This window comes from Geotrypetes seraphini, chromosome 8 (assembly GCF_902459505.1).
Source record: "Geotrypetes seraphini chromosome 8, aGeoSer1.1, whole genome shotgun sequence".
Lineage (NCBI taxonomy): Eukaryota > Metazoa > Chordata > Amphibia > Gymnophiona > Dermophiidae > Geotrypetes > Geotrypetes seraphini.
In genome coordinates this window covers 79,207,645-79,738,670 of record NC_047091.1, presented here as the reverse complement: position 1 = coordinate 79,738,670, position 531,026 = coordinate 79,207,645, and the positions used below count along the sequence as shown (strand labels likewise).

At 43.3% G+C, this 531,026-nt stretch overlaps 3 protein-coding genes and 2 long non-coding RNA genes across 12 annotated transcripts; 2 read left to right on the top strand and 3 right to left on the bottom strand.

The window, feature by feature from the left end:
- Positions 1-70,566: 70,566 nt before the first annotated feature.
- Positions 70,567-101,932, bottom strand: FKBP2 (FKBP prolyl isomerase 2). Of its 2 annotated transcripts, XM_033956120.1 has the most exons (7): positions 101,796-101,910; positions 97,917-98,018; positions 87,349-87,532; positions 86,285-86,397; positions 84,426-84,472; positions 81,989-82,024; positions 70,567-70,722 (listed from the first exon to the last, which is right to left on the bottom strand). In XM_033956120.1, the coding sequence occupies exons 2-7, from the start codon at positions 97,946-97,948 to the stop codon at positions 70,661-70,663; spliced, it is 474 nt and encodes a 157-aa protein (XP_033812011.1). In that variant the 5' UTR covers positions 97,949-98,018; positions 101,796-101,910; the 3' UTR covers positions 70,567-70,660. The 2 variants fall into 2 exon arrangements, with proteins under 2 accessions (XP_033812011.1, XP_033812012.1); XM_033956121.1 differs by lacking the exon at positions 97,917-98,018 and having other exon boundaries at positions 101,796-101,932.
- A 192-nt stretch (positions 101,933-102,124) lies between these two features.
- Positions 102,125-163,061, top strand: LOC117365695. 5 transcript variants are annotated; one of them, XR_004540440.1, is made up of 4 exons: positions 102,125-102,322; positions 104,809-105,304; positions 152,574-152,664; positions 162,458-163,061. It is a non-coding gene; the product is annotated as an uncharacterized LOC117365695 (long non-coding RNA). The 5 variants fall into 5 exon arrangements; XR_004540441.1 differs by having other exon boundaries at positions 102,125-102,332; XR_004540444.1 differs by lacking the exon at positions 104,809-105,304.
- Positions 116,912-139,241, bottom strand: NUDT22 (nudix hydrolase 22). 3 transcript variants are annotated; one of them, XM_033956375.1, is made up of 6 exons: positions 139,067-139,241; positions 120,642-121,174; positions 119,625-119,732; positions 119,183-119,280; positions 118,244-118,337; positions 116,912-118,100 (listed from the first exon to the last, which is right to left on the bottom strand). In XM_033956375.1, exons 2-6 carry the CDS (start codon positions 121,107-121,109, stop codon positions 117,996-117,998), a joined length of 873 nt encoding a protein of 290 aa, XP_033812266.1. In that variant the 5' UTR covers positions 121,110-121,174; positions 139,067-139,241; the 3' UTR covers positions 116,912-117,995. The 3 variants fall into 3 exon arrangements, with proteins under 3 accessions (XP_033812266.1, XP_033812267.1, XP_033812265.1); XM_033956376.1 differs by lacking the exon at positions 139,067-139,241 and adding an exon at positions 138,883-139,008; XM_033956374.1 differs by lacking the exon at positions 139,067-139,241 and adding an exon at positions 123,861-123,933.
- An 11,254-nt stretch (positions 163,062-174,315) lies between the features above and the next one.
- DNAJC4 (DnaJ heat shock protein family (Hsp40) member C4) lies at positions 174,316-512,371 on the top strand. The gene is made up of 7 exons (XM_033955045.1): positions 174,316-174,400; positions 221,359-221,455; positions 223,446-223,539; positions 333,193-333,371; positions 443,758-443,925; positions 499,238-499,324; positions 512,097-512,371. Exons 2-7 carry the CDS (start codon positions 221,361-221,363, stop codon positions 512,197-512,199), a joined length of 726 nt encoding a protein of 241 aa, XP_033810936.1. The 5' UTR covers positions 174,316-174,400; positions 221,359-221,360; the 3' UTR covers positions 512,200-512,371.
- Positions 417,821-448,113, bottom strand: LOC117365096. The gene is made up of 3 exons (XR_004540351.1): positions 447,835-448,113; positions 443,739-443,825; positions 417,821-418,423 (listed from the first exon to the last, which is right to left on the bottom strand). It is a non-coding gene; the product is annotated as an uncharacterized LOC117365096 (long non-coding RNA).
- Positions 512,372-531,026: the final 18,655 nt, after the last annotated feature.

Genomic DNA, 531,026 nt, shown 5'->3' with positions numbered 1-531,026 from the left:
TACTGCTAAGGGGGAATAGTCTTTTCATGTTTAGCAGGAGATAGTTGGCATATGCCTTGTCTCTATGCTGACCCTGGCCTTTGCCTCTCTTCACATTCCTCCCTCCCTTCCAGACGTTCTTCCCATAGCAGTCTGTACACCATTTCAAATCTGACAAAAAACTGAAGTAGAGAAAGACGTCCCCATCTCCGCAGGAACTCAATTTCGCCGTCCTGTCCCTGTGTGTTTTGTCGCTGTCCCTGTTCCATTCCTGTAAGCTCTGCCTTAACTGCACAAGCCTCAAACACATATGATTTTAAAGTTTTTGAGGCTTGTGCAGATGAGGATGGAGCTTCTATAATTGGGGCAGGGACAGGAAAAGTACTCAGAGGGACGGGGAAAAATTTGTTCCAGTGTCATTCTCTACCCTGAAGGACATTAGATTTTGTAAGACCAACCTTTGACTGTGTTATAAGCAATCTTGCATTGTTTTCTGGGTCTACAGCAGGGGTGTCAAAGTCCCTCCTCGAGGGCCGCAATCCAGTCGGGTTTTCAGTATTTCCCCAATGAATATGCATGAGATCTACTTGCATGCACTGCTTTCATTGTATGCTAATAGATCTCATGCATATTCATTGGGGAAATCCTGAAAACTTAACTGGATTGCGGCCCTCGAGGAGGGACTTTGACACCCCTGGTCTACAGTATCCTCTATAGTGGCTTGGGTTGGTCACATGGCAAAATGATGCTGAGCTTAATACACTTTGACCTGTGGTAGGATGGTCCATCTTAAAGATGACTGCAACAAGATTCCAGAAATGTATTGGGGCGACCTACATGGATCAAAGATTGTAACCCTAGGAGCCTCAGCTCTAGGAATAACCATGGCTAAAATCCAAATTCAATGAGCACAGAAGGCCAGAGAATTTGGATATTGGCATCTGACCAGTATATGTATGGATTATTAGAAAACTTGGTGATAAAGTATAAACAGAGTCCTGGGAGTTGGATTTATAAGACCCAAAGAGGAGGATGACAAGGTCTGACATGATCTGCTGGGGGAGGTGGGATAAGACCAGTATATTAACAGATTTAGGGCATGTCTGGAACTGATATGAGGGATAAAAAAAACAAAAAAAAAAAAACAATTTAGGGAGCTGTTGGGCAGTTCTTGAATATCTATACAGTTGATATTCAAAGTGATTTAACCAGGTAGAAGAGCTCCTGACCAATTAAATTGCCTGCACCTAGCTATCCACTGATACTCAGTGCCACAAACCCATTAGTGCCATTAGATATCAGCACTGACCACTTGCACTTTCTGGGAAGTGCTGAGATGTCTGGGTGGAGCTGGCACTTATAGTATTCATTTGTGTTACCTGGATACCTATCTAGGCTGATAGAACCACATAAAAAGCGGTGGTATGCTGAAATCCTGTAATCCCTCCCTCCCTCCTGAACCTCCCCAGAAAGCTTTGCCCCCCCCCCCCAATACCCCCTCCCAAGAGCATAGCACCTTCTTGCTATGATCCTCATTCCAGGCTTCCACAGACCTATCTTTAAAATCCCTGGTGGTCTAGAGCAGGGGTAGGCAATTCTGGTCCGCAAAAGCCGGAGTCAGGTCAAGTTTTCAGGATATCCACAATAAGAGATGAGATAGATTTGCATCTCAAGGAGGCAGTGCATGCAAATCCATCTCGTACATATTCATTGTGGATATCCTGAAAACCTGACCTGGCTCCAGCTCTCGAGGACCGGAATTGCCCACCCCTGGTCTAGACTCTAGAGGATAAAGGGCAAGTGCAATCTCCAATCTCTCCTGCCCATCAAGACTCTTGCATCAAAATGGCTGCCATGACCTCTAATGGCAGTGTTGCAGTACTAGCGATAGAGGTCACAGTAGCCATTTTGATGCAGGAGCTATGATAGGCAGGAGTAAGCGGGGATCGCTCTTGCCTTTTTTCCATTAGACCAGCAGGGATTTTAAGGGGAGGGCCTACAAGGGTAGGGATCCTAATTGGGGGGGGAGCTATGCTTTTGGAGGAATTGGAATGGTAAGTACCCAATCCTTTTCTGAGATGGAGAACCTAATCAGATACCCTGCTGTGGGTCCTGGCCAATATTCATTTAGGACCCACATATTTGTAGGTGCCTGGCTGAATTTTAACTGGGACCTGCATAAGTTGCAGCTTTTGCCTCCTATCTGGTCAGGCCCAAATATTCAATGCCAGTGCCTGCACATTCGCATGGCCTGGCATTGAATATCCAATTCTAGCTTAGCTGACGACAGCATAATACTGATCAGTACATGTTTGTCTATTCAATGTGGAAAAATCACCACTGAGCAGAGTGAATAGGTTAATTTGGTCTTTTCCTGACATGAGTTGCTAGGTTATTATATGTCCACAATAAAATGGGATGCCCCTTTTATTTCCAACCCCCCCCCCCCAAAAAAAAAGTAAAGACAGGGGAGGTGGTGGAGACAAGGATTGTATCTGAATTCAAGAAAACATGGGATAGCCCTGTGGGATCACTTAGGAAGAGGAGGATAGTGGATGCTATGGATAGGTCATTTGGCCTTTATCATGTTTCTGTATTTCTAAAAGGCCCAAGGCTATGCCAAAGAAAAACATTCCCCAGTTAAAGGAGCAGTTTTCCTTAATCCTGGTGCTTAATGTACAAAATCTTCTCATTCCATTACACCAGGCGAGCAGCACAAGATTGCCACAAAAGCTTTTTAGTGCTGGTAAAAGGGTTAGTTTTCCTTAGGAGATGTTTCTATTAAAAGGAACGCAGCAGCCTGGCCTAATGCTGCTCTCACTGGACTGGCACAAGCTGTGATGCAAACAATATCTGAGCTACACTGATCAAGCTCAGCTCTTTCACTCTGTTGAACCTAAGCAAATGTATCTTCCCCTTTGGACCATTCATAGAACAGATTTTCAATGGATCACTTCTAACTGGTTAAAAATTAATCCGAGTAAATCCTCAGTGATGTGGATCACTGGGTAACATCCTCCACTTGCTGTAGCTCCAACTTAAGTTGTATAGGACAGCAGCTTTTCCTTTCCCCCATGAAAGTTTTAGGTTCTCTTCTCAATTTTAAACTCGGCTTCTATCAAGTTCTGTCTGTTGTGAAATCATATTTTTACAGTTTATGCCAGATTTGCATAGCGAGGAAAGGTCGCTTTAAGAATGACCTCATTATAGTAAGCTAACAACAAGCCACAAAGGAGGTTCCTGTAAGACAGGGGTATCAAAGTCCCTCCTCTAGGGCCGCAATCCAGTCGGGTTTTCAGGATTTCCCCAATGAATATGCATGAGATCTATTAGCATACAATGAAAGCAGTGCATGCAAATAGATCTCATGCATATTCATTGAAATATAATTTATAAACACAAAGAGCTTTGTTTGTTACAAATTTATAAAGTAAAATTCCCACATATTCATCAATCACTTCTTTTAAAAAAATTTACCTACACATCACACGTGTTAATTCTTCATATCATATAAATAACTTACTGAAACCTTAACAACCTACCCAACCAACCCACTAAAAGTTCATTTCAAAACTCCTCTCTTGCAGTACTGTCCATATACTAGCCAAAAAAGTTCTTCATATTGTGCAAACGTATCACTTCATGAGTATGTTATTCCAATAGGTTTTCTCTTCATACTCCTTGTGTTGCTGTTCACCATAAACTGAGCACAAACGCCCAACACAAATCTGTGTTTTGACCATCGACGGCGTCAGGGGCTACAGGCTGTTCTCAGCTTCAGTAATGTGCTTTAGTTCTATAATACATAACACACACTCCTTATAGTCCTACTTACAGCATCCCAAGTTGTAATATTCATAATTATACATCAGAATCATTCATCCAAACCATATAATATTCCTACTTTGTTATTCATTATACAATGTATATGTGTGCCACACACCAGTGGGAAAAATTGTTTAGTGTATACATATTCATTGCGGAAATCCTGAAAACCCGACTGGATTGCGGCCCTCGAGGAGGGACTTTGACACCCCCGCTGTAAGATCTTATAAAACTTGCTAGAAAAGCTGTCTATACCCAGAGCTGTAGAGTTCCTCAATCGTTTTATTGCTACACATATCTCTTTCACCTGCAATGACCTGTTGAGAAAGTCATTTGCTCCATCAGACATACTGAGAATATCCGATTGTCAATGGCATGGTAATGGGGAGGGGGGGGAGCAGCCCACCCCAGGCACTGTCTTGGTGGGGGGTACTGGCACTTCCTCTCCGCCCCTGCACACCTTCCCTCTCCCACTGTATCTCTAACTTTGCCGGCGTAGGCAGCATCTGAAGGAGACATCAGAAGGAGACCTGAAGCCGGCGTGAGCAGCAGGGAGGAGACGCTGCTCGCTGCCGGTGAAGAATTTTGAAGAGGTGGGTGGGCGGTGAGGAGGAACCAAGATGGCGTCCGGGGAGGTCTGCTCTCTCACTATGCCACTGGTAGGATAGCATAGTAATACTTGATTACGCAAACAGCCTAATAATAAGTTGACCAATTCAACCATATAAGGTAGAACCTCTATATAAAATTTTAAAAACCATAATCCTTAATTTAAATTGAACCCTGGCATCGACTGGGAGCCAATATAGTTCCAACATGAAAGGTATTAGAGTTAAATCTACCTAATGACGAGATCAATCGGATTGTAGTGTTTTGAATTAAGAACATAAGAATTGCCGCTGCTGATCAGACCAGTGGTCCATCATGCCCTGCAGTCTGCTCACGCGGCGGCCCTCTGGTCAAAGACCAGCACCCTAACTGAGACTAACCCTACCAGCGCACGTTCTGGTTCAGCAGGAACTTGTCTAACTTTGTCTTGAATCCCTGGAGGGTGTTTTCCCCTATAACAGCTTCCGGAAGAGCGTTCCAGATGTTTACCACTGTCTGGGTGAAGAAGAACTTCCTTACGTTTGTACGGAATCTATTCCCTTTCAACTTTAGAGAGTGCCCTCTCGTTCTCCCTACCTTGGAGAGGGTGAACAACCTGTCCTTATCTATTAAATCTATCCCCTAAGCTTTTGTTTACCCGGAGAAGACAGCATGATCACTTAGTTTATATGAGTTTTCCTAGTAAGAGCCCTATTGACCTCTACCCCAAGAATTTTAGAGAAAGATTGTGTTTGGAGTATGGGATTTTGAAAACAGGCTAACTTTTACCTCTTTAGTTCTGTTATACCAGTGGTTCTCAAAGCAGTCCTCGGGGGCACACCCAGTCAATTGGGTTTTCAGGATATCCATAATGAAAATGCATGAGATAGATTTGCATGGGCTGCCTCCTGGTATTATACCATACTAGTGTTTAAGCCCGTTACATTAACGGGTGCTAGAATATATGGCTGGCTGTCTTTCTTTATTTATATCTCTCTCCCTGCTCCTGTCTCTTTCTTCCTTTCTTTCTGTCTCTCTCCCTCCTGCAATTTTTCTCTCTCTCTCCCTGGCACCCTTTGTCTGTCTGTCTTTCTTTCTGTCTCTCTCTGGTCCCCTGTCTGTCTTTATTTCTGTCTGTCTCTCTCCCTAGCCTCCTTTGTCTGTCTGTATTTCTTTCTGTCTCTCTGCCCCCCCTTTCCTTTGCAGAAGCAGCAGTGATATTTCCCTTCCCCTCCAGATCCCTGTGAAGTAGTAGCAGCATTTTCCCCCACCCACCCACCCCCCATTCCCTTCTCATCCCCCCTACCACTTTCCTTTGCAGAAGCAGCAGTGATATTTCCCTTCCCCTCCAGATCCCTGTGAAGTAGTAGCAGCATTTTCTCCCACCCCCCATTCCCTTCTCTCCCCCCCACTTTCCTTTACAGAAGCAGCAGTGATATTTCCCTTCCCCTCCAGATTCCTGTGAAGTAGTAGCAGCATTTTTCCCCACTCACCCCCCATTCCCTTCTCTCCCCCCCCACCACCACTTTCCTTTACAGAAGCAGCAGTGATATTTCCCTTCCCCTCCAGATCCCTGCTGAAGCAGTAGAATCATTTCCCCCACCTCCCATTCCCTTCTCTTACCGTGAGCTGCCCTGCTCCGTTCGGCCCCTCCCCCTTCCCTTCCCGCGTGCTGGCCTGCTGCAGGCTGAAGGGTTTTTTTTCGGCGGCTCTTCTCACGATCCCCGTGGTGGCTGATCCTCCTGTTCAAAGCGGCCTGCTGAGGTTCGCGGCCTGCTGTAACGAACCTCGCAGGCCGCTCTCCAACTCAGTAGCATGTTCCCTCTGACGCGATCGCGTCAGAGGGAACGTGCTACCATGTGGAGAGCGACCTGTGAGGTTCGTTACAGCCGGCCGCGAACCTCAGCAGGCCGCTTTGAACAAGAGCGGTAGCGATTGTTGCGGGAAGGGGGGGAGTCGGCGACGTGCTGTGAACAGGAGCGCCAGCGGCGGCAGGACCATGAGCCCTCCTCCCGCCATCCGCTGCCAGCGCCGCTCCTGTCGCCCGATGCACCTAACTGGCGCATACGCCTCAAGCCGCGGCCACGGACGGACACAGGACACATCAGGTCCCCACAGGAGATGAGCCGCCGCTGTTGACGGCCAAGGTAGGCTGGGAAGAAGGCTGGGGACTCACGCATGCGCACTCATGCGGCCACGGAACTACAGATCATGGAAGCACACAAATAGGAGTGCGCATGCGCGAGTTAGCCTTTTATTATATAGGATGAGCCCAGTTCTTTGAGGTATCAGATCAACAGGCTATTGCTATCAGCTCCATCTCATATATACCTGAAAGGTACATGAAGTAGTATTTTTACTTCTTTGCACCTCTGTTGTGGAATTCTATTTCTAGGAATAATTATAGTAACTTAAGCAAGAGTGGTTAGCACTGCTGTCTCAGCACCCTGAGGTTGCAGGTTCAATCCCAGCACTGCTCCTTGTGACACTGGGCAAGTCATTGAACCCGCCATTGTCCCAAGTACCATAGTCTCCTGGGACAGATACTTAAGAGTACCTGATTACTATTCAGTGTAAATTAGGATGAGTGTAACTAGAATGATCTAGGATGAGGGTAAATAGGATGAATATAGTACACTTTGCTAGAGCTATTTAGGATGCATGTAAATATAGATTACTTAGTTGTAATGGTTAACCTGTGTAAATATAGCATATTTACTTAGAACAGTTAACTGTAATCTTGTGTAAACATACAGTCTGTTTTACAAAGCCACGTTAGCGGCTGTTGTGCGGCAACAGTCCCAAAGCCCTTTAAATTTCTATGGGCTTCGGGGCTGTTTCTGCGCAGCAGCCGCTAGTGCGGCTTTGTAAAACAGGCCCATAGTATACAAACATATTTTTAATAATAATGGAATAAAATATTTAGGCATTTGGATTAAAAATATGTTGGAGGAAACAATAAAAATAAATGAAAAATTGTTAATACAGAAGGTTACAGAATTGTGTGAGCAATGGAATCCTTTACATCTTTCATGGTGGGGGAGAATCCAAACTATAAAGATGATAATCTTGCCTGTGGTTTGTTATCAGTTGGGTATGTTGCCGGTTTATTTTCAGGGGTCCTTTTATAAAAAGTTAAATAGTATTCTTATAAAATTTATTTGGCTGGGTAAAACTCCTAGAGTGGCCCGGTATCTTTACAAAGACCAATTTCAGAGGGAGGGATAAATTTTCCCAATTTTTATAGGTATCATCAAGCCTATATTTTACGCCAAGGTATGTATTGGGTCCTCCCAGAGCTCATGGAAAAACTTCCAGATTGGTTATGGCTAGAATGGCAACTCATGTCTCCATTACGCCTTTGTCATGTGCTCAGTATCAAAATACCTAGTTATAGTAAAGATAATAGCATATTAGCTGATACATGGAAAACATTACGGTAAGTAATTTAACCAATATTCCAATTCACAAATCTACAAATCAATCTATTTGGGTGAACTCCATGATTCAAATTGGCGGAGAAAGACTTGTCTGGAAGCATTGGATGATAGCAGGAATACGTATATTAGAGGATGTTATTTCTAATGGTAAAATGCTTGAATTTTCACAGTTGCAGCACAAATATGGCCTTACTAAATCAGAAAGTTTTAGATGGTTGCAACTGAAGCATGCCATTCAGGCGGGGTTCCCTGACTGGAAAAACCTTAATAATCAATATAGTCTGGAGTTCCTATGTTTTCAGACAGACTTCTTGGGTCACCAGGCCGCTCAGTGGTATAAATTATTAACTGGACTTATTAAGAAAAAACCAAATACAGGTCTGAGAGACATTTGGAGCACTGAGATTAAGCATCAAATTAATGCATCTCAATGGCCACGAATTTGGTCTTGGAGGATGAGATGTACAGTGTCGGCATCCATGAGACAAACTTGTTTTTTTCTGTTACATAGAGCTTTATGGACCCCTGTTCATTTACAAAAATTGGATAGCTCTAAGTCTAATGAATGTTGGCACTGTCATCTAGAAGCAGGGACTTTAGATCATTTATTATTCTATTGTCCATTCATTATGAATTTTCAGAAATCAATTTGGGACCAAATTAACTGTTTATTAGATAACCCTGTGGCATTATCATATGATACTGTGCTGTTTGGTATGGCAATGAGAGCAAAAAGTCAGATATCTACAAATAATAACAAATTATTACTTATAATGACTGGGGTTGCCATTCAACAAATTACATATAATTGGAAAAATTGGAATAGATTAAATTATAATTTTTGGTGGAACTCCTTATGTCATATTTATAAAATGGAGAGACTTATTGCAATACAACAGGGTTGTTTCAGGAAATTTCAAGATATTTGGGAGCCATTAACAAAGTATTGTAATGATTAGAAAAATCTTGTTTTCCTTAAATTTACAAGTTCAATTATGGGGTGGGAGGGAGGGTATTTTTATTGTTACATGTTGTATAAGTATTGATTATATGATAGATAAGGGTGGGGAGGGGGGGAGATAAGAGAATTATATGTATCACTGATGATTATTAAGTGATATATTTATGGTTATTTGTATGGATATGTTATCACACTTATAAGTTTAAAAATGAATAAAGATTTAAAAAAAAAAATAATAATAATAATAGTGTAATAATGCAAATGCAACACAAAAAAAAAGACCCAATATTCCACAGTGAGAACAATCCAACGATAAAAACAAAAGACTGTGGATGTATATGTTCTTAATGATGATTTATTATTCACTCTTCCCAATAAAAACATTAAAATACAAGTATAAGTCTATAGTACATATGTGATAGTCCACTGTCCGTGTTTCGGCGAACACGCCTTCCTCAGGGGTCCAGATGATGTAGGGTACACAGATAGAAGAATAGACTAAAAACAGCGAACTTGTCTTTGAGTGGAAAACTCACAGCCAGGAGGATCAGCTGTGAGTTTTCTGCTCAAAGACAAGTACACTGGGGAGGTTTGAAAAGTAGGATTTTGAAGGTTTCTGGATGCTCCCCTCTGTTCCCTCTCCTGAAAAATCATAAAATTGCCATTTTTATAGTTTGGGAAGTGTGAAAAATATTGTGATTTTGGTGTGAATTTCTCGATGGCAGCCATCTTGGATTTTTAGCGATTTAGCTCCCTGCTTCTTTAAAACTGCAAATTCTGCCTAGAAACTTGCTGGGATGGAGTCCTTGGGCTCTCCTCATGTGGATTTTTGCCTGGATTATGCAAATTTACCATGTTTAAAGCATTATTGTGCTGCGTGGTTTAGCTAGGAGGGTTACAGCGTCCAACTTAGCCTCTCCCCTGCTGAAGCAGATGACCAAATGCTCAGCGAGCCCGGCAGGGTGGACTTTGTGATTGTCGGGGTTCGGCATGGCTGGTAACTCCATCCACAAGGCTGCAGATCCTTCGCAGCCTAAGAAATGCAAATTTTAGTCACCTAAGGATGACTCTATGCTCCACGAACCAGACACTTTCTTCTGACTTTTGAAATTTTTGTGGTCTGAATCTCAGAACCAGTGTTCTTCTCTTGTACAGTTCCAATCCACCTCCATGGCATCTCTCCATTGTGTTGGTTCTTTGGACACATCCTTGCTTCACCCGGTCACTGTGCTTGTGCTGCTTGACCTTGGTCTGGGGTATCCTGATTCAGATGACTTGCTTGCTGACCCCTTATTTGCAGGTGCAGCCCTTCCTGGGGTGGGAGATCAGGGACTATGTGCTGGATCTGTGGATCCCTCTGGGGGTTTTGGATCCTGGAAATGCTCTCATGATTCTGTGCTTGAGTCTGTGGCTTTGCCAGACCTTATTTCTGCATCTTTGCAGGTGTTCATTTTGGTCAAACAGCCGGCTCCATCCATTTCTTCCTCCTGGCTTTGTGGTGTGTGTTTGCAGTCTGCTACCTTCCCCTGGCAGCCTGATATGTGCCTTCTGGTCTCAGAGCAGTTTGACTCTCCGGAGGGTGCTCTGAAAATTTTTAGAGCTATGTCATGCTGGTATCCTCTGGCACAGGAGTGTCATTGGCTTTTGGATCAATCCAGTGTGGTTTCTTTGGTGGTGCAGGTGGCTAAACACACCTTTCTCCCCAGTGTTAGAAGATATGCAGGATCGCCGAGTGGATGTGGTCCTCAAGAAATTCTTTAGGCATTAAAGTTGCTTAGTTGATGTCTTTTGTCATATATGCCGCTTTCTCTAAAATGTGCACACTGGACAGTGAGGCGGTGACCCCCCCCCCCCCCCCCTCAACTTTTTGGTTAAATGGTGGAGGCATTGCATGACCTTATGCAGTTTTGGCAAAGGTGTCAGCGTATTCCATCTATGAACATAAGAACATAAGCAATGCCTCTGCTGGGTCAGACCTGAGGTCCATCATGCCCAGCAGTCCGCTCACACGGCGGCCCAACAGGTCCAGGACCTGTGCGGTAATCCTCTATTTATACCCTTCTATCCCCTTTTCCAGCAGGAAATTGTCCAATCCTTTCTTAAACCCCAGTACCGTACTCTGCCCTATTACGTCCTCTGGAAGCGCATTCCATGTGCCACCACACTTTGGGTAAAGAAGAACTTCCTAGCATTCGTTTTGAATCTGTCCCCTTTCAACTTTTCCGAGTGCCCTCTTGTTCTTTTATTTTTAAAAAGTTTGAAGAATCTGTCCCTCTCCACTCTCTCTATGCCCTTCATGATCTTGTAAGTCTCTATCATATCCCTTCTAAGTCTCCTCTTCTCCAGGGAAAAGAGACCCAGCTTCTCCAATCTCTCAGCGTATGAAAGGTTTTCCACACCTTTTATCAGACGTGTCACTCTCCTCTGAACCCTCTTGAGTAACGCCATATCCTTCTTAAGGTATGGCGACCAATATTGGACGCAGTACTCCAGATGCGGGCGCACCATCGCCCGATACAACGGCAGGATAACTTCTTTCGTTCTGGTCGTAATACCCTTTTTGATTATACCTAGCATTCTATTCGCTTTCTTAGCGGCCGTTGCACACTGTGCCGTCGGCTTCATTGTCATGTCCACCATTACCCCCAAGTCCCTTTCTTGGGTACTCTCGTTCAATAATATCCCTCCCATCGTATAGTTGTACCTCAAGTTTCTGATTCCCACATGTAATACTTTACATTTCTCAATGTTGAACTTCATCTGCCATCACATCGCCCATTCCCCTAGTTTGTTCAAGTCCCTTTGCAATTCTTCGCAGTCCTCTTTAGTCTGAGCTCCATTAAATAGTTTGGTGTCGTCCGCAAATTTTATTATCTCACATTTTGTCCCTGTTTCTAGATCATTTATGAAGATATTAAATAGCAGCGGCCCCAGCACTGAGCCCTGCGGGACAGACTACTTCCAAGACTACTTTGGCTGGACTGTTTTTGCAGGAGCAGTTATTCCTTGGCTATAGTCTGGATGATCTCATTGATTCTAGCATGGACCGTCACCCTAAGGCTCTGCCTGACAGTAGACCTAAGCCCTCCTGGGGTTCTGGTTGTTCTAATTTCATGGCTCACAGCTTTCCTGACCGTATGCAAGTGACACGTCACAGATTTCTTCTCAGGGCTACCAATGGTATAATGTCTACAGGAATTCTCTGCCTTCCTCCTCCAGTTCTGCACCCCTTGTTGAAGAGGCAAAATGTCACCAGGCTGAGGGATACTCTTCTTCAGATAGGACACCAGCTCTAAGTCTATTTTTTCTGCTTAGATACGCATTATGTCCAACAAGTGAGTCTTGGATTTTCTTTGGTCGGGCTACAAGCTGGAATTTGCCCAGTCTATGCCAGATTGGTTCATGGACTGTCTTACAGGTCGCCCAGTAACTGCACTCAAGATTCCAGCCACCGTTGAGCACTGGCAGGGTATTCAAGCTTTAGAGCCAGGGGTCTCCTGAACTCTTGGGCTCAGGCAGATACTCTACATACATTCTCATGCCCAGAAAGGCTCAGAAGATCTTCAACTTGTGAATACAGCTCTCAAGGTTCCACACTTTCAAATGGAGGCTGTGGTTTCAGTCATTGCAATAGTAGCCGCAGGGGAGTTTCCTGTCTCTCTAGTTCTCACGGAAGTATATTTGCACATTTAGTTTATTCTGGCCCACCACTATTTTTTGCAGTTTCATGTTCTGGAACAGTATTACCAACTCTCGGCTCTGTCTTTTGAGCTGGCGAAAGTGCCCTGGACATGCACCAACGAGATGGTTGTTGTGGTGAATTACATGCAATATATATATATATATATATTGCCATCTTACAATTACTCGGTCACTGGAATGCCTAGGAATGCTCTTTGACTCGGCTGCGGGCCGTGTCCATCTACTAGTAGCCTGCTGGCAGAACCTGTGTGCCCAGGTTTTTCCCCTTGTAGAACGGCTGACTCCATCGGCATGGGTTTATCTTCAATTTCTGGGATCCGTGGTTGCCCCACTAGATGTGGTTCCTTGGGCGAAGGCGCATAAATGTCCACTTTTGCATGCTTTGCTCTCGCCCTGGAGGTTGATCAAGCATGGACTGGTTGCTTCTCCTGCCATCACTCCGCAGGGATGTACTGCTACATATTGCCTTCTGGATTGTGGTGCTGTCCGAAGTCAGCCTTTGGGGCTGGGGAGCCCATTGAAATTGCTCTCCTGTTCAGGGAAGTTGAATGCCCTCTCAGCAAAAGTTGTCCCTCAACCAGTTAGAGCTCAGAGCCTTTCGGCTAACTCTGATGAGATTGCAGAAGACTCTGGAGTGCCAAGCGGTCAGGGTCTTCTCCAGCAATGCGACAGCATTAGCTTATGTCAATCGCCAGGGATGGTCCAAGAGTACTCTTATGGCTTAGGAAGCCCGCCTTCTTTTTCTTTGGGCGGAGTATCACTTCCCAGCGCTGCCAACAGCTCATGTGGTGGGAGTAGACAACATTTAGGCTGACTTCCTCAGCAGACTCTGGATTTGGGGGAGTGGGTCCTGGCCCCAGAGGAGTTCCAAGCGATAGTGGAGCACTGGGGATGGCCTCACATTAATCTCATAGAAACGGCAAGAAACAAGAAAACGGATTGCTTCTTCAGTCGAAGATCCAAGCCCTGCAGCGTGGGACTCGATGCTATGGTGCAGCCCTGGCCTCAGGAGTTTCTCCTGTATGTTTTTCCTCCTTGGCCAATGATCGGCTGGGGCATTTGGAGGTTCATGGCTCAACTGGGCCACGTCATTCTGGTGGCTGCAGATTGGCCTCGCAGACTCTGGTATGCAGATTTGATGTGTCTTCGCAGAGGACGCAGCCTTCAGCTGAGCACCTCTCTGGACCTTCTTTCACATGGTCCGGTCTCCATTAGATCCGGGTCACTTTGCTCTTACTGCATGGCTATTGAGCGCGCAGTCTTGGAGCATAAAGGATATTCTGCCCTGGTTGTTGATACTCTTCTTAAGTTTAAGAAGTCATCAACGGTGTCGGATTATGCTAAGGCATGGAAGGCCTCCAGCACTGGTGTGCCCAGGACCATGTGGACCCATATTCAGCTCCAATCTCACTAATTCTCACCTTTCTTCAGGCTGAGTCGGATAAAGGTCTCAGTGCAACTTCTCTTAAGATCCAAGTGGCCAGGCTCTCCTGTTTTAGATTCCGGGAGCGTTGTTCTTCCTTGGCATCTCATCCTGATATTGCTGGATTCTTGAAGGGGGCTATTCATGTCCGACCACCGGTTAAGCATCCTGGGACCTTAACTTGGTGTGGTCTAACCTTCTCAAGGCTCCTTTTGAGCCTCTTTGAGATGTTTTCCTCTTGGACTTGATGCTCAAGAACGTTTTTATGGTCACTATTACTTTGGCGCATCTTGTGTCGACATTGCAGGCTTTGTCGGAAGTGAGCGTTTTCCCTTCGGATGGTTCCTTCCTTCCTGCTGAAGATAGTTTCAGTTTTCCATGTCAATCAGGAAGTGTGTTTGCCTGCCTTTTAACAGACAGGTTCCAAGACACAGGACTGCCTGTTCAATAAACTGGATATGTGCAAAGTTTTTCTGTGTTCTCTGGAGGTCACCCACGAGTTTCGTCTCATTGACCATTTGTTTGTGCTGACTCATTCAGTTAAGCGCTTCCAAGGCCATGATTTCCAGATAGATCCATAGGGCCATTTCGTCAGCCTGCATTCTTTCATGGAAGCAGTCTCCTATTTCCGTCAAGACGCATTCCACTAGGAGTGTGGCTTCTTCGTGGGCCAAAGCTAGATGTCACTCCTGATCAGATTTGCAGAGCAGCGATATGGTCTTCTCTTCACATGTTTGCAAAGTTCTACAGAGTGTACATAGTGGCAAGACAGGACTCTGCCTTTGGGTCCTCGGTCTTAAGGGTTGGCACAGCAAGCCCAACCTAGTTTTTTGGGGGACTGTATTTTGTACATCCCTACTGTCTAGAACAGTGTTTCTCAACCCTTGGGGATATGCGGGCCACCTGTTGGGGATACGCAGCCTGGCTACCGCCAGGGATCTCTCCCTGCCTCCTCCAGGGGAATCCTGTCTGCCCCTTGCTGAAGCTGCTGCCACTGGGGATCCCTCCCTGCCTCCCTGTATGCGTGCCCATTCCACCATCCCTGAAGCCGACTCTGCCACCTCGCCAAGCCAACATGCTTCATCCCCCCTCCAACAGCAACTCCGCACAGGAACAGGCCATGGCGCATGCAGCAACTCACATGCTGTACGCGGCCAGCCTACAAGCCTTCCCCCCGATGTCAGAATTGACGTCAGAGGGGGAGGCTTGTGAGCCGGCAGCGTGTGAGTTGCTGAACGCTGGCCCATTCCTGCATGGAATTACTGCTGGGAGGGGATAAAGCATGTTGGCTCTGTGGCAGGGTCGGCTTCAGAAGTGGGGGGTGGTGCAGCGGGCGAGGAGTCAGGGAGGTATCCCCAGCAGTGATGGCTTTAGCGAGTGGAGGGTGGTGCAGTGGGTGTGCAGACAGGGAAGCAGGAATGGATCCCCAACAGCCAGGGCAGGATTAACCAATAGGCCAAGTAGGCACGTGCCTAGGGCCCAAAATAGTCAGGGGGGCTCGATAAAGGAGGGCATCAACATTGTTTTTTCCAAACGGCGATGGGCCCCTCCAGCATCAATCGGCAACGTGGGCCCCACCCCGATCAACAATGCGCCCCCCCCACCCCCCCATCAATGTAAAGTAAGACAAGCAAGCAATGCGGGTAAGAAAGGCAACAGGACCTGTAATTGTGCAAGCGGTGTGGCTTGCCCAAAGCTTCCCTCTGACGCAGCTTCCTGTTTCCACCTGGGCACATGGTGGGGTGGGGCGGGGTAGGGGGCCTAGTGTACATGTGTGCCTAGGGACCCTCGACGAATTAATCCTGCTCTGCCAATAGCAGCAGCTTCAGTGAGAGGGGGACAGGCAGGGATCCCCGGCGGCACCTGCGGCTTCGTGGACGAGTAGGCTTTGGGGGGGTACGAACTGGACACAGAAGGAAGGGAAGGGGCATGATCATGGGGGCACAAACGGGACATAGGAGGGAGGGAATAGAAAGGGATAATTGATGGACATGAGTGTATGAGTGAGAGATGGTACGCATGGGAAAGGAAGAAAGAAAATTGGCAGAGAGAGGAGTGAGGTAGAAATGCATGGGGAATAGAAGGATGAGAGGGAGAAATGTTGGAAATGGTGGTGGAGAGGGACAAGGGGGAGGAATGTTGGACATAGTGATGGAGGGAGAGATGTGGCATGGTGATGGAGAGGAGTGATAGAAGGAGAAATGGGGCTGGTGGGCAGTGGTGAAAAATGCTACACATGATCCGGGAGAAGAGAGAGGGAGAAATGTCATATGTGGCAGTAGAGGGGTGGAGGAGAGAGGAAGAAAAGTTGGACTCATGGAGAGACAGAGAGAGACACATGTTGGTTGGGGAAGAAAATGGGGTCCGGAGGACAGGAAGCATGCAGGAGGCAGAAATAAATAAATATTGGAAATGCAACCAGAGACTCATGAAATCACCAAAGGTAGGAAAAATAATTTTATTTTCAGTTTAATGATCAAAATGTGTCAGTTTTGTGAATTTATATCTGCTGTTTATATTTTGCACTATATTTGTCTATTTTTCTATGTTTGGTACTGATTGCATATTTTAAAGTCATCAGCCTTGACCTCTTTGAAAAAAACCCTGAATATATATGATAATTAACATTTTCTGTGCGTACAGTGTGCTTTGTGTTTTTTTAATTTTATGGTTACTATTATGTATTAATAAGATTATATCGTGTATAAATGAAAAATAGATGGAAGAAAATGGGTTACAATTAGTATTATTATTATGGGGGTGGGGTCAGGGGCGAAGTTTGGGCAGGTCTGGGGTGGAGCTTGGGTGGGGGTACTCGATTGGTATTTGTTAGGCTTAGGAGGTACTTGGCTTGAAGAAGTTGAGAAACACTGGTCTAGAATGTCTCACCTATTGCACTTGAAAAAGAGATTATGTACTTACCCTGGCAAGCTCTTTTCCAGTAGATAGGTGAGACATTCTAGACTCCCTCCCAGTCCTTCCTGCACCTGTCTACTGTTTCAATCTGTTTTATGCTTCTCCAAGTTAACTCTTGGATGCCTGTCAGCTATTGTGAGATCCTTTGAAGCCAGTGTTGGCGGTTAACAGTACTGTCTAGTTACTTTTGAGCAGAACAAGTTGTTTAAGACTGTTGCTACAGGTGCCTCTGCTTCACATGTATTGGGTGGCTCTAAGTGCTTGGGTATTAACTGTAGGTGGAGCTAGAGAGTCCAATGAAGTACAACAGCGGCAGAGTGAATTCCTTCTGCTACAGCATGCGACTATAGGGAAATAACCCTACTGTCTAGAACAGTGGTTCCCAAACCTGTCCTGGGGGACCCCCAGCCAGTCAGGTTTTCAATATATCCCTAATGAATATGCATGAGAGAGATTTGCATATAATGGAAGTGACAGGTATACAAATCTCTCTCATGCATATTCATTAGGGATATCTTGAAAACCTGACCGGCTGGGGGGTCCCCCAGGACAGGTTTGGGAACCACTGGTCTAGAACAATGTTTCTCAAGTCGGTTTTGGAGTACCCACTTGCTAGTCAGGTTTTCAGGGTATCCACAATGAATCTACATAAACTTTATTTGCATACACTGCCTCCAACCCTGTCCTGGAGGACTATCTGCCTTTCTCCATTGAGAATATTGACCATTTAACCCTGCTGTTTTCGAATCTTTGACCAGTTTTTAATCCAGAATAGGACACTGCCTCCTATCGCTTGACTTTCTAATTTCCTCAGGAGTTGTTTGTGAGGTACTTTGTCAAATGCCTTTTGAAAATCCAGATACACGATATCAGCTTTATTCACTGATTGTTCCAACTTTATTCGCTGATTGTCCAGCTCTTCTTATTGTAAACCGCCTCGAACTATTACAGCTTTGGCGATATATAAGAATAAAATTATTATTATTATTATTATTATCAGGCAGTCAGGTTTTCAGGATAGCCTTAATGAATATGCATGGGACAGATTTTCATGTCTGTCACCTTCATTATATGCAAATTTCTCTCATACGTATTCATTAGGGTTATCTCAAAAAACAGACTGGCTGGTGGTCCTCTAGGACAGGGTTGGGAACCACTGGTCTAGAATGTCTCACCTATTTACTGGAAAAGAGCTTACCAAGGTAAGTATATAATCTCTTTACATAGCGCAGAAAACTCAGCACTGATCAAATTTTGCACTATAAACAGTGCTCAAAGTTGGACACCATTTATAACAGCGTCTCACAAACTTTGCTAAGCCGCAGCACACTACATGTGACCGCAGCTCAAGGCATCCGGCTGTGCGTGGATGTCAACACGACATCATGTGCATGCGTGACATCATCACGTTGACATCTGCGCAAGCGTGAAGGCCCTCCAGACAGGGCCATAAGTGGCCAGTGAGGGCGATGGGGTGCTGGAAGGGAAGTCACGTGGAGAGGAGAGGCGCTGGCTGACTGCCTACAGGATGTGCCTCTCGCAGGCAGACAGCGCATCTCCTCCTCCCTGGCGTCTCGCGGCACACCTGGAATCTTGGGCGGCACACAGTTTGCGATACACCGAATTATAGAATAACATTTGGTGCCAATATCTGCTCCCAATTTTGGGCACAGGGATTTACACCAACGTAAACCTAGTGTGAATTCATGCACTTAAATTACACGCTGATCTCCCTTATTCTATAAAAGTGAGCATAAATTCTAGGAATGCCCAATCCACCCATGCCCTTTGCATGGCTGTGCTCCCTTTTTGGATCAACGCATACAATTTACATGTAAAATGTCACATAAATTTTAGTTAATCTAATCTTCAATTTCTTTGTCACACTATACCAATAAAGGTTCAAGGCGATTTATAATAAAGCCCAATTTGAACCAATAATGGTTATTAGAGCCTAATGATCAGGGTTAATTGGCTTGCTATTCAGTTAAATTGCGTGTGGAAATTGGGTGCACTCCCAAATCCTCACATGCAAATTTGAGCGCCATATATAGAATTTATTTATTTGGTTTTATATCCCATCCTCCTACAAGAGCTCAGAATGGGTTACAAGTTTACATACATAATAAAACGTATTTATACAAAGTGTTGGCAAACATGGCATGGCAGAATATTGTCTGACAAAGATGGCAAAAATCATAATTAACAAAGCATGGTAAAACATAATTTGACAAAACATGATATGGCAAACAGTATTTCAGTTGATAGTAGAAAATGGGGTATCTAGATGATAATAATTCCTCCAAAAATATCTTGTGCACCGCACTCAATTACCACAATATATATAGGCTGCTGCTCGAGCCACAGTTCTTTACATCTCATTCAAAAAGTTTCTGATAGCTTTTATAATAAAATAATTTTGTTTTTTTGTTATGGAACTCAAGCGCTCACAGTTGTACTGCCATTAGAACACATCTCGGCGTATAACTTTAGTGTGAGCTATCATCGGTCCTTTTTATTCTTTTATTAATCTCTTTAAATTTTACTTTAACTATTTGCTATAACTGTTTACTACAAGAATCTTCTTATATCATTATTGTAATAGTACTTAGCTTGTGAGTAGATTTACTACTGAGGAAGTGTGAGGAGATGTTAGAAGATTGGTTGCCTGTTATGGCATTTCACCTCTGCTTGTGAAGACTTTGAAAATGCTCTCTATACTCTTGGTTTGAGATTTTTTTGATTATCTAACTTATTATACTGTTTACTGACAGCACCTTTGCACTTGCACCTGCACTTTGTGATATGGAGGTTGGATTTGAACTCTAATCTGTTTGGGATGTTGGTTTTTTGATTTTTTTCCTTTCTGGGTGGCCCACAATCATCTTGCTTGCTTCATTCCTTCTGGACATTGTTCCAGGAAGACTTCGAACTCTCAAGCTAAGTGATTTATGAACTTTTGAACACAGCTATATTTATATATCATTGTATGATTTTTTGTGTGGCCTCTTCCAGCCTGGTTTGATAGTGCTTGTTATATGTTGTTATATCTTGTCTGGTTTGTTTATAGTGTTTGTATGGTGTTCTGTATATGCTATTCTATGAAAATTTTGTGATATTTTTGCAAATTTTAAATTAATAAATATGTACAATATTTCTAATTTTGCAATTTGAGTACATTGCTCTGATATTATAGTATTTTTCTGTGGTATATACTCTTTAGGGATTTCTTTTTCTTATCTTTTAGATTTACTACACAGCTATCTAGAAACGAAACTTTATTATATAGCCGGTTCGAAGACTCCAAACTCTTTACCCTCGCTTAAAATTTCAAAGTGTCTTATGTCACATCCGGGAAATTTTAAGCGAGGGTAAAGAGTTTGGAATCTTCGGACCGGCTATATAATAATGTTTCGCTTCTAGATGGCTGTGTAGTAAATCTACTCACAAGCTAAGTACTATTACAATAATGACATAAGAAGATTCTTGTAGTAAACAGTTGTAGCAAATAGTTACAGTAAAAGTAAAATATAAAGAGATTAATAAAAGAATAAAAAGGACCGATGGTATCTAGATGATAAGCATAAAATTTTTATAATCGATTTCTAATTCATTTTCAACCATTATAATAACGAATAAGCTTCCATTACCAATTCCTAATGTCCATTTTCACCATACATTTTATTTCATGTCATTCTTATTTCCTCTTTGAGCAATAAAGCTTGTGGTGGGCATATCATAAATTTACAGACGTCAGTCTTTAGAACCTCTTATGATATATATATCATTTCAAGTTCCGGTCATGTATGCCTTTATAATCATTTATGCCCACCACCACCTACCAATTAATGTTTTTAATTTATATTTTTATTTGTGCGATTTATTAGTTAATAGTACTGACCATAAATATGTTTCCTTAAAAAACCTTTTTAAAATTATGTAGTAACCAACTTTCTAATTATAAATGAAAGGCAACACCTGGTGGATCATGCCACCATCAACGCTGGTGTTTCCTGACTCCCGACGCCCTTGGTTTTTACGGGCGTTTCAACCCCAAACAGGTCTTCCTCAGGGGATTTTTTGTTGTTGTTTTTTTTGTTTTTTTAATCTTCTTTATTCATTTTCAACATTACATTAAGTGTTAAAATATATTCATTCACAATAACAATAAATACATCACTTAAAAACAATCATTGATACATTTCATAAATTCTTATCCCCATCCCACCCCTTTGCCATCCCCCCTCCCATATATTCCATTATCATTTAAAACATGTAATAATCACTACCCCTTCCCTACACCTAAATTGATAAATATAAGGGAAACAATTTCAAATTAATCTTTACAATACTTTGTTAATGGTTTCCATACATCCTGAAACTTCTTAAAATATCCCCGTTGCAATGCAATGGATGTTGAAAGTAAGCTGCCTCAGCCTCTATATCATGTGTTCCTCAGTAAAGTCAGGCAATTCAGACTCCTGTACACAGTCCATGGGACAATCTTCCCCCAACTTCTCTGCATTTTTTACTATCAACTGTTTCACATGGGGTGGATGCCTTAAGGCTTCATTCTGTAATATCTTTATGGTAAACATAGTATTTCAAGCATGGCTAATCTAATAGGACACAACAGTATGACATGTAGCATTATAGAACCTAGTACGGTAGACATGAAACCGTAAACACTGTGTAGCAGGCATAGCATGAGAAACTGTAGCATGGTAGACATAGTATGGAAAATATAGTGTGGAAGATACAACTTATAATAAAGTGTGAGAGAAATGGTGATAGTATGTCAAAATGTGGTAAAACATAGCGTTATTATTCAGGTCTGATACAGACCATTTCACTTTTTTCAGGAAAGCTATCTTCATGGCTCAGTCAGCACTATGGCTTTTCTAACTGATTCTCTGAAGAAGTACTAACGAAACGGATCCGGCAGAGTCAGTTTTTGTGCCATCAAGGTAAGTGATTTCTATGTTTCATGAATTTTTTGACAGTATAAACAGAGTCAGTTTCACTGATAAACTTTGAAATCTTTATCTATTTATGATAAAACTGCTATTTTTGCACAGAATAGAGTTAGTTTTTGTGCCACCATGATAAGTGGTTTCTATGTTTCATGAATTTTTTGATAGTACAGTCAGTTCCAATGATAAATTTTGAAATCTTTATCTATTTATGATTAAACTACTCTTTTTGCACAGAATTGCCATTTTGCACAGAACTTTTTATATGACCTCATACAACTTTATTATTAACTTTGACAATCACAATAACTTTATTTATACAAAATTATAAAATTTACTGAAATAATTTTTTAAATATCAATTATAGCACTTAATGAATTATTGCATTCATATAAAAAGGATGGAGGTGGACCAATGATTGAAACCATAACATTGCATTTGTCAATAGCCTTTGGCTATTATGAGATGCAGCAATATGGTCTGAGGTTTTGCCTTCTTCCATTTATGATCAATCAGTGCAATTGAATTGACAAAGTTAATTTTTGTTTCATTCCATTTTTTTGTGTGTAAAACATAGGGTTATCAGATTTTGCATCTGGAAAAAGAGGACACATGGCCCCACCCTGGGCCCACCCCAACCTCAGCCTCTTGCAAAGCTCATCTCTTCGGGGCGAGTCTGGAGAGCATCTGTGCACATGCATGCGACATCACCGTGTCGCATCCACACATGCGCAGATACTTTCCAGACTTGGCCCCGATCTCAATACCTTTTTAAAACCCAGACAAAGTGCTGGGTTTTGAAAAGCCGTCTGGATGCCTGGACAGTCCTCTAAAAAGAGAATATGTCTGGGTAAATCCGGCCATCTAGTACCCCATGTAAAACATTGTATGACAAAACATAGCATGGTTAGAAATTTGGGTTGGTGCACTCTCGTAGAGGGTCAAAGGGAAGAGGTTAATTTTTAGTGCCTTCCTGAAGTTCAGTACACCCATGTGGGTAGGTAGTTTGTTCCAGAGGCACAGAAGGTAGTGTGAGTAAGATCTTTTCCAGGTGGTTTCAAGAATTAGGCTGTAAATACACATAACGATCTCTCTCTATTTCCCCAGCTCTCACATCACTGCCAGCAGCTAGAAACGCGTGTTACCTGATCTTGCCCAGGCACAGTCATTTCCTCCATGATCTTTCTAGTGATGACACAGTTCAGCGTTATGTATATACTGTAACAGGAACACCCTCCTGTGTGCTCAGTGCTTTCGCTCCCACCTCCTGGCCTCAGTCTCATTGCCCTACTAATGTTGCAATGCAGTCTTTTCTACGTTAACTGATAACTTAGCTTAGAATCTAGGACTCGCACCTCACCTACAGCTTTCTTTAAGAGCAGGAGTTAACACATTTTTGTGTGACTGCATTTATAATTTTGCCTCACATTAGTAAACTGTAGCAGAGGCATTTAGCTATGGGTGACCACATCTGGGAACTGGTGATTTAGAGTGCAAGCGCTCTTTAGTGTGGTGTCTCTCTCTTTTTTCTTTTTCTTTTTTTTAAGAGAGCAGGCAGTCTCTGGAGTCCGTTGTGATGGGAGGGACATAGCCACCCCAGAAGAGCAGGGTTTGTTATAAATAAAGTAGTACCAAGAGGGAAGATGGAGGAGGGCTTTATTGCCTCTTATCCAAACACAGGGCCTATGTTTTACTGTCAGCTGCCTATGTGAACTTTCGATATTAGGCTTCCTGAGGGCACTAAGAGGAAGTCACATCGGGTGTTAAAACTCAGTCACAGGCAGGAAATGTGACTTTCCTCCAGCTGGGAGGCAGGTGTAAAGCCTGGAATTAGAACCGAGACACAGCAAGTTAAAGTGAATCACACTGATGTTAGAAGTGTGGGGGGTGTCAGTGACAGAGCCAGGCTAAGAACTCAGCTATGGGCAAAGTGATTCTTCCCATGATCACATACCAGAGGGTGCTGAAAAGTTCTCAGCTCAACCAAGAAGGGAATGACATGGAAGCCGTGAAACTTTTAAGTTATTCCACATATTCACCCCTACGTTCTACACCCTTGGCACATCGTGACTGAAGTTTCTGTAACCCCCTTCCAAAAAAAATACACCGATGGCTGGTCACTGAAATGCTGCTCCACTGCTGCAATCACCTCTGAATCACTCAAAAATTGTCATCCTTTCAAACTCTTTTTAAGGTCTGGAAACAGAAAATAGTTAGATGGAGCAAGATCTGGTGATTAGGGTGGATGGTCTATGAAACCCCAACTGCTTCAAAACATCCATCGTTTTGCCAGCCTTGTGAGCAGATGCATTGTCTTGCAAAAAGAGAATTCCTTTCTTCCCTCTCCCTCTCCCTCTCCTTTTTTTCTTTCAATGTCTCCTTTAATCAGCAGAGCAAGGTACAATAGTAGTCTGCATTAATTGTTTGGCCCCTTGGAAGACAGTCATTACAACACCTTCCTGATCCCAAAACACTGTGGCTATGACCTTTCCTGCTGACTTTTTGGTCTTTAATTTCCATGGCCTTGGAAAATCTGAGTGCCACCCTTGCATGGACTGTTGTTTTGTTTCAGGAACATAATAGTGTAGCCATGTTTCATCAACAGTAACTAGTCATTCCAAAAAGTGGGCACCAGCTCGCTGAAGTTCTGCTAAATCAACTTGGAAGTGTCTATTCAATGTCATTTCTCATCAGCATTCAAATATTTGGGCACCTGCTTGGCTGATAGCTTCTGCATACCCAGCTGCTCATGGATTATACATCCAACACATTCCCTGGATATCTGTAGTGTCTCAGCAATTGTTTTAGCCACTATTCACGGCTTTTCCAAAATCAGGTCAGGGACATGGTTAACAATTTTCAGGAGTTAACACTGTTTGAGGTCTCCCAGCCCTCGCTGCATCTTTGGTTTCAATCTCCACGCTGAAAATTTGCACACTACTTCTTCACTGTGGAGTATGATGGGCATTTTCCACTCAATGTTTGCATCATACATTCATGGATTTCCTTTGGAGTTTTCTTCTGCAGGAACAGGAACTTTTTGAAGGCTCAGATGTCAAGTGGGATGATCAGAGATACTCAGAAAAACACACAGACAATATAAAGCATAAACAATAACACTTTAATATATATATAAGAATAAATTATCATCACCGTATCTCACGTAAACCCTCCCTTCACCATTCGGAATCCCTCAATGGATAGGCGAGTAGGACACAGGAGTCTGCCCCGTTAGACCTGACGTCTTGGATAGCCGGCTAGGATTCTGGATTCTAGGAGCAGAATTCCGTCCTTATAAGCTGCTGAGTTAAACAGCTGGTCCTGCAGTAACAGCGTCCTTTGATTCAGGCACACCCCAGGTCGGTCCCTTTGAAGTTGTTTGGGCAACATTCAGGTCAAAGAGGTCAAAATGTCAGATAAACAGACTTGTGGATTCATGTCGGTAGCATGCTGAATTTCAGTTACCCCTCTGGCCATTTTCTTTGTTTGGATAACATTCAGGTCCCATCTGGCGTTAATGAGGTGTTGCAGCTCTTTTGTTCTCTTGTTTTGGTAACACCCAGGTCTGTCTTTACTGATGTTATTTGAGTGTTACGCAGGCAACTGAATTTAGGGAAAAGCTGTTGGGTTCTTAGTAAAGCATTTGATGTTGTCAAGGTAACACTAAGGTTCAGGAGTTCAGGTAAGCAGACTTGAGGAGACATATAATATTCTGAACAAAATTATCAGTAATATGCTGGGGTATAACATTCCACTCCTGGATACTCAAGTTTGCGTCTCCAAATTTAGAAGTCCTCCGAATTAAGGGAGAGAGTGTCCGACAATTAAGAAAGGTTAAAAGATAGTTAAACAAATTTATAGAGTACAAAATGAAGAAACTCCTTTTATGCCATATCACTGCAGTGGTACACATTGTTTCATTTACACCATTTTCTATCTAAGGGTACAGAATGTGATGTGGTTTTTAAATCAATAACGACATGTAACATTAACTGATCATATCGTAGCGTTAGTTCATAATTATGTACAGTATTTGTCACCCATTCACCTTCCCTTCTAAATACATCTATTTCAGAAACAATAGTATCTATTCTACTTTTAAGCAAAGGTAAAATGGGAAAATTAATTTTCCCTTCATAATTTATTTCCTTATGTGCTAAACCTGGTGTTCTTGCATTCCCTAATATTTCTTGCTAATTAGGCCTTTCACTTGAAAGTATCACGTATTGGGAATCATGAAAATTAATAATCTTATTAATATTATATTTGTGCTCTTACTCATGGCATACATTTAGGGTAGCTTCATATTCACCATCGATCACCGCAGTTATCTGGTATCCCGTTTTTCTTAGCATCTTTGGTTAGGGTCTGGCTATGCTCCGGTTTCAATAGGCTTGCTATGCCACTCACATGCCTTCAGGCACCACCTCCACAGACCAGCCCTAATGTGAAGTGGCAGGATATAGGCTCACTTCTATTCCCAAGTCGGTGCCACATAACAGCCTCATGGCACGGCACTGTATGTCTGGTTGCGTCTTCATCTTCTCGGTCTGGTGAAATTTTCTCTTAACCCAGCATATTAGCCAAATCATCAGAATGAGAGAGCAGAGCTGACCAATTTTATCACAAAAGGATGAAAGTCTATATGGAATAACATTTCCCAGTACGTGATTTTTCAAGGAAAATATTTCCTCATAACTGTTTAACTTCAGTGCTTTAGTTACATTAAACCCCCCTAGTGGTAAAAGAGAGTATAAGAGAAAAAGGAGAAAAAGGAGAAAAAAAACCACTTTATGTACAGAAGGTGATAACATGTAACACAATACTTGTGTGTAAAGTAGTATTTGGGTGAGATGAGAGAAGCAACACTAATGCACTTAAAGGTAGTCTGTAGGACATTTAGAAAATACACCTTTTTATGTTCTGGACATAATTATTATGTCATTTTTAAGAGAGACCATACACACGTACAGAATGTGATAACATTTGACACAATACTTGCGTGTAAGGTAGTGTTTGTGTGAGATAAGAGAAACAACACTAATGCACTTAAAGGTATTCTGTAGGACATTCAGAAAATATACCTTTTTATGTTCTGGACATGATTATTATGTCATTTAAGAGAGACCATACACACGTACAGAATGTGATACCCAAATAACTTATGTCAGAGATGTGCACTGCACTGTTTATACCTGGTAAGTTAAATAAAGAGAGACCATTTTTTATTTTATTTAGCAAATATCAAATACCAATGAATACCATTTTATCAGGTATAAAGCTTTCTAATTATTTCTCTTCAGATATCCTTTTATAATATAACCCCTAACTAAATTATCATTGGGCTGTATAGAAACATAGGAACATAGTAAGATGACGGCAGAAAAGGGCCAAGGCCCATCAAGTCTGCCCACTCTATAGACCCTTTGCCCTGACCCCCGTAGGGATCCCACATGGGCGTCCCCTTTATTCCCAAAATCTGGCACGCTGATGGCCTCTATTACCTGTGAGCCATAGCATAAAATTATTGTGAGCATGGTTTTCATAAGATATTTTCTGGTATGTGGGGGAATCTTTTTTTTTTTGGAAAGGGATATGGTACCATTTGGACTAATAGAAGGGGTGGAATAAACTCTGGAAATGGCCAATGTGCAATGTTGGGGTACCCCATAAGCTAAAACAGACAACACATAACAGAAACAGACAAACACAGAGCTCCGGCATGCTTTCTTCCAGCGGTAATGATTCAGGGTTGATTTTAATCTGTAAATAAGCACACTATTAATCAAAAGAGTCACAAACAAATGTGGTATCCATTGGATTCCCACTATCAGGTCACATTGCTGGAAGTATTTTAAATGTGGCACAGTGAAATTGGTTCTCCGGACCATGTCTTAGATAATAAGCTTCTAAAAGAAAGAGAGAGATAGAAATTTAAGTTAATTGCTCTATATAGTTTTACTGGTCTTCTTTTCTATTTTCTTCCATTTCAAAGTTCTGTCACACAATCATAAAAATTCAAGCAGGGACGCTTTAATCTATAAAACATATAAGAGAGGTTTACGTACATACTATCTAACAAAACTTTATTCATTCTACTTTTTTTATTGTCCAAAAAGGCCCAAGTCTGTTTTTTATTTTGGGGAGAAGAGAAGTTTAGCTTTCTCTATCACCTCTCTGCATCCTTTTGCCTACTTTCTGCTTTAATCTTGTGATAGAAAGTGGGACTATAAGTATTTTAATTTTTTATTTCTGCTTGTATAATTTTCCCCCCAATCCTGATATTTATATTCCTACACCCCAGCGTCCACTACAGCTTGTACCTGTTGCTCCCCAGGTTTCTACTAAATATTTATCTCTACCTGCGGACACTGTTCTAATTTGGTCCAAGCTAACACTGAGGCTTGGTATTCACATCATTGATCCTCCCACCACTTCCACCCTTTTAAATCAGGATAAAGAGTGGAAGCAGTTTCCTCAGGAGGAGCAATTGGCACTGGCACATCCTCACTCTTGCTTACTTGGGCTTGAGACATAGATTTCTTTCCCAGTCCTCTACTTTTGTACATTCCCCATAATGTCCTTGTATCTTTTCCATCTATTTCTTCCCTCTTTACACCATCTTTTATTAATGCCAAAAACATATTCCTCCGAGACACCCGCTTAGCCCTGTTTGAATTGGATTGTCCTGTTCTCTTTTTATCAAAAGTATTTTGAGGTCCCCAGTCCCCCCGATCTCCTAACTGTCGGACCACTTCTAAGGCTTCCAAAATAGTCCTGTCTATTTGATTGATCAACAAAGTTATCATTACCTGTTTGTATGCCGTTGCAGCATGCTTAATAATTTTATTTCTCATGGACTCAGTAAAAGGTAATGACATATATGTGTCAGCGTGACCTATTACTAAGGCTGCTTTCATAGACTCCTCCTTAATTCTCATTTGAGCATCTTTTAATGTATACCAAATCTTATCATTTGAGGGCCAGTCAGATTCAAGTGGATATCGCCTCGTGACACCCCTACTAATTATCTCTAATAAAGACCATTGGGCATTTTTTGCAGGATAAGGATCCTTCCGCTTCCTCACAGGCTCTGCTTCTAAACTTTCTGCCTGTTCTCCTTTAACACATATATCCTCCTCACTGTTATTAGAATTTGAATCCCAAATATTCCCATCCCGTTTGTTTGGATACCAATCATTCGGCAGATGATAAATTAAGATTTTAACTTTTCTGTAACTCACTTTCCGCCTCCGTTTTTTGTATTTATATCGTGCATAACGCACGGCCTTATCTATTAACAACTTATTCTGACATTGCAGCATTCCAAAGGCATGCAGTTGATTACACCTATTCTTTTCCAGCTCTCCTGATTTCAATTGTAATTCCTGTTTAGCTTCATGCAAATTCCTCCAGTCTGACAAAATCATCCTTCCTTGTCTAGGAATTACTTCTTGCTCTTCTCCTTTTGAGATTTTCACCTTTTGTAAGGAGGCACATAATTCATGTGGATCCCTGCTTCCAAAAGTACAGGATTCACACAATCCTGCTTCTACAGACCACTCAGTGGCCATTAATGTTCCCATAATTTCATTCCCATTTGGAATGGAGGGATTGGGAGCCTGCTCCTCAACCCCTTGTTGCCTAGTTAATTTTTCTGACATCATTAGATCAACCCCACTCCTGGTACCAATTTGTTCCGCCACTAATTTCTGTCAAGTGGGATGATCAGAGATACTCAGAAAAACACACAGACAATATAAAGCATAAACAATAACACTTTAATATATATATAAGAATAAATTATCATCACCGTATCTCACGTAAACCCTCCCTTCACCATTCGGAATCCCTCAATGGATAGGCGAGTAGGACACAGGAGTCTGCCCCGTTAGACCTGACGTCTTGGATAGCCGGCTAGGATTCTGGATTCTAGGAGCAGAATTCCGTCCTTATAAGCTGCTGAGTTAAACAGCTGGTCCTGCAGTAACAGCGTCCTTTGATTCAGGCACACCCCAGGTCGGTCCCTTTGAAGTTGTTTGGGCAACATTCAGGTCAAAGAGGTCAAAATGTCAGATAAACAGACTTGTGGATTCATGTCGGTAGCATGCTGAATTTCAGTTACCCCTCTGGCCATTTTCTTTGTTTGGATAACATTCAGGTCCCATCTGGCATTAATGAGGTGTTGCAGCTCTTTTGTTCTCTTGTTTTGGTAACACCCAGGTCTGTCTTTACTGATGTTATTTGAGTGTTACGCAGGCAACTGAATTTAGGGAAAAGCTGTTGGGTTCTTAGTAAAGCATTTGATGTTGTCAAGGTAACACTAAGGTTCAGGAGTTCAGGTAAGCAGACTTGAGGAGACATATAATATTCTGAACAAAATTATCAGTAATATGCTGGGGTATAACAATGATCTGAGACAATATCAAAACATAGCATTACGATTCTGCAAATTGGCACTTTGCAAAATAAAATAATGCTCTTTTCAGCTACAGTGGCAAAATAATACTCAGAATTTAGGAAATTGGGCTGAGAACTTCTCAGCACCCTCTCATAAAGTCTTTAGCAGAGTCTGGGATTAGAACTGAAGCACAAGGAGATAAAACAATCAGGGCCAGCCCAAAGGTATCTGACACCCTAGGCCAGGGGTAGGGAACTCCGGTCCTCGAGAGCCGTATTCCAGTCGGGTTTTCCCCAATGAATGTGCACTGAAAGCAGTGCATGCAAATAGATCTCATGCATATTCATTGGGGAAATCCTGAAAACCCAACTGGAATATGGCTCTCGAGGACCGGAGTTCCCTATCCCTGCCCTAGGCCAATGGTTCCCAAGCCTGTCCTGGGGGCTTCCCAGCCAATCACGTTTTCAGGATATCTACAATGAATATTCATGAGAGATATATGCATGTAGTGGAGGCATCTTTCTTACAGAATTAGGTATTTCAGGAATAGTGTGCCAATGGGTTTGAGTGTTAGGTTATTTCAGGCGACTACGAGGCTCAGCCACCCTCCAAATGGCCAGCATCTCTCTTTCCCTTGCCCTGCTCACTCCAGTGAACCGAATCTCCCTTTCTCTTTTCTACCCACTCCTCCCAACATGCTCAGCATCTCTTCTTCCTCTCCCTACCAGCCCTCCTCAAGATGATCAGCATCTCTTTCTCTTGCCCCCATCCCATAGTGGACAGCATCTCCCCTTCTCCTCCCTACCCAACCACCCCAATATGCTAAGCATCTCTCCTTACCAACCCCCTCCCTACAAGGTGGCCAGCCTCTATTTCTCTTGCCCCCACCCACACAGTAGATAACTTTCTCCCTACCAGCCCTCCCAAGTGGCCAATGTCTTTCTCTTGTTCACTGTGGGTGAGGAAGGAGTGAGCAGTATCTCCCCTTCTACTCCGTACCCCTCTACTCCAGCATCTCTTCTTCCTATCCCTACCAGTACCCCCCTCCCAAGGTAGCAAGCATTTCCTTCTCTTGCCCCACACCTATATGACCAGCATTTATCTTCTTCCTGAGAACCAGAACTGGGATTAATGTTTTTATGAAAATAATTTTGTCAACAAATGTATCACTTAGAATTAATAAAGAAATTTGTCAATATGAATCAGGTAGGTTTGGATCCCCTTTCTCATATGAATAACTGTTACTAAAACGTCATTGAATATTATGTCCCAAGATTGCTTGAGTATATTCATTATGTGTCAGTTTCAATAGTGGGGTGAGATTTTAGAAATGGTGCTCTTTCAACAGTTAAGAACATAAGCATTGCTCCTGCCGGATTAGACCAGGAGTCCATCGTGCCCGGCAGTCCGCTCCCGCGGCGGCCCTCCAGGTCCATAACCTGTAAGTGCTCCTTACCTAAAACATTCATACCTATTCATTTAATATCCTGTCAAGTAACCCTCTATCTGTACCCTGCAATCCTCTTCTCTTCCAGGAAGTCATCCAGTCCCTTTTTGAACCCCAGTATTGTACTCTGTCCTATCGCCTCCCTGGAAGCGCGTTCCAGGTGTCCACCACCCTCTGAGTGAAGAAGAACTTCCCTTGCATTCGTTTTGAATCTGTCTCCTCTCAGTTTTTCTGAATGGCCTCTTGTTTTTGTTGTCCCCGCTGGACTGAAGAATCTGTCCCTCTCCACCATCTCTATGCCTTTCATGATTTTATAAGTCTCTATCATGTCCCCTCTAAGTCTCCGTTTTTCCAGGGTGAAGAGCCCCAACTTGTCCAACCTTTCAGCATATGAAAAGTTCTCCATGCCCTTTATCATCCTTTTTGCTCTCCTCTGGACCCTTTCAAGTATCGCCATATCCTTCTTAAGGTACGGCGACCAGTATTGGACGCAGTATTCCAGATGTGGGCGCACCATTGTTCGATACAGTGGCAAGATAACTTCCTTTGTTCTGGTAGTGATACCTTTTTTGATAATGCCCAACCTTCTGTTCGCTTTCTTTGAGGCCACTGCACATTGTGCCGCCGGCTTCATTGTTTTATCCACCAATACCCCCAGGTCTTTTTCTAGGTTGCCTTCCCCCAGTACCCTCCCTCCCATCATATAGCTGTACATGGAGTTCCCTTTTCCTATGTGCAAGACCTTACATTTCTCCACATTGAAGCTCATTTGCCATCTTTTTGCCCACTCATTCAGTTTGTTCTGCAGTTCTTCGCATTCCTCAACAGTTCTGACCCTGCTGGAGAGTTTTGTATAGTCCGCGAACTTGATAACTTCGCACTTCGTCCCCGTTTCCAGATCATTAATGAATGTATTGAACAGCAGCGGTCCCAGCACTGACCCCGGTGGGACACCACTCGTGACCCCTTTTTGTCCACCAGCCAATTTTTGATCCATCTGTGCACATCCCTTTCCACCCCATGGCTCCACAGTTTCTTCAGTAGGCGCTCATGGGGTACCTTGTCGAAGGCTTTTTGGTTTCACTAGCTTAAATTATCTCTCATATTGATCATGAAAACATTATTATGATTCCACCAGATCCCCCCACAAATTAAAACTATCCTTCCCCTCGCTAAAAGGCATTTCCCATACAGGGAAGCTAGGGACCTCCCTCCACTTCAAAATCACTGAGCTCTGGAACAACCTTACCTCCCCTCTTCGGAACTTGAGCTCTCTCCAAGTTTTCCACAAACATCTGAAAACCTGGTTTTTCTCAAAAAATGTAAGTCTCCCTCCAACTTAGGAATCAAGGAAACTCTTATATCTTGGCATCCCAAGTCCTCTAAATTTTCTTCACACTTCTACCTCTAACCCTCTGTTGTAGTTCCTTCCTATTTCTCCTACTGCAAACCATGTCGAGCTCTACGAACAAACCTAAGGATTAGATTAGATTAGATTAGATTATTCTGCTTATTCAAACTGCTTTAAAAGAAAATAGTTGCTGGCATTGGTCCCCAATCTCCCACCCCTCACATTAAAAATAAGAATTTCCCTCTGTGGTTATGCCCACAGGTCCACCAGTTTTAGGTTGGGGTTTTGCAGTACTTGAACAATCCCTCTCCCCCCCCCTCCCTTTATCTTATTTGGGATAACATATATTTATGTGATCTTTGATTTTGGGAGACATTTACTATTTAAATAAGGCATGTGTGGAGGGACATAAATGTTTAATGCAATATTTGTTGCAAGTTAAGCCACCAAGTTATAGGCATTGAAGAAATATATTTCATTTGCTGATGATATTTTAAGCCAATTGGAACAACCTTGAATTGGAAGAGGAGATTCCTTGCCATTTGGGACTCATATCTTCAGAATTTTTCACATTGAGCTTGAGGCGAGGTGCTGAATGATTTAAATAATTAGCCCCATCTACAATTTATTTTTGAGCATCACTCAAGGGAAGGGGGATGGGGGGGGGGGATGGCTAAGAAACTACTCATTAAGGGTGTGCTGCAGCCCACAGTAGATTTGTGTATCAGCTAATCTGTTCTTTCTTCTCTTTCAATGCCTAAGCTCATACGGTTTCTTCCCTATCCAATATAAATATGTACAATTCTGGAAACCACACTTTCAAAAAGATATACACAGGATAAATATCAGTCCAGAGCAGTGCATCGCAAACTGTGTGCCGCGACACATTAGGGTACCACGAGACGCTGGGAAGGGGAAGGGGGAGGGGGAGAAGAGAGGTGCTGGGAGACTGTCTACAGGACATGCCTCTCACAGCAAGAGACACATCTTGTAGGCAGGCAGCTAGTGCAGGCACCTTTCCATGCCTCTTCCCTTCCAGCATCCCCCACTGGCAGCTCAGGACCCCATCTGGAGAGCCTTGACGCATGCACAAACATCAATATGATGACATGACATTATCACATCAACATCTGCACACTTCCAGATGCCTTCGAGCCATGGCCACCACATTTAGTGTGCTGCAGCTTCTCAAAGTTTGCGAGTCCAGAGCATACTAGTCAGTGGTCTTTGAGGTAAAGCATATGAGAACAGACTTAAGGATCTCAAATATATACTTTGGAAGAAAGATGGGAGATATGCATCACTTTTCCATATGAGATATTTAATTACCTCCATGACATAAATACAATTGAGGAATGTCTTTTTCAACAAAAAAGAAGCTGTGGAATGAGGCAGTATAGGATGAACGTAAAAAGGGACAGACTCAGGAATAACCTAAGGGAAATACTTCTCTACAAAGAGGGTGATGAATTTGTGGAATAGCTAGGGTTACCATATGGCTCCAGCAAAAGGAAAACGGATTGAGACATCTGGGTTATACTTTCATTGCTTATAATGGAAGTAAATCCCAGATGTATCTGCCTGTTTATCTTCTTTACTTCCACTGCTGTCTGTGGAAGTAAAACCTGGAAATCTGAATCCATCCTCTTTTTCTGGAGCCATATGGTAACCCTAGGAATGGACACTTGGTGGAAACAAAGATAGTATTTGAATGAAAGACAGCTTGGGATAAGTACAAAGGCTAAGGGCGAGGTAGGGATAGTAGGTAATGGCATGGCTAGGCAGACTAGATAGAAACATGAAGGCAGATAGGCTTTATTGTCTATGCAATGTGGTGTAATTCAATTTCCTCCCTTATATCATTTTTTGGGGATTAACTGCCTTGATGCCATATGTAAAGAGTAAAATGCTGACTTTGAGGGGAATGGAAAGCAGTCCATTAATGGATTTGAATCCACCACAATGCTTTTATTGTGAACTTATTTATTTATTTTATTTTTAAATCAGTCATGCTGCCCCATTTCCTCAAGCACACATACTCTTTCAGCCACTCATCAGGGAATCTTAAAGAGTACCAATTCTGCTTGCAGGCCAACACTATAACAGATTTCTGCATGAAACATCCGACACCCCTCCTCCTCCATGGGAAGCATACTTGAAGCCAAGGCAGTACTGCAATATGAGAAAAAGTGGGAAGGACTGTGAGAAGTGTTGTCTTTGACGTGTCAGTCTTAGAAGGACTGGACAGAGCACAGCCACTTATTTCAGCACGGAAAGAATGCCAGCTCTGGTGGCACTAATCTCCCTCAGCTGCTCTACATAGTGTCAGGATCCCAAAAAGCTCTGCCCATATCACACAGACATTATGGTACTAGTGCCAGAGTACCAACCCACCAAATCCTACTTTCAGAGATATCAAGGTAAACCATACCACAGAGTGAGTATGAAGGCTAAAGTGTAAGATTTTGCAAATGCAAAATCGAGAATGGCCTAAAATATTTGCTTTTCTTTGGTTCCTCTGAAAGGATATAAATCACGAGGGGGCAAGTGAAACAACATTTTCAAATGAATTTGTCCAGATAACTAAGCAGTTACCTGAATAAATTCAGCAAGCTGAACAGTGTTCTCCAGTCAGGGGAAGATTTTCAAAACTTCACAGTAAAAACCGATGGGCCACTGTCACAGCTGTTATTGTAGCGATTTCAAAAAGGTGAGTCATTCTCCAAAAAATATACAAGCAAATGAGGTTGGCAGAGAGTAGCGAAGGTTTGCTAAATTTACTTGAGATGAGTTGCTGGTGATAGTGATTGGCACATGGATGGAACACACCACACACCTAAATCTTGTATTTTGTTTTTAATGTCAAATTTTATCATGAGGCACAGCCAGAAACACATAAGACACGCCTATAATACACATGGCATATACAACCAATATAATTCATGTGAATCTTGTAATTTTAATTTTTTTATTTCATTAGCCACTGTCAAAACGCACACCAGAGATGCACTTTTCACAGTATTGGCACAGTACCGGCACACCCAGACCGGTCGCTGATTTTTGCTCGCCAAAAGCAGAAGCCGCACTTGGAGAATCACTCGATGATGATGAAGAATCAACTGGAGTCCATTTGAATAGCAGAATCAGCGACTGCTGGGAAGCTCGGAAAAGACCACAGTAAACCATTTTGATAATCCGCCGCTAAAATACACGCACACTAAACCGGCTGGAACCGCGTTAAAGGCAACGTTAAGTTTTGAGACTCAGTGGCTAAGAATATACACATAGGTTTCACAGCACATATTCCTGAAGGTACGGGGGGAGACAAAGTACACAGGAAGGTGAACTTTGGGCCACTTGGGTTTTCTTTTCTCATGAAAGTGATCAGGATCAGTGTGCTGGCGCTGAGTGAGAAAAGTGCCTGATACAGTGTGGCTTTTTAAAGCTCAGATTACTCGGTATGATATTTCTTTTCTGTTTCAGCCCTTTGGACATTAACCCATTCTTTTGTTATCTACCAGCTTGATTGTCATAATGCACTTTACTCAGGATTACAGGCCATAGATATTAACTTGCATGAGACACTTCAAAATATGACTGTAAAGTTGATTACAAACCTAAGAAAATATGATCCTGTGATGCCACTTCTCAAAGCTGAACATTGGCTTCCTATCAATTGCCATGTAAACATTTAAGATTTTGATGCTGGCCTATAAGATTTATCATACAGGTCTATTCCATCTTATTTGTCCAGATTATTAATTCTTTTATACTTACTCACCAGAAAGATCTTTGTAATCTGCATCACTCTGACAAACAGCTCAACCCAAGTTTATGCAAAGGATTTTTAGCATTATAGGGCCCTCGTTTTGGAACGCTATACCATTGTCACTTCACCAAGCTGACTTGGTAGAATCTAAGAGACAGCTAAAACTATTTTATTCTGCAGGACTATGGCTAATTCCTATAATACACAGTAACACAGTAGATGACTGCATAAAAAGATCCTTATAGTCCATTCAGTCTGCTTAACAAATACATAAAACCTATTTAACACAACCAGTTCCTTCCCAAACTCCACTTACCACAATCTCTACCCCTTTCAAATCTAAAATGTTTCTAATTACCCAACATGTATCACCTCAAATCCCGACAATTCTTATGTAATTCCTATGATAATTCTTATGTAAAGTTACAATTCTTGTAACCTCCTGGTAAATCTTATGTAATCCGCCTTGAACCGTAAGGTAATGGCGGAATAGAAATCACGTAATGTAATGTAAAATGGCACCATTGCTGGGGAATTGCAATCTTAAGAGGGGAACCCCCGTGCCAGTATGGCCACGATCCCCGAGGGTTCCATGCGGCCCTTGTTAATCACATAAACTTCAAATATCATATTTTCAGAAGGCATTCGACAAGGTTCCGCATGAATGACTACTTCAAAAAATTGCAAGCCATGGAATCGAGGGTGAAATACTCACGTGGATTAAAAACTGGCTGGCGGACAGGAAACAGAGTGGGAATAAATGGACAATATTCGGACTGGAAAAGCGTCACCAGTGGAGTGCCGCAGGATTCGGTGCTTGGGCCCATGCCCTTCAACATATTTATAAACAATCTGGAAATTGGCACAAGTGAGGTGATTAAATTTGCAGACGACACTAAGCTATTCAGAGTACTGAAGATGCAGGAGGATTGCAAAGATCTGCAATGTGACAAACACGCTTGAGAAATGGGCCACAACATGGCAAATGAGGTTCAACGTGGATAAGTGTAAAGTGATGCATGTTGGTAACAAAAATCTTATACACGAACACAGGATGTCCGGGGCAGTACTTGGAGAGACCCCCCAGGAAAGAGACTTGTGAGTACTGATCGACAAGTCAATGAAGCCATCCGCATAATGTGCGGCGGCGGCAAAAAGGCAAACAGAATGCTAGGAATGATTAAGAAGGGGATCACGAACAGATTGGAGAAGGTTATCAAGCCGCTATAGCGGGCCATGGTACGCCCTTACCTGGAATACTGCGTCCAGCACTGGTCGCCGTACATGAAGGAAGACACGGTACTACTCAAAAGGGTTCAGAGAAGAGCGACTAAAATGGTTAAGGGGCTTGAGGAGTTGCCGTACAGCGAGAGATTAGAGAAACTGGGCCTCTTCTCCCTTGAAAAGAGGAGTCTGAGAGGAAACATGATCAAAACATTCAGGATACTGAAGGGAATAAACTTAGTAGATAAAAACAGGTTGTTCGCCCTCTCCAAGGTAGGGAGAATGAGAGTGCACTCTCTAAAATTTAAAGGGGTTAGATTCCGTACAAACTTAAGGAAGTTCTTCTTCACCCAGAGAGTGGTGGAAAACTGGAACGCTTTTCTGGAGGCTGTTATAGTAGAAAACACCCTCCAGGGATTTAAGACAAAGTTAGACAAGTTCCTGCTGAACCAGAACGTACGCAGGTAGGGCTGGTCTCAGTTAAGGCTTTGACCTAGGAGCCGCTGAGGGAGTTGACTGCTGGGCAGGATGGACCACTGCTCTGACCCAGAAGCGGCAATTCTTATGTTCTTAACCCATCCAGAACATCCAGATGGCTCTTGTGGAGGCTCCTGAGCTCCATTCTGGGTGTTTGCAGCAGCAGCATGGGCTGTGCTTCATCGGGGATGCATTTGCACTGCTCTCCAGCTCAAATCTGGACTTTTTGTCTGACCCTCACACCATCTGGGCACTAACCCCTCCCCCCACCCCCGCAAGGGACTAGAGGAAGCAAAGCCAGCAGCTCCCGCCCCTCCCCCTCATGAGCTGTGTGCTCCATGGAACATGGATGATCCGCAGCCGACCGTCCAGCACAAATCTGGCATGAATCCAAGATATCTTGGCTTGAGGAGACTATCACACCTATTTTGATCAAAATTGAGGTGTTTTGAGGCAGATAGAGGCTTTTATTTTCAACTTGGGAAATTCAAGATGGCCACCATGACCAGGGCAGGATTAATTCGTCGAGGGCCCCTAGGCACACAAGTACACTGGGCCCCCTACCCCGCCCCTCCATGCGCCCAGGCGGAAACAGGAAGCTGCGTCAGAGGGAAGCTTTGGGCAAGCAGCACCGCTTGCACAATTACAGTTCCCGTTGCCTTTCTTACCCCCGTTGCTTGCTTGTCTTACTTTCCGTCGATGGGGAGGGCTGCATTGCCGATCGGGGTGGGGCCCGTGTTGCCAATCAAAGCTGGAGGGGCCCATCGCCGTTTGGAAAAAACAATGTTGATGCCTTCCTTCATCAGGCCCCCCTGACCATTTAGGGCCCTAGACACGTGCCTACTTGGCCTATTGGTTAATCCTGCCCTGACCATGACAGTGATTTTAGCACGTGGGAGCTATAGTGGAGTCAAAAAATCTAGCGATTTGGGGATTATAGAGGTGGAAGACCTGGCTCTAATCCCAGAACACAAAAAATTCCACTTTTAAAGAATCCCCCAGATTTTGATTTAAGGCTGTCAGCCTGTTACTTACTGTGCCATGCTGCGTGCTGGGGGGTTGCTTGTGATGAAGCTGTAGAAAGCTTACAGGGAGAACTGACTCAAACAAGCCTGGATTCCACACTGCTCATCTCTTCAGACTGCCTCTCAGGCCCAATGACCGGCTGGAGAACTCAACCCCCACCGGAACCTCGCCTACAGTTGGGGGAAGGAAAGTAGTCGGCCCCGATCCTGAAAAAACTGAAATGGAGCCACTCAGCCTGTGTTCAAGCCCACTGTGGCCATAACCTGGGGCAAGCCTTTGCTTCCAAGGGACTGGTCCCTGAGCTCCCGGACTGTTAGTACAGGCTGTCCAAGTGGCTGCACTGGAAGGCAGTCTGCCCTTTGGAAACAGACCTCCGACCTTAGAGTCTGTGCTCTCCTGCAGCCAGAGATGTCCCAAGAATGGGATCCTCTGCAGCACTGAAAAGCCTTGCAGATGGTAAGCAAAAAACGAATTTAATGGAAAAATTAACACGAGCAGAAAAAACATGTTCCTACCATCTCATTTGTAGAGAGGCAACTGAGGAATTGGAGGACAGCGCAGATAGGTGGGGGTGGAGTAAAATAATGCTATTGAGGCTCTTTACAAGAATTCTTGTGAGAATAGATTGACTACCATGTTAATATTTTCTTACGTTTTACTGGTGAATGTATTCCATCCACATTAAAGGTAGCTACTGTTAAATTAACCATAACTACTAAGAAAAACCATGAATATTGAAATGTCACCTTAAGAACAGACCCTCCAGCCAGCTCTATTCCCAGAGGTCAGAGGCCTATGCATATACTTGGCCCCATAAGCCCCTCTAGTTTCCCTTCTGCCAATAGTCCCCCCCCTGCCCAACAGTCACACATACACTCACACACAGCAATCCATCCACCAAATCACCCTGAGGAACAGATACCAGCTGCTACAGGAAGGTCCTGATAACGAGGAACAAGAAGTTGTTCAGCAGACAGTTCCAGTTCCGGAGTCAACAGATCGGCCCACCCCTAAGAAGCGCAGAGTGGTGGTCATCGGGGATTCGCTGCTGAGGGGCACCGAGGGTCCAATTCGTAGACCAGACCTGCAATCAAGAGAGGTCTGCTGTTTGCCAGGGGCCATGATCCGGGATGTAACTGCTTGCCTAGACAGATTCATCAAGCCCCGTGACCAGTTCCCCATGATTCTCATTCACGTCGGAACCAACGACACCGCCAGGAGGACCCCGAAGAGCATTCCTGAAGACTTTAGAGCCCTGGGTGAGAAACTGAGGAGGATGGATGCGCAGGTGGTCTTCTCCTCGATCCTCCCAGTAAGGGGCAAGGGCAGTGCCAGGGAGGATTGCATCCAGAGGGCAAATGACTGGCTTCAGGGATGGTGCAAGGAGATGAACTTTGGGTTCTTGCACCATGGAGAGGCATTGCAAGGACTACAAGGACCAGACGGGCTACACCTGACTAGAAGAGGGAAGAACGTCCTTGGACACCGTCTAGCCCGCCTACTACACAGGGCTTTAAACTAAGTTGGGGGAGGGTACGGGCACAAACAACCCACCGGGCGAGCTAAGCTGCCAGTACTTTTTTGAAACTAAGGAAAGTAAACACTGCATTTATGGGTCAGGGGCGAGTATACATACTTTCAAGTCTGGGGTTGGCTCACATTATATTTCTGGGTCACATTGTAACTCTGGGTCTAGAGGGAGTACACATGGTAATTCTGGGCCCAGCAAGAGAACATACATTGCAAGTTGCACTAAAGGAGTTCAAGTAGCCCAAGTGGGAATACCCCCACAGGGTACACAAATTTCCAAGTCAGGGATAGAAACACACTGTAGTTCTGTGTCTGAGGAGTCCGGGATAGGTGCACGTTGTAGCTCTGGGACTAGGGAAAGTTCAAAACATGTGAATAATGCTAAAGGTGTCCAAGTAGCTCAAGCGGGAACATCCCCACTGAGATGTAACAAACATACAACATGGAGGGCTATGTATGTAAACGCCCACAGTCTGGGAAACAAGATCCTGGAATTAGAAACAGAAATGAGGAATGCCGACCTGGATGTGGTGGCGATATCTGAGACCTGGCTCACGGACTCCAACGGGTGGGATATGGTCATACCGGGTTACAACTTGCTCAGCTGGGACAGGGAGGGTAAAATGGGGGGAGGTGTAGCATTATATACTAAAGATGACATTAAAGTCACCAGAATCACAGATGTCCAATACACTGGGGAATCCTTTTGGGTTAACTTAGCCAGAGGGAAGGACAAATGCCTGTATCTCGGCGTAATATACAGACCCCCTAGACAACAGGATGACCTAGATATGGAATTAATCGGAGACATAGAGAATATCACCTTACGTGGGGACAAAGTATTGTTAGGTGACTTCAACATGCCCGATGTGGATTGGGACACACTTTCCTCTGCTTCCGGCAGAAGCAGGAGGCTATTAAACTCTATGAAGGGAACAAGACTCAGGCAATTGGTGTTGGAACCAACAAGGGATCAGGCAATTCTGGACCTGATACTTACCAATGGAGAAAGTGTCTCAGAGGTCTCGATGGGCGACACATTGGCCTCCAGTGACCATAACATGGTGTGGTTCAATCTCAGGAAAGGTCTCACTAAATCTACTACACTGACCAAGGTCCTCAAATTCAAGGACACAAACTTCAAAAAAATGGGAGACTTCGTTCACCAGGTGCTGCAAAGCCAAGCAGGGATTGATAACGTAGAAGAAATGTGGTCGACTTTGAAAGCCACCATACAAGAAGCAACAATCCGCTATGTTAAATCAGTAAGTAAACGGCGAAGAAACAATAAGCCTCAATGGTTCTCTGCGGAGATTTCGGCCCTCATCAAGGAGAAGAAAAAAGCATTCATCTCGTACAATCAGGGAAACAGGACTCTAGGGAAGTCTATCTGGCCAAGTCAAAAGCCGTCAAAACAGCAGTTAGGGAGGCCAAATTCCGCATGGAGGAGTCTCTAGCGAAGAACATCCAAAAAGGAGATAAATTATTCTTCAGGTATATCAGTGAAAGAAATAGGAACTCAGGCGGGATAGTACGTCTTAAGAAACCAGATGGAGACTTTGTAGAAACGGACTCGGAAAAAGCCCAACTGCTAAATGAATACTTCTGCTCAGTCTTCACCTGCGAGGCGCCGGGGCTCGGCCCTCAGCTACAGACAAGGGTTGACGCAGTTGACCCGTTTAGTAATTTCAAGTTTACACCCAGCGGTGTCTACTGCGAGCCGCCCAAACTTAAAGTTAACAAGGCAATGGGACCTGACAACCTACACCCCAGGGTGCTCAGGGAGTTGTGTGATGTCTTGGCGGAACCGCTATCTGCGCTCTTCAATCTCTCCCTTAGTACGGGTAACGTCCCGTTGGACTGAAGACGGCCGTCATTCCACTCCACAAGAAAGGTTCTAAGATGGAGACGGCAAACTACAGACCGGTGAGTCTCACATCAATAGTGAGCAAACTAATGGAAACTCTAATCAAACACCAATTGGATACGATTCTGAACGAGGAGAATCTACGGGATTCCCGTCAACACGGATTTACTAAGGGGAGATCCTGCCAATCCAACCTGATCAGCTTCTTTGACTGGGTGACCAGGAAGCTGGATGTTGGAGAGTCCCTGGACTTCAGCAAAGCATTCGATAGCGTACCACACCGCAGGTTGCTGAGCAAGATGAGTTCTATGGGATTGGGCGATACATTGATGAAATGGGTTGGGAACTGGCTTGGAGGTAGACTTCAGAGGGTGGTGGTGAACGGCACCCCCTCCGAAATGACGGAGGTAATCAGTGGGGTGCCGCAGGGCTCGGTCCTGGGCCCGATCCTCTTTAACATCTTTATAAAAGACTTAGCGGAAGGGCTGCGAGGTAAAATGACATTATTCGCTGATGACGCCAAACTGGGCAATGTAGTGGGCAAAAGCACAACGGAAATAGATTCAATGCCCGACAACATGATGCACGACCTACTACTACTGGAGCGCTGGTCTAGGTCCTGGCAACTCAGCTTCAATGCCAAAAAATGCAAAGCCATGCACCTGGGCAGCCAAAATCCATGCAAGACTTATACCCTTAATGGTGAGATCCTAACAAGAACTGAAGCAGAACGAGACTTGGGGTGATCATCAGTGAGAACATGAAGACTGCCAATCAAGTGGAGCAAGCTTCATCAAAGGCAAAGCAAATCATAGGTTGCATACGCAGGAGTTTCGTCAGCCGTAAGCCTGAAGTCATTATGCCATTGTATAGATCCATGGTGAGGCCCCACCTGGAATACTGTGTACAGTTCTGGAGGCCGCATTACCGTAAGGATGTGCGGAGACTTGAGTCGGTCCAGAGAATGGCCACCAGGATGGTCTCAGGACTCAAGGATCTCCCGTATGAGGAATGGCTGGATAAATTAAAGCTATACTCTCTCGAGGAACGCAGAGAGAGGGGTGACATGATCGAGACATTCAAGTATCTCACGGGCCGCATCGAGGTGGAAGAAGTTATCTTCTTTTTCAAGGGTCCTGCAGCAACAAGAGGGCATCCGTGGAAAATCAGGGGCGGGAAACTTAACGGGGACACCAGGAAATTTTTTTGTACTGAAAGGGTAGTTGATCGCTGGAATAGTCTTCCACTCCAGGTCATTGAGGCCAGCAGCGTGCTTGATTTTAAGGCCAAATGGGACAGACACGTGGGATCTATTCACAGAGAAAGGTAGGGGAGGGTCCTTGGGGTGGGCAGACTAGATGGGCCGTGGCTCTTATCTGCCATCTATTTCTATGTTTCTATGTTTCACCTCAGTGTACCCCCGTCTCTCCCTCCCTCCAAATCCCTGCAGCATCCCCACTACACCCACCCCTTCTATGTCCGGTGCTCCCTGCACACAAGCCCATCCCCCCATCCCCCCTCCCCAACCAATACATCATCTCCCCAAGGAGCCTAAAAGGAAATATTAATGGGTCAATAAATAAGAACAGAATCCCCCAAAAGGTGAATCTTGTACAAACTCACACCTCAGTATGCCGAACAGTATAGCCAACATAATTGCAAACACACTGCAACCCGCAGATAAACAGAACATAAAAGTAAAAAAAAGGCAATGTTCAGAATACCCAACATCAGCCAAAAGCACCCAGAGGGCACAGGATAAGGCACCCTATGGAGCACACAAACTACTCCATACATACTAGGAACCCCCTCCAGGCCAAGAGAGAATAGCAAACTGCTCATTTATCGCCAGTCATTAGGAAAATGGTACTGGCGTCCACCGAGTAGAGCCGAGCTGCAGTAACAGACTGGATGAACCATCAAAAATCCAAACTACTCCAGGCCACGCAGCCACCCTAAAGTAGACACATAAAGTTTTTCAGCTCCTCTGGTGAAGTGAGATAGAAGGTATGATTGTCATGAGAAACTCTAACCTTTGCCGGGTATTGCAGTGCGAATTTAATCTTGCGCTGAAACAATTACATGCAATAGGGAGGCAAAGCCCAGCGTTGCTCAGATGTTTTAGCTGAATAGTCTTGAAACAGAAGGATCCTGCAGCCGTTGTGGAATAATTCCTGCTTGGTCTTGTAAAGAGAAAGCATTTTATACTTTTCCGCGTAATTCAGAATGCAGGCAATCACTAGCCGCGGACAGCGATCTTCTGCGGGACAAGGATCTACACAATGCACCCGCTCAATCTGCACTGGCACGGTCGAGTCAGCCATCCCCAACTCCTTGGGTAACCATGTGGCAACCACCTCCCAGAGGTCTTTCTCCTGCAATGTCTCCAGTAGGTTAATCAGGCGAATGCTGTTTCACCTACTTTGATTCTCGGCATCCTCCGCCCGGTATTCCAGCTTCCGACATCGCTCCTCAACCACCTGAAGTGTGGCATCCAGGCTGCCTGTACGGTCTTCTTGCGTTGATACCCGATCTTCCACCTGCTGAATATGGGAGGCCTGGCGCTCTAGCGAGTCCCTAATAATATCCACCGAACATTGAAGTTTGGCAAGACGGTCATCCAAAATGGCTGTGAGATGTTGTTTCAGTTCCCAAATGGCTTCCTCCTGCAGGGTAACAACTGAGCCTCCATCAGACGCTTTGGGTGGTGTTCTGGTTGCCATTTTGGGAGACACAACGTGGCTTGCTGGTGCTCTACTATTTTTTGGTGCTCATAGCAGCATGCCTCAGTGGCCAAACTCCTTTCAGGGCTCTTTTGATTCCACGACCGTTCCCCAACTCGTGAGGTAACATTGGGCTCCTGTGTGAGAAATTTAAGGTTTGAAAACAGCGTTGAAAGCGGCTGGATCGGGAGGGATGCAAAAGCACATCCTTCTAGCTCTGGTGCATCACGTGATCCCAGATTGACTACCTACAGGTTCAAAAATAATGTGTCTGTCACACTCTAAACTATTTTGTCAATAATTAATTAAATTGGACCACATGCCATGGTGATATTTTAGCTATACTTGATATTGAATCATTGTACACCAGTGTCCCACAGCAAGTGGTATGAATAAACATGTGGTTAAAAGAGAGCCGGTATGGAGAGGCAAATGTTTGTGAGTGTTACCATCTTGGTGGACTTTGAATCTGACCTGGACTGCAGCGCTTCATTGTCAGCAGAAGCCGGAGAGTTGGGACCTGTTTCCCTGCGGGCACCTGCGGAGTCAGACGTCCTGACGTCACGTGGATCATTCGCCTGAGGGTTAAAGGGATGCCGCGACTGCGGCGCGCGGCCGCAGGGTGTGGCAAAAGGGGCGTGCCCTAAGGGGCACGTTTTGCCCCTTGGGAGCCCCTTGGAGACACTGGGAGAACAGGAGAAATTGTATGTATTAACTTTTAATTAATATGGGGAAAAGAAAAGGAAAAACTAAGGTTTCTACGCCAATATTATTAGGCCCCATAGATCGGCATTTCACGTCATCCAGTGCCTTAGGCCACAGCCAAGGAGCGGATTCGCTGTCAGGGGCATCTCTTAGTCCTCCAGGTAGAACTCCACCACCTCCACCAAGTATTCCTGAAGTTTTGAAGCCCAAGTTTGGTTCCAATTCTCAGTCGGAGGGACTCTCTGAGCAAATGGGGTCACCCTCATTAATTTATGGGGTGATACCCAAAGCTTTATCTTTTCAAGATGAGGCTTTGTTTGCCAGAGAGTCCCAGACTGAACCTCAGGAAGTTACCCTAAAGGATCTTTGGCAAATTAATAATCGAATGGAGGGGTTATTAAAGACTGTAGTGACACAAAATGAAAAATTTTCTCAAGAAGTTATTGAAAAGTTTGTAAATGTTGATTCCAACTTAAAAATTATTGAAAAATCGATTAGAACAACAGAATCTCAGGTGGTTACACTACAAGCAGTTTCTTCAACAGCAGTAAAGGATTTTCATATCACTCATATGAAATTTGAAAAAATGGAGAACTTGCAAAGAGCAAAAAATCTACATCTAGTTAATTTCCCCAAAACTCATTTGTTCTCTCCAGAAATATTGGTTAAAAAATATTTTAAAGAAGTTTTGGGGATGGCGGACGTAGATAATTTGCCTTTAACAAATTTATACTATATTCCTCAGAGAAAAAAAGTTCCCATAGAACCGGGTTTAGACTAGTTGTAACAAATTGAATTTGATTTAACTGGTTTCCTGGAAGATTCACAGGATATAATTCCAACTAGGTCTACACTCCTTATAACTTGTACAAGAGAGATAGATAAATCCTTAATTATGAAAGCTTATTTTCAAAATAAGCAAACTAAATTTTGGTGGGGATAATGTTTTGATTTTTCCAGATGTAGCCCAAGCAACACAATTAAGAAGAAAATCCTTTTTGGCACTGAAATCTAGGGTGTTGGCTTTGGGGGCTACATTTTACTTAAAATTTCCTTGTAAATGCTTGATTAAATTTAAGGATAATGATTATGTTTATTGGGATTCTATTCAGTTAGAGCAATTTTTGCAACATCATGAAACTAGTTCATCTGTCACCACATAATTAATATTTGGAGTTTTGAAATAATTAACACTAATATGGTTGATCTTTAGATCATATTTATTTTTGAATGTCTTTGGTTATGTAATAATTTGTTTGCTATCTCTCAGTTATGTGGACTTGAGGAATCTTGTGATAACCTTTGGTTTTATAATAGTTTTCCTTATTTTCTTTATGTAATTTCCTTTCCTTATTATTATGTACAAATAATAATGCTTAAAATTTGAATTAAAAAAAAAAAAAAGAGAGCCGGTTGATATAGTGCATCTAGATTTTCAGAAAGCTTTTGATAAAGTTCCTCACGAGAGGCTCCTGAAAAAAATTAAAGTGTCATGGGATAGGTGGCAAAGTTCAGTTGTGGATTAGGAACTGGTTATCAGAAAGAAAGTAATAATAATAATAATAACAACAGTTTATATACCGCAGGACCGTGAAGTTCTATGCGGTCTACAAAGATTAAAAGATGGTACAAATTGATTGAACTTAACAGAGGTGAAAGATAGTGGTTAACAGCTCAAGGGAACAGTTATTGAAGAGAAAGAGTTGTACGGGTCAGCTGTCTAGATACTTCAGGAACAGATATGTTTTTAGGCGTTTTCTGAATTCCTCATAAGTAGTAGGCGTAAGCAATTGTTCTAGATTTTTACCCCATAATGCTGCCTAATGTGAAAAAAGGTGTTGATGGTGTCTTTTGAGTTTACATCCTCTAACTGGGGGGGAAACGAAGTTCAAATGTGAGCTTCTCTTATGTCTGTTGGCTGAGAAGGAGAAAAGGTCAGTTATGTATTTAGGGGCTAGACCGTATAGTACTTTAAAGCAGAAACAAGTGAACTTAAACTTTACACGTGCCTCCATCGGTAGCCAATGCAGCTGTTGGTAGTAAGGTGTCACATGATCAAACTTCTTTAGTCCGAAAATCAGTTTGACCACTGCATTTTGCATTAATTGTAATCGTTGCATATTCTTTTGGGAAATTGCTATATAGGCGATGTTACAGTAATCAAGTTGACTCAGTACGAGAGATTGTACTAGGATTCTAAATGCTGACATATCAAAATATGCTCTAATGGATTGAAGTTTCCAGAGAGTGAAAAAACCCTTTTTGATTAAGGAGTCTACTTGGTCTTTCATGGTTAGGCACTGATCTAGTGTTACACCCAATACCTTCATAGTAGTCTGAATAGAATAACTAAGTTTATTGATGCATAGTGGTGTTTTGGTGTCAAGCGGGTGTGGCGAGGCTACAAAAAATTTTGTTTTTTCTGAATTAAGTTTCAGTTTGAATTCAGTCATCCATTGCTCCATCAAATTTAGTGCTTCTGATGCCTTGGGAATAACTTCCGAGAGAGAGTTAGCAAATGGGATGATGATCGTACAGTCATCTGCGTAATTGAATAATTTTATCCCCAGCTGGGTTAATTGCGCACCTAGTAAGGACATGTAGACATTGAAAAGCAATGGGGATAGTGGTGACCCTTGCGGTACGCCAGATGGATTGCTCCAGGTATCGGAGAGATCATAATTGAAACATACTTGATAAGGAAGCCTCAAAACCAGTCCAACACCTCTTCCCTAATACCAATTACATCTAGGCATTGTAGCATTTTCCCATGGTCCACTAGGTCAAAGGCAGAGCTCATATCAAATTGCATGATCAGGGCATTAAGGCCCTTGCTGAACAAGAGATGCAGATTATTTAAGATAGCCGCAATTACTGTCTTAGTACTGAACAAAGGTCTAAAACCGGATTGAGTTTCATGCAAGGGAGAGAACCGATCAAGATATTCCATCAATTGGGTATGTACCAATCCTTCCATGATTTTTACAATAAATGGAATGAATGCTACTGGTCTATAGTTGGTTACCAGTGCTGATGATTCTTTACTATTTTTTGGAATTGGGGTTATTATTATGTGACCGTTATTAGTGAGAAACTTTCCATTTTTTAGGTTATGGGCTAAGTAATGCAGCAGAGATAGTTTAAATTCTAATGGAGCTGCTTTCATAATTTCCGGGGGACATGAGTCCAGAATGCAGTATGATTTACAGTATTTGTTATATAGTTTGATATAATTATTCCATTCTAAATCTTGAAAGGAACTCCAGATCATGTCTGCTGGTATTTCATTTCCTTGTATGTTAGCTATTTGATGATCATTAGTGTCATTTGTTGAACAGTTGTTTCTTAGGTTTTTAATTTTTGAATCGAAATGCTGTGCTAAATCATTTGTTTAATATTGTGCACGAGTTGAGCGTAGCATGTGGTGTCAAATAAATTTGAAACCAAGTTGAACAGCTCTTTTGTATTGATTCTTTTTGAACTAGTGCTAGATAAGTTGATTTTAGAAGAGTAGAATGCTTTACATTTGTCTTTTATCAGTTGTTTGTAGATTTTTATGTTAGATCTCCAGTTGTTACGGTCTGACAATTCTGTTTTTTTCCAAATTCTTTCCAGTCGTCTTACTAGTTGTTTCATTTTTAGAAGTTCGGTGTCAAACCATTTGTTATATTTATTTGCACAGCTTTTGCTATTTTGTTTAGGAGCAATTTTATCTAAAATGGATGTGCTAGTTTTCATTCAGTGATCCCAGAAATCGACTCCTTCACCTATCTCCGCTTGTAGTTCATATTGTGACCAATATTCTTCTGGATTAATATAACCTCTTGTGTGATGTTCTTTTTTAACCTTGGATGTGTTTTAGATTTTAAATGAGTCCAGATTAACTTGAAATAATAAGTAAAATGGTCAGACCAGATATCGTGACACCAGGTGCCATCAGGTAGAGAGATGGCAGGGTCTAAAATTTCCTTTGTGGACATAGCTACCACATCTAAATGATGACCTTTTTCATGTGTTTGTGTGGGTAAAGGGAGATTGTAATTGAGTAGGGATAGAAAATTTTTAAAGTCTTTCGTATCTGGATTGTCCTCTTCATCTAGGTGTATGTTTACATCACCTGCGATGATATTGTAAGAAGGAATAATTGAATTATGTAGAACAAATTCACAAAAGTCCTATTTGGCTTTTGGCCAGCTTTTCGGTGGGACATAGAATAATATGCAGAGGGTAGGGTTAAATGGTCAGTTTTCTCAATGGAGGAGAGTAACAGTGGAGTGTCACAGGTATCTGTACTGGGACTGGTGCTATTTAACTTATTTATAAATGATCTGGAAATTGGAACGACGAGTGAGGTGATTAAATTTGCAGATAACACTAAACTGTTCAAAGTTGTTAAAACGCATGCAGATTGTGAAAAATTGCAGGCGGACCTTAGGAAATTGAAGACTGGACATCCAAATGGCAGGTAAAATTTAATGTGGACAAATGCAAAGTGATGCACATTGGGAAGAATAACCTAAATCACAGTTTCCAGATGCTAGGGTCCATCTTGGGGATTAGCACCCAAGAAAAGGATCTGGGTGTCATTGTAGACAATACGATGAAATCTTCCTCCCAATGTGTGGCGGCGGACAAAAAAGCAAATAGGATGCTAGGAATTATTTAAAAAAAGGGATGGTTGACAAGATTAAGAATGTTATAATGCCCCTGTATCACTCCATGGTGCGACCTCATTTGGAGTATTGTGTTCAATTCTGGTCTCCTTATCTCAAGAAAGATATAGTGGCGCTAGAACAGGTTCAAAGAAGAGTGACCAAGATGGTAAAGGGGATGGAATTCCTCTTGTATGGTTAGGGCTCTTCAGCTTGGAAAAGAGACGGCTGAGGGGAGATATGATTGAAGTCTACAAAATCCTGAGTGGAGTAGAATGGGTAAAAGTGGATCGATTTTTCACTCCATCAAAAATGACAAAGACTAGGGGACATTCGATGAAGTTACAAGGAAATACTTTTAAAACCAATTGGAGGAAATTTGTTTTCACTCAGAGAATAGTTAAGCTCTGGAACGCGTTGCCAGAGAATGTGGTAAGAGCGGACAGCATAATTGGTTTTAAGAAAGGTTTGGATAAGTTCCTGGAGGAAAAATCCAGTCTGTTATTGAGGAAGACATGGGGGAAGCCACTGCTTGCCCTGTATCGATAGCATGGAATATTGCTACACCTTGGGTTTTGGCCACCGCGAGAATGAGCTACTGGGCTTGATGGACCATTGGTCTGACACAGTAAGGCTATTCCTGTTCTTAAGTCGCTAGGTATTATAGTAGAAATGTTGGCCCAGAGAGATTTCAAATTAAGAATTCCTCCCCAGTTTGTTTTAGAATTAATTATACTTGCATTCATGGACACGCCTTTTAATGTATTTATTTTATAAAATCTGCTCCTACATCTTCATCACCTGCTATATCGATTGAATGCTGGCCAAGGGCTAAGGCGGACTTTAAAGAAAGGGTCCTATCAAGTCTGAGGCAGCTCCTGACTCCCTTCATGTACCCTAACAAGAACACACACCACCTCCGACTTCATATGTGAGATAAGGAATCACCGCCCCTCCCCCCGCACATATCACAGTCATTTCATAGTAACATAGTAACATAGTAGATGACGGCAGATAAAGACCCGAATGGTCCATCCAGTCTGCCCAACCTGATTCAATTTAAATTTTTTTTTTTTTTTTTTTCTTCTTAGCTATTTCTGGGCGAGAATCCAAAGCTTTACCCGGTACTGTGCTTGGGTTCCAACTGCCGAAATCTCTGTTAAGACTTACTCCAGCCCATCTACACCCTCCCAGCCATTGAAGCCCTCCCCTACCCATCCTCCTCCAAACGGCCATACACAGACACAGACCGTACAAGTCTGCCCAGTAACTGGCTTAGTTCAATCTTTAATATTATTTTCTGATTCTAAATCTTCTGTGTTCATCCCACGCTTCTTTGAACTCAGTCACAGTTTTACTCTCCACCACCTCTCTTGGGAGCGCATTCCAGGCATCCACCACCCTCTCCGTAAAGTAGAATTTCCTAACATTGCCCCTGAATCTACCACCCCTCAACCTCAAATTATGTCCTCTGGTTTTACCATTTTCCTTTCTCTGGAAAGGATTTTGTTCTACGTTAATACCCTTTAAGTATTTGAACGTCTGAATCATATCTCCCCTGTCTCTCCTTTCCTCTAGGGTATACATATTCAGGGCTTCCAGTCTCTCCTCATACGTCTTCTGGCGCAAGCCTCCTATCATTTTCGTCGCCCTCCTCTGGACCGCCTCAAGTCTTCTTACATCTTTCGCCAGATACGGTCTCCAAAACTGAACACAATACTCCAAGTGGGGCCTCACCAATGACCTGTACAGGGGCATCAACACCTTCTTCCTTCTACTGACTACGCCTCTCTTTATACAGCCCAGAATCCTTCTGGCAGCAGCCACTGCCTTGTCACACTGTTTTTTCACCTTTAGATCTTCGGACACTATCACCCCAAGGTCCCTCTCCCCGTCCGTGCATATCAGCTTCTCTCCTCCCAGCATATACGGTTCCTTCCTATTATTATTTTTTTTTTTTTTGTTATTTAATATTTATTGAATTTTTCAATATAATCAAGCATAAAACTTGTACAGAAAGGAAATTCAGCATGAAATTAATACAATTGAAAAAATATATAAAAGAATAACAAATATAAGCATAAATTTCTACTCAAGTCCTCAATCAGATCCAAGAGGGATAATAGGCGAATCAAAGTAATTATATTTAAACCAAGCAATAACTAGTTGAATGAGATTAAAGCACCCTTTCTTAAACTAAGCACTTTCTTTCTCCAGAGATGCAGTTGAGAGAAAGGTTGTCAGTTGAGATGGCTCAAAGAAAACATATTTATGAGAATGATAATTAACAACACATTTACATGGATGTCGCAAGTAAAAAGTCGCCCCCAGAGATATAACACCAGGTTTCCTTAACAAAAATTCTCGTCTCCTTCTCTGTGTATCCCTAGCCAAATCTGGGAACATCTGAATTTTACAACCTAAAAATTCTTTGTGTTTATTTTTAAAGAAGAGTCTCAGCAACCAGTTTTTATCTGGTGCGAGAGCTACTGTCAAAAGTAAAGTGGCTGGGGTCACCAATTCTCTATCAGACATTTCCAAAATATTAGATATGTTCATTAAGTCAGGTCCCATTAAGTCAGGTTCCTTCCTATTATTAATCCCCAAATGCATTACTCTGCATTTCTTTGCATTGAATTTTAGTTGCCAGGCATTAGACCATTCCTCTAACTTTTGCAGATCCTTTTTCATATTTTCCACTCCCTCTTCGGTGTCTACTCTGTTACAAATCTTGGTATCATCTGCAAAAAGGCACACTTTTCCTTCTAACCCTTCAGCAATGTCACTTACATACATATTGAACAGGATTGGCCCCAGCACCGAACCCTGAGGGACTCCACTAGTCACCTTTCCTTCCTTCGAGTGACTTCCATTAACCACCACCCTCTGGCGTCTGTCCGACAGCCAGTTTCTGACCCAGTTCACCACTTTGGGTCCTAACTTCAGCCCTTCAAGTTTGTTCAACAGCCTCCTATGAGGAACTGTATCAAAGGCTTGCTGAAATCCAAGTAAATTACATCTAGCATATGTCCTCGATCCAGCTCTCTGGTCACCCAATCAAAAAATTCAATCAGGTTCGTTTGGCACGATTTACCTTTTGTAAAGCCATGTTGCCTCGGATCCTGTAACCCATTACATTTCAGTTCAGGTTATGCTATACTACAGTGTAAGAAAACAAGAACAACCAGACCAGCTATCTGCTTCTTCTTAATGAAATAGTATCACTGTAATGGGCAAGGATGAAGTCATGAGTATGTACCAGCAAATCTCTACATAGTTTCAGCCAGGTTTCCAGAACAGCATGCAGTTCATGTGCAAGAGGTGACACCATGTGGTGGAAAAAGGGATTGTATTTCTTTTTCTATACTAGTCAAGAATACAAGGACTGCTTCTAGTGCCTGTATTTGCCCAGCACTGTGTTAAACTTTCTGCAGCTGTGGTTGCAAAAGCACAGACATGGCACAAGGAGGAAAGATGTCATAACAGCGTTCTGCCACATGCTTACTTTACATGCTTCTCTCAAACTGTGTGCCCCAGCAGTGGTGTGCCCCAAAGAAATTCCAGAATTTTACTTTATTTTTTAAAATTCCCTTCATAAGTATACACTAGAATAGATGTCATGTACAGCATGTATGTAAGAGTCTGTCAATGTTATGAGTGTCTGTGCATAAGGATACAGATGCCTAGACAAACAAAATTCTTTGACGTGATAGTTTACGGCAAGTAATTTTAGTTTTATTTTTTATGTAATAGTTATCCTAACTTGAGCAACAAAGCAAACAAGGCTTTGTTACCGTTTGTATCTTCTTATCTTTGCAAACTTGGATTTTCAGCTCTGACAGATATTAAATCGAAAGAAAAAGAGAACAGATGGTGAATGATGAAATGCTTGTTTGCTTGTCGACTGTCAAGCTGCGTTTTGAGTTAATTTGCACTCAAAATCAAGCATATCCAACGCATTGATTAGCAATTCTATTCTATCTACTTTAGTTTTACCATTGTTACAATTACCCAAACATAGCTTAAAGAACTTTAAATAAATAACTCTCAAAATTTGATTTTTTGTTGGTTTTGCAATTGTATAATTTCAGTTATAATGTGCTACAAAAAACATTTTGCTCTGTTTAATCTGCTGGAGCTAAAAATGTTCGAGACACTGCCTTAGAATAACAAGAAAATGGAACACTCTGAAGTTTCCCCAGAGCACATCCAGAGATGCATACATATGCACATCCTGATGTAAGCACACAGACTCCTATTCTTTTGCCCTCCACTTACACAAGCATATCCATACACCAAGCTAGATCTGCATATATATCTCTTTAAGATCCTTCTGCTCTTAGGCTTCTGTGGCTGGTGTGTACTGTAAAGTCTGCAGTTTGTCTTTATATAAATATATATATCTCAATATATCTATCTATCTCAATATCTATCTATCTACAATATATCTCAATATCTATCTATATCTATCTATCTCAATATATATTTATATCATGAATCACTAATAATAAAACTCTAAGCGCACATGCACACTGCTACCTCCGTGATCCGTAGCCCCGCATGTGTAATAGAAGGAGCCTGGGCATTTTGTGTGCGGCGGTTTTCTGTCTCTTTCTACTGCGCATGCGGAGGCACGGAGTTTGAAGTGGCAAACACCATGGCGCTGACTCCACACAGGAAGCCGCCACGCAGAGGAAGCCGCAGCCGCCAAGCAGAGGAAGCCGCCAAGCAGGGAGGAACTGCCGACTAGGGAAGTGTCAGCACAGTGGCAGCAGTCCTGACCGGCCAACCCCCCCCCCCCCCCATTCCTTACCCAAAGCAGCAGTGGCAGCACTATAAACAGGCTGTTCGCGGCAAGCACTTCAGGGCCTTTCCTCTGCCACATCACTTCGGATGAGGTAGAAGAAAGGCCCTGTCGGGGCTGGCCGTGAACAGCCTGTTTACAGCGCTGACACTGCTGCTTTGGGTAAGGAATGGGGGGTTGGCGAGGAGAGAGACATGGGATAGCCACTGGAAAGTGCAACCATAGCTGGATTGAGGAAAGGGCAAGGGATCCTTTAGCTGGCAGAGCTGGAAGGCAGCTTAAGTGAGGATCTAGGCAGGGAGAGAGAGAAAGACAGACAGACATCTATTCTAGCACCCATTAATGTAACGGGTTTAAACATCAGGCGGTGATCCAGCACCAAGGGTGAGCGAACGGGGTTCGGAGGGGAGACGGGATGCATTTGCCCATTGTGTAGCTGGGCAGGTGTGTGCTGGCAGCTGGCCACAGCTGGATTGAGGAAAGGGCAAGGGATCCCTTAGCTGGCACAGCTAGAAAGCTGCTTCAGTGGGGGCTGGGCAGAGACAGACAGAAAGACATCAAGAGAAAGAGAAAAAGAAAGAAAGATAGACAGGGCAGGGATAGAGACAGAAAAATGCAATGGGTCCTTAAATCTGATTGGCTGGGGCTTCAGGTGATTGAGGCAGGAAAGTCTGTTGGTCACAACTTTAAATTGTAGTGGGAAAGACTGGAAATTAATTATGACAGTTCTGATTCTGGGGGAGAATTTTCTGAGGTCATATTCTAAACCTTGAAGAGGGAGGAAGGCGTTTGTCCTCGGCACCAGTTCTTTTTGCACTAAATTTATTTTAGATGAGTGGTTGCCATACCTTTAGATGAGTGGTTGCCATACCTTGTTTAGGGAGAACTTTTTATCTCCACTGAAGTTAGAAGGGTGTCTTGCTATCTCTATTGTCTCCAATTTTTCTCGTCCAACAATTGTCGTTTTTCTCTAAGATTTTTGAGTTCTCAAATCTAATTGTCTGACTGGTTGCCTTGGTATGAAGGGCGACACCTGAATTTTCCATGTTGCATTGTTTGTGGTGTTTCTTGTGCTCTTGCAGCCTTTCCTCTATAGCAGGGGTGCCAAATCTGGCCTGTAGTGTAATACCAAATGTCTACTAGAGCTGGCCCACCGGTAGACAGTTTTTTGACCCAATTGGCTCACTTCCCCATTAGGCATGTCCTCACGTTTGATGTTTTTACAAGTTCCCACGGCATTCTCCAGCTCTTCACAGTCTCACACTGCGTTGTAGTAGCACTGGACTCTTCTGCAATTGCTTTTTTGGTAAGTATTGATTTTTTTTCTTCATTTTTTCTACTTTTTAATCCCTTGTTGTATATAGTCGATCACGTTCTAATTTTGGCGTTTTGTTTTCTGGTACTCATTCTTTTCCAGTGCTAGTGTTTTTCCATATGCCTATTCGTTTTCTCTGCTTCACGTAAGGTAAGCCCTTTGAAATAATCAAAGGGCTCTTAATATTGGACGAGCCCTGCAAGAGAAAAAGAGGAAGTTCGGGGGTGGGGTGGGGGGGAGGTGAGGAAGTTTAAATAATTAAGGGGATTGAATGGGACTTTATAAAGAGTGGAAGTAATGGGAAGAGGAAGATTTATTGATGATTGGAAACAGAGGTGTGAAAGGTAATGATTGGTGGGAAAGGGAAAGATGTGATTGGTTTATTTGTGCGGGAGAATTTTGAGAAGTTTGTCTGTGGGAGGTTGGGGTCTGAGGAGGGTAGGCAGTAAGAGGAGATAGAAAATTTGGATTTGTGAGGGTAGTTTGAAGTTTTAATTCCCGTCCTTTCCCTCCCTCATGTTCTGTTGTCACTGTCTCTCTTTTTGGTGAGTGAGTGTTGTTTTAGAGGGGGGGTGGGCGAGTTATGTTTGGGTTTGTTACAGTTGTTGGGGTGTTTGTTGGGTTCTGAGATCTGTGTTTGGGTGGGTGGGCATGGGGGGTACAATGGGGGGGTTGGCGGTTGCAGCTTGGGCGGTAAATGAGAATGGATGCCTACAGGTGGCCAGGGATTATGGGAAAATACTTATGAAATATAATGATGAATACTGTGTGCGGCACCGCCACAGACTGAGGTGAGGCCGGGCGACACCGCAGGTCTTGCAAATGAGATATTTGGAATAAATATAATGTATTGGGATGTTGGGATAAGCAGCTAGGTCAGGACCGACTAGCTGTTGGGATGGGAATCAGGAAGGCCACCTAGGATGAGAGATATGAATTTGAGTTGCATTGTTACTGAAGTATGATAATTAATAAAGCTGCGGCCAAATTTCTGCCAAAGTTTAAATTGTAAGTGTTTTTTATTTATTTAAAGTTGAGGAGTTATGAGATGTCTGAATGCAGGGTGCGAGTTCCAAATATTATGGTTTTTATTATGATTATATATTTATGCTTTTTCAAACATATATTGCTAATTCACAAGGTATTTTATTTTGTCCCTTTTTGGTTTTAATCCCTTTGTACAGTTTTTCCATTTTGTAGTTTGGCCCAGCTATTTTACATCAATCATGGGCGAGTTGTACCTTGCATCATTAAAATGTTTTTTAAATGTATCATTTAAAAAAAATATATTTCCCCTCCTTTACTTATGCATAACAGAGTTTAGCGCCAGCAGCAGTGGTAATTATTCCAACACTCAGGAATTCTATGAGCGTTAGTAAAGGAGGTGATTGTTTTATTACAGTTTCCTTTTGGAGTTGTACAATTATTTGGTTTATCTTATTAGTTTTTATTAAAAAGTTTGCTTTTATTATCTTTCAAGATCTGTTGCACATTGTCGATGCCCAAGTTCTCAATGTGTGTGTTTCACTCACACATTGGTATGTACAATTTCCTTTTTTGTCCCCTACCTCTTTCCCTCTCACCATATTGAGCGTGGCCTGAATTCATCACCTGTGCCCTATTCATTGTTATATCTGATGAAAAGGAAAAATTTCAATTGTAGACATTTTTTCAATATATATCAAGGTTGGCCTGCAACTTTGTCCAAGTTTTTAATTTTGGCCCACTGTGTATTTGAGTTTGATATCCCTGCTCTATAGTATATCCAGTTTTGCCAATGTACGATTGGCTACAACTGTATGGGATTTAATACACTCTAGGGCAGGGATCCCCAAAGTCCCTCTTTGAGGGCCGAATCCAGTTGGGTTTTCAGGATTTCCCCAATGAATATGCATGAGATCTATGTGCATGCACTGCTTTCAATGCATATTCATTGGGAAAATCCTGAAAACCCAACTGGATTTGGCCCTCAAGGAGGGACTTTGGGGACCCCTGCTCTAGGGGTTTGGAGCAGAGGCAACTGCTCTTTCACATGTATGAGTGTGGTTGCAAGTACTATGCCCAAACAAAAGGCATAGCGGTGGGCTCCCCCCCCTCTCCCCGATGGCAATCAACATTATTATTTCATGGAGTCTCTCAAAATCTACCATTCTAGAGAATGCCAAGCTCAAACCCAAACTGTGGATCCACTATGTAGATGACACTTTCATCATCTGACCCCACAGATGGTAAAACGTCTGAATTTCAAATCTAAATAGCAGCCAGCCCAACATAAAATTTGCCATAGAGACTGAGATCAACAGATGCCCTCCCTTTCTGGATGCAATGATCTGAAAGAGGACAGATGGAAGGCTAGGGCACATAGTATACAGAAACCCCTAAATAGATTACACCTGAAATTCGTCTCCCCACCAGCCAGAGGATGCAAATATAAGAGATACCATCAACAACTTCTATCCTATCAAGCAGCCTTATGGGGCAAAGACTTAGATAAACTAATTACACACACACAAACAACTATGGAGAATTCCGGAAACACCTGAAAACATACCTGTTCACAAAATACCTAGGCAACGAACAAGGACAATAACCCCCTTCGTAATCACTCCCCAAATCTGTTCTTGTAAACTGTTAACCCCAATCACTAACTTCCAACCCTGTGCAAACCGAAAGGTACTTCACGACCATACAGTACATAACTGTTGTTATTATCATTAATGCTGTTACTATCAGATGTACATTGCAATATTCTTTGCTGTAAACCGCCTAGAAGTCGCAAGATTGTTGGCGGTATATAAGAATAAAGTTGTTATTATTATTATTATTAATAAATATAAGGGCTGTCGTGCGAGAGGACTGCTGGGCACGATGGACCACTGGTCTGACCCAGCAGCGGCAAATCTTATGTTCTTATAGGCTAGACTCAAATAGGGCACTGGTCTTTGACCTAAAGGCCACCGTGTGAGCGGACTGCTGGGCACGATGGACCAATGATCCGACCCAGCAGCAGCAAATCTTATGTTCTTATCTGTGTCCACCAATAATTTGTTCTCATGCAAAGTTCCCACAGAATTTCCGTTGGCTTTGACACTGGAAAATAATCACTGTGTGTTTGAAGAGCCTTTTTATGGTCAGATAGCAGGTGTAGCTATGGGGGCATCTTCTGCCCCTTCTATAGCTAACCTTTTTCTTCATGGTAGATTTTAAAAAAAGATGGGCTTACCCGTTGACGTTGATATTTGTGGATGAGCTGAACAAATGTACCCTACTATTAGATTTGAAATGACTTATCACATCAAAGAAATTGCATTTCTGGATGTATGGGTTTATAAAGACCAAAATAAATTAGGTACAGTGGTATATTCTAAACCTACAGATCATTTGAATCCAGTACATTTGAAGAACAGCTTTCCTTTTATCTCAATTTTTTAGATTTCATCAGATTTGTGACTCTAAAGAACAATGTATACAAAAAGCTATGAGGGACATAATTGAAGCAAAAATATATCTAAAAACCCGCCTAAATCAGTACTTGGACGATCAAAAAGACAGGTCATCTAAATGCCGATAATCGAAACGGGTTTTAGACGTATTTAAAAACAGCTTAGGCCTTTCAGTGCTGCTGTACGCCAGAGTGAAAAGGGGCGTTTTTGAAGGAGTGGTAAGGGCAGGAGGTAGGCGGGATGTGGGCCGACTTAGACTTAGTCGTCCTGCAGCAACAATCAAAAGTTCAACAAGACTTCCTAGACGGAACTTATATGTTTTGAGTTAAGCGATTTAAAAACAGGTCTAAGTGCCCAGAAGGTATCCAAAGTGATCAGATAACAACTGCAGGGACAAAGTACAGACTCCCACACATTCCCCCAGTGATCACAGACACCCCCCCCCCCCAACACACACACAAAAATCGGAATACAAATGTATATACCTGCCTCTAGAACATCAGCACCTGACTAGGAAACCCTAGTAGAGCTACACAGAGGTGTCTTATGTAGTCTTGGGGATGGGCTAGTGAACTATAGAAAGGATGACCCAGGCCCATAAGCCACTCTAACCACTGCATTCATGATGAAACATGTGCACCTACCAAAACCCTACTGTACTGCTGTATAGGTGCCACCTGCAGCCATAAGGGCTATTGGTGTGGTAGACAGGTAGGTATAGTAGGTTTTGGGGAGGCTCACCATGACCTATAAGGGAGTTGTGATGAGATGTTTATGTGGCACCCTTTTTGTGAAGTACATAGCAGTGCAGTGGCACCCGGGGCCCATCATTTTTTGACACCCCCCCATCTGTATGAAAACATGATTTTTAGTAACAATCCACACGTCACACATGAGTACCTAGGAAAAGACAGCATCTTACATACTGCAATGAGCAGTACAACATCAATACACCCATTGTAAAACTAAACAAGCCAGACTAGTACAGATCAATCCTAACAAAAAACCATGTCTTTCGAACACACAGAACACACCTTCGCCTAGTATGGAATATGTAATCACAAACTAACCCCTCCCTCTTTTACAAAACTGTAGTGTGGATTTTAGCTACGGAGGTAACAGCTCTGATGCTCATAGAATTCTGATCATCAGAGCTGCTACCACCACAGCTGGTGCTAAAAAACGCTTCATAGTTTTGTAAAAGGGGGGGGATAAAATAGAAATACATAGACAAAGGTTAAATTGAACCAGCAAGAAGCTGGACTCTGCATACAATGCTTCACAGAAACAGTGACACATGTCTCCTAAAGCAATAAATAAATATACATTTTTTTCTACCTTTGTCTTCTGTGGTTTCTGCTTTCCTCATCTTCTTGTAACTCTCTTCCTTCCATCCACTGTCTGCCGTCTCTCTTCCCCTATATGGCATCTTCTCTCCTTCCAGAAACTGTATGCCTCCCCCTTCCATCTCTCCTTTCACCCCCATTGGTCTGGCATCTCTCTCCTCTCCTTCCCTCTCCCACACCTCTCCTCTGCAATCCCTTTCCCTTTTTTCCCTCATTTCCCTTTTCAATTTATTTTCTGCATCTGTCTAGATTATGTTCTTACTACCCTCTCATCAATGTCCTTTTTTACTGTCTACCTAAAGCTTGCCACCTCTTTCCCTCACCCCTCCAGTGTTTCCCTAACTCAATCCTTTTCTCCCCATCATGTGTCCTCCTTTTATTTATCCCCTCCTTCCATCATGTACCCTCTTTCTCCAACCCTTCCATCTAGTACCTTCTCCTCTCTCTGTCCACTTCCATCCAGCATCTGCTCCCCTCTTTCTCTCCTCCCATTTCCTTCTGGAATTTGCTCCCTTATCTCTCCCATCTGCACTCCATCCAGCATAGGCTCCCCACTACCATCCAATGTCTGCCCTTTCTCCCTCCATCCACCCCTCTTCAATCAGATCTTCCCCCTTTCTTTCCCTCCAATATCCTTCCCTCTTATGTCTCTCCCCTTTCTCTGTACATCAATTCCATCAGCACCACCCTTTCATAAATGCAGTGCTTATTCAATTTGTGACAAAACAATAGAAGGAACTGTAATGTACTGAAATAAAGGCACCACAACATGCACATCTAAGTATGTTATATATCTGATTAAGTGCCCTTGTGATCTCATTTATATTGGCCAAACTTTGTGTGCTTTTCAGACCAGAATGATAGAACATAGATTCTGTATATGTATGGTTAAAGAAGAAGCTCCTTTGGTTCAACATTACTTGCAATTAAAGCATAATTTTGATCTTCACTGTACTACTGTTAAACATTTGAACCTGTCAATTAGAGGAGGTGATACAAAGAAATGGTTGCGCTGGCAGGAGCACAGATTGATTTTTGAATTAGAAACGGTAGAGCCGGATGGCTTAAACTGATCAGTTGAAAGGAAGGCTTTTATTAAATAATGAGTTTGCTAAAATTATTTTAGTAGAATTGTAACTGAACTGAAATTAGAAAGAATATGAGTGATGGAATATCTCTTTAAAAGTTGATCTGTGAGTTGGGATGGACTTGAATGTTGGGTATAACATCATTGTTGGCATCTTTTTAGACTCGGAGCCATGTTGGTGCTTTAGAGTAGTAGGGTGTAACTGTTTTCTCCCGACACAGCAATTGGCGAAACAAGGCCATTTGTCGAGGTCTCTTGTTGAGAATATGAAGAATTGAATACAAGGAACCCTTCGCAGATGGTTTTGTGTTTCATTGTATGCCTTTGGTTATTTCATAATTTGTGCTCAGTGGCATTTGAGAACTTTATGATTAATTAACACCATTTATTTGGGATTGATAATGTTTTATCCCGTTTGTGGAGTTTTTTTTCTTCTCAGACTAATGACTCAGACAAATTAATGACTCCGGAAGGAAGGATTTTCCTCCTTTGGGGTCTAGATCCTGTTGGATTTTGAGGTTCATTTGATTAAATTGTATATATTTTCACAGTGCCACCAAGAACAAATTATTAGTGGATATAGATTATATTTTTAGATTTACTGTATAGTGTCCCCTTCCTCTTATAATATTTGATACAGAAAACCCACCTTTACCACCCAACCGCAAAAAGAGGGATCCTATGTACACTAATGAACAGAGCACTAAGTTTGTGACCTGGACTATCTTCAGAAAGATAAGGACACCTTCCAGGACACATTTCTTGATAATAGCTAGAGCAGAAGGGTTACTACTCAAGCCTTAAAACACGAGATCAACAACCATTAAAGGACAATGTTGCAACAGAATAAATGGTAGTGCTCCCCTATGTCCAGGGAGTGACAGATCATATAGGAAAACTGCTGCAGAAGAACTTCTAAACAGCTTACAGTGCATTCACACTCACATATGTGAAAGACCAGTTACCTCTGCTCCAAACTCCTGGGGTCTTAAACCAGTAAGTTTTCAGTGCTTTATGATAAATGTTATAACTCTGAATTCTATACTTTCTCTAAATACTGTAATTCTTTATTTTTGGGGTGTTCCATCCTGTTGAAACTTCTTCAGATGGCTCAAGACAGCAGCCCATATTGTACTTTTGAATTCCAAGGACCCAAAGTCTGGAACAAACTCCCAAGCAACTTACGACAACTTACCACATACTTCAAATTCAGGAAGGCACTGAAAACGCCTCTATTCACTTCACTGCACTGAGATGTATATGAAATCTATACTTCTGTATCATTTCTAATATTAAGTAAGCTGCAATGATTCCTAGTCGACACTTATGGGATACAAGAATTGGTATGGTATGGTATGGTATGGAGTGTACAAAATCCCATGCAGTTGTGACCAATCATACTTGGTGAAACTGGATACACTATAGAGGAAAGGCTCCAAGAAAACGAGACACTACAAGCTATGAAACATGCAAAAATCAGCTGTAGCCCCTTCATGCCAAGGCAACTGGTGATATGATTAGATCTGAGGACACTAAAAGTTTGGTGAAAGAAGACTGTTGGTGCCCAAGAAGAATCGATGGAAGATTAGGCTCTTACCTTGACAATCTTCTTTCCAGTAGAAAAGCACGAGTTCTGAACCTATGGGTAGTGCATTACCAGGCACTTCCCTCTCTCCTCAGTTAGTACCAATAGAGATAACCCCTGAAAGAGGAGAAATAGCAAGGAGGAGCACAGGAAACCTCCCAGATAAACTTTTGATCTGCTCTACAAGAAAACACAACTCATTACAAATGCAACATAGCATCAATAAAGCGGAACAAAAACAACCACCTACCTGAGTGCAACCAGCACCATCACTTGTTCGACTGATTTTGTCAAAAGCAATCTTGTATAGACACTCCTGTTTCCTTGAAGCAGTAGCTTTGTATTGCTTCATCTTGCTTGAGTTTGATTAGACAAGCCTCTGCAGCCACATACTTGTTTGAGGCTAAAAAGCAGGCTACAATAAAAACTGATAGGGCGGGGCTTCAGGGCTCATTTTCTACTGGAAAGATTATCAAGGTAAGAACCTAATCTTCCATTCCAGTGCAAAAAACACAAGTCCTGAACCTGTGGGATGTATTAAAGCAGTCCATCGAGCCTAGGGTGGGATAGAAGAGCCTGCAGCTAGCACAGCAGACCCAAAAGTGAAGTCCTTTTGTGCCGCCACATCCACTCTGTAAAACTTAATAAATGTGTATAGAGTGACCACATAGCTGCCCTACAAATATCTCCTTGGGTGAAACCATTCTGGATTCTGCCCATGAAGTTTGATTCAAGGAAACTGGTAGACATTTACCACATCCTATGAAGGCAGAGGAAATCGTCGTCCGTATTCATCTGGAAATCGAAGCCACCAAGAATGTGGCTCAGTGGTTAAAGCTACATCCTCAGCACCCTGAGGTTGTGGGTTCAAACCCACACTGCTTGTGACCCTGGAGAAATCACCTAATTCGCACATTGCCCCAGGTACATTAGATAGATTGTGAGCCTGCTGGGACAGATAGGGAAAAAATTCTTGAGTACTTGAATAAATTAATGTAAACCGTTCTGAGCTCTCCTGGAAGAACATTATAGAAAAATGAATGAATGAATAAATAAATATATAAATAAAAGCAAGCCTTTTTTGGCCAGCCTTCCTCTGTGCCCAGAGCCCATTAGGATGAAGAGATGATCTGACAACCGGAATCATTAGCCACCTACAGATAATGGAGGAGAACCCTTCCAAAATCCAGACATGCTAGTATTTTGTCCTGCTTCTTTATGCTTGTGGGCTGGAATGCCAGTAGTCAGACTTCCTAATTCATATGGAATGCAGACACCACCTTTGATAGAAAGGAGGGAACCATATGCAGGGACACTCATAGAAACATAGAAGATGACGGCAGAAAAGGGCTACAGCCCATTAAGTCTGCCCACTCTGCTTACCCACCCCATGTCTATGCCCTAATGACCCAATTTCCTTATCTTGACCCTCGTAGGGATCCCACATGGGTATCCCATTTATTCTTAAAGTCTGGCACGCTGTCTGCCTTGATCACCTGCACTGGAAGCTTGTTCCAATGATCAACCACTCTCTCTGTGAAGAAATACTTTCTGGTGTCGCCATGAAATTTTCCGCCCCTGAGTTTGAGCGGGTGCCCTCTTGTGGCCGAGGGTCCCTTGAGAAAGAAAATATCATCTTCCACTTCGACACGTCCTGTGAGGTACTTAAATGTTTCGATCATGTCTCCCCTCTCCCTACGTTCAAGAGTGTAGAGCTGCAATTTGTTCAGTCTCTCTTCGTACGAGAGACCCTTGAACCCCGAGATCATCCTGGTTGCCATCCGCTGAACCGATTCAATTCTGCGCAAATCTTTACTGTAATGTGGCCTCCAGAATTGCACACAGTATTCCAGATGAGGTCTCACCATGGCCCTGTACAAAGGCATTATAACTTCAGGCTTTCGGCTGCTTCTGTGATTCTGAGGAATGGGCCCCTGTATGACAAGGCCTAAAGCTCTGAAGTTATTCGAGCTGAAATGATGGCTCCTCTAAGGACTCATACGGGGCCTTACTTAGGGCCCTCAACATGAGGTTAAGGGTCCATGAAAGACAAGTTTGACACACTGGCAGATGCAACTGCATTGCTCCTTCAGAACCTGGAAATATATGGGTGAAAGGCTAAGGAACCTTTCTCCAATCGAGCTCAAAAACAAGACAGACTGGCCACATGGACATTTAAGGAACTCACTGCCAAACCCTTCTCTAGATCATCCTGAAGGAATGAAAGAATCGCTGGAATTGGAGCCCTAACTGGCTCTATCTTCTGCTCCAAAACAAGTGGTAAAATAGTTTCCAGGCTTTCACATAGGTGGCTATTGTGGCTGGTTTCTTGGAGCAAAGTAGTGTTGTTATGACTACCACTGAATACCCTTTTTGTACTAAGGCTGCGCACTCAAGAGCCATGCTGTAAGTCCAAAGCATTCCGGATTCTCTAAGGGGATTGGGCCCTGCGAAAGCAATGTCAAACTATGATCTGTCTGCAGCCAGACTAGATCCGGGTACCATGGGCGATGCAACCAAGAGGATTACCAGCCCTTGATGTGTCGCTATTCTTCAGATGAATTGGCCTATCATTGTCCAATGCGGGAACACATACAAGAGATCCCTGGCAGGCCAAGATTGTACTAGAGCGTCTACACCGATACTTCCCCGCTCACACCTTTGACTGAAGTATCACATGGTCTTGTAATTGTGGGCTGATGCCATCAGAACGAACCGCCCCGCGCTGAACAAACCTGCTGAATGCTTCCTAGTGCAAGGACAACTCCCTGGATCTGTCGACCAAAAAAGTTGGCCTGAACATTGTTCACTCCTGTTACATGTGCTGCCGAGATGGCTAGAAGATGGTTTTCTACCCAGCAAAATAACAGCTGGGTCTCCAATTGTAACAGCGCACTTGGTTCCTCCTCGCCTGTTGATATAAGCCACTGCTTTGTCATTGTTCGAGAAGACTTTGATTGCATTCCCTTACAGGGTCTCCTGGAAGGGCATAACGCCATTCGAATGGCTCTCAGTTCCAATCTGTTGATGGACCATCTTTTTTGTGAAGGCTCCCAGTGGTTCTGGGCTTAATGACTGGCATCTTAGTCAGGATCTCCCTTCCTGCTATGTGTAGAGGCAATCCTTTGGACAGTGTCTCCGGCCTTGGCCACCATCGCAAACTGTAACAGGCTTTCATTGTCCACTCCAAGGGCTCTGAAGGGAGTCCATTTGTGAAGGCTAGTGGAATAATAATGTGCTCTGTAGAGGTTGTAGATGAGCTTTTGCCCATAGTACCACCTCTATTGTCACCACCACAGACTCCAATACCTGTAGATAATGCCATGCTGTGGGGGCTTGATTTGCAAGAATTTCTAAAATCTGTCACCTTAACTTTGCTGGTGAGCTTCTGGAAGGAAGATATGGCCCTCTGCTTTGTTGAATACAATTCCCAGATACTCCAGAATTTGTGAGGGATCCAGATAACATTCTCGGAAATTGATGATCCAATCCAGTTCCAAGTACAGATGAACTTGAATCCCGGCTCTGCACAAATAAACACATTAAAAAAACATAATACTTTATTTATATCTTTCAAACACCTTAGTCTATGTGGTTCACATAGAAAATCTGTTACATATACAGCAAATTACAAATTTTAATAATATAAAAAATAAACCAGTATTACACTCCCACAAACTGTCTAAACAAATACTTGTCTAACAATTTTCTATAATGTTGGTAAGACAAAGAAGCTCGTATCAAAGGACCGCCATTACCTTGGTAAATGTGTGTGGCACTACTGCTAGTTCAAATGGGAGCACGGAGAACTGAAAATGTCTCTCAAGCATAAGGAATCTGAGAAACCGATGAGTTGGAAAAATGGGGATATGCAAGTAAGCCTCCGTCAGATCCAGAGGTTAGATATTCTCTTGGAGCAACTGATGCAATAACTGATCTTTCTGTCTTCATTCAGAACTTGGGCACTTTTAAGGCTGCACTGATCGACTTGAGATCCAGAATTGGTCTCCAGTTATCCAAATCTTTCTTTGGCACAATGAAGTACAGTAAAACCTTGGATTGCAAGTAACTTGGTTTGCAAGTGTTTTGCAAAACAAGCAAAACGTTTTATTAAATTTTAACTTGATGTACAAGCAACGTCTTGCAATATAAGTACATACAGTATACACATATCACAACTGAGCCGATGGTTCTTATCTCTGACACTGCAAGAGTGTAGTGACTGTTCTAAACAAGCAAAGTCTTACAATATAAGTACATACAGTATACACGCGTCACATCATTGCAATTGAGCCAATGGTTCTTCTCTCTTACGCTGCGGGAGTGTAGTACTATTTTAAACGAGTGAAGCCTTGCAATACAAGTTATGTATATATTTTGTATTAAAGTTTTTGGGTTGTGGAATGAATCGTCTGAGTTTCCATTATTTCCTATGGGTAAATTTGCTTTGATATACGAGTGCTCTGGATTACAAGCATGCTTCTGGAACAAATTATGCTTGCAAATCAAGGTTTTACTGTAATCAGAGTATCTGCCTGAGCCTGATTTGGCTTCTGGGACTTCTTCCACTGGCTGCTTTCTCTGGTCTTCCCACCAGGGAGTCTATGAAAAAATTTTAAGGTGTGAAAAAAATTTTAAGTTTGTATACCTCTCGAATGATGTCCAGCACCCACTGGTCCATGCAGATCTGTTCCCAGGCCTCCTAATGCTTGGCCAGTTCACCCCCCTCCAATACAGGGAAGATCAGAGGGGGATTTGGCATCACTGGAACTTTTTGGAGTTGGATGTCAAAAGGGTACCTGATGCAGGGTTTTGGCCAGAGGCAATAAATCTCTGCTTAGACTCTTGAAATGACTCTATGATGAGAAGTTCATTGAAGACCGTCGAGGCCACCTGTAGCCTTGAAAGGAAGCATGACTTGCCCCTTGAGGTGCACATGGCTTGCTATCTGGAGGAGAAATAGGGCGCCTGTCCATCATACTAATCATGAGGTCATCTAGCCCTTTGCCAAAAGGGTAGTTTGCTCAATGTGGCTTTAGAAGCCAAATCTCCTGTCCATTGTCTGATCCAGAGCATCCTTTGGGCAGAAATAAATACGCCGACACTTTGCTCACGACTCTAAACACCCTGAAGAAAGCCACAGCATGATGGCTGAAGTGTCTGTGGGTGTGTGTGAGTGGATGCCATGCTTTGTTTAGGAAGAGCCCTTTATCTCCATTGACATTATTGGGGGAGGGAGGAAGGGGAGGGATGTCTTGCTATATTTACTATCTCTTTCCTGTGCAAAAGCACATGAGCCTGAACTTATGGGTAATGCCTCTATACCTGCGAGGAATGCAGAACGCATCATCTACATTTCAACTCTGCTTCCCTGCGTCACAGGACATGACCCTCTCTCCTTGTTGTTTTTTTTTCCTTCTCCAAGTGAGAAGGTGTCTTCATCTGCTCTGCTTAAATTTCTTGTTTTTGGGTATAATCCAACATTTTTATTAGAGGCTTTGAGTGCTATAAAGATTCCCAGTACTCCTGGGATAGCTCTGCCTTGGAGAAGCTGCAGACTCAGCGTTCTGAGATCTCTAGCTGGGTATGCCACCCTTGCTGCAGGGCACATGTCTGGCCAGCCTGCCCTAACACTTGGATCGGCTCAGGATTCAGCCCCTGGGAGTTTGCTCACCACGTTTTGCCAAAAGCATATAAGTGCAGGCTGATTTGGGCTCCACACTGGTCAGGAGACCTTGTGGGTACTAGTGTCCCCTCAAACCTGATTTGCTGGGACTTGAGGTGACTGAAGTAGGGAACACCCTGAAGAAAGCCACAGCATGACAGCTGAAATGTCTATTCTACCTACCCAGAGGTGACAAGAACCAGACAGCTGCAACAATCAATCCTATCCTTGGCTGAACCACAAAGCAAAAGCACACACATTTTGTCTCTGTGCCTTTATTTTTTAAAATCATTTAAAAATAATTAAGCACAGGTCTTCATTTTAATGTAATTTTCAGTTCTCTATAATTTTCCCTCCCCCACCTCCCGTGACAAATACAGGGTACTTCCATCCCCCTTCCCTTTTTAAAGGAAAAGCATGACCCTCCATTCACAGCCTACAGGTCAGATCGATTTTCAATCTTCATCAGTTCCACTTCAAAAATCAAAGTCGCTCCACCTGATATGATTCAATCAGAAATAAAGAAGAGTTAGTTCACTGTTCTTAGGTAATCAAGAAAGAATTTCTTCCCTAACACCTGACTCACCAAGGGAAAATTAAGTTCTACCTGTTAATTTTCTTTCCTTTAGTCATAGCAGATGAATCCAGAGACTAGTGGGATAACAGCCATCAATCAGCAGGTGGAGATAGAGCGCATTGAGTTGCTCTCAGGGTATAACTTGAATGCACAGCCTCCTGGCCAACCAGTATAAGTTTTCTCAAAGCAGCTGAAATAACACACAGAAAAGGAATGAAACCTACGAGACACAAGGAACATGCGTAACTTCTGTCCGCACATGCGCTACCCAAATAATTGATGCTCTCAAACTGAGAATGCAATTCCAGCCCACAAGGCATGTCCAAACCGCGCCAGCAAGTGCGAAACCCCGCAACAGGGTGGGGTTCTGGATTCATCTGCTGTGTTTAAAGGACAGAAAATTAACAGGTAGGACATAATTTTCCCTTCCTTGTCATCATCAGCAGATGAATCCAGAGACTAGTGGAATGTACCAAAGCAATCCAAACATAGGGAGAGAAATAACCCAGGGAACGCGCAATTCCATGTCCCCCCCCAATCCTGCCCTGCAGCACACATCCAAGGAGATACGAAAGTCCAGAGAATATGTATCCCATGTTTATTCAGAGGCTAACCCCCCATATCCCCTGTGAGCAGGAGCAATCATCACTGGAGAGCACCATGCTGCGGAAAGCACCGCTCCCGTGCCCCTCCACGGAACATAAGAGGGCAAGGCAGCCTCCTACCGTGACCACAATGCCCCAGATAACCTCCTGTGGAATGAAACCATTGTGTCTGGTAATGGTCTTTAGCTGACAGCCAAACCCATGTGCATCATCGCAGACAAGCCCTACTTACCCCTGCGAGGTGTTAGGGCAGCAAGCCAGGAACGCGATAAGTGAAGACTCTCCATCCAATTAAAGCCTTCCCAAACCCAAAGTCTACAGGGCTTCCATAGGAGGCGAACTGCTGACCAAAGTCTGGAAGAATGCCAGGAAGAGATGAGGAGATGAGAAGACAAGGGTCTTTCTCCCCTCCCCGAATCCCAAGGAGATGCAATGACAACCTCAGAAACTGAGGTAGTTGACCCAAAGTCCCATCCACTCCTCCACAGAAAGGAATCCAAGAAGGAGTGGCAGGAATGAACTCACAACTGAGGCCCAAGCCCCAGAAACACTCCTCGTCTGAGGCCCAAGCCCCAGGAACACTCCTCGTCTGAGGCCCAAGCCTCCTCTCTGATTTGGAAAACTGACACTGGTAGCTACTGCCAAGCCTACCCCGCGGGCAGTCCCGTACCAACAAACAACTGCCTACCTCTCCCTGTTGGAAGGCATCGCCGGAAGAAAGAAAATACAACTCACGGTCCCGTTAGCGGCCATCAACAGCACCTGGCCGAAGCCATCCCCAGTGGATCAGCTACCCTCTCTCGGACAAGCAAAGGGAACTACTGCTCACTAGCAGAAGGAGTGCAGGCCACCGGAGACCACGCTCCTACTGAGCGCAACCAGAAGCAAGTAAAAAACGCTAACTCGCACCACGCTGAAATGCGCCTGGGACCCTATGATATATTGGCCTTAAGACATCCCATACCCTTGTGAACCCAAGCCTGTCTCACCAGACTGCACCAAAGTACTGGCCCGTTCGCCCAAATGCAAACTCACCACCACTCATCTGCTACTGCCGCAAGCAGCGTACCCCTGGCTACTACTGGAAAAGGAAAAACAAAAGTGCCGCGAGGCAGTGAAGGAAAAAATGGCCTCGGCTCATATGCGGAAGGCGTCGGAAATCCATGCTGCTGGTGCCCCCCACCTCCCAAGAGGGAAGGACACTGCCGGGTCACCTCAAACTAGGCTCTCATGTCCCCAGGAAAGGTCATGCATCGAGTCTGTGGAACCCCAAACTGCGAAACACCCAGAACCCCCGACAAAAAAACCCAGCCGGTTACCGCTTAACCGGCCAGTGACTAGTACTCTTACCTCTTCCTCTTCTGGCATCCTTCTTCAGGGTAACACCTGGGTCCACCCAGCATCCCTCTGTTGGTTCGGGTAAGGGATGCTGGGTGGACCCAGGTGTTACCCTGAAGAGGGTGAGGAAGGGATGCTGGGGAGACCCAGGTGTACCTTCAAAGCTGGCACAATGTGCTAGAACACCCCTCCATTCCAAAAGCCTGACCTGGCTCGAACGCTCTGTAGCCCCAGGACTCATAGAATCCAGGAGCTGTGAGAAACACATCTGCCAGTCTGCTGGAGATAAGAGTATACTAGTTGGCCAGGAGGCTGTGCATCCAAGATATACACCGAGAACAACTCAGTGCGCTCTATCTCCACCTGCTGGTTGATGGCTGTTATCCCACTAGTCTCTGGATTCATCTGTTGCTGATGACAAGGAATGTACATTTCCTTATCTCCCTACTGGAGACAAAGGCTTCTTCCCTTTATCAAGTGTAGAAGGTGTGAAGGAAGTATGTGTATGTTTCATTGTATGCAAAAAAAAAAAAAAAAAAAAATGCACAGAAAAAGAAGTATACATAAAGCAATCTTATGAACAAAAGCAAACAAATGGGAATTATACAAACAGAAGGGAAGGGATTCTGTGGAAAAAGAAGTTAGGTTTGGGGGGAGAAAAGAGTCAGGAGAAATAGGAAAGAATGACTGTGAATGTCACAGGGACCCTGGTAGATGGATCCCACGTTAGGAGAATTAGTATTAGCCACATACTAGATATCAAAGAACTTTGGGGGCTGATTCAACACATTACTCAAACAGGAGCATGCAGAAAGCAAAGATGCTTATCTATTGCAGGTGTTCTCCAAGTATAGCAGGCATATATTCTCACATGTGGGGTGATATTCACAGAACCCAGTACAGACACTACCAAGTACACTGTCACTTTCAATTTTTAAGGCAGTGCCCGTACTGCATGCGTGCCAGTGCCTTCCTACCCTATGTCGGCTTATGGGACCTACAGTTTAATAATAAAGCTAGGAAGCCAACTAGGGGAGATGGGCAGGTTGAAAAAGCATTTATGTGGCAAAATGGGTTCTGTCGGGGCAGGCTAATGATTCTGCATATTAAATGATAAGTGAAAATACCTTCTGTTGTGATGTTTTTGAATTCAGTTTGATTATGAAACAACAGTATGTATTGAGAAAGATATCAAGGAGGAGGTGAAAATAAGGGTCAAGGATGAGTATCATTACCCACTGGAATAATTGTAATATACAATTTGTATGTAATTAAGTGGATGTTGGAGACCCTTTGGATCTCTCTCCATACTGGACACTTGGAAGTGGGGTGTTTTGCTACTGAGGGAGGATATGTTCCCCTCTAAGTGGAGCACATGAGCAATCGCTCAAACATTCTAGAAGCGTCATTCACAGATTTTACATGGTCGCTCGCAAAAAATACTTGCAAATCTAGAAAATTGTTTTTTTAAGAACTTGTTGCTCACACAAAATAAAAATTTGTAGAACTTGCTGATTACACACACAAAAAAATTGCACACACGGCCATTCCTTGAAGCATCGGTTAGAACAGGGGTGTACAACCTTTTGGCTTCCCTGGGCCGCATTGGCCGAAAAATTTTTTTCTAGGGCCACACAAACACTAACAATAGCCAATGAGCCAAAAAAAGGTTGAGCAGGTCTCAAATTTGCAATCACTAATATAGAAGATATATGTATCTATTAATAAACCTTCATTAAAGGGACACTGTGGAGAGGAATCCTAAAAAGCAGTAATACTCCCTGACTGAGTGATCCCTCCACGTTTACCGCTGACAGTGGGAGCAGCCATAGGCTTCCACATCCCCACTCTGATGAGCAGGGATGCGTGCTTCTGGTTCTCCCATTCACTTCTATTACAGCTACGGTGAGCCTCTTCAGAGGTGAGCCTCATCAGAGTGGGAATGCTGAATCAGCTGTCAGGAGCGCATATGGAGGATCGTTTAATCAGGGTAAATATTACTGCTTTTTTGGGCTTCCCACTTGGAGCTTAGGCTCCTTCAAAATGAACATCTCCCCTGTTGTAGCTAGTAGGGATCCCCAAGCCTCACCAACTGACAGCCACCTACTCCTCCTCCAACTTCCCAAGTTCTGCAGCTGGCAGCAATATTGCAGAGCTGCTGCCTTCCCTCCTTCCTGCCCCCCTTTTGTCTTTCATTCATGCATGAAAGCAGGGGGCAGCTTGAGGATTTTGCCATTGGCTACAAAGCTTGGAGATTTTGAGTTGCCCGACTGGGCCAGTTGCCCAGCTGGCAGGGCTTGGAAATCCCCACTAGCTCAAGTATTTATAAATTGCAATAAGGCAGGGAGAAACTTTGGTGCCCATCCACTAATTTTAAGCTTATCCCTCCCCCAAATCAACTGAATACAAAAATAATTGTGATGCACATATCCCAAAGCTAACATATTCCAGTTAATAAATTCAAAATAAAACCATTTTTCTACCTTGTTGACTGGATGTTTTGTTTTTCCATCATCTTGGTCCCAGTTTCTCTTTCTATTTTTTCTCTATCTTCAACTAATTCTCTTTCCAGTGTCTGCTGTCCATTTTTTCTCCTCTTCTCTCGTTCCATTTCCTTCTTATGCCTGTCTCCAACGTATTGATTTTTCCCTTTCAGCTTTCTTAACTTTTTCTTTTCTGCCTGTCTATTCAAATCTTGCCTTCTTACTCACCCTTCTTTTTAAATGTTCAGCTTCTCTGTCTCTAGCTCTCCCATTTTCCATCTCACTCCTTTCCCAGCCTCCTATTTCCCTTCTATCTACTCTCCATTACCACATTTCTACCACTGTACTCACTGCTCTCACTCATCTTGTCATCTCCATTTTGACCTCATCCACATGGCTCACCATTTTCAGAATCCCCCTCCCTCTCTCCTCTGGTCAGGCTATAATGCTGTCCCTTTCTTTCCATCCCTAGCATCATCTTATCCCATCTCTCTTCCCTCCTGCCCTCTCATGGTTCCATCTCTCCTCCTCTACCTCCATGGTCCAACAATTTGCTCCCTCTCTTTTCTGTTTTTCTTCTTCCTCCCCCTTGATGCTGAACAATGAAATGGAGGAAAAAAAGAGATGCTGCATCTCTCTGCCTTCCATCCACAGGCCTAACATTTCTCCCTCCCTCCCATCCCCAGATCCAATTTCTCTCCCTTTCTCTTCCCAATTGTCCCCCATCCCATCTCTCCCCCTGCCTGCCTGCCTCCCTTCTCCAGGTCCACCATTTCTTTCTTTCTCTTCCCAACAGTTCTCCCTTCAAGTATCTCTTTCCCTCTTCCTCCGCACTACCCCAGATCTCTCCCTTCAGACCATTGCCTACCATCTCTCTCTGTCCTCTGTTTCTGGTCCCATAAGCCCAATCTGGCACTTCTTTTAATACCCTCCCACCCAAAAAAACCCCATCTTTGAACAAATCCCACTTGCTTTAATCATGTTATCTTCACTCTCTTCTTTCTAGACAGAATCTGTCCTCTCTGTCTTCCTTGCAGCATCAGCCCTTTCCATCCACTGTCTGCCCTCTCTCTCTCTGCCCCTTCCATTTCTGTCTGCTCTCTCCACGTTCCATATAATATCTTCCCTCTTTCTATGCTCCTTCCATAAACTGTCTATCCTGTGCGCCTTCTCTCCTTTGTATATGATTCAGTTCAGCTTCACCCCCTCTCCATTTTTCTGTCTCCACCTCTCCCCTATGCTCTGATATCTCTTTCTTCTCCTTTCCTTCCCTCCCCCATATGCCCTGGTACCTCCTCTGTGGCACCTCTTCTCCCTCTGGTCTGGCATTTGTCTCCTTAGTTTCCCTTCCCTCCATGCCCTGGCATCTCTCCTCTCCTTCCAACTCCCCCTTCCCCTCTATTATCTGGCATCCCCTCTCATTCCTTTCTCTCCTTCCTTTCCCCTGGCCTGGCATCTGTCTCCTTCCCTTCCCTCCCCTCCCATGCTCTAGCATCTCTCCCTCCCATGGACTTGACATCTCTCATTCCTCTCCCTTTTCCTTCTCCATCCTTCCCTCTCCCCAATTGAGTGCAGCAGCAGCATTTCTCTTCCCCCCCTTCCCTTCCCTGTGCAGAAGCAGCATTTCTCCCCCCTCACACACCCATCAGCAGCGCAGCATTCACCCCCCAAATTACTCCTCATGGCCAAATGAAGCATTTGCTTAATACTTACCCGTTCTCCAGCAGGGTCATGCAGAGCACTGGGTTGTTGGCCTTGTCCATGGAGCAGCTTGTATGTTCCACCTGGCCACGCACAGCAAGGGTCAGCATTTGTGCACGCTGGGGAAGGGCTCGGTGGGTGCATGTGCCACCTGCAGCTGCCCCAGCCCGGCTCACCCCCGGCAGGGTCATCAGCTCCTCCTCAGTGGCCACGTTGATGTTCGGTCACTATGGGCTCCCCAGGATCAGGCTGAAGTTACAGGCGGCAATGTACTTGCGGCTCTTGGAGCAAAAGCTCTGCCTGCAGTGAGATAGTGTGCCCCCTTGTTTGTTCAGATAGAACATGGGAACCTGATGAGGACTACTTACTGTAGGAGTCGGTCCTGGAATGTTTTGAGAGCATTGTGTACTGCTTGGAGCTCGAGGAGATTTATATGGAGAGTTTTCTTGTGAGGAGACCAGACTCCTTAAGTGTGGAGGTCATTGAGATAAGCACCCCAGCCTAACACTGAAGCATCTGTAGTGAGGAATTTTTGATGTCAAGTGAGCTGAAAGGGAAGACCAAGTGAGGGAGGGAGCGACAGAGGTCCAAGATGACTTAGATTGGAGCAGAAAGAGATCCTGTGGCCTGAGACCATTGGGTTGACAGAGTCCATCGTGTGATTCTGAGATGGAGACATGCAAACAGTGATATGTATTGTTGAAACCATGTGGCCACATAGCATTTGAAGCGCTGTTATGCATGGTACGGTGGAGACTGTCGACTCCCTGCTGTGAAAGAAAAGCTTGACCTTGATTAGAGTCCAAGAGAGCTCCTATGAATGTTCGAGTTGGCAGCTGATGTGATTTTTGGTAGTTTACAGCAAACCCTAATAGCTCTAGGAGACAAATGCTGAGCTAATAGTGATGATGAAACTCCCAAGAGCAAAGGGTTGCTGCCACCACCACCAACTCATGAAGTTAAAGCTAGGCCAAAAGGTAGAAACTTTGTAGTGGAAGTGTTGAGATCCTATCCGAAAGCTAAAAACTTTCTGTGAGCAAGTAGGATGGATATATAAGTGTAGGCTTCCTTGATATCTAGACAGCAATAGAAGCAGAAGAGTTTCCAGAGAAACCATGCAAAATTTCTCCTTCAACACATATTTGTTGAGGCCCTGGAAGTCTAATATTGGTCAAAGACCTTTGATCTTTTTTTGATATCAGAAAATACTTGGAGTAGAACCCCTGGCCTCTCTCCTACAGAGAAACAGGTTTATTGTGTTTAGTTGAAGTGTTCTGGAGGGAGCTGAAAAGAGACTATGGGTGGGTGGTTTGGAAGTCTTCATAATAAGTGTAGGGCATAACCCTGAGCTACGCCCTACACATACTCACCGGTCTAATGTAATTAGAGTACAATACTAGTGTTATGCCTCCGCATATTACTGACATGTTCAGAATATTACTGATATGTATCCTCAAGTCTGCTTACCTGAACTCCTGACCTCCAAAGAACAGTAAGACCAGATGGTCTCTACAATAACCTTGCTTATTTGAGATCCTGACCTCTTTGATCTCCACAGGACAGTAAACACCTCCTGGGTTACATCAAAAGGAAGGGGACAGTGACAAGTATCTGCTATCTTGACCTTTTTGACCTGGGTGTTGCCCAAACAACTTCAAAGGGACCGACCAGGGTGTGCCTGAATCAAAGGACGCTGTTTACTGCAGGACCAGCTGTTTATGCTTTTGCTATGAACTCCGCAGTGTGCATCCTATATAAGACCGGGATTCTGACCCTGACATCAGAATCCAAGACATCTCCATGGACAGAATAAAAGATGCCTAAAGGGACAGTTTCCCGTGTCCTACTCGCCTATCCATTGAGGGATTCCGAATGGTGAAGGGAGGGTTTGATGCTATTTTATTCATATATATATAAGTATAATAAAGTGTTATTGTTTATGTTTGATATTGTCTGTGTGCTTTTCTGAGTGTCACTGATCATCCCACTTGTCAGAAATTAGTGGCGGAACAAATAGTGAAAGTAGAGTAGTCTGCCTCCTGTGGGAAGATTTGGAGGAAGAGCAAGGAAAATGTTGGCTATGCTTTCTAGAAGTTAATGAAAAGGACGACTGCTGGTTGGATTGAGACTGATGTTTTCTGTGATCTCTGTTGTCTTGAATGGGACCATTGAGCAAGAGGCCTAGAAGAGGAGGAAGGTGGTTGGTTGTAGTGATGTTTGGAGTAATAACAGTATGAACGTCTGGAAGAAGTGGAATATTTCCTAAACGATTAGTTTGAGAGGTTTGAGTCTTAGACAAAGTTGTCATAGTATCTTTTTTTTTTTTTTAATTTTATCTACAGCCTCTTCAGTTTTTTTTCTGAACAGATCATCCCCCTTGAAGTAACATTGGAAATGTGTTCTTGAAGTTTCCAGGTCTGAGACTTGAAGCCAAGCTAGTCTATGCATTGCAATGGCTACTGCAGATATTCTAGAAGAAAGATCTTAATTGCTTCAACTGATCTGGAGGAAAATATTGATCAAAGTCTGGCAATTGTTTGTGTAAAGATTTAAAATAAATGGACATATAAATTTAATAGTTCATAATCCTGTTGAGAAGCACTGAGGACTGGAATATGCATTTGCCAAAAGAATCTAGTGTTCTGGCCTCTCTGCCTGAAGGAGTAGAAACATATGAATGTGAGCTGTGTGAACGCTTCAGGGCAGATTCCATGAATAGGGAATAGTGTTGTAGGTGAGCTTTGTCAAATCCGGGACATGTTTGTATTTTATACATTGTGTCTATTTTTCCTAGGAGCTACTTGTACTGATAAGGGAGTCTTCCAGTTTGTAAATAAAGGGTCTTTCATGACTGTGTATTTATTTTAATGTATTCATCTGATGGTATTTCAAAGTCAAGGAGTTCAGAACAAGGTTTCTCCTGTCTCTATTTTGCTGGGTAATGCCTGCCCCCATCTGTCTTACAAAGCTAGTAAAAGAGATACTCTCAGGTAGAGATATGCGTCATGGAGGAGGGGAAGGATCAGAAGGTATACTGTAGGACTCTTCCACTGAATATTCTGACAACTCCTCACTTGAGTGAATGGAAATGTCTGAGTCCTATTCCTCAAAAGTATTTTTTTTCCTAGGTATATCAGGAAGTGTGTGTCAAGCAGTGTTTGACATGAAATGGGATAATTCTTCCATCAATGACAATACATGCATCGAGTGGGTCCACATTGGTTCTAATGCTCGATGTTGAGCCGAGGTACATGACAGTGTCCTCAACTGACACTCTGATGCATTCTCGGGCTGGGCCGAGGCAAGCATAGAAGCCTTTAAAGCCTGTGAAGACTGCATTTGCAGTAGCCCGGAAAACTCTTGTCTGAGCATAGCTTGGATCTCCTCTTGGAGAGTTAGTGCCACTACCGGAAGAGACAGTGACAGTCTGCTGTACCGGTTGGTGTAGCACGAGAGACCAATGTCAAGGTATGCCTCTGCATGGATAAAGAATGATCTTCTGGGCATTGATGCTTACTAAGAGTCAATGCTATTGATGCTTGGGAAGATGCCGTGGAATGCCTAGAAAGGGAAGAATGTTTGTGCTTCTTAGCTTTCTTACATGCAACATCTTTCGATGCCCAAGGAATCAATGATGAGGAAGCAGAGTCCCCCCGCTGTAAGGATCCCGATGCAGTGTCAATGAAGTTAGTGCTGATGTTGATGCTGGAGTCACTTGAGGCTAAGGGCTCCTTTTACTAAGCTGCGTTAGCGGTTTTAGTGTGCGCTTAGCGTGCGTTACAATGCCATACGCACTAGACGCTAATGCCTCCATTGAGCTGGCGTAAGTGTTTCCGCGTAGCGTGGGGCTTAGCGTGCGCTAGTCTGCAGCGTGTGCTAAAAACACTACCGCAGCTTAGTAAAAGGAGCCCTAAGTGTCAGTTTCAGAGTCACCAGCCATATTCAATATGCTCAATTTTCCCTTTTTTTCTTTTCTCCTTCTCTTTTTTCCTTTCCCTTCTCTTTTTATTTTCTATTACTACAAATAGAAATGTGTGTGTATATATACACACACATATACACACACACTTTTTAGATTCAGTCTACATCAGTTTATAACTGGGACCAAATCAGTTTGGAATGCCTTTGAACATCTGCATACTTTTGGTAAGGTTGCTCTTCTTTTACATTCATTACTTTGATATATATTTTTCCCTCATTTGATGTGTTCATTTTATTCTTTTTTTTACGAATTTGAAGTTTGTTATGATACATATTATTATATTTATTAGTCAGCACGATATATTGTGTTTTTATATGGTTCTAGTTTTACTGCAATCGTCTGTCATTAGGCCATATTATTGTTTTTATATTTTTTATTTTCAGATTTTTGTATTTCTGATTTTAGACTCCTGATGCAGGCCGAAACATGACTCGTGTTGAGCCAGTTTGAGACACTGAATAAAATCATTTCCATTTTACTCCATTGGATTTGTCTCCTTCGCTGCATTATTGTTTGTTGGTATTCTGCGGAGGATTTTTTTCTTCTTCTGTTTTCGTCTGCCTATTGCATCAATAGCATTTTTAAAAGCCACTTGGTACCAATTTTGACACAGAAGGGAAAATGGCTGACACAAAGTCAAAGGGTTCAAAGGCTTGGGGAATGAAAACGAAACGATGAAACAATCGATGCTCTCAGGAAGAAAAAAAGAGCTCGAAGAGGGCTGAAGGCCAAACACAAAATGAACCAAAGTTTTAAGGATTAAAGAAGCTTGATAAAAATGAAGAAATATGAGAAGACGTAACCAAAATAACATGAAGGCAGTAAAAAAAAAAAAAAGCCTGAAAAAAAAAAGTTTTGCATGCTAAAAACACTGTAGGTCCCGTGAAGACATGTGTGCGGTTCAGGCTTTGGCTTAAAAATTGAAAGCAACAGTGCACTCGGTAATGTCTGTACTGGGTTCCATGGATGACGTCATGCCACATGAGAGAATATAATTCCTGCTTGTCCTCAGAGAAAGTCATGTCACACTGGAGGGCTGTCACACATTTGCACAGGTCTAGAGGAAACACATATGTACCTGGAATTTTTGGCGGAGCTCCCCGGTCCCCGTAACCTGCATCAGAAGGGAAAAAAATCTTAAAAATCAATGGGGGAGAACCAAATATCCTGCAATGGCATATGCACGATCCATGCAGTGTTGGGATAATTATTGCTAGTGACAACTACAAATGTGTGAGTAGGATAGTTAAAGGCACAGAATGAGGCTCAGAAGTTCAGCTAGTCAACTCATAAATCAGAAATACCATATTTTTATTATTTATTTTATTTGGATTATATGCATTTTTACAAACTGTGTGCACAACTGGTGTATTTTTACTAAGGGCTCCTTTTACGAAGCCGCATTAGCGGCTTCAGCGCGCGTGACTTTTCATCACACGCTAACCCCCGTGCTAGCCAAAAAACTACTGCCTGCTCAAGAGGAGGCGGTAGCGGATAGCGCAGCTGGCGGTCTAGCGCGTTATTACGCACGTTAAACCGCTACCGCACCTTCGTAAAAGGAGCCCTAAGACACACTAATTGCAAAATTAGCACATTTTTAAGGCTATTTTCAGTTTTGCAAGTTTTGTGTACCTACAAGAACCTAAAAGGAAACAATTGTGTTAGATTTTTTGCAATTAGCACATCTTAGAAAAAAAATGGTACAACATACTTGGGTGTTATCCAAGTTTATTTTTACACAGACTTACAATTTGAACGTGTGTTAAAATATAGTACATATATTTTAGTACATTTTTTCATGTGGCATTAACACGGGAACATTAGGTACTTATCTTGATAATCTTCTTTCTAGTAGACAGGAACATCTAGTAGATAGGAACATCATTCTTGAACCTGTGGGTTGTGAACCTCTGGCGAATGCGGGCCTTAGGAGGAGCCCGAGGCACCTGAGCCAATCAGGGCCTTAGGCGCCGCCCCGTTGCATCATGTGATGCACAGGGCGGGGCCTAAGGCCCTGATTGGCTCAGACGCCTCGGACTCCTCCTAAGGCCCGCATTTGCCGTTGGAGGAGGCCTGGAGCACGAGAGACTGAGCACTCCTCCTGCTCCCAACTTTTTAAAGGTACAGGGGTGGGGGGTGTACCGACGACAGGAGGGAGTTTGCATCCCTCCTGCCATAATTTTCAAGCGGCAATGGGCAATGGCAGGGAGTACATTATTGGGGGGGAGCTTTTTAAATTTTTTATCGGGCTGATATTTTGCATGTGTAATATACGCAAAACATCAGTACCATTGAAAATTTTTTTAAAAACAGGCAGGTTACTGACAGGTCTGCAGCAGTCGGGATTGATAATAGTAAAAACTGATGCAAAATAGTGAATCAATCACTTGGCTATTTTGCATGGAATTTTGCTCATTTGCATGGGAGGATCGGATCAGATGGGAGATTGATAGTATAGCAGTTTAGTGAATTGGGTCAGGGAAAGATCGCAAAATCAGTAAAACTGGTTTTGCGATCATCAGTACAGGATCGGAAGGTTTAGTGAATCTAGCCCTAAGTTTCCTAAGCAAAGGAATGACCAAGAGAACAATAGCAATCATAAAGGATGGCAGAATAAACAAAGAGAATATGTAATGCACCAAACTAGAACACAGCATCTTATGGGTAATGAACAGAAGCTTAAATTGAATTCTACAATGAAGAGGAGGAGTTAGGAGATCATATTTGCAGCATTCTAGATAAGTTTAACTGAAGCGTTCTGCATGACTTGTTACGTATTTCAGAGAAAGTACAGAGGAATATTTACTAGTAAGGTATTATAGTCTCAAGTCTATTATGTATCAGGGCATTACGTTTTCAATGCACAAGTGTCCAGGAATGGTTTTAAAGATCTGATTTGTAGCATGAGGAATGATTTCTAAGCTAGATGAGAATGTAATATTTAAGGGGTCCTTTTATTAAGGTGCACTAACTGATATAGCGTGCGCTAAATGCTAAGGCATCCATTATATCCTATGGACATCTTAGTTAATAAAAGGAGATCTACCTATTAAAACACCTAATGAAATAAATTGATCCTTTACTGCAAATTTAATTTATACTCAGTTGAAATGATATAGTGGCTTGTCTTTGATGTTTTTAAGAAAACTTGTGCTCAGCCAGTCAGGTAGCGATTTTTGGTAGTTTGTTTTCAACGTCTAAGCAAAAAGCTACTATCCCACAAATCATGGGTAGCTATAATCTGTAGGGTTTGAATAGAAGTGGTTGAGGGAAATAAAAATATTAAAACAGTTTGGAAGCATGAATAGATCCCCAATTAAGAACTACTTTTTTTATTCTGGATTGTCTTAAATAGATTAGTAGGTGGTCATGATTGATAGAATCTAAATGTATTAGCATCACATGGGGAGTACAAGTTATCAAGCAAGTTTGGCAAAAGCTGCCTCTCCCCTATGGAAGGGCATCAAGTAAAGAGTCCAGTACTCCCCCACATCAATCTAAGCCCATGAACTTACCAAGCTCTGGCGGAATGACCAGTTTTCTCTTTTCACCCTCACACATTCTGTAAAGGAAGGAAAACAAGCTCAGTGCACCATTAAAACAAGACTGCTGAAGATACAACAGAAGATGGCCAACTCTATATAAACTTTGTTTTTTATATATCAGCCTCCGGAAGAGCGTTCCAGTTTTCTACCACTCTCTGGGTGAAGAAGAACTTCCTTACATTCGTATGGAATCTATCCCCTTTCAACATTAGAGAGTGCCCTCTCGTTCTCCCTACCCTGGAGAGGGTGAACAACCTGTCCTTGTCTACTAAGTCTATCCCCTTCAGTACCTTGAATGTTTTGATCATGTCCCCTCGCAATCTCCTCTGTTCGAGGGAGAAGAGGCCCAGTTTCTCTAATCTTTCACTGTTCGGCAGGTCCTCCAACTCCTTAATCATCTTGGTCACTTCTCTGGCCCCTTTCGAGTAGTACCATGTCCTTCTTCATGTACGGCGACCAGTGCTGTACGCAATACTCCAGGTGAGGGCGCACCATGGCCCAGTACAGCGGAGGTAGCCTAATGGAGCTGACCAATCAGAATCTTAGGCCACTCCCAGCGCAGAGAGGCCTAAGATTCTGGTTGGCCCAGGTGCCTAAGGCCCCTCCTATGGGAGAGGCCTTAAGTGCTTGGGCCAATCAGGGCTTAGGCCCCTCCCCGGTGCATCCCATGATGCACCGGAAAGGGGCAGGCCCACCATTCATTGGAGGCTGGACTGCCGGCCAACTTAAAAAAAAATAAATAAATAAATAAAAAGGTACTGTGAGGTCCAGGGGGCATGCCCTTTGGAGGCAGAGTTCTGGCAGGAGGGACTGGGCATACCTTCTGCCGGGAGCTGTCTTGGGGTGGCAGCAGGAGGAACTGGGCATTCCTGCCGCGGACATCTGGGTGTGGGGGGAGGGGCAGACATTCAGGGGTCCAACAGGAGGGACTGGGCATCCCTACTGCCGGTAATCTTCATGGGGAGACGGGTTCCCTGCCGTGGCCGCTAAAATGATCACAGCAAGGAGATTCCCTTGCCGCGATCAGTTCAGCTGTCGCGTCTATTTGAACATTTCAGGTGCCTATCATGGCCCTAGGGAGACGCCTAGGGCTGCCAAAACTACTTCCTGGCAAAACCACACCCACACCTAGCCTTGGGCGTGCTTAGGCGGCCCTACACGCCTCCCTAGACTTGCGAAAATGCCTACAATGTAGGCAGCCTGCCTTGGGATTTTTTTTTTTTTTTAAACATGCATCCCGATTGGCTGGTTAGACAGCGGTAGGATGCCTACTGCCGCCTACAATTGGTACGCCATTTATAGAATTTGCCTCCCCAATGTTCAATCTCAGCATACCCGGTAGAGAGCAGCTGGACACTGAAGCATTTAAACTGCTTCAGTGTCTGCTTTTTCTTTTGCCCGACACTGCTGCGTTCTGCTGTCCCATCACTTGCTGTGTATCACCCTACCCCTGCTGGCTGCCTGCCACTGCTATTGTGCTGCCATGCTGCCTGCCAGGTAAGGGTCCCGATCTTTTGGTTGCTGCCAGGAGGGGGGTGGAAACTGTTTTAGGGTGGTGGTAGAGAAATAAGAATCTTGAATCATGAATCTTGCTGATTGGCCACAAGGTAGGGGGCGGGGCAGGGCATAGGTAAATGTTGGTCCAGGGCGCCACAACCTCTTGAGCCAGACCTGCCATCAGAGAGACACAAGGCCTACTGAGAATTCTTTGCAGAGAAATTTCCCATGCCATTCCTGACTAAGATTTCATCAGTAATCACATAAGACTGAGTGCATACTCTCCTGACTGCTATCTATCCCTCCCAAGAACATTGAAGGAGATGAATTACCCCAGGAGACCTTGGTCCCAGCCCTTGATCACCTGCCCAGTTCCCAGAGTGAAAGTGAACAGCTGGTCACGAGAGATGCTGCTGTCAAATTCCGAACCATCTTCCAGCTTCCCCTTTGGACAGAAATGAGAAAGTGTGTGTGGGGAGGGGGGGTGGAGGAAAGGCAAAAAGAGGGACATGGGTGGGGAAAGAGAAGACCATCAAGTTCCATTTAGGTCAGAGTTCACTTAAATAGCACAAATGTTCCTCAAACATTTACAAGTCCTCATGATACAGCAGAGATACTCTTGACAGTTTATCTCCTCCTCTGCAACACCAAAATCTCCCTCACTGCAGTTCATCCCCTTAAACAACATATGAATGAAAAACATGTCATACTCAGCCAATCCAAATGAAGTGCAGCATTCTGTTTCTAACAGTAGATAAATATGTCACTACAAAGTACTTTGGCTGATCTCAAAGAATTGTGCCATACTTGTTTGTCCCAGGGAAGTATGTTGGGAGTTCAGCCTAATGTTTAGAACACTGGGCTGAAAACAAAGCAGTCAAGATTCAAATTCCACTGCAGCTCCTTGTGATCTTGGGTAAGTCACTAAACTTCCCACTGTTCATGTACAAATAGATTGTAAACCCTCCAAACCAGGAAAAAAGTTTACTTACTATATTGGAATGTAACTCATCTTGACAAATGTGAGCAAAATCTCTCCCCTCTCCCATGCCCTTCTCAAGTCTACCTGGCTAATAATATTGTTTATGGATTTTTTTCCTCCAGATCTTGTCAAACTCTCTAGAAATCTGGCTATGTAGATTCCTAGATTACATCTTTCAGAAACAAATTCCACAATTTGATTATGAGCTTATTGGGGTGGGGTGGAACCAACCTTTAAATCTGCTGCCCCTATTTCAGATACCATTTGACAGAATAATTAAATGATTTCTTATTTACTTGTTCTACCCCACTCATTTTATACTTCTATCACATCCCTTTTCAACTGTCTTTTCCAAGCAGAAGAGCCCTGTCTCACACAGCCCATCCCCCTCTATAACACCAAGATGTCCCTCACGGTATAGTGCATATGCAGTATGTCTCCTTTTTTGGATTTGATGGGGCAGTTATCCACACGTTTCTTCACCCCGATCTGCAGTCTCTTCTTGCCCTCATTTCCATGGCCAATAGAGCAAAGGGCCCAGAGGATGAAGGAAAAAGTGGCCAGTGCTGGTCTCGGTTTCATTGTGAGAATCTTCCCCCTGTAGACAAGAAGAGAAAACCCAGAAAAATTAAAAAAGTTTCCTTTTAAGTACAAAAGTAACAACATTTCTAACAAGGCCAAACTGTTGATGCATTTAAATCATGAGTCAAAAGCCATACATATAGTGTAAATTTACTTAACACTGAAAGACTGAAAGCAACCATAAAAATGCCCAAACTTGTAACAAACCATCTTGATCATACACATGGAGCCCTGAAAATCTCAAAGTGGAAATTTTTAAAAGGTGAAAAGTAGTCATACCAAATCTAATCTACGGTAATCTAAGGCTTGGCTTTATATACCGAGTCATCATTCTAAGAAAGCTCAACTCGGTTTACAATAATTAACTTAACAAATAAAAAACATAAAAATAAGACTAAATTTTGGGAAATTAATTTTCAATGTGTTTAGAAAATAAAGTAGTTTTTAAAGATTTGCGAAAAAATTGAAGTGAGCCGGACGGAACTCCTTCAAAGAAATGGAAGATCATTCCAAAGTTGAGAAAACTTAAAGATCAGAGATTGACTAAAACTCTTGACTCCTTTAATCCCTTTTTTGGAAGGAAGAGATAATTTAAATTGTTGGTTACCTCTTGCAAAATAAAGTCTGCAAGCATTCCAAGATAAAAGGAGAGGATTAAAGATACCATATAGGATTTTAAAAACAACACAAGCACATTTAAATTGAACTCTAAAATAAACCGGGAGCCAATGGAGACTTTGGAGCAACGGAGTTAACATGATCAAATTTACGTTTCCCAAAGATCAATTTCGCAGCAGTATTTTGAATCAGTTGCAATCTATAAAGACAAGTTTTTGTGGTACTGAGGTAGATAGCATTGCAGTAATCGAGGTGAGATAATATAATTGACTGAACTAATATGGAAAAATGACGATGACGAAAGAGGTGTCTGATCTTCCTCAACAAATGCAGTCTAACCATCTGACCATTGAAGCATAGAAAAATTGTCAACATAGTAACTATATACACCAAAAGAAAGAAAAGAGCAGAAAACTCAATGGGGGCCTGATTCTCAAAACGGTTGCTAAATCAGCTCCAGCCAGTTTAGCGTGGCAGTATTTTACCACGCGATTATCAGAATGGCTTACCATGCATGGTCTTTTCCTAGCAGCCTCTGACTCTGCCATGCAAATGTATTACAAGGTCAAATATTAAAATGGTAGTAAAATGGATCCATTAATATTTAAACAAGCAGTCCAGGCGATTCTCTATCATCACCGGGTGATTCTCCAAGCGCGGTGCCAGCTTTTGATGACTAAAAATTACTGGCTGGTTCAGAGATGCTGGTACTGTGAAAAGCACTTCTCAGGTGTGTGTTTCTGGCTGTGGCTCATGATTAAAAAAAAAAAAAAAAAAAAAAAAAAAGCAAAAAAACAAACAAACCACACACCATCATTCACAAATTATAGTTGTATAATATTGATTCTAATCCAGAGTTTCATGGTGAAGGTCTTTCCCCAACCCATAGCACAGCCACAAGACCGCCACAGTTGGATGCATCCTATCTTTTTCTTTTCAACCTCTATGCAGAAGTGATCATGAGGAAGATGGACTTAGATAATTTGAGTGCTGGGGTGAAAACAGGCAAAAAATCCATCAGCAATCTAAGATAAGCAGATACTACCCTGCTGGCAGACAGTGAGAAGGACCTCAAGAAGTTGATCTTGAAGCTGAAAAAAGAAAGCGAGAAGATGGGACTTTACCTGAACATCAAGACCAAAATCATGAATTCCACCAAACAAGAAATTCCACATATAGATCAACAATGAAGAAATAGAAGTGGTCGACGGCTTTGTTTTCCTTGGATCCCTCATTGATCACAGTGGCAGTTTGACAGCAGAGAACAGGCATCAATTAGCACTGAGGCGTGCAGCCATGGTGAACATGGAAAAATTATGTTCTTACCTGTTAATTTTCTTTCCCTTAGACGCAGCAGATGAATCCAGAGACCAATGGAATAGCATACATCTACCAGCAGGCGGAGATAGAGAAATTGATTAACAGGTGGTCCCATTGGCTGGCACTCCTCCTGTATCTCCAGTATAGCTCCTTGCCCAAGCATCCGTAATCATCAATAGGCTTAGCATGGGGGGGAAAAAAAAACTTTTTTCCCATAACAAATCTCAAAAGGCAATAATACAGAATACAACCCTCAATAATAACAAACTTCGAAAGTTGCAAAAGAAAAAACTGACAGACAATATCCAGAAAGGGTGGGGCTCTGGATTCATCTGCTGCGTCTAAGGGAAAGAAAATTAACAGGTAAGAACATAATTTTTCCTTCCCTAGCAACAGCAGCAGATGAATCCAGAGACCAATGGGATGTAGCAAAGCAATCCTCAATCTGGGTGGGAAGCAAACGCCGCCTCCGCAACAACCGACGCACTAAACACATCTACCGCATGCGCCCCCACATCCAACCAGTAATGCTGAGAGAAAGCACTCTCGGAAGACCAAGTAGCCGCGAGACAAAACTCCTCCAAGGAAAAAAACCTCTGGACCGAATCCAAGAAGTAGCCATCACTCTGATGGAATGGTCATGAAGTTCTTTCACCAACCGCTTCACTGCCATCAAGCAAGCGTAAAGAATGTCCTCCTGGACCCATCGAGCAATGGAGGCTTTGGACGCCGCCATATGTTTGAGGTGTCCCTTGAAGAATACAAAGAGGTGATCTAAACAACTAAAAGTCATTAGAAACCTTGCTCGTGGAGAATGCTACGCACTTTTAAAAAATGCAGTGAATAAAAGCACGTCTCCCCATTTCTTCTCCCAGGAAGATGGAAGGAAAAGTGAGCGTGTCATAAAAGAAAGGATTTATAAATATAGCCAAAATATAAACTTATTTAAGGCTATGAAGCCACCTTGTGTATGATTTTCAAAAGCAAAAATATTTTTTAGAATTTTTTGCCCGACCCTCAGTGGCACCACTCAGGACTCAAACTTCTCATTGTCCTGAGCTTTATGTGTCTGCTCGTCATCGGGACATTTATTATTTCATAGAGCTTTCCGCTATTTATATTTCTATTTATACTTTTCTTATAAAGATACTTTCTTATAAAGGTAAATACTTAGCTTAAAATATGGCTAAGTCTTCTTGGTTAGAGATGTCAGCACTAATAAGGGATGTCAAAGCCGACATGTTTCGCCTCACTTGCTTTTTCAAGGCTCATTCCCCTTAGCCATCTACCTCCACTGTAACAATCAATCCTTTACCTTTACAGCGGAGGTAGATGGCTAAGGGGAATGAGCCTTGAAAAAGCAAGTGAGGCGAAACATGTCGGCTTTGACATCCCTTATTAGTGCTGACATCTCTAACCAAGAAGACTTAGCCATATTTTAAGCTAAGTATTTACCTTTATAAGAAAGTATCTTTATAAGAAAAGTATAAATAGAAATATAAATAGCGGAAAGCTCTATGAAATAATAAATGTCCCGATGACGAGCAGACACATAAAGCTCAGGTCAATGAGAAGTTTGAGTCCTGAGTGGTGCCACTGAGGGTCGGGCAAAAAGTTCTAAAAAATATTTTTGCTTTTGAAAATCATACACAAGGTGGCTTCATAGCCTTAAATAAGTTTATATTTTGGCTATATTTATAAATTGAATGTTCTGGCACCTTGATAATAATTTCAATATTTGCGCGTGGATTTGATTCATAAAAGAAAGGATGACACCTCCTTAGAAAGAATTGTGGTACCGTCCGAATTGATACCCAAGATTTTGGAAATCAGAAATAGGAATCCCCGCTGAACAAGGCCTGCAATTCGGAAAACTGCAGAGCCGAAACCATGGCCACAAGAAACCTCGTGTTCAACGGCACAAGGAGGAAATGAAGCCTTCGGTAAACTGCGAAGAAGATTGTATTCCGGACAGGGCTTTCTAAGAGGTGTACAAATATACCGTACTCCGTTTAGGAACTGAACTACATGAAGCTGAGAAGTAATCGAAGAGCAATATACCTAGCCCTTGTAACAAGCTAAGAATGGCACTTGAAGCTGAAGGGAATTGAACGCTAAGCCCTCGGCAATACACCTGTGCCAAAAAGGAACTTTGGAAGGGTGCAAATATTGAGAAGTATCCAAGAAAGAAAAACCTCCAAAAGGAAGCAGAAGCCACAGGTGAAGACGTCTGTAGCTCCTGGATAAGAGAAGAAACAACCTGCTTCGCATAACCCTTACACGTCAGTCATGACTTCTCAAAAGCTAGGTCATAATACCAAAGTAATACAAATATCCCTAGGTGAGCAAATCCGGAGATACAAGGAAACTTCTTAGTCCGGCTGTCGAAAGACTCATCAGATCCGCATAGCAAGGATGGCGCAGCCAAGCCAGAGATTCTACAAATACTGTGCCCGGAAAGCGAGCTTGAGATGACAAATCCAAGCCATCATCAGCCAGGGGAAAACACTGAAAAAGAGAAACCAGAGGTGAGAAAGAAGCCACGCTGTTACTCCCTCTAACTCCCACTCCCTGTGCCCGCCGAAGAAGCCAGGAAGCATTGAATTGTGAGACGAGGCCATGAAGTTTAGTTCCAGGAGATCTCAAGTCCATAAAAAGAGCTGGAACGCCTGAGCCAAAATTCCCAATATCCAGGATGTAGAAGATTTCACTATTACTAACGTTTACACTTTCTAGAGCGTACACAGTGCTGTACTCTGTAACATACAATAAATGGGCCATGCTCAGATTTCACGGAGAGAAAGTCTATCCAAACTCTTTTCCTGACCCTTAAAATGATCTGCCAACTGAAGAGGAAGATGAGGGGTCCACCCATTGAAGTAGAACAACAACTGTACCTGGCAACTGAGTACATCACCTACTGCCCAAGCTGTAGAGAAATACCCCCATCATAATACTGACTGAAAGAACCCTCAGCAGCATTCCGGAAGAATGGTCTGAAGCTCCAGAAAAGTAGCCTGACCATGCTCAAGAGTAGAAGAATGAACAAGTACTGAATCGCCTCTTAAGACCAGACTCCTGGAGCTAAGGATGGAAGGTGATCATAATATGATCAAGTTCAAAGTTGAAGTAGGAATACCGAAAGGAAAGAGAACCATAGCAACAACTTTCAACTTCAGGAAAGGAAACTATGAAGCAATGAGGGAAATGGTAAGGAAGAAACTTAAGAACACTTCCAAGAACTGGCAAACGGTAGAACATGCCTGGTTTTTTTTCAAGGACACGGTGAGCGAGGCGCAAAATCTGTACATACTTGGATTCAGAAAGGGGAGCAAAAAGAGTCAAACAAAAGACCCGGTATGGCTGACTAAAATAGTGAAGGAAGGAATGGAGACAGGAAGGGAGTAGTGAAGGAGAAGAAAGAAATCGCGGAAAGACTTAACATGTTCTTTTCGTCTATATTTACGAACGAAGACACAACCAACATACCGGAACCTGAGCAATTCTTCAATGGAAATCAAGCAGAAAAATTAACATCCATGGAAGTGAGCCTTGAAGATGTGCGCAGGCAGATAGAAAAACTAAAAACTGACAAATTACCGGGTCCAGACGGAATCCATCCAAGGGTTCAGAAGGAATTAAAGGAGGAGATAGCGGAACTACTGCAGCAAGTTTGCAACCTATCCCTGAAAACAGGCGTGATACCACAGGATTGGAAGATAGCCAACGTCACGCCCATCTTTAAAAAGGGATCAAGAGGTGACTCCTTCACTACTACAGACCGGTGAGTCTGACCTCGGTTCCGGGGAAAATGGCGGAAGCGCTGATAAAAGAAAACATCGATGAACATTTGGAAAGAAACGAACTTCTGATACCAAGCCAACATGGTTTCTGCAGGGGGAGATCGTGCTTAACTAACTTATTGCACTTCTTCGAAGGAATCAACAAACGGATGGACAAAGGAGACCCCATAGACATTGTATATCTACATTTCCAAAAAGCCTTTGACAAGGTGCCTCATGAGCATCTACTCCGGAAACTGAAGAACCATGGGGTGGACGGAAAAGTACATAGATGGATCAGAAACTGGTTGGCGGGTAGGAAACAGAGGGTAGGAGTGAAGGGCCACTACTCGGACTGGAAGAGGGTCACGAGTGGTGTTCCGCAGGGCTTGGTGCTCGGGCCACTACTATTTAATATATTCATAAATGATCTAGAAATAGGGACGACGTGTGAGATAATAAAATTTGCAGACGACACCAAACTATTTAGTGGAGCTCAGACTAAAGAGGACTGCGAAGAATTGCAAAGGGACCTGAACAAACTAGGGGAATGGGCGACGAGATGGCAGATGAAGTTCAACGTTGAGAAATGTAAAGTACTACATGTGGGAAGCAGAAACCCGAGGTACAACTATACGATGGGAGGGATGTTATTGAATGAGAGTACCCAGGAAAGGGACTTGGGGGTAATGGTGGACATGACAATGAAGCCGACGGCACAATGCGCTGCGGCCGCTAAGAAAGCAAATAGAATGCTAGGTATAATTAGAATGCTAGGTATAATCAAGAAGGGTATCACAACCAAGACGAAAGAAGTTATCCTGCCGTTGTATCGGGCGATGGTGCGCCCGCATCTGGAATACTGCGTCCAATATTGGTCGCCATACCTTAAGAAGGATATGGCGATACTCGAGAGGGTTCGGAGGAGAGCGACACGTCTGATAAAAGGGATGGAAAACCTTCCATACGCTGAGAGATTGGAGAAACTGGATCTCTTTTCCCTGGAGAAGAGGAGACTTAGAGGGGATATGATAGAGACTTATAAGATCATGAAGGGCATAGAGAGAGTAGAGAAGGAAAGGTTCTTCAAACTGTCAAATAATAAAAGAACAAGAGGGCATCCGGAAAAGTTGAAAGGGGACAGATTCAAAACAAATGCTAGGAAGTTCTTCTTTACCCAACGTGTGGTGGTCACCTGGAATGCGCTGGAATGTAATAGGGCAAAGTACGGTACTGGGATTTAAGAAAGGATTGGACAGTTTCCTGCTGGAAAAGAGGATAGAAGGGTATAAATAGAGGATTACTGCACAGGTCCTGGACCTGTTGGGCTGCCGCGTGAGCGGACTGCTGGGCATGATGGACTTCAGGTCTGACCCAGCAGAGGCATTGCTTATGTTCTTAAGGCATCGAGCTCCCCAACCCGACAGCCCGGGATGTTTGGTGGCCATGAGCTAGTCCAGCAAAGATTATTTTTACATCAAACACGCTATGACTGGATGGTAAACTCTTGCCCCTCTTCATAGTTTCAGTTCTCTGAGTGATTTTTTGGACTTAGGTCACTTCTCTTGAGTCATTTGCTTTTGCTTCATAAAGTCAGTTTCCTTTCCATTTACTTTGGAGGAAAGGCAGAAGAGAGATAGGTATTTAAACATCTCTATCATACTTGACATAAATTCACATGAGGAAAGTCTCTTTCAGTTGAAAGGAAACTTCAGAGTGTGAGGTCATGGAATGAAGTTAAGAGGTGATAGGCTCAAGCTCAGGTGTAATCTAAGGAGATTTTTTTTTTACAGAAAGTGGTAAATGCGTGGAATAGTCTACCGGTAGAGGTGGTGGAGACAGAGACTCTATGAATTCAAGAAAGCATGGGACAGGCACATGGGATCTCTTAGGGAGAGAGGGAGATAGTGGAAGCTGCAGATGGACAGACTGGATGGGCTATTTGTCCTTTATCTGCCATCATGTTTCTACAACTTCATCTTTGATTATTGTGTTCAGTTCTGGTCTCCGTATCTCAAAAAAGATATAGTTGAATTGGAAAAGGAATAATCCGTGAGTTGTTCCTGCAGTGGCCTCTCTCATGGGATGGCAAGGTGGAATCTTCCTCAGGAACCCAGTTCATGTTATCCTGTTACTTGTGGGTATCTCCTTCCTAATAATGTGTGGATGCTGGGGACCATGGTCCTTCCTCTCCTGTTTAAGTGAGGGAAGACTCTGAAGAATACATAGAGACAGTTGTAGCGGCCAGCTAAAATGACCAATGGATATGATGCTACCCAGGTGACTGCCGACTGATGTAGGAAGCTGGAAATATTGGTTACAAATTTTGGAAGTAACTAAGAATACTGCAGTATTTTAGAAGGCATCAGGTGCTAGGAAAGTGGGATGGTTGAGGTGGGACTATCTGTCACTCCCCTGTGTTTGGTGATGAGGGCAATTGGCGAGGGGAAGTGGGAAAGACCCCCATTTTCCAATCCAAATGAAAATTAGAGGGGGAACAGTAGTAATCTTCTCTGTGGCTTTGTATTTTGCTTGCATTATGGCTCTTAGCACCCAACTTTGAGGGCCTGCACATTGCCAGAGATTGGGCTGCCATATGGGTGGAGGAAAGTCTGCTAAATTTATTTTTGACAACTTTCTTAGGACAGCACAATCAAATTTGGACCATGCCTCTCTGGCACTTGCTGAAGGTCTCACTAGCACAGGTAGGGGTGAAGTGAAATATTGGTCAGCTCTGTGTTTACAGGAGGCTTTCAAACGGCTTGATAAGTCCAAGGTCATGGAAGATCTGGCTAGCAGAGATGCCAGTGTGTGTGTCTCTCTCTAGTTAGTATTGGGCTCTGGGGAGGGTGGCAAAGATGGTGCTCAAGGCCCAAAGACTGAGAGTGAGTACTGCAACCCTCTGATTTGCCGGTGCTGCCCAATGACACAAAAGGTTTACTAGAGAGTCTTGGATTGGTTAGTTTTTGTGGTTAATTTTGAGGTTAATTCATTTGTGCTTCAGTGTGCAATCCCGTTGATAGGAGAAGAGAGACCTGTGGTTGTCTCAGTGAGCAGACAAGGTAAAAACTGACCTCATGAACTCCTCCAGTCTGGGAACCTCTGCACCTGCCCAGGACATGCTCAACTGGCACAAACAGCTCTATCAATGACATCATCAACTAGCATGCCTATATTGCACCAGCTTGTCTGTGGAGAATATTTATATTTAGAGTACTTAAACATCAGCAAAAATTTTTTGAAATGATGACAATGTTCATCTTGATTTGTTTTCTCTTTTGGCTATTTTTTTGTTTCCTTCTATTGTTTACTTTGCAATGCTCTGCTCTCCCTATCCTCTTATTTCATTAAAGGATAGCATTACTTGCAACAATTCAATGCAATAGTCCTAATAAAAGAACTTTAATATAGGAATAGATTAAATTATAATTTTTGGTGGAACTCCTTATGTCATATTTATAAAATGGAGAGACTTACTGCAATACAACAGGATTGTTTCAGGAAATTTCAAGATATTTGGGAGCCAATAACAAAGTATTGTAATGATTAGAAAAATCTTGGTTCCCTTAAATTTACAAGTTCAATTATGGGGTAGGAGGGAGGGTTTTTTTATTGTTACATGTTGTATAAGTATTGATTATATGATAGATAAGGGTGGGGAGGGGGGAGATAAGAGAATATTATATGTATCATTGTTGATTAAGTGATATATTTATGGTTATTTGTATGGATATGTTATCACACTTATAAGTTTAAAAATGAATAAAGATTAAAAAAAAAAAAAAGAAAGAAAGAAATTTAATATAAATAATAAGAATAGTACAAAATTACATCAATTAAAGAGAGACACACACAATCAGTTACAAATCTCAACAAATACCTCCAGCTTTTCCTGAAACAAGAAAGGTGATCTAAAAATCAGTTATGCACTCTCATGCAATCATCCATATATTCATCTCTGTTTGCAAACCAATCCTCTCTACATTCTTTCTCCTCCCCTTTTGAGTTCTTCTCACCGATTCCCTCTCCTTAGGCCCTGCCAATGACCACCAAACTCCCATCAGTGGCAACTGCTGCCTTGATCCCCTCTCCCAGAGGCCACAAATTGCGGCCACGGTCCCCTCTCCCAGGACCCCATTAACAGCTATAGCTGCCACTGCAATTCCCTCTCCCCAGGTTTCACCAACTGCAACTTGCACAACTTCTCCCTCCTCCTCCACAGGCCTTGCTCACATTTCTTCTATCCAGTATCAAGCCCTGGAATTTTTCCATCCCTGATTTAACTGTTTCAGCAATAAACCCTCATAGTTAGTACAAGACAATAATTTTTGTGGCTCCACTTACTTCGGGTTATCTGTCTCGATTATTTCAAATTCAAGGTGTGGTGTCAGGAAGGCACCAAGAATCTTAATTGCCTCTTTTTCAAAACCAGAAGCTTAGCTCTTTATATGCTTAACATTACAGCCAATATTTTCTAGAAAAAGTAATAAAAGTTTTGGGCAGAGAGACAGGTAGATTGTGACTAGAAAGTGAGCATGTGGAATTCTGGAAGAAAACACTTGCACCATTCCTTGAAGATATCATGATTTAAGTTTAAATTATTTCACCTTGATGGGCATGCACCAGTGAACAACCATCCTTGTGCGCCCCTCACACAGCTGTGGTGGAATTTCCACTTACCTATCACTTCGAAGTACCAGCTCCTCCTCCATCCCTTCCCTAGCAGCTGTTGCGCCAATCTCACTGCACCATACTGACAGCCCGGACAGACTGACGGCAAGCCTGGAAACCAACCACTACAGAGTCAGTGGTTTCAGTCTCAAGGAATTATGTTCTCCATCGGGAGACTGGAAAGAGAGATCACTAGCTGTGTGCAAATACAGGATGCTCCTCTCTTCCAAATAGTTTTGGGTACCAGCAGATACTGCCATGATCCCTCTCTTTCTTGTGGAAATATTTGCAGATTGACTCCTTCACATCTGACCTGCTATTTCTCTTCTTCCAAAGCTCCTTACGTATTGATCTTCAAACCCTCCAATGTGACCTACGTGGTATGACACCCCACTTGTAATATCCCCCTCATCAATCTCTCTTCCCCTAGACTAGATGACACGGGAGGATTTTAGCACCAATGAAAGTGAAAGACTGATAGCTCTGGTCAGAGCAGAAACAGTGTGGGCAGGTGCAAGGTAAGCTTCCACCCACACACAAGCACCTTGGCTCAGCCCTGCAATATCCTGGCCCTCTCAAGATGGACAAATCTAACATAACAGGGTCAAATTAGGTGATGGCTTTAATATTTTGCACAAACTCCCCTAAAAAGGAATAGCAGAGTTTTCTTCTTATACAGACAGATAACATAAGATCCACAAATAAACAAAAATTAATTGTTCTTCTGTACCCAATGCATCCACTTAACTCTCTCTCCTGCAGGGGTACATCTCTTAACAGTCTCTGGAAATCCCTGCTACTCATTTTTTTTGCAGGGCTGTAACACTTCCTAACCTTCTCCCTGCAGGCCACTATCCTTTTCATGGTTCTCCAATCTCTCCCCTCTCCCATCCCCCTCCTCCAAAGGGATGCTCAATTAACCTACCTTCTTGAAATCCCTGCCCAGTCTTAAGGACTCGTCCTTTAATGGCTCCCCTGGTATCCTTTTTTTCAAACCTTATTGTCCCATCTTTCTCCAGGAAACCCCTTTCATGATAGATCCGTCCACTTCCCAAACTACCATGGTTCTTCTCCTTGTGTACATACAACTCTCTAGCCCTACGGGGATCTTTCTCCCTGCGAACCCAAACCTCCCGGGATCCCTGACAAACCTCCTCCCATTGTCTTTGAGCCCATCCATGCCCTGTCTTACTAGGGTCCTTCTGCCTGCAGACCCATATCTCTTCTGTATCACCGCCTCCCTTATCGCTCATTCTACGATCCCTGGAATCAACAGTCCCCTGTAACCGTTTTGCCCATTTCCTGTGCACCCAAATCTCACCAGATTCCAAAGGATCTTTCACCTCTTGCTTGATCTTCCTAGCTCTATGATCCCTTTCTCTTCGCACCCAGACCACTTCTGCCATCAATGGTCCCTGACTCTCCTCTTTGCAAGTCCCATGGACCCCCAAGTCCTGTTTTCCCTTTCCATCAAGATCCTTCTTTTCACTTTCAAATGACAAATTCCTCTTTGGTCCCATGTGAATCTCATCCCAGCTCCATTTGCTTCTAGACCTTTGAACACCACCTTTCCTTTGTTTTAGTGGGTTGATGGCCACTAAACCTCCTGCAGACCCACCTCCTTCTGAATCTGTGATATTCCTACTAGCTCGTTTCACAGAATCACCCTTCTCAGATCTCCCAAAATCCTTACTTCCCACATCAGATCCTTTCTTCTCTGAGCTTTCCAAGTCACTTCTATTCATAGCACATTCAGGTATACCCTCTGCTTTCCTTTCAAAGTTCAAAGCTTTTACAGTTACTTCATTCCCCAGTTTCTTAATATCCATCTCCTCCAACCTCTTAAAATCACTTGCATCCATTGATCTTTGGACCTCCTTCCTCTTATCTCCAGCTTCAGTTTTCTTCATGTATGCTATATCCTTGTACACTGGATCTGCTAATGCTCCCCCATCTAAAACTGTGCATCTCAAATCCCCACACTTATCTGTGTTAGGATTCATGCACCCTGAATTTTCACAATGCACAATACTCTTAGTCATTATGCACTCCAAAACACTATCAGGGACTTTACACTCCAAATCTCCACAACAAACTATACTCTCTAGGTTCATGTATCCTAAGTCATCATATGCATCACCGTCAGGCCTGACACTTCCAACCTCACCAAAACATACTCTATTCTCAGGTAGCATACACCCCAGGTTTTCACAACACATCCCACCATCGAGGGTCAGACACCCACCATTTCTGCTCACACCCCCATCAAAAGCCATGCATCCTAAATCTCCATATTGCACACCATTCCTTGATACCATATTCCCTGAATTTGTATAAGACATAGTTCCTTCAGGGCTCATATACACCAAGTCTCCACAGACTCTCACCACAAGGGTCATACAGACCTCTTTCTTTGGAGTTTTGCAACCCGTATACTGAAACTCACTGTTCTCCACATTATTCGTACTCCTGCACTCAGATTCTTCATATACTCTTTTCTCAAGGCTTCTACAACCTAGATCATCACACATCTCTTTCCCAGGAACTTTACATCTCATGCCTCTGATCTCACCTACTCCCATATTATGGTTTCTGAATTCCCCTTCTCTTATCCTTACATCTTCCTTTACTGAAGACACAACATTGCAGTCATTTGCCTCTTCACTCCTTACATTCCACAAATCTGTGCACTCAACATCTCTGGGCTCTAAATTGCCAGAATACCCAATGCTTCCAGCATTAACCTCTTCTAGGATCTCACATACACCCTCTCCAACTTTGTTAGGGCCAAAACACCTTGTCTCTTCCATTACTACACTAACAAGGTGCATATAACATGTATTTTCCAAAGCAAAACTCCTAAGATTTTTGTCTCCCATAGCAACTGCCCCTGCATTCTCAGAATCTCCACTCTGCCTACCTCTCTCGTTTCCCTCAGGACTCCCTGTGTTCTCAGTCTCTGCTAACTCTAGGCTCTCTTCCACGGTACTACATTTTACCTTATTAGTTCCCCTTCCTGCAATCTCCATTGTTCCCAAGGATCCACTCTTGGCTTCTTTCAAAACCCTATGAGTCATGTCATTTGTTACCCCTACAACAGCTTTTGAATCTTTGGTATGTCCCATATTTCCATTTCCTTTCTCCCTTGTATCTACAATAGCAGATGCATCCATAGTTTCTTTCCTGAGGGACATACACCCTGTTCCTCTACTTCCTAAACATTCACAGTCATCTGTCTCTCTGGCTTTGGAACTCTCTATGCCAGTCAACATCGGTTCTTCAGGGTTCCTACAGTCCATTTCTCTGGCTCCTGTACAATCGGGAAGCAAGCATGCCATGCCTTCTTTCCCTACTCCCCATGAACCTCCAGTCCCGAACATTTCGATGCTATCCACACTCTCCACACCAAAGCCCTTATTCATGCCAGACACTATGCACCCCATGTCCACAGTGCTTATATTATTGAACTCTCTATATTGTACTCCTCCCGTATTTCTTTTGAAGAATTCTCTCTCCCCTCGGGAGCCCCCCGACTCCAAGTTCCCTTCACCTTTGCGTTCTACTGATCCCACTTCTCTCCTGGGACCCCCTGGCTCTGGGGATCTCTTGACCCCGGGACTCCCTGGCTTTGGGCTCCGCTCCCTCTTGGGGCCCCCTAGTTCCAGGTTCCTCTCGACCCCCTTACCCCCGAGACCTTCTACCTCCACTTCTTTTAATGTCTCTTTCTTTTCTATCCAGGGGTCCCTCCACTTCAGTCCTTCTTCACCTCCAACCTCTCCCGGCTCCGGTCCCCCCTCACCTCTGGGCCCCGACTCACGCTCCCTCCTCGCCTCTCCCTCGGGCCCCCACGGGTCCGGCATCCCCCGCCCCGGAGCCGGCGCCGCTCACCTCTCAGCGCACTGCGCCCCGGCGCCCCCCGTGCAAATATACAGTCTGCACCACCACTGTAGTCACCTCCTCCTTCTCGGCCAACTTCCGCTTCCGAAGATTTTTTTGCGCCTGCGCATTGTTAAACCCCGCCCACATCGATACTTTTCCAGCCTGTCCACCACACCCACAACGAGCTCTGATAGGATTCATGAGTGGACTCACTCATCACGTGACAACGTCCCTTGCTATTAGTCCGTCCCCTACTTTTTGATTGGTCGCCTTTGGCACATTCCAAACAGCTTAAGGGTGGAGATATAGGTCAGGAGAGATTATCTCTGCGATATCATACCGTGAAAGTCGACTCCTGCCTATCAGTACTTGAAAAATCTGTCTTTAGTTATTCTGATGGTTGCAGCTGACATGCGTTTCTGTATCCTTCGCCTACTGAGCCCAAAGGCGGCATATTGCTTCTGCCCCCTACTTCATGTAGTCTAATGGAAACATCCTGTCTAGACGCCAGCTGACAAGACTCGGGTTTACTTGAGGTAAAAGAAGGTAGGGATAAAGAAAGGGCTGCAAAAATGTGACCCTATCTGAGGTTCACAGCTGCCATCTTGGGCTGTGGTACACAGAATACAGTACTTATGTTTGTGGCACGTGAATTTCTTAATAATAATAATAATAAAGCGAAATAGTTCTTGCAATGCTGATTCATATATCTTAAAAATCTTTATGAAAAACCATTGAGAGTAGGTCTGGAACCAGTGTCTCATACAATATATATTTACAGATTTTTTCATTAAAAAATTAACACTCTTTTGGCACTCAGCCTAAGGGCCTCTAATATCAAACTGCGCTAGCAGTTTGTAGCGTGGTGGGCCGCGGTGCGGGGCCAGGCTGGATGCCGACAAGATCGCTTCTGCCCTGCACCGCTGGTCGCGACATTGGCAGCTGTCCAGCGAGGGAGCTATTTTTAAAAGGTACAGGGGAGGGGGAGATGATTTACAGGGGGATGTCGTTAGTTGGGCTGCCCCATATAAGGAAGCCGCACCCAGTACTCATGTTAGTAAAATCTATTCAAGGGTCTCAAAGTCCCTCCTTGAGGGCCGCAATCCAGTCGGGTTTTCAGGATTTCCCCAAAGAATATGCATGAGATCTATGTGCATGCACTGCTTTCAATGCATATTCATTGGGGAAATCCTGAAAACCCGACTGGATTGCGGCCCTCAAGGAGGGACTTTGAGATATAGTAGATGTGCCTCATAAAAAGCTGTGAAGCACTATCTTGACTCTGCTGGGATCCAGATGCTGCAATTAGCTTTATACTAGTATTAAATAGCAGGTTTCTTTCAATTCAAGGTTATGGTTATGTCTTTAAAAAAAAGTAATGCCCTAGAGTTGTTTGCAATTTTCTGAGCAATTGCTTTGAATTTCAACAAAAATTTTACATAATTTAGTCATCATACTTACATTATTATTAAACAACATTTAGGGCTCCTTTTATGAAGCCGTGGTAGCAGTTTACGCGCATAATAGCGCGTGCTAAACCGCCGGACACACTAGCTGCTACCGCCTCCTCTTGAGCAGGCGGTAGTTTTGCGGCTAGCGCGGGGGTTAGCGTGTGATTAAACTTCACGCGTGTTAAAGCCGCCCTTAATTATCTTAAGCTATGTCGATGTTACTGACGTTTTAGTGTTACTACCTAGCAATTTCTCTATGTTAACAATGTTGGCGCTAAACATAGTAAAATAATGTTACGATACAATTAACAATTTGTCTGAATTTCATTGCTACTGTGAATTCTCAAAGTGTCCACCCCCCAGCTTTAACACAAGCCTTCAATTGCTTTGGGAAGTTCTTAACTACCTTGTCAAGCGGTCGGTCTCCTGTGGCAGGCTATCCCAGACAATCTGCCGACACCTTGTCCATGACTGTAATTCTGATTCAAAATACTTTTAAAGGCATTATCTGTGAATTATCATATTATCAAATATAAATTATTCAAATTGTTTAATAAAAGTCTGTCACTGCGACATTATTATCAGTAAGCTGAGGCTGAGAGATGGGAGACTCAAGAGCAATGTAAGGAAATTCTTTACGGAGAGGGTGGTGGATGCCTGGAATGTGCTCCCGAGAGAGGTGGTGAAAAGGAAAACAGTGACTGAGTACAAAAAAGCATGGGATGAACACACAGGATCTAGAATCGAAAATAATAGTAAATATTGAAGGCCAGTACTGGGCAGACTTGCACGATCTGTGTCTGTATATGGCCGTTTGGTTGAGGATGGCCTGGCGAGGGCTTCAATGGCTGGGAGGGTGTAAATGGGATGGAGTGAGCTTTGACAGAGACTTCAGTAGTTGGAACCTAAGCACAGTACCGGGCAGAGCTTTGGATCCTTGCCCAGAAATAGCTAAGAAGAAAAAAATTAAATTGAATCAGGTTGGGCAGACTGGATGGACCATTCAGGTCTTTATCTGCCGTCATCTACTATGTTAGTTTTACAGTGCAAATGTTTTTGAACATAAGAAATCACTGGGTAGGCATGCTAAAAAATTTGTAACTTCACTGTATAATCTCATTCTACTTAGCTATAACAATTTACTTTGAAATTACAAGCAGTTGCTGAATAAAAACAGAAAAAAAGAGACCTAGAGGGTTACTTTTTTTTTTTTTTTAAAGTCAAGGTTTATTTACTGAAATTTTTTGTAAAACAAAAGAAACATAGGTAATGTGCTTTCTGCTAGAATCCCAGTGTGCAAACAAGAGGAGGAAAGAAGAATTTTGCTTCACAATATTGCAGAAAACCTGTGTGATCATGGAGAAGGCAGATTTAAGAATCAGGATTGCTCTCAGAAGCAAATTTTTATTTTTTTTAAAACATATTTGGATTAAGGCTTCGTACCAGATCCCCTCAACTTAATGCACCCTAGGCACATAACTAGTTTGCTTATGCTTTAATCTGGCCCCTGCATATAATTATGTTAACCCAACTCCATGGTTGCCTGTTGAACACTGCATTTCCTTTTAAAGTTTTTAGGTTGATATTCAGCTCATGGCAGTGAACAGCTAACAAGCCTCTTCCAGCGAAGGACTGATTTAATCCTGGATATTCAATGCCAAGGCATGTGCAGCTCCCAGCATTGAATATTGAAGTATGACTGAGACTTGGCAAGTTAACTGGGCACAGACCAATATTAAGACTGATGTCCAATTAACTCATTGTTTAAAGTTGGGACAGCTGTTTTGTTGTCTTAGCTTTATATGGTTACTTAGCCAGTTAGCTGCTGAGCAGCAGTTTTTACTGTTAAGTTTCACCTTCACCCTAACTCCATCCCTGGACTGCCCACAAACTGCCAGTTGCATCACAGGCAGTTAAAGGGAATATTCCATTGCACTTAACTGGATAATGCCATTGAATATTGCTAGATAGCCTTGCTCAAGCAATTTAAGCATCCAGGAGCCTCCCTTGCTTTGAATATCAACCCAGGAAGGTCTTTTGCAAGTGCTAGGGGACATCAAACTCCAGGTAACGGATTCAAGAATTTTTAGAACAATGGGCCCAAAATTGTAGAATGCTATCCCATTGGAACTGAGACCATAGGATGTTATTCACTGTTTAAAATTTTTAACTGATCCTAGTAAGGATAAGGGAAAGTGAGCCTAATGGTTTTATATTTTGTATTGAAAAATGTGGCAATTAATATGATGTTGATGTTTGTTATTCTATTAATTATTGTGAAGCAAGAAATTAAATTCTGTAAAAGTAAATAAAGCAAAATGGATCAGAGAGGATACCATTAAAAAGAAGTCTAGCCCTCAGGGAAGAAGAATATGTCATACACCCAGCTCCAGAATTCTTCAGGAACGCCCACCTTCCTAAATGCTGAAAAAAGAAAGGGCCATTTCAATCTGTTGAATGCTTTATTGGCAGCCAGTTATGACTGTCCTTGCAGTATGACCCTGCTCTACAGTTTGGAGAATATTAAATAATCTTCATGATTTATCATCAGTGCTCTGCCCTTGATAAAACTCATCTGATTTAGGTGTAATCTAGTCTCAACTGTAGGAATCACCTTCATATCTACTTTGAGAAGGGAGATGGGTGGTTTTTCTGGAGCAAAACCACAGTGGCCTCCAGAAGTTTCCCCACTAGTCCTGAAATATCCTCTAAATATCTAAACACTTAATCAAAAACAGAAATCTTGTCCTTACATCTCTATTTTAAAACCCTAAGCGGCGCATTGCCAACTTCTACTTGTGTGTTCCGTATGTCTGTGGCGGGAAGGAGTGCGCATGCGCACCTACAACTGCCCCACACTCGCGGCCCTGTTTGCTGTTCCGAGCTGCTGAGGACTCTCCTGAAGGCCCTGGCGGAGGGTCGGGCGCTGCTCCTGCGCAGGGCTGGCGAGATGAAGGTGTTCGCCGCGGCTGTTGGCAGCTGCAGGTCCCCTGCCCATCCACCCCACTGCAAGGCCAACGCACCTATCTGGAGTCCCCTGCTGCCGACCCCCCCCTCACAAAATCCGGTGCTTGCTCACCGTTCTCGCAGTGCTGCTGCTTCAACTCTTCGGCCATAGGCAGCATGAGTGAAGTAACCAAACTGCCTTTCATGACCCAGAAGCTTTTCCTCTGCTACTGCTTCCTGCCCCCACATAGGCGGAAAACAGTAGCAGAGAGAAAGCTTCCAGGTCACCAGAGGCAGCGTGTTTACTTCACTCATGCTGCCTATGACCAAAGAGTTAGAGCAGCACCGCAAGGAGATCGGTGAGCAAGCTGTGAGGGATGGGGAGGAATAGCATGGTGAGGGTAAGAGATGCTGGACCTCAGGGATGGGGAGAAAAGTAAAGTAAAGGACCAGACCTGCTAGGGAAGAAAGGGAAGGGGCAGATAGAGATGCCAGACCATGGGAGGAAGAGGAAGGAAAGGGGATGTTAAAGACTACTGGATGGGAAAGGGGGTGGGGGAGAGAGAGAGAGAATAGAGAGATGTCAGACCAGGGAAAGGAAGGAGGGGGAAGAGGTTCAAGACTAAGGCAGAGGGAGGGGAAGGGAAAGACAGAGATGCCAGAACAAAAGGGGAGAAGAGAAAGAGGGGAGAAAGATGCCAGACTGGGAAAGAGGATAAAGATACCATACCATAGGAGGGGTAAAGAGAGGGAGAAGACGGTACACAGGGATGGAGGGAAAGAGGAGAGATAGGGAGGACATGGTGTACAGGGATGGGATGAGGCAGGAGGTGACTAGAGAACAAAAGGAAGTAAGCCAGAGAAGCATAAGAGCTACCATACTGAGACAGACCACAGGTCCCAAAGAACAAATTTATGCTGCTTAAAATAAAGCAGTGGATTTCCCCCAGATTCGGGGGAGGGAGTGGGAGAAGGGAGAGATGTTGGACTCAAGTGAGGAAAGGAGAGAGAGACAGATGGATGAGAAGGACAGAGGGGCTACTAGGGGGACCAGGAGAGATGGTAGGGGATAGGGAGAGATAGACTTCAGGGAGTGTGGAGGGGGCAGGAGAAAGAGAGATGGTTTTGGGGAAGGACAGAGGGGGGACAGGAAAGGGAAAGATGGCAAAAGGGGTGAAACAAGGTCAGAGAGAGATGGTAGAGGGTGTGAAAGGGGGAAAGGGAGAGATGGAAATGGTAGGACCACTGCTGCTTTGGGGCACTGAGGGAGGAAAGATTGGTACGTCAGGACTGCTGCTGCCGCCTCGGGTAAGTAAAGACCCTGCAATAAATGCAATGGAGGATCTATGAGGGCCAAAAGGGTACAAAGGAAATGGTGAAGGTGAGATGGTGGGACTGGGATCAGTGGGAGGCAGGGTCTGGGCATGATATGGTTGGGGTCAGAGTCAGGGTATAGGTGGGGCTATTCTAGCACCCGTTACTGTAACGAATGTAATGTGCTAAAACACTAGTTTCTTATAAAATTCAACTAGGTTCTCATCAGGCCTGCACACTTTCCATTCTGGAGTCCACCAACAGCACTTCCAGCAAAGTTGTTGTACAATGTAATGCCCCCCACTCTGAGGTTGACACACTAGGTCATGGGTCGGCAATCTTTTTACTGCAAAGAGCCAATTTATTCAAAATGTTTGACCCAAAATTTACAAGGAGCCACAAGGTTAGCTTCTCTCCCCTCCAAGCCCCCCACAGGTCTCTATACCTCTCATCCCTCCCTTCTCTGCCCCTCCCCCGACCCATAGCCAACGTTCTCTACCTTCTCCAGGCCCTGACCTTTTAATCTCCCTCCCAAACCCACAATCCTCCTTTCCTAGGCCTACTGAGGTACCTGTTGGTCCAGCAAGGGTCTTTGGGGCAGGAGTGTGGCCCTCTCACTCCTGCTTTCTAAAATGAATGCCGTGACCTCTCGCAGTAGCTAGCGGTACTACAGGAAATGCCGCGAACAGCTGCAAGAGGTCATGGCAGCTATTTTAGAAGACAGCCACAAGGAGACAGGAGCAAGAGGGCTGCGCTCCTGCCACAAAGACTCCCCACTGAACCACTAGGTACCTCGGCAGACCTGTGAGGGGGAGGGGAATTGTGGGGTTGGGAGGGAAATTAAAGGGTTGGGACCTGGAGAGTTGTAGCCACATGCAAGAAGAGCCACATGTAATTCGTGAGCCACAGGTTGCCAACTCCTACATTAGGTAATATAACCTTATTCAAAAATTCCTGGCTCATCAATATGGATAACCCATCCCCATCAGTGTAGAACACCTGAAAGTGCTGTATCAATACTCTCTCCGAGTCTTTCCAGGGATATACCCAGCCTGCCAGACTCATTTCACTACCTCTATGGCTGATGACTCTAGCTGGCAAATACTAGTGCTGCCCGATTCAGGAAAAAAAATTTAGATTCAGCCTATTGAATTGATTTTTCGATTTGATTTTCCTGCCCGATTGGGTGTTTTGTTTCAAACATCCTGGTGGGTTTATTTTATACTAAATCAGAAGCCAAGGACTGGCCTCGACAATAAGACGAGAACACACAACAAGGAGTCGTGAGGATAAGAAGTCAGGAATTCAGCCAAGGGTATATAGTTCAAAAAGTCACTTTATTGGTGAATTTGTCACAATAACTCAAAGACTCGACACTGGTAGTGTTTCAGTGCACGTGCCTTTATCAAGAGTCTAAAGGACCATGTTTAAACAAAATAAAACATAATTAAATACATAATTTAAAAAACATCATAAAAACATGTATATAAATGTAAAAGATATGGTTAAGAACAACATCATTAGCTGAAAATAAACAGCATAATTCAAAACATAATTAAAAAATAATTAAAAACATGTGTATAGGAATCGCATTATAAACTCAACATGAGCAAGCAGCAAGAGTACATAATGTAATTGAAGCCATGCAATGAAAGAAAAATGTAATTTAGCTCTTAATCCAAAAACATGAATAAACACATGTAAATCAATAAAATCTACCCAGGTGGTTAAAGTATGGATAAAAAAGTATATGTATATTCAATATGAAGCAAACCGAGGCAATTAAGAACAAATAAACATAGTGTACCAAAAAGTCATACAAAGCACTTAAAGAGCAATAGAAAAGCAATTACAATATGACAGTGCAATAAGCAAATAATGTGGAGCAATTGAAAAGTATATAAGCAATTGAAGCATAGAGCAATAAAAAACAAGTTTGCACAACACAGCTTAGAAAAATAAATAAAGCAAGTGTGGAGAAAAGGCCATACAAAGCAATTACAAAGCCATCATGAAACAAGCAAAACCTATTGGGCTCCTTTTATCAAGGTGCGGTAGGCGGTTAACGCGTGGAATATTGCAAGTTTAACCGCCTACCGCGCTAGTCGCAAACACCTCCATTGACGAGGCGTTAGTTTTTTGGCTTGCCACGGGGGTTAGCGCGTGTTGAAATGTCCGACGCGCTAACCCCCGTAGCGCACCTTGATAAAAGGAGCCCGTTGAGGGGTAATAGAAATCACGTTAGTAAAACAAAGTGAAATGCTCAACGAGACATAAAACTAAGAGGAAAATGAGATAACATCTAAAAGGAATTAAACCATCGTGAAAAATAATCTAACGCATTGCTAAAACGAGGCATCAAAGCAGTAACAGAATAAAATAAAAGATAGTAACCTGCTATGTATACAGTAGGGTGAATGGCAACCTACTATAATCACAATAGAATGCATGGCAAGGACAAACAATACGTATACAGTGGTGCCTCGCATAACGGATGCCTCGCACAGCGAACGCTGCGCACAACGAACTTCAGGTCTTGCTTCCCACAACGAACTTCGTTTCACACAACGAAGTCGCCCGAGCTGCATCGCTTAACTGCCCTCTCTCCGCCTGGCTCCCTGTGCAGTGGCGCTACATATTTTAAACCCCCCTGCCGCCGCTGCTGCATATTTTAAACCCCCCTGCCGCCGCTGCTGCATATTTTTAAACCTCCCCCCGCCGCCACATATTTTTTTTAAAAAGCCACCACTGCTGCAACTTTAATCTCACCCGCTCACTCGAACTGGTGGTCTAGCAAATTTCCCAGCCAGAAGCGCAGACAGAGATCAAGAGCAAGCCTTCTGTGCTACTGCCTGGGCCTGCGCTGATCTCTGAATGGCTGCAGTCAGCTCTCGCGGGACTCACAAGAACTAACTGCAGCCAGCTCTCGCGGGACTCACAAGAACTAACTGCAGCCATTCGGAGATCGGCATGGGCCCACACAGGCGTGCAGAGGAATTGCTCCTGATCTCTGCGCTTCTGGCCTGTACGCCACTGGCTGGGAAAGATGGGAGGAATTAAAAAAGGTACTGGGGAGTATGTGGGGGGTGATTATAATACACAGCAAGGATCAACAAAACCCCTGTCTCCCCTCCCCTTCACATATATCCCCTCTATATCATGCTAACAGCTCTAACAAGATAAATTTATCTTTTTTTATGTCATCTTAGCATATTTTATGCTACAGAACGAATTATTTTTTTTAACATGTATTGTTATGGGAAAACGCGTTTCACATAACGAACTTTTCGCATAACAAACTTGCTCCTGGAACGAATTAAGTTCGTTGTGTGAGGCACCACTGTAATTAACACAATTCAAGAGAGATATTGTAGTAGTAATGCTTATCTGTAAAAAATGCTAACAGCCATAATACATATAAGGCATACCGAAGCAGAAAAGTCTGAAAATGAACAGTGTGGAAGGGCAAACGAGACGTGTAAAATACACCAGATGAAAAATAAAATATGGTCAGTGAAAGGAAATGTGGTCAAAACATAAGATTACAGCCAAAGTTAAGCTAATGAGTGGACAATTTAAAAATAATGGGCATGTAACACGTGCCTGAGGGTCATAACTGAAGACATAAAGCAGAACTCATATGTGAGCAAAGTATAATTTGAAAATCAAAATTGAAAGCAAGGAACAGCAAAGCAAAAAGCCGAGTACAGCTGGGAATCTATATGAAACAGCAGAAAACAAAACAACAACAAAAAAATGTTGGCAGGGGGAAGGAAAATGTGTTGAATAAAATAAAACATGGAATCTAAGTACCTGTCTTGAATGTAGGCACCGGACAATAACTAGACTCAAACTCCATACCCCCTTTTTCAGTACGTATCCCTTTTTACCAGTCCTTGCTTTTGCTCCCTATGTCTTTCAAATAAAGTTTGTTGCTTCTTTCCTCACTTGACGTCATCTCTTTACCTTTTTAAATGCCTCCTTTTTTGCTACCTATTTCACCAGGGTTCTTCAGTTTTTCTGCAGTTCTTGCCTTACTTTTACCAACACGTAAGTCCTTATATATTTAATTTTTATCCCAATATTCAAACTTTTTTAACTGGCTTTTGTCCGTCTCTCTGTTTTTAACTTTGGCTTTTTAGATTAGTTTCGCTTTCACCCTGAAAGGAGGAGGGCTGTTCACCGAATCAGCCAGGCCAATTTTTTTTTTAAAACCAACCGATTCAAATCCATTCACCTGAAGTGAATCGATTTGAATCTTGAATCGGGCAGCACTGGCAAATACACCACCTTGTTTCCATGTTCATAGTATTTTAGTTTGGCAAATTGCAAGAATGTTTCAGTTTTACCCACAGCCAGCTCTTTAACAAAGCTCCTTCCTAGACTTTCCATCCTTTTATACTGCTATTCCAACTGGGCAGCTTGGTCTTCCACCTTTGAAGCTACCTCTCTTATGTTTTAAGTAGGGAGCTAGCGTAATTAATAATTCATCCCCTCAAAATCATTTTAAGTATTTTCCAGTGCAGTACTGAATCATAGTCTTGTAGGCTATGAAATTTGTATAGTTATAAACCACTCCCTACATCAAATTAATGAAATCCTACCTCCCAATAAGGTGTTCAAACTCCACATGCTAAAGTCAACTGGGTGATGTCTAATAGTTATCAAAACTATCACAGTCAACCAGTGAGATCCCCAGAATGCAAGCAGCACAAAAAGAAATCCAAATAGCTGAAGGAAGCAAACAATGGCGAAAAGTATGTACAGTACTCCCCCGATATTCGCGGGGGTTCCATTCCAGGAACCCCCGTGAATGTTGAAAAACCGCAAATACGGTATTTAGCAGGGGAGACAGGAGAGGGCAGACGGAGCGCCGGCGAGTGAAGGAAATCACTCGCGGTATGCTTCGACTGCCTCTTCCTGTACTAAAGTCGGGCCTCACCAATCAGGAGCTGCTTTGACATGCAGCTCCTGATTGGTGAGGCCCAATTTTAGTACAGGAAGAGGCAGTCTGAGCATACCGTGAGTGATTTCCTTCACTCTCTGGCTGCCCTCTCCTGCCTGGTTATTCGTGGTCAGAAAATACCGCGAATTACCAGGACCGCAAATTCACGGGGGAGCACTGTATAGTCCCTACAGCCAGGATGTGTACCTCACCCCATTCATCCACACCAAGATGTTCAGCCATACCAGATTACTGCAATAATATCCATTTAAAAAGGATGGCAATTCTCCATATATTGAGAGAAAAAATATGCACATTGTGAAGCATAATACAAATCATAGTTACCAAATGCTAGGGTCCACCTTAGGGGTCTGCACTCTGCACCCAAAAAAAAGATCTAAGTGTCACCATAGAAAATACACAAACCTTCTGTTCAATGTGCAGGGGCAGCAAAAAAGCAAACGATGCTAGGAATTATTAGGAAAGGGATGGTAAATAAGACCAAGAATATTATAATACCTCTGTATTGCTCTATGGTGTGACATCACCTTAAGTATCACATGCAATTCTGGTCATCATATCTCATAAAAAGATATAGTGGAATTAGAAAAGGTTCAAAGAAGAATGACCAAGATGATAAAGGGGATGGAACTCCTTGTATGAAGAAAACACTTGTAAGCTCTTCCGAGCAGGGACTGTCTATTGAATGCCAAAATGTACAGCTCTGCATACGCCTTTTAGCGCTATAGAAGTGATAAATAGTAGTAGTAGAAATTAGAGCTCTTCAGCTTGGAAAAGAGATGGCTGAGGGAAGATATGATTGAGGTTAACAAAATCCTAAATGGTGTAGAACAGGTAATGGTGAATCATTATTTTTACTCTATTGAAAATAACAAAGACTAGGGCATGCTCATAAAAATTACATGGAAATACCTTAAAAACCAATAGGAGGAAAACAGTTAAGTTCTGGAACTCATTGCCAGAGGATGTGGTAAAAGCAGTTAATGTAGCTTGCATTTAAAAAAGGTTTACACAAGTTCCTGGAGGAAAAGTCCATAATCTGTTATTGAGACAGGCATGCAGGAAGCCACTGTTTGCCCTGGGATCAGAAGCATGGAATGTTGCTACTATTTGGGTTTCTGCCAGATACTTGTGACCTGCATTGCCCATTGTAGAAATGGGATACTGGGCTAGATGGTCCATTGGTCTGACCCAGTATGGCTATTCTTATGTTCTTAGGAGTCTGGATCCATAGCTGCTCTTGTCCACAGCCCCCATATTTCTGTGCTCCCTGAATCATACATTGTTCAGCTTCTCACAGAAGTGACGTGAATCCACTAACCATTTTGCAACAATGGCTTAAGACAGGGGTGCCCAATACGTCGATCGCGATCAACCGGTAGATCGGGAAGGCAACACGAGTCGATCGCCGAGCCCATCCCGGGCTCCATGATAGACTCGTGTTGCCATCCCAAACTACCGGGCCGATCAGCCTTCCTCTCCCTGATGTTCCCCACCACTGCCCCAAGCTCTCCCTGCAGAAGCATCGGACCGACCAGCATTCCTCTCCCTGACGTCAATTCTGACTGCGGAGAGGAAACTCTGTGCCAGCCAATCGCTACCTGGCTGGCATGAAACTTCCTCTCCGACATTAGAATTGATGTCGGGGAGTGGAATGCTGGTCAGTGCGACGCTTCTGCAGGGAGAGCTTGGGGCAGTGGTGGCTTGGGGGCCTTTTCCCTGATGGCGGCAGCAAACCTAGTGGCTTGGGGGCCTGTTCCCAATGGTGGCGGCGGCAAACCTAGTGGTTTGGGAAGGGCAGGGAGAAAGAAAGAAAGGGGGCATGGAGAGAGAGAGAAAGAAAAAAAGAAAGGGAGGCAGGGAGACAGAAAGAAAAAGTTGGGGGAAGGAATGAGGTTTGGAGGAGAGGAAACATACAGGAGGCTGAAAGGAAGAAATATTGGATGCACAGTCAGAAGAAGAAAGTGCAACCAGAAACTCATGAAATCACCAGACAACAAATGTAGGAAAAATGATTTTATTTTCAATTTAGTGACCAAAATGTGTCCGTTTTGAGAATTTATATCTGCTGTCTATATTTTGCACTATTGCGCCCTTTTACTAAACTGCAATAGCGTTTTTTAGCGCAGGGAGCCTATGAGCGTCGAGAACAGCACGGAGCATTCAGCGCAGCTCTCTGCGCTAAAAACTGCTATCACGGTTTAGTAAAAAGGGAGGGGGTATATTTGTCTATTTTTGTATGGTTGTTACTGAGGTGACATTGCATAGTCATCTGCTTTGACCTCTTTGAAAAAAACCCCGGAATATGAATGATTAACATTTTCTCTGCCTTTCAGTGTGCTTTGTGTTTTTGGTTTTTTTTTTTAATTTTATTGTTGGTAGATCATTTTGACTTGGTCATTTTAAAAGTAGCTCACAAGCCCAAAAAGTGTGTGCAACCCTGGCTTAAGAGGTTGGGATTCCTAACTCTACTACTATTATTTATCACTTCTATAGCACTGAACGGCGTATGTAGCACTGTGAAATATAACATTAAATAGACGGTCCCTGATCAGAAGAGATTATAATCTAACTTGGATAGACATGACATATAGGGTTGGGGAAACAGAACCCAAGGTGAGAAGAGTTAGGAGTTGAAAGCAGTCTCGAAGAGGTGGGCTTTTAACTTGGATTTGAACACGGCCAGAGATGGAGCCCGCCGTAGGGATTTGAACAGTTTGTTCCAGGCATATGGCGCATCGAGACAGAAGGGACGGAGTCTGGAGTTGCCAGAGGAGGAGAAGGGTACATATAGGAGGGACTTACCAACTGAGCAGAGCTCGTGTGGGGGAACAGAGGGGGAGATAAGTGGAGAGAGATAATGAGGGGCACTCGAATGAATGCATTTGTAGGTCAGTAAGAGGAGTCTGAATTGTATTCGGAAATGTATGGGAAACCAATGAAGTGACTTTAGAAGAGTCTCAAGGCATCCTATCAGATAACTTCGTCCATTCACTGGCATCTCCATCTATTGTTAGAAAACAATAATCGAGGCTAAAGAGGATTCTAACTCACTTTGTCTCAAGATGGACCTGAAGTATTCCCTATGGCTTCTCAGTGAATATGTACAAGGCACCATTACATTACATTACATTAGGGATTTCTATTCTGCCATTACCTTGCAGTTCAAGACGGATTACAAAAGAATTATCCTAGATGTATTATAACAAGAACTTACAAAAAAAAAAAAAAATTGGTCATTTTCAAAAAGAGTGAGAAATGGGTAAGGTTATTTGTTTGGGGTAGTTGGCTTTAGTGAGAGGTGGAGTTTGAGACTTGCGGTAATATTTCTTTTTTCAGAGTTTTCTTGAAGAGTATGGTCTTTATTTCTTTTCTAAAAGTCTTGTAGTCGAGGGATGCCGTCAGTAGATTGGCGATTTGGTTGTCTAGTTTGGCTGCTTGAGTGGCCAGAAGGCCATCATATAGTTTCTTCCATTTGACCTCCTTAATTGGGAGGTATGAGAATGGGGGGTGAGTTTTCCTATGTCTGGTTGCGGTGTTGTGGATGAGGCGGTTATTCAGGTAGTTTGGACTGTCTCCGTATAAAGTCTTAAATAGTAGGCAGTAGAATTTAAATGGTATTCTTGCTGGGATCTGAAGCCAGTGCGATTGGAGATATGCTTCTGTAATGTGATCATGTTTCTCTTTAATGAGTAGATGAGTCTTAGTGCTGTGTTTTGTATAGTTTGTAGTTGTTTTGTTATGGTTGTAGGGCATGGGAGGTAGAGGATATTACAGTAGTCAAGTAGGCCTAGTATTAAGGACTGAACTATGAGCTGGAATTGAGTTTTCTTGAAGAATTTCCGAACTTGTCTTAAGTTTCTCATGACTAAGAATGATTTTTGTATTGTTTTATTGATTTGCGGTTGCATGGTGCAGCATCTGTCAATAGTTATTCCTAGCAGTTTTAGGGTGGTTTGTATGGGGTAGTTGATTGCATTGATTTCAATGTTGGTTATGGTTGGTATTTTGTTGTTTTCTAGGAGGATGAATTTCGTTTTATCTGGGTTCAATTTCAGTTTGTGATCTTTCATCCAGGTTGCTATTGATTTTAGTGTATGGTATATTGTGTTCGTCATGGAGAGTTCAGGTTGATCGAAGGGTATGAGAATGGTAATGTCATCGGCATAGCTGTAGGAGGTTATGCCTTGTTTGTCCAGGTGAGAGCTGAGGGAGGCTGTATAGAGATTGAAGAGAGTCGGGGATAGAGGGGATCCTTGGGGAACTCCGCAGGGGTTTGACCAAGGTTCAGATTTTTGTTTGTCTGATTTTACTCTATAGGTTCTTGATTTAAGGAATCCTTCAAACCATGTGTATACTTTATCTGTGATACCTATTGTATCCAGGATTTGTAGTAGAATGTTATGGTCCACCAAGTCGAATGCAGTGGTAAGGTGTATGAGCATCATTTTTTTTCCTGTGCTGAGATGTTGTCTGGCTGTGTCCAAGAGAGATCTCTCTAGCAGTATTCAAATCCAAGCTAAAAGCCCACTTCTTGATGCTGCTTTCAATTCCTAACTCTCACTAACCATAAAACTACCTATGTCTACCCTATCATTCTCTGAAAGAAACTCCCCAATCCCCCTATAAGTCCTGTCTGTCCAAATTAGATTGTAAGCTCTTTTGAGCAGGGACTGTCTGTTGCATGTTGAACGTACAGCGCTGCAGATGATTTTTTAGTGCAGTAGTGTTAGAGCTGTGTGCAATGGGAGCAATGCATGCACTAAATTAAACCTTAGGCTTATATACTGCATCTTCTCTTTAACAGTAGAGCTCGGCACGGTTTACAAAAATTAGAAAAGAGAATACAATATGGATTTGGAATAGTATGGAGAGGAACGGAATTTACAAATTTGAAAATAGCCAAGTTTTCAGATGTATGCAAATCTATCACACACATAGTCATTTTAAATACTTTGGAAACCAGAGTTTCTAGGGAGTATTTCAGGACTGGTCTGATTGTTGAGGGGCCTTAGTTCTTTGAACACCCAGTAGGAACCAGTGGGAGGCCCGGAGAGCAAACAACTTTAGTTTTCAAAGCATTAAAAATATACAGGAGTTTATTAGAAATATTTACAAAGGCATGGAATCGATTACAAATAAGATCAGAGAGAAGCAAAAACAGCAATTAGTTCAGAGAACCAGCTCTTTCTGAAAGCCTCATCTGTGTGTATTCAGAGCCATATTGCCTGTGCATAGGTACACATCTATTGCAGAAACACCAGAGGCCAACTTTCACCACTTATCTGCTGAATTCACCTCTGTATGTGTTGCCATTACTCCTTCCCCACCTGCAGGGCACCCCATTGCCTTAGTAAAAGAAGTTCATTTTCCCCTGTTCAGAATTACTCCCCACCCTGAGTCAAGCCTGGAAAATGGTTGGCATCTTTTAATCCATTGGTCCTTCACACCAGTAAAAAGCTATCTTCAAAGGCTCTGTGGGCTACCTCCTTCCTCACTAAATCCACAGTCGCATTTTGTGAAGTAGGGAAATCAGCTGCAACCTTCCCGCACCGAAAGGAAGAGCCTGACGCCGCCTTTTGCCGAAGGGCATAGCTCTTTCCAGATGTCCCTGTTCTTTTCCAAGTTCAGAAGCTCCTATGAAAAGAACCCATTGGGGGAGGGGAGGATGGAATAGAGAGACACAAAGGAATACCATACATTTAGTGACTATGGTAATGCTGCACATAGAGAAATAGAGGGGTGAGGGGCTACTCAAGAATGACCAAGGTGTTCCTCACCTGCCATTTCATGAAGACTATGCTTGTAGATTCTTCAGCCTCAGGGCCCCCAGTGAGGTAGAACTGTTTCACCTGCTCTGCAGTAAGGCTGCATCTAGTGAGGTAGGGGGAATAAAGGACAGCATCAGACAGCTGCCGTAGGTTAACAGAGTCTTGAATCAGAATAATGTAACTGATCACGTCACTCCTCTTCTTAAGAAAGCACACTGGCTTCCAGTAGCGCATCGAATTCAATATAAACTAAATCTACTTACTTTCAAATCCCTGTTATATAAAACCCCAGCTTTCATCTACAAGTTATTGATCCCTTATACCCCAATCAGATCACTGAGATCTATTGACCAACATCTATTAGTTACACCCTCACTTAAAGTTATTAATACACGGCGACACTTTATCTTCTCTGTTACAGCTCCTCAAACTTGGAACTCCCTCCTTATTTATCTCAGAGAAGAAAAGAACTTAGATAAATTTAAAAGTAAACTTAAGAGCTTTCTTTTCAAATACGCTTATGATATTTAGGAGTCCCAGCCTATTTTTGCTTATTTTCACAAGGCTACTTCTTTTATTTCCCTCCTATTGTTTTTTTACCATAATCGTCCTTCTTTCTATCATTATTATTGTATTTCATTACCCTGCTTTTCCCTTTGTTTTCCTTTTATGTTTATTCTGTTAGTCGTTAATTTAATATGTTTTGTTCAGTGTCCATCTGTCTTTTATAACCCCTGTATTATCTGTAAATTGAAAAATTTGTTCATCGCTTAGATATTTGAGTAAGCGATTAATCAAATACTTATTAAACTTGATATATAGTTAGATTGGGGAGGGGGAATACACAAAGGCAGACTGGAAGTAATGTGGAGGGACAGAGACCCACCCCTGTGAGCTCACCCAATGTCAAGAGAGAACAGCAAATTAATAGATAGTAAACAGCCTTACCTAACATAAAACTCTGCACTAGCTCTGCCAGCACTGGTGGTGTTGCGAGCGAGACCAAGCAGTAATGGCTGACTCAAAGCTGAGAGGGGAAGATTCACCTATAGTGGGGAATGGAGAGAGGTTAGAATGACTTGTATCATCATTGGGACCAGATGAAATATACTCAAATGCTGACTCTGAGTTTTCATCTGAGTTTTCAATGCAGGAGCCTCTCTGTGATGTCATCCTCAGCATGGCACTGAAAAATCAGGAGATGCGTGTTCCTCTAATCATGAGGAGGAGAGAGGGAGGAGGGTTACACCCTTTGAAATAGTTGGTAGCATGACAGAACCAACAGCAGACAAAGAATTTCCTCTTAACTGTTTACCAAGCAACAAAACATTGGAACATTCTGCCACCCCACCAGCATGTCACGCCATGTGTAGTCTCCCCTCCACCTCACCTCATCTCGGATCTCCATAAGAATAGAGGAGAAAAGCTCCTGTACCACGAGATCTTCCGGGAGGTCATCGAGGCTGATCAATTCTTCTGGGATACCTCGAGCCACTGCCTGGAACACACAAGGGAAAAAAAGTCTGCTTTACACAGGACTTTGACACAGGAACATGTGTCAAAGTCAGGCATTAAAACGAGGGGCTTGAGATTCCATCCCCTCGCCACCCTATACCACAAGTGGCTGCATATATGTCTGAAATTCATATGGATTTGTACAGTGGAATAAATCCAACAGTACGCACGTCCACACACATACCAACTATGCTATTCATCTAGCCAGGCTGAAGAACAGTCAGGACAGGGGTGGGGAGTGACAGATGCAATCCAGTTGTGTTTTCAGGATTTCCCCAATGAAGATGCATGAGATCCATTTGCAAGTACTGCCTCCACTCTATATAAATAGATCTCATGCATCTTTATTGGGGAAATCCTGACAATCCCGACTGGACTGCAGCCCTCATTCCCCACCCCTGAGCAGGGTTTGCTCTTAGAAGTTACTTCTATGATACACAGTCTGGCCATGAGGAGGGTGCTATTCTTTTCTTTTTAATACTTTTGGAGATTGATCAGTTTAAAAGTGATAATGATATTGTGGTGTGTGCCATGCTGGGTGAGGGGGAGGGAGTACTAGATCTCTTCCTCATTCAGGAACATGGCACCAACACCTGACTATTAACCAAGTCTGGGAAGTCAGAGACAGAATTGGAGTCAGTAAAAATGTACTGACTGACTCCCGCTTCAAAATTAAAAAAAAACTACAACATATGGTAAACTTTATCATTTTATCTCTCTCCTGGTTCTAAAAGTACTGGTAAATACTATATAAGTTATAAGCACTAGTACTTTAGACTCAGCATGAAAAAGTTAAAGCCTAATATACCATTAGGATATAGAGTTGGAGAGTACTAAAATAGAGGAATCAGTCGAAGATTTGGTGCACTGACTTTACAGCCCTGCTACTAACCTTGGGCTCAGGGTGTCCACCTGGAAGGTCAATGAGACCCGGGGCCTCCCCAACATGCGAACTCCGACGCAGAAATACAAAGTAATCATCAGCAGTTTGAAGCATGGCTCCCACTCCTAAGGGCTCAGCCAGATACGCTTGGCTGTCTTCAAAGTCCACCTGCCCTCGCTGCTGCAGGTAGGCTGCCTGACTGGACCAATTAGTGCCAATGAAGTCCCGGTAGCAGGTCAGTCCAAAGCGGAAGATCAGCACACCCCTCTCCATTGCCACAGAATGTACTCGGAATTTGGAACCATTAAAGAGCCAGGGTTTGTTGCAGCAGCAGTTCTCCCAGATAGCTGCAATCTGGGGCTCATATTCCGGCAGGATGCGGCGGTTATAGCGAGGAGAGATTTCCACTCGTACCATGTCTTCTGTAAGACCTCCCTGGAATGGACACTGGAACATGATGGAGATCTCAGGGTCCATCACAGCACCTGGGATGGAAGACAGTGAACAGGCTGCACCTTCTGGTCCTGTAGTCACAAACCCATCTGAAAGCAAACCATAAAGAGACGGAAGTAAGTCAAAATGCCTGCTAATCCAGGCAAACTCAGCCCGGATCAGTGGCTAATGCTAAACTGAACATTCCATTTGATCAAGGTGCATAAATTTCTGTTTTCCATCTGGGCTAGGCTGAGTAAAACCTGGTTCCAATACAATTATAAGCTGGGTGTTGCAGTACTAATTCTTCTACAAACAGTAGGACTAACAAACCTTGATGGAATGAGAAAGAATAAAGCAGGGCCTGGGCTGGCCCAGACAGGAAAGAACCATGTGGTTTTAGAGGTATAATGGCAAAGGCAAGATAGGTCAGCTACTGTTGTACACAAAGACGATGGAGAGTAGCCAAAAAGAGCAGCGGGCAGAGAACTAGGGAAGACTGATTCAAATCCCACTGCGGCTCCTTATTTTGGCCAAGTCACTTAATCCTCCATTGCTTCAGGTACAGATTGTAAGCCTTCTAGGGACAGGAAAAATACCTACTATACCTGAATGTCACTGTAAGCTACAACTTAAAGAAAGGGGGACTCTTCACTACATTCCACTAAAAAAAAAAAAAAGGAACATTAATGACCAGCTGATCACAAAATGCAACAAGCATCCCAAGTCTCAAACACAAACATATGTGATCATACCCAATGCTCCCTTAGCATGGCAGGGTGAAAGGAATCCTCTTCTTTGGCTGGTCATGGAATTCTCCAGAGCTCTGAGCAACTGACTTGGGGCTAGATTCACTAAGCAAACCGATCGTGTACCGATCAGTTTGCGAACCCTTTGCGACCAAATTTCCCCTCCAACCCCATTCACTAAAGCCTGTAGCGATCTGATCCCGACCCTCCCATGCAAATTAGCAAAACCCCATGCAAAATAGCCAAGCAATTGATTCACTAACAATTGCTTGGCTATTTTGGCAGACCTGTCAGTAACTGAGTTACCAAGGATCCCAGTGCGGGAAGGGCATTAGAGATTCAGGGCGAGAGTGGGGTGGCAGGAGAGATTTGGGGCAAGAGCGGGAGAGTTAGGGCAGGTAGATTCGGGGCAGCAGAGAGCAGGCAGCGGGGCAAATTTTTTGTGGGGTTTGGGGAGGGAGGGGATTAATTTTTTTTTTTTTTGGGACAGATATTTTGCGTGTGTAAAACAAGCAAAATATCTGCCTGGGATTAAAAAAAAAAAATAATAAAATTTTAAAAGCCGGCAGAAGCCCTGACAGCAGTGACAGGAGGCTGTTTCTCCAGTCAGGGCTTTAGCGATCTGTGCATTTGGCTGGGGGCATGCCAACAATTGTCTTCATTTGCATGCAGGCCTTTAGTGAATTTGTTGGTCTGCATGCAAACGGAAACGGATTGCACATGGATTGGAGGATTAATGAATCTAGCTCTTGGTGACAACTCAACCTACTCGACAAAGAGAAAGCAGCAAAAGCAGCCCAACATCTGTACTCTCCTGCACGCAGGTGGAAGGGCAGGCTTTGGAGCACAAAAAGAATGCGAGATAAGAAGGGCACAGCAGAGGCGATCCCATTATTAACTCAATAGCTTTAGTGCCCTTAAAGTGTTCCTTCCTCGGCCGTGCCATTCTAAAACCTTCCAGCCCCGAGGCTGAGAAATCAGCTTTACTAAGCTTTAGCTCCAGGATGTCTCAGGGTGTGGATTTCTGCAGGCAAACAGAACTGGTTGTTCTCTCTCACTCCGAGTAACTCATTAGTAGCTGGGAGGGAGGAGAGGATAACCAAGAGGCTAGACCAGGGGTGCCAACATTTTTGGGTTTGCGAGCTACTTTTAAAATGACCAAGTCAAAATGATCTACCAACAATAAAATTTAAAAAAAACCCACAAAGCACACTGTACGCAGAGAAAATGTTAATTATCGTTTATATTCCGGGGTTTTTTCAAAGAGGTCGAGGTAGTTTTTAGAGCAGGGAGCTGTGCTGAATGCCCCACACTGCTCTTGATGCTCATAGGCTCCCTGCGCTAAAAAACACTATTGCAGTTTAGTAAAAGGGGGCCATAGTGCAAAATATAGACAGCAGATATAAATTCTCAAAATGGACACATTTTGATCACTAAATTGAAAATAAAATCATTTTTCCTACCTTTGTTGTCTGATGATTTCATGAGTCTCTGAGGGTTGCACTTTTTTCTTCTGACTGTGCATCCAATATTGCTTCCTCTCCTCCAGACCTCATTCCCTCTCCCAACTTTTTCTTTCTTTCTCCCTGCTCCCATTCTGTCTCCCTGCCTTCCCCCTTTCTTTCTTTCTCTCTCCCTGCCTTCCCCCAAGCCACTGCCACTGCCCTCAGTGAACAGGCTCCCAACCCACCGCCACCCCAAGCTCTTCCTGCTTCCCGACGCAGAAGCATCGGGCCAACCAGCATTCCTCTCCCCGATGTCATTCTGACGTCAGAGAGGAAGTTCCGGGCCAGCCAGGCAGCGATTGGCTGGCCCAGAACTTCCTCTCCAATGTCAGAATTGACATCAGGGAGAGGAAGGCTGATCGGCCCGGTAGATCGCAAAGGCAACGTGAGTCTTATCATTTAGCCGGGATGGGCTCCACGATCAACTCGCATTGTCTTCGCGATTGACCTTTTGGGCACCTATGGGCTAGACCAATGGGTTGTGTTTATTTCCTGGTTTAACACTCTGAAACAGATGCATTAAGGGAAGATTAGGTACATACCTTGATAATCTTCTTTCTGGTATGCAGGCATATCACTCCTGAACTTTCAGGTAGCCAATCTATTCCTGTGAGAATTTGCATAGAGTGCCTCATTAGAATTTTTTCCTCTCCTTCCCATCTCTCTGAGCTATGCTTCAATTCCTCAGTTTGTATCAAAGCAGATGGTCAGCCCTAGAGAGGAAACATAAAAGGGAGGGATACAGGGATACTACCCAAGAGACATGTCTGTTCCATTCATATCTCAAAAATATAAAACAGTTTAAGCTTAAAAAGAAAAAGAACCTGTTATAACACATAACCTGGTGAAAAATGAGTCACCTACCTAAATGCAAACTGCACTACCATTTTGGGGTAAAAGGAGTACTCCCTGGATTCACTGCAATAGCAGTGGTGTTCCCCATTGTTATGCCTATGGCCAGGGGGTAACTGAAACTCAGCATAATATGTGACATGTCTCCTTAAGTCTGCTTATCTGCTATCCTGACCTCCTGACTGAATGTGACCTGGGTGTTGCCAAAACAAAGAACAAAAGAACAGTAAAACCAGGTTAATCGGGTGTCGTAGTGAAGAAAGCTGGTTACTGCAATAAGTCTGCTTGCTTGCTATCCTAACTGAATGTAACCTGGGTGTTGCCAAAACAAAGAACAAAAGAACAGTAACAGGTGTGCCTGAGTCGTAGTGAAGGGAGCTGGTTACTGCAGGAACTCAGCTTGTATAATTATGAACTCAAAAGTTTTCACCCTATATAAGAACCGGGACTTTTCCCCCAGAATCAGAATCCATATATTGTTGCAACTACAGGGGGGGGGGAGTCCTGTGGCCCACTCATCCATCAATCGAAAGGGATTCCAGATTGTGAGGACTGGTGTCGGAGGCTGTGGTGATGTTTTTCTATGTTTATTTATATCTATCTATCTATCTATCTATCTATCTATCTATCTATCTATCTATCTATCTATCTATCAGTGGTGTACCTAGCATATGTGACACCCAGGGCACATCATTTTTTGACCTCCCCCATCTATATGAAAAATATGATTTTTAGTAACAATCCACATATCGCACAAGAGTGTACCTAGGAAAAGGCAACATCTTAAATACTGCAGTGAGCACTAGAACACCAACACATACATTGTAAAACTAAACAAGCCAGATCCCGCACAGTCAATTGATCCTGCAGTCAATGCCAACTGAAAACTATGTTCTTTTCATACACACAGAACAGAGATACACCCTCGCCCAATATGGAATAATCACAAACTAAAATTAGAAATGTGTAGACAAAAGTTAAACTGAACCGCCAAGAAACCAGACTCTGAATACAATGCAACACCACAAAAACAGTAACACATGTCCTCTAATACAGTGCAAAATATAAAGACAGTAGATGTAAATTTGAAAAAACTGATATATAACAATCACCACTTTACAAATTAACAAATAAAAATAAAACAAATAATGAGAAATAAGAAAAAACATTTTATTGGACTAATCCCCGTAAGCTCGGTCCCCATCCCCGCAAACCACCTGATTCCATCCACACAAGCCTTGAATTGTTTTATATTGAACTTATTATATTAAAGTATAAAAAGAAACAATATTCTGTACAATTTGTCAATTTATAAATCGGCGTCTTTTCCCCACTCTCTTTTCACCATTTCCCTTCAGCGTCCTCAGCCCCACTCTCTCTCCACTTTCTATCAGCGCACGCATATAAAAACAAGCAAGTAATTTTGTATCATTTTCATTCTATTCATTCATAGAAATTAAAGTCTAAATAATGCCAGCCACATAACAAAACATGATTTTACAAAAATAATTCCCTGCACAGTCAAGCCTGCAAGGATTACTAGATGTCTTTCAGCAGCTCCCCTCCCTCCCTCCCCCTTACCTTTGTGGCCAAGTCAAAATGATCTACCAACAATAAAATTTTAAAAACACAAAGGACACTGTATGCAGAGAAAATGTTAATTATCATTTATATTCTGCGGGTTTTCAAAGAGGTCAAGGCAGATGACTTTATGCAAAGTCACCTCAGTAACAATTATACAAAAATAGACAAATATACCCCCTCCCTTTTTACTAAACCGCAATAGTGGTTTTTAGCGCAGAGAGCTGTGCTGAATGCCCCACGCTACTCTCGACACTCATAGGCTCCCTGCGCTAAAAACCGCTATTGCGGTTTAGTTAAAGGGGGCCACAGTGCAAAATATAGACAGCATATATAAATTCTCAAAATGGACACATTTTGATCACTAAATTTAAAATAAAATCATTTTTCCTACCTTTGTTTGGTAATTTCATCAGTCTCTGGTTGCACTTTATTCTTCTGACTGTGCATCCAATATTTCTTCCCTTTTTTCAGCCACCTGTATGGTTCCTCTCCTCCAGACCTCATTCCCTCCCCCAACTTTTTCTTTGTTTCATCCTGCCCCTTCTTTTTTTCCCTCTCCATGCCCCCTTTCTTTCTGTATGTCTGTCTTTCTCTCTCTCTCTCCATGCCCCATTTCTTTCTTTCACCCTGCCCCCTTTCTTTCTCTATGTCTGTCTTTCTCTCTCTCCGTGCCCCATTTTTTTTCTTTCTTTCTTTGTTTTACCCTACCCCCTTTCTCTCTTCCTGCCCTCCCCGCTGCCACCGCCACCAGGGAAAGGCTGCCACTGCCGCCATCGGGAACAGGCTGGCGCCGAGTTCTCCCTCCCTGCTTTTCTTCCCCGTGGGGCTGACCAACTCTCGTCTCCCGACGTCAATTCTAATGTTAGATAGGACGTTACGGGCCAACCAGGCAGCGATTGGCTGGCCCAGAACGTCCTCTCCGACGTCAGAATTGACGTCAGGTGGCGAGAGTTGGTCGGACCCGTGGAGAAGAAAAGCAGGGAGGGAGAACTCGGCTTGTTCCCGATGGCGGCAGTGGCAGCCTATTCCCCGGTGGGTGGCCAGTTGTGCACCTCCTTGGTTTACGAGCATAATTTGTTCCAGAAGCATGCTCGTAAACCAAAATACTCGTATATCAAAGCGAGTTTCCCCATAGGAAATAATGGAAACTCGCTTTGATACATTCCCCCCCCCCCCCGAGGCCCAGTGGCGCTGCTCCTCCCCCCCACCATGCAAACCAGCACCCCCGCCCGAACAACTTAAACTTACACCCCCCCCCCCGTCTTACACCGGCACGCAGCCCACAGGATGTGCCAGTGCCGCTAGAAGATCTTCCTGCTTCTGCCGGCCTTGAACATGCATCTGCGCATGCTCAAAGACTTCTAATTCTCCCTCTTGTCGCGAGTGCCCTGGGGTGGGTTTACACCCATCGAAACAACATTTGAGTTTCCAGGCAAAGAGAAGCACTCTTGGTGCCCCCTTGCCAATTGACAGACCACTGCTGTTGCATTGTCTGAGAGAACTTGCACCGCTTCACCCTGTAGTGTGTTTCTGAATGTCTGCAGTGCCAGGTGGATGGCTGACCGCTTCCTCTTGGAGGGGAACCAGCATCCCTAAACCAGACACCCTTCGCAATGCACTCCCCATCCATAGCCAAAATCACCCATGTGGAGAAGGAATGGTACTCCGCATCTACAACGCGTCCCTTTGTGGGCACCATCGGATAGGTAAGCTTCCTTGAGAGGACACAGATGTGCTCCTGCCCAGGAAACCACACCTATAGATGCTATCATCGACCTTCAGCATCGGCAAAGTTGACCACCCAGCTCAGGTTCTGCAGGAGCTGAGTCACCCATTGCACTATAGTCCTGCCCTCTGACTCGGACGAGGCTCTTAGCCAATCGTCCAGATACAGAGGCATCTGAATCCCTGCCTTGCAGAGGTGTGCTGTGGCCAGATTCTTCATCCGATATGGTTTCTATGGCTGCTAGATCTAGCAGCCTCTACACAGTCGCTCCAACTCCAAATGCTTTCTCTGATTTTCATGCTGGAGAATCCATATAAAGGTCCAGAAGGGGACAAGAGAGCTTGTACTCCTCCTCAATCTCCAGTACCCAGGGTCGGAAGTAATCCCCACCCACACCTCCCAATAAGCTGTTAACCTCCCTCCAATTCTTGGATGTCCAGTTCCTGTGTTAGCTTCTTAACTGCTTCTTGGGAGCAGTTGTGGGACGGGAACCTGAAGACTAGGGGCGCCTGGTCCCCCTCAAATCTCTAGAGCTTTAAAATGATCTCTGGGCCAATGGTCCCCAAGAACTGACGAAAAAGCACAGTTACTTACCGTAACAGGTGTTATCCAGGGACAGCAGGCAGATAATCTCACGGGTGACGTCACCGACGGAGCCTCGGTATGGACCACTTTAAGAAATTGTAAAGTTCTTGACGCCCGCATGCGCGAGTGCCTTCCCACCCGTCGTAGGCACGCAGTCCCTCAGTTAAGATAAGCCACCTAAGAAGCCAACCCGGGGAGGTGGGTGGGCTGTGAGAATATCTGCCTGCTGTCCCTGGATAACACCTGTTACGGTAAGTAACTGTGCTTTATCCCAGAACAAGCAGGTAGCATATTCTCACTGGTGGGTGGCCTCCAAGCTAACAGAGATGGGATGGTGGGAGAGTTGGCCAAAGAAAATACAATTGTAAAACCTAATGGCTGAAGTACCCATCCTGTCTGGTGAAAAAAACAGACAATAGTGAGAAGTGAAGGAATGAACTGAGGACTAGGTGGCAGCTGTACATAGTTCCTCAGTAATGTAACTATAAATGTAAATGTAATGTATAAAACAACAAAAGCTGCCAGAACTCAAATTTAAGGACTGGGACACAATATCTCCGTGCCAGGCCAGTCAGAGTAAAGGAGAACGAGAGGGAGGCAATCAGCCAAGAGAAAATCGTTCTCAGGAATATAAGATATCCAAACTGAGTTGAATCAAAAGAAAAAGTTGGGATAAATTCACTGCGGCTCCGACCTAAGTAGCAAGAAGGACAAAAAACCGCTTATAGGACAAAACACATAAAGCCAGGCTCTTCATAGGAAAACCGAGGTGCAGGAAACAACACAGACAAAAGAACTGACTGAGTGAAATGAAAAAAGTAGAAGAACACAGAATCACCTTGGCTAGATGAAAGACTGATAAGGATGAAGCTGCTAGCCCAGCATGAAACTCACCGATCCCCCCTGGAAGAGGTGAGAGGCAGAAGGAAAAACCATTATTCAGGAAATAAACCCAAGAGGAGCTGACGCCATTGTTACAAATGGTAGCGTCAACAAGCAGGAAAAAAACCCCAGGAAAATTCTAGAGGACAGAAGAAGGAATGAGGTGTGGTTACACACCTGAAAAAACCTCTGGCATGATCCTGGGAACCAGAGGAGAAAACAGAAAGATGTTGCTCCTCAACATATCAAGGAAAAAAATGCAATAGCATTAAAAAGAAGTCTGAGAGCTATAGACTCGAGACTAGAAGCAAACAAAGAAAAAATACCACTGGGAGGAAGGTGGAAACATGCAGAGAAAAAGACACCAGGAAAGAAAACAAAACCACTCTTGATATCAACAAGGGCGAGTGGCTGGTGTCCTGGGAGAAGCCAACAAACGGGCTGAGAAAGATGTAAATGAAACAGACACAACCCAAATAAAAAAACAATGAAGATTGGAAGAAATCAAAAATGAGAAGAAGGATTCCCTAAAAATTGAGTGAACGAAGAAGGGAGAATCCATGTTGACGGGGTCACCATGCAGCAAGGTGATAACAGGTCTCGTGAGCTTGATGAAAAAGCTCAACAGGAGAAGAAGCGAAGGGAATGCATATAAAAAAGATGCTCGCCCAATCCAGGAGAAAAATAATCGTCACTGACGAGGAAAAATCCTGGAGTAAAAGAAGTAAAGAATCCTGCTGAAATTGGCTGTTAGGAAATCCAGCTCCCCAAGAATATCAGCAAGAGCAGATGGCCAATTGTCTCCAAGGTCACAAAAACAGAGCCTCCTGAGATAACAGGAGAGAGCCCTAGACTCCTTGCTCAATGACATGTAGTGTAAAACTCCTGAATGGACTGTGCAAGGAAGGAGGACTTGAGGACAGAGTAGATGAAGAAAATCATGAAGTCCTAAAATATCTCTAGAAGAATGAGGAAAAATTTGATGCCTAGCAGTCAAAAGACCCTGAGGTTGAAGAATGCCTAGAGGAACCCCCGAGGCAGAAAAAAGATGCAGGAAGAATGAAGACCAAGCAAGGAGGTAACAAATAAAAAAAGGGAACCTCTGTAGAGACTAGAGGAGATCAAAGATATACATGCTTTGAGAGACAACCCTCGCCTGGTACCACTGTAAAAGAGAGGACCACTGAGGAGTACAAGAATGTAGTCCGACTCGTGGCATAACAGAATCAGGAGAATGCCTGTTGTTCAGAAGAAACAACATGTGTAAGATTGAAAACAATCTGAAAAAAGAAACCCTCTCAGCAGAGTGGAGGCAAGAAGTCCCCAAAAGAAACATATATATGACTACGGGTACGGAAAATGAAAAGGTAAAGAAAATAAGATGGGCAAGAAAAAAACATCTGAACCATCTCTCAGGGAAAAAACAACCGGGTAAAAAATCCAATGTTCAAAAAATGGAAAAATAAGGCGGCCCTGTAATCAAATAGATGTGGCCAGCACAATCAGATACCCCCTGAATAATCTGGGGTGACAAAAACCAATACTGGTAAGTAGAACGGATGAAAAAACACAGCTCGAAAGCCGTATAAATTGGAGCCTATAGAGGCTGTCCGTAAAATCAGGAAGGAGAGCCATGAGGTCTGAGAACCAGAAAACAAAACAGTCATCCAGCATCCTTGACAATGAAGGGAAGAGTTTTCCTAACTCGAGTAATCGAAGAGAACTCTTCAAGGAGAATAAGCAGTAGAAAAAAAAAAGGAAGTACTGCCTAAGATGCCCCGGAAACTCTCAACAGAAAACAGAGTCTGAGAGTAGGGTGAAAAGAGTAAATGAAGAAAACCTCCACAGGAATAGAACTTGGAGCCCATGCTCGTAGGAGTATATGAAGACTGATAAGACAACCGCCGTGAAAGTAAAAACTGCTACACAGATGCGGCCAGAGAAACTCACCAGGGCCATAATGGAGAGGAAACTTGTTCCAGCACAGCCCCAGAAACACCTCCCCAAACAGACATATTCAAAAACCTGAATGGAGAAGTAATGATAAAAACAGACAGAGCAGATCTGGAAAACATATATCTGAAACTGACAAGCGGCTACATGGAATGTGAACAAAAAAGTATGCCAAGGAAAACAAGGCAGGCAGGAGAAGAATCTAGGAAGCTCAGTTGGCCAACCAGTCCCCAGCCCTGTCCACTCTGCCTAGAAAAACAGAGGCCGACATACAAGTCGTGAGGAGGAACTCCACCAGGAGGGAAAAAAGGAGACATGTGAACTGCTCCATAGGGCTTGTCACAAAAGTCCCCAGAAAGATCAAGGAAGGGAAGCAAACCACCCTTCAAGTTTCAAGTTTATTAGGTTTTTATATACTGCCTATCAAGGTTATCTAAGCGGTTTTTACAATCAGGTACTCAAGCATTTTCCTTATCTGTCCCGGTGGGCTCACAATCTATCTAACGTACCTGGGACTATGGAGGATTGAGTGACTTGCCCAGGGTCACAAGGAGCAGCACAGGGTTTGAACCCACAACCCCAGGGTGCTGAGGCTGTAGCTTCAACCACTGCGAAAGAAATGACTGTACAAAGTCAACTCCCAAAGGAATGCCTTTACAGAAAGTATGTTAATGGATCTGTAAAAAACGATATGTCATGCAAGTATGAAGGCTTTCTGAACCCCACTCAAGGGAAAAAAGCACATGTGATGTAGAAACACCCACCACTTCAGAGAGAGATGGGGTGTAGTTCCAAAAGATACCCCAAGCCTCTCAACCAGTCAAAATCAAGACCATAAAGGAGTCGATGTCGAGGGCCAAACACAGTTTGAAGACTGCAAAGCTGTCCCATACCAGAAGAACACCGACACCGGTAACTGCAATGACAACTGGTGACACGGGAAGGAGTCAACAAAATCAGAGAAGACTCAAGTGAAAATGTCCCCGGAATTAAAAAACTGAACCGGGCAGCACTAGAAGAGACAGTGTCGACAGAACCCAAGCAACTGGATTACAGTTGAACATGGTGATGTCAAGAAGAAAATCCGACATCGACCTGGAGGCGACATCGATCAGAACTGACAATAACATGGTGTCAAGAGAGAAATTGACATCGAGTAGGGAGGTCGACACCAATGAGAAAACGTCTACATCACGCTCAGGAACAGTGAAAACATGCCGATGTCGACCGAAATCGTGGATATGAAAGAAACACTTAAAAAGGGAGAATCGGTACCAATGGATATAACGCCGTTACCAAGATGAACAAAGCCGATATCAAGGCACACAGCACCACCAGAGCAGACAGGAAAGGACACAGGTACCAATGGTCCATGACCAGTACCAATGGTGTTATTCCCAAGCAGAGAGAAAAGGGCACCGGTACCATTTGTCCATGACTGGTACCCATGATGTGAGTGCCAAGGGAAGCAAAAAAGACACCGGTACTGTTGGTCCATGACCAGCACCGACGGTGTCAGTGACAAGCAGAGAGAAAAGGACACCGGTACCATTGGTCCATGTCAGGAACCGAAGGTGTCATTGCCAAGCAGAGAGAAAAGGAAACCGGTACAGTTGGTCCATGACCGGTACCCATGGTGTAGGTCCAGAGTAGAAAGAAAAAAGCACCTGCACCCAGGGCCAATGACCAGTACCATCGGCGCCGCCCGTTTCTGAAGGAGAAAGAAAAGACACCGGTACCCATGGTTCCCGACCGGTACTATTGGTGTTGTTCCAGAGCAGAAAGAAAAGAACACCAGTACCTTTGTCTCATGACCGGTACCATCGATGTCGCTCCACGCTTTCAAGATGAACAGGCCCATATCAAGCCAGTCATCCACATCAAAGCAAAGTCAGATATAGGGCTGAAAAAAGGTCGGCAGGACTTGACTCACTGCTACAATGACCAAAGTCGGCAGGGTTAGACTCACTGCTAGAAAGAAGTCTAAAGGAGAAAACCAACTTACTAAAGAAGAAACATCACGGGCAGAGCGGACCAGAGAAGCGGTGCCGGAAATATGCCGGGTACTGGAGTAATGGTGTCGTCTGGGGCCCGATTGCTGGTACCAGATCACTGGCGTTAACTGGTGCCAGATTTCTGGCGACGTCGACAGGAGCCTGCTTCTGGAGAAGACACATGAAAATGCGCTGAAGAGGAAAAAAGCAAGGGAAGAAAAAACCAGCAAGGCCGAGGTCCCGAAATTGCTAGGATAACAGAAGGATGACGGTGAAGACAAGTTCCACCACAAAACAACCGCATGGAGGAAGAGTGGGCAGGAAAAACCAGCCCGGGACAAGAGCCATGCAGAGGAGAGAAAAGAAAATGGCGATCCATAAGGCCCCACAAGGCCAAACCAACAACGGCAAAGAAAAAAACAAAGTTCAATTTTTTTTTTTTTTTTGTGGTATGATACTTAGGAAAGAAATAAAAGAAGATACTGACAAAGAGTCAGTAAACTGTGAAAGCGGGAAGGCAGCGAATGAAAAAATTTTTCAACAACCATTGAAACGCAACTTCTTAGCTCCGCGGAAACTAAGAAACTGAGGGACCGCGCACCTACGTCGGGTGGGAAGGCACTCGCGCATGCGCGGTGCAGGTATCAAGAACTTTACAAGTTCTTAAAGTAGTCTATACTGGGGCTCCGTTGGTGACATCACCTGTCAGTGAGAATATGCTGCCTGCTTGTCCTGGGATAATGTCTGGCCTCTTGGGGGTTTCGGCTTGCTGTCAGGCAAACACTTTGGTTTATGATCCTGCACGCTGGCCATGAGATTATCCAGAGCTTTCCGAAAAAGCAATTACCCTTTAAAGGGTAGCTTGCTCAATGTTGCCTTGAGGGCTGAATCTCCCACTTTCTGTCTGATCCACAGCATCCTGTGGATGGAAATAGTACATGCAGAAATCTTGCTCAGTACTCTGAATAGATCATAATAAGTAAGCATCTGCTACATCAAACCAGACATTAGAAATTGGTGATCCTGTATAGCAGCTGCCTCTGGATCATGGCGCAACTTGGAATGGCAAGCATGTGCAATGTATGATGTCACTGTTGCTGCATTTAACCCTGAGGCCACAGCTTTGAATTGTCTCTTAAGGATAAAATCTAGCCTGTGGTCCTGGGTATCTTTCAATACTCCACCTCATTGCAGAGAGAGGAACGCTTGGTAACCTGCACCACCAGGGAATCCACCTTTGGTGGAGTAAATAGCTGGTTAAAGGCTGAAACCATTGGATAAAGTTTTGCCATGGCCTTGGCCACCCAAAGGGGCTTTTCCGGGACTTCCCAGTGGTCTGTTAACATTTTAGTAATGTTCAAAGCATGTGGTCTAAGACACAGTTCTTCAACCGCCGGTCCGCAAAGGATTTGGGTCCCCGCCGCAGCAAAAGGTGCCGGCGTCAGCTGACGTGCAACTTCCTGTTGCCGTCGCTATGCCGGCACTCCTGCCTTCCACCACCGACTCCTGCCGCGTATGTCTCCGCACCCCAAGACAAGCAACGGCAGCTCTGTGTGCTTTTAACTTCAGCACACAGCTGCCCTAAGCAGTATTTTAGCGCGATTTCATGAGGCAGCCTCGGGGTCTTTGGTAGGCCGGCCCACATTGCATCATCGAAGCGGGTCGGCCTACCAAAGGCCCCGAGGCTGCCTCATGAAACCGCAGCTAAAATACTGCTTAGGGGCAGCTGTGTGCCAAAGTTAAAAGCACACAGGGCTGCCGCTAGCCTACATAGAGGAAACATTTGCTGGAGAGGGAAGGAGGGAAGGGAGAAGGGGTACTCCTGGACAAGGGAGGGGAAGGGGCTACTGCTGACAGGGGAGAAGGGAAAGGGAAGGGATGAGAGTTACTGTTGGATAAGGGGAGGAGGAAAGGAAGAAGGGTACTCCTGGACAAGGGAGACGAAGGAGGTACTGCTGACAGGGGAGAAGGGAAAGGGAAGGGACGAGAGTTACTGTTGAATAAGAGGAGGAGGAAAATGAGAAGGGGTACTCCTGGACAAGGGAGGGGAAGGGGATACTGCTGACAGGGGGGGAAGGGGATACTGCTGACAGGGGGGAAGGGAAGAGAGTTCTGTTGGATAAGGGGAGGAAGAAAGGGAGAAGGTACTGCTGGACAGGGGAGGAGGAACATTGGAAGGAAACAGCTGGCAGGGAGATTAGAGGAGAGGAAGGAGTCAGGATGGAATGGAGAGATCAGATGAGGGAAAGGGGAGAGACAGAGGAATGACAAAGTAGAGAGAGATTGATGCTGGGAAGGGGGGTCAGATGAAAAATAAGGAAAGAGGGACAAAGATGCTAGATCTGGTGTAGAAGAGAGGGGCATAGAAAGAACGCAGATACCATATGGGAGGGGGAGGGGTAGAGGGCAGACAGTGGATGGAAGAGGCAGATGCTGGATTGAAGAGACAGAGGGCAGACGCTGGATGGAAGAGGCAGATGCTGGATTGAAGAGACAGAGGGCAGACGCTGGATGGAAGAGGCAGATGCTGGATTGAAGAGACAGAGGGCAGACGCTGGATGGAAGAGAGTGAAAAGATGATGAAAGCAGAAACCAGAGATGACAAAAGGTAGAAAAAAATAATTTTATTTCTATCTTGTGATTAGAATATATAAGATTTAAAATATGTATCCTGCTAGAGCTGATGTTAGACATAACTGGGGAGTGCAAAGTCCAGGCAGTGCATCTTTAGCTTCCAGCTGGCTTAGGGCTCTCTCTGACCAGGAGGCAGTTGCCCTAGTTGCACTCCCGCTAACACCATTCCTGCCATGTGTGACTGCGGTATTCTGTTAGCATGATATTTGTGTAGCATTCTGTAATAATTTGGCTTATTCAGTTTTCTTGATAGTAGAGGAGATATATGTGAAGGGGAGGGGAGATGGGGGTTTTGTTGATCCTTGCCCTGTATTATGTATATTTATAAAATGACAATTGTACAGAATATTGTTTCTTTTTATACTTTAATAAAATATGTTCAATATAAAATCATAACTATTTGAGGCTTGTGCGGATGGGATCAGATGGTTAATGGGACCGAGCTCGCGGGGACGGGGCGGCAATGGGGTTTTTTAAAATTTCAGTCTTATTAGTTTGCCGGTCCACGAAATAATTATTTTATTTCCGCCGGTCCATAGGTGTAAAAAGTTTGAAGAGCACTGGTCTAAGACATAATACTGCTCATGAGGCTTTCTGAGTCTCTTTCTTTAATTTCTGGAGAGACTCTATAATTATCTCCAAAAGCACTGAAAGCTTAAACAGCCTGAACACTGTCAGATCCTCTGAGATCTGGGGCCTCCTCCAGATCAGGATTTGGTTCCCCAGCCATGATGCAAATTACCTGCTATAGAGGATGAATATTTACTGAATCTTCCTCATCCGACTGGACCCCCATCTCTTGCGCATTGCTTTGTTCATGGACTAGCACTCTTAGGGAAAGACACCCCAAGTGCCAGAATTACTGCGACTCCTGAGGGTTCCATATGGTTGCAGTTAATCAAATATGCTTCATATATCACATTAATGAATTCTGGAGGAAAACCCTGTCCCAGAGGGCTCCTGCGGTTGCTCCCATGTCCCTTTGTGAAGTTTTGCAGCAGGTGCGCAGCTGCGCTTCGCCAGGGATAAATTATTGCTTTTCCCCTACTCTAACCAGGCTTTTTGACCTGGAACTGGAGTCATCTGTGAACCAATACCCCCAGGGGAAATGGGGTTAAACATGCAGCTCCTGCTCCCCCCTTCACATGCCGCATGGCATATGGAACACGGACAATCTTTGGGCTACCATCTATCGCAAAACTAGTGTGAATCTGAAGCATCCTGGCCTGAGGAGTCCATCCCACCTGATGTTGAACTAAATCAAGGTGTTCTGAGGCAGAAGCTTTTATTTCCAAATTGGGAAATCCAAGATGGCCGCCGCAGCAGCAATTTTAGCGCCAAAAAATGGCCCTTGGAAGCTACTCAAAGGGTCAAATTTTAATGATTTTAGGGGTAGGTGACCCTGGCTCTTGCTCCAGAACAACCAAAAACCAGATCCCCCCTGATTTTAGTTCTAAGGCTGTCAGCCTTGTACTAACTGTGCCATACAGGTACTGGAGCTGTCTGAGTTGAAGCTGCCGTTAGCTTACTGGGAGAACTTCTACCTGGAAATAAGACTGCCTCTCAGACCCCATGACCGGTCTGAAACCTCAACCCCCACCGGACCTCTTGTGCAGAATCGGGGAAAGAAACGCAATCGGCCCCGATCCTGGAGTAAACTGCCATGGGGCCACTCAGCCTGCGCTCAAGTCCTCTTTGGATAGAACCTGAGGCATGCGTTGTTCCCAAGGAAATGGTCCCTGAGCTCCTAAACTATTAGTGCAGGCTGTCCCTTGGCTATATACTTCTAACCTTAGAGTCTGAGGTCTCCCGCAGCCAGAGAAGTCCCAGACCTGGGAGCCTCTGCAGCACTGAAAAGCCTCATGATCTGATAGAAAAAACTTGAAAATAAAGGAAAAATATACACGAGCAGAAGAGACAGGCTCCTAGCATCTCACAAGTAGAGAAACAAACTGAGGAATTGGAGCACAGCCCAGAGTGATGGGAGGCAGAGCAAAAAATTTTAATGAGGCTTTCTACACAAATTTTCACAGGAATAGATTGACTACCCAAAATTTCAGGAATGATGTGCCTGTTGCACTAGAAGGGGATTATTTCATTTTGTGTCTCTGAGGAAACCAGTCGCTTTATCCCTAGTTACCTCACATGCCTATCTAGATTGCAAGCTCTGAGGCAAGGACTTGCAGAACCTGAATTTAACTTAGGACATTATATAGATGCCAAAAGTATAAGCAGACAAAAGAAACCAATGACTAGCTCTTGTATAAAAGTAAAAAGACTTGGAGTAGCCTGAAACACATTTCTGTCAGCTCTTATTTACTTCTACAGCAGAGATTCTCAAATCCTTATTTAAAGCCCCAGAAATGTTTTAGGTGGGGTCCATACCCATGTAAATAAAGTGCTGAATGAATAAGACTATAATAAACATTTGGGAAAGATTTTAAACTTGTACCCAGACCTGCCAAGTGACCACAATCCACAAGGGCAATTTGAATCACTCCTAAATTTCTACTATATTGACCAATATCATCAAAAGATTTTAGAGAACAATAACTATAAAAATAAAAAGCATAAAATCTGTTTTACTCCTTGGGATCTTGCCAGTTATTTTGTGAGTTGGGTTGGCCACTGTTGGAAACATGATATTGGGCTTGATTGTCCTTTGGTCTGTCCCAGTATAACAATTTTTATATTTTTATAGAATCAGGGACTGCAGTTTTGCATACCCTCCTGTTGATAGCTTGGTGTTTGAAGGAACCCCTGGCTTAACCTGCAAGTGAAGTCCCTTGATTTAGTGTTAGGTTTACAGTATGGCCTCTTGAATAAGGCACTGGGGAGACAGATACAAAAAGACTTTAACATGCAGGCAAACACACATTTAGCCCTGATGCTAATACTCCAAATAGCCAAAGATTTACCTTCACAAACCAAATAACCTTTAGGTGGGCTTCTCATGTATGATGGTGGGTGACGGGAGAGCCAGTACACACCTACCTGGATAAGGAGTAAATGTACAGGCTCAAAGCTACACTTCCTTTTTGGACCACTTGACCTTTTCCGGAATCTTTCAGTACCTAAAACCTTCTGGCCCATAAAAGTACAGCTTAAACCTCTGTCCAAGTCATTAAAGGGGATAAAACCATTCGGTCTCTCTTCCTTTAACTGCCTACCTTTCTGTGGATTTTATTTCTGCACATACAAAAAAGATTTGTTTGTACTGCAAGCCCAGTCCTTTATTGTCAGCCTAATAATGCTTCTCTTTCTAAACACCAACGTTTCCCTGCGATGAAAGAAAAGAAAGATAGAGAGCTACCTCTATTTCCGAAATCTAGTATAGGAGTCTCCGAGTCCTACCTTCCAATTTAACGTTTGGCCTGGTTCTTTGCTTTTGCCCTTGCCTGATCCTCCCTCAACTTTGCTCTCTGCAGTTGCTCTATCCAAGCTCTCTTTCTCTTTCTCCTTCCCATCCTCAGGAATCGCTCCTGCTTTTGGGTGGGATGAATCTAGGCGCACAGAGAGATCAAATGACATGACTCACCTCCAATACAGCGCCTGATATTAGAACAGCTGAGGATTACATTTTAGCAGTCTGTAGCTCGGTTCTTTCCTGCATCTTGCACTTCTCTCGCCTCCCATCTCTTCCCATTGCTGAAACTGACACAGCTCCCTGCCGCTCCACTGTTACCGGTCCGGAAGCAGCAGTATCAGCCGAAGCCGGAAGTTCACGAGTCTGCGATTGGCTAGGACTTCACCTTTGATCTATGATGTCACAATGTAGCGGTTGAACTTGCCTTGCGGAGATCCATTCCTCATCTCTTCCCGAAGATGTTCTCAGTCAGTGGCAGATGAAATGAGACTCGCTGGTTCCAAAACTGGATTTTTTGTTTGTTTGTTTGTTTGTTTTGGGAGGATGGGGCCTATGTTGCCAATAGGTTTTAGATTTGCCCGACATACTAAGCCAGTCCTTACTGCACCTCTATTGTGGGGATTTGTAGTTCATGCATTCTCTATGAAAAACAAGACTACAAGTTCCTACATGCAGTGGGGTAAATCAAGTCATGGATCAACGTGACATGCAGATTTTATTGGAAATCTGGGGAGGGGAAGAGCCCTTATTGTTTCTCTAAAATCAAAGTAGAGGAGTAACCTAGTGGTTTTAGGGCACTGGGCTAACTTGGACAGGTGCTAGACCTGTTGGGGCTTAGAGCAGATTGATTGAATTCGATTTATATCCCATTCCCATCCTCCCCAAGGAGCCCAGATGATAGGAACAGAGCCCCAAGGCTTGCTTGCAGGCTGCCCCTTTTTAATTTCAGGCATATTTAGGGTCCCCTGTGACAGGGGGACCCCTAACTCTGGACCTGGCCTGGCTGACAATGAGAAGTCCAGCTCAAATTCCATTGTAATTCCCTGAGATTTTGAACAGGCAAGCCATCTAACCCAGTCATGGTACATGAGCTTGTCGTGCCACTGGGACTTGTACGTATCTGAGAAGCTGAAATCTGCCGTCAGTAGTTTCACTACCAGCAGGTCCTCCCAAAGCAGACAGGTTTCAGTGGAGATGTCAGACTAATGATGAACCACCCATCTGGGTAGCAGCAGATGGGCAATGTTGGAGATGAAGGACCGCAGGGGATGCAACAACATCAAATTTATACTTCGCAGAAGAAAGGCCCAGCATTCTACTTCTGTATTCTGCCATGAAAATTTGATGATCATCATCAAGTCACTATCACTCGAACATGAGTCGATGGCACCTAACAAGTCATCTAAGCCTTCACTGCCTCAGATAAGCTCTCTATGGAGAGGGAAATACCTGCTATGTATGAATGTAACTCACCTTGAGCTACTAGAAATGGAGAAAAATGAAGGTAAAGATCATATGGCCTAGTGGTGATGTGATGCAATTATATTATGATTTAATTACTGTATTTCCCTGAAAATAAGACCTACCCTGAAAATAAGCCCTAGCATGATTTTTGGGATGGGTCTTAATATAAGCTCTACCCCAAAAATAAGCCCTAACCTAAACCAAATGTCCCTGGATTCACCGGCAACAGCGCTTCCCCTCATCCCTGCTTCACAGCTTGTTATGCCTCAGCATATTACTGACATGTTCAGAACATATTACTGATATGAATCCTCAAGTCTGCATTACTGACATGTTCAGAACATATTACTGATATGAATCCTCAAGTCTGCTTACCTGACATCCTGACCTCCAAAGAACAGTAAGACCAAATGGTCTCTGCAATAACCTTGCTTATTTGAGATCCTGACTTCCTTTGTCTAAGTGTCAACTGGATAGCATCAAAGAGACAATAAAACTGCAACACCTCCTTGCGTATTTGAGATCCTGACCTCTTTAATCTCCACAGGACAGTAAGACCAGATGGTCTCTGCAATAACCTTGCTTATTTAAGATCCTGACTTCCTTTATTTGAGTGACAACTGGATAGCATCAAAGAGACAATAAACTACAACACCACCTTGCGTCCTGACCTCTTTGATCTCCACAGGACAGTAAGACCAGATGGTCTCTGCAATAACCTTGCTTATTTAAGATCCTGACCTCTTTGATCTCCACAGGAGCTAACATCCTGACCTCATTGATCTTCAAAGGACAGTAAAACCAGATGATCATCAGTAAAGACAGATGGGAAACTACATCAAAAAGACAGTGACAAGTATCTGCTATCTTGACCTCTTTTGACCTGGGTGTTGTCAAAACAGATAACAAAAGAACAGAACCGGCTGTCTTACTAAGAGGGCAGCAGTTTTTCTCTATAAAAGAGAAAAACTCAGCCCATAGAATTTGAATCCAGTTTCGTTGCAACAAGGGACAGCCCGTTCGATTCTCCTCTCCTATCAATCGCTTTGGGTTCCAGATTGTGAGGGATAGTGATGTCCGGAAATACGGTGATGTTAATCTATTTTAATATTTATCTATGCATGTAATAAAGTGTTATTGTTTAAGCTTTATATTGTCTAGGTGCCTTTCTGAGGGTTACTGATCATCCCATTGGGCAGAAATAAGTGGTAAAACACAGCTGAATCCCTACTGACCCTCCCATCTTTCCATCTCTCCCATCTGAACCCCTCCGACCGTGAGACCTACAAAGAGCAGCATCGGTATTCCCTCTGCTGCCTCACTGATGATGTCATCAGTAACGCGGCACAAGGAAGGACCCGGCGGGAGAAGGTCATGAAGCAGCCTGTTTAGAGTACTGCCGACGCAGCTCTTTGGAGGGAGGTATGTAAGTCTTGCAGTCGACGGGGTTCGGATGGGAGGTAGAGATGGAAGGATAGGAGGGTCAGCGGGGATTTGGCTGTGCGGCAGGGGGCTGTTCAAGGGTTCTGCTGCACGGAAGTGATCAAACAGAAACTTGATACAATCCTGGATGAGGAAGATCTACGTGATCCCCATCAACACGGATTTACCAAGGGCAGGTCCTGCCAATCAAATCTGATTAGCTTCTTCGACTGGGTGACAAGACAACTAGATGCCGGTGAGTCCCTGGACGTAGTGTATTTGGACTTCAGCAAAGCTTTTGATAGCGTCCCACACCGCAGGTTATTGAACAAGCTGAAATCGCTGGGATTAGGGGAAACACTAGCTGCATGGGTTAAGGATTGGCTGAGCGGTAGACTTCAGAGGGTGATGGTAAATGGTACCCCATCCAAAACATCGGATGTGACCAGTGGAGTGCCGCAGGGCTCGGTCTTGGGTCCAATCCTATTCAACATATTCATAAGTGATATGACCCAAGGGCTCAGAAGAAAAATATCATTGTTCGCAGACGACGCCAAACTGTGCAACATAGTAGGTAAAAGCACTATGCCTGACAGTATGACGCAGGACCTACTACTATTGGAACAATGGTCATCGACTTGGCAGCTCAACTTCAATGCTAAAAAATGTAAAGTGATGCACCTGGGTAAAAGAAATCTGTGCAGGACTTACACGTTAAATGGTGAGGCCTTAGCTAGGACCACGGAAGAACGGGATTTAGGAGTAATCATTAGTGATGACATGAAAACTGCCAATCAAGTGGAAAAGGCTTCCTCCAAGGCAAGGCAAATGATGGGTTGTATCCGTAGAGGTTTTATCAGCATGATGCCGAGGTCATAATGCCACTGTACAGGTCCATGGTGAGACCTCATTTGGAATATTGTGTTCAATTCTGGAGACCATATTACCGGAAAGATGTGCTGAGAATTGAGTCAGTTCAGCGGATGGCCACCAGGATGGTCTCGGGGCTCAAGGTTCTTCCGTATGAAGTAAGGCTGAATAAATTGCAGCTGTACTCACTTGAAGAACGAAGAGAGAGAGGAGACATGATTGAGACATTTAAATATATCACGGGTCGTATCGAGGTGGAAGAGGATATTTTCCGTCTTATGGGACCTTCGTCCACCAGAGGGCATCTGCTGAAAATCAGGGGAGGGAAATTTCATGGTGACTCCAGAAAGTATTTCTTCACCGAGAGGGTGGTCGATCATTGGAATGAACTCCCACGGCAGGTGATTGAGGCCAACAGCGTGGCAGATTTCAAAAATAAATGGGATATTCATGTGGGATCTCTAATGATGTAAAGGCAGGGGGTGGTGAGCAAAATCAAGGAGAAGGGTCACTAGAGTGGGCAGACTTGATGGGCTTTGGCCCTTTTCTGCCGTCATTTTTCTATGTTTCTATGATAGAAGCTGTGCAAGAGTTCTGCTGCAGGAGGGTTGGGATGGGAGGGATAGAACGATGCTGTGCACAGTGCAAAGGTCCTGCTGCACAGGGGATGGGAGGGAGTTGATAGAAAGATGCTGCAGAGGGAAGGCCTTCCCTCTACAGCATCTTTCTATCCCTCCCTCCCATCCCCCTGTGAGAGGGGAGGAAAGATATGCTGGACATGTGGGAGAGAGAAAGAAAAGAGGAAGAATTGGGGTGAAGGAGAGGAAGGGAGAGAAAATCATGTACATGAAAAAATAAGACCTACCCCAAAAATAAGCCCTAGTGCATTTTTTGGGCCCAAAATTAATATGACACTATCATATTTTCGGGGGAAAACAGTATTACAATTAAATGTGAGATGTTATAATCACAGTCAGATGTTTCAATAGGTTAAACAGTCAGATGTTAAACATTTAAATATTTATATTTATTTGATGCAACTTAAACAAGTAACAATTGAGGGTGAAAGGAAACTAAATAGGGATGTCCAACAATTGTTATCAGATCTTGTTTAAACAAAGTAAATTAAATTTAAATATAAATTAATAGCAAAGCTAATTTTCCATTCTGGTGTAATCAAATTTACATCTGATTACACCATTTTATTCAAGCCTCAAACAAACTTGTCATTCCTTTCAGCTTAAAACCAATTTTGTTCCAGAATATCCAGAACAGGTAAGTAAGTATTTGATTGGTGACTCTTAAAAACAGATGCCTGGATTCTCTAACCAGCATTGAAGTTGGTGGCCGCCTTAAAAGTGGATGCTGATCATGTGTCAGTCATGCAACAGTGCCTGTTAGAGAATTATGCCTCAAAAAATCTAAACAGTCCAGGGCTTGCCATCAGCTGATTGTGGCAGGGGAATCCCCAATCAGCTGAGTTTCAAGTTTCAAGTTTTATTGATTTTGATATACCAACCATCAAATTAATATCTAGCTGGTTAACAATCAAATTAAAAAGATAGGGAAAACTGAGAAAAATAAAAATGTGTGAACATATAATAAAACAAACAAACAAACGAACAAACAATTACCAGACGTACTGGAATGTGAGGGTGGAATAATGGGATGGGTAAAGTTACATATTAAAGAAGAAGAAAGGAGATAGTAGGGGTTGGGTAGTACATAAAGGGAGGGGTTGCTTTGTCAAAGAGATTGTTGTGAAAAGGAAGAAGAAGAAGAAGAATAGTTCTAATGATTATTAAATGCATCACCGAACAGGAGAGTTTTAAGACCAGTCTTAAATTTGTCAAGTCGAAGTTCATCACGGAGATGCTGTGGTAGGGAGTTCCAGAGAGTAGGTGCAGTTACTGCGAAGTTTACTTTCCGTGTATAGTAGAAATCTTTTAAGGAGGGGATGAAAAGAAGTTTTTGGTCGGTTGATCTTAGTGTGCGTGGAGAACTTTGAGGAATAAGAAGTTTATCTAGGAACGAGGGCAGATGATAGAGTTTTATTTTAAAGGAAAGGACTCCCTGCAGCTTTGGGAAATCCTGCAGGCTTAGCTGATCGGGGCCATTCCCCTGCTACAATCAGCTGAACCAAAACTATTTGTTTTGCACTTACAGTGTCATGAACTCTAGAAACTATACAGTCAAATATGTCTAATCTATATATATAAAATCGGAGGTATGTATGTGTGTATGTATGTGTGTATGTGCCGCGATCACGCAAAAACGTCTTGACCGATTTGAACGAAACTTGGTATGCAGATCCCTCACTACCTGGGATGATATGTTCTGGGGGTCTCGCGGCCCACCTGCACACGTGGGCGGAGCTACAAACATAAAATCAGATTTCACCCATTCATGTCAATGGAAAAAATGTAAAAAGCTGCCATTCTCACAGTAATTCAAAAACGGCTTGACCGATTTGAACGAAACTTGGTATGCAGATCCCTCACTACCTGGGATGATATGTTCTGGGGGTCTCGCGGCCCACCTGCACATGTGGGCGGAGCTACAAACAGAAAATCAGATTTCACCCATTCATGTCAATGGAAAAAATGTAAAAAGCTGCCATTCTCACAGTAATTCAAAAACGGCTTGACCGATTTGAACGAAACTTGGTATGCAGATCCCTCACTACCTGGGATGATATGTTCTGGGGGTCTCGCGGCCCACCTGCACACGTGGGCGGAGCTACAAACAGAAAATCAGATTTCACCCATTCATGTCAATGGAAAAATGTAAAAAGCTGCCATTCTCACAGTAATTCAAAAACGACTTGACCGATTTGAACGAAACTTGGTATGCAGATCCCTCACTACCTGGGGTGATATGTTCTGGGGGTCTCGCGGCCCACCTGCACACGTGGGCGGAGCTACAAACAGATAATCAGATTTCACCCATTCATGTCAATGGAAAAAATGTAAAAAGCTGCCATTCTCACTGTAATTCAAAAACGGCTTGACCGATTTGAACGAAACTTTGTATGCAGGTCCCTCACTACCTGGGCTGATATGTTCTGGGGGTCTCGCGGCCCACCTGCACACATGGGCGGAGCTACAAACAGAAAATCAGATATCACCCATTCATGTCAATGGAAAAATGTAAAAAGCTGCCATTCTCACAGTAATTCAAAAACGGCTTGATCGATTTGAACGAAACTTGGTATGCAGATCCCTCACTACCTGGGGTGATATGTTCTGGGGGTCTCTCGGCCCACAACTCTATGTTGCTTGCTCAAGGGTGGGTTCACCCAACAATTTATATGTTCTTGCTCCTGGAGGTGAAACTAAAAATGTTGTTTATAATCACGTTTTGCGTTAGTTGTATTGTATTCATTTTGTCAAATATTTCACATTATAATTTGAATATTGTACTTTTTATTAAGCTGTAAAACAATAATTTCATTCACCACTATAAAGTTTGAATCCATTTACAGTGTTATTGCTATAATTAAATACCCGTGCAACGCCGGGGCATCAGCTAGTAAATGATATTAGCTGAGTTGATCACACAGCACTCAACCTTCCCATGCTAACTTTCCCAAGTAATAAATAATGTGAATATATTTAAAAGGCATGGCACCGATGCCAAGGCTTTTGTATCCATAGATTGATCACAGCAGTAGCGCGTTGTAATACGGAACATGTTATGTGTTATGAGTAAAGCATGGTCTGTTTAGTATTTAGTATTAGACTGTCGGTGTATTTTGTAGCCTGACACATGGTAGTATATCCATCAAGCTGTGTTCGCATTCTGTCTGAGAGCTAGTTGATGGCCTATGACTGTTTTGTAGTTACCCAGTTTGTTTTTTAATTAGAATGGGATACCTCCATGCCCTCTATATAGACCGCAATAAAGGTTTTGAGTATGGCGCAATCTATTAATGGCTTTTAACTAGGGTGGTTTTGGTTTGTGAGGCTGAGTATATGATAGTGTTGAGTGTATGGAATTGTTATTTTTGCTCTTGCTTCTTTGTTATATTTTTGCAGTTCAGCAACATGGTATATATTAGAGAATGACACGGGGAAAAAAATCTGTCCCTGGCCCACCATCCCCTTCACTGCCCCGTCACCGCCATTCCCTTCACTGCCCCGTCACCGTCACTGCCGGTGACAGGTCAAAAGCGCACGCTAACAAAGGCGCACCAAGACAACTGAGCGCAAGGCGGAAGCCCGCACCAAAGAAAAACAGTGTTTTAAGGGGCTCCAACGGGGGGTGTTGGTGGGGAACCCCCACCACTTTACTGAATACAGATCGCGTCGGCGTTATGGGGGGTTTGGGGGGTTGTAACCCCCCACATTATACTGAAAACTTCACTTTTTCCCTTTTTCTTCGGCGCGGGCTTCTGCCTTGCGCTCAGTTGTCTCGGCGCCCCCTTGTCGCCACGCGCTTTTGACTATGAACCGTCACTGCCATTCCATTCACCGCCCCGTCACCATTCCCGCAGCATCCATACAATCCTCAGTACTGCAATATTTAGCTTATTCCTTCCTTATAAATCAAAGTTCTGGCTGCTGAACTGGAGAAAGAGATGTTCAGCTGGCAGGGCTTTGTTTATAAATTTTTATCAACACAGCTAATATACTACTTTATCCTGAAGCAAAAAAAAAATATATAATTTTTTTTCTACCTTTGTTGCCTGGTTTCTGCTTTCCTCAGCTTCTCATTCAATTCCTTCCATCCACTGTCTGTCTTCTCTCTGTGTCTTCCATTTGCTCTGTTACTGTGCCTCTCCCTTTCTACCCCCCTCCAAATTGGTCTGGCACCCATCTTCTTCCCTACGCTCCCCCCATAGTCTGGCATCTCTGTCTTCTTCCCTGCCAGCATCTTCTCCCCACTCTCTCTTCCCCATTTCCCTTCAGCGTCTTCTCCCAATCTCTCTTCCCCATTTCCCTTCAGCGTCTTCTCCCAATCTCTCTTCCCCATTTCCCTTCAGCGTCTTCTCCCAATCTCTCTTCCCCATGTCCTTTCAGCGTCCTTCTCCCCATTCTGTCTTCCCCATGTCCTTTCAGCATCTTCTCCCCACTCTGTTTTACCCATTTTCCTTCTGCGTCTGTTCCTCTTCCCACCTTTCCTCCCTTTCTCCCTCCCTGCCCGTTACTTTCGTGGCGTTTTCACACACCCCCACCCTGCAGCGAGAACACCTCCACCATGCACCCACGCCTCCCCCCTGGACAACAGGCCCGGTCCTACAAATGTGCCAACAAACCTCCCTGCCCTTTACCTTCATGGCCAGCGATGTCTAAACTGCCTTCTTACAGCAGCTGGAGCGTTGAAGTTGCATATGGCTGCCGGAAAGGTTGTCTCTGATGCAACTTCTGGTTGCATCAGAGATGACCTTTACGGCAGCCACACACAGCTTCGATGCTCCGGCTGCTGTAAGAAGGCAGTTTAGACATCGCCGGCCACGAAGGTAAAGGACAGGGAGGGAGTAGGGAGATGTTTAAACTCTGCGGTGGCGGCAGTAAGGAGGGAGGGATCGCGATAGGTGACCGCGCGCATTCCCTCCCTTAACTGCAGGGACAAGGCCATTCACCGCTCCACTGTGAAACACAGGTTTTTCGTCACTGTTTTGGCGGGTTACCCGTGGCTAGCCGCAGGTAACAGCCACCGTGTCATTCTCTAGTACAAAGCCCCCCTGAAGAAGGCTTTGATATAATTGAAACGCTCTGGACAAAATAGAGCGTTGGGTATTCATGGAAATACCTACCAACGTTGGCTCTGGCAAATGGCCATCTAGATAAGTGTTTCTGCTTCTATTCTGCTATATATTTTTCACAGACATTTTTTCACATTTGTTTGAGTATTTGGAGGACCAAACATAGAATAAACTACTGAACTATTAAATAAATTATTAAATTGATACCTTTTTAACCTTAGTTACAATAAAATGGTTAGGGAGATTTGAGGGTGGGATGGAGGATCGACATAAATGATTTATATGGCTTTACATCAATCCAGGATAAGGACCTGAAATAACAATTATGTTATAAGAGGTTCTATGTACTGAGTTTAGAGCCCATTTATGATACTTCATCCTCCTAGATTATTTATTACTTGGGAAAGTTAGCATGGGAAGGTTGAGTGCTGTGTGATCAACTCAGCTAATATAATTTATTAGACATATTTGACTGTATAGTTTCTAGAGTTCATGACACTGTAAGTGCAAAACAAATAGTTTTGATTCAATTACACTTCCCCTCCGTATTCGCGGTTTCAGCACTCGCGGTTTCACTTATTCACAATTTTTCATCTTGTACGTGCACATTTAATTTTTCTTCCACCTCCCCTTTTGTTTGACAAGACAGATTAGCGCAAGGAAATTAACGAAACTGGAAGTTACAAAAGAAGCATGCCAAAGCCACTCTTCTGGTTTCACCTGCTCCGCAGCTCTAGCAGCGACGTAGGATTAATGTGCAGGGCGGGATTTGTAGCTCATGGATCTTGGGGACATGGCCTGGCAGCTCAGGGCTGTGCCTGTGGGCGGGACTGGAAATGCAGGGCGGAGACTATGGGCAGGCTAGGAGAGCTCTCGGAACAGAAAAGGTGCTCGTCAGTGTTTGTGGGCAGGGCTTAGAAGCATGAGGCAGTCTCTGGGGTGGACTCCCCTGGCCCTGGCTATAGGCCGATGAGTGCCAGTGCAGAAGCCGGGGCCAGGATGAGCCGCACTGAGCTCCTGATCCTGCCCTGCCTCCTTTTCTATGGGGACCAGAGGTTCAGGGAGCTCGGAGTTTTGGTGCTTGCTTTCCTGGACAAGCTGGGGCAGTTTGCACAGTGAATGATTCCTGATAGGGATGGTTTGGCTTTTTTGCTGGCCCTTCAGATGTAATTATTCGCAGTTTGAATAGTAAAATGCTGGCTGTTACAAAAAAAACGCAAATAACATATAAAAAGTTATTCATGGTTTTTTCATATTCACAGCTATGCTCTGCCCGCATCCACTGCGAATACAGAGGGAAAAGTGTATTATTTATTCCAAAGAAACCCCCTTTTGTCTGATGATGTTATCTTTGTGGGTTGGATATTTGATAGAGTGATCCATGCTATTCTTTTGACAATCAGCTGAACCGGCAGGGAGAACCCCATTTTTTCTCTCCTTTCCACCAACCAATCCCACTAGCTTGCCTCCAAAGAGAGCCTGGCACCCACAAACACCCTGACACCCTTCCACACCCCTCTAACATTCCTCCCAGCCCCCTCCTGACACTCCACACACCCTCAACACCCCTCTGACATCCCCACATACCCCTCCACACATCAGCAGGAGGGTTGCCCATTCCCTCCTGCCGATAGGGCCGCCTCTTCAAAATAGTGGCCCTTCGTCCTTCCAGTGCATCTTGAGATGCACTGGGAGGGGACTAAGGCCCTGATTGACTTAGGTCTTTAGGCCCCTCTAAGTAAATCCCAAAACACACTGGGAGGGGAAAGGGCCATCATTTTGAAGAGGAGGCCCTATCAGCAGGAGGGAGTGGAAGTGAAAATATTCAAACTTTGTGGTGTGTGTGGCTTCCTAATAGTTAAACTGGCTCTAGAGCAATCTTTCTTCTGTTGTGACACACCTGACAGACAATATGCATATGCGTGACACTAAACCCATGGTGTAGCCATGGGTGGGCAGGGGACCACCCATTTTCAGCTCAGGCCCACCCACTAGCAGTGTGCATTGTTAGTGCAGCTGGTGGGGATCCCCAAGCCCTGCGAACTAGAGTTCTCTCCGGAGCCTCCCCGAGCTGCCTAAACCTCAGGACAGTTGGTGGCATGCTTCCGCTGCCGATGCTGAGCACTCTGTCCATGCTCAGCATCAGCAGAGGAAGCATACAGCAGACTGCATTGTTTGGACAACTCAGGGAGGCTCTGAAGAGGACTCTTTAGGTGGCAGGGCTTGGGGATCCCTGTCATTCAAGGCATTAAGTTATACCATTTGATGGAGGGAGGGAGGAATGGGTGGGGGCAGTGAGTGGAGAGGAACTATGTGGGTCATGCCCACTCAAAAATAAAGGTCTGGCTATGCTTCCTTCACTAAACACAACAATCTGCTGCTGTACAAAGAAAAATCCCTATATATCATGTAATTGTTGCTAACAGTGATATAAAGGAAATAGAGAAAGGTAATGTCTGTCAGGGGGTGGTAGCGAGAAGTGGGCTGCAACATTTTTATTCTTGAAACCAGTTATGGAGATTTCCTTCCTGGTTTTCAACTCTTCCCAACCTGCAACACATATACTGTAATTATTAAGAAAAGCAAAAGCATGCTGTCAATGTCAAATTTTTGGTGACATACCTCCCAGCTTTTGGTGACATGCCAGTATGTCCCAACATACTGGTTGAGAACTACTGCAGAAATGCTTCTGTTGAATTAGGGCTGCACATACAGGTGCACACAAGAGTGACATTCATTCCTGTCATGGTATGTGTGTGGAACCCCCCTATTTTACTTAACAGACATCGCGCTGGCGTTATGGGGGGGGTTGGGGGGTTGTAACCCCCCTCATTATACTTGAAACCGAACTTTTTGCCTGTTTTGTAAGGAAAAAGTTCAGTTTTAAGTATAATTTGGGGGTTTACAACCCTCCAAACCCCCCACAATGCCAGCGCAATGTCTGTTAAGTAAAGTGGGGGGTTCCCCCCCCACACCCCACGTCGGAGCCCTTTAAAATAGTGTTTTTCTTCGGCACGCCATCAACCTTGCGCTCAGTTGTCTGCGCTCAGTTGTCGGCGCGCCGTTGTCTCGCGCGATTTAGTCCCGTCACCAGTTTAGCGTGCATGTATTTTATTGGCGGATTATCAAAATGTCTTACCATGCATAGCCTTTTCCGAGTTTCCTAACAGTCTTTGATACTGCCATGTAAATGTAGTACAGTGAGGTAATTAATATTAAAATGAGCACTCCGAGTGATTCTTTATTATTGCCGAGTGATTCCCTAACCTCGTTGTGCCATATTTGTGGCTAAAATTTGCCGACAGGTCTGAGCTGTCGTAGCCTTACTTTCTGATCAGTACCTGAGCACTGATTGGCTCAGGCACTGACAGGAAAGTAAAGTTTGACAGCTCAGACCCCCCCATGCAAATTTAAAACCCCCCAACCAAACCCCAAATCGAAGATTGGCAGGAGAGATGCTCACTCTCTCCTGCCATGTCACACAATTCCCCCTACTACTACCCCCCCCCCCCCCACCCTGCAGCGAGAAAGATGCCCATTCCCTCTTGCTGTTGCCCAACCTCTCCCCCGTGCCCCTGACCACCCCCCACTCTTCCCTACCTTATTCACAAAGTCTGGCCGGAAGGACTCCTACCCACTCCGGCTGGCTGGCCCACCTCTTACAAAATGGTGGTTCCCCTTCCTGGTGCATCCTGAGATGCGCCCGGGAGGGGCCTAAGGCTCTGATTGGTCCAGGTACTTAACGTCCGAAGGGAGAAATAGTTTGTCTTTTTCTGGTTAATATTTTTGTGGGAACTGGTAGAAAATTTCTCAAAGCAGCTGTTTACCTCTATACATATATCTCTGGGATCAGTATCCCAGAACCCTGAATATACATGGTAAAGGGAGAATTTCTATTTGTCCTGTTTACCCTCTTTCTACCTGATAGTGTTCTTTTGGCCTGCCTCCTGTCCACATAACCACCATAGGATGCCATAGGAAGCTACCAGTACACATGTACCACCAGTAAGTCACTACATCAGCAATGTGTTGGGTAATAGCACTGTTCCACTAGGAAGGCAGCATGTTCATCTCAGATTGTATGGGTACTGTCCTGCGAGATAGAGGTAGAGGCATGAGTAGGGATGTCATGTCATACTGCTTATAAAATATGTCATGCACCTGGCATTCAACCTGACCATCCCTCTCTCCTTCCCCTTTTCGCTCTCCCTACAGGTGAAAAACCTGAGGAAACAGGGCTGGCTCCTGCGGCTACAGGAGCCAGAATTCCTCCAGGGGGTGCGGGAGGAACTGCGTGCTGAGGCAGGTGAGTAATAAGTCCATCTCGTAGACCCTCTCCACCTCATATGCACCTTTATGCCAGCTACTAGGTGCTAATGTCAAAGCCAAAAGCAATGGTTGGTCCCTAAACCCCATAGTCAACTCCCAGTTGACTATGTGCATCTCAGAATATGTCATGGTCAAATGTCCAGGTGACAGAGTACCTGAGTGTAACCTATGACTGTTTCCCTAAATTGAATTCTCCTGGCACTTCACCTGCCCCTGGAATGGAAAGTTTAGGTTCTTACCTCAATAATCTTCTTTCCAGTATAAAGAAGCATGAGTTTTGACCATTGGATTACTTTCGTTCACCCATGAGGATTGCAGAAGGTATCACCTACATTTTTCAACTCCACCTCCTTGTGTCACTGGGCAGTGAATCAGCTTCTCAGTTTGTACCAAAGCAATTGATAAGGAGGGCACGAGGAATTCCCCAAGTCAAACCTTTTCTGCTCTGCACAATAGACAAATAGCCTAAACAAGATGGAACCAAACAAGCCACCAACCTGAGTGCAACCAGCACTAACATTTATGCAACTACTATAGTCTCCTCTAAAAGCAAAGCTCGGAAGACCCGTTCAGGAATTTCGAGTTTACACCCTGCAGCGTCTACTGCGAACTATCAAGACTCAAAGTGCACAGAACCATGGGACCAGACAATCTACACCCCAGGGTGCTTAGAGAGTTGTGTGATGTCCTGGCAGAGCCATTATCCGTGCTCTTCAATCTTTCCATGAATACGGGAAGAGTCCCTCTGGACTGGAAAACAGCTAATGTCATCCCTCTCCACAAAAAGGGATGCAGGGCAGAGGCTGCGAACTACAGACCGGTGAGTCTCACATCCATAGTGAGTAAACTCATGGAAACACTAATTAAGCACAAACTAGATACGATCCTGGATCCCCGCCAACATGGATTTACCAATGGAAGGTCCTGCCAATCCAACCTAATTAGCTTCTTCGACTGGGTAACGAGAAAGCTGGATGTGGGGGAGTCCCTAGATATCGTGTACTTGGACTTCAGTAAAGCTTTTGATAGTGTCCCACACCGCCGGTTATTGAGCAAGATGAAATCGATGGGTTTGGGAGAAACATTAACTGCAAGGGTCAATGATTGGCTAAACGGTAGACTTCAGAGAGTGATGGTAAATGGCACCCTTTCAAAAACATCAGAGGTGACCAGTGGAGTGCCGCAGGGCTCGGTCTTGGGCCCGATCCTTTTCAACATATTCGTAGGAGACCTAACTCAGGGGCTTCAAGGTAAAACCACATTATTTGCTGATGACGCCAAACTATGCAACATAGTAAGTAAAGGCACCGTGCCCGACAGTATGACGCAGGACCTACTTCGATTGGAACATTGGTCCTCGACTTGGCAGCTAAGCTTCAAAGCTAAAAAATGTAAGGTCATGTACCTTGGCAGCAAAAATCCATGCAGAATTTACACACTAAATGGTGAAACTTTAGCTAGAACTAGGGCAGAACGTGACTTGGGAGTGATCATTAGTGAAGACATGAAAACAGCCAATCAAATGGAGAAGGCTTCATCAAAGGCAAGACAAATGATGGGTTGTATCCGTAGGAGTTTCGTCAGCCAGAAGCCCGAAGTCATAATGCCGTTGTACAGATCCATGGTGAGACCTCATCTGGAATATTGTGTACAATTCTGGAGACCACATTACCAAAAAGATGTACTGAGAGTTGAGTCAGTTCAACAGATGGCCACCAGGATGGTCTTGGGACTCAAAGATCTCCCGTATGAGGAACGGCTGAAAAGATTACAGGAACGTAGAGAGAGGAGACATGATTGAAACGTTTAAATATATCACGGGCCGTATCGAGGTAGAAGAGGATATCTTCTTTCTTAAAGGTCCCTCGGCCACAAGAGGGCATCCGCTGAAAATCAGGGGTGGGAAATTTAATGGCGACACCAGGAAGTATTTCTTCACTGAAAGGGTGGTTGATTATTGGAATGAACTTCCACTTCAGGTGATTGAGGCCAGCAGCGTGCCAGACTTTAAAAGGAAATGGGATATACATGTGGGAACTCTAGGGGGGTAATGTCATGGGGGGTGGGTCATTAGAGTGGGCAGACTTGATGGGCCATGGCCCCTTTCTGCCGTCATCTTCTATGTTTCTATGTTTTTTTAAAAGTTTGTCTATAGCTAACTGCTAGTTCTTTGTACTTTTTGAACTGAAGAACAGTAAACATCTTCATATTCTCTTGGTAGCTCACAGGCCAGCATCTGGAGACACACATGTATATCTGAGACCAAAAGCAGGCTTGGTGCACAGCACAAGAAGCAGAATGACACGGGGGAAAAATTTGTCTCCGTCCCCGCCCCGTCCCCACGAGCTCTGTTCCTGTCCCCGCAAACCATCTGATCCCAACCACACAAACCTCAAATAGTTTTATACTGAACTTATTATATTAAAGTATAAAAAGAAACAATATTCTGTACAATTGTCAATTTATAAATCAGCGTCTTCGCCCCACTCTCTCTTCCCCATTTCCCTTCAGCGTTCTCAGCCCACTCTCTCTCCACTTCCCTTCAGCGCACGCACATAAAAACAAGCAAACAATTTTATATCATTTTCATTCTATTCATTCATAGAAATTAAAGTCTAAATAATGCCAGTCACATAACAAAACATGATTTTACAAAAATAATTCCCTGCACAGTCAAGCCTGCAAGGATTACTAGATGTCTTTCAGCAGCTTCCCTCCTTCCCTCCCCCCCTTTACCTTCATGGCCAAGTCAAAATGATCTACCAACAATAAAATTTTAAAAAACACAAAGCACACTATAAGCAGAGAAAATGTTAATTATAATTTATATTCCACGGGTTTTCAAAGAGGTCAAGGCAGATAACTTTATGCAATGTCACCTCAGGAACAACTATACAAAGATAGACAAATATACCCCCTCCCTTTTTACTAAACTGCGATAGCGGTTTTTAGCGCAGGGAGCTGCACTGAAGGCCCTGCGCTGCTCTCGATGCTCATAGGCTCCCTGCGCTAAAAACCACTATTGCGGTTTAGTAAAAGGGGGCCATAGTGCAAAATATAGACAGCAGATATAAATTCTCAAAACGGACACATTTTGATCACTAAATTGAAAATAAAATAATTTTTCCTACCTTTGTTTTATGATAATTTCAATAGTCTATGGTTGCACTTTCTTCTGACTGTGCATCTAATATTTCTTCCTTTCTTTCAGCCTCCTGTATGCTTCCTCTCATCCAGACCTCATTCCCTCCAACTTTTCTTTCATCCTGCCCCTTCTTTCTTTCTCTCTCCATGCCCCCTTTCTTTCTGTATGTCTGTCTTTCTCTCTCTCTCCGTGCCCCCTTTCTTTCTTTCTCCATGCCATCTTTCTTTCTGTCTTTCTCTCTCCATGCCCCCTTTCTGTCTGTCTCCCTATCTTTCTCTCTCCATGCCCCCTGTCTGTCTTTCTGTCTCCCTGCCCCCCCCTTTCTTTCTCCCTGCCCTCCCCCAAGCCACCGCCATTGAGGAATAGGCTGCCACTACCTTTGGGGAACAGGCCGTCGCCAAGTTCTGAGCTCTCCCTGCTTCCCTTCCCCATAAAGAGGATGCTGAAGCGCTGGGCCAACCAACCTTCCCCACCCGACGTCAATAACGTCGGAGAGGAAATTCCGGGCCAGCCAGGTAGCGATTGATGTTGGGTGGTGAAGTTTGGTTGGCCCGGCACTTCAGCATCCTCTTTACGGGAAAGGGAAGCAGGTTGGGCACTCCTGCTCTAACTAGCTGAGCCGCACTCATGTGGCTAAAGAACCGCGGTTTATCGACCACTGCCCTAGTGGAGATAACCAACCCCCCCTCCCTACCTTTTCAGCTATTCTGCATGCCCTCTGCCAGGTATTGTGAACACCCCTTGCCCCTCCAGATAAATCCCAGATACCAGGGGATAACATTACATCTACTACTCCAGAAAAAAAAAAAGAAACAGGTTGTTTCTGGGCTGCTGATGAGGGTCAGCCCTGGTCACTGCCACCATTCCTCATGGCTTGAGCAGAGTCCAAAACATTTCTGTGAACAGATAGGAAAAGGAATGCTACCCTCACCCTGAAAAATGTGGGCTTTCCAACAGTTTGCCATAATGAAGGGTTCATTTCACACTCCCTCGCTCCATCCTTTGCGTCACTAACTTTTCCCATCTTCCCACAATTGCCCCAAACTGCTCTTAGCTGATGCATAGTGACCTGCATAGAACTATAGTAGTCCCTTCCACAGCCATGCCCCTACCTCCCCTTGCCCTTTCTAATGTGCTTAGTGAGCTGAGAGATGAAGCTTTTCACCCCACACTGGCTCACACTCAACCTTCATCTTTTGTTGCCAAAGAGCTGATTTGTACTGAAAGGAGCTTTATTTTACCAATTAATCCTCAAACCTACCACTTACATCACAAACTTTAATGGGGGGGGGGGAGAGGGAGGTAGAGGCTCCCTGTTAAACTGCCTAGTTTCTCTCAAGTCTCTTCTTTCCCAGTTTTTGTCAAGAAGCCATTCTTTTTCAAAACTCATGTCCATTCAACCACCATCTAATTTCAAGACCATATCTTACAGAGAATACAATAAATTGGAAGACATAGATATAACTGCACATCTTGACCCAGAAATTCTAACGTCACACACTAATTCAATTACTAATCTAGTCTCTGCTTGGAATCTTTCACTAACCTCACTCTTAGATACAATAGTCCCATTAACCTCAAAAACTATCTCTCTTAAAAAAGCCATCAATCCCTGGTATAATTCAGAGCTTCATCAAATCAAACGACAATTACGTTCTCTTGAAAGAAAATGGCGCCAAAACAAATCAACCGATAATTTACTAAAATACAGAGATAAAGCAACTCACTATAAAACAAAAATTAATATAACAAAGAAAATTTACTATTCCAAAAAAATTGAGAAAGCGAAAAACTCCTCCATTCTTTATAACATTTTAAAATCAATGGACCCTTTACATAAATCAAAAACCTCAACGCAGAAATCAACCTTAAAAGCTCAAGAACTATCGGACGCCTTCATTCTTAAAATTAATAATATCCGGAAATCCTTTTCCCAAAATCCTTCTGTTTGCATCAATGACTCTGATCAATCTGACCTTATTCCTACAGCAAAATGTTCAAAGTTCAAAACTCCCTCCTTACAAGACATTGAATCATTAATTTCTCAGGTTAATCTAAAAGGCTCCCGATCTGAATTAATTCCTCCATTCTATTTAAAAAAAAACCTTTCCCATTTTGGTCCTTTTATATTGGCTCTTATTCATTGTAGCTTGACTACCTCTACAGTTCCATCAGAATGGAAATCTGCTTACATTACCCCTATTGGGAAAAATTACAAAACCAGTATTAATGAATTAACTAATTATCGTCCGATAGCAAACATACCATTCCTCGCAAAATTGACAGAAAAAATCATATTCAACCAACTTTCTGATTTTTTCGAAAAAACAAACGCATTACACCCGAACCAAACAGGTTTCAGAAAATTCCATAATACTGAATATTCCCTAACAGGCTTAACCTCTAACATCCATTACTACCTCGATCAACACAAATCAGTAATACTTTTTTCCTTAGACATTTCCGCCGCCTTTGACACCATCGACCATGATCTCCTCCTAAGAAGACTAAAAGAAAAAGGAATTACCGAGCAAGTCTTAGACTGGTTTAAATCTTATTTTACTAACAGAACCTCCATCGTTAGATTTAACAATGAGGAATCCACCCCTTACACGGCAACCTTTGGAATACCACAAGGATCCATTTTGTCTCCTCTATTGTTTAACATCTTTCTCGCTCCTTTACTAGAACTTTGTCAGGCCATAGGCTTCATCCCTTATTCTTACGCAGACGATATCCAACTCTTACACCCTTTAGATCCTGAAAACACTACAGATATTTCCTCAATAAATCAAAAGCTAGAGCTCGTCCAAAACTGGTTAAACACAAACAAATTGGCATTAAACATTAATAAGACTCAATCCATTTTATTTAACTGGAAAAAACGAGATTTCTCTTTCTAAATCTTTTGTTCTCAACAACATCCCCATTAACATGGTATCCTCAACAAAAATTCTTGGCATTTACATAGATGAAAAATTATCCTATCATGAACACATATCCTATATGGTTAAAAACTGTTTTTATAAATTACGGCAGATAAGATCTATTGCTAAATTTCTTACTCCTTCTTCTTTAAAGATCCTAATTCATTCATTTATAATAGCGAAAATAGATTATTGTAATGCTCTATTCCTAAATATCACACATAAAGAAATAAGAAGAATACAAATAATTCAAAATACAGCAATAAAATTAATTTATAATGCAAAAAAATTCGACCACGTATCTCCATTACTAATAGATGCTCACTGGTTACCAGTAAATCACAGGATCTGTTTCAAATTAATGCTTCTAATTTTCAAAACGTTAACATCCAACGAACCTCAATTTATCTCCAAAACTTTAATTCCATATAAACCACACCGATCTCTTCGCTCTTCCGACCAATGCTTATTAACAGTTCCATCTCTAAAATTCATAGGCACCAGAAGAGCTGATACTTTTACCGTCGCCGGCCCACAAAGGTGGAATAAACTTCCTCAATTCATTAGATCAGAAAAAAATATCTCAACATTTAAAAAACTATTAAAAACATATCTATTTAATGATGCCTTTGACCTTTAGTAGTTTTTATTTTTTTTTTTTTTTTTTCTCTTTTTTTCTTTTTTTTTAAAATTATTTATGATCTGGTTTTATTGTTAAAGAAGTTAACGAAGTTTGCTTGAGCCATTTTGTTCTACTTTTTACCCTACCTTTTGTACTTTCCCTTTTTTCTTATATAACCCGAAATTGTAACTTTTTAATTTTTCCTTGCCCCTCAAGTACGTTTTAAATGTTTTTAGTTTATGTCACGTAATTAATTATTATGTTAAGTTTCTTATCTCTTTTATTATTATATGTACATCGCTTAGTAATTGTTATAGGCGATCCATCAAAAGATTGAATAAACTTGAAACTTGAAACTTGAAACTTGGACTCTTTCCTTTACTTTTCACTTATCTCTTCTCAGGAAGTCATCTAACAGTCTTTCTATCTTTGGCTTCCTCCCCAGCTCTCATCAGGAAACTGTCATGTATGGCCTCAATCTTTACTATTGGTCTACTTCCAGGGATACATCAAGTATTCAGGGCCGGGTTAAAAGGTAGGCTTAGTAGGCAAGTGCCTTGGGCCCAAAGACTTCATGGGGGCCCACCGTAGATGTGCTGCTCTGATAACTGTCCAGCGCTCTGCCATACACCCGACTCCCCCACCTACCTCCTCCCTGACACTACAATTGAATTTTTGGGCAGCCAGCAGCAGAAACGAGGTGAGCCTGCTGCCATCAGTGTGCCCCAGAAGCCGCCTCTCTGCAGAAACTTCCTGTTCCCACATAAGTGGACTTCTGGGGTAGACTGATGGAAGCAAGCTCACCTCATTGCTGCTGCCAGCTGTCCAAAGATTCAGTTGCAGTGCCAGAGGAGATAGATGCCCCCTGACCCTCTCATCTCCATGCCTCCTTGACCTTCTTCTTAACTCTTCCTGGTGGCTTCCTGCATTACATCCGGAAAGTCAGCAGCAGTGTCTTTATATGATATGGCACGGAGTATCTGGGTTCAGTGCTTTCTGTGTTGCTTTTTAAATTGTTTAGTACCACAATGTTAGGTTTTCAGGGATTTGTATATTGGCAAACGAACCAGTCTATGTGACATAAGGATAACTACAACTAATATGTGCCAACTAGGATGAAAACTTGCATTGTAATCTTGTACTGATATTACGTATGTTTAACCTGTTCTGCTCTTTGGGGGACAACGGGATAGAAAATTAAATAAATAAATAAATAAATTTAGGTGGGGTTTTTTTTTTTTTAAGAATTCATGTTAACAATGTTCAAATTATTATTATTTTTTAGCTTTGATCTAGTTTGGATGCTGTGTTCAGGCTACCGTTTTGCTTGTCAACTGTCTACAAGTGATTGAATAAAAATTGTGAAGCTTTGAATGTAAATAAATCAAAAATTATTTTTGAATCATCCTTTTTAAAAAAAAAAAAATCTTTATTCATTTTCAATCTTACATCAAGTATACAAACATCATAACAGTAAAATTAAACATATCACTTGACAATCTTTCTACTTTATCTTATAATACCTAAAATTACCACCCCCCTCCCATCATTCCCTCTGTTATTTTCCCAATATGAAAACTAATATAAAACCTCCCACTTCCTATCATTAGACGGTGTATATTTCATTAGAAAATGGTATCTACTCATTACAATAAGAAGTTTAATGGCTCCCAAATTTTATTAAAATTATTATAATTCCCTTGTTGTATAGCTATTGTTCTTTCCATTTTATATATATGACATAATGAATTCCATCAGAAATTATAATTGAGTCTACTGTAATTTTTCCAATTACTTGTGATATGCTGAATGGCGACTCCTGTCATTATCAATAAAAGTTTATTGTTATTTGAAAAAAAAAAAAAGTAAATTTATTTTTGAATCATCCTAAGACAATAGAATTTCCTTCTGAAATTTCTTTTTGTGTGTCAGACTCTGCGATTAAACATTTCATCTCAGATTTTGAATTTGGGTTACCTTGGATTCATATTTAATGCTAAAACTTCACATAAAGAATATTTTCATGCAGCATTTTTTTTGACCATGACTTTTTTTTGCTAAATTGATGAGTATGCCAATTTTGAGGTTTGTAGAACTGTTCTTCAAAGCTTGGTATTGTGATTTTTTGTTGGCATGTATGCTAACAAGTTTATCTCTGTATAGTATGGTATATTTAAGTTGCCTCTGTGTAGGGATCAAATGGAAATCTCACCTGAATGATGAATCAAGGTTGCAGTACACTTTTGTATGCATATGGAAAGGATTCAGAGTACTGGGGAAGTAGGTGGGAAGGGAAAGAAGAGGGTGATTTGTTCAGAGATGTTTGGGGGTTGCTTTAAGAAAAATTGTGCACTGGTATGGTAATCTTCATTGCTTTCAATTTTAAAATAAAAGAAATCAAGTGGAAGTAAAGAAGCAAGCAAACAGGCAAATAAATAAATAGAGAGAGGGGCAGGATTGGGTCACGGGCCCAGTGTACTTGTGTGCCTATGGCCCATCGAAGGATTAATCCTGCCCTGCACACATGGTCTCTCTCCCCATTCCCTTCTCGTGTGTGTCATCATGCAATATCTCTCCTTGCTTGTTTCCATTCCTCTTTCATCCAGGAGCCATCATGTAATCCCACTCTTTATTCATTACTACCGCTTTCATCAAGAAGTCCTCATGCAGGAGAAACACAGAGCTGAGAATAGCAGAGTATTAATAATCACAGGCCTGGGAAGTTGCTCAAGGAAGGCAGTGAAAAATAGAAAATATGAATCACTAACATGCCAGGCTGACCCTTGGATCCCCAAAAAGAGATTGAGGATCTACAGGTTCAGTTCTGTCTTCTGAACCTAAAAAAAAAGGTAGTACAGAGAACTCAGGCCCCTGGGTTCTATGTTTTAATCCCCCTTCCAGCTGCATCCAAGGAGAAAGCAGGCAACTCAGAGAATACTAATAGAATGTAAAACTGGGTTTTGGATAACAAAAACCATTCTGAGACATGAGTTCTTTAATAACTATTGCAATTAGCATATCTTTTCTTTAGCTTTGAGGGTCGTCTCTCACTCACCAGGTTCTTTTTTTCTTTCAGAAAACCCTGGAGGGTGAAGAAATGAGACAGGATTGGTTGCAGAAGCTTCCGGAGTAGAAGAAGTTAGGGGTGTATAACAACAAGTTTCAGACACTGACATCAGAGGCCTGGAATAAATACATCAGGAAGAAAGAGACCACTGTTCTCTGCTAGATGTGCTGGTGCCCACCCCACATCCCCCATACAAAGTTAGCATTGCAAAACTAATTCAGATTTTTTCCACCCTCCCTTTCTTGAACAAAACCAGGGTGCAGGACCACTGATCTCTTATTTGTACCCTAGAATTATTCTATGTTAATGATGCAAAGAAATACACTCCTAAGCCGATCATTAAATCAGTCACAATATCATACTTCCCAGATTGCTGACATTATGTTGCCAAGGTGCTTGCATTTTTATTCTCTGCACTTTGTTGTGACCACTGGTATCAGTAACTGAGACTCTGTAATATTTGATTTCCATAGCAGGAGGCCCACAGATCTCTTGTTCGTGCAAACTTCTCTACCATGACATATGGCCATACCCAAGAACCAGGTCTCAGGTGTCCCTTATCCCTGGTAGATGTAAAAAAAATGTCTGTCTGTTACTAAAATGTTTTTCTTGAAATTTTTGTTAATTATTGCAACTTGACAACTCAGGGCCAGATCTCCAAGAATCTTGGAGAGAGCGAGACCAGAAGGCCTTGAGCATGCGCAGATATTCAAGGCCCAGCCCAGCCAAGAGGGAGGACCTTCGTGCACCGGCATGCCCTGTGTATTGGTGCTGGTGCCAGTGCCAAAGCAGGGTAAGGGATGGTGTTTGGGCGCTCGGTGGGGGATGCCGGATCGCCGAAGGGGGTGGGGCACTCACAAATTGAGTCAACGCTCAGTTATCGAGGCACAATTTGCGGGAATGTTTTGCTCATCTTGCAAAACACTCGCAAACTGCGGCACTTGTAAACCGAGGTTTGACTGTATATATATATTGCATACTAAATCCTCTATTTTATAGTAAGAGTCTGTTATAGGGGAAAACACCCTCCAGGGATTCAAGACAAAGTTGGACAAGTTCCTGCTAAACTGGAATGTATGCAGATGAGGCTGGACTCATTTAGAGCACTGGTCTTTGACCTGGGGCCGCAGCGTGAGTGGACTGCTGTGCATGATGGACCACTGGTCTGACCCAGCAGTGGCAATTCTAATGTTCTAGGTCTACTTTTGAGGCTTCAGTAAGGTGGATGTAACTTAGGCGTCTCCTAAGCGTGCTGGAGGCATCCACATATAGGTGAATGGGGCTTCTATTTTTTGATGTTTAATAATGCATTACTTAAGCAAAGCACATGAAAAAATATATATACATGTATATTGCATACTAAACCTCATTTCCAAAAGGTTAAGAAAAGAAAAAGAGATACATTACTCACAATGGCTGTGCTTCAGAGCAAGTGGATGTGTCTGATGCCCAATCTTGACATCATCAGTATGCACCTAAATGGCACACTTTGTGTGTCTATATACTTTGAATGTGAGCCCCTTAGAGCTCTTTTTATGAAGGCGCGCTAAACCGCCGGCCATGCTAGCCGCTACCGCCTTCTCTTGAGCAGGCGGTAGTTTTTTGGCTAGCGCAGGGGTTAGTGCATGATTAAAAGTTGCTCGTGCTAAAGTCGCTAACGCGGCTTTGTAAAAGGAGCCCAGTGTTATGTACTGAGTATGTTCCTAAACTCAGTGCTATGTACCAAGTCTATTCAGAGGCTTAAACCTGGAGCTGCTTGTTACCAAGAATTGACTCCAATCCTTAATCCCATTCTTTATTTAATACAGTTGATGACAAGATAAAACAAATTAATTACTTACTGATTAACGGTAGGATTTTATACATACAGAGTGAGTCTGTGTGATTAGCCTCTATCCCAGAAAGAAGAAAATGTCAGTGCCTGGTACTGTGACATACTGAAACACATAACTGTCAGTACCACAGCAACTGCAAACATAACCACACAGCAGCCACACAGGTAAAAAAATCACTATAAATTATTATGCAGTGATGTACCAAGGGGGCGATGGGGGGGGGGGGGGGGGTGAGTCCAGGTGCAAACCATAAGGGGGGTGCTCCCAGAATCAATGTCAGAGTCATGGTCCAGGAACTTCACTGCTCTGCTCGCGTCAGGCCTTCCTTTGCGGTAGCAAAGTGAAATCCTGTCTGGTCCGAAAATAATTTTCTTGTAATTTTGCTTTATATTTTTGGTCCCCCATGATTTTCTGTAATCTTGCCTCTCCTTTTTCCTCATTTCTTTAAATTGGAGTTTAAATAGAGACATGTTATTTTTCAATATTTTCCTTGGATAACTTTCAAATGTAACTATTAACAATTCTAAGCGTGTAATATTTGAAAAATTGCAAAAATAAAATATAGTGTATATATTTTGATATGAGGGGAGGGGGGTGTTAAAAAATTATTGGCCCCGGGTATGCCACTGTTACTATGGGGTCCTTTTATCAAGGCACGGTAGGGGGGTTTAACGCGCGGAATACCGTGCGTTAAAACGCCTGCCGTGCTAGTCGCTAATGCCTCCATTGACCAGACGTTAGGTTTTTTTGCTTGCCGTGGGGATTAGCGCGTGATGAAATATCCGATGTGCTAACCCCGCTAGCACAGCTTGATAAAAGAACCTCTATGTTTATAAAAAAAAGCTTGATACTCTGAGAAGACAAAACAAGGAGCAATTTACTGGTGCTCTGAACTCACTTCTTTTCACCTGTTTCCTATTTCTGTGGGTTTCACTTTCTTACATGCTGCACCTTGGGAAAGCATCTCTGTGGTAATGATTGCTCAGATTGTTTTTTTGATTATATCTTATTTGGTAGACCTTTCTTATAATCCTACAAATATACAGGACATTCCAACTAGGAACTCTTGAGCAATGGTGTACAATACACCTATGCCTATTCTGGCTATGTTCTCAAAATGGCTGCTGTGACTGTGGCATGACTGCTGCTCTGACTACATCACTAGTCCACCAAGGATTGAAAATGAGTCTTCGGGTATACTCTTTGTATTATTTTTTTGTTTTGGGCAATTTGATTGCACGAAATATAGCTATGATTTTGCACAATAGTTTAAATAGAGTGATCCAAATAAATTATTTTGATACAAAATTTTAGCAGGAATTTAAATCTGTAAAGTTGGGATGATAAACTCCTTAGAAATTAGCTTCTCTGTGGACTTATCAGCTGACACTCAGAGTGTGGCACAAACATTGACATAGGGCTAGATTCACTAAGCAAACTGATCGTGTACTGATTGGTTAGTGACCCAATTTCCCTCCGGCCCGATTCACTTACCTCTCTGCCAACCATCCCCCGTGCATGCAAATGAGGGGAACGGCATGCAAAGTAGGCAGGGACGCGATTCACTAACCAAAATCCTGCAACACCGACTGGGCTGGCCAATCACAAACAAGCGACTGCTGAGGACCAGTCGCTCAAGCCCTTTCCAACTGCCCTGCCTTCTGCTGCCCTGGTCAATGCCCTGTCAGCCCCGATCTTCTGCCTGACCCGAACTGCATCCCCTGGCTATAATGAAAGGAGCTGTCTTTTAACCTTTTAATTAAAATAGTAATAATATACAAAACCGTCAGTCAAACGAAGTAGGGCGATTATATCCTACATTTTCCCAGGAATACACTTTTTGAGTCTTTACTACAAAGAGCTATTTTAATGAACCTTTTTTTAACTGTTTGAACTGCAACTCTGGTCTAAACAAAAGTAAACTAGGTGGACTAGTAAACTTGGTGGACTAGTGATGTAGTCAGAGCAGGAATCATGCCAGTCATAGCAGCCATTTTGAGAACACAGCCAGAATAGACATAGGTGTATTGTACACCCACTGCTCAGGAGTTCCTAGTTGGGATGTCCTTTATATTTGCAGGATTATAAGAAGGTCTACCAAATAAGATATACTCAAAGAAACAACTAGCAGGATGAGAAAGGGAGAGGGGGGGCTCTGCAGAATCCAGTACCCACTAGTAAGGAGTAGCTGGGGGGGATCACCTTTCATCGGAATAGCATGTACAAATCGAAATAACTGTTCTGCCTATTGCTTCCTGCTCCTTGTTGCCTCCCACAATCTCTTCTAAATCAGCACTTGCGATTTTAAATTCATTGTAAAACTTTGCCCCGGTCAGCCTCCATCTTCTTCCCGTCAACACATGCATACGATCTGGAAGCATGTTTTGTAAAAGTAATGCCCTCCTAAGAGCCGTAGAACTCCTGCCTGCCCCAATCCCCGCAGTGCAAGCCCGTGGTCAAGGGCAGGGGTTTAGTTGAACAGGTATGATTTTATTGCTTTTCTAAAGCTGAGGAGTCCATCAAGGGATCTGATCTGCTGGGGCAGTCGATTCCAGTGGCTCGTATGAAGGAGTAGGGCCATTGGTTGGCGGTTTGCAGTCGAAGGGCATGACCAGAGGGAGTTTTGAGGTGTATTTCGTCCAGGAGTGGAGGGACCGGTTCAGCACATATGGAGGAAGCTTAGCTGTCACATAGCCCAGCGCCCGATTTGAATGCTAGCATCAGGCCCTTGAAGACACAACGTTTGGCTACAGGCAGCCAGTGAGCCGACGCTAGAGACTGGAAGACAGGGTCGTGTGCACTGAGGTTTTCTAGAAGTCTGATCGCTTCATTTTGAACACACTGGAAACATCGTATATTCTTTGCTCTGAGACTGTTGAATAGCGCATTGCAGTAATCCAGGCAGGAGAGTACTAAGACATAGAGTAGTTGGGCAAAGTCAGACTCTGAAAAGTAGTTCCTTATTTTTTGTCGCAGGTAGTAAAATGAGGACGATACCACCTGAGATATGGTCGGAAAGCGACAGGTTGCAGTCAAGGAGTATTTCTAGGCTGCACATTTGGTCCTTCGCAGTTAGAGTAGTTGAGTCCCAGCGCAGCGAGGGATAGACGAATACACAGCATTCTTTGCGGATACAAAGCAGTTCTGACTTGGAAGCGTTTAGTTGTAATTTGTTGACAGACATTCAGTTTTTGATTTCTTGAGAAGCAGGTTAGGAGTTTCGCAATCTGAGCATCCCAGGCTTCTCTAAGTAGTAGATACGATTAGATGTCATCTGCGAAGGAATGAATCTGTATTTGAGGTTTGCGGGCTATATCTAAGACAGGTCTAACGTAGAGATTAAATAATAGGGAGGATAGCAGAGCCCCCTATGGTACACTGTATGTGATCGGTTTCGATAGCACTTTATTGAGAAAAATGCTTTGGGATCTTTTATTCAGGAAAGAGGAGAACCATCATGCTCAATGAGGAGAGGATGATCAATAGTGTTGAAGGTGAGATCCAGAAGGACATCGTTACCCTTATCCATGAGTTTCCAGCAGTCGTCGACAATGTTGAGAAGGACAGTTTTGGTACTGTGGAATTTCCTGAATCCTGATTGGAAGTTGGATAGGGTGCCTTGTTCGTTAATGAAGGAGTGTAATTGGGTTAACACTATTTTTTTCAGAATCTTGGAGACAGGTCTAAAGTTGCCGGGCACATTAGGGTCAAGCATGGTTTTTCTCAAAATTGGTCTGATGACTGCCGACTTCCAGTTTGCGTGCACTATACCCGTTTGTAGAGAGGTGTTAATGAGAGAAAGGATGGAGTCTACAAAGGCATCTTTTGGACAAGGGTCCAAGTTGGAGCTGGAAGGGCAAATTGTTTCTAGTATCTTAGCGATGTCGTGGGAGGCAGTTTTGAAGTTAGTTAGGTTTCCAGTTGTGGTTTTAGTTTTATCTAAGTCACGGGGGGACAACGTCTGTAGCATGGTGGATCAAGGTGAGACCGTATTTTGTCTACTTTGTCAGCGAAGTAATCTGAGAACGTTTCGCTGTTGAGTTCAGTGTTAAAATACTGAATATCTCGTTGTGAGTATATTTTTTTAAGTTTGAAAAGGTTTTTTGATCTATTGGAGGTCTTTAATAGCTGTTTAGAGTAGTACACGGAGGACATGGACCTACGGCTGGAGAGATGGACATACACTGGGGACACAGACCTGCGGCTAGAGAAGCAAGAGAAGATAGAGGGGACAGCAATCGTCATGGGGGACTCCATTATCAGACAAGTTGACAGCCACATAGCAGGAGGAAGACTCTGAAAAGTAGTTATTGTGTGTGGGTGAGGGGGATGGGGTAGGCTTTGGGGAAGGTGACAGAGTTCACCAAATCTACCCTCGCCTGTGATGACTGGGATGGGGGAATACATGTTGGCATGGAGAGTAATTGGCATTAAATGCGAAAACACAGCTTGTGGTATTGGTATTATGAAGGTAAATTAATTTTGAGTGGCTGTGGTGGTTGGGATAGGGATATAGAGCTCTAGTAGGATTTGGTGGGGTAGCAGGTGGGGTATGTTGGGGTTGATTGGAGGGTGAGTCTATATATATATATAACGTGAGCCTAGGGGTGGGAGGGCCTAGGCTGGGTTCACAATGTGGGTGAGGAGACTATCTTGAAAGGTCTCCTGGAGTTAGCATATGCTATGTCAAGGGTGCAACATTTTGGAAGTAAAGAGTCTCTGTTAGAGGCAGAGATAGGAGAGAAGTATAATGCAACCGAGTGCATGTTTAAGGCAGAGTTAGCAGAGCTTTGTAGTACAACTTCTAGTGTGAATTGTAGAGCCACAGGTGGACTAAATGACTGCCTTCAAAGTTAAAGCAGTATGTTTTAGGAACGGGATAGACAGGGAGATAGCCATCTTGGGCTTGGTTTGATTTGAGCAGAAGTATCTGTTAGTCTCTGTAGTGCAGTTTGCAGTCTCAGTTGCACTACCAGGACACTACCAGGTACTTGTGACCTGGATTGGCTGCTGATGGAAACAGCATTCTGGCTTGAAGGACCCCTTGTCTGACCCTATATGACAATTCTTTCATTTAGCTCAGTGGTTCCCAACTCTGTCCTGGAGGACCACCAGCCAGTCAGGTTTTTGGGATAACCCTAATGAATATGCATGAGAGAGATTTGCATGTAATTGAAGTGAGAGGCATGCACATCTGCTCCATGCATATTCATTAGGGCTATCCTGAAAACCTGACTGGCTGGAGGTCCTCCAGGACAGGGTTGGAAACCACTGATTTAGAAACATAACGGCAGATAAAGGCCAAATGGCCCATCTAGTCTGCCCATCCACAGCAACCATTATCTCTTTTTCTGAGAGATCCCATGTGCTTACCCCAGGCTCTCTTGAATTCATACAGTCTCTGTTTCTACCACCTCTTCTGGGAAACTGTTCCACGCATCTACCACCCTTTCCGTAAAGAAGTATTTCCTCAGATGACTCCGGAGCCTATCACCTCTTACCTTCATCCTATGCCCTCTCATTGCAGTTTCAAATGAAAGAGACTCGACTCATGCAAATTTACATTACGTAGGTATTTAAAAGACTCTATCATATCTCCCATCTCCCGTCTTTCCTCCAAAGTATACAGATTGAGATCTTTAAGTCTGTCCCCATTCGCCTTATCACAAAGATCACACACCATTTTAGTAGCCTTCCTCTGGACCTACTCCATCCTTTATATATCTTTTTGACGGTGTGGCCTCCAAATTGTACACAATATTCTAAATGAGGTCTCACCAGAGTCTTATACAGAGGCACCAATACCTCCTTTTTCCTACTGGCCATACCTCTCCCTATGCAGCCTAGAACATAAGAAAAACCTTACTGGGTCAGACCAATGGTTCATCAAGCATAGTAGCCCGTTCTCACAGTGGCCAATCCAGGTCACTAGTACATGGTTAAAACCTAAGGAGTAGCAATATTCCATGCTACTGATTCAGGGCAAGCAGTGGCTTCCCCCATGTCTTTCTCAATAACAGACTATGGATTTTTCCTCCAGGAACTTGTCCAAATGTTTCACAAAATCAGCTACGCTAACCACTCTAACCACATCCTCTGGCAACGTGTTCCAGAGCTTAACTATTCTCTGAGTGAAAAAAATTTTCCTCCTTTTGGTTTTAAAAGTATTTCCTCGAGTGTCCCCTAATCTTTGTAATTTTTGACGGAGTGAAAAATCGATCCACTAGCATCCTTCTAGCTTTCGCCGTCTCCTTTTTAACCCGATTGGCCACCTTAAGATCATCACATACAATCACACTCAAATCCCGCTCTTCCGTTGTGTACATAAGTTCTTCATCCCTTAAACTGTACTGTTCCCTCAGGTTTTTGCAGCTCAAATGCATGACCTTGCATTTCTTAGCATTAAATTTTGGCTGCCAAATTTCAGACCATTCTTCAAGCTTCACCATGTCTTTTTTCATGTTATTCACACCATCCGGCGTGTCTACTCCATGGAAGATTTTGGTATCATCCGCAAAGAGGCAAATCTTACCTGACAACCCTTCAACAATATCATTTATAAAAATGTTAAAAAGAACAGGCCCAAGAACAGAACCTTGAGGCACACCACTGGTAGCATCCCTTTCCTCAGAGTGATCTCCATTGATCACTACCCTCTGTCGCCTTCCACTCAACAGTTCCTGACCCAGTCCGTCACTTTGGGACCCATCCCAAGGGCACTCAGCTTATTTATTAGACGTCTGTGTGGAACACTGTCAAAGGCTTTGTTAAAATCTAAATACACCATATCTAGCACAAATCCTCTATCCAATTCTCTGGTCACTCAGTCAAAGAAATTGATCAGATTTGCCGGCAGGACCTACCTCTAGTGAATCCATGTTGCCTCCGATCCTATAATCCATAGGATTCCAGAAACTTGACCGTTCTCTGTTTTAAAAGCATTTCCATTAATTTGCTTACCACAGAAGTCAGACTTAACGGCCTGTAATTCCCTATTTCTTCCTTACTTCCACTTTTGTGGAGAAGGACCACATCCGCCCTTCTCCAGTCCTCCGATACCACTCCTGACTTGAGACTTGTTGAAAAGGTCAGCAGAGCTACCAGAAGTTCCCTAAGTTCCTTCAGCACCCTCGCATGTACACCATCTGGCCCCATCGCTTTGTCTACCTTTATTTTAGCTAGCTCCTCATAAACACAACCCTCTGAAAATCGATCGAGGTCTATTATTCCTCTATCCCTATTCACGTTTGTCTTCTGCGGTCTTGCTCCCAGCACTTCAGCCATGAACACAGAACAGAAATATTTGTTAAACAATTTGGCCTTTTCTTTATCAGCTTCTACATATTCCTCCCCTTCACCTTTGAGTCTTACAATGCCACTTTTGCACTTCTTCCTATCACTAATATATCTAAAAAATGTCTTCTCTCCCCATTTTACCATTTCAGCCATTTTTTCTTCCATTTGCATCCTTGCTTTCCTGACTACACGACCAGCCTCTTAACTTTTCCAGATATTTTTGCTGTCTTCTTTTTTCTGTAATCTCTTGTAGTTTATGAAAGCTAACCTTTTATTCCTTACCTTCTCAGCTACTACTTTTGAGAACCAAAGCTCATCCTTTTTAATTTAGGTAAGGTAGGTATTTTCCTGGGGGACAGATGCAGAAAGATACTGTTGGCAGCAGCGCACAATTAATAAGAAATGCATGCATGTTAGCAAGTCAGTGATATAGAAAAGGGTTCAGAGCAGAAGTTAGCTCACACATAACACATTAAAATTAATTATATCAAGGCTATTAGTTATTTCACTGTAATGCAGAAAAGTACATAGCAGATTTTAAGGCGAGCATAAATGTGAGAAATTTTAATGCCAGGTCTGAGGAGGCATAGTATTAGTTCACCCTTTTCATTGGCGTGGAAAAATTAATAGCCTCCTCTGGGTCCCCAGACCCCTAACCCCCTCCCAAATAGCCCTGGTGTCTTGTGATACCCCCACTCCCCAAACTAGTAGCCCTGGTAGACTATCAGTCTCCCTCCCAACCCCGCCTCCACTTTTAAAAAATAATTCCCTAAAGGCACCCCTCGCCCTTTAAAAAAAAACTCCCTAGTGTCTAATGACCCCCCCTACCTTCAAGATGGAGGAGCAATGCCCTCTTGCTCCTCCCTCCATTTTGGAAAATGGTGGTGCCTAAATTTGTGCAGTGTATTCTGGAATGCACCAAATGAGGATTAGTCTCCCATATAAAGGAATTTACCTTACACAGACAGACCCTGCCTGGTGCATCCTGGTTAGTGTTACCATATTTTGAGATGCAAAACCCCAGGCACATGGCCCCACCCCATTCTGCCCCCAGCCCGCCTCGTCTCTTCTTCCCCAACCTCTGGGCTAAATCTGGAGTCCCTCGAGCATGCATAGATGTGTGATGTCATCCCTCTGCTTCGCTCCTAAGTGGGGACATTTGTGATTGGCCCATTGTGCTGCAGAACCAATGAAAAAAAATCAGGAAGTTTGCCAGCAAATCCATTACCACCACTACTACTACTATTAATTATTTCTATAGCGCTACCAGACGCACACAGCGCTGTACATAATCACAAAGAATAAGAAAACAGTCCCTGCTCGAAAGAGCTTACAATCTAAACAGGCAAGACAGACAAGATGTCATGGATACAGTCAAGGGGAACGGTTAATCAGCTAGCTGGGTTGGAAGGCAGTGGAGTAGGGTTAAGGATTGAAAGCTATATCAAAAAGGTGGGTTTTCAATCTGCTTTTAAACAAGGGAAGGGAAGGGGCTTGATGGACAAAATAACCCAAAAACCCGTACAAGCCCTTTATTTCCTGCTGTTGGATTTAAAAACTAGCCCAATTAGGTGGGAAAACCGCCCAAAAGGCAACACTTCAGGGATCCTGCTCACTCCCTGAAATAAACAGATTTTTAATGGGGTGAGGTTAAGGTCCGCATTTTACCCAGTCCCCCTAGACTGCTCATGGACTGTGTGCTGCTGCAGCTTCCTCCATGGACCTCTCAGCCATTGGTGTGTAGTTTCTGCACCCGAGGCAATGAAAAAGGTTAAAGGAGCCTGCTCAACAGGCAGCCACACCCTCCCGGTTTTCAGCCGGATACTCTAGCACAGTATCCCGCAAACTTTCTCGAGCCGCGGCACACTAAAAGTAGTGGTTGTGGCTTGAGGCACCTGAAAGTGTGTAGATATCTAATCTAATCTTTAGTCTTATATACCGGGTCATTCCCAGAGGGACTCGAACCGGTTAACAACATAATCTTAAGACTATAGATGAAGAATAATAATGAAGGGAGAATCATTAAATATCAGCAAAAAATTGTCAGCAAGGGATTTTAAACAATTATCCATGAGAAATTTTGTGAATAGATATGTTTTCAATGTTTTTCTAAAGCAGGTCAATGAAGAGAGAATTCTAATAACTGAAGGAAGATCATTCCAAATTTTAACCATGTTGATATCCACGTGTGTGAAGGCCCTCCTGAGATGCCTCTGTGTGTGTGGAGAGGGGAAGGAGGGGGTTGCCAGAAGGGAAGAGGGCTAGAGAGAAGGCCAGGTGCTGGCAGCCACTACTTGCCTATAGCACGTGCCTCTCGCCATGAGGCACCTCCTGTAGGCAGTCAGCTGGCACTTACGCCTCTCCAGTGTACTGTGGCACACCTGAAACCTCAGGAGGCACACTAGTGTGACTTGGAACACAGTTTGAGATACACTGCTCTAGCATTCATTAGGTCATGCTTCCCCTCCATAACCTGAGAGCCTTATGAGCAGAAAGGTCACCAGAACAGATTCATGAAGTCTTGTTTTTCGATTAGTTTCCTAAATACTTTCCCTTCATTTTGTTTGCATTTGGCACTTTGAAATTCCCGCACATCTCCTTTCTTTGCCCCTCTGGTTCTGGCCAAACGAGGAAAAAATCAAGGAGGCAAAGACCATGCGCGCATTCAGAAAAAGAAAAAAGCGGCGATGGCGAGGAGGAGAGAAGGGCAGGGCAAACAAAAGTACCCGGATGTGACGGCGGCTAGGGATGACGCGGAAGAACGGATGATATGATGGTGGTGGCGGCAGCTGTATTAGAGTCGGAGAGCATCGGTCAATCAGTGAGTCAGTTAACGACCGCGCCTCCTCCTCTCCCCCTCATTTGTTATGTGCAAACGATGCCGCTGCCCCTCCCCTCCCCTCCCCCATACAGGTGAAAAATAAAGCCAAACGTTAGGAAATTGTAAACGCAGGGACTCGCTCGAAAACAGTTTATAATGCTGTTCATGGTAGTGTTAAAAGAGTCGCCGACGTTTTGCTCTCTTTTAAGGGGAGAAAAGAAATTGCTTTATTTCTTGGTGCTAAATCTCTGTGGATAAGCCTGAGGCATAAGAGTCAGCTTTGTAGGCACTGGAAGCCCACCCCCATCCCCATATCGAGCAAACATATTGTTTGGGGGGAGAGATAACTAGTACTGTATTATGTTTGGCACACATCAGTTATTTTGAAATGTGCCTGAGGGTCTGCTTGTGTTTCTGTCCTAATCCCCAGCTCTGTCACTGACTATCATATCATCTAAGGAACTCATAATCATAACTTAAACGTCTAAAAACTCACCCTTTTAGGTGGGCACTTGGATGACCTAAAAGAAAGGTCATCCAAGTGCCAATAATCAAACTGACTTTCTGGACGTATCCAGGGACTTTTTAGGCCTCTGAATGCTGCTGTGTGCCCAGAGTTAAAAGGGGTATATCTGGAGGAGTGGTTAGGGTGGTATGTGGGCAGGATGTGGGCCAACCTAGGCTTAGTTGTCCTGCAGGGATAATCAAATGTTTCACGAGACTTCCTGGACGAAACGTATACGTTGTGAGTTATAAAAGCAGGTATAAGTGCCAGAAAGGTATCCAAAGTGACCAGATAACCACTGCAGAGACAATTTAAAGACCCCCACACACTCCCCCAGTGATCACTGACCTCCTCACTCTGCCACAAATTTCAGAATAAAAACGTACATACCTGTCTCCAGAACATCAGCACCTACTAAAGGGAAGTTTTGTAAAGCTGCATACAATACAATTCAATTTTTATTTGAATGCCGCCAATATTTCGTGAAGTTCATAGTGGTTTACATAAGTAATTATGGTGATAAAAATTAAAAACTAGTATCTTAAGTAGCCTGAGGGGTGGGCTAGTGAACCATAGAGAGGAGGACATAAGCCACTCTAACTAGTGCTGCCCGATTCAGAGAAAAATATTTCGATTCGATTCGATTCACTGTTAATGACAGCTTTTTAAGTTTAAACATTTTATTTAACCAAGGCAATATCATATGAAAAATAGGAACATCCAAACTATAACATAGCTTTATAATTAGTTAGAAACATTAATTAAATAAATTACAGAATTAAATAACAGAATTAAATAAATTACATTTGCCAGTTCTTTAGAAATATCAGTTTGTCAGCTTTGGCTGGCTTCAGACAACTTCGCTGAGCAGCAATTATTTGACCTGCTGCAGAGAATATTCTTTCTGAAGGAACAGAAGTTGCTGGCGAACATAGAAACTTCTGAGCAAGCTGGTTTAGTAAAGGTAGCTTCTCTTGTCTGTCATGCCAGTATGCAAATACATCACCATCAGTTTCCATCTGAGGCTGATTTCACTATTGTCTGACATCGATGGAAGTCTAGATTTAATGGCAGCCACATTAGTATTTTTAACTATTTCCCAAAAGCTACGCTTCTGTCGCCGACGAGGTAAATCTGTATCTTGCGAGTGAAGTTGTTCAGGTACCACAGGAGTACTTTCTGATTCAGTTAGTATTGCTGGTGGGATGCTCGGTATTTGCATCTTCAGGATCTCTTGTATAAAAAATGTAGTTAAATCTGTTACCTCACCATATGTAGCCTTGAATCTTGGGTCCAGAAAGCTGCTTAATCTGTAAGAGTTATTATTGCATAAAATGTCTCGAAATCTTTGCAATAAACTCTTTTTCAGTTCGTGTGTAAAAGAACTGATGATCTTGACATTTCTTGACTTGCTATCATCACTACATCCCTCTCCCTCGTCCCCATCATCATCAGCTCTTACATCTGATTCGCTTGCCGGAAATTGAAGAACCATGGGGTGGATGGAGACGTACATAGATGGATCAGAAACTGGTTGGCGGGTAGGAAACAGAGGGTAGGGGTGAAGGGCCACTATTCGGACTGGAGGAGGGTCACAAGTGGTGTTCCGCAGGGCTCGGTGCTCTGGCCACTGCTATTTAATTTATTCATAAACGATCTAGAAACAGGGACGAAGTGTGAGATAATAAAATTTGCAGACGACACCAAACTATTTAGTGGAGCTCGGACCAAAGAGGACTGCGAAGAATTGCAAAGGGACTTGAACAAACTAGGGGAATGGGCAACGAGATGGCAGATGAAGTTCAACGTTGAAAGAAATTTAAAGTATTGCATGTGGGAAGCAGAAACCCGAGGTACAACTATACAATGGGAGGGATGTTATTAAATAAGAGTACCCAAGAAAGGGGCTTGGGGGTAATGGTGGACATGACAATGAAGCCGACGGCACAGTGCGCAGTGGCTGCTAAGAGAGCGAATAGAATGCTAGGTATAATCAATAAGGGTATTACAACCAGGACGAAAGAAGTTATCCTGACGCTATATCGGGCGATGGTGTGCCCACATCTGGAATACTGAGTCCAATATTGGTCGCCGTACCTTAAGAAGGACATGGCGTTACTCGAGAGGGTTCAGAGGAGAGCGACACGTCTGATAAAAGGGATGGAAAACCTTTCATACGCTGAGAGATTGTAGAAACTGGGTCTCTTTTCCCCGGAGAAGAGGAGACTTAGAAGGGATATGATAGAGACTTACAAGATCATGAAGGGCATAGAAAGAGTAGAGAGGGACAGATTCTTCAAACTTTTGAAAAATAAAGAACAAGAGGGCATTCGGAAAAGTTGAAAGGGGACAGATTCAAAACAAATGCTAGGAAGTTCTTCTTTACCCAACGTGTGGTAGACACCTGGAATGCGCTTCCAGAGGACGTAATAGGGAAGAGTACGGTACTGGGGTTTAAGAAAGGATTGGACAATTTCCTGCTGGAAAAGGGGATAGAAGGATATTAATAGAGGATTACTGCACAGGTCCTGAACCTGTTGGGCCGCCGCGTGAGCGGACTGCTGGGCACGATGGACTCAGGTCTGACACAGCAGAGGCATTGCTTATGTTCTTATGACTCGCCAATGGAATTTATCAGGTGTTCAACCATTGGATGAACAACAAACACAGTAACATATTGCTCACCAGATGCAATTGTAGCTGCTTCTTCAAAAGCTTCCAATATATCTACAAGCTTGCGTGCTAAATCATAGTCACATTCCAAAGGTGCTGATTTCTGTGTGGCTTTACATAAACATAAGCTGATGGGTTGCTGTAACTCAATCACACTACGTAACATGAGGCAAGTACTGTTCCATCTAGTTTTTACATCACCAACGAGTTTCTTTACAGGCATTCCCAGAGTCTCTTGAGCCGTCTTCAAACTTTCTGTGAGTATTGTACTATGATGAAAAGTGCTAACAATATCACAGAATTTGTGAATGGTATCTGTGATAGCTTGCTGAGATCGTAGTCCATCTTCGACACACAACTGAAGTGTATGTCCAAAGCAGTTGTAGTGGACCATGCAGACACTGTTTCGGATAAGTTTGCCCACTGCTTTTTTCATTGAAGAAGCATTATCGGTGACAGCGAAAATCTTGCCTTCTAGCTTCCATGTTTTCATAGCATTTTCAACTGTATCAGCAATATTGTCACCCGTATGTCGCTCTGGAATGTGATGCGTTTCCAGCACAACATTGACTGGTTGAAATCCTTTAGATATGCCATGTGCTGTGATGGTAATATAAGCCTCCATGGTTCTGCTTGTCCAGAGGTCTGTTGTGATGCTTACATACTTAAGATGGTGAAGCTGATCCAAAACATGGGCGGAAACTTCTTCATATTTAGCATCAATCATTTGATCTAAAGTTTGCCTTGATGGTACTGTATAGCTTCCATTCAAAGATTGTGAATAATGAAGAAAGCCTTCATCCTTTACAGCGCTAAATGGCTGCATGTCTTTGTCCACGTCTTCAAAGCCCACCTGCTGTTAACCACGTTCGGAATTCTATATTCTTTGTGGTGCAGGCTTCTGAGGTCTTTTCCTCTTGTTTATCTAAACACAGTTGTGCTTGAAACCTGTATGTTTGATTTGTTATTCACATTTTTGTGAGATTTCTGTCCATTTTTGATTATTGATAGTTGTACATCTATCAAAATGCCATGATGTCCCCTAAAGTCCTCAATTATAATTTCCATTTTGTCACCTATTTTGAGTTCCTTATTGCTCTTTTGCCTAAATCTCTTACCTATTTAGACACTCAAAAACACTTCGAATTTCAGGAAGTCATCGCTTCTCTATCACAACTCAGACTACATCTACTTCAGTCGTCTTATGATGCCTTTGAGTTGTCTGCCCGGGTGGCTGCTTGCTCTGTAGCAATGCGTCGCCTTGCCTGGCTTCGTACCATTGACATGGACCCTAATCTTCAGGACCGCTTGACTAATATTTCTTGTGCAGGCAATGACCTCTTCGATGAATCTATCGAGGCATCCACCAAGAACTTGTCTGAACATAAAAAATCTTTCGCTTCTATTGTCAGACCTAAGCCAAAGCCAATTCCTGCCAAGTCTACACGTCCTCCTCCCATTTACCAGAGAGTTTTCCTCCAAGGGCGGCTCCTTACACTCGTCCTCCTCCTAAGAAACAGCGGCCTCAGAAGCAACAAAAATCTCAACCTTCTGCTGCACCTAAGGTTTCACAGCCTTTTTGACTGTTTACAACAGAGCATAACCTCCATTGTTCTGTCTCTGACTTCTCTTCCCCTTTATTGGAGGTCATCTCCATCATTTTTACCACCGATAAATGACAATTACATCTGACCTCTGGGTTCTATCCAGCATCAGGGAAGGATACTCTCTTCATTTCACTCAGGTTCCACCAGAGCTTCCTCCAAGAGAGTATCCTTCCAGTCCATCCCAGACTACCCTTCTTCTTCAAGAAGCTCAAACTCTGCTTCGTCTCCATGCCATCGAACCAGTTCCATTGGAACAGTAGAACAGGGGGTTTTACTCCCGTTACTTCCTTGTTCCGAAGCAGACGGGCGAACTGCGGCCCATTCTGGATCTCAGGGCTCTCAACAAATTTTTGGTCAAAGAAAAATTTCAAATGTTGTCCCTGGCATCCCTTTATCCCCTTCTCGAGCAGAACGACTGGTTATGCTCTCTGGATCTCAAGGAGGCCTATACTCATATTCCCATTCATCCGGCCTCCCATCAATATCTCAGATTTTGGGTGGGGAATCTACATTATCAATACAGAGTGCTACCCTTTGGCCTCACTTCCTTCCCCAGAGTGTTCACCAAGTGCCTCATAGTGGCTCTAAGGAACCATGGTCTTCAGGTATTTCCCTACCTAGATGACTGGCTCATCAAAGATTCCACATATCAGGGGGTTATTGTAGCGACCCAACGGACTACGTGGTTCCTACAAAGTCTAGGATTCAAAATCAACTTTCCCAAATCCCAACTTCAACCCTCACAGAATCTACAATTCATCGGAGCTGTTCTGGATACTATCCAACTCAGAGCATTCCTTCCACAACAACGTCTGGAAGCTCTCCTTCAACTCTGCCATACAGTGTCTTCCCGCTCTTCCATCTCAGCGAGACACATGATAGTACTACTAGGTCACATGGCCTCCACAGTACACGTGACTCCCTTTTGCCAGACTTCACCTCAGAATTCCTCAGTGGACTCTTGCTTCTCAATGGACGCAGGTTTGTGACCCACTTTCTCGACACATAACAGTCACTGCTTCTTTGAAGCAGTCTCTCCGTTGGTAGATGCTCTCTTCCAATCTCTCCAGAGGCTTGCTTTTTCAAATGCCCCCTCATTAGAAGGTCCTCACAACAGATTCTTCAACCTACGCATGGGGCGCTCATCTCGATGGTCTCCGTACACAAGGCCACTGGACCAGTATGGATCGTCAATCTCACATCAATCTGTTGGAACTCAGAGTGATCTTCAAGGCTCTCAACGCTTTTCAACATTTTCTTCACGACCAGGTAGTCCTCATTCGGACGGACAACCAAGTCGCCATGTATTATGTCAAAAAACAGGGAGGGACGGGATCTGCCTTCCTTTGTCAAGAAGCTCTGAAGGTTTGGGACTGGGCAATCCGCCACAACACCTTCCTCAAAGCTGTCTACATCCAAGGGGCGAAGAATTGCTTGGCGGACAACTTGAGTCGTCTTCTGCAACCTCACGAATGGACACTCCATTCCTCACCTCTTCATCACATTTTTTCACAGTGGGGAACACCTCAGATAGACCTCTTTGCAGCTCCCCACAGCTACAAACTGCCTCAGTTCTGCTCCAGGATATACTCTCCTCATTGCCTCGAGGCAGATGTTTTTCTTCTGGATTGGATGAATCTCTTCTTCTCTGCATTCTCTCCATTCCCTCTCATTCTCAAGACTCTGGTCAAGTTGAAGAGCACTCATGCCACCATGATTCTGATTGCTCCTCGGTGGCCGAGACAACCTTGGTACTCCCTTCAACTCAGCAGCAGGGAGCCATACATTCTACCAGTTTTTCCTTCTCTGCTTACACAGAGTCAGGGATCTCTGCTTCATCCCAACCTGCAGTCTCTACACCTGACAGCTTGGTAACTCTCAACATAACTCCTCTTCAGTTTTCTCAACCTGTCATAGACGTTTTAGAGGCTTCTAGGAAACCTACCACTAGACAATGCTATCACCAAAAATGGACTAGATTTTCTATGTGGTGCTTTTCTCATGATAAGGAACATCAACATTCCTCCTTATCTTCTGTTTTGGATTACCTTTTGCACTTATCTACTTCTAGCCTCATGTCTACATCGATCCGAGTCCATCTCAGTGCAATTACGGCTTTCCATCAGCCTATTGAAGGGAAACCCCTCTCTGCTCATCCAGTGGTTTCCAGATTAATGACAGGACTTTTCAATGTCAAACCTCCTCTCAAACCGCCTCCAGTGGTTTGGGACCTCAATGTTGTCCTTGCTCAATTGATGAAGCCTGCATTTGAACCAATTGACAAGGCTCATCTGAAGTATCTCACTTGGAAAGTGGTGTTTCTCATTGCTCTCACTTCTGCTTGACGAGTCAGTGAGCTGCAAGCTTTAGTTGCTGATCCACCTTTCACGGTGTTCCATCATGACAAGGTGGTTCTTCGTACTCATCCTAAATTCCTCCCTAAAGTGGTATCAGAATTTCATCTCAATGTTCTTCCAGTGTTCTTTCCGAAGCCTCATTCTCATCCTGGAGAAGTAGCTTTTCATACTCTGGACTGTAAATGTGCTTTGGCCTTCTATTTGGAATGCACCAAACCACACAGAACTGCTCCTCAACTTTTTGTCTCCTTCGATCCAAACAAGTTGGGACATCCGATCTCTAAGTGTACCATCTCCAACTGGATGGCTGCTTGTATTCTGCTATGCCCAAGCTGGATTACCCTTACACAGTAGAGTCACAGCCCATAAAGTCAGAGCAATGGCAGCTTTAGTAGCTTTCTTCAGATCTACACCTATTGAGGAAATTTGCAAGGCTGCTACTTGGTCCTTGGTTCATACTTTCACTTCTCACTATTGTCTGGATGTTTTCTCCAAACGGGATGGCCAGTTGGCCAGACAATAGTACAAAATTTATTCTCCTAAATTGCCAACACTCCCACCATCCCATTCTGGTTAGCTTGGAGGTCACCCATATGTGAGAATAGGCTGCCTGCTTGTCCTGGGATAAAGCACAATTACTTACCATAACAGGTGTTATCCAGGGACAGTAGGCAGCTATTCTCACAACCCACCCACCTCCCCTAGTTGGTTTCTCTGCTAGCTATCTGAACTGAGGAGACGCGCCCTACACTGGGCGGGAAGGCATTCACACATGCGCAGTGCGGTCGACTCAAAACTTCTTGTTTCTTCAAGCAAGTCTGCTTGCGAGGCTTCCGCATCCGTGCTCCGTCAGTGACGTCACCCATATGTGAGAGTAGCTGCCTGTTGTCCTTGGATAACACCTGTTACGGTAAGTAACTGTGCTTTCTGTACAAGTGTATACTTGGTATGTAATTTGAAAAATTATAAATAAAGAAAGAAAAAAATTAAAGAAAACGATCTTCCCTGGCTATTTGACTATTAATAGCATTATATTTATACTTAAGGCCTCTTTTACAAAGGCGCGGTAGCAGCTGCGCTGCACTGCGCTAACTGCCCTGAAGCCCATAGAGATTTAAAGGGCTTTGGGGCTGTTGCCGCATGGCAGCCGCTAACGCAGCTTTGTAAAACAGGCCGTTAATGTTGCTTGATTCTATTGCGAGACCAATTGTTTTTCTAGAGTCAAAATGGTAGTGTCTAATTTAGAAAATTCAAGCCTTAATGATTTTTGAAAATGAACTGAGTATGATATAATCTGACCATGCAAAGTTGCCTTAAAGGCATCCCATAAGATCTCTAATGGTACTTGGTCAGAAGTATTAATTTGGAAAAACTCACCAATATTTGATTGTATTTCTTCAAGAAAATTTGAGTCAGCTAGCAATGCATTATTGAATCTCCAAATAGGGACCTGTGATTGTTCTTTAGAAAACTAATATTTGATCCAAACACCTGCATGATCTGTAACACAAATAAGATCTATGTTTGTTTCTAGCGCCTGATGAATTATATGATAAGATACTAGAAAGAAATCTATTCTCAAGAAAGATTGATGTACTTGGGAGCAAAAAGTGAACTCACGAGCACTGGGATTAAAAATCCTCCAAATACCTCTTAAGCCATATATTACATGTTACAATGTTTCATAATTACATTATGCAAATGTAGTGTGCCTGGAAATGGTTTCAGTTTTGACCAACAAATTAATTCCTTAATTAATTTTGTCTGAGATATTCAACTACTGGAAGGAGTTTTTCCAAGTATAGTTGAAATTATTGTTCCTCCCACTAAACACAATTCAACTATTGCAGGATTCAAGGAAAACTTACATTCAAATGATGCGGTCCTTCCCTGCTTTCTGACTGCCACACATAGTTGTGCCATTTCCCTTAATCCTAGCTTATCATTCGTCTAGACCCATAAGATACATGCTGTCCCACTGATTCTCCATAAGTACCCTGTGCAGCCTTCTGCTATCAAGTATTTCTCAACCTTAGCAGGTGTGTTAGCCTATGCAACTTGGGCTGGTATGTGTTAGGGACCGGAGAGTTTAGAAAAACATGAAAGAGAAACAAGGATTTTTGGCCTGAGATAAGGCTTGACTTAGCCCACAGTGTAAGTCAAGGGCTTGGACCAGTTTGCTACTACTTGGAGCCTAGGGGTGTTATGCCCACAGGTGGCCCAGGTCCTTCCCCCGCTCCATTCCTTTCAGTTGTGATGGGATGTGGGGGTCTTGGCTCCCCTCCCATACTTTTGAGTGTCCAAATTCAAGTCCAGTTGTTCCCTCCACACCGCCCCATCCAGCCACCCAGCAGCTTCGGAGGAAACCCCGCCCCCAGCACCAACGACTTTGCCTGCCCAGACGGCCTTTTAAAAGGCCAGGATCACCGGCCCAAGATGCCCTGCAGCACAGCATGGAGGCAGAGAAGCCTTTCTCCTGCTTCCCTCCACACCGCCCCATCCAGCCATCCAGCAGCTTTTGCGTAAACCCTGCCCCGGGCACCGACTTCCTTGCCTGCCCAACAGCCTCTTATAGGGTCACAAAGCAGGCAGGCCCCACCAAAGGGTCTGGATGGGTTCTTTGACTGGGTTACAAGGAAACTGGATATGGGGAAGTCTCTAGACGTCGTGTACTTGGACTTCAGCAAAGCTTTTGATAGCGTCCCGCACCGCAGATTGTTGAGCAAGATGACTTCGATGGGATTGGGAGTGATATTGACGACATGGGTCAATGACTGGTTAAGCGGTAGAATCCAGAGGGTTGTGGTTAACGGTACCCCCTCCAATACATCGGAGGTGACCAGTGGAGTGCCACAGGGATCGGTCTTGGGACCGATCCTTTTCAAAATATACATAAGAGACCTGACTCAAGGGCTTCAAGGTAAAATAACACTATTCGCCGACGACGCCAAACTATGCAACATAGTAGATAACAGCACCTTACCCGACAGTATGGAGCAGGACCTGCTCTTATTGGAACATTGGTCCTCGACTTGGCAGCTGGGCTTTAATGCCAAAAAATGTAAGGTCATGCACCTTGGCAGCAAAAACCCATGCAGAATTTACACTCTGAATGGTGAGACCTTAGCTAGGACTAGGGCAGAACGTGATTTGGGAGTAATCATTAGTGCAGACATGAAAACTGCCAAGCAGGTGGAGAAAGCTGCATCCAAGGCTAGACAAATGGTGGGATGCATCTGTAGAGGTTTCGTCAGCCGGAGGCCCGAAGTCATAATGCCCCTGTACAGATCCATGGTGAGACCTCATCTTGAATATTGTGTTCAATTCTGGAGACCACATTATCAAAAAGATGTGCGGAGAATCGAGTCGGTTCAGCGAATTACCACCAGGATGGTCTCGGGACTCAAGAACCTCCCATATGAGGAAAGACTGAATAAACTGCAACTATACTCGCTCGAGGAACGTAGAGAGAGGGGGGACATGATTGAGACTTTTAAATATATCACGGGCCGCATCGAGGTGGAAGATGATATCTTCTTTCTTAAAGGACCTTCAACCACAAGAGGTCATCCGCTGAAAATCAAAGGTGGGCAATTTCATGGCGACACCAGGAAGTATTTCTTCACCGAAAGGGTAGTCGATCATTGGAATGAACTTCCATTGCAGGTGATTAACGCCAGCAGTGTGCTCGATTTCAAAAAGAAATGGGATATGTATATGGGATCTCTAACCGGGTGAAGTCTGGGGGGGGGTCATTAGCGTGGGCAGACTTGATGGGCTACAGCCCTTTTCTGCCGTCATATTCTATGTTTCTATGTTTCTATGGATGGTCCTTGATGTAAGCTGAAGAGACTGAGGAACCAAACCAAATACTTACATCAAAGCCAAGTAGAACCCTCGAACCAATTAACAAATTAAAAGTTGATGAAAACTAAGGACAAAACACCAGAAGAGAACTGTTCCGTCCACAGTACTGCTTCGAGCCTTTAAGACTTATTTTAATAAAGGAAATTGCTAAACTGAGAATTCCCTTGGGCATGGGAGAGCATTCCACCCCTCACCAATGCTCCAGATGCTGAACCAGTTGGAGGGCTCAGTGGGAATCCTTGCTTGTTTTAAAAGTTCCCCCTTTCCTCTGGCTCTGCCATTTTGTTCTTCCCAGAGCAACTGAGGATCCCCTCGAGCGTGGGAGAACACTCTGCCCCTCACCGATGCTCCAGCCGCTGAACCAGTTGGAGGGCTCAGTGGGAATCCTTGCTTGTTTAAAAGTTCCCCCTTTCCTCTGGCTCTGCCATTTTTGTTCTTCCCGGAGCAACTGAGGATCCCTTCAGGTGTGGGAGAGCATTCTGCCCCTCAATGACATTCCAGCCGCTGAGCCAGTTGGAGGGCTCAGCGGGAAATCTCGCATGTTAAAAAGTTCTCTTTCCTTTGGCTCTACCATTTCATTCTTCCCGGAGCAACTGAGGATCCCCTCGGGTGTGGGAGAGCACTCCACCCCTCACCGACGCTCCAGCCACTGAGCCAGTTGGAGGACTCAGTGGGAAACCTTGCTTGTTTAAAAGTTCTCCTTTCCTTTGGCTCTGCCAATTTGTTCTTCCCGGAACAAATGAGGATCCCCTCAGGCGTGGGAGAGTACTCCATTCCTCACCGACACTCCAGCTACTGAGACAGTTAAAAAGCTCAACACCTAACAATGCGCAGCTGTTTGGCACACCATCTAAGACGCACCGTCTAAGACGCACATCCAAATCACTGTCTAATGTGCAAGTCCCAATCACTTACCACCAACAAACACCTAGAGAAAGATCAACTTTCTAACCCTCAAGAAATCACCTACAACCTCACTCCCACCAATCCCCTACCTCCTATCTTTCACAATGAAAGCTATACCACAAACTATCCTACTGATCATCTTGCTCATAACCAGCTGGAAGGCTGCAGCAAACATCTCCCCAATACCAATTATTTCAACTACAAATAGAATTCACCACCCAGCCGGGAGAACCATTACAGACAGAAGCATAAACTCCTATACCTGCATACACCACATCATCACACCAACATGGAGGAGAAGATCAACAAACCCTTTCAGGACTAAACCACTCCCCCAACCAAGAGCACTTGTCTACCCAAAAGCAACAAATAGTACGCAAACAGAATACACCACACTAACATGTGCCTACATAAACATCAGAGCTCTAGGCCCAAAAACAGAACACATAAAAGACTGGATAAAAACCGAAAATCTAGACTGCCTCTTCCTCACTGAAACCTGGCTAACCTCAGACTCAGACCCCAGGATAACGGAAGTTTGCCCGAAGGGATACAAGATAACAGTGGTCTGCAGGGAAAAAAAAAGAGGAGGAGGTCTAGCAATCTTAGTCAGAAACTCCCTAAACTTAAACATACTAGACAAAACGTCCACCCCATACATGGATCTATTAGCCTGCCAACTTTCATGCACCACACTAACAGGATCCATAACCTAAATGCTCTGCTACATAACACCAGGGAATTGGAACACAGCAAGACCAGAATTCGAAGATTTTATATACCAAGACTCACTAACAGCGATTTACAACCTAATCCTAGGATATCTAAATCTCCATCTCGAAGACCATACCTCTAAGCAAGTAGAAAACCTACTATCTTACCTCGAAGCCTTAACCTACAAGATCTTAGACCCACAAACCACACACGAGAAAGGTCACCAACTAGACATTGCAGCCTTCATGACCCAACAGCCCATTCTACCAGAGATTCAAACCTCAAATGGAAAATGGTCCAGATCCATCTGTTCATACCATTACACATACACCTTCAATATCAACTGGGCCAAAGGCAAAACCAAACCAAAATCCCAAAGCTTAACCTACAAATCACATACATATATCAATCTCTCCAAATTCTGGACTAAAACAGATGCTACAATCCAAGAATGTGACTCCAAAGACTTCATTTCACGATGGTGCAATATAAGTACAACTACCCTAGACGAGCTAGCCCCAATACAAACAAAATCCAGAATCAGTAGACGATCAGAGAAATGGTTCAACAATGAATTACTCCTAATCAAAAGACAATGCAGACGACTAGAAAGAAAATGGAGAAAAAGTAACTAAGAACACACAAGAGCAGCATGGAAAAAACTAAACCAACAATACAAACTAAAACTAAAAGAAAAAAGAAAGACATACTACACAAACCAAATAGGCATAGAAGCCCAAGACACAAAAAACTATTCCAATTACTAAAAGAACTCACAGACACCAAACCCTACCTATCCAAAAACGACAACCCTCCCCCTTCAGCCACCCTTTTAGCTGAATATTTTAAAAACAAAATTACAGCTCAGCTTGCGACCTCAACCAATGCCCTCCATAACTATTAAAAACATCCAGCCTAAAATTCTGCACTCTCCTCATGCAACGGATACAAACCATGCTCACAGATGGCCTTTTCCCACAAGACCTCTCCGAAATCATCATCACCTCGATCTTAAAAGATCCAAAAGGAGCAACAGATCAACCATCCAACTACAGACCCATAGTCTCAAGTCCACTATATGTCAAGCTAATAGAAGGCCTCATAGTTAAACTCCTCACCAACTACCCAGAAAACCACAATTTGCTCCACCCTACACAGTCTGGATTTAGAACCAACTTCAGCACTGAGACACTACTAGGATCCCTTCTGGGCACAGCTAGACAACACCTCAGCACAGGCAAAAAAATGCTAATTATTCAACTAGATCTCACCGCAGCATTTGACCTGGTAGACCACGACATCCTGCTACAAATACGAGATACAATAGGAATCACAGGCAAAGTACACACATGGTTTCAAGGATTCCTACAATCCAGGACCTACAAAGTAAAGACAAACAAAGAAAAATCAGAACCATGGTCCAACCCCTGTGGCGTACCCCAAGGATCGCCATTATCCCCAACACTCTTCAATCTCTACATTGCATCCCTCGGCATCTGCCTAAACAAAATAGGCTTAACCTCCTATAGCTATGCAGATGACATCACCAATCTCCTTCCTTTTGATCAGCCAATGCCTACCATGACAGACACACTACACAGAACTCTAGAAACAGTGGCAACATGGATGAAAGCCCACAAACTAAAACTGAACCCAGACAAAACAAAATTCATAGTTCTCAAAAAAAAAAATAAAACCCCAACCATAATAAACCTAGTAATAAACTCACTCACATACCCCATTTAGCCCACTTTAAAACTTCTGGGAATGACGATAGACAGATGCTGCACTATGCAACCACAAATCAACAAAACAATACAGAAATCATTTGCGGTCATGAGAAACCTAAGGCAAGTTCGAAAATTCTTCGACAGAAAACAATTCCAGCTCATGGTCCAGTCCCTAGTCCTAGGTCTCCTTGACTACTGCAACATCCTCTATCTCCCCTGCCCCGCACCATTGATAAAACAACTACAAACAGTACAAAACACAGCCCTGAGACTAATCTATTCACTAAGAAAACACAACCACTTCACCGAGGCATACTTTGACTCACACTGGCTCCCAATTCAAGGAGGAATACTGTTTAAATTCTACTGTCTATTATTTAAATCCATAAATGGTGACAGTCCAGCCTACTTAAACAACCGCCTAATCCAAACTACCACAACCAGACACAGTAGAACCCAGACACCATTCACATACCCTCCAATTAGAGACATCAAACGGAAAAAACTGTACGATGGCCTAGCCACACAGGCAGCAAAACTAGACCACCAACTCTCCAATCTACTAATCGCGACACCAGACTACAAAACTTTCAGAAAAGAAATAAAAACCCTGCTATTCAAAAAATCCATGAAGACTAACTAACACCGTATGAAACATTTCAATCCTCTGAAGCAACCTGCTCTACTCTATAACACCTCTGGACATGTCCAGAAATCCTCTGCTGTAATTCTGAAATCCTCTTCTGTAATCCGCCTTGAACTGCAAGGTAATGGCGGAATAAAAATCACTAATGTAATGTAACGTAATATTAAAAAATAAGAGGAAACTGTGTTGCTAGTTAAGGGCCTGTTTTATCAGATGGTTGGACGCTTGGAATGCTCTCCCGGAGGAGGTTGTGACGGAGACCACCATTCTGGGATTCAAGGGCAAGTTGGATGCACACTTTCTTGCAAATCACATTGAGGGATATGGGTTAACAATGCCTTCATCAGTGAATACCTAGCTTGGCCTCCGCGTGTGCGGGTCACCGGATTAGATGGACCTAAGGTCTGATCCGGTGAAGGCATTTCTTATGTTCTTATGAAAAACTTTGGTCGAAGGGAGGAGCGGGGGTGTTTGTGCTAGATTGTTGCAGGCAGAGGCCATGTGTGCTTTGCACTAGCTGCTGCAGATCAGCAGCAGGCCATGCAGGATTGGTGTGGTTAGGGAGATGAACTGGCACCAATTGATTTGCAGCAACTTCTTGGGTATACAATCAGAAGATGACTGGTGTCACAGTTATATACTGGGGTGGTTCTGGCAGCAGGCATAGAGGAATGTCATGGTATAGATGCAGCCCTTGTGGCTAGTGAGAAATAATTGGCTGAAGCTGGTGGGGACTGATTTTGGTGAGACCTGCTAGCTATCATCTTGCCGTCTTGATGTGAATTGAAGGAAAATGTGTGAAAAGATCAGGTTGTGGCCTAGATAAAGTTAGCATTATATTACAAAGTTACTGTCTTTTTGAGTTACATATTTCTCCTCTGACCTGGAAGGCAATCAGTCTAACACAGGAAAAAACCTTTCTCATACCTTTCTCATCTGTTAATACATCTAGGCACCACTACACATGGGACTGGAAAGAACTCATCCATCTTTCTTCAACTAGTGCAGCTGCTAGCAATATAGTAGCAAACATGTTTTTATATAGTTATATTCTTTTTATTGACTCTGGCTACCATCACCCCATAAAAACAATATTTACTGTACTTTTGCTGTTTGGTGAGACACCTGCTCACAAGAAAAGAGGAAACATGATCTCAGCACAATTGTCCTCTTTCTCTGCAGCCTTCTTTAACCAGCATCTGGAGTTATGCTGACAAGGATTAGAGCTAGTTGTGCCTGTGCCTTATCTGATCACTGACAGCTGTACCTGATTGCTGTGATGGATCCCTGATAATTGTTTTTCATGGAGTTGCAGGAGTTTTCTACAGGCAGGAATACAGGTGAGCTGGGATCCAATTCATTATGGGATTTTTCCAGGAATTTTTTGCTAATGCACCAAGCTTTCTGCATGAAGCAGGGTCTCAGAATGAGCGGAGAGGCAACTTTGATCTTGGAGCCTCTTTTGAAAGATACTTATTTGATGGCTAAGTGTCCTTGAATTGCTTGGGCAGAAGAGTCGGATAAGGGGGATTCAGTGGGATCAGCAGGTTCTCTGGACCCAGTAAGGAATGCTGTGGGGAACCAGGATGACCTTAGTGCTGAGTTCCTACTGGAGAATGAGGTATCCTCAGATGAAGATGTATGATGGTTCATATTTTTTACTAAGATGAATTGCCTGGGATATCACAGCTCATTTCAGTACTCAAGATTTCAGAGGATTGCCTGGTGGGTAGTCAGAAGCCTGAGGACCAACTGCTGGAGTGTATTGAGAAGCACTCCAAGACATTCCCTGTGCCTAGAACTGTCAAGGAGATGAAAGCAGCAGAGTATGATGCTCCAGATGCAGGGTTTAAGGTTGGGAAAATAACCAGGCTTTATCCAATCTAAGTGGAAGGATTGTACTTGCTGAAGGGATGCATTGGTAGCAGCAATGACCAATAAGGCAATGATTCTAGAGAAAGAGGGCGAAGCCCTGATGTATCTGGAGGATCACTGGATGAAGGTGTTATTCAAGCAAGCTTTTGAAATGGCAGCCTTTGGGTCTGCACTGCAGGCAGTGATCTGTGGAGGTTTATGTCTCTAGGGTAGAGCAGATCCCAATGCTGCAGTGGGATCAGTTAGAAATAAGTATAGCCTTTCTGGCAGATGCCTTGCATGACCTCATGTGGGATTTGTCCAAAAAAGATGGTGCTTTTGATGTCAGTGCAGCAGTTTCTATGACTGAGAAGGTAGTCTGCAGACATGATGTTGAAGGCTTAACATAGCAAATTTTCCTTTAAGGAGAGATTGCTTTTTAGTGAGGATTTTGAGAAATTGGTTAAGAATCATCTTAGAACAGCTAGTAGAGGTCAGCTCTGGGCTTCCAGAAGATATAGGCTGGGGAGAATGCCAGCGGTACTCAGCATAACTGTTTTCTGCCCAGTGGTCAGTCCTTTCAGAGTGGTCACAGGGGCAGTTGAGAATTGGGGTCTGGAAGTTCAGCAGGTCCCTGAAGATCACAGTAAGATTTTTGGGATTCACATGCCAGTGATTTCAGTTGGAAGAAGGTTAAGGATCCAAATGAACTCAGGCCTGTGGGTCTCAAGGTTATTTGAGAAAGTTACATGGTACAGTTTGCACAATACCTACTTGTTGTCCCCTGTTGGTCCCCTCTAAAAGCTTTGGTTTTCATGTTAACTCTGGATAGGTTGTTACAGTTCCAGACAGTGGTTCCAGTTCCTTTTTCAAAAATGCTACAGGCCTGTATTCCCTCTGCCCATAAAAGAAGGATCATTCTGCCCTATTTTATATCTCAAGAATATGAGCAGAGCTTTGCAAGTCCCAAGATTCAGGATGGAGCATATAGGTGCAGAGACATAAGAAAATTACCTTGAAGTGGCAGTGTCGAGGTAATTTTCTTATGTCTCTGCATCTGAAAAAAGCTTATTTGCATGTTCCAATTCGAGCAGAGCACCAGTTTCTTCCTCAGTTTGCTGCCTTAGGACATCATTTTCAATTTTATGTTCTTCAATTTGGGCTGTCAGTGGCACAAAGGACTTTTTTTCAAGGTCATGGTCTTTGTAGCTGCTCATCTATGCAGAGAGGTGATGTTGATTCCTTCCTTCCTGGATGAGTTGATCCAGGTAAATCATACAGGGAGAGTGAGAAAGCCACATGAAGGATAGTTTAGCTCCTAGAAGAGTTGAAATGGGTGGTCAAGAGAAAGCAGTCCCCAATGCAGATCCTAGATTACTTGGGACATTTGATTTCGGGGAAAGTGTTCCTGACTGAAAAAATAGCACAAAAGTTAAGGCTTCAAGTTAAGGGCCTACTTTGCGCTGAGAGTCTGGAATTATCTGCAAGCCTTGCAGTCTATAGCAGCAGCTCTGTAGCTGGTGCATGGGGCCCATCTTAGGAATTCGGGCAGTTTATTCCAGGCATACGGTGCAGCAAGATAGAAGGGACAGGGTCTGGAGTTGGCAGAGACCAATGACCATTTTGACCAATGACCTCACCAAGGCACTACCACCTCATTTTTCTTCTTGACTGTTTCTCTCCCTATTCACACAAACAGCTTTCTCGCTTTGACTGTTGCTTTTTCTACCTATTTGGCCACTTTAAGATCCTCAGGTATGATTTCCCCAAGTCCTGCTGTTCTTTTATACATGGAAGTACTTTATCCCCTGTATTGTAAGCTCTGGAACACATTGCCAGAGGTTGTGGTAAGAGCGGATAGTGTAGCTGGTTTTAAGAAAGGTTCGGACAATTTCCTGGAGGAAATGTCCATAGTCTGTTATTGAGAAAGACATGGGGGAAGCCACTGCTTGCCCTGGATCGGTAGCATGGAATGCTGCTACTCCTTGGATTTTGGCAAGGTACTAGTGACCGGGATTGGCCACCGTGAGAACAGGCTACTAGGCTTGATGGACCATTGGTCTGACCCAGTAAGGCTATTCTTATGTTCTTATGTCCCTCAGGTTTGTGTAGCCCAAATTCATGACTGCAAATTTTGGCATTAAATCTTAGTTGCCAACTTCTGGACCAAGTTTTGATAGATCTTTCGTTATGATATCCACACTATCAAGGCTGTCTACTATATTAGACAAACCTTACCAGACAGCTTTTCTGTAATATCACTTGCAAACTTGTTAAAAGAGCCAAACCAAGGACTGAACCCTTTGGCACAGCACTGGTAACATCTTTTTCCTCGGAGTGAACTCCATTTATCGCTACCATCTGTATCCTTCCACTTAACTAGTTTTTAACCCAATAAGTTATTTTAGGATCCCATAACAAGAGCACTCAGGTTATTTATCAGTTGCTTGTGTGCAGTGGTGTGCTGGAGCCAGCTTGCACTGACTCTCATGAGCTGTTTGTAAAGTTTTTGGGAGCTGGTTGTTAAGTAGCCCTCCATGGCTACTTTAACAACTAGTTCCAAAATTTGGGCTTCGATCCGCTTCCTGAAGTCCCTTTTACCTTTGCTTCAGAGGATGCCGAGTCCTGCCAGCCAAACAAATAGACTGCCGCTGCTCCCTTCTGCTAGTTTCCATCTCTGAGCAGCATGCTGGGACTTCTATTGCTTGCTCAGAGCATGTGCGAGAAGTCCCTGCATGCTGCTCAGAGTCAGAAACAAGCAGCATGGAGTGCCAGCAGTCCATTTATTTCACTGGCATAGGTCAGTATGCCTAGTGTGCCCACACCGGGGTGGGAGTGGGGTGGAGAGAGGAATGTGATGTCTCCCCAGCCTACCCCTGGTTCCCCCAAATTGCAGGGCTGATTACACCTGCACACCACTGTCTATGGGAAACTGTGTCAAAGCTTTGTTAACATCTAAGTACTCCACATTCAGGGTTCCTTCTAAATTCAACTGTTTACTCATCCAGTCAAATAAATTAATCAGATTTGTCTGACAAGACCTACCTCTAATAAAACCATGCTGTCTCAGGTCCTGCAATCCATTGGATTCCAGATCCAGAAACCTCAATATTCTGTGTTTTAGAAGAGTTTCTCTTAATTTACTCATCACTGAAGTCAGACCAGCCGATCTGTAGCTCTCAACTTCATTCTCACTTCTGCTTTTGCAGAGAAGAAACACATTTATCCTTCTGCAGTCCTCCGGGAACACTCCAGACTCTTAAGTATTGAAAAACAGACAAGAAGGCCACCAGAACTTCCCTATGCTCCTTTGGTATCCTTGAATGTATCTTATCGGGTCCCATTGCTTTGCCCACCTAGCCCCTCACAAACACAGTCTTCTGAAAATCGGTTAGGGTCTACAGTACATCCATTCTTATTCACCTTTGTCTTCTGTGTTCCTACTCCCGGCCCTTCATCTGAACACACAACAAAAATATTTAAGAAAATTTGCACGGTGCTACTGTATTTTAAAATGTGTATTTTTGTTTTTAGAATTATACAGGGCCAAGCACCAAGATATCTGATTTCTATTGAGCTGTCTTTGGCAAGCCATTCTTTGTATTCAAAGGATCTTTTAGTTCTTCCATATCCTTTGATTAGCTTTTTAAAGTCTAGGAAATATCATGCTGCTGCATTTACATTTCAAGCTGCTAGATGTTGGACTGCTCTAGCTTTATTCATGAGATTAGAGGTATTCTGTTTAAAGTTTACTGAAGGCATTTTTATTTTGGCTATGGCTAGCATTCTTTTATTGTTATCCACTCAGAGCTTTTTGGCTTGCAGCAGAATATAAGTGTTGTATTGTATCCTTATCAGTTTCTGCTTACTGCTGCCCTTCACTTTTGTTATGTTATGATATGATATGTACAATCTTATATCCTGCCGAATCCTCATTAATTAGAGTTCAAAGAATTATACATGCTATAAAGAATTATATATGCTTCATAAAGTTATCAAATTGTTATTAAATTATGCATACAGTCTGAGGTAATATATCAAAGATTTAAGCTGACTATTAACATTGTCTTTGTTTCAGGTAACTTGTATTATTAGTCTGAGTCTCTTTGGACCCCTGGTAGGGATTTCTTAAAAAAACAACCATGCTTTTAGATTTTTGCGAAACAGTGTAATTACTGTGGTTGTGCAAATTACAGTGGGATGTGAGTTCCACACTTTTGCTATTTGGTAGTTGAATGATTTGCTGTTTGATGTCTTGTATTTTATATCTTTCACAGTTGGGAATGATAAGATCAGGATGTTAAGTTACATTGATCATCAGATCTACCCAATAGTTCAGTAAATTTGGGGAAGCTATTAGGGACATCTCTGTATATCATTTTAAATGCTAAACAGCATAGTTTGAATTCTATTCATTTTTCTTTCGGTAACCAGTGAAGTTCTATAAGCAGTGGTGTGACATGGTCAAATCTTGATTTGTAGTATATGAGTTCTGCTGCAGTGTTTTCTATCAGTTGGAGTTTTTTCATTAGTTTCATGGAGATAATTTGAAAGTAGAGCATTGCAGTAGTCTAGTTGTGACAATATCATTGATTGCACTAGTATCCTGTAGTGCTGTTGGAAGACATATGGTCTTATGATTCATAGTTTTTACAGTATGAGAGAGAATTATCGGACTAGGTCATTAACATGATCTTCAAAATTTACCCTCTCTTCTACAAAGCCGCGCGGCAACAGCCCCGAAGCCCTTTAAATCTCTATGGGCTTCGGGGCTCTTGCTGCACGGCAGCCGCTAGTGCGGCTTTGTAAAAAAGGCCCTTAATGAGCTATCTAAAGTGACTCCCAGTACTTTGGAGGTTTTCTCAGTGTTGAAGCTGGTTCTAGTCATCAGAGTAATGGTAGATGGGATTAGCTGTGTGTGTCATCCAAACCATAATAATTTGTTTTTCTCAGTGTTTAGTTTGAGATGGTATCTCCCCGTCCATTCTTGCACCATCCCTGCCCATTCTTGCACTTTAGTTGTTGTTCTGGATAATATGATAGTCATGCTTGCTTGGTTCATACTTGCAGGGATTAGTAGAAAGACATCATCTGCATATGAGAAGAGCCATTTCCCTGGTCTGAGGATTAATGAAATCAGTGTGGTCATGAAGATGTTATATAATAGTGGTGAGATGGGAGATCCTTGTGGTATACCGCATGGTGGAGACCTGTAGTCAGAGAAGGCTCTGTCTTTTAACACTCTGTAGCATCTTTTCATCAGGAAGTCTTGGAACCATTGCAATACCATTCCTGAAATTCCTATTTCAGATAATCTATTTAGCAGTAGAGTGAACTCTGAGGACTTTCTTAAGAGATCAGATTCCACAGGTGACCCTTGAGGGGAGGAATGCTGGCCTAGTGCCTAACCTTCAGTAAGCCTGGTTCTAAGAGAGAGGTTGTAGAGGATCTGCATTAAAGATAGTTTTCACAGCAACCTGTGAACTACTTTGTGCCTCTAGGGAATTACTTTGGTAGGATTTTTCTGCCCTTTATTTTTTTTTTCTTTCAAGGGTAAGTACTTCTGCACCACAGTATGGCTGGGAAACATCGTATCACCAAAGCTGCTGCTCAGGTTACAACTTCTATCTCTGTGCAGACAGAAAATGTTACCCAGGCAGAAGGAGTGGTTCCATGTACACAAGCTGCCTTCAGCTTGAATCCCTCATGAAGGAAGTAAAAGAACTGAGAGAGGAGGTGACAAGACTAGGAAGCATCCGCGAGAATGAGAGGTACATCGATGAAATGATTCATGAGACATCAAAGATTTCCAGCAGTGGGGAAATCCGCAGCCCCAGACTGCCAGTTCTCCCAGGGGCGAGGGAAGGCAGCTGGACTCAGATTACGTAACACTGCAAGATTGGTACTGTGGGGCTGCTGACTAGACGTGTTTGGCAACACGCATCTAGATCGAGCTGTGCCCCGCCAACAATTTACCTTTCTAGGTGGCTCCTGCTGCCTGCAGAAATTTTTCCTTTGCTGCGATGCCAAAAAGGAGAGGCAGGAGCACTGCTGGTGCCTCGCGGCTCTGGAATTCCGCTTTTCGGCAACATTGAGGAGCTGGTTCGCCGGATGCAGGGAGCGGCAGTGATACTCCCGGTGACAAGCCCGCTGAGGATGCCGGGTGCTGGTGAAACCGGAATGATTCCTTTATTTATTTATTTTTAAAATAATTTTTATTGGTAAAGCAGCCAATACAAGATGAATAACAAGAATTGCAGTACAAGGAAATCCTGCAACAAATCATACAACCCAGGAAGGGGAACAGGAAATTCAACATGGAACAACAATCTGGAAGGAACAACGTGTACAAGGCCCCCCTGAAGAAGGAGTAGTTCAGCAGTCTGTTGATAAATCGAATGTAATGAGGAAAACCAATCAGGGCTGCAATAACCTGAGTTTTAAATGAGAAACCCCTCAAACCCCTGCACGCATTCCCAACCATTCCGTCAGACAATAGCCAGCAACCCATACCATCCACATCAAATACACCCCAGACACAACACATGCACACACCATCCATATCTGATTGAGAGTAAGCAAACAGTGAGGAGCCTCTAGAGTAGGGATCTCAAAGTCCTTCCTTGAGGGCCGCAATCCAGTCGAATTTTCAGGATTTCCCCAATGAATATGCATTGAAAGCAGTGCATGCACATAGATCTCATGCATATTCATTGGGGAAATCCTGAAAATCTAACTGGATTGCAGCCCTTAAGGAGGGACTTTGAGACCCCTGCTCTAGAGACTCGCAGGGCAGAGGCACAGTCAAACAGCAGAGGCAGCCCCCTCAGCCTCCGACAGAGATGCCTGCCACAGGGATACATAAAGTCGTTTATCGCTAGATAAAGCGAAATGATAAGTTCGAATCTCGAATGCAGCAACCTCCTTCATTTTCTGTAACCACTGGTGAAATGAAGCAGGCGTCGACTCTACCCAGTGTTGTAATAAGATCTTTCTCATCAACAGGAGTGCAATGTAAAGGAACTTCCTATGGGGGAGGGCAAATTACTGTTGAAGAAGCTCCCGTTGATCCCCCAAAAGCAGCAATCCATATTCCTGGGATACCTGCTGCCCAACAACTTTATCAAGGAAGGGGAGGACCTGAAGCCAAACAGCGGTGTGAGGGCATTCCAGAAACATATGTACTAAGGTGCCTGGGGTCTTCTGGCAGTGGGACCATGTCACATCATTCCAGAGTCCCATAACCTTACCCCGGGCTTTAGAGATATAGGCGAGGTGTAAGATTTTAAATTGCATCTCTCTGAGGTCATTGGAGCCAACCAACAGAGAGATGTTAGCAAAAAGGTCCAAAAATTGAGTTCTATTATAATCAACGGCCAAATCCCTGGACCACAGACTCGCCACCCACTCTAAATAGGGAATGGAAGGGCCGAGCTTAAGGACTCTGTACCACGTGGCTAAAGTGTTCATCTGAGAAGGAATTAGTAACAGTTGAGCGTCTGATCTGCCAAGGGACCACTGTTCCCCCCACTGGCATACAATGGAGGAATAATAATGGCGGAGCTGTAGGTAGGCCCAAAATTGTGTAGCAGGGAGGTCCCATCAGAATTGTAGCTGAGAAAATGTGGGGAAAACCCCTGTATCCCCTTCAGAAAGATGCCGCAGACTGATACAGCCCAGAGATGCCCACAATTGGAACCCAGAAATACCCATCCCCAGGGAAAAGTCCACATTCCCCACTAGAGGCAGAAAGGGAGATACCTGAGGAGAGCGTTGTTGTCTTCTCTGCCACGCCTGGCGTAAAAGAGTCAAAAAGTAGAACCGAGGACCAGCCCGTGGCTGTACATGTAGTAAAGATAAGAAAGAGTGGGGAGCACACCACACTGTAATCCACCCCTCAGGGGAGAATTTGTAGTGCCCTGTGATACCCTCATTCACAAAATGCAATAGTGATGCCACATTATACAAATGAATATCTGGAAGATTCAGTCCACCTAGCCTCTTGTCCAAAGACAAAGTGGTGAAACTGATCCAGGGTGCTTTATTACGCCAGATAAAGGATAAAAGAATGGATCTAAAAGCCCGTTCGTCCTTTGTAGTAATCCACAGGGGAACTGGAACGATTCCTCTTGGGCCTGACATCACCTTGAGTCCCAAGGTTAGACCTCCACCTCCGCAGCCCAGACTGCCAGTTCTCCCAGGGGCGAGGAAACCCTAGAGGATGGGGCGGCCCTCTCTCCAGAGGCAAGCAGTCTAACATCGGGGAGTCTGATAGGTGAGTTCTCTGTTCAGGGAAACTCTGAAGAGAAGTCTGGGATAGTTCCAGCTTTAGGAGGTGGTTCAATCCAAAGGGAACAAGGCCAGGAAACTTCAACATATGGTGAGCACTTTTGTCCTCAAATACAAGCTTCCTTTTAGAAAAGGCCTCCTGAAGTGACATTAGAGTCCTTATGGGACTTGGCAAGGCAATTAATCCCAATTTCCAGAGATTAGAAAAAAAATTGTCCCAGCATTCAGAAGAGCTGGAAATAATTAAATCTGATTTGACTGTCTCTAAAATCTCACTTCAAAAAGTTAAACAAGATATGAAGTCCGCTAAACAATTACAGGAGGCTTTAATTAAGGACAATATGAATCTTAGAAGGAAAGTAGAGACACTTGAAAATTATTCTCAAAATAACAATTTGAGACTAATACATTTTCCAAGAGTACAAAAGGTGACCCCTAGAGAGATGATTCAGAGCTATTTGATGGAAATTTTGGAAGTCTTGGAAGAAAATTTGCCTCCATTTTCTCAGGTGTACTATTTACCTACTAAATCTTTACCTCAATAACAAGCAAAACCTATTGAACATTCAAAATATATCTAAAAAAGGGGAAGTCTTGCTAATAGGTGATTTTAACATGACGGATGTTGATTGGGGTATCCCTATTGTAGGGTCTTCTAGAAGTAGGGAGATCCTGGATTCTTTACAAGGAGAACTGTTCCAGCAGTTGGTAATGGAACCCATGTGGAATGGGGTCATACTGGACTTAGTGCTTACAAATGGGGAGAGTTTTTCTGATGTTACAGTGGATGATCATCTGGCATCCAGTGATCACTGCATGGTATGGTTTAATATTAAGATGGGTACAGAGAGGGCTCATTCAAAAGCAAAGGTTCTAGGCTTTAAAAAAAACTAACATTATTCAGATGGGGGTTTACATCAAAGAATTGTCTGAGTGGGAAATCTGGAAGGAGTGGAAATGCGGTGGGCAAAACTGAAAGGAGAGATTATAAGGGCGACAACCTTTTTTGTGAGGCAAGTAAGTAAAAGTAAGAGGAAAAGAAGGTTGCTTTGGTTCTCAAAAGTAGCAGCTGAGAAGGTAAGGAATAAGAGGTTAGCTTTCATAAACTACAAAAGATCGCAGAAAGAGGAAGACAGGCAAAAATATCTGGAAAAGTTAAGAGAGGCTGGCCATGTAGTCAGGAAAGCAAAGATGCAAATGGAAGAAAAAAAATAGCTGACACAGTAAAACGAGGAGAGAAGACATTTTTAAGATATATTAGTGATAGGAAAAAGTGTAAAAGTGGCATTGTGAGACTCAAAGGTGAAGGGGAGGAATATGTAGAAGCTGATAAAGAAAAGGCCGAATTGCTTAACAAATATTTCTGTTCTGTGTTCACGACTGAAGCGCCGGGAGCGGGACTGCAGAAGACAAATGTGAATAAGGATGGAGGAGTAATAGACCTTGATCAATTTTCAGAGGGTTGTTTTCGTTAGGAGCTAGCTAAAATAAAGGTAGACAAAGTGATGGGGCCAGATGGTGCTGAAGGAACTTAGGGAAGTTCTGGTAGCTCCGCTGACTGACCTTTTCAATGAGCCTCTAGAGTTGGGAGTGGTACCGGAGGACTGGAGAAGGGCGGATGTGGTCCTTCTCCACAAAAGTGGAAGTAAGGAAGAAGTAGGAAATTACAGGCCGGTAAGCCTGACTTCTGTGGTAAGCAAATTAATGGAAACACTTTTAAAACAGAGAATGGTCAAGTTTATGGAATCCTGTGGATTACAGGACTGGAGGCAACATGGATTCACTAGAGGTAGGTCTTGTCAGACAAATCTGATTAATTTCTCTGACTGGGTGACCAGAGAATTGGATAGAGGATGTGTGCTAGATGTGGTTTTAGCAAAAGCTAGGCTTTAGCAAAGCCTTTGACAGTGTTCCACACAGATGTCTAATAAATAAACTGAGTGTCCTTAGGATGAGCCCCAAAGTGACGGGCTGGGTCAGGAATTGGTTGAGTGGAAGGCGACAGAGGGTAGTGATCAATGGAGATCACTCTGAGGAAAGGGATGTTACCAATGGTGTGCCTCAAGGTTCTGTTCTTGGGCCTGTTTTTTTAACATTTTTATAAATGATATTGCTGAAGGGTTGTCGGGTAATATTTGCCTCTTTGCGAATGATACCAAAATCTGCAATAGAGTAGACAAGCTGGATGGTGTGAATAACATGAAGAAAGACCTGGCGAAGCTTGAAGAATGGTCTGAAATTTGGCAGCTAAAATTTAATGCTAAGAAATGCAAGATCATGCCTTTGGGCTGCAAAAACCAGAGGGAATGGTACAGTTTAGGAGTGAAGAACTTATGTGCACGACGGAAGAGCGGGACTTGGGTGTGATTGTATGTAATGATCTTAAGGTGGCCAAACAGGTTGAAAAGGTGACGGCGAAACTAGAAGGATGCTAGGTTGCATAGGGAGAGGCATGACCAGTAGGAAAAAGGAGGTATTGTTGTCTCTGTATAAGACTGGTGAGACCTCATTTAGAATATTGTGTACAATTCTGGAGGCCGCACCTTCAGAAAGATATAAAAAGGATGGAGTCGGTCCAGAGGAAGGCTATTAAAATGGTGTGTGATCTTCGTGATAAGGCAAATGGGGACAGACTTAAAGATCTCAATCTGTATACTTTGGAGGAAAGATGGGAGAGGGGATATGTGATAGTCTTTTAAATACCTACATAATATAAATGTGCATGAGTCAAGTCTCTTTCATTTGAAAGGAAACTCTGCAATGAGAGGGCATAGGATGAAGTTAAGAGGTGATAGGTAATCTGAAGAAATACTTCTTTATGGAAAAGGTGGTAGATGCGTGGAACAGTCTCCCAGAAGAGGTGGTGGAAACCGAGAATGTGTCTGAATTCAAGAGGGCCTGGGATAGGCATTGGGATCTCTCGGAGAGAGAAAGAGATAATGGTTACTGTGGATGGGCAGACTAGATGGGCCATTTGGCCTTTATCTGCCATCATGTTTCTATTAATGTAGTAGTAACATTTGTTTATCTGTGCTTAATACTGATCTAATTCTCGATGTCAGATCATTCGAGCATGTTTTTGTACTGTGCTAATTTCTGAACTGATGCTGGGAAGGCAATAGTAGATTCCATTTTGAAATATAATCTTTTAGCTAGGTTGCGAATAGAAGCTCAACTTCATTATGATGGTATGTTAGTTACTGGTCTGTAGCTTGCAGCTTGGGATAGGTATAGGTCTGCTCTTTTAGGGGTAGGTGTAAGTAGAATTTCCCCAAATTCCTCTGAGACCATCCTTGCCCTACTGTAGAGTTAATCAACTTAACTAACCAATTTAGAACTTCTTCTGGCATATTTCAGTGGGAGGGGCATAAATCCAGTAGGTATTTTGTTTCAGATCGTCTATTCACCAGAGGTCTTAGTTCTGTTATTGTGACCATATTGAATGTTATCCATGTTTTGTCCACTGGTATATTGAATAAATGACTTTCAGGAATAGTATCATGTAGTTCAGGGGTGGGCAACTCCGGTCCTTGAGGGCCAGAATCCAGTCGGGTTTTCAGGATTTCCCCAATGAATATGCATGAGATCTATTTGCATGCACTGTTTTCAATGCATATTCATTGGGGAAATCCTGAAAACCCAACTGGATTCTGGCCCTCAAGGACCAGAGTTGCCCATCCCTGATCTAGTTGATTGTCTGCTGTATTATCAAATAGTTGAAATATATTCTCTATTTTATATGCAAAATATGATGCTAGTAAGTTGTGGTGGGTGGGGGGAGCTACATTTGAAGCAGTCATTGCTGTGCAGTCTGTCAGTTTTGTTAGAATTTTGAACTTCTTTAAGTCTGGTTTGTCTATCACAGGGGTAGGGAACTCCGGTCCTCGAGAGCCGTATTCCAGTCGGGTTTTCAGGATTTCCCCAATGAATATGCATGAGATCTATTTGCATGCACTGCTTTCAATGCATATTCATCGGGGAAATCCTGAAAACCCGATTGGAATACGGCTCTCGAGCACCGGAGTTCTCTACCCCTGGTCTATCAGATCATATCTGAGTAGTATTTTCATTTATTCTATTTTATTTGTCTGTTACAATATGCATGTTGTTTCCTCCATCTGTCTCTAAACTTTCAGCATTCTTCTCGCTTCTAGGTACTTTCCTTGTTACTAGTAGAACTTTTAATTCTAATGTGATCTTTATGGATCTGTACATTTTTATGATTTTGGTCCAGGTTTGTTTTTGTCATTTGTAAAGAGGGTCCCAGCTTTCCCCAGGACATTTGAGCATCAATTTTTCTCTAGATTTGATTTTCTTTTTGGCTTGGTGTGTGATGTTTCACAATTTAAGGTGAAGTAGTGGCCGGGCGCAGCGTTCCCGCTAAGCTGCGCTGGGGTGCGCTGGCGCTCAAAATATTACCTCGCAGCGCACAAGTTTCTCGTCACAGCGCACACAGTGTAGAGCACAGTTCTTCAACCGCCGGTCCGCAAACAAAATCTTGCCGGTCCGCGAAGGATTCGGTCCCCGCCGCAACGAAAGGCCGGCGTCAGCTGACTTGCAACTTCCTGTTGTAGTCGCTGTGCCGGGACTCCTGCCTTCCACCGCGTTTGCCTCCTGCCTTGTCTCCGCACCTCCAGACCAGCAGCGGCAGCTGTGTATGCTTTTAACTTCGGCACAGAGCTGCCCCTAATCAATAGTTTAGCGCGGTTTCATAAGGCAGCCTCGGGGCCTTTGCTAGGCCGGCCCACATCGCATCATCGAAGCGGGCCGGCTATCAAAGGCCCCGAGGCTGCCTCATGAAACCGCGCTAAACTATTGATTAGGGGCAGCTCTGTGCCGAAGTTAAAAGCATACAGAGCTGCCGCTGCTGGTCTGAACTCTTGGGCCGCTGAAGGAGGGCAAAAAGCAGCTGTCCTGGAGGTTTCCCTTCCTCTCGCCTTTACAGGTTCCTTTTTTCCACCTTTTTTTTTTTCCTTCAAACGGCAACGGGCCCCAGCATCGACATCAATCAAGTAAGTTCCACTGTCAATCAAGCGGTTCTGCTCGGCCAAAGCTTCCCCTGTGACATGAGCCACCCTCAGGGGAAAGAAAGTGACCCACAAAGGTGAGGGGAAGGGGGGCAGATGATGGAAGTTGGGGGGGGGGGAGAGAGAGAGAGAGAGAGAAGGGGCAGATGATGGAATGGAGGAGATGAGAGAGAGAGAGAAGGGGACAGATGATGGAAGTGAGAAGAAGGGAGAGAGAGCAGAAGGCAGATGGATGTCAGTTGAGAAGGGAGAGCAGATGCTGAATGGAAGTGGGGAAAGAACACATACTGGATGGAAGGAGGAGATAAATAAAGGGGGAAGAAAATAGTAAGATAATGGAGGGGTAAGGGAAAGGGGTGACAAGCTGTGTGTAGACACAGTGAAAAGAGGGAAATGGGACTAAATAGTAAGAAAGAATTTAATTTAGATGGAGGCAGAAAATAGAGAAGGAAGACCAGAGAAGAAAAGGGAAGAGAGAGCAGAGAATGATCAGATCTGAGTGGAGGAAATGAGAAGAGAGATATGCTAAAAACTACAGGGGGGAGGGAAGGATAGAGATGCCAGACCATGAGGGGAACAGAAGGAAGATGATGGATGCTAGACCAAATTGGGGGGTGGGGGGGGGGGGAGGAGGAGAGATGGCAGGGAAAGACAGACAGTGAATGGAAGGGGCAGATGCTGGACTGAAGAGACAGAGAAGGTTATCATGCTGCTGTACCGGGCCATGGTACGCCCTCACCTGGAGTACTGCGTCCAGCACTGGTACTTTAAGAAGGACACGGTACTACTCGAAAGGATCCAGAGAAGAGCAACTAAAATGGTTAAGGGGCTGGAGGAGTTGCCGTACAGCGAAAGATTAGAGAAACTGGGCCTCTTCTCCCTTGAGCAGAGGAGATTGAGAGGGGACATGATAGAAACATTCAAGGTACTGAAGGGAATAGACTTAGTAGCTAAGGCAGGGAGAACGAGAGGGCACTCTCTAAAGTTGAAAGGGGATAGATTCCATACAAACGTAAGGAAGTTCTGTGGTAGAAAGCAACATATTTATTTGGCTCATAACTTGCTGGCGCCCGATATTTTTAGCTCACAGTGAAAAAAGTTTGCTCACAACACCCGCCCGCTTAGAGGGAACACTGCTAGTGACCTGACCATATTAGTGGTGATCATTCAGTAAAGCATGAGAAGGGCCAGTTTTGTTTTCTAATGGTAGGTTGAAGTCACTGAACAGTGTCGGTGAGGAACCTGTCAATGCCACATTAGATATAAATTTCTGTGCTTTTGGTTTACATTTTGACTATAGGCTGGGAGGTCTGTAACAGAGTATGAGGCCTAGAAGTTTTTGTGCAGGGTCACTTCTAAGTTGACAGAATAACAGCTCTATTTCTGGTTTGTATAGGGAACTGATTTTTTTCAGTTTCTAGAAAGCCTTTATATATCATTGCTCCTCCTCCTCCCTTTATCCTCTTATATCCCGCTGGGCAGATCTCTAGTTTTGCAGGGTCAGATTTATTCTTTAACCATGTCTCTGTGATGAAAATTATTCCTAGTTTGAACTTCACTATCATATCTCTGATCGGGGCAGTTTTGTTGCATATGGATCTTTCATTTACATAGCAGCATGGTATCACGTGATTGTTTTTAATTTTCTCCTGGAGTTGTTTATATGATTTCTTTTCCTTTGAGTTCTACTGTTTGGGATGATCATTTCTATTGCATATGGTATCCTGTCTGCGCAGTTTATCAGTTGTCTATGTGATATATTCTTCCATGAGTTTGGCCGTAGCTTTCTGAATTCAGATATAATAACTGGGATTCTGTTTTTGATATCAGTGTTGATTAGGGTTACCATATTTCAAGCCGCAAAACCCTGGACACATGGCCCCGTCCTAATCCACATCCGCCTCCGGCCCCGCTCCGTTCCGCCGTGGCCCCATCCAGTTCTGCCTCCTTCCCCACCCCATAAACCGACAAGCTTCCCCGACATGCTCCTGCCGCGTCTGGAGGGCCTGGAGCATGTGTGTGATGTCATCCACTTCGTTGTAGCTGGTTTGGTATGTTATAGTTGATGAAATTAATAGAAACAAATACAAATGAAAGCAGAAAAATACTGTAATAACCAAACACTCTTCTCCTTGTTATCAGAAACAAAACAGGTACATACGTGTATCACAAACACTAACACAGGGGCACTACAACAAGTACCCAGAGAAACAGAGCAACTAATAAAATGAAAAATGAGGAGGAAAAGCCTCAGATCCCAACCTCCACCCTCAAAAGACAGGTAATGGGTATAGCAGGGCATAAGTTTTCAAGTTTTTTCAAGTTTTATTAGGTTTTTATATACCGCCTATCAAGGTTATCTAAGCGGTTTAACAATCAGGTACTCAAGCATTTTCCCTATCTGTCCCGGTGGGCTCACAATCTATCTAACTCCTCAGCTACAAATCAAATCAGTGCAAGTAAATCCACTGAAATTCTAAAGATTAACAAATAAAAGGCTTATATTTGTTAGAAAAGGTCTGTCACACCAATGATAGCCAGCGTTTCACATTCATGGCTGCTTCAAGGTTTGAACACACTGCACAGACCTGTGTTGTCACAAACCACCTCAGTGGTGTCTTGTTGCTTCACAAATAGTTGATGAAACTGCTTTTTCTAAATTCAGTTGGGAACTTTGCTTGGGATGGAATCACTGGTATTTTTGGTCCATTTCAGTGTGCCTTTTTACCAGATTTCCTCCATTCTAAGTTGTTCTTTTTCTATAGTTTATAATAAGTTACTTGAATTTAAGAATGAGTGATGTTCGCACCTCCTTGTGTGTGGATTTTTTTCCAATATTCCTTCTCTGATGGTGTTTCAGTATCAAGAGAGGTCACTCGGTGGCTTGGTGTTCTGTCAGGGTTTCCTTAGCTGTGTAAGTCGCTGCACAAAGAAGTACGTCTTTGGCTTGTACCTTAGACAACATGCTTAATAAGCGTTGTCTGATGACATCAGCGGGAGGGGGCAGAGTGACCTCTCACTCCCAGAAGCTTGCTTCAGCTCCTTCTGCTCTGGTAACTCCTTTGTTGGCTGCGGACTATTTTGCCTTCATGGGCAGCACCTGATGGTAGAGCTGCTGCCCTTCTGGGTTTTCTGTAGGCTCGGCAACGTCGGATGATATCAGCGGGGGAGAAGTGTTGGAGTGACCTCCCATTTCCAGGAGCTTGCTTTGGGGGCCCTTTTACTGGCTGTGGATGATTTTGCCTTCACGGGTAGTACCTGATGGTATAGGTGCTGCCCCACAATGCCACTTTTGCACTTCTTCCTATCACTTACATATCTAAAAATTTTCTTGTCTCTCTATTTTACCTTAATGGCAATTTTTTCCTTTCATTTATATCTTTCTATCCTATTTTGCCAATTTCTCTTAGCTCTTAGTTGCTTGTCTTCCTCTTTCTGTGATCTCTTGTAATTTATGAAGGCTAACCTCTTTAATCTTACCTTTTCAGCTACTGTACTACTTTTGAGAATGAAAGTGGACTTCTCTTCCTCTTACTTTTATTTACTTTCCTAACAGAAAGGTCTCTTCACTTTTAAATTAGTTCCTGTCAGTTATACCAGTGGTCCCAAATTTGCAGCCTGCCAGGTACTATTTTGAGGCCCTCGGTATGTTTAACATAATCATAAAAGTAAAATAAAACAGTTTCTTGATCATATGTCTCGTTAGCTATAAATTACAATATTATTAAGACTTAGCCAAAAGGAAAGGTTTATAAACTATAAAGCGTTTTACCTTTTATATAAAGAAATTGTCATTTCTTTAAAAAGACATTAACTATTTTTTCTGAGGCCCTCCAAGTATCTACAAATCCAAAATGTGGCCCTGCAAAGGGTTTGAGTTTGAGACCACTGAGTTATACCCACTGCTTTTCTAATACCCTAGGGTTCCCATTCAGCTAACAACTCCTTTAGGTATTCACCCATTTTGACAAAGTTAGTTTTTTTTTAAGCCTAAAACCTTCTTTGTTGAATAAATTCTCTCCAAGTTTGTCCTAATATTGAACTCCACCGTCCAGTGATCACTAGATGCCAGATGATCCCCCTCTATACCATTGGAAGCACTCTCCACATTTGTAAGCCTCAGGTCTAGAATGGCTCTGTCCTGCATGGATTTCATTATTATCTGCTGGAACAATTCTTCCTGTAGAGAATACGAGATGGCTTACTTCATTTTTGAATGCTTTGTTTTTTGGCTGAATGAAGCTCCTTGTGTTTTTCAGATTGCTCCTGTTCCATTAGTGCCCTCATCTACCTCTCTGTGCCCAGATCACCTGCCTGCCCTGTGTAAACATCATACCTGGGAGATCTTTAAATTCAAAGTATTGGTGTCAGTTCTTGCTAAAGGAGTACACCCAAGGAGCAGGTTATGCTCCTAGGGTGTCCTCCTTGGGGTGAATTCTGGGGGCAAATTTTCATCTTCAGTATTTCACTTAGGGCCAGATATACCTTGATAAATCCTGCTATTTTTATTTTTATTTTTTTCCTTTTTCTCAGCAACGCTGTAGGACCTGATGACACCAGTATAATAGCCTTCTGAAGCAGTCCAAATGGCAGTACTTCAGTAGTCATATAGGTAAACTTTTAAAACCTTCTAGGGCCCTTTTCTCTTTATATCGGTTCCTTACCTGTCTGTGACGGGGTATATGTCCCATCACCCACCAGCAGAGGGAAGACTCAGTTTCAGAAAAAGGAACTCATTTGCATTTGGATACAGCAAAGATACCTGGGAGCTCTCTACTCACTCTGAATGGAAAAATGGTTAGAAAACAAGACTCCCAGAACAAAGAGACTAGAAAAGTAAGAGTTCCTTCTGGAACTCAGGTGACCCTCAAGGGGAGGAATGCTGGCAAAAGTCTAACTCTTGGTAAGCCTAATTATCTGAGTGACCGGAGCATCCAGAGGGACCAGTGTGCTCAGGTAAAATATTTGAGTTGACTGGAACATCCAGAGGGACCGGTGACAGGAATGTCCATGGGGACCAGTGTACCCATGGTATTGTGGCTCTGAGTGACCAGTGGTGGGACCAGAGGGACTAGTGGTTACCATCAAAGAGATTGGTAATAGTACCGGAAATAGCTAGAAGAACCAGAGGTCCTTGGCTGATGGTGACTGGTGAGTGACCGGCAGTGGGACTGGAGGGACTGGTGGCAACCAGTGGCGAGACTGGTAGTGGTACCAGAAGCAGCCAGAAGACCCGAAGTTCAGTGATGGTTAGAGTGACTGGTGGTGACCAGAGGGATTGATGGAGACTGGCATGATCTGTGGTGGCTAGATTGACTGGGGTAGTGTTTCCAACCTCAGCTTTATCTGCATATTTATGTATTTTTGATTCAGAAATAATGAAACTCCTCAATAATTATCTCACAGTCCCACAGAGTCTGACAATATATTTGGAATACTAACTGGAAACAGCTCTGCACCACAGAATCTCTCAGAATTCCAAGACAAGAGATTGCTCTTAAAGTTTTAGATCTTCAGATTTAACTTTCAAAAAAAAAAAAAAAGTTTCAGATTCTCCAAACTACACACAATGGTGTGTTCTGGTTAAGGGCTCAGCAGATTAGTACCGTATTTACTCGAATATAAACCTAACTGAGTATAAACCAAGATAACAATCCCCCCCCAAAAAAAAAGGGGAGGGGGAACTGTTAACTCGAGTATAAACTGGGGGGGGGGGGGTTATATTCTGTCTGGCCCTACTCTTTTGTATATCTATGTTCTCTCCTCCCCCCAGACCAACAACACTCCTCTTCTTTTCCCTCCCTCCTTCTTCCCTCCCCTGACACTGCCACCAGCATAGCAGCCAACATTTTCTGCCTCCAACCTCCTTGCAGCAACCAACATTTCTTTCCAAATCCCCCCTCCCCTTGACTCCAATGCCACCACCACAGTAACCAACATTCTCCCCCCTCCCCGATCATCCGATAATCAGCTCTTCGCTTACTGGCATTTGCTGAGGTCTTCCGATGCTGACAGCAGCACAGCAGCCAACATTCCCCACCTCCAACCCCCTTGCAGCAAGCAACATTTCCGATGCCATCACCAGGGGTGGGTGGAAATTAAACTCTAAAAGACTTTCCTCAACTGCTACCAGTGCCTTAATCTGATTTTATCTTATGCTCTGAAATGCAATCTAAAATACAAATCTAGACTAAAACACTTTTTATGTAAAAATTTAACAGAGACTCTAAAGGCTACACTATTGCCTAAACTGGCTTTGCTGAAAAAGTAGAGTACTGAACTAAAAAGTAAAAGAGAAGGACGATGAAATAACCTACTGAAGCCCAAGTTTGACCTGTCCTAAGTTTGAATGCAAACAGGTAAGATATTCCAGTGGAGTTTTTCTTTCCCTTAGCAGATCCTCACTCAGCACCTCTTCAGATAGGGGCAAAATTGTTTCCCTAGACTTATTTGCAAACATAGATGGATCAAAAATTGGTTGGCAGGTAGGAAGCAAAGGGTAGGAGTGAAGGGCCACTATTCTGACTGGAGGAGGGTCACGAGTGGTGTTGCGCAGGGGTCGGTGCTCGGACTGCTGCTGTTCAATGTATTTATAAACGATCTAGAAACAGGGACGAAGTGCGAAGGAATAAAATTCGCAGACGACACCAAACTATTTAGTGGAGTTGGGACTAAAGAGGACTGTGAAGATTTACAAAGGGACCTGAACAAACTAGAAGAGTGGGCGACGAGATGGCAGATGAAGTTTAATGTAGAGAAATGTAAAGTCTTGCATGTGGGAAACAGAAACCCGAAGTACAGCTACACGATGGGAGGGCTGGCAATGGGTGAAAGTACCCTAGAAAAGGACTTGGGGTAATAGTGGACAAGACAATAAGGCCGTCGGCACAGTGCACAATGGCCTCAAAGAAGACGAATAGAATGCTAGGTATTATCAAGAAAGGTATTACAGCCAGATCGAAAGAGGTTACCTGCCATTGTATCGGGCGATGGTGCGCCCGCATCTGGAGCACTGCATCCAATATTGGTCGCCGTACCTTAAGAAGGATATGGCGTTACTTGAGAGGGTTCAGAAAAGGGCGACGCGATTGATAAAAGGTATGGTGAAAGACTAGAGAAACTGGGGCTCTTTTCCCTGGAAAAGCGGAGACTTAGAGGGGACATGATAGAGACTTACAAGATCATGAAGGGTATAGAGAAAGTGCAGAGGGACAGATTCTTCAAACTTTCGAAAACTACAAGAACGAGAGGGCATTCGGAAAAATTAAAAGGGGACAGATTCAGAACCAATGCTAGGAAATTCTTCTTCACCCAAAGGGTAGTGGATACCTGGAATGTGCTTCCAGAGAGTGTGATAGGACAGAGCACGATATTGGGGTTCAAGAAAGGATTAGATAATTTCCTGAAGGAAAAAGGAATAGAAGGGTATAGATAGAGGAATACTACACAGGTCCTGGACTTGATGGGCCGCCGTGAGAGCGGACTGCTGGGCATGATGGACCTCTGGTCTGACCCAGCAGAGGCAATGCTTATGTTCTTATGATCTAGTTAACCATTGTCTTCTGCTTTTTTGGTCTCATATCACTTTCTCTGGTTCTGTTCTCAGTTGGTTCTCATCTTTTCCCTCTGACAATTTTACAGTTCTTCTGGATCCAACTAATTATCCCACTGAAGAAACATAATGTGAAGATTAAACAGAGGATAAAGACAGATCTAGAGAAAATCTTCAGATGGTTCCAAACAAATGGACTAGTAGCTAACAAGGAAAAAACAGAACTACTACTGATTAACAAGTGGGGAGGAAATAGCCCAAGATATCAACTAACTCTGAATGGCAATACCATAAAATCATCCAAGGAGTGGGGTGAAAAATCTAGGAGTATGGCTGAACCCAAACCTAGACATGACAATACAGATTCAATACATCATGAAAACGCTTTTGGCAAACTCTATCAGGTTAGAGCAGTGGTTCCCAACCCTGTCCTGGAGGACCACAAGGCCAATCAGGTTTTCAGGCTAACCCTAATGAATATGAATTGAGCAGATTTGCATGCCTGCCACTTCCATTATATGCAAAACTCTCTCATACATATTCATTAGGGCTAGCCTGAAAACCCGATTGGCCTGGTGATCCTCCAGAACAAGGTTGGGAACCACTGGGTTAGAGGACTTAAACCCTACATCACCCATCAAGCAATGTCCAACGTAATAATATCCCTGGTACTCTCAATATTTGACTACTGCAATGCAGTCCTCCTGGGCATTCTAAAGTACATGATGAGGCAGATACAAATAGTACAAAATGCAGCAGCAAGATTTCTTCTTGGAAAATCGAGACAGATGAGTACTACCCTGCTACTGAAAGAGTTACACTGGCTCCTAATGGAAAGCAGGGTGAAATTCAAGATCTTATTGCTGACACACAAAATCGTTCACCTCTCATAACCGCAATATCTAGCAGCCAGACTACATAAACATACATCAGCATGCTCCCTGTACTCAAGCTAAGAATACCTGCTGTAAATACCCTCCTCAGAGACATTAAATACAAAAGCATTAGGACAAGGATAATACTAGTATTATGTGTGAGATACGTAGGATGAGTGTATTATAGTATAAATGCATAAGATGAGGTATATATAGGGTGAATATGGTTTACTCAAGTGTATATATAAGGTAAAAATATAGTGTGTAAATACTGTATGCCCAGTCAAAAAAGACTAACCCCCTCTTCTATTAAATTGCAAGCAGTTTTTAGCACAGAGAGCTGCGCTGAATGGCCATTACTGCTCCCAACGCTCATAGGAACTTTATGAGCATCGGGAGCAATGCGGTCCATTCAGTGCGGCTCCCCGCGCTATAAACTGCTAGCGCAGTTTTATAGAAGAAGCCCTAAATGTAAAAGATATGTAAATGTATTACAACAACACTACAGAAGCTCATGTATGGAAAACCATCACAGAAACACTCTAACTGTATTGTAACATCATTACAGAAGCTCAAGGATTGTAACATCATTACAGAAACTCATGTAAACCGCTCTGAATTGACTCCCCAGTCATTAGTAGCGGTATAAAAGCGTTCAATAAACAGTCTTTCCTCTCTTTTCCTCTAAATTGTGGAGCTCCATACTATCATCCCTCTTGTTTAATATTTTTGTTTGCCCTCTGGCTATATTAATTTAGTCATACAGCATTCAATTTTTCATGTGTGAACAATATATTATTGTTTATTCCTGTCTCTCCAACAAACATTGATCTCTAACCTTTACAGATTTGTTTATCAACTCTGACTGCTTGGCTTGCCTCTAATAAACTAAAATTGAACTCGGACAAGACTATAACCTGTTGAGTTAACAGGATCATATCCCCCATCTACAGCAGGTTCCAGTCCTTTTTGGACTTCCTATTTCTCCAGTTGACAGCTTTTGATATCTTGGAGCTTGGTTAGACTCTAACTTCATTTTTACTAGACAAATTTCATGTATACTTAGATCCGGTTTTACCACTCTGCTCAAGCTATGTTTGCGTGATCCTCTGGATTTTGTCTCCTTTCATACTGCTTTATATGCTTTTCTCATACTCTTATCTGGACTATTACAATTCATTTTATGCTGGTCCTCCTTTGTCTGAAATAAAACATCTCCAGACTTTACTAAATTGCGCTGCTGGGTTTCTTTACAATGCTAAAAAAAAATCAGATCATATTTCTCTACTTCTCATTCAATTACACTAGCTTCTAGTACGTCATTGTATTCTATTTTAGTTGCTAGTTTTCATTCATAAAGCTTATCACTTGAGTTTCTCTGTATCTGTCTACAGAGACAGTTTCCTGTACCCCCATCTCGTAATCTGCATGTCCAAGCCAAACCCAATTTGAGTCTACTAGATATACAGTACTGTTTTTTACTTTCTTTCACCCAAACTTTGGAATGATCTTACTCCTTCCTGCTTTACACAATGAACAATTTTTCCCAAATTTAAGTTGTCACCTGAAACCCTTTTTTTTTTTTTTCCAATCGGCATATCATCTATAAAACAGAGGAGCTAAGTGACCAGTCTTATCCTGAGACATGAGCAAGTGGACTGTCTGATTGTGTCTTGCATATTTGTTTTGCTATCCTGTATTATCATGGTGTCCTTTTCCTATTTTATATGGAAATAGGTAGGAATGACCTAATTTCTCCTTGCTTTGTACAGCTGTTAGTAAGAAGCAAAGACAGAAACAAAATGTACAGCTATCTATTGAAAAGAACACTCCGTCTAACTTATTTCATGGGTTACCTAAACTAGATTTTAATTTAGCCCTTCTAAAGCAAATGACCACTTAGACGTCTGCTGAATCATCTTAAAACCCCCTTTCACCTACTCCAGATTCTGTTAATGAGGAATCTGTAATCAGGCGTGATTAAGATGCATTAAGTTATCCTTTGGAGCCAATCATTCTGTTTGTATTTTTGACACTGAGGGAACAGAAAGATTTATTGGATCTCTAATGTCACTAGCCAGATGGTGTTTTTGCTGAGCACAAACACTTAATATCATACAGAGGAAGAGAAAATGCCCAGCACTTTTTGTTAGTTACATGCTCTTCTGAACATCAACGAACCTTTTTCCACCAGCATGATTTTAGACAATCCACAGGACTGTTATTAATGTATAGGATTAATCAAACCTTGTCTTTTTTCATTAGTTTGGATCCAATTTCCAGATTTTTTTTTTTTAAGGTGCTATTCTGTTGGGGATTTTTTTCAAAGCTCTAGGAACCATATCGGCCCATTAGAAATCTCATGTCTTTGATACCTTTTAGAGGGCCAACACAAAATATATGATGTTTGGAGACCTTACATGTCTCTGCTGAAAAAAAATATATTTTTAGGTTCTGAAAGAAGGGAATGATTCCTCATTTGCTGTGGAAAGAGCCGTTGTAAACATTCACATGGACATAAATCTTGTTTAAGTTGCTCAATGGCAGAATAGTACACCTTAGGATAAAACTTCATCCACAATCTAGCCATGATGGGTGGATAGTGTTTAAAATTTGTGCTCTCTTAACACACTCCATCCCTAGAACAATCTCTCTCTCTCTCTCAACATCACTGCATTGCCTTCATTGGAGCAAACTTGCTTGAGCATCTTGGCTGTACCGTTTGAACTATTGGCTATTATCTGTGTCTATCAAAAGATGAAGATAGAGAAATTGATCTTTTCCTGTGACATCATCAGTATAAGAAACTGGTGCTCAGTGGAAAACTCCAATATTTCTCTACCCTAGTTCAGGCTAGTATTGCTGGTCCCTACTCCTCCTCAGGCTAAGGCCACACAGCTTGGCTGAGCTCTGATGGCCAGTTCCTAGGCTCCCAATTCGTGAACTGGACCAGAACTGATTGAATGATCCTTGAAGGGCCTTGCCATAGAGGGTGTGGGTCCCAATTGCACCCAATCTGCCCTCTGTTGAGGTGCTGCCCCCAAACTCTCCTGCAGCTCCAGGCAGCCTAAAACAAACAAACCCTTTCTTTATGGCTTAGCTTTATTTCCGTCCCCTTCACTTCTCTGGCTTATGCCCTTTGTAAGGGGATAAAGTTAATTTTAAAAAAGAAGAAGAAACACTGCTGCTTGGGGGGGGGAAGTTTTGGTGATGGAGTTTGGTTTCTGTGGGTCTTCGTGAAGGACTTACACGAAAGACCTGATTGTTTCTTCTATTCCTTTTGTTAGTGGTTGTTGGTTTGTTGTGGCTTGTATATATATATCTGAAAAATTTAATAAAAATTATTTTTTTAAAAACACTGCTGCTTTAGGCAGCATTAGAAAACAAAACAACAGAAACAAAAAGCATGCCTTAAGGAGCTGTACAGGTGAGATATGACATTGCTGGGGTCCCAGGCCACCGAGTCTGAGTGTATAGTCAGGCATGTCAGAAGGCTGGTGCTATCTGTCTGTAGAAGCTAGTAGCTGAGTACAGCATCTTTCCCTAAGTACCGGAAAAGTCCCCATGGACTGGAAAACAGCTAACATCATTCCATTGCACAAAAAAGGTTGCAGAACGGAAGCTGCGAATTACAGACCGGTCAATCTCACCTCAATAGTGAGCAAACTCATGGAAAGACTTATTAAACAGGAATTAGATACGATCCTGACCGAGGAGAATCTACAGGATCCCCAGCAGCATGGATTCACAAAGGGAAGGTCCTGTCAATCCAATCTGATCAGCTTCTTTGACTGGGTTACAAGGAAACTGGATATGGGGAAGTCTCTAGACGTCGTGTACTTGGACTTCAGCAAAGCTTTTGATAGTGTCCCGCACCGCAGATTGTTGAGCAAGATGACTTCGATGGGATTGGGAGTGATATTGACGACATGGGTCAATGACTGGTTAAGCGGTAGAATCCAGAGGGTGGTGGTTAACGGTACCCCCTCCAATACATCGGAGGTGACCAGTGGAGTGCCACAGGGATCGGTCTTGGGACCGATCCTTTTCAACATATACATAAGAGACCTGACTCAAGGGCTTCAAGGTAAAATAACACTATTCGCCGACGACGCCAAACTATGCAACATAGTAGATAACAGCACCTTACCCGACAGTATGGAGCAGGACCTGCTCTTATTGGAACATTGGTCCTCGACTTGGCAGCTGGGCTTTAATGCCAAAAAATGTAAGGTCATGCACCTTGGCAGCAAAAACCCATGCAGAACTTACACTCTGAATGGTGAGACCTTAGCTAGGACTAGGGCAGAACGAGATTTGGGAGTAATCATTAGTGAAGACATGAAAACTGCCAAGCAGGTGGAGAAAGCTGCATCCAAGGCTAGACAAATGGTGGGATGCATCCATAGAGGTTTCGTCAGCCGGAGGCCCGAAGTCATAATGTCCCTGTACAGATCCATGGTGAGACCTCATCTTGAATATTGTGTTCAATTCTGGAGACCACATTATCAAAAAGATGTGCGGAGAATCGAGTCGGTTCAGCGAATTACCACCAGGATGGTCTCGGGACTCAAGAGCCTCCCATATGAGGAAAGACTGAATAAACTGCAACTATACTCGCTCGAGGAACGTAGAGAGAGGGGGGACATGATTGAGACTTTTAAATATATCACGGGCCGCATCGAGGTGGAAGATGATATCTTCTTTCTTAAAGGACCTTCAACCACAAGAGGTCATCCGCTGAAAATCAAAGGTGGGCAATTTCATGGCGACACCAGGAAGTATTTTTTCACCGAAAGGGTAGTCGATCATTGGAATGAACTTCCATTGCAGGTGATTGACGCCAGCAGCGTGCTCGATTTCAAAAAGAAATGGGATATGTATGTGGGATCTCTAGCCGGGTGAAGTCTGGGGGTGGGTCATTAGCGTGGGCAGACTTGATGGGCTATAGCCCTTTTCTGCCGTCATATTCTATGTTTCTATGTTACAGCTGTTGACTCTCTCTGCCCCTCCTGTGATAGACAGTTTCTGACTTTAAAAATGGTTCTGGCACACCCATCGTGTGTCCGAGGTTCCCTCAGCCATGACATTGGGACTGTTGGCCATTTTGTTTCCTCTGCTCTGCTGCAGCAGGAACTTGTGAAATCCCCACTAGTACTACTGTCTGGAGTCTTTCTCCAGGCGAGATGGGCACTTCGGCCAATCTGTATTACAAAATTTATTTTCCTAAGGCCAACACTCCCACCATCCCATTTCTGTTAGCTTGGAGATCACCCATACGTGAGAATATGCTGCCTGCTTGTCCTGGGATAAAGCAGTTACTTACCGTAGCAGGTGCTATCCAGGGACAGCAGGCAGATATTCTCACAACCCACCCATCTCCCCGGTTGGCTTCTTAGCTGGCTTATCTTAACTGAGGGACCGCGTGCCCTACGTCGGGTAGGAAGACACTTGCGCATGTGCAGTTCTGGCTATCGCGAACTTTCTAAAGACTTAAAGTGGTGATTCACTTTTAAAGTGGTCCCTACCGGGGCTCCGTCGGTGATGTCACCCATACGTGAGAATATCTGCCTGCTGTCCCTGGATAACACCAGTTACGGTCAGTAACTGTGCTTACTAGTTGGTAAGGTTATGACCTGACTGAATCATTTGGTCTCAGAGTTTCAACATTGGTCAGCAGGCAGATTTTGAGCACAATTGCTTGGTTATTTGAAATACTGAACATTCAATGCTGCATAATACCCTTAAGGGGCAAGTCACAAGGACTATTTTCTTATCCTGTCTCTATCTGCTGGTGGTAGGACACAACCTATTTGTCTGGACTGGTCTGATAAGACTAAAGGAAAGAAAATTATCAGACAAGACACAACTTTTCCATGAATAATATAAATGCAGACATTTACATCTGCAAGTTAAGCATGATTTCTGTCACAGTAGTATTTTATAAAGACATATAGGAGCTCATTTTCAAAAAAGCTAGACATCCAAAAGATAGCACTTGGACATCTTACTAATTAAAACGTCCAAGTGGGCATTCTCAAAACAGACTTCCTAGACATCTTTCTGGTTGTTTTGTCTGCAGTGCATCTAAATCTTAAGAGGGCATGTTAGAGGAGTGTTTTGGGCAAGCTTAGGACTTGGACACTTGGTAGGGATCTTCAAACCTTTAAAAAAACTTCCAGGACTTTTTTTTTTAGATGTTTGGAGCTAGATCTGTTTTAAAAGTATCTAAATGCTAAAAAGGTGCCCAATCTGACTGATGACCACTAGAGGGATTAAGACATAACCTCCCTTATTCCCCCAGTGATCTCGGACCCCCTCCCACCACCCAAAAATGTGAACCCCTTCCCCTGTACTATCCAGCCTGTATGACAGAGTCACAAGGCTCACATACATTGGCACAGCAGAGCAGAAGGGCACTCTAAGGATTAATAATAATAATAACTTTATTCTTCTATACCACCAAAAATCAAATGACTTCTAGGTGGTTTACACAGAAGAGAAACTGGACAATCAGCGAAGTACAAAGTATTGAGAAAAGAAGTAGAGAATGACGCGGTGACAAATTTCATCACCATTCCCGTCCCCGCGGATAACCGCGGGAAATAATCCCATATCATTTTCTAGTGTCTATTTCAACCTCAGTCCTTCTACACCAGCATTCTTCAAAGCAAAGCTTGTGGGTCAGTGGTTGTGGCCATTCATACTCTGATTCTTCCCTCTCTCCTTAAAGAATGACATGAAGATGGTTTCCCGCGGGGACGGGAACGGTGATGAATTTTGTCACCGTGTCATTCTCTAAAAAGAAGTACAGCATGTTATCTAAAGTACAGGCAGATTAAAAGTATTGTTTTAATGAGACTTCAGTTAAGAAATGAATTTATCAAATAGTACAGTCTTAATCCCTTTTCGAAATGCGCTATAAGATTGCTTGGTTCTGTGGATATAATTGCCCAACCAGGATTGTTGTTTATTTGCTTGGAATGCTAGTATCCTGCCCCAAAAAGATTTACAGCCAATGATCATGGGGTAGGTAAATAAATTGCAGTTCCTGATTATCCTGGTAGGGTTTAATAGCACAAAATGTGGTAATAGGTAGTTAGGGATCAGTCCCCAAAACAATTTAAAACAAATACAAGAGAACTTAAATATTACTTGTGCTTCTACTGGCAACCAGTGTAATAATTGATAATAGGGACTGACGTGATCATTTTTCCTCAGTCCAAATATCAGGCGGACAGCTGTATTTTGCACTATTCTCAGTTTTCTCAGTAGTTTGATGCTCCCAGATACACTATGTTGCAATAGTCCAGTATAGATAATACTAGTGCTTGCACCAATAGTCAATGGAGGGCCAAAATAATTTTTGATGGTTTTTAATTTCCATAGGGCAAAAAAGCATTTTTTTACCACTAAATTTGTGTGTTCTACCATTGTTAGGTGGGAGTCTAAAGTGACTCCTAAAATTTTGATCGTTTTTGAAATTGGGTAATCATGATCGTTTAAATGAAACGATTGTGCAGTTATTTTATCATTTGGGCTTGCTAGAAAGATTTTTGTCTTTTCTGTATTTAATTTCAGTCTGAAATTGGTTGTCCACTCTAAGGATTACTGAAGTGAATGTCATATTAAAAGTCCCAGGTACAGATGTTACCATAACTTGCTTATTATATTGTATGGTGAGCCCTCTAAAACCTACTGTGCCTACATGAAGATGACACCTGCAGGCATAAGTACTATTGTGGTGTACAGGTGGGTACAGTAAGTTTTGGGTGGGTTTTGGAGGGCTCACTATACAATATAAGCAAGTTATATTGACATCTGTACCTGGGACTTTTAATATGATAATCATTGCAGTAATCCTTAGAGTGTCCCTCTGCTGTACTGAGAAACGCTCAGCTGTTTGCTAAGAATGCTGGCTGCTTGGACATCCGAAAAGATTGCTTTTGTGCGTTTTCATGTGGACGTTTTGAAAATGAACATTTTCCCTACTGGATTTCTGGACGTCTTTCCCAAAACGTCCAAACTCAAGACTAAGACGTCCTATTGAAAATGCCTCTCATAGGCACCAAAGTGTTTTTATAAAATAGCACCAAGTAAGTGTCTGCTTACCCTTCTGAATGAGGAGCCCTATTATAAACTTACCCTCAAAAAGGGAGGAGAGCTGTGCATTTGCAAATATTTCTGAATTCGCTGCTTGTTTTGCTGCTTTGTTTTCACTGTTTTTGCTTGGAAACCTTTGCGATTGTGTTCCCTAAAATACTGAAACATTACTTTCCTTATGGTTTGCATTTTGTTTTAAGTCTGATCTTTCTATCTAGATGTTAGCCCTGACTCTTCCCTTCTCATTTTGCAGGAATGTCCATAGGCATCCACTACCTGCTGGCTTCCAGACTCTGCCTGTCCTGCAGGAATGGAACACTTCGGACAATTGTCACCACCATTTCTAGCTGGTACTTTTGCAAATCATACTTCTTCTTTTTTTTTTTTTGCTGCAAAAGCAGTTTAGGAAGTCCCTGAGGTTTTGTGGAGCAGCTTACTTTAAAAAAAAATTGAAATATGTCACCACAAGTTGCATGAGTGCTCATTTTCAAAGGGGATAAACTTCTTAAAATGCCTTAAAAACATCCATTCGCTAAAAATGTCCAAATACCGATTTTGGAAAGTCAGAATTTGGATGTTTAACACTGTAATTCATCCAAATACACCAATGGAATGGATTGTGGGCATGTTTTGGGTGAGACTAAGGAGGGCCCAAAAGGACATCCAACAGGATTTTCAGATGGTAAGGAATGATCATATCTAAAAAGAAGGACATTTTTATATGGACTCATTTCAGTCATTTCCAAGTTACAAAAAGTTGCTCTAATTGAGCAGCTGACCACTGGAGGGATTGAGGCATGACCCTTCCTTAATCTCCCAGTTGTTGCTCCCCTCCTCCTTCCCTGAAAGTGAAATTTTAAAGGAAAATTGGGCTATGTCTGCTGAAGGTATTATAGGCATTCTGAAAAAAATCAGCAAGCAGGTCAGATGAATAGCTTTGTGGGTATTGCAGAGGACTGCGAACCAAGAATTTGAGGTTCAAGTCCCATTTCAACTCTTCTGAACTTTCCAGAAACAGAAAAATACCTATTGTACCTGAATCTATAAGCAAAAAACAAAAGGAATTGACCCCAAAATATCCACAAAGAAGAAAATCCAGAGAAAACCAAAAAAACTCTGTGGAGTGACGATGTTCCTAAATGGACTTTATTTGAAAGTATCAAAGTTCCAAAGGTACACTAAAATCATCCACATAAACTAATTCCATCCACATAAAAGTAAATCATCCACATAAGAGCCTTAAAGGACCTAGTCCGCTAGGGATACAGGACCCAACACAGTCCGCGTTTTGACAAAAAGTCTTCTTCAGGGGTCCCTGGGGGTCCTATAAAGGTGAGTACGTGGGAAACAATTGTGTGGTGAGCCGGAAGTGAGACACTGCTTGCATTTGCAATAGAAAGGGCTATTTTGTGGATATTTTGGGGTCAATTCCTTTTGTTTTTTGTCTGAATCCTGTATCCCTAGCGGACTAGGTCCTTTAAGGCTCTTATGTGGATGATTTACTTTTATGTGGATGGAATTAATTTATGTGGATGATTTTAGTGTACCTTTGGAACTTTGATACTTTCAAATAAAGTCCATTTAGTACTATCGTCACTCCACAGAGTTTTTTTGGTTTTACCTGAATCTATAAGACACCTGAAGGCTACTGAAGTGGTCTACATTCAAGTATAATAGGTATTTTTCAGGTCCTGGAGATATCACATTTACAAAAAAAGAGTTACAGTGTGTTTCCCTTGGTTTACAGTCCACTAACCACTAGTGGCCATAGTTTGAACGTGTTGGCAGAGAGACGTTCATGTTCCTAGTTTCTTTGTCATTCAAAAGTTGGGCATTTCACTTTGACTAATGGCTAATCATTTTGCTAAATCTCAAACTTTTCCTGTTTGATTATGGCTGTGAGTTGGCTGGGATTTTTGGATATTATGAACAAGATTTTTTTTCTTTGGACTTAGACATTTTTTTTGAAAATGCCCCTCATTGTGTTCTACAGGATCTCACTTTCAGCCTTGGAGATTTATAGGGATGAAATGATGTTTGCTAGTGTTCTTTCTAATGTCAGATTTCAACTGATGTCATCCTGCTGTGTTTATGATATTATTGTCATTTTCATAGGGAGTAGTTGTGATGTTAGGAGTCAGGACTGGTCATTAGCAGAGACAGAGTATTTGTATGTGAAAACATGCTTGTGATAAACAGGTTCTTTTTGATCAGACATTACAGAAACTGGAGAATAATAAATATATCAGCTGGGTTTAACTCATTTTTTTTGTTTCTTTTAGTGCAAAGGAATATTGTATGAATGAAAATTCCATTGTATGCTTTTCATTGTTGTGTCAGGTGCAGTACAAAGAATTACTACAGCTTGCTGGGAGTGAATCAGAATGCCAGCTTGGAAGACATTAAACAAGCTTTCTTCACAAAATCAAAGAAGGTAACTAAGTAGCAGATTCAGCTGAAAATGAATAAAATCAAAGAAGGTAACTGAGTAGTGTAAGGATTGTTAGTGGCCCCCACAATGTATGGTTGGTGGGATTACTTGAGAGGCGCCCTTACACACGCCAGGTCCCAGGTTCAGTTCCCTCACAGAAGATTCACCAGGAGTAGAATCCAATAAGAAACACAGCCAGAGGTGATTGCATAAAGAATATATTATAGAAATAGGCTTACAGAAAAGTAGTATTCATAGGCATTACAATTAAGCATTACAATTAAGTAGAGAGCAAAGCAGTTTCCCTGCTTTACAGAGTTCAGAGGCAAAGAGACAGAGAGTCTGAAGTTCTAGGGAGAGCCAGAGAGAGAGAGAAAGGGGGATGGGGTGATGGTCTAAGCTTCGGGTTCCATAGATAAAGAGAAGGATAGACAGAGAGATAGAGAGAGAAAGAGATTCATGTGTGTTGCAGAGCGGAGGCTTTTATAGCTTGGAATCTTATTCTGAATATAGAAAACTATTGAGCTTCAATAGAAGTTAAATCTCCCCTTCCTTAGTAAACTTGTGCTAGACAGAATAAAGAATAGGCTGAAGTCATATGGTGATTTCCAGTATGTCTCTGACAATAGTTTCTGATTAACTTTAGCTATCTGTGCACCTGGACCCATTGTCCTAAGCACCCTCTTAATCAGACATTAACACATTAACACCTTTTAGCTAATCATGATTTAATCAGGGCTACTTGAAACCGTCTTCCTGGATGCTTTCTGTGAATAAGCATTCAGGATCTATTTGCATCTACATTCCAGAGTGAGATTGATATAATTTCCCATAGGCCTTCGCTGAGATTAGTTATGCCAACTGAAAATGCTGATTGCTAGCAATAGCTATGCTGACAAGTAGCAGATTCAGCTGAAAATGAATAACAGACCTATGTCAGAAGTAGTCAAGGTAGTACTCATGACCAGGTCTGCTGGTACTAGAGAAGTACACTGAAGTCTCACTGGAGCTCCTTGTGACTTTGGGCAAGTCACTTCACCCTCCATTGTCCCAGGTACTAAAAATAAACTGCTTTGATTGTAACCACAGAAAGGTGGTACACTTCTCCCTCCATATTCGAGACTTCGACACTTGCGGCTTCGGTTATTCACAATTTTTGTCTTGATGGCTTTGCCCCTCAAATGACGTCATCCTGGAGTGGTCGGGCAAACAGCAGCGTTGGAGAAAAGTGTGCAGTGAGAAAATTTTAGCACATGCTTCAGTGTGGTCTGGTATTACCTCTCCTTCAGGAACAGGTCAGGTATTGTACAAATCAAGAACTGCAATACCGAGCTTGTTTATAAAAGCAATTGCAAATAACAATGATAAGTTTTATTCACAATTTCACGATATTCACGGGGACTATACCAAAAACCTGAAAATATAATATGAAAAAGTTATTTGCGGTTTGTTTGTTTTTATTCACAGGCCATCTTTTTGCGTATCCCCTGCAAATATGGAGGGAGAAGTGTATATCAGATCTTGTTCCCTTTCCTTTACTTGTAGGCAGCTAAGTAAAACTTTTCATCATTGTTTTATATGTATCTCCAAGCCCCAGTATAGGGTAAGAATTTTGTCTTTTCTCCCTTTCTCTAGGGTAGCACTTAGAAATATGAAGGCAGATAAAGATCATATGGCCTATCTAGTTTTTTTAGCTTACTTCTGTCTATCCCCTTTCACCTTCTTCCTACTGTAATTCCCTCTCATTCCAGAGTTTCCTTTTTTTTTTTCTTTAGTTATATGTATCGAAAAACATAACTAGCAATAAAACATTTTGTCAACAGAAAAGTGGAGTAAAGAAACAATTAACATTCCATACAGGAAACCTGTTCTATAGAAATTAATAGACTCCTTATTAGATCACAATATAAGGGGGAGAGGTCAACTTTAGGAGAAAAGAAGAAATAAAAAAATACAATTCAAGAAAGGACTATTGCTAGACAACCTGAACCAAATATTATGTTAGTTAATACAATTCCTCTAGAGAGATTCTTAAGATCCAAAAAAGATCTTAGTTGGATGGAGCAAAAAGCGTATACTTATTGCCAAGCCATTGTATCATACATTTACATGGCTATGCTAATAAAAAAGAATTCCCCTCCCCCGATCTCTTTACTTCTCTCATTGAAAGAAATTCTTTTCTTCTGTCTTTTGTGTTACTTTCGCTAAATCTGGATATATCCAAATTTTTTGCCCACAGAACAGCTTTTGAGAATTACAAAAATATAATTTCATTATTGCATTTAAATCTTTCTCAGAAACAATTGAGACAATCAAAGCTGCCCTATCCGTCACATCTGTAAGTGAGGTTTCTAACACATTAGAAATGTCTTCCAATACATTAAGTTCTCCTTGAGCTTGATCCTGATGTTGAACTTGATTTCTACTTGAATCTTTTCCTTCACCCAATCACTGAGGCAAATAATATATTTTATTAATAGGAGGAATAGCCTGAATAGGCTTAAATAAAATCTCAGTCAAATATTTTTTAAAGAAATCCAATGAAGAAAGAAGAATGAATTTGGAAAAGTTCAAAACTCTAAGATTCTGTTATAATTTTCAAATTGCTCAATCTTTGTGATGAATCATTTTTATTCTTAATAATCTCAGAGACTGTCTCTTTAAGTCCCTTCATTTCATTTTGAACTTATTTAACTTGATCTAAATATTCATTTTTCACCATATCCATATTTTGAGATTGTCTCAATCTACCCAACATCTGAGTTATTTCTTGTGCAGACTTCTCTACCATACCATCCAACTTTTGCAGAACCTCCCAATTCACAGGGAGAGATAAAGAATGACTCATTACTCCTTTACTCAATTCATCAGCAGTTAATTTAATTTACTGGGTCTTTTTCCCTCGCAGTAGCTATAGTGGCTATTCCAGCCTCCAAGTCGTTAACAAGTTGACTCAGCTGCTCTGCTGGGCACAGTGGTAGTTTAGCAGCCAGTGGGGACAGCATGATATTGTATCCCAAAGAGGAGAGCAATGATACTTCATCACTCTCCACAGCAGGACCCTCTGGGGTTTCCGGAACAGGTCTGACTGCGAATCGGTCAAGGGTGAGTTGAGCCAGGGATGAAGTTCTGACCAGAGAAGACACAGTCCTGATAATCCTTTTCCTTTTTGTATGAGGCATAGTAGCAGGAAACCAACAAAAGGTAACTTTCAGCTTCACTTTTCTCACCGACAAATGCTGCCAGCAATCGAGCTGCCATCTTGGCCACTCCCCTGGGGTCTCCCCCAGTTTCCTTTCAGTTGAATGAGACTTGCCTCATTGCATTTATGCCACATAGTTATTTAAATCAGTGTTCTTCAACTGCTGGGTCCATGGACCGGTGCCGATCTGCAGAAATTTCCTGCCGGTCCACAGGGTCGGCAAGTGCATCGGGCCCCAGACAGTGCTCTTCAGCTGCCAGTCCATGGTGTGATCGATGCGGCATTGTCTTCAGGCCAGCTCCCTCTTCGTCAGTGCTGCAGTGCACAAAGCCATGGGCAGAGGCTCCTAAATGCATCCTGAGCTGAACCAGAAGCCTTCTCTCTAATATCGCAACATCAGAGGGAAGGCTTCCAGATGAGTTTCAGGACGCGCAAGGAGCCGCTGCCCACGGCTTTGTGCACTGCAGCACTGAGGAAGAGGGAGCTGGCCCAAAGATAACACAGGGGCAGGCCAGAAGGCAAAGCACAGCATGGAGGGAGGGAGACAACAACGGTAGGGGGAATGATTTTATTTTTTAATTTAGTGATTGATTTACATCTGTTGTCTGTTCAGGAAGAAATGCATTTGTTCTTTTCCTCTGGGGTTGTACTGCATGCAGAGTCTTGCACCTTAGGGTTTGTTTGTATATATTAGTACTTTTAGTTTTTAGTCCCGTATTTGCATGGGGTTATCTGTGTTCTGGTAGGAATGAATATCGAGAAGCATGCAGTGTGCTTTATGTAGTTTAATTTTGCGGTTAACCATTATGTGTTGTTAATACGATTATATTGTGTGTGTGTGTATATATGAAAAATGAATGGAAAAAATGGTGTTACAATTAGTACTATTATGGGGGCGGGGTCTGGGGCGGAGATTGGGTGGAGATGGGCGGGGTCTGGTCCACGACTTAGTCTAGTGTTTTTCAACTGCTGGTCCAGTGCCAGTTCACAAAATAATTACACTTCTCCCTCCGTATTTGCAGTTTCAGCAATTGCGGTTTCGATTATTCACAGTTTTTAGCTTGCTGGCTCTTACCCCCAAATTATGTCAGCTTGCATAGAGAAATATCTGATTCCAAGTGTTTACAGAGAAAATTGCTGATTCCCAGCACTTTCTTCACCATGTTATTCCCGGTTCTACCTTATTCACGATAGTTTTTAATAGAAAACAGCGAACACATGAAAAAGTTATTCACGGTTTTTCTGTATTTGCGGGTCTATTAATCCCCTATCACAGCGAATACGGAGAGAGAAGTATATTTTATTTCCGCCGGTCCAAAAGTGTCAAAAGTTTGAAGAACACTGATTTAAATGTTTCTGTCATATCTCCCCTCTCCTGCCTTTCCTTCAAAGTATACAGGGATTCTGCCCAGTTTGTTTTGTAGCCCATGAATGAAAATCTGCTGTTTCCCAGCGGGCTTACATTGTGGAGAGTAAGCAAAAAATGCAGAACTTGCAGTGCAAATGCAAGGTGGGGCTGAATCATTGCAAAGCATGTTAAATGTATGGTAAGGAGACAGTTAATCCATAGTAATACATAGAGGTTTTTGATCTGGATAAGCACAACTTGAAAAATGTACCTCAAGGTCTGAGGCAACATAGAAAGGTAAGCAGAGCCCTTTAACGATAATCCCCTTCCTCCGACATAGCTTTCTTCATGGGCTCCAACATCTCAGGTGGCTCCCATCCCATCCCCCTCACCTGACCTGATCCAGCCCCTTTCCCCTGACTTTAAAAAATTCCCTGGTATCTAGTGGCAACCTCTGCCCACCTAAGGCCCGCCAGACCCCCCTCTCCCCAGGGCATACCTTCAAGAGGATGGAACGATGGCCACTTACTTTTGCCTCCTCACTACCATCTTGGAAAAAGATGTATCCTGGGATGCACTGAGGGGGATCAAGTCTGCCAGTAATAATTTTTCCCTTATTCGTAGTCTCTTCCCAGACTATAAAATAAGGGAAAAATTCATTATCCGAAGACAAGCAGGCAGTATATTCTGATATGTAGGTGACGTCATCCACGGAACCTGGCAAGGACAGTCAAAAAGTGTACTGTCACTTTAAAACTTTAAGACTGCCCACATCATGCACGTGTTGGTGCCTTCCTGCCTGACATCAGCTCACGGGACTATTAGTTTTGTGCGGAGCTGAGAAGCTGTTCTTTAGAGTCTCTCTAAGCGTGTCAAACTTGTGAACTTTTTGTGCCTTTTCGTTTCATTTTTCCTTTACTTGTAGTCATATTTTTGTTTTTGTTTTTTATTTCAGTTTAAAAATTTTGGATACCTTAATGATTTTGTTTTTCGGGACTTTGGGCTCTTTTCAGCCTGTTTTCAGGCCGGGAGCATTGACATTTTTTCAGTATGCCATCTGTTCGACTTCCCCAGACAAGAGTCCTTTGACCTAGTGTCGGTGGTTTTTCCATAAATGTCCAAGGCCCCTAGCTGATTCAAGCAGTGCACTTGATGTCACAGGACACTATCAGGTACAGACCTGCATAATTGGTGTGTCCAGTGTCTAGGTCCTGACCATAGAAATATTTCCTGAATGCTCTGATCTTGTTTGCAGAAGAGGTTGCTGAAAGCCAAGAAGTTGAAATTTGAGAAACTTTTTGATTCAACTTTGGATGCATCGATTATGGCTGGAGATTACAACACAGATGCTCAACATCAAACTACTCCAGCATTGACACTGTCACCAGTGACATTGATGATCCATTCCACCTCTTCATCGTTGGTGTAACCATCATCAGGGAAGCCTCGTAAAGAAGCTAAGGAGCATAAACATGTCTTCCCCTCCAAGCAAACATTGGCATCGTCTCAAGATTCATCACTCTCAAAGCACTCTGTGTCAGTGCACCAATGCCAAATCACCATCTTTTCAGTTGGTGTCTCTTCTGAGGCGTGCCTTGACATCAAGGTCCCAACTCTTTGACACACAATGCAGCCAGCACCTAATGTACCCTTATCAATATTGGTACTGGTGCCATCTCTACAAGAACAGCTTCGAATGCTGCTGTAGATAAAACTAGCTGGGATGTTGCAGTCGTTTGCTGTGCAAATTCCTGCATCAACACACCCAGTCTCAGTCCAGGCTGAGTACAGCCCTCAAATGCCATTGAGGCATCATTTTTGGCCACCACAATGTTGAGCATCTAAGTCAAGTAGACATTCATTTTCTTTCAGAGAACAGAGCTCAGCATCACACTCTTGACACTCCTCTTGATGTTCATTTCGACCCTCACCTCAATGCTCTCGTCGACATTCACCTAGACACTCTCCTTGACGTTCATCTCGACAATCACCAACTGCAAGGGCTGACATCAAGGAGTATGACCCAGACTTGTCTGCAGATGAGTCTTATGAGATTCCTTCTGATTCATCTCCTCCACCTCCTCATAGGATGTCACCTCCAGAAATTCTGTCATTTACAAAATTTATCAGACAGATGGGACAAGTAATATGAAATCAGAGTCAGAACCTCGAGCAGAACTCATGGACACTTATGACTATAAAGAATGGCTGAAAGACTGCATAAAGGTTCCTTTCCCTAGTCTTATAAAGGAAGCCTTATTAAAAAACTGAGAGTCTCTACTCTCTGTTCCAGTGGCTTCATAAAAGTTGGATACTCTTTACAGAATCCAGTCTTGCCCAGGCTTTGACAGATCACAGTTAAAACACCAGTCCTTGGTTGTAGAGTCAGCCTTAAAGAAAGCGAACAGTACCAGAACTTATGCAAGTACTCCAGCAGGTAGAGAAAGCAGAAAGCTGGATAAATTTAGACACAGAGTGTTTCAGGGCTCCATGTTGGCTAATAGAATCTTAAACTATAATTTTTACATGATATTTTATGAAATTACTCATCCAAAAAATCTAATCTTTTGAGCAATATATACCATCAGAACATCTTAATTCTTATCAATATCTGGGAAATGATCTACTGGAGACTAGGAAGTACATGGTGCACTTTATTTTTAATGCTTTTGATATCATCTCTCCACTGCTTTCTAGAACTCAAGGAAGCTTACATTCATATTTCCATTCTCCCTGCCCACAGGAAATATCTTAATTTTCAAATGGGAGCACACCACTTCCAATACAAAGTACCACCATTTGGGCTGGCATCCGCACTGAAAGTATTTACAAAATGCTTAATGGCAATAGCTGCAACCTTCTGCTCATACAGCTTTCATGTGTTCCCTTACCTGGACAACTGATTAATCAAGGCCTTGCCACCTTAACAAGCTCGCTATGCCATCAGTGCAACAATTCACCTATTAAAGCTGCTCAGATTTGTGGTCAGTTACTAAATATCCCATCTTCATTCCACTCAAACTTTAGAGTTCATTTGAGCACTTCTGGACACAACTCAAGCTCATGCTTTCTGCCACAACAGAGGCTCAACACCCTGATTCATATCTGCCAGAAGGTCTCCTCTTTTCAAATGATGCGTCTCTTAGGCCACCTGACATTTACAGTTCACGTGATGCCATTCACTCATCTATATCTCAATGAGCTTCAGTGGGAACTCTTGACCCAATAGTCTCAAGCCACTGGAACACTATATCAGCAACTACAAGTGACCTCAAACCTTTGCCAGTCACTTCAATGGTGGCTATCACCAGTCAATCTTTCCAGAGGCTTTCTATGTCACACTCCAATAAATAAAAAAATATTGTCAACAGATGCTTCCATGCTTATTTGGGGAGCCCACCTCGATGGTCTCCATTCTCAGGGCAGTTGGACTCCTCACGAGAAAACTTTCCAGATTGATCTCCTGGATCTTTGAGCAATCTGCAATGCTCTATGCACATTCCAAGATCTCCTCCTCAGTCAAATAGTACTCATTCAAATGGACAACCAAGTAGCCATGTACTATGTGAACAAACAAGGAGGCACAGGGAAGTGATCCTAATTTAGTCCTGGGTAATTCTTCACAAGTTATTTCTGAAAGCAGTTTATTTAGCAGGAAAGCAAAGTCTTGGCAGACAAGTTAAACAGATTTCTGCAACTCAACCATTTTATGTCAGATAGTCTTGGATTGTGGGGCCCCTGAATTGAACCTTTTTGCTTTCCCCTCCAACCACAAACTTCCACTCTTCTGTTCCAGACTTTAAACTCCCAATCGTCTGGAGTCATATGCCTTCTTCCTTGATTGGTAGGGCAAGTTTCTTTATGCTTTCTCTCCAGTTCCTCTGGTCAGGAAGACTCTACTCAAACTTTGCCAAGATTCTCACAGCACCTTGGTTCCCTCTCCTTCTCCAAATCAGTGTATGGGAACCCATGAAACTTCAAATCTTCCAACATTGCTGACACAGAATAAGGGCTCTCTGCTTCATCCCAATCTGCGTTCATTAACACTCAAAGCATGGTATCTTCTCTCATCGAGCAGATACCTTTGCACTGTGTGCACCAGTGTCAGCCATTATTGAAGCTTCTAGAAAACCTTCTACGCAGCAGTTATCATTTCAAGTGGACTCGCTTCACAGTCTGGTGTAATCTCCATTCACTAGTTCCCATCACTTGTCCTCTTCCATTGGTTCTGGACAATTCCTACACCTTTCCAACTCTGATCTCAAAACTACTTCAATCAGAGTTTATCTCAATGTTATTAGTGTTTTTCATGCAGCACTGGATAAAAATCCATTATAATATAACATAACTAAATAACAAATTTCTAGACCGCATAACCCTTAGTTCAATTCGGTAAACAAAAGATTATGCTATGAGAAAATGCAAAAAAAGAAAATGTAATACACAGAGCTTAGTTAGTCAAAAATTTGGAAAAAAGAAAAGTCTTCAGAAGTTTTCTATAATGTGTTTAAGATGTAGATCTAATCAATAATGGGCGAAAATCTTTATCGTACTGAGCTGCTTGATAAGAAAGACAGTGACCATGATGTTTCTTACTTTTACACCCCTTAACCGAAGGGAATGTAAATAGGGCATGAGATTTTCTACTTTTCTCATGTGTCATAAAAACAAATCTGTCAACAAGATAAAGTGGGGCCACACCAGATGCGACTTTATAGTATAGACAACCTAACTTAAAAATCACCCGTGCCAATGCAACCTACAGTAATAAGGAGTTACATGGTCATACTTCCTCAAGCCATAAATCTGTATATCCTTTGGTTTCAAGATTCATGGAAGGTCTTTATCATACCAAGCCACCTCTCAAGCCTCCTCCAGTTACTTGGGACCTTAATGTTATACTTTCCACTCTGATGAAGCCTCCATTTAAACCACTCTCCACTTCATCTCTCAAGCATCTCACTTGGAAAGTAGTATTCCTAAATATCTCTCACATCTGCACGCCAGGACAGTGAACTTCAAGCACTTGTATCAGACCCACCTTATACAACATTCTATCACAATAGGGTGGTTCTTCATACTTATCCCAAGTTCCTCCTGAAAGTCATCTCAGAATTTCATCTGAACCAGTCTATAGTTCCCCTTGTCTTCTTTCCAAGACCACATTTTCACCCTAGTGAGGCTGCACTCCACACATTAAACTGTAAAAGTGCCCTTGCTTATTACTTGGATCAGACCAAACCTCACAGAGCTTCTACTCAGCTGTTCCTGTCATTCAATTTTAACAGACTTGGGAGCTCCTGTCATCAATAGAACTATCTTAACATCCACACATGCTCCAGGCCTTCCAGACACATCTGGAGTTCGTTGGGGAAGAAGAGAGGAGGCTTTATGGAGGTGGGGCTGGAGGTGGAACAGGGCGGGGCCATGTGTTTGGGGTTTTGCGACCCAGAATCTGCTAACCCTAGTAATGGGTGTTATCCGAGAACACATCCCTCCCTTCTCCCCTTGTTGGCTTCTTAGCTTTTTTATGGAACTGATGGTCCTGCGAGCTGACATCAGGCGGGAAGGCACCGGCGTATGCACAGTAGGGGCAATCTCGAGAGTTTCAAAATTTTTAAATTGACAGTAAACTTTAACTCTGTCCATATCGGGTTCATGGATGATGTCACCCACATGTGAGAATATCTGCCTGCTGTCCTCAGATAACACCCGTTACAGGTAAGTAACTGTGATTTTTCACTTGAATTTCCATGAGTCCATGTATCATCTCAGTTGATCTACATATGAGGCCTATGAAATTGTCTCCAGGATGACAGCAACAGCCCAGCTAAATGTATTAGATCTCAGAGAAGATCTCCATGACCGACTGATGCACCTTGCACTGGCGACAGCCTGTTTTGTGAGAAAGTTCAAGATGGTGTATTTTAATTGAACAACCATTCTTCATCAATTAGAGAGCTTTCTTCCAAACTGAAAGAACATGTTGTTCAGTCAAAGAAATATCAGCTGTTCCAATACAGAAAACCTTATCAATGCCAATATTTCCAACAGTTCTATTTCAGGAGAAGGTACCAACCCTATTCAACAACACAGGTTCAACGTCAGTGTCAAACTCAACAAGCATATCTGCAAAAGCAACAACCAAGAAAATGTAAACTGCAGCACTACTGGAGACCTTAGTTGCCAAGGCAGCTTCTGTCCCTGAAAGTAAAAGGCTCCAACATTTCTTCATCCAGTAGGAAACCATCAGAAGAGATTGTTGGATGTTACAAATCATCTCCAAGGGCTCTTAACTTAAGATTCACGTTCAGTGATAGCAACATTCCCCTGCCTTGTATTCGGAGAAAGCAAAATTGCCTACCTGTAATGAGAGTTCTCCATAAACAGCAGGAGAAGGCAGCCACACTCAATCTCTCTTGTTCCCTCAAAAAAAAACAGTAAATAAGGGAACAGAGACTCTTCCTACAGTCCACTCCAGCTTTGCTATAGACTGAGAGGAAAGAGGGGTCTAGAGACAGCACAGGAGCCTCCATGTATGCTCAGAAAGGTCTACTTCAGAGTTCTCTGAGCTGAAGGAAAACTCCAGCACACAAGGATCTGTTGAATGACCTCACCTTAAGAGTGCATCTATATTTCCTGTCTACAGAGAACCCCTGTTACAGGTAAGCAGCTTATATGGCAGCCTGACATTGGATAGTGTCTTCCAGAAGTCAGCATTTTCCAAGATGGTGGTGTGGAGGCAGGAACAAAGGATCAAGCGGACATACCTTTAGAAGGTACGTCTGGGGTGGGTGGGTCTAGGGGAACTGTTATAGTTGTGGATTGCCACTAGATACCAGGTGAAAATTTGCCTGCTAATTACTTTATCGCTGCAGTATATTTTGGAACTAATTTCACAGTAGAAGCCATGCACTAAGCCGTTGGTGTGGCCGTACTAAGTGGCTTTCTGCATTGTCCCTGTGTTAATCTACTCAATAGTAGGTCATCTCCGATTTTCTTTTTCTGACCTGAAGAGGGCATTGCAGGGCAGAACATAGATATATTCCCATAGTTCTAAGGCCAGGTTCTCTTCCATGTTTCCTCGGGTTTTCTTTGGTTTTATTCAAACCTTCTGCTCTCTCTACCTGCTGAAAACGTTTTACTTTAATCTTATGTTTGAATATGTATCGGTATAATTACTTATGATTTACATTAATCTGGTATATATGCCTATGTAGCTATACAATTAATTACAAGGTCCTACACTGGGGAGAGAGAATGTAGACACTGTGTGGTGGAAGAGTATGTGTTTGTGTCTGGGGGTGGCTTTGTGTCCACAGTGTGTTGAGAATACCCCAGAGCAAAAAACTGAATAGTGGCTAGTCTGTATAATGTTAATGTAGCTTTACAGTCAACCATAATGTAGCTTTACATTCACCTAATAGCAGAGTCCACTACCATTGGTTGTCAGCATTGAAAATAATAATGATGGCTTTTTAGTTGAAATTGCAATGGTAAACTTTATGAAGAAGGAATAAGTATTATTTGCTTAATTGTAGTAGTCTACTCAGTTTTCTGGTAAGTCCCTTGGGTTACAACTGGCCTATGGATGTTCATTCAGTGCAGTTAATACTACAACTTGATATATTGTCACCTGAAAGCAAAAGTGCATTATATGTGCATTTGATGTGAAACAGAGAAAATGAGAAGTGGAATTTAACTTGCTTATTATAAAGCAGAAATAATATATCAAATTTTTTTTTTTTTAATAGTAACATAGTGAAGTATCAAAAGAACAGTTTGGCATTCAAGAAGATCTTACAGCCATATACAGAAATATACACCTATCTCATTTCATGCAAAAATTGTACATATGACACTTTTGCTTTCAGATGATGATGTATAATTTCTCTGAGGACAAGCAGGATGAGCATAATCTTACTGATGAGTGATACTATGCATTCTCTAGTATTCTTTCTTGAAACGTTTGGTTGTCATTAGTCCTGTTTTTTTCTGTGGATTAGTGTGGACGCATTTTGCAGTTCCTCCTCACAACTTGTGTATCAGTGTTTCTCCATTGTGGTTTTGCAGTGTTCTTTCTTTGGTTTCTGAGTGTCTCATATGGAACCAGTATATCACCTCTATCCCTTTTTATTTGCTTAATCATTTTTTTTGTCAAAAAATATATGTAAACTGACCTCACTTTACATATATTTTTTGACAAGCATTTTCTGACTTCCTTTTGCTCTTAACTAGTATCATTACTGTATTTTCTAAAGGAAATTTAATCATTTTTTTTTTTGGCACTTTTAAGTTTTTCATTTTTCACAGCCCCATTAGGCCTTGGACACCCAGTTGGGGATTTTTTCACCATCAAGCTGTTTGATTTTGTTTTAGCTATTTTTCCTGTCATGTCCCAAAAAACATCCAGTGATTTTTTTTGTTTGTTTGTTTAATCAATTTTTATTCAGCACCACAGAGAGACAGCACAAGAACTAAAATGAACCTGCATGAAATACAGTCTGATGTGAAACAGTCAATCAACTGTATATAATACTAATGAAGTTAGAAACATCACTTCTGTGGTCCCAGTTTTTATCAAATACAATCACCTACCCTCCATCCTATTTTCCCGCCCATGAAAAATAAGGAGTGAGGGCAACATATAACTAATATTCAGATTTATTGCCTCTTTTACAAAGCCGCATGGCAACGGCCCCGAAGCCCTTTAAGGGCTCCTTTTACTAAGGTGCTCTAGCGTTTTTAGCGTGTGCTAGCCAAAAAATTACCGCCTGCTTAAAAGGAGGTGGTAGCGGCTAGCGCACGGAGCATTTTAGCACGCGCTATTCCACACGTTAAGGCCCTAACGCACCTTTATAAAAGGAGCTCTAAATCTCTATGGGCTTCGGGGCCATTAGCGCGGCTTTGTAAAAGAGGCCGTTAGTTTCCAATATTGCATGAACTCCAAAGGATTCTCAATGACTGTAACAAGATATTGGTGCATATTAAAAAGGTGCAACCTATCAGTTCTGGCCTACAAAAGAAAAGTAAAATGCCAAGGTGCAAATGGTTCTCATTGCTGTATTATTGGCATAAAATGATTCAAACCTAGCCCCAGTCCTTCAAGTGTCTCAATAAGCACACCTGATTATAATGTTTTAAATAAGGTATTCCCAAATGCCCCTGTTGCCAGTTTCCATATAAGAACCCTAATCTCAATTTAGATTCCTCCTCCTAATAGATTTTTTTTTTTTTTACAAAGCTAATCTAAAAGCAATAGATCTTTCCACAGGAGCTGAAGGGGTAAAATTTGTAGTACATAGAGCCAGCGAGGAAAACCCCAGAGACCCAAATATAGAAAAAAACGTAAAAAATTTTTTTCGAACGTTCACATGTTGTTATAGGAGGCTTGTGATCCCTAAATCAGTGTTTTTTTTTATTTTGACATTTTAGTAACTTTTGGGGAGGATGTTGTAAAATTGCAACGCTGGGCCTGTAAGGTAGCAGAATTTCAATAGTGTCACTCTCTCTCTGAACACATGTAAGGAATAATTAAAAGTTTATTTGTACTTTACAGCTTATAAAGACCCACCTAAGTTTATGTATATACACAACAACAATAGTATAATAAAGAAAAAAGTAATTTTTATTATCAATTTAATACAAAAAATGAGTATCATATAAAAACGCAAATTTTTCCCTGTGAAGCGCCCATTGACTTCTATCAGCGGTAATCAAGAAATTTTGTGTTTTTGCACAAAAAATTTCATGTTAGCGCAAATCTTTTGGCAGTTTTGTCCCAGCGTTGAATCTTCTCCACTGGTTGTGGGCCAGCAAAGGAAGACACAAGTGTAACCTGTCTGTTGTCAAACCATTTCACAGCACAAATGTTGTGATTTGACTCCACTCTGACATCAAAGCTTCCTCTTCCCTTTTTCTTCAAGCTTTTCTCATCCTCAAGATTACAGTTTGGAAGGCGCACTTGTCTGGCTGTTCCTGTGTAATGAATTCCACAATCCAGCAGCCTAACTATCAATGGGATGCTGGTGAAAAAGTTGTCTGCATAGATCTTGTAGTTGTGACTATGTGGAAGTGTGGAAGCAAGTTTCATCACAACATCCCCTGATAGTCCAAGTTCAGATCTTGCCCGTATTCCATTCACACTGCCTTGGTACACATCAAAATCACAAAGTATACCAGAGATTCCAGTCCTTGCCCACAGCTTGAACCCCCATGGGTTTGGCTTGCCACGCATGTACTGTTTGATGCTGCTGAATTTCCCCCTGAAAGGGATCATCATTTCATCAACAGAGTTATGTTCTTCAGGGACCACTTTTAGGCATTTCTCTCTGAAAGCATCAAGCCATGGTCTGAGTTTCCAGAGTTTGTCACTTTTTTGTTCCATCTCAGACACGGTTAGATTGTTCACAAAATGTAATGATGTCAACAGAGACTGGAATCTGTTTCGTGACATTACATCAGCGACAGGACTGTATCTTGTGTCTGCTTCCCAGTACATACGGACTCCAGGCATTTGGACAAGACCCATCTTCAGATACATGCCAATCATCTGCTCTATTTCCTTTGTGTTTGTGTTTATAGATGATCCTTTCTTCTGAAAACTGTACTGATTTGTGTTATCTGCCAGAGCGTTGATCATATCTTCTGTCACAAACTTCTGAAAGTACTCCAGTGGTGTGCAGAGGGAATGGACATCATTACTGACATCCTGACCAGAAAAATCAGTACTGGGAGAGATGAAATTCTTTTTCAGCCATCGATATCTGTCACGGGGCCCAATCTTGGCATCAGGATGTTCTGCCTCTGTTGGGATGATTTGAACATCAGAAGTTAGGTGGTCATCGGGTAATTTATTTTCCTTGTCCACTTCACCGATAACTCCATATTCCACAACTTCTATCAAGTAGACCTATTGTTCAATTAGACATGCAAACACTTTAATCCTCACCTCCTGGAGATTTATCACCTTCTCAAGTTTAAAGTGCAGACAAAACCTTGCTATCACTTTGACCCACTGTTGTAAAATTACAACATAGAAATAACCAGCTCTAAATCTCTTAAAATCAGTATATTCAATGATGTCATAAAATCTGCATGATCTACACATATTAATGATCACATAAAAAAATATTTCAAGCTTTTTACTTACTTTAGTCCTGATGTATCCCGTCCAAAACAACAAGATGATATACTCCAAAGCAGGCAACAGGGTTGTATGACTTCATGGCCAGATAAACAGACCTATTTACACATTCAACCATCCAATGGTGTTGCAGAACTGAACAATAGGTTCTATTAGTAATGTACATGAAGTTTTAAAAAGAAAAAAAATGGGGGAGGGTTTATTTTTATTTATTTTTTTTTCTTTCCTTTATTTATTGGATTATTCATTACAATATCTTTGTAACAAACATACATGAATGAACACAAAAAATACAAAATGTAAATTCCCAAACGGGAATTAACATAATATATAAGGAAACTAATTCAACCGTATCCTAGTCCACATTAAAGCTGATCGCCAGTACAAATAAAACATCAAAGCAAATCTTTCTATCTACTATCTAGGAACAGGCAAATGGCTATTATATGTATTATACATCATCCTCCAAAAGTGAACTAAATATAAGGAATTAAACTTTCAACAAAGGTTTCTCTTTAATAAAATCTTCCACCTGGGTTGGATCAAAAAACACATATCTATCATTTCCATATGATATCAGGCATTTACATGGAAATTTTAAGAAGAAAGTAGCTCCGACTGCCAGAACCTTAGGCTTTAGCTGAAGGAACTGTTTCCTCTTAAACTGGGTTTGTCTAGAGACATCTGGAAAAATTATCACCCGTTGACCACAAAACATCTCTTGCTTTTTCAGGAAATATAATTTCAAAATATCTTGTTTCTCAAGTTCTGTCTTGAAGGTCACGAGAAGAGTTGCTCGTTTCTCAATTATGTCTTTAGATGACTCCAAAAACTGTGATACATTCAAACTCTCAGGTGATACTATTCTATCCATTCCACCTTCCTCTACCTTTTCTTTGGAATCTCTTGAAATGTAATATAAATTATCGACCTCAAAGGTCTCCACTTTGTTATAATGTAATATCTCCCTCAAATACATTTTCAAGAGTTCCATTGAAGAAAGGTAATGTGTGGTAGGAAAATTTAACAGACGAAGATTCTTAACTCTAATAGCATTTTCCATTTTCTCTAATTTAGCATGTAACATCATACTATCCTTTATATTAGAAACAGCACTAGCTTGTAAATTACCTACTGCCTGATCTAACTTTTCAACCTTTACAGCTGTTTCTCCAATTTTATTATTTTGTTCTTTAATTTTCACAGTTACATCAGATGAAAATTGACATAAGTTCAAAACGGTTTTTTGTAAAGATGACTCTATTCTGTTAATACTAAGCCAAACATCATTTAGAGTGATCACTTTATCCCTGGGGAGAACATCCGAGCTTTGCCCAGTAATCATCTGCACTGGGGTTAGTTCTTTAGTTTGCCCCAGGGACTGTCCTGAAACCTCCAGACCAGATAATGACAATGATTGAGGGGAAGAAGAAATTATTCCTTCCTTGAAAGGGGAAGGAGATTCTTCTAACCGTGAGGAATATGATGGTTGAGGAGGTGGTGTTGGTTCCCCAGAAGATAAGGAGACAGCTTGAATATTAAAAGTTACCTGTTCCTCAACAGAAGGCAAGATAGGAACCACAAGATGGCGATCCATCAGGCCTGTTGTTGCAGCAGATGGTATTGCTTTAGCTTTCCTCTTGCCCATGCTGAAGAATCGGTAGTCCTGCTCCCTGCTCCTCTTAGGCTCCGAAGGGGCTCAAAAGGGGCAAGCCCCTTTAGCCACGCCCCTTCAGCTCGCGACCCGGGGCTCACAACCGCGGGCCGCATACCGCGGCTGTTCGAACGTTTAAGGCTCCTTCTCCAAGGACCCTCTCAGCTGGCTGGGTCGGGCAGCAGCGGGACTGCCTGTCCCGATGTTGAAAGTGCAAACAAGCACTAGCGACAGGCTCCCTCTCTGCTCTCCGGCGTTTTTAAGGCTCCTTCTCCAAGGACCCTCTCAGCTGGCTGGGTCGGGCAGCAGCGGGACTGCCTGTCCCGATGTTGAAAGTGCAAACAAGCACTAGCGACAGGCTCCCTCTCTGCTCTCCGGCGTTTTTAAGGCTCCTTCTCCAAGGACCCTCTCAGCTGGCTGGGTCGGGCAGCAGCGGGACTGCCTGTCCTGATGTTGAAAGTGCAAACAAGCACTAGCGACAGGCTCCCTCTCTGCTCTCCGGCGTTTTTAAGGCTCCTTCTCCAAGGACCCTCTCAGCTGGCTGGGTCGGGCAGCAGCGGGACTGCCTGTCCCGATGTTGAAAGTGCAAACAAGCACTAGCGACAGGCTCCCTCTCTGCTCTCCGGCGTTTTTAAGGCTCCTTCTCCAAGGACCCTCTCAGCTGGCTGGGTCGGGCAGCAGCGGGACTGCCTGTCCCGATGTTGAAAGTGCAAACAAGCACTAGCGACGGTTTATTTTGTAGCCTTAAATGTGATGTTGTAATATTACAACACTGGTTCTCAGGGGGTTAGACTAATCTTACCCATCAATGAAAGTGGCAAGTGACTTCATTGTCTACTTGATGTTTGGTTTTCTGTAACAGCTTATTGACATTTAACCAATAAGGAAGGCGAGTGTCCTTTAGCTACCTGAACCCCAAGATAATGAAATGTGTCCGTAGCCAACTGAAGCCCAAGATAATGAAACAGTCTTCCAGGCCATTTCAAAGGGCATGCTCCTTCCCAACCCCGCCTTTGTTCCTTCGTCCACATCATGGCTTCTGATTTATCCAGATTCAATTTAATTCCAAAGAAATCTCCATATTCAGTCATATTTTCTAATAAAACTGGAAGCGACAATGTGCTACGTGGTCCAACAAATTATCTGCAAAAGCTGCTATTTTAAAAGTCTCCCCATATAGGTTGGTGTGGGGAGTCCAGGGTACATGAGGGGACCATTTGTTTATTTATTTCCTTTCACTTTTATCCCTATTCCCCCCCTTTCTTTTTTTTTTACACTTTGGCTTTGGAGGACTGTGGAGACTGGGGCTTCATGCCTTAGTAGTGGGCTATCAGAATCCAAGTCTACTGCTTTGTGGTATGTGCTTTGCATCGGGTTCTGGGGGTGGGGGGGGGGATGGGGGGATGGGGTGTTGGAGCTGTATCGTTGTATTCTGGTTGTCTTTGGTTGTATTCTATGGTTGATTGTATTTTTAGGCTGGATTTTATTTTTGAAAATAAAAATTGATTATGCATAAAAGTCTCCCCATAGCAAATCCTTGTATCAGAGTTACATTGAATTTCATGAATAAGGGCTAGATTCACTAAGGACACCGATCGTGTCCCGACCACTTTGTGACCCAATTGTTCCCCGACCTGATTCACTAACCTTGGTGCCAATCAACCTCCGATCAGATCTGTGCATGCAAATGAGGGGAAAGAGCATGCAAAGTAGGCAGGCAGCGATTCACTATACAAAATCTGGAACACCGACTGGGCTCGCCGATCAACAAATAAGCGACTGCTGGGGACCAGTCGCTCACATCCTTTCTGACTGCCCTCTCCTGCTCTCTGCCGCCCTGCTCAGTAAACACCTGCTCTCTGCCCCAATTCTCCTGCTCTCTGCCTCGACTGCCCTCATCGCTGTCCGAGCCCATGGTTTTAACCCGCGGGTTTAAAGCGGGTTAAAACTACGGGCTTGCGAAGTAAAAGTAAATGTAAAAAGTAAAGTAAAAGTTACTTTACTTTTTACATTTACTTTTACATATTAAATGAGTTACATATTATCTAAAACATTATAAAAATATGAATATAAATATGATATATTGTACTTAAAGTATTCATGAAGGAAAATCAAGTGTGTTTATAAGATTATATGTATTTTTCTGATACACTTGTTGTAATATGAAAAAATGAATAAAGAAATTAAAAAAAAAAGTAAAGTAAAGTAAAAATTAAAAAAAAATAAATAAATTTGCAGCTCTGTAAGCATGCGCAGACCATCTACAGGCAAAGAAGATGATCTGCGCATGCGTCAGGATTGCTATTCAGCGATATGTGTGGTCGGTTGGGGGCGTGATTTCAATCGCTCTCATTTGCATGAGGGCGCTTTGTGAATCAGTTCCCTGGCCACAGAATCGGATTGGATCGGATCCGTGGGCTTAGTAAATCTAGCCCTAAGTGCCTTGCCTTATATCAAAGGATGATGAGAGAAGTCCATTTGCCAAAACACAAACCTGGGGAACCATGTACATTAATCACAGTTCTAAAAAAAAAAAAAATCCTTGAATGCCATAAGCATCCAATACTCCAAAGAGAAAGTCCCAGACCACTCAATCAAATGCTTTTTTGGCATCAAAATGTATTAACATTGAGGGGATGTTTTTAGTTTTTGCCATCTCCAAGGCTGTAGACAAAACTTAGATTCTTTAGCTAGGCCCACAGGATCAGACTAGATTGGATCTTTTGTCACACTTTGGCTAAAGTATTTACACTTTTGATATGCAAACTAGAGTTTTGGGCATTCAGTTAGATAATTTATTGAGCTTGGAGCATCAAGTTAATCTGGATAGTAAAAAAATCATTTTTTCTTTTAAGGAAATTACGAGTAGTTCAGAAATATTTTGATAAATCAGTTTTTGCACTTGTGGTTCAATTGATTATACTTTCCCAGATGGACTACTGTAATATTATTTATTTAGGGGATTTGCTAAAGAATTGTTGAAAAGATTACAAACTGTTCAGAATATTACGGTGAGGGTAATTTTTTCCATCTCTAAATATGATAGAATTACACCATATTTCATTAAATTACATTGGTTGTCAGCAAATGCAAGGATTTAATTTAAGCGTTGTATTATGATTTTTAATATTCCATATAGCCAGGTGCTATATTATTTAGTGGAATTAATTTCATTGCTAGCAGGAAGACCAGATCATATTGTACAGAAGCAATTCTATCTTCAATTTCCCTCAACAAAGACAATTAGATCATTTGTTCAATGGAAGGCATCCTTCTTTTATCAGGCTCCTTTAATGAATGATCTCCCTATTCTAATAAGATCAGTAGGTCAATATACTGTTTTTAGGAAACTTTTAAAGACATTCTTATTTTTTTAAAATTTATCTTGAATTTATCATCTTCTACTGTTAATATTCTATTTGAATGTGTGACAGAATATAAGTCAGAATGTAATGTAAAAATCATAGGACTATTTTTAATAACACTATGGGCTCCTTCTACTAAGGTGCGCTAGCGTTTTTAGCACACGTAGCAGATTAGCGCACGCTAACCCTGCTCTACGTGGCTAGAACTAATGCCAGCTCAATGCTGGCGTTAGCATCTAGCGCGCGCGGCATTGTAACGCTTTAAAGCCCTAAAGCAGCTTAGTAAAAGGAGCTCTATGCCCCTGCATAAACCCCACTTAGGGCGCTGCCACAAGATTTGGTAACATATACAATAACCTATTTGTCAAGTTATTGGCAAACAACTCTGCCTCATTATTAAGAAGCGAAATTGGGCGATAAGATCCAGGTTTTGACAGAACCCAGCCAGGCTTAAGAAGCACTATAATTTGTGCCAATCACAATGATTCGGGTAACACCCCTTGTTGCACTATAATATTAAATACAATGGAACCTTGGTTTACGAGCATAATTCGTTCCAGAAGCATGCTCATAAACCAAGTTACTCGTATATCAAAGCGAGTTTCCCCATAGGAATGAATGAAAGCTCGCTTTGATTCGTTCTACCTCCTCCTCCCCCCCACCCCCGAGGCTACCGGCTCTGCTCCATCACCCCCTCCCCCCTGCTCTAACCAGCATCGCACCCCATGAACCGGCATCGCAACCCCCCCACCTCGCAAACATCACATCGCACCCCTGTGCTGGAAGTGGCATCCGCCTGCCCTCCCTCCCAGACATGCTCCTTACCCCATCTGCTGCTTGTGTGAGTGAAAGAAAGCTCCTGCCTCTTGCCTGGGCTGGGCCTTGAGCATCTGCGCATGCTCAAGGCCTTCTGGCTTTCGTTCTCTCGGAGAGAACAAGATCTCAGAGAGAACGAGAGCCAGAAGGCCTTGAGCATGCGCAGATGCTCAAGGCCAAGCCCAGGCAAGAGGTGGGAGCTTTCTTTCACTTGCACAAGCAGCAGATGGGATAAGGAGCTTGTTTGGGAGGGAGGGCGGGCGGATGCCGCTTCCAGCACAGGGGTGCGATGCGGTTCTCGCAGGGGGGTGGAGTTTGCGATGCCGGTTAGAGTGGGGGGGAGGTGCTCGTGTATCGGAACATGCTCGGTTTGCGAGACAAAAGTTTGCTAAGTGTTTTGCTCGTCTTGCAAAACACTCGCAAACTGGGGTTCCACTGTATAGCTGTAAGTGGGAGGACAATTTCATTTTGTGGCTTCTTCAAGAATTCACCCCAAAACTCAACTGATCCAGGAGCCTTACAACGTGGACTTTGTTGAATAGCCCAAGAGACCTCTTTTAGGTGTGATTGAGGCATTCAGCAAATCTGATCCGCATGATGATATTGAGGGGAACTTCAAACTAAACAAATCTCGCTATCTAGTGATGGAGGATTCAGTGCTGAGTACAAGTGAGCATAAAAGTCTTTTATTAGCTGGTTAAGAACTGTCACATCTTCATTCTCTGTATAGCTAAAGAGTCCTTCGCTAGCACCCTAAATTATCTGAAAACCACTTTTGATGACCTAAGTACATGGATGATGATGAATAACTTCCTCAAGCTAAATAAATCTAAAACAAAAATATTATGGTTTGGAGATTATAATTCATTACTGAGCACAGAACTAGAACTATCCACAGGTGAGAGGCTAAAGATAGAAAATTTCTCCAAAATACTGGGAGTCACACTTGACTCAAGCTTAACCTACAACATTCATATCACCTCTCTAGTGAAAAAATTCTTCTTTAAGATGAGACAACTACAGGCAATTAGATCTATCCTAACAGAGACCAGTTTTAGGACAGTAGCACAATCTGTCCTAATGCCCCACCTAGACTACTGCAACTCACTTACGGTGGCATTACAGAAACTGCAAAAGAGACTCCAACTACTACAAAACATGGCTGCAAGACTAATTCTCAAAAAGAATTGATATGAAAGGGCAAGTCCATTAAAACAACTGCATTGGCTACCAATGAACAAGAGAATCCATTACAAGATAATAATAATAATAATTTATTTTTTATATACCGCTATATCAAAAAGTTCAAAGCAGTTTACAACAAGGAAAATTAATACATACAGTATGAATAGAAATAACATAAGAGGTAAAATAAGCAAATAGAATTGGAATAGATCAGTTAAAACATGAGATTTTTTGTAAAAACACGGAACGTATTAAGGTGTCAACCTATCAAACAGATGGGCCTTTAACAGTTTTCTAAAATCAAAATAAGAGGTAGCATCTAACATAAGGCTCCTTTTACAAAGGTGTGTGTTCCGCCACTTATTTCTGCCAAGTGGGATGATCAGTGACACTCAGAAAAGCACACAGACACTATAAAGCCTAAACAATAACACTTTATTACATGCATAGATAAATATAAAAATATAATAACATCACCGTAATTCTGGGCAACACCATCCTTCACAATCGGGAACCCTCTGCGATTGATAGGAGGGGAGAACCGGGTTTCTGTCCCTTTGTTGCAACGAAAATGGATTCATTTTCTTTGGGCTGAGTTCGTCTCTTATATAGGGTGAAAAACTGCTGGCCTCTTAGTAAGACAGCTGGTCCTGGTCTTTTGATATCTGTTTTGACAACACCCAGGTCAAAGAGGTCAAGATAGCAGATACTTGTTTGGTTTCTCAGTCCTTTTGATGTTACTGGCCTCTTAGTAAGACAGCTGGTCCTGGTCTTTTGATATCCGTTTTGACAACGCCCAGGTCAAAGAGGTCAAGATAGCAGATACTTGTTTGGCTTCCCATCTGTCTTTACTGATGTTATTTGAGCGGCACGCATGCAAAGGAAGTCAAGATCTCAAATAAGCAAGCTTTACTGTCCCTTTGAGATCAAGGTAACACTCAGGACAAAGAGATCAGATAAGCAGACTTGAGGATACATGTCAGTAATATGTTGAACATGTAATATGTTGAACATGTCAGTAATATGCTGAGGCATAACAGTCCACCCCTGGATCCTTAAGTCTGTACTTCCGAATAAGAAGTCATCCGAATAGAGGGAGAGAGTGTTCGTTTGTATACACAATAGGTAAACCCACAATTAAGAAATGTTAACATAAGGATAACTGAGCAAATATAGATTAAGGGATGAAGAAACACCTTTCGTGCTGTAGCGCTCCATCCGGTAAAAGCATCCCACCAATGGTGTGCAGTAGTAGCTTCAATATGATCTGCCACTGAATGCAAGTTAGTATTTAAAAATTCAGTATCTATTTTATGCTGCAGCAAGGTAAGGTTACGTTGCTGATTTGCTTTATTTAGGATTGCTATATTTTGCATGGCTTTCTTTACAGAAGGTAATAGAATAATTGGAGTAAGTACATCGGCAAAAGAAAGATTAACATTTACATTTGATATCCAGGGTTCATAAAAATGATAAGTTGCATTATTTGCCCACTGCAACACACTAACATTCTGTAAACATACTGAAAAGGGAGCTTGAATAGCAGGAATCACCAGTTCAACAGACATATTTATGTAATATTTCTTGTATAAAAGTGTAACCTTGAGGTTGAACGGTCCATTGGCACAGATTGTAGGTATGTTGTAGAGAACATGGTTCATAGATTGCATAAGGAGATGGACAAACTTGTCCATGTTGAATTTGTTTACAATTTTTTAACACGTATGTTTTGTTCTGTTCATCTATTTGTTGCCCATAGTAAGTAGGAAACCATAATTGGGGTCCTAATACCAAAGGCATCACAGTGAAAGGACACATTATGGTAGAGTTCCTTACATCAAATAACGTAAGCAACCCTTCACAGGAGAAATCAGAACATTGTTTTATATCAAAATTCCACCAAGTTCTATCTAAGGGCGTGGTTTTATTAAATAATACAAAAATCAATGAGGTATTTCGTAATTGTAACTGCTGGATAAAATTAATTATTTGTTGTATAAAAGACAAAACACGAATCTCACAAATAGTCCACTGTAAGGCTGAAGAAACATTACTATCTAAAGTATATTGCTGTATTATAGTATCATTAACAACATGTAACATTAACTGATCATATCGTAAGGTTAGTTCATGATTATGTACAGTATTTGGCATCCATTTACCTTCCCATCTAAATACATCCGCTACTCCGGAGCCAAAAGATGCTTGTTTGCCAGCCAGTATTTCAGAATCAATAGTATTTACAATACCTAATGTAGTTCCCGCCCCCCCCTAATAGTTGATCCAGCCATCTTCGGGTCCTACATTTGGGTAAAATAGGAAAATTAATTTTCCATTCATATGTCATTTCCTTATGTTCTAAACTGGTATTTTTGCATTCTCTAATATTTCTTACTAATGAGGCATTTAATGAAGTAGGATTAGTATGGATAAATGCCATAATAATTACCATGTCAGTGCGGTTTTCAATTTTGGTTGCATTCCTACAAATTAGTCCCTGTGCCCTGTTAATTGGTAAGGATAAATTCCAAAATGTAGTGTTAGTAAACTTTTGTGTTTGTATGATATCTCGAGCCACTTGTTTACTAACTATATTTTGGGGGAAAGTATAATTAGTACATTGGATTCCAGTGTGATTTTGAATGGTAATGCTAATTACAGAGGCATTCACCACCCAAAAAGGAGTTTTATAATATTTAGTGAACCCGGTATCTGTGTCATATCGAACGACAGGGGAAGGAGAAAATGTAAAATTCCAAATGTTACACAGAGAGTTTTCGCTGCATGTGAAATTATCTTGTTTTCTCATTTAAGTTGCATTTTTCCACTGGACCATGACGACAGTGGTTGGACGGTCACTCTTCACTGACATTATTGCAGTTTGTCCGTACCATACCAAAGATAGAATGGCGATACACTTCCATGTTAGGTCCTGTGGAAATAAAAAGAATCTTTATTCTCTCCTAAAACATTGGTCTCGCGGAGCGAAGATTGGATGTTCATAACCATCCACTAGTATTTGTAAAATACTATCTTTCCCTGCAGCTATTACGGTGGCTCCTACTATTGGTTGGAGTGGTTTCTTCCACCAGATTCTCATACCAGCTTTAATTACTTTAGCTGCCCCAAAGCCTTGTTCACTTCGGCCATAATGGTGCAGGGGTTTATCAATTAACTGTGGAGCTTCCATTTTAATTGCAATAGTTATCAATTGTGCAACACGATCTCCCTTTTGGAGAATGATAGCTTCTTTTCCAAGGTTTAATAATAATATTCCAATTTCGCCCCGATAGTCTGAATCAATGACACCCCCCATTATAGTTACACCTTTAAGAGCCAAACTTGATTGCGGACAAATCTGTCCATAATATCCCTTTGGAATAATCACCCCCAAACCAGTTTGAATAGGTTTCACTATTTGTGGATCTAATTTGCATTCAGTGGCCCTTATAGAAAGCTGTACTCCAGGTCTAACAGTCCAAAACTGGAGGGTACAAATTTTGTCACTTGCTTCAAGAGTGGAATACAGCATCCTATTCAGGGGTGTAGTATGTAAAGCTATGGGTCTATTGTTCAAAATTTGTAAGGCTTCAGTTAAATGTTCTCTCCACCTACGCAATGACTGATATCCTAATCTCTTTAATTGGGTTTTTAATAATCCATTCATCCTTTCTATAAGTCCTGAGGCCTGTGGATGATAGGCTACATGTAGTCTCCATTGAACATTGTTATCATTGATCCAATCCCTAATCATATTACCTGTAAAATGAGTCCCCCTGTCTGACTGTATTTCTAGAGGGTGTCCGTAATATAATGTAATTAATCCTAATGCTCTAATTGTGTTTTCTTGATTGGTTTTCCGGCAAGGATAAGCCACTAACAACCCTGAATAGGTGTCTACCATGGTACACACATATTGACATCCTTTATACAATGGTAGAGGGCCTATATAATCTATTTGCCAAATCTGACCTGGTAGCCTGCCTCGGGCAATTTTCCCAAAAATTGGGGGCATCTGCTGCGCTGATGTGAGAGCTAGTTTACATAAATGACAATTACTGATTACTGTCTTTACCATATCTACAGTACAATGTATTCCTCTGTCATGTGCCCACCTAATAGTTCCCTTCTCTCCAAGGTGTCCGGACTTTTGATGTGCCCATGTTGCCATGGCCATTTCGGAAGCAACATCTGTTTCCATGACCACAACGTGCGGGGTGGAAGAGTTTTGTTCTTCTGCCAACTCTGTTTCAGTGAGTTTGGATGCGCTATCTGCAACAGAGTTGAAAACAGTGTCAAGCATATCTTTCACAACATGTGCATCTACATGGTACACTGTTATTACGGTAGTATTGGCCCATTCCAGAATATTTTGCCAAAGTCTGGCTCCCCAGACTTCTTTATTGTGAATTGTCCAATTGTCCTTTTTCCATTTCATCATCCAAGTTGTCATTCCATTTGCTACTGCCCATAAATCAGTAAAGATATGGCATTGTTGTCCTTGTTCTAGCCGTATGGCCTGCCACACTGCATATAGTTCAGCATATTGTGAGCTCTCTCCTTTTCCGGTAGTTGTTAGCAGGTGCTTTGTGACTGGATTAAAGGACACGCCCTTCCAATGTCTCAGTTGACCCTGGTATTTGGAGGAACCATCTGTAAACCAGGTATGCTTTTGTTGTGTCTCAGTTAGTTCTTGATATGTCTTTCCCCACCGAATGGGACTTTCACATATGTCGTCCACTTGCATTGGGGTATCTTCTGTGGGCACATTAAATACTTTTTCATGCAGCATCGTTACTCCATGTAGGCCTGACTTAGCCCTCTGTTGGATGTACCATTTCCATTTTATGATACTCTGTTCCTGGGCATGTCCAATACGATGAGTTTTTGGGTCACTCATGATCCATGTCATAATGGGTATTTCTGGTCGTATCATTACTTCGTTTCCTATGGTCAACTGTTCTGTTGCTACCAAAGCCCAGTAGCATGCTAACAGCTGTCTTTCAAAGGGTGTGTATCGGGTCCCAGTTTCTGGGAGAGTCCTATTCCAGAATCCCAAAGGCACTTGTCGTCCAGCTTGCTTTTGCCATAGGCTCCAATTAGCATATCGCTCCTGCACACTTACTTGCAATTCTACTGGACCCTCCTTTAATGGCCATAAATTCATGGCTTGCTGAATAGCTTCCTTTGCTCTCTGGAAAGCCTGCTCCTCGTGTTCAGTCCAGACAAAATCATATTTTTTCCTTGTGATTTTGTACAGAGGAGACAGGATTTGCCCCAAGTGTGGAATATGTTGCCTCCAGAATCCAAAAAGGCCAATAAAGGCCTGAGTTTGTTTCTTACTTTGGGGAGAAGGGAAGTTTACAATCTTCTGTTTAACTTTCTCTATCACTTCTCGATACCCTTTTGACCATTTAATTCCTAAAAATACCACTGTTTGTGCGGGTCCCTGCACTTTCTTTGGATTTATTTCCCACCCAGCCTGTCTCATTGTTTCTACTACCAATGCCAAAGCATCTGCAACTTCCTTTTCTGTATTACCCTGGATCAAAATGTCATCAATATAGTGTGATAGTTCTACTCCTTCAGGTAAGGTACAGTTATCTAAATGCTCTGCTATAATCTTGTGACAGAAAGTGGGACTATGTAAGTATCCTTGTGGTAGTCTGGTAAAGGTATATTGTCTCCCTTGCCAAGTGAATGCAAATTGTTCCTGACATTGTTCCACTATAGGAATAGAGAAAAATGCATTGGCTAAATCAATAACTGCATACCAAGTACCAGTTCGTGATTGAATTTGTTCAACCAGTGTTATCATATCGGGAACAGCGGCACTTAAAGGTGGCATGTGTTTATTCAATTCTCGGTAATCTACTGTCATTCTCCAACTTCCATCTGCCTTATGGACGGGCCATACAAGATTATTGAAGGCGGAGGTAATTGTTTTTATTACTCCCGCTTTCACCAAATCCTGTATTGTATTGGTAATTTCTTCGTGCCCTCCCGGAATGCGATATTGTTTCATGTTTACAATTTTTGTGGAGATTGGTACTACTATTGGAACAGGTAATTTTCCCACCAATACTGATCTCATAGGAATGGCTGGCGATTTGCCAAAACTATAAATTCCATTAGAAAGCTGTAAGGTTAGCCCTTTCAGGATATCTATCCCTATTATTTACTCAGGAATCGCAGTGATCAGTACAGTATACTCCCGGATTGGTAATTGTCCAATTTTTAATCTCAGTTTTGTCTGTACTGCTTGTATAATTTTTCCCCCAATCCTGATATTTGTATTCTAGGGCCCCGAAATTTTTTAGGGTTCCCATATATAATAGATACCTCTGCCCCAGTGTCCACTAGAGCTTGTACCTTTTGCTCCCCAGATTTCCAATAGATATTTACCTCGACATGTGGACGCTGTTCTAATTTGGTCCAAGCAAACACTGAGGCTTGGCATTCACATCATTGATCCTCCCACCACTTCCACCCTTTTAAATCAGGATAAAGAGTGGAAGCAGTTTCCTCAGGAGGAGCAGTTGGCACCGGCATATCCTCACTCTTGCTTGCTTACTTGGGCTTGACAAAAAGATATAGGCTGGTGTGTCAAATGTTTATACCCGTGGAGCTCTCAGAAACCTACACCGTCAAATCATAAACGATTATTCAAACGGCTCATGTAGGTATAAGTATCAATCATTGAGCTCCACTTGTTTTTCTTTTATAGAGTGCAAGAATAATAAACAAAATTTCAATAAAGCACTTATCTTTTTAGTAGTCTTTTTAGTAGTGGCTTTTGTTTATTCACTCTGTGCCATTCACTCTGTGCCAACGGGACCCATTTCGCCCAAATAATGGCTTCTTCAGGGGTCTAAGGCTTCTATAATCACAGAGAATAATAATTACTTCTACTTAATTCTATAAACATTTATCAAAACATTTTTGAAAATGGGTTTACTCACTGTGCTATTCATGCAGCGTCTTTTACAAAATGGCGTTAGCAAATGTGAGACGCCACGCATGCACTATAAAGATGCTTCAATTAGATGGCATCTGTGAAACTTAAAGGGACATACATCTAATCAACGTAAGATTACTATTGTCAAAAAGATCTAAAAGAAAGCACTCCAATCCATATTGGCATTCAGACCTCCCGGTTTTACTGTTCCTAAATTAAAAATCCAGTGGGATTCTTTCTGTAATAGATTCCTATGTCTATCACCGCCGCTCGGATTCTGGATTACACGATCTATTGCAAAACATTTCAGTTCCCTGAAGCTGTGTTGTGACTGATTACAATGTTCTACTAAGGGTGCTGTGTTCCTCATGCATTTGATGTTGGATTTATGTTCAATAATTCTCGTCCTTAATGATCTAATCGATTTTCCAACGTACCATTTTTTGCATGGACACATTATTACATAGACTATGTATTCCGAAGAACATTGTATTGAGACATAGATTTCTTTCCTAATCCTCTACTTTTGTACATTTTCCATAAAGTCCCTGTATCTTTCCCATCTATTTCTTCCCTCTTTACCCCATCTTTTATTAATGCCAAAAACATATCCCTTTGGGATACTCGATTAGCCCTGTTTGAATTGGATTGTCCTTCCCTCTTTTTATCAAAAGTAGTTTGAGGTCCCCAGTCTCCCAGATCTCCTAACTGTCGGACCGCTTCCAAGACTTCCAAAATAGACCTGTCTGATTGATCAACAGAGTCATAATTACCTGTTTGTATGCCGGTGCAGCATATCTGATAATTTTATTTCTCATGGATACAGTAAAAGGTAATGACATATATGTGTCAGCGTGACCTATTACTAAAGCTACCTTCATAGCCTCTTCCTTAATTCTCATTTGTGCATCTTTCAATGTATACCAAACTTTATCATTGGAAGGCCAGTCAGATTCAAGGGGATATCGCCTCGTGACACCCTTACCAATTATCTCTAATAAAGACCATTGGTTATAATTTGTCGGATCGGGATCCTCCCTTAGCGCATCTTGTACTGCTGCTTCTTGACTAATTCGAACGAATTTAGGGGCGTCTGTTGCATCTAACATAATCCCAGCTGCACCCAGCTCCTGCACCCGAATTACCCATTGTATTAGTGGCTCCCCGGGCCGCTGTGTAAAGCGTGCCATAATATCCATGACTTCTTGCTGAGTAAAGTCTTCCATAACATCATTTCTAGTTAGATTTTCTCCTGTCTGCAGATTTCCCTGTAATCTTTGTCTCCTCACTGGCTTTGCTTCTAAACTTTCTGCCTGCTTTCCTTCAATACATATATCCTCCTCACTGGTATTAGAATTGGAATCCCAAATATCCCCATCCCATTTGTCTGGATCCCAATCATCCGGAGGATGGGAAAGCAAAGTCCTAACCTTTTTGGCACTCACCTTCCCCCTCCGTTTTTTGTATTTATATTGAGCACAATGCATGGCTGCCTTTTCGGTTACATTTTGATAGGTGTCCACCTTATCCATTAACAATTTATTTTGACATTGTAGCATTGTGATGGCATTCTGTTCCTCACACATTTTCTTTTCCAGCTCCCCTAACTTTGATTGTAACTCATGTTTAGCTTCATGCAACTTCCTCCATGCTGCTAAAATCATCCATCCTCGTCTAGAAATTCCCTCTCGCTCTTTTCCTTTTGTAATTTTCACCTTTTGTAAGGAGGCACATAATTCATGTGGATCCCCACTTCCAAAAGTCCAGGATTCACATAATCTTGCTTCGACAGACCACTCAGTGGCTACTAATTTATAAATACTGTCATCCCAACCCGGAATGGAGAGGTTGGGAGCCTGCCCCTCAACCCCACGTTTCATCTGGTGCCTTTTTGACCACATCGATCAACCCCACTTCTGGTACCAATTTGTTCCGCCACTTATTTCTGCCAAGTGGGATGATCAGTGACACTCAGAAAAGCACACAGACAATATAAAGCCTAAACAATAACACTTTATTACATGCATAGATAAATATAAAAATATAATAACATCACCGTAATTCTGGGCAACACCATCCTTCACAATCGGGAACCCTCTGCGATTGATAGGAGGGGAGAACCGGGTTTCTGTCCCTTTGTTGCAACGAAAATGGATTTATTTTCTTTGGGCTGAGTTCGTCTCTTATATAGGGTGAAAAACTGCTGGCCTCTTAGTAAGACAGCTGGTCCTGGTCTTTTGATATCTGTTTTGACAACACCCAGGTCAAAGAGGTCAAGATAGCAGATACTTGTTTGGTTTCTCAGTCCTTTTGATGTTACTGGCCTCTTAGTAAGACAGCTGGTCCTGGTCTTTTGTTATCTGTTTTGACAACACCCAGGTCAAAGAGGTCAAGATAGCAGATACTTGTTTGGCTTCCCATCTGTCTTTACTGATGTTATTTGAGCGGCACGCATGCAAAAGAAGTCAAGATCTCAAATAAGCAAGCTTTACTGTCCCTTTGAGATCAAGGTAACACTCAGGACAAAGAGATCAGATAAGCAGACTTGAGGATACATGTCAGTAATATGTTGAACATGTAATATGTTGAACATGTCAGTAATATGCTGAGGCATAACAGTGTGCTAAGGCCTTAACATGCGCAATAGTGCGTGTTAAATTCCCGAGGGCGCTAGCCACTACCGCCTCCTTTTCAGGAGGTGGTAGACTTTTGGCTACCGCGCGGTAATTTTGTGTATGTTCTAAAAACCCTAGCGCACCTTCATAAAAGGAGCCCATAGTTTTTCCAAGCCCCGTATTCAATTTAGCGGCCTGGAAAGCGAAAGTTCTCTCAAGAAACTTCTTATAGTGACAGAATTTAATAGAGGGATAGCCTGCATGGTTCACAAAGCGATCTATGGAGAAAACCCAGAGGGATTAACATCTGATATCAAAGTCCCACATCCTCCTTCAACTTATGCATGATACAACACTTCAAACTACCCCTCCCGTCACCTCAAAAAAATACGGCAGAAGATGTTTGAGGCTACCTTTGAATACCAAGCTTCCCACATCTGGAACAAACTACCAATACAACGAAGACAACCCACCAAATACCTTGATTTCAGAGAAAAACTAAAGATATACCTCTTCCTCCTACAACCACTCTCTTATCTTCACCCCTTCCTCCCAACAACCATCCCCACTCGAATAATGTAACTTCCCAAATCTGATCTAGTTCTTATTAACACAGTTACCGACAAGTCTACAGATGTCGAGTTTTAGAATAGTAAAACCCGATTTCAAAATAGCCAAGTAATTGTTATTGAATCAATCGCTTGGGAGGAACCCGAGGCGTCTGAGCCAATCAGGGTCTTAGGCCTTTCCCCATTCATCACATGATGCAACAGGGCAGGTCCTAAGGCCCACAGTATGATGGAGGAGCCGGAGGAGCAGGAGGCACCCCTCCTCCCAACGTGAAGAATACATAGTCTATGTATGAAGAATACATTGCCCTTTCATATCTGCACTGTATGTACCTGTCAGTAAATTTATGCCTATATATTGCTTGCAACTTCATTTTAAATTATAGATAACTGATTATTAAGAGGGTAAAAAAGCCTCAGAATGTTGAGCTAGTTGCCCAATGCCGGGTTTTACTCGTGAGAAACTCACTTGCTCCTGCTCACTTCATCGGCAAGAAACCCCAACATAGGTCTCTTATTTTTATTGCAATCTTATTTTTATATTAATAAACTTTTAAAAGTCTCTCTTATGAAAAATTCAAAAATCATCTTTTTTTGTAACAGTTTATCTATCTTTTATAAACAGTCTTTTCCTTGTCTTTTGTAGCAATATATATATCAATGTTGCAACAAAGTAACGGCACTTTGTACTTTTCAGTGTCAGTGAACTCGACCACCCAAACTCACCGTGATTTAAACCAGCAACTAAGTAACACTGCAATCTTTTAAACAATGTATATTCTTAAAGCTTAAAGTTGATAATACTTATCTTAGTTTCGGTTGCTGTTGTCTCTTGGTATTTTTCATTTTTCTTTATACCAATTACAGTTTATCTTTTTCCGCTCACTTCAGCCATGCCACTGTAACTTGTAATTAACTCGCTGCTGTGCCAATATCATCCAACGTGCCCTGCGTTTTGCAGAGTTCTTATTACTCCTGCTGCATCAGGGACTTATTCGGCATCCTTCTGTGCATTTCTGAAACAAGATATATTACCATCAGCCTCTGCTTTCTCTCAATGGGAGGCTTCCTTGTCTATTCTGAAATTTACTTACTATGCTGTTTCTCTTGTGCTGGTTTTTTCAAACTAGAGCAAAAAATGGCACCAGCGTGTTGAATAAGCGCTGTAGAGTTGCTTGTTTAACAATCCTGTATTCTAATTGGTAAACCAATATTCATTCATGAACTTCTGAATATCGTATTATCCTTCACTTATCCTTCAGCTTATTCATTGTATATGTGTTTTTTTATCCACTTTCAACTCATTACCCTCTCCTTATTTGTATAACTTGTTTTATACCGATGGTCTCAAACTTGAATGTCAAATGGCGTCAGCATGTTAACCGTGTTTATAAGCTAACCACAAGCTGATTGCTTTTTTACTTCATCAACGCAGTAGATATCCTCCTAATATTCATCTTAACCTTGAATTCTTAATGTAAGGATACATTTTGTATATCATAAGTTTACTTATCTTTATCTCTTTAAACTACCTTAATTTTTAGGAATTCCCATGTTAGTAAAAATGTTGCCATTCCATGTTTTCATATTCAGCGTCTGGCCATGGCTCCCTGTACCTTTAACAAGATCACATTAGTAGTAGCTCAGTGCATCACCATAAACAGGAAGTTTGGGTCCATACATAGTTGGACAACTAGATTATTTGAACCGACTTGAAAGTGGGTTCCAGGTCCATTCCAAAGATGATGAGTTAGTTATTGAAGTTGTGTGGGTGGCTAGAAAACTGGGACAAGAGTCATTTGGAGCCCTTGCATGTATTGAATTACCTGGGAGTGTTTTCAACACAGTGCTTGGAGCTGTGTTTCTCCCAAAGAAGTGGATATTCAAGTGTAGCTGCAAAAGAGAGTCCTTTGTATCTTACAGGCATCTTGGGCATGGAACAACCTTCAGTTGCTCAGGTCCATAACAGCCCTAGAGGTGGTGCCTTGGACATGTACAGAGGGTGCTGTTGTCATGATGGAAGCCTCTCCAAATTTCAAGGCGTGGCTTCCCCTGTGTGGATCTATTAAAAGAACCTGGTTTGGTGAGATTATCCTGCCCAGCTTCTCAGTGGAGTCCTGTTGGACCCTCAGATTGGGTGGCTGTGACTATGTATGTGAATCTGACAGCACATTTGTGGACTTCTCATCAGAAATATCCTGGATCTGGGAGAGTAGGAATTGAATCCCTCGTGTTTCCAGACTCTGGTGACTACTGGGGTCTTCTGTGTTGCAACTTTATAACATCTCGACAGAATCCAGTGTCTCCCCAGTTCTTCAGTTGCGGAAAGGAGCCCAGATCAGAAGGCATTAACATGTAGCCATGGCCGCAACAAAGACAATGAGGGGTCAGGGTGGAAACATATCAGGAGAATTCTTATAAGAATATTCAGACATCTCTTTTTAGTGATTCTAGTGGCACTGGATTGGCCATGTCAACTGGTACATTGACTTAGTGAATGCCTTTACCCCTCTCACAAGGGGATGCGGTCTGCTGAGATGGGACCTGAAGGTTATGGAAGATTTTTATCCCTTTTATTACAGCCTGGAGGCAACACCTAAGGGCCAAGGGATTGACTCTCTCTGTCATTGCCATGATATTTCAAGCCCATAGTACTCTATATCCTTGGCTTATGTAAGGGTCTAGAAAATCATTGAGAGACGATTTAAGGAGCACGATCTTGCCCCTGGACATGCGGAATTAGTTTCTATTCCCAAATTTCTGCATTCTGGCTTGGAGTGGGGGCTGATGCTCATTCTTTTAATATCAAACTAGCAGTGCTCTTTTACTTCCATGGCAAGGTTCAGGAAGTTTCTATCCACAGCTCATCCTGATGTGTTTAGATTCTTGCATGGTGTGAAGCATATTCATCCTCCTTTGTGGGCCTTTTTACCGCAGTGGGATCTTAATCATTTTTTCAATGCCTTGGCTGCATCGCCATTTGAACTTTTGAAAGGGGCCTTCCTGAAGGACCTTACTCTTACTGTGGTGGTCTTTGTCACCATTTGCCTGGCCTGATGTATTTCTAAGATGCAAGCCTTATCTTGCAGGGACTACTATGAATCATTTCTTTAGTGCTACTAGACATATGCAGCACTGTACATATTATATACAGGTAGTTTCACTGTCCCTAGTGGGCTCACAATCTAAGTTTTGTACATGTCCTTTACTGGTGAAACTGCATCCCCAAAGATGGTTCCTTCTTCTGGCTTTCTCACTCCTCTTTCCAGCTGCAGTCGTTTCTTTGCAGAAAGCCGCAGGCAGCGGCTCCTATGCGCATCTTGCGGCCTCTGATGTGGGAGGAGCTTCCTCCGATGTCAGAGGGAAGGCTTCCAGCTCAGCCATAGGCTTTGTGCAGTAAAACGTCTGCAACTGGAAGGAGAAAGGAGCCAACCAGAAGAAGGTACATGCCCGCCGGAGGGAGGCACATACTTAGAGCACAGAATGGAGGGAGGGAGAGAGAGGGATGCGTTGGGACACGGGTGGGAGGGAGAAGGGCATGTTGGGATTCAGGAGGGAAGGAGCACAAACTTAAGACAAAGGATGGAAGGAAGGAGGAAGGGGACATAAACTTGGGACACAGAATGGAGGGAGGGAGGGAGGGGAGCATGAGCATGAGGATGGAAGAATGGAGGGAGTGAGGGAAAGATGCTGAGGTGGGGGAGGGAATAGAAAGGAGAATTGGTGTCTGAGTGAGAGAGAAAGAGAGATGATGCACATGAGGAGATGAAGAAAGAGGAGAATGGGAGGGGAGAGAGAATTATTGGACATGGTGATGGGAGAGGAGTGAGAGTAGAGATGCATGGGGAAGAGAGAGATGAGAAGGAGTAATGCTGCATGTGGTGGTGAAAAGGGAACAGTGGGATGGATGGAAAGGGATGCAAGAGGGGCCTCAAAGAGATGAAGAAGGTGGGAAGAATACTAGGATCCGAGATGCATACAAATTCAACCTAAGAACAGTTTAAAAAACAGAACCTGTTCTTAACCTGGGGACTGCCTGTACCTTCATCCAATTAGAACCTCTTTGACAGGTTCACAGCTTGTGTAATTTGCCCCCACACCCAGTTTAAAAAAAAAAACATAAGAACATAAGCAATGCCTCCGCTGGGTCAGATCTGAGGTCCATCGTGTCCAGCAGTCCGCTCACGCGACAGCCCAACAGGTCCAGGACCTGTGCAGTAATCCTCTATCTATACCCCTCTATCCCCTTTTCCAGCAGGAAATTGTCCAATCCTTTCTTGAACCCCAGTACCGTACTCTGCCCTATTACGCCCTCTGGAAGCACATTCCAGGTGTCCACCACACGTTGGGTAAAGAAGAACTTCCTAGCATTCGTTTTGAATCTGTCCCCTTTCAACTTTTCTGAATGCCCTCTTGTTCTTTTATTATTTGAAAGTTTGAAGAATCTGTCCCTCTCTACCCTTCATGAGGCAACTGAACGCTACATAAAATCGGTAACCAAACAGCAAAGAAAAAAGAAACCCCAATGGTTCACTAAAGAGGTCTCTTACCTCGTCAAAGAAAAGAAAAAAGCATTTCTCTCATACAAACACACGGGGAAAAAAGAAGCAAACATTGAATACAGGACAAGGTCTGCAGCGGTCAAAACAGCAGTCAGAGAGGCCAAACTTCGAATGGAAGAAACTCTAGCGAAGAACATTAAAAAAGGGGACAAATCCTTCTTCAGGTACATTAGCGACAGGAAAAAGAACACAAACGGGATAGTACGCCTTAGAACGCCAGAAGGAAACTATGTGGATACAGATTCTGATAAGGCCAAACTACTGAATGATTACTTCTGTTCAGTCTTCACCTGCGAGGCATCAGGGCACGGGCCACGGCTGGAAGCAAAGCAAAGCATGGAAGACCCATTTCAGAATTTTGAGTTCACACCAACTGATGTTTACAGAGAACTGTCAAGACTTAAGGTGAACAAAGCTATGGGACCGGATAATTTGCACCCAAGAGTGCTCAGAGAGCTATGCGATGTTCTGGCGAAACCGTTAGCCACGCTCTTCAATCTCTCCCTAGGTACGGGGAGAGTCCCCCTAGACTGGAAAACAGCCAACGTTGTTCCTCTGCACAAAAAGGGCTGCAAAGCAGAGGCTGCGAATTACAGGCCAGTGAGTCTCACATCAATAGTGTGTAAACTCATGGAAACCCTGCTTAAAGGTAAATTAGACACAATATTGGATGAGGGAAATCTGAGGGATCCCTGTCAACATGGATTCACTAGGGGCAGGTCATGCCAATCCAATCTTATCAGCTTCTTTAACTGGGTGACAGGAAAGCTAGACTCGGGAGAGTCTCTAGACATAGTGTACTTGGATTTCAGTAAAGCTTTTGACAGTGTCCCGCACCGCAGATTATTAAACAAGATGAAATCGATGGGGTTGGGTGAGAAACTAACTGCATGGGTCACTGATTGGCTGAGTGGAAGACTTCAGAGAGTGGTGGTCAACGGCACCCTCTCTGAGACATCGGAGGTGACTAGCGGAGTGCCGCAGGGATCAGTCCTGGGACCATCCCTTTTCAACATATTCATAGGGGACTTGACCCGGGGGCTTCAGGGTAAAGTAACACTGTTCGCTGACGACGCCAAACTGTGTAATATAGTAAGTGAAAGCAATCTCGTGGATAGTATGACGCAAGATCTGATCACGTTAGAAAACTGGTCCTCGACATGGCAGCTGGGCTTCAACGCTAAGAAGTGTAAGGTCATGCATCTTGGCAGTAGAAATCCATGCAGAACATACACCTTGAATGGAGAAGCACTAGCTAGGACTTCAGAAGAACGGGACTTGGGAGTTATCATCAGTGCAGACATGAAGGCTGCCAAACAAGTAGAGAAGGCCTCATCCAAGGCAAGGCAAATGATGGGATGTATCAAGAGAAGCTTCGTCAGCCGCAAACCTGAAGTCATCATGCCACTTTACAGATCATTGGTGAGACCTCATCTGGAATACTGTGTGCAATTCTGGAGGCCGCATTACCGTAAAGATGTGCTTCGAGCCGAGTCGGTCCAGCGTATGGCCACTAGAATGGTCTCCGGACTCAAGGGTCTCTCATACGAAGAAAGACTGGGCAAATTGCAGCTCTATACTCTAGAGGAGCGCAGGGAAAGGGGTGACATGATTGAGACATTTAAATACGTCACAGGTCGTGTCGAGATGGAAAATGACATATTCTTTCCCATGGGACCCTCGGTCACAAGGGGGCACCCGCTTAAACTCAGAGGAGGGAAATTTAGTGGTGACGCCAGGAAGTACTTCTTCACGGAAAGGGTGGTGGATCATTGGAACAAACTTCCGATGCAGGTGGTCAAGGCCGCCAACGTGCTCGACTTTAAGAATAGATGGGATATCCACGTGGGATCCCTACGAGGGTCGAGCTAAGGAACTAAGTCATCAGCACTCAGACTTAATGGGGTGGGTCAGTAGAGTGGGCAGACTTGATGGGCTGTGGCCCTTTTCTGCCGTCACCTTTCTATGTTTCTATGTTTCTATGTTACTCTCTCTATGCCCTTGCTTAGGAATGCCTGTCCAGGTAATGTTTTTTATTTCTGTTTTATTTTTTAAGAGAACATTTTTAACTGTTTTGGCTTATAGAATGACTTTTTTATGGCCATTTTGTTTAAGAATAAATCCTATATTTTGTCAGAAATTTTGGTAAAGCTCATTTTACCCATTACTTGTTAGCTAGGTATGGGTCATACAGTGTTAATAAACTCGTATCCCTCAGAGCATTAATCAGAAATATGGTAACAGTTTATACACCTGTTATGATTTAACCAGTCTTACTGACTTGGGGCTCTTACCTTAATCAATAAAATATTATTCTATTGAATACTGAAACTCTTGGACTTTCTCTGTCTAATCTAAGAGTTCCAGGTCATGTTTACTCAGTCTGCTGATTATGAATCTTTTCTGCACATTTTGGTTTATTGCTCAAGGAAAACCACCCAAGTCTTATTTCTCCTGGTCCTGACAACATCAGCCTGAGACGCAGAGATTTCTGGATGTCCTAAATAGGAGGAAGGGGAACTGCCCAGCAGTTCACATACTGTTTCTTTCTATTATGGAAAGGCAAATGTATGCAAGAAACAGATTTGATGTGCGATAAGGCAAGACAGAGCAGAAATTCATATGTCCCATGTTCAGCTAAATGCATATTTTAGTAGTACCAGAATGCTGACATAGATGTTTTTGTTGAAGGTGATTGCAAAACGTTTAGGATACGGTAATTGACTTTTCCTAGTCAGAACTTGTTTTGCTTTATGATTGACTAACTGACACATCTAAGGGAGCTAATTTTAAAAAAAAAACACCAAAAAACTTTCATATTTCTGCAGGGAAAGCAACAGAGAATCAAAGCCAGCCAGGACAACTGTATAGACTGCCGTATAGACTGTCACATGCCCATTAAATGGGTCCCGCTTTAGGGCTCCTTTTACTAAGGTACGCTAGCGTTTTTAGCGCACACAGGAAGTTACCGCGCGCTACGCTTCTACAACTAACGCCAGCTCAATGCTGGCGTTAAGGTCTAGCGCGCACGGCAATTCAGCGCGCGCTATTCCACGTGTTAAAGCCCTAACACAGCTTAGTAAAAGGAGCCCTTAGTGTTTTCTAGATCTGCTTTAGAAGGGAGGGTGGCATACATGGTACCGTAAATAGACATGGGCTAATGAATCCTAAATCTGCATTTTGCCCCAGCCCTGAGGGGTCTAACATCACTTAGCGTTTCAGCACCTTTCCATTTCGATGCTTGTTTACATTCCAGCAACAGTGTGGACAAAGGGTAAGGTTTCACCAGAGTCTGTATTCACAAAATAAAACAATCAACAAAATGACTGCCAAGTAAACTGTTTGCTCTTCTGACGCTTTGCAGATGGAAAGGCTTAGACGAGAGGAAAAGCTCTCATAATGAATTTCTCTGATATTAGTAGAGGGATCAACTGTCAAGGAGAGAGTTTCTGTTACACACACATACACAGATCAACAATACTAGAAGGATCTGGGCAGGAGGAGGAAGTTTCATTACGGTCTTAAATCTTTAGCTGTCAGTGATATAAGGACAATGAATGCAGAGAAAGTACAGTTTTCACTTTTCAAACTTTGCTTGCACGTATCAGTAATTCTTGAAAATACAGGGTTAGACTGGGAGAAACCTAAGTATAACATGTACTAATATTATGTGTGAAGAAGTGCTCACTGTGCACCATGCAGGGGAAAGGGGAACAGCTGCTACATTTGGACATAAGACTGTATGTATGTAACATCTCAGCAGGCAAAAGTTCAGATCCTGATTCAGCCACATCTAGTTTAGCCTGGTGTAGAGCTCAGTCCTCCTGGTATTGAACTTTGATCTTCAGTGGAACATTGGATTCAGATAGTTTTTGATGCCAAGAACATAGGAACATAAGAATAAACTTACTGGGTCAAACCAGTGGCCAATCTTAGCTCAGTATCCTGCTTCCAACAGTGGCCAATAAACGTACTGGGTCAAACCAGTGGCCAATCTTAGCTCAGTATCCTGCTTCCAATAGTGGCCAATAAACTTACTGGGTCAAACCAGTGGTCCATTTTAGCTCAGTATCCTACTTCCAACTGTGGCCAATCCAGGTTACAAGTATCTGGCAGAATCCCAAATAGTAGTAAGATTCCATGCTATCAATCCCAAGGCAAGCAGTGGCTTCCCCTATGTCTATCTCAATAGCAGACTATAGACTTCCTCCAAGAACTTATCCAAACCTTTTTAAAATCAATACAACCTGATTTGCTCTTCAGCAGTTAAGTTCCCTTTTTTAATAAAGCCTTAAAATAAGAAGGCAAATAAGTTTGCACTATAATTTTGGAAAATGAAGAAGAAATTTCAGTGGTTTAGTTTGATATTTATATAATTTCAAGAAGGTTTTTTATGCCAGTGATTTAACATGAAGGCGTATAAGTGAAAGCGCTTAATTTGAGTTCTGAGGCTTTTTCCTCTTTGAAATGCAAGTTCTTCGAGGACAAGCAGACATTATATTCTTACATGTGGATGACGTCATCCATGGAACACTGCCAAGTGTACCGTCACTTTAAATCTTTGAGGCAGTGCCCCCATTGTACTCGTGCAGGTGCCTTCATGCCCGACATCGACATGTGGTACCATCAGTCTTTAGTTTTCTGCTGTGCTGAGAAGCTGTGTCTCTAGTCCCTCTCAACATGTCAAACTTTTGAACTTTTTGTGCCTTCCTGGTTTTTTTTTCATTTTTTTTCATAATTCTTCATTTTTTTAATTATATTTTTTAGATTTTTCCAAGTTCAATCAAATTTTTACAATTTGACTATTTTTGCCTTTGGACCACTTCAAGCTTATTTTGTGTCCAGGGAGCGTCAATGAACTGGACACCTGCAGTTATGCATGCTTTGTTTCATGCATATGCCACCCAGATTTGGGCACCCTTCCGAAATGCACATACAACCACATGAGTGGTTTCTTCACTTTTCAATACTATATCAAATATTCTCTCTTTGGGGGACTCCTCAGATAGACCTGTTTGTGTCCCCTCTCAATCACAAGCTGCCTCAATTCTGTTCCAGACAATAGTCCCCTCATCGCCTAGAGGCAGATGCCTTTCTCCTGGATTGGATGCACAAGTTCCTGTATGCATTTCCACAGATTCCTCTTATACTCAAGACATTGGTCAAGCTCAAGCAGCAGTTGGCCCCCATGATCCTCATAGTTCTTCAATGGTCTAGACAACCATCGTTTTCCTTTCTACTTCAGCTCAATGTCAAAAATCCATTTTCTCTGCAGATTTTTCCATCTCTTCGCACGCAAAATCAAGGGTCTCTCTTACATCCCTACCTTCAGTCGTTACACCTGACAGCTTGATACCTCCCAGGATGACCTCAGCTGAGACTGATCTTTCTGATCCTGTCAAACTCAATTTACATGCATCAAGAAAACCGTCTACACAGCAGTGTTACCAGCAGAAGTGGAAATGGTTTTCAACATAGTGTAATCTTCATCATCAGGATGCTTCATACTCTTCTGTATCTTCAGTATTGGATTACCTTCTCCTCTTATCCAACTCAGGTCTTAAAATCACTTCAGTCAGAGTTCATCATAGTGCTATCAGTGCTTTTCATGGGCCAGTCAACGATAAATCTCTGACTACTAATTCCCTTGTTTCCAGATTCATGAAAGGACTTTTCAGTATCAAACCACCTCAGACTGCCTCCAGTGGTTTGGGATGTTGTTCTCATTAGACTGATAAAGCCTCCATTTGAACCAATGTCTTCAGCTCATCTTAAATATCTCAATTGGAAAATGGTATTTCTAATCTCCATCACTTCCGCTCATCGAGTGAGGGAGCTTCAAGCATTGGTGGCGGACCCACCTTTTACAGTTTTCCACCATGATAAAGTAGTTCTCCATACCCATCCTAAAGTCCTACAGAAAGTAGTTACGGAATTTCATTTCAACCAATCAATTGTGCTTCCAGTGTTCTTTCCTAAGCCTCATTCTCACCCTGGAGAAACAACTCTTCATACTTTGGACTTCAAACGAGCTATGGCTTGTTACTTATAATGGACTAAGCCACATAGAACATCTCCTCAACTGTTCATCTCCTTTGATCCTAACAGGTTGGGCCGGCCTGTAACCAAGAGAACTATGTCCACATGATTGGTGACCTGTATTGCCTTCTGCTATGCTCAGGCTGGGCTACAACTCAGGGGTCATGTAACAGCACATAAGATATGAGCTATAGCAGCTTCAGTTGCTTTCTTACATTCCACTCCCATTGATGAGATCTGTAAAGTTGCTACTTGGTCCTCAGTTCACACATTCACATCTCACTACTGTCTGGAATCTTATTCCAGATGGGATGGTCACTTCGGACAAGCAGTATTACAAAATGTATTCTCTTAATGGCCAACACTCCCTCCATCCCATTGTAGTAAGCTAGGGAGTCCCACAAGTGAGAATATGCTGCCTGCTTGTCCTGGGATAAAGCACAGTTACTTACCATAACAGGTGTTATCCAGGGACAGCAGGCAGATATTCTCACAAGCCACCCTACTCCCCTGGTTGGCTTCTTAGCTTGCTTATGGAACTTTGGAACCGTGAGCCTATGTCAGGCAGGAAGTCACTCGCATAAGCATGGTGTGGGCAGTTACAAAGTTTCTAAAAACTTAAAGTGGCGATACACTTTTAACACTGTCCGTACCGGGGCTCCGTGGATGACGTCACCTAAATGTGAGAATATCTGCCTGCTGTTCCTAGATAATACCCGCTATGGTAAGTAACTGTGCTATTCAGGAATATTTAGGTAGGAGAAGGGAAAATTTTGAGATTTTATAGCTTCCTTAAAAATGGGAGTCTGCGAACAAGTTCTATGCTATCAGGTGCAGGCTACATCAGGCCAGCAGAGCTTTGGCTTTATAATTCCAATTTCTGTTAAGAAAGGAAAGACTAGTAATTCCATAGTTGCAAAGGGGTAAAATCAGGATTGTTGTGATCTGTTTTTGATTATATGAAGCTGATTGGTGACTTTAGAAGAGGTATAGAAGAGAACAGAACCAAGTTCCTGAAACAGCTGACACTGGGACCGTGGAAGGAAAACACCATAGTTCTTCCCCTCACAAACCTAACCTCCGAGACAAAGAATCACCTGGCATTCATCCTAAAACAAATCAAATTATGGATGACAGAATTCAAACTGAAACGCAACACACACAAAACCAAGTTTTTTCTCGTGAGCCCAAATGATAAAATCAAAGATTCGCAACTTTCCTTGAACGGTCAGGACTTCCTTATTGATTCCATAAAAATTCTAGGAGTGACTCTCGACCGATACCTTACTTTAGACGCTCACACGGATCTACTGACCAGAAAATGCTTCTCAACATTATAGAAGCTAAGAACCATCGAGGCTACAGTAATATTTAAATTCTCTTGCCTCTGCTTCAACTCAATCTTTGGTCTGGCCCCTATGTACCTGGTCTCCCACTTCAATCTGGGTTATACTACCAGGCCCTCACGTAAAATCCACTTATTTACACACCCAGCAATAAAGACCTGCCGTTACAAAAGATTCCTGGACAGAACTCTAGCCTTCCAGGCAGGTAAACTGAATGACTGGCTGGGTAACATTATCATGCCCTCCTCTTCCTATCAAGGCTTTAGAAAATTAGTAAAAACGAAACTGTTCAACCGATTTGTCACATAAGAATTTGTTGTTCATTATCTCTCGTATTCTGTATACCAAATTCATAGCTATGTCGCTGACTATCCAGCTCTTCTTATTTGTACTTGCTCAGTGTACTTGTATTCATCGATTCTATATTGTAACCTATTGCTGACTGTCCAGCGCCTCTTATTTGTACAGTACTTGCTTTCAGTGTACTTGTATTCATTGATTCTATTTCGTAACTTATCGCTGACTGTCCAGCTCCTCTTGTTGTAAACCGCCTCGAACTACCATGGCTTTTGCGGTATATAAGAAAATTAATTATTATTTTAATTGTTTTAGATCTTTTAAATTAAAAGGGATTTAAGCTTGTCGTATTTGCCTTTTTCTCTGTAAAATGGCAATGAAGCTTGTGTGAATCTGTTTGTGTATTTGCCCAAGTTTATTATGACATCTTATCAAAGCTGGGCCATTTGACAGTAAGTTTTGCAGAGATAGGGGCAGATTGCTTTGTTGATGCCGCATGGCAAATCTGGGATGAGAGATAGGAACTCCATTGCCTGCCTCTACCCAAAGCAAAATAAACTACAAAACAAAACAAAAAGGGTGGGGGGAAGTTAAAGTTGAGAAAAGCTTAAACACAGTAGTTATTTCTGTGTTATGGTTAGATTGCATGGAAACAGCTTTAGGAGAATGAGGTTGCTCTCAGGGTACAATATCTCCTCCCTTCCCATTTCTGCAATCATAATTTTCTTGTGCAATTCAGCATTTTAATGAAATTGAAACAAGGTACATCTGTGCATTGACATTTCATTTTAAAAAACAGCAGGGAGCAACCTCCAGACCTCTCTCCTGCCCTCTGGTACTTACAGCTCATTTAAGTGAACCAGAGCTCTTTAATAAGGTTTTATAGTTTTTCAGAAGTGATGAGAGGAGGAGCTGCTGCTTAACCCTAGTGGTGCTCTCTTTCTCTGAGATTGAAGAAACCTTTTAGGTCTGGAACTTGTACGTGTTTTTGCTAAAGTAATACAGAATGGGGTAAGGCTTATTTGGGTATTGTGCACATAAAGTCAGGGGTTACATGGGTAGAATGAACATATTTTCAGCTGTTTAGAAGAACATAACATAAGAAAATAAATGTTGTCATACTGGGGTAGATTGAAGGTCCATCAAGCCCAGCACCCTCTTTCCAACAGAGGCCAATCCAGGTCACATCTACCTAGTTGCCAAAAGGATAAAAGAGATTTTATGTTGCTTCTTTTAGAAATAAGCAGTGGATTTTCCCAAGTCCATCTTAATGGATTATGGACTTTTCTTGTAGGAAATTAGCTAAACCTTTTTTAAACCCTGCTAAGCTAACTGCTTTCACCACATTCTCTGGCAAAATATTCCAGGATTTCACGTTGAGTGAAGAAATATTTTCTCTGATTTGTTTTAAATTTACTACTTAGTAACATTATTGTGTGCCCCCTAATCCTTGTATTTTTGGAAAGAGTAAGCATGCAATTCAAGTCTACCCATTCCATTCCATCCAATATTTTATAGATCTCTATCCTGGGAGCCATCTCTTCTTCAAGCTGAACAGCCTTAGCCACTTTAGTTTTTCCTCATACGGAAGTCTTCCCATCCCCTTTATTATATTTGTTGCCCTTCTTTGTACTTTTTCTAATTTCACTATTTATTTTTTTGAAATGCAGCGACCAGAATTGCACACAGTATTTGACGTGCATCATACCATGGAGTGATACAAAGGTTTTTTTTAATATTCTTAGTTTTGTTTTTCATTCCTTTCCTAATATCTAACATTCTATGGGGGAAATTCTGTAAATGGCATCTAAAAAGATAAGATGCCTATCTCTTGTCAGTCACATTTAGGCACCTGCTACACAATGCACCTAACTTAAAACTTAGGCACCTGTAATGGCTGGGGTTTTAAAGGCCAGTGTTATACAGAAGGGACCTAAGTCCTTCTCTGCCCTTAAACGCGCACATGTGATAGATGCCTATCTTTGGCAGAATCACGCAGTCTAAGGAAGTGCTTGGGAGGAACTTGAGAAAAAAAAATTAAAGTTTCAAAAGCATAGGCAGATACTTTCATGTGCATATTTTTACATGATTGTTTTAGATACTTGTGTAATGTATGTGTGTCTTTTAATCATATAACAAGCTGATATTCTCATATTGTATGCAGATATCTTGCACTTGACAACGTGGACTCTTGTCCTGGAGAGCTCATTCCTTAATTAATTGATTAGTCTATAAATTACCACCACCCTCTTTGACTTTTATGCTGCTACAGATTAATGCAGAAACTGTCAACATGATTTTCGGCCAATAGCGGACTTTTACTGCGCTGCCCATCACTGTCTCTGAACCTGGGTTTTCAATGCTGGAATCTTTCCAGCAACCAGCATTGAATGATGGTTTCAATTTTGGCTGTCAGCTGATAACCAATTAAACCGATATTTAGTTCTAACTGGCCATTAGCTAGCAAATAAAGATAGGATAGCTATTTATGCAGTTCTATTTATGAGCTAACCTTACCCATTAATGGTAAATATTAAGTCCTAAATGTGACCTGCCGCGGAACACCCCTGAGATAGTTGACTCCCGGTAATGTGGTAACTGCAAATATTCAACAGGGATAACCAGTTATCTCTTGCTGAATACTCGTGGATAGCCAGTTATATGTGTCAGTATACATTGCCAACTGATTACCGTAATTGCTTTGAATATCAGTGAAATGGCTTGCTGGCTAAAATATAGATGAATGGAGGAAGGTAGAAGTAACCCTTTAGTAGGTCCTAGGCAAACAATTGCCCTCCCATATAATATATATACATTTTTAAAACCCCAAAAATGTGTGACCCGACCATCAGTATGTTAGAGGCGCTGATAAAGGACCTCATCATTGATCACCTTGACAGAACTTTAAGTTTCAAGCTAGTAAACAGCAGACCTGGCTAGGCAATTACATCAACAGAGCCAGGTTGACCTACGGCGCTTTTCAGAAAGAAATTAAGACAGCACTGTTCAATAGATTTATCTTCTAATCAGATACCATTTTAAAACTGTTAACACCATGCTGATAACTTTGAGAAATATGTGTATTTTTACTAATTGTATTCTGTAATTCGCTGACTGTTCAGTGACATCTTCGCTATTTGTATTCTGTAATTCGCTGATTGTCCAGCTCTCTTCACTAAAAACCGCCTAGAAGTCGTAAGATTGTGGCGGTATAGAAAGAATAAAGTTATTATTATTATTATTGATGGACACAAACTGATGAGGACCAGCCAGCACGGCTTCAGCAAAGGAAGATCTTGCTTAATAAACTTACTGCACTTCTTTGAGAGAGTAAATAGGCAGATAGAAAAGGATGACCCAGTTGACATTGTATATCTAGATTTTCAGAAGGCGTTCGACAAGGTCCTGCATGAATGTCTACTTTGAAAAATTGCGAGCCATGGAATCGAGGGTGATATACTCACATGGATTAAAAACTGTTTGGCGGATAGGAAACAGAGAGTGGGGGTAAATGGACAATACTCGGACTGGAAAAGCGTTACAAGTGGAGTGCCGCAGGGTTTGGTGCTCGTACCCGTGCTCTTCAACATATTTATAAACGACCTAGAAATTGGCACGATGAGTGAGGTGATCAAATTTGCGGACGATACAAAGTTATTCAAAGTAGTGAGGACACAAAAGGATTGCAAAGACCTACAACGAGACATAAACACACTCGAGGAATGGTTTCCAAATGGCAAATGAGGTTCAACATGGATAAGTGCAAGGTGATGCATGTCGGTAACAAAAATCATATGCACAAATACAGGATGTCTGGTGCTATACTCAGAGAGAGCCCCCAGGAAAGAGACTTGGGAGTACTTGTAGACAAGTCAATGAAACTGTCTGCGCAATGTGTGGCAGCGACAGCGAAAAGGGCAAACAGAATACTAGGAATGATTAAGAAGGGGATCACAGACAGATCTGAGAAGGTTATCATGCCGCTGTACTGGGCCATGGTACGCTCCCCACCTGGAATACTGCGTTCAACACTGGTTGCCGTACATGAAAAAGGACATAGTACTACTTGAAAGAGTCCAGAGAAGAGCACCAAAAATGGTTAAGGGACTGGAGGAGTTACCGTACAATGAGAGGCTATAGAAACTTGGCCTCTTCTCCCTTGAAAAGAGAAGACAGAGGGGACATGATCAAAACATTCAAGATATTTAAGGCAATTGACTTAATAGAGAAAGAGAGATTGTTCACCCTCTCCAAGGTGGAGAGAACGAGAGGGCACTCGCTTAAGTTAAAAGGGAATAGATTCCGTGCAAACGTAAGGAAGTTCTTCTTCACTCAGAGAGTGGTAGAAATCTGGAACGCTCTTCCAGAGGCTGTTATAGGGGAAAGAACCCTTCAAGGATTCAAGAAAAGGTTATATAAGTTCCTTCTGGACCAGAACATATGCAGATAAGGCTAGACTCAAATATGGCACTGGTCTTTGACCTAAGGGCCGCTGCGTGAGCAGACTGCTGGGCACGATGGACCACTGGTCTGACCCAGCAGCAGCAAATCTTATGTTCTTAGTAATGTGAAAATAAATTAGATACATGTATTAAATTATTCAGTAATTTCTCTCTCTCTCCCTCCCTCACACAACACAGAGTCAGATTTATAATTAGCCTCAAATTCTAGAAAATGGAACAAACTTTCTCTCTGGCCCATATTCTGTAAATGACACTGTAAATTAGGCACCTAGATCATGCCTACTGATGCCTAACTTAATTGCCTTAATTGACTTTAATCAGCATGGCAATTGACAGCGTCTTTAAAACTCATTAAGAATAAAAATAGGTGCTGAAATCGAGCCTACAGCATGGTGGCTAGCGGCTCCTAAGGTCAAAGGGTCAAAGTAGGTATGGTTAGGGAGTAAATATGACCTTAGGTGCCGCTAGGCCCGATTCTCACAAAAATGTAGACACTGGTAATATAGACCTTTAAAATCCTGGCCTATATTATTACTGGTGCCTAAGTTTTTTCTTACTTGCCATTAGCCATCATTCTGTTAACAGCACCTAAGCGTGATTAATTTAGGCACCATTAACAGAATCTGGACCGCTGTGTCTAAAGAAAACCCCTAATATTGGGAGCAGAGTAGAACTTGGACACTTCCTCTTAATATTGCCTGGAAGAATTTCACTAGGGTTACCAGATGTTCAGAAAACTGTTCAGGTGCTCAGACAGACTTTCCAAAACCTGGCAGTTTGTCCAGGCTTTGGAAAGCCCCAATGAGCTCTGGCCATATCTGGAGGGCATCTGAGCATGTGCGGATAATGTCACACACATCTGCGCTTGCTCCAGGACTTCCAGACATGGCTGGAGCTCGTTGGGGAAGAAGAGATGAGGTTTTCTGTGGGCGGGGCTGGGGGTGGGCTGGAGGCAGAGCTGAGCAGGACTGGGGCAGAACGGGGCAGGTCAGAGGCAGAACAGGGCGGGGCCAAGTGTCCAGGGTTTTGCGGCCCAAAATATGGTAACCCTACATTTTAGTAACAATGACACAAACTTCCTGCACTACCAAACCTTCCTGAAGTAACATGGAACCCTGCAAAAAACACTTTTTCTATGCAACAAAACAGCTCTACTGTACAGATGTCAGACTGAAGCAATCTTTCCTATGAAAAGCTAACACTTCAGATATCAGCCTAGCATACCAGCACACCTCCCTTAGGGAGGTACAAATTAAAAAATGGAACAAGCAAGTCTGTTTATAAATCCCTATTCAAAACTGCATATAGAGGTGGATTTAACTAGCTCTTTGTATCTAGATGTTGAGAGAGCTGGCTGCTCAACTCCTGCTGGTTGGTTAAATGGTAGGTAAATGGAGCAAGGTAAGGGTAACCCTTTAATAGGTCCTAAGCAAACTGTTGCCCTCCTTCAAAATACAAGTTGTGTTTGGCCCAGAGATATTCTCCTCAGTGTCACATCAGCCAGCCTAAAATGTGGACAGGGCTATGTAGGATTAGCACTTCCAGTTAACTATAACCTGGTGTAATTGTTTGTGCCTAAATTATGCCAGATTGGGCATATTCTATAACTGTGCATAAGTTTTAGGAATGCTCATAACCCACCCATGACCATGCCCCCTTTTGAGATCCACATGTTAGAATTTACACGCAGCACTTTATTGAATATGCTTAAAAAGTTGTGCACATAAATTCTAATTTTAGTGCAAAGAGCATAATAGTCTGGACAGTAGAGTTTATATCCCATCCTCGCGCGTAATTGGAGAAAGTATCCAAAGCTTTCTTTACTCCGCTTCCTTGTTCCTGGGCATAGCCCCTCCTCCTCAGCTTTTCCTTCTCCAAGTGAGTTGAGAGGGTGTCTTGTTCTGATCTGCTTTTTTATTTAATCCTTTTTGGGTATTTTTGTTCTGATTTTCGAGGCTTGCCAGTGCCACAGAGGTTTACAATTTTTGGGGGCTGCTCTGCCTGGGTGAAGTTGCAAATTCTGACTTCAGAGGTCTACACCTGGAGGTGGGAAGGGGGGAAACCCTTCGTCTAGGGAACCTACCTAGCCAGCCTACATTAACATCGTGGACAGCTCAGGGTCTGGTCCCCTAGGAGCTTAGCTTGCCCCTAATCATCAGGCTCTTGAGTGTAAGCTGACTGACCCCTTCAACAGTCTCCAGGGATTTGAGGGCGTCAGCTGCATCCCCCCTCCCACCCCCCCCGAAGACATGTGAGGAGCTAGTGGAGTCAAAGGTTTCAGTCTCTGATCCTGATTAAAAGGCAGCCCAAAGAGATAAGCCCCTAAGATGCTGCAAGCTTGTAGGAGGCAGAGAAACTTCTCCAAAGCCAGCTGCTATGTGTGTGAGCTGAAGCAGGCAGCCATGCACCTTTCCAGTCTGTGAATAGACTCTTCATTCCTATGGGGAAAATTGGGGGGGTCTGAATTTGGGGGGCTTCTTTAATTTTAGTGGCTTCCCTGAGGGTTCCCCCACCTCCAAAAAACACTTCTGGCAATTTTGACTTTTAATTTTGCTCTCTGGGCTGTTTTGGGTGCCCAAATCGCTGCCGCGTTAGCCATCTTGGATTTCCCAATTTTACTTTAAAAGGCTCTAACTGCCTCCAAACACCTCGATTTTATTTAAAATTGGTCAGAATGGTCTCATCACCCTGTTTAACAACTATATCAAAACAAATTTGCTTTGAATGGCCGGCTGAGCAGTGTCCATGCACCACTTGCTGTGGATCACGTGAGGGGGGCAGGAGCAATGGGCTTAACCTGCTTGGGTCCCCTCTAAGAGTTCAGAGTTACAGGAGGCTTGGCTGTTGGAGTCTAAGTCCCTCCTAAAGCCTACAAAAGCCAATTCATCGTCAGCAAAATGTAGAGATGCAGATGCCGCAGAACTGATGAGAGACCAGGATATGGACCTGCAGAGATCTTCTGGAGATCCAGTGCAGGGTTTTGATTCTGATTTTGTGAATTTACTGTTTGAAGCTTATCTGAAGTGTAAACAGGCTGGCAATACGCCAGGCTAGGCGCAGGGGGGTTGCAAGCCTCAGGGGCCGGTTCCCCCAAGGAGAGTTGCTTTTCCATACCCAGTCATCCAGTCTGAGAAGGACTGGGAGGATTTAGGGTTTGTTTCCATCCCTTTGATGTCACAACTGAGTCCTCTGGGTTGGAGGATTCTGGGTCCCTGGCGGGTGTCACCAGTCAAGAGTTTGTGGTAGCCCTAGACCAGGGAGAGGACCCGATGGAGTGTAGGCTTTTTAAGCCATCAGATTTGCTGGAGGTCATTACAGCGTCTCTGGGAATTGGAATTAGAACCCTCATAAACATCTACATCACAGTGTTCCATGTCACAGTCTGCATTTTTTCCAGTGCATTCAGATATCACTCCAGTGTTCACAGAGCATTGGGACTCTCCAATGAGCCTGTTAACGGTGGCCTGGGCCTTGACTAGACTGTACCCCATGGGACCAAGTTTCCAAGTTTATTCAGCTCTTGATATACCATCTATAAAGGGATATCTAGACGGTTAACAATACTAATTGTCATTAGAAACAGATAAATTTTTTTTAAAAATTCAAATAATTAGGGGATAGACTAAACTCAGGAACTTACTAAAACAAAAGGGAAATGGGGGAGGGAGAATAAAAGTATATCGAGTTAAAAAAATAAAAAAACAAAAGGGGCAGGGAAGAGGTAGTGGAGAGTACAATAGGCGGGGTACAATAGGAGGTCGCTTCAGAGAAGCGTTTGTTCTCTGCCAGGGAAGATTAAGCTTGTAGGGTATTAGGTCTTATTTCAAGGCTTGTAAGCATCTTTAAAGAGAGAGGTTTTTAATTTGAATTTAAATTTATCCAGAGAGGCTTCTGATCCTATGTCTGATGGGAGGGAATTCCTTAGCGTGGGAACAGTAACCGAAAAAATTGCTTTGTGTGTTGTGTCAAAATATTTCCTGTAAGGAGACTGTGCATCATTCAGAATGCAGCAGTTCACTCGATCTATAATCTGAAGAAGTATGATCATGTTACACCTTACTATCGTCAACTACATTGGCAACCAATTGAAGCACGGATTAACTTTAAATTTGGATGTTTCTGTTTCAAGGCACTGGCAGGCTTAATCCCAGAATATCTTTTGGAATCATTTGCAATCAATAGCTCTAAGCACTCTAGGAAATCACATGCACTATTTTCTTTTCCATCTGCTAAGGGTTGTAAATTAAAAAGATTTCAACAACGTCTGCTGTCCTTTCAAGCAGCAATATGGGATAAGGATTTGAATTTCTTAATTATGTTGGTTGACTCCTATCAACAATTTCAACATGCTTTAAAAACGTACCTTTTCATAGAATCCTTTGGAAATTAGGCATGCTTTACCTCTTATTTTCATCCTTTGTACTTATAATCTTTTGTGACTAAGGTTTGGATCAGAGTGCTCGGGGGGAGGCTTAAGGGATCAGATATTTGTCGATGAAGGCCAGGGTATTAGTGTGTTTAGTTTAGAAGGTGAGTAGAAAAATTTTGTATGTTGTATGATGTGTAATGGGCAGCCAGTGTGCTTCACGAAGGATAGGGATGACATGATGTGGAGGGCCATGTATGTTAATGCACACAGTTTAGGCAATAAAATTCTAGAACTAGAAACTGAAATAAGGGATGCCAACCTGGACGTGGTGGCAATATCCGAGACTTGGTTCACTGACGCACATGGGTGGGATATGGCTATACCGGGGTACAATCTACTTCGTCAGGACAGAGAGGGCAGGTTAGGTGGAGGGGTAGCACTATACATTAAAGAAGACATCAAAACTACCAGGATCACTGATGTCAAGTATACCGGGGAGTCCCTCTGGGTTAACCTGGCACGAGGTAGTAAAAAATGCCTGTATCTTGGTGTGGTATACAGACCTCCAAGACAACCGGAAAACATGGACGCAGAATTAATTGAAGACATAGAGAATATAACTCTACGGGGTGACACTGTGCTGCTAGGGGACTTCAACATGCCTGACGCAGACTGGAACACATTTTCAGCAGCAACCAGCAGCAGCAGGAGGCTTCTGAACTCCATAAAAGGAGTACATCTCAGACAGATGGTAACGGAGCCCACTAGGGCCCAGACGATCCTAGACCTGGTACTCACAAACGGGGAAAGCATCTCAGAGGTCTCGGTAGGAGATACGCTAGCCTCCAGCGACCATAACATGGTATGGTTCAACATTGGGAAAGGATCCCCTAAATCAATTACAAAAACAAAGGTGCTCAACTTTCGGGGCGCCGACTTCGCACGTATGGGAGATCACGTTCATCAGACGCTACAGGACCAAGCAGAGACCGGCAATGTGGAAACTATGTGGTCGTACCTGAAATCATCCATACACGAAGCAACTAATCGCTACATAAAATCAGTAGATAAACGGCAAAGAAACAACAAACCCCAATGGTTCACTGAAGAGATCTCACTCCTCATTAAGGAGAAGAAAAAAGCATTTCTTTCCTACAAACGCACCCAGAGAAGAGAAACTAAAGTAGAATATAAGACCAGATCTGCAGTGGTCAAAACAGCAGTTAGGGAGGCCAAACGTCGAGTGGAAGAAACTCTGGCAAAAAACATTAAAAAAGGGGACAAATCCTTCTTTAGGTATATCAGCGATAGGAAAAGGAACACAGACGGTATAGTACGCCTTAGACAACCGGACGGAAACTACGCGGTGGCGGATTCAGAAAAAGCAGAACTACTAAATGAATATTTCTGCTCAGTCTTCACCTGCGAAGCACCGGGACACGGACCACAGTTGATGATAATACAAGACGTGGATGACCCGTTTCAGAATTTTGAGTTCACTCCTGGGGACGTCTACAACGAACTGGCAAGGCTAAAGGTAAACAAGGCCATGGGACCGGACAATTTACACCCAAGAGTGCTCAGAGAATTGAGAGATGTCCTGGCAGAACCGTTGGCGGTGCTCTTCAATCTCTCACTAAGTACGGGGAAAGTTCCGTTGGACTGGAAAACAGCCAACGTCGTTCCTCTACATAAAAAGGGTTGCAAGGCTGAGGCTGCGAACTATAGACCGGTAAGCCTCACCTCAATAGTGTGCAAACTCATGGAAACACTAATTAAGTATAAATTAGATACGATCCTGAACGAGGGAAATCTCCGGGATCCCAGCCAACATGGATTCACCAAGGGTAGGTCATGCCAGTCCAATCTAATAAGCTTCTTTGACTGGGTAACAAGAAGACTAGACTCAGGAGAGTCCTTGGACGTCGTGTACCTGGACTTCAGCAAAGCGTTTGACAGCGTCCCACACCGCAGGCTGCTGAACAAGATGAAATCTATGGGATTAGGAGAGACTCTAACTGCATGGGTTAAAGATTGGCTTAGTGGCAGACTTCAGAGGGTGGTGGTCAACGGTACCCTTTCTAAAATGTCGGAGGTGACCAGCGGAGTGCCACAGGGTTCGGTCCTGGGCCCACTCCTCTTCAACATATTCATTAGGGATCTGACTCAAGGGCTCCAAGGCAAGGTAACCTTATTCGCTGATGACGCCAAACTATGCAATGTAGTAAACGGCTATAATCTTCAGGATGCTATGGAGCAAGACCTGCGTACTTTAGAAAGTTGGTCCTTGATCTGGCAGCTGGGCTTCAACGCCAAGAAATGTAAGGTCATGCATCTCGGCAACGGAAATCCTTGCAGAACTTACACCCTGAATGGAGAAACTTTAGCCAGGACTACGGTAGAACGAGACTTAGGAGTAACCATCAGTGCTGACATGAAAGCAGCCACTCAAGTGGAGAAGGCTTCATCTAAAGCACGGCAAATGATAGGTTGTATCAAGAGAAGCTTCGTCAACAGGAAACCTGAAGTCATGATGCCACTGTACAGAGCCATGGTGAGACCGCATCTGGAATACTGTGTTCAATTCTGGAGGCCACATTACCGTAAGGATGTGCTCAGAGTTGAATCGGTTCAGCGGATGGCCACCAGGATGGTCTCGGGGCTAAAGGGTCTCCCGTACGAAGAAAGACTGAGCAAATTGCAGCTCTACACTCTCGAGGAGCGTAGGGAGAGGGGAGACATGATTGAGACATTTAAGTACATCACGGGACGGGTAGAGGTGGAAGATGATATCTTTCTTCTCAGGGGACCCTCGACCACAAGAGGACATCCGCTCAAGCTCAGGGGAGGGAAGTTTCGTGGAGACACCAGGAAATACTTCTTCACAGAGAGAGTGATTGAGCATTGGAACGAGCTTCCAGTGCAGGTGGTCGAGGCACGCAGCATCTCAGACTTCAAGAGCAAATGGGATACCTATGTGGGATCCCTACGAGGTCATGCCAAGGGATAGGGTCACTAGGACTGAATGAGCGGGTCAGTAGAGTGACAGTATAATTACAATTATTCTTTAGGGGGTCAGTAGACTTAAGAGGGTGGGTAAATAGTGTGGGCAGACTTGATGGGCTATGGCCCTTATCTGCCGTCATCTTTCTATGTTTCTATGTTTCTATGATCTTATTTCCTTTCTTTGAAAATGAGTTTTACAGCAGTATCGTATTTTGCAAAATTTGGAGTCGGCATGTTTCTTTATGAGTTATGTCCTGATATAGTGAATTGCAATAGTCTTTGTGGGAATAGACCAGAGTGGTTGCTCATGTTACAAAACATACTTCATTCCCTAGTGAAGGAGAAGTGATTTTGAAGGATTTGCAGGATTGGATTAAATTATCTTTCTGGGACATTTCTGGGACAGAAATTGTAAAAGTCTGCCTGGTACTGTCCTTAGGTTCCAACTACTAGAGTTACTGTTGAAACTCATTCTAGCCTATCCAAACCACCTTGTCAATTGCAGGATACAGACCGTAAAAGTCTGCCTAGCACTATTCACTGGGGTTTCTGTCAAAGCCATCCCCAGCCCATCCTAAACCAAATTGCCTTATATAGGATACAACCATGCAAGTCTGCCTAGTACCGGCCTTAGTTCTTCAGATGTGATCAAAGACAAATAGTGTGCAGTCTTAGCACAATCTTAACTGATGTGATCTTAGACACAGGTAGATGATATTCTAAAGGGTGGCCTTAGATGCAAATGAGAGGTAGCCTTAGACACAGGGAAGCATTATACTGAAGGGTAGCCTGAAAAACAGGTAAGTGGCATGCTGAGGGGCAGCCTTATATGCAGGTGAATGGCATGAAAAATATGTTGAGTGAATACTTAGCTGTCTCAGAATTTTGGGCCAAGGCTGAAATCTGAAAATCTGAAAGTTGTTTCAAAATCCATTGGGCCTCTCTGGCTCTCTTGGATTTGAGATGTTATGACAAACAGTGCTTTAATCTGCTTTCGTTAAGATGCCTGAAAATAAATGGTCCAAGATAAACCTTGGCCTGATTTCAGCTGAAGGAAGGAGCTCATTCCAAAGACAGGCAGAGGCTAGCGGTCCCATGGATCATGATAAAGTTGTTGTTTTTGAGAGCTGTCAATCACTAACCTTTCATATTAGCAGACAGCATTCCTGAAATAATTTTTGAATAATTGAGGTTAACAATGTATTGATAAATGTTTAATTTGTCCTCGTTTTCTTAGAGAGGAAGGTGTTGTAATGTAAAGCAAGGTTGCTCAAGAAATCCAATCATACAATAGTATTTGACAAAGGAGTTCAAGAAAGCTTGGGATAAGCACAAGGAATTCACAGTTGTGAAGAACTGAGGGGCAATCCAGGCGTTCACCAAGAATTACATTGGGCAGTGGGCATAGACCTTATGGTTCTTATTTGCCATTATAGTTTGTTTCTGTGACTGACCCGCAATACTGTTGTCATACATTCTGCTACGTGATTGCTGAACTGGAGAAGTACTGTGATGGTTAGAGCAGCAGGTTGAGAACCAGTTAAACCAGGATTAAAATCCCACTGCTGCTCCTTATGATCTTGAGAAATCGCTTAACACTGCATTACCTCAGGTACAAACAGGTAGAGTAGGATTAATATCCAATGTACCTGAATGTAATTTGCTTTGAACTGCAGAGAAAAGCAGAGCTAAATCTAAAATTCTAGTCCTAATCCAGGGGTTTTGGGAATTTCAAATTGATATTCAGTCAACACGTGCAATGTGTACGTGGTAATTTGTAACATTATCATCATTACTTATATGATTCACTTCAGACCTATGAGTATTCCTGTCCCCCATGGCTCTAAAGGGAGATTCCAAAATTTGAACCTAATTTCCCCCTTCTCAGTCATTTTCTATTGTGCTCCATTTTTTTCATGTTGTAATAGGTTATTTTGTTGTTGTGTAATAGTCTCATTCCCCTGCACATTGTTTTAATCTGTCATCTTTTATGTCATAAGAACATAAGAATAGCCATACTGGGACAGACCAGTGTCTATCTAGCCCAGATTCTGTTTTCAACAGTGGCCAATCCAGGTCACAAGTACCTGTCAGAAACTCAAATAGGAGCAACAAGCTATGCTACTGATCCCAGGGCAAGCAGTGATTTCCCATGGCTGTCTCAATAGGAGACTGTGGACATTTCCTCCAGGAACTTGTCCAAACCTTTTTTTAAACCCAGCTACGCTAGCCACTATTACAACAACCTCTGGCAATGAGCTTGAGAGCTTAACTATTCGTTCAGTGAAAAAATATTTCCTCCTATTTTTTTAAAGGTATTTCTGTCTAACTTCATTGAGTTTCCCCTAGTCTTTGTAATTTGTAAGAGTACAAAAATGATTCACCTTGTCTTTGTGTCTAATTTATTTATGGTTTTACTCTAATTTTAGTGTAATGTAAACTGCCATGTATCTCCTGCTAATATGATGGCATAATCAATGTACCCAATAAATAAATACCCTCATTTTTAAAAGTGAGATTTTGAAATGTTCACCATTCACTAGTTCTGTTCATATTAAATGAACCATCATGTTGCAGGTCCCTATGGAACATGAAATTCTGTGATGAGCATGGTAGTCATCATATCATAATAAATTTACATACACACCCTCCTTTTATGAAGCTGCTTCAATCTTTTTTATCACCGGCAATGGCAGTATTAGCTTTGATGCTCATAGGAATTCTTTGAGTGTTGGAACTGATACTGCCACGGTTTTGTAAAAAAGGGGGTTAATTATTTATTAGGATTTATTTACCATAGATTGACAGCAGATAGGATAACAGGCCTGTCCACGCTGCACTGTTGAAATTCTTCAACTTTGGGTAGATGAGCATTTAAAATTCCCATAACAGCACCAGCTCTTTCCCCCGTGTCTTACCTGATCTTGCACCCCCGGACTAATGCCCTCTTTATTTGTTTCAAATATGTTTAAATTGTTAGTGGTGGTTTCCACCATCTCTATTGATATGCATTGTTTGTTTTTGGTTCTTACAAACCCTATGCTTAATCCAACAAGCCCTTATAATAATAATAATAATTTATTTTCTTGTATACCGCCCAACCAGTAGTTCTGGGCGGTTCACAACAGGAGAATACTGAGACATTTCAGCACATGGTACAGTTCATAGAACACACTATCTACGTACAATCTAAAATTATATAATAAAAGTAATACAATTGTTAAAAACATTCAAGTACAATGTTAAAAATTATTAAAAAATTAAAACATACTATGATAATAAGAATAGAAACAAAAGACCTCATTTAAATATATCAAAATTAATATTCTTATTTGTCAAATAAATAGGTCTTTAATGATTTCCTAAATGTGAAGTAAGAATTAGATTGAACAATCATCGGACTTAGCCAGGAGTTCATCTTCCCAGCTTGATACTCCAAAGTCCTGTCTAAAAAGGTCTTAAAATGACAGGCCTTTGGAGTAGGGAAGATGAACTTTCCAGAATTTCTAGTTCCTTTTGTTGAATAAGAAAGTTTCAGATAGGGGGACAAATATGAGGGAGATAATCCAAAAAGCACCTTATAACAAATGCATCCGAACTTAAAAAGCACTCTGGCCCCAAAAGGAAACCAATGCAACTTAATATAAAAAGGGCTAACATGATCATAATTTTTAAGATTAAAAATCAGGCAAACTGCAGCAGTTTGCACCAACTGAAGTCTTAATATAATCTTTTTAGGTAACCCCAAATAAATTATATTACAATAGTCTAAAGTTGATAACACAGTAGATTGAACCAGTAACCAAAAAGATTCGCTGTCAAAAAACTTTTTAATGGTTCTTAATTTCCATAAAAGTGCATAACTTTTTTAAATTAATAAATCTGTATGTTTCCTAAAAGTTAATGTGCGATCCAAAGTAACCCCCAGAATTTTCAAATTAGACGCTATCTCGAAATTTTAGCCCTTCAGTTGGATACTTTTTTGTTGAATTTTCTCATTAGGGCTTGCCAAAAAAAAAACCTTGTTTTTTCAGGATTAAGCTTCAACCTAACCTGTAGCATCCATAATTCTACTTTTTCTAAGATTATAGAAATTCGAGTAATCAGTTCATTTGAGATCTTCTTACAAGGTAGCAATCTAGAGATGTTGTCTGCATAAATGTAAAACATTACCTCTAGACTTTGGAGTAAATGCGCCAGGGACACTAAATAGACATTAAACAACGTTGGGGATAAAGGAGAGCCCTGCGGTACTCCGCAAGAGTTCCTCCAAACGGGAGAATATTTCTCATCAAAAAATACTTTATATGTTCTTTGTTCTAAGAACCCTCTGAACCAATTTTGTACCTTACCACTGATCCCGATTGAGTCCAAGCAGTTTAACAGTAGATCGTGATCCACTAAATCGAAAGCGCTGCTTAGATCCAATTGCAGGATCAGGGCACTTGTACCAGTACTGAACAGAATGGTGAGTTTTATTTAATAGTGATGTTATTACTGATTCTGTACTGTGTCCAGAACGAAACCCAGATTGATTTTCATGTAGGATATTATATTTCTCTAAATAATTCAGCAATTTGGCATTCACCAGTCCCTCCATTAGTTTTTCAAATAATGGGATACTTGCAACTGGCCTATAGTTTTTTTTTCACTAGCAAGTGACTCCTTCTGGTCACTTGCTAGTGAAAAAAACTATAGGCCAGTTGCAAGCTTTATGATAATTCATGCAGCCAAAATTAATGAGGCAGTTGTCCAAAGCATCTAGCTACCCCATAATCATTAATGTTAGGGTAGTAACTGTGGCTGCCCAATGCAAGTTACCCCAGTCTTCTAAACACAGTGTAGATAGGGTCAAGGAGGAAATGGCTTGCTTATTTGGCTTCTGATTAGAGGAATGTCTTATCAACCAGGTCTAGACAGGAGAACAACTTCAAGGGTTTATATGTTTGATCTGTGAATTTTTCCGAACCCGTGACTGTGTGCCCTGGGCTTGTTTGATATTTGTGTAATAAAGACACAAGAATGTTTGACACATTCTTGCCTGCTGACCACAGTACCCTTGTCGCCAAGTTTACCTCACTGTGTCTTTGCTTCTACTAGATGCAATCTAAGGAAACAGTCAGATAGAGTAGGACTAGTTGTAGTGGTATTCAGTGCACTACCTTAAATCTATGACAGCAGAGGCCTCACAGTCATTCATATTGTTAGTAGGCATTCTATGCCCTCTGATTCTGCATAAGAAATCTGTAATTCTCTGTCAACAAGCAGGGCACAATCGAGCATACAAGCGGATGACATCATCTCATGGCACTCAATTAGAACACTGCATGGTGTGCATAACGGGCAATGGTATAGCAAGATTTTTTAATAAACTAAACTAAATAACTAAACTCTTCCAGAATTCAGAATACTGTAAAGTTCTCAGCATGTGCAGCCCTTTTTATGCACAGCAGTTTCTTTAGCCTCTCCTTTTTTTCTGCTCTGCCTAAAAGACTAAGGTCTCCCACTTTTAAAGAAGTTTGCCTTCCAAAATTGTTTTCATTATTTTGCTAAAAAAAGAAACTCAGTTATATATATATTTTTTTAATTACGAGGTAGTTAATTTTTCTGCAAAAAATATCATGAACAAAGTTAGGTTTAAGCCATGCCTTCAGTGCAGTAGAAAGATCTAGAACTTTAACACTTACTGCAGATGCCTGATTTATCTGGGCTCAGAAATGTTAGGTTGAACTCAAGCAAGATTACCTAAATTGCCACTGCAAACATGATGAATTAGAGAAAAGGCTCCTGCTTGCACAGGAGGAAAGACAAATATCTGCACAGAGAAGGCACTCCAGTATAATCCTCTGGGGACATTTTCTCTGTCTTTGTGCAGGAGTTTCAAGAGCCCAGTTGCAATGGAGCATCACCAAGAATCTTCCATAAGAATTACCGTACTAGGAAAGACTGAAGGTCCATCAAGCCCAGTATCCTGTTTCCAACAGTGGACATCCCAGGTCCTAAGTACCTAGCTAGATCCCAAGTAGTAAAACAGATTTTATACTGCTTATCCTAGGAATACTGCTTATCTTAGAGTTTAATTGCATGTTGCATGAAGAAATATTTTCATTAATTGTTTTAAATGTAATGTAATGTAATTTATTTCTTATATACCGCTACATCCGTTAGGTTCTAAGCGGTTTGAAGAAAATATACATTAAGATTATAAATGAGAAGTAAGAAGGTACTTAAAAAATTCCCTTACTGTCCCGAAGGCTCACAATCTAACTAAAGTACCTGGAAATTAATAAAGAAGAGAAAATAAAGATGGTTGAAAAAAGAAAAATTCTATGTGAATTTATAGGATGGAAATTGGAGTGAGCCCTCAAAGTTAAGGCTATGGTGTAAAGGCTGCTGGTTCTTTGGGCCATAGAGCCAGTCCCGGATGCAGCCTTGTGCTCAGAGAGATATTCCATATACTTTGTCATGCCAAAGAAAGGCTTAGATGACTGCAGACTCATTCTGGAGTCAAGTTGGTCAATGCAGCTCTGAAGATACCACACTTCCACTTGGAGACTGTTCGGTCAGTCATAGCGGCAGTGGTACCAGGGGAATTTTTTGCCTCCGACCTGATGGGGGCCTATCTTCTTATTCCTATTCCTATTTTTCCAGAACCATAGGGAGGTATTTGCGATTTCATGTAATGGAGCAGCATTTTCAGTTCTCCGCGCTCCCATTTGGCCTGGCCACGGCACCCCAGCTTTACCAAGGTGGTGGTAGTGGTAGCAGCACACCTCTGCAAATGTGGTGTTTAGGTGCACCCATATTTGGATGATTGGCTCATCAGAGCTCCATCCACAGCGGAAGGCGAGCTGGCAGATGCGAGAGTGATGCAACTCCTGCAGGGCTTGGGCTATATAGTTTCCTTCAAGAAGAATCAACTGAAGCCAACTCAATGCCTGGATTCCCAGGAGTCTTGTCTGACACAGCCTTGGGCCAAGTGTTTCCTCCAGAGCCACGCAGACAAGCTTCTGAAGCTGTTTTCAGAGCTCCAGAGGCACCCATAAGAGGGGCCTTAGGCACTTGGGCCAATCAGGGCCTTAGACCCCCCCCCCTTTTTAGTGCATCCTGGGATACACTAGGAAGGGGAAGGCCCGCCATTGTGAAGAGGTGGGCCTGCTGGTCGGAGGGTGTAGGCATTCCTTTGGCCAGCCAGACTACAAAAGGTACAGGGGGTAAAGGTGGGGGGTTGGGGTAGAGAATGACACGGGGAGCGATCCCCGCGGGGAACCGTGGCGTGGCTGCGGTTTGGCTGCGGGCTATGGAGACTCCATAGCCAAATCACTGCAGACACGGGGACAAAAGTTTTCACCGCCCGCAAAAACGGTGAAAAGATTTGTCCCCGCAGGCAAATGTATCCCTTTCTACATACCGCGATTTACCGGGTCTTCACCGTGTGTTCGGTTCACTTCAGGACAGGTGTCTGATTTTTTTCCGGCGGCAAATGCTTGTCGGCCATGTGGTCTCCTCCAACTCGTCTCTCTCCACCCGACTTGCACGTTGCCTGACTCCGCCCCCTTCAATATTCTGGCTCCTCATTAGTCAGTTCTTTCCTGCTCAAGAAGGGGACCAATCGCTACTGCCACACATGATATTTAATGGGTTGCAGTAGCGATTGGAAATCGGGGGATTTCGGAGCTGAGAGGCAAGCCCAGGATTTTTTTTGGAGTCGCTGCCTGGATTGGAGAGGAGTCATTGCTTCAGACTTGGAGGAGCTGAAATTTCATTGAAAACTTTGGCGCTACAAGTAGAGGTAAGGTGCACACTTTCCTACTACTTGCCTGCCCAGGGTTGGCGGATTCTTTGACCGGTTGGAGACGGGAGTCTGGCTGAGCTGGGAGCTGGTCCTTTTTTTTTTTTTTTTTATCTGAGTGGATTCTTTGACCGGTTGGAGACGGGAGTCTGGCTGAGCTGGGAGCTGGTTCTTTTTTTTTTTTAATCTGAGTACTAGTGTAGTAGTGTGCTGTGTCCATTCCCATGGGTTACTGAATCCTATTCCTGAACATGTGCTGCAAGAATGGAGGAATCCAGCACATGTTCAGTATGTAACCCATGGGAATACGTTAATAAAGATAAGTATATAAAATCATACCTGTTTGAGGCTTTTATGCATGCAGCGGTGACGGTGACGGGGTGGTGAATGGGATGGCAGGGGCGGTGAAAGGGATGGTGGTGACGGTGACGGGGCGGTGAAGGGAACGGCGGTGACGGGGCGGTGCAGAGGATGGTGGGACGGGGCGGTGACGGGGACAGATTTTTTCCCCGTGTCATTCTCTAGGTTGGGGCTTGGGGGAATGTCAGGGTGGGGGGTTTGGGAGTATCGACGGTTAGGGGTTCAGGGGGGGCCTGCAGGCAGGAGGGAATGGGCATCCCTCCTGCCTATTGGGGTTGGGGGTCTCCTGCCACAGTTGCTCAGCTGATCGCAGAAGGGGCGTTTCTCCCTGATCAGCTGAGCTGGCAGGAATCCCTGAAGCCACGGCTTTGGGGAGCACTGCTGACTCATCTGATCGGGGATAAGTTCCCCTGCTGTGTGCAGCTTATGGCTGCTGCAGACTGACTTTAGGATTCCGCCATGGCATAGGTGGCTGAAATGTAGGTCAGGGTTTTCTGGGCCTACATTTCAGCCGCCTATTTTGCCATGAATCGTGGCTAAGTAGCCACTTTAGCCCAGCTAATGCCATTTCCGGCATTGGCTATGCTTACTTTGGCATTCTGTGGCATAAAGTGACTTCCTTGCTGCGATGCCAGCTGTCTTTTATTTAGGCGCCAGTAGGTGCTTCAACGCTGCTGTTTTTTTGCCATTTCTGATGACGTTTTTCAGTTAACAAGCATCGGCAGGGTGCCTACCAACGCCTAAGTTTAGGCACTGGTTGTAGAATTTTCCTGGAAATGCCTGAGGGAGTGATGGAGTGACAGGTGATGACCGCTCGGCCTGATCGCACCCTGATATTATACTAACGTACTCAACACTTACACTAATCTCTTGAGAAAGCTTTTTCAGTAATGAGTTTGATGCCAGGCAAAGATCATCAATAGATGAGAGCACTGCTGGAGATTCAGCAACGTAGTTTTGCTCTAAGTTTGATTCTTTTTGTTCTGCACAATTTGGGACTTTGTCCTTCTCTAGGCTCTTCTCCCCTACATTACTTATTGAGTTTACTAGGCTGCGTAGGCTGATTTCCATCTTCCATTATTGACTTTTCTGTCCACTATGTTGGTGTCCGTGCAGAGGCGTATCTAGGGTATGTGACACCTGGAGCCCATTGTTTTTTGACACCCCTGCCATCATTTTTTACACCCCCCAATGTAAAAAAATATTTTTAGCAATGTTCCCCCAGGTGCCAGCCATTAGGGGGTGTTCCCGGCCTGGGATTCATGGTCCGGGAACTTCCTTTCTCGCGGCCCGGTGCCAAGGCTCTGTATAGTCCCCATGACCCAGCATGTTCCCAGCCTTCTCTCTCTTTACCTAAGGTGACCATTTATTTTTTTCATCAAAAGGGGACATCTATTAATTGTCAGTTCCACCCCCAATCCCACCCTAGCCCCGCCGCAATCCTGTCCTAGCCCCACCCCAATCCTGCCCTACTACCGCCCCCCCCAATTTCTTCCATTCATTTTTCATGTACACATAATATATTATTAATTCATAATGGTAACCATAAAATTTTAAAAAACTACAAAGCACACTATATGCATAGAAAATGTTAATTATCATTTATATTTGGGAGGGGTTTCAAAGATGTCAAGGCAGATGACTTTAAAATATGTCCCCTCAGTAACTAAAAAAAAAATAGAGAAATATAGTGCAAAATATAGACAGCAGATATAAGTTCTCAAAACTGACACATTTTGATCACTAAATTGAAAATAAAATCATTTTTCCTACCTTTGCTGTCTGGTGATTTCATGAGTCTCTGCTTGCATTTCCTTCTGACTGTGTATCCTTTCTTTCATTTCTTTCTGCACTCAGGCTCAACAATTGTCCCTTTCTGTTCCCTCCTTCCTATGTCCTTAGTGCCCCCATTGCCTCCTTTCTATGTCCTTAGTGCCCCCAGTGCCTCCTTCCAATGTCCTTAGTGCCCTCAGTGCCTCCTTCCCATGTCCTTAGTGCCCCCAGTGCCTCCTTCCCATGTCCTTAGTGCCCCCAGTGCTTCCTTCCTATGTCCTTAGGGCCCCAAGTGCCTCATTCCCATGTCTTTAGTGCCCCCAATGCCTCCTTCCCATGTCCCCCTCACTGCCTTCCAGACTGTCCCACCCCCACCCCCGAAGCCTGCCTGCCTGCCTGCCTACCTCCTTCCCTCCCTGTCACGCAAAAAAAAAAAAAAGCCTCCCTCCAGCGCCTGATTTTAACCCCCCCGTCCACCGCCCCCGCTGCTGCTGGCAATGGCCGCCCAGAAGCCTTCTTCCCGACGTCAGTTCTGACGTCGGAGAGGACATTCTGGGCCAGCCAATCGCTGCCTGGCTGCCCCGGAACGTCCTCTCCGATATCAGAACTGACGTCGGGAAGAAGACTTCTGAGCGGTGATTACCATCAGCAGGGAGGTAAGAAAGAGAACAACGGGGGGGTGGGGGGGTGGAGAGGGGGGTATAAATCGGGCGCCCATCTTACCAGCTGCATGTACAGCCCTGGCTCCTCCTCCCGCCCTAGCTATGAGTAGCAGAAATAGCTGAGAGTGATGCTGCCTTTTCTCTTCTCCCCCAATCAGAGCTAGAGGGCAGATCCTTCTATGACTCTCCCTGCCCCAGGAACCATTCTGACCAATCAGCATTGAAAGGGATTGAAGACCGTGCTGTCACTCAGCCCTTGTCTCTGCCCTTCTCTCCCTCCCTCCAGTGCTGCAAGAGGCTAGAAAAAGAGGCGCTTTTTTTGCGCGCAGGGAGGGGCAGGAAGCGATTTCCTGTCCCGTTGTCCCCGCGCACAGCTTCAGGACGCTGTTCCTGAAAACGGGATATTTCAGCGTCCCAAAGTTGTTTGTGGGGACAACGGGACACAGGATCCAAACACAGGACGGTCCCGTTCAAAACGGGACGTATGGTCACCTTATCTTTACCTTCCGTGAAGCTGAAAAAACTGCTGGCAGCTCCCCTTCCTGCTTTCCATGTCTGCCAGTGACGCAACTTCCTGTTTCCGCCTGGGTAGATTGCAGAGGCAGACATGGAAAGCAGAAAGGGGAGCCGCAGGCGATGTAGCTGAATCACTGCCGAGGCCAGCAGTTTTTTCAGCTTCACGGAAGGTAAAGGGAGAGAAGGCTGGGAACATGCTGGGCCACGGGGACTATCCAGAGCCTTGGCACCGGGCTGTGAGAAGGGAAGTTCCCGGACCATGACTCCTAGGCCGGGAACACCCCCTCATGGCTGGTACCCGGGACGGACTGCCCCCCCCCCCTTGGTATTCCACTGTGTCTGTGAGAGTGACAACCTGTCCACATGATCCAGTTCTATTGTCATGGCTCTAGCTGCCTGACCTGTGATCTGCCAGTTATATCTATAATTACTATTAGTCTCTCATTGGCGTCTATCCCTTAACATGGAATCAGGCTACAATTTTTCCAGTACTGAAGAAGCATTCCTGAAATCCTGTGGTGCCAAGTAACTATCACCCGATGTCAAATCTCTGTTTTATATCTGAAATCACAGATGATAGTATTCTGCCATTTAATTCACTGTTTTTGTTCACAGACCCTGGTCTTGCACATAAGGTAATCTGGTTTTAGAAAAGGCTATAGTACAGAAACATTGGCTACCACTCTCCTCAGTGACCATCAAACTGCCTTGGATGGCAAAGAATAGCTTTACTTGTGTCCCTGGATTTGTTTGAAGTGTTCAACCTTGTGACACATTTCCTATGTGGGTATTCGGGGATGAGTGTTTGGTTTGCTGTTGTTCTACAGGATCATGATTTTTCTGTGGCAATACTTTTCACTCATCTGTTTATCGGCTTCTCTGTGTGTGGGAGGGGGGGCAGGGTTCTTTCTCTTTCTTCAGTTTTGTTTAACATTTTTATTAGTTTGCTGGTTTCCCCCATATCCTAATATTGATATGCATTTCTATCCAGATGGGTTCATTGTTTTTCTTTTATACATCTTATTTTGACTTTGATTTGGTGCTGTTACAGACCTGCTTACAGTTGGTAGCTTGCTTGATGATGTTTCATAGACTAGTACTGAATCATGTTAAAACAACAGCTTGCTGGATTATGGATTGTGTTCCCCTCCCCTCCATTGTTCCTATTCTTTTTGGCGTACCTGTTACAATTTTGAACTCCTTTGAATTCTTTCTAGGAGTTATCTTGGATTCTGAGTCGTCCTTTAATCCCCAAATTGCCTCTGTGGTGAGAACTGGATTCTTGGTTCACCGATAGCTTCACCTTTTCACATGCTCCTCATGTCACAGCTTGAGTATTGCAACACAGCGTATGTTATTATGCAGGGTGATCTTCAAATTTCAAGTTTATTTAAAATTTCTTATACCGCCTAATCAAACCTTCTAGGCAGTGTACAAAAATGTTAAAACCATCTATTAACTAAAATACAATTTAAAAACACAACAGCACTAGGGAAAATACTAACTTTAAAAAACAAAAAAAATAAAATAAATTTACAAACAGAGACAAAAGAGAAAGAAGGGCTTCAGCTTATACAGAATATGATAGCTGGTCTCCTTTGCAGGGTGTAGAAATTTGATCATGTTATCCTTTACTTTCTTGATTGCATTGGCTCCCTATTCATTTTCTAATCAAATTTAAGGTTTTAACCTTTGTCCATAGGGCTCTATGTGAAGGTGTTCCTTATTTATTCACCTTGATGATGCCTTATATTCTCAGTTGTTCTTTGCAATCAGCTACTGAATATCTTGTGATTCCCTTTCTATCACAGCTCATTTGGCATCTACAAGGAATGGGGCCTTTTTTTTAGGTTCTAGTCTTTGGAATTGCCTGTATCCATTCTTGGTGTACTTTCTTTTAAGCAAGCCAAAGAGAATTGACCCCAGAGAATCCACAGAGAAGAAAATCCAAGAGAAATCAAAGTGACACTGTGGTACGACAATGATCCTGAAAAGGACTTTAATGAAGAACTCCAAGTTCCAAATGCACAATATCACATATCAGCTTTTCCATGTATCTATCACCATAGGACTCATAGGGACCCCTGAGGAAGACATTTTGTCGAAACGCGGACCGTGTTGGGTCCTGCGCCACCAGAGGACTAAGTCCTATAGGTGTTTATGTGGATTATTTTTATGTGGAATATTATATTGTGCATTTGGAACTTTGAGTACTTTCTTGTAAGAAATTTACAGTAGATTGCCCTTAAAGTGTATTTCTTTAACTTCACTATGTAACAATTTTTTTGTTCCTGGGTAATAAGTGTGCTATGATTTTAGAGATGATGCGGTATACAAACTTAAGGTTTAGTTTAATTAGATACAGTGGGGGAAAGTGAAGGTGCGCACATGGTGGGGGAAGAGTTGCAGGGAGTGGGTGGGTGGTGAGGACCTCCATCCCCCTTACTACGTCACTGAAAATGACTTACAATATAATTGCAAATCACACTTCTTAAATCTGTGGTCATCCTTATATAAATTTAATATAAATACATGTTAATTGTGATTCATAATTTACTTTTTATGACTTTATAAGAATTTGAAAAGATGAAAATTCAGCATTTTCACATTTTAAATAGGCAAATTGTAAAATTTGACTATCCTGGTCACCAAAGCAAAGTTTTATGGAAATAGTAGACATTTTCTATACTTTTTAGGCATGAGCAATTAGGAAGTTACTCGAATGTAAACTGAGGTTATCTTTTCCCCTGAAAAAAGGTAGACTCGAATAAAAAACCCAGAGAGGGGAGGGGTAGGGGGGTGTTAATATTCAAGTGCAGTGCCTTGCCTTGCCCTGCCCTGCCAAGCTCTGCACCCAGCCCCCCTCCCTTCCTGCCCTGTTCTGTACCTTGTCCCCCCTCCCTCCTGATGCCTTGCAGGCTTCTACTGGGCCTGCTGTAAATCCTGGTAGTCCAGTGGTGGGCCAGGACAGCAGGGATCCCTCCCACCGCCTTTCTCAGCCGATTCTAAGAATTTTTACCTCCCTCCTGCCTCACCCACATATCTTTAGAATCCTTGGTGGTCCAGTGGTGATCCGCAGCAGGAGCGACCTTTCTTTGCTCCTGCCCATGCAGAGCCACTAGCTGATTGACTGCTGCGAGTTCTCGCTGACCTTACTCTCATATTGAAAGCAGTCAATTGTGACAAAAACAATTCTGACAGCGTATCTCATTCATATGTCAGCGTTCACATTGTTTTAACTCGTGCCTCATTTATAAACAAGCGTTTTTCATCTTTAAAAAAACGAGCAAGCCACCACATCATACCACGGCCATCTTTGAAAGTTTTTCTGCTGTATGGTGGTGTTGCGTGGATGAAGAATATTTAAATTTTCCCCTGAGGTAGCTTGTTAAATCAGCGAAACAGGAGGACTCCTATCGGGAGAAAGTATGGGCATCCTGTTCCAGCCTTTTTGAAGAACATTGGAAATAATATCTGAGATAAGTGAATTTTGCTTCCATATATTGGGACAATCTATAATAATAAAATGCTAAGCGCGCATGCGCACTCTTACCGCGTGTTCCCTGAGATCTGATCTGTCGGGATGTGTCAGCAAGAGTGCGCATGCGTGCTTACTACGTATCCGAAGGTGGGCTAGAGGCGCATTCGGCAGTGGGACATTTAGAGGAAGCCACAGAGGGGGAAAATAAAAGTGTACCATAGTCGTCAGAGGGCACGGGGCAGCGGTCCGGGAGTGACAAAAAAGGAGAAGCGAGAGTTGGTGTCACTCGGAGACGGCCGCCGCAGCCCCTGTCACTACCTAGGCCTCCCGGCTACTCACACGCACCCTCCAAAGGGCTGGGGCACAAAGGGCGCTTCCTGACACCCCCCTCCTCCCTGGGACGAACCAAGAAACGGAGCTGGCCCGGCCTCCGCGACAGACCCGAGGAGCCCAGCAACTTTCAGCCCCGGCTCTTGCGTTGACCCTGCCACCCGGGACCTGAGTCCTTTTCCGCCCCCCCTCTTCCCTTCCCGTGGTCCCGACTACGAACCTGGCAATTCCAGCAGCGTGTGCAGCAGTCTACACATGCTGCTTCGAGCCCTTCTACTGCCCTGATTTGCTCTGCCGCATCTCTGACAATGTCATCAGGGACGTGCCAGAGTAAATCAGGGCAGTAGAAGGACCCGAAGCAGCGTGTGAAGACTTCTGCACACGCTGCTGGAATCGCCAGGTTCGTAGTCGGGACCGCGGGAAGGGAAGGGGTGGCGTTAAGGGACTAAGGGAGCCGGACAGACTGCGGGAAGGGAAAGGGGGGTAAAGGAAAGGAAGTGGTGTGGGGGGAGGGAATGCTGCTTTGGCTGCTGCACAGGGAAGTGGTGGGAGAGAAATGCTGCTGCATAAGAGGCAGGGAGAGAGTCAGATAGATAGAAAGACACACAGCAGGAGGAAGGGAGACAGAAAGAAAAGAAGAAAGTCAAAAGGGCCGGGAGATACACAGAAAGACAGATAGACAGAAGGGGCCAAGGACAGAGACAGACAGACATATATTCTAGCACCCGTTAATGTAACGGGCTAAAATACTAGTATCTATATAAACTTATTAGAATCACTGCTATGTTAGCAGCATCCACATATACATGCACTCACTATTGTTGCCAAGTTTATTGTTGTGGACTCGTAATGAAAAATAACATACAAGTATACTGAAGAAAAAGAAAAGAAGATTAAGAATGAACTGGCCTATATGGCAAAACTGTGGAATCTGGCATATAGATCATCTGATACATAATAATCTTTGGATGTCATTTAGTGAATTAATGCATAATTATAAGTTGCCAGAGCATCAATTTTTGAGTTGGATGCAACTTTGTCATCACCTTAAAGCTTTATATTTGGACTTGGCCAATATAGAAAAAACACCAGATGTGGTATCCCTCAGCTCTACGATCCAGTATAGAAAGGGATCTGCATCTAAAAGTGATTCAATTGCATACATTTAGTAAGGTAACCATCATAACCGCATGGGACAAACACGTGCCAACAATGGCGCACAGGACTTATGTGCGCCGGATTAAAACAGTTACTGTAAGCGCTCCGAGGGTGTGTTTGTGTGGGAACCCCCCCACTAAACTTAGAAGTGTTTGCACTCCCACTGGAGGGGGTGTGGAGGGGAACTCCCACCCATTACAGAGTAAACTGCCGATTACCCCTCCAAAATGAGGTAAAATGACAGTTGCCTCTGTAATGGAGGGTTTCACCCCTCCACCCCCTCAAAGGGAGCACAAACTGTTCAAAGTTTAATGGGAGGGTACACTCCCCCTTTGGAGCGCTTACGGTAACTGTTTTAATCCAGGACGCATAAATCCTGCGCCCGATTGTCAGCGCGCATTTGTCTTGCGCGTTTTAGTTAGTGTACCATCTATTACAACTGTACTTACTGGGCATATTGGTCTTCATAATTCTGCTGGTCTAGATGATAATCATCATAAACTACTGTACATACTTTTATCACTAGCAATCAAAAACATTTTACATTCTTGGAAGGACCTATCCAAAACGGATTCATCCACTTAGTAGAATACAGTATGTACAATAGCCAAATATGAGAAAGTGAAATGGAACCTGGTATTGCTCCCTCTGGTCAGATCACTATACGTACTCCTTCAACATCAACTGAACCAACAACAAAAACAAACCAAACTCACAAAAAATAACCTACATTTCAGTAAGCACATCGACCCCATCTGGACGAAAACAGATGCCATAATCCAAGACTATAACCCCAAAAACTTCATCTCACAATGGAGCCAACTAAGTGCAGCAACCCTAGATGAGCTAGCTCCAGAACAAACCAAAACCAAAATCCATAGAAAATCTGACAAATGGTTTGACAATGAACTTCTCCTACTAAAAAGACAATGCAGACAACTAGAAAGAAAATGGAGGAAAAACAGTCAAGACTCCACAAAAACAACATGGAGAAAACTGAACTGAGAATACAAACAAAAATCAAAAGAAAAATGAAAAACATTCTACACAAATCAAATAGGAGAAGAAACCCAAGACACAAAAAAACTATTCCAACTACTAAAAGAACTCACAGCCACCAAACTCTACCTGACAAGCAACAATGCCCCCACACCCATAGCCACCATCTTAACAACGTTCTTCAAAGACAAAATCGCAACCATAAGATCCACCTTCAATGGAACACCTATGCACCTAGAAGAGATCACAACACCCTCCACAGAAGAAGAAGCAGTTGCAGCAGACAGAACATGGTCCCACTTCTCACCAATACTATGGTCAGACTCCAACAAACTCTACAACAAATATAGCCAAGCAGCTTGCGACCTCAACCACTGCCCCCCATACCTATTCAAAGGCTCCAGTACACTATTTCGCACCCTACTCTTGCAATGGGTACAAACCCTACTGACTGACAGCCTTTTCCCACAAGATCTCAGCGAAATCATCATCACACCAATCCTGAAAGACCCCACAGGAGAAACAGTCCAACCATCCAACTACAGACCCATAGTCTCCATACCACTTTGTCAAGCTAATGGAAGGCCTCATAGCCGAAGTCCTAAACTCATATCTAGAAAACCACAACCTACTCCACCCAACACAGTCAGGCTTCAGAACCAACCACAGCACTGAGACCCTACTAGGCTCACTCATGGACACCACCAGACAACACCTCAGCACAGGCAAAAAAATGCTAATTATCCAACTAGATCTTTCCGCAGCCTTTCACCTGATAGACCATAACATCTTTCTACAGATACTGAACTCAATAGGAATCAGTGGTAAGGTACTATCATGGTTTAAAGGATTCCTACAATCCAGAACATAAAGAGTTAAAACAAAGAAAAGTCCGAGCCATGGTATAACCCCTACGGAGTACCCCAAGGATCACCTCTTTCTCCCACACTCTTCAACCTATACATTGCCTCCCTCGGCTCCTACCTAGACAAACAAGGTCTAACCTCCTACAGTTATGAAGACGACATCACCATTCTCCTTCCGTTTGATCAACCAGCACCATCCATGATAGACACAATACACAGAACACTTGAAACAATAGCAACTTGGATGAAAGACCACAAACTAAAACTAAATCCGGAAAAAAAAACAACTTCATTAAATCAGTACACAAATGGCGGAGAAACAACAAACCCCAATGGTACTCCGCAGAAATCTCGCACCTCGTCAAGGAGAAGAAAAAAGCATTTATTTCCTACAAACGAACGGAGACTAGGGAAGCTAAACTAGAACATAGGGTGAGGTCTACAGCGGTCAAAACGGCAGTCAGGGAGGCCAAACTTTGAGTGGAAGAGATTCTGGCAAAGAACATGAAGAAAGGGGACAAATCCTTCTTCAGGTATATTAGTGATAGGAAAAAAAAACACAGAAGGGATAGTACGCCTTAGAAAACCAGATGGGAACTGCGCAGAATCAGATTCCGATAAAGCAGAACTACTGAATGAATACTTCTGCTTGGTCTTCACCTGCGAGGCACCGTGGCACAGTCCGCAGTTGCAGGCAAGGCCCAGCGTGGAAGACACCTGGCAACGTCTGCTACGAACTGGCAAGACTCAAGGTGAACAAAGCCATGGGACCGGACAATCTACACCCCAGGGTGCTCAGTGAGCTGCGTGATGTCCTGGCAGAACCGCTATCAGGACTCTTCAATCTCTCCCTAAGTTTGGGGAGAGTCCCCATAGACTGGAAAACAGATAATGTCGTTCCACTGCACAAAAAGGGTTGCAGGGCAGAGGCTGCAAATTACAGACCGGTGAGTCTCACATCAATAATATGCAAACTCATGGAAACACTAATCAAACGTAAATTAGATGCAATCTTGGATGAGGAGAATCTACGGGATCCCAGTCAACGGATTCACCAAGGGTAGGTCCTGCCAATCCAATCTCATCAGCTTCTTTGACTGGGTAACAAAACAGTTAGACTTGGGAGAATCCGTGGACGTCGTATACCTAGACTTCAGCAAAGCTTTCGATAGTGTCCCGCATCACAGGCTGTTGAGCAAGATGAAATCAATGGGGCTGGGAGAAACACTAACTACATGGGTCAATGACTGGCTGAGTGGCAGACTTCAGAGGGTGGTAGTTAACGGTACCCTCTCTAAAACATCGGAGGTGACCAGTGGAGTACCACAGGGCTTAGTCTTGGGCCCGCTCTTTTTCAACATATTCATAGGTGACCTAACTCAGGGGCTTCAAGGTAAGGTAACGTTATTCGCTGACGACGCCAAACTATGCAATATAGTGAGAGATGGCAATTCACCCGATAGTATGACACAGGACCTACATTTGTTGGAGCTTTGGTCCTCGACCTGGCAGCTGGGCTTCAATGCTAAGAAATGCAAGATCATGCACCTCGGCAGCAGAAATCCGTGCAGAACTTACACCTTGAATGGTGAGACCTTAGCTAGAACTTCAACAGAAGGAGACTTGGGAGTGATCATCAGCGCAGACATGAAAACTGCTGATCATGTGGAGAAGGCTTCATCTAAGGCAAGACAGTTGTTAGGTTGCATCCGCAGGAGTTTCGTCAGCCGGAAGCCTGAAGTCATAATGCCATTATACAGAACCATGGTGAGGCCTCATTTGGAATACTGTGTGCAATTCTGGAGGCCACAATTCTGAAAAGATGTGCTGAGAGTAGAGTCGGTGCTACGGATAGCCACCAGGATGGTCTCGGGGCTCAAGGATCTATTGTACGAGGAAAGGCTGAAAAATTTTCGGCTGTACTCACTCGAGGAACGTAGGGAGAGAGGAGACATGATCGAGACGTTTAAGTATATTACCGGCCGTATCGAGATGGAAGAAGAGATTCTCTTTCTCAAAGGACCCTCAGCCACAAGAGGGTATCCGCTCAAACTCAGGGGCGGGAAATTTCGTGGCGACACCAGGAAATATTTCTTCACCGAGAGAGTGGTTGATCCTTGGAACGAGCTACTGGTGCAGGTGATCGAGGCAAACAGCGTGCAAGAATTTAAGAGCAAATGGGATGCCCATGTGGGATCCCTTAGAGGGTTAAGCCAAGGGAACCTGTCACCAGGAGTGGGATCTCTAGGATAGTAGACTTGGGGGTGGGTCAGTAGAGTGGGTAGACCTGATGGGCTATGGCCCTTATCTGCCGTCATCTTCTATGTTTCTATGTTACTCAAAAATAACAAACCCCCAACCGTAACAAGCCTTGTCATAAACTCTACAACATACCACATCCAACTCACTTTAAAACTCCTGGGAGTGCTAATAGACAGAGGCTGTACAATGCAGCCACAAATCAACAAAACAATAAAAAAAAAAATCATTCGCAATCATGAGAAACCTGAGGCAAATCAGAAAATTCTTCGACAGAAAACAATTCCAACTCTTGGTACAATCCCTAATCCTAGGTCTAATAGATTACTGCAACATATTATATCTCCCATGCACAGGAACCATGATAAAACAATTACAAACAATACAAAACACAGCCCTAAGACTGGTCTACTCACTGAAGAAATACGACCATATCACAGAGGCATACCAAGACTCACATTGGCTCCAAATACAAGTGAGAATTCACTTCAAATTTTACTGCCTACTATTTAAAGTAATAAATGGACACAGCCCAGCCTATTGGAACAATCGACTAGTTCAATCCACCTCAACCAGACATAGGAGAACTCACGCACCATTCACACACCCTCCAATCAAAACATCAAAAGAAAAAAAAACTGTACGACAACCTCCTAGCCACTCGAGCTGCAAAACTCGACCCACAACTCTACAACCTATTGACCATGACCACAGACTACAAAACCTTCAAAAAAGAAATAAAAACCCTTCTATTCAAAAAAACACATAAAACCGAACTAACACAATCAGAAATGTCCCAAGCATCACCTGCAACTACTACATATGAACTTCTACTATCATGACAACTCAGATGTGATCCTTAACAACTCAAAGAAATGTACAAACTACTCCCTAAATACTTCTAATCTCTGAACAAACCATTTGTAATCCGCTTTGAACCGCAAGGTAATGGCGGAATAGAAATCCCTAATGTAATGTAATGATCGCAATTAAAAATAAAAGTTTAACATAATTCGATAAAATCCCTTGACATTAACATTAATAGAACACTCTGTGAAGAATTGTCAATGTTCTACTCACTAATGCTTAAATTGACACCCTGAGTTAAACTGCGAACTATATATTGATTTCTATAACTGCTGATTATACTTTATTTTGATATCTGTTTGATTGTTATTTCTTTTGTTAATATCAATGAGACCACCAAGAGTATAAAAGCTGAATGTTATAATTGATAAGTGATATTTGTTCTTTGTTACCTTTTTGCCTGTACTTATGTTTTTGTTGTACACTGAAAATCTTTTAATAAAAATATTGAACAAAAAAAAAAAAAAAAAGAACGAATGGTGATTTCTTTGTTATGTGGCGTTCATTTACAGACCTATGATGATACGGGTTCTAAATGACACCTTGTGAGTCCAGGAGCCAAGTTATTGAGGTCTGTTTTTCTCCACTTTGGGCTAGATTCACTAAGCAAACCGATCATGTATCGATCAGTTTTCAACCCCTTTGTAACTGGATTTCCCTCCGATCCGATTCACTAACCTATGTCCTGATCATTTACTGCTCCGATCCGATACTTCCATGCAAATTAGTAAAACCCAGTGGCGTACCAAGGGGGGGTCGGGGGGGAGCCCAGGTGCAGCCTTAAGGGGGGTGCACAGCTGGCCAGGTCCAGAAAATTCTACCGGGCCGATCAGCCTTCCTCTCCCTGATGTTAATTCTGCCTTCAGAGAGGAAGTTCGGGCCAGCCAATCGCTGCCTGGCTGGGCGGAACTTCCTCTCCGACGGCAGAATTGACATCGGGAAGAGGAATGCTGGTCGGCCCGACGCAGGGAAGGAGAGCTTGGGGCGGCGGGGGCTTTGGGGCTTGTTACCCAATGGCAGTGACTTGGGGGGCTGTTCCCCGATGGCGGTGGCTGTTCCCCGATGGCTTGTGGGAAGGCAGGGAGAAAGAAAGAAAGGGGGCAGGCAGGGAGACAGAAGGAAAGAAGGGGGCATGAAGAGAGAAAAAAAGAAAGGGAGGCAGGGAGAAAGGAAGAAAAAGTTGGAGGGAATGAGGTCTGGAGCAGAGGAAGCAGGCTGAAAGTAGGGAAGAAAGATTGGATGCACAGTCAGAAGAAGAAAGTGCAACCAGAGACTCATGAAATCACTAGACAAGGTAGGAAAAATGATTTTATTTTCAATTTAGTGATCAAAATGTGTCTGAATTTATATCTGCTGGCTATATTTTGCACTATGGCCCCCCTTTTACTAAACCACAATAGTGTTTTTTAGCGCAGAGAGCCTATGAGCGTCGAGAGCAGGGCTGGGCATTCAGCGCAGCTCCCTGCGCTAAAAACGGCTATTTGTGGTTTAGTAAAAAGGGAGGGGGGTATATTTGTCTATTTTTGAATAGTTGTTACTGAGGTGACAGTGCATAGAGTCATCTGCCTTGACCTCTTTGAAAAAACCCCAGAATAGGAATGATAATTAACATTTTCTCAGCGTACAGTGTGCTTTGTGGGTTTTTTTTAAATTTTATTGTTGGTAGATCATTTTGACTTGGTCATTTTAAAAGTAGCTCACAAGCCCAAAAAGTGTGGGCACCCCTGAGCTAGAGCATTGAAGCTGCGTGTGGCTGCCGTAAAGGTCATCTCTGACGCAACCAGAAGTTGCATCAGAGACGACCTTTACGGCAGCCAAATGCAACTACAACGCTCCGGCTGCTGTAAGAGGCAGTTTAGACATTGCCGGCCACAGGGCAGGGAGGTTTGTTGGACCGGGCCTGTTGTCTGGGGGGGGGAGAAAGTGCCACAAAGGTAAGGGGCAGGGAGGGAGAAAGGGAGGAAAGGTGGGGTGGAGAGGAAAACAGGGTAAAACAGAGGGGGGAGAGGGACGCTGAAAGCACATGGGGAAGACAGAGGGGGAGAGAAGGACGCAGAAAGCACATGGGGAAGGCAGGGGGGGAGAAGGACGCTGAAAGGACATGGGGAAGACAGAGCGGGGAGAAGATGCTGCAAGGAAATGGGGAAGAGAGAGTGGGGAGAAGATGCTGAAGGGAAATGGGGAAGAGAGAGTGGGGAGAAGATGCTGGCAGGGAAGAAGACAGAGATGCCAGACTATGGGGGGAGCGGAAGGAAGAAGATGGGTGCCAGACCAGTTTGGAAGGGGGGAGAAAGGGAGAGGCACAGTAACATAGCAAATGGAAGATGCAGAGAGAAGAGAGACAGTGGATGGAAGGAAGAGAGTAACAAGAAGATGAGGAAAGCAGAAACCAGAGAAGACAAAGGTAGAACAAAAATTATTTATTGCTTTAGGAGATATGTGTCACTGTTTCTATGGTGTTGCATTGTATGCAGAGTCTAGCTTCTTGCTGGTTCAATTTAACCTTTGTCTATATATTTCTATTTTATCCCCCCTTTTACAAAACTGTGGAGCGTTTTTTAGCACCAGCCATGGTGGTAGCAGCTCTGATGGTCAGAATTCTATGAGTGTCAGAGCTGTTACCACCGTGACTAAAATCCACACTACAGTTTTGTAAAAGGGGGAGGGGTTAGTTTGTGATGACATATTCCATACTAGGCGAAGGTGTTTTCTGTGTTCTGTGTGTTCGAAAGACATGGTTTTCTGTTAGGATTGACGGTGTAGGATTGATCTGTACTAGTCTGGCTTGTTTAGTTTTACAATGGGTGTATTGATGTACTGCTCATTGCAATATGTAATATGCTGCCTTTTCCTAGGTACTCATGTGTGACGTGTGGCTTGTTACTAAAAACATGTTTTTCATACAGATGGGGGGGGGGTACCAAAAAATGATGGGCCCCGGGTGTCACATATGCTAGGTACGCCACTGGTAAAACCCCATGCAAACTAGCCAAGCGATTGATTCACTAACAGTTGCTTAGCTATTTTGAATCAGGTTTTACTATTGTCAAACCCGACTGCTGCAGAACTGTGTTACCAACAGGTCTGCTGGTTTTTTGACAGTCCTGCCTGTCTTTTTTATTCATTTTTTTCCATGGCTCCATAAAAAAAATTCATAAAAGATAGGCTGGCCTGTCAATAAAATGTGCCCCCCACCAACAAATAGCAGGAGGGATGCCCCCACCCACAAACGTGGCCCTGCTGACCTCCCCCTTCCGGAAGAAAAAACAGGAGGATGCCAACTCCCTCCTGTCATTGGCGCTTAAAAAAAACACATTCCCGATGCTGCCCCCCCCCCCCATCATCCCACACGAATATGGCAGGAGAGATGCCAACTTCCTCCTGCCATCGCAAACCCCCACTGCCATCGGCCAGGCCCAGACCCCCTCCCCTCCCTGGCCCACTCCACTCCCCTCTCCGTACCTCAAAAAGTTGGGAGCAGGAGGGGTGTTCAATCCCTCCTGCTCCATAGGGCTCCTCCATTCGAATGCAGCATTAGGCCCGACCCCAGTGCAACAAGTGATGCACGGGGTGGGGTCTAAGCCCCTGATTGGCTCAGGCGCCTCGAGCTCCTCCCCTCATGGAAGGGGCCTGAGGCACCTGAGCCAATCAGGGCCTTAGGCCCCACCCCGTGCATCACATGTTGCACTGGGGTGGGGCCTAAATCTGCGTTCGCACGGAGGAGCCCTATGGAGCAGGAGCGACTGAGCACCCCTCCTGCTCCCTACTTTTTGAGGTATGTGGAGGGGAGCTGGGGTCCGGGGTTGGTGGCAGGAGGGAGTGGCCATCCCTCCTGCCAGGTTTTTTCGGGACGGGGGAGGTATTTGCCTGCAGGAGGGAGTCTGCATCACATTTGGGGGGTGGGGTGGTTGATGGGGAAGCTGGGCGAAGGCAGGAAGAAGTGGGCATCCTTCCTGCCTTTTTGTTCGAGGGTTCAGGGGTGCATTTGTCGGGGAGAGAGCTTTTTTTATCAAATTTTTTTAAAGTGGCACTGCAAAATATCTGGCCCATTTTTTAAAACATGAAATAAAAAGGAAAAAAAAGCCACTGATAGCAGTGACAGGAGGCTGCTTCTCCTGTCACTACTGTCAGGGCTGCCCTGACTCAATCACTCACTGAGTGATTGAGTCAGGGAGTTTGCATGCAAAAAAGATAGTGAATCAATCGCTGTTTCAAAATTGACCAGTAATTGGCCAACAGTGATTGAATCGCTACCTTTTAGTGAATCTGGGCCTTTGTACTTTATTATTTATCAGTCTCAGTTATGTATGTCTGGACGGTGGTCCCAACAATATTTATAGCAGTACGTTTACATTGAGTATAGTGTACATTGAATGGAAAACACTTGTTATGGATAAGCAATTTTACTGTACTTGGATAAGGGGAGACAATTTTTTTAATTTTTAAGCTCTGGGGAAGTGAAAACAACAAATTCACTTTGCTGTTCCATAGCAAGGGGTGCAACACAGTCTGCAGTGGTTGAAAGGCAGGAGAGGAAAAGACTGAATAATAAAAGAGACCAGAAGGGATAGTGTTTTATGATGCTCTGTGAAAGTAATTGTTCAGCTTCAGTGTGGGAGTGGCAGATTGCTCCATTGTACCAGACTGGAGGAACCATTTGTATTTTTAAGAAGTTTTGAAATTAAAAATAAATAAAGAGGGGGAGGCAGATTCCTGGCAGTTAAACTGAGGTTTGTAATACCATGCCTTGTGCAAGTCATCATCATACTGTAGTGGCCTAGAGATCCTTGGGGTCATTGTTGCTTAACAGTTTTTCTGAAGCCTCTTTGCATTGAAAACTGATGTTGCACAAAGTCCAGAAGTGAGAATACAGTCCAGCAGCACTTCTGAATTAGCAGAGAACATTGGTAATAAGTAGTATACCAGGAGGTCCCATCCACCTTGGGTTTTTGCTTTTGCTTTTTTTGTTGTTGTTGTTTTCTTCATTGAAGTAAAAAAAAAAAAAAATCATAGATTTGTGTGTGTGTGCAAATCCTGTTAGTAAATGAGAGATTTGCTTAATTCAATAAGTATTTACATTTGTTTATAGCTAGAGGCACCGATCCAGCTCCACTCTGAGGAAATCAGGGGTAGAGAAAGAGAGAGAAAGCAAATTTATCTAAGGGTGGTTTGTAGGGGGGAGAAAAGAGGATCGAGTTGTTTAAATATACCCTCTGGTTAGAGTCCAGCAATGACCTCTTTTACTGGGTCATTGAAAGCGTGGCACATCACATTCCTTTCTTAAAGGGGTATTTCACTTTTAGAATGACTCATTCTTTATGAGTAAATGCCTTCATGTGAAAGGGTTTCTTATTTATGCAGTTTCCTCCAATCACTCAGCACCCATACATAGCATAGTTACTCAGAAAAATGCTTGGGTTAGAAGTGTGTGGACATCCCTGATCACACCTTTTTGTTTAACAGGAAGCCTTCCCAGACCTTTTCACACTGTCATAAATCAGTGGAAGGAAAGGGGTCTTCTCTGAAAGACTTGAGAGGCCATTGTCATCTCTGGTCTGATTCACTGCAGAAACTCCCTCAGCTTTTTGGCCTTGCATGAAAGATTCTAACATATCCCTACCTAAGCACTGGCTATTTAAGCCTTGTTTGTTGATAAATCTATGTCCATCAGAAGCAATGCAGAAACAGGCAGACTTATTTCCCAGAGATCAGAGCTGAAGACATGTAGGGTCAGGTCAGAAACATGCAAGTTGATTCCCAGGCAGTGTTTGGATGGTAATGTTTCAAGTATGGCATGCTATAACATTCTCCTATGCAAATATGGTGGCACACTAAGATATTAATAGGGTAACTCCATAGATTTTGGACGCACTAGAGCAATATTCATATGGTATTGTTCTGGATTTTGGATTTGATACCCAGATTACCAGAGGTGAAAGAGATTATTCCACTGTGTGACTGTTGGAGACGCAAGATCCTTCCTTTTATGCCCCATTGCTTGAAGCTCACTATTAATATTTCTAGTGAAATAGATGTATCTTTCTGGACAGTATGATATTATGCCCATTCCCATGAGCCATGCAGAAGGAATCTACTCCAGGTTTCAACTCCATCTTCTCCAGAGGGCTCTGTTGCTCCCTTCAGTTTTTCCTTCTGAATGCAAGCCGGAAGGTGTTTTTCTGATCTGCTCTCTCTCTTTCTTTATTATTTTCTGTGTTTTCATGATATTTTGTGCGGCTTTTGGTGCACCAGAGCTCTCCAGTGCGGGGGAAAGCTCTGCCTACCTGGAGAAGAAGCATACTTGGGTCTGCAGCCAGCAGGTTAATCCCTTGGGGACCTGCTTTAACTGGCCTGCAGAACACTTTGTGGAGTTCTGGGTCCGTATCTCTAGTTGCTTAGCTTACCTACTGATTCGAAGGGGCTTGAGTGCAAGCTGTTAGAAATCCACAGGAGGTTCAGTGGGGCTTTTCAGAGTGCCAGCTGCAATTTCACCTCCCCCCCCTTCATGCACACGGTTCCGTGGGAGTTGAGGATCAGTTCAACTGTGGTCTCACTTGCAGCATAAATATCTCAGCATTTTGAGGACTGGCTAATTGAGGCAAGGTCTCTTCTCTCAGATTCAGCTATGAGTTAGAGCTGAGGCAGGCTGCAGCACCTTCAGAGCACATTGCACAATGAGTAAGGCTGTTATAGTCTATGGGCAAATTCAGGGGAGGTGGGTGTCTAAAAAACATATTTTTTTAGGTTTCTGCCATATTCTATAGGGCCCCGTTTTTGGTGCTAAAATGCTGCCACAACAGCCATCTTGGATTTCCCAGTTTTTTTTCAAAGATCCTTCAAAGCACCTCATTTTGCTTAAAAACTGGCAGGATGGAGTCCTCAGGCTCTTTTACCCCTAATTCATTCCAGAGTTGTGTTGGTGGATACCGGAGGAGCACCCTTGCACCACGTGCTGCACAGCACATGAAGGGGAGGCGGGAGCGTTGCACTTAGCCTCCTCTTTGATCTTTATTGTTGAGGAACCTTTGGGGTTGGGGGCTGTTTCCAAGAGAAAATTCCTCCCAGAGCCACAGAACAGTGGTGTACCAAGCATAAGAGCGGGGAAAACATGAAGTCCAAAAGACGTAAGGTGGCATTACCTAAAAGGACTCAGAGCTGCTTAGTACAGACTTTTCTCCTGAATTTGTTAATTTGATGTGGAGAGCTTATTTGGAGAGCCAGGATAGAGGTCTGATGGCAAGCTAGGTGTTGCACAAGGGGGCTTGGGCTCCCAGAGTCCTTGCCAAAAGCTGTCCAGGACCTTGGGGACCTTTCTGACAGGGACTCGGAAGGTGATGGATCAGTCTTTATGCCCTGGATGTTGCAGAGTACACAGGAAGCAGTGGGGGCCCTCGACCAAGGGGTATCTTACATTGTAATAAATCCTCAACATACTAAATAATCTAATCTAATCTTCTATTTCTGCGTCGCACATACCTAAGCAGGCTCAAGGCGACTTACAAAGAGAAGGGAGAGGAGTGGAGAGAGAAGAGGAGGAGAAAAGGGGGAACATTTAGACAGGGGAAGATTTGAGATGTTCAGGTGTCAAAGAGGTTGGTTTTCAGGTTTTTCCAGAATGTGGTGTAGTTGGGTTCTGTTCTGGTCGTTTCAGTGAGGTCATTCCAGGTTTTCACTCCTAGGAAGGTCCTGGGTCTTGGTGTAGCAGAGGTCTTTGGATCTGTGATAAAGTGCTGCTTTTACTGTTCACCACTGACATTCTGTACAGATACTTCATTGTGTGAAAAAATACCTTTTAGCTGTCGGCATATTGTTGGTCTGTGACTTCCACCACTTACCTATTCAGGTCACCAGTTAGAATCTAATTTACCTTATTCTATTTAATTGTGACTTGGTGATGGCACCAGTAGGAAAATGTTAAACTCTTTAACAGCACATTTTCCTTGTGTAGCAACTGAGGGATTTATGTAAAATTAGTTAGTTCAATTATAAACTAAACATGTAGCCCAGAGCTTTATAATATGACATAAATATATAGAGAGAGACTTTAAAACAAGTGTCAGGAGACCTTTAAGTATTCATTTTCCTGCTTGTATGCATCAGTTAATTTCTGCTCCTGCTTTATTTTTTTATTTCCATTTTCAGGACTGCTTGTCTTGTTAATCAGGATTTAGGGTGAGGGGGATGCATTTTCAGGAAGGTGGTAGCACCACATTCAAGGCCAACATTAGCTCTGTTGGATACATCTGATTTGGATTGGCGCAGCCTCCAGAAACTCAAGTTCACATTTCCTAATGGAAATTGATGCGTACTGATTTCCCTGATGCAAAGAGCCTATACATCATAATGAGAACTAAGGGGTCACAGGCACATGCAGGAAAAACCAGATTAAGTCACTGACAGGCCAAATAAAAGCAAAGAAAGAAAAAAGGGTACAAAACTCAGCTGCTGCTGATGAAGCAGAATGTGAGACATTTAAACAGTGCTTTTTCCAAGCATTTACTCAAATACTTGGCTTCAAAAATGGTCTTGTGTGGAAAATAAATTTAGTGAACTTTGTTCATCTGAGTATTCAGCAGGTTTTCCCAAATCGACTAAGATTTCCTAAAACAGGGGTAGGCAACCATGGTCCTTGAGGGCCATAACCCAGTTGGATTTTCAAAATTTCCACAATGAATATGCATGAGAATGATTTGGATGTACTGTTTCCATTGTTTGCAGATAGATCTTATGCATATTAATTGTGGATATCTTGAAAACCTAACTGTTGGGTGTGTCCCCAGGACTGGGTGCTAGATGCACTAAATATGGTTGTTAAGACCGTGCAAGTTGCAATTGATTGATTTTTGGGCCAATTGTGGAACAGCGATCAATGTTCCAACAAGTTTTCATGCAAATGATTTGCACAGAATTTTGCCATAATCCCGTCCCACCAGTTGCTCTAAGAGTGGCTTTGACATGTGCGCAGAGCTGGATTGGGGAGCCTGAACAGCTCAGTGGCAGGGAAAGCCCCAAAGCAGCCTTCCTGCCACTCAGCTGTTGGGGCTTTTTTCTTTTTTTTAATGGCACAGATGTACGTTACACACGCACAATATCTGCCCCATTAAAAAAGAAAAAAAAACCCTCCAAATGAACAACCCCCGGTATAACAAAATCAGTAGGAGGGATGCCCATTCCCTCCTGCCACTGTGAGCCTCCCCAACACTTACCCCCCCTCCCACAAGGACCCCTCCAAACCGACCCCTCTCCTTTCCCAAAAATCAGCAGGAAAAATGCCTACTCCCTCCTGCTGCAAACCAATACCCCCCGCACTAACCCCACCTCACCATGCCCCCCTCCCCTTCCCCGCTCTCCCTCCTAAAAAAATTAAAATTGGCAGGAGGTATGCCCACACCCTCCTGCCACTGGATGCCCCCAAACCACTTTCATACCTTCCTGAACCTTCCCCATACCTTAAAAATAGATGACAGCAGGAGGGATGCCCAGTCTCTCCTGCTCTCCAGGCCCACCACTCCAAAATGGTGAGCCTTCTGCTTCTCAGTGCATCCTGGGATGCACAAAGAGGTGCCTAAGCCCCTGATTGACTCAGATGCCTAAGACCCCTCCCAGGATGCACTGTGTGTAGGGGTAGTTTGGGGGATCTGGGGGGCATTCAGTGGCAGGAGGGAGTAGGCATCACTTTTGACAATTTTTTTTTTTTTTTTAGGAAGGGGGATAGGATAGGGATCGGTTGAGGGGGCAAGGGGGAGGTCAGTGCAGGGGGGTTTGTTTGCGGCAGCAGGAGGGAGTGGGCATCCCTTCTGCCAATTTATTTTTTAGGAAGGGGAACGGGAAGTGATCATTTGGGGGGCATCGTGAGGGGGGTCAGTGCGGGGGAGGGGGTTGGTTTGTGGCAGCAGGAGGGAGTGAGCATCCCTTCTACCAATTTTTTGGTACCAGGTTTGTTGGGGGAGGCTGACATGGCATGGCATTTCTTTTTTTATGAGCACATCTGTGCCCATAAAAAAAATTGAAAAAAATCACGTTACCGACAGGTCTAGACCTATCAGCTTTTCCTGGCATATAAGTTTAGGGCATCGATCAGATACCTGGTTTTAATATTAATGACCTGAATAACATTTCCTCATCTAATACTCCATAAAGTCTTGAAATAGAAACCTGGCACTGAAGCTGAGCTCTTTTGCACCTTGGTGAATAAGCGTTTATTTCCAGGCATTTGAAGTACAGCAAAAAATGATGAACATTACATTATTAAGCAGAAAGAGAACAAGTTTACCTAGGGCTTAGGATATTTCTCTCTAAGTCAGGGGTTCTCCACCCAATCCTTGAGATATACCCACAATGAATATACATGAGAGAGATTTGCATAAAATGGAGGTAGTGCATGCAAATTTAAGTTTATGCATATTCATTGTGGATAGCCTGAAAAGCTGACTGGCAAGGGAGTGCTCCAAGCCTGAGTTGAGAAACATTGTTCTAGAGCAGTGGTTACCAACCCTGTCCTGGAGGACCACCAGGCCAATCGGGTTTTCAGGCTAGCCCTAATGAATATGCATGAGAGAAATTTGCATACGGTGGAAGTGATAGGCATGCAAATCTGCTCTAGACGTATTCATTAGGGCTATCCTGAAAACCCGATTGGCCCGGTAGACCTCCAGGACAGGGTTGGGAACAACTATTCTAGAATCCTTGCCAAAGCTAGTCATGCAATTTAGGGCTCCTTTTACGAAGGCGCATTAGCGGTTTAATGCGTGTAATAGCGCGCGCTAAACTGCCGGCCGTGCTAGCCTCCTCTTGAGCAGGCGGTAGTTTTTCGGCTAGCGCGGGGGTTAGCGCGTGATGAAAAGTTGCGTGCGTTAATCCCGCTAACGCGCTTTCATAAAAGGAGCCCTTAGCCTTCCTGAATTCTTATCTGAATTTAATTTGATAAGTAAGAGTCATTACTCATTCTACATTTCAAGGGAATGAACAACATTTAATTTAAAACTAAAATACTACCCCTCTCTAGATCCTTCCTTTGATTCTTCTTCAGATAGCCACCGTCAAGGCAGAGGCAAGAGGGAGACAACATCTCATTGTATAAGCTGTGTCTGTAGAAATGAGAAGCTGTCGAGTATAAAATGTTATGGTTTGCCACCCAGTCTGTGAGGGACTCAGAATCATGCCACAGCCCATAGTCACCTTTCCTGCCATGCGTTGGAATCCTGTTTTGTTATTCTTAGATTCTTGCTCTGGTTCTCTCTGCTATCTTACTCCTCAATTAAATACAATTGCAGGTTCAGCTGGAATGTGATATGAAATAGAAGTTCAGTAGCCTGAGGTTTATCTTCTGGTTACTTGGGAAAGAACTCAGAAATGGAGAGAAGGAGCAAGCCTTCTTTCTTCTTGTATTATATCAAGATGAAGGCAGGCAGAAGCTAATATCATCCTTCAACATGTTTCATTATCCATCAAGTATTGTAAAACTAAACAAAATATTTCATCCTACAATATTTTTGAAGCTATTGCAATGGGCTTTGTGGCAGTGACAAATTTTTCTAAAAAGAAAATCAAGCTGGGGCCAGTGATTGCCTCTACTTTTTAGTCCAGTTGAAATGAGAAAAAGGAAGCAAGCTCAAAAAAGATTCCAGACTGGTGGCCTGCTATGACTTAGCAGAGAATCACCATTGCCTAATGGTTTGGTTTAGGCTGCTTGCGTTGGAGCCAGGCTAGAGGTCAAGAATCCTGGGTTCCATTACCATCACAGATATCTACTTCTTGGACATGGAGTGCCGAGTTCTTTTCCTGACATGAGCTATTGCTTCTTCAGAGGTTAGGAGACCTGGATTCTATTCCCAGATAGTATTTCTTATGCTTGCCAGTGCTAGGGAAAACTTAATTTACTTTAGACATTAAGGGGCTCTTTTACTAAGGCGCACTAGTGTGTCTAGCGTGCGCTAAATCTTAGTGCATGCTAAATACTAACGCATCCATTATATCCTATGGACGCGTTAGCACGCGTGCTAATTTTTAGCGTGCACTAAGACGTACTAGCGTGCCTTAGTAAAAAGACCCCTAAGTGATATATAAAAAAAGGGAGTGATAGAAAACAAAATGAAACATACCAATTTAAAACACAGATGAGGGGTATACCAAACCTAGAGAAACCATTTTAAGACTAACAAAACTTACCCCCTCTTCTATTAAACTGCACTAGCAGTTTTTAGTGCAGTGAGCCGTGCTGAATGGCCCGTGCTGCTCCCGACGCTCATAGGAACTCTATGAGCGTCGGGAGCAGCGAGGGCCATTCAGTGTGGCTTACTGTTAGATTTTTGAAGGGCACTATGCAGATATCCATACGTAACCTAAATTATCAATAACTTGTTTTTAATAGGTTTTTACTGGTATGGTCAATTACCACACCATTTACTCATAACCCTTACAAAACAAGTTGCGTGTGATTTTAGTTAGGTGTTGCTAGGCGTCCTTGGTTAGGCACCTAGTGATACCTTACATTGGTGCCATTTATAGAATCAGTCCCCAAATGCCTGCTTTAGAGTAGAGTTGCACTGGGACAGAAATCCCACCCATCCCCGCCCGTCCCCGCAAGAATCCTCTCCGTCCCCACCCATCCCCACAAGGAATCACCTCCATCCCCACCCGTCCCCATAAAAAGCAGCAATTACTTCTGACAGGATCATCAATTCCACAGTTTCTTTTGTGTCTGCGTTGCTGTTTTCCTAGTGGAATCTCTTTGGTGGAACCCTTTTTTTGTTTTCTGTTCAGGTAATTAACTTATAAACCCCCTCTTTGACTAATGCTGACATGTCCATTATATTATATGGATGAACCCTGCTTCCAAAGCCTTCCATCCCCTTGGGAGTCCCGTTGGCTAGAGGGGGCTCCCCGTGGAAGTCCCGTGGGTTAGGCGGGATTTCCGTGATCCCCGTTCCCGTGCAGACCTCTACTTTAGAGAAGTGAGAGAGTTTTTGCCATTTTTATCATGAGCCTTGAGAGGACTGGAAGAGGAGCCACCAATGTGTTTGCTGCTGTGGGGGTATTGGCCTGTTCTGGTATTGGCATTGGAGTGAAGTCATCAAGCACTGCTGGTTGGGCCTATTTAAGAACTGCTGTCTTAATGGTATGCATCCTATAGTAGGGTGCCCAAAAGCTCATGACTGAAAGGGGCACAACTTGCCTCTTTGGAGCCCCTTCAAAGCTAACTGAGAAGTATCTGAGGAGATGGAGGAAGAATTCTAACAACCCTCTGGTATCTATCAGAGAAATCTGAAACAGTATCTTCCAGGTACTGTTTCTTTATTATAGTATTACTTTGGTATAGATAGAAGGAAAGGAAAGCAAAGGGTCAGGTGATCAAACCATCACAGGATGAAACAGCTCAGGAGTCCATGGACTCTTTTGTTTTGTCCTTAATAAAATTTATCTCATATGTTCAGAGTAAGATGAATCAACTAAAGTGGCCGAGTATAGTCCAGATACTTGTTCCTTGAGTCCACACTGCCTCTTCTACCAACTTCAAGTAGGATTGTAATTCCAATTGTTTCTAACATAATAGATTTGAGGAAGTCACAAGAAGAAGCTAATCACAATTCAGATGATACCAGCAAGGAGGTTTTGAGGACATTATACATCTGTCTGTGGTAATGATGGCTACTACCTCTGAGCTAAATTACTACTGGCACTTGATTACAAATTGATCTTCTCATCATCAACTCTATGCCCAGTGTTTTTTTTTTCTGGTTATGTGGGATTGGAAAATTCATTATCTATGATACCCCTTAGGGCAGTGCTTCTTAACCCTGTTCTTAGGGAACATCCAGACAGGCTTTCAGGATATCCACAATGAAAATGCATGAAGAGATTTTCAGGCACTATCTCCTTGGAATGCAAATCTCTTTCATGCATATTCATTATGGATATCTTGAAATCCCAACAGCTATATATGCTCTGTGGACTGGGTTGAGAACTGTTATCTTAGGGAAGTAACCAATTAGAGATCTAGAGGGTAATAACCAAAATAGAAGCTGCTCCTTGTGGTTGCCTTTCTCAATTTTGTAATTTATTTTTTTTTTTTTGGGGGGGGGAGGAGAGGTTTGAAGGGAACAGTTCATAAATTTTCTTCCTTATAGAGTTTGGAAACCATGAGTGGACTTTGTTAGACTGTGCCAGGAAGATTGAGGCACTGGAATCTATAAAAATTTCATGTTTGAAAAGAGAATATAATGTTGGGGAAAAAAAGTTGAGAATGCCTTAATAAGCTTCAGAGGCCATACAGTACTGTTTATCCTCCCTCTGTGCTATTTTAACTCTATCAAGGCTTGGTACCGATTCTAATTTTTACCCTCTGTACTGTTGCTATTTCTTTGACTCAACCTCCAACGGCTGGTACTGTTGCTTCTACTGTCTCCCTTGGTACTGGCCTATCCTCAGCAATCACTGCGGTACCAGTGATCAGTCCACCTACTGATACCGACAGACCACCTCCAGTATCGAGATCCCCATTACTCGATGCATATGGATTTGACACCTCTCATCAAAGAATTTTCAGTATTTTGCTCCGGATTATCAATCTCCACTTTGAATATTGGACTCCTCTCCCGCGAGAACTGACTTGGGGTGGGCCCAGGCAGCAGTGCAGACAGCACATTCCTGCCGGTCCATACACCGCTGGACCATCAGGCTTAAAGGCCCTTAAAAAGGTAGTGCGGGGCGGGGGTGTTTTAAAAGGAATGGCCTGTGGGGGCCAGCGGGCAGGAATGTTTTAAAAGGAAGAGCGGGCAGTGTTGTCATCTTCGCTCCATCCCCTTTTTGGGGGTGGAAAAAATACATCCTATGGACCGAAAAATACGGTAAATATTTTGTTAGTTTTTGCAATTTTATAATTATCCCAGGACAAGCAGGCAGCATATTCTTAACACATGGGTGACGTCACCGACGGAGCCCTCGGTACGGACCTTTTTAACTAGAAGTTTCTAGTTGGCCGCACCGCGCGTGCGCGAGTGCCTTCCCGCCCGACGGAGGAGTGCGTGGTCCCCAGTTTCTTCGTTTCCGCGGAGCGAAGAAGACGCGTGTATTTTTTCAACGGCCGTTGAAATCACTTTTTCGCCTTCCCGCTCGCGTTTTTTTCCTAATTTTTTCTCTCTTTACCTTCGGGTTTACTTTTTCTTTGATTTGCAAAAAAAAAAAAAAAAAAACTTTCATTTTTCCTTTTTCTTTCGTTTTTGCCCCGGCGGGGCCTGTTGCCATTATACAGGCCTCGGACTTCGATTTTGCGGAGGCTATCTTCCCCTTCATGCCCCCGCAGGTCGGTTTTAAGAAGTGCCAGCGGTGTGCACGCCCGATCTCCGTTTCTGACCCACACAATTGGTGTTTGCAGTGTCTGGGTCCGGAGCATCGGGCAGACTCCTGCACCCGCTGTGCCACTCTGCAAAAACGAACGCTTAAAAACCGAAGAATCCAACAAACTCTTCTTTTCGGCACCGAGTCGGCGATGGACTCCTCGACATCGACAGCGGTACCACAGAAATCGGCACCGTCTACTTCGACACCGCCCGACCCCACATCGGCGTCTCTGGCGCCAGGTAAGCCGGCTAAGAAGCCTTCCTCTTCCCTCGAGCGCCCTCCAGCTACGGTGGCGACACCGTCCCTACCGGCATCGCACCGGTCCCGCAAACGCTCCGCCCCGATATCGGTGAGTGCCTCGTCATCGGCCTCCTCATCGCCGGGGCGTGGAGCGGCATCCAAGGAACCGAAGAAAAAGAAAGCGGTTCCGATGCCACCCCTAGATGACCGTATCTCGGTCATTCTCAAAGCTCAGCTTCAGGAACAGTTGAAGAAACAACTTGAACAGCTGTTACCCTCTATCCTGGCACCGCTCCTTCCGGTACCAGACCGGCCCGAGCCCCGCACCGAGCCCCCGGTGTCCACTCCTTCGGTACCGGTAAACACTTCTATGCCGATCCTTTCGGCTCAACAACTTCACGCCGATCCGGTGGTTCATTCTCAGACCAATGTGGATCCTTCTCGGCACCAGGTGGTACGGCATTCTTCTCGGGACCGAGAACGACGCCGATCGTCCTCCCCTGGTACCGTTTCAGTGCGCTCTGGTAAGTCTTTGTCCAAGACTCGCCACACCGCGCCCTCCACCCCGGTGTCTCGACATGCACCAGAGGTCAGAGACCCTGATTTGTGGGAGGAGACTCCCCTCGGTACCGAGGAGGATCCCTCCTCATCTGATGAGGAACCATCGGCACCCGATGCCACCTCTAAACCGGAGCAGTCCTCATTCACTAAATTTCTGAGAGAAATGTCTGCTGCCCTATCCCTTCCACTAGAATCTGACTCGAAAAAGTCTCAAGCCTTTCTAGAGGCTTTAGATTTTGAGCAACCTCCTAAGGAGTTCCTCAAGCTTCCCGTACATGACATCCTACGGGAAACGTTCTACAAGAACTTGGAAACTCCCCTCACGGTACCGGGAGCCCCCCGTAAGCTGGACAACCTTTACCGGGTCATCCCTATACCTGGATTTGACAAATCTCAATTGCCCCATGAGTCCCTTTTAGTGGAATCCACTTTGAAAAAGACCCAGGGCTCCAGTGTCTATGCCTCTACCCCTCCTGGCAGAGAAGGTAAGACCATGGACAAATTTGGCAAGAGGCTTTACCAAAATGCCATGCTGGCCAACAGGGCAAACAACTACTCCTTCCATTTTTCTTTCTACCTAAAACACTTGGTCCAACAACTGTCTACCCTTCAGAAGTACCTTCCTGAGCGCAAGGTCCCGCTATTCCAACAACACATCTCTGGTCTTCTCCAGATGCGAAAATACATGGTCCGCTCAATATATGACTCCTTCGAGCTCACCTCTCGGGCCTCTGCCATGGCTGTAGCCATGCGTCGACTAGCCTGGCTCAGAGTCTCCGACCTGGACGTCAACCACCAGGATCGTTTGGCCAACGCCCCCTGTCTCGGGGATGAACTCTTTGGAGAGTCCCTGGATTCCACCACCCAGAAACTCTCGGCCCATGAGACCAGGTGGGACACCTTGATCAAGCCAAAAAAGAAGGCTCCGCCTGCTCGATCCTATCGGCCTCAATCTTCTTACCAGCGGAGGTTCTCAGCCAGGCCACTCAATCCGCCCCCCCAACAATCTCGGCGACCTCGTCAACAGCAGCACCATGCCCAGGCTCGATCTCAGGCCACTCAACCCTCTAAGCCGCCTCAGCCTGCTAAACAGTCTCAGCCCTTTTGACTCTTCTCTCCAGGGCATAGCCAGTCATCCTCCCTCACTGCCTCTTCCACAGCCTATCGGGGGTCGTCTCACCATTTTCTCCAGCCGTTGGGAAGTCATCACGTCGGACCAGTGGGTCCTCAACATCATCCGCCACGGCTACTCTCTCAACTTCCAGACTCTTCCACCAGACAACCTTCCCGTAGAGTCTGCTTCACACTCATCTCAAACCCCCCTCCTCCTGAGGGAAGTTCAATCCCTCCTCCTTCTCAACGCCATCGAAGAAGTACCTCCAGATCAAAGGGGTCAGGGATTCTACTCCCGCTACTTCCTGGTTCCCAAAAAGACGGGAGACCTCCGTCCCATTCTCGATCTAAGGGATCTCAACAAGTGTCTGGTCAAGGAGAAATTCAGAATGCTCTCCCTTGCCACGCTTTACCCTCTTCTTTCTCAACACGACTGGCTATGTTCCCTGGACCTCAAAGAGGCCTACACTCACATCTCCATCAATCAGAGTTCTCGCCGCTACCTGCGGTTCCAGGTACTGCACCACCACTATCAGTACAAGGTGCTACCGTTCGGCCTCGCTTCCTCCCCCAGGGTCTTCACCAAGTGCCTTATAGTGGTAGCGGCCTTCCTCAGGTCTCACAACCTCCAGGTGTTCCCCTACTTGGACGATTGGTTGGTGAAAGCACCTTCATCTCAACTCGTGCTACAAGCTACTCATCACACCATCTCTCTCCTCCACCTCCTGGGGTTCGAGATCAACTACCCCAAGTCGCATCTGCTTCCCACCCAGCGACTTCAATTCATTGGAGCAGTTCTGGACACCACGCTGATGAGGGCCTTTCTCCCCTCCGATCGCCAGCGGACCCTGCTCCATCTCTGCCGTCAGGTGCTCATGCATCCCTCCATTCCTGCCCGACAGATGATGGTCCTCCTGGGTCACATGGCCTCGACGGTGCATGTCCTTCCTCTGGCACGTCTCCACCTTCGTACGCCTCAGTGGACTCTCGCCACCCAATGGTCACAGACTTCGGATCTTCTTTCTCATCCCGTCTCTGTGACATCATCTCTTCAGCAATCTCTCCAATGGTGGTTGAACTCCTCAAATCTTTCCAGGGGTCTACTCTTTCATCTGCCCCCCCACTCTATGATCATCACCACAGATGCGTCCCCCTACGCGTGGGGAGCTCACCTGGGAGATCTACGCACCCAGGGACTTTGGACCCCACAGGAGCGTCGTCATCACATCAATTTCCTGGAACTCAGAGCCATGTTCTACGCCCTCAAGGCTTTCCAACATCTTCTCTGCCCTCAAGTCCTCCTCCTGTGCACAGACAATCAAGTCGCCATGTACTACATAAACAAGCAAGGCGGCACCGGATCTCGCCCCCTTTGTTTGGAGGCTCTGCGCATCTGGACCTGGGCCACGGACCGCAATCTCTTTCTCAGGGCGGTCTATATCCAGGGCGAACAGAACTCTCTGGCCGACAATCTCAGCCGCATCCTTCAACCTCACGAGTGGACGTTGGACCCTCCGACTCTGCTATCCATCTTTGCTCGATGGGGCACTCCGCAGGTGGACCTCTTTGCAGCACCTCACAATCATCAGCTGCCCCAATTCTGTTCCAGACTCTTCTCTCCTCACCGTCTGGCTCCGGATGCATTCCTGCTCGATTGGAGGGATCGGTTCCTGTATGCCTTCCCTCCACTTCCTCTGATGTTGCGGACCTTGTCCAAACTCCGCAAGGATCACGCCACCATGATTCTTATCGCCCCTCGGTGGCCTCGCCAACACTGGTTCTCACTCCTGCTCCAACTCAGCTCCAGGGAACCCATTCTACTTCCTGTGTTTCCTACTCTACTTACGCAGCAGCATCAGTCTCTACTGCATCCCAATCTGTCTTCGCTCCACCTGACAGCTTGGTTTCTCTCGGGCTGACCTCTCCAGAGAATCTATCTCAACCGGTCCGCCTCATTTTGGACGCCTCCAGGAAACCGGCCACTCTCCAATGTTACCATCAGAAGTGGACCAGATTCTCCTCGTGGTGTCTCCGGCATCGTCAGGAACCCACCTCCTTAGCGGTGGAAACTGTCTTGGAATATTTGCTCTCACTGTCCAATGCTGGCCTCAAAACTACCTCCATCAGAGTCCACCTCAGTGCCATCACTGCGTTTCATGAGCCTATTCTCGGAAAACCCCTCACGGCTCATCCTCTGGTTTCCAGATTTATGAGAGGGCTCTTCAATCTCAAACCGCCTCTCAAACCTCCTCCTGTCGTCTGGGACCTGAATGTGGTTCTCTCAGCCCTCATGAAACCTCCGTTTGAGCCTCTTGCCACAACTTCGCTCAGGCTTCTTACCTGGAAGGTGCTTTTCCTAATTGCCATCACCTCTGCCAGGAGGGTTAGCGAACTGCATGCACTGGTTGCCGACCCACCTTTCACTGTTTTTCACCATGACAAGGTTGTTCTGCGTACCCACCCTAAATTCCTTCCCAAGGTGGTCTCGGCTTTTCACCTTAACCAGTCCATTGTGCTGCCCGTCTTCTTCCCTAAGCCTCACTCGCATCCTGGGGAACAGGCGTTGCACACGCTGGATTGTAAGCGTGCCCTTGCTTACTATCTTGATCGTACCAGAGCTCACCGGACATCCCCTCAGCTCTTTTTGTCTTTCGATCCCAACCGTTTGGGTCGCCCTGTCTCCAAACGGACACTTTCCAATTGGCTTGCTGCCTGTATTGCTTTCTGCTACGCTCGGGCCGGTCTCTCACTGGATGGAACTGTCACGGCCCACAGGGTCCGAGCTATGGCTGCTTCTGTAGCTTTCCTCCGCTCCACGCCCATCGAGGAAATCTGCAAGGCGGCCACTTGGTCCTCAGTTCACACGTTCACTACTCACTACTGTCTGGACGCATTCTCCAGACGGGATGGACACTTCGGCCAATCTGTGTTACAAAATTTATTTTCCTAATGGCCAACCATCCCACCTCCCTCTTTGTTAGCTTGGAGGTCACCCATGTGTTAAGAATATGCTGCCTGCTTGTCCTGGGATAAAGCACAGTTACTTACCGTAACAGGTGTTATCCAGGGACAGCAGGCAGATATTCTTACGTCCCACCCTCCTCCCCGGGTTGGCTTCTTAGCTGGCTTATACTAACTGGGGACCACGCACTCCTCCGTCGGGCGGGAAGGCACTCGCGCACGCGCGGTGCGGCCAACTAGAAACTTCTAGTTAAAAAGGTCCGTACCGAGGGCTCCGTCGGTGACGTCACCCATGTGTTAAGAATATCTGCCTGCTGTCCCTGGATAACACCTGTTACGGTAAGTAACTGTGCTTTTCAATTATAATGTGCCTTGAAAAACATTTGCTCCGTTTAGTGTGCTGGAGCTAAAAAAAAGTTTGAGAGACACTGGTGTAGGGCAATGCAAGCTAGGTGAAAGGCCTTTTTGGCAAAACGGCAGCAAACATTGGCCCTGGGGGCTACATTTTTCTTACAGTTTTCCTGTAAATGTTTTATTAAGTATCAATCTCAAAATTATGTGTTTACAGAACCCTCACATTTGCAACTTTCTAGAAGCCAAGGTATCACCAAGGCATATAGCTATCTCATCCCCTATAGGTGTTGTTTAGGACCCCTCATAAAAATGATACCCATTTATTTGCTTTCTTTAACAAATATATTTATTTATTTTTTTAGATATGATTATTTTTTTATTTGACTTCTCTATTAGTAGGTGTCTTGATGTAAATTGCTTAAAATTTTCCTTTATATTTACTTCTTGTAATTATTCTAGCAATTGATTCATATCTGTATCAAGCATATATATATATATATATATATATATGATTCAGAGTAGTTGCCAGTTTGAAATCCTTAACTGAGAATAGGTTGAACAAAATTTCTGACTAATTTCAACACGTATGATGGTATATACGACTTTTATAATACTTAGGGCTCCTTTTACTAAGCTACGCTAGCGTTTTTAGTGCGTGATAAAGATTAGCGCGTGCTAACCCTGCGCTACATGGAAAATACTAACGCCAGCTCTATGGAGGCGTTAGCATCTAGCGCGCAGGGCAATGGTACTGTGGGCTAAAACTGCTAGCGCAGCTTAGTAAAAGGAGCCCTTAGTCAAATAACTAGGATGAATTCCCCAAAGAGTTTTATGCACTGTAATAAGCAACTTAAATGTTCATTTCTGCCCGATAAGCCTTGCCCCCTCTTTTACAAAGGTGTGCTATGCTTTTTAGCACGCGGTAAATATTGCGTGCTAAACCCGCACTAAACGCTAATGCGTGCATGTTATCACTTAGCGCGCCTTTGTAAAAGAGGGCCTTGGTTTCAGATACGATGTTGACATCCATTGCAGATCTGTTTCATGAATCAGATATGATCTGAACCACTGCACATTTGAGGCAGTATTTGATTTCTTTCTTAATATGAGCCTTACATGAGAGATGGCATCTGAAATATAGGAAATGCTTGATAGTCTTCAGTCACATTATGAATCTGAATTTTCCCGAGCTAGTGATAGCTGATTAAGTGCTTGTTGATGTGAGGATCTTAGTTATTGAACTTTCACCCCATCTTCTCATTTTTTCAGTAAAAATTATATTTTATTTTATTTTATTTTTTTAATTCTTTAAGAACATAAGAAATGCCTTCACCAGATCAGACCGAGGTCCATCTTGTCCGGCGATCCGCGCACGCGGTGGCCCCATTTAAGTACACCTTTTAGGAGACCCGGATTTCTCGTATCCTTCAATATGATTTTCAAGAAGATGTGCATCCAACTTGCGCTTGAAACTCGGAACAGTAGTCTCCGCCAAAACCTCCTCCGGGAGAGCATTCCAAGCGCCAACCACTCTCTGTGTGAAACAGAACTTCCTAACATTTGTCCTAAACCTGCTGCCACTCAGTTTTAGGCTATGACCCCGTGTCCATGTCACCTCCGAAAATGTTAGTAATGCTGTTTCCTGGTCTATTTTATCAAATCCTTTTAATATTTTAAAAGTCTCTATCAAATCCCCTCGCAATCTTCTCTTCTCGAGGGTGAATAGTCCCAGTTTTCTGAGGCGTTCTTTGTAACTCAAATTTTCCATACCTTTGACTAGTTTTGTGGCTCGCCTCTGCACCTTCTCCAGCAGAGCTATATTCTTTTTAAGGTATGGAGACCAGTGCTGGACACAGTATTCCAAGTGAGGTCTGACCATTGCTCTGTAAAGTGGCATTATGACCTCTTCCGATCTACTCGTGATTCCCTTCTTAATCATGCCCAACATCCTGTTTGCTTTCTTAGCTGCCGCCGCGCATTGAGCCGAAGGCTTTAGGGTTCTGTCTATCAGTACCCCCAAATCCCTTTCTTGTTCACATTTGGCTAATGTCACCCCCAACATCTTATACTCATGTTCTTTGTTGTTCTTTCCTAGATGCATCACCTTACATTTGTCTGTGTTAAAATTCATCTGCCACTTTTTCGCCCAAGTTTCCAGCTGGTTTAGATCCTTCTGGAGATCCTCGCAGTCCCGTAAAGAGCCAACCACCCGACATAGTTTTGTATCATCTGAAAACTTTGTTATATTGCATGTTGTTTCCTCTTCAAGGTCATTTATAAAAATATTAAACAGGATAGGCCCAAGAACCGAACCCTGGGGCACACCGCTAGTCACTCTCTCCCAGTCCGAGAATTGCCCATTGATGCTAACCCTCTGCCTTCTGTTCTCTAGCCATTTGCCAATCCATCTGTGCACTTCTCCTCCTATTCCATGGCTCAGTAGTTTTCTCATAAGCCTTTCATGTGGAACCTTGTCGAACGCTTTTTGGAAGTCCAAATAAACTATGTCCACTGGATCTCCACTATCCAATTGTTTGTTCACCTTCTCGAAGAATTGAAGTAAATTTGTCAGACATGACTTCCCTTTCCTAAAGCCGTGTTGACTAGCCCTTATTAAGTTGTGATCTTCCGATATTCATTTTAAATACATCATCAAGTGTAACAAATTATATCAATATATCACAACATGTATCACTTGAAAATCTTATATAAATAATCTTAAAAATTGCCAGTCAGAGTAGTTTCAGATCACAGTCATAGAAACATAGAAAGATGACGGCAGAAAAGGGCCATAGCCCATCAAGTCTGCCCACTCTACTGACCCACCCACCTAAGTCTACTCTCCTAGAGATCCCACACCTAATGACCCTATTCCTTAACTCGACCCTTGTAGGGATCCCACATAGGCATCCCATTTATTCTTAAAATCTGGCACGCTGTTGGCCTCGATCACTGTACTGGAAGCTCGTTCCAATGATCAACCACTCTTTTGGTGAAGAAATACTTCCTGGTGTCGCCATTAAATTTCCCGCCCCTGAGTTTGAGCAGATGCCCTCTTGTGGCCGAGGGTCCTTTGAGAATGAAAATATCATCTTCCATCTCGACATTTCCGGTGATGTATTTAAATGTCTCAATCATGTCTCCCCTCTCCCTACGTTCTTCGAGAGTGTAGAGCTGCAATTTGTTCAGTCTCGCTTCGTACGAGAGACCATCGAGCCCCGATACCATCCTGGTGGCCATCCGTTGAACCGACTCGACTCTTAGCACATTTTTATGGTAATGTGGCCTCCAGAGATTAAACAACTCAACCATTCAGTGTTGAGCTGGACATTTCTACTGCAGCTGAAAATCTTGCCACTTGTATTTCTTCATGCCTCACACCAACAGAGAGCTTCCAGGAGATGTGCAGCAGCTGGGTGATGAGAGTTTGGGAGGATTCCCTCAGCAATTATTCCTAAGTAAATAATCTGTCACCATTAGAATGTTGCCCAAGCTAAACCTGTTCTATGATGAAGAAGTCAGAGTCATTGCTGTACTGATTCCTTAAGTAAAGCAGTGTGTGTGTAAAGTATCCTTACGCTGCCACTGCCTGTGCTGCACCTGTTCTTTGATGGAGCAGTGTGTGATGAAGAAAAAGGCTATTGGGGGAGTTTACAGTGCCGCTGTCTATGCTGTACCTCTTCTATGATTTTCTTTCATTAAAAAATATACTCTTGAAGTGTTTCTAGGTTCTTTGTTAACAGAACATTACAAATAATGGTTAAAGCATTTAGGGCCTGTTTTACAAAGCCGTGCTAGCGGCTGCTGCGCAGTAACGGCCCCGAAGCCCGTAGAGATTTAAAGGGCTTCGGGGCTGTTGCTGCACAGTAGCCGCTAGTGCGGCTTTGTAAAACAGGCCCTTAGTTATAGGTCTGGCTCTTGTTCTTTGCATATTCAGACTCAGCAGCATTAAATTCCACTAGCAACTGAGAAACACATTAGTCAGAGGTTTACAGCAATATTATGACAGAAGGTGGGGATCTGTGCCTCCTGGGTCAGAAGTTTATCACTCCCTAGCTGACCATTCTTCAGTTTATAGTTAGCAGAACCTGACTGCACTTCTGACCCCCAGCCACGTAGGTGGTCTCCTGGACTTATGTTTCCTTCTGGAGTAATCAGCCAGGGTTGCTTACCACTTGTCCAAATAGCCCTCCATCCAAGGCCCAGTCAGATGCACAGCTAAGGATTCCACACCTCTAACAACTTCCTTCTAAGTTATCACAGTTTACTTTGATTATTGCCACCTCTGGGCCATCATAACCTTTGGGCACATTACCTAATAAGGATTCTTATCTTCAAGAGTTTACCCCTTATCAAGTTTCTTTGGCCACAGAGCCACCTTGTGTCAAGTCAGTGTTCTACTCATATTAAAAATTGCTCTGCATTCCCAGGTGGTTTTCAAGGCACAGTGATATCAAATGCACCATGTCAGGGAAGAGATGAGGCTAAGGATATGGTGCTCAGCTCAGTGGTTGCATCAGGAAAGAACCTTTGGAATATACGGGTCATATGTTTATTAGTTTTGGAAGGAATTTCCCTGTTGTCTGACACCTCAATTGCACTTTGTTACTTCTACTCTTGATAACCAACACTTTTATTCAGTGAACTCTTAATTCTCATAATATCGGGAATCTCTAGAAAGTTTAAACTGTTCTGGGGGAGAGAGAAACTTTCCTTTCTAAATGCAAAAAAGGGGGCATGGTAGTGTCTGCCACTTTCCAAAGTCTGGATAGACTGACCAGGATTTCTGTTCTTTGATGGGAGAGCAGAGTTGAGCTATGATTTAAAGTCTTCTAGGCTGGGCATGAAAATCACTCTAGGAAACACCAAGTTTAAACCAGCTGCTGAATTCTAACTTCCCAGTGTAGAGAGAAAGCTAATTGCCACACTTCATTGTTAAAACAAATGGTTGGGAGCTAACAAATATATTTGCTAGAAAGCACAGTCCTGAAAGTAAAATGGAATAGTTTGAACTTAGGCTGCATAGGAAAAAACTTGAGTTCTTAGTGAAGGATGCTGAATATCTGCCAGCATAATACTAAAGTAATACTTTGGAGCCCCTTCTCTGGAGCCTCATGACCACTCACACTTGCTACCATGTGCAAAACATGGAGCATAAGATGCATTTGATATATATTGATTAGCACCAGTAATTAGGTACCATCAACTCGAGTTTGAGTCGTAGCGACTTGATGAGTTAAAGATCCAAAAATAAGTCAGTCAAGTGTAAGTCCTCCAGTGTTATCCCCATAGTAGTTGTCGTGTCCACCCACCTAGTTGCAGGTCACCCTCTTTGCCTTGTTCCTTCAATCTTCCCAAACATGATGTCCTTCTCCAATGATCTCTCTCCTCTGACCAAAATAAGATAGTCGTAACTTCATCATGTGTACTTCAAGTGATATATCTGGTATGATCTCTTCCAAAATCGATTTGTTAGTTCTCCTGGTGGTCCACAGCACATATAGAATCCTTCTGTAGCACCAGAGTTCAAATGAGTCAATCCTCTTTCCTTAATATCCAGCTTTCACTTCATAAATGACCATTGAAAAAATGAGTGCATAGACCAGTCTGATCTTCATTTTAACTGTTATTTCCTTGCCTTTAAATACCTTATCAATAGCCTTCATTATAGAGCAACCAATTGCTATTCTGTGGAGTATTTTTCCTTGCGAGTTGCTTCCTTGTTTACCAAAGAGCCCAAAACATTGAAACTCTTTACAATTTCTATTCTATCGCCTTCAAGCTTAAAATCTTCATCATATTCAGTGTTCAAAATCTTTGTTTTATTTATATTCAGTTCTAATCCCATGTTACGACTTTTAGCTTTAACTTTTCTCAATAGGTACAACATGTCTTCTTTACTACTGGCAATGAGTATTGTGTCATCTGCATAACGCAGATTCTTTATATTTGAGCCACCAAATTTAATGCAAATTTAAAACCAATGCTGCCTTCTTCCAAATTTGCTTTTCTGAATATAGCTTCGCCATAAAGTTTAAATGAATAGGGTGACAAAATACATCCTTGCCTTATACCATGTTTTATTGGGAACCAATAAGTGCTACCATTTTCAGTTCTCACTGCAGCTTCTTGATTTTCATAGAGATTCTTTATCAGCTAAATTATATGTTTTGGTATTCCCATTAGAGTTCCCCATAGTTTATTGTGGTCAATACAGTCCAAAGCTTTGCTATAATCAATGAAGCAAAAATATACAGGCTTTTGATATTCTTTACCCTTCTTCAATATCCAGCATTAGCAATAATGTCTCTAGTTCCTCAACCTTTTCTGAAACCAGCCTGAACTTCTTGCTCAACGTATGATTGTAACAATTGTTGTATTATTTTCAGCAATATTTTACTGGCGTGCAGAAATAGTGTAGTCATCCTATAGTTGTTACAATCTTTTGCATCGCCTTTCTTTGGCATAGGTATAAAAAGTGACCTTATCCAATCAGTTGATCACATTTTTTCCTTCCAAATCTATTGAGACAATTGAGTGAGAGCCAAGATAGCACCTTCTGAGCCTTTAATTAATTCAATTGGAATACCGTCTATGTCAGATAACTTGTTGTTTGATAAAGCTTCAATTTCTACTTTAACCTCTTCTTTTAAAATATCTGGTTCTTCTTCAGCGTCAGTGTCCATTTCAATTTCCCCAATATTTCCCACATTGCTTTCCTTGTATAAATTTTCAATATATCCTTTCCATCTCTTTTTAAAACTTTCTGGATCATTCAATATCATTCCATTGTCATCTTTAAGCATTCCCAATCGAGGTTGGAATGTCTTAGTCAATCTGGTTTTTACCATATGCATGCTCCGATTCAATTTTCTGGCATATATCTTCAAAATATTGTTCCTTGTCTTGTTGAACTTGACGTTGAAATGCTTGATTCATTTGTGATACTTTTTCCCTATCACCAGAAAGTTTTGCTTGTCTTATTTGTTCTGCTACTTTCCTAGTTTCTTCTGATACCCAAGGTGATTTCTTGACCTTCTTCTGGAATGTTTTTCCAGCTCCATCACTAATTATGGTTTTGATGTCATTCCCTAATTCTCTACTTCCTGTATACAGCACCTTCCATTTTAATTGCCGCCGGGATCCCATGACCTCCTTTCTGCCCCCCCCTCTCTGCTGAAGCACCGCCACTGCCAGGGATCCCATGTTCTCCTTCCTGCCTTCCCTCCGCCAAAGCTGACCTGGAAAGGCTTCCCTCCGATGTCAATGCTGATGTTAGAGGAAAGCCTTCCAGATCAGCGGGAGAACCCAGTTACCTCTTTCAGGGCTGCTCCTTCCAGCCTTCAGCCACACAGGGGTGTGCTGCGGGCAGTGACCTCTGCACGCTGCATGTGACTGAACCCGGAAGCCTTCTCTCCGATGTCAGAGCCGACGTTGGAGAGAAGGCTTGTGTGTCAGCCACATGCAGCATGTAAGAGCCGTTGCCTGCAACGCATCCCTGTGCGGCTGAAGGCAGGAAGAAGAAGCCAAGCTGGATGGCCCTGAAGGGAGCGAGCACATTGTAGCAAGTAAGGGAGAGAGGGAACATGATTGTGGGACAAAGGGAGAAAGGAGGGGGAAGTTATTTGGGACAAAGGCTGGAAGGCAGGGAGGGGGCATGAACGCGGGACACAGAAGGAAGGGAGGGGGCACAAACTCGTTTCACAGAAGGGAGGGAGGAAGGAAGCACTAACAGGAGAATTGTTGGGCATGAGTGTGTAAGTGAGAGGGAAAGAGATGGTGCACATGGGAAAAGGAAGAAAGAGGAAAATTGTTGGGCATAGGGAGAGAGGATTAAGGTAGCGATGCATGGGGAAGAGAAGGATGAAAGGGAGAAATGTGGATATGGTGGTGGAGAGGGAACAGAAGGTCAGATTGAAGGGGATGCATGGGGAAGAATGGTGGACATATTGATGGAGGAAGAGATGTGACATGGTGCTGGAGAGGGGTGATAGAAGGAGAAATGGGCATGGGGTGGGTATGGGGCTGATGGGCAGTGGTGAAAAATACTACACATGATCCAAGGAATGAGAGAGGGAGAAATATTGGATGTGGCAGTAGAGGGGGTGGGAGAGATGCACCCTGGATATCTCTCTCTCTCTTTCCCCATTCCCTTTGCAGCAAGGGAGGGAATGAGAAAAAGACAGATGGACGGTGAGAGAGAGCGGGGAGACATGTTGCAAATAGGAGTGGAGGAAAGAGGAAGAAACATTGGACTCATGGAGGGACAGAGAGAGAGATGTTGGTTGGGGAAGGGAATGAGGTCCGGCAGAGAGGAAGTGTGCAGGAGGCAGAAAGAAAGAAATATTGGATGCACAGTCAGAAGGAAGTGCAACTAGAGACTTATGAAATCACCAGACAACAAAGGTAAGAAAAATTATTTTATTTTCAATTTAGTGATCGAAATGTGTCAGTTTTGAGAATTTATATCTGCTGTCTATATACTATATTTATCTATTTTTGTACTATATTTGTCTATTTTTCTATAGTTGTTACTGAGATGACTTTGCATATTTTAAAGTCATCTGCCTTGACCTCTTGGAAAACCCCCTGAATATAAATGATTAAAATTTTCTCTGTGTACAGTGTGCTTTGTGTTTTTTAAATTTTGTGTTTACCATTATGTATTAATAAGATTATATTGTGTGTATATGAAAAATGAATGGAAGAAATTGCATTACAATTAGTACTATTATTTTGGCGATGGGGGCCTAGGGCAGAGCTTGGGCAGGTCTGGGGCAGAGCTTGGGCGGGTCTGGTTCAGAGCTTGGGCATGGGTACTCTGTTGATATTTGTTAGACTTAGGGGGTAGTTGGCTTGAAGAAGTTGAGAAACTCTCACCTAGGGGACCATCTTCCAGCACTATACGTCAGTTCTCTTTGTTGTCTCATCATCATCAAGTTTTCTTGGCAAAAATACGGAAGTAGATTGCCAGGCCTTTCTTCTGCGCAGTGTAAATTTAATTTTGTCACCATTGTCACATCAAAAGTGATCCTCCACCTATAACACTGCCCATCTGCTGCTGGCCAGATGGGTGGTACATCGTTAGTCTGGCATCTCCACTGAAACCTGGACATGGTACATGAGCTTGTCATTCTACTGGGACTTGCATGCATCAGTTATGTCATCAGTAGAATGGAAAGTTTCAAGTTTATTTATAGCTTGATAAATACACAAGTATCTGGTCGGTTTACAATAATAGAAATTAAAAGAATATTTAAAATATTTAAAATTGCTTCAAGAAAATAATAAATTGAAATAAAAATAGGGGGATTGAGGCCAAGACAAGGACGTAATTAAGATGGGTAGGAAATGAGGGGAAGGAAGGGGAGAGGGAGATTTCGTACTCCTTGCCCTATACCCAAAAGCCATGGACAATATAAGTTCAAAGCCACATTCTGTTGTGCCACTGCTGGGTATGGAACAGAGACAGTTCTTATATCCCTGCTTGAGGATCTCCACAGAAACTTTGACAGGGTATCTACTTTGATACTAGTTACTGGGTTACTCAGCAACCTTTGACACTGTGGACAACAATACCATGCTTGCACAGATGATGTAACCAGTTATCGGTATCACAATATTTGCATGATTCAGATAGGTAAAAATGCTTGAGTACCTGAATGTTAACCACTTAGACAACCTCCATTGATGTATGGTATATAAATAACTAATAAAAATAAATAAAATGAGACTGCATGCATCTGTGTGCTTATATCTCTGAAGAGCAAGAGAATATTGGTGTATGTATGTTTTTGTGTCTGTGGGTGTCCAGACATCTTTCTAAATCTGAAGAATTTGTCCAGGTTTTCCTCTCCCCTGTCCCCCACCTACCTCCTTTGCTGAATATTTAATCTTTGGGCCGATCAGCAGCATCATCGAGGTGAGTCTGCTGGTGTTGGCCTGCCTTGGAAGCTTTCATTCTGCAGCTGTCCCGCCTATGCAGAAACAGGAAGTCTCTGCATAATGAATGCTTCCAGGCAGGCCAACAGCAGCAGGTTCACCTTGCTGAAGTTACTGATCGGCCCGAAGATTAAATATTCATCAGAGGAGATGGGTGGGGGGGGGGGGTGACAAGGGAGAGGCACTCGATTCTAGGCTGGGCCAGGGCTGGAGAGACAGAGAGCCCGTACCACTGGTTCCTGCTGAAGAAGGAGAGAGAGAGAAGGAGAAGAAGAGAGAGAGAGTGAGAGAAGCACTCATGGGAGGGGTGTTGGAGGAAGGGAAAGAGAGAGGAGCACCCATAAGGGGGTTGGGGGGAGAGAGGGAGAAGCACCTGCATTGGGGGGTGGGTTGGAGAGAGAGTGAGAGAGAGAAGCATTAAAAGGGTGCAGAGGCTGGAAAGGGGGACTAAGGGGTGAAAGGTGGGGGCGGTGGCAAGACTGGTAGGAGGTGGGGCTGGAGGGGTGGGGTGAAGGCAGGGTTGGGATGGAGATGGGTGGGGGTGTGGTTATGTGTCCCCTCTTTTTTCACTTCACAAATATGGTAACCTTAGATAGGGGCTGGCTGGAGTGAGTGCCACTGCTGCGATCAGCACCCTTTGCAGAGAGAGCAGCGATTTTTAGAAAGCTGCTCCCAAGTCTATGAGAGACTGAGAACAATAATTCTCCCCCACATCCAGCTTTGGACATGGAGGGACTTGGACATGCAGTTTTGCTCCTATTTTATAAGGGGCTTTATGTTTGGCAGAACTTCTTGTAAAACAGTATGGGAATTCCTTATGTCCTGACTCGGACAATGGAATTCCCCTCTGTACTTCCCTTCTAAAATCTTTCTCTACTTATCCTGCTCCATTAGGGGAACACTTACTACAGGAAAGTACTTACTACAGGAAAGTAACTTTATTTAGTTGTATACCACCTTGGGTGACTCTCTTCATAAAGGCAGTTAGTTCATCTAAATAAATAAATATAATATTGTGTTCTAAGATGCTTCTAGCTCCGACTAGTTGAAGACTTCAGATTTTCAAAATAGAGTTTGTCTCATGTGCATGTGAAGTACTGTATTGTCAAATGATTGCTAATCTGACACTTTTTTGTCTTGCAGCTCCATCCTGACAGTGACCCTAACAATCCCGGTCTGCACACCCAGTTTATAAAGCTGAATGAGGCTTACAGGGTGCTAAGCAGGGAGCACAGTCGAAAGCAGTATGACAGCCAGCTTAACAGACAGACTGCCTCTGTAGGAGGACTCAAAGCCAGCAGATCTGATTTTACAAGGCCCAGGTAAGCAGATAAGAATCACCCTGGTTATGTCTGCTTTATTATCAAATAATATTTATTGAGCTCAACACTGAACAAATACAGAAATCACAGCCTGATAAAGATAAGCCACCAAAGCAGCTAAACTGGACAGACTCTATTGTCATCAACCACAGACTACAAAACCTTCAAGAAAGATACTAAAACCCTACTCTTCAAAAAATACATAAAATGACCAGTTCCTACCCAAACCCCACCTATCCACTCTATACCCTTAATATACTCTAATATGCCCCCAACTACCCAACTAATGCTAAATGCCTCTATTTACCCAACACTTACCACCTTAAATCTCGACAACTCTCTGGTAATTCTTATTACCCAAACATTTATCACCTTGAGATCTCAACAACTCTTTGGTAATTCATATGTAACTCTTACGACATCTCTTATGCTATTAGAAACATAGAAACATAGAAAAAAGCGGCAGAAAAGGGCTATAGCCCACCAAGTCTGCCCATTCCAAGTATCCCCCCCCCTGAATTTACTCCCTTAAAGATCCCACGTGAGTATCCCATTTTTTCTTAAAATCCGTTACGCTACTGGCCTTTATCACCTGGGGTGGGAGTCTGTTCCAATGATCCACCACTCTTTCGGTGAAGAAGTACTTCCTGGGATCGCCATGAAACTTCCCTCCCCTGATTTTCAGCGGATGCCCTCTGGTGGTTGAGGGTCCCATGAGCCAGAAGATGTCATCTTCTGACTCGATGCGTCCCGTGATGTACTTATACGTTTCAATCATATCTCCCCGTTCTCTTCTTTCCTCAAGTGAGTACAGCCGCAACTTCTTTAGTCTTTCTTCATACGTGAGATCCTTGAGCCCCATGACCATCCTGGTGGCCGTTCGCTGAACCGACTCGATCCTCAGCACGTCCTTTCGGTAGTGTGGGCTCCAAAACTGAACACAGTACTCTAAGTGAGGCCTCACCATGGCTCTGTACAACGGCATCATAACCTCAGGTCTCCTGCTGACGAAACCTCTACGGATACACCCCATCATTTGTCTTGCCCTGGAGGAAGCCTTCTCCACTTGATTGGCAACCTTCATATCCTCGCTAATGATCACTCCTAGATCGCGTTCCGCCGTAGTTCTAACCAAGGTCTCACCATTTAGTACATAAGTTCTATGGGGGTTTCTCCTGCCCAAGTGCATTATCTTGCATTTTTTAGCATTGAAGCCTAGCTGCCAAGTTTTTGACCATTGTTCCAGCAGCAGTAGGTCGTGTGTCATATTATCAGGTAATAAGCCTCTGCCTACTATGTTACAAAGTTTAGCATCGTTGGCGAACAGTGATACCCTTCCTCTAAGTCCTTTCGTCATATCTCTTATGAATAAATTGAATAGGATCGGACCCAGGACCGATCCCTGCGGCACTCCACTGATTACGTCCGATGCTTTGGATGGGGTACCGTTTACCACCACCTTCTGAAGTCTACCGCTCAGCCAATCCCCAACCCATGTAGTTAGAATGTCTCCTAATCCCATCGATTTCAGCTTGTTCAGTAATCTTCGATGAGGGACGCTATCAAATGCTTTACTGAAGTCCAAGTATACCACATCCAGTGACTCTCCGGCGTCCAGTTGTCTGGTAACCCAGTCAAAAAAGCTAATCAGATTAGATTGGCAGGATCTACCCCGGGTGAACCCGTGTTGGTGTGGATCACGCAGTTTTTCTTCATCTAGGATTGTGTCAATATTCTGTTTGATCAGTGTTTCCATGAGTTTACATACTATAGACCTGAGACTCACTGGTCTGTAGTTTGCTGTCTCTGTCCTGCAGCCCTTTTTGTGGAGTGGGATTACGTTGGCTGTTTTCCAGTCTAATGGGACCCTTCCTGTGCTTAGGGAAAGATTGAAAAGAACAGATAATGGTTCTGCCAGTACTTCCCTTAATTCCCTGAGCATTCTGGGGTGTAGGTTATCTGGTCCCATGGCTTTGTTTACTTTGAGTCTTGAAAGTTCGCCGTAGACACTACTGGGCGTAAATTCGAAATCTTGAAACGGGTCTTTCCGGTTATCTCCCGTCTGCAGCTGTGGACCAGCTCCCGGCGCTTCGCGGGTGAAAACTGAACAGAAGTATTGGTTTAGTAATTCTGCCTTCACAGAGTCTGATTCTGCAAAGTTACCGTCCGATTGCTTCAGGCGTACTATCCCATCTTTGTTTCTTTTTCTGTCGCTAATATAGCTGAAGAAAGATTTATCCCCTTTCTTAATTTTCCGTGCTAGCTCTTCCTCCATTCGGAGTTTGGCCTCTCTGACTGCTGTTTTGACAGCTTTAGATCTGTCTAGATAGTCCTCTTTTGCCCCCTCTCTGCCTAAATGTTTGTAGGCGATAAAAGCGTCTCTTTTCTGTTTAACTAGGTCTGAAATTTCTTTACTGAACCATTGGGGTCTTTTGTTTCTCCTGCGTTTACTTACAGTCTTTATGTATCGGTCTGTTGCTTCGTGTAGTATGGACTTCAGAGACGACCACATATCCTCCACATTATCAGTTTTTGCTTGTTTATGTAGCTCCTCATGGACGAAATCTCCCATGCGGTTGAAGTCTGTGCCTCTAAAGTTGAGAACCCTTGTTGCTGTGTTTGTTTTTGGGAATCCTTTCTTGAGGTTGAGCCAAACCATATTATGGTCGCTGGAGGCCAGTGTTTCTCCTACTGAGACTTCCGTGACGCTGTCTCCGTTGGTGAGAACCAGGTCTAGTAACGCCTTGTCCCTGGTGGGTTCCAATACCAATTGCTTGAGACGTGCGCCCTTTATGGAGTTTAATATTCTTCTGGTGCTACCCGTAGTCGCGGAGAATGTGTCCCAATCTGCATCCCAACCTGTAAACTTTTATGTAATTTCTGAAAACTTTTATGTAATCTGCCTTGAACCGCAAGGTATTGGCGGAATAGAAATCACTAATGTAATGTAATGTAATAAGCTCAATTTTCCAAATTATAGTAGAAAGCCCCCCCCAACCCCAATCCCCAACCCCAGTCTTCCTGCAAGCCAATAACAATAATTGAGACAAGTAAGTTAAAGCAAATTAAATACAATAAATCATTAGAAAACAGATAAACATGGATCAACAGTTCAAAAGGCGACTCCGAGCCAGGGGAGTCATGGTATTCCAGAAGGGCTCCCAGATTCATTGAAAAGAGCTCCCAGGTAAGGAAAAAAATCCAAAATATCTCTTCGCTCCCATATCAAAAGTGTAATAAGGTGGCACTGCCAAAGGGAGAAATCAGGAGCTTCCACCTCCAACCACTTGAGCAGAATGTATTTCAGAGCGACCAAAACTGTCCATTTGAGAAAAGTAGCCGCTTCCCTTTCACGAGGGTAATAGTGAAGGGAAACTCCAAAAAGAAACAAAGGGGAACGTTGTATAGTAATATTCCAAATTCACTCCACAAAAAGGAATATTTGGTCCCAAAAGGATCTGATAACGGGACATGTCCAAACCATATGACCCAAGCCCGTCTCTGGATCATTACAGCGAAGACACTCTGTCGAGGCTCGAAACTGTAAGACCAATTTATATTGTTGTTCCCAAATAGAGGTATATTTGCATAAGGTAGGCAATTTTTTTAACAGTCTACAGGATCACATCATCGGGCAATTCTATGTGTAAGTCACGAGACCGAGCGTCTCTCAATCTAGAATGGTTAAACAGGGGGGGTTCATCCTTCAGATATTTATGATGAAATTTAAGAGGAACTGGGAGCTGAGAACCAATTGTATAAGCAACTCTTGACAAGAAGCTGTTAAATGTTGAGGCTGTAGAGAAGTAAGGTAATGATGAATTCCCTTCAGGAAAAGAGGCAACTGCAGCAGACAGAATTTGGACTCAATTCCCCAACATACAATGGTCAGAACTCAACAAATTCTACAAAAAATACAGTCATGCCTCCTGTGACCTCAACCATTGCCCCTCATATCTCCTCACCACCGCTAGTGTAAAATTCCGCACCATAATGCTACAATGGATTCAATTCACGCTCACAGAAGGCACATTCCCTGCTGACCTCAGCGAAATCGTCATCACCCCAATCCAAAAAGACCCAAAAGCACCACAAAACCACCCATCTAACTTTAGACCTATAGCCTCAATTCCGCTATATATCAAAATTATAGAAGGCCTAGTAGCCAAACTCCTCACCAATTACATAGATGACCACAACCTACTCCACCCCATGCAATCAGGCTTCAGAACAAACTTCAGTACAGAGACACTACTAGGCTCCCTTATGGATACCGTCAGACAACACCTTAGTACAGGGAAAAAAATGCTTCTCATACAACTGGACTTAACTGCGGCATTCGACTTAGTGGATCACAACATCCTTCTACAGATCTTAGACGCAATAGGTATTTCAGATAAAGTTTACTCCTGGTTTGAAGGATTCCTAAAACTCAGAACCTACAGTGTAAAATCAAACAAAGAAAAGTCAGAATCCTGGTCAAACCCCTGCGGCGTACCACAAGGATCTCCACTATCCCCTACCCTCTTCAATCTCTACACTGCTTCTCTAGGAACGCATCTGGACAATCTGGGCATAACCACCTATAGTTATGCTGACGACATCACCATCCTCATCCCATACGATCATTCCAAACCTACCATGACAGACAAACTTCACCAAACACTTGAAACAGTCACAACCTGGATGAAAAATCACAAACTTAAACTCAACCAAGACAAAACCAAATTCATCCTTCTCGAAAATGACAAGATCCAAACCACAACCAACTTAGAGATAAACGCAATCAAATATCCCATCCAAACCACCATAAAACTACTTGGCATGACCATAGACAGATGCTGCACTATGCAACCGCAAATAAATAAAACAATTCAGAAATCACTCGCAATCATGAGAAACCTGAGACAAGTCCGAAAATTCTTTGAAAGAACACAATTTCAACTTATAGTACAATCTCTAATACTGGGTATATTGGACTACTGCAACATCCTCTTCCTTCCTTGCCCTGCAACTACGATTAGACAACTCCAAACAATCCAAAATACAGCTTTGAGACTCATCTACTCATTGAAAAAACATGACCACATTACGGATGCCTTCACAAACTCACATTGGCTTCCAATCCAAGAAAGAATCCAATTCAAATTCTACTGCATATTATTTAAAACCCTACACGGAGACAGCCCATCATACTTGAACAATCGCCTCATCCAAGCACCCACTACCAGACACAGAAAAACGCACTCCCCATTCATACCCCCCCCAATCAAGGAAGTAAAAAGAACAAGACTACACGACGGCCTACTAGCCACTCAAGCCGCAAGACTAGACAACCAAATCTCCAACCTTCTGATGACCACCCCAGACTATAGGACATTCAGAAAGGAAATAAAGACCACACTTTTCAAGAAATTCCTGAAGCAGCAATAACATCACGACCTCTTAGTAACACTAAAACTGACGCTCGAGCTACCCATTACTGCACTAATAATAACAAAAGAACCTCCACTTTGACCACCTATCAACTCTACTACAAACCACCTCACCCTCAACAACCCGCTAAATGTCTATAAGATCTACAACCTACCTCTCTAGCTAATCATTGTAACTCTGTTTTTAAATTAACCTTTTGTAATCCGCCTTGAACCGCAAGGTAATGGCGGAATAGAAATCCCTAATGTAATGTAATGAATCTGCATATAAGCAAATCCATCAGTATGGGAAAGATTATAGTCTTGTTGCAGCTTGACAAAAGATTTAATTTTCCCATCATCCTCCACCAATTGAAACATATAATGAATCCCCCATGCTTCCCATCTAACAAAACTAGCCCCATCCACACTAGTGGGAAGTTACCATTGAATCTTATAGGCAAAAAGGGAGATATAGTAGGACTAATAGAGTGAAACTTGCAGACTCATTGCCAGACCTGCTGCAGTAGATGAAATAGGACCCTGTGGAGGAGGAGCCCAGGCAGAGGCGAGGGGATAGAGTGGAGATAAGCAATAAAGTGAGTAGTACGAAAACAGGAAAGCTCCAGGAAAGTATTAGTAAAAGTAGAGGTACCCTGAAAAAGATCATTAATGTGGCACATGCCACAACCAACAGTCAAAAAGCGAAGGTTCAACGGACCCAGACCACCCTTGTACCACAGTGTTGCTGCAATCTGATAAGGTAGGTGGGCTCTCTTACCCGCCCAGAGGAACCGCTGAACCAAACAAATCAGTCTCTTTTCACCTTTATGAGCCAGGTACAGGGGGAGAACTTGAAAGATGTACAACCAACATGGTACAATAAGCATATTGTATAAGCTCACCCTACCTAGAAGCGAGAGAGGGAGGCTCTGCCACAGCTGTAATTGATTAGTAAGAGTCTGAAAAAGCGGGTCGACATTCAAAATATACAATCTAGAGAGGTTGAGAGGGATGAAAACTCCCAAATATTTCAAGGAGTCGACCCACTGCAAAAGACATGATCCCCCAACAACTGGCGCGAACCTCAGGGGAAGAAGGCATCGCAAACAATCCAGATTCAGAGATAGGCCAGAGTAAAAACCAAACTCAGAGATGAGATCCAACATGGACGGCAAGGAAACCTCTGGGCGGGTAAGAATCAAAAACATGTCATCCGCAAAGGCCAAAGTCTTTAACTCCACCCCCAGCAACACTGAAGCTCCTCACTTCTTTGAATAAACGTAAAGTACAAAGCAAGGATTCTAAAGAAAGAGGAAAGGGGACAGCCCTGCCTGGTGCCCCTTAGGATGGGAAAAGAATCTGTGCAAATATCATTGACCAATAAGGATGCCCTCGGATTAGAGTAAAGAGAACAGACCTCATTGAGATACAAGCCCATAAGGCCAATATATTCAAGTGTACGAAACAAAAAAGACCAATGTACACTATCAAAGGCCTTGGAGGCATCCAAACTAACAAACAAAGCCAGAATGTGATATTGGCAGTGGGCCAGAGCAAAAAGAACCTTCCGAACATTGCAGACCAATTGTTGGCTACAGACAAAGTCGACCTGATCGTCATGAATCAAGGAGCCCCTAGAAATTGCTGCATTATAATAGGATAATAAGGGGCCGCACAATTGTGGAGAGAGAATCCGGTAAAATTGACCGGAAAAGCCATCCGGGCCCGGGGCCTTTCCAGATTTCAGGGCCTTGATGGCAGTCTGTAATTCAGTGGCTTGAGAGGGGCAATTCAAAGTAGACACCACTTCCTCAAAAAGTCAAGGCAACCCAGACAATAATCTGTCATCAAATCTGGGGAAGCGTGTTCAGGGGCATCATAAAGTTTTGCAAAGAAATCATAGAGAACCTCCGAGACCTCAGTGGTGCGAGATACTCTGCCCCCCAGGAGCAGCCCGGAGCACCAAGATGGGTTTATGACCTGGTTAAACTGGTTAAACAATAATAAGCTATCCTTGAATGTTCAAAAAACAAAAACTATGCTCTTTACATGGAAAGGAAACATAACTTTAAAAGCTCCATTCTTACTAAATGACTCTCTTCTTGAATCTGTTTCTCAAATGAAAATTCTCGGAGTAACAATTGACACGGATCTCTCATTTCATAATCACATCAGCGAAACAGTTAAATCCTGTTTTTACAGACTCCGGCTTCTACGCTCTATTTCCACTTTCTTAGATCCCAAATCTATTAACATTTTGGTACATTCGCTAATTATTTCAAAATTAGATTACTGTAACTCTCTCCTAATAAACATATCTCAGAAAGAAAGGAGACGACTTCAAATTATACAAAATACCGCAATTAAATTAATTCACAAAGCTAAAAAATACGATCACGTTACCCCATTACTCATCAAATCTCACTGGCTTCCAATTTCTCACCGAATCACTTTTAAAACCTTATTTCTAGTTTTCAAAACTTTAATCTCAAATGAACCTCTATTCATATCAAAAATGATAGTCCCATATAATCCTCCTCGATCCTTAAGATCATCTTTATCTAATCAGCTTTCAGTTCCTTCATTAAGAATAATCGGCACTAGACGCAAAGATATGTTTTCAGTGGTTGCTCCATCTTTGTGGAACTCCCTACCAAATTTTATTAAAAATGAAAAAGATCTGATTTCTTTTAAAAAATTGTTAAAAACTTACCTATTTCAAGATTCATTTGATTTATGAAATGATCTATTTTATACTCTTATATGTCTCTAATATTTTTTCTCTTGCTTCATTCCAATCATACCTATTGTATTACCCACTCTATGTAAATTTTAACAAATAATGCAATTGTAACTTTCCCCTTCCTTCCTACCCAATCATGTTTGTCTACATTGTTTTGTCAATTGTCTAACTTAGTGAAATTATATGTATTACCACAGTCTGCTGGTTTTTAAATTGTACATCGCTTAGATATTTTTTATAAGCGATACATAAAAATGTAAATAAAACTTGAAACTTGAAACTTGAAACCTGCCTTGATATCTACTAAACATGTTAAAAGTTGCCCCGGCTTATTGCCAAATCGTTGAAATCGATGTTTATGAAAAGCTGCCTACTTCTGAGATCTAGAATGAAGAAAATAATTAAGGGTCTCCTGAGAAGACAAATATTGCTCCCGATTCTCCACCGAAGGAGCGGAAAGATACATCCTCTTAGCAGCCCGCAAGGCTCTTTCCAAGGCAATAATGCCCCTATTAATATGCTTATTTCTGGCACAAGTAAAAGAGAGGATATGGCCCCTAAGGACTGTCTTAGCGGCGTCCCAAAATAAGATGTGGGTCATCCTGATGCTGCGTGTTATAGCCCAAATAGTCATCCCACTGGGTCTAAAGAAATTTCTGAAATTCTACATCCTGAGCAAGATAAAATGGAAAGCTCCAGAAAGGAGATCGAACATAAGCGACATCTAAGTGAAGATCCATCCAAATAGGTGTATGATCTGAAACATTTAAAGGTCCAATCTCTGCAGACAACACTGAAGAAAACGACTCCGGAGACATGAACAAGTAGTCAATCCGAGACCAGATGTGATGACAACCACCAGGGATCAACCACAGAAATAGAATCACAAAAATCAGAGAGAAGATGCCCCTTAGCCCCCAGAGGTGTAGACGGGTACTAGACTTATCATAATCAGGGTCCATAACCAAATTAAAATCGCCCAATAATATAAGTGGATCCCCTGAATAACAAGAACAAATTTGGGTCAATTTCTGAAGAAAAGTAGATTCATAAACATAAACAAGCAACATCAAGTAACTTTTAGCACCCAACATCAATCGTAAGAGAAGATATCGTCCATCCATAGATTTATCAAGGACCTGAACCCCAAGCGGGGAGGACTTACGAACCAAAACTGCAATTCCACCATGGCGCCCCATCAGAGAGGCGTAAAACACCTCACCCAACCACGAGCGGCGCAGCTTGAGGTGCTCAACATCCATTAACCGGGTCTCTTGTAAACATGCGATATCTGCATGATAGAGCTGTAGCGCTGCTAAAATTTTTGAACGCTTAACAGGCGATGTAATTCCCTCAACATTACAGGAGATAAGCCGGAAAGGAGTACTCATAGTTAGCTAATAGGCCAAAAAATGGAAAACCATAGGTCACAGGAGAAAAGAGACTGACAGAAGATTCCAGAGCCCAGCCTCCTCTGGAGTGAAGAAAACAGGAAAAGAACAGAACATGAGGAAGAGAGTAAAACATTCCCAATGATACATCAAACGGCAAACCAAAAATCAGCTGAAGTAGGACTACCTACCCCACACAGTCTTCCACACATCCCACAAAACAACACACCAGCCAATACAAGATACAATAAACCCCCCAAAACCCCACCCCCTAACCCCCACTGCCTTCCAACCTCCCTCCCCAACTATACTCCTCCAAAAAAGTAAACAGTGTGGTCCCCTAACGGGAAGTCGCACTGAGGTACACGTACAATGTGAGCAGCACCCCAATTCCACTCCCCAATGGTAAACACACAAAGAATAATGTTCAGCAGGGGTAAACACAAATGAATAGGCAGCAGGTAAAGTAAGCTAAAAGCCACAGCATCAATATAAAAGCACATAAACAGCCTGGAACAACTCACGGGACCGGACCATTAGCATCCAAGGTGTTAAGAAAGTCTTGTGCCAGTGCTAAAGTAGGGAATTGCTTCCAATGGCCCTCATGATGTATCAGTAATATGGCTAGGTAAATCAGCATAAATCACAAGTAACACTCCTGAAACTGTGAGTAGAGCAGTGCAAATTTCCTGTGGGTGTCCATTAGAGTCACAGAAAAATCCTGAAACACCCGAACAGGGCTATCAGCATTCTTCAAAGAGTCACGTTTTGCCCTGTACTGGTGCACTATTTCTACTTTGTGCAAATAATTGTGCAGTTTCATAATAATCACTCTCGATCTAGGCGATGAGCCCGTTCCTAGGCGATGAGCCCGTTCCAATCTTATAGGCTCCACCGGCGCAGGCACCAGGAACTTGCGGTTAAGCCAATCTTCCATAGTTGCGAGCAACGATGCATCAGATACTGTTTCAGAGATGCCCAAGAAATGGAGGTTTCCATGTCATAATCAATTTTCCAGCTCCTCGAGCTTGTCAGTGCTTGTTTCTGCACGAGGCTCCTCAGCTCCCCGTGCTCTGATGACGTCGCCACTGACATGTCCTCCAAAGCGGAGACTCGTTGCCCTAGCTCCCCGGTTCTGCGGGTGGTATCGGAAAGGAGTCCCTCCAAATGGGTAAGTTGATCCTAAAACCTTATCAAACATGGATCCAAAGCGGAAACCACCGCTGCCTTTAGCGCTTCCAACTGCACTGGAGAAAGCTGCAAATTAGCTGTCAGGTGGTGCGTCTGCCATCTTGGCCTCCACTGGCTTGCTCCTCTCCTTGCCCTTCTTCTGCGTCTTAGAACTCATGTGGCTGAGTGATTTCAGCAGATATTTGTCCATAGGCTATTCACCGATCAAACGAGTAGAATAAAAGGTAGAGATCACCCCAAATGCTGATGATTTGTAGCGGGGATGGCCTCAGGGAGCCACGAGCAGAGAGGGAACACGTATGCCACTGTTCAGCACTGCTTTATAATATAGGTAGGCTTCTGATTGTAGATTTAACTGATAAACACCAATATAACTCTCCCAATGTAAAGAATTAACCCCCCCCCCCCCCCTTTTACAAAACCACGATAGTGGTTATTAGTGACTCCATGTGCCAATAACCGCTATCACGGTTTAGTAAAAGGGGGGAGTAAAATAAGTGTTTATTCTCTCATTACCCCCTTATCTTTCACTTAGCTTTTCTGTTTTCTCTGTGCTGACTCCTAAGTGGCACAAATGTACATACAGTATTTTGTTCCACTGGAAAAGGTACCCAGAAATAGAGCCTGTGGTGTAAAAACACTAGTAAACACCGATTTTTTTTTTTTTTGTATCCTCCAAACTCCCCTAATTAACAGGAAAACAAACACCTAAGATGAGAAGCCCTATTCATATGCTACATGGAGGATGCATTCCTTACATTCTCTTACATTTCTTCTTCCTCTTTCTTGTTTGTACTAGGTACTGAAAAAATAAATGGAGAACAGACAATGATCTATAGAAATATGTACTGTATTTCTGTCATATTCCTTCATGACTCTGTACAGCGCTGTGTACGTTTGGTAGTGCTCTAGAAATAATAGTAGTAATCTTAAAGAAGATGATAGAAATTACAGTAGTATAACTGCTCTCAAAGGATTGCATTTGGAAAAAAATGAGGCGTTACTGGTCCAGTGATACACATCAGATATGTATGGGAGTTTGGAGAGGTTTTTGGCACAGCTCCTTTGGTCATCCAAATCAGTCAGAATCATAAGAACATACTTAAAATTCTCAGCATGCAGAGGGATCACGTGATGCAGTAGGCTGAGGCAGACGTGTGCTGCCTGAGCTCCCGGGCCCCGAGTTGCCGATCGCGCTGAAACTGCTCTGAATCATGCCAGGGCGCTCTGGCAAGCATTTTCTTAACTTCATGGCACATGGACAAATTTATAACCCCGCTAGCGCTACCGATGGCAACGCACACGGGGGAGGGGGGAAAAAGATCGCGATTGTGCCCTGCTAGCAGTGGACAAAATGGCGCTGGGAACCCCTGCCGTGGTCAGCTCACTAATGCCAGAAGCCCTGCGGGACATCACATTGGCGGTCACGGCACCGATGAAGCCTGGTATTGACCGCCTGTCCGAACAACTTTCCAGGCTGGAAAATATGATAGCTGACACTAATCGCTGCACTACGGAGTTAGAATCTCGTGTCTCCAAGCTGGGATGATACTCAGGGGGCCCAAGATAAAACTCTCCAGGACCTGCGGGATCTTACTCAGGCCCAAGTGGTTCGTATTGAAGACCTGGAAAATCGTTCACGCAGGTCCAATCTTCGCTTTCTAGGTATCCTGGAGACGGTGTGAGGGTCAGCGCTTTTACAGGCCATGGAAACCTAGCTTGCGGAGACTTTTCCCATGCGAGAAGGACTGGGCCCTATACGCCTGGAACGGGCACATCGATTGGGCAGGGAGCAAACACAAGAAGCGCGCCCTAGGATGGTAATTGCTAAATTTCTCAATTATAATCATAAAGTTGAAATTCTACGGAAATACAAGCAACTACAGGACTCTTTGAAATATGAAGACTCTGAAGTGCAAATTTTTCAGGATTATTCTGCAGCGTTAGAAACATAGAAACATATAAAAAAGCAGCAGAAAAGGGCTATAGCCCACCAAGTCTGCCCATTCCAAGTATCCCCTCCCCTGAATTTACTCCCTTAAAGATCCCACGTGAGTATCCCATTTTCTCTTAAAATCCGTCACGCTGCTGGCCTTTATCACCTGGAGTGGGAGTCTGTTCCAATGATCCACTACTCTTTCGGTGAAGAAGTACTTCCTGGAGTCGCCATGAAACTTCCCTCCCCTGATTTTCAGCGGATGCCCTCTGGTGGTCGAGGGTCCCATGAGCCAGAAGATATCATCTTCTGACTCGATGCGTCCCGTGATGTACTTATATGTTTCAATCATATCTCCCTGTTCTCTTCTTTCCTCAAGTGAGTACAGCCGCAATTTTTAAAATCTTTCTTCATACGTGAGATCCTTGAGCCCCAAGACCATCCTGGTGGCCGTTCGCTGAACCGACTCGATCCTCAGCACGTCCTTTTGGTAGTGTGGTCTCCAAAACTGAACACAGTACTCCAAGTGAGGCCTCACCATGGCTCTGTACAACGGCATCATAACTTCAGGTCTCCTGCTGACGAAACCTCTGCGGATACACCCCATCATTTGTCTTGCCCTGGAGGAAGCCTTCTCCACTTGATTGGCAACCTTCATGTCCTCACTAATGATAACCCCTAGGTCGCGTTCCGCCATGGTCCTAACCAAGGACTCACAATTTAGTACATAAGTTCTACGCGGGTTTCTCTTACCCAGGTGCATTATCTTGCATTTTTTAGCATTGAAGCCTAGCTGCCAAGTAGTTGATCATTGTTCCAGCAACAGTAGGTCGTGTGTCATATTATCAGGTAATAAGCTTTTGCCTACTATGTTGCAAAGTTTGGCGTCGTCAGCGAACAGTGATACCCTTCCTCTAAGTCCTTGCGTCATATCTCTTATGAATAAGTTAAATAGAATCGGGCCCAGGACCGAGCCCTGCGGCACTCCACTGATCACGTCCGATGCTTCGGATGGGGTACCGTTCACCACCACCTTCTGAAGTCTACCGCTCAGCCAATCCTCAACCCATGTAGTTAGAGTGTCTCCTAATCCTATCAATTTCAGCTTGTTCAGTAATCTTCGATGAGGGACGCTATCAAATGCTTTACTGAAGTCCAAATATACCACGTCCAGTGACTCTCCGGCGTCCAGTTGTCTAGTAACCCAGTCAAAAAAGCTAATCATATTAGATTGGCAGGATCTACCCTGGGTGAACCCGTGTTGGTGTGGATCACACAGTTTTTCTTCTTCTAGGATTGTGTCAAGATTCTGTTTGATCAGTGTTTCCATGAGTTTACACACTATAGACGTGAGACTCACTGGTCTGTAGTTTGCTGTCTCTGTCCTGCAGCCCTTTTTGTGGAGTGGGATTACATTGGTGGTTTTCCAGTCCAAGGGGACCCTTCCTGTGCTTAGGGAAAGATTGAAAAGAACAGATAATGGTTCTGCCAGGACTTCCCTTAACTCCCTGAGCATTCTGGGGTGTAGGTTACCCGGTCCCATGGCTTTGTTTACTTTGAGTCTTGATAGTTCGTCATAGACGCTACTGGGCGTAAATTCGAAATCTTGAAACGGGTCTTTCTGGTTATCTCCTGTCTGCAGCTGTGGACCAGCTCTCGGCGCTTCGCGGGTGAAAACTGAACAGAAGTATTTGTTTAGTAGTTCTGCCATCTCAGAATCTGATTCCGCAAAGTTGCCGTCCGATTGCTTCAGGCGTACTATCCCATCTTTGTTTCTTTTCCTGTCACTAATATAGCTGAAGAAAGATTTATCCCCTTTCTTAATTTTCCGTGCTAGCTCTTCCTCCATTCGGAGTTTGGCTTCTCTGACTGCTGTTTTGACAGCTTTAGATCTGTCTAGATAGTCCTCTTTCGCCCCCTCTCTTTTTTCTGTTTAACTAGGTCTGAAATTTCTTTACTGAACCATTGGGGTCTTTTGTTTCTCCTGCGTTTACTTACTGTCTTTATGTATCGGTCTGTTGCTTCGTGTAAGATGGACTTCAGAGACGACCACATATCCTCCACATTGTCAGATATTGCTAGTTTATGTAGCTCCTGATGGACAAAATCTCCCATGCGGTTGAAGTCTGTGCCTCTAAAGTTGAGAATCCTTGTTGCTGTGTTTGTCTTAGGGAAACCTTTCTTGAGGTTGAGCCATACCATATTATGGTCGCTGGAGGCCAGTGTGTCTCCTACTGAGACTTCCATGACGCTATCTCCGTTGGTGAGAACTAGGTCTAGTAACGCCTGGTCCCTGGTGGGCTCCAATACCAATTGCTTGAGACGTGCACCCTTTATGAAGGTTAATATTCTTTTGCTGCTACCCGTAGTCGCGGAGAGTGTGTTCCAATCTGCATCTGGCATGTTGAAGTCTCCTAGCATTACTGTGTCCCCGCGCAGTGTGATGTTCTCTATGTCCTCGATTAATTCCGTGTCTTTGTCCTCCTGTTGCCTGGGAGGTCTATATATCACCCCAAGGTATAGGCATTTTTCATTCCCTCTGGCCAGGTTCACCCAGAGGGATTCCCCGGTGTATCTAACATCTGTGATTCTGGTGGTTTTGATGCTTTCCTTAGTGTATAGCGCTACTCCTCCTCCCAATTTACCCTTTCGGTCGCAACGAAGTAGGTTGTACCCTGGTATAACCATATCCCACCCATGCGATTCCGTGAACCAGGTTTCGGATATCGCTATCACCTCAAGATCGGCGTTTGTTATCTCAGTCTCTAATGCTAGAATTTTATTGCCCAAGCTGAGTGCATTAACATACATAGCCCTCCATATCTGTGAAGAGATTCCTTTACGAGCTAGTGTGGCTCCTAAATTATCAGTGATATTTCTCCCTGAATTATTGTGGATATCATTGGTACTTACCTTAGACTTGGTAGTGTGAGTGCGACTTGCCTCCTCAGGGTGGTTTCTTACTGCTCTGGGATATAAGTATGTACCCTCCCCCAACTTACCTAGTTTAAAGCCCTATGGAGTAGGCGGGCCAATCGATGTCCAAATACGTTTCTACCTCTTCTGGTTAGATGGAGTCCGTCTGGTCCTTGTAGTCCCTGGAGTGTCTCGCCGTGGTTTAGGAATACAAAGTTCATTTCTATGAACCATTCTTGGAGCCATTCGTTAGTCCGTTGAATACGCTCTTCTCTAGCTCTGCCTTTGTTTCTTACTGGAAGAATTGATAAAAAGACCACCTGTGCTCCTATCTGCTTCAACTTCTTTCCCAGCGCTCCAAAATCTCTGGGGATGTTCTCTGTGGCATTCCTAGCAGTGTCGTTTGTGCCTACATGGATGAGAAACATGGGAAAATGATCATTAGGTTTTAGAATTTTGTCTAGGCTAGTGGTAATATCTTGGATCCTGGCTCCAGGGAGACAGCAGACCTCTCTTGACTGCAAATTAGGCCTGCAAATTGGTCCCTCGGTGCCCCTTAGCATGGAGTCACCAATGACTACCACTCTTCATTCCTTCCTAGGGGGCCGGTCTGCGTGCTCTGGATTTGACGTTGTGAGCTGGGTATCCTCATGAGTCCCTTCTGCTATTTCCTCGGTGGTTCCATCCTGTAAGATCTGAAATCTATTTCTGAGAGTTAGCTGTGGTATTGATGAACGGCTATCCTGTTGAAGAGAAAAAGAAGAAGAAGAGAGTGAGAATGAGGTGGGTTTACTTCGCTTGCCCATAGAGGATGTTACTAGTTGCCAGGGGCCAGCATCTCCAATCATCTCCTTTACTCCAATCGTTGTGTTTAGTGCTGTAGGTTTGGGCGTGTCGAGGATGGACCTGTCGTGGGTTCTCTCTGTGATGTGTGACAGTTCCAGGATGGCGTCGTCGATGAAGGCCTCGTCATCCCTGATGCTCCTCAGGCGCTTTACCTCCTCCCTGAGGCTCAGTAGTTCCTGCAAGATATCCTCGTCTAAGTTTCCTAGCTCCTCTGTCTGCGTAGAGACTGTAGTGCACTTTGGGAGGGGGGGGAAGGTCTCGGTCTGCACTGAGACCTCTGCCCTCTGATCCATGTCGCCCTCTGCCTTTTGTGTACAGACCTTGACCATCCCCTGGGTCCCTCCGGATGCTGGAGTGTCGATCTTGATAGTAGCTTTGGTACTCCGTGTCCTCCCTGCCATTTCCAAGTTAGAGGGATTTATTTCTGTAAAGAGAAAGGTTTAGATGTCACAGAGTATGCAAGTTAGAGAGATTTATTTCTGTAAAGAGAAAGGTTGAGATGTCAGAGAGTATGCAAGGAGAAAGAGGAAGATAAGAGATACTAGAGAGTTTGGGAGTGTGTTTGGTTGTATATGAGAATGAAAAGTTTAGATTAGGCCTTGTGTTTGGTTGTATATGAGAATGAAAAGTTTAGATTAGGCCTTGTACAAGGCCCTTCTCAAGGCTCTTCGCAAAGGCGCTCTCGCTAAGGCGAGCGCCTTTGCCGCGCGCCGTTGGCTCATCCCCTTTTATGGGGGGAGTTTGGCTGGTGACGTCAGGGGTGGGCGGAGTTAGCTCTCGCCTCTTCCCCTGCTAGCACCGCCTTCTCTGCTCCTCTCTCTGCTTCTTCCTGCTAGCACACTCGCCGCTCACTGTTCTGCCATGAGCTCAGGACTCTTCCACCATGTACTCAGGACTAGGCACAGCTCCTACAGTCTCCCTTCGGCTGGCCTTGCACTGTGGACTCTCTGCTGTTGGCTCATCCCCTTTTATGGGGGGAGTTTGGCTGGTGACCTTGGTGGAAAAAAAGCTGCGGTTTATGTTTATTTATCCTGCCATTTTGCGCATACATCATCAGGGCCATTGGCATACTTTAAACTCTTCATTAGAAGCAGCCAATTACTTGAACACTCATGTACTTGATGCCCAGGACTCCGATTGATTGAGCTTGATAAAATAGTCTTTTGCTATTGCTTGCAGTCACTTAATTGCAGGATTAGTAGCAATGCAGCTTCATGGTTCCCTCATTCTGAGGGGACACAAGCAATTCAGATTTCTCTGCAGTATGTATTATTAGCTTTAGGTTCTGCTGGTTATAATTAGTCCTGAAGGTAACAATACTGCACTTGTTACATTACTGTTTAGGCAGTTTTGATAGTGCGCATTGTACAACTTACTGAGTTATTAGATTTACGGATGGTTTTGTACTGGGAAATAGCGGGGGTTCAGGGAGGCATCTCTTTGTGATCCTTCGCACCTTTAGAGCCACCTTGGTGTGGGTCTATAGCTGTGATAAACTGTGAATGAAGGTTGGGGGAGAGGTAGGGAGGGAGGGAGTGAGGGTTGGGGTTAGGGTGGATAGGGGGTTAGGTTTTTGGATATTATGGTGGCATGTGAACCTCCTCTGGGGAACTGGGCTATTGGGTCCTGATAGAAATGTTTGGGCTTCTATACGTATGCTATTAGGGGTTGAGCTCGTGGACAGGGCCCCACATCCGTTGTTGACGGGGCCCTTGGACCCACTTTACCACTGACTAGATCGGTTACATTTTGGCTAGCCCTGATTCTATTTTTGCTGTCATGGGTTAGGCTGGGAACCAGGGATGGCTTGACATTCTTACAATTTTCTTTGTTTATTATGTCCTTCCCCATTTTCCTTAGGATATGACTCCTGCTTTGAGTATTATATCTTGGAATGTTTCGGGTATTACTTCCCCTCTCAAAAGAACAAAAATTCTAACTCAGTTGAAATGTCATAAGGCTGATATAGTTTGCATGCAAGAGACTCGCTTGACTGATTTGGAACATTCTAAATTGAAGAGATCTTGGGTGGGAGCAGTTTATGCAGCTTCTTCCCCACAGAAACAAGCGGGGGTAGCGATATTAATCCATAACTCTTTGCCCTATACAGCCCAAGTTGTTGACAGTGATCCACAGGGAAGATACTTTTGCTTAAATTGACGGTGGGTTCATACTCATTTCATCTTCTCAATGTGTATGCTCCTAATACTTATGACCACTCCTTTTTTGAACACATTATAGCTTTGTTGTTAGAGCGGGTGTCCGACTCTGTGATTTTAGCAGGCGATTTTAATCAAGTGTTGGACCTAGGTAGTGATCACTCCTCGCCGGGGCAGGCCCTGGGGGGAGTGCAGACACGTGGTATTCCCTACCTTTGTGCAACATTGGATTTGGTAGATCCATGGTATCTACTACACCCTACAGAAAGGGACTATACACATAGATCACATGCCCATGGAACTCTTTCTAGAATAGATTATATTTTTACTAAGAGCAGGGCCTTTCTTATTGTTGACTCTGCAGTTATTGGTCCCGCAGTAATATGCGTTGATTTGGATAGATGTAAATGTGGGCTCTGGTCTGCGAGGCCCGGCCCGCTGGCGTTTCCCCAGCTACTTGTTTTTGGATGATCATTTTAAAACATTCTTGACAACTAAATGGGAAGAGTTTTTAGAGTTTAATGATCAACACCGTCATGACCCTGCTTTGTTTTGGAATACGGCCAAGGTGGTTCTTAGAGGGGATTGTATAGCGTACATTATAGCCCGAAATAGACGCTTGTCCATGGGAATAGTTCGCCTGGAACGGGAGTTAGCAGAAGCTAAAAGACAGTACACTCAACAACCCTCGAGAACTAATAAAGAGCATTTAATTTCAGTGGAGACTGCTCTAAATTCACATATACATGAGAGGACAGTCAAGATGCTGTTTTATCAGAAGTTCCAATACCATCGTTATGGGAATCGCTCAGGAAAATTATTAGTGCATTTAACCAAACAGGCACGGGGACTGGTCTTAGAGACAGTAGAGGCCAGATACAGCATACCACTACTCAGATAGCGCTGATTTTCCGTGATTATTTTCAAGACATTTATGGTAGGCGGGACTCGAAGAATCAACCTCTTATTCGGGATTATTTGGAAGATTCAGGCCTCCCTAAACTGAGGGACTGAGTTGTGGACTCTTTAAACGAACCTATTACTGCCAAAGAATTGCAGCGGGTGATCCAGGTTCAGCAAAATTATTCCGCTCCGGGATCAGATGGCTTTACAGCCAAATTCTATAAGCTGTTATCTGCTCAGATTGGGCCCTCTTTACGCAAGTATTATACTCAGACCATAGATGGCGAGAGGTTCCCGGTAGGTGCCAACGAAGCCCTGATTACTTTGATTTTAAAGCCAGGGAGGGAGGAGGGTTGCCCCGGAGTCCTACCGACTCATTTTACTTTTAAATGTAGATATTAAAATTCTGTCCAAAATACTAGCTGATCGACTTGCCCTCCTCCTTCCAAACCTTATCCTGCCGGATCAAGTGGGCTTTGTGAGAGGTAGACAGGCAGTACATAATGTTCGTAAGGCGATATTAACCTTGGCACATACACAATCTCGAAATATACCTATGTTGTTGCTCAGTTTAGATGCAGCACAAGCTTTTGATCAAGTGAATTGGATATACCTATTTGAAGTGCTTGATTATATGGGAATTACTGGCTGGTATGCACAAGCACTGTGGACATTGTATACGTCTCCAATGGCGTGTCTCATGGTTAACAATGTAATCACCAACCCCATTTTGATAGAAAGGGGCACTGGGCAGGGCTGTCCCCTGTCCCCATTACTTTTTTTTATTTATTTTGAACCCTTTCTTAGAACAGTGTCTCAGGATAGGGATATAATTGGGGTGGACTTTGCAGAACATTCCGTAAAAGTCTTAGCCTTTGCAGACAATTTATTATTCACTTTAGCTTGACCTAATCATTCTATTCCCCATTTATTACAAGCCCTAGACGAATTCCGATTCTATTCGGGATTTTCCCTTAATTATCAAAAATCCACAGCCTTGGCTAGCCCGATTACATTGCAGCATTCCTGGTAGGGAGAATTTCCTTTTTCGTGGGCTTCTTCTTCCATTAAATATTTGGGGATTTGGATTCCTGGAGATCTTGCGTCTCTTTATAAAAGCAATATCTCTCCATTGTTGCGTGATACTTTACAAAGGCTACAAATTCGGTCAACATTCCCCCTCTCAGTGGCAGGATGTGTTGCTTTATACAACATGATGCTTTTCCCCAAATGGTTGTATCAATTTCAGGTTCTCCCCTTGCTACTATCACATACCCATAATATTTAACTCACTAGGGCAGGGGTAGGGAACTCCGGTCCTTGAAAGCCGTATTCCAGTCGGGTTTTCAGGATTTTCCCAATGAATATGTATGAGAACTATTTGCATGCACTGCTTTCAATGCATATTCATTGGGGAAATCCTGAAAACCCGACTGGAATACGGCACTCAAGGACCAAAGTTCCCTACTCCTGCACTAGGAGATTACAATGTTTTTATGGGGGGCAAACGACCACGTATGACACTTCCTCTAATGTGTCTGCCTAGGGCACAGGTGTCAAAGTCGGTCCTCGAGGGCCAGAATCCAGTCGGGTTTTCAGGATTTCCCCAATGAATCTGCATGAGATCTATTTGCATGCACTGCTTTCAATGCATATTCATTGGGGAAATCCAGAAAACCCGACTGGATTCCGGCCCTCAAGGAGGGACTTTGACACCCCTGGCCTAGGGAGAGGGGTGGATATGGATTGCTGAATATTCTCTGGTATGCCTTAGCATGCCAGATGAGACATATTAACGATTGGTTTAGAGGTACTTCTTCTTTTACAGCCACTTTGTTAGAATTATCATTGTTGGCTCCTTATCACATTAGTTATTTGTTGCATGTCTCGGACCCGACTCTCCGCCCAGTGGTGGCTCATTACCCTATTTTTCCCCTTGCTCGGTGGACATGGCGGTGGCTTTGTAACTCTGCCCAGCTCTCTTCTGAGATTTCTCTGTATTTGCCCATTCAGGGCAATTGTTCATTTTTGCCTGGACTACAATATGTTTCTTTTAAACGATGGGCTGAGAAAGGATTACAATATTTATTTCAATTGTTTTCGGATGATGGCCAATTGGCCTCCTTTACCACTCTGTGTCGTACGTTTGACTTGCCGGCCACAGATGTTTTACATATTATCAGGTACGACATTATGTCCATTCTTTATCAGCTAGACATTTAACAGAGGACAGTCGTGAAGCACTTTCGGAACTTTTCAGTCTTTCAGCTCAGCAAATGATACCCCTTCGATTTCACCTACTGAGCCTCCGGGATTGTCAACTGGGGCCATTGTCATCTGGACATTTTGGCAGCCTCCTGGGCGGAAGATCTGCACTGCTCACTGACTGCCCCACAAATGCAACAAGTCCTAAAAAAACATCAGGAAGGTGTCTTCCAACATTCTTCACTGGGAATTACAATTTAAGATTGTACAGCGTCTTTACATCTCCCCCGAGCGAGCAGCCAGATGGGGATTACTCCTACTCATCAGTGCCCAAAGTGTGCTCAGGCCCACTCTTCTTTGGGACATATGCTTTGGACATGTCCCCGCATTCTACAGTTTTGGCATGGTCTTGGACATTATACTACATCTCTCTGGGGAAGGCGCTGGTCTCCCATGCCAAGAGCACTCTTTGGTTATTATACTATTGCAACGCCGAAACCTAAGGAAGTGATCGGGCAGAGTACGGTACAGGGATTCAAACAGAGACTGGACAGATTCCTGGGGGATAAAGGGATCGTGGGATACTGAGAAAGTATAGTGGGATACTGGGATACTGAGAAAGTATAGAAACCCAACCAGGTCGTGCATGTGCAAGACCGGAGGGCTAGGACTTCGATGGGAAGATAGGACTCATCAGGAAACCAAGGTGGCATGGGGGCCCCTTCTGGTGATTTAGACAGGTCATGACCTGTTTGGGCCGCCGCGGGAGCGGACTGCTGGGCGTGATGGACCTATTGACCCGACGGAGGCACTGCTTATGTTCTTATGTTCTTAAAGGGATGAGGGCCTTTGTGTCTAGAGTGTTGCTCATGGGCAAAAAAGCAATAATGGCTAACTGGCTGTCCCAGGACCCACCATCTTACAGCCAATGGAGATCCTTGATGATCGTTCACGCCTCTTTGGAACGGAGACAGGTTGGGGATCTTGATCGAGGCCCAGATCGCCGCTTTTGTCAGATTTGGGAACACTTCTGGATGGACCTTACGCCTCATGCTTGTAGTAGATTACTGAACTTATGAGGTTGAACACATGCTACCTGAGTTGTTGTTGGACTTTAATCTTAGACGTGGGGGGTGGGGGGGGAGGGGTGGTAGGGGATTGGTTTGTGCACATGTGAAAGAATTTGGTTTATGTTTGTGAGTGCTTTTCATGCACTTTCTTGAAACTGTAATAAAAAATATTTCACCATAAAAATTCTCAACATGCAATAATATCCATCCAATGTCAATTAGCAAAATGCTGGAACCAACTACCACTTACACTACGATCTTGTGACTACTAACTCAGCATTTTAAAAGCATTTCTTTACGAAGATAGAGAACCAACCCTTAAGTAACTAAAATAGTAATTGTAAAACCACATTTCTAGACTGTCTAATGCAACTCCTGGGACATAATGATGAGCCAATGATGACCTACTTGAACTTGTAACTATGACCTAACTGTACTGATTTACCTGTACTAGCAACTCTATTGAATGTCTGTGTCAAACTGTCCATTGTAACTTCCTGGGTATCTGACCCAACCTTTTCTAATGTAATCTGACCTTGAACTGATTAGGTAAAGGCAGAACAGAAAACTTGGTTAACATAACATAACATACTCATTGCCATAGTGGGACAGACAGAAGATCTATCAAGCCCAGTATCCTGTTTCCAACAATTGCCAGTCCAGGTCACAAGATTTTATGCTGCTTATCCTAGAAATAATCGGTGGATTTTATTTTATCTTAAGGGATTTATTATCCCCCTAATCCCATATTAAGGTTCAAAGCAGGCTAAAAGAAGAAATCGGTACAATAACCAGGAAGTACAATAAAACATAATCCACTTTTTAAAAAACCTAATGTAAGAATTCTGGAAAAAATTATGATTTCACCAACTTTCTAAAGTGAAAGTAATAAATAGAAGAGCAGAATTCATTTGGCAAATTATTCCAGAGTTTCACTGAGGAATGCATAAACAAATTTTTAAAAAACAATTTATATTTAAGATTTTTAATGGAAGGAAATCCTAAATTGTCCTCAATGAACCTAACAAATTAATCAAAGTAACCAATAATCAATAACAAAATTGACAACTGAACAATAATTTTATAACGGTCAAGAAGAAAATATGAATGTATCAAATGTAACTGAGCCTAAGAAAAGGCTTTCTTGACCGAACTGTTAACTTGAGGCTTCATTGTCAATGAGGCTTCCAGGATCATTCCCAAGACTTTTGATGTTTTTTCTACACTAAATTTGGTTCCCTCAGAATTTGGAATTAACCTTGGAATATTATTCAAATTCAGGGTGAACCAAAGAATTTTAGTTTCGTCTGTGTTGATTTGAACAGACGAAGTCCATTTGCCAATTTTATTGAATGAAATTAATAATCCAGTTATAAGTAACCTTATCCTCTTAGGAAATTATCCAAACCTTTTTTAAACTCAGATGAATTGCCTAGATCAAATGACAATTTTGTGCGAAGGAAGATAGCTAAAGTTGGGGTTACATACTGATAATGTTTCAATTGATTGATTTTATTTTTGGAATTGCTTTTTATATGGTTGTAAACTGTCTTGGGCATTTTATAGAGGCAACTAACATATTTGAATAATTAACTAATCATAGTCTAAATAGATAGCCATGTAATATGTGAACAAGCAGGGAGGAACAGGATCATTCCTCCTGTGCTAGAAAACTGTCAGTGGAATTGGGTCACTTCTCTAAGGCTGACCCTCAGAGCTACCTGCCTGGCAGGAAAAGAAATATCCTAGTAGCAGTAGTGTAGTCAGTAAGCCAATTTTGGGTGGGCCTAAGCCCAAAGTAGGTAGGTAGAAATTTTTCTGTGTCCTGCCCTATCCCCACCTCATTTATCTAATGAGGATCTCCAAGCTCTGTCAGCTGAAGATTTTCTCTGAAGGTGGCGAGAATTCCCTTTTACCAAGCTTGGCAGGCAGCAACAATATCCTGATGCCAACACCCCACACATGCTTAGCTGTCAGTGGCGCAAGAATGATGTTGCTGATTGCAGAGCTTGGTAGAAGAGGACCTTCTCCAAATATGGCCAAAACTCCCATCTGGGGATGTTTGAGGATCCCCACCAACTATACAGCAAGGGTCAGACCAGTGTTAGACATACTAGGACCAAGGTCAGAAAATAAAGGATTGCCTTCCTCCCTGATCGTCTCTGCTCCCTGCTCCTGTCCAGTTTCAACACCTGCCATTACTATCACACCAAATACAGAACAAGGGATCACAAATTAGAAATAAAAATATTTAAACAAAAATTGATCTGGGATCCCCAAGAAGTTAATAACACTGGAGTCATACAAACAGAAGTACATTTCCTTTTCTGCTGAACATAATGCAAATACATTTGCTATGCACATTTCCCAAAGCTAATACTGTATTCCATTTAAAACAAATAAATTTCTATTTTCTACCTTTGATGTCTGGACTGTTTTCTTTTCTACTTCCTTGTCTGTCATCTACTAATTTTCCTTCAAATGCTTGCTGTCTATTTGTCTTTTCCCCTATCTATTTCTTCACTACACCTACCTCTGACATATTGATTGTTCCTTTTTAGTTCATTCCTCCCTTTTTTTCTATCTCTCTTGTCAACTCAAATTTTACTCTCCTTATCACGCTTCCCCTCCTTACTTTTCAGGTACCTATCAAATTTCCATCATCTTTTCTCCCATTCCCCAGTCCTTAATTTCACTCCCTATTACCATATTTCTACACTTTGTAATCACTATCCTCTCATTCATTTCCTTGCCACCCCCTCCTCCCCTTTCCCACATAGTTATACCATTCCCAGAATCTTTCTCCATCTTCCCTTCTAACCCAGCATCTGCTCCCTCTTTCCCCCCAGCTCTCCCTGTCCCTTCTCTCTCCTCTCCTGGCCTCTGCCTCATGACCCAGAATTTCTCCCTCTCTCTTCCCTCACTTCCTTTTTCTGGCATCTCTTCATCACTCCTTTCAACTCCTGGATTCAACATTTTCCTCTTTCTCCCCTCTTCAACTCCTGTGTATCTCTCCATCTCTTGTGACTTGGATCCACCATCATGTCCACCATTTATCTCTCCCCTCCACTCCATGTCCAACATTTTTCCTTCTTTTCCCTTGTTCCCTTCCCCTCTCCATGCAGCATCTATCACTCCCCTTCACCCCCATATGCCCTATCCACTCTTTGCTACATCTCTCCTCCACCCCATATTAAACAGTTTTCCTCTCTTGCCCCTTCCCTATGCAGTGTCTTTTCTTTCCCCACCCACCCACAACTCTTCTATTTTCTTCAGTGGGTCCACAGCAGTGGCAGTGATTCCCACACACTGCGTATTGCTAACCTGGAAATTTCCCTTTTGCCACATTCCGTTCAGGCAGAAATAAGAAGTTGCAACAGAGGGGGGTGTGGTGGATGTGACAGAGGGAAGGCTTCTGGATTAGTGACAAGCAGTATATGGGAACTGCAGAGGCTACCAGCGACCTGTTGAAGTAAGAGTGATGCTTCATGAAGGAGAAAGATGCAAGACGTGAGAGTCCAGCCTGTTCCCCCCACTCCATGACTGTCAAGGGTGCACTACTGCTGGGTGGGCCTGCCCACGGCTAGGCTCCTGCTGAGCAGACAAGCTGTCTCTAGTCCTACAACCACTCTATTAATCCATGGATAGAGAGTTAGTAAGCTGGATATTTTGTGAGTGGATGCCACTTGCAATAAATCTGTTGTGTTCCTTTTAAACACCTCTGTTCCAGGATAGGGGCAAACTAGCATCAAATGCCTTTGTCCTAGGTTGGGTGAGGGGTCTTCTGTATTCATATTTTATGATACCTCTGATAATGAAAATAATCCTAATACTCAAGCAGGACAAGTGTACTCCTCGTTGGCCAAGGCAAATCTGGTTCCTGCTCCTGTGGTAGCTGTCCATCAAGAGATTGATCAGAATAGAATCTTCTCCAACCCCAATCCTATAGAATTAGGAAACTTCAATACATCCCAGCATTAGGTTTCTAGTCCTCAAAGCCTGGATATTAAAAGGAAATATTCACTTCTCTGATTCTGCATGAAGAAATCTCTCAAATTCCTTTTTCTTTAGGAGGGATTCCACCAGGAAATCTTAAAAGACAAATAAAAGAGGTTTGTTTGTTTTGACAGACATACCATAGATCTGCTTTCTTATTCAATGCAAAAAAAATGCTTGAATATCTTCTGTAATTGCTGGAGCCAGGCTTAAAATCCAACTCCGTTAAGGTTCATTTTAGTGTACTTGGCATATTACTACTATGTAGAAGATAATTCTGTTTCTCTGCAGGCTTTGTTTGTTTTATCTGGGACTTGTTTCTACTGATGCCTGTCGGCTAGTCAGGTATCTTTTCTCCAAACACCTGACTAGCTGACTCATTCAAATATACGATTATGTTTAATGTTTATAATCTTTTGTAAATCGCATACAACATTTTGGTAACGCGGTCTTTCAGTATTATGTTATGTTATCAGGATGCTTATTGTGTTACAACCATATTGAGGTCCCAAGACACAACTGATGAAGGCTTCCTTGAACCCCTAGGCTCCCATGAGCTAAATACCTAACCTGGAAGATCTTGCTTTTGATTTTGGATACTTTGGCATTCAGAATCAGTGAGCTCCAGATCTTAGTGATTTATCTGTCCTTTACAAGCCTTTATGACACATACATCCTAAATTCTACCTTAGTCTTTCAGTCATCCTTCCAGCATTTTTTTCCTAAGCCACAGGTGAGCATTCCTTTCAGAGCTTGGATTGGAGTGTATTACTACTACTACTACTATAAATTCAGTCGTGTCAAACCCTTGGACACTCTGTAGGCCAGTCCTCGCTATGCTTCCCTGTTTTCCATGGCTTCTTTCAATTGTTTGATATTCATTCCTGTGTCATTCTTGATGGTGTCCAATCAACGAGTCTTTGGTCTCCCCTGCTTTCTTTTACCACTGACCATTCCGAGCATTTTCTAGTGAATTTGCCCTTATCACATGTCCAAAATAGGTCAGTTTCTGTCTTGTAATCTTGCTTTCCAGGGACAAGTTTATATGATCAAGAGCATCTTTGTTGATGATCCTAGCTGTCCAAGGGATTCATAGAAGTCTTCATCACCACATCTCGAAGGCGTAAATTTTTCTTCTATCTGCTTTCATGAGTGTCCATGTCTCGCAGCCATATGTCATAATTGAAAACACAATAACAGTGATTAGTCTTTTTTTGATGGTGACTGAGATGTCCTTGCACTTTTTATATTTGGTCCATGCTCATCATGGTTGCACACCCAGTGCTAATCGACACTTGATCACTGCTGTCGAACCACTCCTGTGATCAGTGAGAGATCCAAGGAAAATGAAGCGGAATCGGAAAGAAGTAAGGAGGTTGTGGATGTCTTTCAAGAGGCTCTGCTCAGACAAATGGTGACGGAACCCACGAGGGAAAAAGCGATACTAGATATGGTCCTCACAAATGGGGAGAGTATCTCTAATGTTTGAGTGGGTGCCCACCTGGAAAATAGTCTTCTTTACAGAGAGGGTGGTTGATACGTTGAATGTGCTCCCGAGGGAGGTGGTGGAGAAGAAAACAGTGACAAGAGTTCAAACAAGCATGGGATGAACACAGAGGATCTCTAATCAGAAAATAGAGAGAGAGATGTGACCAGTAGAAGAAAGAAGATGTTGATGCCCCTGTACAGGTTGATGGTGAGGCCCCACTTGGAGTATTGTGTTCAATTTTGGAGACCGTATCTGCTGAGGGACATAAAAATAACTTGAAGCAGTCCAGAGGAAGGCGACGAAAATGGTAGGAGGTTGTGCCAGAATACGTATGAGGAGAGACTGGAAGCCCTGAATATGTATACCCTAGAGGAAAGAAGGGACAGGGGAGATATGATTCAGACGTTCAAATACTTCAAAGGTATTAATCTAGAACAAAATCTATTCCAGAGAAAGGAAAATGGTAAAACCAGAGGGCATAATTTGAGGTTGAGAGGTGGTTGATTCAAGAGTAATGTTAGGAAATTCTTCTTTACTGAGAGGGTGGTTGATGCGTCAAATGTGCTCCCTAGAGAGGTGGTGAAGAAGAAAACAGTGACAAGAGTTCAACAAGCATGGGATGAACACAGAGGATCTCTAATCAGAAAATAATGTGTATACATTAAAGAAACTAAGGCCAGAACTGGGCAGGCTTGCATGGCCTGTGTCCCATATATGAACATTCCGTTGAGGATGGGCTGGGAAGGGTTTTGATGGCTGGGATGGTTAAGTTAGGTTGGAGCGAGCTTTGATGGAGACTCCAGTAGATGGAACCTAAGCATATTACTGGGCAGGGCTTTGGGTTTCTGACCCAGAAATATCTAAGAAAAAGAACCATTTAAACTAAATTAATTTATGGAGCATGTATGGTTGGGCAGACTGGATGGACCACTCGGGTCTTTATCAGCTGTCATTTACTATGTTAACCACTTCTATTTCTTCATTGTTGATCTTTATATGGACTTTCTTGTTGGCGGTAGTTATGATTTTGTTCTTCTTGATGTTTAGGTAAAGTCCCATCTTCTCACTTTTTTCTTTCAGCTTCAGGATCTACTTATTGAGGTCCTTCTTACTCTCTGCCAGCAGGGTAGTATCATCTGCATATCTCAGATAGATGATTCGAGTGTTGGGGTGAAAATAGGCAGAAAAAGCATCAGCAAAGTCTAACTTCCTCATGAGAGGGAGAGAGAATGCAATCTTGTCTTGTACCCTTTTTTGATCTTGAACCATTCTGTATCTCCACACATGGTTTGCACTTTAGCTTTGTGATCGTAGCAGAGAGATCTGATTAGGTGCGCTGGCACTCCTACCTCACTCAGTTCTTCCCAAAGCTTGTCATGCTCAACACAGTCAAAAACCTTGGTATAATCAATGAAGCACAGGTAGAGCTTCTTCTGATACTCCCTCACCTTTTCTATGATCCACCTCAAGTTTGTGATGCGATCACAGGTCCTTCTGCCCTTACATAATACAACTTGGGCATCAGGAAGTTCTCGATCAAGCCCAAGTGCCTCTGGATGATCTTTAGAAGCACCTTGCTGGCGTGGGGGATCAGTTTGATTGTTCTATAGTTTGTACAGTCTCTGGCATCGCCTTTCTTTAGCAGTGGGATAAAAACTGATCTTTTTCAGTTCTTTGGCCATGTGCAGGTCCTCCAGATCTTCTGGCATAGTGCTGTCATTGTGACTCTTGGGGCTATGTATTAAAACCCTTAGAAAATCTACCTAGTTTTTTGTTTCCTACTACCACAATAAACCTGGGACCATAGGAGCCAACTTTTGAAAATGATTTGGGGGTTCTGAACTCATAACTCGCAAGAAATTTTCCCTCCCCCAGCAAAGAATAAAAAAAGGAAAAAAAAAAGGTACATCTGGTAGAGAATGACCACCTGAATCAAAATGTCAAGAGCAGTGCAGGTAATGTGAACAAATCAAAATCTAGGGTACTGCACGCTCTTCTCCCTCTCGCAGCTTGGTAGCATCATACACTCTCTCTCTGTCACTCCATTCAAGCCATTTATAGCATGCTTCTCCAACCAATCCCTCTTCCCTCAGCCCATCTACACCATAAACTATTTTTTTTCATTTTCCCCTAATTCCCCCTGCCCTCATTCCTTCTTGTACCATTCCACCCTCCCTATTCCCTCTGCACTTTTTTATTTTTCTCCTACTGCATAGGCATAATTTTGATGTTTTATATTTGGGAGCAGGGAATTTAATATCTCTTTCCGCTATAAAGTAATTGCTGGCAATTGTGGAATATAAATGATCTATCTCAGTGGTCTACCGGCTTTCCCCCCCCCCCCCCAGTCTCACCTTTAAAGCTAATTAGAGCAGCCCCAATAGGTAAAATGATTTTATTTTCAAAATAGTGATTGAAATGTGTCAGTTTTGAGAATTTATATCTGCTGTGTATATTGTGTGTATATGAAAAATGAATGGAAAAAATTGCACTACAATTAGTAAAGGGGATGGGATCTGGGGCAGAGCTTGGGTAGGCCTAGGAAGGTCTATGATTGAGGTATTCAGTTGATATTTGTTAGACTTAGGGGGTACTTAACTTGAAGTAGTTGAGAAACACTGCTGTAGGCAATCAGCTGGCGCCCGTGCCTCTCCTCCTCTCCAGCCCTCTTCCCTGCCGGCACCCCCTACTGGCATCTCAGGGCCCATCTGGAGTGCCTCTGCACATGCGTGGACGTCAACATGATGATGTCATGCATATGCGTGATGTCATCACTGCAATGTCCGTGTACTTCTGGGTGCCTCAAGCTGTGGGCACTACCTATAGTGTGCCCCGGCTCGAGAAAGTTTGAGAGACACTGCTCTAACCCATCTTCATGTCATTCTCTAATTACAGATAAATAACTTTGCTTTATGCTGCTCCCCAGGCCTTCCTGCTGTGATTAAAGTTATATGTTCAACCTCCTCTCCTTCTTGAGCTTCTAAAAGTTGAATGGAAAGTTGAGAACTATAGACTATAGACTGCATAAAAAAAAAAAGCAAAATAGAGAAAAGACAGATACTGGTGGTGAGCTCAGACACACAGAAGGAAGCAGCAAATTTTTGCTGACCAGCTGAGAGGAACTCTACATTTCCTGCCCTTCAAAACATCTGTGTTTACACAGACCTGCCATTTCAAGCAGAAGCTCAGTCACGCGGTAGGCTATACTATGATCCCACACCCCAATGCATACACAATATCTCCCTCTGGGGAAGATAGGGGGGTTTGGGACTTTTAACCTTTTCTTTCCTGCACGGAAATATTTCACATAACAACAAGCAGGGCAGAGAGTGCGGGTGATCAGAATTGGACTAGAAAGATTCTCTTATCCTTCAAATAAAAGACCCCTGGCATGCTGCACTGAACTGGTTATGGATATTTTTGTAATGAAGCAAGACTGATGTATAGTTATAGGGGCAATTTTGAATAATCCACATATTTGCAAAGGACATACACATCAAGTTCATAATCTTCAAAAGAAAGTAAGTGCTCTTAAAAGTACCTATATAGGGGCAAATTCTATAAATGGTGCCCTAATTTTAGGCAGCGGTAGGTGTCCTACCGCTGTCTAACAAGCCAATTGGGGCACACGTTTTTAGAAAAATCCTACCTGAGGCAGACGGCCTACACTAAGGGTGTTTTTGTGGGTCTAGGGCAGGGATAGGCAATTCTAGTCCTCAAGAGCCACAGGCAGGTCAGGTTTTCAGGATATCCACAATGAATATGTATGAGATGGATTTGCATGCACTGCCTCCTTGAGATGCAAATCTATCTCATGCATATTTATTGTGGATATCCTGAAAACCTGACCTGCCTGTAGCTCTCAAGGACTGGAATTGCCTATCTCTGGTCTAGGGAGATGCATAGGAACACCTAAGCTCCCCCAAGGCTGGGTGTGGGCGTGTGTTCACCCGGAAGTGGCCTTGGGCGAGTTTAAGCGGCGCTAGGCATCTCCCTAGAGTTGTGACAGACATCTCAAGTTTCAAGTTTATTGTATATTTGATTAATCACTTACTCAAATTTCTAAGCAATGAACATATCATTAAAATTACATACAATTAAGGAGCAGCAAAACAAGCAAAAACTAAACATATTTAACGTGTTAAAGACTAATATTACAAACATGTAAAAACGAGAGGAAAGGATGGGTAGATAAATACAAATTGCTGATAGAAAAGAAGACAATTATGGTAAAAAAAAGCAGGGAGGGAATAATCAATGATCCTTAACAAGGTTATGGAAATGAAATGAAACTCTTAGTCAAGCTTTTTAAGTATCAAAAGCATCCTTGAAAAGAAAGCTTTTTAGTTTGCTCTTAAATTTATCTAAATTGTTTTCTCCTCTTAAGTAAATGGGAAGGGCGTTCCATGTTTGAGGAGCCGTAACAGAAAAAATAGAATGCCGCCATTTATTAATAATTTTAAGTGAGGGAATAACTAATAAATGTTGATCATTAGACCTCAGTAATCTGGTTGGGGTATAGGGAATCAATGATTTGTAAATAAAAGCCGGAGTTTTATATAACAGAGACTTAAAGGTAAGCAGACTTAATTTATACAGTATACGATATGTGACTAGGAACTAGTGCGCTTTCTTAAAAAGGGGAGTGATGTGATCAAATTTCAGCTTTCATTATAAGTATAATTGAAGCATTTTGAATGATCTGTAAACGTCTAATTTCATTTTGGGCTATTCCCTTGAGTAGGGCATTGCAATAATTGATTTTTGAAATAACCAAGGAGTGAATCAGAATGTTAAGAGATTTTGGACATAGAAATTTAGATACTGAATGGATTTGATGAAGTCTGTAAAAGGTGGATTTAACAATATTACTAATGTGATTATGATAGGTTAGTTTATCATCGAAGATAACCCCTAGAATCTTGATGCTACTTATCAACTGTAAAGTGGTACCCTTAATAGAGATTGGAAAAATAAATTTAGAACTGTCTTTCCAGGGAAAGAACATGACATTTGATTTATTAACATTAAGGGCTAATCTGTTAGCATCGAGCCACTGGTGAATCTTCTCAAGTTTCCTATTGATTGCTATTGTTTCAAGAGAGTTAGTAGGATCAAGTGGATGTAAGAGCTGAATATCATCTGCGTAAGCGAATACAGTAAAGCCAATGGCTTGGCAGAGGGTCAAAGCAGTTCAAGAAAAATATTAAACAAAAGTGGTGAAAGAATGGACCCTTGTGGAATACTGTATGTTAATGAAAAACTTTCGGAAGTTGTATTGTTGAAAGACACAATTGAGGAACTATTTTCAAAGTAAGATTTAAACCAAAGAAGAACCTGATCTGTAATGCCTGTCGACTGTAATCTGTCTATAAGAAGGTTATGATCAATTGTGTCAAACGCCGATGAGATATCAAAAGGACAGATGTATGATGATCCAAAAAGTAAAGTATAGAAGTAGACATGCCAACCAACGAATGTTCAGTAGGGTGATGCTATCTAAAACCTGTTTAGTTTGGATGTAAGATATTCGTTTTATCTATGAACTCAGATACTTGATTAAATACCACCTTCTCAGTCAACTTTGCCAAGAAGGGGTTATTTGCAATTGGCCTATAATTGGATTTTTCCTCAGAACTAGTTTTTTGATCCTTGATAATGGTACGAATAACTGTTTCCTTCCATGCTTTGGGCATTACACTTTTTTGAAGACTTTCATTAATTAACGTAAGGATGAAAGGACCAAAAATTGCAAAATAGCGCTTAAGAATGAAAGGGGGGATTGAATCAGCTTGAGAGCCCTTGGTATTAATGGTTTTTATAAGGGATTCAATCTCCATAAGATTTGGTAGATTAATTTGTGAGCATTTTGAAGATAATGATAATCTTGGATCAGTTTGGTACTGATCTAGTATGGAATGCAGATTCATAGTGAGATTTTTCCTAATATTATCAATCTTGTCTATAAAATAGGTTGCAAGTTCCTGGGCAGTGGGGAGGGTATTAATTATTTGATTTTGGTTTTTGGTAACTGATTTTAAAATAGAGTAAAGCGCAGAGACGTTTTTAGCTTTCAAAATTAGACCTGAATACTATTTCATTTTTGCCTGATTTATTTTTACTTTATACAAATTAGAATGTTCTTTATATTTTTCAAGGTTGATCTGGGTCTTATCTTTTCTCCACCTACATTCTAAAGATCGAAGCTGTTTTTTTATAAGGACAAGTTCTACTGTAAACCAGGGATTCGATTGTTTTCATGCTGAAATGAATCTTATCTGAAATGTAGGCCATTAAAATACTGGCCTACATTTCTAATAGACGATGCAGCAGGGAACCTCTGAACCCCACCGCAAGTCGGCCGGCAGGAGAGATGCCTACTCCCTTCTGCCGCCACCCCCGAAACCCCAACACTGTCCACAGCAGAAGGAATGCTCAATTCCTCCTGCCGCTACACCAGAGCCCCAACCCAACACTGTCTCCGGTAGGAGGGATGCCTAATTCCTATTGCTGCCATCCCCAAATCCCCAGCTGACACTGTCCGCGGCAGGAGAGATGCCCAATCCCTCCTGCCGCCACCCCCAAACATCCCCGGCAAGAGGGATGCCCAAACCCTCCTGCTGCCACCCCCAAAACAATCACCGGGAGGAGGAATGCCCACTCCGTTCTGCCAACACTCCTCCCTGAACCCCCCACCCTGGACCTTTAACAGGAAGGCCAGCCGGAGGAATGCCTATTCCCTCCGGCCGGCAGGCCCGCCTCTTCAGAATGGCGGGCCTTACTCTTCCTGGTGCATCCTGAGAAGCATTGGGGAGTGGCCTAAGGCTCTGATTGTCCCAGGCGCCTAAGGCCCCTCCCATAGGGGGGATTTTATGTGCCTGGGCCTGGCCCATTCTGGGATGCACTGGGAGTGGCCTAAGACTCTGATTGGCCAGATCCCTAAGGCCCCTCCCATGAAATGTAGGCCATGGTTTATCCGGGCCTACATTTCAGCTGCCTATCTTGACTGAATAGGTGTGATTCTGTAACTGGCGCCCTGAAATGAATGACAGGCGATCGGCAACCGCTTTTAAGGGTCTGCTGACTTGGATGCTGGTTACAGAATCCAGCCCAAAAGTGATTGTTAACATACAGCAATAAATTTTGGTTTTGGGAGAGTATATACATAGATTGATTAGTCTTCTCTCAACATTCTGCATATATAGTTGTATTAGGAACCCCACTATTTACCATTCTCTATTGAGAATATTGACCATTTAAATCCTCTCTCTGTTTTCTGTCTTTCAACCAATTCTTAATCTGTAATAGGACATTACCTCCTACCCCATGACTTTCTAATTTCCTCAGAAGACTTTTATGAAGTACTTTGTCAAATGCCTTTTGAAAATCCAAATACAATATCAACCGTTTCACCTTTATCCACATGTTCACTTCTGGGTCCCGCTCCTAGGAAGTGATGTCAGGGAGAGGCAACACGATGCAGGCAGCAAGTTCGTAATACTGCTCGTGCTGGGAAAATTAAAAAGGTACAGGGTTAGGGAAGGGCGCCCCCACATGGCAGGGGGGTTGGGAAGGAGCAGGAGAGGGGCGACATTCACCTCTCTACACCATTGCACAGTACTGTCTCTCACAATCCAGCTAAAAGTATGTGCACTGTGGAAGTTTTCATGGACATTTAGGCCCTGATTCTCCAAAAGTGCGTCCCGATTTTAGGCAGCTGTAGGCGTCCTACAGCTGTCTAATCAGCCAATCGGGATGCACGTTTTTTTTAAAAAAATGCTCCCCAGGCAGACCTGAAGGCGCCTCCGGGAGCCTAGGAAGACCAGCAAGACGCCTAAGCTCGCCTAAGGGCCTTAGGCGAACCTAGATGGCCCTACGCGTCTCCCTAGTAGAGGAAGAAACCTTAAAATGTAGGCCAGCAAAATGCTGGTCTACATTGTAAGTAGACGCAGCTGCTATACTTATCGCGGCAAGGGATCTCTCTGCCGCTATAAGTATAGCGGGCCGCGGCCTGTCCGATTGGATGCCCCCCCCTCCGACACTACCGACCACCCCCCCCGACATTACCGATCTCCCTCCCACCCCGTACCGATCTCCATCCCACCCCGACACTACCGATCGCTGGCAAACCCTCCTGCCAGAAGATGCCCCCCCCGACAATATGGATTGCTAACAACCCCCAAACCTCCAAACTAACCTGTTCTTCAGGCCAGACGGTTCTTGCCCGTCCAGCTGGTAGGCCCGCCTCGTCGAAATGAGGCGGGCAGGCCCGCCCCTTCCCGGCCCATCCCGCCGAAGCCTAAGGCCTGATTGGCCCAGGCTCTAGAAGCCTGGACCAATCAGGCCTTAGGCATAGCGGGTCCGCCCATCCCCACTAAGTCTAAGGTCTGATTGGCCAATCAGGCCTTAGATTAAGTGGGGATGGGCGGACCCGCTATGCCTAAGGCCTGATTGGTCCAGGCTTCTAGAGCCTGGGCCAATCAGGCCTTAGGCTTCGGCGGGATGGGCCGGGAAGGGGCGAGCCCGCCTCATTTCGACGAGGCGGGCAAGAATCGTCTGGCCTGAAGAACAGGTTAGTTTGGAGGTTTGGGGGTTGTTAGCGCCGGGGGGGTGCGTCTTTGGGCAGGAGGGATTGGACACCCTCCTGCCAGCGATCGGTAGTGTCGGAGTGGGAGGGGGCGGTCGGTAGTGTCGGAGGGGGGGGGCATCCGATCGGACAGGCCGCGGCCCGCTATACTTATAGCGGCAGAGAGATCCCTTGCCGCGATAAATGTAGCGGGCCGTGTCTAATCTAACCTGATTCTCTAACCAGCGTCTGTAACATGGACGCCGGTTACAGAATCGGGGTTTTAGTGTAGGCCAATTCTGAATAGGATGCCTCTCCCAGGCGTCATATACAGAATCAGGGCCTAGGTGTCTTGCGGGCCTCGCCTTCAATATAGGTGGCCTGCCTGGGGAGCATTTTTTTTTTTAAAAACGTGCATCCCGATTGGCTGATTAGACAGCTGTAGGACGCCTACAGCTGCCTAAAATTGGGGCGCACTTTTGGAGAATCAGGGCCTTAGGGCTCGCTAGCGGTTTAACGCGCGTAATAGCGCACGCTAAACTGCCGGCCATACTAGCCGCTACTGCCTCCTCTTGAGCAGCCACTAGTTTTTCAGCCAGCGTGGAGGTTAGCGTGTGATGAAAAGTCGCGCGCGTTAAACCCGCTAGTGCAGCTTCATAAAAGGAGCCCTTAGGCAGGTATGCAAAGCAATTTTTAAGAAGGCCAATTTACTCAAATAAATGGCTATATTTATTTTCTTATTTAGAAACATCTATACATTCCATATGCAAATACTTGTTCACCAGGCAGATCAACCAGTGACTTCATCACAAACAAGAATATAAGAAGTGCCTATCAGCAGACAGGGGCAGCAAAACCAAACTGTTCCAGTGACATCACTCAATAAAGTGCATAGGACGAAAACCAAATTGATAATCATCTAAGACTGTATTTATCCCAAAACTCCTGTAACTGAATTAAAACTGCTTTTTCTAAAATATTTGCGAGAAACTCTAAGGAAGAAATAGGACGATAGCTCAAAATCATCTCTGTATTTTGATGACTTTTTAATACAGCGTAAACAACAGCTTTTTTCAGTCATTAACAATACATAATAAAGATGGAACAAAGGCCTCCTTGATTGACAAATACATGCCAGTCAGACAAGGATCAAGATCACAAGATGATCAATTTAGACTTTGAACTATCAAGTCAAGTTGTATAGCAGATACTGAAACTCAGTCCAATATTCAGCAGCAGGTAAAGGCACAACAGGTAGAGGAACATTTTGAAATTCATGAATGGTATTTTGTATTTTAGTAGGAAAAATATAACTTAAGGAGGCCTCTTCTATCAAACTGCGCTAGCAGTTTTTAGCGCAGAGAGTCGCGCTGCTCCCGACGCTCCTAGAGTTCCTAGAAGCGTCGGGAGCAGTGCGGGCCATTCAGCGTGGCTCTCTGCGCTAAAAATTGTTAGCGCAGTTTGATAGAAAAGGCCCTTAAAGTCTTGACATAAAAACAAACAGTCATTCTGTGGTGTATGCACTGTTGTCAGTTTTCTGACAACCTTGAATAGTTTTTTGGTTTTTTTAGAGGATAATGCTGTTTCACTGATTTTCTTATCAAAATATTCCTTTTTTTGATGCTAATGTAGCTTCTTTATAATTTTCCAATTGATCTTGATATGCTTGCATAGAATAGGTGCCTTCCAGGCTTAAATATGAACATAAGAACATAAGCAATGCCTCCGCTGGGTCAGACCTGAGGTCCATCGTGCCCAGCAGTCCGCTCACACGGCGGCCCAACAGGTCCAGGACCTGTGCAGTAATCCGCTATCTATACCCCTCTATCCCCTTTTCCAGCAGGAAATTGTCCAATCCTTTCTTAAACCCCAATACCGTACTCTACCCTATTACTCTCTCTGGAAGCGTATTCCAGGTGTCCACTAGAGGTCTGCACGGGAACGGGGATCGCAGGAATCCCCCCTTAACCCACGGGACTCCCACGGGGATCCCCCTCTGGCCCACGGGACTCCCAGGGGGACGGAAGGCTTTGGAAGCAGGGTTCCTTCATATAATATAATGGACACGTTAGCCTTAGTAAAAGAGGGGGTTTATCAGTTAATTACCTGAACAGAAAACAAAAAAGGGGTTCCACCAAAGAGATTCCACAAGGAAAACAGCAGCGCAAACACAAAAGAAACTGTGGAATTGATGATCCTGTCAGAAGTAATTGCTGCTTTTTATGGGGACGGGCAGGGATGGAGGTAATTCCTTGCGGGGATGGGTGGGGAAGGAGAGGATCCTGGCGGGGACGGCCGGGGATGGGTGGGATTTCTGTCCCCGCGCAACTCTCTAGTGTCCACCACATGTTGGGTAAAGAAGAACTTCCTAGCATTCGTTTTGAATCTGTCCCCTTTCAACTTTTCCGAATGCCCTCTTGTTCTTTTATTTATGTATATATGTGTTTTTATAGAATTTTTCTCCCTAAGGGAGATAATATTAAAATTACACAAACCATAAGATCATATAAAATAAACAACAAAAGAAACCCAAAAATATAAAACAGTAAAATAATATACCCCCTCTTTTACAAAGCCACACTAGCGGCTTCCGCATGCCCCGAAGCCCTTTAAATCCCTGTGGGCTTTGGAGCAGTTACCGCAGCGGCAGCTGCTAGTTCAACTTTGTAAAAGGGGGGATAGATAAAATTACCAATAAATAACATAAAAATATCAGTGGATAAAATTTCAAAAAGTAGGAGACAGCTTTCTCAGGATCATTTGTATGCTCCTTAACATCAGACTAGTTCTTAATCTGCTAGTCTTCAGAAAACTAGAATTTTCAGCCATTTTTATAATTCTCTTCCCCTCCCCCCCCCTTTACAAAACCGTAGAAGCGTTTTTTAGTGCAGGCCAGTGCGCTGAATGCGCTGCTCCCGACGCTTGTAGGAACTCTATGAGCGTCGGTAGCAGCACAAAGGTTTTTGTGGTTTTGTAAAAGGGGGTGGGGTTTAGTTTTTGCTACAGCCATGACCTGCACTGATATCAACGTAGTAAACAGAATCATAGAGAACTTTTAACGTCTTTGGCTATTTGGCTATTTTTTTCCGATATCCCAAAAGCAGAAGATCCCCAGTGACTTTAAGAAATACTGGCAGTTCGCCTATATTGTGTCAGAGTCTGATGCACATAACTTGTGCCTGGGGTGCCTTGAGCCCAAACATATTTCTAAGTGGTTCACTTATCAAAACATGATACCAGAGGTCTTAGGGGCTATCAAGAATGGAGAGAAAAGCTCATTGGTTCATTTTTTTTCTCTATATCTGTCCTATAAATATTGGCGTTCCTTTCCTTTTAATTTGTTGTACATCACGCTGATGTAACAAAGAGCGGTATAGAAATACTAATAAACATAAACATCAGAGCATCAGTGGGTATGTACCTGTAAGGACTCTGGAGCTGTATTAAACACTGGTTAGAACAGAACACCAAGGGCTCCTTTTACGAAGGTGCGCTAGCATTTTTAGCGCACGCAGGAAATTACCGCCTGCTACACTTCTAGAACCAGTGCCAGCTCAATGCTGGCGTTAAGGTCTAGCCCGTGCGGCAATGTGGCGCTCGCTATTCTGCGCGTTAAAGCCCTAACGCGGCTCAGTAAAAGGAGCCCCAAAAGAGAATGAGATCTATTCTGCAGGAGCCAAGGCACAGGGGGACCACCACAACAGCTCAAAAACACAAGCACAGGAAAATTAAACCTTTAAATCACTTATTATACTATTTGCAGCACTTTGAAATGAACTAAAAGTCGAAACCCAACACAGCCATGTTATGCTCGCATGAGGCCTGCACCAGAGGAATAACACTGTTAAAATGAATTAATAACAAATTAATAAAATCAAAAAAAGAAGAAAAAAAGGAATGTTAGGTACAATAGCTCTTGAGCTAGCTACCTTAACCTTTTCCTATCGTGTGTCCCGGATGACAGGACATTCCAAAAATGTCATTGCCATCGTATGTCCCATGGCATGGGACATACAGTACACGACAGGAACACAAAATATTTGAATTTACAGACTTATGACTTATTTACATTATGTTTACAATAGCCGTAAATGATAACGGTGAATAATACAAAACTTTGCTAAAATAATTACGATTGGAACCAGCGTAACGTAAAATTTATTACGATAGGAAAAGATTAAAGTGTCCCAAAAAATCAATAAATAATGTATATATAAATTTACATATAAATAACTAAACTTTTTGGCATGATAAATGACTAAAAGACATAAATACATAAAAATCCATGTATGAATGAAAGGTATAAATGGCACAAAGCTAATGTATTGAAAATGTACCCAGTGAGTGGTTAAAAGAAGAATCAATAAACCCAAAATACAGGTAACAGGATAATTCTAAAAGACAAAGTGGTTGTATTAGTAAAGAATTATCAATCTGCATTTCAGCTGAGGGCTCCTTTTACAAAGGTGCGTTATGGCCTTAATGCGCGGAATAACGCGTGCTAAAATGCTGTGCACACTAGCCACTACCGCCTCCTCTTGAGCAGGTGGTAGTTTTTCGGGTAGCACATGCTATAGCGCGTGCTAATCCAATGCGTGCGCTAAAAAACGCTAGCGCACCTTTGTAAAATAAGCCCTGAATGAAGAAACTATCGGAACAAATTAAAGGTCAGCAAAACGTACCAAAATGTCCTCTCAAAAGAGCACAGCGTTGCAGTAAACAACTTTGCTTGAAAATTAATCGGGTTTATATTAGAAAGTTGTGCAGGGACAGAAATCCCACCCGTCCCCGCCAGGATCCTCTCCGTCCCCACCCATCCCCACAAGGAATTACCTCCATCCCCGTCCGTCCCCATAAAAAGCAGCAATTACTTCTGACAGGATCATCAATTCCACAGTTTTTTTTCTGTTTGCGTTGCTGTTTTCCTTGTGGAATCTCTTTGGTGGAACCCTTTTTTTGTTTTCTGTTCAGGTAATTAACTTATAAACCCCCTCTTTTACTAAGGCTGACGTGTCCATTATATTATATGAAGGAACCCTGCTTCCAAAGCCTCCATTCCCGTGGGAGTCCCGTTGGCCAGAGGGGGCTCCCCGTGGGAGTCCCGTGGATTAGGGGGGATTTCCGCAGGGACCTGCGGTATTCCCGCGATCCCCGTTCCCATGCAGACCTCTAGTTTATATGCCTCAAACCGGTAGCATGACTTGTGTGCTGCACTTTGAAAAATACTAAAACAACTCCTTAGGAAACCTTTACATATTGTTTTATTAGTAAAGCACCGAAGGTTGCATATAAAATAAATTGATTAGATGTGGAGGGGCATTTTCAAGTGGATGACTAAGGGCTCCTTTTACTAAGCTGCATTAGGGCATTAATGCACAGAATAGCGCGTGCAGTAGATGCTAACGCCAGCATTGAGCTGGCGTTAGTTCTAGCTGCGTAGCGCAGGGTTAGCACGTGCTAATCTGCTGCGTACGCTAAAAATGCTAGCGCACCTTAGTAAAAAGAGCCCTAAGTCTGAGTTTGGATGTTTTGGGAAAGATGTCCAGAGATTCAGTAGAGAAAACGTCCATTTCTAAAACAGCAAGACATCTACCTTTTTTTTTTTTTTAATGACTTATGTAGACATTTTGGCCCTTAGTATGTCTATCTTTTTTGGCCATCCTCAAATATAAAGATGTCCATGTGAAAAACGCACAAAAGAAAGCTGTTCAGATGTCAAAGCAGCCAGCATTCTTTGCAAACTGTTCACTGAGAACTGAGCACAGCAGATGAGCACTCTAGGGGGTACTGCAGTGGATATCACATTTCAAAGTCCCAGGTCCACATGTCACTATAAACTGCTTACATTGTATGGTAAGCCCTCCAAAACCCACCTAGAACTTACTGTATCCAACTGTACACCAGGTGTCATCTTTATGTAGGTTTTGGAGGGCTCACCGTACAAAATAAACAAGTTATAGTAACATCTGACCTGGGACTTTGAAATGTGACATTCACTGAAGTACCCCTTAGGGTGCCCCTCTGCTCTGCTATCTTGGGCTCAGATGACTAGTGAAAATCTGAAGCTGTACAAGGGGGTGCTGAAAAGTTCTCAGCCCAACCAAGAAGAGAATGACGTGGATATGGTTCAATCAATGATCTGAAACAATGTCAAAACATAGAAGTTTGTTTCTGCAGATTGGCACTTAATGAAATAAGATAACTCTCTTTTCAGCTACAGTAGCAAAATAACGCTCAGAATTTAGGAAGTTGTTTGGTTGGGCTGAGAATCTTTCAGCATCCCTATGTAATACACATACATAGTAGAATGTACTGTTGTTTGCACATCTTTGGATGGTGGGAGGAGGTCGGTGACCATTGGGGGAGTAAGGGGGGTCATGCTTTTACCTTTCCAGTGGTCATCTGGTCAGTTTGGGCACCTTTTTGACTCTTATTCCTTTTTAAAACAGGTCTAGCTCCAAACGTCTAAAAAAAAACCCTGGACATTTTGTTAAAGGTTTGATTATCTCTGCAGGATGTCCAAGTCCTAAACCCGCCCTAAACATGCCTCTAACACAGCCTCTTAAGATTTAGAGGCACTGGAGACAAAACAACCAGAAAGACATCTGGAAAGTCAGGTTTGAGAATATCCACTTTGATGTTTTGACTAGTAAGACGTTTAAGTTTCAGTTTATGCTTTCTTTTAGATGTCTATCTTTTTTGAAAATGAGCCTGCAAGGGGTTTACACTTCTCCCTCCGGATTTGCGGGGGATAGGGGCAGAGCCGGACCACGAATGGCGAAAAACTGCGAATATCCGGCTCTGACCCACCCCCGCCTCCCTCCCGCCTTCCCGGTCTTACCTGGTGGTCTAGCGGGCTTTCGGGGCAAGAGCGGTCTTCCTACGCTCCTACCCCGTGCAGATCGCCATTAGGAAATGGCTGCTGTGAGTTCCCATAGTCTCTCGAGACTACGACGGGAACTCCCTACAGCTATTTCCTAATGGCGATCTGCACGGGGCAAGAGCGTAGGAAGATTGCTCCTGCCCCGAAAGCCCGCTAGACCACCAGGTAATGCCGGGATGCCGGGGGGAAGACTTAACGATGTTTTTTTTTTCTTTTTTCCTCCTCCCCCAAAAATCGCAAATATGTGAAATCGCGATTGCCGAAACCACGAATGGGGAGGGGGAAGTGTATTAATGTGCCATTTCCACAGCTAAAAATTTATTTATTTATTTATTTATTTATTCAATTTTTTAGCCCGTCCTCCCAAAAGAGCCCAGAACGGGTTACAATGAATATATTGGTGCATTAAAATTATAAGTAAGATAGATACTTAGAAATTCCCTTACTGTCCCGAAGGCTCACAATCTAACTAAAGTACCAGGAAAAATGACAATTAGAAGAGTAATAAAGAAATGCCTTACCATGGGGAATGTTTAGGTTTCCTGCAGTCATTTTGGGATCGGCACTTGTTACCCATGCTATGGGTAGGTCTGGGGGTGGAAAGCGAGCATGCTTTACACTAATCAGCATAGGTATATTGCCATACATTAACAGATTAGCATGTGGTTAGTGCATGAGCCCTTACCATGTAGGGGCTCACACAAATGGGAAAATTAGTTCATGGCCATTAATATAGAAAATTGAAAAATTGTCCCTTTTACCCTTGCAGTAAAAATGACTTTAGCGAGCTGGAATGACCTGTGTAAGGATGTGCTAAGGCCAGTTTTCACCACAGTTTGGTAAAACGGCCCCCAAGAAATGTTAGAAGCCATAATATGGTCTGATTAACATCAAACATTTAAAAAAATCCAAGAAACAAAAATTCTTGTTGTAATTGCATATAGATGATGATCTATGAAGAGCTTCATAAAAAAACATAATGTAACATTCTAGTGTGACAGACACTACATTCCTGAACCTGTGAGTAGTCAACCCCTTCTCGTGAGAATTCTTGTAGGGAGCTTCGTTAGCATTCTGTTGCTTCACCTCTCATCCTTCTGGGCTGTCCTTAAATTCCTCAGTTTTCTTTCCTGCTTGTGCTTTTTTAAATTTAAATTTGGCTTTTTGCTAACCATTTTCATGTCTTTTTCGGTGCTGCAGAGGATCTGGCTGTGGGAAAGTGCAGACTCTTGAGGTTGAGAGTCTGCTTTCAAAGGCACTAAAAGTTTGGGGGCTCAGATTTCGATCCCTTGGGAGCAGTGGCGTACCTAGGGTATGTGGCTCCCGGGGCCCATCATTTTTTTGACACCCCCCCCCATGTAAAAAAATATTTTTAGTAATAACCATGAAACGGAATAAACGGTCAGAATAGAAACAGGCAGTGAAAATTTTCTTTTATTGAACCTCATATATGTAATCATTATTCCAAACATAACATAACATAAATTATTTCTGAATTGTCATGACATTAGAAGTACATATGGTGTAGTTGCAAGTGATGCTTGGGACATTTCTGATTGTGTTAGTTCGGTTTTATGTGTTTTTTTTAATAGAAGGGTTTTTATTTCTTTTTTGAAGGTTTTGTAGTCTGTGGTAGAGGTCAATAGGTTGTAGAGTTGGGGGTCAAGTGTTGCAGCTTGAGTGGCTAGGAGGTTGTCGTACAGTTTTTTTCTTTTGATGTTTTTGGTTGGAGGGTGTGTGAATGGTGCGTGAGTTCTTCTATGTCTGGTTGAGGAGGATTGAACTAGTCGATTGTTCCAATAGGCTGGGCTGTCTCCATTTATTACTTTAAATAGCAGGCAGTAAAATTTGAAGTGAATTCTCACTTGTATTTGGAGCCAATGTGAGCCGTGGTATGCCTCTATGATATGGTCGTATTTCTTCAGTGAGTAGACCAGTCTTAGGGCTGTGTTTTGTATTGTTTGTAATTGTTATATCATGATTGTGGAATCTTGACTGTTTTTCCTCCATTTTCTTTCTAGTTGTCTGCATTTTCTTTTTAGTAGGAGTAGTTCATTGCTCTGGAAGTTGGTAAGTATGAGAGAGAAAGATGAATGTAGGCAAACTTGTTGGAGACAAAAGACTTTTCACAAGCTACATGAGAAAGAGAGAAGGAATAGGAATAAGATTAGAAAGGTGGCAATTTGAACCAGTGGGGTAAGAGTTTAAAGAGTTTAGGATTGGGACCGATAGCCCAAGCAGAGGAGAACAAACAAGAGAGAGAGTATGGAGAACAGAACGGAATGAAAAGACCAATAAAAGCCATCACATTGTTTCAGATCAACTGTGAAAAATATGATCTACCCTGGTATTTGCCAGCTACTTGTGATGCAGACTGCCCAAGGAACATGGCTTGACATAGCATGGCTTATCTTAAGAACATATGAGGAAAGTGGATACTGGAAGGGGTGAAAGAAAGAGGAAGATAGGTAAAAATAAAAAGGAGACATTAAAAAGTTTGGGAATCTCTATTCTAGGGATCCTATACTGTAAATATATCCATTTTTAATGGCCTGGCTTCTGAACACCAAAGTAAACTTATTTAGCTGAAGAAATTAGTTACCCCCCCCCCAATTCCACTCACATTAATTCTCTTCCATTTTTGTTCCCACATATCTCAAGTAGTTTCCACCTCCTTCTACTACCTCCGCCAACTGAAATGGATCAAACCCTACATCTCCAAACCAGACCTAGCCCAACTCCTCTACGCCTATGTTCTCTCCAGCATGGATTACTGCAACTCCCTATTTAACAGAGTGGCCAAAAAAGATCTCAAACGCCTCCAGCGTGTACAAAAAGCAGCAATCCATCTCCTACACAGCCTCAACTACCACGACCCCCATCTCCCAAGCCCTCCGCACAGAGCACTGGCTTCCGATCAACCAACACTGCACATTCAAGGCCCTGGTAATTGTGCATGAAAGAATTTACGCCACCACCCTAGCCTACATAGGATCCAAGCTAACCCTATACATCCCCACCCGCCTCCTCCGCTCTGAAACAGAGAAACGCCTGTGCATCCCCCGGAAGGTCTCTCCTGTCAGAAACTACCCGCAAACGCTCCTACAGCCACTTCATCTCCCACCTCTGGAACCAACTCCCCCCTCAAATCAGATTACAGAACTCATTGATGACCTTCTGGAAAGCTGTAAAGACCCTCCTCTTCAACTAAAATTCCAACTGCAATCAACCCCCATCACCACCTAAAATTCCCCCTTCCTCCTGCACCACTTCTCCATTCTTAACCTATACTTAAGTTGCTGTATAGTCTTTATATTGTCCAGATGTATTCCACTATGAATGTTTGCTTGTAACCCGTTCTGAGCTACTGGGAGGACGGGATAGAAATCAAATTAAATAAATAAATAAATAAATATTGAGTCTGAGGTCTTTATTTCTCTGTTCTTTTTCATTTGCAGTTCAAACACCTTGCTTAAATTGATTTACTTTGACTCTTTCTCTGTTTTGTTTATATTATACATTTTCTTGAGCACAAAGTTCTCTTCCTATCATTGTGTTAACTTCTATTGCCTTTCCCTTCCCTTGAGTCATGAGGAGCTGGAAAGCTGCTCTCCATCTGGACAAGTTGGCACCTGTTGTAATTCCATGCCACCACAGCATTCCTTCCAGCTGCTGCTATGCGTTAATGCTTTCTGGCACTAGTTTGCTTTTGATTCAACTGCTCTTCATCTTGAGCTTTGCAAAGACTTTCTTAAAGTTTTGAGGAAGTAATCAGCAGCTCATATTTAGTTCCATCCATAATTGGAAGCTCTTCTTTCACCATCAGGAAGTGTTATATTTCTCTTCTGGGTCTTTTTTTTTTCATTTCTGAAATGAGTTATTTGCTCGGAGTGAAACTGAAAATTTTCTTTTTGATTCTCTTCTGAGCAACTTTATTTTATTTTTTTTGTTTAAAAATTTATATACCGCCTAAGATCTAAGCTGTTTTAATAAAATAACTTTGTCAACTATCTTCTGGAGTTCATTGAGAAAGTTTCTTCTGTCTAATGTGGTGGTGTTCTCCATTTCAGTTTTGTTTCTCTCTCCTTTCTGAAGAATACTAAAAGGCATTAGAATGGGCACTGTTTCCTATTCATAGAGGGCTGTTATTCTTCTCAGAGATTTTTAATCATATGGAAGCCAGTCAGACTTTTGTTTTTCTTAGAAGTTATGTACATTAATTTGCTTCTAATCCAACCATTTCTTGTTGATCTTGATGAAGTTATTTAGTTTTCTTATATGTCAGGAGCGAGCAGCTTCCCAAACCTGTGAGCACTTTCTCTGCAAGAGCGGTTCTGGTCTTTGGAACAAGTTAGGCTACATATCTCTCCTTGAGGGATACTTAGTGACAGTGTGGTCCTTTTTGGGTTCTTGTGGGAATCTACATTGAATGAAATATGGCAAGGAAATTTCCATCTGTGTTTTGAACTTGCGCTCTTATGCTAGGTATTAGGAAACTCATATGAAGGATTGCTTTGTTATATCCCACAGGTTTTGGACTGATCTGATGAAAATGCTATGGAAGGAGAAATTAGATCTTACCTGCTAGTTTTTTTTCCTTTAGTCTCAACAAACCAGCCATATTCCTTCCCTACTATATCTTATGTTATACCTTACAAATCATTGACCCTAGTTAGGCAGGACCTAGCCCTTCCTCTGCACATAAAATATAAAGCATACTAAAGAGAAGAACATCTTGGGGAGTACTTAGAAGTCCCATAACATTTGCTCTCCCTTTACCCTTGTAGGGTTTTCTTATAGGATGAGATGTGAACTATTAAAGATTTGATTCACAAGACAAAGAATTCTTGAGATCCATTGTTTTGTCATGAAAAATACTGATGAATTCACACTATACAGTGCCTTTATTGGGCAAAGCACCATAAAACTCTTTTACGTCTCTATCTCCATCCATTGGTCAACATTTATTTATTTATGTAATTCATTTTCTATCCTGTTCTCCCCAATGAGCTCAGAACAGGTTACAGGTTAACATATATAATATACAGTCAAAACGAGTTACAATTTGCCATACTTACAATCCAATGTATTCATCTTAACTTGATATATACAGAGGATCTAGTTCCAATATACATTTTTTTTTTGTACTCATACGGCAATAGGCAAGGGATTAGGTGAAAAGGTAAATTTTTATTGCTTTCCTAAAGTTCAGGAGCCCTTTGAGGGATCTGATTTGTGGGGGCAGTTGATCCCAATAGCTTGGTAAGAAATGGGAGTAGGATCATCGTCTGGCATTCTGTAGTTGAAGGGCACAACCAGGGGATGTTTGAAGGGAGTGGAGTGGTCTTTTCAGCATGTATGGAGGAAGTTTAGTTGACATGTAACCTGGCACCATGTTGTGCAGGGATTTATATGCTAGCATCAAGCCCTTAAAGACGCAGCGTTTAGCTATGGGTAGCCAGTGGGCTGATGATAGAGCCTGGGAGACAGAGTCATGGGCATGAAGGTTCTTTGGATGCCTGATTGCTGTGTTTTGTACACTTTGGAGATGCTGTATATTCTTTGCTGTGAGACCATTGAATAGCACATTGCAATAGTCCATTCAGGAGAGGATGAAGGCATAGAAAAGTTGGGTGAAGTTAGATTCCAAGAAGTAGTTCCTTATTTTTCAGAGTTGTCACAGGTAGTGGAATGAGGAAGAGACCACCTGAGAGATATGGTTGGAAAGTGATAGGTTGGAGTTAAGGAGTTTCCCTGAGAGATATGGTTGGAAAGTGATAGGTTGGAGTTAAGGAGTTTCCCTAAGCTGCGTGCTTGGTCCTTTGCAGTTATGGTAGTTGATTCCAAGATTAGAGAGGGGTGGGTTTGGATGCAGTGCCCTTTGTGGATCCAAAGGAGTTCTGTTTTGGAGGCATTCAGTTGCAATTTGTTGGTGGACATCCAGTTTTTTATTTCCGAGATGCAGTTATGAGTTTTGTGATCTGGGAGTAATGGATTTCTCCCAGCGGTAGATGCAGTTGGATGTAATCAGCAATGGAGTGAATCTGGATTTGGTATTTGTGGGCTATATCTAAGATAGGGATGATAAATGGATAGTAGAACCCCCTGGAGACACCATATTTGATTGTTTTTGGTTTTGACGGGGCCGCATTGAGTAGTATGCTTTGAAATCTATTACTCAGGAAGTGAACCAGCATAATGCAGTGTCTTGAATGCCAATTTCAGAGAGTCATGTAATGATGAGTGGATGGTCAATGGTGTCAAAGGCTGCGCTGAGATCCAGTAGCACTAGAAAGATACTATTACCTTTATCCATGAGTTTCCAGCAATTGTTGATGTCGAGAAGGATGATTTCAGTGCTGTGGAATTTCCTGAATCCCAATTGGAAAGTGGATAGGGTTCTGTGTTTGTCGATGAAGGAGTATAATTGGTTTAGCACTGGTTTTCCAGGATCTTGGAGATAAAGTGTAAGTTGGATTGTAGGTCTAAAGTTGCTGGACATGCTAGGGTCAAGTGTGTGGGGATTTTTTAGGATTGGTCTGATTGCTGATTTCCAGTTTGTGTGCACTGTGCCTGAATGTAGAGTTGTTGATGAGAAGAAGGATAGAGTTTACAAAGGCATCTTTCGCAGCCACTAAGAAGTGTGGTGGGCAGGGATCTAGGATGGAGCCAGAAGTATGAATAGAGTCCAGTATCTTGGTGAGATCATCACGGGAGATAGTTTCAAAATGAGTTAGATTCCCAGTTGTAGAATTAAGTATCCTGTCTGGGTTGTGGGGAGTTGATGTTGGTAGTGTGGTAGACTCTAGATGAGACCGTATTTTGTCTGCTTTGTCAGTGAAGTGGTAGTCTGAGAGTGTTTTGCTGTCGAGTTCGATGTTTAGGCTTTGGCTGTTTCCTTGCTATGTTTTGAATATCTTTTGTTAGTTTAAAAAGGCTTTTTGATCTATTGGGGGTCTTTAGTAGTTGTTGGGAGTAGAATATCATTTTAACGTCCAGGGTAGCTTGTGTATATTCTTTATGCAGGTTCTTCCAGCTGGACCTGTCACTGTTAAGTCTGGATATGTACTATTTTCTTTCTGCTTTTCTTAGTCCTCTTTTCTTGGTTCTTAAGTTGTTGGTAAACCAAGGGGAGGAGAGTTTGTGGGGATAGTATTTGATCTCTTTGATTGGTGCTAGGCCTTCATAGAGGGCTCTTACCTCAGTGGGCCAGTCTATGGTAGTCTCATCAATGGATTTAGAATTGGGCTTTAATGTACCCGCAAGGTTGGAAACCCACAGATGCTGGACTGGTCTGGTGGGACCAAAGAAAATACAATTATCAGGTAAGATCTAATTTCTCCGTTCTCACACTTGCAATTAGAAAATTGTTTGAATTCATAAACTTCTATCACAGTTTGTGAGTATGCCTGATTTCAAGATTTACATGACACTTGGAACCAGATCTACATATGTTATGTTCCTTGAGTAATTCTCTGACCTGATTGGTAAGTCTAGGGAAAGCTGAAGGAGCCAACATGTCTGTCATATTCCTTTCTCTTTTATATGCCACTAGCAAATTTCTCTTCAAAAAATTTATTTCTAAACTCTGAATAACATGCCAGGGTTTTTCAAGATAACTGTATCTTTTGATAAATTGTTGAAAGGCAGAGTACATGCTACTCTCATCATGTTCTCCATTATTTGATTTTAACAGTGACCTTTTATCAGTATATTTAGCTCTCTCATATCCATCTATGATACATTGTTGCATGTAACCTATAAGCCTATTACTCATAATTTCTGATTGCTATCTAAAATTTGCATAATCACAGCATAATCTCTTTGCTCACAAAATCTGACTGTATGACAAGGCTTTTTTTAGTGCCTATTGTGGAAACTGGTATAATAAAAACTTACTATCATCAGTTTTCATACAATATAAAATATTCTTTGTCATATTTAATCAGTATATCCAGAAAAGACATTTCTCTCTCACTGTAATTTATTTGATGACTGAAAAAATAAAACCAGCAAGCGGTTATCTGCATGCTGTGTGAGTGTTTTTTTCTAAGTATATAGCCATCCCCTGTATTCCTTTGTTCTAACATTTGAGAATGAGACAGATGGATTTTTATTCTTTATTTGTATTTGCTAAACCTGTATAACTGACATTTATTTATTTAAAAAATTTATAGATCACACTATCTTATGGTTCTAGGCTGTTCACATACAATAAAAACCAATCTCTATAAGGCATTTCCAAAATATCACAAATAATCAAAACAATACATAAGTAGCAGTGATAAATTCAGACCAATACAGCATTTAGAAACAATGATAAACTCCCAAATCATCCTAAAATAGGTAAATGCATTTGAATTCAAAATTTAGTGCAGCAGATATGTCTGAAAATGTATTACATACCAGCAAAGATGTGCTTTTAAACATGTTCTTAATCACAGTGTTGAAGTAATTTTATGCAAATTCAGTGGTAAAGCGCTCCAAAGAAAAAGCACCTTCTACATAAAAGATGGAGGCTCAGTATTCCAAAAGCCTTATCTGATGAAAAGAAGGAATGTCTAATAATAGTTTGTCTGCAGGTTGCAGGTTCAAGCCCAGCGCTGCTCCTTGTGACCCTGGGCAAGTCACATAACACTCCATTGCCCCAGCTATATTAGCCAGATTGTGAGCCCACTGGGACAGATAGGGAGAAATACTTGAGTACTTGAATGGAATCTGCTTAGGCTATAAGGGGTGTATAAATACGAAGATGAATCAAAAATGAAAGGCAATTGTTAAATTATGTGATAACCAAAACAGAGCTAGTGAAATGCAACATAAGTACTCATACATTGCCTGTTAGATAGCTCAGCCTTTAGTCGTGTGGCAGCCATGAGGTCAGAAACATGGATGCTACATTGCAAGATTGCACCATCGAAGAACAACATGCAGCAGTGCGCTTTCTTTGGGCAGAGGGAGTGACACCTGTGGAAATTCATCATCGGATATTGACTCAGTATGGACATAGCACCATGAATCAACAAAAGGTTTATGAATGGGTAAAAAGGTTTAAAGCAGAAAGACCAAGTGTAACTGACGAAGGTCATTCTGGTCTCCTATCAAGATCGTGCACACAAGAGCACATTGACAGGGTGAATGCCTTGATTAGAGAAGACCAACAGATAAGTGTCTCAATTGGCTGCAAATTTGGACATCAGTTATGGATCAGCATTTGCCATAATGCATGATGACTTGGGATACAGGAAAGTCTTTTTTTATTTTTTATTCATTTTTAAAACTTCAATTGTGCACAAAAGATGATGCATTTACATAAAATATTATCATTACAGCACAATATACTTAAAAGAATAAATACAAGACTTATTTTCTCCCACCCACTTTCCAATTATTCAACACCTCATAAAAATACTTATAATCAACCCTTCTATAATTCTTAACAAATGCCAAAACATACCCCCCCCCCCTCCCCAGATGTGCATGTTTTCCTCAGTTATACAAATAAATCAATCTTTACAATATTTAGTTAATGGTTCCCAAACTTCCATAAAATTTTTATAATATCCTTTGTGAATGGCCATATACTTTTCCATTTTAAAGATGTAACATAGGGATTCCCACCAGAATGAATAATTTAATCTATCCCAATTTTTCCAATTCTTTAAAATAAGCTGCATGGCAACTCCCATCATTATAAACAAAAGTTTGTTATTTTTTGCCGAAATTTGACTTTTTGCCCTCATAGATGTTCCAAATAAAATGGTATCATATGATAATACCACTGGATTTTCTAATAAATTATTAACCTGATCCCAAATTGATCTCCAGAATTTTAGTATCAAAGGACAATAATATAGTTAATGATCTAACGTCCCAACTTCCAGATGACAATGCCAGCATCTATTAGATTTGGAACTATCTATTCTGTGCAAATGAACTGGGGTCCAAAATACTCTATGTAATAAGAAAACCCATGTTTGTCTCATAGATGCAGACATTGTACATCTCAACCTCCAAGACCAAATTCGTGGTCATTGAGATGCAGTAATTTGATGCTTAATCTCAATGCTCCAAATGTCACGCAGATCATTTTTTGGTTTCTTATTCAAAAATCCAGATATTAATTTATACCACTGAGCGGCCTGGTGACCTAGGAAGTCCACCTGAAAACATAAGACCGGCAAGCTAATTTGAACCACCAAATTTTTCCATTCCTGAATGGCTTGCTTCAACTGCAACCATCTATAATTTTGTGATTTATTAAGACCAAATTTGTGTTGCAATTGTGAAAAATCAAGCAGCTTACCATCAGAAATAACATCATCTAAAGTGTGTATGCCTCCTATCATCCAATATTTCCAGATGACGTTAAATCTGCCAATTTTAATCTTGGAGTTCAACCAAATAGTCTGAGACGTAAATTTATATATAGGAATAGGTGTTAAATTACAAATTTTAGTTTCCCAAGTATCTAATAAAATTCTATTGTCCTTATATAATCTAGGCATTTTGATACTCATAACATGACATAATCTCAGTGGCGACAGGAGTTTCCATTCCAACCATAACCAATCAGGCAGAGTTTCCATGAGCTCGGGGAGGATCCAATACATACCCTGTCGCATAATATAGGCTTGATGATACCTATAGAAATTTGGAAAATTTACCCCACCCTCCGCAATTGATTTTTGTAAAGATACTAGAGCAATTCTTGCTTTTTTCTGTAGCCAAATAAATTTAGTGAGAATACTATTTAACTTTATATAAAAGGACCTCTGAAAATATATTGGCAACATTCCCATTTGGTAACAAACTACAGGCAAAATCATTTTAACTGTATGGACTCTGCCCACCAAGACAAATGTAAAGGGTACCATTGCTCACACATTTCCATAACCTTCAACAACAATTTTTTTTCGTTAATTTTAATTGACTCATCCAATGTATTATGAGTCCAAATTCCTAAGTACTTAATCTCTTCTTCCTTCCAAAGAAAAGGGAATGAACCAAATAAACCCTTTTGACAATGAACATTTAAAGGAAGAACCTCTGACTTACTCCAATTTATTTTATAACCAGATACAGGAAAGTCTGTACATGATGGGTTCCCAAACAGCTTACTGATCTGCTCAAGCAACAATGTGTGGAGGTTGTGACCCAGTTCCTGAGACAGTATGAAGAGCTGAGTATTCTGGAGTAGAGGTCTGCATGGGAACGGGGATCGTGGGAATCCCCCCTAACCCACGGGACTCCCACGGGGACTCCCTCTAGCCAACGAGACTCCCACAGGGACCCCCCTCTAGCCAACGGGACTCCCACGGGGATGGAAGGCTTTGGAAGCAGGGTTCATCCCTATAATATAATGGACACGTCAGCCTTAGTCAAAGAGGGGGGTTTATAAGTTAATTATCTGAACAGAAAACAAAAAAGGGGTTCCACCAAAGAGATTCCACAAGGAAAACAGCAGCGCAAACACAAAAGAAACTGTGGAATTGATTATCCTGTCAGAAGTAATTGCTGCTTTTTTATGGGGATGGGCGGGGATGGAGGTAATTCCTTGTGGGGATGGGTGGGGACGGAGAGGATCCTGATGGGGATGGGTGGGATTTCTGTCCCCACGCAACTCTATTCTGGAGAGAATTGTCACTGGTGAGACATGGGTCCATTACTACAGCCCAGAGAACAAAAGACAAAGTATGGAGTGGAGACATCTGTCTTCTCCAGCAAAGAAGAAATTCAAATGTCAACCCTCCTCCAAGAAAATAATGTTAACCTTTCTTTTGGGACATGAAGGGGCCTTTTCTAGCATATTTCCAAGTGCATAGGCAAACAGTGAACAGTGAAAATTATTGTGCATTGCTGTGAAATGAAGCCTGCAATTTGTAGCAAAAGAAGAGGAATGTGGTCCAAAACAGTCTTTCTGCTCCATGACAATGCGCGTCCTCATACAGCAGCAGTGACAGAAAATACAATGCAACAGCTTGGGTTCAAAAGTCTTCCACATCCTCTTTACAGCCTGGTTCTGGCGCCTAACGATTATCACATCTTCGGTCCACTGAAGGAGACACTGCGAGTTCGCAGATTCACCTCTAATGATGAAGTGGTGCTCATCTGGCTTTGGGAGCAGCCAAAAAACTTCTCTGCAGGAATGCAGAAGCTAGTTGCATGATACAACAAATGTGTCGTCTTGCATGGGGACTATGTGAAAAAGTGATATGTTCAATTGCTCACAGTTACTTCAATTAAAGCCGTTAAATGTATTTGCCTTTACCTTTTGATTTACCCTCATATTTTGCAATGATTGAAGTTTCTTAAGTGAGGATTGAGAAACACTAGAATAGATAATGTTACAGTAATCAAGTCTGGAAATGAGGAGAGATTAAGTAAGCCATGAAAGGAATCACTAAATATGGTCTGATAGTGCGAAGTTGTCTAAGGATACTGAAACCAGATTTTACAAGTGACAAAATATGTGGCACAAAGGTGAGGTGAGAGTTATTCTGAGATGAAGAAATGATTCCACCATTGTGATAGAGGAGTTCTAAAAAACAAGAGGCTGAGTTGGAGTAGTGGGACATACTGTGAACCAACAAGCCACAGTTTTGACTGCATTGAGAACAAGGCGTTGTATTGAGAGCCATCATGCAACTGAATGGAGACATGCCTGAAGGGGAATGAGGATAGGTATATCAGGGTCAGTGTAGTAAATAAGAAGGATTGCAAAAGAATGGCCTTCATCGATTACACCTGATCTTCCCACTTTAAACCTTCTAACCCGCACTGTCCGCACTGCTTCTATGTCCGCACTGCTTTCTCTGCAGAGGATGGTGTGTCATATGATATTTTTGTGAATGTAGCTATGCTTTGGGCATGAAAGGTTAACTAGCATCTTTGATTATTAGTTTGTTCTGGATAATAACTGATTATAGCGCTATTTGCTGCAAAAATAATCTCTGCTTTCTTATCTGAGAGGAATTTTACTTCTGGAATAGTAGGTTGTAAGAAAGAAGAAAAAATAAAAATGTCACTTTCACCCCCTGTATGATTCTTATCTATTGTTAATAAGTATAGTCCAGGCTGTGTTAAAGTTTGAGGGTAAACAATGTGTTAACTGCTTGTTGTGACTTTACTTTTAGGATGCTTGAGATTGTATTCATCACTCCCCCCATTTTTTCTGCTCATAACTGAATTCTGTAGCCTCCCTTTCTGGGAGTTTATTTCAGTAATTAGACAATCAATGTGACTTGGAAAAACAAAGGCCACAAGTTTGCTGTACTAGTACTGTATATTGTTTTCTGTCAGCACTGAGACAAGGAAGGTTGCTTCCCTTGGAGTAATCTAAGAAGATATTTCTTTACAGAAAGAGGGGTGAATGCATGGAACAGCTTCCCAATGGAGATGGTGGAAACAAGAAGAGTATGAGGGGCACTTTTGAAAGAACATCCACTCAGAATTGGGACACCCTGCTCATAACATTAAAAAAACCCCATTCATTTCAAAGCCATTTTTAAACAGGAAAAACGTTGAGATTTCCTGTTTGAAAAAACCTGAGAAGGATGTTCTTGCGTTAAAAACATCCAAAATGAACAGCCATTTTCCAAAGTGAAACATCCAAAAAAACAGACATTAAAACATATGTCTGTCATCATTTGTATAAAAATAGCCACACAGACATCTCTGCAGAACAGAGGAGCAGCCTAGTAGTCAATGCAGTGGACTTTAAACAATGGAACCCAGGTACAAATCCATGCTTAATTCCTTTATATGTCACTGTGATCCCTCCAGGAATAAATGTAAACCTACTGTACCTAACAGTACACCACTACAATAACCATCATGCTTGCAGGTATCTTATAAAGTCAGGCCATTCGAAAGATTCTAAAGAAAACAAGATGGTGCTGTGAGCTTATTAACCAATCAAATTCTTACATTTTTTTGGACATCACAAGCCACATTTTTATGCCTGGAGTTAAAACACTGCATTCAATATGTAAGAATTTGATTGGTTAATAAGTACTGGCAGCATCTGATTGAAATGCTGGTGCCATTATGCTCTTTAGTATCTAATGAATGCATTACAGAACCGAAACTGTGAGTATTGGTTGGAAAACTAAGTGAAATCTTATTTTCAATCCTTGTTGCTATGGTTATAAATTCAGGTATAGTAGGTATTTCTTTGTTCCAGGAGGGCTCACATTTTTGTACAGAAATAAGAGTTAAAGTGGGAGTTTCACCTGGGTCCCATTGCTCAAAGACCACTAGGCCAGGGGTGTCCAACCTTTTGGCTTCCCTGGGCTGCATTGACTGAAAAAATTTTTTTCTGAGGGCCGCACAAACACTAACACTAGCGGATGAGCAAAAAAAAAGGTTGAGCAGGTCCCAAATTTGCAATCACTAATATAGAAGATGTATGTATCTAATAATAAACCTTCATTAAAGGGACACTGTGGAGAGGAACCCAAAAAAGCAGTAATGCTTACCCTGACTGAGTAATCCTCCATGTGTACTGCTGACAGTGGGAGCAGCCACAGGCTTCCACATCCCCACTCTGATGAGCAGGGATGTGCGCTCCTGATTATCCCATTCACTTCTATTACAGCTACAGTGAGCCTCTTCAGAGGTGAGCCTTATCAGAGCGGGGATGCTGAATCAGCTGTCAGCAGCACACATGGAGGATCATTTAATCAGGGTAAATATTACTGCTTTTTTGGGCCTCCCACTTTGAGCTTAGGCTCCCTCAAAATGAATATCTCCCCTACTGTAGCTAGTAGGGATCCCCAAGCCTCACCAACTGACAGCCACCTCCTCCCCCTCCAACTTCCCTAGTTCTGCAGCTGGCAACAATATTGCAAAGCTGCTGCCTTCTCTCCTCCCTGCCCTCCCCCTTGGCATTCATGCATGCATTAAAGCAGTGACAGCTTGAGGATATTGCCATTAGCTGCAAAGCTTGGAGATTTTGGGTTGCAAGACTGGAAGAAGATATCTCTACTTGGCAGGGCTTGGGAATACCCACTAACTCAAGTACAGTGGTACCTTGGATTACGAGCATAATCCAGCATGCTCGTAATCCAAAATGCTCGTTTATCAAAGCGAGTTTCCTCATAGGAAATAATGGAAACTCGCTTTGATACGTTCCCCCCATCCCCCCCCCACGAGAACCGGCATTGCTCCCCCCGAAGGACCCCCCTGCGATCCAGCACCCTCCCCCCCCTGCGGTCTGGCACCCTTCGCCCCGCAATCTGGCACCCCCTCGCCGCGATCGGGCAACCCCCAGCCGCAATTGGGCACCCCCCCCGGCCGCTGCTTACTGTCATCTGGGCACCGACATGTCCTGTGCATTGGTGCCGGTGCCCAAAGATCGGCCTTCTCTTCTTGCTGGGCCTTGAGCATTTGCGCATGCTCAAGGCCTGCGAGTTCACGTTCTCTCCGTGAACTCGCAGGCCTTGAGCATGTGCAGATGCTCAAGGCCCAGCAAGAGGAGGCCGATCTTTGGGCACCGGCACCAATGCACAGGACATGTCGGTGCCCAGATGACAGTAAGCAGCGGCGGGGGGGGTGTGCCGGATCGCGGGGGGGAGGGTGCCGGATCGTGGGGGGGAGGGTGCCGGATCATGGGGGGGGCACTCGTAAATCGAGCCATGCTCGGTTTCCGAGGCGCTGATTTTGCGAATGTTTTGCTCGTCTTGCAAAACACTCGCAAACTGGTGCACTCGTAAACCGAGGTACCACTGTATTTATAAATAGCACTCAGGCAGGGAGAAACTTTGGTGCTCATCCACTAATTTTGGATTCCAGTCCCTCCCCCAAATCAGCTGTATATGACTACGCCAGTTTCTGGCCCTATAAACTCTCTCCCCACATCCAATCTAGCACTTCTTTTAATACCCTCCCCCTCTGTACTTAAAAAAAAAAAAGTCCAGGAGGCTTCCTCGGACCAGTATGTTCTCCCCCTTCTTTCTCCCCAAATGCACCATCTCTTTCCCTCTCTCAGACACCCAATTCTCCCTTTCTATTATCTCCCTCACCTCTGCATCTCTTTCCTTCACTCCCTCCATTCTTCCATCTTATGGCTCATGCTTCCCTCTATCTTTCCCTTCATTCTGTCTCCTTCACTGCTGCCCCCAACCCTCTCTGCCTTCTCCTGAAGGACTACTGCTGCTGGTGTCTGTAACTCCCAGTTCCTAAGCCCATTGATTTTAAATATTATTTTAACACAGGGGAAGAGCTTGGATCGTTATGAGACTGGAGAAGAGAGGGGTTAGTCCCTGAAGTTCCCTCAAATCTATGAGTTGTACAGAAGGAGTGGAGGGAGGGAAGGTGGTGGGGAGAATGAATGAACTCTGCGCTGCTCTTCAGGACTAGAAACCATTGGATGGACTTCTCTCTGCAAGACGCATGCGGCCCCGCTCATGCTCGAGGGTGTTTACCGTCTTGCCGGGTGCCTCAGTGATGTGGTGTTTTCTGTCTTGCTGGCACCCTCCTCCATCTTCCTGCAGCGTTCGCTGAAAGCCACGGGCAGCGACTTCCATGCGCCTCCTACGGCTGATCTGGAAGCATTCTCTCTGACGTCGCAACGTCAGAGGGAACACTTCTGGGTCAGCCACAAGAGGCACATAAGATCTGCCCGCGGCTTTCAGCGAACGCTGCAGGAAGATGGAGGAGGGCGCTGGCAAGACAGAAAACACCGCATCACCCTCAAGTGTGAGCAGGGCTGCACAAAAAGCACAGTTACTTACCGTAACAGGTGTTATCCAGGGACAGCAGGCATATATTCTCACATGTGGGTGACGTCATCTACGGAGCCCCAGCGCGGACAGCTTTTCAAGCAAACTTGCTAGAAGTTTCAAGTTTGCACACTGCACCACGCATGTGCCTGCTTCCTCGCCCACTAGAGGGCGCGTTCCACCTCGTGGTCCTCAGTTCCATCACTAGCAAAGAAGCCATCCCCGGGGAGGCGGGTGGGTTGTGAGAATATATGCCTGCTGTCCCTGGATAACACCTGTTACGGTAAGTAACTGTGCTTTATCCCAGGACAAGCAGGCATGATATTCTCACATGTGGGTGACCTCCAAGCCAACCAAAAAAGGGCAGGTGGGAGGATGGCAATTTATGAAAACAGATTACGTAACACCGACTGGCCAAACCGGCCATCGCTTCTGGACAAAGTGTCCAGGCAATAGTGGGAGGTGAACGTATGAATCGAAGACCAAGTGGCAGCTTTACAAATGTCCTCCATAGGAGTAGATCGGAGGAAAGCAACCGAAGCTGCCATCGCTCTGACCCTATGCCCCGTAACACGCCCCGAGAGCGGGAGACCAGCCTGAGCGTAGCAAAAAGAAATGCAAGCAGCCACCCAGTTGGACAAGGTGCGCTTGGAAACCGGATGTCCCAGACGATTAGGATCAAAGGACAAAAATAATTGAGGAACCTTCCGATGAGACTTGGTACGTTGGAGATAAAAAGCCAACGCCCTCTTACAGTCAAGAAAATGGAGCGCCGTCTCGCCAGGATGGGAGTGGGGCTTAGGAAAAAACACAGGAAGGACAATGGACTGGTTCAAGTGGAAATCCGATACAATCTTTGGCAAAAATTTCGGATTCGTGCGCAAAACCACCTTGTCATGATGAAAGACCGTGAAAGGTGGATCCGCAACCAAAGCTTGCAACTCACTAACTCTCCGAGCCGATGTGAGAGCAATCAGAAAAACCACCTTCCAAGTAAGGAATTTGAGAAGAGACATGTCCATAGGCTCAAAGGGAGGTTTCATCAGTTGAGCCAAGACAACATTCAAATCCCAAACAACAGGAGGAGGCTTCAGAGGGGGACAAACATTGATTAGCCCCTTCATGAACCGTTGCACCATAGGGTGAAGCGAAAGAGCACGACCATCCAAGTGCCGGTGAAAAGCTGAAATGGCACTGAGATGTACCCGGACAGATGTCGTCTTCAGACCTGAATTAGACAAATGTAACAAGTAGTCTAAAACCGAAGACAGCGGGACCGAATCAGGATGCAGATGACGCGAGGAACACCAAGATGAAAATCTGGTCCACTTCTGGGAATAACAAAGCCTGGTCGAAACCTTGCGCGAGGCTTCCAAAACTTCCCTCACCGGCTGAGAAACCTGGATCGAAGTTAAGGGGAAAGGAACCAAGCAGTCAGGTGCAAGGACTGAAGATTGGGATGCAACAGCGAACCCCGACTCTGAGATAGCAGAGAGGGAAACACAGGCAGAAGCAGAGGTTCCCTGACACTGAGTTGAAGAAGCAGGGAGAACCAATGCTGACGAGGCCACCGAGGCGCAATGAGAATCATCGTGGCCGTGGATGACTTGAGACGCACCAACGTTCTCATGATCAAGGGAAAAGGAGGAAACGCATACAGGAACCTCCCCCCCCAGTCCAGGAGGAAGGCATCCGCCTCCAGACGGTCCGGGGAGTACATCCGTGAACAATATAGGGGTAGTTTGCGAGTCTCCGAGGAGGCAAACAGGTCCACTTGCGGAGTCCCCCAGCGGTCGAAGACCTCGCGCAGGACTCTGGAGTGGAGAGACCACTCGTGCGGCTGAAGAAGCCGACTGAGCTTGTCTGCCAAGCAGTTTTGGTCTCCCTGGATATAGACCGCCTGTAGGAAGATGTTTCGGGAGATTGCCCACTCCCAAAGGCGAAGTGCCTCCCTGCAGAGGGGCCAAGATCCCGTCCCACCTTGCTTGTTGACATAGTACATCGCTACCTGGTTGTCCGTGCGAACTAGGACTACCTGATCGCGAAGGAGGTGGTCGAACGCACGAACCGCCATGTAAATGGCTCGAAGTTCCAGCACATTGATGTGACATCGACGGTCCTCCGACGACCACAGACCTTGGGTCCGTAGCCCGTCCAGATGGGCCCCCCACGCATACTCCGAAGAGTCCGTGGTCAGGACCTTGTGAAAGGGAGGGGCCAGAAACAGCAACCCCCCGGAAAGATTGGAACAGTCGGTCCACCAACGGAGCGATCGTTTCAAAGAAGGAGTGACCGTAATGAGACGGGACACCGGATCGCAATCCTGACGCCACTGGGAGGCCAGGGTCCACTGAGAGATTCTCAGGTGCAGTCTGGCAAACGGGGTGACGTGGACCGTCGATGCCATGTGGCCCAGAAGCATCATCATGCGCTGGGCCGATACCACCTGAAGCTGCGAGACCCACCGCCCCAGCCGAACCAAGGCCGCCAAGCGAGGCTGCGGGAGGTACGCACGCCGGCGCACAGTGTCCAGCACTGCGCCTATAAATTGAAGGGACTGGGCCGGCTGTAACTGTGACTTGGGGAAATTCACCTCGAATCCCAGTCGTTGAAGGAAGGCGATAGACTGTCGGGTCGCTGAGATAACCCCCTCCCTGGTCGTGCTTTTGATTAGCCAATCGTCCAGGTAGGGGAAAACTTGAAGCCCACGATTTCTCAGGGCCGCCGCGACCACGACCATGCACTTCGTGAAGACTCGAGGGGACGAGGCTAGGCCGAAAGGCAGGACCCTGTACTGAAGGTGCAAGTCCCCCACCTGGAACCTCAAAAACTTCCGGAAGGCAGGATGCACCGGAACATGAGTATATGCCTCCTTCAGGTCGAGGGAGCACATCCAGTCCCCTTCCTCCAAGAGAGGGTATAGAACCGGGAGAGACAGCATTCGAAACTTCTCCCGGACCAGGAATTTGTTGAGCTTCCTGAGGTCCAGTATAGGGCGCAGGTCCCCGGTTTTTTTTCGGGACCAGAAAATAGCGGGAGTAAAACCCGGTCCCCCGCTGATCTGCGGGAACCGGTTCGACCGCCCGAAGCTTCAACAGGGCCCGGGCCTCGGCCAGCAGGATGGGAAGCTGGCCCCGATTGCAAGTGGAAGGTCCCGGAGGCATATCGGGTGGCACAGACAACAAATTGAGAGAGTAGCCCTCGGAGACGATCCGGAGCACCCAGGCGTCTGATGTTATTTCGGTCCAGGCTGGGTAAAAGGACCGAAGACGCCCCCCTATAGGCAGGGATTCCTGAGCGGTCGCGGAGGGGGACCTGCCCCATCCGCCCAGCCCGTCAAAAAGAAGGCGCGGGCTTGGAAGGGCCCTGCGCCGGGGCTTGCGTTTGTCCCCCTCTGCCCCTCTGAGCCTGGCGTCTAGGTGGCGGTCTGGAAAAAGCCGGAGTAGACTTTTGGGGGTACCGCCTCGGGGGAGGGCGGAAGGGTTTCTGCGGCGGGGGTCTAGGCTTGGGCCGGACCAAGGAGGCCAACGAGCGCTCCTGCTCAGACAACCTCTTGGTCGCCGCCTCTAATGACTCGTCAAACAATTCGGACCCCACACAAGGCAAATCTGCAAGGCGGTCCTGCAGGTTTGGGTCCATGTCGAGGGTGCGAAGCCAGGCCAGACGGCGCATGGCCACCGCGAAGGCCGACACCCTCGAAACCAGCTCAAATGCGTCGTACAAGGCGTGAAACAGGTACAACCGCAGTTGAGACAGGTTGGACATGAATGTATCAAAACCTGCCCTCTGGGAGTCCGGTAGGGAGTCACGAAACTGAGGGAGGTCCTTCACCATACCCCGGAGATAGGAGGAAAAAGTGAAGGCATAATTTAACACCCTGGTGGCCATCAGGGAATTGGAATAAAGGCGACGGCCAAACTTGTCCAGGGTCCGGCCCTCCCTGCCAGGTGGAACCGCCGCAGAAACCCGGGAAGGTTGTGACTTCTTAAGGGCAGATTCCACCAGCAAAGACTGGTGAGAGAGCTGCGCCTTGTCGAACCCCTTAGCTGGCACCGTCCTGTATTTGCCCTCCATCTTGAACGGGACGGACGTGACTGTAAGAGGGTTTGACAAATTTTTTAACCAAGTCTGCAGGAGGACCCTATTGTATGGGAGCCGAGGAGCCTCCCTAGGCGGAGTTGGAAGGTCCTGCTCCTCAAGGAACTCCTTGGAATACTGGGATCCCACCGAGAGGTCCAACCCGAGAGCCTTGGCCATGTCCTGCACAAAAACCGAAAATGAGGACGGTCTAGCAGGCGGGGAGGGAGATCTCGACTTTCTCGCCGAGGAAACAGGAGAGGCCTCGTGCGAATAATACAAGGTATCTCTCCCTGACCCCGAGCCCCACGATGTGTTCTCCACAGGCCTCGAAGGGGTAGGAGAATGCGTCCGTCTCGACGAGGCCCGGGGCGAGGACCCCGGGGTCCGGGGGACGAGAGCCCCCTCCCGTTTCCTCGGCGAGGAAGAACGGGACACCCCTCGCGCCGGGGAGCGGAGAAGCTTCGGATTGTCCATGCGCAACTCCGATACCCGCAACGCCTCGCCCCCGATCGGGGAAGACCGACCGCGCCCTCGAGGAGAACCCCGTGAGCGCTTCGGCTTCCTCGGTCGGCGCCTCGAGCGAGTCCGAGTCGAGGGCGAAGACCCCCGGGAGGACCTCGAGGAAGACGACGAGGAAATGCGGCGTACCCGACGCATCCTGTCCTGGGGCCGCACGCTATGCTCCGGCGGGTCCCCCGAGGTCGATGGTAAGACCGAGGCCGAGGCGGGCGGAGCCTCGACAGCCGAGACCGAGGCCGGAGGAGCCCCGGTCCCCGAGGTCGAGGGAGCCCCGGCACCCGAGGCCGAGGTCGCCGAGGCCGAGGCCACCGAGGCAACAGCCGCCGGGGTCGAAGCCCGTTGCAGCTGTTCCAGGGCCCCCAACAGCTCCGATGAAATGAGCGCTCTGAGGAGGTCCTGGAAAGCCGGGATCCCGACGAAGGTCGGGAGGTCCGAATCCGGGGCATGCTCCCTGGAGGGCGACCTCGGTCTCGAGTGTTCCCTCGGGGCGTGCGCGGGTGGAGCCCGAGGCGGGGCCGAGGACGACCCACCCGCCTTGGTCGAAGCAGAGGACGGCTTCTTTGCAGACCCTGTAGGGGATGGAAAGGAGGACTTACCCGAGGTAGTCTTCGTTCCCGAGGTCGACTTGGAAGTCGAAGGGCGAGGAGAGGCCGAGGGCCCCGAGGTCGTCGAGGCCGAGGTCGAGGCCGGGACCGAAGCCGAGGCCGACGTCGAGGCCTTCACCACGGGGTCCGCCACAAATAACTCTGCCATTCTGGCCCTCCTGCGACGGAGAGCCCTGGGCTGAAAGGTGGAACAGCGATCGCACGAGGTGGTAGGGTGTTCCGGACCCAGACAAATGATGCACCACCGGTGGGGGTCTGTAATGGAGAGCAGCCTCTCGCACCGGCTGCACTTTTTGAAACCCGTCACAGGACGGGACATCAACGACGAAACTGGCCGGGAACGATCGACGTCCCGCGGCCACGGCTTCCGGGAGCCCCCGGAGCCCAACGAGAAGAAAAAAATATTTTTTTTTTTTTTTTTTTGAAAAGAAAAGAATAAAGAAACGACACAGAAAATCGAAAAGCACAGCGCCTAAGAAATCAGACGCGGTGTCAGGAAGCAGGCGACAAAAAAGTTTTTGGAGCTCACAATCCACAGGGCTTACTGGCTCCGCGGAAAAAAATGAACTGAGGACCACGAGGTGGAACGCGCCCTCTAGTGGGCGAGGAAGCAGGCACATGCGTGGTGCAGTGTGCAAACTTGAAACTTCTAGCAAGTTTGCTTGAAAAGCTGTCCGCGCTGGGGCTCCGTAGATGACGTCACCCACATGTGAGAATATCATGCCTGCTTGTCCTGGGATAATACTTCTTGGGGTCGTGGGTTGGACACCCCTGCACTAGGCTATTTTTTACACTTGCTTGTTGCTCTGTTAGGAAAGGCCATAATACCTGAAACTGTCATAGAGCCTGGTATCCACTGTCACTTTCACTTCTTAGGGGAATGGGAAGGAATCAGTAACCACTGGAAGATAAAGGAGGGGTCTGGGTGTGATTGAAACAGGTCTAGAAAAAAAGTTATTCATTTTTGCCTTGGACGAATCTTCCGGTTCCAATATTGTTGAAAGATGTCCTAATTTTGGGCCTGCCCTAGTCCCACCCAAAACACCACTCCATTACACCCCCTTGTTATTTGGATGAATTGAAGTGTAAAACATCCAAATTCTGCCTTTTGAAAATCACGATTTGGATGTTTTTGGCCATTTTGAGATGGCTATTTGCTTTGAAAATGAGCGCTTATCTGAATTAAATATAATATGTAGGGCAAGCATAGAAGATCTCTGAAGGAGAGGCAAGACATTGTAAAGCTAAGTGGGAGGTTCAGGTGTACAGAGACTGATTGAGTCTTATAGTTTTTATCTGTAATTGTGTTTTCTGTTTCTGTACTTCCTTCTTAATAGGTCACTTTAGGCTGAGAGCTGTACTACATTTGGCCAGATAGTATATATTTTTACCACTCAGTGAAGTTCTTTTTTCATTGATTAAACTACTCTCTCATAATCTAGAACAGTGTTTTTCAACCTTTTTTGGGCAAAGGCACACTTGTTTCATGAAAAAAATCACGAGGCACACCACCATTAGAAAAAGTTAAAAAATTTAACTGTGCCTATATTGACTATATATAAATATATAGGAATCAAATAAACACAAAGAAAGTATTTTATAATGCTGCCACCGCCACTGGGGAATAGGCTGCCACTGCCGCCATCGGGAACAGGCCGGCACCGAGTTCTCCCTGCTTCTCTTCCCCGCAGGGCCGACCAACTCTCGCCACCCGTCGTCAATTCTAACGTCGGAGAGGATGTTCTAGGCCAGCCAGGCAGCGATTGGCTGGCCCAGAACGTCCTCTCCGACGTCAGAATTGACGCGAGTGGCGAGAGTTGGCCGGCCCCACAGGGAAAAGCAGGGAGAACTTGGCGCCGGCCTGTTCCCGATGGCGGCGGTGGCACTCAAGTGGCTAAAGAGCCTCAGTGTGCCGGCTGTGCACCCCCTTGGGACGTAAACCCGGGGTGGGGCAGACCGCCCCCCCCCACCCTGGTATGCCACTATCTGTACCTCACTCCCTCCCTATGACCAAAAATTCTCCTTTCTTTTATTCCCCGTGTACACAACCATCTCTTTCCCTCCCTTCCTCTCTCCAAAGTCCATGCCTTCTGTGTCCAAACACTCATTCCCTCCCCCACCTCAGCATCTCTTTCCCTCCCTTCCTCTCTCCCAAGTCCATTTCTTCTGTGTCCAAAAACGCATTCCCTCCCCCACCTCAGCATCTCTTTCCCTCCCTTCCTCTCTCCGAAGTTCATGCCTTCTGTGTCCAAAAACCCATTCCCTCCCCCACCTCAACATCTCTTTCCCTCCCTTCCTCTCTCCCAAGTCCATTTCTTCTGTGTCCAAAAACGCATTCCCTCCCCCACCTCAGCATCTCTTTCCCTCCCTTCCTCTCTCCCAAGTTCATGCCTTGTGTCCAAAACGCACTCCCTCCCCCCTTTTGTGTTCCGTGTTTGCCTCCCAGCCCATCTTTGCAACTTTCTCAGCAAAACGAAGCTCAAGCCGCGAGGCTTGTCTTCTGCTTCCTGCCTGCCCTGCCACGCACAAATAGCCGAACGGAAGTATTCTCCGACGTCAGCGCTGACGTCGGAGGGCAGGCTTTGCTTAAGCCCTCCCTCCGACGTCAGCGCTGACATCGGGGAACGCTTGCGATCGGCTATATGTTAGCTGCAGGGCAGGCAGGAACAGAAGACGAGCCTCGCGGCTCGAGATGTATTGAACTCCGCGGGTCCCCCGTCCAGCTCTCTCCTGTCCACGTGGGGCGGACCGCCCCTCTCCCTAGACTGGTGGTACTGCCCTGATGGCGGCCCTGACCGTACGGCACACCAGGCAACATCTCGCGGCACACTAGTGTGCCGCGGAACAGCGGTTGAAAAACACTGATCTAGAAGACTGGACTGAGAATCAGGGAAGCCAGGATTTAAATCTCACTTTTCATACTGATATTCCTTTCCACCTTGGACAAATGACTTAATCTTCATTACCTCAGTTATAAACTTAGACTATAAGCCCTCTTAGGACAGGGAAATGCCTAGTGTACCTTAATGCCTTCTTATGCTAAGAAGTATTTCAGTTGATAATCGCCTTCTAGAATTTTTTTTTCTGACATCAAAGTATGATCTAAAGCTTGTTTGTACTTCTGAATTGATCGAATTTGTGCTCTTTCCCTGTTATAACAGGGATGATTAATGATGTTGCCTTGATGTCTATGTTATACATGATAATTGGAGGGAAACAAGGTTCTATGTATGCCATATGGAAACCGCATATGTATGTGGTATATAAATTTTTTAATAAATAAATTTCTTATATCCTGCAATTTTCTACATGGATTCAATGTGGCTTACAATAATATTTGTAACAGACATAGCAGTTACAGTAGAAATTATGGTTACAGTTGGTCAAAGGTCATTAGATTTCAGAGAGAGAGGATTCGGAGCTGCCTACATTAAGATTTGTACCAGTCATGGACTGTCTAGAGTACAAATGATCATTAGTCACTAGATTGCAGTAAGAATAGTTTTCAGCAATTTCCTGAAGTGATAGTAGGAAGAAACTTCTCTTAAATGTAGTGAGAAATGGTTCCAAGTTTTGGGACCTTGAAATGCCTTCTAGGTTCATTAAACAATTTGAATCACTTTTGATTCCATTTTTGTTTCTAATAATTTTCACCAGTTCCAATATGGTTTCCATCATTAGGCTAGAAGTGTGCCAAGACTTGTTCTTGTATTAAGGATATTTCCATAAATAATTCTACTGTATTAACTATTGCCCAGTTGCTAATCTCCTCTTTCCCTCTCCAAGACAGAACAACTTATAGAACAAGTTCATCTTTTGGGAAAAAATACTGACTTACACCCCATTCAAACAAGCTTTTGTAAATCACATAGCACAGAAAAAAAACACTTCTTGAGTGACATTTATTTAGATGCATCTTGATCAAGATAAAGCTATGATACTATTGTGTTTAGATATGTCAGTAGTTCTTGATCTGGCTGACCATTATTTGTTGCTTGCTAGCCTTCAATAAACTGGTATCAAGGGCTGGGTCCTAGAATTGTTTACCTCTTATCTAAAATATAAGAATTATGTTGTCTTATGTGAAGGAAATCAGTCAACTTCTTATGCATTTATACTTGAGGTTATTCAGTGCTCCATTCCATATTCATGGCCTCGCTGTTGGTACTTATTCAGTCACTTGAATTTGTTTTATGCAGATGACATGCAGATTATGCCCACACGTAATCATCAAGATCCCCAATAAATTTCACCTTTTAAGCTTATTTAAATTGCTCATTACTCATAAATTCAAGTTGAACACTGAAAAAGCAAAGGATATGATATTTTCTAGTATGACAGATACTCTATTCCTGAACCTGTGGGTAATCAACCTCTTCTCATGAGAATTCTTGTAGGGAGCTTCATTTGCATTCTTTTTTTTCTCCTTCTCCCTTATCTCTGGGCTGTTCTTCAACTTCTCAGTTGTCTTCCTACAAGCGAGACAGTGGAAGCTTGTTTTTTCTGCTTATGCTTATTTTCAATTTAAACTCAATCTTTTTCACTGCTATTTGTAAGACTTTTCGGTGCTACAGAGGATACCTTTGTGAATGAGTGGGAGAGCACAGACTCTGAAGTTGAGAATCTGCTTCTAAGGGGCAGATTGCTTAGCAATGTGCCCACTTAGCCTGAATGAACAAATTGAGGACTCAGGGACTATTCCCTTGGGAGCATAAGAACATAAGAAGTTGCCTCCGCTGAGGCAGACCAGAGGTCCATCTTGCCCAGCGGTCCGCTCCCGCGGCGGCCCATCAGGCCTATTGCCTGAGCAGTGGTCCCTGACTATTTCTATAACCTACCTCTACTCCTATCCCTATAACCTACCTCTACTCCTATCTGTACCCCTCAAACCCTTTGTCCTCTAGGAACCTATCCAAACCTTCTTTGAAGCCCTGTAACGTGCTCCTGCCTACCACAGCCTCCGGAAGCGCATTCCATGTATCCACCACCCTCTGGGTGAAAAAGAACTTCCTAGCGTTTGTTCTAAACCTGTCCCCTTTCAATTTCTCCGAGTGCCCCCTGCAGTGGGAATGAGTGCAGGCTGCGTGGCTTCATGGTGGTTTTTCTCCAGGATCAGAGCCGACTTCTTTCCTCAACCCGTTTTGCATTTGCTGATTTCAGTGAGGATTGAGCTGTCTGGCTGGTATGTTGGGCCCAAAAGGCAGTCAGAAGACACAAGCAATCTGGATTCCAGGCTTGTTGAGGCAGAGGTTCTTCTTGTAAGCTGTTTGCAACTTCCATACTTACAGCTCCAAGCACACAGCATGGCACAGTGAGTAACAGGCTGACAGCCTGGCAGATCAAATCAGGGGGTCTTAAAAATTGGATTCACTTCTGGGGTTAGAGATAGGTTTCCCCACCTCTAAAATCCTGAAATCACTATTTTTATTTTTCATGTAGCTCTCCTGGACTGTTTTTGGTGCTAAAATCGCTACTGCAGCAGCCATCTTGGATATCCCAATTTGAAAACAAAAGCCTCTATCTGCCTCAAAACACCTTGGTTTTGATTCAAAACAGGTGGGATGGACTCAGGCCAGGGTACCTTAGATTCATGCCAAATTTGTGGTGGATGGTGGTCTAAGGAACATCTGTGATCTTTATGCTGCATGACATGGGGGCGGGGAGAGCTGCTAGCTTAGCCTCCTCTGGTCCCTCAGAGGGTGTTAGTATCCAGCTGGTCTGAGGAACAGGTGAAAAATTAGAAATTGAGCCGGAGAATAGCGCAGGTGATACACAGCCATTATATGGCTGGAAAACCCCAGAAAGGGACTAGGCAGCATCTGTAAGGGCCGTCTAGATGTCCTGGTCAGGGGATTCCCCCCTGAATTCATTAAAATAATGTTTACAGCTTAAGTGCTTAGCCATGGCCGCATGAAACCCTTAAGGAGTGCAGCCGTACTGGCCCCAGGGGTTTCTTTCCCCAACGAGCGAAGTTCCCCAGCAGCAGTGCCATGCACAGGTCGGGGAAGTTCAGTTGGAGGATGACGGGGGTGCAAGTGACTTTATTTCTATGCCTTTACTCTCTTATTCAGGGTTCTCTATAGGAGGAGATGTGGCTTCATCTCTGGGGGGGTGGGGTGGATCTGGATTTAGGAGAGACCCCTAATTTTGGTGAGGACCCAACTGTATGCAGGCAGTTTAAACCTTCAGTGCTTATGGGGATAATCATGGAATCCCTTCAAGAATTGAAACTAGAGGCTTCTCAGTCCTCTGCCACACAGTGCTTACTTAGGAGCAGCACCAAGGCACAGACCTCTTGCTTTCCCTCGCACCAATTCATTACAAAAATGTTGACAAATTTTTGGGAGGTAATGAAGGGGCCTGTTTGGGTGGCCAAAACTATGTCAAAGCTCTATCCGATGAAGGCTTCATTTAACCAGCCTTTTGTTCCACCTCCCTTCCCAGTGAAAGCGTGGTATTGAAGAATGCTCAGGAACGCACATTAGATTTTGTGCACAAGATGTTTTTGAGGCCGTGGCCTCAGGTTTTTAAGCAGCTGTGGCGGCATTTTTTGTTGACTGGACACTTTGGGAACAAAATCTACAGTTTTTACTGACTGGGGTGGACCATGTGGCTAATGCTCTGTATGGCTTTTTCAGAGTCATAAGCAAATGTCAACTTACTCCATATCCACCTGCAGGATGCTATGGATCAGACAGTGGGTGAAGGGAAATTCCTCCTCCAAGGCGACCCTGAGTGACCTGTCAGTTACTTTTTGAGACAGGGCTGGATGATCTTATGTTGTAGCTCACCAGTCAGAGCGTCCGCCCTGTGCTCCCGAGGTTCAAACCCCGGCTGCACCTCCCTAAAAATAAGGAGGGACCGAGTTTAGGCACCTTTGGGTGTGCACATATAAGAACATAAGAACATAAGACTTGCCTCTGTCAGGTCAGACCGGAGGTCCATCGTGCCCGGCAGTCCGCTCACGCAGCAGCCCCTCAGGTCCAGGACCTGATAGTGCTCCTACCCTAAAACCCACATACGCTTTTCGCTTTTGTCCTGTAGAATAACCTTCTATCTATACCCTGCAATCCCCTTCGCTTCCAGGAAGTCATCCAGTTCCTTTTTGAAACCCAGTATTGTACTCTGTCCTATTACCTCCTTTGGAAGCGTGTTCCAGGTGTCCACCACCCTCTGAGTGAAGAAAAACTTCCTTGCATTCGTTTTGAATCCATCCCCTCTCAGTTTTTCCGAGTGACCTCTTGTTTTTGTTGTCCCTGCTAGTCTGAAGAATCTGTCCCTCTCCACCCTCTCTATGCCTCTCATGATTTTATATGTCTGTATCATGTCTCCTCTCAGTCTCCGCTTTTCTAGGTAAAGAGCCCCAGTTTGTCTAACCTTTCGGCATATGAAAGGTTCTCCATTCCTTTTATCATCCTAGTTGCTCTCCTCTGGACCCTCTCAAGTATCGCCATGTCTTTCTTAAGGTACGGTAACCAGTATTGGACACAGTATTCCAGATGTGGTCGCTCCATTGCTTGATACAATGGCAGGATAACCTCCTTCGTTCTGGTAGTGATACCTTTTTTGATAATGCCCAGCATTCTGTTCGCTTTCTTTGAGGCCGCTGCACATTGTGCCGCTGGCTTCATTGTTGTATCCACCAAAACCCCCAGGTCTTTTTCTAGGGTTCCTTTCCCCATCACACTTCCTTCCATCGTATAGCTGTACATGGGGTTCCCTTTCCCCATGTGCAAGACCTTACATTTCTCCACATTGAAGCTCATCTGCCATCTTTTTGCCCACTCACACAGTTTGTTCAGGTCGCTCTGCAGTTCTTTGCATTCCTCAACAGTTTTGACCCTGTTGGAGAGTTTTGTATCGTCCGCGAACTTAATAACTTCGCACTTCGTGCCCATTTCCAGATCGTTAATGAATATATTGAACAGCAGTGGTCCCAGCACTGACCCCTGCAGGACGCCACTCGTGACCCCTTTCCAGTCAGAGTAGTGTCCTTTTACTACTACCCTCTGCTTCCTATCCACCAGCCAATTTTGGATCCATCTGTGGACGTCCCCTTCCACCCCGTGGTTCCACAGTTTTTTCAGCAGGCGCTCATGGGGTAACTTGTCGAAGGCTTTTTGGAAATCCAGATAAACTATGTCAAAAAGCCTTCGACAAGGTACCCCATGAGCGCCTGCTGAAGAAACTGTGGAACCACGGGGTGGAAGGGGACGTCCACAGATGGATCCAAAATTGGCTGGCGGATAGGAAGCAGAGGGTAGTAGTAAAAGGACACTACTCTGACTGGAAAGGGGTCACGAGTGGTGTCCCGCAGGGGTCAGTGCTGGGACTGCTGCTGTTCAATATATTCATTAACGATCTGGAAACGGGCACGAAGTGCGAAGTTATCAAGTTAAATAAAGCAATGATGTTTTCTTATTAAGTTTATTCAGAGGACAACTTTGCATTGTCTCCAGATAAGTACAGCTTTTTATCTGGTATATATTGTTATAGACTTTGCAATGTATGGGGGACCAGCAGCCTCTGTTCTAGATTTCACTTTGATTTCATTTGAGCACCATGGTATTGTGACATTCCAGCACTGCTGCTGGCTTGCCACAGGCTCTAGGCAGGAAAAGTATGAGCTCAGCAGTTAAGAAAGTCCCACCAGGGATTTGACTTTGTAATGACAATGCTTCCAATGGCAGTATTTCAAGTTGAAATAAATCTAAGGCTTGTGATATAATAGTTCACTATGACATAGGAAGGAATAGCAAAAAAGTATGCAGATTTAATTTAACGTTTGTCTATTTTATTAAGTTTCAAAAGTCAGTAGAAAACAGCTCAAAACACATACATAAAGCATAATGAAACATTAAAAAGTTGCAAGTCTCTAATACATTCCCCTCCCTCATGGTATTCCTACTGTAATCACACTTCCAGATTATTTATCATAGCAGTACGCACTCGAGGTGCTAATGTTCCTAGAAAGGGCTCCGATATTTTAATATTTTCACACATTTAATTACCCCCTCCTGCAGTTTATACTGATACTAGTCTTTAAGCCCGTTACATTAACGGGTGCTAGAATATATGTCTGTCTGTCTTTCTTTCTTTCTGTCTCTCTCCCTCCTGCTGTCTTTATTTCTGTCTGTCTCTCTCCCTGGCCCCCTTTGTCTGTCTGTCTTTCTCCCTGCCCCTGTGTCTTTCTTCCTTTCTTTCTGTCTCCCTCCCGCTGTCTATCTTTCTTTCTTTCTCCCTCCCTCCCGCTGTCTGTCTTTCTTTCTATCTGTCTCGCTCCCTGCCCCCTAAGCAGCAACAGCATTTCTCTCCTCCCACTTCCTTGTGCAGCAGCATTTCCCCCCCACCCCACTTCCTGTGCAGCAGCATTTCCCTCCTCCACTTCCCTGTGCAGCAGCCGCAGCATTCCCTCCCCCTCCATTTCCCTGTGCAGCAGCATTTTCCTCCCCCACCCCACTTCCCTGTGCAGCAGCATCAGCAGCATTTCTCTCCCCCTCCATTTCCTTGTGCAGCAGCAGCAGTATTTCCCTCCCCCTCCACTTTTCTGTGCAGCAGCAGCATTTCCCCCCACTACCCTATGCAGAAGCTGAAGCATCATTCCCTCCCCCTCCATTTCCCTGTGCAGCAGCATTTCCATCCCCCCACCCCACTTCCCTGTGCATCAGAAGCAACAGTATTTCCCTCCCCCTCCACTTCTCTGTGCAGCAGCAGCAGCGGTATTTCCCTCCTCCTCCACTTCTCTGTGCAGCAGCAGCAGCAGCAATATTTCCCTCTCCCTCCACATCCCTGTGCAGCAGCAGCAGCATTTCCCCCTACCCCTCTTCCCTTTCCGTGGTTTGGCCTGCTCCCGTAGTTCCTTGCTGCCCCCAGACAGGAGGTGTTACAGGAAATTTGCTGGCGCTTGCTGACACCACAACTTGTGCAATAGCAGGAGGTGGAGGCACACGTACTGCTGGGAAGCTGTATATCCCCATTTAACATAAAATTTACTTGGAACACTTTGAGATTAAAAACGCAAATACAGCGGCTCTCTTAGTCCATTGGCAGAGTTATTTGTAAGTTTAAAATTGCCGCCGTGGCTCCTCTCACAATCCCCGCCTGCAGTGGACTTCCGACGCAGGCAGGGATCGTGAGAGGAGCTACCACCGCGTCTTTGAACTTAAAAATACATTACGGCAAGGCACTAAGGGAGCAAGCCAGACCGCACAACATTACCTTGAGAGTTGCTAGTGTGGGGCCGTTGTAAGTGTGCATGCACACTCATGCTGGCCAGGGACCTACGGATCACGGATCATGCAAGTATGAGTGTGCATGCGTGCTTAGTGTTTTATTTTGTTAGATACTGTATGCTCCATTATCAGCAATTCATGCATTTGATTTTGCTAAAGAAATATGTTAGGCGGATCTGCAGTGATCCGTTGTATCAGCAGACATCGTTTCATTATCAGACATGCCTTATAAACAAACAACCCATTGGCATTGGATCACACTGGTAAGTCTTCAAGATTATCAAGCAGACAGACCGTTGAAGTTTTATTATAACTCACTACCAACATAATATTTAATTGCTCCTGTAAAGCCTCCTATAAGATCTCAGTGCAGAGACAAGTCCATAGAACATGTATCAATGTTCTACCAATTTGCAGCCTCATTTAACTCCCTCCCTCAGTTCTTCTTCAGAATAACTATTCCCCAAATCTCTTGCCCATTTATTATTATAGCTTGATCATAACATCACTCCAATAACCTCTTATTTACTACTTCTATGGGCCACCATTCATCAGATTGGTTATCTGCCATACTGGCTGAGTGATTATGCACTAGATCACTCACATAATGATAAATCTGCCCATATGTAAACAAGTCAGAGGCAGGATGACTGTAATGATCTTTTAGAGCAGAAAACCCAAAGGTCAGTCTCATTTTTTAATACATGTTTTATTAAACATGCTTCTGCCTGCTGCCAATTCTGTAATGCACTCCTCCTATTCCCAGTTCAAAGTCCTTATTTCCCCTAATGGGCAGGTATCTAGAACAAGAGGGCATCATTCCAACTCCAAAGTGCTTCTGAGCCATGCTACACGTCCAGTGTAAAGGACAAATTAATATATGGTGGTTTACTTTCCACAGAAGCACTACTAGTCGGACACAACCATATTTAGTTGCCTTTCCAAAATAATATTGCATTACTCCACCATCTCATAAAACCAGTCATGGACCTGATGGAGATGACATACCATATTATAAATTCTCAAACACAATGGAGTGGACAAGTCCAAACAAAGACTGGTGAACTCTGGGTATTTCACAAGATTCTTTATTCTTTAATTCAATAAATATGGACTCGACATGCCCATGTTTCGGCCCAAATGGCCTGCTTCAGGAGTCTCACAAGTCTGTGTGTGAATCAAAGAGAAGAAAATCCAAAAGTCAATAGGGCATCACATGATGCGCTGTATGAAAACTATCACCTCTTACATACTGCACAATATTTAGGAGTGGCAGAACATGTAAAACATATAAATGAGAAAAGTAGCAAATAATCCTCAAACCAAGATATTTAGACTAGGGTTACATGCTAACTGTGATTAACATTAATTAACACATCATTTGTTAGTTGCAATTTAAAAAATTAATTGTGGCTAATAAGCTTAACTGCATTGCAGTCTCTCGTCTGTCTCCTCCCAAGATTTCCCCCTTTTTTCCCTGCACATCATAAATGAAGTTATAACTGCTGATCTGTGAAGTTATGTTTCAATATTATCTTCTTTCTATGTAGGGATTCTTTGTGTCTATTCCATGCATTCTTGAACTCATCACTGTTTTTATCTCTACCACACCATGGGGAGGGCATTCCAGGCATCCACCACCCTCTCTGTGAAAAAATATTTCCTGACGTCATTCCTGAGTTGAACCCCTGCAATCTAAATTCCTGTACAAACAGCATAGAATTCCTTATGGATGGGTTGTGCAACCCAACTTGCAAGTTGGATTGTAGAAGACATCAATCATTTTTCTCAGCTCCGCATCCTTGCTTCCTTGGGCTTTGCCCTCTCTCTTCAGTCTGTACCAAAGCAAGTAATAACCCCTAAAAGAGGAAATAATAAGAAGGAGGGGTTCAGGAAACTCCCTGATAACGTTAACTTTGCTCTGCTCAGCAATAGGAACAAAAACAGTAAACAAACTGCATTTTTCAAAACTAAAGGTGAAAGTAACTCACCACTTACCTTATTTATTCTTTTATCTATTGTATCTTTTTAATGCATCATTTTTGTAAACCGCTTAGAAAGCTCATGGTTATTAGCGGTATAGTATAAGAATTAAATTAAATTAAAATTACCTGTGTGCAACCAGCACTAACACTTGTATAGCTCTGTGAAAGCAGCATGCAGAAAACAGTGGAATTCTAGCCCTATGGAAATTCAACACAGACTATTATTCAATGCAGGCTGTCCATCTCTGACAGGGCGGAGCATAAGGAATCATATGTAAGAACCTAATCCTTCCTTTGCAAACAGCATACGATTCCTTATGGATGGGACGTACCAGAGCAGTCCTTTGAGTCTAGGGTGGGACAGATGAGCCCACAACAGGCATTGAGGACCCAAAGGCCATGTCCACTTGTGCTGACATGTCCACTCTGTAAAACTTCATAGGTATGAAGAGTGAACCATGTGACTGCCCTGGGCTTTGTCCAAGAAGAAATCACATTTCTGGAAGAGTGAGCTTTCAAGGTGACTGGCGGTTGTTTACCATAGCCAGTGTACACCAAGGAGATCACCATGTGAATCCATCTTGAGAAAGAAGCCATAGAAGCTGGTCTTCTCCAATGATTAGAGCTGAATAAGACAAACAAATGGTCTGAGAGCCACCTTAAGATAGTGGAGAAGTACTCTTTGCACATCCAGTATCCTCAAAACCTTGTATTGTTTCTTTTTGCCTGTGAGCTAAAACACAGGTAATCACACTTCCTGGTTAACATGATTAAGCACTTTCAGCAGAAAGAAAGGCATGGTGCACAAAGACACTTCTGCTTCAATGAATCTGATAAAATGCTCTTTGCATGATAATGCCTGCAACTTGGACACTCTCCTAGCCAAAGTAATCGTGACCAAAAACACCTCCGTTAAAGGTTCATGTGAAGCCTTATTAAGGGCTGGTAATATGATATTAAGATTCTGTGTTGGAAATGGCTGTCTCACCGGAGGGTGGAGCCTCACTACTCCCTTCAGGAACCTGAAAACATCTGGATGAGAGGCTAGAGATGCTTGATCTACTCTGGTCCAGAAGCATGAAAGACTAGCTACTTGAAATTTAAGAGGTCCAACTGCCAAGCCCTTCTTCAATCATTCCTGCAGGAATGAGAGGACCTCAGGAATGGGAGTCAGGAAAGGATCCAACTGCACATCTGTGCATTAGTGCTGAAAATTTTTCCACACTTTAGCACAGGTTGCAACAGGTTGTCGTCGGCTTTCTAGAACTGAGGAGAATCAATATCATCATCTCTGAATATCCTTTCCACACTAAAGTTGTGCGCTTAATAACCACAGTAAGACCTAAGAATTCAGGATTGTCTAAAACTATGGGCCCCAGCAACAGAATGCCATGATGCAGTGGTAGTCTGAGGCAGCTGACCCACTGCAAGTGGACCACATCCGCATACCATGAGTGACGCAACCAATCCGGGGCTATGAGGACTACAAATCCCCAATGGATTGCTATTCTGCGAATGACTTAGCCTATCATCAGCCATTGTGGGAACACATACAGCAGTTCTCTTGCTGGCCAAGGTTGCATGAGACATCCATTCTGATGTTTTCTGACTCAAATCTTTGACATTTTCCACTCCTGCTACATGCACCGCTGTTATCGCTTACAGGTAGACTTCTGCCCACTGAAACTACAATTGGGCTTCCAGCTTCTAAGAACTCTTGGTTCCCCCTTGCCTGTTGACACATGCCACTGCTATAGCATTATCTGATGGAAATCAGAAACCTGGTCTGATTCACTATGGTCAGACCATAAAATATGCAACTTCGAACTCGAATGGCAATGGAAAACAGCCTCTACCACATTGAAAGTTGAGAACAGATCCCCTCAATTTCACACTAGCAGAGGCAAGATTAACCCCATAGAATTCTGGTCTCACCACGGATTCGAATGAAAAAAAAATGCTCTCTCGGGTAAGCGAGCAGGGGGGAGGATGCCGGTTCGGAGTAGGCGGGAGGAGGTTTAAGCATGCACGGTATACGTGTGTGCGCACTATATTAAATTTTTTTAAACATAAATTTGTGTTCTCCGCGCGCTATACCCGTGTGCGCATTTTACACGGGTGCACGGTATATGGGTGAAAATACAGTAAGTCTCTCCTCGTACGTCTTGTGGCGCAAACCCTATACCATTTTTGTTGCTTTTCTCTGAACCGATTCAAGTCTTTTTATGTCCTTAGCAAGATAAGACCTCCAAAACTGAACACAATACTCCAAGTGGGGCCTCACCAACAACTTGTAAAGGGACATTAGAGTAAATAGAAAGGCTTTTTTGATCTCCTTCCAACCTATGGATTACTGAAAACATACAGATTGCTCAAAACATAGGAGATGGAGAAAATGTTTCACTCCCACACTGCTGACTGGTCCTCTCCTTCATGCAGAGTTTCTGTTTGTCTTTTCAGTCACTGAGAAAGTTTGTTTATTCAGGGTAGAGTTTTAGGCCTGAGTGCCTCTGGATTGAGGCCCCCCTTCCTTAATCATTTTTCATTTTTTTCTCATTAATTCCATTAGTGATTTCCTGCATTTATTATAAACAGCAGATCTCTATGCCCAGAGAGTCTGTAGGGCAGTCCTATTCTGAAGGTTCCCGTGGTATGTTCACTTAGATTAATGGTGTAGTTAGCCACCACAGCATCACAGGCCTAGATGGGTGTTCTGGGGTTGGAAGGAGAATAATGGAGAAGGGAAAGGCAAATGGAGCGAGTACAGGAAGAGAGGGAACAGGACGAGAAAGGGTAGAGATAGTTGAAGTAAAAATTATTCAGTTAATGCCATTTTTGTAAGGAGTGAAGGATAGTGTTTTGTATGTATACCCCACTCCCACTATTTGCATTCCTGCTGCAGGTCATACTAGGAATAATCCCCAGTATTTGGTGATATATGCAAATATTTGTGTCAGCATAATAAAATCCTACAACTGACTTTCCTCAGTTACATTACCCACCAATGATACACAAATCTAGAGAAGCAGCACAACTTCAGAATCACAAATATTTGTTCTAGATTGTTCTCTATAGTTATCATTCTCTCTCAGTGTAAGTTTTGGACAGTTAGACCCTCAGATCCATTTTACTGCTGCACCATGATATGCTTCTTTGTTAGAAAGATTTGAGGAATAATTATGGCCGATAGGTGAAAGCTGTAACATTATGTGATACCTAATATAACATTACAAAAGTAATCAATTATAGTAAAGAAAATCAGTAACAATTCCAATTCTAGTGGCAGACTGTGCTTGAACTGGACTTTACAGCTGTTCTCAAGTACTTAAATAACTTTGCCTTAGACCTTGTGATTTGTAGTGCCCTTGAGATACTTTGCAATTATCAGATAGATTTGTCCTCTGTCGTATTTTAATGCTTTATTCTCAGTTGGAGAATCTATGTGAAAAATGATAGAAACAGCTCAGATAGTAACATTATAATGCAGTACTCTATTAAATTTTATTAAATACACATACCCCATCTTCTACAAAGCCGCACAATACATCCCCAAAGCCCTTTAAACTAAACTAAACTAAACCTTAAGTTTGTATACCGCATCATCTCCACAGAAGTAGAGCTCGACATGGTTTACAGGAATTACAAAAGAAAGGAACTCCAATGGGAAGAAGAAGAGCTTGGTAAAAAGGGGAGAGAGAAGGGATTAAGTGTAGAGGGGAGGGAGGGAGTGGTTAAATTTTAGAGAAAAGCCAAGTTTTCAAATGTTTTCTGAAGCGTTGGAGGGAGGTCGCACTCCGGAGAGGGGTAGATAAGCTGTTCCACAGCTCGGTGATCTTGAAGAGGAGGGATGTTCCAAGTTTTCCTATATGGGATATGCCTTTTAAAGAGGGGAATGATAGTATGAATTTTTGAGAGGATCTGGTGGAGTTAGGATTCGCGGAGAGCCAGGAAAGTGGAAACAGGGGAGGAAGGATCCGTGTAGAGACTTGAAGGTTAGGCAGGCGCATTTGTAGTGGACCCTGAGGAGAACTGGGAGCCAGTGAAGCTTAGATAGAAGCGGAGAGACGTGGTCGAATTTGCTTTTTGCGAAAATTAATTTAGCCGCGGTATTCTGAATCCGCTGGAGTCTGAGAAGACTTTTATTTGTTAGGCTTAGGTAGATGGAGTTGCAGTAATCCAGTCTAGATAGAATAATGGATTGAACGAGGACAGCGAAGTGTTGTTGGTGGAAGCAGGATCTGACTTTCCTTAGCATGTGAAGGTTGAAAAAGCATTTTTTTACTAAGGAGTTGAGGTGATCGTTGAAGGATAGTGTAGAGTCAATGATGATTCCCAGAACTTTGCTTGAGTGCTCAAGCGGCAGTTTGGTACCTGAGGATAGTGGGATGAGGGTGGGCAGCTGATCTAATTTTGGGCCTAGCCAAAGAAGTTTTGTTTTGGTCTCATTAAGTTTCATTTGAACGGTGAGAGCCCAGGATTGGAGGTTCATTATACAAGAACTTGGAATACTGCGTCCAACATTGGTCTCCCTACCTAAAGAAGGATATAAAACTGCTGGAGAGGGTGCAGAGACGAGCAACTAAACTAGTGAAGGGTATGGAGAAACTGGAATATGAGGATCGACTTAAAACACTGGGATTGTTCTCCCTTGAGAAAAGGAGACTGCGTGGGGATATGATCGAGACCTTCAAAATACTGAAAGGAATCGACAAAATAGAGCAGAGAAGATTATTTACATTGTCCAATTTGACACGGACAAGAGGACATGAAATGAAGCTAAGGGGGGGCAAGTTCAGGACTAATATCAGGAAGTTCTGCTTCACACAGAGAGTGGTTGACATCTGGAATACTCTCCCAGGGGAGATTATTGCAGAATCGACAGTCCTAGGCTTCAAAAGCAAACTAGATGCATATCTCCTTGAGAGAGGCATATAAAGATATGGTTGGATATAAAATAACACAAAAACCAAAATCCACAAGAAGGGATGTCCAATAAATTACAATTTCACAAAAACACCCCTCAACAACCAGGGCTACGCCTCAAATTTATGAAAAAAAGGAGAAAAAGACCTCAGTGTCTAACAGGGGCCACAAAAGAGCTTCCCAAAATAGACAAGCCAGTCTCAGACAGAATTCGAAACTGGCAGACACATCCTTGGTCAAAAAAACTCCTTTAGACTCAATTACTTTTCAGAGCCACACATTTCTTTTAATACATTCCATTTCAATATTTCAAAAATTTCATAAATAGTGTCATAAAAAGTCACTTATCTGAATAAATGGATGTTGAGTCGTGGGTTAGAAAGCAGGAACAAAAAATGCTCCGTGGGAAGTCAGCTGAAGGCTAATTAGAGTATCTCCAGTACAACACTTCCATAATCATCCAGATATAAAATGGATATAAAATAAGCCAGGTGTATACCTAGCAGGGCCTCCGCGTGTGCGGATCGCCGGACTTGATGGACCGAAGGTCTGATCCGGAGATGGCGCTTCTTATGTTCTTATGTTCTTAAGAAGAGATGTTATCAGAGAGGTTGGTGAGGTTGGAGTCGGTCTCGAGGAGGACAAGAAAGTCGTCGGCGTAGGTGTAGAGTGTCTCAAAGGGGGAAAGTTTGAGGAGTTTCAGGGAGGACATATAAACGTTGAAAAGAATCGGGGATAGAGGTGAACCCTGAGGAACTCTGCAAATCGGTTTCCAAGGGGAGGATGGGTCTCTATGGGCTTCTGGGTCATTACCGCATGGCTTTGTAGAAGAGGGAGATAGTATGTTGAGAATTTATTGTAGAACTCAACATCAAAACAAAAAATAGGAACTTTGACTATTTCAGCCTTTGTAACCAAAGTTGTGCTCAGAACCGTGTAACGGTGAGAAAATCACGAGTCGGGGAATACTCCCCTGTGAGTGTTTTCAATCATCTATCATTGCACCATCTTCATTTGGTAGAAAGGGGATGAAATAGACTTCAACAAAATCTCAAGTGTACTTAGTAGTGTAGAACAAAAGTTCTAAATAAAGCTCATAAATTAACAAAAAAGTTTTTTTAAACTTAACTTGACTGAAATAAAGGAGAAAGGAAGTTGTTTCACTCCAGCGGGTCCTGACGCGTTTCGCCAATGGCTTCCTCAGAGAACCCCCATTTGCTAACTGTAATCAAGAGTAAAACTTATCCTCTGCTCCCAAAATGATGATGTAATTTTGGGAGCAGAGGAGAAGTTTTACTCTTGATTACAGCCAGCAAATGGGGGTTCTCTGAGGAAGCCACTGGCGAAACGCGTCAGGACCCGCTGGAGTGAAACAACTTCCTTTCTCCTTTATTTCAGTCAAGTTAAGTTTAAAAAAAATTTTTTTTTGTTAATTTATGAGCTTTATTTAGAACTTTTTTGGAGTTTGTTCTACACTACTAAGTACACTTGAGATTTTATTGAAGTCTATTTCATCCCCTTTCTACCAAATGAAGATGATGCAATGATAGACAATTGAAAACACTCACAGGAGAGTATTCCGCGACTCGTGATTTTCTCACCATTACACGGTTCTGAGCACCGCTTTGGTTACAAAGGCTGAAATAGTCAAAGTTCCTATTTTTTGTTTTGGTGTTGAGTTCTACATTTTGGGAACTTTAGTGTTATACTTTTACCCAGTAGTTTAATTGAGAGTTTATTATAAGCACAATAATAACCAGAGAAATACAGGAACTTACACTTCCCAGGGAATTTACAGGAACTTGGGTTTTTGAATAGGATAAAAAATGAGTGAAAGACAAATGGCTTTTCATTTCAGGGAAATACCATGGCATGATGAGGGTATCCGTGAAGCAGTTTTCCAAGATTAGTTCAGGATATGTCAGTACATGAGACCTCACCCCCATACCCCTATGTGAAAGCAAGCCATGAAAAACTCATTGCCTACAGGCAATAAGAGGTGCCCATATAGCTGGGTCTGTCTGGTAGGCTGTATACTAAAAAAGACCTGACCACTGCTAGTCTCATATATATGAAGCAACTTGTTCTGTCGTAGCTTGCCAAAGGGAAGGATCTGCTTTGGTATCTTGTGTTTCTTAAATGTTGGATGGAGCATATGGATGCCAGATATGTTCCCCATCAGAGACATTCAGCAGCGACTGTGATGTCTCCATAAACCATCACTGAAAGGCTTAATTGTAAATCCTTCTCTTCTATTGTAATCGTATGTCATCCTGTGGAAAAAGCATTAGAAATGATGTTTTTTATAATAATTATTGGCAAGTATGAATGAAACATCTAAAAGCAGCCTGTGTAAGTCCAGTGTCTTTAAGTCCATTTATTCTCCCACAGTTCTAAACTGTTCCCCATTAAAACTATATGGAGAGATGACAGATTTCAGACCTGCTCAGTTTGCCTTCAAAGTACAATTTTCTTTTCATGTGCTCTGTCAAACCTTTGGCATCTTGTACCCATTTGCTGCCCTTGTCATTCTTTTTAGAAATATTTTTCCATGTGCTATGCTGGAGCTGGACATCAGGCTCCTCATTCCTGGAGCACCATAAAATATGGATTTTATTACTTGGCTGCAGAAAGCCACAGCTATGACATGTTCTCCATTCATCTGCCTCTGGTGCCTACTAACATTTCTCTGTAGAACCATCTTCTGTTGCGGATGCATTAGCTGCCCTGTGATATGTGCACATGAAGCTACTCAGATGTTCTCACTTATGAGAGATCAGCAAGCCACTCAGCAGCATGACCAAGCAAACTGGGATTTACCGTATTTTTCGCTCCATAGGATGCACTTTTTCCACCCCCAAAAAGGGGGTGCGTCTTATGGAGCGAAGATGAAAATTCCACACACACACACACACACACCCCCCCCGCCGTACTTTTTTAAGCGTCCCTTAAGCCTGGTGGTCCAGCGGTGTATGGGCCGGCAGGAGCATGCTGTCTGCGCTGCTGCCTGGGTCCACCCCGCTTTCAGCATGGCTGCGTCAGTTCTCGCGGGACACTAGAACGGTCGTGTGACTTTCACTCACGCTAGGGAATGGGAAAAGGTCAGGGCGTTGTGACGCTGAGATCAGCAGGGGCTGGTGGCAAGAAAGTGCAATCATGCAGCAGAGCAACGCGGAAGGAGCTGAAAAGCTGTTAGTCGCACACACATACACACCCTCCCCCGTGCTCTTCCCAGCCTACAGAGACACCCCGGAGGCGTTAGCTGGAAGCTGTGCAGCAGAAGGGAAGCTGGGGCGCGAGGTGCTCTCATGGTGGGTTTGTGGTGCGCCCACAGTCAGGTATACCTTCCTAAAAATTTCTATAATGAGACACACATAATTAGGTCCCATGGAAGATTAAAAAAAACAACACCACCACAATCTGTTTTCTCTCCCTGTTTTATTATTTAGCTCTTTCGATTAGAAACGTGATGCAGGAACTCATGCCCATATTATGTTAGGAGAAGCCATGTCATGTAAAAAGCCATACTAATCTAGGTATGTACATAGAAGTAACAGGAAGCTGAGGTAAATGATTATTCCCGAGCGTGATTTACCAGATTGAATGTTAAATATACCTTACAGCAATAAATCAGTTTGGAAATGCGCTAGAGGTGAGGGGGGTGGTAGGTTACAGGTCAGGGAAGGGGGGATAGGGTGCAGAGCCTGGCAGGGAAGAGGGGGCAGGGTGCAGAGCTTGGCAAGGAGTGTGGGGTTAGGTGCAGAGCCTGGAAAGGAGTGAGGGAGACTAGATGCACAGTTTGGTTCAGAATGTCTTTTTTTCTTGTTTTCTTCTAAATCTGGGGTGCGTCTTATGGTGAGGTGCGTCTTATGGAGCGAAAAATACGGTATGTGCCCATTGCCCCAGAGTCAGTGTGTTTTATCTTCACCATCACCATCTCTTACAGATGTGTGTCAGAATGAACACCTTGTTACTATTGTTAAAACCTGGGTCTTAGCATTGTCTCCTATTAAAAGCAGCAGCTGATAACTGAAACCTGCCACGTTCCTCACTTCCATAACTGCAACACTTAATTAGATCAAACCTAGCCACTGGCAGCCTGCTCCATGCAAAAATGGTAACTTGCTTTCTCTGCACTTCTTATCCATACAGCATCATGGGGCCAATTAGGATGATGTTCAATTCATTTCAGTTTGGTTCTGGTAAAAAGTACTTCTGGAAGTAGGATTGGGATTGAAGTTTATTAAATTCTGCTAATTCTTGAATGGTAATACAGGCTTTTGTATATCCTCTTTTTGGTTATTGCAATTCTTTGTTAGTGGGTCTCCCTAAGAAGAATCGATGAACTTTACAAGTACCTGTAGTTCAGAATTTGGCGGCCCAATTCATTACTGGATGTTTTCTTTTTAATCATATTACGCCATTCCTACAACAGCTTCACTAGTTACCAATTATTTGTTCATTTTAAAATTATAATGTTGGTTTTTAAAATTTTATCTGACAGCCTTTATGTTTGCCCACTACACTAGGAGTACATGTTCCCGAGCATCCACTATGCTCGGGTAGTCAGTCTTTTCTTGACATCCCACACTTCAAACAAATTAGGCTTTTTTTTTTTTTTTTTTTTTTTTTAAGGAAAAGGGATTGGGATTTGATATACTGCTTGGACAAGGTGTATTAAGCAGTTTACCAGACCCACACGCAGAGTACATCTATTTAACCATCCAACAATAAAGGCCTGCCGTTACAAAAGATATCTGAACAGAACACTTGCTTTCCAAGCAGGTCAACTGAACGATTGGCTGGGCAACATTATCAAGCACTCCTCATCCTACCTAAGTTTCAGAAAATTAGTAAAAACAAACTTGTTTAACCGATTTGTAACCTAAGACCTCTTAAGCCTTATCTCTTCAATGCTCTAACCGAATTGTTTCCCAAGATCTCTGTATCCTGCTTGCCTGTATTTTGATGACTTTACATTGTACCTATATTCGCTGATTGTCCAGCTCTTCTTTGTTGTAAACCGCCTCGAACTACTATGGCTTTGGCGGTATATAAGAATAAAATTATTATTATTATTATCTGTCTGGGCAGCCTCGCAGTCTATCTAATGTACTTAGAGCAGTGGAGGATTAAGTGACTTGTCCAGGGTCACAAGGAGCAGGATAGGATTTGAACCCACAACCTCGGGGTGTTGAGGCTGTAGCTCTAACCACTACACTACACTTTCCTCCTTGGTATGTACAGAGAGTTAATTTTTATGATGGTTGGTCCTTCTTTGTGGAATGCCCTGCCAAAAGAATTAAGTGTGGTTCAGAAACAGAAGGCACATTTATTCTTGCAAGCATTTCTCATGCTGTAATTTGTTTTATTTGCTTTGTTGATGTCTGTTTCAAACTATGTATGTAAAACCTTGGTTTGCGAGCATATTTCGTTCTGAAAACATGCTTGTAATCCAAAACACTCATATATCAAAGCGAATTTCCCCATAAGAAATAATGGAAACTCAGATGATTTGTTCCACAACCCAAAAACTTTAATACAAAATACTGTACGTACTTGTATTGCAAGACCTCACTTGTTTAGAACAGTCACTACACTCCTACAATGTCAGAGAGAAGAACCATTGGCTCCGTTGTGATTGTGTGATGCTTGTTTATCAAGTTAAAATTTAATAAAATGTTTTGCTCATCTTGCAAAACACTTGCATACCAAGTTACTTGCAATCCAAGGTTTTACTGTATTTGTAAACCACTCAGATATGCAGACGCGAGGTATTTAAGAAATTTTAAAAGAAAGAACTACGACCAAGGGTTTTCAGCTGTGAAACTGAAGCACTATCATTAGCCATCCACAAAGTTTGTTTTAAATCATCAACCACACTTCCCAGGGAATTTACAAGAATTTGGGTTTTAAATGGGATAAAAAATGAGTGAAAGACATAAATGGCTTTTAATTTCAGGGAAAAACCATGGCATGATGAGGGTTTCTGTGAAGGAGTTTTACAAGACTTGTCCAGGATGTGTTGGTACATGAGACATTCATTAGGAGCATCACCCCACCCCCCTGCCCCTGTGTGAAAGCAAGCCATGGAAAACACATTCATTGCCTGCAGGCAAACACAGGCGACATGAGGCTCTATCTTCTATAAAGGAAAGCAGTTAATACCGAAGAAAACCAAATTCAGAATATCAGAAGAAAATGATGTATTGAAATAATTACATCTTCTTAAAACAATTCAAGAACGTGATATGCATCACCAAGAATCTGATGATGACAACAACAACAAAAAAAAATCAGTGAATATGCTTGTTCCAGCATAGAAAGGGGGGGTGAGGGGGAAGGGAAGGGAATTGACTTTAAGAATAGTTTCATGAAGATTTTGATATATTTGTTTATTAGCTGGGAGATTGGGGGAAATTTTATTGTGCAGTAGTATTTGTAAGTTTTGTTGCGCTTATTATTATATAATGTGCGAATATGTGAACCATTTATTGCGCATTTGTAGTCTGAAAAATCAATAAAGAATTTAAAAAGAAAGGAATTAAAACTCAATCACAGGTTGCAAATTGTCTACTCTGAAATGAGACCAGTAATAGTTATCATCGTAAACAAGATACTAGTAACTAGCTGATATACTGATGTTCAGTTCACAGACTTGACTTCTAATATTTGAATGTTGAAGAGTATTAGTTGGCTTATTACCATTCAAGCTGCGAGGACACTACTGTTTTCATATTCTGAACTTCTACTACTGATCAGAGACGGCAAGCAAGGTGTGAATGGATTCTGGTGCGATGAAATACTTTTTGGGAGGTTGGGGGACAGGAGCAAAGTTTCAAGTTTTATTTAAAATTTGATGTACACGCATTGTCATAATTTCAAAGCATATTACAAATCTAAAAACAGGGGAGTAGTAATATACATGTACAAAATTTGGACAGACTTATACATAACATAACTGATAACAAAAGGAGAAGAGGAGGAACTACAAATGTTATAGTAAAGAAAGAACAAATAAATAAAGGAAGCACAGCAGGGCAGGTTTAAGAGAAAGAAAAAACAACTCTGCTATGATCTCCCAACTGTCTTTGCTAATTGGTTACTTTAAAATTTACCCTTAAGGAGCATTTTTAACAGTCATGTACATAAGTAAAAGTGCAGAAATGGGGTTTTAGAAAATTGCCCCCACTTAGGGTTACCATATGGCTCCAGAAAAAGGACAGATTGAGGCAGCCAGGTTTTACTTCCATTTAAAATCATGTAAGTAAAATCCAGATGTCTCAATCCGTCCTTCTTACTTCCATTGCTTTTAACGGAAGTAAAACCCGGCAGTCTCAATCTGTTCTCTTTTTTCAGGAGCCATATGGTAACCCGACTATATGCGAGTATGTATCTGTATGCACAAAGTTTACCCATATTGAGCAGAGGCATTTCTGCAGGTTTGGAAGGAGTTTACCCATATTGAGCAGAGGCATTTGAGGTTGGGAAGGAGTTAGTGTTTGTTAGAGATATTATGATTGGGTCCCAGATACTGCAGGCACTAATTATGAGTACTGTATGGTCCCTGTTATACCTGACACACTTTTTAAAGCCACTGGGAGCCTTTTACTGGGATACATCTAGAAAAATAGTCTCAGAAAAATCATATGACTTACTTTTGAAAAATAACTTGGCTGAGTGCCCAAGTGGTAAATGCAACCCGAAATAGGCCAGAAAAAATAAGGGAAACTTTACTTATAAAAAGTAAAAAAACAAATAAACAAATCTCCCAGCTAATTAGGGACATTAAGGGAGATCAGAATTGATCTCTATGTGACACCAGCAGGACTCACAAGGTACCTTGAACACTGGACTAACGTGGCCATCACACCATTTCACTCAAGGTAGAGGAGAAACCAAACTAGTAAAAACCTGCATGAAACAAATCACAATGTAAATCTGAAGTGAGCTGATAAGAGCTCATAAAAGTAGAACTGTACTGCTCCATGGAAAAATGGTAACTTGCTAGCTCTTAGCACATGTGTGGTGCCATGCTTTCAAATGTTTGTTGTAATTAAACTGGGGAGCATTCCTGTGTGGGCTCCTTTGGATAATGTCACCCAGATATAAAGCTATGATATCCTTTGGCCCTGAAGAAAAGCAGCATCAACACTAGCAGAAAACCCCAAAGTACTGGAAGAGAGGTAAAGTGGCCCCAACCATTAGAATGAAGACCCAGATTCTCTGAACACTGGGCAAAGAAGAACCAACAGGGTTAGATTACTATTTTGGGCATGAAATGATCCAATTAGAGAGGTGTATTTCTTTAGATAGGTTTACCTGGAACAATCTTGACAGTAAGAATTTACTTTCTGTTTGCACCGCCAAAGAGATTGCATGAAAAGACTCCCTACATTGAAAGGAAGATTGGAATGCAGACGTATAACCCTATTTTGCATAGAATGTTTAGATCGGAATTCAGATGTCCTGATCAGGATGTATTTAGTTCCAAAAGTATTGTACGGAAAGCTCCGCTGAACTTGAAGACTTTTGCAAAATACCTATAAGAACATACAGGAGTGTAAGTGTATTTGCTGACCTGTACTGCAGGAGCAGCCATTTTACAAATATGCATATTGGGGTACATATAGGTTTACTTGGGTAGGGGAGACTCCTGCCTTCTTATATCCCAATCAGTGGGCTGGGAGGAGATGTAAGTTCTTTTAATCGGGTAGTGCTGCTGAATATCTCGTTCTGAAATTTCATTTCTAAGGTTTAAAACATTATTGAAGACACTTTATTTTCAAAAAGCCTTTAAGCTTCTATTGATTAATTGCTGTCAACCTCAGTTCTGTAGTTGCTGGACAACTGCAATCATAATCTTAGACACAGTTATTTTACTTTGTTTATATTTTAGATTTTGAATTGATTTCATTGTGTGAATGTTCTGTGCTTTTATCTTTTTAACTTTGGCATTCTTTTCTTTTACTTATGGATTTGTAAACCATTGTGACTTTTAACAATCAGCAGGGTATCAAGTGTGTAATAAACATAGACATCTCCTCCAACTGCCACTGTCCAATTAGTGCCAGGGTGGTCCAGGGCAGAGTTAGGGTACAGCTGGCAGAAATACTGACGCAAGCCACATTCAGTGCAGGTGTCTGCATACCTAGTCTAGCAGACAGGAATGATTAGAAGTGAGTTCAAGTATTGAATATTGGTCAACATCTACATAACTTCCACAAATGACCCAGATATTCAATGTCAGCGCCCGGACATGGCCTGGCATAGAATATCCATAGGGTTACGAGATTTTACAATTGTAAAATCTGAATACATGGCCCCCCCCAGGCCCGCCCAGTTCCACCCTGCCCTGTTCTGCCCAACTCATACCCTGTTCTACCCCAGCCCCCACCCCACAACCTCTTCTCCTCGAGCTTGGAGCCACGTTGCATGCACGAATGCCCTCCGGACGCAGCCCTGAGCGCGAAGCTTTTCAAAACCTGGACAAAAAGTGTCATACATCTGGAGACTTCCATTTGGAAGTGGCAATTTTGCAACTTCTATATGTAAGTGGCACTGTGTCTACAATGTAAGTGTAGCCAATTAAGTAGTGATGCCACAGTTATCATATTACTTGTATACTTGTCTATAACTTGAGAAATTTTGACTTCAACATCCCATCAATAAACCAGGGTCGTCTTTCTATGGGTCATTCCCAGTACAGCTGTATGAATCTGTCAAATAGCAGGGAACACTTTCCTAAAGAGAAAAGCTTTTAACTGTCTTTTAAATACAGGAGATTGTTATCAATCATAATTCTGTCAGCAAGGTATTCCATAAAATATGAATTGCTATTGAGAAAACATAGAAATATGATGGCAGATAAGACGAATGGCCCATCCAGTCGGCCCATCCGCAGCATCCATTCTCTCCTCCTCTCCCTAAGAGATCCCTCTTGCCTGTCCTACACTTTTTTGAATTCACACAGTTTTTGTCTCCACCACCTCTACTGGAAGACTTTTCTGTACATCTACCAACCATTCTGGAGCTTTCTTTCAAATGAAAGAAGCTTGCCTCATGTACATTTATGCCACGTAGGTATTTAAATTTCTCTATCATATCTCCCCTCGCCTGCCTTTCCTCCAAAGTATACATACTGAGATCTTTAAGTCTGTCTCCATACGTCTTTTGGCGAAGACCACTGATCATTTTAGTAGTCTTTCTCTGGACTGACTCCATCCTGTTTATATCTTTTTGAAGGTTTAGTCTCCAGAATTATATACAATATTCTAAATGAGGTCTCACCAGAGTCTTATACAGGGGCATCAATACCTCCTTTTTCCTACTGGCCATACCTCTCCCTATGCACCCTAGCATGATTCTAGCTTTCACTGTCACCTTTTCAACCTGTTTGGCCACATTAAGATCGTCACATACTAACACTCCCATGTCTTGCTCTTCTTTTGTGTACAAAAGTTCTTCACCCCCTGAACTTGTATAGTTCCCTTGTATAGTTCCCTGAACTTGTATAGTTCCCTTATATGTCTTAGCATTAAATCTTTGCTGCCAAATTTCAGACCATTCTTCAAGCTTCACTAGGTTTTTCCTCATGTTATTCACACCATCAGGGGTGTCTACTCTAATGCAGATTTTGGTATCATCCTCAATGAGGCAAATCTTATCTGACAGCCCTTCAGCAATATTGCTTATAAAAATGTTAAAAAGAACAGGCCCAAGAACAGAACCTTGAGGCACACCACTGGTAACATCCCTTTCCTCAGAGTGATCTCTATTGACCACTACCCTCTGTCGCCTTCTACTCAGCCAGTTCCTGACCCAGTCTGTTTCTTTGACCTGTTTGTGTAGGGACATCCAGAAGACCTTGATTTTCTGCCTTTAGGGATCCCTGAGGGCTGTATAATCTGAATAAATTATCCACAGACACTGGAGCTTCCCCATACAACACCTTGTGTACCACAGTAAAGATTTTAAACTTTATTGATATCTAATTGGAAACCAATGTAATTCTCTCAGTAGAGGAGTTACTGACTGAAAACAATTTGCTTCTATTAATACCCAGGCTGCAGTATTCTGCAACCTTGCAGTGCTCGTGGACTTAGGCAAACTTAACATCAAGCCATTACAGCAATGGTCTCTAACCTTTTTCATGTAAAGGGCCACAGTGTAAATACGAGAAAGCTCTGAGGGCCACCAAAAGATTTCAGACTTACACATACTATAAATTTTGTAAACTGCCTTGACCTGCTTATTCAGACTGAGTTATTAAACATTAATACTAATATTGATTCTTCAACACTTCAAGGATATATTTAAAAAACTCATTTTATGGTTTGTCAACAACAGCAAATTCCATAAATAAGACACCTGAGTAACATACTTAAGAGATTGTTTGCAATTACTATATTAAGTAGGCAAGATTGAAGTTAATGTATTAACAGGACTTGAAGAGCATTTTAGCCAACTGTTTAAGGGCTATAATGGAGGACTCTGGGGCCGTGCGTTGGAGACTTTGTACTATATTAATCATATAAGAGAGAACTGATGATTGAAATACAGAACACAGATTTGTCATCATAACAATCACTTATTAAAAGCAGGAAGAAGTAGGGAATTATAGGCCAGTAAGTCTGACTTCTGTGGTAAGCAAATTAATGGAAACGCTTTTAAAACAGAGAATGGTGAAGTTTCTGGAATTCGGTGGATTACAGGGCCAGAGGCAACATGGAGTCACTACTAGAGAAAGGTCTTGTTACACAAATCTGATCAATTTCTTTGACTGGTGACCAGAGAATTGGATAGAGGGAGTGCAATAGATGTAGTGTATTTAGATTTTAGTAAAGTCTTTGTTCACACAGACGTCTAATAAATAAACTTAGTGCCCTCGGGATGTGCCTAAACTGAGGGGCTGGGTCAGGAACTAGTTGAGTGGAAGACAACAGAGAATAGTGGTCAATGGAGCTCACTCTGAGGAAAGGGATGTTACCAGTGGTGTGCCTCAAGATTCTGTTCTTGGGCCTGTACTTTTTAACATTTTTATAAGTGATATTGCTGAAGATTAGGTAAGATTTGCCTCTTTGTGGCTGATACCAAAATCTGCAATAGAGTAGACACCCCCTAGATGGTGTGAATAACATGAAGAAAGACCTAGCGAAGCTTGAAGAATGGTCCATAATTTGGCAGCTAAAATTTAATGCTAAGAAATGCAAGATCATACATTTGAACTACAAAAACCCAAAGGGGGATGAAGAATTTATGTGCATGACAGAAGAGCGGGACTTGGATGTGATTGTATGTGATGATCTTAAGGTATCCAAACAGGTTGAAAAGGTGAAAGCAAAAGCTAGAAGGATGCTAGGGTGCAAAGCAAAAGTGGCCAGTGGGAAAAAGGAGGTATTTATGCCCGTGAATAAGACTGGTGAGACCTCATTTAGAATATTGTGTACAGTTCTGGTGACTGCACCTTCAAAAAGATATAAAAAGGATGAAGTCGGTCTAGAAGAAGGCTACTGAAATGGTGCATAGTCTTCATCATAAGGCATATGGGAACAGACTTTAAAAATCTCAATATGTATACTTTAGATTAGAGGAAAGGTGGGAGAGGAGAGATATAATAGAGATGTGGCGTAAATGTGCATGAGTCGAGACTTTTTCATTTGAAATGAAGCTTTGGAATGAGAGGGCATAGGATGAAGTTAAGAGGTGATAGTCTCAGGAGTAATCTAAGGAAACACAGTAAAACCTTGGATAGCAAGTAACTTAGTTTGCAAGTGTTTTGCAAGACAAGCAAAACATTTTATTAAATTTTAACTTGATATACAAGCAATGTCTTGCAATACAAGTACATAGAGTATACACACATCACAACTGAGCCAATGGTTCTTCTCTCTCTGATGCTGTGGGAGTGTAGTGATTTTCTAAATGAGCGAGGTCTTGCAATACAAGTACGTATAGTATTTTGTATTAAAGTTTTGGGGTTGTGGAACGAATCGTCTGGGTTTTCATTATTTCCTATGGGGAAATTTGCTTCGATATATGAGTGCTTTGGATTACAAGCTTGCTTCTGGAACGAATTATGCTCGCAAACCAAGGTTTTACTGTACTTTTTTACAGAAAGGGTGGTAGATGCATGTAACAGTGTCCCGGAAGAGATGGTGGTGGAGACAGAGACAGTGTCTGAATTCAAGAAGGTGTGGGATAGGTGTGAGGAAGAGATAATGGTTACTGCAGATGGGCAGACTGGATGGGCCATTTGGCCTCTATCTGCCGTCATGTTTCTGTGTGCAACATACACCTTCATAGATAGGTGGAATGGCTCATAATACCTAAATTCTAAGTGTTTTCACAATTGAAAGTAACCAACCATCTATAGAAAAACAGAAACATGCATTAGTCAGATCATCAGAAGGTCAAGTAAGCTGAATATCTCAGATAATTATCACATAAGAGCTGAAATGCTGGGACAGACTGCAGGTCCATCAAGCCCAGTATCCGGTTTCCTACAGTGATCAACCCAGGTCACAGGTACCTGGCAATATCCCAAAGAGGAAAACATATTTTATGCTGCTTATCCTAGGAAGTTAAACCTTTTAAAGCCCTTCTAAGTTGCCTTCACCACATTCTCCAGCAACAAATTCCAGAGTTTTTTTAAAAAAAACACCCATAGCTGAGAAACTACCTGACCCCCCTACTTGTCCTGTTTGTTTGATTACCGTATTTTCACGCATATAACGTGCGCGTTATACACGATTTTTACAAACCGTGCATAACCGTGCGTGATATACGTGTGAGCGCGTTTTACAACTTTTTTTTTTCAATCTAATCCGGCATCCCCCCTGCGAACCGGCATCCTCCCCCTCGCTCGCGTCACCCCCCCTCCCCCGCGATCCTACATCCCCCCCAGCACCGCAAAACATCTCTTACCCGATTGGGCACCGACACCAATGCACAGGATGTGCCAGTGCCAGTGCCCGAAGATCCTCCCTCGTTGGGTTGGGCTGGGCTGGGCTGGGCTGGGCGGTGTGGTGCGAGAGAGATCCTCCTTCTTCCTGCGCCGGGCTGGACTAGGCTTTGAGCATTTGCGCATGCTCAAAGCCTTCTGGTCTCGCTCTCTCCGAGATTATCTCGGAGAGAGCGAGACCAGAAGGCTTTGAGCATGCTCAAAGTGCCTGCTCTCAACTGCCTGCTCAAGTGCCTGCTCTCAACTGCATTGTACATTCTCTGACATTGTACCCTCGCTGTATATGTACAGTCTCTTGCATTGTAAACTGCTCTCAACTGCACTGTACTTTCTCATCCATTGTATCTTCGCTGTATATGTACAGTCTCTTACACTGTAAACTGCCCACAACTGCATTGTACATTCTCTTGCATTGTATCTTCGCTGTACTTTCTCTTGCATTGTATCTTCGCTGTATATGTACAGTCTCTTGCATTGTAAACCGCTCTGAACTGTTTGTGGTATTGCGGTATACAAAAATAAAGTTATTATTAGTAGTAGTAGTAATTGCATGTTAAATGAAGAAATATTTTCTCTGGTGTGTTTTAAATTTACTACTTAGTAGCTTCTTTGCATGCCCCCTAGTCCAAGTATTTTTGGACAGAGTAAACAAGCAATTTACGTCTACCCGTTCCACTCCACTCAGTATTTTATAGTCCTCTATCATATCTCCCCTGAGCCGTCTCTTCTCCAAGCTGAAGAGCCCTAGCTACTTTAACCTTTCCTCTTAAGGAAGTTGTCCTATCCCCTTTATCATTTTTGTCACCCTTCTCTGTTCCTTTTCAATTTGAGATACAGTGACCAGAATTGCACACAGGATTCGAGGTGCAGCTGCACTGTAGAGTGATTCAAAGGCATTATAACATTCTCAACTTTGTTTTCAATTCCTTTTCTAATAATCCCTAACATTCTGTTTACTTTCTTAGCTGCCGCCACACACTGAGCAGAGGTTTCATCATATCTTCAACGATGACACCTAGATCTTTCTTTATAGATCCAAAATTATTTATGCATTCTTTTGTGCGTATTTTTATATACTTTTTTTTTTTTTTATAATAAATAAAACCTTATCTAGCACTCAAGCAGCTTGATGATTTGACTACATTGGTTTTTGTTGTGGTTATCATTTATAGTGTTCCTATAATAAAACCACAGCAGATTATCAAAACGGAATAGCAGCACTATCTCTATGTTGTGTTTATCATTCAGAAAGATATCTTAAATACATGATAAACTCCTGAAGCTGATCTGATACCTCTTTTTTGATTACTTTAAATACACTAGAAATGGCAAGGATGTGGCTGATCTGTAATTATCTGGGTCTTTAGGAGCTACACTTTGTACTGGAGGTAGTGGAGAATTAAGTGAATGTCAAAATCACAAAGAACTGCAGTGGAATTCCTACTGGGTTCCCATTTATAACTTGCTTAGCTACTGACAGGGATAATTTTCAATCTTTTGACTTTTTTCATAACTAAAAGGCTAATTTTGCCTTAGTCTGCTGAGTTAATTCATGAGTCTTCTATGAGGAACTGTATCAAAGACGTTTTGAAATTCAAGTTGACTACACCTAGTGAGTTGTCCTCAATCCAATTTTTTGTTCACCCATTCAGAAACAAAATCAATCAAATTCATTTGGTATGATGTTCATTTGGTAAAACCATGTTACCTCAGGTCTTATGACCCATTGGATTCTAGGAAATTCATTATCCTTTCCTGCAGCAGCACCTCTATTATCTTTTCAACCACCAAATTAAGGCTTCCTTTATTAAGCTCTTATAAACCTTCCGTTATTAAACTCTTGTAAACCGTGCCGAGCTCTATAATCATGGAGAGGATGCGGTATATAAACTTAAGGTTTAGTTTAGTTTGCTGATCTATATAGGCTTTATAGGTCTACAAGGCTTACTTGTATATAGATTACAACATTTAGTGTCAACTCCAAAGCTAAAAGTTGGGAGGAAGGAGAATGACCTATACAAGCGTCTACTAACAGGGTTCAGCATTTTCCTGTCCCTTCTTACTTACCCAAGCCAGGTCCAGCATCTCCTCTTTCTCCTGCCTACCCCACCCAGAGTCCAGCAGTTCATCAAGCATACTCTTCCCTGGTTCTGTAGACAGCAGCCACCAGTATCTTTTCCCTCCCTTCCCCATGCAGTCACTTTCCTTCATACCTCTTCCGGTGCTCCAAAGTTGTTTCTACTCTTGCACAAGGCCTTCCTGTACAGGCCAATGCCCAGGCATCCTGCTGCAGCCCACTCTCTGCCCAACAGGAAATGCATCACAGGAGAGTGGAAGGGGATATGCTGACCAAGCAACCCATACACATGTTATCAGATGGAGCTGAAGTTAGGTTGTGACTTATATGTGAAGCCAACCTATATGTGGGTACCTATGGCAAGGGTACTCAAACCAATCCTCAGGACATATCTAACCAGTCAGATTTTCAGGATATCCTCAATGAATATGCATGAGATAGATTTGCATACAATATAGGAAGTGCATAAAAATGTATCTCATGCATACTCATTGTGGATATCTTGAAAATCAGACTGACCTGCTGTGTTCTGAGAACTGGGTTAAGAACCCCTGATCTATGGTAATTGATTAATGATCAGAGCAGGTCAGATGTCCCCGAACAAAGACTTCCACTGCTATGCTTGCAAAAAGATGTTATGTTCTTTTTTCCTAGTCTTTTGATAAAGCACAAGAGAATTCTCCAGACTCCCAGTATTTCATTCAGCTAAATACTTGTTTAAATATAAAATGACAACCCCCCTACCATCTGCATCATTACAATTAATTTTGCATTCTTGTTTTCAAAAGGCTTTGCCTTTGATCTGAGAAACAGACAGTGTTTCAGCTGCAGAAAGCATGACAAAAGAAAGAGAAGGCAGTAATGGGAGCTGGTGAGGGAGCTCTGGGAATCTATGACTGGCAGTGCAAGAAATGTAATGGAGCGATTCGATAAGCAGCACTGGAAAGTAGTTAGTCATGGGGGGTTTAGCAAGGATAACAGCTGTGCTCCTATCATTATAATGCAATTACTAGACATGTTAGGTCTGTGTCTCCTTGAACTTCCAGGCAAATTTGTGGTCAGTTTATTCCCTGCCACTGATCTGCTCTTATCACCAAGAGGGAGTACTTAGTCAGAAATTATAGCCTCTAAAGTGTCACCTTGCCCTCAAACATCTAATAAAGTGATGAATGTCTAATGAGCGTATGTAAAGGGGTATGGTTCGTAGATATCATAAATGATTGCTTCATGGAACAGATGGTCCTGCAACCAAAGAATAGGGGAACTACTTTAGATCTAGTCCAGGCCATGGTGTGAGTGATAATGGTGGTGGGGGCACTTGAAAGAAAAACGGGGAGACCCAATAATCCACAGTGAAAACAATCCACTGATGAAAACAAAAAACTGTGGATACAGATGTTCTGGAGATAATTTATTAAACAATGACATATAAAAACATGAAAATTCAATTTAAAAAGTACAATGCTAAAAAATACAGTGATAAAAATCCAACCGGACCCTACACGGTCCGTGTTTCAGCAAACATGCCTTCTTCAGGGGTCCAATGGTTTGCAAACTCACATATAAAGAATTGGACTGAAAACAGTCTATTGTCTTTAAACGCTTCGGAGTCTGACCTCCCTCCAACTCTTCCGAAAACATTTAAAAACATGGCTTTTCTCTAAAATGTAACGACCTCTCCCTCTTCGATATACTAAGTCTCTCTAAACTTCTCTGTACCAAGTTCTTCTACTTTTCTTTGGAGTTCCTTTCTATATCAATTCCTGTAAACCGTCCCGAGCTCTACTTCTGTGGAGATGATGCGGTATACAAACTTAAGGTTTAGTTTAGTTTAGAACACCGCAGACAAGCATTCTTTTGCTACTTCAGCTTGTCTGCTGTGTTCTTTGCTCACATGTTTAAAGACAATAGTCTGTTTTCAGTCCAATTCTTTATATGTGAGTTTGCAAACCATTGGACCCCTGAGGAAGGCGTGTTTGCCGAAACACGGACCGTGTAGGGTCCGGTTGGATTTTTATCACTGTATTTTTTATCATTGTACTTTTTTAATTGAATTTTCATGGTTTTATATGTCATTGTTTAATAAATTATCTCCAGAACATCTATATCCACAGGTTTTTGTTTTCATCGATAGGGGCACTTGGCAATAGTGACCATAGCACCATTAAATCTTATTGTCACTGGAATGACACTAAGAAAAACAACTGGGGGGGGGGGGAGACAACTACCGTATTTTCAGGCATATAACGCGCGCGTTATACGCGTTTTTACCTACCGCGCATACCCCTTGCGCGTTATACGCGTGAGCGCGGTATACAAAAGTTTTTCTACATAGTTCCCACCCCGCTCGATGCCCGATTCACCCCCCCCCAGCAGGACCGCTCGCACCCCCACCCCGAACGACCGCTCGCACCCGCATCCACGATCGGAGCAAGAGGGAGCCCAAGCCCTCTTGCCCGGCCGACTCCCCAACTCCCCGACAATATCGGGCCAGGAGGGAGCCCAAACCCTCCTGGCCACGACGACCCCCTACCCCCACCCCACACTACATTACGGGCAGGAGGGATCCCAGGCCCTCCTGCCCTCGACGCAAACCCCCCTCCCTCCAACGACCGCCCCCCCCAAGAACCTCCGACCGCCCCCCCAGCCGACCCGCGACCCCCCTGGCCGACCCCCACGACACCCCCACCCCACTTCCCCGTACCTTTGGTAGTTGGCCGGACAGACGAGAGCCAAACCCGCCTGTCCGGCAGGCAGCCAACGACGGAATGAGGCCGGATTGGCCCATCCGTCCCAAAGCTCCGCCTACTGGTGGGGCCTAAGGCGCGTGGGCCAATCAGAATAGGCCCTGGAGCCTTAGGTCCCACCTGGGGGCGCGGCCTGAGGCACATGGGCCCAACCCGACCATGTGCCTCAGGCCGCGCCCCCAGGTGGGACCTAAGGCTCCAGGGCCTATTCTGATTGGCCCACGCGCCTTAGGCCCCACCAGTAGGCGGAGCTTTGGGAGGGGCCAATCCGGCCTCATTCCGTCGTTGGCTGCCTGCCGGACAGGCGGGTTTGGCTCCCGTCTGTCCGGCCAACTACCAAAGGTACGGGGAAGGGGGGTGGGGGTGTTGTGGGGGTCGGCCAGGGGGGTCGCGGGTCGGCTGGGGGGGCAGTCGGAGGTTCTTGGGGGGGGCGGTCGTTGGAGGGAGGGGGGTTTGCGTCGAGGGCAGGAGGGCCTGGGATCCCTCCTGCCCGTAATGTAGTGCGGGGTGGGGGTAGGGGGTCGCCGTGGCCAGGAGGGTTTGGGCTCCCTTCTGGCCCGATATTGTCGGGGAGTCGGCAGTCCTTCGGGGTGGGGGTGCGAGTGGTCCTGCCGGGGGGGGGGGGTGGATGTATCTGACGTCGGGGGGGGGCATCAGGCTTTCAAGATGGGGACAGACCTTCAAGGGGGACAGGCAGACCTTCAAGGGGGGACAGACCTTCAAGGGGGACAGGCAGACCTTCAAGGGGGGACAGGACTTCAAGGGGGACAGGCAGACCGAAGGGAGTGAAAAAGCTATAAAATAAACCCACTAGCGTGTCAATGTGTTGAGAGGAAGAGGTGGTCTGGGAAATTCTGCTGAGAAAACTCCGGGTCCATTTCCACCCCCCAGTTACCCTAGTCCACTCCACTCAACTGGTTCACATACTGAGTGGGTCTTTGGGTGTTGTTCCTGGGATCTCTTTCAGTGGTTTGTCAGTATCTCCTTGTGGTCCAAGGAAGGAAACTTTGTTAACCTTAGCATTGACCTTCAGAATATATTTGTAACAGCGCTGCTTGTGTGGCATTACCGTAGGCTATGTAGTGATGGAAAGAAAAAAACAGACCTTTGCACATTTTTGCACTAGGTATATGGTATAGGTATAGGTATTCCTGCACAGCTAAGTCCTTGTGAAGTTACGGTACCTTGTTCTTTCTGTATTTGACATCTAGCAAGGTCTCTGTTTGGAAGGAATGATTTAAGTTATGGTAAAAGCAGATAGCGTTGCTGGTTTTAAAAAGGTTTGGACAAATTCCTGGAGGAAAAGTCCATAGTCTGTTATTAAGACATGGGGGAAGCGTCTGCTTGCCCTGGATCGGTAGCATGGAATGTTGATAATCTTTGGGTTTTGACCAGGTATTTAGTGACCTGGATTGGCTACCATGAGAATGGGCTACAGGGCATGATGGACCATTGGACTGACCCAGTTAGGCTATTCTTATGTTCTCATCTGTAGGGGCCTTTGTTTTCACTTCTTATTTTAATGTATTTTTTCTGGAAACTTAATCAGTGTTTTTTATAATGGGAACAAAAATGGAAGAGAATTACCGTAATGTGTGTGGAATGGGGGGGGTTGTTTAACTACCATAATTTCTTCAGCTAAATACCGGTAATTCAATCCACCTCAACCAGACATAGGAGAACTCACGCACCATTGACACACCCTCCAACCAAACACGTGAAAAGAAAAAAACTGTTCATTCTTATAAACAACCTTATAACTTTTAATCTAGAGTTAATGAGTATGAATTCAGCAACAAGAACAGAAACATGTTAATTCTTATAAACTATAACATTAACCGGTAGATCAAACGAAGTATGGAGGACAAAATAATCTAAATACAGTTACCGTAATTACGGTAAAGTTGTAAATAAACAAAGTTTACAGGTTTATTCAGTCATCATCATCACAGTCATCTGAATCCTTGAATCCATCAAAATCCGAATTGTCATCATCGTCATTAAATAAACTGAGCACGGCCTGCAGACGATCCTCGTTTATTTCCGAAGTGATATCGTCATCATCGTCATCATCATCGCTGATATCCATGTTGTTGCCTCCTTCCGCTGCACTGGTAGTACCTGTAGTGTCATTGGTTTCATAAACAATGCCCGCTTTTCTAAATCCGTTTCGAATGGTATCTGGTGTTATTTTGTCCCATGCTGAAGCCACCCACTTGCAGACTTCTGTGAAAGTTGCCCGCTTCTGCCGCCCCGCGGGTGTGTACTCGTGCGTGCCGCTCTGCATCCACTCCTCCCACTCCTTTCTAATAAAAGTCTTGAATGGATGATTCACTGCGATGTCAAGTGGTTGCAGCTTATACATCAGGCCTCCAGGTATCACAGCGATGTGGGCACGAGTAGAATTAATGTAGGCCTGAACATTTTTTTCTTTGTGGGCAGCCATGGCATCTAAAATTAACAAGGATTTTTTTGCAAAGAATCCACCCGGTCTTGCCCTAAAGCATTTATCTACCCACAATCTCATTACGTCGCAGTCCATCCATCCCTTCTTGTTGCAGTGCACAACCACACTGGTGGGCAGCTTTTCACGAGGCATAGTGACCCTTTTGAAAATGAGCATGGGCTTTAACTTAACCCCGCTAGCTGAGCAACCAAGAACGACTGTAAAACACGTTCTTTCATGCCCAGTTGTGGTGATGGCAACAGATTTAGTACCTGTGGGGGCTATGGTTCTTGTTGCTGGAATGTCGAATGCCATTGGAATTTCATCCATGTTGATGACGTCCTTTGCAGTGATGCCAAGTTCAGATATTTCTTTGGCGACAAAGTCACGGAAATCAATCAATTTTTGCTGCCAGTCATCTGGAAGTCGCTGGCCAACAGTTGTTCTCAATCTAACTGATAGTCCGTTCCTTTTCATAAATTTTGAGATCCATGTGAAGCCAGCTTTGAAGTCGGGTATTCCTCTTCCATTGGCAAGTAGTTTTGCCTTCATCTGAATCGCAATAGTAGAGACTGATTGATTTTGCTCCCTTCTCGCCATAATCCACTGCTTCAAGTCATCCTCCAGCTGAGGCCATTTTGGTTTGGCCTCACGACGTGCCCGTTTGCGCGGATTGCATTTCTCCAGTTCCTTCTTATCTTTTCTCCATTCACGCACCGATGTTTCTCCAACATCGAACTCTCTCGCTGCGGCCCGGTTGCCTATTTCCTCAGCTTTCGCAACGACTTGAAGCTTAAAGTTCACTGTATATGACTTTCGTCTTATTCCTGCCATTATGGCGGTACATTTAAATTTAATTGATAAACTCTACTACCAGGTAGATAAATGCAGAATACCAATCTGAAGAGATCAAATTAAAATGTGGGCTCTACATGCAGCATTAATCTTTTATAGGCTTACCCAAAGGCTGAGATGCTGTTGTATAGTCAAAATAGTATTCACTGGGCAAATTACAAGGCCAGATAGAGGGGGGCCACAGCCACGTGGTGAAAAGCACACCACCAGAAAAACAGCCTTGGTGAAAACTAAGCGGCAAGCATGCTCAGACCATTGCGCATGCTTACAGAGCTGGGAGCAGGGCAGGGCGGGCGAAAGGAGAGTCGGGACAGCGCACGGAGAGTCGGGGCAGTGCACGGAAAGTCAGGGCGGGTGAACGGAGAGTCGGGACAGCGCACGGAAAGTCGGGGCGGGTGAACGGAGAGTCGGGACAGCGCACGGAGAGGCGGGGCAGTGCACGGAAAGTCAGGGAGGGTGAACGGAGAGTCGGGACAGCGCACGGAGAGGCGGGGCAGTGCACGGAAAGTCAGGGAGGGTGAACGGAGAGTCGGGACAGCGCACGGAGAGGCGGGGCAGTGCACGGAAAGTCAGGGAGGGTGAACGGATAGTCGGGACAGCGCACGGAGAGTCGGGGAGGGCGAAAGGAGAGTCGGGGTGGCCAGAGGAGAGTCGGGGCGGGCGAAAGGACAGTCGGGCTGCATGCGCGTTATACCCGTGAGCGCGGTATACAAAAGTTTTTGTACATAAAATCGTGGTTTCTGCACGCTATACCCGTGTGCGCGTTTTACACGGGTGCGCGTTATCTGCGTGAAAATACGGTACTTAAAATAATAAACTAGAAAAAGTCTAGAAGGAGTGATCACAAAGATTAATAGTTTATATGAAATTTGGAAGCAAGTTTCCAAGTTTATTAGGGTATATGTTGCACCACCTATCATAAAAGTGTCTAAGCAGATTACAAGTTTGAGCTAAAGGATGGGGTATGTGCTTGGTTGAGACATAACAGTGAAGGAAGGAGGGAAGGGATAGTAGGGTAAGATTGAACAAGAGGCAGGATATCTGGGTTCAGGACCTCGCACATCACCTAGATAAAATTTTAGACAGTGCTGGGGTGGAGCCAGCTGTCTTGATACATGTACATGTGAGTACCAATGATATAGTAAAGTGTGGAAGGCAAGTTCTGAAAGCCAAGTTTAAGCTTTAAGTAAAAAGTTGAAATCCATAACTTCCAGGGTAGAATTCTGATGTTCTCACTTCTTTATGTAGGTAGGCAGAGATCTGGAGTCTCAATGCATGGATGAAAGAATGATGTAGGGAAGAGGTTTTATATTTGTTTCAAACTAGTCAACATTCTGGGAGAGGGAGGAGGGTGCTGTTCCAAAAAGATGGGCTCCACTTTAACTGGGATGAGTCAAGGCTGCTGGTGCTAATGTTTAAAGAGGAGATAGAGCAGCTTTTAAATGAGAGCCTGGGATAACCTTTTTCTTGCACCACTTGCACCTTTGATACAGTCTTTAGATTACACTGTGAACTGACCCCCCCACCCCCGAAAACATGTTTTTATGTTGCATCTTCCACAGTACTTGGCCGATTCTTATGAAATTTAGGGCTCCTTTTACAAAGGCGCGCTAGGGCCTTAACATGTGGAATAGTGCGTGCTAACTTGCCTAGCCGCTACTGCCTCCTTTTGAGCAGGTGGTAGATTTTCGGCTAGCACGCACTAATCCGGTGCGTGCTTTAAAAACGCTAGCGCACCTTTGTAAAAGGAACCCTTAATGTGCGGTGTTTTGAATGAAGGTGTGGTAAACTTAGGTGTCGCTAGGCATGCGAGATAGGCACCAGTAAATTAGGCCCTGTAAAATCTGGCCTAATGTACTGGCGCCTAAAGACGCTTAAGTATGCTTATAGGTGCAGCTAGGAATGATTCGACAGCGACGCCTAGCAGTTGATTGACAACTGCACAGAGTGGCGCATACAATGTAGGCATGCTTAGGCGACATTTATAGAATTAGGCCCTGAGTGAGGGTGCTGTGCATTTCAAGGGAAGACATCTTAATACTGAAGTTTGCAAGTTGAATGCTGTTAACAATATGGCTGGTTTAAATGTATATTGTTGCAAGACCATGTCATATTTAACTGCCTATATGTGGTTGGTGTGATGGCAAATTGCCAGTTCTTAGTGGTGAGATGGGAGGATTATGTTTTGACTAATGAGCAACACCAGGGTGATCCCCTTTTATTTTGGGAGACGGCCAAGGTCGTCCTCCGGGGTCATATTCTGGCTTATACCTGTGCGAGAGTGCGGAGACTCAATAAGGCTATTATCTCCCTGGAGCGTTCTCTACGGGTGACTAAGAAGGCTCACATCACACGTCCCTCAGCACCCACCAGGGAACACTATCTAGCAGCTCAGGCAGTGCTTAATTCTCTTTTACATTCCTGATCGCAACACTGGTCTACTTATCGACGTTATAAATTTCAGCGTTTTGATAACAAATCAGGCAAGCTGTTGGCTAGAATGGTGGATGCTCATGCAGGCAAGACACCGATTTTAGCTTTACGCTCCGCGGGAGGGGTGGTTGTATCATGCACGGACGACATAGCTCAGGTTTTTTATGATCACTTCGCACCTCAATATAGTTCACTCTCCGGTGGGGATTGAGCCAGACCCAGTTTCTTAAAAAAAAGCTAAGTAATTGCTACTTTCGCTACTATTGCTATTATACTATAAAATATTAGGCACAAGCACTTTATAATTTATTGAATAATATACAAAAGAAAAAAGAAAACAAAGAAAAAATTACACACTATATGGTTCCTATGAGGACAGCTACCATACGTTAAAACTGTGTGGCAAACTGAGGAACTTGTGTGTAGTCTCTTTAGAGCTTTCTATTTAAACTCATTACTTTGGTGGCTAGTTTAAGTCTAACACATCTGTAAGTGAAATTCTGTGCACAATTTTGTAATTGAGTTAACAGTTATTGAAGCACTGCTTGTTAGGCTGAATCTTGGTACCTGTGTTTTACCTGCTCTAATAATAATAAAAATTATTTTGCCATAACAGAAGCAAGAAAACTTAAACAGAACTCTGGATTCAAATGGCAGCCAATGGAGTTTTTGATAGAAAGGGGTGATGTGTTCCCATTTCTTTAGGCCATAAATAAGGCGGACAGCCGTGTTCTGGACCACCTTTAAATTTCTAATAATTTTCTTGGGAGCGCCTATATATATATAATATTGCAATAGTTGAGAATACTCAGGATAGAGGATTGGATTAGTAGACGGAAGGAAACAATCTGCTTTAATTGGACTTAATTGAAATTAGGCATCTAACTCAATTCTATAAAAAATAGGTACCTAGCCTAAATTGCCTACACTAAAAATGGGCGTGGTTAGGGGGCGGGGCATGGGCATATTTTCGAGTTAGGCACATCTTTGTGAATTAAGTGCCGTTAGGCTCTGATATTGGTGCCTGATTTAGGCAAAGAAAAGCCTGTGGAAATCTAAATGTTAGGATGCTTAGGTAACGCTAAGCGTGATTCAATAATGAGCACCTAGGTTTTATAGAATCTGTACCAATATCAGAGCCTAACTTTAGGTGGACTTTATAGAATCAGGGCCTAAATGTTTAATCATGAAGCACTGTATTTATTTATTTAATTCGTTTTCTATCCCGTTGAACGCAGAACAGGTTACAGGTTAAACATACGTAATGTCAGTACAAGATTACAATGCAAGTTTTCATCCTAGTTGGCACATATTAGGTGTAGTTATCCTTACCTGACAGACTGGTTCAGTTACCAATATACAATTCTTTGTACTCCATGGATCAAGGGCAGGGGGTCAGGTGAAAAGGTATGTTTATATTGCTTTTCTGAAGTTGAGGAGACCTTCAAGAGATCTGATCTGTGATGGCAGTCGATTCCAGTGGTTTGGTATGAAGTGGGAGTAGGACCGTTGTTTGGCGTTTTGAGATGTATTTCATCCTGGGAGCGGAGGGACCGGTTTGGCATGTATGGAGGAAGTTTAGCCATAATTTGCATAGCCATAATTTGCATGGAGTGACAAGTGTGCCTCTTGCCTTCTTGTTGGGTAGACTGACTGGACCATTTAGGTTTTTACCTGCCATCATTTATTATGTTACTATACAGGGGGTCATTCTATAACAGTGCGCCTAAAGGCAGCTATTCTATAAGGGAAAGTAGGCACCAATTTTCCTTTACAGAATGCTAATGCAACAGATGAAAATGCACCCTGGATTTAGGCTCAAGCACTTATGTCAGCAATAGAGCTTCTGCAGATATGATCATAACTTGTAGTAGTCTTGTGTACCGTATATACTAAAATATAAATCAAGAATTTTGGGCAAAAAAATGGCCCAAAAATAGGGGTCTCAGTTTATATTTGAGCCAACACCCATCCTGCACATACTGCAGGCCTCCAGTACTGCCCTGGTGATCCAGTGGTGCAGTCAATCACTCCCTTCCTCCCTCACAGTGACTTTGTGGAACTAGTTAACTAGCCCACCCCACCCCTCCCCTCCTGGTCCCCCTGCAGGTCTACCTTATATCCCCAGTGGTCCAGCGGTGAGGCAGGGCAGGAGTGATTCCTTTATGCTCCTGCCGGGCAGTCTCCATAGTGAATAAATTGCTGCCATAAGATCCCGCCACAAACTTTGTGAGACTTGTGCATCTAGCTAACTAGCCCACCTCGCCCCTCCCATCCTGGTCCCCTTGCAGGTATACCTTAGGTCCCTGGTGGTCCAATAGTGAGGCTTCATCAAAATAATTACAGTATTGAGAAGGTTGCAGCGGGATTTTGCAGCAGCCATTTTTTCACTACGGATACTGCCGGGCAGGAGCTTAAAGGGATTGCTCCTGCCCTGCCTCACTGCTGGACTATCGGGGGCTTAAGGTAGAATTGCAGGGGGGATAAGGGTAAGGAAAGGCTAGTTAGCTAGTTGTACAAAGTCGTTGTGAGGGAGGGTGGAAGGGAGGGATTGACAACACTTCTGGCTCCCCGCACCACTAGACCACCAAGGCAGTACTGGAGGCCCATGGTGGGTCCGGAAGGGGGGGGTGGTACAAATTGTCTAGCTATTTGGCTGCAGAGCCAGCAGACAGGACACCAGGGAAAGGAAGAGGAGATCACTTTTGCCACAGTACCAGTACTTAAATATAAATCATCGGTTTATATTCGAGTCAACCTTTTTTCCTCCTTTTTGGGGGGAAAGGTTACCTCAGTTTATATTCGGATCAGTTTATATTCGAATATATATTAAGTGTGAGTCCTGTCCATGCTCCACCCAGACTCTGCCTCTGTATGTACATCTACCTGTACAGTATGCACTATGTAAGATCAGTGTATAAACGTCAGCGCCCACTTGATAGAATTAACCCCACAATATATGCACCTTCTTCTTCCTCCCCTCTCTTGTGTCACTGCTTTCAGTTAGCAAAGACAATTTAGCCCTTAAGATTGTCCCATGAAAGCATATATTAATATTGTTTCTCACCTTTCCTCTTGTTTCACAGCTCTGAGACAGCGGAGAACATAAGGTATTGGCAGCAGTTTTCTTCTTTCTCTTCTACGGAATTTTCTCCTGCAGACACAGAAAAGAAGCACAAAGGGAACAAAAGGCTGGTTTGGTACTGCATCCTAATTATGCTGGGCAGTCTAGTGGCTCATTACATTGGTTTCAGGTACGGTTGCAAGGAAAGTACTATACTCCTTCTCCATGTTAGTGTCCGTTTGTCATGATGTATTAGGAGGAGATACTTTTGCATTATTTTTGTTCAAGGAGTGATATTCACCACTAAAATGAAGACTTAGAAACCTATTGTTATGGTTTCATTGCTATTTTCAAGCTGTATCTTCTAAAATAATAGACAGAAGGCCTTAGGAAATACTACGCTAGTTTCCAAAATGACTTTGGATGGTGATAATGGCCCTTAACCAATGTTACACACTTAAAGTGGCTTTTAATGGTTCTGTGTTGGTGTGATTCCAGCTTCTTCTTCTGGAGTTTCTAGAGCTGGGAATATTGTGAAGGTGGAGGAAGGGAGTGTCAGCCATTGGACAAAAGTGATGCTTACTGGTTAGATCCGAATATGAAAAAGTCTCTCAGTCTATTTCAGCTCCCATTTTTCGGGTTTTGTTAGTATTCTACTGGTTAGATCCAGCATCCATAAGAATAAAGATCTAGATTTGGTTAGAAAGGAAGGGGAACATAACCCCTTGAATAGTTACAAATGAAGAGACGTAACATGTTATTCAAACTTCTCAACAAATGTTCACTATGAGATCTAAGGGGAAGTTAACACACGCAAAGAATTGTGGAGTCCATTGGTAAAATGCATTATGGGCCAAGAAAAGTACCTTAAACACTTTTCTAAACACCACTGATAATGCACAAACAATGGATTGCATGATCAAACTCGTGAGCCCTGCAGAAGATCCAAATTAGCCCCATTCTGAAATGTGTGTGAGCGTTTCAAAGCGACCCCACCAACCCCTGTATAAATAGAATTAGCATAGTCAATACAAGAAACCAATAAGGCGTGCGACAACATATGCATCATCGCCTCATCAAAATAATTACAATTGAGCACACTTAGCAAAGTACTATAAAAATAACCTTTTCATCATGTCCTAGAAAGACAATTGATATAATCTATAAGCACCTCTACATGCATAAATGATTCACAGACATTAAACAAATGATTAAACAAAACGAGCCAGCAAATGTTGGAGCAGCTGACCAGAGATTCAACACATTGTTGTCTTATCCTTATTCAGTACTAGTCTGTAACTACTAAGCCAACAATCAATGGCCTCCAAACAACCCTGCATAGAAGTGAGGTCAGAGTGATCAACTTTTGCATATGTAACCAACAAAGTATGATCCACATAGATAAACACACTTATTCCAAATTCCTGAATGAATGGAACCTAGTGGCAAGAAAAACATTTCAAAAAAGGATGGGGGTTCAGTGCTGAGACCTGAGACACCCCGCAAAATAAACCCTGTGCTGCAGAAGTAGCAGAGCCAACTAACACGAAAATAACCAGTCTATCAAATATAAAGGAGATGTATTCAAATTGCATACTGGTAACATCGCTATGGGCTCCTTTTACAAAGGTGCGCTAGGGCCTTAACGTGCGCAATAGCGCGCGTTAAATTCCTGAGCGCGCTAGCCACTACCACCTCCTTTTTAGGATGCGCGGTAATTTTGTGCGTGCGCTAAAACCCCTAGCGCACCTTCGTAAAAGGAGCCCAATGTTCAAAGGATGGTACAAGAAACAATGAAATACATCTTAAAATCAACCATGATCTTGGGAGTTATGTGCTGTCAGCACTGCCAGCTCTATTAATATATCTGGTACAAAAAACCAAGTAAACAAATACTAATCACTGGCTTTTACTAAACTACGGTAGAGCTTCTTATCGTGGGCCGGCGAGGTAAGTGTTCCGACACTGATAGGAACTGAATGCGTTTTGGAGCATTTACCTTGCTGGCCCACGATAAGAAGCTCTACCGTACGAGGAACGGCTCTACCGTACGAGGAACGGCTGGATAAGTTGCAGCTGTACTCACTCGAGGAACGCAGAGAGAGGGGTGACATGATCGAGACATTCAAGTATCTCACGGGCCGCATCGAGGTGGAAGAAGATATCTTCTTTTTCAAGGGTCCCGCAGCAACAAGGGGGCATCCGTGGAAAATCAGGGGCGGGAAACTGCACGGGGACACCAGGAAATTCTTTTTCACTGAAAGGGTGGTTGATCACTGGAATAGTCTTCCACTTCAGGTTATTGAGGCCAGCAGCGTGCCTGATTTTAAGGCCAAATGGGATAGACACGTGGGATCTATTCACAGAGAAAGGTAGGGGAGGGTCATTGGGGTGGGCAGACTAGATGGGCCGTGGCCATTATCTGCCATCTATTTCTATGTTTCTATTTCTATGTTTACCGTAGTTTAGTAAAAGGAGCCCTATATTTTTTTCAAATACTAGCTCAATGGATAAATTATACACACACATAAGTTCTCTTTGGCCCGCAAACAGATGGAAATGCCATTGGATAGCGTACTGCGAATATACCAAGCTTACCCAGGACAAATGAGAATTGTGTCTTGCAGGCATAAAACCACTCAGACTTAGTGCCTTTCTGCAGTCTCTGGCCTGATCATCTTTTAAATAAATGGGAGACTGGAAATGAAATACAAATGAAGGATTGAAGCTATTATCTCTTCCTAACACTACCTCTGCACTCAATCCATTCTGTTAAAATGGTATGAAAACAAAGCAGCTCCTAAATATGGACTTTTCCCCATTTATTTCAGACAGGGGTGAAGGGTTTTAGGCAGTTATGAAAGGGAGAGATGGATAACAGCACTTCCTGGTAAATGGGAACTTGCTCTGCAGGAAAGTGATAAACCAATAAACCCTGCAAAAAGCAATCTCAAAACCTTGAGAGAGAGAGAGTGTGTGAGAGAGAGAGAGTGTGTGAGAGAGAGAGTGTGAGAGAGAGAGAGTGTGAGAGAGAGAGAGTGTGAGAGAGAGAGAGTGTGAGAGTGTGAGAGAGAGAGAGTGTGAGAGAGAGAGAGTGTGAGAGAGAGAGAGTGTGAGAGTGTGAGAGAGAGAGAGAGTGTGAGAGTGTGAGAGTGTGAGAGTGTGAGAGTGTGAGAGTGTGAGAGTGTGAGAGTGTGAGAGTGTGAGTGTGTGAGAGTGAGAGTGTGTGAGAGTGTGTGAGAGTGAGAGTGTGAGAGAGTGTGAGAGTGTGTGTTATTTTCCTTAGTTTAGTTTCCTTTCCTACCAGTTGATGGAGGTTGTAGCGTGGCCGGCCCTCAAGGCTCGCAGTAACTGGCCCACGCTTACAATATTCTCCCCAGCGTGCTTCCCCAAGATGGAGGAAGTCCCTGTTATGCAAAACTTATCCTATGTGTATAAACAGGATGGCCTCACACAGGTAAGTAATGAAACAAAAATCAAATTTATTGTTCAACTGGCAAGTCCAAAAAAAATGCATCAAAAGAAAATGTATTCCAAAGGTCTTTGGCAAAATTATGAAGAACAACATAATATGATAGAAACCAGCCTGGTCTGGATATCTGTCTCAAAGTTCTTTAACAATGTCCCAGGTGTAACAGAGTTTCTTGATGGTCCTTGACTCTACCAGAGTCTTATTGGTCAATAGGCCAACTATGCATGGTGCACTGCACTGCGCTGCGCTGCGCTGCCTCATTAAATGCAGTAACAAAGATTGGCAGATTTGTTAAAGGGTTCTTTGTTATCAATAGAAAAGAAAAAAAACCCTGAAAATTATTCACCATGGTGCTGTGTAAATCCTGTCTCAAACTCCCAGGATATTCACACTTTCTGAATAAGAACTTGCTGCAGTTCCTTCCACAGCAGCCCTCTTGGTAAGCAAGAAAAAAACTTCCCATACAAGCACACCTTGGGCTAGCATACATTCCATTAATTAGCAGACTTTAGGAAAATACTTATGCTCAATAGAAATGGAAACATTCAACAAAACTTTAGAAAAAAAAAAAAAAAAAAACAACCCAATTCCAACTTAATTAATTTCCATTTCTTCAAATAGTCCCACCTCTGGTAAAGTGCTACAATCCATAGCTTCACCTTCAGGATTTATCAGGGTTGTATCATCTGGTTCTGTGTCCAGCATTTCAATGTCCCTTGTCTCAGGGGGACCTGGAGGCTCCTTCCACATGAGGGCTTCTCCTCTGTCTCCTTTCCTCTTGGTCAGCCAGCTCTCTAAATGCTGCCAAGCTGCTGTACCTACTCCAGGGCTGAACTTCTTTCAGCTGTGGTTGCCTTCTCCCCTGCTTAGCCAGCTTTCCACAAAATGGAGGATTTAAAGGGGCCCTACCAGATTTCATCAGGCTGTGTTCTGCATTAGGTTTAAACACAGCCTGTGCTTCCTGTTCTTGTTCTTGCCTAACAGGGATAACATGGTTAGCCCGGACTAGTTTCAGGGGGTGTTTTTTATCATTCTTCCCTGGCACAGTCTGGCGCTTGGTTCAGCTGTGAAAATATCCTGAAGAGGAGATTACTGTAGACTTTACAAATTCCAGCACACCAGCATGTGAAACTGCAATACAGGATTATTTCCCTGGTAACTCCCACAGTCATTAGCTCAAAGAGCAAACAGAGAAATACAGCCAGAAAGAAAACCCTTTTCACAGACCTTTTCCCAGGGTGTTCAGCTCTCCATTTCCTCTGGCCAGCTTTCCTGCATAGCCCTACTTTCCTCCAACATCATTGGCTCTGGGGGAAGGAATTCTGTAGCCAAATTACCAGCTTGTTCCTCAGTCATTTCCCAGTCAGTGCTGAGGAACTACTCTGCAGGGTCTGAGGCAAGCTCAGCCCCGTCCTGCCTCTGCTCTACTGCCGAGCCTCGTTCTGCTCTTCCTCCTTCCTCCCTTTGCTCTCTGATGAGCCTGGCTTTAAGCTGAGGGAAAGAACCACTTCCCCTTGGCTTTGGATGGGGGAAGGGAATTCCTTCCTCAGCCCATGCCGTTTCTCTGAGGTGACATTGCTTGTGAGCTTTCTGCCTTACAGGCATTGGACAATAGCAAGGCAGATTCTTCCTGCCTGGCTTTGGGACTGCTTCAGCTCTACAGACAGCAATAGCAGAAGTACAGTCGAAGCAAGGTCCGAAAGAGCACCCCCCCGGACAAAAGTGGATCCATCTACCTGGCCCGCGGCCGCAGCCAGCGATATACTAGGTGCGTGCCTCTCGTCTCTTGACTCCTTCACCAAGGCCCACCCTGCCTCCACTCTGATTGGCTTGGGCTTATGGTGCCTAGCCAATCAGGAGACACATCACTTGCCTGCCACTGAATCTGCGAGAGCGGGTCGGCCGGATGACGTCACCACGTCTCTAGGAGGACAGGACGAGAGGAGCAGCACGAGGAGCTGCAGAACTAGGCGGACAAGGAGTGTGAAACCTACAAGCAAGGTCGGCATCCCCTGCACTGAGGTGATCCGGGAGATAACCTCAACCTACGTACAGACGGAGGAGAACACAGCACCAGGAAAGGACGTCTCCGTGCAGACCAAGACCATCCCACAGCAGTACATTACGACCTCCACACAGACAGAGGAGGTCAGCCAGCAGGATGACGACATCATGCAGGAACTCAAGAGCCTCAGGGAGGAGGTGAAACGTCTAAGAGGCATTAGAGAGGACGAGGCCTATATCGATGGGATAGTGCAGGAACTGTCCCAAATCACAGAACGGGCCCGTGACGGATCTCCCATGGTGACGCCAGGGCCGTCACCACAGAAACCAACTGTTGGAGTTCAGGAGATGGATGGAGACACTGACTCCTGGCAGTTGGTGACCTCATCCACAGGTAAATGTAGGAGACCCCGCCCCCAATTTACAAACTCTTCACCTTCTTACTCTTTCTCTCACCAGGACAGCTTCACATCGACTCCACATCTGAACCTGAAGAACAGATTCCAGGTCTTGCAGGAGGAGACTACCGACGTGGAGCAAGACCAGGATCAACACATAGCTCCTTCTCCGGGGACAATGGATCAACACACCCAAAAGAAGCGTAGAGTCATAGCCATTGGGGACTCCATGTTGAGGGGCACCGAGGGACCAATATGCAGACCAGATATGCAGTCGAGGGAAGTCTGCTGTCTTCCTGGAGCCAGAATACGAGATGTGACCACCTGTCTTGGTAGACTTCTCAAGCCCCAGGACTACTTCCCCATGCTGCTCATCCACGTCGGAACGAATGACACTGCCAAGAACACCCTGGAGGACATAGCCAGAGACTTCGGAGCTCTGGGAAAGAGGCTGAAGCAGACAGGAGCACAGGTAGTATTCTCTTCAATTCTTCCTGTTAGGGGCAGAGGAAGGGACAGGGACGAACGTATCGTGAAGACGAATGAGTGGCTACAACGATGGTGCCGGGAGATGAACTTCGGATTCCTGAATCACGGAGAGACACTACAGGGACTACAGGGACCAGACGGACTCCACTTGACCAACAGAGGTAAGAACGTCTTCGGACACCGACTAGCCCACCTACTTCGAAAGGCTTTAAACTAGGTAAGTCGGGGGTGGGTACCCACTTTTACACCAGAGCAGTAAGTAACAATCCTGATGTGGTGAACCAAAACTCCGCTTCTAAGTCTAAGGTAAGTACCCTTACTGCAAAAGAATTGCTAGGAGACACTTTAACTCAAATGGGTGATTCTCTGCATGAGCTTAGTAAACAAAAAGAGTGGAGAGCTATGTATGTTAACGCACACAGCCTAGGGAATAAATTTCTAGAACTGGAAACAGAAATAGTTAACGCAGACCTAGACGTAGTAGCAATTTCAGAAACATGGTTCACAGACTCTCATGGGTGGGATATAACTATACCAGGATACAACCTGCTTCGCCAAGACAGAGAGGGTAAGTTAGGAGGAGGGGTAGCACTTTATATCAAAGAAAACATCAAGACAACCAGAATCACAGATATCAAGTATACTGGGGAATCCATCTGGGTAAACCTGGCCAGAGGCGGAGAAAAATGCCTGTATCTGGGTGTCGTGTACAGACCTCCAAGACAATCTGAGCACAAGGACATTGAATTAATTGAAGACATTGAGAATATCACCTTACGGGGAGACGTTGTTCTGTTGGGAGACTTTAACATGCCTGATGTAGATTGGAACACACTCTCAGCGACTACTTATGATAGCAGGAGGATATTAAAGTCCATGAAGGGAGTACGACTCAAACAATTGGTATTAGAGCCCACTAGGTCCCAGGCCATCCTGGACCTGGTACTTACGAACGGGGAAAGCGTCTCAGAGATCTCGGTGGGAGAACCGCTAGCCACCAGTGACCATAACATGGTATGGTTCAACCTTAGGAAAGGCTTCCCTAGATCACAAACAAAAACAAGGGTACTCAATTTCCGGGGCACTGACTTCACACGCATGGGAGACTTCGTCCATCAGACGCTTCAGGTTCAAGAAGTAACGGAGAATGTAGAGGTTATGTGGTCAACCTTGAAATCGACCCTTCATGAGGCAACTATCCGCTACATAAAATCAGTAACTAAACAACAAAGAAAAAAGAAACCCCAATGGTTCACTGATGAGGTCTCGTACCTCGTCAAGGATAAGAAAAGAGCGTTTCTCTTGTACAAACGCACGGGGGAAAAAGAAGCAAACATTGAATACAGGACAAAGTCTGCAGCGGTCAAAACAGCAGTCAGGGAGGCCAAACTTCGAATGGAAGAAACTCTAGCGAAGAACATTAAAAAAGGGGACAAATCCTTCTTCAGGTACATTAGCGACAGGAAAAAGAATGCAGACGGGATAGTACGCCTTAGAACGCCAGACGGGAATTATGTGGAAACAGATTCTGAAAAAGCCAAACTACTGAACGATTACTTCTGTTCAGTCTTTACCTGCGAGGCGCCAGGGCACGGGCCACGGCTGGAAGCAAAGGAAAGCAAGGAAGACCCATTTCTGAATTTTGAGTTCACACCAGCTGATGTTTACAGAGAACTTTCAAGACTCAAGGTGAACAAAGCCATGGGACCGGACAATTTACACCCAAGAGTGCTCAGAGAGCTGTGCGATGTTCTGGCGGAACCGTTAGCCATGCTCTTCAATCTCTCCCTAAGTACGGGGAGAGTCCCCCTGGACTGGAAAACAGCTAACGTCGTTCCTCTGCACAAAAAGGGTTGCAGAGCAGAGGCTGCGAATTACAGACCGGTGAGTCTCACATCAATAGTGTGCAAACTCATGGAAACTCTACTTAAAGGTAAATTAGACACGATAATGGATGAAGGGAATCTAAGGGATCCCTGTCAACATGGATTCACCAGAGGCAGGTCATGCCAATCCAATCTTATAAGCTTCTTCGATTGGGTGACAGGAAAGCTAGACTTGGGAGAGTCTCTGGACATAGTGTACTTGGATTTCAGTAAAGCTTTCGACAGTGTCCCACACCGTAGACTACTAAACAAGATGAAATCAATGGGTTTGGGTGAGAAACTAACTGCATGGGTCAATGATTGGCTGAGTGGAAGACTTCAGAGGGTGGTGGTCAACGGCACCCTCTCTGAGACATCGGAGGTGACTAGTGGAGTGCCGCAGGGCTCAGTCCTGGGACCATCCCTTTTCAACATATTCATAGGGGACTTGACCCGGGGGCTTCAGGGTAAAGTAGCACTGTTCGCCGATGATGCCAAACTGTGTAACATAGTAAGTGAAAGCAACCTACAGGATAGTATGACACAAGATCTGATCACGTTAGAAAACTGGTCCTCGACATGGCAGCTAGGCTTCAACGCTAAAAAATGTAAGGTCATGCATCTCGGCAGAGGAAATCCATGCAGAACATACTCCTTGAATGGAGAAACGCTAGCTAGGACCTCAGAGGAACGGGACTTGGGGGTAATCATCAGTGCAGACATGAAGGCTGCCAAACAAGTAGAGAAGGCCTCATCAAAGGCAAGGCAAATGATGGGATGTATCAATAGAAGCTTCGTCAGCCGTAAACCTGAAGTCATAATGCCACTCTATAGAACCATGGTGAGACCCCATCTGGAATACTGTGTGCAATTCTGGAGGCCACATTACCGGAAAGATGTGCTTCGAGCTGAGTCGGTCCAGAGGATGGCCACTAGGATGGTTTTGGGGCTCAAGGGTCTCTCATACGAAGAAAGACTGGGCAAACTGCAGCTCTATACCCTGGAGGAGCGCAGGGAAAGGGGTGACATGATTGAGACATTTAAGTACGTCACGGGTCGTGTCGAGGTGGAAAACGATATATTCTTTCCCAAAGGACCCTCGGTCACAAGGGGGCACCCGCTCAAACTCAGAGGAGGGAAATTTAGTGGCGACACCAGGAAGTATTTCTTCACAGAAAGGGTGGTAGATCACTGGAACAGACTTCCGGTGCAGGTGATCAAGGCCACCAGCGTGCTCGACTTTAAGAATAAATGGGACATCCACGTGGGATCCCTACGAGGGTCGAGTTAAGGAACCAGGTCATTAGCATTCAGACTTAATGGGGTGGGTCAATAGAGTGGGCAGACTTGATGGGCTATGGCCCTTTTCTGCCGTCATCTTTCTATGTTTCTATGTTTCTATGTTTCTATGTTTCTATGTTTCAAGGCCGGCATTGGACTCGGGCTTGTGACAAGGTAGAGAGAAAAAACTTCCAGTGTGGTACCACTGGGATATAGGCTGGTACTCGGCTGGAACTTTCCAGTATTTCTCAACCTCAAGCAAATGTTAAGGGTGTTCAGGATGATGCTGATCCTAGATCTAGCTCCCCTGTGCACACTGGCATAGCCATTGGTGGGTATGGGTAGGCAGGGGCCTAGCCAGTAACACTGCACCCACTTGGTGCAGCCCAGCCAACTAAAGACCTCCTCTGTGGAGCCCTCAGGACCAGCGGGAAGGTTGACTTGCTTCCAACAGCGGGAAGGTTGTCTTGCTTCCAACTGCTGATGCCAGCAACCCCTGTGCATGATCCCTGTGCATACTGAGTTCATGTGCATGAACTCACCATGATTAAAGAGTGCCAGCTTCAGCAACTGGAAGCATATTGCCAACTTCCCTGCTGTTCAGGCAGCCCAAGAGGTTTGTCAGAGGACATCTTCAGCTGGTGGGGCTTAAGGATCCCTGCCAGCCAAGGTATTCATTTTAATGCAAGTGGTGTGGCGCAAGTGCAAAAAGGAAATGCATGGGCCCACCCAGAAATAACTTATGGCCATGCTACTGACAGGTCTCTTGGCCTAGCACCATGGTTAAGCTTAATGTCCTGCTCCTGCCCCTGGTCCACTAAATGTGGCCAGTAGAGCTAGGGTTCAGCAGCAGCCAGTTATTATGGTTGCAGGAGCTAGCAACTCAGCACAGCTGTTGGTTCCCTTTGCCTGGCTTGCAATGGACTGTTTTCTTCAGCAGAAATAGCCCTGGGGAGAGGGGTGTTGGGGGAGGCTGGTCCTGTCTCTGACTAGCCAATGAGACCTTTGGTTCTAATAGGCTTAGTGGGAACTGCAGCCATTTTCTCTCTCTTTGGGAGGTTTATTGGTTTTATTATGAGTTCTGTGTAAATTGTTTATGGTAAACCGCTTTGGTACAATGACATTAAGTGGTATATCAAATGCATTAAATCAAATCTCTCTCTTCAGTGTTGCAGTACTGTGATGAGGCTGCTCCTGCTCAACCCAAATTGGATTGATGGGTTAGCCTCTAGGGGCCCTGCCTCCAGGGCTGGATTCAGAGTATGGCACTGCTTGTTAAGGAGGCCCTAGAACAGAACAATGCTGCTCTTGGGGTTTTGGGGCCTCTTGAGGGTAAAGGGCACTTGGGCAGTGCCCAGCTAGGTGAAGTGGCTCAGAGTGGATTTGAGCTGAGTGGTCCTAGAGAGCCCAGATGCATCTTTCTTCCTTGAAAAACTCTGCATCAGACATGGTTTTGGACCCAGAGCCTCCCTAGTTGGAGGAGTAGGTGTACTTCCCTGTCATTCAGCTCTTTAGGAAGGAAGAGCTCTAGTCTCATCAGTGCCATTGAGGCAGCAATTCAAGGTACATAATTTCACAATCATATACATTACTAGGTCTACTTGTACATAAAAAGACAAACTTTGAAGAATCTTGGTACCATCCCAAACCTCTTCCACCCCCCCCCCCCAATGTGAGTCTTTACATCTTGAAAGTTATTAAGGTGATAATAAAGTTTTGTTGTAAGCATTAAGGGGCGGGTCTTGGTTAGAGCACAGGTCTTTGACCTGGGGGCCACCGCGTGCAGCGGCGGCAAAAAGGGCAAAGAGAATGCTAGGAATGATTAAGAAAGGAATCACGAATAGATCGGAAAAGGTTATCTTGCTGCTGTATCGGGCCATAGTACGCCCTCACCTGGAATACTGCGTCCAGCACTGGTCGCCGTACATGAAGAAGGACATGGTATTATTCGTAAGTGTCCAGAGAATGGCGACTAAAATGGTTAAGGGACTGGAGGAGTTGCCATACAGTGAGAGATTAGAGAAACTGGGCCTCTTCTCCCTTGAAAAGAGGAGACTGAGAGGGGACATGATCGAAACATTCAAGATAATGAAGGGAATAGACTCAGTAGATAAAGACAGGGCACTCTCTAAAGTTAAAAGGGGATAGATTCCGTACAAACTTAAGGAAGTTCTTCTTCACCCAGAGAGTGGTAGAGAGCTGGAATGCTCTTCCGGAGTCTGTTATAGAGGAAAATACCCTCCAGGGAGTCAAGACAAGGTTGGACAAGTTCCTGCTGAACCAGAACGAACGCAGGTAGGGCGGGTCTTGGTTAGGGCACAGGTCTTTGATCTGGGGGCCACCACATGAGCGGACTGCTGGGCACGATGGACCACTGGTCTGACCCAGCAGCGGCAACTCTTATGTTCTTATCAAAGAAACCTTATCTGCTATAATAATTCCCTTAGCGCACATGCACACTTCAAACCTGGTGGCTCCGTGCGTCCGTAGCTCCATGGCCGGCAGAGAAATTGTATTGTAAGAAGAAGAGAAGTTGGTAAAGCGTTCGGTGTGTGCAGCGCGTAAGTTCAATTTGCTGCGAGTGGCGGTTTACTTTACTCAGCAGCAGTTATTCTGTGCCAGTTGCCATTTGCCGCTTGATTAAAAATAAAAAATATAAAAAAAAGTAGGTGGGAGAAGGGGCACAATAATTGACATCCCTCCTAACATCACCAATATTCCCCCGATATCCCGGACCTCCCCTGACATCTCCACACACATACAGGAGGACAGAGGGCCAAACTGACTTGACATTGACAGACTGACAGAAAAGGTGGCAGAGAAAGACACACACAGCAGGATAGGAGGCCAGGGAGAGAGATTGAAAGAAAAAAAACAAACCCAAAAACAGACAGTAGACAAGGAGAGAGAGACACACAGAAAAAAAGACATACAGTGGCCAAGGAGACAGACAGCAAAGAAAGAAAGAGACACACACATCTATTCTAGCGCCCGTTATGTAATGGGCTTAAAGATTAGTGAAGGAATAAACAAGACACTTGAGCCTTCCACAATGTCAGTCAGGTTGTCCAAACTACAATTCTGAGACGTGACAATCCAGTGTGCACTAAATATTTGCCCAGTTTGAGACCATAAATAAGCCCAGAATTGACAAATTGGCAGACAATCCCATAAGCAGTAGTTATAAGAGGCATTCTGAATACCACATTTGAGACAAATTCCATCTGTGGGGAAACCATCTTTTTCATGAGTTTTTAATTAATGACATGTTAACAAGTTTATTTCAAAGCTGCATTAGTAATAATATTGTGGTGAGTTCCAAAGCTGCACCACTCCTTTTACTAGTCATGATGTCACTGAAAGCTCAGTGTTCTCTGCATTCATCATCTGTTTAGGGAATATAAGCCACTTGTCTGGACTGGTCTAGCAGGACTCGAGGAAATGAGTAGGTAAGAACAAATTTCATCGCATTGCTCAGATTATGATAGGCCTCTAAGGCAATGCCATGCTCCTAAGTCTTTTTCCCACACTCTGTCCCTCACAAACCCCCTGTAAGTGCATTCTGCAGCACTGATAGAATCTCAATGTCACTTTAGATGATGCCAGCATCTTTTCGAATCTTAAAAAGCTGTACAATATCTTACATTAAATGGATGCCAATTTTGCCTGCAGTGTGTTTAATGGAAGATATTTCAATAGGGCACCTAGCTGATAATGTACATGTGTACTTTTCAGCCTGCACAAGTCGTGGATTCTCATACATAATGTACTTGCATATATTGCCTTTGAAAGTCTAGTGCAGTGGTTCCCAACCCTGTCCTGGAGGAACACCAGGCCAATTGGGTTTTCAGGCTAGCCCTAATGAATATTCATGAAGCAAATTTGCATGCCTATCACTTCCATCATATGCAAATCTCTCTCATGCATATTCATTAGGGCTAGCCTGAAAACCCGATTGGCCTGGTGTTCCTTCAGGACAGGGTTGGGAATCACTGGTCTAGTGTATGGCTAAGAGTACAAATGTATTCTTACTAGTAATACATATTAGCAGCATTTGTGTCAATGTGCTGATAATTTTTTAGACGACAATGTGTGCACATAACTTACGATCACATGCCCAGAAAGCCTCTTTTCTAAGCAGCCAAAAGAATGCAGGTTTCGTAAGTATTCAAATACTTTTTGCCAGCCAAATATCCATCTAACCGGATAAGACTGACTTAAGTGGGTTAACTCTATTTTTAACCACATAAAAGGTGCCCAAGCCTTTGAAATCGTATCCTTTTTTTGAGATATTTCTTGCTAAAATGTATTCTTATCTCTTAAAAGGTCACGAGCTCTTTGCCATTTAATACCTGATCCAATATCCATGTGGTTAATCTTTGCCAAAAAGGTCAATTAACGTTTAGCTTTCTCTGGTCAGACACAAGAATTCTTGGGGAGATTCAGATACTACCAAACAAAACAGCCTCCTAGTGAGTCTTCTTGGTGATGCTGGTTAGGCAGGTTCTCACTGTTCCATCATGAGTTCCTCTCACTAATGACTGCTAGAGGTGGTGCACCAGAGCTGTGTCCTGGAGTTTGCTGAACCTTTACAGTGTCACCCTTCTAGTACTTTCTTCAAAAGGCAGGTGATAGACATTACCCTTCAGCAGCTACTACAGCTGGGAGTGTAGAGCTTGATTCTGAGACAAGGTCTGGTGGTCATGAAGAACCCCAATCCCTTTTGCCTTATGGCATGGCCCTTGAGAGGCAGTAGTTGAGAAACAAGTGTTATTTGGCTGCAGTTGTCTCTTTCATGCGTAGAGCCACAGTCAGTCTACTTGCCTGGCCTATGTCCAAGTCTGGCGAGTATTTGAGAACTGGGATGCAGAGCACAAGTTCCAGAGATTCTGGAAATTTTGCAAAAGGGCCTGGAGCAAAGCTTAGCTATCAGTTCCCTGAAAGTTTGGGACATGTTTTTGAAGCAAGGTAAAAAAGGAGATATCTGGGGCAGACCAGCAACGATGGGCTCATCTCTTTGGTGCTGCTGGGTGCTCGAGAAGTGGGTTACAGTGGCTGGGGGTTAGATGCTGAAGGGGGGTTGTGGGAGGGCAGGAGAGGGGGAGGAGACTGGAGAGGCAGCAAGGGTGCTGGAGAGACAGTTTGGAGGGGGAGGCTGGGGAAACAGGGGAAGAGGGAGAGAGGGGGTTGAAGAGGCAGGGGGAGGGAGAAAGGGGCTGGAGGGACACTGGAGGGGATGCTGGGGAGGGGAGGGTGGAGTGGGGTGGTTGGTGCTAGATGGGAGGGGACAGGGGTTGTGGGGAGGGGGTTGAAGGGAGGGAGGCACGAGAGTGGGGGTTGGATGGAGAAAGAGAAGAAAGCGAAGAAGAAGCACCTAGACCCTTCCTTTCTGAGCACACTGCTAAGACCCTCATCCATACTCTTTTTACGTCTTGCCTAGACTGCTTCCATTTCTGCATACAGTTCAAACTCCTCTTAATGACCTACAAGTGTATTCACTCCACAGCTCCTCTGTATCCCCCCTCCCCCCCCATGGGCACTCTGCTCATCAGATAAAATTTCTCTTATCTGTACCCCTCTCCTTCTACCTTGCTGTACTGTTTCTAGTTCCAGGATTTTGTTGCCTAAGCTGTGTGCATTAACATACATTGCTCTCCAAATTTGTGATGAGATGCCTATCCCCATTAGTGTGTCTCTTGTTTTTTTGTGTATGCTATGGGTACTTACCTTAGGCTCAGAAGTGTGGGTTTTACTTGCTTCCCTAGGGTGGATCCTTGCAGCTCTGGTATGTATGTATGAACCCTCCCCCAACTTACCTAGTTTAAAGCCTTCCGAAGTAGGCGTGCTAGTCGATGTCCAAAAATTTTCTTGCCTCTCTTTGTTAGGTGAAGTCCGTCAGGTCCCTGTAGTCCTTGTAGCGCCTCTCCGTGGTCTAGGAATCCAAAGTTCATCTCTAAACACCATTCGCGAAGCCACTCGTTAGTCCTATGGATACAAACCTATTTTTTAAAAATACACCAATTCATACAAGAAATTATAAAAAATATTGTTTTACCCACCCACCCTACTTATCAAATAATAATAATATTCAGTAACTTATTATTATATAAATTAGAATAGTGTAATACATGTAATATAAACAATTATTAGAAAACTACATCAATTCATGTGTATGAAATAATAATAAAAGTTAAATATCCTTATTCAATAAAATAATTTTTGATATGCAAGTATATTATATAAATATTTCCCACGCTCCCACCCTCCCGGATGTGTACTGAAAAAATCACAAAATGAGAAAATTTCTTACTGAGAATCAACAAATAAAGCCAATGGACCCCATACTTTATTTTTAAAAAAACACTATGTTCTAAGCATTCAGCATGCATTCTTTCAAATTTATACGTATTACATACACTTGTCCACCAAAACGTATAATTTAATTTTTCCAATTTTTTGTTATCATTTGAATAGCTGTTCCAGTAAAAATCAAAAAGAGACAGCTTTCATATTTATTTAATGGAGGTTTAACAAATAACATAGTACCACATATAACGGCTTCATATGTTAATAAAATATCAGATTTTAATATAACATTTATTTGTCCCCAGATAGACTTCCAAAATTGTAAAATAAGCAGACAAAAAAACAACAGATGATCTAAGGTCCCTTTGTCAGTATTACAATGCCAGCATCTATTAGATTTGAAACTATCTAATTTGTGCAAACAAACTGGAGTCCAAAAAATCCTATGTAATAAAAATAACCATGTTTGCCTCATAGATGCTGACGCTGTACACTTTAATCTCCAAGACCAAATTCATGGCCAACGAGATACAGAAATATACTGTTTAATCTCAAAGCTCCAAATATCTCTGAGACTATTTTTAGGTTTTTTATTCAAGAATTCTGAAATTAATTTATACCACTGATCAGCCTGATGTCCTATTAAATCTGTCTGAAAGCAAAGGATCTGCAAGCTATAATAGGTTTTAAAAGTTTTCCATTCAGGGAACCCACTCCGAATGGCCTGCTTCAACTGCAACCATCTATATTGTTGAGATTTTAAAATACCAAATAATTGCTGCAGTCGGGAAAATTCCAGCAGATTTTCATTGGATGTAGCATCATCTAATGTTCTAATTCCAGCCTGCATCCAGTTCTTCCAGGCGATTCATGTTCCACATGCTGCTTGGCACATGGGGGTGGGGGGGCAGGAGCTGGCGTAGCCCCCTCTAGTTCCCCTGGGAGTGTTGGTTCCCAGATGATTTGAGTTCCAGTTCAAAATGCAAGGAAAAAGCAATAGTGCATCCCTGGCAAAGTGTAGCTACACACCTGCTGCAAAAACCCAGAAAGGGCATTCATTGATATGATATATGAAGCATATTTGATTAACAGCAACCCTCGGGAGTCACGTTGATGCTGGTGCCGGGAGTCTCTCCCCCTAAGAGTATACATCTACCCCAACAAAACCATGGGGGTCCAGTCTGATGAGGACTCGGGATGAGGAAGATTCAGGCAAAAAACTAAAGGAATTGACCCCAAAATATCCACAAAATAGCCCTTTCTATTGCAAATGCAAGCAGTGTCTCACTTCCGGCTCACCACACAATTGTTTCCCACGTACTCACCTTTATAGGACCCCCAGGGACCCCTGAAGAAGACTCTTTGTCGAAACGCAGACCGTGTTGGGTCCTGTATCCCTAGCGGACTAGGTCCTTTAAGACTTTTATGTGGATGATTTATTTTTACGTGGATGAAATTATTTTATGTGGATGATTTCAGTGTACCTTTGGAACTTTGACACTTTCAAATAAAGTCCATTTAGGAACATCGTCACTCCACAGAGTTTTTTTGGTTTTATGAGGAAGATTCAGTACATATGCCTTTACTCTCCCAATCTGGGTCCTCTATAGCAGGTGATCCTGCATTGCAGCTGGGAGGGTGGGGGAGCGGATCCTTATCATATGGATCTTGGCGAGGACCTGACAATGCGCAGGCTCCTTTGCGGGATTCAGACTGTGAAAATTTGCCCATTCATATTCTAGTTAGAGATCCTCTGTGTTCATCCCATTCCAGGCATCCATCACCCTTTCTGTGAAAAAGAAATTCCTAACATTACTCCTAAGTCTACCACCTTGAGGTCTGACTATGATGGTAGGTCCCTTTGGGTAGCACCTAATCTGGCTGTCACTGTATATGATTCATCTGCTTTGTAGTTAGGGTTTTTTTTCCTACTTTTTCTATATGTATATTTTCTACTTGACACCAGCAATAATGTAGACTAATGAATGATATTTATTTCCTGTATTAAGGGGTTTCCCTGTATTTTTATGTCTTTTTCTGATTTCTTTTTCAAGTATATCTAATTTAATCTAATCCAGTATTTCTGAGTCTCACTATGCCTAAATTTAAGATGATTTACAATATAAGGAATTATAGAATGTATAAGCTACATTATATTATAGCAATTCAAAAAGAACCAAGTTATAAATGGAGTAATGGGGAAGGGAGGAATTGAGGTTCCATGATTGTACTGCTTTAACACTTAAGTATGGGATTTAATGATACTAGGTATATTGAGTTAGTTATCTATAATGTATATGCTCTCAAAGAAGAGAGTTTTAAATTTTTTCAGAATCTTTTGTAGAATGTTTCCATCCTAACATCAGTCAGGAGGTTGTTCCAAGTCTTGATGCCAAGATAAGTGAAAAGCAAGTCGAAAATGTGCTTTTTATTTCATTCCTTTGGGAGATGGGATGAGTAGTTGAAGCAATTTCAGTTTTCTGGTTGATGTTGGCCAGGAACAACAACAATTTATTATTTCTATAGCACTACCAGGCGTATGCAGTGCTGTACATTGTACATGCAAGAGATGGTCCCTGCTTAGAAGAGCTTACAATCTAATTGTAACAGACACACAGAAGGGGCTAAAAGGTGGTAGGAGACTATTAAAGGAATGACATACAGATATGTTGGTTGGGTCAGTGTTTAAACACAGCTTCAAATAAGTGGTCTTTTAGACTGGCTTTGAATACTGCCAGAGATGGAGCCCAATGTAGCAAGCCAGGCAGGTTGTTCCAAGCTTGCGGCATAGCAAGGTAGAAGGGATGGAGATGGGATTTGGTGGTAGAGGAGAAGGGTATAGAGAGGAGGGACTTGTCTGATGAGCGGAGTTCCCAGAAGGGAGTATAGGGAGTAACAAGAGAGGAGAGATACTGAGGAGCTGCAGAGTGAACGTCTGTAAGAGGAGTTTGAATCGTATGCAGAGATGGACTGGGAGCCAGTGAAATGCCCTGAGGAGAGGCGTAATGTAGGTATAACAACTCTGGTGGAATATGAAGCGTGCAGCAGCATTTTGAACAGATTGCATAGAGGAAGTTGCAGTAATCCAGCTGTGACAGTATAAGCATTTGCGTTAGTACAGCAAAGTGGTACTCTTGAAAAAAGGGTCTGATAAGTCTTCTCATATTGTAGAAGATTTTCTTCCTTAAGTTGGATACTTGAGATTCGAATGATAGAGTTGAGTTGAGTATGACGCCAACGACCTTGGATATCTTGTTGCATCTTGAGGTTAGAGTTACAATGGAAGGAACTATTAAAGACTTGTTCAACAAATCTCTGGAGACGGGAGTGATTCCTGGGGATTGGAGGAGAGCGGATGTGGTCCCTATTCATAAAAGTGGTCACAGGGATGAAGCAGGAAACTACAGGCCGGTGAGCCTCACTTCAGTTGTTGGAAAAATAATGGAAGTGTTGCTGAAAGAAAGGATAGTGTATTTCCTTGAATCTAATGGGTTACAGGATCCGAGGCAACATGGCTTTACAAAAGGTAAATCGTGCCAAACGAACCTGATTGAATTTTTTGATTGGGTGACCAGAGAGCTGGATCGAGGACATATGCTAGATGTAATTTATTTGGATTTCAGCAAAGCCTTTGATACAGTTCCTCATAGGAGGCTGTTGAACAAACTTGAAGGGCTGAAGTTAGGACCCAAAGTGGTGAACTGGGTCAGAAACTGGCTGTCGGACAGACGCCAGAGGGTGGTGGTTAATGGAAGTCGCTCGAAGGAAGGAAAGGTGACTAGTGGAGTCCCTCAGGGTTCGGTGCTGGGGCCAATCCTGTTCAATATGTATGTAAGTGACATTGCTGAAGGGTTAGAAGGAAAAGTGTGCCTTTTTGCAGATGATACCAAGATTTGTAACAGAGTAGACACCGAAGAGGGAGTGGAAAATATGAAAAAGGATCTGCAAAAGTTAGAGGAATGGTCTAATGCCTGGCAACTAAAATTCAATGCAAAGAAATGCAGAGTAATGCATTTGGGGATTAATAATAGGAAGGAACCGTATATGCTGGGAGGAGAGAAGCTGATATGCACGGACGGGGAGAGGGACCTTGGGGTGATAGTGTCCGAAGATCTAAAGGTGAAAAAACAGTGTGACAAGGCAGTGGCTGCTGCCAGAAGGATTCTGGGCTGTATAAAGAGAGGCGTAGTCAGTAGAAGAAAGAAGGTGTTGATGCCCCTGTACAGGTCATTGGTGAGGCCCCACTTGGAGTATTGTGTTCAGTTTTGGAGACCGTATCTGGCGAAAGACGTAAGAAGACTTGAGGCGGTCCAGAGGAGGGCGACGAAAATGATAGGAGGCTTGCACCAGAAGACATATGAGGAGAGACTGGAAGCCCTGAATATGTATACCCTAGAGGAAAGGAGAGACAGGGGAGATATGATTCAGACGTTCAAATACTTAAAGGGTATTAACGTAGAACAAAATCTTTTCCAGAGAAAGGAAAATGGTAAAACCAGAGGACATAATTTGAGGTTGAGGGGTGGTAGATTCAGGGGCAATGTTAGGAAATTCTACTTTACGGAGAGGGTGGTGGATGCCTGGAATGCGCTCCCGAGAGAGGTGGTGGAGAGTAAAACTGTGACTGAGTTCAAAGAAGCGTGGGATGAACACAGAAGATTTAGAATCAGAAAATAATATTAAAGATTGAACTAGGCCAGTTACTGGGCAGACTTGTACGGTCTGTGTCTGTGTATGGCCGTTTGGAGGAGGATGGGCAGGGGAGGGCTTCAATGGCTGGGAGGGTGTAGATGGGCTGGAGTAAGTCTTAACAGAGATTTCGGCAGTTGGAACCCAAGCACAGTACCGGGTAAAGCTTTGGATTCTCGCCCAGAAATAGCTAAGAAGAAAAAAAAAAAAAAAAAAAAAAATTTTAAATTGAATCAGGTTGGGCAGACTGGATGGACCATTCGGGTCTTTATCTGCCGTCATCTACTATGTTACTATGTTACTATGTTACTATGTGTGTACAGTATTATGAAACCATAGAACTTTGTTTTGTCTGCATTTAGTTTGAGTTTGTTGGATGCAGCCCAGATCTGTATTTTGTCTATTCCATTTGATATTATCAGCATTGTGTCATTAGTATCATGATTAATATGCATTCATTGTTGTTGAATTTGATTTGGCCTAGTGAGCTCATGAAAAGGTTGTAGAGGATTGGGGACAACAGTAATCCTTGCGGTTCGCCACAGAATGCTTGCCAGTTTTTTGAAAATGCTTCATCTTTGTAGACAAGATATTGTCTGTTTTTCAGGAAATCTTTGAACCAGTTTGGGACGATTCCTACAATACCTATTTCGTTGAGTTTGGCTAGTAATAGTTAGTGGTCGACTGTATCAAAGGTGGAAGATATATCAAATTGAAGTAGGATCACCTGGCGGCCAATGCTCAAATATTGCTTGATTTTGGTAGTTAAGGTAAATTAAAGGACCTCTGTGCTATGATTTGAGCAGAATCCAAATTGAGTGGGTTGGAGGCAAGAATGTTCTTCAGTGAAGGCTGAGAGTTGTTTGCTGATTTGTGTTTCAAGAAGTTTGGTTATTATTGGGATTCCATCTATGGGTCTGTAGTTTGAGGGGCTTGGAAGGTCAGCATTTTGGACTTTGGGGTTCGGTTTGGGGGCAATTTGCCTCATTTGGGATGGTAGTTGGATGTAATGAAGAAGATTGTTTAAGAATTTTTTTAGTCATTCTATGATGTGGTCAAGGTCTTCAGCAAATAGACAAGTGGGGCATCGGTCAAGTATGCTGTTGCAAGTGGATAAGTTTTTTAGGAGAGTTGTAGTGGTGTGCTCCAGATTCAGTTTGCTGGGTTCAATTCTGGAGGTGTATGATTTGGTTGGATAGATATATGGGCAGTGACAGTAGTTTTATTGACTTCTGATTGTACTTTTAAAATCTTGTTTTGGAAGAAGTTCACTAAGATCTGCACATTAGGTTGGGAGTCAATGTCTGACTGACCAAGAACCGGGGATGAGTTTGTGGTATGCACTATGTGAAATAACTTATTGATGTCAAAGTTATTGCTTTCGATTTCAAAAGTATAGTGGAAAGTTTTGGCCTCATCAATATGGAATTTATATTTGTTGATAGCTGATCTCCACACTAGTTTGTGTTCTGGGAGATTGCTCTTTTGCCATTGCCTTTCAAGCCTTCTACAGAACCGTTTTTCTGCTTTTAGGGTGTCTGTGAACCAAGGTGAGGAATTGGTTGATTTTCTGTTTTTGCGACATGATGGTGCAATGGAGTTGAGGGATTGTTCTAATGTGTTGTTCCAGCTGTTGAATGAAGCTATGAGGCTGGTTGTAGTAGTATCTAGCATTTCAGAGATCTTGCTCCAGAATTGGTTGGCATTAATCTTGCCTCTTCTTAGAAGTTTCCTAGTGGTGGTCTTGATATTAGCTTTTTCTTTGTGGAAGTTGAGGTTGAAAGTTAATAAGTAGTGGTCTGACCAATGGAATGTTGTCCGGTTAGTTTCTATTATAAGTATAAGGGAGTTTTAAGATATGAAGTCCAGGGTATGACATTATGTTATGTGTAGGTCCTGGTGACTTCAGGTCTAGCTGGCTGTCCAGTAAGAAACTGTGGAAGTTGGTGGCTGTCGTATTGTCCTGAGACTCAAGTGGAATATATATGTCTTCTAAGACAGTAAGTCTGGTATATTGACAAGTTAAATTTGAGGTAATTTCCTGTATTTTATGGGCAATGTTGGAAGAGGGTCCTGGGGGTCAGTAAATTAATAGCAATCCAATGCTGCTAGAGTGTACGCTTGATTTATGTTCTAACTTGCAGATCATATATTCTAATTCCAGTTGGATTGCAGAGTCAGATAGCGAGATGTGGAAGGAACTTTTGTAGCCACTTCCCTGTTTGGTCTCGGTGTGTGGATAATCCAGTAACTTGGTGGGCATAGGTGCGTAAGTTATGGACTTGTAGACTCTATCAGCCAGTTTTCTGTAAAGAAGGCGAGGTCTGCATTGTTGGTGGAAATCAAATCATTTATTAGTAGGAGTTTGTTAGCTACTGATCTGGCATTAATATAGATTCATGAGACAGAAAAGGTTGTTTTTCTATAGGGAGCGATGGGTCTAAGGGGATTATTTGCAGATTGGTAATGGTTCTGTATGGTTGGGTTGGGTTTTCTTTTATTAGCTGGGCATTTGCTGGTTATTTTAGGGATTGTTTAATAAGCTGAGATGGGAATAATCATGGTGTATTGGTTGATAGGTTCTTGAATATTATGTTGAATTCTAAAATAAACAAAATAATTATAACTTTTCTTAACAGTTTTTATAGGAACCAGCCCTGAAAATCAGGGAAAAGACAGATTTTCTTCCATATGTATAGCCATCAACCACCTTGTACATCAAATCCCATCCTCTTTCACCTTGTCACAAGATAAATAAATTGTGATACAGAAGAGAGTTTGAAATGGAAATTAGACAAAGATATGCAAGCAGTGTATACTATCAAAGAAAGAATCACCAAATCATGCCTGAAGCAGTTTCTGTCACTTTGTTGGGAGAAAAGAGAATCCTGAGAGACTGAAGTTACATGGAAATATCTTTAACACAAATAGGAGGAAATATTTTTTCACTCAACAAATAGTTAAGCTCATTGGCAGAGGATGTTGTAACAGTGGTTAGTAGGGTTTAAAAAAGGTTTGGACAAGGTCCTAGAGGAAAAGTCCATAGTCTAATATTGAGAAAGACATGCTTACCCTGGGATCAGTAGCATTGAATGTTGTTACTATTTGGGTTTCTGCCAGGTACTTGTGACCTGGATTGGCCACTATTGGAAACAGGATATTGGACTAGATCAGTGGTTCCAAACCCTGTCCTGGTGGACCACCAGGCCAATCGGGTTTTCAGGATAGCGCTAATGAATATGCATGGAGCAGATTTGCATGCCTGTCACTTCCATTATATGCAAATCTCTCTCATGCATATTTATTAGGGCTAACTTGAAAACCCGATTAGTCTGGTGGTCCTCCAGGACAGGGTTGGGAACCACTGGACTAGATGGACCATCAGTCTGACTCAGTGTGGCTAGTCTTATGTTCTTATGGTAGGAATGGAGCTAGAATAGAGCCAACATATTTCTTTGGGCCCTGACCTCCATCTTTGGAGAGGGGCACTGCACCATTATGTTTTGTGCAGCAGTTTCCTGAACACTGACATACAGGCCTGGGAATCCAGACATGGTGGATTATGAGCATTATATACCTGATCTAGAAGCCACAGCTGAAGCTTCAAATCCCAGCTCTGGGAGTTACATTTTCCATATGAATAAAGTTGTTGCTTCTAGTGAGGTGTTTTCTGAGAAACAATATAAGGAAACGGTTGATGAGGTGTAGAAATGCTTGGATTCCTGTCCAGTTTACCTATCCTCTAGTCCAGGGGTGCCCAAATGGTTGATCACGATCGACCAGTAGATCGCAAAGGCAGCGTCAGTCAATTGCATTGCCTTTGCGATCTTGTTCTTCCTGCCTCCCCGAGCCAGGCCAGGGGTGTACAAGCGCCGGACCCACAAGCCATCACCTCCGACATCAATTCTGACATTGGAGAGGAAGTTCTAAGCCAGCCAATTGCTGCCTGGCTGTCCTGGAACTTCCTCTCCGACATCAGAATTGACGTTGGGGGGAAGTCTTATGGGCCCATCGCTTGTATGTGCCAGGCCTGGCTCGGGGAAGCAGGGAGAAATCGGCGTGATGGCTAGGGGGGGGGGGCATGGAGAGAGAAAGAATCAGGGAAGTGGAAAAATTGGCATGATGGCAGGGGGAGAAAGAGAGAAAGACAAGCAGGCAGAGGGAGAGAGAGAGAAAGAAAGAAAGAAAGAAAGACAGAAATAAAGAGGGGGAGCCGGGGGAGAGAGAAAGAAAGAGAGACAGAAGGAAATGGGGAGGGGGCAGAAAGAAAAATAGAAAGAAAGAAATATTGGATTTACAGAAGAAGGAAGTGCACCCAGAAGCTCATGAAATCACCAGACAAAAAGGTAGGAAAAATGATTTTATTTTCAATTTAGTGATCAAAATGTGTCCGTTTTGAGAATTTATATCTGCTGTTTATATTTTGTACTATGGCCCCCTTTTACTATACTGCGATAGTGTTTTTTAGTGCAGGGAGCCTTTGGGGGCATTCAGCGCAGCTCCCTGCGCTAAAAAACGCTATCGCGGTTTAGTAAAAGGGGATGGGGCATATTTGTTTATTTTTGTATAGTTGTTACTGAGATGACATTGCATTTTTTAAATTCATCTTCCTTGACCTCTAAAAAAAACCCTGGATACAAATGATAATTAACATTTTCTCTGCGTACAGTGCGCTTTGTGTTTTTTAAAATTTTATTGTTGGTAGATCATTTTGACTTGGTCATTTTAAAAGTAGCTCGCAAGCCAAAAAAGTGTGGGCACCCCTGCTCTAGTCATTTGACCAGAGCTGGATTTAATATGTTAACACCCTTAGGCAGGACTGGAGAGCAGTATTTTATCTTCCAAATAAAGAGCATGACTCTAAAGCCAGCAGAATCAGGCTCCTGATTAGCTTAGGTTTTTGGTGCTTTCAAAATCTGGCACTATAGCAAGATGCCTATGTTGCCTATGCCTGAATTCAGACCTGTGTGTGACCACACGGGCAGTACCCTGCTGGTGCCTCAGTAAGCAGCCTGGATGCAGTGTCAGCAATGGCCCTCCTGTTAAGTTCTTGGCGCCATCTCCCACAGCTGCTAGAAGGAGATTCTTTCTCAAGCTGGATCTTATCCCAAGGGAAGACAAAACGTCCTCCCTCATGTCAGCTAATTGTTGTTGCAAGCCCCAAAGTGCTACTGGCTGCAAGTGTAGCAGAACTTCACTACTTGTACAGTCCAAAAATGTGACTCCTGTTGGAGCGAAGGAGGTATCGGCATTGCTACTGAAAGAATTCACAATAAACAATTTGTTTCTGTCACCTCTTAGAACTTTAGCTCAACAATGCATCTGAAAGGCACAGTTGAAAAAAAAATAATTTCAGGAACAAAAGGTAGTTCCAAGCTGCACTTCCATTTCCTGTCCTGTTCGGGGGCTCTTTTATATATCTCTCCCCTCCCCCTATGTTGGTTGGTCCCTCATATAATTTGCAACAAGAGGCTCAGGAGTCGCCTTAAGTAGCATTTACCTTGCTAGAAGCTGCCCATCATTGTATTCCGTGGTATTAATTAGTGCCTTAATTAAGTCGATACCATTGGTTACATTTGTAATTTCTTTATACTAAGGCTTTATTATGCAGTAACCAATTAGACGAGTAAGAGAACAGTCATTCGTTTCTTTAGATAGGGGGTGGGATTCACTCACATGCTCATTAGCTAAGCATACTATGGGGTGCCCCAGTGCTAGAGAAGCATGTGGCTAATGAGGGGCTTTTGAAGAATCCTCCGTATACTCTCTCCCTTTGAAACAAGTGCTTGAGATACTTTGCCTTTTTATCAGCCATTCAGCAAAAAGAGGCATCTGCGAGCACTTGTGCTGTAAAAACACTGCTCAGAGGCTGAAGACTTCGAGCGTAATGCATTTCAAAGTGGTCACGGGAGTTGTTCAGCCCCTCTGCTGGCACTAGCGTGTCCAGTCTTTTATCCTTTAATATACTGGCCCCTTATTATCTCTCTGAGATGTTGATTTCACCCACATCTGTAGTCCTGAAGACTCATCTGCATCATCATCTTTGAGCAATTCTTCTGTTTGCATAGTAAAGTGTTATCATACCCTGCAAAGAATTCAGTTTATGCACTACTAGAATTGCACTAACAGTCCCTGTGAATTAATTATTTTCATACTGAATTAGAAAGACTATTTTATCTTTTGTTGATTTCAACCTAGGAACAATACTAACCTTTGTTTATTGGAGAATGAGTTGTTCTAGAAGAAGCTTTTTGTAGATATTTAAGTTTTATGTGGTTCAGCTGGTTGGGACATGCAAGCAAGTTAGGATTCAGTTTGCATGACTAAGTGGTAAAGATCGGAGACCTGATACATGCAAGCTACTCCTACTGAACAGACACCCCTATGAGGCTTAAAGAGTCTGCAGGCCTTGCATTTGGAGTAGCTTTCTTACTTCTTTCATATAGATCAGTGGATAACTGGGACCCTCACACCTTGCTGTCTTATAGAATGGGTTTGAGATGAAAACAAGATGAGGCAGCATGAGTAATGGGAGGAGCAGAAAGCTGGAAAAGATAGGAGAAAGAGGACGTGCTTGTGTGGCAGGGTCAAAGGATGTGATGGGTCACAAACAAAAAGGCAGCACAAGAAAAAGTGCTTTGGGTCAAGAAGAACGAAAAGAGAAGTAGCTGTGAGGAATACAATACCCTGATAATTTCAATTAATCCAAACATTTGAGGTTCTAAAGGTCTAGCTTTTAAGAAACATAATTCTCCTCAATGTTATTCTTGGTCTAGTTGTTGTCAACGCTAAAGAAATAAGAATGTAAAGTTATGTGTTTTTCTTATGGTCAAGTAAACCATTAGAGATAAGAATAAGAAATTCCTGGGATTTGTAATTGCTAATCTAAATTTCTACTGAATATTTAATATCTTTTATCTGAGTGGAGGTGTGACCTAGTGATTAGAGCAGCTGTCTCAGCACCCTGAGGTTGTGAGTTTGATTCCCATTGCAGATCCTTCTGACTCTGGGCAAGTCACTTAACTCTTTATTGCCCCCATGTAAACCACATTGATTTTGTAAACCATAGAGAAAAAGCAGTATATCAAGTCCCCTCCCCTTTTATCACAGTCTTTTTCATCACACTAGTAAATCACAGCTTCTTTACAACAAGAAATATTTCATTGTTTGTCACATGCCCACACATTTTCATTAAAAACATTACTTCAAAGATTTTTATTTAAACATAAACAAAGCATAGTTTCTTTGAAAAGTTGGGTTATAACTCTTTTCCTCTTAAAAGCCATTTTGTTTAGCATTTGGCACAAGAAGTATTCAAAACCTGGTTCAGATTATCTTTTGTTTTTTTCTTTTTGAATTTTAATTCATCATTAAAGTAAAACAGTCAACAAAGCTTTTTTGGTGACAATTTAAAAAAAAGGGGAGGCGTATCCTGTGCCTCTGTTCTTTTAAAACTTCAGATCTGGGTGACTTTCCTCAGCTAACATGTGAAGTTTAGAATGGAAAATCTTTTAGCCATATGATAAGTTATAGGTTTTGATAGCCTGCTATGATAAATAGTATATTTCGCCCCTGATCTTCATGTAATATAGTAACATAGTTAATGATGGCAGATAAAGATCAAAATGGTTCATTCGGTCTGCCCAGTTGCAATTTCTATGAGTACATGAGGAATTTCCTGTACAGAATCGAACACTTGTCTTTCCAAAGTTGTACTATTATCATTAACTGCTGTTCTGACTGGGTTATTCTGTCCCCCTCCCCACCTCAATCATTCAGTGCTTTCTGGTAAATCTTAAAGAATCTTACCACTTTTAGGATTCAACCTCCACTCCATATAGGTTATTTCCAGTGCTTCTTTATGTTTACTCGGGAACTTGCTTAACCACTTTTTATAAGACCTTTGCATAGTGCTCTGCAGGTTATTGAGGTGCCCTGATCATGTCATTTTTTTGTTTGTTTCATGTTTGTTCCTTTGAGATTCTGAATAAGAAGATGTCAAAACATTATCGATCCATAAGGCCTCAGTATAAGTTAGATGACTTTAGATTCTTTGGTTTCACGGCTTTTGGGCATTAATAGTTTGTCAGTAGATGATGCTATGGAACTGTGGCATAATTGTCTGGTAGAGTCCTTGTATTTGATTGCTATCGATCCTTCAATACAATGTATCCCTCGGCTCTCAAGTGCCTTAAAATGCCTAGATGTGAACTTAGGAGGACTGAAAGATTGATGACTTCCTAATGAGGTTCATGATCCTTTCTTTTGAAATTGGCCAAATATAGAGATGCCTGGGAGACTGTGAGAATTATTTATTATTGACTTAGGATTTTAGCAGCCCTTAATTATCCGCAGGAGCCTTTTATGAAAGCAATTGTTAACCAAGTTGAAGCGTTCAAGTAATAATGAACTGATCTTTAGTACTGAGAATTTTTTTGTAAGCCCCTAGTACAAAGATGACAAAGATTGTTGGATCTTTTGTGGATTTGATGACTCTGTGGCTGAGGTTGGAAGCCACATTGTAGATAGATATTTATGGTCTGATTTTGAAGCTGTTTCAAAAAACGAGATTGTCTCTATTCTGAAACAGTTAAATCCCAGTTCTTCCTTAGATGATCAGTGTTGCCCTTCCATATTGAAGGCTTGGGCTGAGGGAATTATACCCACTAACCAGTATTATAAATCTCTCTTTGACAGAGGGTTTTCTTCTAGATTCATTTAAAATTGCCACCATTCATCCCTTGCTGGAAAATGAGTCATTAGACTTATCGTGGAGAGGCATAATCAAAAATAGCATCAAAGTCCCCTTTTGCCTAAGGCCCTAGGTGCACAAAGTAGGCAGTGGGGAAATGTCCATTCTCGAAAAAAACATCCAAAGTGTGGTTTTCGAGAATGGCCTACCAGCAGTTTAATTGCCTAGACCGCCACTATTTGTATGCTTACAACACATTCCTGACCCAAAAATTGCTCAAGTACCAAACGCCCAAAACAAGACCGTTTAGGCGAAGGAGGGGCCAGTCCTTCGACTAAAAGCACGATTCTCTAATTGGCATCTGTCATAAACAATACTAGTTAGAGAATCCTGGAACTGTCCTGTCCCCCCCCCCCCCCCACACAAAAAAAAAACGATCACGGCAGGAGAGCTGTCCAGTCTCTCCTGCCACCACCCGTTGCCACTCCACCTGACACATCGTGGCAGGAGTAATGCCACTCTCTCCTGCCAGACCCCGCCTCTGAAGTTCTCTTCACCGGCATTGTGGGATGCTCTGGGAAGGAGCAGTCCTGCCATTCAGACGAAGGCTGGTCTGCTGTATGGACGGAGGGAAGCCCCTTCCATCCGGTAATGAAAAAAACGGTTAGGAGGGCCAGGGGAGTGTTGGGGTTTGGGTGGGGTTAGGGGGGTCCTGGTGGAGGTGGGGGATCTGGGGGTCAGCTGGGCGGTCCGGCAGGAGGAACTGGGCTAATGTCCGGCAGGAGAAACTGGGTATCCGTCCTGCTGGTGAAGAGCACTTTGGTGATTGTGGTGGTGGTGGGATCCAGCAGGAGAGATTTGGCATCTCTCCTGCCATGATCATTACAGGTGCGAGGGGACGGGTTGCCTGGGCCGTGATCAGCTCAGTGACCCGATCTGGAACTTATGCCTGTTTTGACTTCATTTAAGTCAAAACGTATAAGTTCCGTCTGGCAACCTGTCAAACTTTTTTGGTTATGGCTGCCAGACGACTAAGTCTAGGTAGGCAAACATCCCGCCCTATCCACTCCTCCAAAAATACCTCTTTTCACTCTGGGCATACAGCAGCCCTGAAAAGGCTTATGATGGTTTTGACACACAGCTCCTGATTGGTAAGGCCCGACTTAGTGCACGAAGAGGCGGTCGGAGCATACAGCGAGTGATTTCCTGCACTTGCCGTCGCTCTGGCTGCTCTCTCCAGTCTCTCCCGCTGCCCTCTCCAGTGTCCCCGATGAAAAACTGTATTCACGGTTTTTCAAGATTCGCGGGGGTTCCTGGAACAGAACTCCTGCGAATATCGAGGGAGTACTGTATATGTCTCATTAGGATAAAAACTTGATGAATGCCTCTCGCATATGAAAATCTATAAACATTCCAAAGCAGAGGAACAAGAGGAGCAAAGATACCATGTAAAATCTTAAAAACAATACATAAACACTTAGGGCTCCTTTTACTAAGCTGCGGTAGCCAACCCAGGTCCTAAGTACCTAGCTAGATTTTAAGACTGTTGTGCATATGGAATGTGGTCCTTATGATTCTTGACTATTCCAATATTGTATTATTTAAATTTTTTCTCAGATTCAATGTTGAGCATTGCAATTAGTCCAAAATGCTGCCGCCAGACTTCTTGCTGGCCTTCCCCCCCAAAATAGCATTATCTCTCAAATGTTGAAGGAATTTCACTGGCTACCACGTTTAAAAAAAAAAAATTAATATGCCTCTTTTAATATAATGGATCCTTATTCTGCAAAGCCTTAAATATCTATTTGATGCTGAGTTCTGTGTTAGGAGTCACTGCCCAGGAAAAGGATCTGGGTGTCATTCTTGAGGATACGTTGAAACCCTCAGCTCAATGTGCGGTGGTGGCTAAGAAAGCAAATAGAATGTTAGGAATTATCAGGAAAGGAATGGAAAACAAAGATGAAAATGTTATAATGCCCTTGTATCACTCTATGGCACTTTGAATACTGTGTGCAATTCTGGTCGTCGTATCTTAAAAAAGATATAGCAGAATTAGAAAAGGTACAGAGAAGGGTGACGAAAATGATAAAAAGATTGGGACAAGTTCCCTATGAGGAAAGCTAAAGCGGCTAGGGCTCTTCAGCTTGGAAAAGAGACGGCTCAGGGGTGATATGATAGAGGTCTATAAAATACTGAGTGAAGTAGAAAGGGTAGATGTGATTTGCTTGTTTACTCTTTCCAAAAATACTGGGACTAGGGGGCATGCGATGAAGCTACTAAGTAGTAGATTTAAAATAAACCAGAGAAAATATTTCTTCATATAATGTGTAATTAAACTCTGGAATTCGTTTCTGGAGAATGTGGTAAAATCAGTTAGCTTAGCGGGATTTAAAAAATGATTGGCTAAATTCCTAAAAGGAAAGTCTATAGTCCGCTATTGAGATGGCTTGGGTAAATCCACTTTTTATTCTCAGGATAAGTAGCATAAAATCTGTTTTACTACTTGGGATCTAGCTAGGTACTTGGGACCTGGGTTGGCCACTGTTGGAAACAGAATACTGGGCTTGATGGACCTTCAGTCTATCCCAGTATGGCAATTCTTATGTTCTTATGTTCTCAGGCTTTAAACATTTATCACTCAGCCAGAGCCCTGCGCTCTTAAGGTAGCTAGGCCCTGAGTCTATAAAAGACGCCTAAAGTTAGGCACCTAGCCAATTTATGTGCCTAGCTTAATTATTTAAAAAAACTTAATTGGTGCCGATAACAAGAAATTAGTACCTCATAATTGGCTTAAATGAAAATTAATTAGGTGATAGACACCTAACTCGGTAGGTGCCTACCACTTGCAGGTAGGCACCTAGTCCAAGACGTCTACCAGAAAGTGTGCATGGTTAGGGGTGGATCTTGGGTGTGTTTTGCATGTATTTATTTATTCAATTTTTTAGCCTCTCCTCCCAAAGGAGCCCAGAATGGATTACAAAGTACATCCATAATAATTGAGACAGGACAGAGATGATATAATTTACATAAATTACAATATAGACATGACAATATTTTATAATATAGACATGACAATAAAACATATGCACTAAGTAGCATCTGGTGAGATTAGGTGCGTTGACTGAGTGGCATTTCTGGGTGCATGACTTTAAGGTGCTGGGTTTGTAAAGAGGAAGGTTTTCACAGCCTTCCTGAAGCTCCAAAGTCCAGATGGGGGGATGGTATGCCAAAGTCTGGGTATGAAATGTGAGTAGAAGCGTTTGTGGGCTGTTTCAGTTTTAAGGGAGAGGCCAGGAGGTATGGTCAGTCGTTTTTCTCCTTGGGACCACAGTGGTTGCTTTGGGAAGTAGATTTGTAGTTTAGTTTTCATGTAGTACAGAATTGTTTCATGGAAGGTTTTGAAAGCGAGGTCCAGGCCTTAAAGGCGCAGCGTTTTTGAATGGGCAGCCAGTGCATGGAAGCTAATGCAGGGGTAACATGGTTGCGGATGCCTAGGTTTTTCAGAAGACGGATTGCAGCATTTTGCACCCTTTGGAGGTGGGAGAGAGTTTTGATAGATAGGCCCATTAGTACAGGGTTACAATAGTCTAAGCGGGATAGTACAAAAGCGTAGAGTAGTTGGGCAAATTCAGGTTCTGAGAAGTATGCACGTATGGTTTTTAGCTGGCGGTGGTTGTAGAAGGAGGATGATACTAGTTTGGATACATGATCTGTCATTGATAAGTTAGAGTCAAGAGTTACTCCTAGGCTGCGGACGTTGTCTTTGGGTGTAAGGGTGTTTGTGCCCCAAGAAAAGGACGGACGGGGGTTTACGCATAGATATTTGTGGATCCAGAGAAGTTCTGTCTTGGATTCATTTAACTGTAACTTGTTCATCCAGGTCTTTATTTCAGTTAAACAAGATTGGAGGTTATAGATTTGTGTGTCTTGGTGTTGGCCTAGGGGAAGGTAGAGTTGTAGGTCGTCAGCAAAGGAGTGGATTCTGATTTGGTGTTTTCCCGCTATGTCCAGTACTGGTTTGACATAGAGATTGAAGAAGAGAGGTGATAGTAAGGCTCCCTGAGGCACTCCATAGTGGAGTGGTTTGGGTCAGATAAGGATTTTCCTAGTAGAACTCTCTGCCATTCAGGAATGAAGAGAATCATTAAAGTGCATTGGCACGGATTCCGATGGACTTTAGCCTGGACAAGAGGAGAGAGTGGTCGGTGGTGTCGAATGTGGCACTGAGGTCTAATAGTACCAGCAATGCGTCATTTCCGTTATCTAGGATTTTCCAGCAGTCATCTAGGATGTCCAAAAGCACTGTTTCTGTGCTGTGGTGTTTTCTGAAGCCCAATTGGAAGTTGGAGAGGGTGATGTTTGTCTCCATGATGTCTTGCAATTGCGTGAGTACTGTCTTTTCCAATATTTTTGAAATGAATGGGAGGTTTGAGACAGGTCTGAAGCTGCTTGGGTTGTCTAGGTCCATGGTTGGTTTTTTCAGGAGTGGTTTTACTATGGCAGATTTCCAGCTCCAAGGAACCATACCTCTCATAAGGGACTCGTTTATTAGGGGTAGGATGGATTCCAGGAATACCTCGTTTGTATCCAGGAGTGTAGTGGAGGGACATGGGTCCAGGATCGAGGTCACAGAGCGAACGGAGTTGATTATGGTTTTGAGATCATTGTGGGAGATCAGTTTGAAACTGTTCAAGGTTTCCTTCTTGAGTGGATTGTCATCTTGGATGGTCTCTGGGATGTATGGGAGTGCTTTGGCCTCTGAGTCCAGATTTCTGCGTATATTTGATATTTTCTTTAAGAGATTGCAGGGATAATACTAATTGAAAATGGAGGGAAGTCAGAAAATGCTAATATCAGAAAGAAAACTGACCTCACTTAGAAACCTGGCAGTTGAAAACCGGTAGCGGTGTCCAGCAGTGGTGTGCTTACACATCACTATTCCAGAACAGTTTAAGCTTTCAAGGACTCTTATTTACATTTCAAATTGGGTCTCCTGAAGAAGGATACGAAACGGGGCCACGTTGGGACCCCTAATCCTTTATAAAGCTAAGTAATAGTGTTACAACTTACTTATTTCAAGCGATGTGTATTTTGATGAAGTATAAGAAGAAAGAACGCCACTTTTTGAAGTGTTTTTGAAAGATTGTGACACTTTCTTTATTTTTTCAACCCTGGCTTGGAGCGTGATCATTGTCGAAATAGCTGCAATGACTGGAAGGCAAACTCTGTATCAATACTAGGAGGGTGTATACCTTCCTTTTAGAGTTTCACGTTTCTGAGCAACTTAAAAATTCTTTGATCACTCTCCATAGACAGGTTTCTAAGTGAGGTCAGTTTTCTTTTTGATATATTTGATATTTAGGCTTGGAAGAAGGTGGAGAGAGATTCGCAGTCTATGTTCATTTACTGGGAATTCATTGGACCTTGGGATGATGAGAATAGGTTTTTCATTATCGAGAAGATGGCCTTTGATCTGCTTGGGACCTTGGATAGAACGGTGAAATGTGCTTTCTTTGCTTCATGTGTGGTAATTTGTAGTTATGCAGCAGGTTTTTCCAGGAAGATTTGTCCTCGTCCCTGAGAATTTTGCACCAAGTATTTTCTGCTTTTCTGACTCTCCTTTTTTGTACTCTCAGGTCTTAGAAACATAGAAACATAAAAAATGACGGCAGAAAAAGGCCACGGCCCATCAAGTCTGCCCACTCTAATGACCCACCCCCCTAACTTCTTCCCCTAAGAGATCCCACATGCCTATCCCATTTTTTCTTAAAATCTGGCATGCTGCTGGCCTCAATTACCTGCAGTGGAAGATCATTCCAATGATCAACCACCCTTTCGGTGAAGAAATACTTCCTGGTGTCGCCATGAAATTTCCTGCCCCTGATTTTCAGCGGATGCCCTCTTGTGGCCATGGGTCCTTTAAGAAAAAAGATATCATCTTCCACCTCGATATGGCCTGTGATATATTTGAATGTCTCAGTCATGTCTCCCTTCTCTCTACATTCCTCGAGTGAGTATAGCTGCAATTTACTCAGCCTTTCCTCATACGGGAGATCCTTAAGTTCTGAGACCATCCTGGTGGCCATTCGCTGTACCAATTCAGCTCTCAGCACATCTTTTTGGTAATGTGGCCTCCAGAATTGTGCACAATATTCCAGATGAAGTCTTAACATGGATCTGTACAACGGCATTATGACTTCGGGCTTCCGGCTGACGAAACTTCTACGGATACAACCCATCATTTGTCTAGACTTGGATGAAGCTTTCTCCACTTGATTGGCAGTTTTCATGTCTTCACTAATGATCACTCCTAAGTCTCGTTCTGCTGCAGTCCTAGCTAAGGCCTCACCATTTAGGGTGTAAGTTCTGCATGGATTTCTGCTGCCAAGGTGCATGACCTTACACTTTTTGGCATTGAAGCTTAGTTGCCAAGTCGAGGACCAATGTTCCAGTAAGAGTAGGTCCCACGTCATACTGTCGGGCAATGTGCTTTTGCCTACTATGTTGCATAGTTTGGCGTCATTGGCGAATAATGTTATTTTACCTTGAAGCCCCTGAGCCAGGTCTCTTATGAAAATGTTAAATAGGATCGGGCCCAAGACCGAGCCCGGTGGCACTCCACTGATCACCTCCGACGTTTCGGAGAAGGTACTGTTAACCACCACCCTCTGAAGTCTACCGCTTAGCAAGTCTTTGACCCATACAGTTAATGTTTCACCTAATCCCATCAAACTCATCTTGCTCAATAACCTGCGGTGTGGGACGCTATCAAAAGCTTTACTGAAGTCCAAGTACATGACGTCCAGAGATTCCTCCATGTCCAGCTTTCTTGTTACCCAGTCAAATAAGCTGATTAGATTGGATTGGCAGGACCTTCCCTTTGTAAATCCATGTTGATGGGGATCACGTAGATTCTCCTTGTTCAGAATCGTATCTAATTTATGTTTAATTAGTGTTTCCATAAGTTTACTCACTATTGATGTGAGACTCACCGGTCTGTAATTCGCAGCCTCCGTCCTGCATCCCTTTTTGTGGAGTGGAATGACGTTAGCTGTTTTCCAGTCTAACGGGACTCTTCCTGTACTTAGGGAAAGATTGAAGAGTGCGGATAACGGTTCCGCCAGGACATCACTCAACTCTCTAAGTAGATTGTCTGATCTCATGGCTTTGTTCACTTTGAGTCTTGATAGTTCACAGTAGACGCTGCTGGGCGTAAACTCGAAATTCCGAAACGGATCTTCCGAGCTTTCCCTTGTCTGCAACTGTGGACCGGACTCCGGTGCCTCGCAGGTAAAGACCGAGAAGAAGTATTCATTTAGTAGTTCGGCTTTATTGGAATCCGATTCTACATAATTCCCGTCTGGTTTCCTAAGGCGTACTATCCCATCTGTGTTTCTTTTTCTGTCACTAATATACCTGAAGAAGGATTTATCCCCCTTCTTAATGTTCTTTGCTAGATTCTCTTCTATTCAGAGTTTGGCCTCTCTGACTGCTGTTTTGACAGCTTTAGACTTGGCCAGATAGTCTTCTTTTGTCTCCCTTTTTCCTAATTGTTTGCAGGAGATAAATGCTTTTTTCTTCTTTTTAACGAGGTCCGAGATCTCCGCAGTGAACCACTGAGGTTTATTGTTTCTCCGCCATTTGCTTACTGTTTTTATATAGTGGTTGAAGAGAATGGTCGTGAGTTAGGTTTGGTCACCTTGACTTTTGCTAGGTTCTCATAAAGTGTTTTAATGCCTGAATACCAGGTCAGTGCCTTCTCTACTAGGGAGTATGATGTAGAGTTTGTGCTTAGTTGTAGTTTGGAGATGCCGCGGGAAAATGTGGTTGGGTTTACTGACTTTGGATCGAACATAATTGTTTCCTGGGAATTTGTTCGGTCTGCTGCCTCTTTAACTCTGGTGTGCAAGCTGAACGTGATTATATGGTGGTCGGTCCAGGGAACCATGATGTTTGTCGGCGAGGATGTTTTTTGGTCAATTTGTGGACCATCTGGGAGAAGGATTAGGTCCAGTGTGTTTCCAGAGGAATGAGTGGGAGAGGTGACTTGTTGAGTGAGACCCAGATCTGACAATGTTTTGATGAAATCTCGTGGGGCGCCCGTGATTTCTGGGTAGTCCACGAAGTTGAGGTCCCCTAGGACTATGATTTGTTTATGGTTTATGGAAAGGTTGCTTATAATGGTTAGCAGTTTGTTGAGCGCAGACAGAGGAGAGGAGGGTGCTCTGTAGACTAGTATGATCGTGATTTTTTTTGTCATGGCCTATTGAAAAAACAAGGCATTCTAGGTCTGGTAGTGTTATAAAGTGTATTTGGCGTGGGTTTAACCACCCATCCCCCTCTCTTGTTAGGGCAGGAGCATGCCAGTGCTTGGTAGCCTTGAGGGCATAACGCACCCAAGGTGCCTCCATTGTTGTCTTTGAGCCATGTTTCCATCACTAGTAGGAGTCCCAGTTGTACTCTGTGATGGCGTCTATGAGGAAGAAGTCTTTGCCGTTTACGGATCTGACATTCACTAGGGCTGCTGCGACGTGTGCAATGGGGGTGTATGTGTCAGTCTTGATCTTTATGAGGTTGTGGATATTGATTGTCTTGGGCTTTGCGCGGTAGCAGCTTCTTAAGTCTCCATATCGGCCCTGGCCAGTGATGGTGAGTATGTGGTATGCCATCATGGGGAGCATGAGTGTGATGGCTAGAATGGGGGCACGGTGTATTGGCTTGATTGTGAGTGACATGGTCGAGTCTGAGCATGGTGTTTGGGCTGGTCCTCCTTGGGCCACACGAGGGCCACGCAAATGGCCTTTGGGAGAGATTCACTTGCTTGGCTGCCCTTTATAGGGCTGAAGGAGATAGCACTGTGAGCTCTGGGGAAGAAGCGGAGAGAAGGAGCCGGGAGATGGATGTCAGAGAGATGGAATCTCAGTGCAGTGATGGGGACGACTGGCTTCCTTCCCCTCAATGTGTTGAAGAAGGTGACTGCATGCTGCAACAGGAGCCCCTAAGGGCTGAAGAGGAATGTACCGTGAGCTCTGGGGAGAAGGGGTGGGGCTTCCCACCAAAGAGAATCAAGCAGGGAGATGGAGTCTAATTATGCTGAAGCGAGAAGTTGAACTGCTGGAGCCCCGAGCCCTTTAAAGGGCTGAAATGAAGCAGGGCAGGCTCTGGGAAAGAAGGAGGTGGGGCTTCCCACCAAAGAGAGCTGGTCAGAAGGTGGAGAATTGGTGCAGTGAGGGGGACGATTTGGCCTCCCTTCCCCTCAGTGTGCTGAGTTTCAAAGATGAGCCGTTGGAACCCCAAGCCCTTTAAAGGGGAGGCGTCTATAGTGGTCTTAGGCACTGGTATTTAAGCCAAGAAAACCCTGGCTTAAATAGAGAGCACCTATGTCCACTTTAGGTGCCGCTAGATGTGATTCCATAAACAGCATCTGACTTAAGAATGACATGTGCTATGTGCAACATTCCTTGGTGCCAATGTATTAAGCACTGTTTATAGAATCAGGGCCCAAGCATTTATCAGTTTCAACATTAAATAAAATACACTGGGTTGAGACTTGTACAGATGTCTTTTCTATAGTAACCACCAAAATATTTAAGAAACAATTGAAAGCATATTATTTTCTCTCAAGCCTTTCCAGTATCCTATTGATTTGAGCTGCAGTTTTTCTATTTTGTATGTCTTTATTTGTTTTAAGTGAAACCAGCAGGGGATGTCAGGCTATATCACAGTTGAGATACTATGGACATTCTTTGCAAAGCAGCACACAAGTTTGAGGAGTAGCCTAATGGTTAGTACAGTAGATTGAGAACCAAAGGACCCAAGTTCAAATCCCACTTTAGTTTGTTTGTTTTTATATCTGGTCACCCTATTTGGACAGTTTGTCTCCTCGGGTTCGTAGTCATATCTTGAACAGACTGCAGTTGTATTCCATTCCGCCTGTCTGATCTGAGGGGTGGGGTGGCTGGGGGGGGGGGGGTTGGGGGGTGTTCTTGGGGGGGGGTTGTTTTGGGGGGGTTTGGGGGGGGTTAGGGGCTCTTTGTAACCTGAGAGGACATCAGAGTCCAGTCCTCTTGGGGGGAGAGCCTTGTTTTCTTTTTTGTTTGTTTTTACTTGAATTCTTGTCTGCTGTTTGAATTTGTTGCTGTATGGTTGGTTTCTTAATAAAAAACAGATTTCAGCTAAAATTTTTAATTGTGACTCCTTCAGGGACAGAAACATATCTACTGTACCTGAATGTACACCACTTCCAATGTTCCTTCTAAGCTGTGCAGCTGCGAACCTTCTTTCATCCTGCAGCACACAGCTCACATAGGAGAGCTCTGCACATCCACTAATCAGGGAGACAGAGCTGGAGCTTGATGGCCAATCAGGAGCACTTCTACAAGGAAGTACTCCTGCAGCGGTATAGTAAGGGTGAGCGATGCAGTAAGGGTGAGCGGTGCCTGGGGCGCCCCCCCCCCCGCCACATGCGTGCCCCCTTCCCTTGCCCTTTTAAATTTCTCCAGCGTGAGCAGCATGCTGCCCACACCAGTGTTAGTTCACCTTTGACATCACTTCCTAGGTGCGGGTCCTGGAAGTGACATTAGAGAGAGCACCAAAAAGGTACGTGGGAAGGCAAGGGGCGTGCACGGCAAGGAGAGGAACGGGGAGCGAGCAAGCGGGAAGGCGAGCAGGGGGGTCGGTGGAGAGGATGAGGGGTGCTACTGTGCCCTTAGGAAGACTGCGTCCCGGGGGGGTGGGTGGACTGCACCCCCCATTATTATGCCACTGTGCTCCTGATTGGCCATCAAGCTCCAGCTCTTTCTCCCAGATTGGTTGATGTAAGAGCTCTTCCAGTAGAGACCTCCCTTCAAGTGTCCTGTCTTCTCAAGCACACCACCACTCACTGCAGCTATGCAGAAAATTCAGCGCGGAAGAGACTGGGCGATAACTCTTCAGCTCTGGATCTGAGCTACCCCGCATTAAAGTGCCTCAGCACAACAGATACCAACATTAAATATAAAACTTTTGTGTTTTTTTTAATTCTGCTTATTCTGCAATCTATCAGTGGCATACCAAGGGAATGCGGGGGGGGGGGGAGGGGGGGGAGTGGTCCACCCCAGTTGCAGCACATAAGGGGGTGTGGTTCTATGATGACTCCTCCGAGTGGTGTCATCAGGAACTTCTTATGCCACCAGCAGTGTTTACAATTTGCTGATCTTGGCAGCTTCGGGCCTATCTCTCTGCCAGTCCCACCTAATTCCTGTTTCCGTGAAGGCAGGACCCAGCAGAGAGAGGAAGGCCCGAAGCTGACAAGAGCAGCGAGTTGTGAGCACTGAGCTGTCGACCGGGCGAGGAGAGTGACAAAGAGAGGGAGAGAATTGCTGCACCCAACTGGGGAGAGGAAGGGAGAAGGAAGACAAGGGAAGGGAGGGAAGAAAAGCAAGGAAGGAAAGGAGATGCTAGACCATGGAGGGAAGGGAAGGAGATGGATGCCAGACCAAGGGGACAGGAACAAGAGAGGGAGGGAAAGGAAGGAGAGGCCAGAGCATGGAGGGGGAAGGGAGAGATGGAAGGAAAGGAGAGAGAGATGCCAGGGAGTGGGATGGGGGTGGAGGGAAGGAGACAGATGCCTGACCAAGGGGAAAGGAAGGAAAGGAGATGCCAGAGCAAGGAGAGGGAGGGATAGAAAGGAAGGCGATGAAAGAGATGCCATTGCCTGGAAAGGGGGGGGGAAAGAAGGGAAGGAAGGAAATCAGAAAAGAGAGATGCCAGAGTATAGGGGAGGGAGTGGAGACAGAGAAAAATGGAGAAAGAGTGAAGCTGAAATGAATTATGTACAAAAGAAAGAAGGGGCACAGGATAGACAGTTTATGGAAGGGACATAGTAAGAGGGAAGATGCCATTGGAAGGGGAGAGGGCAGACAGTGGATGGAAGGAGCAGAGAAAGAGGGCAGACAGTGGATGGAAGGGGAAGAGACAGAGGGCGGACAGTGGATGGAAGGGGCAAAGAAAGAGGGCAGACAGTGAATGGAAGGGGCATAGAAAGAAGGCAGAGGGTGGATGGAAGAGGCAAAGAAAGAGGGCGGACAATGGATGGAAGGGAGAGAGAGAGAAGGCGAACAGTGGATGGAAGGGGCAGAGAGAGAGGGTTGACAGTGGATAGAAAGAAGAGAGTGAAAAGAAGATAATTAAAGCAGAAATGACAAAATGTAGAAAAAAAAAATATTTTTTTGTTGCTTTAGAATAAAATACATGTAGTACTGCAGTTGTATTGATAAATGTTTATAAATAGAAAATGGAAATAAGGTAATCTTTTTTGGACTAATTTTAATATATTTTTTTACTAACTTTTGGAGTCCAAATCCCCTTCCTCGGGTCAGTACAGGATACTGTAACAGCATTATTCTGTACTAACCTGAGGAAGGAGGTTTTGGCTTCAAAGCTAATTGAAAAATGGATTAGTCCAATAAAATGGTATTTTATTATTTTCCTTTTTTGTGTGCTATTTCTATTTGTTAATTTGTAAAGTGGTGATTATTTGTCGTTTTTTTCAAATTTACATCTGCTATCTTTATATTTTGCAGATTATTAGGGACATATGTCATTGTTTCTGTGGTGTTTCACTGTATGCAGAGTCTGGCTTCTTGGCGGTTCAGTTTAACTTTTGTCTACATATTCCTATTTTTAGTTTGTGATTACTTATTCCATACTGGGCGAGGGTGTATCTGTGCTCTATATGTATGAAAAGTACATTGTTCTCTGTTAGCATTGACTGTGCAGGATCGATCTGTATTAATCTGGCTTGTTTAGTTTTACAGTGGGTATATTGATGTTCTAGTGCTCACTGCAATATTTATTTATTTTTTTTATTTATTCAATTTTCTATATCGTTCTCCCAGGTGAGCTCAGAACGGTTTACATGAATTTATTCAGGTACTTTCTGTCCCAGTGGGCTCACAATCTATCTAATGTACCTGGGGCAATGGGGGGATTAAGTGACTTGCCCAGAGTCACAAGGAGCAGCATGGGTTTGAACCCACAACCTCAGGGTGCTGAGGCTGTAGCTTTTAACTACTGCACCACCCTTGTGCACCTAGCTTTAGTGATGTCTAGTGCTCATGGCAGTGTTTGTGGTACAGTTTTTTCCTAGGTACTTAGATGCTTGTTGTGTGACTTGTTGGAATTGTTCTATAGGTCCCGAGTGACATTTGTAGTGTTTTGTTCTATTTCACTATGCCAGCTTGCAGGCCTGATATTAGATTTAGATTTAGATCTCACCTTTCTCAGTAAGGACTCAAGGCAAGTTACATTCAAGTACAGTAGATTTTTTTAAAATATAAGCAAGCAAAGGGAGTTGTTTCAAACTGTTAAGTACTTTACTGTTGATGAATGTTCTGGTGGTGATGGCCATATGCCAAATGCTGATAAATACTCTGTCTACCTTGAGTCGAAACTGGGTGGTGAGGAATTTATGACTTGTTTTGGATGGGGAAAATGTTAATGATGGGGATTGTATTAGCAACTCTTGGGGGTCATTTACTTTGCCAACAGTAGATGAAATAAGTGTAGTGAATGAAAAGATCACTCCCACAAGAACTATTCTTAACCCATGCAATACAGGTATTTTACGGCTACTTGCAAATTCTATCAACCGGTTTATTACTAGGATGGTAACTAAATCCCTTGAGAGGGGAACTGTTCCAGAGGATTGTAAACAATCAACTGTAAAACTGTCCCTAAAAAAGAGAGGGTTAAATGTAGTGTCAATGTCTAACTTTTGTCCAGTATCCATGGATCCATTCTTCGGAAAGGTTGTTGAACATATGGTCCTGAAACAGCTGGATGCGTATGTTCAAGAAGTCTGTTATTTAGATAAATTCCAGTTTGGATTTCAGGCACATAATGTTGAATTATTATTGGTGTCAATGATCGATATACTGAACAAAAGTATGGATAAAAACATGAGATTCTGTGTTGTATCAGTAGATGTTTCCAGTGCCTTCGATTCCGTAAATTTGGAGTTCTTGCTAAATAGATTGAGGAGAATGTGGATATGTAATGCGGTGTATGACTGGTTTGTGTCCTATTTATATGGATGATCATTTAGAGTCAGGAGTAAGGGCAATGTGTCAAACTCAGTGCCTGTTAAACGAGGAGTGTCACAGGGGTCTGCCCTCTCCGCCCTGCTATTTAACATCTATATAGCAGGAATAGGAAAGGTGTTTCAAAAATTAGGTGTTCAATATATAAATGTATGCTGACGATATATTGTTTTGTCCCCCTATTGGTAATGATCTTTATTACTGAAAAATTATTACATTCCTACTTGACAGGTGGTGTGGAATAGATGTCTATGCATGGATCACAGTTGAATGTCCAAAAAAAAGAGATTATGATAGTAGGGAAAGATAAAGGACAAATTGATTCAGGGTATTTGAATGTATTGGGGAAAGAATTACCTGTAAAACAGGAACTGTTGGTATTGAGGGTATGGTTGAACTCTGCCTTGACAATGGGGTACCAAATTTTGAAGACTATTCAATCTGGTTATGCACAATTGCATATGCTATACAATTTAAAGCCAATGCTGCTTCCATATGATTTTTTTCTACTGTGATACAGTCATTTATTTTGGGTAAGTTTGATTATTGCAATGCACTCTACCTTGGAGTAACACAAACAAAGTATAAAGTGCTACAAGTGCTGATGAATTCTGCAGCGCGATTGATTTGAAAGGTGGCTCGGCGGGTATACATTAAGTCAATCTTGAAGCAGTTGCATTGGCTTCCAATACAGCAATGGTTTCAATTCAAGGTTTTGACTGTTGTACACCAGACTCTATACCAGGGGTCCCCAAAGTCCCTCCTTGAAGGCCGAATCCAGTTGGGTTTTCAGGATTTCCCCAATGAAAATGCATGAGATCTATGTGCATGCACTGCTTTCAATGCATATTCATTGGGGAAATCCTGAAAACCCAACTGGATTCGGGGGGGGGGACCTCTGCTCTATACCATAAGGCTCCTGATCATTTTCAAGACTTGTTGAAATTATACTTTCCTATAAGAAAGTTATGCTATGAGATTGGCCCTGGTTAGGGTGTGTACATGCAAGAAATGGGATGTCAATGTTTTCTGTTATAGGTGTGAAGTTTTAGAATGTTTTGGCTGGGCAGTTGCACTTGTGTAAGCCATGAGATGTTTTAAAGAAATTATTGAATACATATTTGTATGTGTCATCTTTTATGTAGATTACAAGGGCTATTCTATGTATTGTACTTTGTTTGAACACAATGTTTGACATATTGTCATATTTATTGCATTTATATGTTGATTGTATATTGCTTTGGTTTAAAGCAATTTATAAATTTTTAAATAAATAAATAGACATAATTTTCAAAAGTTTCTTGCCTCCCCCCCTGTTTCAGGCTTACAGGTGTCTTATATTTACTGGTGTAATGGATATTTTTCTGTTCATGGAGGGATCACAATTAAAAACAAAAATTACAAACAGCTGAATTGGGATTTGAACCTGGGTCCTCTGATTCATAAGCCACTGCTCTAACCATTAGGCTACATCTTTGACCTGCATGAATAGCTTTGTAGCCTTTTTATAAGATGGTTGTTCCTGTGCTGCCATCCATCTAAGTCCCTTGTTTTTCCCATTCTTAATTTGAATGATTCAGTTTGTGAAATGGATGTTTCTACCACATGGATGTCTATCTCCCATGTATGTTAGAACCATCTGTATCCAGTTCTAAAATACATGTGAAATGGATGTCCATTTGTGATATTTTGACTTGGATGCCCATATTCTGAGTCAGATGTCCTTTCTAAAATGCTGTTTCACATGCGTATATTTGTAATCCACCTAGGAATATAGATAAAATATAAATTTAGCAAATAATAACAAAGCGATTTAGAATTAATTTACAGCATAATATCTCATATCTTGAATGTCATTACTGTTCGTCTCTACCACTTTCAAGTTTCAAGTTTAATAAAATTTTGATTTGATCGCAAAATCTTACTTCAATGCGATTTACAAAAACTATTAAAAGTTGGGGTAACATAATAAGAATAACACATTACTCAGGCAATTGATTTACACAACTATATACCAGCCAAACACAAGGAAAAAATAAAATGGATTAAATATAATTTATAAAGTAAATCAAACAGGGTAGGGTATTGAAACAGAAGGATGGGTAAAAGATTAGCTGATCAATTCTACTTATTGCTCTTTCTATTACTTTAAAAAAAAAAAAAAAAAACAAAGGCTTGGGAATATAAAAAATGCATGTAACTTATTAGTAAGTTTTTTAATTTACCAAGCAAATTTTCATCCCTTATATTAGCTAGAAGGGAATTCCAGATTTGAGGGGCTGTGACAGAAAAGATCGTGTCTCTCCTAGAGTAGATGACTCTTAGTGAAGGGATTAGGAGGAGTGATTTCTCTTCTGATCTTAAAGATCTTATAGGAGTATAGGGAATTAAAAGTTTTTCTAAGAACGCAGAGGCTTTGTTTGTTAAAATTTTATGTGAAAGTAGAGCTATTTTGTATGCGATTCGTTGGTTAACCAGTGTTTTTCCTTTAAAAGGGGAGTCACATGATCAAAGTTTTTCTTTTTAGTGATTATTTTTATTGCCGTATTTTGTATGAGTTGTATTCTGTGTATTTCTTTAAGAGTAATTCCCTTATATAAAGCGTTACAATAATCAATTTTTGCTATGACTAAGGAGTGCATTAAGATATTTAAGGATGCTTCGTCCAGAAATGTAGCTAATGATCTAATCAGCCTAAGCCTGTAGAAACAATTCCTCATCAGTGAATTTATTTGGTCATGATAGCTCAGTTTCTGGTCTATAAAGATCCTGAGGATCTTTACCTTGGTGACTTCTTTGATCGTACTGCTATTCTCTGAGAGGGCAGTCCAAGCATCCACCAACCTGGAGCTTCATTTTGTGAACCCTGGTTTTAGAACATCCTTATTTATGCATTGATATCTTTCAGATATTTAAGGGGTAATTTCATAATAAGAACATAAGAAATGGCTTCACCGGATCAGACCCTAGGTCCATCCAGTCCAGCGACCCGCACTCGCGGAGGCCAAGCCAGTTGTTCCCTGTTGAAAAACCTTGTTTACTCGTATCCCTCAATGTGATTTGCGAGAAGGTGTGCATCCAACTTACCCTTGAATCCCGGAATGGTGGTCTCCATCACGACCTCCTCCGGGAGTGCGTTCCAAGCGTCCACCACTCGTTGTGTGAAGTAGAATTTCCTGATATTTGTCCTGGGCCTGGTGCCCCTCAGCTTGAGTCCATGACCTCTTGTCCGAGTCACATTGGACATTGTGAATAACGATGTTTCTTGCTCTATTTTGTCGAATCCTTTTAGAATTTTAAAAGTCTCTATCAAGTCCCCTCGCAGTCTTCTCTTCTCGAGGGTGAACAATCCCAGTTTTTCGAGGCGTTCTTTGTAGCTCAAGTTCTTGATACCTTTAACTAGCTTCGTGGCTCGTCTTTGCACCCTCTCCAGCAGGGTTATATCCTTCTTTAGGTAGGGAGACCAGTGTTGGACATAGTATTCCAAGTGTGGTCTGACCATTGCTCTGTAAAGCGGCATTATGATGTCCTCCGATCTACTCGTGATTCCCTTCTTTATCATGCCCAACATCCTGTTTGCTTTCTTTGCTGCCGCTGCGCATTGTGCTGACGGCTTCAGGGTCATGTCTATCAGTACCCCCAGGTCCCTTTCTTGTTCGCTCTTGCCCAGTGTTACACCTAACATTTTATATTCATGTTCCTTGTTTTTCTTACCCAGGTGCATCACTTTGCATTTTTCTATGTTAAACTTCATCTGCCATTTTTCTGCCCATTTCTCTAGCTGGTTCAAATCTCTCTGGAGTTCTTCTCTGTCCTTTCGTGACCCAACTGCCCTACATAGTTTTGTGTCGTCTGCAAACTTGATTAAATTACTTTTTGTTTCTTCTTCCAGGTCGTTTATGAATATATTGAACAAGATGGGCCCAAGGACCGAACCCTGGGGTACACCGCTCGTCACCTTTTCCCAGTCCGAGAACTTCCCATTTATGCCCACCCTCTGCAATCTATTTTCCAGCCATTTGCCTATCCATCTTAGTATATCTCCTTCTATTCCATGGCTTTGTAGTTTCTTCAGAAGCCTTGCATGTGGAACCTTGTTGAATGCTTTCTGGAAGTCCAAGTATATTATATCCACTGGTTCACCGTTATCGATTTATTTGTTCACCTCCTCAAAAAATTGAAGTAAGTTTGTCAAACATGACTTCCCCTTCCTGAAGCCATGCTGACTAGCTCTCATCAGGTTGTGGTTTTCCAGGTGTTGCACTATGCTATCCTTTATTAGTGCTTCAACCATCTTCCCAGGAACCGACGTAAGACTCACAGGTCTATAGTTGCCCGGTTCTCCTCTCGATTCTTTTTTGAAGATTGGAATGACATTCGCTATCTTCCAGTCATCTGGTATTCGCCCGGTTCTAATTGACAAGTTAGCTAGGGATTGTAAAAGTTCTCCAATTTCTACCTTAAGCTCCTTTAGCACTCTCGGGTGAATTCCATCTGGTCCAGGGGATTTGTCACTTCTTAGTTTGTCGATCTGATAGTATATCATGTCCAAATCCACATTCACTGTGGTGAGGCTATCCTCAATTTCTCCTTTGAATGCTCTCCCTGTTTCTGGCATTGATGCAGTGTCCTCCTTGGTAAAGACAGATGCAAAGAATGAGTTTAGCCTATCCGCAATTGTTTGTCTTCCTTGATGCACCCTTTTCTTCCTTGGTCGTTGAAAGGGCCCACTGCCTCCTTAGCTGGTTTTTTCCCTTTTATGTATCTAAAAAAGGACTTGAAGTTTTTGGCTTCTTGCGCTATCTTTTCCTCATATGCTTTTTTAGCATCTCTTACCGCCTTGTGACACTTCTTCTGGTTGACCTTGTGACTGTTCCAGGCCTCCGTTGTGCGTTCGCGTTTCCATTTTTTAAACGAGTTCCTCTTATCCCTTACTGCATCCTTCACCTCTTTAGTTAGCCAAGCTGGTTCTCCTTTGTTTTTATTTTTCCTTCCTTTGGATATCTGCGGAATGTAGAGATTCTGCGCTTCGGTGATGGTATTTTTTAGTAGGGACCATGCTTGATCGACCGTTCTGATTTTGGCTGCCTTTTTCTTGAGCCGTTTTTTAACCATGTCTCTCATGCTGTCGTATTTGCCTTTTCTGAAGTTAAAGGTTGTGGTTTGAGTCTTGGTACGTTTCTCCTTCTCGATGCCAATTTTAAAATTGATCATGCTGTGATCGTTCATCCCCAACGGGACTGTGACCTCTACATTTGTTGTTCTTCCAGTTATGCCATTTAGGACCAAGTTCAAGGTGGTGGTCCCTCTTGTCGGTTCTCCCACCATTTGTTCTAGGAAGCAGTCCCCTATCATTTCCAGGAACTTGGATTTCCTGCCGCAGTTTGAGGTTCCTAGGTTCCAGTTTATCCCGGGAAAGTTGAAGTCTCCCATGATCGTTACATTACCTGCTCTACATCCATGGTTGATTTCCTCTATCATTTCTATGTCTGTTTCTTCCTTCTGTCCTGGTGGTCGATAATAGAGGCCAATTTTTGTGTCAGCCTCATTTTCTCTAGGAATCTTTATCCAGAGGGATTCCAATTTTCCTTTCCCATTTGTCTTCCCTTCTCTGATAGACTCTACTCCTTCTTGGACTTACAGGGCAATACCTCCCCCTCTTTGCCCTATTCTATCTCTTCTGTATAGTTTGTATCCCTGTAGTACTGTGTCCCACTCGTTGTCCTCGTTCCACCATGTTTCTGTTATTCCGATGATATCCAGTTCTTCTCGTCTTGCTAGTGCTTCAAGTTCCCCCATTTTGTTTCCCAGGCTTCTGGCATTTGTGTACATACATTTGAGCTCCCTTTGCGCATTGTGTACATACAATTTAGTACTCTTGGTGGTACCTTCTTGGATTTTTTAGTATTCACATCCCTTTTTGTATCCATTTGCGCTCTATCTCTGTTACTTTTGATTTCAGCATGCTCTTCCCCTTTGCTGAGCTTGTAGTTTCTTCTTTGGGGTCTCCTGATGCCCGGGCCATAGACTGGTTGTCGACTGTCGGCTCTCCCCTTGCCTTTAGATTAAAGCCTTCTCAATGGTCTTCTTCATGTTTTCAGCCAAGACTCTTGTTCCTTGCTTGGTGAGATGTACGCCGTCCCTTCTGTAGTATCTGCCACTTCCCCAGAATGCCGTCCAGTTGTGCACGAAGTCGAATCCCTCCTCATCGCACCATCGTCTCATCCAGGCGTTGATTGTTCGCAGTTCATCCTGTCTCTTTCCATCCGCTCTCGGTACTGGGAGGATTTCAGAGAAGGCCACTTTCACCTCCCTGACCTTCAGTTTTCTTTCGAGTGAGCGGAGTTGATCCTTTAGTTCTTCCCTGTCATACTTAAATCATTTTTTAAAATGCCTAGTTATATGGCAGTTTCATAAAGGCTTTTACACCTAAAATAACCCAATAGACAGCATAGACCAAGAGGTTTTTGTTTTTAATACCAAGACTGCGCTGTTGTCAATCAAAAAATGGTGCCGTTTATAGAATTACATTACATTAGTGATTTCTATTCCGCCATTACCTTACGGTTCAAGGCAGATTACATAAGAAGTTATCTGGACATTTCCAGAGGTATTACAGAGTGTAGCGGGTTGCTACAGGGGATTGAGATAATTCTTGCGATGTTACTTTGTCTTTAAGGATTTCTTGAATAGCATGGTTTTTATTTCTTTTCTGAAAGTTTTGTAGTCTGGGGTCGTGATCTGTAAATTGGAGAGTTGGTAGTCTAGTTTTGCTGCTTGTGTGGCTCGAAGGCCATCATACAGTTTTTTTCGTTTGACATCTCTGATAGGAGGGTGCGTGAATGGTGTGTGGGTTCTCCCGTGTCTGGTAGTGGTAGTTTGGATTAGGCGGTTGTTCAAGTAGGCTGGGCTGTCTCCATTTATGGTTTTAAATAGTAGACAGTAGAATTTGAATAGTATTCTTGCTTGTATTAGGAGCCAGTGTGATTCGAGGTATGCTGCTGTGATATGGTCATGTTTCCTCAGTGAATAGATAAGTCTCAAGAGTTGTGTTTTGTACTGTTTGTAGTTGTTTTATCATGGTTGCGGGGCAGGGGGAGATAGAGGATAAGAACATAAGCAATGCCTCTGCTGGGTCAGACCTGAGGTCCATCGTGCCCAGCAGTCTGCTCATGCGGCAGCCCAACAGGTCCAGGACCTGTGCAGTAATCCTCTATCTATACCCCTCTATCCCCTTTTCCAGTAGGAAATTGTCCAATCCTTTCTTAAACCCCAGTACCGTACTCTGCCCTATTACGCCCTCTGGAAGTGCATTCCAGGTGTCCACCATACGTTGGGTAAAGAAGAACTTCCTAGCATTCGTTTTGAATCTGTCCCCATTCAACTTTTCTGAATGCCCTCTTGTTCTTTTATTATTCGAAAGTTTAGAGAATCTGTCCTTCTCTACTCTCTCTATGCCCTTCATGATCTTGTAAGTCTCTATCATATCCCCTCTAAGTCTCCTCTTCTCAAGGGAAAAGAGTCCCAGTTTTTCCAATCTCTCAGCGTATGAAAGGTTTTCCAAATCTTTTATCAGACGTATTGCTCTCCTTTGAACTTTCTCGAGTATCGCCATATCCTTCTTAAGGTACGGCGACTAATATTGGACGCAGTACTCCAGATGTGGACACACCATCGCCCGATACAATGGCAGGATAACTTCTTTCATTCTGGTTGTAATACCCTTCTTGATTATACCTAGCATTCTATTTGCCTTCTTAGCGGCCGCTAAGAAGGCAAATAGACTGCAGTAGTCTAGAAGACCTAGGATTAGCAATGCCTAAGTGGACTTAGGCATCGCTAGGTATCCTAGACATAGATGCCGCTCCTTTAGGCTAGCTTTTCACTCACTTAATTTGGTAGCATTTATGTCAGATGGCTAACGACGCCCAAGTCAACCATGCTGGCATTTTCATAATAATGGGTTGAACTGTCAAAGAATGAGTTTAGCCTATCCGCAATTGTTTGTCTTCCTTGATGCACCCTTTTCTTCCTTGGTCGTTGAAAGGGCCCACTGCCTCCTTAGCTGGTTTTTTCCCTTTTATGTATCTAAAAAAGGACTTGAAGTTTTTGGCTTCTTGCGCTATCTTTTCCTCATATGCTTTTTTAGCATCTCTTACCGCCTTGTGACACTTCTTCTGGTTGACCTTGTGACTGTTCCAGGCCTCCGTTGTGCGTTCGCGTTTCCATTTTTTAAACGAGTTCCTCTTATCCCTTACTGCATCCTTCACCTCTTTAGTTTTGTAACTAACTGTTTGAAATAAGGAAGAGGGGAAGAGAGACTGAGGAACCTTTAGAATCGTTTGCATGTGGAACTGGAGTTGAACTGGTACATTTCTGTTGAAAGCATTCTTCAGGGGATATAAAAATGCTAGACTTTCAAGAAGGAGAGATGTATACTTAAGGGAAAGTGAACTTGTTTATTATTTTAATGAGAAATACTGATTACTGTATATACTCGAATATAAACCAACCCGAATATAAACCGAGGTAAGCTTTCCCCCCCCAAAAAAAAAAAAAATGAGGAAACAAGGTTGACTCGAATATAAACCAGGGAGGTTAATTCCAGTGCAGTGCCTTGCCTTGCCCTGGCAGGCTCTATACCCTGTTCTTCCTCACTCACTGCTCTGCCAGGATCTGCATCCAACTCCATCACTCACTATCTCTCCTGTCCTGCCAGTCTGTGTACCCCACCCCCCTCCCTCCCTGATAGGTTCTGTACCCTATACCCTCTCCCTCCTGATGACTTACAGACCTCCACCGGGCTTGTCATAAGTCCTAGTGGTCCAGTGGTGGACTGGGACAACAGGGATCCCTCCCACCTCCTGTCCCAGTCGATTCAAAGAATTTTTTTTAAATTAATAATATTTTATAACACAGTTCATACAGAACAATACAGGATGAAGATATACATTCTTAGATAATGCAATACAAAAATAACCAATTACTAAAAGACAAAATCTTCCTAGCCCACAACTATGAAGGAGTTAGAGGCAACATTACAAATTGAAATATAAAGGAAAATATAAGCTCAGGAATAAAATTAAAAAAAATAACCTGAGCTAAACATTCTTAGTGCTTTTTGCTGACTCCAAGCCAAGATCAGCCCATATTGTTATCCTGCCCTTGTTCCTGTGAATTTAATCCTTGTTCTCGTAAATCTAAAAACTGTTGCAAATGTGTAGGATCCCAAAAAATAAATTCTTTATCCTGAAGTTTAATAACATACTTGCAAGGAAACTTAATGCATTCAAGACTAGTACATGGGTCTTTAAATTAAGAAATTCTTTTTTATTTTTTGTAATCATTTTTATTAGAAAGGGTACAACTGGGTAACAGGAACAACAATAATATCAAAAGCGCAATTACAAAGAGGCAGTATATACACAAGAAAATACATTCTCCACAAATAGGTACATGAATAGCACAGGTATAGCAAAGCAACAAAGAGAAACCCAAAGGGAAGCCAGCCCCACCCAGCAAGTGGAAACAAGGAAATAGCTGGTACATAGAGGCAGTAGAAGAACATCACCCGAACCACCAGCAAGACATTCTTCGATATTGAGTTACCCTAGCAACGTCAGGGAATATCGATACAAAATCACCACAAAATTTCATAGATTTATTTCTAAAATACAGTCTCATGATCATGTTCTTATCCAGTTCACTTAAGCAAGTAATCAATAGGGTAGACCTAGTTAGTATCGTATGTTGAGAATCTTCAAGAAAATTAGTTAAATCAAACTCCATTGGTACTAACAGGTCTAACCCCTGATCCGATGTTAATTTCTTTTTCTGAAGTATATAATAACAATTCACTATATGAATAGTCTCTGCATTTGTTAATCCTAGTACCTCTTTAAAAGATATTAAGGGCTCCTTTTACAAAGGTGCACTAGCATTTTTAGCGCACGGACCGGATTAGTGTGCTCTACCCGAAAAACTACCACCTGCTCAAGAGGAGGCGGTAGCGGCTAGCGCACGCAGCATTTTAATGCGCGTTAAGGCCCTAATGCACCTTTGTAAAAGGAGCCCTAAATGGGTAATAGGAAAATTAACAAAGCAGAGATTTTTTGCCCGAGCTAAATTTTCCATATGCTCAAGTTTTGTATGGATAACACATGAGTCTTTAACTGCAGACAGAGAAACCTGTGTTTCCACTGTCATTGCCCTTTTATCTAACAAACCTAGATTTAAATCAACATTTTCAAATTTTTGTACAGCTTCTATTGAAAAATCTGAAGATTGTTTAATTGCTGATCTTAGCAATCCCTCCACCTTCATATTTATTTGCCATAAGTCCTTCAAGGTAATATCCTTTGAATCCTCTGGTGGGCTCCGATCTTCACCACTAGCCTCCAATCTAGGAATAACTTTAGGAAGTGATGTAAATCGTAATTTAGAGGAGGTAGTCGGATTTGGGTGTCCACCTGAAGACACTATTGGTTCCGAATTAGGTCCCATATCCCTGGACATTGGTGGAGGAGGAGGAGTTCTATCAAGTGGACTTAACGATGCCCCCGATATTGAGACAGAATCTTGAGTCAAAGGTACTGGTGGCAGAAGAACTAAGTGTCGGTCCATAGGGCCCGCTGAAGCTGGGGTTTTACCTTCCTCTTACTCATAGAAACAAATGATATAGTTCTTACCCACACTTGATCTCCCTGTGATCCTTGCAATTCCTCGTGGCACCAAAGGGGCATACAAGGGACTAGGCATGCCCCTTAGGGCATGCCTCTTTGGCTACACCCTGCGGTCGTGCCCAGCAGCTGCAGCAGCGCTCTTTTCAGGTAAGGGAGACGGACCCCGATGATGTCACAGTCCATCTCCACAGATGCCTGCCCGAAAACAGCACCATTCCCAAGCTGAACAAAAGAGGAGAGCTGGCACTGCCCTCCGAGGTCAGGAAAAAGTCCTCTCTGCTGCACACTCCTTCCAATAACTCCTCCAATTCTAAGAATTTTTATTTCTCTCCCGTCTTCCCCATATACCTTTAGAATCCCTGGTAGACCATGGCCCAAAAATCTTGGTTTATATTCAAGTATATACAGTATAGTGTACTATGTAAACACAATTTTTGTTCCTGGACAGTAAGTGTAATTTCCTATTTGCCCATGCCTAAAAAGTATATAGAAATGTCTATTATAGTCAAATATTGCAATTTACCTATTTAAAACATGAAAACACCGAATTTTCATCTTTTCATTCTTATAAAGTCATAAAAAGCAACATATGAATCACAATTAACATATATTTGTGTTGAAGTTATACAAAAATGACCACAGAAGATTTATAAATGAATAGTTTCTTGAGATTTGTAGGGGAAAGAAAGCCAAAGTCTTTAAGTAGTAGACAAAGAGGTGAAATTGAAGTAGAATGTTCATATTTTGGCCCCTCCCTCATCCCACCCAGACCACGCTCCCTTGCCACAAGGACATACTGCAATTTTAAATATCCATATTCTGGATTTATAAGATTGGGGTTTGGACATCCTTGCAGTATGAATGTCTAAATACAGGTTTTCAGACATCCAAAACACAAATAAGACTTGTAAAATAAGGGCCATAGGCATGTGTGCCTTTCCAGCTGTGAAGGTGCACCCTTGTGTTTATTTAGAACGCTGCCTCCTCAAAAGCTTCTAATATCCAGTCAAAGCCTCAGCACAATTCATTATCTTTTAAACTTTCAAACTTGTGAGTGAAACCTCCCATACATAATATGATATGTGAATGTTATGTATGGGAAGTTTCGCTCACAAGTTTGAAAGATTATGAATTGTGCCGGGGCTTTGACTGGACATTAGTTGTTTGACCCTACACCATAAATAATTAGACTCTTGGAAAAGTGTCCTCGAAAGCTTCTTCACATTTATACCTGGTTCATAGCAGGAATAACTTTGTATGTGAATATGTGAGCAAGAATAGGTAAATGCTGATCCTGTCCCCCCAAATCAGTGCATAGGTGATAAACCTGTCCCCTAGAGAACATGAGTATATACTGCATACAAGTAGACACTAAATTTTCCAAGTACCTATTATTGTGTGTGTATGTGCTTTGACAATTTTGGAAGTCATTTATATAATTACCAACTTAATCTCTGGGTAAAAGACTAGGATGATGTCTAAATTTACTCCTAAACTTGCTAGGCAGGCCATGATAGAACTCTCCTTTTTTTTTTTTTTGCAGGAAGGTAGGAGAACTGCACACTGATTTCCTGAATGAAAGAGACCATCTCTTAACGAAAGACTATAATGAATCCAAAGAGAGAGCCAGGTGTGTATGTCCAAATGAGACGATGAGACTGTGACTCATACTTGCTGTGTACTGAGAAGTATCCTGGCTGGCTGATTCTTTTTTCCTTTTCCTTTCCCCTCTTCCCTCTTCAAAGAAAAACAATTCAGTAATAATCTACTTATCTGCCTTGAACAGAACTTAGCCTGAAATAGTTCTCCCCATATATTTGGATTTTACAATTAAGTACTGACTTTTCCAAATCGAAGCTCAAAGCCATTTTGTGAGTTATTTTATAACAGATTGCCTAAGTTGGGAGTCCAGTTACTGTAAGTAATAAAATGGCAGCCAAATTAATTTACATGGGCTGGGGAGCTGGTAAAGATACATATGCAGCTGAAGTACCTTCATATATGCATATTTTATAACCTATACTTGTACTTCTTGACTCTGTCTGTGTTCCACCTAAACTGTGTGCCTAAACATACCTATACCCAAGTAGCACAAAAGCATGCATACAATAAATTTATCAAAGCCCTTTTTACATATGAGAAATCCTTTATAAAATGCCCCACTTACTAGAGTATTCTACAAGAGACCGCTGAAATGTTCTCAGCCCAACCAACAAAGTTGGAGCAGTCTCCATCGAGGCCCCACCCCTACCCCTTTTATGAAGTTGCGTTAGGCTTTTTTTTTATCACCGGCCGCAGTGGTATTAGTTCCAACGCTCATAGAATTCCAGCGATTTTCCACTTTTTTCATTCTGTATTTTTCCAACGGAATGGAAAAAAGTGGAAAATCACTGGACTAAGTGTATAGCCTTCGATGGAGGCTGCCCCAACTTTGTTGGTTGGGCTGAGAACTTTTCAACGGCCCCTCGTATATGTGGCACCTGGCATTATGCGCTATTTCTGTGCCAATTCTTCAGTGTGGAAAGGTGTTAAAATGGAAGCAAGCCCAGAAAGTGACAGATCTGTGCAGAACTACACTTACGTGCTCAGTTATAGAATAGTCTAAATCAGGGCTGCCCAAGTCCGGTCCTCGAGATCTACTGGCAGACCAGGTTTTCAGAATATCCAAAATGAATATGCATGAGAGAGATTTGCATACCAAGAAGGCAGTGCAGGCAAATCTCTCTCATGCATATTCATTGTGGATATCCTGAAAACCTGGCCTGCCAGTAGATCTCGAGGACCGGACTTGGGCAGCCCTGGTCTAAATAATGAAGAGTGGTGAGAGTGTACACATTCTTATATAGGAGGAAAAAGCCTCAGGAATCCCAGTGCACAACTGTCAGTTTTATATCTCATGCACTATTAAAGAACTAATTCTCATTCATTGGCAAAAATAACCAAAACCTCCTAATAATGCAAAAGTAATTCTCATTCAGTATAATAGCATGCACTTTGCAGGCTGAGTATATAAATATGCAAATAAGCATCTGCCCAGGACAGATAGGGAAATTACTTAGAGTACCTGATTTTAAAAATAAACCTTACTGTACACCCCTTGGATAAATCTCTGTGTGTAAAGGTGGCTAATCCCAATAATACATAAAAATTCCATAAAAGAGTAAAGTACAGTAAGGATTTCCCTATAAAAGGGTTAGGGTCTAAAGATTAAATAGCCTGAATTAATGTATTAATACAGATTAATTTACATTCATGATTTAATAGAAGTGATTAATAAATAGATCCCAGAGAAACTAATGGGGCCCACATTATATGATATTATGTTAAATCATGTTAATATTTATGTATTAATTTATTTGAGAGATTTGTTATACCACACAATCAAAAACTCATCATGATGCTTTACATAGTAAATGTAGAAAAGGGGAAATCGTGAGGCAAAGGATGTCGAACACTCAGCAATGGGTTATTCCAAAGTGTACTTCATTGGAAAACAGCCCTGTATCAAACAAGTGGACTTGACACTGGCAGTGTTTCGGCAATCCTGCCTTTGTCAAGAATCTATAATAGCTGTTCTGTCTTCTTATAAAATGCTTGTGTGGACACAAACAGAAAACCTGTGAATCAAACATTTCAACAGTCTTTTAAAAGCCTTCACATCTCCTTGCTGCCTTATGTAGGTTGGAAGCTTGTTCCGTTCTGAGGGGCCTATGCACGAGAACACACTCACTTGTGTTCACCAGCTGGATTCTAAAGTCCCTCCATATACTGTTTCACGGTCTTTGCTGGTATCTTAGGCTTTAGCTCTGTTTGGCCTACCACTCACCTAGGTTCTTGTTGAGGTTATCCATGGTTACAGAAGATCAACGAGTGGATAATTCATGCAGTTAAGGTTTAACTACCTTGTATTTGTTTAGAAACATAGAAACATAGAAAAAGCGGCAGAAAAGGGCTATTGCCCACCAAGTCTGCCCATTCCAAGTATCCCCCCCTGAGTTTACTCCCTTAAAGATCCCACGTGAGTATCCCATTTTTTCTTAAAATCTGTTACGCTACTGTTTGATGTATCTTAGTGGGGCTCAAGTCATGTTTGTTTTGTTTGCCTTGGAGGTACAGTGATTAGTGTATGAAACTGACTAAAAACCCATGATATGGCTCTATTTACATGAATTACACTGTTCCCACTTTGTGTGGAAAATATTAACTATAGTCCAAGGGTGACGTGTCTTTGGCCTATATTAGAGCAGCAGCTCTTGCTTACCTGATGCACTAGGAATAAACTGAAATATTTGTCTGGGGTTCTTCTTGTGTTTATTTCTGTGCAATAAAATAAAATATTTGGGCTTAAGTTTGAGGGTGGTCTGTGTTCTGTGAAATATTTGAGACGATCTCTTGTAGAGATAATTTATTTTCAATGTTGGTTATTTTACTTGATTTTGGCACTCATTTTCAAAGCATATGGATATCTCAAAAGGCTAAAATGTGCTTGAAGCATCCAAATCCCAATTTTGCAAAGGCAGAATAGGGATGCCTAACACAGCAGTATGTCCAAATATGAAGGGATTATGTTTTGGGGCAGGACTAGAGAGGCCCTGAAATCTGGACATCCAACAGGTATTGCCAAAGGTGAAGAAACATCCATGCCTAAAAAGCATCCTTATTTAGACCTGTTTCAGGGCCGGATGCTCTAAAATTGCCTTTAAAATCCTGTGGGTCACCGTGGTGCCAATAAATTGTCTGATTTGAAAACGGTGATTGCATTGAAACAATTTTGCATGCAAATGAATTTCACAAAGGTCTACCGTAATTCCATCCGATCAGTTGTTGGAAAAGCAACTGTCACACATGCGCAGAGCTAGCAGGAGAATCCCCAAAGCAGCCTCCTGCTGCTCAACTGTTCGGGGCAGGAAGACTTTCTTTATTTTCTTTCTTTTTTAATGGGCACAGATGTTGTGCATGTATTACACATGCACAATATCTGCCCCCATAAATTAAATAAAAAGTTGTGCTTGGGGGGCGGATAAATGGAATGGGCAGACTTGGTGGGCTATAGCCCTTTTCTGCCGTCTTTTTCTATGTTTCTATGTTTCTATGTACCCTCTGACGACGGCCCTGAACAACAACAACAACAATAAATCAGCAGTAGGGATAACCACTCTCTCCTGCCTCATTCACTTGGACCCCTCCCCACCATGAAGATCACGGGCAGGAGGGATGCTCACTCCCTTGACCACCTGGACCCCCCTCCACACAAACACACATACCGTCTTCAAAATGGCAGGTATTCCTCTTCCTAGTGCATCTTGGGAGGGGTCTAAAACTGTGGTTCAGATCCTATGGGAGTGGCTTAGGCACCTGGGCCAATCAGGGATGCACTGGGAAGGGCCTTAGATATCTGAACATGGCCCTCCTCCCTTATGATGATAAATGTTATTTCAATTTCATGGCAGATCTGGTCGTTAATACACTTACCGATACCACCAGTGCTACATTTTGTGCATCACCAGGCAATGTTAGGGCATCGATCGGAGTGCTCATTTTAATATTAATGGCCTTGTTTTAATACTAATGACCTCATTATACTACATGTGAATAGCAAATTCAGAGGCTGCAACAAACCCACAGAAAAGCCCACGGTGAGCCATTTTGTGCATAAGTGGGTGAATTTCATTAAACTGGTTCAAACTGTTTTAGCATCGATCATCACAGGCAAGGTGAGTTTAGAACACATGTGCCAAACACAAGGCCCGCGGGCCGAATCCGACCCGCCTGGCCATTTTATGCAGCCTGTGGTGACTGTGTGCCTTACACTACACCAGGGGTGTCCAAACCGCGGGCCTCAGGTGGCCGGCTTGTGGACAATGTAGTGTTTTGCTAATTGCCACCCCTAGGTGTTTACCTTCTGGCTGGCTCCCTCCTTCACACTGCCGCAGTCATTTCTGTGTACAAAGCCGCAGGCTCACCCAGAAGCCTTCCCTCTGATGTTGCGACATCAGAAACAAGGCTTCCAATTCAGGCTTCCGTTCTGAGCTCCCTTGGGAGAATGGTATAGAAAATTGAATAAATAAATAAAATAACTTAGAAGCTGCCGCCCGCGGCTTTGTGCACAGAAATGACTGCAGCAATGAGGAGGAGGGAGCCGGCGTGTAGGTAAATACCTGCCAGAGGGAGGCAAGTACTTGAGACACAGAATGGAGGGAGGGAGAGGTACATGTTGGGACTCGAGAAGGAGGGAGCACAAACTTTGGACAAATGATGGAAGGAAGGAGGGAGGGGCATGAACTTGGGACATAGAATGAAGGGAAGGAGGGAGGGGAGCATGAGCCATAGGATGGAAGAATGGAGAGAGTGAGGGAAAGAGATGCTGAGGTGAGGGAGAGAATAGAATGGGAGAATTGGGTGTCTGAGAGAGGGAAAGAGATGGTGCACATGGGGAGATGAAGAAAGAGGAGAATTGTTGGGCAGAGAGAGGGAGGGAGAGAAAATTATTGGACATGGTGGTGGGAGAGGAGTGAGGTGTCAGACCACTGGAATGGGAAGGAAAGAGAGGGAGATGCCAGACCACGGAATGGAAGGGAAGGAGGAGGAAAGAGAGATACCAGACTGTAAGGAGATGAGATGAAATTATTGGACATGGTGGTGGGAGAGGAGTGAGGTAGAGATACATGGGGAAGAGAGAAATGCCAGACCACGGAATGGAAGGGAAGGAGGAGAGAGAGAGAGATGCCAGACTGTAGGGAAGAGAGATTCCAGACCGCAGAAAAGAGAGTAGAGAAGGAGAGAGATGTTAGACTTCGAGAAGAGGGAGGGAAGGAGAAAGAGATACCAGACCATGGGAGAGGAGAGAGATTCTAGGCTATGGGAAGGAGAGGAGAAAGATGGCAGACCATATGAGGGGGGAAAGAGGAAGACAGAGTTGTCTGACCATGGGAGAGGGATGAGATAGTACACAGGGATGGAGTGGAAGGGGAGGCAGAGGGAGGAGATGGTGCACAGCAATGGGTGTGGCAAGGAAGAGATAAGAAGAAATGCTTCTTATGGATAGATGGGAATAGGGGAGAAGAAAGAGAGAGGAGATGGTACACATGGATAGATGGGAAGGGAAGACATGGAAGATAGATTTTGAGAAAAAAGCAGAAAAATGGAAGAAAGTTGAATGTTAAAAGTTAATGCTAAAGATGGATGTATCCAAAATGAAGAACTGACTTCTGTTGAGAACACGGTCTAAAGAGAGTGATCGATTGTTGGTATAAAGCGCTCAGAGATATGAAACTCCAAAGGGTGAACTTGAAAAGCCACCCTACAAAAAGAATTCACCTTCCAGTCATTGTAACTTCTTATAACATTGATCACTCTCTGAGACTGGGTGTAAAGTTGTATTGGTCATATGATTTATAATCATTCAAACTAAGATAGAATTTCTCTACTTGTACCACAATGTATGAAATGCATAAATCACTGAGTTGGTTAGATGGAAAATACTATTCACTTAGCTTTGAAAAATGCTTTAAAGGGTCCCAACGTAGCCCCGTTTCGAACTCTGCTTCAGGAGACCCAATTGTAGATGTTAAGAAAGTGTCTGTGGTGGAAGGTCCTGCCATGAAGTGCTGCCAGGGACCCCTTTGCTTGTTATGTTTTGCTCTGTCCTGGCATTGAACAGTAATAGTGGTGGTCGTAGCGAGAGTTCTTCTGACAAATTGCTTGCCTGCCCTGAAATCGTTGGTTATTCGCGGTTTCAGTAGTAAAAATGATGGCATTTCTTTAAAACTGCAAATAACATATAAAAAGTTGTTCGCATTTTTTCAATATTCGCGCCTATTGGAAGCCCGCATCTACCGCAAATATGGAGGGAGAAGTGTAGTATTATTATGGGGCGGGGTCTGGGGTGGAGAATGGGTGGGGACTGGCCTGTGACTTAGCCTGTGTTTTAGATTTTGGCCCCTTAATGTGATTGAGTTTGACACCCCTGGTTTAGAACATCTGGGCCTCAGTCATGTCCAGGGTACAAAAAGGTGCTCTGACCAACCAGCTGTTTATTGAAGGGATTAATGCATCACACCTCCTTAATCTCCCCTCTCCTCCGCTCCTGAAATTGAAACCAAAAGGGATACCAAGCTCTATGACAGCTTCAAGTATTATATGCATTCTTAACAGAGCAGGAAGTACATTTGAGGAGTAGCTTTGTGCAGTGGGCTTAAAACCAAAGGATTTGAGTTCAAATCCCACTTCAACTTTTTTTTAAATTTAATTTTGAGACTTCCAGAAACTTATATTTAAGTACAGTAGGTTTTTTTCAAAGACACCTGCAAGCTTGGTATACATTCAGGTAGAGTAGATATTTTTCTGTTCCTGGAGGGCTCACAATTACAGAAACAAGGAGTTAAAGTGGGAATTGAACCTGCATCCTTTGGTTTAAAGTCCGCTGCACTAACCACTAGGCTGACCCGCTGCTCTGAATGGATATAAGTACATAAGTACATAAGTAGTCGCCTCCGCCGGGGCAGACCAGAGGTCCATCCAGCCCAGCGGTCCGCTCACGCGGCGGCCCATCAGGCATATTGCCTGGTCAGCGGTCCCTGACTAATTTTATGCCTACCTCTACACTTATCTCTAAACCTTCCACTGCTCTTATCTGTACCCCTCAATCCCTTTGTCTTCCAGGAACCTATCCAGGTCATCTTTGAAACCCTGTACTGTGCTATTTCTTATCACGGCCTCCGGAAGGGTGTTCCATGTGTCCACCACCCTCTGTGTGAAAAAGAACTTCCTTGCGTTTGTTTTAAACCTGTCCCCCTTCAATTTCATCGAGTGTCCCCTTGTTCTTGTGGTTTCTTTCAAATTGAAAAATCTGTCTTTGTCAACCTTTTCGATGCCCCTCAGGATCTTGAAGGTCTCTATCATATCTCCTCTGAGTCTCCGCTTTTCCAGGGAGAACAGCCCCAGCTTCTTCAGTCTGTCAGTGTATGTAAGGTTTTCCATACCCTTAATCAGTTTAGTTGCTCTTCTCTGGACTCCCTCAAGCATTGCCATGTCCTTTTTGAGGTACGGTGACCAGTACTGTACACAGTATTCCAGATGCGGGTGCACCATAGCCCGGTACAGTGGCAGGATGACTTCCTTCGTTCTGGTCGAGATACCCTTCTTAATGATACCTAACATTTGGTTTGCTTTCCTCGAGGCTGTGGCGCATTGTGCCGACGCCTTCAATGTCGTGTCTACCATCACTCCCAAGTCTCTTTCCAGATAACTGACCCCTAGCATTGATCCCCCCCATTTTGTAAGTGAACATCGGGTTCCTTCTCCCTATATGCATGACCTTGCATTTCCCTACATTGAAGCTCATTTGCCACTTTTTCGCCCATTCTTCCAATGTCGTAAGATCTCTTTGGAGATTCTCGCAGTCAACCGTGGTTTCAACCTTGCTGAATAGTTTGGTGTCATCTGCGAATTTGATGACCTCGCATTTTGTTCCCGCCTCCAGTTCGTCAATGAATATGTTAAACAGGAGCGGTCCCAGCACCGATCCTTGAGGAACCCCGCTCGTGACCTCTTGCCAGTCCGAGTAATGGCCCTTTACACCAACCCTCTGCTTCCTGTCTGCCAGCCAGTTTTTGATCCATCGGTGGACCTCCCCGTGCACCCCATGATTCCATAGCTTCCTGAGCAACCGCTCATGTGGTACCTTATCGAAGGCTTTCTGGAAGTCTAGGTAAATTATGTCTATGGGTTCTCCTTTGTCCACCTGGTTATTTACCCCCTCAAAGAAGTACAACAAGTTTGTGAGGCACGACCTACCCTTGCAGAACCCATGCATTTCTGAGAATGCTTCTGTACAGATTAGAGAGTTACATGGTAACCATTACCATGATGATACTGTGGTAATGGAGACCATGTCCAAAGAACAGCTGGTATTACCACGATATCTATAGGTTGATATATCAATATATTGCTGTAGGAACGATAACTGATACCATGGTAATCCCACAGTAATGGCGAACTGGCCACCTTCCCTGCATGTATCATAAAACCCTGGTAGTCTAGTGGCCTCTTCAGGTGCAGGAAATATCCCTAGTCTTTCCTGGCCTCTATCACCACTGTACCCGCCACTAATAGTTTCAAAATGGCTGCCAAGACTTCATATAGCAGCCTCACAAAATTTCCGCGAATCTCACGAGGCTGCCATATGAAGTCTCAGCAGCCATTTTGAAACTCTATTAATGGTAGTAGAGGGCAGGAAAGACTAGGAATCTTTCCTGCCTCCAAAGAAGCCACTAAACCACAAGGTTTTTAAGGTATGTTTGGGGAAGATGGAAAGAAGGAGAGATGCCAGACACAGAGAGGGTCGAGAAGAGAACAGAAGCCAGACAAGGGGAGAGGAGACAGACCAGAAGGAGAGAAGACAGACCAGGGGGAGAAGAGAGAAGGCAGATCAGGGGGAGAGGAGAGGAGCAGACCAGGGGAGAGAAGAGAGATGCCAGACGAAAGGAAAGAAGGGGGTGGGATGGGATGCGAGATAATAGACTAGACCAGGGAAGGGGAGCGGAGAGGAGATGCCAGATCAGGGAAGGGGATGGGATGGGATGGAAGATGCCAGATCAGGAAAGGGAAAGGGTCAAGAGATGCCATACTGTGTGAAGGAGAGGAGAACAATGACAGACCATAGGAGGGGCCTTAAACAACCTGGGCCAATCAGAGTCTTAGGTACCTTCCCGGTGCATCCGATTTGAGCCAATCAAAACCTCGGAGGCATAGGGGGGGGGTGTAGAGTAGCGGTGGGAGAGCGTGGGTATCTCTCCCGCTGCTGAAGAGGGTTGGGGGTTGTGTCGGTTGGCGGTAGGAGATTGTGGGCATCTCTCCTACTGCTGAAGAGAGTTGGGGGTTGCGGTGGAAGAGATTGGGCATCTCTCCCATTGCTGTAGGGGGTGGAGGGGAATTGTTGCTTGGTGGCAGGAGAGGCTTACTTGCAGCTCAATTTTTTTTCCCCTTTATTCTGTGCTTGTGTCCATCATTATCACCAGCGATAGGTACATGCAAATTTAGTGACTCTTTGCTACTGTCCGCTGACCTCGTTTGCATGAGTGATTTTTTGAGAATGACTCATGGTTTTGAAATTGCTACATGAATGCCTGCGACAGCGCCTCGTCGGTATTTAACGCCAATTTTTGAGAATCTGCCCCTTAGTTTGTGGTTCTGTAATGTATCTGCATAGGGTTTATCTATGTTCTGCATGTGTGACCGCAGCCAGATTTTCTGGTAGGAATGAAGGTTGAGAAGCGTTTTGGGTGTAATGGCCCCAAGTAAGAAGTTATTTCTCTGCTCCTTCAACCCTTTTGTACCCAGAATGACCGTAACTTAAAAATTAGCAGAAACTACTGCCCTAGGGTTACTATACGAGTCACGAAAAAAGGGATGGATTGAGATGTCTGGATTTTACTTTCATTGCTTTCAATGGAAGTAAAACCCGGATGTCTCAATCCGTCCTACTTTTTCTGAAGTGCATCCTATTGGGTTTTTCACTGAAAAGGCAATAAGCCATGTGCTAATGGTTAATGTTAAGGATTGCTTGTATAGGTTTCAAAGTTCATGGAAATGACTGAGAGAAAAGCACCAAGTTATTTACATGTTTGGGGTTTTTTAAATTAATCTTTATTGGTTTTCAAACTTTGACAGTGCCATACAATTAATTTATATGTAAACATTACAGAAAAGGCACATTTAACTACACAATTAATACAGAAAACAATCATTCCCCCCCTCCCCATAACTTGTTATATTGATTAATCCTTATTCATTTTTAAAGCTCCCAGTAAGTGTAACATATAATACAATCATTTATACTTAAATCACACTTAATATAGCATGAAATTCTAAACTATATCGAATAATCCCTCTCCCATTTATCCTATATTTATTCATAATTAAAAGAAGCCAAATTATTTACATGTGATATTCTGAGACCTGTACTTTATTGATTTTCTTTTTCTTTGTTTGCTATTTAGTTGCTCAGAAATGGACATTGTCTGTATTGTTTGGTTTGCCTTCACACCAAGAAAAGTAGTAAGCCATGTGTTATTGATTTGCTCTTACAATGGATAAAAAGCACTAATCCCCCCCCAAAGCCGCAGTAGCGGCTGCCATTCAGCAAATGCTTCAATGCCCCTTAAATCCCTATGGGCACTGGAGTGATTACCACGTCTTTGTAAAAGGAGCCGTAAGTTATTTGTGTGTGATATTCTGAGGGCTGCTCTTGATATGTTATGAGCACGAATAATTAGAACTGCAATTATTGTCTACACTAAAATGTCACTGGTATTGAGTTGATGTTTGGTTTGCTGTGTGCAATGCAGAACCCTACAAGCCTCACAAGTTGTACTTTCATTGATATTCTTTGAAAATAACAATGAGAAAAACCAAACAAACCACTACAGGCTTAAAATGTTTATTTGCAATGCCTTAGGCCCATAAAATTGCTTAAAATTACCTTTCTGCTTTGAGCAGGAAGATATGGGTATGAGAATTAAGACTGTAGGGACGTGCAGGGCCGGGGATGGTGAGATGATGGAGATGAATCTTTGTCCCCGCGTCACTCTCTAACATCCATGTCCCTTGTTCCCCAACCTCTCTTCAAATTTTGGGCACTTTAGTTCATAAAATTGATGTTTATGTTGGAGGTTTTCAGCACATGGATGACTAGCTCACTAACTGAGACATTCTGACTTGGACATACCTCTTCTGAGTTAGTTGTCCTTTCTAAAATATCCCTCCTCATGTAGTAGTTATTGGTCTGTGAGTACATTATGTATTTTGTTTATAACATTCTTAGACTATTTAGATAATGCAGGATATAAATTTGTGAAATAAAATTTTAAAAAAATAATAATAATTCTGCTGTCAAGGGGCACATGCTTATCGGTGTGTTACTATAGAACCCAATCTATTTCTTTTCCCTGTATGCAATAACTGATCATGCTCTATTTTCTTCATACTTATTGTCACTGGCTATGTTGTCTGCTCCGTTTTTGTTGCCACTGCAAGTGTTCTGTTTATACCCTCTGTCTCCTCCCTGTGGAGGAGGTCCACAGGTGGCTACTAAAATGGGCAACGACTTTTGTCATACAACATTTGAGAACAACTTAAAAATCTAAATATATGGGATCAGTCCCAGTTTTTCTTTCTATGAAAATCATGTTTTATCACCAGGGATGTGAGGGGTTATTTTTGATACGACGTCCAAGTCTGACTTTGGATGTTTTGTGAAGTTCGTCCATAAATAGGGTAGGAAAAATGTTCATTTTTGAAATCGCAAAACGCCTATCTTTTTCAAAAACTGACATTTCTACAGGTGTTCATCCTTAGTGCATCTATCTTTTTTGGCCATTTTCAAAAACCAAAACATACAAATGAAAAACATACAACCAAGCCATTTGGACATTGGAGGGGCCAGCATTTTTAGTACACTGGCCACACAGACATCCCAGCAGAAGGGGGCACTGCAGCGAACTTCACATAAAGGGTCCCAGGTACACATCCCACCATAACCTCCTTACATTGTATGGGGATTCCTTCAAAACTCACCCCAAACCAACTGTATCCAACTGTCTACCACCCCTAAAGCCCATTTACCTGCAAGTATCACCTATATGTCAGTACAGTAGGGTTTTGGTGGGCTCATATTTTCCACCCCTAATGTAGTGTTTAGGGTGGGATATGGCCCTGGGTTTCCTTCTCTGCAGCTCACTGTACTAACAACCAGACTACTCCAGACACCTGCTTGCTGCTCTAATAGGATTGGGTGTTATATCTGCTGCTGACATAGAGATAGATAAGTACTATTTTGTTCACATCTTTGGAGGGTTGGAAGGGATCAGTGACCCCTGGGGGAGTGTGTGTGGGGGATCATGCCTTCATATCTCCAATGGCACCTTTTGGGCCCTTATTCATTTCTATAACAGATCTAGCCCCAAACCTCTAAATGGTGCCCTGGAAATTTTATGAAATGTATATCGCTGCAAAACATCTAAGTCCTAAGCCCACCCTATTCTCACTCTAAACATGCTCTGTTGAGATTTAGATGTACTGGAGATGAACAGCCTAGAAAAACATCTAGAAAGTAGGTTGTGAAAATGGTGATTTAGACATTTTGGCACTCCAATCATCCATTTGCCACTTTATGCCATTTTTTTTTTGTTTTGTTTTTTTTACATATCTCTGTTTTGAAAATGAGCCCTGTATAGTCTTAGATTTTAGGAAATGGTTATAGGTACATTTGTTTCCCTTCTATGCCTTGTTGTGGTGACATATTTTGACATCTGTTCAGTGGTTCTGGGTCAATGGGCTTATCCAAGTGTTTACCTGCCTTGTTTCATTTTCTTTCTTTTTTTTTGCCTGTTTTCCCTGCTCAGGGCTAATGGTGTGATGAAGCAACATGAAATTCTACGTCAGAAGCATTTGGAATTTGCAAAGAAGGAACAAATAAGTCCCAGGAGTGACCATGTGGAGAAATAATGGGGAGAGAAACTGCTGGATCCTTTGGTTTTACCTTTCCTTGCTGTGTCCTTGGCACTAACTCAGTAGGTTTTGCCAGGTGGCAGCATGCCTGAGAACTTTTAGTCTGTGCATTCCTGAAGTGAACACTCAACACCTCTCTGCTGAATAAACCATCACCAGCAAAGCTTGAGACACTCAAGTGCTAATGCTGCAGGCAACCTAGTACAGCGGTCAAGTGTGTGAGTGAATGGAAATGTACCTGACTCTACAGGTGTATCTGAGTTTGAGAAAAAGAGGAAAGGCATTCTGTGTAACAGACTGATTTGAGACCCATGTCATGGCCTCCATGTTGGGCTTCATTGCTTTAAGGTACTATAGTAAGGGTGGTATAGTCTCCCGGTAGAGGTGGTGGAGACAAAAACTTTGTGAATTCAAGAAAGCATGGGACAGGCCCCTGGGATCTCTTAGGAAGAGGCGATAGTAGATGCTACAGATGGGCAGACTGGATGGGCCATTTGGCCTTTATCTGCCGTTATGTTTCTGTGTTTCTATGTGAGCTCCATGTGACTTCTGATGCTTGAATTTTCCATAAAAGTAGATTGCAAAGCTACAATGAAAAGACAGAAAAGCACAATGGGAAACAAAATAGTGCGGGCTCTGTATATCATAACGGAAAATCTATAACAGGGTGTCTAGAATAAAAGGTAAGCAGGTGCCTGCTTTTCTTTATAAAATACTAGCACAAGTGACAAAAAACACATTCACTTATACTAGCCCGATATGTGGTGTAAACACCTGCATCTATTTGATAGCCAGAACACAAGTAAGTTATAGAATACTATCATTTATGTGCTCTGCCCATACATATGCCCACCGACAAAAGTATGAGCCACACCATCAAAATATGGCACATATTTTTCTGCTAGTCAGTATTCTATAAGAACTCATTTATGAGAACGTAGGTGGTGGCTAGGACACCACTATCTATCCTAATATTAGGGAGCTCTCCTTTGGGGATTCATTTCATAAACTTTGTTTGCACATAAAAAGCCTTTTATAAAATTATCCCAGAATTTACAAGCTCAAAAGTACACATACTACCTGATATTCAGAGCAATTTAAGCAAGGAGGAGAGATACTCCTGAATGCTTAAATGACACTCTGCAGCCCGACCACAGATATTCAACAATCCGTAACCAGAAAGTGTCAATGAATTTTAGCACAGAATGGCTAATTTTGAGTCAGGGAAGGAGCTGGCAGGTATGCAGATACTATCAGTATTCAGTGCCAGCCCCCATACAGATAAGTAGGTAAATTTAGGACCGCCTTTAAGCTGGCACTCGCATAACTTCTGGATCCTGGCTTAAGTGTGCCAGTCCCCCTTCTGTTCCCTCCTCCCTCTCCTCATCCCCAGATTGTGGCAGGCCTCCTTAAAATAGCTGCTGCCACCTCTAGTAGCAATTGAAGGTCAAAAAAGTCTCTCTTGCCACATACAATCAAGAATGCAAAGAACTCCTCGATGATATTTACACACTGGGGATGTTTCAGAACGCTACTCCTCACTGACTTCACCCTGTGTACATCAATTTAATTGCCAAAATGGTCGCAGGATAAATAGAATGGTGGAACACAATAGTTGCAGCACTAGCCCCATCCTGAAGAAGGATCGAAACGTGTAGATGGGAAGCAGTGCATATATACAGCTGAACAAAAGCTAAGTTCATTTATGAATATTAAGGACTGAAAGCTATAAAAGAAATAGTTAAAAAATATAATGAATATTTGAAATTAGAAATCAGAGTAAAGATATAAAGAAAAAAAGTTTAAATTAAATCGGGTTTTAATATAAGTTAACAGCCGATATATAATAAAGAGTGGCAAGAAGCTTTGATATACACAGGGTAAAGTCAGTGAGGAGTGTTGCTATGCTGACAGAAAATCATCAGAGTAGCGTTCTGAGATATCCCCAGTGTGTAAATATCATTGAGGAGTTCTTTGCATTCTTGATTGTATGTGGCAAGAGAGACTTTTTTGACCTTAAATTGATTGCTTGCCATTCAGCCTATTTTATACCTCTAGTAGCAGCCATTTTAAGGAGGCAGCTGCACCAGACAGGATTGAGCATGCATCGCTTTTGCCCATTTCCCCACTGGACTACCAGTAAAGGGCAGGTAAGTTTGTCACGATCTGAGGGAGGGGCTTGATGTGCTTTGGAGTGGTGAGAGGGAAGGGACTGGAGATCTGAGACTTGGCAGGAGTCCTTATAGACGATATTAGGCCAGAACCCGCAAGATGGTAGAAGCACTGATAAAGGACAGCATCTGCGAGCACATCGAAAAAAATGGGCTGATGAAAGCGAGCCAACATGGCTTCTGCAAGGGAAGATCGTGCCAAACAAACTTACTGCACTTCTTTGAGGGGGTGAACAGCCAGTTGGACAAAGGGGAACCCGTAGACATCATTTACCTCGACTTCCAAAAGGCCTTTGACAAGGTACCCCATGAGTGGCTACTTAGAAAGCTGTGGAACCACGGGGTGGAAGGGGACGTACACAGTTGGGTCAAGCACTGGTTGGCGGGCAGAAGACAGAGGGTTGGAGTGAAGGGTCACTACTCGGGCTGGAGGAAGGTCACGAGCGGAGTTCCGCAGGGGTCTGTACTAGGACCGCTGCTGTTTAATGTATTTATTAATGACCTGGAAACGGGGACGAAATGTGAAGTTATAAAATTTGCGGATGACACTAAACTCTGTAGAAGGGTTAGAACTATGGAAGAGTGTGAAGACCTACAAAGGGACCTAAACAAACTGGAGGAGTGGGCAAATAAATGGCAGATGAACTTCAATGTAGGGAAATGTAAAGTCATGCATATAGGGAGAAAGAACCCGATGTTCAGCTACCAAATGGGGGGATTAGTATTAGAGGGAAGTAACCTTGAAAGAGATTTGGATGTACTGGTGGATTCAACAATGAAGTCAACGGCACAATGTGCAGCAACCGCGAAGAAGGCAAACAGAATGTTGGGTATTATTAAGAAGGGTATTATGACCAGAACAAAAGAAGTCATCCTGCCGTTGTACCGGGCAATGGTGCGCCCTGTACCTTAAGAAGGATATGGCAATACTTGAGAGGGTCCAGAGGAGAGCGACACGAATGATTAAGGGCATGGAAAACCTTTCATACACTGAAAGATTGGAGAGGCTGGGGCTCTTCTCCCTGGAAAAGCGGAGACTCAGAGGAGACATGATAGAGACCTACAAAATCATGAAGGGCATAGAGAAAGTAGAGAGGGATAGATTCTTCAAACTTTCAAAACATATAAGAACAAGAGGGCATTCGGAAAAATTGGAAGGGGACAGATTCAAAACAAATGCTAGGAAGTTTTTCTTTACCCAACGTGTGGTGGACACCTGGAATGCACTTCCAGAGGACATAATAGGACAGAGTACGGTACTGGATTTCAAGAAAGGATTGGACGATTTCCTGCTGGAAAAAGGGATAGAGGGGTATAGATAGGGAGCTACTGCGCAGGTCCTGGACCTGTCGGGCCGCCACGTGAGCGGACTGCTGGGCACGATGGACCTCGGGTCTGACCCAGTGGAGGCATTGCTTATGTTCTTATGTTCTTAACTGTTTTGCACAGGTCTCAGTTAAATATCTGCCAAAATCCGCATAATTCTGGCAGCCTGTGCAGTTTGATGGCACCAGATGTTCAGTGTGGGTGCCCGGATATGGCCTGGCACTGACTATCCAGGGCTAATTTTGCCAGTAACAGCACTTTATAAAAAACCACTGACCATAGCCAGCTGAATATCAGCCGGATAGTGATTTGATTTAACTAGTTCTCTGCTTAGTATATCTCAGGTGGAATATAAATGCCTCAAATAAAAAGTAAATAATTAAGCAAAGAGGCTATACTTTTACACGATGTATATTTAAGCATGTTCTTTGGTAGAGGATAGGCAGAGTTGCAAAGTATACACGTTTATAAAATACAGTAAGATACCAATTATCCAAACTAACCTCAGCAGAGAGCAGTCCAGATAATGGAAAATCTGGATGATTGGACATTCCTTTTGGAGTGTGTGGATATGAGGGCTAGATAGGGCGTGAGTGTGGTTGGGGGGGGGGTGATAGGTTGGCAGTATGAATGAGAGGAATGGGAAAGGGAATGGAATTGCATGGAGAAGGATGATTGGTTAGTAGAGTGGTAAATGGGTGGGCTTGGGGCATCTAGATGATGTGAAGGAAGCAAGGAGGTAGTAAGGTGGTGGCTGAAAGCCAGTTATATTATTCGGGAAAAATGTAGCTGAGTTTGGGGAATGTAAAATTTGGTACCTGTGTCGGGGTGTGAAGTCGGTGAGGCTGCTGCAGTCTGGGAAGATTTTTTTTTTTTTTTGGGGGGGGGGGCTGCTTGGCTTTGCAGCAGTTTTACTGTGATGGAGCTTTGTTCCAACTTTTTTTTAGATTATTCTTGTGCGACGTGCTTGCTTACCGACACTGTTGCATCTGAGCAGGAGACACTTCCTGGGCCCTAGTGCCTACTTCGCGGTTTAGGTATGGCCAAACCATTTGTGATTATGATAAAAATGTAGAAAACAAAGAATGGAAGCAGTCTGGATAATTGGACTTCTGGATAATCAGAGTTCAAATAATTGGCGTCCTATGGTACACGTGATTGTTCAAAATGTAAACATACATTTACATAGTTCCTGAGCTGGTGTCAATTTCCACAGCTTTAATCTAGCCATAATTTCTGCTGGTTTATTTTTAGTATTTTATAAAGAAATCTATTAACCTAGGTGATATATAAAATTACCCTCCACAAGACTAATCGCAAAGGAGGAACTCATTACGCTTACATACATCTTTTCTGGATCTCGGATTACAGCTGGCTTTTAATTCCATGATCTGCTTTCCTGAAAAATCCCAGGTGAAGTCAGAGATATCCAAAGCATTGCATTCTGTTTACTGCTATAAATTACTGATAGGCAGAAAATACCTTAGCTTAAATGGAAATGGTCGTATTGTCAGAGTAAATGATTAAAGGATTTCCCAGAGCCAGGTTTTCAAGATGAAAACTTGGGCTATAGGAAGATTTGTTCAAAAGGAAGAACTTATCTAGAGAAAGGGAGCCCCAAAGAGCTCAATATTCAGACCGTGGGAGTTAGGCGCTGAGCCTGGATATTCAATGCCAAGCTGTTTCTGGTGACCAGCATTGAATATCTGGTCTATTTTGGGCTGCTATAAACTTAGGCCCTCTTTTACAAAGACACACTAACGCATTTTAGTGCAGATTTAGCATGCTAAATCAACGTGTGTGCTAACCGCTAATGCATCCATAGGATAACATGCATGCGTTAGCGTTAAGCGCCTACTAAAAAGCTTAGTGCACCTTTGTAAAAGAGGGGGTTAGGGTTCCTTTTACTAAACTGTTGAAGAACTTCTTACCACGGGCCAAAGATAGACAGCTATTTAAACGGCCCAATTTGCCCGCTAAAATTAGCCAGCTAATGTTTTAAATTTTGCAGATAGTCAGCTAGCCACTAAGGACTAATATTCAGCAGCCATCTCACACTGAATGTTAGCGCTTAGCCAATTTAAAACAATTTAACCAGATTTCATGGTTATTTATCCCAGCCATGTTGTTTTGATATGATTTATGATCTGGTCCCTTGATATGTCTTTAATAATAATAATATAGGTTCACAGGTTTCATTTATTTGATATACCACTATTTCACTTACAAGTAATTCAAACGGTTTACAATAAAAATATTTTAAAAACTAGAAATAAAATAGAAAAGAACTCCATCATGAAAAGAAATGCTCATTCCAAAAGCCTCCCCATAGTCAAACCCCCCAAAAGACACCATCATACCCATACAAAGCCCACATACACACATTCTCATGTAGAACAATGGTTCCTGCTAATATGTCAACATCTCAGCAACAGCAAGGTAGACGTCTGTTCAACCAATGAAAAAATCTTTATTCATAAATAGAGTCCCAACTAAGATACAAGTTTTGGCGTAATTAAGACGTCTTCATCAGGGGACACTGATAAAAACATAAAAAATACAAATATGGACATATTGAACCAAAACATAATAAAACCAAATGTAAAATTTTAAATGTAACAGAATAAAAACATTTCTATACCAAAAAAACGTAATTGAAATGACATGCAAATATATGGAAAATATATAAATACATATTAAAAAGGTATCATCATAAGCATAAATGCACAAAAGTCACAATGCACATCAATGAAATAAATGAAACGCAAAGGTGTTGCGAAAGGAACCCAAGGGCAGCATTTATTCATGAAAGTCATGACGTACACCAACCAAATGAATGAACAGGATAACAAAAGTGTAGTGGAAACAAATCGCAACCTTAGAATTACAGGGTTCTAAGTGACAATTTTCAGTATTTTTAACTCCGATGACTTCCGGGTTCTATCTGACATGTAGATGTTACAACACTCACGAGGATTTATTGCAACTTACCGTTCCTTCATTTCATAAGAAATTGCATGGTAAATCCGCACGTCATTGAACACCAAATTGTCCCACAAACCTCCACAGTTAGAACCGTGTAACCCCCAAGAGAAGCAGAATGGTGCGTGAAGATAAGAGAGCCAAAGGAACCCAAGAAGTGACATGTGTGATTTGTAACATATGCGCATGTGCGAAGGCCCTCCAGACGAGCCCTGAGCCGCCAGTGGGAGGTACCAGCAGGGAAGAGGTCCAGAGAGAAGGAGAGGTGCTGGCACTGGATGATTGCCTAAAGGACTCCTCTCGCCGCGAGAAGCCTGTCCTGTAAGCAATCGGCCAGCACCGGCACCTCTCCTCCTCCCCAGTGTGTCGCAGCACAACTGAAATCTCAGGAGACACACTAGTTTGCATAGAGTATAAGCATAGATGGAGCAATTATTTAGGAAGATGTGAATGGAACTATAGATGAGCAAAATATCATGGCAATAATATTAAAAAGAGTTTGAGAGGAAAAGGTTCCTGTGGGTTAAATCCCACTGAGTGATCCAACATATGATATGTTAGTACCACTGAATATGTGTGATAACCTGCCGTTTCCTAGCCAGCTAGGTTAAGATTGGGAGCAGAGTTAAAGTGGAGCATCAACTTAGCTGGTTAGTGGCGATTTTCATTTGCTACCAGCTAAGTAACTACAAAGGACAGCAAAATATGTATTCAATTTTCTATACTGTTCTCCTAGGAGAGCTCAGAACGATTTACATGAGTTTATTCAGGTCCTCAAGCATTTTTCCCTGTCTTTCCCGGCAGGCTCACAATCTATCTAATGCAGTGGTTCCAAACCCTGTCCTGGAGGACCACCAGGCCAATCAGGTTTTCAGTCTAGTCTTAATGAATATGCATGAGAGAGATTTGCATATAATGGAAGTGGCAGGCATGCAAATCTGCTCCATGTATATTCATTAGGGCTATCCCGAAAACCTGATTGGCCTGGTGGTCCACCAGGACAGGGTTGGGAACCATTGATCTAATGTACCTGGGGCAATGGGGGGATTAAGTGACTTGCCCAGGGTCACAAGGAGCAGCATAGGTTTGAACCCACAACCCCAGGGTGCTGAGGCTGTAGCTTTAACCACTGCGCCACACAAGCTGTCCTAACTTATTCACCGAGTTAACCGGTGACCAATGCCAGTTAAAGGGTGGCCAATGCTCAGCTAACTTCCGTGTCAGCGGACATACCTGGATGTTCAGTGCCAAGAGCTGCACATGCCTTGGCATTGACCATCCAGAATTAGTTCAGCCCACATGTTGACCCCTATGTCTTCTAAGTCAGTTCTTGTTTGTTTGTTTTAAATTATTGGTTCAGCCCCAAAACAGGATTTTTTTTTTTTAAAGTCCTACAAACAACACTAAAACAGGAGGATATGCCATAAAAGTAATGATCAGCAGATTGAAAACAAATCCTAGAACTTTTCTCAATTCAGCACCTAATTAAACCATGGAATCCTGCCAGAGGACTTGGTCAAGATGACTAAAATAGTGGAATTTAAAAGAGGTTTGGACAAGTTCCTGGAAAAGTTCTTTAAAAATCATTAACAAAGCAGACTTGGAAGAGCCAATTTGTCCATGGAAATGAGAAATCTACTTTTTGGGATCTGCCAGCTCCTTGAAACCCAGGCTGCCCACTGTTGGAGAAAGGATGCTGTACTCAATGAACCTTAGTCTGACTCAATGTGGCTTTTCTTAGATTTTTATGTTCTTAATTTCTTACAGTTCAAAGTAAAAAATAAGAATTGTTATATGCAGGTAAAAGGACAGCTGAATACTTATCCTTCTTAGAGTCCCAGGTTCAATTTAATCTGCATCAGGGAGTATCAAGTGTCTGTTGCCTCTTCTTTTACCTCTAAAATCATTACCAAGGTTTCATTACTTGGTCCATAGCAGTGCTGCCCGATTCACCAATTCAAATCGGTTCACTTCAGTAAATCAACTTGAATTGATTCTTCCCCTCCCCAAATCGAACTTACCAATTCAGTTACCAACACCTCCCCCCCCCCCCAGGTGAGACCTGACATACCTTAGGATCCTGTGGCCAGCCAACAGAAGCAGTGCTCTGAACAGGCTGGTGCCGGGGCCTTCCCTCTGCCACGTCATTAATGCCACATAAGACAACCATAACTGGGGAGAGTTATGCCAATGCACTGGCAAATTGTTGCCTGCTGTGAGTTTCCCTTGTTTTTTCTCCTTGATTAACACCTGCAAAGCTGGAGCATTGGCATAACTCTCCCCAGTTATGATTATCTTATGTGGAATGAGCTCTATAAGCAAAAGTCCTTCATCACCCCAGAAGAGTTGCCATGACTTTGCCTGCAGATCTTTCTGCTAGAACTTTTTTGGGGTGGGGGATAACTTGTGCTTCCACTGCATTGACTCCATTTTGGACTCAGGATCTCTGGATAGACCCAAGTCTCATTTCCAATCACCAAACAATGACAAAAATTCACTTGTCTTCACAGAGCATTTCCAAATTCTCCTGACAGCACTGGAGCTTCGTAGCCTTCTGCCAAACTAGACTAGAGAATTATCGAGCTATCTCAAATTTTTGCCTTTCTTGGCCAGTTTACCACCTTTGTTAAAAAAAACCCCAATGTTCTATATCCTAAACAAGTGGGATTTAGAGCAAACCACAGCACAGAAACAATTTTATGCAGATTTATGAATGATGTTCTTGAAATCTTGGATAGTGATTCTTTGGCCCTTTCTGTATCATTTGATCTTACATTAGCCTTTGATCTTGTAGATCAGTGTCCCGCAAACTTTTTTATTTGGCAGAACAGTAAACTCGAGGCTACGGCTGGAGGGCACCTGGAAATGCACAGATGACATTATGCGCATGTGTGACTTCATCGTGTCGACGTCTGTGCAAGCACGAAGGCCCTCCAGATGGGGCCCTGAGCCGCCAGTGGGGGGTGCTGGAGCAGGCGAGGCATGGAGGAGAGGCACCGGTGAGGAGAAGAGGCGCGGGTGCTGGCTGACTGCCTATAAAACGTGTCTCTTGCTATGAGAGGCACATCCTGTAGGCAGTCAGCCAGCGCTGGTGCTTCTCCTTTCCGGCATCTTGCGGCAACAGTTTACGATATACTGTTGTAGATCATCAATCTTTACTTTTTAGATCAGGGTTGTCAAACTCAAACACATTAAGGGTCTGAAATCTAAAACACAGGCCAAGTCACAGGCCAGACTCCGCCCCGCCCCCATAATAGTACTAATTGTAACACCATTTTCCATTCATTTTTCATCTTCTGGCCAGCTCCTTCCTCCTCACTGCCACAGTGTGTACAAAGCTACAGGCGGTGGCTAATACTCGCGTCTTGTGCCTGAACCGGAAGCCTTCTTTCTGACGTTGCAACGTCAGAGGGAATGGTTTCAGATGAGGCGCGGCATGCGCGAGGAACCACTGCACACAGCTTTGTGCACAGTGCGGAAATGAGGAGGAGGGAGCCGGGCAGAAAATAAAACACCTGGGGGTGGTAATGAAAACACCACATTGCACCGTGGGCTGCATAAAATGGCCAGGCGGGCCGGATTCAGCCCGCAGGCCTTGTGTCTGACACCCGTGCTTCAGATTATCAGAACTAGGTGCTAGTTCAACAGTGTTGCAATGGTTCAGATCCTTTCTTGAAAATAGAACCTTCTCAGTTGTCACAACCTCAGTATATTCAGCTAAATTTAACTTGCCCTGTGGTGTTCCTCAGGGTTTGGCTCTATTCCCTATTTTATTTAACATCTTTTTTGACGCCATTGTTACTATAGATAGAAGAATGTGGCATTAAAGTCTACTGTTATGTTGATGATATTTTATTATTAGCAACAGTAGATCTTGTCTCTTTATTATTAAATAATCTCCAAGACTGTCTTTCTGCAAGTCAAGTATGGTTAATTAAGAACAGATTGGTTATAAATTATAAGAGAAGTTATGCCTGTTGGCTAAGAGGACATTTGCAAGCACCAGATTTAACCTTGTGTTTTGATAGAAAATATATTCTATTAGTCGATAAATTTAAATATCTTGCTGTGATTGTAAATTCACCCCTAACATTCACAGATTAGGTTTCAAACATAGTGAAAAAAGGTCTTTAAACACTGAGATCTTTATGAGCAGTCAGATATGTATTTGATAACAATTTGCACACTTTGGTGCATGCGTTTTTTATGTCAAGACTTGATTATTGTAATGTCGTTTATGGTGGTCTTTCTAAATCCAACATTCAGTGACTTCAAACGTTGCAAAATACTGCTCTTATGCTATTAGGGTTGCTCGGCATTTGGAGAAGGATAAGTGTATGCTTTAGGAAGCTGGAGACCCGGTATTACCCCGACCCTGATGAAAGTTTGAAACGCGTCGGCGGGGACCAGAGCACTAACAGCATAGAATGCAGTGACAACACTTAAAGCTAAGTCTGCGTTAAAAAGTTATAAAAAGAAATATGAAAGCATTTAATTAATGAGTAATGGGTCACGTACGGTTTGTGGATCAATGAGGAGTGCTGCCACGCCGTGCTAAGCAGCTCGGGTGGCATTCTGAAGATCCTAAATCTGGAGTGACTGTCTTTAGCGTTGAGATTGGGTAATCCATTTGATGTTTTTACTTATGCTGTTAGGGCATAAAAGTAGATTTGACCGTGTTACCCCTCTTTTTTGTGTTATCATTGGCTACCCATTACTTATAGAATTCAATTTAAGGGACCAGACAGAAAGATCCAGCAAAAATTAATTTCTTACCAAGTACCCAGAAATAACCAGTATCTCTGGGCAATCCAAAATATTCCAAGGTCTCTAGATTCCCATCCATTAATAACCAGTCACCATAGCAATATGTAATGTGCTGTATTATGTCAGTGCTGAGAGACAGAGTTTGCCAGAATCCAGATTCTCTATCCCGAATACAAAACTTCACAATGTACGAGTATCTTATGTAATGTTACAAATCTGACATTTCCATATATACACCCAGGAAAATACATGCATGGTTTGTAGTAATATTATACTTAATCACTGTACCTTATCTACTGTCTCTAGAATCAGACTGCCTATCACTAATGAGTGGTATCCTCTGACCCACTTATTCTAGAAGAGAGTAAAGGTTCCTGGCAGCTCCTAGCATGGACTACCTCTGACTTGCAATAGTAAATCACTTGACTGAGCAAAACCATGTGGTGAGTAATGCCTGTTTCTGTTCAGACCTCCTCCCTTCTGTAGGTTAGCAATGGCCTTCGGTGAGAAACACTGAATGCTGGCCACTGTACAATTCATAACAGCAAAAAACAGGTTTATAATTTCCTTCAGGGCCAAGCGACATGTACTTACTAATGAGCTGCTACACTAGTGTAGCTTGTATAATGGGCAAGTAGTGAAGAGGAAATGGGCCATTTATTCTCCATCTACTGGCAATGAATTTTGTTTTGCATGTAAACTATTTATGACCAAACCGCATTCTTTTATTACTGTTTTTGATGATTGGAAGCATCCAGAATGTATGGGAGAACACGAGAGGAATGAGGAGCACAGGAACTGTATGTTCTCTTTGCTGCAATGAAGTTCTGCAGCTGCTGTGAGTTCTGGTCTTTATAGCAGTAGGTCGTTGAGGAAATACGCTATCGGCAGGAGGTTTTGAAGAGAGTGATGGTGGTAATAAATAGGACTGCATTTTGATTAACATTTTTAATCATGATTAATTACACAATTAAAGATGGGGCATAGGGAGAGATCGGGGGGCATGCATTTCCTCTCCCTCCTCCCCACATTAGGTATCATACCTTTGCTGGTGATGATGCCGAGGCCCCACCAGTCAAAGAAATCCATTCCTAAAGCTGCCTCAAGACTGAGGAAGTCAGCGGGGTGGGTGCTCCAGCCGCTGATGTCGGCACTTCCTAAGCATGCTCAGTTAATGGACGAACTGAGCATGCTTGGGGAGTGCAAGTCTTGGTGCCTGTAGGCATGCTGCTGACTTCTTCACTCTTGAAATATTATGGAGGAAAGGGGCCAGTCAGGCAGTAGATTTCTTTGGCTGTTGGGGCTTCAGCTACCCCACCAGCCATTGAACATGTACTGCAGTTTGGATGAGTAGAAGGGACCCCAATATCTTCCTTTCCCCCAGCCTCAGGTCCAACTCACTTTTTCTCTCTCTCTCTCTCCCTCCAGGTCCAGGTTTCTTCCTCCCACCCCAGGTCTATCTCTCTTTCTCCCTAACCCCTACCTCCAGATCTAAATCTCTCTCCCTTCCTACGCCAGCCCCAGGTCCAAGTCTCAATTCCCTCACTCTCTCTCCCATTTGCATGGTCCAGTATTTGTGTCATCCAGATCTGCACCAGAAACCAACTGCCAATCCTGCCACCCGCACTTGCATACTTTACCTTTTCAAAGCCAGTCTTTGACCCGGCAGCCAGTGGCAGCCTGATTGATAAGCTGCCTTGTACCGGGCCTTCCCTCTAACTCGGCTTGTCCCCTTCTGACATAACTTCCTATTTTATGAAAGCTGGGATCAAGTCAGAGGGATGGCCTAGTACAGGCCACAGGCAGCCTTTCAAGTGAGCTGTCAGTGGCTGCAGGGTATAAGACTGGCTTTGAAAAGGTAGGCAGAACTGCAGTTGCATTGAGTCTGGGAGAGGAGAGGAAGTGAAGGTGAGATGCCAGACTGTGCTGGAGACAGGGAGGGGAGGAAGACAGGCAGGCAGAAGGCCTGCATCTGATTAATTACAATTTGGCTGAGAGGGGACTGGCTTTCATGGTGATGATAAAATAATAATGTTGCCCAAGAATGGAAACTATCGGGAAATTCTAGAGTTACTGGCAGAGTTTGGCTCATTTATGAAAGAGCATATCAAGAACTAAGGCCAGCAGGGCCATAGCAATGTTTCATATCTTTCATCAACCATCTGTGAATAATTCATTGAGCTCACGCGTGAAAAAACAAAGAGGAAGATAAAGGAAGAGCTGCAAGCGGCAAAATATTTTTTCCATGATTATTGACGCAACACCTCACTTGACTCAGGTTGATGCTAACATTTATTTTCAGATATATAAACAGCAATGGCAAAGCTGCAGAATGATCTGTAACATTCCAGCCAATCTACAGCCACATTGAAGAAACTTGATGGACTTTGTGGAGTTGATGGTGAAAGATTTGGAGATAGTTCTACAGAACTGCCACAGCCAGATGTACGATAATGCTAGTAATATGTGTGGAACCTTCCATGGCTGTGTGTGTTCTGATCCTGTATTAATTACTGCTACAGCTGAGGATTCATTGTACTCATGGCAGGTGATGATTTCCTGTATCGGTTCCAAACTTGCGCTGTTCTCTTGCAAGCTGCAGTGTTTGGCAGTGTTACAAATGGCATCTCACATACTGGTGAAAAGTCTTTAGTTTTGTTCTCAAACTCAGTGACTTTGGACAGGTGCAGCACAGCTGAGTAATAAGAGCACGCAGCTGTGAATGCAAGCAACAGGCTCCAGGGCTGGAGGCCTCTCAGCTAAAATCCTGATGAGGTGTGCCGTGGCTTTCCCCACTGGGTTTTGCGCAGCCCTCAGCAACAACTTCATGTTAAAAAATAAAACATCCTCTATAATAAAACCCTAAGCACGCATGCGCACTTACAAGGCCGTGATCCCTGTCGCCATGATTTGTGCCAACGTGGCATTGTGTGGCTGTTTGCGACGCACGGCGCACACGAAGGTTTCAATGGCGGTTTGTCTTCTTCAGGTGCTGCAAGACGTCCAGCTGTCAGAAGAGGTGTTTAGTTGTTAAATGAGTCCTCCCATGCTAGTAAGAATTACACAATGTGCTACTGCTGCACAGGGAAGTTGAGGGGGAGAGGGAAAGGGGGCTGCTTTGGGGGGGGAGACAGCAATCTTGATTTGCTCTGGGGGGGACAGAAGGGGGCCATGGAGAGACAGGCAGGCATGGTGCAACAGAGAGACAGGCAGGCAGGGGCCAGGGAGAGAGACAGACAGTGGCCAAGGAGAGAGAGAGAAAGAAAGACAGACAGGGGGCCAGGGAGAGACACAGACAGAAAGAATGACAGACATACAGGGGGCCAGAGAGACAGTCAGCCAGCGGCAAAAGAGAGAGAGAGAGACAAAGAAAAAAAAAAAAAAAAGACAGACAGCGGCCAAGGAGAGAGAGAGAGACAGAAAGAAAGAAAAAAAGACAGACAGACATACAATGGCCAAGGAGAGAGAGAAAGAAAAAATGACAGACAGACAGCAGCCAATGAGAGAGAGAGACAGAAAGAAAGAAAGTGCTACTGCTGGACAGGGGGAGCAGGCAAGGGGTGGTGGTGGACAGACGAGGAGAGAGAGAGACACAGAAAGAAAGACAGACAGACAGAAAGCGGCCAAGGAGAGAGAGAGTGAAAGGAAAAAAGACAAACACATCTATTCTAGCACCCGTTAATGTAACGGGCTTAAAGACTAGTAATTAATAACATGAACCATATTTCAAAGGGTAATTTTACATTTTCTTGAAGTAGTTTATGACTTTTCCTGTCCATTAGAATCTCTATAAATTTATTTCAAAATCTATTATATTGATGAAAGTGCAAAACATACAAAACATTAAACATCAACAAAATTGTCATATTTTTTTCATTTATATTTGCATATTCCCCTAAATACACCTTTAATATACTTAATGTAACTTTTCTGTTTCCAGTTTTGGCAGGTATAAGCATTATTATAGCTTCTGCTATAGTACAGAACAGTGCTACCCTGGTTTGAATCTTTCCTTACTAACAGGGCCTTCAACCTATGCACCTCTCAGTCTCCCAACCACAGAGTACCTCAAGGCTCCATTTTCTCTCCACTCCTATCCATTCACATCATTAATCCAAGCTCAAGGAATCTCGGCTCATTTGTACACAGATGACATCCTCCTTCTCTTCCCAATGAGCACTTCAGCCCCATCGATGCCACTTTTGCAAAAAAACTGTTTAGACTTGGTTGCAAATTGGCTATCAAAAAACAGATTGCATCCCATAAGAATATAAGAAAATCAGATGCTCTGTTTGTATTTCCCTCTGTTAAAGGTTGCAAAGGCAGGAAATACCATGATCATCTGTTATTTCAAGCAGCGTTTCATGGCAAATACTTTCGTTCACTATTACTTATTTCTCACTCTTATAAACACTTTAGGAAACAATTGAAGTCTTATATTTTCCCTAAGTACTTGTCCAAGTAGTTATCTATGGCCCTTTTTTGTAGATTATGTAAACCGCATTGAATTTATGGTTATGCAGTATAGAAATATGATATTATGTATGTTATGTTATAAAGAAAAGACAGTTGCCTGTTGGTTCACTGGCAACCTCCCCAAACCACCTGACCCACTCCCTCTTTTTGGCAATAAGATCACTCCAATCAACAGTTTCTGATACCTGGGAGTAATTCTCAACTCCCAACTCTCCTTTCTCCCTCAAGTCTCAGCCCTGACCAAGGTGAGTTTTTTCTCTTTCGTCAGCTCCGCACAATTCGTCACCTACTTAATCAAGACACTTTCCAAGCTTTAATCCTCTTGTTCTTTGTCTGAAAACTGAATTACTGTAACATTATGTACATGGGGCTCCCAGACTGCTGTGTAAAGCTGGTAGGTACAATAGAGTCTCCAGTCTTCTAAAATCTCACGATTGGCTCCCGGTCAAACAGAGGATCATGTGTAAAGTTCTACTGACTTTCAAAGCTTATCAGCTCAGAATCCCAAACTGTCTTACTTCTCTCACCATCTCCTACAATCGAGGCCATCTCTTATGCTCCCAGAATGTTTTTCACCTAATCAGGTTCACAGCAAACACAGCTTGAGTCCACACATGGAGTGGAGGAGTAGCCTAGTGATTAGAGCAGCTGCCTTGGTACTTTGAAGTTGTGAATTCAATTCCCACCGCATCTCCTTGTGTCTCTGGGCAAGTACCTTAACACTTAGTACCTGTCTAAAATATGTAAACCACTTTGATTGTGTAAATCACACATAAAAAGCAATATACAGTCCCATGTACATCAGAATGAAGTTGAAGATGAAGCTGGACATCTGACGCAGGCAGACACGCTGAAACATGGCCCATGTCAGTTGTGGTGTACATGTTGGACTACCATTTACACTACGATCTTATGGTCACTACCTCAGGTTCTGAAAACTTCTAAAAGCATTTCTGTATCTAGACAGGGAGCCAACCTTGAAGTAACTGAAATAGCAATTGTAAAAGCCCATACGTAAACTATCTAATTCAACTCCTGGGACAAAACAACCAACAATGACCTACTTGTACCTGTAACTATATATATTTGAAACTATGGCCTATACTAGCAACCTATCAAATGTCTATGCCAATCTGTCCATTGTAACTTCCTGGGTAACTGACCCAACCTCTTGTAATCTGACCTTGAACGGAATAGGTAAAGGCAGAATAGAAAACCTGATTAATATAACATTTATAATTACATTTTCGTCAACTGGATTTGTTTTGGTCATTTCCGCTCTTCCTTTTTTTCTGTCTAGATGTAGGCGCCACTTCTAGGTGTTAGAGGTGCCATTAATGGACAGTTTAGTGCCTATGTACATTAGGTGCTGTTCTATAAGGTAGAGCCTAAGAGCCAGCTTCTAAAAAATGACACCTAAATTGGCAGCCACCTACAAAAACGGCTCTCAGTCATGCTTAGGCACCATTTAAAAAAATCACGGCAAATGGCGCCTACCAGAAAACGTAGGCGTCTGCAATGTAGGCCAGGGTTTTACAGGCCTACATTGTAGATGCCCAAGTTCTTTAGTGAGTCACGCCTAACGGTGCCTAAGTCCCACTCTATCCCCTAACTACTAAGGCATAAGGCACTTAAACATAAGGCACCATTAGATGTCTGCTGTATACATGATTCCAGCACCTATACTATAGACGCCTCCCAGCACCTATATTTTTTACAAGTTTTTGATTGGTTTTGAATGATGTGGTCAGTTACCGTACCGATTAAAACAATGGTTAGGGTGCTGATCACCGCCTAACTGAAGGCGCCATTTATAGATTACTAGTCTTTAAGCCCGTTACATTAACGGGTGCTAGAATATATGTATGTCTGTCTTTCATTCTTTCTTTCTCTCTCTCTCCCCTTGGCCGCTTTCTGTCTCTCTCTCTTTCCTCGGCTGTCAACCATCACCCCTTGCCTGTTCCACCTGTCCAGCATGCGGCTCCTCTTCTTTAAAACAGCCTACCGGCTGTAACGAACCTCACAGGCCACTCTGAGGCACGGTTGACATGGCCACTGTATGGTTGTTGTTTTTTTTACTGTCTCTCTGTCTTTTTAATTGGCTACTGTATGTGTGCCTTTTTTTTCCATCTATCTCCTTGGCTGTTGTTTGGTTGTTTGTATTTTTTTGTTCTCTGTCTCCTTGCCCGTTGTGTCTCTTTTTTTTGCTGTCTATCTCCTTAACTTTTGTCTGTCTGTCTATCTCTTGGTCGCTGTTTGTTTTTGTTTTTTTGCTGATTGTCTACTTGGTCCCTGTCAGTCTGTCTGTCTCATTGGCTGCTGTATGTCTGTATGTCTTTTTTGCAGTATAACTCCTTGGCCACTGTACGTCTGTATGTATTTTTTTCCTGAATTTATCCTTGGGCATTGTATTTTTTATTTTTTTCCGTTTGTCTCCTTGGCTGTTTGTATTTTTGGTTTTTGCTGTCTTCTTGCCCACTGTCTCTCTGTCTGTCTGCTTGGACGCTGTATGTAAGTATGTCTGTATTTTTTTTTGTTGTCTGTCTCCTTGGCTGCTGTATGTCTGTTTGTCATTTGTTTCCTGTGTCTCTCTCTCTCCTTAGTGTTTTGTTATTTTTTTCAATCTGTCTCTTTAGCCCCCTGTCCTTCTGTGAGTGTCTGTGTGTCTCTCTCTCCTTGTCCTCTGTGTTTTATGATTTTTTCAATCTGTCTCTTTAGCCCCCTGTCCTTCTGTGAGTGTCTGTGTGTCTCTGTCCTTGTCCACTGTTGTTTGTTTGTTTGTTTTTTTAAATCTCTGTTTAGTTCCTGATCCCCTCTGTTTCCATGGCAACCCTGCTCGCGGATCTGAGTGTAGGGCCGTTTTGTAGGGCCGGGTCTGGCGCCGCCGTGTAGGGTGGAAGCGGAAGACGGGGCCTCAGCGTTTTGTAGGGCCGGGTCTGGCGGTGCCGTGTAGGGCGGAAGTGGGAGGCGGGGCCTCAGCACCGGCTGGGCGGCTCACGCCGCCGGCCCCCAGGAGCTCGAGGCCGGTGGCGGACATGCCTGGCGTGCCATGGTGCAGGAGGAACAGAGATCGGTGGCTATTTTGAAAGCAGCAGCGCGAGG

What these genes read in the sequence shown, in the direction of transcription:
- FKBP2 (XM_033956120.1), bottom strand. Translation starts at nt 97,948, where the DNA reads ATGGAGGAGGAGCTGGTACTTCGAAGTGATAG. An exon ending in CTGGTACTTCGAAGTGATAG is followed by an intron (nt 87,533 to 97,916) that starts GTAAGTGGAAAT and finishes TCTTGTCTACAG; the next exon opens with GGGGAAGATTCTCACAATGA. An exon ending in TACTGCATATGCACTATACC is followed by an intron (nt 86,398 to 87,348) that starts GTGAGGGACATC and finishes TTCTGTCCAAAG; the next exon opens with GGGAAGCTGGAAGATGGTTC.
- NUDT22 (XM_033956374.1), bottom strand. Translation starts at nt 123,891, where the DNA reads ATGCCTGCATACCAGAAAGAAGATTATCAAG. An exon ending in GTGGACACCCTGAGCCCAAG is followed by an intron (nt 119,733 to 120,641) that starts GTTAGTAGCAGG and finishes TGTGTGTTCCAG; the next exon opens with GCAGTGGCTCGAGGTATCCC. An exon ending in AGTGCAGAGTTTTATGTTAG is followed by an intron (nt 118,338 to 119,182) that starts GTAAGGCTGTTT and finishes CTACCTCACTAG; the next exon opens with ATGCAGCCTTACTGCAGAGC.
- DNAJC4 (XM_033955045.1), top strand. Translation starts at nt 221,361, where the DNA reads ATGTCCATAGGCATCCACTACCTGCTGGCTTCCAGACTCTGCCTGTCC. An exon ending in TCTGATTTTACAAGGCCCAG is followed by an intron (nt 333,372 to 443,757) that starts GTAAGCAGATAA and finishes CTTGTTTCACAG; the next exon opens with CTCTGAGACAGCGGAGAACA. An exon ending in GCTCATTACATTGGTTTCAG is followed by an intron (nt 443,926 to 499,237) that starts GTACGGTTGCAA and finishes TTTTTTTTGCAG; the next exon opens with GAAGGTAGGAGAACTGCACA.